The sequence below is a fragment of the Plecotus auritus genome, assembly GCF_963455305.1.
Source record: "Plecotus auritus genome assembly, chromosome: 2".
Classification (NCBI taxonomy): domain Eukaryota; kingdom Metazoa; phylum Chordata; class Mammalia; order Chiroptera; family Vespertilionidae; genus Plecotus; species Plecotus auritus.
In genome coordinates, this window is record NC_137771.1 from 195,302,659 (window position 1) to 195,853,015 (window position 550,357).

General features: G+C 40.5%; 3 protein-coding genes and 1 pseudogene across 11 annotated transcripts in view; 2 read left to right on the top strand and 2 right to left on the bottom strand.

Annotated features, from left to right (window-relative positions):
* TNFSF10 (TNF superfamily member 10) overlaps window positions 1-2,762 on the top strand; it is a 14,719-nt gene extending 11,957 nt beyond the window's left edge. The window contains exons 5-6 of one of the 2 annotated variants that reach the window (XM_080655624.1): window positions 1,101-1,312; window positions 2,344-2,762. In XM_080655624.1, the coding sequence (XP_080511750.1) occupies window positions 1,101-1,312; window positions 2,344-2,412 (281 nt within the window). In that variant the 3' untranslated portion in view covers window positions 2,413-2,762. Of the gene's footprint in view, window positions 1-1,100; window positions 1,675-2,343 lie in introns of those variants that run through there. The other variant, XM_080655623.1, reaches the window with a different exon arrangement.
* Window positions 2,763-34,131: 31,369 nt separating this feature from the next.
* GHSR (growth hormone secretagogue receptor) lies at window positions 34,132-37,808 on the top strand. Its single transcript, XM_080655642.1, has 2 exons — window positions 34,132-34,939; window positions 37,317-37,808. Exons 1-2 carry the CDS (start codon window positions 34,147-34,149, stop codon window positions 37,700-37,702), a joined length of 1,179 nt encoding a protein of 392 aa, XP_080511768.1. The 5' UTR covers window positions 34,132-34,146; the 3' UTR covers window positions 37,703-37,808.
* A 10,850-nt stretch (window positions 37,809-48,658) lies between these two features.
* Window positions 48,659-66,161, bottom strand: LOC308241302 (DAZ-associated protein 1-like; annotated as a pseudogene). The gene is made up of 3 exons: window positions 66,104-66,161; window positions 49,074-49,985; window positions 48,659-48,830 (listed from the first exon to the last, which is right to left on the bottom strand). The product of its transcript is annotated as a DAZ-associated protein 1-like (transcript).
* Window positions 66,162-72,501: 6,340 nt separating this feature from the next.
* On the bottom strand, window positions 72,502-413,620 carry FNDC3B (fibronectin type III domain containing 3B). 7 transcript variants are annotated; one of them, XM_080656861.1, is made up of 27 exons: window positions 413,383-413,620; window positions 342,223-342,361; window positions 316,065-316,140; window positions 229,714-229,790; window positions 213,576-213,816; window positions 209,717-210,007; window positions 176,371-176,429; window positions 168,319-168,470; window positions 165,163-165,222; window positions 155,142-155,280; window positions 151,741-151,794; window positions 137,544-137,668; window positions 136,179-136,353; window positions 133,829-133,915; window positions 132,483-132,621; window positions 130,541-130,612; window positions 127,985-128,103; window positions 125,154-125,259; window positions 124,101-124,273; window positions 122,384-122,497; window positions 121,906-122,055; window positions 119,355-119,635; window positions 107,181-107,393; window positions 91,039-91,205; window positions 89,962-90,089; window positions 76,188-76,520; window positions 72,502-73,529 (listed from the first exon to the last, which is right to left on the bottom strand). In XM_080656861.1, the coding sequence occupies exons 2-26, from the start codon at window positions 342,331-342,333 to the stop codon at window positions 76,209-76,211; spliced, it is 3,621 nt and encodes a 1,206-aa protein (XP_080512987.1). In that variant the 5' UTR covers window positions 342,334-342,361; window positions 413,383-413,620; the 3' UTR covers window positions 72,502-73,529; window positions 76,188-76,208. The 7 variants fall into 7 exon arrangements, with proteins under 7 accessions (XP_080512987.1, XP_080512988.1, XP_080512991.1 ...); XM_080656862.1 differs by lacking the exon at window positions 413,383-413,620 and adding an exon at window positions 412,508-412,657; XM_080656865.1 differs by lacking the exons at window positions 133,829-133,915; window positions 413,383-413,620 and adding an exon at window positions 412,508-412,657.
* Between the last annotated feature and the right edge of the window lie 136,737 nt (window positions 413,621-550,357).

The window sequence follows — 550,357 nt, forward strand, 5'->3', positions numbered from 1 at the left end:
CCTTACCCAGACATATGTTTTGAGCAAATTACTTAACCAAACTAAGCTTCAGTTGCTTATACAAAATAGAGATAATCTTTAAACAAAGTAGAGATAATCTTTCCCTCATAAAAGAGTAACACATGCAAAATGCCTGGTGGATTGTAAGTACTCATTAAGAAGACCCTTTTATTATTGGAAAAGGTTTTGTCCCAAGTTAAAGAAATTTCAGGCAGTTAATGGATGAAAGCATTATTGGGGTGTTTTGAGAGGTTTGTTTATTGTTCTGTTTTTTTTCTAGGTAGTTGCCTTCCTATCATATTCCTGGACTTGTGTTTTATAAATAATTAACATGTTTTGCATACGAGTGAGATCATTATTCCAATATTAGTGTTTACTGCTCATCAACCAATGTGATAGTTATTTTAAACTCTTGAAAAACCTAAATTTTATATCATTCATGGAGATGAGCTCAAAGTTTAAAGGAATATCATATTTTGCAGGACCCTTTTTCATTCAGTCTCTAGGACTTAAAAGTCCAAAGGTCTGGAGCTCTTTAAATCTGGGATCTCTTTGCCAAACCTGTGCTCTAATTGTAGACTAGAGATGCCTTCAGTTTGGATGGTGCCTTTGACTGCTGAGAAAGACCAAGGAGGGAATCCAAAGTGATCCAAAGGAATAGCAAGAAGTTCTGAGCGCCAGGCTTAAGAAGTAGATACGTTTCTTTTGGTTTCCCTATATACTGTTCATTTGAGCTCACCAGCATAGGAGAGAGGTAGGGGCTGGGGACAGAAGTTCTGCCCAGGAGTAAAGATTGCCGTCTGAGTGAATCTTCCCCTGTGCTACTACTGGGAGATAAGTGTGGCAGATGTGGCATGAGTGGCAGACGAGGCACAGAAAAATAAGGCACTCCTAACAGGCCACAATAACACAGAAGCCTTCAGATTTCGCTATGACTAGAATTTAGAATCCTTGTAAGAATAGAGGAGCAAGAAGTTTTATATTTGATTGAAATCCTTTGCAGTACCAACCAAAAATAGGCTAGCAACAGCTGTTGGAAACGCCTTGCTTTGCTACAAACTCGCTTTTGTAAACTTTCTTTCTCTCTAACCTTCCTCCAGGCTCCATGGATGGAAACATTTTGGGCCATAAAATAACCTCCTGGGAGTCATCAAGAAGAGGACATTCATTCTTGAGTAATTTTCACCTGAGAAAAGGAGAGTTAATTATCCAACAAACGGGTTTTTATTATATCTATTCCCAAACATACTTTCGATTTCTGGAATCTGAGGATGATTCAACAGTAGGGAACAGAAAGAAAAACAAACAAATGGTACAGTATATTTACAAAGTCACAACCTATGCTGACCCTATACTGCTGATGAAAAGTGCTAGGAATAGTTGTTGGTCTAAAGATTCACAATATGGACTCTATTCCATCTATCAAGGTGGAATATATGAGCTTCAAGAAAATGACAGAATTTTTGTATCTGTAACAAATGTGCAATTGGTTGACATGGACCAACCAGCCAGTTATTTTGGGGCCTTTTTAATTGGCTAGATCAGTGGTCGGCAAACTCATTAGTCAACAGAGCCAAATATCAACAGTACAACAATTGAAATTTCTTTTGAGAGCCAAATTTTTTAAACTTAAACTTCTTCTAACACCACTTCTTCAAAATAGACTTGCCCAGACCGTGGTATTTTGTGGAAGAGCCACACTCAAGGGGCCAAAGAGCCGCATGTGGCTCGCGATCCACAGTTTGCCGACCACGGGGCTAGATGATCTGCACACACACACACAAATATATATATACATATATACATATACATATATATATATATATATATATATATATATATATACACACCATATGTACATATACTGTGTATATATATACTACACTAACCTGAATAGGTTCATCAGCAATTTTCCATCATTGCTTTCCTGAGATTTGATATATACCATATGTACATATACTGTGTATATATATATACTACACTAACCTGAATAGGTTCATCAGCAATTTTCCATCATTGCTTTCCTGAGATTTGATATATACCATATGTACATATACTGTGTATATATATATACTACACTAACCTGAATAGGTTCATCAGCAATTTTCCATCATTGCTTTCCTGAGATTTGATATATACCATATGTACATATACTGTGTATATATATACTACACTAACCTGAATAGGTTCATCAGCAATTTTCCATCATTGCTTTCCTGAGATTTGATGGAGCCCTGAATGCTGACCCCACTCTGCTGAGATCTGGCTCTAGGTAGCATCTGGGACAGACTAAGTTGTGTGGCTCTAAAACAAGGAACATTTTTGTCTCTCATGCCTGAACAGTGCAGAGCCCTTCACACAGCCAAATCTTGGTCTGTTTGGGCCCAAAGAACTCTGCTGACCTTACCCTGATGACTCCCTGAAATCCGACCTGACCCCAAAGGTTTGTGAGCACTCAACAGGTGGCAGTTAGACCCTGGGACATTTGCTGAGTGGCCTCAGACCCAGCACTGGCACAGAGTATCAATCTGGTGAACATCACTTGCCCCTACCCATTGTGAATCTACCTCATTGCAACTGGAGTATCACCAGATGCTCTTTCAATGCCTGAGACTAACCAATGGATACAAACAATAGGAGCGGGGGGCGGTGGGGGCGGAGAGGGGGGCATGGGGATGTGAAGGGGGCGGGCAGGAATGGGTGGGGATAGGTCAATGGGGGAAAATATGTAAAACTTTCAACAATAAAGATTTTTTTTTTTTAAATGAAGTGCTGATGCCTGGGCTTCGCCACAGACCTACTGAATCAGAATCTTTGGAGAGGGGCCCAGGAATCCTTTTGCGTTTGTGTTGTAATTTCCCCAAGTGATTCTGCTACAGCTAGCTGGGCACATATCCACCGGCAGGCAATTGAAAATCATGAATAGAGCCTCTAGAGTTGAGAAAACTAAATTTCAAAAACTGTGATTTATCAATTAAGACCCTGAGGAAACAATGTATCAGGTCACCATTATGGTTAGAAATTCAAAAATACAATTCACATGCAACGTTTCAACTGCATAATTTGTTTAAAAAATAGGGATGCCTACGTGTTCCATTCTCTGCTTTAGAGATGAAGCTCAAGATACAGGAGGCAACTATGACGTGGATATCTTAGAATGACAATTTTATGGCCAACTGTTAATTCTTTCCTAAAGGGCATGAGTACTGAATATTGGATCTTTTTGAAAATTAAATAAGATCTGAGGCGTTCTGGCCCATTGTTATTGGACTCTGCCCCATGAAACCACCTCGCTTGAAGAATAGAGGAAAAAACTGCTAGTTCAGTTTTATTAGGATGGATCTGGGCAGAGAAAGGAGCTTTTTAAGACAATGACCCTTGAGGAGAGGCTAGCTCAGCAGTTTGAGAGGTGCCTTGGCAGGCTTGAGTAGCATCATGGAAGGCAATCCTTACACATACCTTGAGCTTCCACCAGGTGGCGAGGTTCCCTTATTTTCCTCAAAGCCATTTGAATAAATGACTTCAAATTCTCTGTTTGGATAAAGCAAAAGTGAAGGGGAGTGGACCATAAGTAACCAGGGCTTCAGACAGAAGGCCTTGGGTCAAATACGTGTCCTCACTGAGTTCTTAGGAGCTCCACCACAGAAGCTGGGGTGTAGGAGGCAGAGATAATTTTAGTAGTTATGTTGTAGCCTCTCTGTGTCTCAGACAGTAACACCCACTTTGCATTTCCAATTCCTATTTATTCTTAAAACCCCCTACAAAGTCATAGCTATGTCAAAACTGGAAATGACTAGTTAAAATGGACATATAAGTAGAAAACAGGGGTCAAGCACTTCCTATTTTGAGAAAAATCAATGTAAAAACTCCCAAGTCTATGAATCATAAATTTGAGAGATTGCTATAGGATCTTTGTTTTAAAAAGAGAACCATCACAGACTGCCTTAAAAAGTAAGTTTCTTTTGTGACTTAATAATTTGATTCAACCTATTAAATTCAATTTTCTCCTGATTGCTCTGTGAACTGAGATGAAGGTATCTTGGTATCTTCAGGATGAATTGTGACACTGATTTGGTTTATGTATCATTTGCTTCCCCTTTTTGAAGATTCCCCCCTTCCCTATAAGCTCCTTATACTATCTGCCAGCAATACGCCTTTTTTTTTTTTTTTTTTTTTTTTGGTCTCCCAGTCCCCTCCAGGGAGGGTACAGAGGATAGATGAAGTGAAACGTGACCTGGATTTGGTGCTGTGTGCACTTGGTCAGCCTTCTGGTTGGGAACACCTTTCATTGTTGGGAGATAACAATAATGTGGAAGGAGAGGAGGAACCATCTATTGAACACTTCCTCTATTCTGGGTACTCCTAGTTGTATGTTCACTGAATCTCCACAAAAACCTTATGAGTATGGAGAGGGATAACCATCCGTTTAGTTTTGAAGAAACTGAGATCACAGAGCTAGTAGCTGAGAGCCAGGTCTTACCCTTAGGTGTGTCTGATTCCACAGCTCGTGTTGAGCCAATACTGGGATGGAGTATGTCAGAATAGAAGTAAGGGGTCAGGTGAAGATGAACACTTCAATGTGATTTGGGGTGGAGGTGGGGGTAGTGTATTATAAGCTCTACTGGCTCAGCTACAAACAGAACCTACTTCTGGGACACTTGTCCTAGTCAAACACAAAGTACTTTAATATTATCTCATATAAAATAGGCAGATAATACAATATGCAAGCATATACATTGACATCAGATAGACCTGTGTTAGAAATTCGTTTCACCATTTATAATCAGAGTAATTTGGAGAGAACACTGCATCTTTGAGCCTTAATTTCCTCACTTATGAAATGAAGATGGTAATTATCCACTTAGAATTTTTATGATTTAACATGTGTTACCCAATTTTATATCAGGGGGTCTGTGACCAGGTCTGAACCACTAGGTCATATTCAAATGAATCTGATCCAACAGCCAAAAGTAAACAAAAATGATTCCAATCTTTATATTCATCTTTCACAGAATACTGTGTGGGAACTCACTCCAAGCCCATGGCGACATCTTTTGTAATCCTTTTCCTTTGCTATTTCTCCCATCTCCCAGCTCTCTCAGAGCATTGCTCCCACTCCCAAAACAAAATTTCCCTGGAAATTTGAGCTTATTTTCTTCCTTGTATTCCCTTTTCCTCCTACTTCTAGGCCTTCTTCTCTCCTGAGGAAAATTTAACATTTTCACTGCAGATTCATTTCAAATTCTACTTTTCTCTGCCCTTTTCCCTGATTCTGCATCACAAAAGGCAGCAAAGGGGTGGGGAAGGAGTGAGGTTTAATGGCCAACAACAGAATTTTCTTAAGTTAGTACCATCTATACTAATAAAAGGGTAATATGCTAATTAAACCCGGAGACTGGATGTCCTTCCAGACGAAGCCATGGTGGCAGGGCCAAGGCAGAGGCAATTAGGGACAAGCAGGCCAGCGGGGGCGGGGGGTGCAGTTGGGGGCAAGCAGGCCAGCAGGGGACAGTTGGGGGGCAGCCAGGCCAGCAGGAGGGTAGTTGGGGGGCAACCAGGCCGGCAGGCAGGAGAGTGGTTAGGAGCCAGCAGTCCCAGATTTCAAGAGGGATGTCCCTGCAGGGATCGGGCCTAAACCAGCAGTTGGACATCCCCTGAAGGGGTCCCTGATTGGAGAGGGTGCAGGCCGGGCTGAGGGGACCACTCCACCCTGTTCATGAATTTCATGCACTGGGCCTCTAGTTTTAAAATAAGTGTCATGCATATGACAGCTATTTGCACATTACCTGATATAAGAGCAAGCATGCAAATAATTCTTTTATTTTCTCTTATATCACTGATTTGTAAATTTTGGGTACTCTTTTCTCAACAAGATACCTATACAAGTGTTTGTTTCCCTTAAGATTCTGTTAGGAGTTATTTTCTATAAAATTATATTCCTTCATGACAAAGGTGATGCAGTGGAAAAAAAAACAAAACACTGGACTATAAACCAAACAGAGGGACTCCTGGGCAAGTCAGCAATTTGTCCTCAACCTACTGGTGTATTGGGCAAACAATTCTAGGTCATGTAGTGCTGCCCAACTTATTACAAGATGTTTAGCATCCTCAGCCTTCAGGCACTGTGTGCCTGTTGTAATTGCTTACTCCCACCAAGAGTAGGCTTTCATAGTCCTCTTGCCTTATAAATTAAGGATTTTTTTTCTATACAAAAGCTCATTTTGGTTGCTATGACAAAACAACACAGACTGTGTAGCTTATAAACAACAGAAACTTATATCTCACAGTTCTGCAAGTTGAAAAGTCCAAGATCAAGGAGCCAACATGGTCAATTTCTTGTGAAGACCCTCTTTCTGGTTCATCTGGTGCCCTCTCTGTGTGTCCTCACATAGTGGAAGGGGCCAGGGATCTTCTGGAGGACTCTTGAAGGCACTTAGCCTGTTATAAAGGCTCTGCCCTCGTGATTTAAGCGCCTCCCAAAAGCCCCACCTCCTAATGACATCATCTTTGATTAGGATTTCACCGTATGACTTTGGGGGTGTGGGTGGGGGTAGCACAAATATTCAGACCATAGCAGCTAGATATAGAGGGCCTTGGTGAAAACCCCTAAGGTATGAAACTTATTTTTCTCACTAAGCACATAACTACACCATAAAGTCTTTAGACTTAACATTTGAGATTCAGAGAATTTTGTTTTGTTTATTTGCATCTTCTCTCATTTTGCTTTGTTTCTTTTTTGTCACAGGGTTTTCTATTCATTAGTCATTTTAAAGAACAAAATTTTGGTTCTATTAAGCATTCCAATAGTTTTTTTTCTTTTTTTCCCTTTATTGATTAAGGTATTAAATATGTGTCCTTATCCCCCATTGCCCCCCGCTTCCCACTCATGCTCTCACCCCCTGGTGTCCTGTGTCCATTGGTTATGCTTATATGCATGCATACAAGTCCTTTGGTTGGTCTCTCCCCCTTACCCCACCATCCCCTACTTTCCCTCTGAGGTTTGATGGTCTGATCGATGCTTCTCTGTCTCTGGATCTGTTTTTGTCCATCAGTTTATGTTGTTCATTATATTCCACAAATGAATGAGATCATGTGATATTTATCTTTCTCTGACTGGCTTATTATGTCTAGCATAATGCTCTCCAGGTTCATCCATGCTGTTGCAAATGGTAAGAATTCCTTCTTTTTTACCACAGTGTAGTATTCCATTGTGTAGATGTACCACAGTTTTTTAATCCACTCATCTACTGATGGGCACTTAGGCTGTTTCCAAATATTATCTATGGTAAAGTGTGCTATTATGAACATAGGGGTGCATATATACTTTCTGATTGGTGTTTCTAGTTTCTTGGGATATACTCCTAAAACTAAAAATGGAACTCACCTTTGATCCAGTTGCTTTTATTTTAATTCTCTATTTCATTGTTTCTTCCCTAATGAATATATTTTCTGTTTTTTGCACTTTTTTATGACTTTGTCCATCTTCTTGAATTGAATAGTTAGCTCATTTATTTTCAGTATTACTTCTTAGGGAGATGAGGTCAATTCTGTAATGTTTCTCTAAGTATTATTACTGTCTATCATACATTTTGACACATAATATTTTTTTTATCAATGAGTCCTAAATTTTATATAACCTGCCCAAGAATTTACTCTTAAAATTATGGTTTATCTCAGAGATTTTTTTTTTAAATTTATGAGATACATGAAAATTTTAAATAATTTTTTTCTATTGATTTGCAAATTGATTTCATTGAATGAAAATAACATATTCCCTGTGATTTTGATTATTTCGTATTTATTGATTCTTTTTTGTGGGATGGTATAGAATTAAATTTTGTGAATGTTCAAAAATGGAAAGAATATTTATATGAATTTCACCTTAGTTTTTAGAAGGCCTTTGCATTTATTATGCTTTCTTGATCTTTTGTTCCTTTAACCAGTATATAACAACCCTGTTTGTCCCTTTTATACTTTTTTTGTTTGGTAAGTTTGATGCCTCAGATATTTTTTTTCATATTTTCCTGTTTCGTTGTTTTATTCCCTTATTTTCAACTTTTCTTTATATACTTATTTTTAATATGTTTCTTATAAATTGTATATTGCTGAAATTTGTTTTGCTGTCAATCTGAGAATCTCTGCTTTTATTTAGTTTAACCCATTTATATTTATTGTAACCATTGTAATATTGAGACATTTAGGTATATTTAATTCTTGATTTATTTTTACCATGTTTTGTTGTGTTCCTTTTTTTATTCTTCTAACTTCCATTGGATATTAAAATTATTTTCTAATAGTGTTAGAGCTATAAATTCTATTTTTCTTTATATCTGGTAATTAGGTCTAACTTATAAGATCAATAGTTGTGTTTATTGCTCAATCTAAGTTTAAATGTTATTGATTTGTAAATCTTACCCATCCATCCCCTATAGGTTAAGAATTTTCTTATTTTCCATTGCACCATTTCCATATTGATGTTGATACCATCTGGAATTTTAGAACTAGATTATACTTTCATTTTGTTGTTGGGCCATTACTTATATAGACTTTAAAAATGTTTAAATTTTTTAAATTGCCGTTGACATACAATATTACATTAGTTTTAGGTGTACAACATAGTGATGAGAAATTTGTATCAGACTTTGGTAACTTTAATAAATTATTTATCCTGTCAGCCTGAGCAATGGATTTCTGCAGCCAAATTCCTGCCCTGATCTTACACTGCTGCCTTGGGTTAGCACTGCTGATTGTTTTTTTAAATTTATTTTTATTTTATTTTTAATATGTTTTTATTGATTTCAGAGAGGAAGGAAGTGGGAGAGAGATAGAAACATCAATGATGAGAGAGAATCATTAATTGTCTGCCTCTTGCACACACCTACTGGGGTTCAAGCCAGCAACCCAGGCATGTGCCCTAACCAGGAATCAAACCGTGACCTCCAGGTTCATAGGCCGATGCTCAACAACTGAGCCAGCCAGGCAGCACTGCTGATTTCTTGCCCTGCAATTGTGGGTGAAAGAAAATGGGCCTGTGAGAAGCTGTCTTCCAATCTGTCTCTCATCTGTGATCCCTGGCTCTCTCCTGCTTCAGGTCACATTCCCTAATGCTGTCCCCCCACCTAAGGCCCAACAAACTTCTATCACTGAAAGAGTTTTTTGTTTGTTTGTTTGTTTGTTTTTACTAATGATTAATTTCTCTCTCTTTTTTTAATTTAAATTCTTTATTGTTGAAAGTATTACATAAGTCTCCTTTTCCCCCCATTGACCTCTCCTTGGCTGCTCCCACCCCCCAGCACATGCCCTCACCTCCCTACTGTCTGTGTCCATTGGTTATGCTTATATGCATGCATACAAGTCCTTTGGTTGATCTCTTATCCCCTCCACTCCCACCCTCTCCTGCCTTCCCTCTGAGGTTTGACGGTCTGTTCGATGTTTCTATGTCTCTGGATCTATTTTTGTTCATCAGTAACTGTAAGAGTTTTTATGTTGATTTCTGAACAAGGCTGATATCCATCAATCTGTCATCCCGTACAACACCAATATTGGCATAGTTATTGAGTCAGAAGGGAGGGTCTAATGGCCTGTGCTACTTGCCATCATATCTACTTCTAGAAATTTTAAATTTGTTTTATGTTCTTCGCAGGGTTATTAGTAGAGGTAAAAGAGATAATATATATGAACGCTATTCAAAACCGTGTTACATAAATGTTTACTATGTATTATTATGGGATATTTTTTCCTCTAGAGTTTTGAATGGACAAAGAAGTTGGAAAGAAGAAAAAAGGTAACTAGCTCATTATGGCAATTTTGCACTATTTTCAGCTGGCAGACTTTGAGGTGAGTCGCATGTTCATTACTAGAATATTAGAAAAAGACTTTCTATTTCCTTCTTTCCTTACCTATTTAAAATTCTGATTTGAATTTTTCAAACACTGTGGGCTAAAGAATATGAATCTTGAAGGGATGGGGAGAAGTAGAAGGATCAAAAGTCAGTGTGAGTTCGTTTTTCTCTCCCATGTTGCATTGACAACAAACTTCAAAAGAAAAATTAGTATAGATATTATTTGTACTTAAGGATGAATGTTGACTTGATTAGAAAGATGGTAGCTAAGTCCTCCCTCTCATCATTATGCTGATCTTTTCTAGAAGAAGGAAGTTTTCCTTAAAGCTAAAAATACAGGGCAAGAGAGGTGGTACATTTATATCTTCTTGGTAATAATGAATTATTTTATTCAACTTTAAAAGTATATGATTATATTTGTTCCATTCTGCAGAATGTTTTACTAAAGAATTAAACCAAATATGTAAAAGAACATGCTTATAGTCTCTTTATTTTGCCAGGAAGTACCACTAAAAGAAATGTAGGCACTTTATCATTTCTTGGGGTATTATACAGCATAATGATTTTCTGTATTCTTTATGCTAATGGATAATTATTTTTATTACTCATTGTGACAATGCAATATAAAGTCATAATCACCACATTTTGGAGACTCTAAAATGTATTCAAACAAAAAAGAACAAAAACGAGAATTTCCCACACAGCATTAGATAAGCAGTTTTTAAACAAACAAGATATTTTTTCTGGTGGTAGGGAGCATTAAGAGCCAAACTTCTTTATCTAAAACTGACTACCGTGTTTTGCTTTGATAATTAAAGAGTGCTGAATTAAATAACAACAAATTGCCTGAAAATTTGAGTGAAACAATGACAAAACTCAAATTATCTCATAATAACTTTTTTAAATTTATTAAGATATCTGATTATTTTAATATAATCTTTGTTGCGAATTTTAAAGAGATTGATTTAACAGCCTATGATCTAAAGTCTACAAAAATTCAAATTTGTCCTAGATGTATGAAACATCCTGGCTGATCATTAGGCTTGTCTAGTATTTCAAAGAAGTCTGTAACCATACAGCCTTCACAGATTCCATAATATTTACCCATGCATAGTATATATACTACCTCTGAGAGAGATCAATGCAGTAGAGACATCATGCTGTTTCTTCTTAACCAGTTTAGACAAGTGGAGAATCCCAGATGCGATCTGCCCAAGGCAGCTTATTAGTGAGCCTTCCAGTTGGTATGGTTTCAGCAGCGCTTAACAGATTACAAGCTCAACTGGCACCAATAACGTAAAAAGCCTGAGGTAGGGCAATTCCAGACTTGGTTAAGTAAGTGGCTATTGCCATCGCTGAGGACACAGGCTCTCTTCATTCTGCTGCTGCTCTTTGCTCAGATGTTGGTTTTTTGACCTCAGGCTTGCAGGATGGCTGTAACAGCTTCAAGTGTATGGCAACACTAAAGGCTCCCTCATCTCCTTTTTTAAGACTGAGAAAAATTCTCCCACACTCACTGTTCAGAATTACAGACGTGCCCATTCCTTTACTGGCAAGGAAAGTGGAATTTCTATGATGAGGTTAGATTAATTAAGATTATCCTCCCTAGGGCTGGGGGGAAAATCCAGCCTTTTCTAAAGTACACAGTCTCCAGATGGCTGAACAAAATCAAGGTATTGATCACAGAGAGATGAGTGGATGAAATAGCAGACACTGAATGGTCAACAGTGTCTGCTCTGTTGAGTCAGAGGAAAAGCCTGAAAGGAATCAGCCCCCAAAGCTGGGCTGGTGCTTTCAGGATATCTGTCTTGTGGTAGGAGAATAAAGGTTACAGAATAACTGGGCAATACTATTCTTTTTCTCTCTGATTTGGTATGGCAGTCTCAATCCCTCTTCAGGGAAAGGCAAAATACTGTGATTATGTCTCTTTAAAGAGACAAGAAATTCCCTACATGGAGGAGCCAGTATTACATTTGTAAGCAAAAGAAATTTTGGGGGAAACATAATTGAATCCATTAGGATACTTTTAGCTCACTTTACAGAAGCCCTATCTGTAGCAGCTTCCACAACAGGAAAATTCCTCTTTCATCTCAGGAAGTCCAGAGGGAGGCAGGCACCAGCGTTGATTGATTTGGTTCTTTTCCATCTTTTGGACCTGCCTTTTTCAATGTTGGCCTCTCAGCATGTTTCCTCTCCTGTTTCACTGGCCAGAGTTCAGTTCTATGTCCATTCCCAAGTCCATCACTGCCTGGAGGGTTGGCTTAATAAACATCCAGGGTGTGAGATCAAAACAAATCGCAAGTTTGCTTTCATTGTGCTTGGAATAATCACCATCCCCAACCTCTACAACTCTGCTTAATCTAGATCAGAGGTCAGCAAACTAATCTGGCCCACCACATGTTTTTGTAAATAAAGTTTTATTGGAACACAGCCCCTTCTGTTTCTTTATGCATTGTTAATGGCTGCTTGCATGTTACAATGACAGATTTGAGTAGTTGTGACAGAGACCTTATGGTGTGCAAAGTCTAAGGTATTTTCTATTTGATTCTTTACAGAAAACATTTGCCCACTCTGTTATGCAGGACTTCCTTTTATTTGCTTTAAACTACCTTCTGCAAATGGCAACTTTATTCTGGGAAGGAATGTGTGGTGGTTAATTTTATGTCTCAACTTGACTGGCCACAGAGTGCCCAGATTAAACACTATGTCCAGGTGTGTCTGTGTGGGTTTTCCAGATGAGATTAGCATTTGCATCGGTAGACTCAGTAAAGTAGATTGCCCTCCCTAGTGTGAGTGGCATCATCCAATCCATTCAGGTCTGAATAGAACAAAAGGCAGAGGAAAGGCCAGAGGTAGCAACTGGAACATCTCATCATCTTTTCCTTCCCACAGACAATGGTTTTTCATTGGCTCCCCTGATTCTTGCGTGTGTGTGTGTGTGTGTGTGTGTGTGTGTGTGTGTGTGTGTGTTCCTATTGGTTCTTTGGAGAACCCTATTATAAAGTGAAACCTATGTACATCTTACCAATAGTTGTATGATTAGATATATTTTACCCATTTCCCTTGTGATTTTTCCAAATTGGAGAAGCCTACTTTATATAAGATATCTACATAAAGTCAAATCTCTTACTTTTCCAGCAGATTTGTGCTTTTTATACAGTGTTCCAGCCACTGCTGTGCTGGACCCAGTTTGAAGGGTTTTAAACATGGGAGTGTCAAGTTAGATTTGCATTTTCCAAAGATCAACTGGCTACAACCTACACGTGGATTGTGGAATGGGAAGAATAGACAACAGGAGCGAGTCCTTTGATTATTGCAGAAGTTCTGGTGGGGGATTATGGGAGCTTGGACCAGGGCATTAGCAGAAGAAATGATAAGAACTGGCTAGAACCACATCTGAACTGACTGGTTTCCCATGAAACACTTATACTTCCTTTAAGAAGCTTATAATGTAATTGAAGAGGCAACTCATATGTATAAAATCACAGAAACAGTGTATAACTAGAAAGTAAAATTAATAGTTCAAACTCTGAGGGACACAGCACTTGAGAGCAAGACATGGGTCAGAACTCCAATGGTTAGGATTTGGAGAGACGCCAGGGGCAAGAGGTAGCAAAAGGGACAATAAAGGAGGGGCCCTACACAGCAAAATGGCACATGGGGGGGGTGGGGAGGAAGGGGAAGAACAAATCTCATTGGATATGTAAGATAAGGTCAAATTATGAGAACTTAACAAGACAGAGTTTGAAAGACGTGATGTGAGATTAAAGAATGAGCCATTAAAAATGTTTTACATCAGAAGGATACAAGATGAAAGCAAGGTTTAACAAAGTTTAATTTTAACAAACTCTTGTGATTAATTAGACTAAGAAGAACTTGCTGCCGGTGGGGTTGTTGAGTGGGGACAGGACTTGGTGGCAATTAGTAATGAGGACAAGGAATTAATATTAGGAACATCCAACAGGTTGGAGATGATGCATTTTCTTTAGACAACGATCTTGAAATGATGATGAGTTTTTTAATAATAAATGTTTAAAGACATTTATTCATAGACTGGATGGTTTTATTCATAGACTGGATGGTTTTATTAGCTGTGTTCCTCTGCATTGCTTACAATCCCATCTTGTCTTTCTTCATTAGTGTCCCAAAGGCATGTTCATGATTTGAACAAAGGAAAATTCTGCTTTCTAAAGCAGAATGATGTACTTTGATACATTATTTTAACTTCATGTTAAGTAATATTTTGACATAATAAAATTGAATTGCCCAGTCAAATTTGTTTGTATTCTTTACCAGTTTTAATTTGTAATTACTGATTTATAGGAAATTTGAATTGTAAGTAGAATTCTATTTTAGTGAGATTGGTAAAATAAAAATAAGTAATTTATAGTATTTAGCTTCAATATAAATTGCATGCTTCATCAAAATAGCATCAGGTTATATTGTTCATTTTTATAGAGAAATTCATACACTCACATCTCATTTACAATCTTCTCTAGTTTATTAATGACCTACCCCTCACTGCGCTTTTTTGTCAGAGATAAAAGTACTGTTTTTTAAAATGTTTTTATTGATTTTAGAAACATCAATGAGATAAAAGTACTCTTGGTTCCTCCATCATCCTACCCATCAACTCTTCTGAAATAAACTAACACCAAAATATCAACATAACATTTTGTAGAAAATTTCTAATTTCAATGATCCAAACACACTACAAGTGACGAACACGGAAAAACAAAACGAAACACAAAAACAATGTCCTCATTATAGAGATTAGCTTCAGAGAAGACAGCAACTGTGGAAAGGCATCTGCAAGTGGCGTTTTTAATTTAATGGAATTTGTTGAAACTCTATCAGGAAAGAACAATTGCTACATGCCACCTGTTGAAACTGTCTTGCTTATGGAGAATGGGATGTAATGATCATATCCATTAAAATGGAATACTACTTTTTACTACCTTTTCTTTTTCCCATTTATTGTCCAATGCTTTCAGAATCATTAAAAGATGAATTGGCAAGAAAAAAAATCTCAGGAGTTGAAGGGATAACAAGAACAACAAAAAAACAAACAAAAAACAACCTGGTTAAAAAAATGGAAAAAACACTTGAATAGACATTTTTCCAAATGAAAAGATGTTCAGCACATTATTTTTTAGTGAAGTGCAAATCAAAACCACAGTGAATTACCACTTCACACCTATTAGGATGGCTATTACAAAACAGAAAAACAAACAACCAAAAAAAAAAAAAAAAAGAGAGAGAGAGAGAGAGTGTTGGCAAGGATGTAGAGAAATTGGAAACCTTGGTGGGAATGTAAAATAGTGCAGCTGCTATGGAAAACCATATGGCAATTCCTCAAAAAATTAAAAATAGAATTATTATATGATCGAGCAATTCCACTTCTGGGTATATACCTAAAAGAATTGAAAGCAGGGACACCAACAGATATTTGTATGCTGATGTTCATGGTAGCATTAATCACAATAGTAAAAAAGGTGGAAGTAATTCAAATGTCCATTGATAGATGAACAAATAAGCAAAATGTAGTATATACATACAATGGAATATTGTTCAGCCTTAAAAAGGAAGGGAATTCTGGTACATGCTTAAACATAGATGAACCTTGAGGTTATTATGCTAAATGAAATAACCTAATCATTAAAGAACAAATCTGCATGTATTATTACACTGATATGTGTTACCTGGAGTAGTCAGATTCATAAGATAGAAAATAGATAGTGGTTGCCAGGAGCTGGAGAGGCAGGAATGGGCATTATTATTTAACTAGAGGCCTGGTGCATGAAATTCATGCATGGGGTGAGTGTGCATCCCTCAGCCCAATCTGCACCCTCTCCAATCTGGGACCCCTCAAGGGATGTTCGACTGCCCGTTTAGGCCCTATCCCACTGGGGATCCCCAGTGGAATTGGGCCTAAACGGGCAGTCGAACATCCCTCTCACAATCCAGGACTGCTGGCTCCCAACTGCTTGCCTGCCTGCCTGCCTGCCTGCCTGCCTGCCTTCCTGCCTGATTGCCCCTAACCGCTTTTGCCTGCCAGCTGATCACCCCCTAACCCAGGGGTGGGCAAACTTTTTGACTCGAGGGCCACAATGGGTTCTTAAACTGGACCGGAGGGCCGGAACAAAAGCATGGATGGAGTGTTTGTGTGAACTAATATAAATTCAATGTAAAGGAGAGGAGGGGAGAGCAAGAGAACCGGATAGAACAGCCAGATCTGGCCCGCGGGCCGTAGTTTGCCCACGGCTGCAACCACTCCCCTGCCAGCCTGATCAACACCTAACTGCTCCCCTGCTGGCCAGATTGCCCCTAACTTCCCTCCCCTGCCAGCTTGGTCACCTCTAACTGTCCTCCCCTGCAGGCCTGGTCACCCCCAACTGCCATCCCCTGCAGTCCTGGTCACCCTCAACTGCCCTCCCTTGCCAGCCATCTTTGACCACATGGGGGCAGCCATCTTGTGTGTTGGAGTGATGTCAATTTGCATATTACTCTTTTATTTGCTAGGAAGGGTATAGAGTTTTAGTTTAGGAAGGTGAAAAAAGTTCTGGAGATGGATGGTTATGATGCTTGCACACAGTCAGAATGTACTTAATGCCACTGCACTGGACACTCAAAAATGGTTATAAGTGACCCAGAGGAGAAGTCAGATAACTGGAAGAACTAATTAATGGCCTAAACTTGATCCAAATTAGTTGAAATATGCATCGCTCTGCACATCCACCTCATCAGAGCTTTCCTTCCAATCAAGATTATTATAGGGTGGAACTTTCCAAATATGGAAGGCATATCAGATAGTATATAAACAAACAAAAAATTAAATAACAATAGGGGAAATAGTAAATAAATTATGTTTGAACTTACAAAGAATTATTAAGCAACCACTAAAATGCTTTTGTTTAGTGCTTAATAACATAGACTAACACTTGATTTAAAATTATATTGAAATCTATAATAATCCTACTATATAAAAATGCAGGTTCAGTAACATCCATAATGACCGAAGGCTCGAACGAATGCCAGCCAAGCTGCACGTGCAGCATGCCGAGAGGGCTGAACTGCTGACCTCTCAGAGAGAGAGAGAGAGGTGGGGACTTGGAGCAATGGGAACTTGCACGAGGCTGCCTCATGGCACCCCGCATCCCTCCCTGACAGACTACTGAGACTCCAAGCCAGCAGGGCCGCCTCGAGGCTGCAGCCCCAGGTCCCTCACCCCCACCCCAGGCCTGAGAGCAGAGGCACCTGGGGGTCTGAGAACACGGCATGAGGGGCCAGTGTGGGGGCGTGGGGGGCACTGTTTATATCGCCAAGTTCCCAGCTTCCCCCCTGGCCTGTGCATCCCTCCTCCCTCCCCTCGGTGGCCTGGCTCCTGCCTACGTGCATGCCAGGCAGGCTTAACTGCACCAGGGAGTGAGCCATGGCAATCGGGATGGCCACTTCCTGGGATGGGACGGCCAGCCAGGCTGCGGAGATTCACGAGGGCGAGGAGGCCCGCGGGGCAGGCACACCCCTCGGACTGGGGGGCGGCCAGCCAAGGTGAGGCCAATGGGAGCCTGAGGCCACCCCAGCCCCCACAGGTCCCGGGCCAGACGGTGGCTCAGTGGCGAGTGGTGTCTCCATGCATGGCGGTCGGGGGCAACCACAAGCTGTTGCAACCCTGCCCCACACTTCAGGGAGGGGGAAGAGGCTCACGACCACTGGTGCCCTAGGCCACACCGCCTGCACAGCCACCTGCCGGGCTATCAGGGTCCAGAGTGTCGCGGGTGAGCTGCTCCCACCCCGGCTGTGGAATGGGGAGGAGGCGCTGGGTGCAGGGAGGGGACCCCGGCTGGGCCCGGTGTGGAGCTTAGGAAGTCTGGCTGAGCAGGCACTGGTTCATACGAACTCTTACTCTGCCATCTTCCTCCAGCCCTCCAAGCTAGCCTCCCTGCCTCACCTGCCCAGAGGAACAGGCTCCAGGGCGACCTCCCTGAGCACAGACTGTGGACCTGGAGACCTCGAGGAAGAGTGCCCAGCAGGGCCCGGGCGGGGGCCAGTGCAGAACTACCAGGGCAGAGCTGCTTCAGTGTCTCTGTGAAGTTTGCAACAGACCCAAAGGAGGAAACCTAGAGGGGAGAGGCCGGGAGGTGTGAATTCCCAGCGCTTTAGCCACTTGAAAACAGCCCCGTTTGGAATGTGAGGTAGCTGTACGTTCAGCTGAGAAGTGAGGGGGCTGAACCGCACCCCCCCCCCCCCGCCACTGGGCTCCTGTTAGTCTGATCGTCCACTAGGACAGGAAAAAAAAATGGAGCGTGGGGCACAGAGAAAGGGAGGACAATTGAAGGAAACTGTGTCTAGAATTTCCCCAGCCCTCTCCTTCTTTCCGCTGCCTACAAAAGCCCTAGGCCCGGCCACAGTTCTGTCTCCACCTTTTAGTCTCCTATTCTCCAACCACAGAAGAAAGAAAGAAGGAAGGAGTCTGTGCTGCCTCCAGCAAGTATCTACCATGTTTCCCCGAAAATAAGACAGTGCCTTATATTAATTTTTGCCCCCAAAGACATGCTAGGTCTTATTTTCAGGGGATGTCTTATTTTTCCATGAAGAAGAATACGGTACACATTTATTGTTAAATGAAAATAAAGGAAATTTATTACCTGTATACGGTACGGTAGTACGGTAGTTGTCAACACAAACCAGACCAACTGTGAATCCTACAGTATCAAGAAATTACTCATTTATTCAATGACAATCATGTCATCATCTTCTGGAACATCATCATAACAATCCAATTCCTGAATTTCCTGGTGAATTTCTTGTGACTCCATTTCTTTCAGAATCAGTGGACCAAATCTCTCATGTTTAGCAATAGCACTGTCTTTAAATGAGTACTTCTTGTCAAGGTAGCCTGCTTGCAGTGCATTTGCAATGCAACTGTCAGTGATTTTCTCCCATGAATTCTTCACCCAAGTCACAGCTTCTTGCAGTTTCGGTTTCACAAAGTTTCCACGCTGATTTTTCTCCATTCTATTTTCAATGCAGTCATTAATTTCCATGCGCAGATTGTCTTTGAATGACTTGTTTATTGCAATATCAAGAGTCTGGAGATAGGCCGTCATTCCTGCGGGAATCATTATCTGATCTATTTTTCTTTCGTGAAGAAATGTCTTCATGTCTTTAGCGCGGTGAGTGCTGTCTGCATCCCAGACAACAGACCTCTTTGGCTCCCTCGCATAACAAGCGGCAGCATTAAATCGACCCACTTCCTTATAACTGCTTGTGTGGCCCAGGCTTTTTCAGTTTCAAGAATAAAAACGCCCAAAACACGTTCAATCTTTTCCTTCTTGCCCTTAGAAATGGTTAAAGGTGGGCTTTTAGTGCCATCCAGACGAATTGCCAAAATACAGGAAACATGTGCACTTTTGTAAGCAGTGGAGGGAATGTACGCTAAGGAGGCACCCCGCTGTTCAATTGTTGTTTGAGGTGATTGGCCCATAAACACTGCAGTTTCATCCATAGCAATCATGTTGGAAAGATTGTATTTAGAGAAGTCAGCATCATCAATAAAGGACTTGAATGCAAGTGCTCGCTTAATAACTTGAGTATCTTCCAACCTAAACAATGTTGTAGATCTTCTTAAAGACAGTTCACTTCGCTGAAGGAAATTATCCAGCCAGTGTTGTGATGCTTTGAAGTCTTCGGGGGCTATGTCAAACTGTGGTGCCATTGCAAGGGCAAATTCTTGAATCTGAGCCCTATTCACAACCAAAGCCTTTGCTCTCCTGTCAACAACCCATTCACAGATCAGGTCTTCCAGCTCGGAAAATAATGGTTGCCGACCTGATCCACACTTGCGCTTTTTAGCATTTCCCTTGTCCACTTGTTCAATGAGGTTACCATACTCTGCTCGCCATTTTCGGACCAATCAGATACTCAACATCTTCTCTTTGCAGAAAGCAGTAAGATTTCGGCCCCAAGGGTCTTCCACGATTCCTTTCTTGTACTCCACGGAATAGCTTTTTCTTTTTGCGCTCATTTCTAGGGGTAAAAAAAAAAGGAATTGGGGTATCAAGGTGGGGGGAGGGGGATCACTCAAAATGACACAGGGAGGATCAGAGGGGGGAATCAAAATGGCACAGGAGAATCAGAGGGGGGATTACCATTTTAGTAACCCCTTTTGATCCTCCTGTGTCATTTTGATTGCCCCCTCTGATCCTCCTGTGTCATTTTAAGTGATGCCCCTCCCCCCACCCCTGTGCCACTGAACACCTTCACCAGACATCCCCCCTACCCCTTTATCAGACATTTACCCCCTGGGGCCTGCCTGGGGACTGTCACTGGGTTTGCTGGGGCCTGGATCTGGGCTGGAGCAGGGTCTGCCACTGACTGAGAACCTTCAGTCATCATGAAGGCGGCCGCGAGCATCAGGTAGTGTCACCAGAGACAGACCAGCACTCACCACCTTCGCCGCGTCCTGTCCGCTCTAATCCTCCTGTTCTTCTACACGCATCTGCGAAAGTCTCCTCCTCTCTCCAGCCCCACACTCACCGCTCACTCCGACCTCTGCTCTGCCTCCACACAGCAGTGACTTCAGGACTCCGCAAAACGTCACTGGTTGCTAGATGCCAGTCGGGGTGGCCCTAGCGACCAGTTTACGGTAAATTAATTTTCATTCTGAGACAGAGCCTGGGGCCTTATTTTTGGGGGATGCCTTATATTTCACTCAGAAGGAAACCTGTAAGTAGGTCTTATTTTCGGAGGATGTTTTATTTTTGAGGAAATACAGTATATACCCGATCAGCCGGTTGCCTCCCGCAGAGGGAGGCCAGACTGCGGCTTAGGCCCGCTCCTCACAGGATGTCAGTAGGACAACCCATGAGGGCTCTGGGACTCTGAGGGGGGCAGGCTGGGCTGAGGGCCCCCGCCCCAGTGCCCAGCAGGAACCCAGGCTGCGAACATCGCCTTCTCACCCCAGGCTCCTCCTCCTCGCTCCCTGCAGCCTCCTCCAGACACCCGGACGCCCGCAGGCCATGCAGCGCTGCTGCCCACTGGGCTTGCAGAGCTGACCCCAGAGACTGGGAGGCAGGTTCCTACTCTGCCGCCTCTCAGAGCTATTGTCCCTGGGCCTGTGAGTGCTCTGGCTCCATGGAAGATGCCAGACCAGGGAGCAGCCACTCAGAGGGCGGGTCCACAGCCACTAGCCTGACAGGGATGAGCAGCGCTCTCACATCAGGTAAGCCCCTCAGGCCACGCCCCCTACCAGTGCACGAATCCCCGTGCACTGGGCCTCTAGAATATACATATGTATGGAAAACAAAACATACATATGTGTGGCTGGACAAGGACTCTAGAGTTCCTCTTCAGCTCTTTGTTCGTTCCTGTCTCTAAACCAGGTCAAAAGGTTAGCTGAAATCACACTATGAGAGTGATCAATATTAGACACAGAAATATAAATAATTTCTACTAGATATCCACACCACAGGATTAGAAAGACCCATGACCAAGATCCCTGATCACCTTTCTAGAGTGGAACAAGAGAAAAAGATATCCCTGTCTTAAACACAAAATGGTTGCATGGAAAATCCATACTTGGGTCAATACACTCAAATAATCAGAGAAGACTTCCTTGAGGAAGTGGCGACTAAGGTTAAGATCTGAGTGATACAGAGGAGTTACCATGGCAGAAAAATGTGGGGCTAGTAGGACTTTCCAGAGAGAGGAAACACCTTGGGCCAAGAACAAGAGGAAACAGGATACGTTCAAGGAACTAAATGGAGAGCATGCAGTGTGATGATACCAAAAATATAAGTAGTGCCAAGCCAGTGGCCTTTTAGGTCATCTTTTATATGTCATCTTAAATTTTGGAGTTGTTGTTTTTTTCCCCTCTCTAAAAACAGGGAGAACCACTGGTCTTAGTGTGCTTGGGTGGGGGCACTGGGAGTGGCATGATGAAATTTGCTTGATGCAGGAACCACTCTGCCTGCAATAGGGAGAATAGATTTGGGGGTTCAGAGTGGAAAGGGTACCAGTTAGAAGGTACAGGTGATACACTTCATATGGGTAGTAGAAAAGGAGAGGGAGGTAGAAAAGATAACATTTTGGTTTTTAGCTTGCATGGCATGGTGAATGTTGGGGTCATTACTGACAGGGAACTCATCGTAAGATAGTTTGGGATATGGTGATTTTATGATTCACAAACTCAGTTTGAGATAAGTTCATTTTTAGGTGCCTTTAGATCAGGGGTGGGCAAACTTTTTGACTCGAGGGCCACAATGGGTTCTTAAACTGGACCGGAGGGCCGGAACAAAAGCATGGATGGAGTGTTTGTGTGAACTAATATAAATTCAAAGTAAAGGAGCGGAGGGGAGAGCAAGAGAACCAGATAGAACAGCCGGATCCGGCCCGCGGGCCGTAGTTTGCCCACGGCTGCTTTAGATGGTACATAGTTTTTATTTCACTTTAGAGCTCAGAGAAGATATGATGTTTAGGCTTATCTGGGGAGGGGTAGTAAAAGAATTGGGACATTATGCTAAGCAAAATAAGTCAGTCAAATAAAGCTAAGAACCATATGATTTCACTCGTATGTGGGATATAAAACTGAAACTAATAGACATAGGCAATAGTATGGAGGTTACCAGAGGGAAGAGGATTGGGGGTAGTAAAGGGTAAAGGAGGCCAAATATATGATGACGGAAGAGGATTTGACTTTGGGTACTGGGCATACAATGCAATATACAGATCATGTACCATAGAAATGTATACTTGAAATCAATGTGATCTCATTAACCAATGTCACCTCAATAAATGTACTTAAAATAATAAAGAGAAATTTTAAAAATATTCAAGGACCTAAATGAAGTCCCCTAATGAGAGGTTATAGGGTGAAGAAAAGAGAACTTGGCACTGTGTTTTGAGGAACTCTAACAACTAAAGGCTGGATAGAGAAAAAAAAAGAGCCTTTACTAGTAAAAGAGGATTAATCAGAGAAGTAGGATATTAAAAAAAAAACAACACAAAAAAAACCCCTAGAACAATGCTGTGTCACAAAAGTTAAGAGAAGAAAGAACATTTCAGAAAAGAAGTCAGAGACCACAGTGTTCAATATTGCTGAGAAGTGAAGTGAGATGAACTCTGAAAAGAATTTAGCAACATGAGAGTCATGGGTAACTTGAACAAGAGTTGTGTGGGTCAAGGGTTGGAGACGTAAGATTAGAATGGGCTGAAATTTCAGTAGGTTTGCAATAACAGGAAAGAGACAAAGAGAGGGAATGGGTGTAGACTTAACAAGGGAACAGAATTTTTTGTTTATTTTCTAATGGGAGAGGCTTGAGTATACTTAAAAGCAGACGGGAAAAATCCAGTTGAGAGAGACTTCAGGTGTGAAAGAGCAGGCATATTAGATAATGTGAGTGTTCTGAAAAGTAAGAGGGAATAGGTTGGTTCCAAGCAAAGGGAAAGGACTTGGCCTCAGAAAGGCAACAGGACACTTCTAGTGTAGTGAAAGGGAGAGAGGACAGCATAGGAGGCCACAGAGGGTAACAAGTTTGAGTTTGGGAAGCTGAGAGAATTTGTGTCTTGTAGCTTCTATTTTCCAAAAGTAACAGGCTAAGTTTTGTGTTGATTATGAAGAGGAAGGTAGTAATTATGGTTAGAAGTTTGAAAAATGAGAAATTTATTAGAAGTGGTTGCTGAGAATGACAGAGAGGACATTGACCAGGGAAATGTAATAAAATTTTTAATCACTTTTTATATATTTGTATTGATTTCAGAGAGGGAGAGATAGAAACATCAATGATGATAGAGAATCATTGATCAGCTGCCTCCTGCAAGCCCCACATTTGAGACTGAGCCGGTATTTCAGGCATGTGCCCTGACTAGGAATTGAACTGTGACTTCCTGGTTCATAGGTTGATGCTCAAATACTGAGCAACACCAGCTGGGCTGTAGTAAGATTTTAAACAATGTTGAAGGCTCACTTGTAATTAGTGATTATAAATTTAGGGAGGAACCAATCTTTTCTCAATTGGGGTTCTCCAACAACTCTAGGCTGCTCATATGTAAGCAAAGGAGAGGGGATTTCTGAGTTCATTCAGGGCTGGCATTTGGATGAAAAGAAAAGATAAAGGACCAGGGAGTTGAAGATATTGATGTGAGTGTTATTAAAATAATAAAGTGTAGCCAACACCAGCGTGTTAGGCCAGACAACTCTGAAGATGCCTGATTTCCAATACTAAAATAATAAAGCATAAAATTTAAGCTGCAAAAGCAGAAAAATTAAAAAGCATGGTGGATTAGGAGAAAGAGGTCAATGGAGGAGAAATACCAAATTAACCCTCAAAACTTAGAGAACATGTATGTCAAAATTTAATAAGGGAATTGAAATTGAAATCTAAAATAATGTATTAAAAGATACATATATAAAAGTTGATGGAATAGGTAAAACAAAATTGGCAAAATATTGATAACAGTTGAAGCTGGAAGATGAGTGCATAGGATTTCATTACATTGGATAAGAAGTTAGAAAAAACAGAGACAGTAGAAGGAGCAAAAGAAAATTTCCAAAGAAATTACAGTTAACTAGAGGCCCAGTGCATGAAATTAGTACATGGGTAGGGTCCCTAGGCCTGGCCAGTGATCAGGGCCAATCTATGGGGTGACCGGCGGGGGGCCCCCCTGCTGGCACCCTCTGTGGCTGGCCTGGGGCCTGCGGGCTGGGGGCAACTCCTGCATTAAGCGTCTGCCCCCTGATGGTCAGTATGTATCATAGTCACCAGTCATTCCACTGGTCATTCTGCTGTTCCATCAATTTGCATATTAGGCTTTTATTATATAGGATATTTCTAGATCCCTATGAGATGACATTCCATTCATGAAATAAGAATGGGAACCAGAAAGAAAAAAAAAAAAACAAAGGCTCTGTTAGGAGTCCAATATATAAATTACAGGATTTTCAAAGAGAAGAATAGAGAAAGTGAAGAAGGAGGTAAACAACAAAGAAGTAAACCAGTGAAATTTCTGCATATAAATTAAAAAGCCAAAAAAGATAATGAAGTGCAGGAATGAAAATCCCCACCAATACACATCTTGGGAAATTTTGATATACTGGAAACAAGGAGATCCATTGGTCTAACCATCTTTTTCTCAGTCCCTTACCTTCATTGTGTCCTCTCTTTTTTCAGCTTAAACTCGTGGGTCAATGATTCTAATTAATTCCTTGGATAGAACCTCCATACCTTTTCCCCTCTTATGCATTCTCATCTGTTCTGAGCAAAATAATAACCTTGGTTAAATTAAATTTTCCTTCCACTCCATTTCTGCAGCAGTGCAGCTGAAAATAAAAATGGGAAAACAAACAGTCATGCTCACTGGTGTCATTTTATATTCATGATCATTAACTTCAAGTGGGTTCTTACTGCTGCCAAGCAATCAGATGATATTACCTTCAAGCATTCACCTTCCTGCTTTCCTAGACAACTACTTCATTCTTTCATATCTCTGTCATCCATCCTCCAACACCTCCTCCCCCACCCATTCTCAGCTGTTGCCCTTGCTTTCTATATGGCAGAGCAAAGTGAAAGAAGTTCCCCAAGCCTGACCCTCCACACCAACCCACCCTCCTGCATCTATGCTCACATGTTCTGCATTGTCTCCTGTACCTGGGGATGAACTAGCCAAGCTCCCCCTAAGACAATGCCTTTTGCTTGAGCACTAGATCCAACCCCTCTCAGAATGTTCCAGACATTCTCCATTCTCTACCACACTTTCAAGTTCCCCTGTTAGGCTGTAATATTCCCAACAGCACACAACCTGCTGCTATTTCTCACACATTTAAAAAGAAACTCTTTGGACCCCACACCCTCTTCCAGCTACCACCACAGTGGTCTCCTTTTTGTTATAATAAAACTCTTTGAAAAAAATTTTTGTACCCACTGTCTCCAAATTATGTTATCCCATGCTCACTTGAACCAAATAGATTCGCCCTCAACATGCCACCAGGATCATTAATTTACAATTGATTCCATGTTGCTAAATACAATGGTCGAATCTCATCTTACATGTCCCATGGAAATATCTTATACAACTGCTCATTCTTCTTCCTTGGTATATATTTTTGTTACTTGTCTTTTAGAATGTCACCCTCTTCTGGTGTAATTCTACTTACTGACCACTTTGAGTATCTTTTTTCTCATGACTCTGATCTCTAATTGTTGGAGGGCTTTAAATCTTAAGGGCCTTGGATCTCTTTTCTTTTTTAGGTATACTTATTTCCTTGGTTATTTCAACTGGCATCCTGAGTATTGCTTACCACTCCCAAATATGTATCTCCAGCCCCAAATTCCATATCAGTCTATCTAAGCCCTTTCTTCAGTTATCTGCCTAAATTTCTAATTAGTTTCTCTAATTTAACACATCTAAAATTACGCTCTTAATTTTCCTGTCAAAAGTGTTCTGCTGGTATGTGCCTCGCCAGAGCTGAACTCCCTGCTGGAATCATGCCCTTGGTTCCTAGGTACTTGGTTTAGCAAATAAAAGTGCAGAATCCGAGAAACCAAGATGGCGGCATAGGTAAACACCTATACTGCTGCCTTGCACAACAATATCTAAACTACAACTAAAAGACAAAACGGACACCATCCAGAACCACAGGAAAGCTGGCTGAGTGGAAATTCTACAACTAAAAGAAAAGAGGAAAGCACATTGAGACTCAGAGGAGCTGCAAAAGGCTGAGGTATGGAGACTCGCACGCGGAGAGGACAGGTGGCTGTGTGCACAGGCGGCTGAGTGTGCGGCTGGCTTTCTAAAGCATGAGGGAGATGGAAGCTCCCGACTGCACTGAACTCCAGTCCTGGGTGAGTCGCTGGGAAACTAGACTCATTCGGGGGGAATCTGTACTGTCAGGAAAAGAGAAAACACACTGATACTCGGGAGCTGCAGAAGGTAGAAGTCAGGAGGCGCACGCGCGCAGAGAGGACTGACTGCTAAATGCACAGTGGCTGAGTGGGTGGCTGGCTTTCTAAAGCAGGAGGGAGACGGAAGCCCCCGACTCCGCTGAACTCCAGTTCTGGGCAAGTTTCTGGGAACGCCAACTCGTTCAGAGAGAAACTGGACTGTCTGGCAGCGGGCGAAACTCGAGGGCAGCTTTCTCTCAGAGGTGCTTGCAGCAATTACCGAGGGACACTGAGACCCAGGGGCCTCATGGGGCAGGGCTGACGGGAAACCAAGGCTGTCTGCTCTGCCCTGAAACTCTGCCCCATCCAAGCTGAGCACAGAGGCTTTTGCAATTTTGCAAGTCTTGTCTCATAAGAGTGTCTCCAGCACAGAAGTTCTCCCAGCATAGACACAGCTGATCCTCACAGCCAATTGACCTGGAGGTCAATTCCTCCCAGTGATACCAACAACAATCAAGACTTAACTACAACAAGGCTGAGCACACAGTCCACAAAGGGGTGCACCAAGAGTGTCCACCTCAGGTAACTGGGGAGGCTGAGCCACTGTGCCCTATAGGACACCTACCACACAAAGCTACTCTACCAACTCAGGGAAGCAGCGAAAATGCAGAGAAAAAGAAATAGATCACAAATGAAAGAAATGGAGGAAAGCAAACGACTGGATATAACCATGGTTATAAGGTTTTTCAAAACCATGGTTATAAGGTTTTTCAAGAATTTGCTAGAAAAGGCTGATAAATTTAGCAAGACCCTCGAGGATATGAAAAGGGACCAACTAGAAATTAAACATACACTGACTGAAATAAAAAATATTATACAGAGACCTAACAGCAGACTAGAGGACCACAAGGATCAAGTCAAAGAGTTGAAATACAAAGAAGCAAAAAACGCTCAGCCGGAAAAGCAAAAAGAAAAAAGAATCCAAAAATTTGAAGATAGTGTAAGGAGCCTCTGGGACAACTTCAAGCGTACCAACATCAGAATTATGGGGGTGCCAGAAGAAGAGAGAGAGCAAGATACTGAAAACCTATTTGAAGAAATAATGACCGAAAACTTCCCCCACCTGGTGAAAGAAATAGACTTACAAGTCCAGGAAGCCCACAGAACCCCAAACAAAAGGAATCCAAAGAGGACCACACCAAGACACATCATAATTAAAATGCCAAGAGCAAAAGACAAAGAGAGAATATTAAAAGCAGCAAGAGAAAAACAGTTAATTACCTACAAGGGAGCACCCATACGATCATCAGCTGACTTCTCAACAGAAACTATGCAGGCCAGATGGGAGTGGCAAGAAATATTTGAAGTGATGAATAGCAAGAACCTACAACCAAGATTACTCTACCCAGCAAAGCTATCATTCAGAATTGAAGGGCAGATAAAGAGCTTCACAGATAAGAAAAAGCTAAAGGAATTCATCATCACCAAACCAGTATTATATGAAATGCTGAAAAGTATTCTTTAAGAAGAGGAAGAAGAAGAAAAAGGTAAAGATAAAAATTATGAACAACAAATACATGTCTATCAACAAGTGAATCTAAAAATCAAGTGAATAAAAAATCTGATGAACAGAATAAACTGGTGAATATAATAGAATCAGGGGCATAGAAAGGGAGTGGACTGACAATTCTCGGGGAGAAAGGGGTGTGGGGGGTGCGGGAAGAGACTGGACAAAAGGCGTACATCTATGGATGAGGACAGTGGGGGTAGAGGTAAGGGCAGAGGGTGGGATGGGAACCAGGTGGAGGGGAGCTATGGGGGTAAAAAAGAGGAACAATTGTAATAATCTGAACAATAAAGATTTATGAAATTTTAAAAAAAAAGTGTTCTGCTTCTGATATCTCCTATATCTGTTAATGGCAAATCCATACTTTTCAGTTGCACAGGACAAAAGACATGTACACCTGGTACATAAACATAGTTTAGAGGCTATATCTCCCAGAGATCCAGATTCAGTTATAGCTTACCACTTCCATGCCACCACTCTGGTCGGTCCAAGTCACCAATATCTCTCGTTACCCTAATCTCTTGCCTAGATTATTAAAATAGCTTCCTAAATAGCCTCCTGCCTCTGTCCCTTTAGTCTATCTCTAAATAGCAATCAAAATGATAATATTACAATAAAAATCAGATTATGTCACTCTTCTTCCCCAAATCCTTCAGTGACTTTCCATTTCATTCAGAGCAAAATCATAACTGTGACCTTCAAGACCCTTCACAATTGAGTCTCTTTCTCTCTTAACTCACCTGTTACTTTCTCCCACTCAAGCACTCCACTTCAGCCACACTGGCCTTTTTGCTGTCCTTCCAACAAACCAGGCACTGTTCTGCTGCGTGAGTAAGGGTTTAATCAAAGATGCAGACTTTGTTTTAGGAATTCGACCTTATGCAGTTGAGGTCCCTGGAGACAATTTACAATTGTTTGTTGTTGCTTCTGTTGATAATTCTGAAGTCAGCAAGGGCAGAAAGTTAGGGAGAAAAGACAGACATAAAGTGAGGAAGACTAATTCCAATATGGGACCCTTGGGGATAATCTAGAATTGATGATGAACTGGAACCCAGAACTTGAGCTGTTTCCCACTACCTCCACACTCCAGCTTTAATACTATAAGTGAACTGCTCAGAAGTTATGCTCTTTCTTTCCTTTTCTTTTTTTTTTTTAATATATCTTTATTGATTTCAGAGAGGAAGGGAGAGGGAGAGAGAGAGAGAGAGAGAATCATCAATGATGAGAGAGAACCATTGATTAGCTGCCTCCTGCACGCCCCCTACTGGGGATGGAGCTTGCAACTCAGGCATGTGCTTTCCTGACCAGGAATGGAACCATGACCTCCTGATTCATAGGTTGACACTCAACTACTGAGCCATGCCAGCCAAGCAGTGCTCTTTCTCCTAGAGCTAAACAGGCACCTGGCCCAGGAGTTGGAGAAATTGAAGGAGGACATTCAGCAGGAGTTGGAAAAGCTGTGGCCCTGGTTGTTGACCCATGTCAACAAAGTTGAGCCAACAGCACTTGTTCTTAGACCAACCTTCTCAGCATAAAACTAGCTGCTGCTTAATTTCCACCTTAGCAATCTTAGGCAGTTTTCTTTTGTGGCCAACCTTAACCAAGGAACACAATGGAAGATGTTTGAAATTAGCTTACCCATGTCAATACAGTACAAAGCTACCATACTTCCCTCAAAACTTTTGCACCTTGCTCTTTCCTCTGCCTGGAATGCCATCTACCTCCACCCATTTGTTCTATTTATCTACACACAGAGAGAGAATAATTTTTTCTCAGAAAAATTATTTTTTCTGAACAAGTGCATAAATCATGGTTGAGTATGTATTTTTAAGAACATAGTCTACGGCCATACCACCCTGAACACGCCTGATCTCATCTGATCTCGGAAGCTAAGCAGGGTCGGGCCTGGTTAGTACTTGGATGGGAAGAATATTGTCTTATACAGTTATCAACTTCAATAAACTTAACATTGATTCAACACTACTATTTAATCTACCATCCATATTCTAAGCTTGTCAATTGACCCAACAGAAGTCCTTTATAGAAGTTTTCCCCTCCCGGTTTAGATCCAGTCTAGGATCAGGAATTAAAGTTAGCTCTTATGTCTCTGTTTTCATTTAGTCTGGAACACGTTCTCAAGCTTTCTTTGTCTTATATAACATTGACATTTTTTGAAAAATTTTCAAGATAGAATATTCCTTATTATGAGTTTGTTTGATATTTTCTTGTGATTACATTGAGGTTGTACATTCCTAACTGGAATACTGCACAAGTGACATTGTGTCCTTCCCAGAGGGTCACATTGGTGATGTTAATTTTGATTACACTAAAGGTGTGTTTGATCCACCTATTGTATCAACGTCATCTTATGATTTAAAATAGAACATATATATTCTAGCTTTGTCCACAGGATATAGTCCATCATGCTCCAGGGACAATTAGCACCCCTATTGCCCAAATTTAGGTTTCTGAATGCCATTCCCCACGGCAAGATACTAAGGATTCTTGTAGAAATGATTGCTGTCTAGAATAGAGAATTTACAAGGTGAGCTAGCGCCACCTTATTGTGACACAAAGCAAGTAAATTCTCAAAATCTAAGTGAGTCATGTCAGAAGTTTCTGGATCCAGTTTGAAGGAGATCCCTTTGGCCAAAGATAACACAATTTGAGCATCAAAAAGAAAGAAATAACCATAATTGATTGGTATGCATTGACTATATTAAAAATCCATGAATCCATAATAACACTCCCCACACCATTCAAAGGACAGGACATGCTGGGTTCTTTTACCCCAATGTGCTTTTTTGTGCACTTTGTCTGAACAGTTAGCATGTTTGCTTCATTGCACAGAACTCAATGCTCAGATGACATTTCCTCTAAGAAGCCTTCCCTAAAACTTCTATGTATTTCATTGTTTTTCCATATTTCAACAGCACTCATTGTGCATGCCTCATACTGTACTGGAATTGCTTGTTTAACTGTATTTTTCCCTCTGGACTGTAAGTTTATAAATATAGGACCTGTCTGGGTTTTATTTATTTTGTTATTCCAAGTACATAGCACATACTTATAGACAGTTTTATATGAGTTGTGAATGAATAGATACATTTCAATAGTATCCTGTTTCTTCTTCATCACACAATACCGATTTGTCTATATTTTATTTTATTTTTTAAATATATTTTTATTGATTTTAGAGAGGAAGGGGGAGAGAGAGAGAAACATCAATGATGAGAATAATTGATTGGCTGCCTTCTGCACACCCTACACTCAGGATTGAGCCCGCAACCCAAGCATGTGCCCTGACTGTGACCTCCCAGTTCATAGGTCAATGCTCAACCACTAAGCCATGATGGTTGGGCTAGATTTGTCTATATTTTAGACAATTATTGATTGCAGTTAAATAGCTGGCTATTTTAGACAACATCACATTTTTATCACAATATATTTTTAAAAATAGTTTTCCCTTACCTATCAGCAATTGTTTTGGCTGTGAGTAGACTACAAGTTTACCCCACCATCTTTTTCTTACTCTTAAACAATAGCTTCCTACAGTAATTTTCTCTATCTCAGTCTGTTTTCTCCCCCTAAAGATCTGTCTGCACATATACATCTATTACTAATGTGGGGTGGGAAATGTTGAAATCAAAGTATTAATTTTTTAAACTTGTTAGTAACTGGTGGCTTGATTTAGCTGTAATCTTCTTTTAAAATAGTAGTTTGAAATAAATTTTCCCTTAAAGTCAGTTTGGTCCAGCATCTGTAACTCACCAGGGCTATGTAGCATGTTCTCCAGTAGGACGCTTGTATCAAACCTCTCTCCCGCAACCCAGCCATCCTTGCTCAGTGGTTGAGTGTCCACCTCAGAACCAGGAGATCACAGTTATATTCTGGGTCAAGGCACATGCCTGGGTTGTGGGCTCCATTCCCAATAAGGGAAGTGCAGGAGGCAGCCAATTAATGATTCTCTCATCATTGATGTTTCTCTCTCTCCCTCCCTCTCCCTTCCTCTCTGAAATCAATAAACACACACACACACACACACACACACACACACCACAAAAACAAAAGCAAAAACTCCCTCTTGCAGTATTGCACTAGGTGTAGAATCTTCCATGTACGTGTGCATACTTCCAGCCTTAGGTCTTTGTGGATTTTTAAGCATTAACAATTTAGGTGGTAGAGATTATGGACACCATCTGTCAAGGTCATACACAGTGAATGGATTCTCATTAGGCGGGGGCAGGTAAGTGTGGCTCGGTGAGGTCAGCGACGCCTCTTAACGCATGGATCTGTGCTTGGGAGGAACTCCAGGGGCTTCCTCCTACAGCAGAACTCAGGGGCTGAAGCGACAAAGAAGAGAACTGCGGAACCGGGCTCTCTAGAGCTTCACCTGGCAGTAGCCGGTCGCTGGCCGCGGTGCTGAACACTCTCCCGGGGTGCCCCCAGATTGGCCCGCCAGAAGAGCCTCGGTGAGTTTGTGAGTTCGTCCGTCCACAGCCGCCAACCACAAGTCTTCAATGGTTGACTCCTGGTTCTGGGCAGGGGGCCACAGGTTGCATTCAGGGGAGTCACCTTGCGAGTGTAGGGGGGCCTCCGACCCATTCTCACAGGGCGCAGCTCCTGCCCCTCAACAGCAACCCTAATAACAGCAACTCAGCTTATATTTATCCTCACAACATCCTAAAAACTTAAAAAGGTTGATAACCTTGCCCAAGTGGGCACAGCTACCCAATGGCTGATCTCCCTCAATCATGCCCCCCAAAATGTTTACTGCATATCGATGGGTCAGCCGTCCAGCCTCCGTTCCTCCCCATTCGCTGGCTTCACCCTCCTCCCACCCGGCTCCTTTCCTTTTGCCCCTCCTTCTCTCCCGAGGTCTGCATCAGGCAAAAGTAATCTACACAGCCTTTCCCCTACCACTGCCGAGTTGGAGGACCAAGGACAGGGATTCAGAACAGTTAGGTACACATCTTGCCCCTTCGCACTCAATCCAAGTCTAGTCTCAGAGTGCCTAACTCGCTGTGTGACCTTGAACAGGTGGCCACGGGTCTCTAAGCCTGTTTCGCCTCTGGGACTAAGTGATGCTCTTCCCAGGTGCGCACCGGTCTCCTCTCCAGTTGAAATACGAACACTAGGTCCCTCTTTTTTACTCCCTACCCCCGTTTTCCAAGTTCAGTTGGGCACGCTCGCTTCTCCCCACCAGGTCCAGAGCCAATTCTACCCCTTGTTGAGGGAGAACTCGGGTCTCGGCTACTGTAGGCATTGTCCCTGCCGCCCCCACCATCCCCGCCCCTACCCCGGTGTGACCAGCCCTCTGGGCCACGTTAGCCAGGCAGCGCCCCATGCGAGGGAGATTGCCTCTCGCGCTCCCGTTTCGCAGTGCGGGGTCTCCGAAGTCCCCACATCCGGACGCTTGGGGAAGTGCGAGATGCAGCTGGAGCGAGAAGGCGAAGGCAAAGCAGGGCTGACGGGGCTGCCCCGGTGACAGGTACGTGTGTGGAGGTCTGGCCGATGCTGGGCTGGGAGAGAGACTTTGGGGTAGAGGATGGAGGAAAGGGGAGACTCCAGAAAGAGCGGTGGGTCGCTGTTCTCCGTGTGTGTGTGTGTGTGTGTGTGTGTGTGTGTGTGTGTGTGTGTCCCAGCCTCCCTTTCCCCACTCCTCCCCGCCCCAAGCTCTCAATGTCACCTTCTCCCTCGGCTCCTGCTTCTCACTTTTCTCTCTTTCCTCACCAAGCTTCCTCGCTGCGCGCCCGCTCCTCCCTCGCACTCTCTCGCGCCTAAGGCGACCTTCTCCTGGACCAGCGGTCCTGCTCGGCGCAGCCTCATCCCGGAGCCAGTTGAGGGGAGCCGGCAGCATGTGGAACGCGACGCTGATGGAGGAGCCGGGCCCCAACCTCACCATGCCGGACCTGGGCTGGGACGCGCCCCCCGACAACGACTCGCTAGCGGAAGAGCTGCTGCCGCTCTTCCCCGCGCCGCTGCTGGCGGGCGTCACGGCCACCTGCGTGGCGCTCTTCGTGGTGGGCATCGCGGGCAACCTGCTCACCATGCTGGTGGTGTCGCGCTTCCGCGAGCTCCGCACCACCACCAACCTCTACCTGTCCAGCATGGCCTTCTCCGACCTGCTCATCTTCCTCTGCATGCCCCTGGACCTCGTGCGCCTCTGGCAGTACCGGCCCTGGAACTTCGGCGACCTGCTCTGCAAACTCTTCCAGTTCGTCAGCGAGAGCTGCACCTACGCCACGGTGCTCACCATCACCGCGCTGAGCGTCGAGCGCTACTTCGCCATCTGCTTCCCGCTGCGGGCCAAGGTGGTGGTGACCAAAGGCCGGGTGAAGCTGGTCATCCTGGTCATCTGGGCCGTGGCCTTCTGCAGCGCCGGGCCCATCTTCGTGCTGGTGGGCGTGGAGCACGAGAACGGCACCGACCCGCGGGACACCAACGAGTGCCGCGCCACCGAGTTCGCCGTGAGCTCCGGGCTGCTCACCGTCATGGTGTGGGTGTCCAGCGTCTTCTTCTTCCTGCCCGTCTTCTGCCTCACCGTGCTCTACAGCCTCATCGGCAGGAAGCTGTGGCGCCGGCGGCGCGGCGAGGCCGTGGCCAACTCGCTCAGGGACCAGAACCACAAGCAAACAGTGAAAATGCTGGGTGGGTCTCAGCGCATCCTCCAGCTCTCTCCCGGTCCCTCCTCTCCCTTCTCCCTGAGTCTCTACCTCTCTCTCCTGTTTCTCTCTCTCCTATCTCTCTACCTCTCTCCTGTTTCTCTACCTTTCTCTAGATTCTCTCCATCTCTGTCACCCTGTGAGTCTCTCAGTTACTCTTTCTCTCCTTCTGCTTTGAGCTCTCCCTTTGGGCTCCTACATTTTCTGTCGTGTGTATGTCCCTCTCTCTTTAGGATTAAAAAAAGAACTTTTTTGCTCTTGTTTTTATATATCTGTTTCTCCCTCCTTCCCTCCTTTCCTCTTTCTCTCTCCTTCCATCTCCCCGCCCCCCCCCCCCCCCTCCCAACTTTGTCACAGTCTTGACTCTTTTTAGGTGTCTATCTCTTTGTGTCTCTTTCTTCCCGGCTTTCCTTTCTCTCTTTCATGGAAACATGCAGTGCCCATGTATTTCCCTCAAATGAGTTTTATATCAGCCCAGAAACTGCTTCAAAACTGATATGTTTTATAAAAATCTGTTGTGGTCTGTGGATGTTAAAGGTGAGGTTAAGCTTCCTGCCTCAAATAGAATTTGTGGATATCTCAGTTACACTAAGAAAAGCAGGCAGAAAATCTAGGAAGTATTCAGTGGTAAAGTTAACCAAAGATCTGGTCAATTCGGATGATTCTGTCAGAGATGATTCATTTTTCTCTCAATGTTGTGATTTGCTTTATGCCTAGCATTTTTTCCAATCAAATAATCGAATCAGTTCTGTTTACCCTGCTGCTGTTTGTACAGCGTTGTGAGGAAGTCATGACAAATCAATTCTGGCATCTCCATTTCTTTCCACGATTCCTGCCTTTCCAGGTAGAAAAGCCTACCATAACCAAGGATAGCCTAGGATAGGCAGGCTTCCAGGATGAGAAAGGGAGACCTTTTGGAAGCCGGCAGGCCTTACAGTTCTTCCCCAAATGGTCCTTCAGGGAATGTTTGTAGTTAGTGTCCCAGCTAGAGTCCTGCCGAGTATGTACTGTATGAATTCAACTCGTTAAGTATATGTATTTGGTACAAGTGAAGTAATACAGAATGTCTTCACATCCAAGCAAAATATTAACTCTACGTGCTTTTCTAGAACTAGAGTCTGCACCCTTTATTATTTGGACATTACAGTCAGTACGGAATTTACATTTGTGAGTATGCGAAGCAGTTTATTCTTGTATGGAAAAAAATAATACAATAATTAGTAAGTAACCATACAAGAATAAACTGTTTCGCATACTCACAACTGTAACCTAATTTTGCCCACTCCTGCATTTGCATATTTAATATGCTTACAAGCCATTCCAAGATGATTTATATTTGTAATTTTACAATTCTTGGAATCCTGTATATTAAAGTGATTGTTTATTCAAAGAATGCCCCAAATTGTCATTGTCTAGGCCAGTGATTCTCCCAATATGACTAATAGATTGTAAACCTACCAATGCCCTTCAGGGGCCCCTCATATTCCCATGGCTACTGTGGCAGTCAGTTGCTACTACACAACTTAGTTTTGAGAATAACTTTAATCATTTTCTCCAATTTTATTTTTAAGCCAATAATTATCCTCATTAGTGAACCAACACCAATGTTAATTTTCTTTTGCCTTGACAATTTGAAGGGCATCAGTAAAATACTACAAGGGCTAAAAGATCTTGTTAATTTTCCTCTGATTTCAGAATTTTAAAAACTTAATCTAGAAATGCAGTGGTCTTGAAAAAAAAATGGGCAAAATGAAGACTTGGTTGGCTGATAATTATTGTTAGTTGTTTTTATGGGCTTTTATACCACACTTATGGCTATTGTAGGTGACAAAGAATCATCCATCTCAGTGGTTCTCAATCCAGACTGCATATTCTGCCCTCTGTGAAACTTTAAAAAGAACAGAAAAAAACACAGGTGTCCTGGTCTCCTAACTAGAGATTTTAATATAATGAGTCTATATCACATCAGAGGAATCCATTCCTCAGTTAACCCTGACAGACAGTTATTGTTGAGTTCAACACCTTTACTCACATGTGTTTAGTTGTGTCAGACACATGTAAAATGGTGGATTACTGTGAATAAATGGTATAGTCAGTTGAGTCAATACATACATCCAATCACAAAATCGCTCAAAAAGTTGTTCTATGGAAAAGACTGGGAAGCTCAATAAAAAGGGTTGAACTGTTGATCCAGACAGACTCAATCTTGGTGAAAATGTAGCAATTAGAAAGGGAAGAACATAATGGTTCTCTGAAGTCAATGGTAACACCATATATAATCAAAACAAAACTGTCTTCCAAGTAAAATGTGATATTCTGTGACATTTCTTGAACTGATGCTCACTCTCCCATTGTTCTTTTAGCTGTCGTGGTGTTTGCTTTCATCCTTTGCTGGCTGCCCTTCCACGTGGGACGATACTTATTTTCCAAGTCTTTCGAGCCTGGCTCCCTGGAGATTGCTCAGATCAGCCAATACTGCAACCTCGTGTCCTTTGTCCTCTTCTACCTCAGCGCTGCCATCAATCCCATTCTGTACAACATCATGTCCAAGAAGTACCGGGTGGCAGTGTTCAAACTTTTGGGATTTGAACCTTTCTCCCAGAGGAAGCTCTCCACCCTGAAGGATGAAAGTTCTCGGGTCTGGACAGAATCTAGTATTCATACAAGACCAAACACATCGCTGAGCAGAGTCATCGCTTACTATTCTGCACTGGAAACCATAGCACAGCAGAACTTGGGAGGAAGTTGAAGGTTAACTTTGGAATTGGGGAGAGATAGGTCTGGAAACAGTTGGGAGGGAAAAAAAGATAGAGTTTGTAGTGTGTGAGAGGTTTAATTTGATTGCACACTCATCAGTGCTCTCATACACGATTTCTGCATATTCACTACCTGTGATTTTGCATTTTGCTGTTGGTGCTAGCAAGGGCTTTGCAATTTGGAGAAAAGAGAAGGTGCAGAGAGGGCAATTAGGGTACTTCTTACTGGATAAATACTAAATCTGATTTACTTTTTCATAATGATAAAAATTTGATTAAAAGAATGAAATTAAAATTTAAAATTTAAAACATGACTTTTTAAAACTAGCAATTTTCATATCGCTCTAGATCAGTGCTGTCCAAGAGAAATATAATGCAAGATACTGAAGCAATCAATATAAAATTATTAAGAATAATTTTACATTCTTTTTTTAATGCAAAGTCTTTGAAATCTGGTTTTTACATTTACAGTGTACTTTAATTTGGACATTAAGTTTTCATCAGTAATACTTGCTATATTTAGATTTCATAAAATTTGCAGATGAGAAAGTAGATTTATAATCCTAAGTTGTTCAAATACATGTAAAATTTTTCCAATAACTAAAACTATTACAAGTTTTAAAATGAATTAAAATTAAAAATTCAAGTATTCAGTGACCAAATGTGGCTAGTAGTTACTATATTGGATAGTTCAGCTCTAGAGTAAATGTAAAATTGTTGTTAACCTTATAAAATGTTTAACAATTAATACTCATTTCCTGAAATGTTTTTATTGCAAAATAAGCATTGCAGAGTTTTAGCATGATGAATCCCCTAAATCACACCTGAATGCTCTATTCATGCTTGGAAGGAAATGGATATGAAATATAAGATGCAAAAAAAGTAATATAATATGCATTTTAAAACTAGGTGAATTATATGTGATAATATTCAGGAAATGAAACTTTATAAAAATTACAGAAAATCACAAACTGCCTTATTTGGCTTAACAAAAATACTTAAGTCAACCATAAGGCTTTGATTTGTGAATAAAGGAATAATTTATAACAGATTCTGGAAAGCTTTACAGGAACTTAATGAACATAGAAAATTTTCAAATGATGAAAAATTCAGAACCCCTTAAATGCTATTTCTTAGTGATATTCAAGTTAGTTATTTCATTCTTTAATCTTACAGTTATTCATTTCAAAACGCCTATGCCATGTTCTGTCTTCAAATTAGTCTTGCTGTTTACATCCCACTGCTTATCTGATAGATATGTTTACTTGGACTTCCAGTCTCCTTCTCAATCATAATGATGAATTATTGCATACCTTCAACTGAATATTGTATATTTTAGTTATAAATGTATACTCAACTCTTTGCATATTAAATGTATTATTCCAAAAATGATTTCTTCATAGTCCTGTGCAGTACTAAGTCATATCAGCAATTCCTATATGAAAGTATTGGTTCAACTACGAAACTGATTTGAACCATTTAGGGAAATTACTGCCATGAAATTCCCCCCTGCCCCCGAAAAAGTAAAGATTATTATGCTGAAGTAATTGATTGGCTTTATTTCATTTTATTTATTTTTAAAATATGTTTTTTTATTGATTTTAGAGCAAGGGGAAAGGAGAGAAATTGAGAGATAGAAACATCTATCAGCTGCTTCCTGCATGACCCCTACTGGAAATCGAGCCAGAAACCCGGGCATATGGTGATCTCTTGGTTCATGGGTTGAAACTCAACCACTGAGTGAGCCACCCTGGCTGGGCTAATTGATTGACTTTATTTTAGAACATGAAAACATAATCATAATTAGAATGACTTCTCTAGAGAAATATTTCCAAAATCTATTCTGACACTAAAAATGCTTACTTTACTCTAAATGCAGAACTTTAGCCAATTAATTATTCAGTTACTTCTTGGGAGTGCATCAATATTTTTAAAAAAAATACACTGATTTATTCAAGCCCATAGGACACTAATTAGGACATTCAGCATTAGTCTCCTAAATAGGGCCCACTAAATTCCAAAGAGGTAATTCAGCCTCCTGAAACCCTAAAGTTTTTGTCTACAAATACATTCTACTTGAGAGAAAATAAGCAAAAAAAAAAAAAAAAAAAAAAAAAAGCTTGACTTCTATCACAAAGTTGATTGCCTTGGAGAAAAAAATACCTAACTGTTAATTAGTTGTTTGCCTACTCAATGGTCCCCCTTTTCTTGTGGGTTCACAGGGAATAGTTTACATAGCAAGAACCACTGTTGTCCCATAGATGCTCATTGGAGGCTCAGAGGATATGTTTAGGGAAAGGGTTTTTAATTTGTGCTTTCATATCATTGCATTTTTATTGTTTGTAACATCTTTATATCATCATACTCCATAAATTGCTTAAGACTCAGGGAAAGGAGAAATTTACACTGAGGAAAATTGTTTCTGAAAATTCATAATTTCACAGACATTTAGTATGTACATGGTATGTTTTAAGCTCTAGAGATTAAAACACCAAGGATTTTATCCTTAAGGAGCTATCCACTTGTGAGTTATGTTGCAGGAGATAACAGACACATATATTAAGTTTGGAAGTAAACATCTCCAGTTGACACTGAATCGAATTGTTCTCCACTATTTCAAGGGGTTGTTAATGTTCCTGGGTTGTTGTGTATTCGGCTCAAAATAAATTTAAAACGGGCTCTTCCTACACAAACCAGTCAAATATATAGATGCAACTAATGTGTCTACTAATGGTAATTACACTCACAGCATTCTTCACTAACGTATGGAAAGTAAAGGACTGGTTTCATTTTTAATCGGTGTTTCCATTTTCTTGGTCATCCAGCAATGAGGCTTCTGTCACCACACCTTATACTGTGTCACAAAATCAAGGCTTGTATCATTTATAGGAAGAGACTATTATATGAGTAAGAACTTTTTAGTAATTGCTTTAAGGAAGACATTCATTGCCATGAATTATTTAAAACTGGCAGTTTTGTGGCATGGCATTTAGAACTGGAAACCATTTCTTTACAGTCATCTTTTTTTTTTATTGCAATAAAAGTTGTTGTGATGAGATTTGACTTGAAATTCAAGCTTTTGTTAAGAACCGGAAATCATTACAAACAATTTAAAATTATTTGTTCAACATTGACAATTTATTTAATTTTTTTAATCCTCACCTGAGGATATTTTTGCCATTGATTTTTAGAGACAGTGGAAGGGAGGGAGGAAGGCAGAGAGAGAGAGAGAGAGAGAGAGAGAGAGAGAGAAAGAGAGAGAGAGAGAGAGAGAGAAACATCAATTAGTTGCCTCTATACCTGCCCCACCAGGAAGGGATCAACCCAGGTAGTGCCCTTGACCAGAAATCAAACCCCAGACCCTTTGGTGTGTAGGCCAATGCTCTAACCACTGAGAAACACAGGACAGGGCTCAACATTGAAAATTTTAACTGTATAATTTTGTTTTTAATTTATTCACATACTAAATTTAACATTAACAAGACACACCATTAAACTTTTTGCAATACTGGTACCTTTTTACAAGACTAGTAAAATACTTTCTTGCCTTTTAAAAAACAGCATGCACATCTTTGAAATGTGCCGTACATATTTACATATATCAAAATTTCTTGTCACAGTGTCTATGTGAATAGAACTTTCTTCCATCAAAAATACCGTATCTAGTATAAGTAATGTCATTAAAAAATAAAGATAATGTAATTCATGGTTCATTATCTAATGATCCTCCTATGATTTCTTTGCAATTAAAATTGTAATACTAGCCAGGATATATATAACTCTAACTTAGCCAAGTGAATAGTGACTGTTATTAATTCAGTGAGTTGATCACACAAGTTTTTTTTTAATCCAGAGAATGAATGGCAAGTCAAAATCAGCAGAAAACAATGTGCTGGTGGCAAACACTAACTGCTTTAAGCACACGTTTCTTAATTATTCACATTACATAAACTCAGTCATGTTAATTCTTGGCAATATTCTCAGTTTGAAGCAGGTGAGGGAGAGAGTTTGGATGAGGCTTGCTTTATGATTTTCCTTTTGAACGCAAATTCTTGCACGGTGTTGGGGGCTAGCCATTTTTTAAAGTGTCGTGCTGATGTCCCTTTCAATTGCCTGGATATTTGCTGGAATTCCAGTGAGCATTTTATGCTGTGACACAATGTATCCTTTGCTCAAGGGACTGTCAACTACTCTCAAAACTAGCAAACCATTAAAGACCTCAAAAAGCATGCCTCATGTCAATGCACCAAAATGTTTACAAATGTCAATTCCAGAAGAACTCCTCTTCCCTACCCCCATTCAGCCCCAGAGAAAGTATTGGGAAGAATAGTTGGGAAGATTTTTTTTGTGTGATTTTAACACATCAGATCCAAACATTTCTCTAGCTCAATCAACAAAACCATTTATATTTTTCACTTTTAGCACTAACGGTTTAGTACACTAGAGAGCATTTGCGCATATAAATATATCCAAACCTCATAGTCTCCTTTTTCACTGATACCCCCTGTATTCTACCAGTTGTACCAGTTAATAATGCGGATTTTGTAATCAAAGAAAACATGATCATTTCAAGAGAAGCATCAAAAGTGCTTTATTCAAAGTAATGTCCATCACTAGCTACACATTTCCCCCCATCTTTCAGGTAATTTGTGGATACTGTCCCAATAGAACTTTTCTTGTTTTGAGGCAAACCATTCAGGGACCCAATTTTCCACTTCTTCGTACATTTTGAAGTGCTGCTCAGAAAGTGCGGAACAAGTGGTAATCTGAAGGAGCAAGGTCTGGTGAATACAGCAGGTGGGTTAATTCTTCCCAGGCAAGATCCTTTAACTTGTCTTTAACTGGTTTTGAAGTGTGTGATGGTGCGTCATCATGAAGCAAAATTACTTTGCTGTGTCTTCTGGCACATTCTGGTCATTTCACGATCAAAGCGTGGTTCAAATAGATTATTTATTTTTTGTCGGTAGCGATCAGTATTAACTGTTTCACCTGGTTTTAGAAGCTCATGATACACCACACCTTCCTGATCCCACCAAATGCAGAGCATTGACTTCTTTCCAAAGAGATTTGGCCTTGCAATCGATGTTGATGGTTGACCTGGATCAACCCATGATTTTGTGCATTTGGGATTCTCAAAATAAATCCACTTTTCATTGCCAGTCACAATTTGATGCAAAAAAGACTTTCTTTTGTGCTGTTGAAGCAACATTTTACTGATGACTTTTTGGTTTTCCATTTGTCTTTTGTTCAGTTGATGTGGCACCCATTTTCCTTCCTTTAAAATCTTTTCCATTGCTTGTAAATGATCGCAAATTGTTTGCTGAGCAATGTTTAATCTTTCTGCAAGTTGTTTTTGAGTTTGATACGCATCTTCATCCAATAATGCTTGTAATAGTTGGTCTTTACACTTTTTCGGTTGACCTGGATGTTCTTTGTCTTTCACATCGAAATCATCACTTTTAAAGGGTTTAAACCAGCATTCACAAGTATCTTGAGATGGAGCATGTTCACTATAAGCTTCCCGAAGTATTCAGCAGCACTTTTCTTCAAAATAAAGTAATGAATTAGGAGAAACCAAGATGGCGGCATAGGTAAACACCTAAACTGCTGCCTCGCACAACAATTTCAAAACTACAACTAAAAGACAGAACGGACACCATCCAGAACCACAGGAAAGCTGGCTGAGTGAAAATTCTACAACTAGAAGCAAAGAGAAAAGCTCACAGAGAATTGGAGGTACGGCAAAGGGGCTTTGTGCGCGCAGAGAGGAAGGGCGGCTGAGAGCCTGGCTGACTTTCTCTGGCAGAAGGGGGAAGGAAGCCTCCGACCGCACTGAATCCCAGTTAGGTCTGAAGGCGCGCGCGGGCCAGTGCGCACAAAGGCTACGGAAGTTGCCACAGGCTTTCCCTAGTGGAAGGGAGTCAGAGGATTCTGACTGCACTGAGCCCCAGTTCTGACTGCAGTGAACCCCAGTTTCAGGCGAGCCCCTGGGGACCCACGCTCTTGTGGGGGGAGTCTGGACTCTCGGGCGGAGACTCGGGAGCCGGGGAAGGCAAAGGACTGAAAGTGCGCGTGCGCGTGCCAGTGCGCACAAAGGCTGCGGAAGTTGCCACAGGCTTTCCCTAGTGGAAGGGAGTCAGAGGATTCTGACTGCAGAGCCCCAGTTCTGACTGCAGTGAACCCCAGTTCCAGGCGAGCCCCTGGGGACCCACGCTCTTGTGGGGGGAGTCTGGACTCTCAGGCGGAGACTCGAGCTGGGGAAGGCGGAGGACTGAAAGCGCACATGCGCGCAAGGGCAAGGCTGACAGGAAGCCAAGACTGAGACTCCACCCCATCCAAGCTGAGCACAGAGGCTATTGCAATTTGGCAAGTCTAATCCTATAAGGCTGTCTCCAGCACCGAACTTCTCCCAGCATAGACACAGCTGATCCTTACAGCCAACTGGCCCGGAGGTCAATTCTTCCCAGTGATACCAACAACAATCAAGACTTAATTACAACAAGGCTGTACACACAGTCCACAAAGGGGTGCACCAAGAGTGTCCACCTCAGGTTAACTGGGGAAGCAGACCCACTGGGCCATATTGGAAACCTAGCACAAATATCTACCTTACCAACTCAGGGAATCAATGAAAATGCGGGGTCAAAGAATCAGATCACAAACGAAAGAAATGGAGGAAAACAAACGACTGGATATAGAATTCAAAACCACGGTTATAAGACTTTTTAAGAATATCCTAGAAAAGGCTGATAAATATAACGAGACCCTTGAAGATATGAAAAAGGACCAACTAGAAATTAAACATACACTGACTGAAATAAAAAATATTATACAGAGATCCAACAACAGACTAGAGGAACACAAGAATCAAGTCAAAGAATTGAAATACAAAGAAGCAAAAAACACTCAACCGAAAAAGCAAAAAGCAAAAAAAAAAAAAATCCCAAAAGTTGAAGATAATGTAAGAAGACTCTGGGACAACTTCAAGCGTACCAACATCAGAATTATGGGGGTGCCAGAAGAAGAGAGAGAGCAAGATACTGAAAACCTATTTGAAGAAATAATGACCGAAAACTTCCCCCACCTGGTGAAAGAAATAGACTTACAAGTCCAGGAAGCCCACAGAACCCCAAACAAAAGGAATCCAAAGAGGACCACACCAAGACACGTCATAATTAAAATGCCAAGAGCAAAAGACAAAGAGAGAATATTAAAAGCAGCAAGAGAAAAACAGTTAATTACCTACAAGGGAGCGCCCATACGACTGTCAGCTGACTTCTCAACAGAAACTATGCAGGCCAGACGGGAGTGGCAAGAAATTTTCAATGTGATGAATAGCAAGAACCTACAACCAAGATTACTCTACCCAGCAAAGCTATCATTCAGAATTGAAGGGCTGATAAAGAGCTTCACAGATAAGAAAAAGCTGAAGGAGTTCATCACCACCAAACCAGTATTATATGAAATGCTGAAAGGTATTCTTAAAGAAGAGGAAGAAGAAAAAAGTAAAGAGAAAAATTATGAACAACAAATACATATCTATCAACAAGCGAACCTAAAAATCAAGTGAATTAAAAACCTGAGGAACAGAATAATCTGGTGAATATAATAGAATCAGGGGCATAGAAAGGGAGTGGACTGATAATTCTCAGGGGGAAAGGTGTATGGGGGGTTCATGAAGAGAATGGACAAAAATCATACACCTATGGATGAGGACAGTGGGGGGGAGGTAAGGGCAGAAGGTGGGGTGGGAAATGGGTGGAGGGGAGCTATGGGGGGAAAAAGGAGAAATAATTGTAATAATCTGAATAAAGATTTATTTAAAAAAAATAATTATTAAATGCAAAAAAAAAATAAAAAAAAAATAAAATAATGAATTAAAACTTCCCGCAAATGCTCTTTTTTTGGCACAAAAGTCAACATTTTTAAGCATAAAAATATCTATGATGTTAACACCTTCAGCAAATTTGACATATGAAGTTTTGAAGCTTGTTGTCAATAGAACAAAGTAGCATACATATAAAATCACATATATATCAACATATGTGTAACTCCATCTATTGAAAAAAAATCCTCACTATTAACCGGTACACCTAGTATGTCTGTATATAATGTGCTACTTGGTCAATTTGTGCTGTTACAATGTATCATAAATGTCACTAATAATATTTTGATTTGTGATTCTTTTTTAAGGTCTTGATGAATATTAAAGCGTTTACTATAATTCTCATGTACCTGTCTTATGAAATCAGGCATCGGTTTTCTTTCCCATGTGTGTCCTTAACCAAACAGTTGCTTAATAAATGTCTGCTTAAAGTTTATATCTACTTTCTTCTATATACAGTTATAAATCTCGGTATCTGGGATATTTTACTTCTACTGCTATTCTATATATATATAGATTCACTTTTATTGATCTGCTGAGGCCCTTTCCAATGTCTTCTAACACCTCCCGTCCACCTTCCCTTCAATCCAGTGCCCATCACATTCTTTCAGGCCCGTCCCTGTGGCAGACCCTGGGTCTGGCCTTAGGTCAAAAGAGGAAAGGCCAGTAGGTCTGCCTGGGACTTGGTTGGTCTCTCATTCTGAGGTCAGTGTAAAAATGCTTGTTGCTCTTTGCTTCCTGGCTCATAACTCAACATCGGTTCCTCATTTTAGTTCTAAGTATTTTCACTTGAGCATCTTATAAAATATATATATATATTTTATTGACTTCAATGATGAAAGAGAATCATTGATTGACTGCCTCCTGCACACCCCACACCAAGGATCGAGCCCCAAATCAGGGCATGTGACCCAACCGGGAATCGAATTTTGACCTTCTGGTTCAACCACTGAGTCATGCCAGCCGGGCCATCCTATATAATAAAGAGGTAATATGCAAATTGACCATCACACCCTCACAAGATGGCTGCCTACAACCAGGCCGGCAGCGGGGTTAGTGAGGGACGACCAAACAACTGAACAAGTAGGCTGTGTGGGGTGACCAGGCCGGCAGGGGGGTTAGTGAGGGACAACCAAACGACTGAACAGCAGGCTGCATGGGGCTACCAGGCCAGTGGGGGGGCATTTAGGGGCAACCAGGCTGGCAGAGGGGGGCAGTTGAGGGCTATCAGGCTGTCGGGGGGGGGGCAGTAAGAGGCAACCAGGCTGGTGGGGGGGGCAGTTAGGGGTGACCAAGCTGGCAGGGGCATGCAGTTGGGGGTGACCAGGCCGGCAGGGGGGCAGTTAGGAGCAACCAGGCTGGCAGGGAGGGGGAAGTTGGGGGTGACCAGGCTGGCACGGGGGGCGGGGGGCAGTTAGGGGCAATCAGGCCAGCAGGCAGAGGCAGTGAGGGCTGATCAGGCCAGCAGGAGGGGGCAGTTAGGGGCGACCAGGCAGGAAGGCAGGTGAGTGATTAGGAGCCAGCAGTGCAGGATTGTGAGAGGTATGTCCGACTGCCGGTTTAGGCCCAAATCAGGCCTAAACCGGCAGTCAGACATCTTCTGAGGGGTCCCGGATTGGAGAGGGTGCAGGCTGGGCTGAGGAGACCCCTCCCCCCATGCACGAATTTCGTGCACCAGGCCTCTAGTCTTTTCATAAACATCTTTGCTGTAAGCATTCTCACTGCAGACATTCCCACCACACTACTAATTGCCCTTCAGGCAACTCACCATAAAAGATGAAATAACTGGTTGACAGTTTGTTTTACACTGGCAGACTTAATGATTGAAACTAGGTGTCGGTTTGGGTTTATTCCTGCACTGATGAGGTTCTTGGGCTTGCATTCTAGTTCTGCAGCTGGAACTGTGTGGCTTTGGGCAAATTTCTTTATCCAATTTTGACACTGGTTTTACCCTTATCTAAGTTAATGAGCTTTTTAGTGACTTGCCTTTATTGAGTCTTTCCAAAGAATTCACTGTAGTTTTCTAAGAAATAGTGATTCTCTTTTTGCAATCACATTTCATCAACTTATGCAATTTTTAAGTAGTTACAATAACAAGTGCAATTTGGCAGAGACAGATTTGGGAGCATATGACTCAGTTGGTGGAGCAGAAGTGCATGGAGTGTCGGGCATGGCCTCCTCACACATGGCCTAGGATCTGTGACTGACAGGAAATGGAGAGCATTGAACCCCCACAATCTAATTAGAAACACTTCCAGCACTGGCTGGTGGCTCAGTAGGTTGGGGCATCGTCCCATACAACAAAGGATTTCAGGTTTGGTTCCAGGTCAGGGCACATACTTAGGTTTTGGGTTTGATCCTCAGCATGTATAAGAAACAACCATTCGATGTTTTGCTCTCTCTTTCTTTTTGCCCCCTATCCTCTCTGTCTAAAATCAATAAACATATCCTCAGATGAGAATAAAAAAAAAAAGAACACTTCTAATCCTGGTGTAAAAACACTGAGAATATAGAGACTTGGCTCCCTGTGAACAGAATAGAACCAAGGAGATGACACTCAGAGACAGTCTAGAGTCCCAGAAAGCCAGGGAGTTTCATCCTGTGGGTCAACTCCCATCATGTGGCACCAGCTCCCAGTGACCAGGCCGGCAGGGGGGCAGTTAGGAGCAACCAGTAAGACTGGGCTGAGAAAGGTCATTGGGGTGACAACGTGTTCCCTTTGCCTGCCACAGCACTGATTCCTCCTGCTGCATTTGCACTTGTCCTGGGTATTTTATCTTGTAGGAATGTGACATTTAACAGTTGTGTTAAAGGAAACTGAGGTGGAGCTGTCAGACCTGCACTTGGCACTTACAGCTTCTGCCAGGGTCTTGTCTAGTAGCATGTGCGATGCATGTTCAGCGAGCAGAGTTCTCTCCTTAACGCGTGGCAAAACTGAAAGATGACCAGCTATAACCCGTCTCTATTCCCAACAAAGCATGCAAAGCACTTGCTGGGGGGAAAACACACACAGACAACAAAAAAGTGGGCTCTGCCATCTAGCCGCCTGCGTGGCACCAGCTAGCTAGCGTCGGTAGGGGTGGAATCCTTGAACATTGTGGTTCTGACCTCATCCAAAGCCACTTCCACCAGCAGGGGGGCCCCGGAGCCTGGCACTGAGGGGCCCCCATAGGACGGGGGCTGCTGGCTGGGGTCTGAGAAACCCTGCCCAAAGCCGTTCAAGTCCTGTCCATAACCTAGGCCCGTGGTCGGCAAACGGCGGCTCGTGAGCCACATGCGGCTCTTTGGCCCCTTGAGTGTGGCTCTTCCACAAAATACCATGGCCTGGGCGAGTCTAGTTTGAAGAAGTGGCGTTAGAAGAAGTTTAAGTTTAAAAATTTGCCTCTCAAAAGAAATTTCAATCGTTGTACTGTTGATATTTGGCTCTGTTGACTAATGAGTTTGCCGACCACTGAGGCCATATCACTGCTCAGCCTGACCATAAGAGTGTAAACAAAGTATGGGCCCGAAGCCCGCTGGGTCTTGAGAATAGGTACCCAGGCCATACTGACTAGAGGGAAGTCTGGCTGTGCCGTTGGGGGCTTGCTCATATCCGGGGCAGCCTGAGAGGGAGGCGGGAGGGCCAGAGTTGCTGCTCCAGGAGTGGCAGGTGGAGGGGGGACCACTGGTGGCCAAACTGATCTGGCGGTGGAGGTGGAGGCCTATAGCCAAAACTGAATTTGGGGGAGGGGTGGGGGGTGTCGTAGCCCTGTGGGAAGCCCTGTGGATGAGGAAACCCTCCAGGAGGGTGGACACAATGTAAGAGGAGAATGGCGGGGGTGGTGGGGGAGCTCCTCTTCCCGCAGGGGGCGGTCCGTAGCCACCAATTGCCTGTCCTGCTGGCACCCCATTCCTTGTGGGCCATATCCTTGCTGCCACATAGGTGGGGGCTGGCCTGCCCAGCCATTGGCGGGCACTGGGCATGACGCGGCTGCCCCACAGGCTGGCCCCTGGCTGTCCAGGCACTTTTACTGTCGCGAGGCTCAGCCCGTTTAACCTCCACTTTTTTGCCCATAATATCGTGAAAATGCATGTTGATAGCCTGGTCCACTGATTGTTCGTCCTCGAAAGTAATAAATCCAAAACCTTGAGGCCTCTGCTTTTCTGCGTCGTAGATCATGACCACTTCTGTGACCACTCCGAACTTCTTGAAGTATTCCCTGAGCTCTGTCTCACCGCATTGTGAGGAATTCCACCAACAAATATCTCATTTGATTAACTAACTGTTATCGTTCCCGGGTCCTTTCTGCCAGCCTTCTGTCCTCTCCGGCTGCATTCCCCGAGGTGCACATGGCTTGGGTGGATATTTCGACCATCCCGTGTGTGTGGTCTGCTGCCCAGCAGCTTGTGAACTCGTGACAATCACAAACTTGGCAGGAAAATCGCGATTCAACCCTGGGGGGAGGGGCAGACGTGAGGCTTTTGGAGGCGGCTGCGGTGTCTGAACTGAAGTTTTAAAACATATTTCTTTCTCTAACCCAATAGCACAATAAAAAAAATAAGTCACTGGTTCAACAACAGGGTTTTAAAAAGTCTTCAGCTTTAATTCAAAACTTCAGGTTTCTTTTTCTTCCTTTTTTTTTTTTTTTGAAATTATTTTCCTGAGCCTTTTGTTTTAACGTATATTGTAAACTTTTATGTTAAAGAAAAAAATGTACATTTACAAATTGTCATATTTTTAAGAGAAATTTTCTACACTGTATACTGGCTTACTTTTTTTTTCTTTTCTTTTTTTTTATTTTAATAAATCTTTATTCAGATTATTACAATTGTTTCTCCTTTTTCCCCCCATAGCTCCCCTCCACCCGGTTCCCACCCCACCTTCTGCCCTTACCTCCCCCCCACTGTCCTCATCCATAGGTGTATGATTTTTGTCCAGTCTCTTCATGAACCCCCCATACCCCTTTCCCCCTGAGAATTATCAGTCCACTCCCTTTCTATGCCCCTGATTCTATTATATTCACCAGATTATTCTGTTCCTCAGGTTTTTAATTCACTTGATTTTTAGGTTCACTTGTTGATAGATATGTATTTGTTGTTCATAATTTTTATCTTTACTTTTTTCTTCTTCCTCTTCTTTAAGAATACCTTTCAGCATTTCATATAATACTGGTTTGGTGGTGATGAACTCCTTTAGCTTTTTCTTATCTGTGAAGCTCTTTATCTGCCCTTCAATTCTGAATGATAGCTTTGCTGGGTAGAGTAATCTTGGTTGTAGGTTCTTGCTATTCATCACATTAAAAATTTCTTGCCACTCCCATCTGGACTGCATAGTTTCTGTTGAGAAATCAGCTGACAGTCGTATGGGTGCTCCCTTGTAGGTAATTAACTGTTTTTCTCTTGCTGCTTTTAATATTCTCTCTTTGTCTTTTGCTCTTGGAATTTTAATTATGATGTGTCTTGGTGTGGTCCTCTTTGGATTCCTTTTGTTTGGGGTTCTGTGGGCCTCCTGGACTTGTAAGTCTATTTCTTTCACCAGGTGGGGGAAGTTTTCGGTCATTATTTCTTCAAACAGGTTTTCAGATCTTGCTCTCTCTCTTCTTCTGGCACCCCCATAATTCTGATGTTGGTACGCTTGAAGTTGTCCCAGAGTCTTCTTACACTATCTTCAACTTTTTGGATTTTTTTTTTGCTTTTTGCTTTTTCGGTTGAGTGTTTTTTGCTTCTTTGTATTTCAATTCTTTGACTTGATTCTTGTGTTCCTTTAGTCTGTTTTTGGGTCTCTGTATAATATTTTTTATTTCAGTCAGTGTATGTTTAATTTCTAGTTGGTCCTTTTTCATATCTTCAAGGGTCTCGTTATATTTATCGGCCTTTTCTAGGATATTCTTGAACAGCCTTATAACCGTGGTTTTGAATTCTATATCCAGTCATTTGTTTTCCTCCATTTCTTTCGTTTGTGTTCTGTTTCTTTCACGCCGCATTTTCACTGCTTCCCTGAGTTGGTAGGGTAGATTTGTGTGCTAGGTTTCCAATATAGCCCAGTGGGTCTGCCTCCCCAGTTAACCTGAGGTGGACACTCTTGGTGCACCCCTTTGTGGACTGTGTGTACAGCCTTGTTGTAATTAAGTCTTTATTGTTGTTGGTATCACTGGGAAGAATTGACCTCCAGGCCAGTTGGCTGTAAGGATCAGCTGTGTCTATGCTGGGAGAAGTTCGGTGCTGGAGACAGCCTTATAGGATTAGACTTGCCAAATTGCAATAGCCTCTGTGCTCAGCTTGGATGGGGTGGAGTCTCAGTCTTGGCTTCCAGTCAGCCTTGCCCTTGCGCGCACGTGCACGCCTTCAGACCTCTGCCTTCCCCAGCTCTCGAGTCCAGATTCCCCCCACAAGAGCGTGGGTCCCCAGGGGCTCGCCTGGAACTGGGGTTCAGTGCAGTCAGAACTGGGGCTCAGTGCAGTCAGGAGCCTCCGACTCCCTTCCACTAGGGAAAGCCTGTGGCAACTTCCGCAGCCTTTGTGCGCACTGGCACGCTCGCGCCTTCAGACTTCTGCCTTCCCCAGCTCCTGAGTCTCCGCATGAGAGTCCAGACTCCCCCTCGTAAAAGCGTGGGTCCCCAGGGGCTCGCCCAAAACTGGGGTTCAGTGCAGTCAGAACTGGGGTTTAGTGCGGTCGGGGGCTTCCTTCCCCCTTCCACCAGAGAAAGTCAGCCAGGCTCTCAGCCGCCCTTCCTCTCTGCGCACACAAAGACCCTTTGCCGTAGCTCCAATTCTCTGTGAGCTTTTCTCTTTCCTTCTAGTTGTAGAATTTTCACTCAGCCAGCTTTCCTGTGGTTCTGGATGGTGTCTGTTCTGTCTTTTAGTTGTAGTTTTGAAATTGTTGTGCGAGGCAGCAGTTTAGGTGCTTACCTATGCCACCATCTTGGTTTCTCCTCATACTGGCTTACTTTTTAATTTAAAACAGGGTTTCTGTCGGCACTGGTGGAAATGAGGGGCATTTTTGGTCCCCGTACTCCTGGCTTTGAGGGTTGGGACTCGTTGGTCCAGAAACTCTGGAGCTAAAAAAGGAAATCTACTGAGTGTGTTTCGTTTTTGTTTATTCCTTGCTTTTGTCGATTGATCTGCCTGGCTGTGTCTGCAAGTGCACCTGGGGGCTGCACCTGCCTGGCTCTGCTGGCAACCAACCCCCGTCCAACTGCATCAAGGACCAGGAGGTCTTGTCAGCCTATTTCCGCGCATGTAGCTTCAGGGCATTCCCACTGACCAGTTTGACCCTGGTTTGAATAAAGAGAAGTGCGTTTGGATTAGAAAAAAAAAATAGTGGGCTCTGACTTGTGCTGTTAGGGAAAGCCAGCTCCTTCCCGTCTCAGGTGGGAAAAATATTTGGTGGGAAAAATAATGAAGTTTTTTTTCTCCCCCAGTTGTGCCCTGGCTCTCACCAGTCTTCAAGATGCATGAAGCCACCAGGCTGCCAGGAGCAAGTCTTGGGAAATGGGGAAAATGATCGATTAGGAACACTTGCAATAAGTGCAGGAAAGAGAGGCTGAGCTTCCCTCCCGTAGAGCATAATGGGATCACTTGTTACAATGGTCAGAAGCTTTTAATTCTGCTCTAAATCTATGCAGGCTAGTAATTATTTTAAGAAGACTGTGCCCACGCTGACAACGCGTAACATTGCAGAAGGTGCGGTTACATTTCAGCTTGTGAAGCACGGGTTTCGATTAAATAAAATAATTGTTCTCCTACATTAATCTTACTCTTTTTGGATACTGTGGTTTCTTGCACATGCACACGAAATTCATTAAAGCTGTTTCTGTGTCAGCTTCACTGTCAGAAGAAAATCTTGGAATACAGAAGAATGAGGCCAATTTTATATCAGTGCTAGCAGATACTTTTAAGAAATGTTTGGTTAATCTCACTAATGGGCTCAGGTGTTTTCATTCAATGGATGGAATTGAAATAAAGCTTTTAGAAGTCATTTTGCTGTAGTGAAATATCTTACATTATTGAGGATGAGTAATTGTACTTTTGGTTAAAATGTCCCCCATTAATGCCCAAACTGGTTTGGCTCAGTGGATAGAGCGTCGACCTGAAGACTAAAGGGTCCCAGGTTCGATTCTGGTCAAGGGCATGTACCTTGGTTGTGGGCACATCCCCAGGAGGGGGTGTGCAGGAGGCAGCTGATCGATGTTTCTCTCTCATCGATGTTTCTAACTCTCTATCCCTTCCCCTTCCTCTCTGTAAAAAAATCAATAAAATATATTAAAAAAATGTTCCCCATTAAGTTAAAGGTATTAATTTTGGAGTGATAATACAAGTATAATGTTGATGAAGCAAAGTGTCATGCTAAAAACAATGTTCTTGCTAAATTATGGATCCTATGGAATAGATAGCAGAACTTGGAATTGATTTTCATATACATTGATTTTGGACAATTCATCCAAAGAAGTTGTGACAGTCTGTCAATTAAAGTAGAAGATACGTTGCCGAATTTTACATTACACACACACACACACACACACACACACACACACACACACACACACTGAATAACTGAGACATAAATAAAATGTCTCAAAATGGTAATATTCACTTTCTCTCTTTGCTGCCCATCATCAACTGGATTTCAGAAATGCTTGTGCTTTTGAAGAATTACTTTGTAAATCACTCTAGTGTTCTAAAATGTCAAATGGGATTATAAACAAGCCATCCATATTTGATTGCCTCTTGCTTAAAATCAGTTGCCATCTTTAATCAGAGTAGTCAGCCAATGGAATATCAAAGCCCCTAAAAACCAAACAGCTTTTGAAGTGCTGTGCAAACCCCCTGAAAACAAAGCTTGTGATGGGAAAATAAAACATATCCCTAGAAAAACAGAGGGAGAAGCTGAACAAATTACATAAGGAGAGCTAAAAAATGTGTAGATTTAATTTTGAAGTTCCATAATTTATCTTTAGGATATCTCAAAGTTTGGGTTGAATCTTTTGATGGAATAAATTGATAAGGTCTACTATTTTCTAAGATCTAGATAAGGTAAAGCATTCAAAAGAATCAGAGGGTCAACTTATTTGACAATTTTTGTGATAAAAATGTTTGTCAAAGAATAGGAACAAAGCAACAGAATCTGTAAAAATATTTGGGCTGGAGTTAAACATTTCAATAAGAAAAAAAGTAACAGGAAAAAAAATCCTCCTTTTTCTCAGAATTTGCTCTGACTTCACTAGAAGGAACAATATAAAAATGTCAAAAATTGCAAATTTATTAACCACAAATGCAACACACAAGGAGACTGTGGGTAATTTTATTTAAAATGAAGACTAGATTATATTTCAAAAATGTATTCTTTATAAAAATATCAGCAGTATAGTATTAAAGATAGATATGGCCTAAAAAAGCCCAATTAAATAAATATTTACCAAGAATAATTTTCCTATTTATTTTTAAAACATTCAAAAAATCAGTATATATTCTCTTTATTTTGATTTAATCTACACAAACTTTACTTTTAGAAAGAACTCTGAAAATAGTTTGAGAATAGAACTATTTTATAGTTCCACCAATAAGATAAATCAAACAGTCAATAAATAAAATCTTCAATAATTTTACATTTAATTATTTTTAGTATCCCCTTCTACTCTCCAAGGTGTCCCAGTTTGGACAATGAATTCTCTCTGGCATCTGCAATAAAAAGTGTCATGATCTATTAGTGATGTCTGCGTGAGTGAGTAAGACTGTCTTGGGGCATTTTCTAATCTTGGCAATTCTTGCTGGAGAACAATAGTTATAACTATTAGTCCCAACCTTTCCAGTAAAAAGGGAAACTGCTTATGTGGCAGTGCTGGCCCTAAAGAAGACCCTAAAAGAGGATTTTTCCAAAGGTCTCCACAACATGGTTGTTAGAGGGCAAAGATTTTCAGTCAATCTTGGGAGCCAGGAGCAGAAGCTGCATATCAGATAAATGCCAATGTCACCCGAATTCCGTGATTGAAATGGCTTGTGCGACCCCTCTTTATCAGCTTCTTGCTCACTCTATCTTTTCTGTCTCTGTATCAGTCCCAAAGAGCTTCAGGATGTGAAGCGCTGACAGGTCAAAAGAGAGGGGAGAGAGAGGGAAAGGATACCTAGGGAATCAGCGCTGGGGCACCTGCAAGGAAAGGCCTGTGAAGAGGGGATTTTGCAAGGGAGGCTGCTTACCCCGCTTGGCCTGCTCTCCCTTTACCCAGAAGTTCTCCCGCTCTTTACTTTCTCCCTGTCAACCAGTGCCTTCCCATCTCTGACACATGTCCCTCCTGTCAGCACTTTCTAGTGAATGTTCTCAGTCCCCTGCCTGCTTTCCACCATGTCCCCAGCTCTGGGTCAAGACCGCTGTCCTCCCTATCTGCTTCCCACTGCAGATGCTGAATGATGGTGGAGAAACATCTGATAGCACCAGGCACCCAGGGACTGCAAACATTCAAGGTGAACACGCTCTCCTGATCCGTCGTACGTTGGGCAGTGTGTCCTGACTCAGCTCTCTATTCTCCACAGACCTTTGCCTTGTCCTCAAACCATGCAAGCCCCACCACTGATGCCCTTGCACATCGCTTCAAAAGGGACGCAAGATATAAGAAACCATTAGCTGGGAGCTGTCTTAGCTCCTTGCTCCTTACAGAAAAGGCCACGTGGTGCTGCACAGGCCCCCTGCTCTTTTATACAGGTTCGAGTGGGAGCGGTTTGCCCTCCTAAACCAAGCCCCTGTCTCCATCGGTGCTCTGAGTCTTTCCTCCACCTTCTATGCCCACTCTCCTGAAGCTTCATCCCTCTCTTTTCTTCTGGCATCAGCATAAAGCCTGCTCAGGACTTTCCACCATAAAAAATCTTTGCTTAACTCCTGCTATGATATGACTGGTGTTCCCCCAAATTTCTATGTTGAATTTCTAACCCCCAATGTGATGGTATTTAGAGATAGGGCCTTGTGATGGGTTTAGTGTCCTTACTAGTATAGAGTGACCTCAGTAGCACTCCTGCCATCACCCTGGGCTCCCATCCCACTGTGTGGGAACTCAGAGAGAAGGCAACCCTCTACAAGGCTGGGAGAGTGCTCTCACCAGAAATCAACCATCCTGGCACCCTGATCTTGAACTTCCAGTTTCCAGAAATCTGAGAAATAACTTTCTGTGGTTTAAGTCACCCAGTCTAATGTTTTGTATGGCAGTATGAACTGACTAACAACCTCACAGTGCCCTCCAGCTATCGCCCTAGCAATCTCAGCTTTCTCTCATTGAACTCATTTATAACCTACTGACGTCATAGGATGACAGTAGTGCTGAAAAAGGAAAGTTTAAGTAGGGTTGCAGGCCAGCACTGCGCTGGAACCAACTTGCTCTGTCCAGTGGGGAAAACAAATGTTCACCAAATAACTGTGTGATATGGTAAAGGAGTACCAAGTGAATGCTGTGAGAACCCCATTCCATTTCCCCAGCCTGCTCTGATGATGGTGTCCCATATTATACCATAATATGAAGGATGTGTGGGAGCTGACCGGGTTACTGAAGAGGGGAGTACAATCCCAAGGCCAAAGAATTGTGTAGAAAAAGGTCTGAGTTAGGAAGGAGGATGATATCTTTGAGGTGAAGGAAGGTCACAGGGCTGGCACATATTGGGCAAGGGACAGAGTGGCCCAAGGTAGATATGCCTGGGAGATAGGCAGACCTCAAAAGCCATGCCAGGGACTTTGAACACTATCTTAGGGCAATAGAGAGCCAGTGAAGGGTTTGGAGTGGAAGAGCAATGGGGTAGCACTTGCATTTAAAGAAAACCACTCGTCTGCTGGTGGAGTTGGAGTGAAGGAGATGGAGTGAATATCAGGAAAGTTATCTTCAGTAATAATTAAGCACTTCTCAAAGCACTTCTCTCTGAGACAGCGCACAGTATTTTTTCCACATGTTGAGGTCAAATAGACTCAACTCAGTGACCTGTGCTTGCCCACATAAAGCTTTGCCCACATAAGGCTTGGTATAAAAAGTGCCAAGTACTGAAGACAAACTGTCAGAAGGAAGATTCCTCTTGGCTGGGAGTCTATCTTGTGTAGGCATGAGTGAGTTTCTGGCTTCCTGGACCATTTATATTCCTTCCCCCCCATGGCAGCCTCTCTGGGAATCAGCGCAGCAGATGGTTGCGTGCAGATTGGAACAGGGAAATGAAAACATTTTCAAGGCCTCTGTCAACCAGCAAGTGACTGTCAAGCCCTGGAGCCTTAGCTGGCTCCAAATTCTCCATCAATTAGCAGCCCCAAAGGAGACATCTGAGTATCTTGTTTATTCATGGAGATTATTTCTTTTACTCTTTTCTTTTCTTTTTTCTCTTTCCTTCCTTCTTTCCTTCCTTCCTTCCTTCCTTCCTTCCTTCCTTCCTTCCTTCCTTCCTTCCTTCCAGCAAGCAATAGAGAAAGACATTCTCCAGGTTATGGTTGATAAATCACACCATATCCATCCACCACCCCTTCATCTCAGTGAGCAGGTGCTACTCATTTCCTGAAAAATAAAGTCCAAAGTTTTATGCTGTGATTCAGGTTCCTGCTCAGATGTCTACAGTATCTCCATTGCCCCCTGCATGCCTATAAACTATTATTTGGTCCCTGTATAGGCTCTGCATTTTCTCCTTTTTTTTGGTTCATTCTTTCATTCAACAAATATTTATTAAACACCTACTATGTACCCAGATAATAGGGATGGATTAATGAACAAAGCAAAGTTTCTACTTTCATAAATTTACATTATGGTGAGACAGGTAATAAATACCATTTGATCATCTTTATTTTTGTGTATGTCTGAAAGGAATGTAAAATTCACTGCAAATTGAACCATTCAAAAAAACACTACTATGAACATTTTGAGAGTAATTTTCTAGACATTTCTCTCTATATACATTGCACTCCCCTACCTCCACACAGGCAAGCACTTTATATCAATAAGAAAAACTATACACTTGCTAGTTTTAAACTTAAGAAATTGTTAAGGAAAATTTTCCATGCTATGAAGTACTAATAGATATCACCTTTCTTAATGTCTGCATAGTATTCTATTAAATGTTTTGACTATAACGTGACCCTTTGAATGGCCTTTATGTTATTTTCTTTCCCCCTTTAGTTTTCCAGCCTGAAGTTCCCTTTTATTCATTAACAGATATTCATTTACATTCATTAACAGATATTCATTTACATGACTGGAACCCTCAGTTGCTTCAGCCATCTGCTCAAATATCAGAAAATCTTCTCTGAGCAGCCTATGCAGAATAGCACCTATCCTTCTTACTCTGATTTATTTCTCTTCAAAGCACAGACCTGAAGGAACTGAGGGTTCAAGTCAGATGTCTCTCTATGAATGAATGAAAGGCCACTTCAGGCTGGAAAAATACTAAGGAGAATGTGAAAGACCACAGAGCTGGTTGTGGAGGATCTGAGACAAGACAATCAAGCTCTGATTCTTAGTCCAGGGTTTCTTCTGCTGTAACACATCCTCTTATTAAAAGGAGAAGATGTATCTCCATTAATGAATATGTTGCTGTCTTTCTATTAAAATCTAGACTGTGCTTATCTAACTTTAATGTGCATCTGAATGAATTGGGGTCTTGTTAAAATCCAAACTCTCATTCAGTGGGTCTGGGGTGAGGTCAGAGATGCTGCATTTCTAACAAGCCCCCAGGTATTGCGAAGTCTGTCAGGCCATGGATCACTTTTGGAGCAGCAAGAATCTAGAAGTTCCTAGATGGCTAAAGTGTTAGAAAGATACCCCAAACTACAACAGCATTGCCTGCCCTGGGCCAATTACTTGTTCTATCATCAGAATTCCAACAATAAAAATTCCTTTCCATTTTTATTGTCTTCCCATCCTCAGAGCCAAGATCAGCCTCGCATACATGTGGCACCAAGCGCTACTTTCCTCCTTTCTTTCTACCTTCCCCATTGCTTCTTGGACAGCTTCACCTGTTCTATACCCAAGCCTGCTCTCTCCCCATTTAAGTGGTTCTCTGGGTTTCTCTCCCTGGATCAGGGTGTTGCCCCTCTTTGTCCTCCCCAAATGCACTCACTGACAACAGTATATACAATATCTTAACCTACAGTCATGAATCTCAACCCTGGGTTCACATTTGAATAACCTAGGAGATTGTAATAAACATTGATGCCAAGGTCACATACCAAACCAATTAAATAAAAGCTTCCTCTATAGGGAGTGCCCATGCATAATTTTTTTTTTTTTTTGAGAGAGGAATGGAGTGATAGAAACATTAATTGGCTGCCTCCTGGACACCCCCAACTGGGGGTCGAGCCCTCAAGCAGGGCATGTGCCCTGACTGGGAATCGAACCAGTAACTTCTTGGTTCATGGGTCAATGCTCAATCACTGAGCCATACCGGCTGGGCCAAGTATACTAGTAAATATGTTTAACACTTCCTAGTGATTCTAATATGCAGTCAGGATTGAGGACCACTAAGTTCTAGATAGATCACAAACATCACCAGTAGCTGAGATTTCTTACCTGAGCGCCCTACATGAACTTGTTTTTTAAACAGAGTTATTGGGGAATGGTACACAATAAAGTGCATATATTCAAGTTTGATAAGTATTGACATAGGCATATGCCCATCAAACCTCATCACAGACAATGAACATAAGTGCTATTTCCAAAAGTTTCACCATGGCCCTTTGTTACCCACTTCCTCCTTTTCTCCTATGCCTAGCCAGCCCTAGGTGACCATTGATCTACTTTTGTCACTACTGAATTCTTTGAATTTTCCAGAATATTCTATACATAGGATTTATAAAAATTTGAATTTTCTATAGATGGAATCATACAGTCTCTACCTTTTGTTCTGCCTCATTTCAGTCAGCTTATTTATCTTGAGATTCATCTGCTTTGTTGTATCTATGGTTTTTTTATTGCTGTGTAGTGTTCCATTTGTATGTATATAGTTCAATTTATTTATCCATTCATCTGTTTATGGATGTTTGGGTTATTTGCAGTTTGGTGTTATTTCAAATAAAGCTGTTGTGAGAATTCATTTACAAGTCCTTGTATGGACATACATTTTCATTTCTCTTGGGTAAATACCTAAGCATGAATGACTGGGTGTATGGTAGGTGTATGTTTATCTTTTCATGTAATGGCCAAGCTATTTTCTAAAGTTGTTGCAATATTTTATATCCTCAGGAGCAACGTACAAGAGTCTTTGCTAACTTGGCATTGTCAGTCTTGGGAGTGGAGTGTAAAACCAAGAGAGGCATCGTGGAAGAAACTGGGGCTCAAAGATGTTAAATAATTGGCCTCAAACACCTGGTAAGTGGTTGAGCTGGTGCAAATCCAGACTCAATGCTTACAAGGTGATTTGTGATCTTAGGCTGTCTTTGTATTGTGAGAACTCAGCGGGTGCCCAGCAGATCTCAGCAGAGCCACTCTTTTCTTCCTGAGGCACTTTTCATGTGTGCTAAGGACAAGGAAGTCCGTCTCCTGTGTTTCCTAGCCTTCCTGGGACAGACCAAGGGCCATGGCAGCATCATCCATCCCTATAGTAACAGAAACCATCTCTGTGTCCATGAGTTCCTGCCGTCACCCTTTGGCTCCATCCCCTCCAAACACCAGAGGTAAAGTGCCTCCAGTGCAACCTCCCAATCACCACCACCTGTGGGAGATTCCAGAGCAGGCACCTGACTCACAGGCTCTTTCTGGAGAAAGGGGCTCTACTCTTGAAGGGACTGTCATTCTGAGAAGAGGAGAGGCTTTGGGCCCTGTACAGTGTCAGGAAAGCCACTTTCAAAGAATAAAGAAATGTTCTTTTCTTCCTCCCACTTTTTCTTCCAAAAAAAAAAAAAAAAAAAAAAAAGTAAATTACTCCCTTGCTGCTATATTTGCAACAATTTTCACAGCAGGAATTCCTGCATAACAAGCCACTTATACAGTCAGATTGATTGATTTTAAGTTACTTATATTCTGAAAATACTAGAGGCCCAGTGCATGAAATTTGTGCATGGGTAGGGTCTGTAGGCCTGGCTGGCAATCAGGGCCGATCTGTGGGGCCACCAGTGGGGTGATCGGGGCCCTGCTCGCATCCAACTTGGCTGGCCTGGTGCCACCCTGTCCTCCGCCACTGACGGTTGTTCTGCCATTCAGTTGATTTGCATATTAGAGTTTTATATAGATAGATATTACTTCATTTTTAAGGAAAAAAGAAAATTGGAGAAATGGGAAATCTGCATGCTTACACGGTTACAAAAGGCTTACCACACAACGCTGTGGATGTGCTAATTGCCATTGAATTGTACACATGAAATAATTTTGTTATGTGAATTTCACCTCAATGAAAAAATGCTTACCAATATGTAATACTCAAAACTCTCAATATAGAAAACAATAGTTATAATTAATAGTTTATGTAGAAAGCATGTTTTAGGGCATCCCTTGTGCCATGAGCACAGAGAGGAGACCACCCCCATCAAAGACTTCTCAAAACACTGGCAAAAAACAAACAAAACAAACAAACAAACAAACAAACAAAAAACCTGGCCTAGCTAGCCCAATTTTAATAGCATAGGAATCAGTTCTTTCTAGATTTGGGTAATTAAACTAGGGATAATTACCCTAGTTTACCCAAGAGCAGTTCATTCCTAGGCAGGTGACTTGGGCCAATTATATTCTCTCTTTTTTTAAAAAAAATATATTTGTATTGATTTCAGAGAGGAAGGGAGAGGGAGAGAGAGATAGAAACATCAATGATGAGAGAGAATCATTGATTGGCTGCTTCCTGCATGCCCCCTACTGGGGACTGAGCCCACAACCCTGGCGTGTGTCCTTGACTGGAATCAAACCCGAGACCCTTCAGTCTGCAGGCTGAAGCTCTATCCACTGAGCCAAACCAGATAGGGCCATTTGTATTCTCTTGATATTTTGAACTAATATACTTAGAAACCAAAATGAACTGGTATTGAACACTGGACTTTTGAAATTATATGGAGTCAAGGCTGAAGTTAAGGCAAATTAAGCTATGTCCAAGCCAAGTTACGAGGAGCCAGACTTATGATTAAGCAGAGAAAATGAGAGATAGCGATATGTAGATAGAGATGTGTGTGTGTGTGGGGGGGGGTTGGTGGGGGGAGTAGAGGGAGAGGGGAAGTTTGAAGGGAAGAGAAGGGGGAGGTGGAAGAGGGCGGAGAGATGCTCTGGTTCTGAGGATTTATTTCCCTCGCTCTATTGGTGGGCCCAGGAACTCCAGTGCAGCCAGCCTGTATTTGTCAAATGGGTTGATAATACCAGGTTTAGTATTTCACAATACTAAACATGATAATCAAATGAAATGATGAGTAAAAGAGCTTTATAAATTATAATTTGTTTTAAAAAATAGAGAAATTGTAGAATATGATGAGAGTAATGGATGCACAGGGTACAGGCAGTGGTGAGAGATGGGAGGATTTCTCTGAGCAAAATATGTATTCCTTAAAGTTCACCTTAGGTCAAAGTCAATAATGTAATTATCATTCTCCACCATGAATCTCCTAGATTACTAGACTGGGATTGACTTTATTCTTCTGGTCCCTTCAGTATCTAGCAAGATGCCTTGCACCTCGGCAAATGTACCTGGAACGGAAGGAAGTGAGCAGCAATGCCTGTGACAGGCTCAGCAGGTCTGCTTGAGCGGCAGGACAGTTACCCTGAGAGAGAGGCTGACTGAAGCCGAGTCCAGGTTCAATGGAGAAAACACCCTAATATTAAAATAACATCCCCTGTGTGGACTGACGCTGGGTCATCATTCACAGAGGACTGTTGGGGGTGGGACCTAGACTGATGCATGGAGAACCTATGAATTTCAGGTTTGTCTGCAGTGATTTAGCCAACCGCTAGGACAAAGTGTCATCCAGAGTGAGTGCCCCATTTACACTGAGGAATGCCCTGGTCAGTGCTCTCCTCCATGACTCCCCACGCCAGCAGGATAACACATGAGCTCCTCAAAGAAGCAAGTGCAGTGTCTCCTGACCAGGAGACTCTGAGTTGGCTCTTTGACTGCATTTTCTCCTCTGCAGTATCCTATTTGGCTTTGTCAAAACTGAATGCTGGTAACTCCCCTATGAAATATCCCCCTTCCTCTACTCATTTCCCTTTTGGGTTCTGCCTTTCAGGAACTTTACCAGCAAATAGAAAGGGATAAGCACCCTTCATTCATTCTGTTTGCTGAATACTTACTTATTCTTCAAGACATGTCAGGTATTACAGCCAGCCTCCTACCAACACCACCTCCCCACCTCCAGTGAGGGGTCCTTTCTCTAGGCTCTTACACTACAAATATCCTGGTAATTCCTCTCTCATTGCATTTACCACACAGAGATCATTATCTGTTTATATGTCTGGCTCCACCACTAGAATCTCTAAACCCACACAGTTGGGTTTCCTCCCTAACCTTTTCTCTGGACTTAAAACAATGCTTGATATAATGAAAGGGCTTCATATATATGTGTGGAATGATCGAGGGAACATGTCCTAAAGGAACCACGAGTTTTCCATTGTGTAATAGAGATGGATGTGTTTCTCTGGAGGTGAGTGTGCCACACTCTTACAAAAGACTGACTTGTGATGGCTCCTCAAGGCTCTTATACTCTAAATCTCATAAAGAAACGAGTCTCTTGTTGCCTGTGTCATCCCTTTCATGGTGCCTTCACACTTCCCCTCTCATCTGTCCCTCAATGAATCCTCCTTACAATGAGGGTGGAGCTGGCCCTGTTTTTATAGGTGACGTGACTTGCTGAGGGCTACACAGGTTGGCGACAGAGGAATCAGGATTGGAATCTGAGATTAGTGCCTGATTGCTATGAAAGAGTCTCATCACCTAGGGAACAGTTTTATTGACTTGGAAAGGTAAGGAGAGTCCTAAGGAAAAATGTCTAGGACCACCCCACAGGAGGAAAATCCAAGGAGAAAAGAGCCAGAGGCAAGGAGAGAGGGTTGATGTTCTTCAGCCGTGTCATCATTTTCTCTCGATCCCCTGCAAACCCCTCAGCTGTCCACCAGGAAGGAACAGAAGGATGCTTCAATTAGGGGGCGCTGTGTTTCAGTTCAAAAGCAGCCCAATGTATACCTGTTGTACTTCAGTCCAAGACCCTGGGTTAGGTGCTGTGGGAAACAAAAAGTTGAGGGGTCATTCTCTGTCACAGCGGGTAATTCTCTGAACAAAGAGAATTCATGCAGCAAGCAGTATTCACACATTCAGATTAAGTCTACTTATTCAGTAAAGATTTACTAAGTGCTCACTATTTCCCAGGCAATGTTCTAGGGATACAGAAGTGAAATCACCAAGCTTGTGCCCTTATGGTACTTCCATTTTATTGAAGAAGAATGGGGATAGATAAACATTTACCTGCCTTAAGGAATTTGCCCAAATAACAGCCAGTGATGGCAGAGTAGGATTCAAACCTCTGTAGTCCGATTCCAGATCCTGGCTCTTCCCCACCATCCTATTCTACACAAAATTTCCTACAATTCTTGAGCTAGAAAACCTGGTATCTAGGACCCAAGGACTTCTTCCCAGAACTGGAAGCAAAACAAGACTGACTTTATCAATAATAAAATAGATAAACCAGAACTCACCTCCAGAATTCACACTATTTGTGATTTCCTGTCCCCAGATCTTCAGCTGGTGAAGTAACACACACCAAATAATGAAATGTGAGCTTGCAATGGTGTGTGACTACTGTTCCCCAAGACCAACTCTGCTTATGATTATTAAGCAATGTATGTTTGCTGTTTCACAATATCTCACTATTCTACCAGCCTGGTTGCTAATCTGCTGTTATTGTAGGAGGCACCAGAAGACAGGGTACAAATTGGGGAAGAAGAAAAGTGAGAAACAGTAGATTTGGAAATGTGGTGAGGAGGAGCTGACTGCATTCTTAGTTCTGTAGTAACAACGCAGCCCTTCAAGATTCAAAAAGAAAACAGCTGCAAGCACAGACCCCATGATGGTGGTGTGGCTTAGATTTCAATTCGGACAGGATTTGTGACTTCACTAGACGGTGCTAATGAAACAGAGGGCGCGTGGACTCGTTTCTGTTTGACATTTAGTTGCTGCATGATGCATGCCTAGGATGTTAGCTGCCCGTTGATAGGTGTTTTCAGAATGGACAGATGATTCAAAAATAAAGAAGTGGGAATACCGGAAAGAAAAAAGTACTACAGAGTTTAAGATCTAGGCTCTGCACAAGTTGAAACTCTCAACTCTATTTAATTCATGATTCTCTTAATCATAATAGGTGATAAACGTGCTCCTTTTCCACCCTCAGCCCCACCTGCACTTTCTTCTCGCCTTATGTTTCAAAATAAAGACCCTTCTCTTCTGGTTTCTAAGTTCAAGTCCTTTGGTGGTGCCCTCAGTTCTCATTCTTTCCATCTCCCGTGGACACTCCACTGATTATAACTTCTCTCGTACCTTCAATTGCTTCCTCAAGATTAGTACCTTACCTTGAGGCTAGCAAGTGCTGAAGCCTGTTAGTTTACTAACTCAAAATCACCCACCAGTCACGCTACTGTACTCTCCCTCCTTCCCTTTGTCGTAGACCTCACAAGTCCTCATCACCGTTCGTTCTTCACTCCCTGTAATCTGTCTCCTGCTCAGTCATTTTAGAACCTGTTCTTGTAAAGGATTCCTGGGGCCTCCTGATTTTTTAAGCCACTGAGTTCTGCAGTGGCTTGTTACACAGCAATAGCTAACAAATACAGTGGTAGAGCCAGGATCTTGCCCCATGTGGCCACTGTCTTTCCCTGTCAGCATGTAATGGAAAGTCAGGCTAATGAACGCATTGCTGGGATATTTAGAACTTTTGTTGTTGCTGCCTTTTTTTTTTTTTTTTTTTTTTTTTAACATCTGAAAGGCTCACATTAAGGAGTATTATGGATAGAGGGAAGGGGTGGGGCAGGATTTTAAAGGAGAATTCATCACTTAGGAAGCTCTTTTTCTTTTCCCAGGTGTTTCTTACTTGCTTCCTGGCATGACTGTGGTTGGGGATGTCTGAACTATCTCTCTGCAAGTCTACATCATTGTGAACATCCAGTTCAACTAATTTTTCACAGGAAGAAGCTGAGGCCCGGAGTGGCCAAATGACTTGCTCAAGGTTTCAAATCCTGCTAAATGACAGGATTTTATACTTCCTTACTTATATGCCTTGCCCAAGTTAATTAAGCACTTCAAGGGGGTAGCTACACTCAGCTCAAAGAATGGTTAGGAATCATAAATGACATAATGCATGTCAAGTGTTTGACATACTTCAAGGAATCACTAATAAGTAATTTAGCACCATTTTAATAATGATAATAATAATAATAATAATAATAATAAACTAGAGCTTTCCTAAGCTCAGTGTATAATGCCTGCAAAGTAAAAAACAAAACAAAGAAGCAGGCCAAATCTGAATGAATTCCCATCACAAAAACCATTGAAGTTGTGCATTCTGCACATTGTGCATCCTACTTTGATTAAGTCCCCTTTGTGACATAAAATAGGTCTTGAGTGCTTTTTGTCCCACTTGGGAACCTGCTGGTCACTGGTGTCAGAAACCCAAGTGCAACTAGTTTAAACACAAAGAGGCATAAGGAAACCAGGGAGGGGTCTCAGAGAACCTACAGACAGAATAAGCCGGGCCTCAACTAGGGACCTTCTATAGCATCTTTGCCCCATTTTCACTTCTTTTTCTACCAGCTTCACCAAATTTTCCAGAATTTAGAGCAAGACTAACTTGAGCCTTGATCCCGAATTGTTACACTCTTCCCTAAAACACCGTATTTAAATCCAGGCAAGTGGCCTTGGAAGAACACAGCAACTTGTGGAGAGCCCAGTGGGTGGAGTTGGAGGTGGGAGAGGGTGTCCCTCAGCTCACTGCCCAGAAGAATAGAGGTTCATTATGCTTTCATATTCGCCCTCCACGCCTACTGCAAGACCAACATTTGTTTTATCTCATCTCAAGTTCTGCAAAAATAATGTTATACGACCTTCAGGATTTGGGCAAAAGCACCTTAACTTTAGCAAAGCCAATTCTCACTCCAGTGAATATTCCTAAGTACTGAGCATGAAAATCTGCACAGTAAGACAGGAAGATATAAGCAGGTCATTGAGGCTGGTGGGGATCAGCTATACAAACTTGCTACTGCCATTCAATTTCCAGTTCTGTGTGGATCTTGAGTTTTATTCCCACTCCTTCTTTCTCAAACCTCTTTTCATGTGAAGAAAAACATACTGCATTTGCAGTTGCTAACGTAAAATGTGTTGCATTGCATAGGTTGATTTGTATCTTAGAAGGCAGCATAGCATGGCACATTGCTCTCAAACTTCAGTCTATTTGCTTATCAGCCCTATCTGCCATATCTGAGTGGCGTCCTATTTTTTACTAGTTCTATTTCTGATGTAAACTTAAATATCCACTTTTAACTTATCTGTCTTTGTTTGATATTCCAGTTCCAATTTTCCCTAGCACAGATGACAAAAATGACATAATTTAAAAGATGTTGACTTTAACCACTTCCAGTTATCTTGTATACCTTCTCACTTTGGGGAACACTATTGTGGAAAAATAATAAACATCCAATGGCTCATATCTGCAAGAAATTTTGTTTATCTGAACTGAACACATTTCTTTTATGACGTGTTTGTATAGAAAATAAAAGATCTGTATCTTTAGGGGGATAAATAAGAAGCATCGCTTATTTATCTATCCTTTGGCTCAGAAATGGGTATTAAATTTATTTCTGTAACTAGAGGCTTGATGCACGAAATTTGTACAAGGGACTCGGCCCTCGCAGCCCCAGCTTCGTCTGGAAGGTCGTCCGGACGGTCGTTCTGCTGTTGTCTAATTAGCATATTAGCTATTTATTATATAGGATATGGTTTTGCTTACCATAAAACTAATTTCTATTACACAATACATAAATGCATTTTTCATCTAAAAGACTAAAATATTACAGTTAAGTCTAAAATCCTCTTTGATCGTCACCTCCCACTACCTATTAGGAGAAATCTAAGCTACGAATTCAGATTGCATCCTTCCTGACATCTTTCTTTGCTTGTGACCACTGGAATCTCTGTTCTGTTTAACAGTCACTTAATGACTGGGTCAGAGATTTCCTTACATGCCTGAACCCACAAGTCCCCCACTCTTTGCCAAGGGGCTCTGTGTGCTGGAGCACACCTTCAATGCACAGGGAGTTTACAATATTCCCTGCTTCACAAGGCCTTAAGATCAGTCAGAAGTGAGACACCGGGACTTTCCTGAGCATGTGCGTTGCCCGGCACATGCATGTGGCCTTCTAGACCCTGAGAACTATGTTACTAACTTTTAAAAGTTCCCTATGGACATCTCATTTCCCAGATCTTGACATTTTTAGCCAGGCTCTCATTTGCACCAACTGGTATACCGCAGCCTCCTGTAGGAGTGGGGTTAAACAATTGCACTGATTATTTTGCAACAAATGCTCTGAGTATAAGGCTCTGAGGCAGGTTAAATAACAATGCCCTGCCAATGGGGATTTGCCAGGAAGCCAAGACAGGTTAAACAGTGGTGATGCTCTGGGTATGAGGCAGTTTGAGGTGCTCTGAACCCAGTATGCTCCCTCCACTGATTACAGGGCTGCAGGGCTACTGGGGAGCTGGGGGAGGGGCAGATTGAGATAAAGGACAGCAAAACCTGCTGTTCTTATCAAGGTTCAAACCCTTGGTTAACTTCTGGAGTTCTGAAGAAGTTTCCATAACTTTTTGCCGGTATTATTGGCAAAAAATCAGATTAACAGAAGTCCTCACTCCATCATTCTTGGATGTCCTGTCCCCTGTTTGCTCACTTTTGATGGAAATGAGTACAAGGAGATGTTCTTGTTAGAAAGGACATCATCCACAACCATGACAAGGATTTGGTGGGAAATGTGGTCAAATGGGGAGCAAATGCCCCAACCAATAAAGACAGCTGCTACTCACACCCGTTGAAAACCACCATTCCAGAACAAGACCTAGTTGTTGGATCTTTCCAATCTCAGTAGTAGCTGGGATCCCAGGATTCATTATTTTTTTCATTGTTTAAAGTATTACAAATAGTAGTACATATATCTCCTTTTCCCCCCATTGACCTCCCCCCAGCCTCCCCCACCTTCCCCAGCTCATGCCCTCATCCCCCTAGTGTCTGTGTCCATTGGTTATGCTTATATGCATGCATACAAGTCCTTTGGTTGATCTCTTATCCCCTCCCCACCCCCAAACCTCCCCTGCCTTCCTGCTGAAGTTTGACAGTCTGTTCCATGTTTCTTTGTCATGGGACCCCAGGATTTTGTGTGAAATTTCCACATTTTAAATTAATAACTACTTTAATTTTTCAAAAAGCAAAACACCAAAAGTAACACCCATGACAAAATACCATGGTTTGGAGCCGCAAGTTTTATGGAGTAATCGCATCACTGCTATGTGAACTTTTCCTACCCAATGAGTCAACTGAGTTCAATGCAACAAACTTTTCCTTAGCTTCTATTTATCATGTCCCCAATGATGTGCTATATGCTGCCAAGTTGAATAAGACTTGCTGCCTGGGCATACATCCCCCCCACCCCGCCCCACCCCTCTCCTCTGGCTTTTGAAGCAGAGTCCAGCACTGGAGGTGGAAACTTTTTTTAATCACCACCTGAATAAAGGGTACCATACAGATTTGTTAGTTTTAATTAGCCCAAGGCAAGACATCCTGCGAGGTGTTTGAAAGGATCATGTTGCAGTCATCTGTTTAGAGGAGTAATTGTGTGCATGTGTTTATGAGCACACGGTGACTAGGGGTAGGGAAGGGATAAAGTGAAAGGTGCACAAATCCTTCTGGGACAGAGAGCCAACTTCTGACGGACACAAAAAGCACTGAAGGCAGAATCCCGTGGAAGCTTTTACTGGTTTATTCACTCACATGGGCCAGCACATCCTCTGGTGGCTTCCTGAGAGAGGGTGCATGGGAGGCAAATTGGGGAGATCCTGCATTTCTAAAAACATCTTCGTGATACTTTGCACTCAACAGGGAGCAAGCAGTTGGGAATTCTTTTTCTTTCAAAATCTTGATGTACTTGCCTCACTGATTTCTAGCTTCCAGTGTTGTTACTGACAAGTAGAAAGCTACTCTGATTTCTAATCCTTCCATGTGAGCAGCTTTCCTCTGCTCTCGGGAGCTTCTCCTGGTACCAGTGTTTTGAAGTTTCTAGATGTGCCTCGGATTTTCATTCATTGTGTGGAGCACCCTTGTGCCCTACATTGTCTGTACCCTCTGGAGATCTTATTACTTGGATATTGAATGTCCTGGTCTGAACCTAATCTTCTACCTTATCTTTTTATTTTTGCTCTGTTGGCTATCCTCTTAACTTCAGCTTCCAACCCTTCTACTGGTTTTTTAATGTCCAAGAACGTTTCAGTATTTTTCAAGTATTTCCTTGTCATAGTGTTCCAGTCTTAGTCTACCGACGACTTATCTTTCCTCACCTCTCTGGAGATACGAAAGTTTTCTGAAGCATCTTCTCCCTTAGCCTCTGGTTCTCTCAAGTTGTGGGCTTTGGACTTGTCATCCGTGTGAGCAGCTTCATCAGATGTCAGGTTGCCCTGGGTAAAGCGGGAGGATTAAAGAGCTGATGGAGGCTTGCTGTCTGAGAGTTTCAACTTAGGGCCGTGGTTCTCAATCTTGGGCTGTACAATGGAATCACCTGGGACAGTGGTCGGCAAACCACGGCTCGCGAGCCACATGCAGCTCTTTGGCACCTTGAGTGTGGCTCTTCCACAAAATACCACGTGCGGGCACGCACGTACAGTGCGATTGAAACTTCGTGGCCCATGTGCAGAAGTCGGTTTTCGGCTCTCAAAAGAAATTTCAATCGTTGTACTGTTGATATTTGGCTCTGTTGACTAATGAGTTTGCCAACCACTGACCTGGGGACTTTAAAAAACACCGATGTTGGGGTGGTGAACACACAATACAGTGTACAGATGATGTGATGTAGAATTGTACACCTGAAACCTGTATACTTTCGTTAGCCAGTCTCACCCCAATGAATTCAATAAAAAAAAAAAAATAAACCACTGATGCTCTAGAAACACTCCTTTTAATGTTGTAGGGTATGATCCAGGTGTAGCAATTTTGGAAAGCTCCCCAGGTGGTATTACTGTGCAGCCAAGGCTGAGCAGTACCATCTGGGTGTTCTGCCCAAACCAGTTCTTTACTAGATCTTTCTTTTTGGCCCAGAAGGCTCTTCAGGAGAGGCTATGTCTAATATTCTCTCCTGCGTCTCTGTTCACTTAATTCCATTTTTGATATGGTATCTTAACTTTCAACTGTGGATAGTCTCCCAGTCCAGAGACTTTCTATTTTACCTCCGAAGGATGACCATGTAGGTCGCCTCTGCAGGGGTGAAGGAGCAGCTGCCCAGTTCAAAAAAATGGGGAGGGATTTTATGGGTCTAATGGCATTTTAAACAGTTTTAAACGGATATAATTTTAGGCTCCTCTCCCCTTTAGCCATCACTTCCGGACATACTTGGAGCCTTCAGGGCATTCTGCATATAAATTGCATTGGTGTTCATTTCCTCCTAATAAATTAGAATTCAGCTTTCTCTGGTTAGGTTTCCAAACTTCTGGTGCTAATAACTTCTCCCCCATTCTTCCCAGAGTTGAGGGGAATTGTGACTTAAAAAAATTATTTACGATATTTTCAGTGGCGTGTCAAGAGCATGTAAAATTTGCTATCTTCAATTTGTCATTCTTACACATAAGAATGGCTATAATTCTTCATATAAGAAAGTGAGCTCCGAGTTACAAAGTCAGTTTCCCCACCCAACCTCCCCTCCCCCCAGAAATAAACAAAAGTGAAGATAGCAGCGATTCTGAGCCAAACAATCCAAACATATAACAATGAAATTACGGCCAGGGTGAAGACATTATGCGTTATTGCTGTTGTTGTTGTTGTTGAATGAGACTGGGAGGATGGAAGGAGTTTGGCCGGAGAGGGAGTAGCCAGGGGCTGGGTGACCAGCCCTAGACCTGGCTTCTCAGTGTGGACATACAGATAAAATATTAGGCACAGACATACCTTATCCACACAGACTGACCAAAAAACCCCTAACAAACAAATTGTCAGCCCAGGGTCCTGTATGGTCTACAATCATATTTTGGTTGGTCCATATAGGGAAATTTCAATTTTTCTTTTTTTGAAATAGTGATTGCAGGACCTCAACCAGCAGGAGCTGGGTTGCAGCTGCCCTTGTAGATGGTTACAGCAACCGTCATGAACTGTGGCACATGCTCGGCCTCTAAAGGCATTTGAATTTGCAATTTCTGGGATGTGGTTTAAGTTTTTTAAAAGTAACAACAACGACAAAAGCAATCCTTTTCACGGCAGAAGAACCCTACTTAAGTCAGAAAGAATTAAAACATTTATTGGGCATAAATATATTACATATACACTACAGATATAGTTAGGTATTACATATAGCATAGTATTTGCAAAATCTATACATTAAAATTGATATGGCAGTTTTAATACAATGTATATGAAATAGTCTAAAATTTACAATACAGGAAAACATATGATTTTTTTTTTCTCCTAAAGTTGAAAGCTTGGAATGTATGTCCAACAGTGAGGTAAAACATTTTGTCTTTAAATTTAAAGAATTGTGCAAGGATAACATTCAAACACATTCAGTTAGGGCACTTTTCAATTTTGACAGGAATACTGAATTACTGTAGCCAACAAAACACAGTTAGAAAATGCCAACATTTCAAGTTGATAACAACAAGGCAGGTAATATGAAAACAAATCTTTTACAAAAGTTTTCTTTTTAAACAATTTCTTTGAGGACAAAGGGCAGTTTGCTTCACATGACTGGAATTTCTTGTGCCAGGGCTGAGTTTGACATACAGAGCATCCGAAAGCCACTCACTCATTCCTACATACTGCAAAAGGGCAAAGAGACAAGGTTAATATAACACTTTATTTTATTGTTCATGTGTATGGCAATATATATAGTTATATATCAATATCACATATACATATTTGTGATAGAAAACAGTGCCAGATAGAGTAATAATTTGTTGACTGAAGGGTTTATAATGAATACCAAATAAAGAAGAGCAATAAAATAAAGTGCTGTCAGCTAGTGTTTCACACACTTCTGCTTTCTGGTGGTTAAATCTGGTAGTATGAACATCTCAAAAAGATCCAATAGTCATAGCAATTTTGGCCTAAAGTATTATTTTTTTTAAAAAATCTCAACTGATTCAGAGAGCAGTTGTTCTTTATAGCAGCAGTTCTAAAGTGTTTCCAAAAAGGGACTTTTTTTTTTTTCCTGCAAACAAGGTTTTTGTACTCAGTTGAATCTTTGTTGCTTAAAAAATGCCTTCTCCCCAAAACACCTGCATGAAATTGTTTCAGAAACTGCAGATGCAACGTTACAGTGGGTCATGATACACATTTAAATAGAGATGCGTTGGAAGGCCAGAACTTTGGCAAAAATATATTTAGCTTGATATCATCAGTTTGCAAGGCTAATTAAACTAATTATTATAGTCAATAACAAAATACAGAACTCTCTAGTACTTACTACATCAATATAGGCACACAGAATAATTAGTTAATCTTAGCACTTTCTTTAAGAGATGATTATGGTTTTCTGGGTACATGTAAACTTTTCAATCACTGATAATGGATTTTTTTTTTTTTTTTTTTTTTTTGGCATTTAATGCACTAGATGCTCTTTGAAAACAAGAAAACGTCAGAAGATTGATAATACTACAGATGTTGCCAAGGAACAAGACTGACCTAAAATTACAAAAGTATAAAACACAAAAAAATAACATGCTACAAGGGAAAATTAGTACATAAGTACATTTAAAAAATTTTACAATAAATAAAGATTGCACTGTAATTGGCATTTAAAGTACTGTATGCAGAATATAGTATAAATAAACCAAAAACAAAATAATGTTGGTTTCCCCATGACTTTGGTATGGGAATATTATAAGCTAGTACAGGATACTGCATCTTAAGACAACATAGACCAAGCACAAAATAGCAATGATCAAGAAAAACCAAGTAGCAAAAATATACAAAAACAGAAGGCAGGGGGATACACTGTGTCTGTTGCACCCTTTTGGAATATATTTGCACCTCCAACTCTTAAATGTCCCTGAGGTACGCGAACATTATGGACTTCATATAAATAATCCAATGACTTTGGGTTAAAATTGATTATCTCATGACTCAAAATAAACATGCAAGAGTAACACTTTGCACTCCAATAGCACCTGTTAATCAAAGATCTCAAAACACTTACAAACATTAGAATCCCCATTTTGTTTATTTTATTTTTAATGCATGGGAAAACTGAGGCACAGAGAGGTAAAGTGACGTGTTCAGGTCATGCAGCAAGTTAGTGACAGATCCAGGGAAAGAATCTAGGCTCCTTGACCCCCCAACACCCTGTGCTTACCACCAAATACCATTCTCTCTCCACACACGAACAGGTCAACCCCACAAAAAGAGGAACGACTAATTCAGATGACTCTCTTCTGGTTTTACCAATTTTCATCTGCTGTTAACTTAGTATATGTGCACTGAGTTAAGGTATTGAAATTCAATCACTTCATTGATACCTCAAAGAACAGCCTAAAGGCAAATCTTTCAAAAGTAATGAGCTGACATATAAGAAGATTGCTCACAATTAGTGTAAATCATGGACAATGGGCAGAGGCACTAAACTGTCACCAGTTCTCGTCATATAAATCTGGTCAAACATAACAGAATATAATAACTCTAGTGATTAGATTAGAAGTAGTTATATACAAAGACAAACAAACAAGTTAAAGCAGCTTTTAAAATAGCTGAACAAGGAAACAACTAACTATTGCACAATGCCCTCTTAAAGTTACTGCTATGAATCGACGTGGTAAAATCTACAATGCTCCATAATTTATAGGTGCATTTTGGTTACTTGATTTCTTAGACAGGCAGCTCATAATGTTAAAATCATAAGAGATACAGACTATTAGAACATTTTAGATTAAAGTACACATTTTGATCTAAATGAGCTAAACACAGTTAAATAACTGAGTGACAATATGGTTGTTTAGGGCAGCCTTATCTGAGTGAACACATCTTCTGTATGCTGTTGTTGTGTGGTAATACTCTGAACAACACTGAAATCCTAGCCCGGTAACTACACACACTGTGATTCACGTTGACAGCTAGATGGTCAAGACATTGAAGTGACTGATGAATATAAATTACTAAACTGTAACACGGGAAAAAAAAAATCACAGGCTTGCAAAAGATATCGGTGAACACAGAATAAAGGCAGATCTGAAAATGTAAAAGAAAGATAAGAAAGCTAGCTTTTGGTATCTGGTTTGCTTTTCTTCTTTAAAACAAAAAAATCCAGTTTAATCTCTTCCTAGTTTTGCATTTCAAAAAGGTGCACCAAAACACTGATATTTTTTCCTAGCTAAATCTGTAAAACAAGAGAAGTATATAAATCAAAGAACAAAGGGGTTTAAAAAGGGGATTATCTGAATAAATGTGTGTATTAAAATGTGTAGCATTAATTAAATTCATACCTCTAGTTTTGTTGGGTTTGTTTACTTCATTAAGAAGTACTGTAATATAAAGGCAAATAAAATGGACAAAGTTGCAAAGCCAACCACAATGAGGGCTGCAAACTGTTCATCAGTAGGCATCATGCTCTTCATTTTGGGGTCATCTAAGCTCCCCATGTCCCCTGTAAGCATGACCTCACTTCGTTGTAATACGAAAGCTGCAGAGGGGCTGAAAGCTCCGCAGAGCTCCTGAGAGGTGTCTAAACAGCGACGGCACGCACACACGCGGAACCTGTAGTCTGTGTTGGTCTGGAGGCCTGAGATTTGGAATGTGGCTTCTTCTCCCTTGTACACCTTCAAGAAAAGGAAAAGTCCTGGTCAGTTAATTTAGTAATACTGTGGTCTCTAAAGTAATAATTGCATAAAGTCAGGAGACTCATGGACCTGGCTTGGTTTAAACGAACTCTGTAACATCAAGAATTACACAGAAAGGTATTTCTTCCGATCTGTATTTCATCCATAAAAGAGGTATTCCACCCCACTCTAAATAAAACAATACAAAACCCAGTGACTGTGACACTGATAGGAGATAAGGCACTGACTAGAAGTAGAGCTGACATCCTGTATAAAAAAGATGTAATATGCAAATGGTCGTTACGCCGTGAAGCCTAACGACCGACAGTGTAACGGCCGGATCACGGGTCAGCAGGAGAGTGGGGCAGCGAGCTACAAGCGGGCGGTGGAGAGCTACAGGAGGGGGCAGGGCAGGAAGCCATGAGGGGAGGGCGGGGGTGGGGGAGGGAGCTACAGGAGGGCAGGGCAGTGGGCAGAGAGCTACTGGAGGGTGGTAGCGAGCTACTGGCGAGCTACTGCACACGGATTTGTGTGCAGGGCTACTAGTAAGTAATAAAGAACATCTAGCTAAATTTCAATAATTATCTCTATAACAAAGAGCCAGGGTGTAACGACTGATCACGACCAAAGGCTGAGCATCTGGAAGTCAGTGCTGGGTTGCCATGGGGACCCAGCACTGACTACTGTGGCTGCAGGCCCGGTGACCCAGCAGTGACTGCTGAGGGGGCTGCGAATCAGCCTCGGAAAGAGACCTGAAGAGAGAAGCAGGGGCTGATCTGTAGCGTCTGTGGCAGCTTTTGACCAGCACTTGCCTCGCTCTTTCCCTCCAAACCTGGCCAGCAGCCCTGCCTTTCTGATCAGGCCCTGTTGATAGGTCCAGAGATGCTGACTGGGATAGAAACTGGACAATTAGAACCAAATCTGGGTCAACTGTGAGGAGCCAATAGCTGCCTAGGAGGTGGAGCTTTTGATACTGACTGGCATAGAAATTGACCAATTAGAACCAAATTGGCCAGCAGAGGAGAACAGTTGGGGGTGAGATCAGGCCGGCAGGGGAGGGCAGTTGGGGGCGAGATCAGACCAGCAGGAGAGGGCCATTGGGGGCAAGATCAGGTAAGCAGGGGAGGGCCGTTGGGGGCAAGGTCAGGCCGGCAGGGGTGAGATTAGGCCAGTAGGGGAGGGCAGTTGGGGGCAACCAGGCTGGCAGGGGAGGGCAGTTGGGGGTGAGATCAGGCCAGCAGGAGAGGGCAGTTGGGGGCAAGATCAGGCTGGCAAGGGAGGGCAGTTAGGGGTGATCAGGCAGGCAGAGGCAGTTAGGGGCGATCAGGCAGGCAGACAGGTGAGCAGTTAGGAGCCAGCGGTCCCAGATTGTGATCGGGATCGGGCCTAAACCGGCAGTTGGATATTCCCAAAGGGGTCCCTGATTAGAGAGGGTGCAGGCTGGGCTGAGGGAACTGCCCCCTTCGTGCACAAATTTCATGCACCGGGCCACTAGTTTAGACTATAAATCAGAAGATGACTTAATTCTTACAAAGGGCTCTATGATCTTGATTTACAGAACAAATAAAGATATTTTAATTAAAACAATTAAAAGCAATGAATTGTATAAACAGTGAAATGCCAAGTTTCAGTTGAATGACTTTTTGAAAATTGGATACACCATGTGATACTATACCATTAAGATATCCCACCTCTAGCACTAAAAGTTAAGTACTATTCTGACTTCTAATTCTGTAAATAGTTTTATCTGTTCTAGAAGTTCATCTAAACAGAGTCAAAGAGTATACACTCTCTTGTGCCTACAAGATTCATCTACATTATTGGTTATTGATTATTGATTCAGTAGTTACTACTTTTATTGAGGAGTAGTGTTCCACTGTATGCCTATACCTCAATTTATCCATTTTCTTTTTGACGGATGTTTGTATTGTTCTCAGTTTGGAGCTTTATATAATAAGATTGTTATGAGCATTTTTGCACAAATCTTTAAGGACTTGATTTTATTTTTCTTGGGCAATACCTAGGAGAAGTGCTGGGTCACAGGGAAAGTCTACATTTAACTTCAGAAGAAACAGTTTCAAAAGTGACTGAATCACTGAATTCCCATCAGCAAAGTATGAGAGTTCCAGTTGCTCCACACATCCTTGTCAACATTTGTTATTGTCAGTATTTTATATTTTAGCCATTCTAGATGAGAATGGTACCTCATTTGCATTTCTCTGATGACTAATAATGTTTCCCACCTTTTCATGTGCTTATTGGTCATTCATATACTTTCTTTTGTGAAGAGTGAGCTCAAGTTTTTGGCCTGTTTTTAATGTTTGCTTTTATTAATTAGGAGGGGCTCTTTAGATAATCTGGATGTAAGTCCTTTGTTAGATGTACTTTGTGAATACCTTCTCCTAGTTTCATGGCTTGTCTAATAATTTATTAAGAAATATTTGATGTGATCCAATTTATCACAAATTATTATTTAAATAATTCAGTAGCACATCTTAAGTGTTCCTTCACTGTATCACTAATCTGTTTCCCCCCCTTTAGGATCTAAGATGTTTCCTTCTCCTTTGCTAATTCTAATACAGGGTGTGGCAAAAGTAGGTTTACAGCTGTGAGTACGCAAACCACAGTTTATTTTTGTATTATTATTTACTAATTATTATATTATTTTCCATATGAACAACTATAAACTGAATTTTGCCCCACTTGTATAATCACCATGAGGCTTACTATTAAAGGACTTGAAAACTACCAGTTAACTTAGACAGAGATTACCACCCTTGAGTCGACCAACGCTAATAAGAGTCTTTGAGGGAGGAGAGGTCTCAACAAGGTTCTTCTACCAAAGTGATACTGATCCTCAAAAAACTTACAGGAATAATAATTAGATCAAAACTACATAAAAATGTATGGCTTATATTAGAGTCAGTGAATATAGAAAAAAACTAGCTGGATTCAACAAAATTAGTAAGAGATTTTGGCTGATGAGTAATTAAACAAGGAAGTAAAATGAAGTGAACTCTTTCTATGTGAGTGGCACTGAGTTGCATCTGTAGAGGACTTAAAATATGCCTGGTACACAGTAACCACACAGTAAAAGTAAGCTATTATTATTATTACTAGAGGCCCGGTACACGAAATTCATGCATGGGTGGGGTCCCTAGGCCTGGCTGGCGATCAGGGCCAATCAAGGGCCAGGCTGATTGGGGCCACGTCTGCCGCCACCCACCCCAGGTTCCCCGTCCCAGCCTGGGTCCTGAAGGCCCCGATGGGATCGGGAGAGGAGATGATGGTCACTGGGCCAGGCGTGGAAGGAACAGACGCTGGAGCCACTGTCATGGTTCCCTGCCTCCCCCTTCCTTCTTCCCTCGCCGCTGTGCCGCCACCGTGGCGGGTGGGTATTGATCGTGGCCTGCCGGCCAGGGGGAGGGATGGGGAATGGGAGGTTGGCTGCTGGCCCCAAGGAGGGAGCCAGCCCTTGGTCCCCCTGGGAAAGGGGCCACATCCACCACCACCCACCTCTGGTTCCCTGTCCCAGCCCGGGGCCCAGCCCCAAGTGGGTGATCGGGGCCTGTCGGCTGGGGGTAAGGACCATGGGACGTTGGCTGGCCAGGGAGGTTGGCTGTGGGAGTGCACTGACCACCAGGGGGCAACTCCTGTGTTGAGCATCTGCCCCCTGGTGGTCAGTGCGCATCATAGTGACTGGTTATTTTGGTCATTCCGGTCATTCTGTTGTAATGGTCACTTAGGCTTTTATATACATAGATTACTATTTAAAACTCAAGGACAACTCCAAATGTATTCTTACAATACAACAATTCAAAATGATAGATATGGGCATTTTCAACAGGCCAGCTTAGTAAAGTTGTGCTTTTTGCCCATTAATACAAATCCCATAGAAGATAAGAAGAGTAATTTCAACAACCTCAGCTTTGTCTGAAACACTCACCAGCTACAGAGTTAGTGGGAAACCACAAATGTTTAGTGTTTCTAAAGCCTGCTTGTCAATTTCTCCCAAGAAGGAGGACATCCCACCAGTGAACACAAGGACGCTGGCCACACGTCTAGAGTTGGGCACGTTGACAGACAGTAAAAGAATCTCAAAGCTTAAAAAAGGGACCAGACTTTTAATGTTTACCTAATATTTAGTCTTTTTCTTAAGATCTTTCCTCCCTCATTTTAATTGTCTCATTTATTGTAATTTTTTTCTAGTAACTAAGCTCCAGAAAAACAATTATTTGTTTCTCATACTTTTCCAGATTCATCATTTCATTTGCTGTTTTCTTTGTAAGATTTTAAGCACATTCAACCTGGTGAGTGACCCTTCTTCTTTAAAGACTATGCATGGCCTCACCTAATTACTAGTGTGACACCGGCTCCAGTTCACTTGGCCCCACCATCTTCCTGGTGTGTCCAGATAACCCACCTGGGTTCTGATGCCCCGAAGAAAGCACCATTTTCATGATGTACAGCAAACAGTGCCCCCACCCAGTTGGTGTCAAGCAAAGACTTGGGAAGTGTTGCTGTGAGGTGGCTTCTTAGTATCTGCTGCCAAACAATGACCTCACTGCAGAAAACCTCTTAATAACCTCTCCAACAGATGTTTTAGAGAGTTTTGCAAAGTGGATCCAAATTTTTATTTAATATCTATTGAAATGATTTCTATGATTTCCATAATTTGCATACTTGATCCCTTTAAGAAAGTTGACTCAGAAGTACATTTAATTTATATAATAATTTTGATTGCACTTCTCAACTCTAACTCCTTAGAGTGAAGTTCTCTGCAAATATATTTTGAAAGCAAAGTACTTTTCTTGCACCATTAGGCAAAAAGCTTAGTGAAGGAAATGAATATGTAATTGAAGGGAACTTCCTTAATGACAAGTCTAATCAAAAGTTAGGCTTTAATTTGAAAGTGCTTTTCTTTTAGCCATTCTTCTTGTTTTAATCAGAATAGCTCCCCCTTTCCACAAGCATTGGCAATACAACATTAACACTATCTTTAAAAAAAAGAAATATTTGTGATAACTATATTGTGCGAAGGGCTGTGTCTATTATCTCCACAGCAACCAGCACAATGGCTTGAACAAAGTGGACACTCAGTGAATGTTCTCTAATTGGAACCCTCAAATATGCAATAGTAGATATCCTTATACACTGTCTGAAAAGAGGAACAGTTATTAGAAGACACACACTAACCACAGAGGCAGCAGCAGGAGCTTGGTACCAGCGCAGCCCACTGTAAAAAATGGAGTCATTAACAACGATGGAGTTGTTTTCAATGTATTGATAGAAAACATGGAGTTTATAATCTACTTTAGAAATAGTCAACAATGCCTATTAAGCTTTTTAGATTAATTCTGAGCTAAGGAAAAATTAAAACAATCCCCAAACCCCATTTCCTGAGGCTTCTGATTCCTATGGTTTGAGTTAATGGATTTGTTTTTGTGTAAATAATCACAGCCATGAGCTCACAAAACCACAAGGTCACCAGGCCCCCAGCACAGCTGTGCCTCCATCCAGGCAACGGCTTATGGACGTGCAGCTCTCCATGGCAGGGCAGCGGCCCGGCCTCCATCCATTTAAGACTTTCTTTATTGAAGTAACCAGTCAAAATACCACAGTAAGTATATAGGCAATATTATTTTTACAGAGACGATTTCTGTTCCTGATTTGATGTACAATATATTTTAAAGTAATCATGACATGTTTATTCCCAATGGGAGGGTTTAAAGTAATACGCAGAAAAACAAAATGAAGAATTTGTGACCCTTAATTCAGAGTAACATGCTGTGTAGCTAAAATCCCTTAAACAGCCTTTCAGGGCAGAGCACTGGAGCCTGTATCTGGACCAAAGCTGGCATCTCCGCTGACGTCAGCCCTCTCCCAAGAACTGGAAGGGGGGACACAGCTGCAGAGCACTGTCCCTCACACAGTGCCTCTCAAGACTGAGAGGATCTGAGGTGCACAGGAACCCTGAGTCAGAAATCAGCGTCCCAACTTTTACAAGATGATGCTCAGCAAGGTGGATTAATTCCTCCAGGATCACATGACTATGGGAGGCTGACCTGACACCTCACCTCCTCTGTAGAGGGTGCAAGGCTGGGCAGCATTGTGTATCTGAGTCAAAGAGGACAGGCAAGGGCAGTTAATAAACTGCTTCTTGGGGGTGTGTGGTTTTCACTTAGAACAGGTCCATGCTGTTGTTATATACCAGGCACCCCACAGTGCAAACAAAGCACCTCACAGTTTCTCCAGAACCCCAAGATCCTATACCTGGACTCCAGGAAATTGAATATAAATTTATTTCATAAGAAATTTTAAATAAATGTATGCATGAGGATTTTTTGGGTGTGTGAGGGGGTCATGACTTTGTCAGATACTTAAACCTTAAACCTAAAACCCACAAGAACCTAGGAATCAGTAGAATAAATGATTGTTTTAAACTATATCCCTCTTGATCTATTCTTATTTGGCTTTGGACTTGGCACTTTAATTGTGGAAAAATAAAACATTGTACATGAGACAGTCATAGCCTTACGGTTTAATTTCTGTTAGGGAATTGAATTGAAAGCCATTAAAAAATGTAATCCTATTAATCGATGCCACCCCAACAAATTTAATAAAAAAATTTAAAAAAATTACTCAAACAAAACTAAAAAATATGTAGGTTCCAAGACTAAGTTCTGTCAAGAGAAGGTCTTACAGTATCTTATGTGATACCATGAAGATTCAACACACGTCCAGGACTACATTCTAAAATGACACTAAATAGAAATACACTGATACAGTGATGCCATTAAATTAAGTATGGAGCTCTAGAAATTTTCAGATGCTTCAAAGGTCATCTTAATGCAACAAATATGAGAACCAAGAATATTAATAACTTGTCACAAATTCTGACTCCTAATAGGTAATGTTGTCTTACAATTTACTACATTTTTCTCACCTTCAATGTTTATATTTAAGTATTTTTTATAAAAAATATTGCTTTCTGAACAGGGATGTGAATATGAATTATTTCCCTACATTCTTATGTATGCCTTAAACTGTTTGCTATATTTTGTGCAAATGCATACCTAAATATGCATGCGATTTTCATTCATTTCAAGAATACTTTACAATTAATATTGATTGAAAAGAAGTTTTAAGCTTCTTAAGAAAACCGTGTGCTTAGAATGTTTATTAAGCCAAATCAAGATAAGCAGGCATCCTAATACCCAGTAAAATTTTATGTGAGATTTAATACTTTCAGTTAATAATTAAAACCAGCTGAACAAAATAAAGCTAATCAGCTAGAACCAAGGCAAAGTCTAGTCACTGCTGCAAGCATAACATCAGAAAAGGCCTTGGCTTTTGCCATACGCTGCTGTGCCAATAAGCTTGGGGAGCAGAAGGATACCCTCTTCTTAAGGGTGCTTTCTACCTAAGTTACAACATCCCTGCTAAACCCACCTGATGCTGAAGCTGTAAGTGTAAATAACTCTGTTCCTTGGAAACTGCCTCTTCTGTGCTTATAAGAAACATTTACTGAGTGCCTAGCTATGTGCCAGTCCTGGGAAAATAAAAAGGGTCAAGAGCCCACACATCAGTGGATCCTGAATGGTTAGTGTGGTGACCAAGATATACATAGTGCTCCCTCGGAGCCTGCAACCTGCAGGGCTGTGCTCAGCCGTGATTACCGCTCATTTTCTTTTGCTTTGCCTCTATGAATTCAAAGCCTGTTATCTCTGGACTATAATTATTTTAACCATTACTCTGCACACATAATATAAATAGCTTTCATTCCCTATCTTGTGTCCAGAACAAGTGAATGAAGTACTCAAAACATCATGTTTAACTTAACACTGATTGAATAGGGAGAAGCAGAAACCTCAGTACAAATTGTCCCTGACTCAACTGAAGCTTTTCATGTACCACTACCGACCTTAATCATTTCTTGGTAAATGTAGGGAAGACATGGTTATGTGGAGAATGCTAACCCCTACCTACTGAGCCTGGCCTGTACTACTGTGTTTTTACCTATTTGTAACAATAAACTCTTGTTTGTAACTGTTTATAATAAGAAATATATTCTGAGGCATATGTGGGATTGCGTATTATATTAGTACCAGAGGCCCAGTGCATGAAATTCGTGCACAGGGGGTGTGTCCCTCAGCCCAGCCTGCACCCTCTCCAATCTGGGTCCCCTTGAGGGATGTCTGACTGCCCGTTTAGGCCCGATCTCGGTAGGATCGGGCCTAAATGGGCAGTCGGACATCCCTCTCACAATCCAGGACTGCTGGCTCCCAACCGCTTGCCTGCCTGCTTTCCTGATTGCTGCTAACCGCTTCTGCCTGCCAGCCTGGTCACCTCCTAGGCACTCCCCTGCCAGCCTGACTGATGCCTAACTGCTCCCCTGCCAGCCTGTTTGCCCCTAACTGCCCTCCTCTGCTGGCCTGACCGCCCCCAACTGCCCTCCCTTGCAGGCCTGGTTCCTCCCAACTGCCCTCCCTTGCAGGCCTGGTTCCTCCCAACTGCCCTCCCCTGCTGGCCATCTTGTGGTGGCCATCTTGTGTCCACATGGGGGCAGGATCTTTGACCACATGGGGGAAGCCATCTTGTGTGTTGGAGTAATGGTCAATTTGCATATTACTCTTTTATTAGATAGGATTTATATGTCCATGGGTCTAAACATATGCCATTAAACAAATAGCAGATTCAAAACCACCAATCTGTCAATAAAATCTAGATTACTGAGTGGATTTACCTATATTTTTGGCAATGATTGACATGTATAGATACTGCTTTTTATTTTTTTAAAATATATTTTTATTTATTTTAGGGAGGAAGGAAGAGGGAGAGAGAGATGGAAACATCAATGATGAGAGAGAATCATTGATCAGCTGCCTTCTGAATGCACCCTACTGAGCCAGCAACCCGGACATGTGCCCTGACCGGGAATCAAACCGTGACCTCCAGGTTCACAGGTCAACGCTCAACCACTGAGCCACTCCAGCAGGGGCTAGATACTGCCTTTTAAAGGTAAAACAGTAACCACTGTGCTTTAAGAACATTTGTTTCCAAAAACAGGTGGAAAAGTATGAGACATGGAATAAAAGGAAAACTCAATGACGGATATGCAATGAATGTACTGTTGGGAAATGAATTGTTAAGTGTCAAGTAATATGTTGTGAAATTTTGTAACATTTCATCTCTAACCATGTTTACACTGCCACTGAACAGGAAAATGCTACTGGTGTTAAAGATGTCTAAATCTAGCAAGAAAATCTTTTGCTCTCTACCTGAGCTGAGACCCTGGAACCAATCACATCTTTCTGACAAGCTGAAACAATTACACACGTAAAATTATTTACTTTGAAACTGGACATATTGTGTAGGATGAGATTGGAAAGTGAAAGGAAACAGTAGTGTTTTTGCTCTTATTTAAGAGGAATAGTGGAAACTTTGGTGACATCATCCACTGATGTTACTCAATACTGGTGGATGTCATAGTTAAAATACAGTTTTTACAAAATGTGCTGAAAGCAATTCATTCTTTTATCTGACACCTCATATTAAGAAAGTACAGTGAAATGTACCAAAATTTCTTTGATTCATTTTATACATTTTTATTTGCAAGTATTATCTATATCTATATATATAAAAGGCTAAGTGACCAACAGTACATCCGTCCAAACAACTGGCAGGTACATATGACATGCACTGGCAATTTAAAAATAAACGTTGACTTGCGCATGCGCGATACATATAAAGTTCTCGCTAGTGCCAATCACACACGTGTTTTAATTTTATAATACTACTAGAGGCCCGGTGCACGAAATTCGTGCATGGGGGGTGTGTCCCTCAGCCCAGCCTGCACCCTCTCCAATCTGGGACCCCTTGAGGGATGTCCGACTGCCCGTTTAGGCCCAATCCAAGTAGGATCCAAGTAGGATTGGGCCTAAACGGGCAGTCGGACATCCCTCTCACAATCCAGGACTGCTGGCTCCCAACTGCTCGCCTGCTTGCTTTCCAGATTGCCCCTAACCTCTTCTGCCTGCCAGCCTGATCACCCCCTAACCACTCCCCTGCCAGCCTGTTTGCCCCTAACTGCCCTTCCCTGCAGTCCTGGTCACCCCTAACTGCCCTCCCCTGCAGGCCTGGTCCCCCCCAACTGCTCTCCCCCACAGGCCTGTGTCCCTCCCAACTGCCCTTCCCTGCAGACCCAGTCACCCCCAACTTCCCTCCTCTGCTGGCCGGGTCACCCCTACTGCCCTCCCCTGCAGGCTTGATTGCCCCCAACTGCCCTCCCTTGCAGGCCTGGTCCCTCCCAACTGCCCTCCTCTGCTGGCCATCTTGTGGCAGCAATCTTGTGTCCACATGGGGGCAGCCATCTTGTGTGTTGGAGTGACAATTTGCATATTATTCTTTTATTAGATAGGATTAGATAGGATAGAGGCCTGGTGCATGGGTGGGGGAGGGCTGGTTTGCCCTGAAGGGTGTCCTGGATCAGGGTGGGGGTTCCCTTGGGGCATGGAGCGGCCTGGGTGAGGATCCAGTGGTGGTTTGCAGGCTGGCCATGGCCCCTGGCGACCCAAGCAGAGGCCCTGGTATCTGGGCTTTATTTATCTTCTATAATTGAAACTTTGTAGCCTTGAGCGGAGCCAAGCCTCTTGCTTGCTCTGTGGCCACAGCCATTTTTGTTGGGATTTATTTATCTTCTATAATTGAAACTTTGTAGCCTTGAGTGGAGGCCTGGGCCCGCCAGGGCATGGGGAAAGCTTGGCTTCCTCCATTGCAGGGGGCAACCCAAGCCTCCTGCTCTCTCCAGCTCCATGGCTGCCTCCATTTTTGTTGGGATTTATTTATCTTCTAGAGGCCCAGTGTATGAAATTTGTGCACGGGGGTGGGGGGGTGTCCCTCAGCCCAGCCTGCACCCTCTCCAATCTGGGATCCCTCTCACAATCCAGGACTGCTGGCTCCCAACCGCTCACCTGCTTGCCTTCCTGATTGCCCCTAACCGCTTCTGCCTGCCAGCCTGATCACCCCCTAACCACTCCCCTGCCAGCCTGATTGATGCTTAACTGCTCCCCTGCCAGCCTGTTTGCCCCTAACTGCCTTCCCCTGCAGGCCTGGTCACCCCTAACTGCCCTCCCCTGCAGGCCTGGTACCCCCCAACTGCTCTCCACCACAGGCCTGGGTCCCTCCCAACTGCCCTTCCCTGCAGACCCAGTCACCTCCAACTTCCCTCCTCTGCTGGCCGGGTCACCCCTACTGCCCTCCCCAGCAGGCTTGACCGCCCCCAACTGCCCTCCCTTGCAGGCCTGGTCCCTCCCACCTGCCCTCCCCTGCTGGCCATCTTGTGTCTACATGGGGGCAGGATCTTTGACCACATGGGGGCAGCCATCTTGTGTGTTGGAGTGATGGTCAATCTGCATATTACTCTTTTATTAGATAGGATAGAGACCTGGTGCATGGGTGGGGGCCAGCTGGTTTGCCCTGAAGTGTGTCCCGGATCAGGGTGGGGGTTCCCTTGGGGTGTGGGGCGTACTGGGCAAGGGGCTTGTGGTGGTTTGCAGGCCAGCCACGCCCCCTGGCGACCCAAGCAGAGGCCCTGGTATCTGGGATTTATTTATCTTCTACAATTGAAACTTTGTAGCCTGGAGTGGAGCCAAGCCTTCTGTCTGCTCCGTGGCGGTAGCCATTTCTGTTGGGATTTATGTATCTTCTTAAATGGAGGCCAAAGCAGGCCAGGGCTGCAACCCCAGCCTCCTGCTCCCTCCAACTCCGTGGCTGCTGCCATTTTTGTTGGGCTTTATTTATCTTCTATAATTGAAACTTTGTAGCATTGAGTGGAGGCCTGGGCCAGCAAGGGTAGGCGGAAAGCTTGGCTTCCTCCATTGCCAGGGAAATCCAAGCCTCCCTCCTGCTCTCTGTGGCTGCAGCCATCTTGGTTGGGTTTATTTGCATATTCCCTCCTGATTGGCTGGTGGGTGTGGCTGGTGGGTGTAGTGGAGGTATGGTCAATTTGCATATTACTCTTTTATTAGATAGGATAATTGAAACTTTGCAGCCTTGAGTGGAGGTCTGGGCCGGCCAGGGTGTGCTGAAAGCTTGGCTTCCTCCATTGCTGGGGGCAACCCAAGCCTCCTGCTCTCTGTGGCTGCAGCCATCTTGGTTGGGTTAATTTGTATACTTGCTCCTGATTAGCTGGTGGGCGTGGCTTGTGGGTATAGCTGAGGTATGGTCAATTTGCATATTACTCTTTTATTAGATAGGATATTATATATACTATTTTGACATGTAATTTTTTGCAGTAACATAATTACCACATGAATCTTTCTTCTAATTAATTTCCTTTCAATGTGCATGAAACTGTGCATTAGGCCACTAATTACAATATAAGGAACACTGACCAGCAATTAAACAAAAACTGAATCAGATTATTTTCAACTTGTTTTGTATATCTGCAGCCTCAAGAGCTGGATAAAGAATTCTTCACTAATTATGCTCATTTCAGAAGACAGGTGGCAATGTGTCTTCAATTTTCTGAGTTTGATATAAATGCATGACTGAAGTGCTGATAAGAAATGGGCCTTAGCTTTCCTAATGTAGTAACGGTATGATGTCCTGATTTCATATAAACAAGTAGTCATTAAGTTCCTGGGAACATTTTATATTTCATATAAACAAGTAGTCATTAGTTTCTGTTATAGAAACTAACAGAGTATCTGAATTTTTACTTGTCAGTGTCTTAGAATGTGTGGGTTTGGAAGAATCAGCGTCAAGAAGGGGTGTGAAAATCATAAAACTAAATTCTTTATCTGCCTGGATTCCAATGACATTTTCTCTTGCGTAGGTTTATCATGTGATCTGCACAGCCTTGCTACTCAGGTTATGGCCCAGCAACGTCAGCATCACGTGGGAGCTTGAACCCTCACCCCAGACCCACTGAACCAGAGTCTGCATTTTAACAGGTTCCCATGCACATTGGAGGATGACCTAGAGCTCCTGAATCACAGGCTGCAAGAGTCGATAGGTCCTATTCCTTATTCTGCTGCTGTAACTTCTATTAAAAGAAGACGGGATACAGGCTTCAGTAGTTCAGTAAAGACTACCTGCTCTCTACAGTAAAACCACTTGCACTTTAGCTTTCAATTACAGACAGACTTTGATGTTTGCAAACACCACGGCCAATATCAAATACAAATACAGAACTCTTTACAGATAAGATTATGCTTGAGAACTGACAGTTTGAGATGAATACCACCACATGCAAATAAAATGTAAACTAGGGCTTATAAACTCTAAAGAACTAGGTAATGGGTGCGCGTAGGGAGTTTCCACAATTGATTTTAAGAAAAATGGAGCTCACTGGTCACTGAATCACTCATGGCGACAGGGGAAGGCAAGGGCCAGCCTGACTCAGAGCTGCACACCTGCTGTGCACAGTGGTTCTCACCTGTTTGTACTCAGATTCTCTTCCGACCAATACCTGCAGAACGTAGTTGACAGGGTCGCCTTTCATTGGTGGTACCGTCTCCCATAAAATTTCACATGAATTTCCTTCTAACTGTGTTACTCGAGGTGCTGAAATACAAATTAACACACTCAAGATCAGAATTAAAAGCATCACATTAACAGTGACAGTTTTAGTAATATGAGAGAGAGAGAGAGAGAGAGCGCGCGCGTGCGCGCATGAGAGCACACTTGTGTCTGCCCCAGGGGAGTTACTTGCCCAGCCTCCTATAAAACCAGCAGGGCACCCTTTCCACAGGTAAGATGCTCCGCGACTGGCCAGCCATTGGTGAAACATCCTTTGCTCATTATCCTATTGATAACTGCTTGGCCTGAATTGAATTTTTGTTATTTTTTTTCAAAGGCTACCTTCTATGATTAGGTCCTGAGCTAGGTAATTTGGGGAATGCAAAAATCGGTACCATAAACCCCGCTTTCTAGGAAATTAAGGTCTAACTGAGGGAAGGGGAGAGTAAGGCATGAGACAAGTACAAAAAGAAACATACTGTAAAGCAGATTAGAGTGAGAAGTATAAGTAAAATGTTAGGAAATTCCAGTGGAGAAAGAGTCCCATGTGTGAGAGTCTAGGGAAGGTTGCGGAACAGGTGACATTTGAGGTAGGTCCTGGGGAATGGGCAGCACTGAAAGAAAGCCTTTAAATTTAAATTGTTGCATATTTATAGTTTTCAGCTTATCTTTTACCTACTGGACTCACCATTCTATAACATTTAAATTTCTATAACATTTTAAGTGATATTAGTTTGTAGTAAGGCACTTAAAAATGTTATAGAAATTTAAAATATTGTCTCATTGCTTATGTATATCTCTACAGCTTAATTTAATATCAATTTTTCTATTTTTTAACCAGAGCTTATAACTATTCTCTCTGAAGTATGTGTATAGACTTTTTGGGACATCCTATATTACAAGAGTATACTTCAAGTCAGACTTGTACCTCCTACTCTAATTTCTATTTCCTTCCTCTCACAGAAGAGCAGGCCAGAATACAGGGTCTACAAACCTTTGAGGGTGGGGGGGACACTCTTAGTTGTGCTGAAGGTGTAGGTTTCCGAGAAGGGCCCTTCCCCAGCTTCGCTCGCTGCCTGGATTCGGAAGGAGTAGCACGTGAATTCCGTCAATCTCTGGACCTTGTAGGTGTGGCTGGGTCCTCTGTAGATTGAAATAAACCTAGGAGGAGGAGCAGAATCCATCAGCCACATGAACTTTTATTACTGAGAAGAAATGAATTACGATACAAACTAGTGGAGCAGATTAGACCATCTTGGTAAATGCTTTTCATACAGTCTGAATTATAATAATCACTCAGTTGCTAGCTATAGTTAAGTTTAGGGTCTAATATATCTTTACATAAAAGAAAAACACGCATTTAAGTACATATAAAGCTTAGAATGAAATCCCTTTAATTATACTATAGATTCTAGAAACATCATTTGTTTCTAGAATGCTTTTATTAATAAAATTTCAAGTTTTTCATAATGGTAATATCTATATAATCTGATACTGTCAATCTACCTTCTACTATGTACATAGGCAATGAAGTTAATGTTAATTGGCCACCTAAGAAATACAATGTCCTATTTCCCTGAATTTTCCAAAACTGAGGTTTAGCTAGAAAATACTTAAACATGTACCTTCTACCTTCCCAAGAGCTCTCAAAGCCCCTTTCTCAAACTAATAAGAAGACATTTAGGATTATAACTCTTGGAGAAAATATGTAAAAGAAACAAAATACTTTGCTCAGAATCATCCATCACAGTTAATCAAAATAACAGAAAAACAGCACAGGTAGGCTAAACAGTTTAGACTGGCAGCTTCTGGATCCTTCTCCCATCTAAACCAGGACACAATATTTGTACTTCGCTGCTAATTAATATTTCCATGAGACATAAGCATAGAAGGCATGAGATTAAAAAATAAATCCTTGCCCAGCCGGCATGGCTCACTGGTTGAGCACCGACCTATGAACCAGGTCACAATTCAATTCCCGGTCAGGGCACATGCCTAGGTTGTGGGTCAATCCCCAGTACAGGGCGTGCAGGAGGCAACCGGTCAATGATTCTCTCTCATCATTGATGTTTCTATCTCTCTCTCTCTCCTTTCCTCTCTGAAATAAATAAAAATTTATTTTAAAAAAAATAAGGCCTTACATGTCAACTCTTGTCCCCCAAGGCCTTGAAAAATTGCTATTTTCACAATGAAACTGCATTACTTAGAACTACATCATGCGGTCATCATTTGTCTTTTTTTTAAAAAAAAACACACACCAGAATATGATTATATTTAATACACAAGTTTGATACAACCAAAAAGTAAAACACCAGAGTAAAATAGTAACAAAAAACATGGCATTTCATTTGCAATGCATGAGAAATGGTTAACATCTTTAGTCATAAACAAGCTCTCATCATTTGTTTTTATAGCTACTAGTAACTGTAAAATTTTGGAAATAACATAACGACCCATAAATTATCCAGGATCTTTAGGAGATTCGGGATCTGGATCCTGTTGGTCCAGGGACACTTGGAGAACACTGTCGGAGCTAATCCAACCACACAACTCCCTTCTCCTGCACATGCCACGTGGCTGCAGTTTCCAGTGCTGCCTCCTCACCTGAGGACAATCGCTGTGTCCAGATGCTGCTGGAAGTCGGTCAGGGAGAGAATCATAATTCAAAATGTGACTCTTAGGTCCATTTGGCCTAAGGGGTCAGCAAAATTCATGCATTCATTTGGCAAACATTTGAACATCTGCTGTGCACAAGGCTCTGTGCATTCAAAGCCGAATAAGACCTAATCCCTGTCAGTCAGTTGGTCCTGGGTCTGGGCAGGGTTTTCTGAGGGAGAGGAGCAGCTTTCCACGTGCTGGGGAACAGTCCCTCTGGGCAGATGGATGGATAGAGGTAAAACAACTCTCTAAATAAAACCTGTCAGAATCAGTACTTATTTTAAAATGTCCATGCATTCATCAGCATTTGCAGTTGAGTTCCTGAGCCACAGTCCTTCGACCTATTACATGTCCCTCTGCTCTGCTCTGTAAGGAAGTACCTTTAACTGAAGGCTGAACATGTAAAGCCAGAGTCCAGGCTGAATCCCACAAATACCATGGCAACCTATTCAGTGCTCTTGATGCATCACCACCTTAACGAAGATACTCTTGCTAATGCCAGAGGCAAACAGCTATTTATTAACTCAGCCTCACCTGGGCCAGAATCTCTAACCTGAGTAATTGCCCTTAATTATACCACAAAATGGAAATCATGGTTTAAGAAGTAAAAGTGTTACATCTCCATTACAAACTTACAACAAAGCCTGGATTTTAAAGGAGTTGGGGGGACTACTACCCCCAGCAGTGGCTCTCTGTCCTGCCCTGCTTGAAGGTGAGCATTTCCTTTTGAAAATAAGTCCAGTATGTCTATGGAGGCAGCAGCATGTCTCTGACTGTCCCTTTAATGTAGCCACCTGTCTGCTCCGGTGCTAATAGAGCATGACCTGTTTGCTGCTCCGATGAAAGCCATCGCTGTGTTGCCTGACCTCCCTCCCCTCAGAAAAGGCATGGATGCGGGGAGGGGGAGTCTTCCTATTTGGTTCTCAAAATGCGTATGGAAATAGCTAACACAGATGGTGGCTAGTTAACCAGGTGCAGAGCCCTCAATAGCAGGAAAGACAGTGGAGGGCATGACAGGGTCTCTCCTGAGTGCAAGGGGCAAGGAGGTGGGGGAGGGGAGACATTGGGGATCCTAAGAGTTTCGGGATTACCATTCCAAGATAGTCAAGCATCAACAGTGTCAATCCTACGTTAATTGCCCACCTAGAGAAATAGATGCACCCTGTCCCCATGGGCCTGTGTCCTAATGGACACACAAGGGCCCAAGGTCAGAGGAGCTGAGCAATGAAGCCAAGGAGGTTGTCCCCTCTGCTTTCTGAGGACCTCCCCTAATCACCTCATCCCACAGGGGGCTGTTTCAGACAGGCACCATCATGTCTGCACACTGTTTAAGAGCTCATATTTTTCTCACTTTAGAAATTTTCTCCATCCTTTTCTCCTTTAGGAAATGAATAGCTAAGAGCAGAGATAGCTAAGGAAATAGCTAAGGAAATGAATACCTAAGAGAACTGAAGAATCAAATTGTGGGGTGAAAGGGATGAGAAAGACCTGGTATGGAATATGGAATATGGAAGTCATTTACCATAGTTACTTCTTATTACATATTATTTTACTGTTTTAACAAAGAAATTTATAAAATGTACAAGTAGGTAGAGTCTAGTTCAGTTTAACAATCCTATATAATAAAGAGGTAATATGCAAATTGACCTTCATGCCCTCATACAAGATGGCCTCCCCCATGTGGTCAAAGATGGCCGGCACAAGATGGCTGGCAGGGGAGGGTAGTTGTGGGCGATCAGGCCAGCAGGGGAGGGCAGTTAGGGGCGACCAGGCCAGCAGGGGAGGGCAGTTGGGGGCAACCTGGCCTGCAGGGGAGAACAGTTGGGGGTGACCAGGCCAGCAGGGGAGGGCAGTTGGGGGTGACCGGGCCTGCAAGGAAGGGCAGTTAGGGGCAATTGGGCCAGCAAGGGAGCAGTTAGGCATCTATTAGGCTGGCAGGGGAGTGGTTAGGGGGTGATCAGGCTGGCAGGCAGGGGAGAGGTTGGGATCCAGCAGTCCTGGATTGTGAGAGGGATGTCCCAGATTGGAGAGGGTGCAGGCTGGGCTGAGGGACACCCCGCCCCCCCTCAAATGCCCCAGTGCAAGAATTTCATGCACTGGGCCTCTAGTCAGGAAATAAAATCTTTCAGAAAATCTCAGCTCTAATTTTAGGTTTCTGAAAATATCTTCATATAAAAGACAATTTGGCACTTTCAGTCTAATTTTAAGGGTTTTAGTTTTGAAAACTTTTAATGGGTAACACTGGTTGTAAGTTTTCTACACCCATCTTGGTAACTGATATGCTCTCTGTAAGTGCAGGTTCTGCGACCAGGACTGGCATTGCAGACTGAGACACCAGCAACTCCATCCTCTCCGTGCCTCCACATTCTCCTCTGTGCAATGATAGGACCAGCCTCAGAGAGCTGTTGTGAGGGTTAAGTCGGTTAATAAAAGAAGAGTGCTCAGAACACCTTTGACATGTAATAACCACGTATTATGTGTTAGCTGTAATTATTTTATAATGCTGAGAATATAGGACTTTATTTATTTACTAGAGGCCCGATGCATGAAATTCATGCACCGGGGGGGTGGGGGGGGAAGGGGGTACATGTGTCCCTCAGCCCAGCCTGCACCCTCTCCAATCTGGGACATCCCTCTCACAAAACAGGACTGCTGGCTCCCAACCGCTCGCCTGCCTGCCTGCCTGATTGCCCCCAATTGCCCTCCCCTGCTGGCCTGGTCACCCCTAACTGCCCTCCCCTGCTGGCCTGGTCACCCCTAACTGCCCTCCCTTGCCAACCTGGTGGCCCCTAATTGCCCCTCCCCTGCCAACCTGGTCACCCCCAACTGCCCTCCCATGCAGGCCTGGTACCCCCAACTGCTCTCCCCTGCAGGCCTGGTCATCCCCAACTGCCCTCCCCTGCAGGCCTGGTCCCTTCCAACTGCCCTCCACTGCAGGCCTGGTTGCCCCCAACTGCCCTCCTCTGCCAGCCCAGTCACCCCTAACTGCCCTCCTCTGCCGGCCTGGTCACCCCCAACTGCCCTCCCCTGAAGGCCTGGTCCCCAACTGCCCTCCCCTGCAGGCCTGGTTGCCCCTAACTGCTCTCCCCTGCTGGACTGGTCACCCCCAACTGCCCTCCCCTGCAGGCCCAGTCACTCCTAACTCCCCTCCCCTGCAGGCCTGGGTCCCTCCCAACTGCCCTCCCCTGCTGGCCTGAGTCCCTCCCAACTGCCCTTCTCTGCCGGCCCGGTCACCCCTAACTGCCCTCCCCTGCAGGCCTGGTTCCCCACAACTGCCCTACCCTGCAGGCCTGGTCCCCCCCTAACTGCCCTCCCCTGCTGGCCTGAGTCCCTCCCAACTGCCCTCCTCTGCTGGCCCGGTCACCCCTAACTGCCCTCCCCTGCAGGCCTGGTCCCCCACAACTGCCCTACCCTGCAGGCCTGGTCACCCCTAACTGCCCACCCCTACAGGCCTGGTCCCTCCCAACTTCCATCCCCTGCAGGCCTGGGTTCCTCCCAACTGCTCTCCCCTGCAGGCCTGATCACCCACAACTGCTCTCCCCTGCATGCCATCTTGTGTCCACAGGGGGGCAGCCACCTTTGACCACATAGGGGTAGCCATCTTGTGTGTTGGAGTGATGGTCAATTTGCATATTACCCTTTTATTATATAGGATTTGAATCCTCACCCAAGGATATTTTTTTTCCATTGACTTTTAGAGAGAGTGAAAGGGAGAAGGAAAGGGGAGAGAGAAACATCGAATGGTTTTCTCCTGAATGCGCCTGACGGAAGCCTGGGGATCACTCTGCAACCAAGGTACATGCCCTTAACCAGGAATTGAACCTGCTACCCTTTGGTCCTTGGTCAATGCTCTAACCACTTAGCAAAACTGGACAGGGCAAGACAAGACAGGATTTTAACCAAGAGACTCCAGTCTCCCTCTGGGAGACCATTTGCATCACTGTCTTTTCTCCTGGGTGGGAAGTCAGCTGCATGGTGAGCAAGGCTGCCCTGCAGACCAGACCCCTGACCTCAGGCATCAGCTGTGGGACTCCATCCACAGGCATGTTTAAGGTTGCTGGTCTTCTCACACTAGGACCCATCACCCATCAGTGAAGTGCAGGCAGGAGCACCTCCCTCAGCAGACCGTGGTGGGAGGCAATGTGACAGCTCGTGTGAAAGTCCCTACACAGAGTAGGCCTCGCTGATCCTAAATTTCGTTCTGTATAAGCTGACAGTCTGTTTAAAACTTCTGTTTAAAATAATACAGGCCAACCAAAACAAAAAGCAGGCAAGACAACACAAAAAGAACACAATTCTTTTTGTGTCCCCATTCTGTAATTATTTTCCATCATTCCAAGAGGCAGCAGAAGAGAGACTGTCTTTCTTCAGAGCCCGAGATTTATGCCTGTGGCATGGTGGCCTCTTTAGGAGGCTCCGCAGGTTAACATACCCTGTGGCTAGAACCACTCAGGGAGAGATTAATAATATTCATCAAATACTTGTCTCTCAAAGATCAACTTAATTTTTTCCCCTCCTAAATCTTTTTTCTTTTTTAAAGACCAACCTCATTTTAAAGTTCACTGATAGTAGGTGAGAAGCCTTTGGTGGTAGAATTAAACATGCTATACTTCCTAAGACACATGATGGGAGGATCCACACTTAAAATGCAACCAAGGACTGAGCTCAGTGCACAGCTTAGCCATAAGGAGCACAGTAGCACAGGAGCATTCATATAAGTAACAGTGAACATTTCATTTTTACTCTGGTCACCAAATTAAATTATTTTGAGGAGACCCCTCCCTCTCCTGCTCTATTTAGAGTGCACAGGGTCAGTGCTTGGACCCCATACATGCTCATGCACCACATGTCCTGGAACATGAGGCACAGGAGAGGGTGACAGGAGTCTGGCTGGCGTGAAGGCCTGAACCATACTACCTTGGCATGCACTGCCCAGGTCTGGGGAAGGAAGATCCCAGAATGGAGAGAAATCAACTGGGAATATGGGGAGACATAGAAACAACAGGGGTGACTAACCACAAAAGATGGTTAAAAGAACTCTCTCTGAGACCTCAAACCCTTGATTTCTGAGGGTGGGTGTGGCCCAGGGAACAAGGGACACCCTGTGTGGGGAAAGGCCTACTTTCCCTGGCCACTCCCTGGTCTATGCTGCCTGGACCATCCGTCCCTTCTCCTTCCCCCCTCCTCCTCCAACACTGTTGGTGGGAAGTGGTGGAGTGCAGGGGCTTCAACCCAGGAAGACTGGATGCAAATCTCAGCTCTGCCTCTTACCGCCCAATCACTCGCCCCTGCTAAGCATCAGTTTCTCCCATCTGCAAAACAGGGACAGTCTCCATCTCCTGGGCTGTTTTAAGAGTCAAATCTGGGAATGTGGGTAAAAAGCCCAAAACATAGTAAGAGTTCAATACATGGTATCCACTGGCTCTGTCCCACCGACCACCTCCCAGGGATCCAGACAGGCTAGTGTGCCCTGAGAACAGCTGTGTTCTCACCCCTGCCATGCAGGTCTCTCCCCAGGTTACGGGGGCCATTGCCAGCTCAATCCCAGCAGGAGCAGGTCCATCTGAACTTGTGATGTTCTGCTATCAGACACATAGCTCTCCCCAAGATAACTTAATCTAACTTGGTGACCAGAGTAAAAATGAAATGTTCATTGTTACTTTTGTTATATGAATGCTCCTGTGCTATAAACACAATGCAATAATGGGTGTGTAGCAGGTGACATGGTTCCGGGACCACATTAAATGCACAAAAGTCACTGAGAAATTTTAATATCAGTTCAGGCTGAGGCATATGTAGCCCCAGGGACCCCAATGGTATCACAGCTCCTTAAAGGTCACCCTGGACCCACACTAGCAGCTCCTGAGGGGTCTTCTACCTCATCCTCAGTCCCTGCTGCCCATGGCCACGTACCTTTGGAGGCACCAGCCCCAGGAGGCAGGGCTCCTGTGAACACCCAGTAAGAAGAGGATAGGTGTGGGAACACCTGTGGGGCTCCACTGCAATGCTGCCCCATTGGCACGGGGACTGAAGGTAGAGTGGGTAATACACCCTTTCAGGCAGCAGACTTGATCGTGGGCTCTATAGCCGTTAAGGTGTTTCGGTCTCTGTAAACAGGTATGATAATAGTGCTGACCCCTCGGGGCTGTTGTGAGAATCTAATGGGACAGTGCAGGGAGAGCCCATTACAAAATGCCCAGCACCTGTTATTAATAACAAAGCACCAAGGCTCTGAGTGATTTACCTCCTTTCTCAATGTTGCAGAAGCCTGAAGGCTGGCCCCAGAATGCTTCCCTCTTACTTATATTCCCACAGGCTTTCCTGAGTTGGAGAGAAAGCTGTGCAAGTGAATACCATCCACCCTGTCTAGCAAACCCAGGCCAAGGAGGCCAAGAACTGCTGCAGAAAACAGATGGTGATGGGAGCAGGGGGTCCTACATAAGAGCTGCCTATTAATGGGAATGTGGGCCTTTTTACTCAGGGAAAGGGAAAATGGAGAGAAATGCTCTCTTGTACAAAAAATATTTACTTGTGAGGAAAGACATAAACAAGGCAGATGGTTGGGTGGGTCACTGAAAGTCCAGTCCAAATTAATTCTTTCATGGCTCTGCCTCCGACTTGCTTCAGTGTGACTGGATGTCTTCTTGAAAGTAAACACTTGGAGAGTAACAAGCACACATGGGTTTTAACGTTGGCAATTTATCAGTGATTAAAAACATGCTCTATGTTATCTGTGAATACAAAATGATTCTGCGCATTCTGCGGGCCTGTCAGAGCACTCCGTGAGGGGAGGGGTGGGGGAGGGCGGAACAAAGACCTTGGCCACAATGCAGAGTCTGTTACCTTCACTGTGAACTTGAACAAGCTGATAACTCCCAAGGCTGAGTTTCCAGACATTTGGGATAATAATGTCTTGTTCATCTGGCAGTAATTTTTATGAGATCCAAATCAAAGGACCAAGTCAATTCTATGATCCATATTAAATATACACTAGGAAGGCAAAATAAGAGATTCTTGACATTTTCAATAAATTCTAGGGGGTGGCTATACTTTTAACCTCAGTATTTTAAGCTTTAACACTCTGAAAGATGACTCTTTGCACTAAAGTGCAACTGAAGAAACCCAGACATGTTACGTTTTTGAACCTTTCTTTATCTATATATATATAAAAGGCTAAGCTACCAGCTGACCAGCTGACAGGTATGACACACACTGACCACCAGGGGGCAGACGCTCAACACAGGGGCTGCTGAGCAACAGCAACTTTGCAGAGTGCACTCTCACACTCCGGGACCCCTTGGGGGATGTCGGACTGCCGGTTTTGGCCAGATCCCCACAGGCCAGGCCAAGGGACCCCACCTGCCGGAGAGACCCCACTCACTCTGCAGATGCCCTCTGAGCCCCAGCGCCGCCCCAGGTGTGGCCAGCCGGGAAGGGACTGTGGGAGGTTGGCTCCAGGGTGTGTCTGGTCCATCTGGCCCAGTCCTGCCCTGCTGCGCCACCTTCTAATTAATTTCCTTTCAATGTGCAGGAATCCATGGACCGGGCCTCTACTGTTAAATAATTTTAGAGGAAAATGATATATGAAAAATTTAATTTTAAAATGTGCTTCTTTAAAAACAGTTTTGTTTCAAAAGATATATCCAAGAATGCTCTTGGATAGCTTAACAGGGGTGGGGAACCTTTTTTCTGCCAAGGGCCATTTGGATATTTATACCATTATTCATGGGGCATATAAAATTATCAACTGAAAAAATTAGCCTGCTATATTTGGTCAAACATTTAATTAACTCACACCTAATGCCTTGGCAGGGCCCGACCAAATGGTTTCATGGGTCTTATATATGGCCCACGGGCCACACGTTCCCTACTCCAGGCTTATAACTTCAATTTGCAGGAGAACATAAGAGATAATGCTAAGGTTTTTGTGTTCACTCCTTTGTTGCTATCTTGTAATTTCTAGGCCATTACAGGCTAACAGCAGCCCATTAATATCAACTCGTCAAAATGATTCAATCTGCTGACCTAAAATGGCCTGCAATTTAATAAGGGCTACAAATGGCACATTTCAAAACATGTTTCACACTATTACACATCAATAGATGTTCGTAAGCTCGGTACAGCTATATTCCTTAACAGTGACACGCCACTCCCTTTATTTTTTCTCTGTTTTCCTGGGTTTTATGGTGTGTGTGAATATCCTACATTATTGAAGTGACGTTTGGGAATAGAGGATGTTCAAAAACAGGAATGGATAGCATGTGCCCTCACTCCACCAAGAACACCGAGTCCTGTCATGTCTATGCAGAAGCGGCGGAAGCAGATGGCATCGTGTGGGGACACCTGAGGCAGGGAAGGTGTGTTCCCTGCATTGGTTTGCATGTTAATGAGCATCCCCATATGCAGGCTGAGCATGAAAAGTGCCAACAGCCATTTCCAAAACACCAATGAGGAAAGGAGTGAAATTCCTGCCCTGTCCCCAGCTGCATTCGGACTTGTGATGGATCAGGCTGCAGTACTTTACGGTTAGGGTTCTTTTCTAAGAAATAAAATGTCACCATAGCTACTGATAAAACTCTTTACGTAGAATAAAGAATAAAAAATTCCTATTTTAAATTTTTTGTTCAAACTGGATTTTGTTGTTGATATATTAAAGAAATTTATTTATATTCAAAGAAAGGATGACTGGAGTCTCCAGAGACCACTTGAGGACCTTGAGACCTCCCATTCTTATGCTTTGCTTTCAAATATAGACAGTGAGTCTCCTCTTCAAGCTCTTCCCAGGCTTCCAAATTTCTGTTTGCCCGCCTCTATTTTAGTGGCCTTGACTCAGTCTGATCTGATTGAGGAAAAATGGTGAGGAAAATGCTACCCAATTGTTTGGTTATTTATTTTAAAATAGATAGAAAGTCTATTTTCAAATAGAAGTACTATAATCTGAATTCTACTTCTGGCTTAATTAAGGTATCAAATAGTTCATTTACCACCCCTCACCTCGGCCCGTGTCTGAATATGTTATCCTGAGGCTGATTAAGCTGGCAGTATCCTTTATTGTGTAGGCTGAATTTTTATGGTCCCTTTCTAAGAAATAGAAATGCTTTTCTCCCATTAATCAGGGATTGGAGGCAGGCATCATTAGCTCTATTTTGTAGAGAGAGACACTAAGACAAAAAAGAAGTTCAGGGACATGCCTCTAGGCATCTAGAAACTCAGTAACCGATCTGGGATTACAGCAGAGACTTACCACCCTGGCTGGGAACTCACTGCCTTCTGGTAATGAAGGTGAGGTAAAAATGCCACGTACCCAACCAGGGTGATCATGTGAATCAGGGACTATTCCAGAGAAAGAAACAAGGGCAACTAATCCTGAGGCTGTCTTGTGGGCCCTGAGCTAGTTGCCTGACATCTATTTCATTTAATTCAGCAATATGCTCTGAGAAATATAAGCAGGAGCTTGTTCAGTAATAGGCATGCTTAAACAAGTTCCTTCCTCCCACAGTGGTCATGCAACCTGCCCACTTTTATTAGTTGCCTGGTGTGTATTTCTCAGGGTTACTTTATGCAGATTGCCGTCTGTCCCTCTCCAACAGAGAGCTACAGTCATACTGCTCACATTACAAAGCCCCTCTGATTCTGCTGCTGAAGGGAAAAGTGTCAGGAGCTCAAGGGCTGAGTTAAACGGAGCAAGTGGTAATTATCCACTCAATTAGAGCCCTCTGCCCAGCCCCATTTTGCTGGAGCCTTATTTTAAAATACACTAGCTGTTTGACTAAAGCTGAACAACAGATGAACCATAAATGCATTCCTGGAATTTAACTTCCCCTTGCCGCAGTGCTGTGTACAATTACCAGGAACATGGACCCAGGAGGGTCAGGACAAGAATCAGCATCAAGTCAAATTTTGTGAGGCCAGCATAACATTTCATTTCAGTAACACAGACAAATGCATCTTCAAAACCATCAGTACAGTGTTACAACCTTAAAATGCATGAGCTGACCTTGTTATTCTAATCCCTGTATTAGGTTAGCACAGAATTATGAAAATGTTTACTTTGGGTTTTATTTTTCTCGCATACACAGGAATCAAAGACATTCCGACCTTCTGTGCTCGATCTGCTAAGAATAATGCACTTAACCACTCTATAAACAAATTAAATATAATTTTATTTTTCTGTTGGAGTTAAATTCTCTTGTGTTGTCTGTTCATTTCTTCACATTAATTTATTTTCTCAAAAGATAAACTCCTTAAAGATAAGCCACATACCTCAGAAGACCTAGCACATTGTAGTAATTCAAGAAAAAAATGTACGATTGTGTGATGATAATTTAACTCCTAGGGCTAAACATAGTCCTGCACAAATAAAGCACAGTGACCTTAGACTGGGAACCTGTGGGTCAAAAGCCTCATTACATGGGAAACAAATGTCCGTTTCAAGGGGGAAGCACACTCAACACAGCAACTCCCGGGGATCTGGATGGATTCTCGGTTGATTCAGTTTGAGGCAGGGATTTGGAAAAGATGCCCTTTGGGGTTTCTTACTATTGACCTGAAATAGCCTCACCTTTAAACAGAGCAATGCATCAAGTAGCAGAATGGAGAGACATCATTTACTTGAGAAAGACCCAGGGCCCATTTCTGTGCTTTGGAGTCTATACCCTTGGTTTCTATCCAGTCCTTATCTTTAGTCCCCATCCTTCCTATGGCTTTCTTGCAGGAGATCATAAGATCTGGACCCTTTTAAGACTCAATTAATCTGGTACCTTCTCTAAAAAGCCTCCTCTGTTCATCTGATTTTAAGGGTATAATAGATGTTCTTCCTCCCCCAATGCTGTGCATACTGTCAGTCTTTAAGCTTTCTACATCATGAGTCGCCTGAATGTGTCTGTCCCTTCTACTTATCCCTCATCAGGTGAGCTCCTTAAGGGAGGGCTCTACCTTGGTCACCCTTGTCTAGCCAATTCACAAGCACAGTTTCTTTCTTTGTGTGTATAAAACTCCTAATAATCGTAAGTTGAAATCAAGTCAATCTATCAAAAACAATACATTTTTTCACCTAGACAGTGGAAGGCTTTAGTAGATATCCTATCACCATGAAGAAATTTTCACTTCTTATTCAAGAACCAAATAATGTAGACAAAAACCTCAATGCCTGGCATTTTGCATATTCTCAATAAATAGAAAGCTTGAAAATAAATTTTTGGCCCAACGTTATATTTAGAACTCTCTGGGTCATTTCAGATGTTCTGATTGACAGGTACATAAATGAATGTAATAAATCAGCATATCAGAGATGCAGAACCCTAGGTGTTTTGGACTCTTAAGGAAAGTTAAAATCTTTCTTATTATTTTCTTACTTGTCTAAAGCAGAAGCTAAAATATGAAGAAAAAAGAGGTAACATGCCATTTTAAAAAATATATTTTTATTGATTTCAGAGAGGAAGGGAGAGGGAGAGAGAGAGAGAGAGAGAAACATCAATGATGAGAGAATCATTGATTGGCTGCCTTCCACACGCCCCCCGCCCCCTGCCCCACTGGGGACTAAGCCCACAATCCGGCATGCACCCCAACCCCACATTGAACCTCAACCTCCTGGTTCACAGGTTGATGCTCAACCACTGACCCACACAGACTGGACAGGTAAACACACCATTTTTAACAGACATTTTTTTTGGGTAAAGAATTTAGCTCACAAATGATCTACAACATCGTTGTTTTAAGATAAAAATGATGGAAGAACCTCAGAGTTAATCTTCTAGTTCAACCTCTATTTTATGGATGAGGGAAAAGTTAAGACCAATAGTTTAGCAGCCAAAATCAGCTCACCTGTTTAATTTGACAAATACCAAGCATGGAGTTATTAATTTTTATTGTGCTTCTGTTGCAAAATATGTCTTAAGACTAAGATTACTTGCATAGCTGTCTAGGATAGCTATACAACTTGGGTATAACAGCTCTACTTTCAAATGCCCTGGTGAGTAGTCAATTAAAATGACAAGTCAATCTCTGGTTCTCACCTTGGCCATAAGCAGGACATATATTTTTGCTACATCCATAAACAGACTTATTAGTGGTTAATGAAATCAACACATATGCTAAAGATGTGTACACTTGCTCCAAAACCTATAACTAGAAATCACTCTTGCAATAAGTTCAACGAAAAAGACAACTGCCAATGTGGAAGAAGACATTGTTTCTGTCAATTGAGCAGGCCAGGTGCAAGTCCTAAAGAACCCACAGAGAACTAGCACTGACAAAAACTGTGCCAATAACACTATGCTGTATCCAACTCAAATGGTTTCTCCCTGATCCTTGTGAGTCAAGGTCCAAAGTTAAAGGCTTGGATTCAAGGTGTCATTCACTGCAAGAGTTCAGTTTCAAGACACTAAGGAAGGTCATCTTTAATCTCAAATTAGGCCAAGTTTCATACTATTAAATCCCAGGAATATTACTCCACAAATAGAATGAGAATGTATTATGCTCTATATTCCCATCACTTTAATAACTTTCTGAGAGCACTGACAAATCTAATTTTAAAAAGATAAATCTGGATTTTAGCTCATAAAATTAAGAAAAATACTGTTCCTAATGGTAAGTTTTCTTAAATTACCATTTAAATTTAGGCAAGTCATTTATTTGATTAAAAGGTCAGTCTTGAGTGCTTTTTTTGGGGAGGAAAGCGCATGTATTGATTACTACATTCTGCACTATTTTCTGTCTGGCATGTTTAAATGTCTCACGACAACATGCTCATTTGGACCAGTGCTCCCAGAGCTTTTGTTCTGAGCATCTGCACAGGTCTCTGCACGAGGCACCACAGGTGGCTGCCTGCACAGGACAGGACCGCAGCCGGATGGAGGTGGCTGACTTGGTGCAGAGCCATCACTCTAGTACAACTAAAGGCGTTCTCTATGGAAGGTTCTCTCTACCACCAATGGAAGTCAAAAGCCCAGGAAAAAACATAAAGGCTCATTTATAAATTCTCTCAAATGCTAGCTTTACATATTATCATGCATTCTGTTAATCCAGAATTCCTATTCTTGGCAGCTTTCTCTAGTTTGAGGAGTCCCCTGCCAGTAAAATAATGAGCCCGGGAAAACGCATCCACAGGCACACAGCCCAGTCAGATGAATGATCTGGTCTTTGAGTGAGTATGCCTTAATCTCTAATGAGCCTATCAAAAGAAGCCCCACTTCTCTGGGCTCGCTTCACCAGGACTAGTTTCCAGTAGGACCATCATTTCTTGTTCTTCTGTAATCAAACTACTGGGTTTGACAGGTCTTCAGAGTCAAGTTCAAATGTCACCTGTTTGAAAAACCACCCCTGATCTTTGCAACCAGATGGTATCTGCTTCCTTCAAACTCCCAGAGCACTTTTCTCCTACATCTGCCTCTTCCATATCCCAGAACTCTTTTATTCCAATGACAAACTGGAAAAAAATGTCCTATGATCATTTGTGGGTTGATATTATGCTCCTGGAGGCAGGGCCTCGATTTTTTCTTGACCCACTGAAGACCCACCTCAAACAGTGCCCTCCACACCGTAGAATCCCACTGCACTGAAAGGAATCAAAGCTCTTGAGTAGAGTGGAGGGGGCGGCTGGACAAGGGCTCTGTGCTCCCTAAAACCAGCTCTCCACATGAAGGAATGGGACACTATAATGCATCTAGGGGAAATTACAGAAATACCCCACCCTGACACTGGTTCTGTGCTTTAGCAGGAGTGCCGTAGGGAAGCAGCAACATGTGTCTGGCCCACCTCTTCACCTAATTTCTTTGATTTGGACTTTTGGTAATAGAACATTCTGTCATTAACGTTTGTTCTGCATCTGAATTATTCTTAAATACAGGTCAGCCGCCCATCTTATGATCGGCCATTTTCAGAGGAAATGAAGTCAGGTTAAATAAATACTACGTGAAGGGCTGGATGTGATTTCTGTGGCCAAGAGTGTTTCCTGGGCTTGGAGTCTTATGAAGAATCTCCTATTTGCTCTGGTTAATTCGATATTGCATTGCCCACAGTTAGAGTATAATCCCCATCTGTAAATCACCACAGCTATTTCAGATTGGTAAACATGTTTGTCCTAATGGTTACTGAATATTTAAAGAGGTAACGTCTCTTTCTGGGTCTTATTTCCCTCTGCACTTGTGACTAATTTAATGCTATTACATAGTGTAGACATGAATTTGACAATTTTCTTCTTAGATAATTTCTCTCCATCATTTGATGTTGTGAAAGAAGAAACAAACACATATATTATCACATGTAGGAAAATCAGGATCTTTAGAATGTTGGTTTAGAAATTCCAAGTGAGGACTAGAAGGTATAACTTTGAGTAAAAAAATGCAGGACCTAAAAACATAGGTAATCTTTCCACAAAGACGAAGAGTGTTTTTGGAGTACAGATAAACAAGAGGGCTTCATCCCAAAGCCAAAGCTACAGACTTTCCCGCGCCGCCGCCCCGCCCTGCCCTACCCTACCTCTTGTTCCTGTCCTCCAGCTGCAGGGTGTACACTGTGTCCTCAGCAGCGTGCGTCTTGGCATTGCTGTCTCCCCACTTCAACTTCAGGCTCTGAGGCCCGGCCGCAGCACACTCGAGCCTAGGAGGCAAGGGTGGTAATGGCCGAGTTTTTGCTTTAATGAACTGACTAAAGGGTCCAGCTCCAATTTCATTTATGGCCTGAATCCTGATCCTGGAAAAAGAAATAAATAAAAATATTACAGGTTTAAGAAGCAGCAATTCCTCATATGAAATAAACATTCTGTGGAGTATTTATTACTTGCCCCTAAAGCAATATCATGGAATTAGAAAAACAAATTAAAGTAATTTGAGAACTGGGCAGCTAGGGGGACAGATTATACTCTCTGTCCAAAAAAAAAATAGCAAAAAAATTGAAAAATGAAGCACATCAGCAAGATAACCCTTAGTTCCTTAATTAAAAAAAAAGAAAAAGGCTGTTGCCTGAGGTAAGACATCCTAAAGACATGCTTTTGTATTTTGCTCAGCCATCCTTTAGCTGCTTCACAGTCAGTTTTGGAAGTAGCTGGGCTATAAAGAATAAATGGAATAGAGAACAAATGAGTCTCCTTCAGTTCAAAACCAAAGGAAAACAGCTTGTCCACAGGGCATTTCCCCTCCCTTCTCCAGCTCACCCAGCATCTCTGCTAGTCCTTCCCCAGAGCCAAGCGCTAACAGTGCTGGTTACAGGGTGATGTACAGATGTGCAAAATCTCAACTGGATGTTTACCCTGGGCCTAGTTATGGGTAATAAAGATATTGACACTGCCCTCATGGTCTAGGAATTTACAACCAAACAGTTATAGTGCATATGTAAATTAATATCCTATTATTTCTATTGTCCTCGTTCCTTTATTTCCTTCCTCGTTGACTAAAACGGTTCTGTGAGGTCATCATACAACACATTGACGGCACTGCTCCATCCTCATCCTCAACCCCTCTTCCTGCAGTGACAGAATGTTCTTGAAACTTGTTTCCTCCTGACACTCGGAGGCATTCTCCTCTACTCAGACCAAAGGGCTCACGCACAACCCTTCCCTCCCTTCTGCACAATATGGGCATTTCTGTTGGTAGCCTCAGACATCCCCACAGCTTCGCCCACTTCAAGACCACTCCAGGTCTGCATTTCCTCATGCCCGTGACAGGGCCTCCAGTGGAACCTCCACCAGAACGCCTGCTAGCTAGGTACTGGGCAGTTGTGTCACATTGAAACTTGAGTTGAATTTGAAAGTGTTTTAAAGCACATGATAATAAAAAATATAGTCAAGAGATAAATTCTTAGGAAACAGATTAGTTTAAAATATTCCTATAATTTAGATTTATGCACTTCTCATTTACAACAATTATATATATTAAATATATATAATGGTAATGGGAAATATCACTTAAGTATTACTATAGCTAAATGAAGTCTGTGACCTCAAAAGGGCATTAATTCTTCAAATGTAAAGATTACATAATTTAGCAAGTCATTATAATAATACTAGAGGCCCAGTGCACAAGATTCATGCACTGGGCGGGGGGAGGGTCCCTCAGCCCAGCCTGTGCCCTCTTGCAGTCCGGGAGCCCTCAGGGGATGTCTGACTGACGGCTTAGGCCTGCTCCCCGATGCAGTCGGATATCCTTAGCCCAGCTTCTGGGCTTCTGGCTGAGCGCCACAGCAGTGGTGGGACCCTCTCTCACCTCTGGCAGCACGAAGGATGTCCGACTGCTGGCTTGTAAGCAGTCAGTTGAACATCCCCCTGAGGGCTTCTGGACCGCAAGAGGGTGTAGGATGGGCTGAGGGACCCCCTGAGCGCACGAATTTCATGCACTGGGCCTCTAGTCTATTCATAATAAAAGCTCTCAGCAAACTAGGGAAAGAAGGGAACTTCCTCGACCTGACAAGAGCATCTTTAGAAATACCTACAGCTAACATTAGACTTAATGGTAAAAGACTAAATGATTTCTCTTTAAGATCAGTAACAAGGCAAGGATGTCTACTTTCATCATTCCTAGTCAATATCATGTACTAAAAGTCCTACAGAATATGTGTGTCGGGGGTGGGGGGGAAGGAGGCGGGCAGGGAAGGCATAGAAATACGGAAAAAAACAAAACAAAACTGAAACTACAAGACACTGCTGAAAATATTATACAGAGAGACATACTGTGCTCATGAATTATAACGCTACACAGAAAAAAAAAAGGTTAAGTCTCCCTCAATTATGCCATACACATAATGAAATTCTATCAAAATTCCAGCAGGATTCTTTTCAGTAGATATATATAAATTCCTTCTAAAAGGTATGTGAAAAAGCAAAGGAACTAAAATGGCTGATACAAATTTGAAAAATAAGAATAAAGTTAGAACAACCATGCTACCTGATTTAGGATTTACTATAAAGCTACAGTAATCAAGACAGTGTGGTACTGATAAAGACACAGACTCATAGATCAATATAACAGAATAGAAATTCCAGAAATAGACCCATGCAAATATGGCCAATTGACTTTTGACAAATGTGCAAAAGTAATTCAATGGAGAAAGAATAGTCTTCTTAACAAACGGTGCAGAAACAATAGGATTTCAATAGGAAAAAAAGAATTCTCAATCTAAAGCTCACCTTACGCTAAACTTCATTCAGAATGGATCACAGACCTAACATTTAGGTAAAGAGTTTTTAAAAAGGATGTGAAAAACATGATTCATAAAAATAAAAACACCCTGAAAAACTGGGCTTCATAAAAATTAAAAACTTTTGTACTCCTAAGAGAATGAAGATAAGCAACTGACTGGGAGAAAATATGTGCAAATTATATACTGACAAAGAAACTGTATCCAGAATGTATAGAGGCCTCTAAAACACAACAGTAAGAAAATAAACCAATTTAAAAAAATGGCAAAAGACTGGAACAAACATTCCATTAAAGAGGATAAACACATGGCAGACAATCACATGAAAAGATATTCAACATCAGTAGCCATTAGGAAAATGTAAATTAAAACGAAAATGAGATACCACCATGTCCCTATTAAAATAGTTAAATAAAAAAATACTTAATACCATGTTGGCAAAGATAAGAGGCAACTGAATTTCTCATATTTTCCTGGTGAGAATACAAAATGATAGCTACAATCAAAAACAGTTTTCCTATAAGATTTCTTATAAAGTTTAGCATACACTTATCAAATGACCCAGCAATCCAACTTCTTGGTCTTTACTCTAGAAATATCAAAATTTATGTAAACATAAAAACTTGGACACAAATGATAACTGCTCTATTCATAATCATCTAAAACTGGAGGAATAGCTGCCTCATAATTTAGAATGTAGTGAATACTTATCTCTGATAAAGTACAGCAAAAATTCCATTAAAGAGCCTTTCTGTTCCCAGATCCTATTATACCAGAGGCTACATCAGATCTCTTGTAGACACCCCAAGTTTCTCAATGTAACATTGAAAGACTAAAAGCAACTCTTCCCTGTTTCTCCACATGAGTCTTATAAAATAGAATTACGGTATTAATACAAGAGTATTTTTCTATGATTGGAAAATAAGACATTTTTCCGCAACTGGAGAAGAAAAATTTTTTAAAGGTGGTAATCATGGTAGTAGAAATTACTACCCTTTTTCCCTTTTTAAGAAAAGGGAATTAAGTTTTAACCCTTCTCAAAGTTGTAACGTATTTCTTCATCTACAAGGTTTATATTAATACCTTTCTAGTGTCCAGATTGCCATTCCTTCTCTTTATTCCAGGCAGGTATTCCTAGAATCTGGAGGTCAAGATGCTTTCTTCCATCTGCTTACCTACAGACCTCAGGAGCTCAGCTTGTATTTTGCTTTGTGCAGCCCCAACAGCCAAAGGATAAGGGGGGAGGAAGACAGCCATTCACAGAAGACAGGGGAAAGCCACAGGGACGGCTTGTGTGGCCCAAAGGGGAGAAAGAGGAAAACAGGTATTCACAGGGGATAGAGAATTCTGCCATAGAGGGCGAGAAAAAAGGGGGGACCCACGTGGGGTTTGAGCTTTGAAGCCGCTATAGTTACCAATAAGAAGGGATTTTCAAAAGACAAAGAATTGCAGCCTTTATAAACCTTAGGGAAAAGGAGCTTAGTGGGTTACCCCTTTGAGACCCCTCCCCATGTGGGAGTCTGTACTTGTTTCCAATAAATTTCCACCTTTCCATATACCACCTTTTGTCCGTGGCTTCATTCTTCGAATCCACCTGGACAAGAACCTGGGAAAGAAACCACCTTTGCATTCTACTCAGAGAAAAATCATGCGTTTCAGTTTGAGTTTCCACGTTTCATATACAATAGCAATAATAAGAGCATCACAGTAGCATTTTAGGTCTCTTTAGCAGTGGGAATCCTGCTTCTCACTTTGGTGACCTTGGGGAAATTATCTAACACCTTTAAGTCACAGTTTTCTTAAGCATAAAATGGGGTTAGGAATATCTTTGCTGCATTTACAGTATAAACAGGGCTGCTTAAGATAAGGGATGTGGAGAGCACTTTTTATTTTTTAAAATACTTTTTATTACACCACACAACCAGAAAAGAATTCAAAAGCACTTTGGTGAACTTTAAAGGGCTAATTTATGGAGTTAAGAGTTGTTATTCTCATGACTTCTTTTGAGACCGCCATTCCTCTCTAAAAGTGAAGAAAACGTGTTGAGCGCCCGCGTGGAGTGGCACTGCACTGGGCATACAAGCTCGTGTCTTCATTTCAGTTGCATTATTACACTGCCTCACAGTTTAACTTGAATAATTTGCTGGTACCATCTATGTCATTCCTTCCTCTAAATTATGGCCAAGGACCCGGCTAAGGACTGGCTTTTTAAATCCTCCTCCGAAGGTGAAGGTGAGACAAAGAGCCAGGGAACAGATGGAAATGTTAACAATGACCACTGATGACCATCACAACAAACAACACTGAACACTTGCTCTGCCCAAGGAGCTGTGTTGTGAGTAGGAACCAGCCCTTTCTCTTTCCTTCAGAGATGAGATAACTGCAGTTAAACTCAGAAAGGTTAAATGACTCAACCTAACGACCCCGTGGATACTAGGTGCTGAACCCTAGATTCGATATGTACAACACTGCTCTAATTTCTACCCACCCCCATGAGGTAAGAAGGAATTACTTGTCTATTTTAGCAGTGAATGAACTGCAGTGGCTAAGTTCAGTTCTTTGCCCTGATCTACACGGTGGATACAGGCCAGATCTGGGTGAGAACCGATCTTCTTAGCCTCCAAGTCTTTGTGCATTCTGGCATGCCATACTCGCCTAACAACCTGGGCCACACAAGGGTTCTAATCCAATCAAAAGACAATTTTAATCCAACCCACACTTTCAGTTCAACAACAACTGCCATTTGCCAATGAAACAGACAAAACAGCCAATGAATGTATTTTCACGTTATTTAAATAACTTTTTGCCTTGAAATCAACTACCAAGATTTTAAAATACGTCAACTTTCCTCCATTTTTACAAAAACACATTTTGTTTCAGTAAAAATGCATGGAAAACATTTTTTCATGCAGCTGATGCACTGAACATTAGTTGTAAAAGTCACACCCCAAACTGAAGTGGAACTGAGGATCCAATACAATGAAATGAGGCCAGGTCTTCTTACATGCTGGTGAACATATGAAACTGAGCCCAGAAGGCTGAGAGAACAGAACAAAGACTAAGGTAGTGACTGTCCATTCTGTTTTTGGGGAAAAAAAAATGCAGTAAGTAAAAATAATCTCCTAACTTCAGCGAGAGCTCACTTGGGACTAACAAGAAAACAAATACCTTGAGGAACAAGTCCAAGAATTCAAAACTGACTTTCAAATTTTATTAAAGTCTATCCAAATGCAAATTTGAGATGTTTTCTCTTAGCTGAAGTAACATGTTAATTCTGAAGTTCAGATAGGCTCCACAGGGCATTTTCTTTTTTTTTTTTAAACATGAACTGCATATCAGTTTTTGAAATCTTAAGCTCCGCAAACTAAATCTAAGGGAAATGGAATTTTGCTTTCCAATTTAGGAAGGTGATGTAATGCTGAGAAACTCTATCTTGGCTAGACTGATGTGAAAAATCTGTTCAAATGCCAGGAGCCTGCAATATCCATCAATACACTGATAATACTGATTAAATAAATCAAATTAAGAACACTGTTATCCTGGCCGGTGTGGCTCAGCTGGTTGAGCGTCATCCAGTGCACCAATAAGTTGCCAGTTTGATTCCCAGTCTGGGCTCATATCTGGATTGTGGGCTCAATCCCCAGTGGAGGGTGTGCAGGAGGCAGCTGAGCTCTCACATCAATGTTTCTCTCTCTCTCCTCTAAAAATCAATTTAAAAATCTTAAAAAAAGATTATTTTTTATAAATTTTTACAAAAAATCTATTAAAATATCTACTAACTGCTTCCGATCATAGCCTTCCATAATGCACTTTACATACACCCACAAACTTCTGACACCACCTGTATTAAAAGAAGAATGACTTTCAGAACAAAACCTTCCACCTGGGGAAGATGACTTCTCAGCCACCATCAGCCATCCTGGTACTCAGGATGTCTAGAGTATAGAGATGAGGGCAAGAAAGACAGCCCCCCTTCTCCCATCAAGGGATGGGGTAGGAGAGGTCTAAGAAGCAAAACATGAGCTTTTTACACCTCCCACCCCATCCCCACACCCAATCTAACATCCGATCATCTAATTAAAGAAGAGAAAAATACGACAGGAGAATCATCATCAGGTAACTTCTGAAAAAATAAAATAGTAGCATTAACATAAGAAATCTCTTGGGGGAAGGTGTGTTTACAGCACAGCTATTCAGAGAAGGCTTCTTGGAAGGGTAACCTGAGCTGGTGCTTCTCCTGACAGCCCCATGGATGCAGGGCCATCTTTCTGTCTCCAGGCACTTTGATTTGCTTTTGTCTCGTGCCCTGCCTTGAGGGGGCATGGGGACCTTAAATATTTCCCATTGCTTAAAGGAAAATGCCAGGTTTCCAGACATTCTACCTATAACCTGGTCACAGCTCACTTTCCAGCTCACGTCTTCCCTCCCAAGCATCAGTGACATAATGTATTGAGTGCTTACTTACCATGTGCCAAGTCCCATAGGAAATGCCTGAAATCTTATCTAAAGCACACAACACCCTATTAGATAGTTAAAGTTTGTATTCTGTTTTACAGAGCAGAAAACTGAGGCACTGAGTTTAATGACTTGCCAGAGGTCACAGAGACAATAGTGAGAGACCCAGGACTGAAGTCAAGGCTGTCTGTCTGACTCCAGGGTGCTACTTCTGAACTATTCAGAATCTGTCTCCTAATAAAGCCCATCTTGTCTTGTTAGGATGAAAAGACTTGTGATTCACTTCTTGACAGGCTAATGTAGTGCCTGACATAGAGTAAAGACTCAATAAGTGTGATTTCCTCTCCCCACCATTTTCCCTAACAAAAAGAGCATAACAAACAACTCTACCTTTCCTTGTTTGCCAGCTCAGTATGAGTCAGACATATAATGAGGTTGCCAAAAAAAGTAACGTTAGGAAACCTTACTAACTGTTCCATTTGGAAAACAAGTAAGGTGACAGTCTTGCTCTACTCTGAGCCAGCCAGCCAGTCAGCCAGCCAGCCAAGCACATTCCTGCAGGTCTGGGCACACTAAAGGGACCATCAAGAAACAGGACTCGCCCAATGAAGAGGATGGAAGAGGTTACAGAAAACCCACACCAGTCTAGACAAACTCATTAGTCAACAGAGTGGCAAACCGTGGCCCGCAAGCCGCATGTGGCTCGCGAGCCACAGTTTGCCGACCACTGGTCTCTACAAAAGTGAATGAAGTGAGGATGGTGAAATAGAAGACAGTTGATGTTGTTAAGATAATGATGACCAGGTGTGCTGGGATCACCAAAGCACAGTCTACAGGAGTGGGGCTCCCACTTCTATAGTTTGCGAAAGTACTACAGGTGATTCTTATATAATTAACATTCAAGAACCAATGCTCAGAGGTTCTCAAACTTTAACATGCACCAAAATCTCCTGCAGGGCTATTTAAGCAGAGTGTCTGACCACACCTGATTCAGTAGGTCTAGAGTTGGGCCTGATAATTTGCATTTCAACAAGTTTCTAGGTGATGCTGGTATTGCTGGTTTAGGAACCACAGTTTAAGAATTACTGCTCTAGAGGAAGTCCCAAGATCAATTGTGCAGATTTCAGATGGAGAGCGGCTTCAACAAAATAGTTATTCACAAGTGGCATGGACTGCCTGGTGATTAGCAGCTGGAACCACTGCACAGACTGGGAATGCTGGAGCCAGGACACTGGGAATGGGTGACACCATGTGATCTTGTCTCAATCAGCTGGCAAAGACTATGACTGTGGCATGCAAAGGAAAGCTACATCTCTGTTTCAAAAAAAGTTTTTTTCCCCTCAAACCAAAACAACTTCAATTTCAAACTCAGTTCTAAGCTTAAAAGTAAGGTCTTTAAAAATAGCACTGTAATTCCAAACAGCGTGTAAGTAAGCCAATGGGTATTTTTGCAAGAACCAATGGAGAAGCAATGGATCAATTAAAATACCCTTTTGCATCAGTAGGTTTGCTAGAGAGGTGCATGTTCCTGTTCCCGCAAGATGCAAGACGGAAAAAGAAAAAAAAAAATTCAGTAGAGAACAATCTGTAACTACTAAAAAAAAAAAAAAAAAAAAAAATCAAACCAAAGAAACAAGTCCTTTACCAAAGCCCCATGGCCTGCTTATGATGCTTCATCCCACACTTTTATCTAGAACATCATGATCTGTTCATTTATATTTTAACAAATTTATGGGTCAGAAAAAGGTGAGGCAAAAGTTGATTGGACCAAAATTACATCCTTTGTTCCTTGAAATACTCATTTTGTATTTTACTATAATTGTTGCAATTTTGCTTTTGAAACAAAAGAACAAGAGCATAATTGACTGGAGTCCTACTACAGAATATCCATTTGTGTACTATAGAAACTAGTATAAAGTTGTATAAAGATTATCTTGAATTTGAATATTAATTTTAGTATCTTAAGTATGAAATACTCAATTTATTTACTGATTGACCAGTGAAGACTAAGGCTAAATCTTTTTTTAGGGGTAGGGTAGGGGGGAAAAGATCAAACAATTTGACTAAAGCCAAAGACCTGCCTTTCCTAAAGCTATTCAATGTCATGCAGTCTATCTAAAAAGGTATCTTTCAAGCTATCCCTAAGGTTGAAAGGTGACATCCTCCCAATGTGACTTCCCAAGTCAGCTCAATATGCCTTGCATATTAATACTGAATTAAATTATTTAGCTCCATCCAGTAAATACTCTAAAAATAGAGTCTTGAGGTATTATCTAAATTAAGTTCATTCTCCCATAGTTCCTACACGACTGAACCATTTCATCTTCTCCAGAACAGAATTATCCCGAGAAACTTTTTTAACACGTGGAGGATTTTTTATAATTTCCACCATAATTGGCATTTCATCGTGAAGCAATGATTCCCTGCATCAGTTCCTTCATTTGAATTCCAGATGTCTTTCTAGAAGTCATTTGACTGTATGTTGACTAATAAAAGTCAACATTCCTCCAATATCATCCTTCTATAAACCTTAACGTTTATAATCATGTATGCCACCTTTACAGCAGGTACAATGTCAAGGAAGAGGTGGAATTCCTAGGCTAGCACTTGCCCTAAGAGCCCTTTTGTGATTTCTGGTCCGAATGCTCAGAGCCCTGGCCTCGGGATTTGTGTTCATTCCAGGGTAAGCATGGCTGTGAAGCAGACTGATCACAGAACCTTCAAGTGAGTCCCTACACCAGTGTGGCTTCTTCATAGCCTGAGGGATCAAGGTCAAGCAACTGGTCTCTTAAAAACAGCTGGAGGATGACAGTGATGTGGTCATTTCCCCCCAGAAATATACCTCAGGGTCAGCACCATCATGGGGGAAATTCCCTGAAGTCAAGGTCTGGTTTTAATCATTTCCTCAGCACCTGACTAGACTGCTCTGCACATAGCAGCACTTATATTTGATTAGCATGCAAGAGTGAAGACTGCTTTTCTGAGATTGACTTAAAAGGCTAAACTGAAGGAGTGCCCTTGGCTGCCTCTTCACCTATGTAAGTCATATCCCCCTTTATTCTGTTCCTATTTCAAATCCCACTGTGAACCATCCTGACCATTCTGAACCTGGGACTTGCTCTCTGAAATGTCAACAGGATGGTGTCACAGTGTTATTTGCAGCCTGTGATGTCACAATAACCTACCGTTTTTGGTTGCTGTTTTAGTGTCCCCCAACTCTGAGTGCTCTGCAGGCAAGAATATTGTTTATCACTGTTTTACAGACAGACTCACAGTGTAGAGTGCTGTGCTCAAAAGAAACTTCTTAAAAGAATAAAAGAGTAGGGAAACCCCCCCCACAAACACCCTGTCATTGTTTTAAAAAGCAAAGTAATATATTTATATGAATTAGTCACAAAAAAATTTGGTAAGAGAGAAAAAAAGAGTAGAGATAATATGATATCACAGGATGGAACTTTTGTCACTTACAACTGATTAGCTGATTCTTTCTTCAGCTTTTAGAAATAGAAAAGGTAGTGTACCAGACTATTGAACTAGAAAACACCATAAAAAAAGATAAGTGAAATGATAAGTCCTTTTCTAGAAGCAAGTTTATTTGCCTGCCGTTCATTGCCCTTCCCCACCCCAAGAAGAATCAGTCTTGTTTGATGGTGATCTTGATGATGACCAAAATTACAATGCATGTTTATTGTGTACTTGCTATATACTGCTGGGCTGTGTAGAAGTATCTACCTAATAAAAGAGTAATATGCTAATTGACCATACCTTCAGGATGCCCACCAGACAATTAGGAGTATGTAAATTAACCCAACAAAGATGGCATGTTAATTTGCATATGCAGGCATTGTCGTCACCATGGTGATGACACAGGTGTTCCACACCACCCCAGCCGCTCTGGGCCTCTGGGCAGCATGGGAAGGTGGAAAGGTGGTTCCGGGCCGGAGCGGAAAGGGGCCAGAGCAAAGGCGGTGCCAGCAGTCAGGGGAAGGAAGGCCCATTCTTGCATGAATCTTCGTGCATTGGGCCTCTAGTTCAATATTAATTTATTTACTCCTTACAACATGCTTATGAGGTTAGCAATTTTGTTCTTCTCCTTCATGGAAGAAGAAACTGAGACCCAGGGAGGTTCTCCCTGAGAAACCATTTCTTTTGACAGAGGGATGCCCTGGTAGCACACATGTACAACCACAGATGGTCCCTGCAATCCTCTAACGCTAAACTTGTGTTGAGCGAGTTATGGCAATGTGGAGAGAGGGCTAAATGATTTGAAATTTTAAGAGGCCATGTTACGGAAGAAGGTGTGTGAGGAGAGGAAAACAGATGGCTGGCTCCGGATTGGAAGACTGGGGGAAGGAAAGCACGCAGCTGTTCATTGGGTTTTACTTGTGTGATATAATATCTTTCTCTGGCCCCTTGGGAAATCCTGAGTAAAAGCCACATCACATATTTTTTTAAAAAACTGTGTCTGCTGCCGAAACCGGTTTGGCTCAGTGGATAGAGCGTCGGCCTGCGGACTGAAGGGTCCCGGGTTCGATTCCGGTCAAGGGCATGTACCTTGGTTGCGGGCACATTCCCAGTGGGAGGTGTGCAGGAGGCAGCTGATCGATGTTTCTCTCTCATCGATGTTTCTAGCTCTCTATCCCTCTCCCTTCCTCTCTGTAAAATATCAATAAAATATATTTAAAAAAAAATAAAAATAAAAACTGTGTCTGTTTTTGGGGAGGAATCAAAGAGGAGCGGAGCCCTGCTTCAGAGGTGGGCAAGTACATGGTAAGGACAGAGGGTGTCCACAGATGGATATGAGTCACAGTAAAAATACAAAGAAAAGTGGCTATCAAGAGACCAAGAGGGAGCAACTGATCTAAATTGATGGGTGAAATTGGGTAAATTTGTAACCGACTCAAAGTATAAAGCAATACAAGTTTTAAAGCTATATTTGCATTTAGTACTCATATATTTTAATTAAGAATGGCTAGCGTTCACTCGTTTGGCCTTTAGAACCTGAAGGGTGTGGAGCCCCAGTACTGATAGGTCCACACAGTCCTATTTCTCCCTCCCTGCACTCACCGGTACGTTGTTTCTGGAAGAAGATCTTTCAGAATGTGGGTGGTGGTATTGCCCACGGTGATGCTAGTGTCTCCCAGATCAATATTGTAAGCAAGGATTTCAGATCCATTATTGCACGGCTCTTCCCAGGTCAGTACAAGGCACACAGAAGGTGAATCGGGGTAGGCATTGGGGGGCTCTTCCTCCAGGACACAGAGAGTGGAGACAGGGTCAGGGGCAGATGCTGGTGTCTGGCAAAGGACAAGCTCGCTGTACGGCCCTGCTCCAGCTTGATTGACGGCCTAAAAGACAACAGCAAGAAAAGCCCATAATACACCATTGTACACTTGAAGGCCTCCATGCTAGGTGCTGCTAAATAAATAATATACGATTTACTTCCAGAAATGTAGGTAGAAATAAATCCTAGAAAATGTTCACTTTCCAAAAAAAGCCAATCACATCTTTTCTATTAAGCAAAAGGTAATAACATTGCCATCGTCACCTTTCAAGAAAAATAATTTTAAAATAATCCTTTCTATTTGTATGGCCCACTGCAGGTTATATACTGTCTTATACAACCTTCACAATAACCATCTGAGGTACACAGTGCATTGCAAGTATTCTTATTTGCCTTTCATAGATTTAAGGCAAAGCTGGGACTGGAATTCAGTCATCTGACTTTCAACCCCAGTGCTGTCCTGGAAGAGCAAGAGGAATTTTAGAAAAGGTCTCTTATGTTTTCCCATGTGAATGATAAACTCATATCTGAAGTCAATTCTCAGCCCTTTCTGACGTTACCTGAGAGCAATAGCTGACCCCTTTTTCACTCACCGCTCTTTCAAATACTTACTCACTTGGTCTCCAGAACCCATACTCGTTTTTTGCTTACGTACTGCTGCTTCTCAGCCACCTATGCGGTTGCTCCGCATCACCCAGATTTCTCAACACTGGAGGGCTCAAGCCTTGGACACCTCTTCTTTTCTATCTCTGCTCAAGCTCTTGGAGAGCTATTGTGTCAGAGGATAAACGGCATTGATATCCTACTTCCAAAATTACTTGGGTAGTTTGGACCTCTGCCTTAAATGCCAGCCTAATGTATCCGACTACCTTTCGGGTGTCTCCACTCCAATGTCAAGTAAGCATCTCAGCCTCAAAGCTCCTCATCTCCGCCCACCGCAGCTCCCGCAGCTGTCCCCACCCTTCAGCTGACCAATCATATCCCAAGTCACCCCTGGACACCTTTCTTCCTCTCAGACCCCTACCCAATGTATCTTTTAAAATGCAGTGTGGGGAAGTCAATGCTAAGTGACAACATATACCCTAAAAGGAGAAAAGGAAATAGAAGAGCGTTTTAAAGGGAGACAAAAACTCGAAAAGCACAGTGGAGTTCTTTCCTATGGTGACAGAGAGTTCTTCATTTATATCCTGCCTGGCTCCTAAAACAGTAGTGTGGCCTTACCTAACCTTTTCCCAATGACTCAGCATCACTATTATAAAGATCAGATAATGTGCTGTGACCTTGACTCATTGACAGAGGGTGAATTATGCCCCAGTTGCTCCACACGAGAAGGAAAGTTTATTCTGAAATGTTTCTGATAAAAATAGGATTCAGAATTTAACAGAAAAGCCTCAATTGATATGGAAAATTAACGTGTGAAGGGGATGTTTTCTCCAAAGAGACCAGAGACATTGATGTTGATGGGTCTGCAATAAGCAACTTGATCTATGACTTAAATTGGGTGGAAACCTAAATCTGGCATCTTTGCTTCTTTATCCAGTTAAATCTAAATGTGTGTGAAGATAGAATTCTTCAAGGTCAAGAACCACATCTGACTCATCTTTGTATCTCTCCTCTTGATCATCCTGACCATCCTTTGATTTTGGTACAAGCAGTGCTCAAGAAATGTTACTGAACAAATGGATAAAAAAACCCTGTTTTTTCAGGACAATACAAACAGAAAAAAAAAATCATTTATCCAATTCAAAAAAGTAAAAGTAAACCATGACTACTGTTACTCCCAGGGGTTAGGCTAGGAGCCAGTTGTTCTTGATTATTCTATGTGGACCTCCAAGTGGAAGTGTACAGATAACCAGCCTTGTTCCTGGTCACTGAGAAGGGGGAGGTGTGCCCTGTATGTAATGAAGGCTAGTCCAAACTACTCTAATGCTTGTTTTCGGCTCCATTTAACAGCTGACATATAAAATTACCATCTTTTGCCATTTCTCAGTGCTTTCCCACTGAAATGTGCATCTCAGAGAAATTCAGACAGAAGGAATCTTTCGTAAGGAGCTGTGACACCTGTGTCTTGGACTCACTCATTTATTCAGGGAATCGATAAACAAGCAAGATGCAAGGGTGGTGAGAAGCAGAGAAGAATCTGGTTTTGTTCTTACATTTCAGGACTTCCTCAAGTACCAGAAATTAATTGTAACATTCATTTTTATTTAAAAGGACTCTTTTTCCACACTATCCCTTCTGATAGCCTCCCTCACAAGCCTCTGAGTACGTTTCCCAAAGAGCCTCCCATGGAACACCAGTGTCTATAGTTAAGTCTGAGCAGCGTTGACCCACCTGTAGTCTACAGCAATACTGAGCGGCAGGCAGCAGGTCCCTTATTGCAAAGCCAGGGTCTGTCCCATGATAAATGAGCTCCAAGGATTCTTCATCCTCTCCCCATTCCAACCTGTACTCTGAGATGTCAGCACCAGAGCTTTCAGGACTCTGGAAAGCAGGACATTCAGGGAATTTAATTTCATTGCGAAAAAAAATCTATATTGTGTTCAATCAACCAAACTGACAGGGTGACATACCCCAGGATATTTCAAATACATACAGAAGAAAGGCACGAAAGAGATATCCAACTCCTCCTCAATTCTGACCAGTGGTAAAATTTCCACAACTCTGAATGATATAAGCAAGTGCCAAGGAAGACAAACGTGTAAAAGTCACCTATAGTGAATTTGGGCTTTGAAAAGTTTCCTCCTAACGTGCATTCGGGGAGATAAAGTCAAAGAAACGGAAAATAATGCAGAGCACGTGTCTGACTTACCTCCCAGCTCACGAGGACACACCCATCAGGTGTAAAGGAAATACACGGTGCTCTGCACTGTCCAGGGGGCCCTGCAGCAGTGGTAATCTCTGAGACGTCAGAATAGGGGCCGTACTGAAAGAGAAGGACACCCACATGCTTGCATGTATGTGCGTGCACATACATGTATGTGTTCATGCCTATGTGTGCATATACAAGCTTATAACCAAATAAAGGTTATACTAAAACCTTGGTCAATACATCTGATTAAAAAAATTTCCTAAGGAGGTTTTTCACTTTCAACTGAATGTATGTATACGTTTTTCCCTACATATATTCACTGAGTGGTAGATGTCTATTACATACGTATATTTTTTTTATTCAAGGGGATTAGGAAGTTGGTTACCAAACATTTTCCCCTCCCCTCTTCTTGTGACATCAGAAACAGAAACATGGGAAAGAAGTTATCTGAAACGGACCTCAGCAGATGACTGAAGTCAAACACACGGTTAACTTCCAACAACAGGAGTAAACCATGGCTGAAGGCAGTTTTCATACCTTACATTAATTAAAGGCGAGAGCAAGTAAAACTCAAATCAGTACAGTTGCACATTTATCTTTGCTATGGCAGCGATCCCCCAAAAAGTTGATGGGAGAAAGGGCAGAAACAAAAGTATAATAAGGTTTTTGCAGCAGTTGTGATTCTCACTTCCCCCCTTTTTACTTATACAAGTTTGGGTGCACAGGCTCTTGTATCCTCTCATCAATACATTTTTATTGTTCAGTTTCATGTTTTTTTTAAATTTAAATAGTTGTGCTGTGTCTGCAATGCTTTCCTAATGGGGAATTAGAAGAACTCCAGCTCCTGTGAAAAGTCCGAGATCCGACTTCAGACCAAATGCCTTAGTCAGTTTGGCGAACATGAAATAGCTAAAACACACTTCGCTTCTAACCGGTTTGAACAGCACTACCGAGAGCTAGAAAAACTCACCGTTGACTTCGTGTCACTGTTAGTTGGGCTTTCCTATTTGAAAATTTTTCATAAACTAATGACATGTATTAATTGGCATGGAGCTCATCTATACAAATCACCAGCACTTTTGGGGGATGTTACTGGCAGTCTGCTCTACCGATACCCTCTTGCTCTCTACGTTTCTGCCCATTTTTGACACACCAAAAAGCCCTACTGTCTCTGGGTCACCTCTTCAAAATCCATACCACTCTGTAATTTTTTTTAAAAAAAGGAAAAAACACCTCCGTGGATATAATGTAGGCATATACTTTCAATTTGACAGCCCACCCGACAACTCCAAAGGGAACAAAAGAAGGCACTTGAACAAAACAGCCCTGTGCTGGCTTCCCTAGCCTCTCCCCAACTTCAGTGTGAAACTGGCATGAGACTTTGCTGGGTAATCTAGACAACATGGGAAAGGAATCTTATAGAGCACTTCTAATTTCTCATAACTGATTACTAGAATCAATGAGCAAATAGGAAATTATTTTTACAACTAACAAATGCATCTAAAGGGTGATGTTCCTATTAATCTTAAACTCTACCTTAACAGAATGATATGAGGATATAGAAGCAACATTTCCAATGCTGGGAGTATGAAATCACAATATATGAAATCAGAAGAAACTTTTTATATGTTCTTCTTTAACAGTGGTCAAGGTTGGCTAGATGCTGCCGAGGAATTTCCGGAGGGTAGAAACCGAAGTATTAGAACCTTCTACTCACCCCTCCATCGTTCAGAGCCCTCACTCTGAAACGATACATGGTCCCGGGAAGCAGGTTGCCCACGGTGCACTCGAGCTCTGGCCCGTGGTACACCTCCGATGCCACGTCCTCAGGCTCCGTCATCTCCACACTGTACTCAGAGACCTCACAGCCACTTTCAGAGGCAGGGACATCTAGGAGTGAAGGGTGGTTCACATCATATCATTTCTGTGCTTCCAGTTGACAAAGATCACATCTGATTTTCCACAAGGTTTGCAAAACAGCATGTAGGTGCCCCCTGGCCCCCCAGTATCTTTCTTACAAAAAAAACCAAACAAACCCTCTTTCCCAAAGAAAAGAGAAACAAAAAGAAAAAGTTTCTGAATGATGTTATCGATACTTCCCAAAGCAAGTACATTTAAGTACATTTAATTACCTTAATACAATAATTTAAAAACAGAACCATTAGGCAAATTTCTTTACATTCTAAGAAGGGAAGAAACAGATAAGAAAATCTTCTCTTTTAACTTCAAACCAAAGGTCACATTAAATCAAGATAGCTGGCCCAAAGTTGGCATGCTATTTTATTATATTTTAGACATGAGTGGTGAGAAAAAGCAGTCTGATAAGGCTCTGCAGGTTAATACTGGCAATTTTATGTGCTATAAACTGCTGATACAGAAAGGCTAATATGGCTCCAATCCAAACAGGACCCACACAGGACAAAGCAGCAAAGATGAGGAGAAATTAGCTGTTACCTCATTCTCTAAATTGAACACAACTTTTCTTTTATGAATGAAGTTGAAAAATTCCTGAAAAAGTCTGGCTGTCCTGAAATGTTTTCTAGAAAACTACCCTCTAAAGGTAGAGGATGGACAGCGTGTGGGGTGCCATCAGGAGCAGGAGGATGAACAACAGCGAGCGGGAGAACACAAACCCAAGCCAGCATACATTGAAAAGAAATATGGACGTTTCCAACAGAAAAGAAACAGACGGCTTTCAGAAGAAAGACTTCCAACTTAATGACAAAGCATCTCCAACTGTCCACGCCACCGTGAAGAATCGTTCACTCACCCCACTCTAAGTGGACTTCTTTGTGCTTTGGTCTACCCAGAACCCTTGGTGGTCGGCACTGACCTGGTGCGATGCTTAGTGTGCGAACAGGGAGGCTTTCAGAACACTGCAGAGAAACACCAAAGAGAACACTCTTAGTTACTGTGAATTCATTACACCTCCACATTCCAGGCAAATTCCACCCCATACCTGTACATGCTACCAAAGGAGGTTACACATTGCATGTGTACACATGCTTTTCTATGCAATGAGATTGTGCGTGTGTGTGTGTGTGTGTGTTTGTTTAAAGTGTGGACATATACTACATATGGCACTGGTAAAAAACGATTATTTCTAGCCCTAGCCAGTTTGGCTCAGTGGATAGAGCGTTGGCCTGCAGACTGAAAGGTCCTGGGTTCGATCCCGCTCAAGGGCACATGCCTGGATTTCAGGCTCAATCCCCAGTAGCGGGCGTGCAGGAGGCAGCCAATCAATGATTCTCTCCCATCACTGATGTTTCTATCACTCTCTCCCTCTCCCTTCCTCTCTGAAATCAGTAAAAAAATATTTTAAAAAAATGAATATTTCTGAAGTCAGATTTGCAGAAAGGAGTGTTTTATATCCTGAGCACACAGCTATTTTCCTTTAAACCAAAATTAGAGAGACCCTTCATGAGGACAGAAGAGGACACAAAACAACAGGTGGATGAAAATTATAAATGGTGCCATAAATGGCCAACCATTCACATCCAGAGCAGAAAAGCAAATAGACTCATTATTAATCAGCTGAGTGTGACATTAGCCAGCAGGTTCTATTAAGGCTAAAATAAGTAGGCCATCATTCTACAGGAACTGGTTGCGAAGGCTGGTGGTGTGGAAGCTGAACCCCTTTCCGAGACAGGAGAGAACAAGGCAGAACTATGTCGCTTGACCAAACTCCTTCCCGAGAAGCGGTGCAGAGAGGTACCTCTGCCTCATGAGCCGCGTGCAGCGCCCACCCACACAGGAGGTGCCTGCTGATACTCTGTGGCTATGTGTGGACCTACCCCACCCTGGGAGACACTACAGAGAGCTCTGCATAAGCACTGGATTCCTTTTCCCAAGGGGTCTGCTCATCTGGGCAGTGTAAACATTACACTACTGCTCTTTGGGGAGAGAAGAATAACACAAGACAACACTGGAGATGGATTGATGGGCAAAATTAAGCACCCAAATGACAGGTGTTCTCTTGAAAAGTCAACCCAACATAGGACTACAAGCCACCATCTCTCAATGTCTCTCTCAATATTAATGGTTTTAAACTATAATATTAAGTATCTCAACAATGAAAATGTCATTACCATCTTGTCCCTCACTTTCTGAATGTGAGTTAAAGCCATTTAGACAATAATTATCTCACTTCCAGAGCACTTCTTGTGTATCTATTAGGTTATTTTGAGCCTCTGAGAACACTGTGGTTGAAACCAAGGCTCTCAACACATGAACTGACTGGTGTGAAGTCATATAAATAGAAAACAAGAAACCAGCTGCTGCCTACAGATGTTAAGTTGGGCGGTGCACAACTGCATGAGGTGCCCTTCAGCTTAGTTATCACAGGCGAACATGGTTTTTACAGGAACTCTTCAGCAGATGGCAGTAAAGTTCCTTCAAGAAGGTGTATCTCATTCTCAAAACATTGCCAGGGAACTGTGCAGGACGTCTCTCTTTTTTATTCTAAATTCTTTTTCTATCATCGCATTAATGGAGGTTTCCCTTACTTAGCTAAAACAAATTCTAGACAACACAGTTTTCAACTGCCACATGCGATCACACTTGTAAGACATAACTGACAAATGTACCTGAAAATATCACAATTCAGTTGAGAATTATCTGGGCCTATCTTTTATTCTTTTCACCACCCCAAGTCAAGACTCCTTCCACCACCTTTTATCTCCCCTTTACCCTCTTCTATCTCCCCCATCCCTCTTTCCCTTTGGTAATCACCATACTGTTGTCTGTGTCCATGAGTTTTTGTTTGTTTTTGCTTAATCCTTTCACCTTTTCCACCCAGCCCTGCAACCCCCCTCCCCTTTGACAGCTGTCAGTCTGTTCCCTGTATCAATGAGTCTGTTTCTATTTTATTTGTTAGTTTATTTTGTTCATTAGATTCCACATGTAAGTGAAGTCATATCGCACTTGTCTTTCTCAGACTGGCTTATTTCACTTAGCGTAATGTTCCCCAGGTCCCTCCATGCTGTCGCAAAGACTTCCTTTTTATGACCGAGTAGTATTCCATTGTATAAATGTACCATAGCTTTTTTAACCACTCATCTACTGATGGGCACTTGGCTGCTTCCCAATCTTGGCTTGGGAACAACACTGCAATGAACATAGGGGTGCATATATTCTTTCAAATAAATGTTTTGGGTTTCTTTGAATACATTCCCAGAAGCGCAATCACTGGGTCAAAAGGCAGTTCCATTTTTAATTTTTGAGGTAACTCCATACTGCTTTCCACAGTGGCTGCACCAGTCTGCATTCTCACCTGTGGTATACTAGTGTTCCCTTTTCTCCTAATCTTCACCAGCACTTGTTGTTGTACTGATGACAGTCATTCTGACAGGTGTGAGGTAATATCTCACTGTGGTTTTAATTTGCATCTCTCTGAGGATTCATGACATTGATGGGCCTATCTTTTATGTCCTCTAAAACACAATTCAAAAAACCCTAGTTTTGCATTTCCTCCTGGGATGCCATAGCAGACGACACTACCAAGATACATTTTTCAATAGCAATTTTATTCTGATGTTATTGACAGGTTGTCTGAGGCTAACCAAAGATGTTGACTTAAATGTATACCATAACAAAACCAACCTGGCTGTGTCCACCTGTGCTGATGCAGCATGCTCGGAGTTTGTACAAAGTGCCTGGTTTCAAGTGGCTGAATGTGTATTCTGTAGCCGATCCACTGTATGCCACTTCCCACTGACCTGCTGTAAAACAAGACTCGTGTGTGAGTTTATGTCTTTGGTAAAAAGGTAAGTAGTAACAACCACTAACTGAAAAAAACAACACTTTAAGTGGTTTCCATAAACACTAATGTCTCCTATTCTCTTTTTTATGAGCTAAAGGGCTCTCTTTCCATTTCCTTTACAAAGTTAAATATTAAAGTATCATGGAGTCATTTTTAATACTTAGTACTGCTGGCTAGACTACTTAATATCACATTATTACATTTTCTGACTGAGCGGTTAGACGCTGGAAACCACACATCTGAGGCTGGCTCGGGGGGTGTGGTGAAGGAGCAGAATAGTGGCAGGGAAGCTGTGAGATGGTTCTGGTGAGACCTTGGGGCCGCTGGGCAGGGGAAGGCTGCTCAGCCTTGAGGTTCTGGTTGGTCTGTGAAGCCTCCTGCTCTTATCTGCCTGGAAGTTGCAGAAGGAAAATCCTCCCATTGCACACTGAGTCCTCTGGGTAAAGGCCTGCTGTCTTCATGGAGCTCCACTTAAAAGACAAAAATGCCTGAGAGTGTAACAAACTAAAGAGGAAACACTCAGTATGTGATGCAGTTACCTGCCACTTCTTGGGATTAAAGAGTGAGCAGGGCCATGGGAGGAGTCTGGGTGCTTCCACTGACTGCTGGCCTCCCCATGCTGGGCTTCTGGGATGGTTTTTCCTTCTGTTTTGCTCTCACTAATGCTACGTTTCCAGTTGACTGTTTTACTCCATGAAGTTGTTGGGAAAATGTCTTACCCTGTTCTGTAATATTTACTAAAGTAACTTCCACAAATTCCCACAGTTGCTTATCCAGATAGATTTACAATTAAGTTACATGCACTAGGGCCCCAGGAGAAGGGAGAATATTAAATTAATTACCCTGACATTGCTGATTATAAAACCTGTACTAAAAAGGTAAACGGGAACAAGGATCACTACAAAGATTTGTTAATCACCACTGTATGCACCAGCAAAGGGCTTTAAGGAGAGACTGGCATCTACTTTTGATTTGTCATTAGTGGTCAAGAGAGCCAAGAAAATTCAAAATGTACCTAGGTTTTTACCATGAGCCACTGCATACACACAGGGGCCTCATCTCCTAGGTTTCTAATGTAAAGCATGTGAATTTATGTTAACAAGAGCTGTGCCCATATCAAAGTATTCTCAGGTTTTTTTTAAGCTTAAAATAGGACCTGGTTCATGTGAAAACCAAAGTACTCCAGGTGGTTATTGTGGTGCAGAATAAAGGGCAAGCCACACACCTGAATGTTTTTGTTTGTAAAAGTTGCTGTTAACTTTTTTTTTTTTTTTTTCCATATGTACAGATAGTTTTTTATTAAGGTAACTAGAGGCCCGGTGCATGAAAATTCATGCACTGGAGGAGGGGGGGGTCCCTCAGCCTGGCCTGCCCCCTCTCACAGTCCGGGAGCCCTTAGGGGCAGGAGGTGACCCAGCGATCAGGGGAAGGCGATGCTCCCATCACACCTCTGCTGCTGACACTGCCGGCAGCGCAAGCCTCAGCCAGCCCTGGTTACCTGAGCCTTGGGCGGCCCTGGGCAGCTGGGCAGCCGCCATCCGAGGCTTGCCTGCACCTCAGTCCTGGGTGGCTGCGGGACTGAAGGGACTGGGGGACTCCAGAGGCAGGCGTGCAGAGAGGCCAGACCCGCCTGGGGGAGGGCCCGGCTGTGCCACGTGCCTGTCGCCACAGCAGGGCTGAGGGGACTGGGTGCTGCCATCTTATGGCTGTGGGCACCGCCATCTTTGAGCGTGTGGCAGTCAATTAGCATATTCCCTCTTTATTAGATAGGATGAGTACAAGGATTATTAGAGTGGTGAGATAAATCATTTTTAGTTCTGATGACTATGCTTTTTTTCTATTAAAGCCTAATGAATTTTATTAGAAAGAGCTAAGAATTTTTAAAAATTACAAAAAAATGTTACTTTAAGGAATTCAATATCCAACATTGTCCCACTTTAATCCACATATTATGACAAGTAATGTATAAATAATCTGACTAAGAAATCACAACAAAGATGGAAAGAACATTTTATACACTTCATTGTACAAGGGAATTTGTAGATTGCCACCTTCGTCGGCTACCTCCACTTTACCCTTCCTGCTGATTGCTTCTGACTCTCTGCTTATAAGAATTTCCAGAAAAAGTGTGCCCCGAGAAGGGAAGAAAAACTAAACTGAAGTAGTCTCTTAGTTAGGACCTCTGGCTTAAAGAAATAACATAGAGAATTTTAAAGCATGATAAAAATGCCATGTTTGAAGGAGAAAAACTTTCAATATGTGATTAAGGTTTCTTTATATTAATAGCTCTATCATTAGAATTAATGCCAGCTCACTATTACTATATATAGATGTTTATCATATTAGCAAATAGGGTTGCTATTGGATTTGAATGAAACCATTTCCCAAAACTTGACCTTCAGAATTGCCATCAGTAATCTCCAGCAAGTACTTGAGTATTTCTGAACCACCATTGTCCTTTGGAGGATCTGGAAAGTAAGCAAACGAACATGTAAAATCATGTATTACACTACCTCAATTCTGCATTTAATCAAGGGGCACAGTTAATATTATTTCCCACAACTCCTGTAATAAAAAACAATAGAACATAAACACCAAAGAACCTTAAATACTATCAGATTATTCAAAGTTCTTTAGAGCTAGAAATGGCAATGAGTGTTCATTTAGTGAAACATGAGCAAAATTCAAAATAAATACGAACTGATTTTTCTAAAAGTTATGTTAACACATTTACTTCAAGAATTCTGAAACTTGCGTTTTAATATCTAGTGATTTCTATATAAGATGAAATATTTATATATTTTTTTTATTTCACTGATATTATCACTGACCAGATTCTTCCGAGAGATGGAGGATGAAGGAAAGAGAAGTGCAAAATTCATTGACAAAATAAATAAAATGTCAGGATATAATAAATCTATCTGTTCCACCACACTTTGCTACTGAGCAAACTTTATATCCCAACTGAAACTGATGTGAAACCACAGTTGTGGATCAATGAGAACGTGCACTAAAGAGGTGGTTTGAGGAGGAGGCCCTGGCTTACTGCCAGAGCCCTGTGGCACTGCGGGTATTTAGTCCACTCCCAACTGCCTGCAAGAATTTTCTTTTCTGAGCAGAAACATTTCTTGCATTGTAATTTTGCAAGACTACGCAGAACTTACCCCTACTATCTGTATTTTAGATGTACCCTCAGATTACTGATATATAGATTTAGGAACTTTACCTCCCCTCTCTTCACCTGCTATTTCCATTAATGAATACAGACTCCAGTAATAGATATTTAAAACAATAATTATAAAGTTAAATATTATAGCATATGGCTAATAAAAGTAAATATTGGTGTGAACAAAACTTTCTAGGATTTTCTGAGAAAAAAGCTTTACAGTCTGGCGAAAAGCACATCTAGATTTTTATAGTTTCTCTTAATGATATCCATCTTCCAGGGAAATACATACCCTAATAATTCTGTCTCAAAATTATTAGGTAACTTGAAACAGTTATATGTCTCAGTGGTTGGTCTCCAATAATGACTTAATAAGGTTTTAAATTCCCTTTACATTACTTGGCTGCCAGGTAAAATCTTAAATTTCTACTATGGTTTCTTTTTCTTTTCTTTTTTTTTTTTTTTTTGCCTTTTAGGTAGCTAATATTATTATGACATTAATGATATTTATATATATCATAAATGTTTTACATATAATTGCAAATGTTTACCAACATTCTAATGGCACTCATTTCACTGACATAATAGAAACAGAGGTGAGCCATAATCTCCTTCTACCTGATGTCCCCAAGCACTATATAGTGAACTTCAATATGAAAAATTCCTGAAGTTCAAGGCCTCTGATTGCATACAAATGACAACACACACACACACACACAAAACAAAAAAAAACTCAAACGCTGAAGTTTTCTTAATTCATTTTAACTTGAACATTTTGTATGTCAAAATTTACTCATGATGACATACCTAAATTTTGAAATTTATCTTCAATATTAACTTTACAAATCAATTTTTTTACATGAACTATGACTTTCTTAAGGGCAAGCTATTGAAGAATGAAATACATATTCAGAGATTACTACATTCAAATCAATAATACATTAAGGATTTAGAAGGAAAACCATGTAACTGGAAAGTCAGAAAGTGAGATGCTGTTAAATTGTCCATTTACCAATTGGAGTTCTCTGGATATTCCTCATATGCTCATTCCAAATGTGTAAAACTCCTACAAGTAATACTGCCTTTTTATTTTTTATTTTGGTTTGTCACTACTGAAATTAATACATTTAAAAAAAATCTGTCCAAAAAGCAGCAATAGCAACAAAACATACCCCACTTGACACTGAAGCCATGTGACGTCACTGGTCCTTTAATGAGGGGTCGCGTAGGCGGCCCAGGCCTGTCGGGACTTGTCGTACACACCAAAACTTCACTCGGACAGCTTTTCCCTTCCATGTTAGAAGCAGTTAGCTGTACCACAACCGAGATAACATTAACATGCTTTAGAAAACAGCCATTAAAGCAATAGTGATTTTTAACATGACAAGATCAAGGCATCCCTAATCCCCCCCGCCTCCCCCCTCCTCTCTCTCTCTCTCTCTCTCTCTCTCTCTCTCTCTCTCTCTCTCACACACACACACACACACACACACACACACACACCTTTTCTCTTTCAATCTCAAACTACTGATTTGTGTTTTTCTATGAAGTATTTATTTTCTGTATAGTTGGGTATTAACAATTTAAAATAAGGTGGGTTTTAGCTAAGGACATTTTTACCCTTTCAAGAAGACACAAAACAAAGCCACCTTATTAGAATTGTTTTGTGGAAGGAAAACATGGAGGGGCAGCAAGCAGACAAAAATAACCTCACTTGTTTAAGAGTAGGGCAATGCCACCTTGTGGAGAAATGCTAGCAGTGCAGCCATGTTCTCACAGCCAGCATCAAGTATCAAAAGCAAGGGTTCCTTAAAATAATCAAAAACTACCCTTTTTCTCGAACTGAGCCACAACCTTCACTTGATACTCCGACAGCTGCTTATTGAGTGACTACTACATGCCAGGTAACACCATTTGACCCCCAATTAGAGAAGGGGCGAGGGAACCTCCTCTCTCCAAAATGCACTGTCCTAACAGAAAACAGGCTGCGCACAGGGTCAACAAGCAGTGCTGCCGGATCCGGTTTCCTCTCAATGATGGCAAAGCAGCGCTTGTGGCTACGACACAAAGTCCTACATTAATGCTGGCTGTTAACCAAAGCAAAAGCCTAAGGGAGGAGAGAGTGGGTAAAGAAAAATAGAAATGGCTGAGGAAAAATAATGGACAGAAGAGCGAAGGGAAGTGGAGAATAAAAGAAATCCGATGAAAAGGAGAAACAGCAAAGAGAAGGGTGTGCCGTGCAGGTGAGAGACAGGTGCGCTGAGTGTGGGTCTTCCTGGGCGAGGCCATCTGGCCATGCTGTGATACAACTTATTACAGCACATTACTGTTTCCCTCTCAAAAGTAGATTTTAAAATGAAAGTATGGTGTGCATTTTGTAAGTGTTACTTCAAAAATGTATATGCTTTGAACGTAAAACATTTTTTTTAGCCTATAGAGTCAATTTGAAACATAAATGGGTGAAACATAAAACAGCTTCTTTTTTAAAGCAGTTCAGGTACCAAAATGACTGACTCACCCTGAATTTATACTGTGTGCTTCTTTTGAGATTTTTCACAGTACAGGTTAAATCCTCTCCAGTGTATTTTGGGTGGAAAAGGTTATCCTGAAAAGGCAAAGCCAGAAAAAAACATCAGTACCATAAAACCTGGGCACTAAATACCTGTGTATGTAGGATTTTTATATCGCCTCTCTCCGCATCACTGGCAGGCCAGAGGTCGGGCAGCTACTACTTGCAAACCAGGGTTAAGAGCCCTTGGTGCTGTGGCTAGCATTCCAGCTTTAGGTAAAACGTAACACTATCCCACTGTACTTCCTCCTGGGTCTGTTCCACTTTATCGTGAGGCTAATACTAACTTAAATGAGAACAATGCTCTCTGAGAGAGTGTAAATTTGTTTTGGAGTAGTGTCACCAAATGCTTTCCTTCAGAGCAAATTTTCCTGGTTACTAAATAAGCATTTTAAACAAAAAAACGTAACCACCAAATGGTACTTGTCACAAAGCGCAGGTACTTAAAAAAGTTATTTCACAATGTTGTCATGGAAAAAGCCTCTTGTGTTGAGGTCTGCACTGTGAAGCTGCAATGTGCTATGTGAGCCGTGCCTGAGGTTTCTGACCACAGTGTCCTCTCCTGGCCAAGGGTGAAAGGACAGCTTGGATGGGGAAGGCTGATCCTTTAAGAGGATTCATTCCACAGTATTCTCATCCATCCATCTGTCCGTCCATCCATCCATCCATCCATCCATCCATCCATCCATCCATCCATCCATCCATCCATCCATCCATATCACTGAGCACATCTATGCATCAGGCTCTCTTTTCTATGCTCTATGGCAGGGGTCCTCAAACTTTTTAAACAGGGGCCAGTTCACTGTCCCTCAGACCACTGGAGGGCCGGACTATAGTTTAAAAACAAAACTATGAACAAATTCCTATGCGTACTGCGGGCCCGGGACGAGTCGGCTGCTAAGCAGGACAGGCAGCGGCACCCGGCGGGCCGTAGTTTGAGGACCCCTGATGGGGTCAACACTGCCCAAGAACAGACAGAGCCTTGCCCATAGAAGCTTATATGTCAGCTGGAGAAAGTGACTAAGAAAACAAACATACAAACAAAACTATATGTAAACATGAAGCTTGCCATATAGTGTTGTGTTATGACAAAAACATTAAGCTGGGTAAAAGGATAGAATGGTGGACCTAGCAAGGTGCTTTCCATAGCAGTGCAGGTTCAATAAGACAGCCACAATGTGGCTCTTTTTTAAAAAAGATATATTTTTACTGATTTCAGAGAGGAAGGGAGAGGGACACACAGAAACACCAATGATTAGAGAGAATCATTGATTAGCTGCCTCCTACATGCTCCACACTGGAGATTGAGCCCGAAACCCAGGCATGTGCCCTGAATGGGAATTGAACCGTGACCTCCTGGTTCATAGGTCAACGCTCAACCACTGAACCGACCCAGCTGGGCCACAATGTGGCTCTTTAAATTTAAATTAAATACAAGTAAAAATTCAGTTCCTTGGGCCCACAGCCAAATTTCAAATGCTCAGTCGTGGGATTAGGCACTACCGTATTGGATAGCACAAACTATAGGACATTTTTATCGTCATGGAAAGTTGGATTAGACATCACTGTTCCAGGAAGGGGCTCCTGAAAGAGGTGACGTGTGAGAAGAGACTTCATGGAAACGAGGAAGTGAGTCAGAGCTACCTGGAAGGGCACGCTAGCTGCCAGGCTTAGGAAGTGCAAAGGCCCTGAGGCCAGGGCACGCCTGGTGTGCTCACTGAGAGGACAGTGGCAGAAACAAAGGCCCCATAGCATGGGACGTGTGGACACTGGAAGTGCTTAGACTTTTACTCTGAAGACACAGGACAGCACCAAGGTGGGAAGGGCTCTGAGCACAGCACTGACATCACCTCATTTTATCTAAGAGGATCACTCTGCTTCCTGGGGAGGACAGAGGCTGGTATAGTAAGGGAAGGAAGGTAAAATACTACAAAAGCCATCACAATAACCCAGGGGTGAGATGATGGTGGCTTGTAAAAGAGTAATAATAGCTGGGCAGAGGTTGAAAAATAGTGAGGTTTAAGAATAATCACTGAAGGAGGCTTTAAAAGAATGTTAACTTTTAATATATGGAGTCAAGGATGCTTGCAAGGGTTTTAAGTTCCCCAAGTGAAAGGGGAGATGCCATTCACAGAGATGGGAAAGGACAGGCTGCTGGTGGTGGTGGTGGTCGTAGGAGTAGAAATTAAGGGTTTGGTTTTGAATTTATGTAGCTCATCTAATTTCATGGTGCCCTGTGGTTATGACAATACCGACTTCCACAGAACACACGCAAGCGTATGAAATCGGCAAAGCTTACATTTTCATCCTCCTGGATTTCCAAGGTGTAGGTGACCACTTCCTCCGGTGAACAGCCTTCTGGTTTATTCCACTGCAACGTGACCCATGTGACCCCAGCTCGAACTAGTCTTGGTGCAGAGGGCATCTGAGGAATGTTTCCTAACGTGTAGCACACCACCTCCTGGCTATAACCACTGCAGAGAAACAGCCCAGGGACACACAGCTTAGGAGCAATTCCACAGGAGGACAGTAAGCTTCCCACTGCCCAAGCTGCTTGGGTTGCAAAGCCTGGGCCCTGACAGGTTCAGTAAGTAAAGAAAGGCATTGTGAGATATTTCCCACCACAACTTTGATTTGCCAATGCCCCCCCTTAGCCTGATGCTAAAAAAGCACACCACATTACGGGACAATATAGGTAAGAATTTATTTTCCCCCAAAAGCACCCTGCAGAAAGCACAAGGTCGTGCAATGTTTACCAAGCTGTGAGCCACAGCTTCCAGGAGCCTGTGAATCAGTGCGAGCACAAATGATGTCTGTCGGTGAGATAAAAGTTTTACAAATATATACAGTGCTATGTTTCAAAAGCTTGTGGGTGCTTCCAATCATTTACAAACTCTTGAACCATGGAAGCCTTAATTTCTATGGCTATTTAAACTAGTGAACTCTAAAAATACAGTGGTGAGAAGGGTGGGCAGGGCAGGCTGTAAAACCTCGCGATGCTAAGATTTGAGGCTGGAAAAGAGGCTGGGGGCCAATGATGTGCTGAACCTTTAGGCTTTTCAACAAGCAGTGATGAAAGAAAAAGACTTTCCCTTAATCAAGTTACCCAAGAAGTGCAACTAAAATATGATCTTTTCAAAGCATCTTGGACCCACTGAGGCCTCAATGTCCACCTGCTCTTGTCTTTCTTCTGCTGCCTCCAAGCCTTGCGTCCCGGCAGTCAGATTTTCCCCAATCTGGTATCTACCCTCAGCTTGACAACAATGCTGGCCCAGCACCCCTTTCTTTGTATCAGGGAATACTCACATATAATTGAAAAAGGCAACAGAATGAGGAGCTTGCTAAAGTGATAAAAAAGGCACATGACCTCAAAAACAAAAACAAAAAACTCCAAGAGGGATTCCTTTCAATATCTGCACTATTATCTCCACCTGGGTTCTCAGATTCTCTCGCGGGGGCCTTTGCATTACAGCTTGCAAGACTGCAAAGAGGCCACACAGCGGCATTATCACCTCAGAAGGGGCCTTGTACTCTCTGGTTAAGATTCCCTCTTGAAAAAGCTCAAATTGGTTCAGTGTGGAGGCAGCGGGCACTCCTGTGCCTTCCAGGGTGTGACAGGGAGACTCAGAACCACCACACAGATGAGGGCAAGGAAACGTCATACCTGGTGCCGATGTCATTCCGAGCAGCCAGCCTGAACGTGTACCCCATCGCTGGACAAAGCTTCGTCAACTTGCAGTGCTTCTGGCTCCCAAAGAAGCACTGTCTGAAACCACTGTTTCTTTTGCCCTAAGAGAAAAGTGAAACAAGGCACCAAAGTTTTTTAAAAAATAAACAACCATAAGAAAACGAAGGAACATTTTGCATAACTGTTTACCTTCCTAGCTTGGATGCACAGAACCCAGAGAAGGAAGGCTTCTGGGGAAGTGTTTGGGTTGCACATCAAAGTGTCTACAGTGAAATGCCATCCTTAACATAAAGGCACTGCAGAAAATGTTGTAACTGAGATGAACAACGCACCATACTTCTAAAGTGGCTTTTGGTTAATCACATAAAAAGGTCCTCCCAGGCACATAACAACGCACAGTTTCTAGATCTTCCTCACTCAGGTTGGCCAAACTCTCTGACCAACTGAGAGTGAGTCTGCAGCCCGAGGGCTCCGAAACGCAGTCCTTCCCAGGGACTGCCTGCACCCAAGGGCCAGGCTACGCAGCTCGGCCGCCACAGAAAGTCTTCCCAGCCTTCCTCTCCTCTCCAGCCTCGCAGCAGCCACCAGTCTCCACACATGCACATTCCAGCGATGGTGAGCTCTTTGCTCACCGATTTCTAAATATTGGTCACATGCCTTTGAACCATCTCGTCCACATCTGCTTTTCTCATAACAGTGCTTTGGACAATCTGGGAGCTCAATCAATGCTTGCAGAGGTAAAATGAATGTCTGATAAGTACTTGGGACATTGGCTGAATTCATTTATATGTATTACAGCTACTCTTAAGTGTCTTATGAGGCTGGAAATATGTTTTTAATGCCTTCCTAGCCTTACATGATGCTTCAAATTCCTTGAAGTGAAAAGAAAACACTCCAGTGGGTTCTCTTAATAGACCAGTGAATAAGAAAAAAAACAAAAAAAACTTTAACTGTGCTGTGCCATGCTCCAAGGCATGAAATACTCACATCAGCAGTTTGCTAGTACAAATATTTCATAGCCATAATCCACAGTATTTTATCTATGTTCTTGCAAAAACCACCTGCTAACGCTGAATGTATCTTAGCATTCTAATCAGATGGTTGTGCCCAGGGCCCTAAGAAATATGTTTGAAATTCTCAATTTATTCTATAAAGAAAGCAGAAAGCACATTTTTCTCCTAAGCAAATTCAAGCATTTCCTTCCTTTAAGCAGACCTCCAAATTCTTACCATTAAAACACATTCCAGGTAAAGTTTAATTAAAAATAAAATAAACACACAACTAGCTTGAAGCATCACTAGGGTGAAGAGACTAAAAACAACCATGCTATATTCATCCTCAAACTAACCCTTCCTCTCCCTCCCCATCCAGAGCAAGGTGGTGCCACCCCAGGAAGGAAGGAAAGTCCTAATGGTCTTTAAGATTCAAAGCTCATTTGATCAGGGTTCAACATACATTTGGGTGCAAACAGGAAAGCATAGCATTTTTCCACTGCTACTTGAGTGAAGTCACGGTGCCATTCCACTTACTTTAAACTTGAGTATTAAGGCTGCTGCAGACGATTTATTCTACATACATTTGCATAACTACATCCAGTGTCTGATTACACTCTATGCCCTGGTACGTTCTGTATCCCTTTCAGGCTGTAGCGTGATCTACCTTCTTTCTCCTCTATTTCTGAGCGCAGAGTAAACAGAGCAAGAAAGGCACATCCTGCCGCCACGGAAGCCTCATCCTTTCCAAACCCAAAGCTGGCTCCCCTTCAATGCCTCATTTTTCCTATTTCTTTGTTTGGGCTCCTTTGCCCATTTCTGGTGCTTAGAACTACAGCCAGTAAATAAAAGTCAGTCTGTGCCTTACTAGGTTGATTTGCTTCAATATGGTGAAAACCAGACTATCTGTGATTTAAATGAGAAAAAAAGAGTGGGGAGGCATCACTGATGGGAACTAGACTTCTTTTAAAGGAGCTCACTAAGAACGGGGATGGGAGAGGCATTCTGTGACCTTTAAGACATTTCCTATGTTTCGAACATTTTTATTTTTAATTTCTACTTCAGTATCAGGAACAACTGCTAAATAAACTCCAACTTGTTTAGACAAAGCATGCCAAATTTTCCATCTTACTACCTTCCAAGATGTGTTACGTGCACAGTCCTTAAGAACATGAGAAAAGACCCAGATTTGCAGAACTCTTAGAATCAGGTTTTAGAAACAAATAGGTCACAGAATTAAAGAAGTAAGGCCTATTGATAAATTTTTAGAAGTCACTGAGAATAAAGCAAACACAATGGAAAGTAGGTTAAAATATTTCAGACATGAAAGAAGCTTTTGAGTAAAATATTCATGTATGCCATGGAGATTATTTTAAAAGGGTTACCTGGAAAGAAAAAAATAACAATCATAAAAGTCAGTGCAGGGCAAAGTAATCAACAGCTGAGAAGTAAGCAAATGAGGACAGAGAAAGCCCTGGGCTCCAGCGATCTGATGGCTTACACATCACCCGGGCGGGGTCTCCCATGAACAGCTCTGGGGCTTACGCACTGAAGTACAAGTTCAAGGTACAGGTGAAGTTGAGAATCTGCTTATAAACCAAGAGGAAGCCCAGGTTGCGAACAGCATTTATAAATAAAGTATTATCCAGTTCTTCTTGTTGACAGAAATAGGATTTAAAAAAAAAGATAATGCTTTAGAAGATTTAAAGATTCAAACAAACTGATAGGAATAATAACATAAATGTTTAGTCACTTTATCAAAATTGAAAATGTCCATGCTGTTAATGTCAGTGAAGTTTTATAAATGGCAAATAATAACTTCCTGATGATTCTGAGAGATTATAAACTGTGCCATGATCCCTGTTCTAATAAAATCTAATTTAAGCTACACAGGATTACTGAGATATACCAGGAAAGAAAACTTACTTGGAAAGAAAACTTACTTTTTAATAATTTAACATCATCCTTGTGCAAAGTTTCCCACTAAAACATGATTCTAATAGAAATGGGTAACCAGCCCTAGTAGTTTAGCTCAGTGGATAGAGCATTGGCCTGTGGAGTGAAGGGTCCTGGGTTCGATTCTGGTCAAAGTCACATGCCAGGATTATGGGCTCCATCCCCAGTAGGGGGCATGCAGGATGTAGCCGATCAATGATTCTCTCTCATCATTGATGTTTCTATCTCTCTCTCCCTTCCTCTCTGAAATCAATAATATATATATATATATATATATCCTATTGAGGATGGAGCCTGCAACCCTGGCATGTACCCTTGACCAGAATCAAACCTGGACCTTTCACTCCACAGAGCGATGCTCTATCCACTGAGCCAAACCAGCAAGGGCTCAATAAAAATATGTTAAAAAAAGAGAGAGAGAGAAATGGATAATCAGCCCAGCCAGTGTTGCTCAGTGGTTGAGCAATGACTTATGAACTTGGAGGTCACGGTTAGATTCCCAATGAGGGCACATGCCCAAGTTGTGGGCTTGGTCCCCAGTAGGGGGTGTGCAGGAGGCAGCCGATCAATGATTCTTATCATTGATGTTTCTATCTCTCCTCCTCCCTCTCTGAAATCAATCTATATATATAAAGAGGTAATACCGGGACGCCATAACAGTCACAACCGGCTCAGGAGGAGGCTGCATGCACAGATGGGCCCGGAGCAAAGATGCAACACATAGGTGGGCCTGGAGCGAAGACACAACACACAGTGTACCAGCAGTTCCGCCTCTGCGCGTGAGCTGCAGAGGAAACACCTTTTCTTACAGCTCATTGGCTAAGCTCCCTGTACGCCACTCGCAGTGTTCTTGGTAACTTGGGTAATAATCCAAGAAGGTGATCTAGGGTTTTTCCACCACACTCCTGGAGGAGAAAATGAAGGTCTGCTGCTGGAGGGGCTAAGAAATGTCATATCCTGCCCTAGCCTGTTTGGCTCAGTGGATAGAGCCTCGGCCTGCAGACCGCAGGGTCCGGGTTCAATTCTGATCAAGGGCATGTACCTAGGTTGCAGGCTCATGCAGGAGGCAACCAATTGAAGTGTCCCTCTCACATTGATGTTTCTCTCTGTCTTTCTCTCTTCCACGCTCTCTAAAAATCAATGGAAAAATATCCTCAGCTGAGGATAAAAAAAAAAAAAAAAAAAAAAAAAGGTCATATCCTATGAAAGAGACAGCTTGAAAATGCCTAAAGAAAACACCTTAGTGGCTGTGGCGGCAGGCAGTGGCAGCAGAAGCGGGGTGGTGGGGGTGGCGCCTTCCCCTGATCAGCCCGGTCGCTTCCTGCAGAGGGAGGACAGGCTGCGACTTAGGCCAGCTCGCCAGGGAGAGCGGGCCTAAGCTGTCAGTGGGACATCCCCTGAGGGCTCCCAGGCTGTGAAAAGGGGCAGGCTGGGCCGAGGGACCCCTCCCCCCCAGTACACGAATTTTGTGCACCAGGCCTCTAGTAAAATATATTTGAAAAAAAGAGAAGAAATGGATAATCTGACAGATTTTAGGCTTGCTGTCATCAATAGTCTGGCCAAACATTGGAAGCAGTTATATCTGTGGCCCAAGCCTTGTCCTGTCAACCACTGCTGCTAGGCCCCTTGTGGTGTGTCCCACCCACAGAGGAGAGTGAAGGATGGGGTCTCAAAAGGCCCAGGAGTTGGCTGGTCCACAGGGAAGAGCCGGAGCCTGGCTGCCCAGCAGCACCCTGGTTCTCGGTACATTGGGAGAGATTTACAGCATGGGAGCAATCAGGGTCAGACCTGTTTCAGATGAGCACCTGAGTTCCTGTTCTCCTGGGGAAGGACAGAAAACTTCACCCCAATTGAGTATAGGGGAGCAGAGGCTTCGAGCCCACACCGTTGAGCATTCTGGAGCGGACCTAGCCACTGGGCTATATCTGACATAAGCCATAGGATGCCTAGCCTTTTTCTGGACCCACTTTCTCCTGCCAGTGTCCACAAGCCAAAAAAAAGGCAGACTGTCAGGGTTCCCTGACTTGTTTCCATTTCAAATGTTGGGCATACCCAAGCACACATTAAGTTCATCCCAGGACAAAGCTAATCTTTACTAAAATATGAAGAAATCTTGAAGTACAAATCAACTGTGTGTCGATAAACTTCACAGCACTCAATTTAGGGTGAGGTGAGGCGTGACTTTCTTCAGTTGAGTGTTCCTCTTCTCACGAGACTGAATTTATGGTTCTTGCTAACCTACTGTCATTCCACACCCAGAGTGGGCCTGAGAGCACCGATTCAGCATCAGGGCCTTGAGATAAATGGAACTGCTTTCCAACCAGGGCCCAGGGCACATGTCCTCTACTTCCAGTCAAAATTGCTCTCCAGGAAAGCACTGGATATGCCAGCAAGCTGGCTGGTGTACACACAATATACCAGACCAGTCCTTCCCCAGTCTGGAACTCCCCAGTTTTGCCTCGATCTCCTCTTTCTTACTATTGAACAAAAACACCTCGTATGTCATCTCCATTCTAGACCCCACTGGACCGGCTGATTCTCCATTCCCACTGGCATGTGTCGGGCAGCCCGGTGCCTATGAATTGCACTCTATTCCCCATGTCACCTGGCCTAGGTTGGACATCTCATTTACCTGATCCTTGCTGAGCAAGCCCTCCTTCCAGTTCTAGATTCACCACCTTTGTGGGGAAGCCCAGTCTGGTAACACTTAGAAAATTATAGAAGCACCTGCCTCTCCGCTGCTCCATCCTCATCCTCACTCCCTTCCGAGAAGTGCCATGAATTTGGTTATAAGTCTAATAATAATGAATCCAGATGTTCTTCTGGATCCAACAAAGTTCCTGCTAAATTCTGAAGAATGTCAACCACCTCCAACTTTTTGTCAGTCTTGGAAAGGCAGGGGTGAGGGAAGGAAGCTGGAGGAGTATGTGAAATATACTTATGTGGCTGCACAGCCGAGTATGACTCACTCTTGGAAACATTTTTCAAGATGTGTTAATAACCACAGGGACAAAGATATTAACCTTGTAAACATTACTTCATTGTTTAAAATGATATTTGGAATTAAGTTATAAATATAAAAGGGTTTAAATATTTTGAGGGACATACATTCTATTTTTCTATTTTATCTTCTGCCCTGTAATGATCTACTTGAATATTTTCCCATTACTTTCTAATCCATAGTTTAATTAAAAATAGCTATTAAATAAAATTATAGCGCATTTCTTATTTTCTCTGCCCCCCCCCTCCAAAAATTTAAATACTTTGCTGAAGTCCTGTGGGTCACCCAAAGGAGTAGGACACATCCCCTACTTCCCAGTGCAACCACGGAGGTGGAGGCACTAACTGGCAGGAGTCCAGTTTGCCTCCTAGGCTCCGTCTCCTTACCACTGAGGGAGCAGGTAGTGACCTCTCCATCTGTTAACTGGGCAGAGCAGTGCCCCCAAGGTGGAGCTACACTGGGTACAGGGTCTGAGTCCCGTCTACCCATGAATTTCTGGGTACACGTCTTCCTTCTCCCTCTGCCAGAACACTCAGAAAAGAAGCAGAAGCAGGAAAAGAGTTATGTTGTACTTTCAAAGTTCATGACCTCATAGTTACTCAAACACACCATATGTGCTATATAAAGATAAAGGAAAAATATTTATTAACGGTTTCTCATGACTAAGAGAGTCAAGAGAAGCCTTCTGCCACATGGTGGTGATTTTAGACACGTCCACAAATTCTTTGATACCCGACCATTGAGGAGCCAAACCTACAGGCCTTTCCCTTAATGTGGGTGTGCTGTGACTCACTCATGACAGAGAACATGCAGCTGTGTGACTTCCAAGGCTGGGTCTGAAAGATGAAGCTTCTGTCTTTTCCCTGCAACATTAACTAGCAATTCTGACTCCCTCCTGGCTGCCATGCTGTGAGGGAGCCCCAGAGGAGGTCCTACCAACACCACGAGTGACCGCTAGACTTGTGAGTGAAGACCCAACCAGAAGATCCGAATCTCCAGTGAGCCCTCCCAGCTGACGCTCTAGCGACTGTGGAACCCAGAAAGGCCATTCCCCCAGTGTCCTGTCCAAATTCCCTCCCCTAATCCAGGAGCATAAGGAAGTGGCTGCACTAAGTCATTAAGTTTTGGGGTAATTTGTTATGCAATATTACACTCTTTTATTTTGATGTCCATATATGTTTATAGTATGAAGTTCCAGTAAACTTTTATAAAGTCCTCCTGAACTACAAATAACCAGGAGGTGAGGGAGCGGAAGTGTGCGTGCAAGCCAGTACACAATGTTTACCGTGTGCCCAAATAAAGGCTTCTATTTTCCACATGCACTTAGCACAGGCCTTCTGCCTCAAAACCATCCCACAGCATAAGGCCTCTCTGAAGAGATTCCAAAAATTATTTTTGTAGAAGATAAAAAAAATGACCATTGATTCATCTTTAATTTAAAATGTTTAAAAGTAACTGTTTAATTTGTAGAACTAAGTAACTGAAAGACTGAAAACAATTTTTTTCAAGTCAATTTTCTTTTTTATTAACTTATCTATCTTTATAAAGCTGTCCTCAGTACTTAGGAAGATGAATCAACTAAATGGGTTGTTTTCCTGTTAAGGAATTAATGCATCCATGGCCAATTCTAACATGTAACTCACACACACTCCAATTAATTTAGGCCACAGTGTTTTCCTGCCAGGAGTAATTCTCTAGACTGCGGGGAATGTGGCTGCTCTGGCTAACATTTCCAATTACCCTGGCACTATGACCCTGGAAGCTGGCATTGCCCAAACTGGCACTGATAGATGAGGTTGGCTGATATTTTCAATTTACTTCCAATTAACAGACTGGAAATGATCCTTCCTGTTCCTCTTTCTGGCACAAGAACATGAGAATGGCCAACCAGGGCACCAGAACTGATGGTGAACAGGCTCCCTTTGCAACTTCTACTTTTCCTGCTGTTTTCTTCCCATTGACCTCCTTCTTACAGGTTTTTTCACAGCCATGCCTGTTGTCTTCTCGATCTGCTCTTACCAGGCTTGATAACTGTCTGCTAAACAAGTTACAGGAATTTGATTATCAGTTGTCATATGCTGTGTGGCCTATGGCTGTTGGATCCAGACAGGGGCTGAGTGATTCTGGGCTGGGCACTCTTTGTAACAGGCATAGTTCAACCTGTCAGAAACGGCAAAGATAAATCAAATAAAAAATAAGGTTTACTGGCCAACTGAACTACTGCCAGGCTCGAAGATTTAGTCTGCTAGGACGTCTATATTTAGAAGTTGTTCCAGCACTGGCTGACCCTAGGCAACATCAAAGATAAATGTTGGCTTGAGAAATAAAAGAGCATGTATGTGCAGCATAACCATATAGAAGAAGGGTTCATAACAGGGAGGCGGAGACACTCCACATCTGGGGGGATTCGAAGGCTCCCTGTGCCAAACCTCACTCTCTTCTGTGATGCCTCTTTCATTTTACTGAGCACTCTGGCACAGAGGAGCTTTCAAAGGTAAGAAAAGGGGGTGGGACAGTCTCTGGTCACAGGCTACTACGTAAATGCTGTATTCATTTTATCCCCTAGCATACTAGTCTTTCCTATTAGTGAGAGACGCTTAGCTACCTAAAATAGGCAAGGATGACCAGGCCCTTTCCTTTTTCTCTGCATATATGGGGTGCATCAGATGTCACTGCTTTGATAAGATCAATGTGTTGACTGTCCCAGTGACGGGAAAGGAGGAGCAAGGTGGTGACGTTGGAACAGGCAGCCTGGACTAGTCACAAGTGAACCGAGAGCTGGATGGGCTCAGCCCATCATCTAGCCAAGCCCAGGCTGCTGCCTTCCGTCTGGCAGCCAACAAACATGAGGACCAAGATGGGTATGCCTAACTTAGCCTCAGCCCAAAGCTCCCCACACATTCTGCTGCCCAAACACATAACTCTGTCTTGCGCACGTGACAAGCAATAAAAAAGCAGGTAGAGAATATGCTTCAGGTGTACAGATGACTGGGGCTGAGGTCCCTGAGAGAGATGGCTCCTTTGAACTCAGCGCTGCCTTTGGCACCTATGGACCTCGCAGAGTTATCAATCCTTCCTGATCTAGCTTCCTTCAGCAGGACCTACACAGGGAAGCTATTCCCCTGGTTCTCTGAAAGCACTCTCAGCCGTGGCAGTGAAGGTTTGTGATGTGACAAGACACAGTCACTCTGCCAGGTACTGGTTCGGTTTAAGGCACTGTGTGAAAGGTGGTTTCTGATGGACAGTGTTTCGAACAACCCCAAGCACTGGCGATGGGTTGGGAAATGGGAATGGGCCTTCCTGGTTTTCTCCACGGGCCTGACATACTATTCACCATATGCCATGTAAGGCCATGTAAGGCCACATGGCACCTAAGACAGAGCGTCAGCTGTGTGGTCCTCAGGGAGGCTCCAGGCTCTCCCAGGGACGGCTGCTGTCTAACCTGAAAAGCCATTGCAAATTCACTTGGACGAAGTGAACAATAGTTCTGAAAGATGATCAATACTAACTAGTCAATACCTAAGTTAAAGGTATCTGATTAATAAGCTAGTTACCCAGTCCCTCCTATGGGCTAGCTCAATTCTTCAAATGAGCTAAGGTGGCTCCTCCTGAACTAGATGTCCAGGAAGTGACAGCCTGGGGCTGCCACAGAGGTTTCTGCAGCAGGACCACTGGGCACCACGGGCTTGCTGATGCCCTGGGGCATACGGGCTCTACCTGCTGCTGGCCTTTTCTGCTCTTTCTATTTCAAATCATACACCTCTCAATTTCTATAGTATTTATTTATTCTCGGTCCACTGTTTTACAGCTGTGTCGGCTCATTAGCCACCAGGAAAGCCATGTGTGAAATTCCTTTCTGGGCTAGCTGAGTCACACATGAGGAAGATTCTTGGGAACTCCACTAGTACATTCCCATGAAGCTGTTTTACTGGTTCTTTCGTATGTTCCCTACAAGTCACGTCCAGAAACTAAGCTAGTGGCAATGAACATCTATATATAGCGCTGACGCCCGTTTTTGGTTAGTGCAAACCAGAGACACTAATCTCAGGGTTCCTGTTCAAGTTCCCAACAGAAGCATGTCCCATTCCTTTCATTCAGTCCTTCTAATTGTTGACTTTTTTCCTACCCCAGGTCTCAACTTGTGCTTAGGTGACATGAAATAATCATTACACTGACTCTCATTCAATCTTTACCCAACTACGTGACAAACGACATAATTTTTCAGGTGGAGATGCTGAGGCTTGGGGGTTAAATTACTTGCTTGACTAGCTAGAGACAAAACAGAGACTACGGATCCGTATCTCTTTAGGAAAATGCCATGTCACTGATACATCTCATTGCTATGAATCCATGCCACAGATTCACAGCAAGACCTCAGGAGACCAGCATTTGCTGAGTAACTAGCTGCAGTTAGTATTCTGCACAGCACGATTTAAAACAATGTCTTAGGAGTAGAACTCACAACAAATTAAATTTCCATAAATACTTCCTTTACGGAATTTATGTTTTCTAAAATGGAAAAGTTCCTATTTGACCGTGAAATTTGCCCTTTTACTCAATTTTTCAAGGAAAAGGCCAGATCACCATCCCTTAAACCAGACTGGGCAAGGCTTTGTGTGTAAATATATGCAGAGGTTCATGATTCTTGTTCATAAAAGCCCATCCCTACCCTAAAGGCCTCTATGTCCTCAAGCCTCCCCCTTAGCTCCTTCTGGAGAAAAACTCCCACCTCTACATGTCATCCAGGAAAGAGGCAACAGAGGACCGAGTTCGAGTGGCCGGAGGGGAGGTCACAGGGATCAGCTCAGGGAGGTCCATGGGAGAGTGAGCTGTAAGCACTATCTCTATGCGAAATCTAGCATCTAAGCATTGTTTTGCTGTTAAAATGGTAAGAAACTCTTATGCTATTCATAATTCTGGATTAAACTAAAACTCAATTCATAAAAGTGTTTTTGTTGTTTGTTTTTAAATTAGCACTAGGTGCAATAATCCAATCTAGCAGAAGAAAGAAACCATCACAAGGTTTCAGACCTGCTTTCTGCCAGCCTTCAGAGTAACAATGACATATACTAGATTAAACATGGGGTAGGGGCACCTTGTCAGCAGAAAGAAACTGCAAGGCAATGACGACTCTCAACAGCCAAGTAGAAAACGGCCTTGAAAATGGCCTCGTGCTTTGTTGCTCATAACGGGGTCTCCTGGAGCAGCAAACAGGGGCTGAAGATCTACAAAATTTTAAGGCCAGACTACAGGCTCCAAGGCTCTACACACTACAACTCATCCGAGTCAGCACAACACAGGGACATGGCAAGCAAAGGCCACACCTTCCCAAGTTATAAAAACTGTTCTGTTTCAGGGGAAAACAAACTGATGGCCAATGCAGAAAAGCCAAGGACACCTGTGCATTGATTTTTAGTTGCTCATTACCATCTCATAGTCACAGTGACTTCCCACATTGGTTTAAAAACTAAGGGATTGCCTAGTTACAATTATTAATAGACAAAAGCAGTTCTTATTAATTGAAGAACTCAGAGAGTGACTTCCAAGTGACTTCTACAGAACAGTGGTTTGCCATTAATGGCAATGGGTTTAGGAGAGGTGGTGTACCAGTGTTCTCCTGTGCTATAATGGTTCTGTTTCTGTTCCTCATTAGAGCCACACCTGCCTTCAGACCTGCTGGTCACCAACTTAGTTGAGAATTTTAGAAACACAGACTATCAGAAACTTGACTTCTGAAATGATAGGATGGGCAGGAATGAACTGGTTACTATTGCTTGTACTCTCCTCATTGCCAGGAAACCCAATGATACCATTTTTTAATCTTTTTAGGGAGACGGGACAGGAGGGAGATATAAAACAAAGAAGCTAATGGATGGAACAATTTGAGAAGCATGTGTCTAAGTCTGTTTCTTTGTATCTGTTCAAAATATTCTCTTGTCAGGTGCAATCCTACTAACCAGGTTTGAGAAAGCGTAAATGATATAAGTGTACATAAATTGCCCGGCTGGTGTGGCTCAGTGATTGAGCGTCTACCTATGAACCAGGAGGTCATGGTTCAATTCCCAGTTAGGGCATGTTCCCAGGTTGCAGGCTTGATTCTCAGGGTGAGGCATGCAGGAGGCAACCAATCAATGATTCTCTCTCATCATAGATGTTTCTCTCTCTCTCTCCCTCTCCCTTCCTCTCTGAAATCAATAAAAATGTATTTTTTAAAAAAGTATATATAAACGGAAGGGCTAACTGAGGACCATAGAAGTCAAGTGACCTGTTTGAAAGCTTGGAACAGAATCCACCATCTTCTCATCATGGTGTTCTTTCAATTATCCCGTTATCAAGGGGTACTTTACAGAGTTTTTCTAGAAGGTGAATATTATGCCATAGAAAATAAAAGGGTTTCTGTGTTGGCACAAGGCCTATGGTAGGTGAGAATCAATGAATCTAAATCTCCAATAAAGCTCATCTGCAGGAATTATAAGGTGTGAGAGAAAAAAGGAAAGGGAAAGGCAGAAGAATTAAGGTGGAAATAAGGAAAAGATGGAAGGAGAGCAAGTAGGGGAAAGACAGAAGAAGGCCAAAAATAAACCATTTAATATTTCGTGGTCACTAGTCCATAGGCGGTCCTATTGATTATAGATGGTCATCAGAAATAGTTTCTCCACTTCATCTGAGGCTGCGGCACATCTCCTCCCAGCATTAGGCCAGGACACTACCCAACCCAGATTTAAAAGGGAGGACGCCAACCACTGAGCCATCATTACCATTTCCTGCAGCACCTGGGATTCCCTTGAAGGACCATTCAAGCACTCAACGCCTCTGACACTACTTATGAGTCAGAGAAAAGCAGAACACACAGGGAAGGACACACATACACTGCCCTGAGAAGATTCCTGAAATGAACAAAAGCCCCCTCTTTACTGGTAAACCCTATCTCAGTATAAAACCTCAAATTATGAGAAAAAAACATCAGGTCTGTGCAACAAAGCAACACACTTGGAACAGACTTGCATTCCACCTCCACTCACCCTTAGGGAGGAAGAGGAGAGGGGAATATAGTTTCTTTCCTGACTGCCTATAAAAATCTCCTTCCACAAGGGCCACAGGGGTGGTTTCACGTTCCAATCAAACCACCTTAACAAGAAATCCACCTAATCTGTAAAATGTAACAGTTAAGCCTGAGATTTCACCAATCTGTGCACAGGAACTATTCACGAGGATCCTCAGAACAAAAGACCATTGTCTTTGGTAACTTGCGACTCTAGCTGTTCAGATGCAACCCAGATGGGAAAACACGCTTCTCCAGGGAATGATGAAGGACCCCTTTTCACATCAAAATTTCATCATGAGAACTTCATCTGATTTTCATTTTATATTTGGTTAAAATATTTTTTCCATGCCTGACAAGTTACTTTTTGCATAAGCCTAAGCCTGTGTTCTAAACCTTTCAAGCCCCCTGAATTTAAGTCGCAAAGACTAGGTAACTTGATTTTCTAGTCTTAAAATCCTAGTCTGTTTGCTCAGTCACAGAAAAATAGACTAAAGCAAGGGTAAATGAATGAACAGAATTAATATCTCCAGGTACAAAAAGCACAGCTGCTTTTCAGAGAGGAGAGTCCTCTACATTGTTTCCTGCCTGAGATCCTGTTGGTAGCTCAGCAAGACCAGAAATGAATTTGGGTTGCCATTCAGTGCAGAGTGGCCTCAAGATGAAGAGACTCCACCACGAATACCATTTCAAGGGCCTCTGGCAACAGAAACAGCAAAGGGGCGCACCTGTTGTAGGATGCTCTACCCAACAGGGTATCACACATGGACAGAGTGAGACTTCCAGGCGCTCTCCACTCTCCCACAGAAAGCACCCAGCTGTACAACACCAAAGTGCACACAAGACATTCAGATACAGCCAAGATGACAGAACAATCAATTTTTCATACTAATTAATGAATGGCTAGACACTGGGGACCCCAAAATAATTAAGATCCTGTCTTTTCTTTCAGTAGCATTTTTTTTGCAAATAAGTCAAGTAAATATGTTTTAATGCACAATTCTTTATGCTACTTCCATCCATCTTCATTTTTCAGTCAATAACTATTGGCTTAAATTTTCCTCTACATTCTTTTTTCTGTATTTAGCAAATCTTACAAAAAGAGTAAAAAAATAAAATGGTAGTTGTTCAGAAATTTTATTTTTGAAATCGCATTTTAGATGAATGTAAAAACAAGCTTACCTCATCCCATTCCAAAAGGTAGTTGGTGATTTTTGAACCATTGTCGATTGGTGCCTAAAAAATAACAATATAAGAGGTTGGCGAAAGTTGTTCACAGACATAAGGTTCAAATACAATGTCAATGCTAGTGTTATTCTATAACCCTGGAAAGCTCCTGCATCTCTTTGGTCACTCATTATCACAAACCAATTTTAATACAATTCAACTACACAGAAAGTCCCCCCACTATTAAGAAATCATTTCCACAAATAGCCAAAGCTGCCTCTCTACCACCTCTACCTTTACCCCACATAGTGCCATATTTCCTCTGGGGATACAACTTTTTTTTTAAATATACTTTTATTGATTTCAGAGAGGAAGGGAGAGGGAGAGAGAGAGAGAGAGAGAGAAGCATCAATGATGAGAGAGAATTATTGATCGGCTGCCTCCTGCATGCCCCCTACTGGGGATTGAGCCCACAACGCAGGCATGTGCCCTTGGCCAAAATTGAACTTGGGACCCTTCATTCTGCAGGCCGATGCTCTATCCAATGAACCAAACTGGCTAGGGCTAGGGGATACAACTTTTAAGAGGCAACTTTAGGTTCAGGAGTAGAGGAGAAATAAGGCAGCTAAGAAACAAAGGCACTGCTTAGGGTCTGGGGGGATAGAGCTGACCCAGTTGGGCTCAGAGTTGGAATCTATATTTTCCTAACTTCTCCCATACAGGTTTTTTTTTTAAGTGCTTAAGATTAGAGAGCCTTCTGTAGTATTAAAGTTTGCCCCCCCTTTTAAACAGAAATGAGGAAAAATGGGACCCTCTGACTAGATTACCAGAGACTGTTAGACCTTACAAGTTAGCAAAAAGAAGTCTGATCATTTGCTTTCTTCTTAAAAGCATGCTGAGGTCTGCTTCACTGAGAAAACAGGCCTTGGACAATGGGCAGAGGAGCAGAGAACTTAGAAGAGTGTTTTGCAGGATTAGACCTGCCAGAGTGCAGTGCAGCACTGGGGTTCTTCACAGCACCAGGGTAGTAGAGTAGGGGGAGAGAGATAGAGATAGACATAGAGATAGAGATAGAGAGAGATAGAGAGAGAGAGGGGGGGGGGGAGAGAGAGAGAGAGAGAGAGAGAGAGAGAGAGAGAGAGAGAGAGAGAGATTGAGAGACTAAGAAGCGGGAGAGGCACCCGGGCCTGGCTCCGCCCCCGGAAAGAACAGGAGCTCGCACACTGCAGTGTCCTGCCTCTGGCAAAAGGCAGCTTGGTCACCAGAGCTGATCTGAAGCCCAGCGCGGCTGTTTGTCATGTGTGATCTGATGTTAGCTACTTAATATCAATGTTTTATTTCTTGTTCCAAGAATGGATGTGTGTGATAAGTAACTGGGAGAATATATGTAAATCAACTACTAAACTACCTGGTTTCATAGGAAGCACTCAGTAAACAGCAGCTGTTGCTTTATTATTGTTAATAAAGCATCATCTGGGGCTCAGTAAATATTAGTTAAATTAATACAGAAACTCTTCTCCCTCTCCTTTCCGTCCTTCTTCCTGCTGAGTCATATAATCTCTGAGTCCCCAGACCCAGATTTTAGGTGAGTGCTGTATGTTCTACTGCACTGCAATTTTAGGCTTTTGTGGACAGGGACACATTTAATGTTCTAAATAACGGATAAGGTTCAAGTTTTAGAGAACTGCGTTTATAACGGCTCATAAGCCTGTAGAGAAATTGTTTCTTAGTAGTTTCTTTCCTGCCCCACCAGAGCCACAGACCCTTGAAGGTGGGAACACCAACTTAGGTTTGGTTCCACCCTGTCTCCCGTGGCTGAGCCCTCTCAGTGGCTGTGGATTCGAGGATAGGTGGGCAGCCAGACCATGGTCCCCTGTCCTTGTGCCCGCAGCCAAAGGCTGAGATCAGGAAATCCGTTTTAAGAACATTTGAATAAAAACTGAACTAAATTCGGAACTTTCAAGTTTGCACATGGCTTAAAGGAACAGGAGGCGGTTTCTGATTCACAATTAAAGGGAGAATGAACATTTGCAACGCTTTCCTCCTCATGAGAAAACTTTTCCCTCAAGCTGCTAGTCTGCCTGAAACCTGTACTGCATCTAGGTTTTCAGCAGAGCACATATCAGTGATCCCCAACTTTAGGTGAGACCCCGGGTCCCTCTGGTATTCTTAGGAAGGTTTCTTATATTTTCCAAAAATATGAATTTTAATTCTTTCCTTAAAGATATATTTACATATGCATATGTGTAAATATAGAACACATTTAAAAATGGATGTGTATACTCCAAGAAGTTAAATAACAATGACCAATTGGGTGTTCAAACTCTGAAAAGGTGGGGAATCACTGACCTGGATTATCCCTGGAAGCCAGAAAGGAAAATAAAATAGTTCAGATTCTGAGCCAGTTTAAACTTTGCCTTTGTCCAAATAACACACTCAGTGTCGGCCACTGGCAATGAGAATGCAGCTGCCCACGGGAGAGGGGTCTAGAGAAGGCCAGTCTCTGTTGCTGACCACTGCTCTCAACAGCTTTTACCCACTTCCTAGATAAATCTGACCCTCTGGTATAGGAACAAGAAGACAAAACATTTCTTTACCAATAACGAATATCACTAACCATCTCATTTCTTGCACATGTTAATGTTCTCCCCAAATACTATAAATCTGTATTATCTCTTCTTCTATAAATTTTACACTTAAACTATATTTTAAAATATTCATATATAGAAATAATTACTATAGAGATTAATAACAACCTATTATCTGCTTACAAACACACAAGTATGACTGACTAATAAGCTCATTAAATTCGTGAAGGGCCTCTCTTTGGCAAGAATCATTTGTAGCCAGTAAATGGTATTTCATGAGAACTATTATATGATTTGGACTTTTAAAAATATTAGCAATCCTGACTGATAAGATCTAATACGTAAAAATTAGTGAAATCTTAATGAATGTCATTTAGAATTCTAATCATCCTCGGCAGTTTTAAATATTAAACATTTCAGAATCGCCACTGAAAGAAGCCAACAGAGCTGTGAACCCACGTTATCTATAAATCTTCACAAAACTTTCTACTGAAATCCTCAATTATTTGTTGAGATGAATTAGAAAGTGATGAAAACCATTTGAAAGTGATGAATTTTAGTTATTTTAAGTATTTATATCACTTATAATGTATGCTTACAATCCTAAGAAATTTTCCAGATTCCCCTGAAAACAGAGCTAAAAAGCTTGGTTTTGCAGTCCTCTCTCTCACCTCCTTTCAGAGAGTTGGCAACTTCTGATATCACACTAATTTATTTCAGATAGTTACTATGGAGAAAACCAAACACCATCACCAAACTGGAACAGTGCTAAATAAATGTCTCAAATGGCTACAGACTTCAGCCTGTTCCCGACACTGAGCTACCCACCTTCCACTGCAAGGTCAGTGAGCTTTTGCTCCTGTGCGCCAGCTTCGGTGGGAAGGGGCATTCGGGTGCACAGCTGTGGGTGGTGAAGCTCACTGGCTCAGAGCAGGATCCCTTCACGGAATTGTATATGGCATATACCCTGGAAACAAAGCAGACAAGTACAGTCAGTGGCCCCGGGCCCATCACAGAAGACCAGGGCTGTTAGCTAAGCTTTCCACAGAGAAACAGAATTTATATAGCACATTCCATGGCTCATGTTCTTCGCTGGTGGCCTTGTCCTGCTCTATGTTCAGCATTCCCAGGGGATAATCACCCCAGCAGGGAACATGCCTCTCCTTCTGCTAGTGGTAAGAACCAACGAGCCCCATTTAAAATAGGCAAGGTCTACTGACTGAAAAAATCTATGCTAAATAAGAAAATATCCTTATTTCCCAGAAAGGTCTCCAAATATACATTCTAAAAACCAACAAGTCACTCTCCAGTTGACTTCGCCTGGAAAAAGGCTAAAAGTAAGGAGTTGGTGAAAAGAGACAAGAAGCAGTGATGAGAGTCTAAAGGCTGGAGAGGCAGCAAAAAAGTACAAACAACAGGGGCATCTTTGAATAACGTTGCAAATATTTAGGTAGAAATACGTATGTTTCACACACAGAAACCAGTTCCTACTGCTGATTGCATCTCTAATTCTAAAAAAATCCCACAATGTATAGGTGCAGTTTACCAATGAAGAGTTAACTCTTGCACTTGGTACCAGCATTAAACACGTACACTCTGCACATTAAAACGCCTGGCTCAACACTGAACATGTGTGCCGGTATCTCCAGAAAAAACTCATACTGTGCTGTTACAAAACCACTCCCCTTTCAAAGAGCAAAAAATAGATTATGTTGATTTTTAGCATCTTCTTTTCTACTGTTCCCTTTTTTTAAATCCTCACCTGAGGATAAGTTTTCATTGATTTTTAGAATGAGAGGAATGGGGAGAGAAACATCAATGTGAGAGAAACATCAATTGGTTGTCCTTTGTACGTGCCCCAACTGGGGATCGAACCAGAAACCTAGGTATGTGTCCTGACCAGAATTGAACCTGGGTCCTTTTAGTCTGAGGGCCGATGCTCTATCCACTGAACCAAACAGGCTAGGACAAGCCCTTAATTCTTATAACAACCTTCTGTGAGTTCCCACTAAAGACAAGAAAACTCAGACTAGAAAGAGGAAGTAAATTTCCCAATGCTACACAGCTAGAAAGTTAGATTGGCTGTACTCAATTGTGGAAGTCTAACTGGTACACTGTATTGCCTGCTGTGCTCTCCCATCCTGCAATCAATGTTTCTCTAAACCCGCCCCCCCATCCCAGTTCCCCTCATTCTACAACATGAACAACAGCTAGAGAAATTTATGGAAAAATAGATCCTACTTAGGTGTGTGATTTGCAAAGTCCTTTCTCCTCAAAGTCCATCACAAAAGATTTATAGAGGCCATCCATGCAAGTCAAAAGTACTAAAAGACATACAGGGTGGGACAAAAGTAGGTCTACAGTTGTGAGTATTCAAGACACAGAGTTTATACTTGTATTATTATTTATTTATTATTGTATTATTTTCCGTATGAACAACTGTAAACCTACTTTTGCCCCATCCTGTAGTAATAAAATCCTAAAAGGTAAAATACATATTCACTAGATATTTGACTGACTTGCCTTATGGAGGACAGACACCATGGCATTGATCCAAACAAAGAATGCTTATCATTAGGATGCTCTCCACCTGACGTGATAAAAGAAATGCTCTTTTTTTGCCCTCACCGTGAGTAGACACAGGATAATGTAAAACTGAATGATAGATTGGGCAAGATCATTTCCATGTACCAGGTCAGCCTAACTGGGAGTTACTTACAATGAATCATAGAATGTTCCAGACAAGGGAAGGGTTCCATCTTGAACTTTAGTAGATCAGAATGGCTTATAGGTGCAGCTCATCCAAGATATGGGGGCAGGCAATGCAAAATAGTGTTTTTAAATATTAGAGCCACCTATGAATTACAGGATAGAGGCAGTGATCATCACAAAGCAGAAAAGCAGACATATGCATTACTAACGAAAGATCATGCCACTGTCCACGATATCCTTGCCAGAAAAGTGCAGCCTGTATCTGACGAAGCCTCTTCTCCATCAATAGGAACACAGAGATCACACTCAGCAGCACTGCCGGGATGCAGCCAGCCTGCTTCACGCTGCAGAAAACTTTGCAGGACCAAAAACATTATTCCAACAAATAAATTGCAAAAGGAGAGAAAAAAAGAGAGATGGAGGGAAAACCTATAGATTAAAAGAAATTTGCAAGAAATCAGCCAAAGAGAAGATTTACTCCACGTTGAAATTCCAATTACAACAACCTGAGAAAAACAAAACCCTCAATTTTAGGACAACTGAAGAAATGAGAACAGTCTCTGGATTTTAAATACATTAAGAAATTTATCATTTTTGTTTGTTTTGAATGGGTGTGTGAAAAAAGTAATGTGGTTTACAGGTGAAATAACATGATGTCTAGACTTTATTTCAAACTAACTGCATGGGCTAGAAGGGGGAAATGAGGACACCAAGAAAATGAGTAGTTGGGTGATGGGTATATGACAGTTTATGAAAACTACTGTCATATTTTACTATCTCTGAAATTTTCTGAAATAAAAAATTAAACACTGAGCCAACACGGAAGAAAATCTCAGAGACCTCTCATTTTAGAAAAGGAACCTCTGGCTCCTCTTAAAAACTAGCAACACTGAGCTGCACTCCTGCAAGGCAGTAATTAGATAAAGCTGAGAGCCCCTCCTTCTTCAGATGGGCAGATGCTGTCCAGCTCAGAGAACTCACATGCTTTTTACACAACCCACTTTACTCACTTAGGTCCCCAGGAGGCATCTCAGTTTGCAATCACTAGGCACTGGGAATGATACTATTGTAGGACAGCTCCTAAATGTTCACGATGAACGGTTGGCACCAAAGATCCATCCAGATAAGTAAGCAGAGGAAAAGGAGGCAGGGAAAGAGCCTGCAAAGTACTATCAGACTGCAATTAGTTATCTGGGGAGATCTGAACTCAGTCCAGTTTGTTCTTTCTTTTTAATGAGATTCTTGGAGTCAGAAATCCATACTTATTAGGCCAGAGAAACGTGAGTGATGGGAGCTCCTGGCAGCCAGGTTGGGAGGATGACAATCAAGATAAAAGAATCTGATGGCAGAAGTAAAAATTTGAGGTAGTGGGCCCTAGCCGATTTGGCTCAGTGGATAGAGTGTCAGCCCTCGGACTGAAGGGTCCTGGGTTCTATTCTGGTCAAGGGCACATGTACCTAAGGTTGCAGGTTCCCTCTCCCTGGTCGGGGTGCATATAGGAGGCAACCAATCAATGTGTCTCTCTCACACTGATGCTTCTCTCTGTCTGTCCCTCTCCCTTTCACTGTCTCTAAAAATCAATGGAAAATATCCTCGGGTGAAGATTAACAACAACAACAAAAAATCTGAGTTAGTTGAAGATGAACAGTCCTATGGGCCACATGGAGTTATTTTCCTTGTCTTTAAACTCTAAGTATGTTATAGTTTATTTAATTTAGGAGTCAGTGTTTGTCCACAAAGGAAACAGGATCCATTTTATATGGCAATATAAATATACAGTACCTAAAATCTGACATAATATTTAAGTATCATGATTACATCTTAATCATGTCTTTTAAAACTGTTCAATAAACAGATAGCAACTACTTATTTTTACCAATAACTTTTACATAAAAGGGAATTCTCTGGAAATTATGCTATTATTTCCAAGAATGTTGCAATCATGTTTTCACATGATGGTGATGTGTTTTCTCTAAGTAGCATCATGTGATAGAAAGGTTTGTGAAGCACAATTAGTTTCCTAGGCTAAATAAGTCAGCAAACAGTTCAGTTCCTTTTGTATTTATCCTAGCATAGAAAAATACCTTTTTTCAACAATATAATTAGCCTGGTGTTTGGTTTTCTCATTTGTTTCAGTTTAAATACTGGCTAAATATTTATGAAACAGGTGCTCCAAGAATTTCAGAAATTTGCTTCCAGCTTCTTCCAGAACATCTGTGACATACTAGGAGCCACAGTTGCTGGTCAATAACATGTATTTCATAACTCTGCACTGAGCTGGTCAACGATATTTTTTGAAATGTTTAATCACATAATTTTTCTGGGAAATGTTATGACATGATATCATCTCTGGGCAACTTCTTTGCCAAGTTGTTTATGCCAACGACTGGAAAACTGCTTCAAATTTCATCATAAAATTGCTATCCATTCCATCACTCAAATTCCTGATTATCCTATCATTGATAAAAATATAAATTTTTGATTCCCACAATTAAATGATTATTTCAATGCCAGTACTGACTATAAAACTACCAATTAAAAGAGAAATATGCCTTTCCTTATATATGTATAAATATTTATTTGCATAAGTGAACATATAAATGTTTATATGTAGAAACTTACATACTTCTGTATAAGTTTTATAAAAATAATGTTTATTTATGTATATATAGATGTATATACGCATTGGATTTTTCTCATTCCTCCTTCTCAACACACACACACACACACACACACACACACACACCCTCTTGTTGCACTCACACACGAGATTTTGTATTGGTGGTTCTATACAATACATGATACAATGCCCTATATGAAAGCACTGAATAAATAGACTTGGACAATTACAAATTGATTCCTTTTCAACATTCAACACTATTAAACCAAAAAGATCAATCTGTATAAGAACTGGGTAACAAATATAAAAGTAGTGACTTTAATAAAAATCTAACCCAAGATCCAATATCTAAAATTTTAAAAATCAACATAAGAGAGGAGTGTTAATTTGCTCAATCACCAGGGGGGAAAAAAAGAATAATGGTTGAATAGGTATGTAAGCAATGACAAATAAAAATGTATAGCAAAAAGTGAGAAAGTAAAAAAATTTTAAAATCTGAAATGTCTCAGGATATAATTTTCCATGTGGAATTTGGCCTAAATGGCATGGCAAGTGCCAATCTAAATAACCATAGCCGCATGACTTGCAGCATTGTCTCAAGGATGCCACTGGTCTCTTAAAAAATGATTTGTAGTAACAGTGGGATGGCAAGAAGTGAAGAGCTGTTCTTGCCTAGAAATGCACCAGGCAGTTCAGTGACAGGAGGCCACGACTGAGAGACTGCTGCTTCACAAGTTCACCTAAGTGATGAGTAAACTCAGACAATACTAACATGAGGGAGGAAAAACTGAAAATGAGAAAAAGCAATATATAAAGATATTGAGGAATCAGTGTGAAGAGGATGACATCAGAATAGCCAAACCGAAAGCAAGAAGGATAGAGGCCCTAGGCCTGGCTGGCATGGCTCAGTGGTTGAGCACTGACCTATGAACCAGGAGGTCATGGTTAAATTCCAGGTCAGGGCACATGCCTGGGTTGCGGGCTTGATCCCCAGTAGGGAGTGTGCAGAAGGCAACCCCCCCACTCATGCCCTCACCCCCTTGCTGTCTGTGTCCACTGGTTGGGCTTATATGCATGCATACAAGTCCTTTGGTTGATATCTCCAAAGGACTCAATCATTCTCTCTCATCACTGATGTTTCTATCTCTCCCCCTCTCTCACTCCCTCTCTGAAATCAATAAAAAATATATTTAAAAAAAGAAAGAAAGAAGGCCTATGTGAGACTTCAGTATGTAATTTGAGAAAGAAACCTTTCACTCTACAGAAGACTGACTTGAATAAAAACTTCTGCATGCCTTAAACAAAACATGCAATATTAAAAACTGGAAGGGAAATGTAGGAGGATTGGCACTGCTAAAATAAATGTGTCCATTTTCATCATTGGCTTCACAGATGTCCATCAGGGCAACACTTTCTAAATTGGTCATATATATTGTCCATCCAATGTGGCTCAGTAGTTGAGCACTGACACATGAACCAGAAGGTCAGTTTGATTCCCAGTCAGGGCATATGCCCAGGTTGCAGGCTCGATCCCCAGTAAGGGGCATGCAGGAGGCAGCCGATCAATGATTCTCATCATTGATATTTCTGTCCTTCTCTCCCTCTCCCTTCCTCTCTCTGAAATTAATAAAAACATATTTAAAAAATAAATAAATATAAAACAACAAGAAAGCCCAGTGCATGGGAGAACATATTTGGCAATGATATCAATGATAAGGGTTTAATCTCCAACATTTACAGGGAACTCATGCAGCTTAACAAAAGGAAGATAAACAACCCAATCAAAAAATGGGCAACTGATCTAAATAGACACTTTTCGAAAGAAGACATAAGGAAGGCCAAGAGACATATGAAAACCTGCTCAAAGTCACTAATCATCAGAGAGATGCAAATCAAAACAACAATGCGGTACCATCTCACACCTGTCAGAATGGCTATTATCAACAAATCAACAAATGACAAGTGCTGGAGAGGATGCGGAAAAAAAGGAACCCTCGTGCACTGCTGGTGGGAATGCAGACTGGTACAGCCCCTGTGGAGAACAGTATGGAGTTTCCTCAAAAAACTAAAAATGGAACTCCCATTTGACCCAGTGATCCCACTTCTAGGAATATATCCTAAGAAACTAGAAACATGAATCAGAAAGGATATATGCACCCCTATGTTCATAGCAGCACAATTCACCATAGCTAAGATTTGGAAACAGCCTAAGTGCCCATCAGCAGATGAGTGGATTAAAAAACTGTGGTACATCTACACAATGGAATACTATGGTGCTATAAAAAGGAAGGAACTCCTACAATTTGCAATAACATGGATGGAGATGGAGAGAGCATTATGCTAAGTAAAATAAGCCAGTCAGAGAAAGATAAATATCACATGATCTCACTCATTTGTGGAATATAATGAACAACATAAACTGATGAACAAAAATAGATCCAGAGACAGAGAAACATCAATCAGAACGTCAAACCTCAGGGAAGGTAGGGGAGGGTGGGGGTAAGGGGTAGAGATCAACCAAAGGACTTACATGCATGCATATAAGCCTAATCAATGGACACAGACAACAGGGGGGTGGGGTCATGAATGGGAGGTGGGGGGTAATGGGGGAATAAGGACACGTATGTAATACCTTAATCAATAAAGAAATTTAAAATAAATAAATAAAATAAATAAATTAGTAATACATAAACAAATAAAAATGGCAATGAATATAACTGGTCATTTTGCAGCTGTACAGTAATAGAATTCTTTTGTAGCTTGTTATGGGTATTTAGTGAGGAATTTATTTCCACACAGACTTTTGGAGCCTTATATGTGACTATTAAATTTAAAACTACATATGAAGCTACTGTCTTGATCCAAGGTTACATTTCTGGAATTAAAACTGAGAATGTTAATTTAACTACACCATAGGAAAAAGATTTTGCTTCTTTTTGCCAGTGCCATGTATGGTATATTTTTACCCGAATAAAATAGTAATATGTGGTCAAACTATACACAGGTTCAAAGAACCTGCATCATGAACTCCCTTTTCTTTTCAGTGTGGGAACCTGCAACCTTGGAAAAACACAACAAACAAAAACCACATTTATACACCTTATAGGTTTATGATAGATTTGCATATATTTCATTTGCTTTCATACCATCTTTCTGAGGCTGGTATCATTATCATCTCCATTTTATGAATCAGAACAAGGCCACAGATGTGTAAATGGGTTGCTAAGCACACACCTTTACTAAGTAACCAAGCTATTAACTCCAAATTCCAAGCTCTTTCCATTCTACATCCTGCTGCCTTGCCAAAAAATTCAAGGCAGAGGAAGCTAAATCTAAGTATGAGTTGTAAGTGTTAAGACTCTTCTCTAGATTGAAAAATGCAAGACTATTTAAGGAAGGAGAATGAATGAGCTAGATGGACTATAGACTAGGTAAGGCAAGAACAAATCTGAGCTGTAGACATTTTTCTTAGAAGATAATTTTTTTTTTTAAATATGAAAAGAGATCACGAATTTTCCCTCTGGCGGGCAGAGAGCTAGGTCAAATAATAGTGGGTGGTGCCTCAGACTGCATGTGTGGTAGCAGGTGTGTGTCATATATGTCACAGTGTGGGGGGTCCAGATGTGACAAGAGAGAATCCGGGTCCAAGGCCTCTAGATGGTAACCACCTCATGCTTCTATTCTGTTTGGTAAATCCATTAAGTATTCCTTTTATCTGCCCAGAAGTTTAAGGTATTCAAAATATATGGCAGTAAAAACAAAAAATAAAAAATAATTGATGAACAATTATTCAAGATTTAGCCTTAGTAAAAGTGGTTAAAAAGAAGTGAAGGGGAACAACAGACAGGATGGTAAATACAGAACCAATTCTTTATGACATTTAAATTTGTTTTAAAAGATACTATCAACTCATGAATGAGCAGGAAATTAATAAAGTAAACCTTTAGTAAAGCAATAACAATAAACTGTTAAAGGATGGAGAAAAAAGGAAACATATGTTAACAATGACTAATGAAGAACATTTACATGGCTCCCTCTACGGTGTTTCATTTTCTGGTTCATTGTTAAATCGACCATTTGACAGGATGATTAAACTATTTCTATTATCATCCCAGCTTCACAAATTACACAGATCTTTTTGTTTGTACAGACTATGTGAAAAGTTCAATGTGTTTGGGCTAAAGTTAATTGACTCACAACCCAAAAAGTTTTGATTTAAACAGGAAGAGATGGTTGCAAAAGAGTTCATCTAAACACTACAACAGCTAAGCAGATGTACACTTTATGACTGAATATAAAACACCTTGCTCTTTTATGTATTAATTTAAACGTAGTTTTAAACACTTGTGCAGCTTATACGATATTATAACCCGAGCACAGCCCTACTATTGTACCCTTCTGAGAAAACTGTGACATAAAGTTAACCAAAGTTAAAACAGTCAATTCATGGCAGAACCACACTAGAATTCAAGTGTCCTGATAATTAATATATTCTTCCTGTTAGGCTACCCTGCCTCCACCCCACCACAAAGAAACATGTGGTATGAATTAACCTTTGGAAAGTATAATAAAGGATGTGTGCTTAATGCTTGCAATTTTATTACACAACCATTATATACACGTATATAACTAAAGAAAAGACAGAAAATGTTGTTCTGTATCCTATTAGGTAAAATTACAATTTCTGGGGATAATTTTTTTAAATATGAAAGGAGATCATGAATTTTCTCTCTCTGGCAGGCAGAGAGCTAGACCAAATAGTAATTATTTAATTAACTTAAGCAAAATAAAATTTTGAATTGAAATTAAAATTTTTTTAATGTTATGGATCACATTCAGAAATCTGCTTATTTGCAAATGGATGTATGGATGTATCTTTAAATAATCAAATGAGCTCTGTAAAAATCCACATTATATTTCCACTTCACAGGCCTATGGTTGGCTGGGTTTCTTCCTAAGATTAGTTAGCCCTCCTTCCAGAGTAGTCACAGTAGAGATTCCAGAAAAATCACAGTAAGAGTTCAAGATTACATATTCAGGTTCACTGTTTTGCTGAATCGGGTTAATTCTTACTTGTCTTATTTCAAAGGTCTAAAGGTGTTCTTGAAATCTGGTAAGGTATTTGGTCATATGGGTTAAACATATGGTTATATTTATGGTCTATACTGGTAAAATATTCATTTGTTTGCTAGAAAGAACATATTATATATTAAACCAACAGTCCAATGAATTTTAGAAGACTATATCAAATAAAAATTACCCTTAAAAATAATTTTGAAAACTGTGTTGAATGTATCACCTACTTTTTTGTTGCCAAAAGCACTTCTGTGTACTCCCAACCATGATGCTCGAGGGCAGAACAGAAGGGCGCTCAAGAAAGAATGATGACACTGAGCCAAGGTGTTGCAACTTAGAGTTAGGTGAGGTCCAATTAACCACAAACTTTTAAAGGGGCACATGATTGATTTTAGCAATCTGAATTCTCCAACACTGTTCAGTTCTCAGATCCTAACTCACCTCACATGATAATCAGTTGCTGGTCTAAGATCTTTCAGGTTACATTCTAATTCTTCTCCACTGTAAAGAAAAATCATTCATTAGTCAAGGATATTAGTTTCAAAAGTAAAACAGGTTTTGGATTTGGGTCTCACTGACATGTACAAACAATGATTCAAGAACTATTATGTCTGACTCTACCATAAACCAGAAATAAACTTTCCCATTTGATATTATCTTTCTGAACTAGAAAATTAGATTCCTTTTAATTATGCCATTCAAAATATGGAAAATGGCTAAACTTACTATTAAAGGTCCCCTTATCACTTCTTCAAAGTAAATACATAAAAATAAGTAAATAAATAAGCAAGCAAGCAAATTAAGATGACAAGATGAATGTAAATGTACATAACGGTGCCAGCTGTCAACTGAAGGCAGCTTCCAGACTCACCTTGGCAGGAACCCCAACTACCTCAGCTTCTCAACTCTCCTGATGAAATCTCAATCTGTTTCCCTTACATATAAATACCAATAAGTAGCTCTTATATAAAATAAAACCATTTATATAGTGTCCCCAAAAATGTATGCACACTTTGAATGATTATAAAGTCAGTGTTTAATAACATACAGTTCATTTTCAAATTTTAAATGAGTAATTTTTTTTTTGTCAATGTCTGTTTTCAAACTCATGACCATTCTGGTCCAGGCACTGCTGATAACTCAAAGCAATAGAAATCACAAGCATCAAGAATCATTTTATTTGGTATTTGTGAGCCCTCAATTCATCAACTGTTGCCAGTTTGTACCATAAACTTTATCTTTTATGTATCCCCATAAAAAAGTTTAGTGGATAAATTTTCTTTCAAAGCTTAGTCTGGCTTCACTCATTATTTCAAATCAGTTAAACCTGAAATGGAATGAAAATTAAGTGAGTTATCAGCTGTTAAAGTGTGTGTCCTCTAAAAAATATATACACACTTTGAATAATTATAAAGGCAGTATTTGTAATTCAACTGCATTTTCAAACTTCCAGTAGTATTTTTAGAATGAATTTCCTTTGTTAAAAGTTTAGTCTGGCTGAAAAGAAAGAAAAATCAATTGAGCTATTAGCAGTAAGTGTGTATACGCATTTTGGGGACACCCTGTATTATCAGAAGTTGCAACGGACACTCAACTTAATCATTAGGCAACAACATAAAATAAGGGATATTTCATTAACATTTTTTAAAGGTGAGGGGGATGTGGAAGGGCATGACTATACTCTTTAAGAAAGTCTTCCATAAATCCAAGAAATACTGTGGAAGTGTTCCAAATTAAAGAAGACTATAGACACATGACAACTAAAGCAGTATCAGACCCTAGACAGGATCCTATCCTCCAGGGGAAAGAAATGCAGTTACAGACCTTACTTAGATCAACTGACAAAACTAGAAATGGATGACCAATGGATTAAAGTATTGTATCAGGGTAAATTTATGAAGTTGATAACAGCACTGTGGCTACTTAATAGCAGGTGAATCTGGGTAAAGGATGCACACATATTTCTTGATCTCTTTATTTTTGATAAGTTTTATAAGTTTAAAATTATTTCAAATAAATATCATTTTTTAATGCTATAAACTGGAGGCCAATCTCCACACTTTGCCTGAAGCACTATTGTTTGAACTGCACAGTATTTTTAAAGATTTTTTTTTAATTTGCTGAATTAGTTTAACATTAGGAAAGTTTACATAACAATTCAGATTTTCAGCATTTCTTGAAAAAATAAAACAACAAACAAACAACAACAAAACACCCAAAGAATCAGCAAACCTAGGCCTGCAGTCCCTTCTAGCAACAACCTATTTTAGATGGAGACAGGAACTCTCCTGTTCACCCCATTCCCAACCACTGCTTTTCTCACTTATGTTACCTGCCTAGCCCTTCTGGGCACTTGAGACTCTAGCTCCTGCCAGCAATGGTTATCTGGCATTGATGAATCTATCTACTTGGTTCTTGGTGGGGCTTGGGGGAACGGTGCTATGTATTTCTTTAAAGTCTCCACCGATTCTGTCTTTTCTAAACAGAACCAAATGGTTGTGAGCCAGAGGAAGGAGGTACGATTTAATTTTCAGTACTGCGGGGGAATCACTCAGTTTTCTCCACAGGGCAACGTTACTGTCTGACATATTGCTGCAGTATGGAGGCTGGATTGTAGGAGAGCAAGAGTGGATGTTGGAGACACTGGGAACATTCCTGTAGGCATCCCAGGAAGAGACAACAGAAGGACTCTGGGCAGCCAGAGGAGTGAGTGGCTATAGGCCTTCCTTCCCTATTTCCTCCCCTTTTCTTGGTCCAGAAGAAGACATGCCTCTGGAGCAAGTTAAGAATGAGGAACAGGCCAGACAGACACAAAGTCTGCACACTGATGTAGCAACGGAACGAGAGAGACCCCAGCAAGTGGGGTTTGTGTGGCCATGTTACCCTGGCCTCCAGTCGTTCCAGGGGCCACGCACAGGAGGCGCTCGCACAAGTAGTTAGAACAAAATGGACTCTGATTTCCTGCTCTGCAAACAGGCCAGTCCCCGCAATTATAAAGAAAAGACTTGACCCTAAAAAACATTTTTATCGCATTTAGAACAGGGCTATACACCATCTGAATGGTTAATACCTGGGAGTCCATAAAGCAGAAGGAGATAATCCCTTATTCTGTGTGCTAAATGTTTAAGAATTTAAGAAAGCCTTGGCATGAAATACTTTAAAATAATTTTTTTCTACAGGCTGGAAAACTATTGAGGAAGATAAGAATTATGGTGAAATTCTTATTTCATATAACCATGAAACCATATTGTAGAGAAAAAAAAAGACTACTGAAAGGTCTGAGTACATAACATATGTAAAAACTAAATGTCATGCTCATGCTTTTCTCACAGACATTAATGGAAAATTTTCATTAATTCTATTCTGACAAGCTAACAAAATGAAATGATATATTTCATCAACACCAAATAGCGCTAGAATAGTAATTTCTGATTAATTACTGTAGACAAAATTAACTCTTGACATTATCACTAGTTCTTAAAATGAACAATTTAATGGAAAGATTGCAAAGCCTTTAAATTTTCCCTTGTTTTCTATTTTCCTTAATGACCCCAGTTTCACTATTTAGCAGCAGAGAAACTTGAAAATGTACACTACCTGTAAATTATCTTGTATTTCCCATCTCGTCCTTTGTCTGATAAGGCAACCTCATAATTGTAGGGGAAGGAAAGGGCACCGTGGGGTCCACATGAAAGTCCAACAGGGGGAGCCCAGGACAACACAACTGCTCTTGCCTGAATATTAGAAACCTGAGAAGAAAAACATGGACAAAAGTATTCAAATCCATTTCACATAAACCAAACACTTCTTCCAATAACATTTTTGTGAGTATTAATAGTGGCATCATCAAACTTGCTCAGATTTAATTGAAGGTAAACAATTTTGTTTTAATGACGGCAAACAAAAGCTTCCTATATGGCGCTCTCAAGACCTAATGGCCAAAATATAGCTCCTACAACATCCTTCCTCATAACGCAAACTTTTATCCAAGGCCTATGTAATTCATACCCAGTCCTCCAGAAAGTAAAAAGCCTGGTAATTTTTTAAAGGTAAAAAGCTAAATGTAAGATTTCAATGATCAGGAAGCCCATCTCATTATGTGGAAGGAGTCACAAAGCCTTGCTTGGTTTAGAGTTATCCTGCAAAGCTAAGACAGTAAGTAAGTCCTCACTTAACATTGTCAATTGGTTCTGCAGCTTTAAGTGAAATGACATATAATAAAACCAAACTTACCATAGGCTAATTGATATAAACAAGAATTAAGTTTCTATGTCATCTCAGCAACATTACATAGGAACGATGTGAGGCTATTTGAGGACGCCCTGTGCCTTACAAATCATGTTCCTTTTAAGTGCTGCAGGCTCCCCGATAACCCAGGGATAGGAAAGTGGAACCAAGGTCCAGGATGATGGGGTAGAAACCTGTGTGGAGGTGAACAGTTCACCTCTCCAAGTTCTGCTTTTATTCTTCTGGTTTAACCTCTGCTTAAAACTTCATTTAAACACAACAGTCTGAGACTCTAAAAACCTCAACTTCCTCCCCTCACTTAGGACTTCTCTGCAGCATGTTCTATCTGCCAGCGTCTTCAGCAGAACTGAGCCCCAGCTGCCCACCGCTGTAACCCAATCACTTACAGACCCTGAGCTGGCTTCCTTCCCTTCCATCTCAAGTCCTCGCTCTGATGGTGCTTCCTGGTGCACCGCCCTACACACACTACTTGCTCTTGAATCTTTGTTTCAGAGTATGTTTCCGGAGAAACCCAACTTAATGCATGGTCTAATTCTATAAAATAACTCTATGAACAGAACTTTAATGTTCTAATTTTAGAAAGGATATTTTGTTGCTCTCTGGATAACATATTAAAAACCAACTATGAGTTCATACAGATGCTAAAGCTTCATGTTCATATTTTATAGCTGTAGAGTATTAGGCTGTAGATGGATGAAAACTATACAGTCTACCTCTTTTTATATTCCATTTCTGTCACTATCTGATCTGTATAGAGTATTAAAGTGTAACATAAAATTATTTAAAATCATGAATAGTAAATATGGAAATAAACATTGAGTCTCTATTTTCATCTGTCACTCCTTCCATTTTTAGTAAAGATTTTTCCATATTATTCCTGATCTGTTCAGATATAGCATCATAATATATTTAACCAATGGTTTAATTAAACCTCTACTCACCCTTCAAGAGCCCAGCCAGGCCTCGCTATCCCCAAGTAGCCTTTCCTGAAGTATTGAACCCATCATCGTTCCTCTTTTCTACAGAACCTTGTTGATATCTCTACTATTGCTGATCATGTTGATGGCATTTGTCTCCCTTCCCCACTGGACTGTGGGACATCCTAAAGACAGGGCCTGGTCATATTCAACTGTGAGCAGTGGTGCTTAGAAAATGTTTGTTGAAAAATCAAAATCAAAGGGAATAAGATAGTCTGAGTTTCTGACAGGGGATTGTAGACTAGCATTACACACCTCTTTAAAAAAGTCTGAGACACTGTTACAGAATGAAACTGGAGTCTCCAGATTAGCAATCTCTGTCCCCCCATACCCCTTCTGTACCATGCAGTGGTAACACCCCTTCAGAATGCCGTCCCCTTGCAAAACCCTGTGACTTACTAGTAGCTTTTGACTTCCTTGCTTTCTTGGCTTTAGCAAAGTTCTTCTAGATCTAGTACAGATGCTGCCTTTGCTTATTCTTTATTTTTTTAAAATATATTTTTATTGATTTTTTTACAGAGAGGAAGGGAGAGGGATAGAGAGTTAGAAACATCAATGAGAGAGAAACATCGATCAGCTGCCTCCCGCACACCCCCCACTGGGGGTGTGGCCGCAGTCAAGGTACATGCCCCTGACCGGAATCGAACCTGGGACCCTTCAGTCCGCAGGCCGACGCTCTATCCACTGAGCCAAACCGGTCAGGGCATTATTCTTTAAACCCTACCTCACCCTGTGAGGGGCTGTGAGCATAGAGGGGATTAAGATTATGACCTCCACCTCAAGGAGCACCGATCCGTTGGAGAGAAACAAGTGCGTGAGGGAACACAGAGCACACAGGGACCCACACGCTTGAGACAGATTCAGGAACGGTTTCTGCACTGTCCTGCCTGGCCCCCTGCTCAGAACCAACCACTGTTTCCTTGAGCTCTGGCTACATTTTGCTGGTACCTGTATTGGGCACTTTTTGCACTATATTTGTGCTTTGCTTGGTTATTTGTGTGTTGTTCCCCTGACTACATTTTAAGGCAGCATTTCTACCACTTGCACCAGAGTATTTTCTGAATTCCTTCACACACCATCAATGAGTAATCTTGAGGCACTAAGTATTATATTTGATTTTTAACTTAAAAAGAGATATTTTGCTATGAAAAGTTCAATTTATGATTTAAAGGTGGCTGCTTAGGTACTGGGAAACTTTCAATTGTGCTGCTCTGCACAATTACAGGAGCACAGCGAGTAGTAACACTGATTCCATGAATGGTGGTGTGAAGTAACTTCATGCCACAGCTCAGTCAAAAGCAAGCACTTCAGATGCTGAACAAGTACCCATCAATTCACAGCCCTTTGGCCTATCTTTTCCATCAGCTCTTAAGAATGTTTTTTTTTTTTTTCCTTTCTGACTCGCTTAAATTACTTAACCAAACAGTGATGTACTACACTTGAAGCATCAACTAATGCTACTTGCTTTTCCCCTGGATTCCGAGTGAGCCTTAAAGAGGAAACTGTCACCTGAACACAGACCCCTGTGCAAATGCAGTCTTCCCATAGGGCAGTCTATCAGAAATGCCCTTTGCGAACTCAGTATCGTTTTCAAAGGACAGTGGCTTCTGGAATTTTTTCCTCGAGCTAAGCAGCCAGCCTGCCACCTCGATTACTTCCATGGTTATGGGGCCAAACCCCTCCTGTGCGCCCTTGCTGCCTCCCTTTCACCGACTCCTGGGCCTCAGGTTTCCTTTCTTCAGGCCGTGGAAGCTGAGAGAAAGAGGGCTTTGTCTCTCCTAGAACTAGGAACTGGCTTCTAATTCAAGGCTGATGCCAGGAAATTACATGGTGCCTTTCAGGAGAATATCATGTAAAAGGGAATCCTCCGCAGTAGATCTGCATTTCCTCCAAGTGTGCAGGGAGGTGGTAACCTTAATGAGATTCAGGACTCGAGGAACTCCAGCTGCGCCACGCCTCTGTCAGAGCAGCAGCTCGCTCACAAACTCCTCTCCTGGTGCTGAAACTTTCTCAGAGCAGTGACCACTGGGCTGAACTGGGGCACGACTAATCTGATCATCACAATGACTGTCATGGCTGTTATCCAAAAAGAGAAGTTCAGAAGCCACAAAACTAAATGACCTTCCAATGTTTAATTATTCCACCACAAACAGAAGTCACTCTCTGTAATGGTGATTAAAGTGGTGATTTCTAATTATAAAATTATTGGACAAGACCCAATGTGACATTTGCCTCGGCCCTAGTGATAGAAAAGGGTCTGTTGTGTGGGTTGCTAGTGTAAGTCTGCATAGAAGTTATTTAAACTGCTTTAAAGTATCTTGAAGGACTCATAGAACCACCATCTACTTCTAAATGACTACAAGTCATTCTTAGAAATCATTCTTATCTGGGTATTTATTATTGAGAACAGTTGTTAGTTAAAAGCATCTGTATGCACACATTCCAAAATGACAGGACTGCATCCTTAACTCTCTCCTTGTCCCCTTCTCTCCTGATCATCCCAGGCCATCTGATATGTAAATGGTATTATTTGGATCAAAAACACCATTTACTCTCATAAAGTTAATAAACTGTCACTGTTAGGTTTAAAAACATTTCTATGTAAGTTAGTAACTTCTAAATTTGGTCTGGCCTTTGGATTTAACTATGTGGGTGGCCTGCTGATCCAATCAGAAAGTATGTTAAGGAAATATTACCATAAAAATATTGGCTTCACTTCTAAAGTACCATCATGACAAATAATAACACAAAGGAAAATTAAAAGGAAAAGGTCAAAGAGATCATTATTCAAAGGGAAAAAGGATACTCAAATCTAGGGGTTTCACAGTCATCTGTTTCTATAATTCTTTAAGTGCTAACAACCTCAACTCTGTTTCTCTCTCAAGGAATAGCTTCTTGCAGGGACAGTTGTTCCTCTAGGTCAGTTTCCTCACTTCTGCAGCCAACAAGGCAATTGTTTCTATAAGCTAAACATTAGTAGATGGAAACAATGCAGAAACCACAATTTCAGGTTACAATGATTTACATCCCGAAAATAAAGAGCCCAGCAGTATGTGGAAGACTTCATCTAGCACCACCATTGGAATGGATTAAACCATGCTAGGTTGGAGGTGGCTAGTACTAACAGAGGTTAATTCCTATATCACTTTGGATAATATCAAGCTTATTTCTCTGGAATAGCGGTGGCTGTGAGTACAGTCCCCAAGGCTTGTTAGAGTTTCAGGACAAATACCTGGTGTATTTGTACGCTGTTTTACTCAATTACTAAATATTTGGATCTTTACAATATCTGGGTTTCTGAAAAGTAAATGACTTGCTTAATTCAGGATGCCCAAAATTCTAGAGAGATGACTGAAATCCACAAGTCCTCAATAGTGTTTCTAAACAGTAAACAAATCATCTGCAAAATCTCAAAGAAAAATATATACCTTTTATTTAGAGGTGTTGCCAAATGTGGCTGAAAAAAAGTTAAGAACAAAAATCCTCATGCAACTGTGTGCCGACCTTTCTGCAGCTCTGCTTCTTCCCCTGCAAGGTGGTCAGACACCCTCCTTCATATTCTAGAGTGTAGCAGGGAGCTTCACTTTTGCCTAATGATAATGCTCTAAAGTGCAGAGAAATACCCCATACTCCATTCCAAGTACTCTGTAGATAGTACATAATTCACTTCTCAATCCTATGTGGTATTTATTATCCTACCTTTCAAAGATGAGTAAACCTAGGCTCACGGAGGCTAACTTACCCAAGGCCGCAGAGACAGTTAATGGCCATGCTGGACCCCAACCCACAGAACCAGATTGCAAGGTACTGGCCCGTCCCCTCCAGGCTGCGGCCTCTTGCTTTGGCACTGGGCTGTCCCCACATTCCAGCATGCTGGCTGAGCCTCCTCTGATGCTGGCCAGTCTTCAGGCATTTTTTTCACCTGCCAGAACCCAGCTGCAGCCACTGCAGTCTGCCATACATTTACTTAGCAAATATTTGTTAAGAGTTTACGATGTGCCAAGAACAGTGCTAGGTGTGAGGGACACAAAGATAAATAAGATACAATCATGAATAAAAACTTCAGACAGAAAGGTGAAGAGAGGGAAGAAGAGAAAAGAAGGGAGAAAAATTGTGTAAACAACTAACTGGGCTGGGAAGGAGGAATGGACTGGCTCCCGGCCCAGAAGCTTTATATGGGTACCAGGGAATGGTATGGTAGGCAGAATGATCCCCTCCCCCAACCAAAGATGCACACATCGTAATCTCTGGAACCTGTGAATATATTACCCTGCAAGTAAATGGGAGTTTGCATTAAATTAAGTAACAGTGAAGCAGAGACCAAGCTGGATTATCTTGGTGAGCCCAATTTTATAAGTGAAATAGGGAGACGGGAGAGTCAGAGTCACAGAAGGAGACATGAGGATGAAAGGGGCCATGAGCCAAAGAATGCAGGCAACTTCTAGGAGAAGCTGGAAAAGGCAAGGAGTAAGTTTGACCCGGAGCCTCCGGTAAGAAATGATTTTAGCCTAGTAAGACCCTCTAACCTCTTAGATGACAATCCTGCCATATTTGCCTAATATCATAACTATATACAAAGAAGCCTGTCTGCCTACTTTTGTCTAAAAACTACATAGAATAAGTGCTTAATAAATGTTGAGTCAAGGAAAACACCAATGCATTTCAATATTGCTTTTACCTTGCTAGACACATGGTCCTCAGAAACATGGACTCTGTCCCTTCTGCAGTAAAGAAAGGACTAAGTAAAACACTGTGTGTGTGTGTGTGTGTGTGTGTGTGTGTGTGTGTGTGTGTGTATACACACATGACAGAGACAGGGCTATGAGGTTTGTGACTATATCTGGGACAGTCAACTAACCTATTGCTGCTCTGCCTTCTCTCTCACTAGGAATTCTATTTTCCTCATGGAGTTTTCTTCTTTCTGCCATAATATAAATGTAAGCTTTTCCTACGATTCTGCCCTCAAGCCTTTTGGAATCTCTCTGTACTCCTGCCCGCCCCCTCACCCCCAAAGCTCTCGTCCACTCCTACGACTTGATCATTCTCCATCGGTATCTTGCTCCCCTCTCCCCACAGCATGGACCTACCAGATACCTGCAACTGCCCACTGTGTTTATCCTCCTGGATACCCTCCTAGTAAAACAAACTCCACGTGTCTGAGAATGGCAACGGAGAGACAAAGAGGACACAGATTGCTGGGAAAGACACAGACACAGTAAATGGAGTATGATGTATTAAATGCACACCAAGTACAGTGAAGCTGGGGCAGAACTGGTGGTACTGAATCCTGTGTGGAGTGTCCCACTGCTGGGCGGGACAGCAATCAAGGAGTCACATTAGAGGAAATGACATCTAAAAGGAGGCGTCTAAGCCAGAAAGCTCAGTTATCATAAAACCAGATTTCTAATAGGTTATACCACCTTCTTGATTTCTCTTTAGAACGGCTCTAGTATCCACCTCTCCTTGCCAGAGCTGATGCCTCACCCTAATTCTGACTCCCACTAGGGACAGATTCCTGACACAGCTCTCTGGGTCCATCCTCCTCTCCTCCAAAGCTAACTGTTTGATCATCCTGAGTACAGCCCTGATTACATACTTCTTTGCTCAAAAACTCTAAATGGCTACCTGCTCCTTGCCAGATTCAGTACAGATTTCCCAACCCAACATCAACACCCCCTTCCTCTACAAGTACCCCATTGTGACCCTCATCCAACACACCTCATGCTCTTAGGTTTAAACTCATCTACATAGCTCGAGGCATGTTTGGACTCTTCTGTTAAAAAGCCTTAGTATTTCAAACACATGAAGAATCAAGGTTTTCTCATTCAGCTAGAAAACACACCCAAGAACTTGGCTCTCTAATCTCAGATGAAAGGCTGAATCAACATTTTGAGTTTTTCACTTCCATTTCAAAGCAGCTGGCAAATCAAGCTTAAAACTTCATAATATCACCACTTCCACCAATTTTTCTCTTGGCATTACACTCAATATTTTGGACTTATTTTTCTCAGCTAATATTTAAGTATCTTTTTGAAATTTACCTGGAAAAATACTTAGAATTACTGAGGTTTTCAAAAATTATTACTTCATTTACACAGGTAAAAGGAAATTACTAAAAGAAAACAGTTCTGTAGACCTTAGGGTTGGGGGGGAAGTAGGGTGGAGATGTATCCTTAGAAGTTCTGAAGAATACCTAGTTGCATTCAGAGTACCTAAATACAGGGGACATTTCAGTGGATTATGACTACACAGAAGACCTCTGTTCTATATTTTCATACTCCATTAATAGCAACACTATGTCATGGTTTATGAATAATCTGCAATGGAAAGGGGCCCTTTTGCTTACCTACTATGTGGTAAAAGAAAAGCACACTTGAAATACTTAAGAAAGTGTCATTTATGCTGAGAAGTCCAGAAGACATACCTGTGGTTTCTCTATTCCTGAAAGAATGTCTTGCACCCTCTTTACTTCCAACTCATACTCTGCATGGAAAAAGAGGGGGAAAGAAAAACAGTTAATACCATTAAAAGGCAATAAGGTGGTCAAGTTCCTTCCCCAAGGCCTTTACCAAGGGTTATCATTCAGTCACTTGCCTGCTACCATGAACTTTTGGTTCTATAAACATGATAATGAAAATCAGGAACAGGGATTCTTTAGGGTAGGGAGTTCACTGTGGTTATGCTAACTAGCTACTATATTGCCTTATACATTCACGAAGTTGACTAGGTTAATACTGAGTTCCACCTAATAATTCAACAGGCAACAGGGAATAGAAGGGCCCAAGGAGGAATAGGAGGATACCAGCATAGCTAGAAGCTGAGGGTAAGGAAGAGATGAGTTTGAAGATATTGGTGCCAGTTCATGCAGGGCTGTGAGTACAGGCTTTTGAGTTTAATTTTTATTCTAAGTTTGATGGCAGCCACTGGAGTGGTTAGGTAGAGGGACTGCCATGATCTTATTCTGAGTGTGAAAAGCTCTGCTTGGCTTCTGAATGGGTAATGGACATGTGAAGGGAAGGTGTAAGCAGAAAGACCAAGCAGAACATTTTTACACTGGTTCAGGTGAAGGATAGAGCTGGCTGGGCTAGGGATGATAGTAAAAATGATGAGAACAGGACTGGTTTTAGAGGTTTAGGTACTGAAGAGTTGGATATGGCCAAGGCCGGTTTGGCTCAGTGGATAGAGCGTCGGCCTGCGGACTGGGGGGTCCCGGGTTCGATTCCGGTCAAGGGCATGTACCTGGGTTGCGGGCACATCCCCAGTGGGGGGTGTGCAGGAGGCAGCTGATCGATGTTTCTCTCTCATCGATGTTTCTAGCTCTCTATCCCTCTCCCTTCCTCTCTGTAAAATATCAATAAAATATGTTTAAAAAAAAAAAAAAGAGTTGGATATGATAGGCAAGGGTGAGAGAATGAGAAGAATCAGGGATAAAAAATAATCCCTAGTTTTTGGATTAATCAACTAGAGGGAAGATGATATTTTTTAATAAGATGAGGAAATGGGCAAGTTTGGGGGAGGGGCAAGAATTGTTTTAGAAATGAAATGGGGAAAGTGCTAGGAGTAGGAAGTAGGAAGATTGTATTAGAAAAAAGGTAAATGACAGAATTTAAACTTAAGAATCTGTTCTGCTAGAGGAACCTTCTGATTTCCAAAATCTGCTTGATGGAATCTAATTTTGAGTTTATAGATTTACTTAACTGTTATACCTAATTTATAAGCTAAATGCTAGAGATATATAATTACCAAGACATATGGCCTTACCTTCAAGATATCTCAAGTCTAGTGGGGTTGGGGGGTTGGGTGGGAGAATAAAAGCAAATAGGCAACTACAATGCGATAGGTGCTACGGCAATGACAATCCAAAAGAGATTCTATAAGCTGTCTAGGGACCAACTTCTAGCTGAGCTCTGTGGGCAAGGAGGCATTTGGAGGTGATGGGGGAAGCTGAACTAGGAGGAAGTGAGAAGTCAGTAAGCCCAGCTCTTCACAGGGCTGTTCATCCTCATTGTTCCAGTCTAATCTCAATGCCACCTTTTCAAAGAATCCTACCTCAACTCCCACTGCTTGTCCCAGCCTCACTGCAGTCATTCTCACATCCTGCTTATGCCTTCCTATCAGTTATCAAAACCTGAAAATTAATTCTCTTGTTTATTTGTTCCCTTGTTTATTACTTATCTTTCCTACCAAAATACAAGCTTCTGGAAGGCCAGAGCAGACATTTTTTTTTTCCTGAAAATAACCAGATAGTAAATATTTTAACTAAATTTTTATTAAAGTATAGTTGACATATCATATACTAGTTTCAGATGTACAATAGAGTGATTTGACATTGAATATACCTTATGAAGTGATCACCATCGTAAGTCTAGTAACCATCTCTGTCACTGTACGAAGTTATGACTACATTCCCTGTACTGTGTATTACATCCCATGGCTTATTTATTTTATAACTCAAAATTTATACCTCATAATCCCCTTTATCTTTTTTGCCCAGATAGTAAATATTTTAAACTTTGTGGGCCACATATAGGCCTGCCAAATTCTTCTTTGTTTCTCTGGACATTTAAAATGTAATAACCATCTTGTGAGAAGCTCACAAGATCATGCCATAGGACAGGCTGCAGTTTTCTGACACCTATTGTAGGACATGCTCACCATTTAGTCCACAGCACCAAGCACAGTTCCTGCAGGATCAGAGCTCAATAGATACTTGTTGGCTAAATCAGTAAACCAAGCCTATATAAAGGAAATAAGAACTTCTAGTTGATACCACCCTAAACTGCAAAAAGATCAGTTCTTCATTTTTTCCCATGACATTCTGTTTAGAACATGATTACCTTTATTTTGGTGAGAAAAATAAATGAGCTAGTAGCACTATGATATTTTTTAAAATTACAAAAGAAAATTCACATTCAAAAGACCAAATGTCACAAGCTCATTTATAATCCTGTATTTATGTTAATGTATAGATAATAATGGATCATACCCAAAAGTCAAAGGAGTATATACCATCACATTTTCTGGAAGCTCCTACCAAGGAAACCATAAATATTATGTATCTTAGAAGTTAATTGTCAGGGGGGAAAAAAAAGCAGAGTTGTAATAAAGAACTGCTTCAGTTGTTAAAAACAAAACTTTCTCAATCACCAGTTATTCTAGAACTTGAAAGACCCATGGCTTTAAACCCACACATAGCTAGATATACCCAAACAGCTAGCTGAAGGAGGTCACTGTCTGCTTCTGTGCGACTGACACAGTGAAAGTGTCCTAGAAGAACAAGAAGTCAGACACTAGCCTTGAGTAACAAAGATTAAGCCTAGAACAGAGATGATCACCTATTCAAGAAAGAAGGGAAGAATTAAAGAGCTCTGCAAAAGAAGAATCCTCAGGACCATGCACTAGATATAGGGCATGAAAGAAGGAAGGAAAGGAGAGAAATAAAAATCAGAGATCCCTCCCCAGAGCCAGCTTTCAAACAAAGATGTCAGAAGAAATAGTTATGCTTTGGACAGAAAAATAAAAAAAGGGACAGAGGTTGGATTAGAAGAGGAAAAAAATCTATACAACACCGAAAAGAATGGGTTTCAGATAAGAGCCAGGAACACAAGCAAAAGGTCCTGACTGAGATAAAAACAACCCCTGAATGAGGTCATGACCTTTCTTGTCTGTCTTACTATAATAATGAAAGCTGATGCTGAGCACATGTTTGTCCATGCACCATCATCCTGCTCATTTTTACATCCTTTTTGCAAGACTGACGTTCTCTGCCCCATTTGACAGCAGCAGGCAGGACTGAAGTCTACTCTGCACATCTCCAGTACTGAACACAATAGCTGCAGGTGTCTTTGTTGACTGGGGAATGAGGATGAGCAACTAATGAGGAAACTGAGGCTCAAGAAGCAGCTGTGTTTTCCCCAGAACCACAAGCCTAGTACAAGGTCCCAAAGCAAATGAAACCTTTGACTGAATCATGACAAAGTAGGAGAGTCCTGGGAGTCACGTGGCAGAGAACATGGGTTAAGATCAGTAGAGAGTTTGATGGAGGTGAATGGGAGAAACAGAGGTAGCAGCAAAGACCCTCTAAGTCCCATGAGACAGTTGTGTTGTTGGCTGTTTTTAAACTCGGAAAAAGCTGTTAAATTAATAAAGCAGCCCTGACTGGTTTGGCTCAGTGGATAGAGCGTTGGCCTGCGGACTGAAGGGTCCCAGGTTCGATTCCGGTCAAGGGCATGTACCTTGGTTGCAGGCACATCCCCAGTGGGAGGTGTGCGGGAGGCAGCTGATCGATGTTTCTCTCTCATCGATGTTTCTAGCTTTCTATCTCCCTTCCTCTCTGTAAAAAAATCAATAAAATATATTTTAAAAAATTAATAAAGCAAAGGCCTTTGGATCTGGGGAGAAGTTATGTGAAAAAAGGAAGAATAAGAAAATTGGGCCGCCAAAACCGGTTTGGCTCAGTGGATAGAGCGTCAGCCTGCGGACTCAAGGGTCCCAGGTTCGATTCTGGTCAAGGGCATGTACCTTGGTTGCGGGCACATCCCCAGTAGGGGGCGTGCAAGAGGCAGCTGATCGATGTTTCTCTCTCATCGATGTTTCTAACTCTCTATCCCTCTCCCTTCCTCTCTTCCTCTCTGTAAAAAATCAATAAAATATATTTAAAAAAAAAAAAATTGGGCCATGAATGAAGAGAAAGAAAGGATTCTGAGAAGATCAAAAGTAAAAAGAGCAGGGTGGGAGAGGAAAGGTAGTGATAGGACAATCACTGCCCTATTATCTCAGAAGAAATGCCACATCAAAGCCAGACTGTATTGGTTCCTTAAGGTTCTAATTGGTGAATGTGGAGAGGAAGAGAAAAATGCATTCCCACCACACTTATTTAATGCTTTTCCATTTCTGCTGCCACAGACTTAAGAGAAAAAAGTAAATAAATGCCAGGCACACAATTTGCAAAGACAAGAGTGAAAATAAAACCTATTTAACTGAACTAAAGCGACAGTTACCACATAGAAAATAAACTCTTGTATGAAAGCTAACACTCTGGTGTGAAAATGCCAAAATTCGCAACTCTGCTACCTAAATAACTGAGTTAACTCAGACCTCAGCCTAGCTCTCCCTACGCAACATTTAGCTGTGCCTTGGAGTCGTCTTTGAATTATTATCACCGTTTTCATAAAACCATTTCAGAGTCCAACTGTACAGAGCATATTTCAGAGTATGTTTCTGCTTGCTCACATGCTTTCTTTTTCTGTTTCTGTGTCTCTGAATGACACACACACACACACACACACACACACACACACTCCATACTGCGAGAGAGGAGAAAAATAATAGTTAATCCCCTTAGAAAAAACAAAACAATAGTTCTGATCATTTGTCTTGTGGATACCTTCTTATCAAGAACTGTTTGTTTTTGTTTTCCTTCCCCTTAAAAAACTTGTGTGTGGCAAATGAATAAAAGATTGTCCTAGAAGAGGCAGAAATGCATGGTTCAGGTACAAGGTTGTAGGGCAAGGTTCTCTTTCTTCATTATCAGGCTTGTCTTCTTCCCTTTAGTTTGCTACAATTATATTAATCCCAGAGGCAAATCTTACAGGCCAACTTTGTATTTCTTTCTCCTGGCATTCAAGCTGCCACGAGGTTCAAACAGATTAAAAACCATTTTCCACCTACTTCAGTTAGGTTTGTGACCCCAGCAGAAGTGGATGGACACGACAGCGCACCTTTTACATCGCTCCCTTTTACTATTTGAAAGCCTGTTCCTCACAGTGAAGATGGTGCTAGTCAGTGAATAAGGGATACGTGGCACTCTCTGAGCTCTGAGCAGAGAAGGCATTTTGTTTGGCAGATATAAACACACGTGGGGGTAGGTAATTTCCTGGAAAGGAGGTAAGATGGAAATCTCCAGTTCAAACAAGCCCCACTGGGTTGAGAACCACCCTATTAAGAAATACTAAAAAGGGGTAAGGGGGAATTCAGCTCAGTGACTTGTCTTTCTTCCCCTTAAAAACAAATCTCCTTCTAAGAAATAAAACATTTATAGCAAAGGGAAAGTTAAGATAAAAATACACAAGCAAGGTAAATACATTTAAAAGAAAGAAAGAAAGAAAGAAAAACAACCACCACACACAGAGAATATGTGTCATGTGAAATTTAAACTTTCCACAAATAATGGTTTTTATGTTTGCTCTAAAAAAGAACAGTAAGTTCAGACTGTTTGAATAACTGTAAGGCCTAAACTAATTAAAATATCCCTTTTTATACACACAATTTAGTTCTTTGGTTTGTCTCACATTTTTTCCTTCTTAGAAAAGAACTACAGCTAGACACTTAGCTGCTAGCTATAGAATGTATTTAGGGTTGGACTGGCCCCTTCATTCCAGTGGGATGACATCAGCATTATTTCCCTGTATAACATTCTGTCTAGTTCTCATCTACAAGGCTCATTACAGATATGCCCAGAATAACATAATATACTTTCTCAGCTTTGCCAAGTAGCTGATTTAGCTAATCTCTTTAACAAATTATGTGTAATAAATTAGGGGTGTGGAAAACATGCAACTTTTTGGTCATGCCCATTTTGGGGATAAGAGGTTTAAAATCAATAGCAAACACTCAATATAAAAACTAAGCAAACAGAAATAACCACTTTTAGAAGAAAAAAAAAAAGAATGACTCGATAATAAGCTGAATATCCAGTTAATACCTACAAATGCTGATGAGAATAAATGGGGATGAAGGAAGACAGATTAAAAATGCTCATTGAATTGCTTTTCCAATCAGAAAACCAAATATCTTCATTTTTTAATATTACTTATGCTGGGGGAAAAGAGAATCCATAAATACATATAAAAGTAGGAATAATTACTAAAAATCCCAGATTTAGTGATTATGATCCACATTTAATGTTAAATATAAATATTAAAAATGTGTAAAATCATAAGGAATAAATTTGTAAAATATAAGGGCAATGCAGTTACTCCCCAAGACACCTAGTCCAGAAATATCTTCAGATGTCAATCATCCTAATGCTAAAAATGCGAAGACAAGCATCTCCAGCCATTTACCTAGTTAAGTGGTTACTCTATTTGAAATTCTGAAAGAGAGCCAAGAGAATACCAGACTCTAAACACTAAAAAGAACGCAGCAGGCAGGTGAGCATATGTGGTGGGAAGTTGCCTTCCACTTTAGAAAAATATTTCCAAGAGTAACTTGGGTTGCAAACAGATTCTGGAACCTTAAAGAAAGGAGAGATGGATTCCTTTTGCAGGTGGAGTACATGGCTGGACAGGAGGATGGCCAGAGAATGTAAATGGGACAAGGGGGGCTGATTTCCTCTGAGCTTTTGTTGTTATTTCTGGAACTCAGTAGAAAGAATTCTTTTCTTCTCCGGCCCAAGATTTGGTAACATTCACATTAATCAACCTGTAGGCACAATGGGTCCCTTCACGCAAAAGCTGTCTTATACTTGAGGTATAAATATTTTAATACCTAAGTGCTAGGCCTGTGTCCATAATGAGAAGGGAAGCACCAGATATGATACCCTTGTTGATTCCCAGGTCAACCAAAAGTTTATCTCTTAGCTACCTTCTGTGATATCAACTAAACTGGGTTCTACTTGAAATACTAGGAGATTTTATATTCATTTCTGTCAAATTCTCTAAGAAAAATTCTTGTGTTTACTTCACAAGGCAAAAACCATAGATATGCATGTAACTGGGCAAAAAGCAGCTAGGATTTTTAAGAACATCCAATTAAACTGGGATGAAAACTGCACAAAAAATGAATAAAGTACCAGGTAGATATGTTTGCTTGGCAAGCTCAACTCCAGCACCCGTTCTTCCCTTTCCTTCTTTCTGCATGTTTGAACCATCTTACTGGCTAGCTGCGCCCTAACCTGTGCCAGATATAGCTCTTTTATTTTGGGGGAAGGCTCAACTCCATGATTATCCAGCAAAAGCTGGTACCCTCCCTGGGTGTGTAACAGGAAGGCAATTGCTTAAACACAGGATAGAATGACTTACAAAGGTAATTAAAGTTTATACACTTACTTTCTGCACTGGCATCTATAAACATTTCCGCAAAATGTTTTTTCATTAAGGCTTGGTATGTCACAATGAAAACTTTTCAAGTAGCATATTCAATACTTTTACAAGACTGTGTCAACTGACAGTCAGAATTCAGAAAGCATAATTTTGTAACACCTCAAATCTGAAAGAGAATTTTAATATTTATACCACCTATACAGAAAGTTTTGTTGTTGTTGTTTGTTTTTATCCTCACCGGAGGATATTTTCTTCCAGTGATTTCTAGATAGAGTGGAAGGGAGGGAGGAGGGGGAGAGAGAGAGATCTAACACTGATAGAATACAACCTAATCCACATTACATATTACAATTTCATCACTTGTTCTACTGTTTCCTCTAATATTTTTAATGCTCCCTCTCCCCAAATCCAGGGTCCAATTAAGGAACACGTTGCATTACTTGTCTGGTTTCATTAGTCTCCTTTAATCTAAAACAGAAATCCCTTGTATTTATTATCTTCCTAAGGCTGATATTTTTGAAGAGTCTAGACCAGTTTTCTTATGGCCAATACCACTTTCTGGATTGTGTGACTATTTCCTCATAATTAAATTCAGGCTAAAAATTTTTGGCAAAAATTCTTTATAGATGCACTTCCCATCCCATCACATGAGGAAGCACACAGTGCCAGTTTGAACCTTCTGGTGATGCTCAGCACTTTGATCTAATCACTTGGCTGCAGTGTTGCATAGCATGTCCCTCTCTCACCTGATGATTATAGTAGACACTAATGATCTTTGCCTGAAGATACTGTATTAATAGTTGGTAATGTTGCTAATTTTATCATTCCTTCTATGTTTTTCAGTTCTCTCTCCCACTTTATTAACTCACAGATTCTTCTTTTAAGTTCAATAAAATCTGTAATACTCCAGTGCCATTATTCTTTTAGATGCTAAATTGTCCCAAATGTAGCTAGTGGGAAGCCCTTTAAGCTATTTTCTGTGCCTCTTTGTACACTTCCTTGAGACTTCTGCTTTGAACACCTGTTAAATATTTTGGTTTAAGGTCACTAAGCCAACAATAAGAAAATGTGTAGTCCACAGGTGAGAGACTTTAGATGCATGAAGTAGAATTTAGCCAAAACTACCCAAATATTCTATTTAAATGTGACTAGAAGGAAAAATAAATCTAAATATTTCTGATTTCTCTATCTTTTAGAAATTAAAGTTAAAAAAAGCAAACCAATAAACCAAGAACCATCTTAAATGACACTTTAATATACAGAAAAATTGAACTCTATAAACTTAAAAATGAACCCTGGCAAACTTTAAGTAGAAAAGCATAAAACACATTCGGCTCTTCTTGGAGATTGTGTAATTTCTGCTCTCAATTTAATCTGGCCATGTTTCATTTCTTATTCCTCCTAATCAACATTTCCCTTTAAAACACAGATAATCAAAAGAGACAGTACCATCTGCTCCAATCCAAAAAAGAAAATGGACTGTGTGCTAAATGCATCAAAATGAGAAATAAACGAAAATGAAAAGTTAGTTTGGGCCACCAAAAGCAGGGAATGCCTATATGGAGGATGCTATTGATGAGAGACTTTTTATCCAGAATTAGGACGTCTGAGGACCAGATAGCCCACAAATCCAAGGTCAATGTGAAAGAAGTCATGACTTGTTTCCAAGGAAATTACACCAAAGGCACATGTATTGATCTTGCTGTCTCATTCTAAGTCTTTGATAAAGTTAAATTGTTTGGAATTTAAATTATTTTGTTTTCTGTACAAAATAAAGGACTTTTCTGAGCACACAGCTGGCATCTCTATTGTCTAAATGGGCTGCCTTTCTTATTCAAAACATGATAGTCACAGGCCTGAATAATGTCTTTTGCAAATATATTTTTAAAAATGCAGTTAAATGGTCTAAGAACTAAAATATTACATTTATACCCAAAACCAGCTCTGTAAGTGGCACACCTTATCAGCTATACCAGCTATTTCAAAGTCTGCAAATGACAAATCATTCTCACCTGGTCTCCATCTCCTAACAGCTGAGGTTTACAACCTCTGGAAGGGGACCCATAAGCAGAATCAGCTATTTGAGGCATGGATCAAACTGGACAATAAATAAAAATGCCCAAGAGAAAAATATAAAAGATAGTAAATGAAAAAAAAAAAAAAAACCCACCCAAAAAACAGAAGAGATGCCCCGCTAGTGTTGGAGGCATGAAAAAGGAATGAGTGATAGAGACAAAAAGATTCAAAATATGGCTCTCACAATTACATTAAAATTGCCAATTTCTCATCTAGATAATTGACTTTAATTTGCTGAAGATTATAATAATAAAATTTCTATTATAAAACACCATAATGTAAGAGGTTAATTTGTGACAAACCTTAAGTGACCCAAGGGTGGAAAATAGTACAGAATATGCACATATCTATCCCTCCCCTCCTGGTCCGGCTGACTTCTCACCCTTCATGCCTCTGCTGAGAGCCTGCTTCTCCCTAACACACCAACCTCCTCTCCATATTCAAGTATACATCCCATGGCATGTTCCAGTTCAGAGGGCAAAGGTAAGCTTTGTGAGCACAGGAATCATGTCTCTGCTGGGTACCATTGATTCCCCAGTGCCTAGTTCAACGCCTGGCTCAGAAACTTCTGTTGAGTATCTGACTGAATAAATGCTGAGAAACACTGCCCACAAATGCACATACTATGCTTTCAGTCTCTAAGTATTTAGAAACAAGAAATATATATCATACGAGAGAGTTGTAAAAGAAGACATCTTTATAGATCACAATATTACATTAAAAAATACATTATGACAGAACTGTGTCCAAAATCTGTAGGTCTATATTTTTGCATAGGAAACTAGTATGCACCTAATAAGTAAATTCAGAAGAACCCTGAATTTGTTATGAATCGGGAATATTTCTATAGCTAAAGCTAACAGTCTGCCTGGCTAAAACCCTCAATAAAGCCATCAAGATTGCTGTGACGACAAAACTGCAACTAAGCACATTACTAATTAAGCAACGGAAAATTCTTGGATTTCTCTCTGGGCAGTATCCTGGAGAAGAATGGAGCATTTTACCTATTAGTTACCACTAATTTTATTTTATCTGCCATACACTAATTTTATTCCAAAAAATTAAATCGGAATGCACAAAGTTGTTTTTAAAGGCTAAAATGCCTTAATTCTGTTTAGCCAAGTTAGTTGTTTTCCAGCTTTCCTGTTCTACAATAGTTTTTTTGTGTGCACAAATCATGCGTTTCTAAAGAACCATTTGAGATGACTCTATTATGCCTATTTAGCAATTAGTTACTCAGCCAAATAGAAAAGTTTGACCTGCAAAAGTATTTGCAAGTCTCCCTTTTTTGCAGTCTTAATGCATGCTTCCAACTGCCCTGACTACCCTCTCTCCTTTCTGCCTAGGAGTATGTGACCGTCTGGTTGCTTTTCTTCCCATAATTAACAGTCCTCCAATTGCAATCCCCGTGAATGAAAAGCTCAGCATTTCCCATTGAGGGATCTCATTCTTTGCATTGCTCTCTATCTCAGGCCCACAAAGTCCGACGTGGCTCTACGGCAGACTCAGTCTGTGGCTTACCACTTGTAGCAAGCATCTAGCAGTTGACACTTTTGAGTAAAACACTGCCATTTGCTCAAACTTTAACTTCCAAGCAAGTCTACTGATCCTTGAGCAAAAGATTAATTTAGATTTCTTTAATCCTGCTGGTAATCAGCAATTTAACTTACCCATTCCTATTAAAACTTCATCTCATTACTGTAGAGTAAAAAGATATTATCTTTTCACTTGCAAGTTCACCATAAGGAATGAAAAACACAGGTGAATCTTAAGTTTCAGGTTTTAAAAAAGAAGTGTGATTTTTCCCCCCATCAATGTGTCCATTGGTATAAAATGTTATTAAATTGTTTGAATACTCAGAGTTATTCAAAGATTCACCAACTATGATATAATAAAATCATTTATAATTAGATAGCCCTCTGTAAGACATTGTTATCGGCTAGTTTTCCTCTAAAAATCCATGTACTGAAGTGCTAACGCCCAGTAACTCACCATGTGACTGTCTTTATTGAGATAGTGTCTTTTCAGAGGTAATTAAGTTAAAATGAGGTCATTAGGGTGGGACTTAACCCAATATGACTAATGTATTTTGTAAAAGGAGGAAATTTGGACAAACACATACAGAGGGAAGACTATGTGAAGACACAGAGACAAGGTGGCCATCTACAAGCCAAGGAGAGGAACCTGGAACAGATCCCTCCCTCACAGCCCTCAGAGGAAGCCAAATGCGCAGACACTTTGATCTGAGACTTCTAGTCCCCAGACCTGTGAGACAATAAATATCTGTTTAAGCCATCCAGTTTGTGGTACTTTGTTATGGCAGCCCTCATAATCCAATATGTGTATCATTCATACGCAAACATATATTTGGTATTATTTTTCCCATTTACTAGATATGGTTCCTACAAACTAGAGATTTTAAGAATTTGGTCAAAATCACACAGGCAAATCTAAAAGAACCCAGTATCAACTCTAGGTCTTCTGATTCTCAATCTAACTCTATTTCTTCTTAGAGGACTTCAAAAACATCCTCTCATGCTACCATCCCCTATATCCAAGAGGAACATGAGAAGGCTGGGGAGGACAATTTTACTTATGCAAGATAAACACATCTACCAGCTTGAAGGCATAACTAGACCACTTGGTTCAGTACAAAATAATTACACTGGAAGTTAAAATGTGTTTATACTACTGCTTCCATAAGAGGTCATATCCAATTACAGAAGGCCGATTTAGAGGGCCAAAAAGAAGCTACTGAAAATCATTTGAAAAGCTGATCCAAAAAAAGACTATGATAATTCTACCAACTATTTCGTGCCAATGCATCAGTAACACAGCACCCCCTCCTCTGTATAGAAAGATATCATTCAGGATGTTTTGAGGCTAGAACACTATTATGCAGTAATTGCTTCCAAAACACATGTTACAATATTTTTGCAGCTGACTGTGGCTTTAGAGAAGAAGCACATACTGGTTCCAAAAGAACAGAGACTAGGTTGGACCATAAACTACAGCTGTTTGCTGTGTGCCACCACCTCAAATATCTGTGTGTTGTTTTCTTCCCCATCAGCTAGTACAGAGAGTCTCCAGACTAAACTTACAGCTCCCACTGTTTTTCCCTATCTTCAGACACTCAGCATTAGCTCGAAAGTAGAGCAGCCATATTTGTGAAGTCTTTCAGTAAGGATAAAGAAATGCTAAGCTGTCTAGTGGACACCAATTCTGCCCTTAGATAAAGTAATGACTACTGAAGTCTAGATTAATATCTTTGTATGTAGTAGAATGAAGTTCCTAATTTGACCTTCTGTTACAGCCAGTGAGCAAAAGTCTCACAAAACATTTTGTTTTGTGGAAGAAACACCAATCTACCAAAGAGTGTGGCCCAGGCCCGTGCTTCTGAGGAGGCTAACAATTGCTCTGTGCACGTGAAAGGCCCCCTATTTTTATAATAAGCCAGAACAAACAAAGAAGAGAACACGAGGTGGGGGGTTGAGGAGTCTGTGATTAGACAGCAGAGCAGATGAAGGCAGCTGGTCCAGGTGACTTGTCTGACTGCATGCATGACAAAGACTTTCTGAAGGAATTGACACACAGAAAAGGAGCTGAGGAAACAATTCAAGAGTTTCTCTAAACAGCAGATAGTTTAACTGTTGAACTGTAATTAGTGTGAACTAGTCTTTACCATAATTACACTACATTGTCAGTACTGTCATGAACTAGTTTCATTTCTACATTTTGAATGAAATGTAAAAGTCTTATTCTCTCTTTCCTGTCTACTAAGCTTCTCTTAAGTACATTACTAAATAGTGGTTACTAAAATGCAAACGAGTAAGAAACTGCATGATCAGAATTATAAATGCCATCTAAGTGACTGACCACTCATCAGGTACAACAATTAAAGTATCACATTTGAGCAGGGTTATATTCCAGCAGGATGAAGTGAAATGAGCTAGAGAAAAAGCAAATAGGCTTTGTGCAGATTTGGGTTCATAGCCACCTAAGATTGTGAAATTATAAGCATTCCATCTGCTCACCAGCTGTGGTCCCTAATCCTCTTTAATAACTTCAGCCTGCATGACTCCATGAGAATCCAGGCGTCTTCCAAATTTCACTTTACATTAGCTGCCAGGATTGATTTTTAGACACCAGTCTCCAGTGAAAGCAGTATAAAGTTGATTTCGCTGGCAGGTGTTAATTTTCAGAAGAGTGAAAGGAAGTGGGAAGAGAGACTAAGAATGGAAAGAAAGAAATTAAGGAGGTTCCAAGATCATCACATTGAGTGTTTAGGGTTCTACACTCTCCAGCAAAGCCCAAATGCTCACAAAAAGAGTATGTGCCTAAAATGTAAAATAAAATATTCCCTAAAACTTGTAAAAGGCAACATCTAAAAAAATTATGCCCAGTTGTGCTTAGAATGAAGTTGTGAATTCTGTAGCAGCCAGTCCTTTTCCCCACTGCAATCCATAAACTCTGCCTTTTGTTCACCATCAAGAGACAAGGACCTGGCGCTAGGAGCTATTCCCCACCGTCACAAAGTTCAGCTACCTTTTCCTTAAGGGAGTTAAAGCAGTTTCTAGCTATTTACACCCCACCCTCATACAGTCATTGTAGAGCAGAAGAGAAGGAATGATTCCTTTATGACGTTGGAGCTTGGTGACAACCTGGTTTCCAGGCAAACGCAGACTTGTAATATCTCCTGTATTATGTGTTTACAATACCTTTAGTTCAGACTGATGAAATCTTTTGAGAAAAAGCTGGAATTAAAGGTCTCTGCTTAAACCCATTGGTGATCTGAACCCCAGGGTCAGTATCCTAAGGGCTAGGATTGGCTTCCTACTCAGATGTCTTCTACCAGAGCAGGCTTGCCTCCTGGGCTACATGTCACAGAGGCTCCCTTTCCCAGAAGGCTATTATCAGAGAGCTCTCTGAATTAAGATGGCAGAGTCACCCTTGTTTCAAACTGTCAGGGTACTACTATCTAGGAGGGAATGCTTTCACATGTGGATGGAATCTCCATCAGTAATTCTCAAAGTAGAACCTATTGTTCTGTCTCTCATTTTATTAATATTTGGAAAGTGATGGATCCCCACTTTTTTTTTTTTTCCTGGTGCAGACTTGAAGTTTCCTTAAAAACTCCCTCCTAAGAACTAGTGACCAGTGGAGGTGGCCCTGTCTGGAAGACCCATGTGGGAGCAAGTGAGCAAGCAGTCTTCAGTGCTAGCATAAAGTGGCCAGACAGTCAAGTTCCATGACGTTTCCCTACAATCAACTCACAGAAGAAGAACATGCAGAACCATTCTGAGTGCCAAAGGTGCTGAGTAATATAAATGTTATTATATCATATTTAAAAGATGCTTTAATAAAAGTGCTAAGAGAATCAGACCACTAAGAGCTGTTGCCTGAAAAAATCCCAAACTATGGAAGAAATCAATAGCTTAAAACAAATGGTTGAATCAGTTTCCATATTAAAGCATGCTTTAATATTCCAAAATGTTCTGATGGCCATGCAGTCTTGAGCATCCGAGTGAAGTTTTAATCCCTGTGAATTACTTGAAACTCAATGTAAACTGGATGGGGAAAACACACAGCACAGTTCCAGCAAAGGTAAGAGCTAATGGTAGCAGAAAGAAGAATGGATTGCCACAGTGACTGCAACCAGCAGAAGAGGCTCATTCTCACTGAACAAAAGTGGGGGAGCAGTGATGACAGTTTATTACACTTATTTGGCAGAAAGGAAATATAAGACTTCATTTATAGGGAAAGGCCTTCCTCTGTGGGGATGAAATAGGCTTAGCATAAAATTCTTACCTGGCTGTGCAGTTCCTCAAAAAAGCATTTTGTGCTTCATGCTGTGCAATTCTGGCACATGAACTGCATAATAAACTATCTGGTAACTCGTTCCAACTATAATTGGAATTCTGTATTTTAACCCAAGTCTTATAAAATGAAAAATTTTAAATAAAAAACAAAATTCAGCATTTCTTGTTATCTATAAAAGATGTTTGGAAGTCCCTTTGAGCTCTGCACTTGAACTTCTGACTCCAATCTGTTTCCTATACATTCAAGGGGTGAACTCTAGTGGGAGAATAGAGACAGTATACACACACATGAAACAAACATGATGAGGTCAGCTAGTGGGGGGTGCCATGAAGAATATGTTTTCAAGGGTGATGTGATGGAGTGAGTAGTCAGGGAAGGCCTTTCTGATTCTGAAGCATTTGGGCTACTCCAAGAAGAATGAGGAGCAAGAGAACTTTCAAGGCAGCAGAAGCAGAATGAGCAAAGACCATGGGGCAGGAAGGGACTGGCATGCTAGAATACTGGAAAGGAAGCCCCGTGTATGCAGCCCAGAGAGCTGGAGCAGAGCTGGAAGGAGCCGGGGTAGGGTAGCATAGCAGTCAGTTGATGTAGAACGCTGAAAGCGGGCTCAAGAGTCTGTACTTTACGCTAAGTTCAAAAGGAAAACACACAGGGTTTTAACAAGATCCCGTGGCTACTATGTGGAAAATGAATTGTAAGGGAACCAAAGTTAAAGCAGACAGACTAGCTCAAGGAATAAAATCTCTATGCAAGTGCACGTGCACACACACAGATTAAAAACAACGTATAAGGAAAAGCTTTGAACCTTCTCAATTTTGCTGTGAACCTAAAACTGCTCTAAAAAACCCACAGAACTTCAAAAAAGAAAAAAGCAGCACAACAATACTGGAAATTTAGAAAGGCACATTTAACAAAATGTGTTTTAGATATACAGCTATTACTACTTACTTCGCAATAATCAAAGTGATTTTCTAGACCTATACAAAAGCAAGGGTTTATAGCCTACGTGCTCTATAGTCTGAAGAATCCAGAACAGAGAGAAAGTTGTGAATCATGATATGCAGGCATCACTGTAGTCTAAAGTCATCCTTATTTTGAAAGCTGCTGATCAGAGATATATTGCAGTGTAGAGAGTAACATCACTCTAGACAGCAAGTAATACCAACAGCGGTAAGTCATATGCTCTACATTTAAGATTTCAACATATTTCCATGAATGTTGATACAAAAAAGCCAAATTCTACTAAGTGGAAAACGTATTTCAGTCTCCAGAGCTGTCCTCAAATAGTAAAACAATTTACCAGACATACTTAAATAAGTTTTTCCCAAACTCCTTTATTTTTCTCATTTAAATTGGTTCCAAAAGGAACTGGCAGGGCATAGTATATGCTGTGAGTGATTGATACTCTTATGGAAAAAGTATGTAAGGAGCTAAAACTAAAGACTTATAACTATGCACAACGTTCAAAGGCCTAAATAGACAGACGTCATGTTTCAAATTTATTGAAAATAAGATTGGAGAAGCTATTCTAGAACGGTAATGTGACTTGGTCCCCTCAGCCTCTCTTGCCCCTTATGAAGGTCCGAGCAATACCACAGCTAGCACATCTGATAGAGCTTGAACCCAGCTCCAGGGAAGACTCGTGTTACTGGACTGGAATGTCATCCTCCATTTCTTGAATTCCCATTTACAGACTGTCATGGCACTGGTACCTCTGTCCTCTGTCATGGATAACCTATATCACCTCGGTTGATTACTATATAATCCAGTTGAGTTCTCATGTTTGGCCAACATTTTTTTTCCCTTTTATTTTCTTATTTCTTCATGTACACACTCTGGGCTTTGTACCTCAACTTCATTACTCTCATCAACCTCTTGTTTTAGGACTCCTTGTAACTATAGTCCAAGGAAAGTTTTGAAACTCTCAGCAGGTACAGAGTTCTGACTATTATGTTCAAGCAATGATTTGCTGAAATTTAAACTATATAGTTATATACTTAACTTTGATATAAATTTCCTACCAATTTCATAGAATCATAGAATTCTGGAGGAGTAAAGAATCTTAACTGATTTCAAATACTATCATGTATATAGTTGAAATCTTCTGTCTTTGTACTTTAGGCCAAAAACCTACCCAAGGGTTAAAAAAAAGGAAATCTATAGGACACAATTTCATTACATCAGGCAATAATTATTAAAAATATAGCAAAGCAGATAACAGGGCTTTAGAATTTATCACGTTTATGACAACTTGGTGTCCATATAACTCATCTCCAAAATTTAACCAATTATTAGACCCCACTCAGTTAACAGCTATCAAGGAAAGGACATGTGTAATCAATCTACAGCATTAGCTATCCAGTCAATGGCTAATAGCATCAGCTCTTAGGGAATTTTCTTGGAGTAATTCTAGAACAATTAACCATTAATTATTACAGGATCACTAGATTAATTAAGAATGAATTACTTGCAATTTTCAAAATTGAAAAGCTTTGTGAGTATTATCGCATGCCAGGTGAAAACTCTCTTAGCTTCCTCTTTGAAGATAATATGTTGCAAATTAGGCTCCTTTCACTTCTTTTTAGGAAATAGCATTAACTCCACTATTCATCTCTTAGAATTACACAGATCCTGATATTTAACTTCCACTAAATATGTCCTACATATTTATATGTGTGTACACATACAAGTCCATGACACAGCTCCCTTCTATTTCCAGAGTGAAAGTGAACAATTGTTACAGAAGTCAACTGGCTTGCCTCAATTAGCTTCATTGACTGTGCAGAGATTTCCCAGATGCAAACTGATTCTATAGAGGAGGTAGTTGTGCTTACTGATTCTTGGCCTATGTTACTACTAGGGACAGGTACTCAGTGCTGCTATTGTATGTTTATATGAAAAGCCTGTGGTGGATACTGAAGGTGAGGTAACGCAGCAATCAGACCTAAACATTATGTAGGAGAGTGGACAGGCTCTGGCCCGGTTTCTAGATTGGGGATACTGGAGTGTCTGTAGTAGGCTGAAAATGACCCCAAGCCATGGAACCTGTGAATGTGATCTAACATGCAAAGTCTATGGACATTAAGAATGATTAAGAATGCTGACATGAGCAAATTCCTGGATGATCCCGGTGGCCTTACATGAAATCACATGTATTCTTCCAAGGAAGCAGATCTGACACACTCAGCTCAGAGGAGAAAGCAATGTGAAGATGGAGCCAGAGGGATGTGAAGATGCTGGTCTTGAAGATAGAGATGATGCAGCCACAACAAAGGTGGGAAGAGGTGAGAACAGAGTTCCCTGGGGCTTCTGGAGGGAGCCTGACCCTGCCGACACCTTGATTTCAGCCCAGAAACACGGATTTTGAAGTTTTGGCTTCCAAACTGTATTCTCCAGATTCTCTCCAGAACTATGAGAACTAGTTAAAGAACAACTTTCTGTTGTTTAAATCACTGACTGTGTGGTCATTTGTGGGTCACGTGATACTAATACACAGCCTATCATGGACAGCAGTAATTTCAGTATGAATAGAGAGCAAAGAATGTCAAACCAAAGTAAATGAACTGAGTTCCTACTGTGTGCCAGGCCCATGCGAGAGTTTATTATAAACTTTTATTTATAATCCATTCTTCTACTAATACAGATCTGAAATTTGCTATTGAATTTTTGGGGTCTGACAGCGACTAGGTCACCACATTGCCTTATCCCAGATTTAGCACAGGGATAATCTAGATTGAGAATGTAGACATTTACCCCTGCTCAAATGCAGTTTTCTAGTCACAGAAATTAATGCCGATCTTTTTCTTTTGATGTTCTGTTTTTCTCATCTTGTGCATTAAAATGGTTCAAAATGCTGAGGGAACATCTGCTCACACAGGGTAGCAAAAAGACAGACAATATGCTTTCCAATAAACCTAATAAGAGAATGTTCTTTTGGTAACAGATATTATGTACAGTGTCCATAAATCTAGGCCTGAAAATATTCCCTGAAGACTTATGAAACTGGATAAAACTGAAAAATTACACACAAGTTTCCACAAAATATCTAATTCTCAAATGCCTCAAATTTCTCTTAAAAAAAGTAATTTTCCAGGAAGAAAACCATCACCTAAATAAAGTATAATGAACATAATTGTCACCTATGATTACCACTTGTCTAGGAATGGTTTATTTTCCATCTTGTGTCTCATTCACCAGCATTAATCAATATGACTCTAGCCACCATTTCAAGTAAACATCTTGGACATTGTAACCTTCATTTTATTCCTTGGTAATTTTATAAAATCCAGTATATCCTGCCTTACACACATGACTAACTGACCCCCTGCTCCCACAAAATATCACCTTTGAAATGCTGCTTACAAAAATAACCTATCAGTGGATGAATCACTGCATTCCCTGGTGTTCACTGTTTTATCTTATTCTTTTGTGACATTGAAAGGAGATTGGGGGCGGGGGGGAGTCAACAGGTAAAAACAGAACAGACATATACATGATATAGACACTTTTCAATTATCAGTCACTTTGGGGATCTGGAATATTAGGTTGGATCATATAAAATTTGTAATATTCAATTGTTTTTTAATGTAAAAAAAGACAACAGTTTCCTATGGACCTACCCAATATTATGACTCAACCCTATAGATAATTTCTGAGCATCATTTTAAGTTTAAGGTTCTTATACACCAAATCTTTACCAGAGCTATTAACAGCAGTACTCTGGACACATCCTCCCTTACACTCTTATCCAGGGCTGGTGACCTGCTAGTGAGGAGATTACTGAAGATAATAAACATGGCAAAAGGGATGAGAAGGAAGGAAATGGAAATAAGAAGACACAGGTGATCTACCAAGTGGATTATACTCCTTTACAGAAGGACCATGAACTTATCTGAAGTGCTACCTTTTTCCTCAGAGGCACTCAATGACCTTGCAACATTGTTTTAAAGTAGGAGCAAGTCTTGAACCTTTCTCCTTCAAAAGTAAGTGGTTTAAAAGCTATGATAAAAACCTAGTTCTAAAAACATTCTTCTCATCTGTCATTTCCTACTTCCTTTCCCAGGCCAAAAAGCAAAACAAAAATAAAAATATCCCAGTAGTAAATGAAAAATGAATGAGTAAATAAAAAGTTTTGCATTTTAAAAATGCATTCATAGTATTAGCCAGGTATAAGGGGTGCAGAAGAGAAATTACATAATTTAAAAATGCAAGGGACAGTTGGGAGTTACTGGGCCAGCAGGGGAGGGCAGTTGGGAGTTACCAGGCCAACAGGGAAGGGCAGTTGGGGGCGATCGGGCCGGCAGGGTAGGGCAGTTGTGGTCAATCGGGCTGGCAGGGGAGCAGTTAGGTGTTGATCAGGCTGGCAGGGGAGTGGTTAGGGGCAATCAGGCTGGCAGGCAAGTGAGCGGTTGGGAGCCAGCAGTCCTGGACTGTGAGAGGGATCCCAGATTGGAGAGGGTGCAGGCTGGGCTGAGGGACAACACCCTCACCCAGTGCACAAATTTTGTGCACCGGGCCTCTAGTGGTCTATAAAATAGAAATCTTCAGTGACATCAAAATACAGTTTCAAATCAAAAACTGCCTACAATCAAATTCAAGCCATCCTCTATCCCATAGATGATAGTGTGAGTAGTAAGTAATATTAATGATATCACTGTGTTTTAAAAGGTTAAAAAGAGAAAACCTGGTAGCTGAAGAATTATGGCACCAATAACCATTTTTCACTTGAGCAACACATGATTTAACCAGTTTTCAAGAGTGCTGATATCTTATGGAGTTCCTTGAAGCAACATTCCACCAATAGATAAATCTTCCTGAAAGACTAAATATTATTTTTTTAATGTGCTTGGCAAGATACTGAAATAGTTTTGCGGAACTCAGAAAACTAAAAATATGGCAGTTTCTTCATTCCTCTTGGTTTTAAGGATCTTACCGTTCCATAAAATAATGTGTCTTTTCAAATAATAGGGAAAAAGAGGTCAATCTAAGTTCACCATGTGACTTAAGAGTAGCAGTAATAAATGCATTTGTGATACTAAAGCAAATTGTTGGTAATGCTAGTTCTTCCTCTCACTTCCTCATGCTGTTCTGATGAGCTAGTTCTAGTAAGTACACAAAGCAAGGCTTGGCACATAATTGAAATGCCATCAATATTCCTCTATTATATGTGAAGGTAAAGTAAAAGTGAACTTCCTTTTGTCTCTTCAGAAAAGACTGCATTTTAAAGCAGCTTCAGATTGCAAGAGGACCTAAAAATAATCATGGCATCTTCAATTAAAGCAGGCTGCCATTAACAAAGGCACACTGACCAGGGGTAAAGGTAAATCCTTTACTTGTTCTTTAATTTTTAAGCTAAAATTAAAAATTAGGAAAGATTTCTAAATTTCAGCTTTTAAGATTATCAAAACTAAAACATCACTTGATCACTATTCAAAAACCCAGTATTTCAATATCATGTGCTGCTAACTCCTTTCAAAGTTCTTCATAAGACTGCATTTTTTTGGGGACTTTTTAAAAATTTTATTTTTTCTGGAAATGGCAGAGCAAAGGCTATAATAAAATGTTTATAGAATTTTAACATATTAAATTTAAGTAAAATGCATACATTTGAAATATATTTATCATAATTTATATTGTTTTGTAAAACTTAATATATATACTTATATATATTAAATTTTACAAAACAATACTTATATACACTGAGTGGCCAGATTATTGTGATCTCTGAATGCATAATAATCTGGCCACTCAGTGTGTGTGTGTGTGTGTGTGTGTGTGTGTGTATATGTGTGTGTGTGTGTGTGTGTGTGTGTATATGTGTGTATGTGTGTGTGTGTGTGTGTGTGTATGTATATATATATGTATGTATATATATATGTATGTATATATATATATATATATATATATATATATATATATATTAGAGGCCTGTTGCATGATTTCGTGCATGGGTGGGGTCCGGCCAGCCTGCGAACTCCTGGTCGAGGGGACAATTTGCATATTAGCCTTTTAATTAGCCTTTTATTATATAGGATATACACTGAGTGGCCAGATTATTATGCGTTCAGAGATCATAATAATCTAGCCACTCAGTGTATGTGTATATGTACATACATATATATATATTTATATATTTATACAGATTTCTTTGCATAGATCTATCCAGAATGATACCATCCTTTAACTTTTATATATCTTAGTCTCCAGTGAGAAACACTGAAGTGAAATAGGTCACTTTTTTTTTTTTAAGACTGCATTTTTAATTTGCTTATCAAGTCATTGTTCACTGGCAGTGGAAGCTCTACCAGCCCCGGAGGAAGACATAAGTGTTGGGAAAGTCCAAGTAGGAAGAGTGAGAACTTATTCACATGGAGATTTGCTCAAAGTGGAGCAGCCATCAAAAGGACTCATGGATTACAATAGGGCAAAAGGCCTTCCTTCTCTGCACCCTACTTCTCTGAGAAAATGTTAGCCTAGTGGGAGGAATGGAATATATAAAAATGGAACATGAAACCTCTCTTTTTTTCTGCCTCTTGTTTTTTCCCAAATTATCTTTATTCCACTGTCCATCTTATCATCCCTGCCCACTGTGTCTGTTCCTTTCATTCTAGTTGTTTTCCCATTTTGCCACTTCCTTTTATTTCAATGTGCCATTCCTCTGGAGCCCTTCTCATTTTTCTCTTGCCTCCTTATTTTCCAGTCTTCCTGAACCATTACAATTCCCTTCTGTGCTTGGAGCAAACCATCCCCACCACTATCACCGAGTCCTTCCTGCCCCTTTCTGAGCACAACACCTACACGGAAAGACCCATTCTTCTCATGCAGTTGGCAAGGAGTAGTTATGATCTTAACATTTTTCAAAATGTAAATTCAACACCAGAGAAAAAAGAGGAAATTTTATAGTCAACTACAAGGGCATTTATGCTCTTTGTTTGTAAAGAGTAAATAATAAGTAATGAGCTAGTATTTCTCCTGTTTCCAAGGACCTTTCCCATTTCATACCTGTGTTCTCTGCTCAATTAATATAATTTCAGTGTCTCATTACAGCACCCAAAGTTGGAACAGGGTAATATAGTCTGCTACACTGTGGTGTGTTTGGTTGGGCAAATTAAATTTAAAATAAAGCCAAGGCTAGTCATGGCAGGAAGGATGACCTGTAATTAGCACATCTGTAATCTTACCTAATAGAGAAACATGTAAATTGACCGTATCTCTGCTACACCCACAGCCAATCAGAGTGAGTATGCAAATTAACCCAACAAAATGGCGATTAATTTTCATACATACCTGGGTCCCAGGAACCTCCTCAGCACCCAGATCACTCCCAGCCAGCTATGGGAGGGGTGAGGGGGGAGCCCTTCCCAAGCCTAAAGCCTGAGGCAGAGGCTTTAGGCTTGGGCAGGGGCCGAGCCTGGGATTGGAGGGAAGGGCAAAAAATCAATGGAACATATCCTCAGGTGAGGATAAAAAGAAAAAGAAAGAAAGAAATGTCATATCCTATAAAAGACACATCTTGAAAATGCCTAAAGAAAGTTTTCATTTTTTCATGGTGAAGGGACTGGAGTCTGTGTTGATGAAAATACCTTGGTGGCTGCAGTGACTGGCAGTGGCTGCAGCAGCGGGGTGATGGGGCTGGCACCTTCCCCTGATCAGCCTGGTCGCCTCCCGCAAAGGAAGGCCAGGCTGCGGCTTAGGTCCGCTCACAACGGGAAGTGGGCCTAAGCCATCAGTAGGACATCCCCTGAGGGCTCCCAGTATGTGAGAGGGGACAGGCTGGGCAGAGGGACCCCGCCACAGTGCACGAATTTTGTGCACTGGGCCCCTAGTACTGACTATAATTGTCACATTACAATACACTAAGCCTACAAAACCCAAGATTCAACTCCCTGCCGCTACATACAGCAGTTCTAGTAGGGATCCTGAAGGACCATTCCACAGAAGGAGATCCAGTGACAAGTCAATGTTGACATAACAGGGGGAAAGTAACCAAATTTACAGCACAAATGCTGAGACTAGTTCAGATGGACTAGTCACAGAAATGGTTTCTGACTCTACACACTGTGGTAGCCAGCTTTTGCGATGCCATCTTCTCTTTCCCACCCCACCCCTTGAACATCCTCTCCTGGTAGTCATACCTCTGTGTAGACACCTCCCACAATGTATCAACAGACACAACAGACATGGTATGTGACTAATGCAATATGACCAATAGGATATGGAAGTGATGAGGTATGATTTCCGAGATGCAAGTGTTAAACTTTGAAATTTAGTGTGCTTCCTAGTTAGCGTATACACCTGGATTAACTAACTGCCCCTACCGCAAGTAATATGAGTATTAGCAAAAGGCTGTCATTCACCTAAGTCATCTCCAGCTAACCAGCTCCCCCCCACCTTTCCCCAATACTTCTAATATCTAGCAAAGTAATTTAAAGCAGTCAATGTGTTGAGCAGATTAAAAAACAGAATCAGGCTCCACTCCTCAGCCTCACAAGAGAACCCAGCCCAGAGAGGAGGCAGAGAAACGATGAGGAAAGAGGGCTGAACTTTATCCTTGCTCAGAATTCATCAGATTGTTTGTGGGTAGTAGCCATAGCCAAGAGAATTTTTTTTGGTCTAGACGCCCCTTGTAATCCCTTCATATCTCAAGTCCTTGGCACTCAAGGTTACTCAGCATGACCCAGACTGCAGGATGTCTTGCCTCTCAGCACTCTGGGGTGTGCTCAGAGGCTGGGTGTACTGTTAACATGATCCCAGGAGGCAGTTCTCATAAGTAGAAAAATGTTATGGTCTTTCTTCACCACACTCTAACATTTTTAAAGTACTTAGTCTTAGTAAGAGTCTGAAACGGTATTAAGAGCTCACGACAGCCCTCTGAAATACGGGCTATTAATTACCTCCATTTTATAAGTACGTGAAGAAACTGAAGCTTTGGGAGACTGACTATCTTCCCCAAAGGCACACAGCTCACAAGTGGCAGAGCTGGAACTAAATGCAAGGTTCCCACTAGTAAGCTATTTTGCTTCTAAGTAGGGCACATTGGTGATGCTGACCCCTGACCCAGTTAAATTCAGAAGTCAACTTAGCTAAATGAGAGAAAGACATACAAAAGTTTCAATTCAACAAAATTGAAGGTTATATATGTACCAGAAACAAACCATGTCATCGCTTACATCTGATGTTTAAAGGATTCTTTGGAATGATATATATTATACCAACATGGGTTCTGATGTCATCTAAATGACTCTATGATCAGTTCCCAAGAAAGTAAAAAGGCAGAGAAAATAATATGGGTTCAGAGAGTTAAGTACTACATATGGTAGAAACTAATCAAAATTCTGCCCTCAGTCTTCTGGTGAACATTCATTTCAAAAGGAAATGCAAAGAATTTTTTCACATGTCGTTTGCCCTTTAACATATAAATGAAAAATATTAAGCTTCAAGTATAATTTAATGAATTAAGACTTCTTAAATGGACATGACAAAAATGTCTCATTTTGAAAATGTAATATAGTAACATCTTTAAAACATTCCAGACTGCAACATAAATACAAGGAAAAGGGGAAAAAGATAGGATAAGTGATGTAACTTGATAAAGACAACTATACACTCCACTTGTTAGCAACAATTTGGGCCACTACAGTTTCCTCTTTGTTGAGCCAAAGATTTTCTTGCGCACTATTAAAGTCAACACCTCTCTCACACTGGGGTCTTACAGAACAAGAGTTATTCACAGTTTAACGTCTCCGGCTCGGGCCCTCAGAGGGGAATGCCCAGGTCAGAAGGCACATGTCAAAGAGCAGCACGCACCTTCCAAAAACAGCTTCTGTCTCCAAGCCTGTCCTTTCCCATCCCACAGGTGGGCAGCTGCTCTAGGGCCTGAAGCCACTCAGAGGCCTCCACCTGGGGACACGTGGGTCTGGCAGCCCACATTTAAAATAGAAGTGAGGGTGTTAAATTGCCCAGTTTCTTACCAAAAAGAATGTTTCTTGCATTTGGCTCCAGGGGTCTACATTATCTTTTTAAAAAGGAAAAGTTATTTGGGCTTGTTTGGACTATTTTCACTTTTCAGACTGTACTTGGCAGAAAGAGGAGTGAATTCCATGGACTTGAGCTCACTTCTAAGTTTTTTCATGTTTTCTTGATAGGTTTGCCATGCTTAGGAGACCTCTGCAGCTGCAGACAGGTGAAAACACACAGGATTTATCATCACCAAAGACCTGAGACATGAAGCGCTCATTAAAATCCACCTAAAAACTGTACATTTTCAAATGCGGTGAGCAAGCACACACTGGAGGAGGAAACAGAACCCTGCCCCCTCCACACCCTCTCTTCCCAAAGCCCCTGTCGGAGCCTGCAGGGGGGATGTGCACCTGCGCTAGACAGGGTGCACGTGACAGGAGAGAGGGCCCTTATGTGGTGTGAAAGCCCCACTGAGGAACTTACTTTAAGCAGAAAAGCGCCAGTGTTCTCTCTTACAGAGAGCCAACACCGAAAGAGATTCCAAAACCAAATCTGCCTGGACTCCCAACATTCCAGACCTTATTAACAGTAGGCTCGTCCTTCCGAACAAAGGAAACACTGTCAGCCCTGCACAGGTGGATGCAGCCACCCCCGTCCAGAGCCCGCACGTCCAACCGAGGGCAGGCTCCAAGGACTCCAACTGTCCACAATCGCAGACCTTACTACAGTCATTCTTATCAGCAGAATGCATAAACTTTCCTGCTAATTCTCAGTAAACAGCTACTGGGGGCAGACTCTGGTTTCTGAAAAATGATAGAAAAATATAGAAACAGGAAAAACGTGTCAGAAAGGACCTTCTGGGAAGGGATTGGAATACAAAAACCTGATAATAAGAAATACAGCTCAGGTCAGAAGGCAATTTGCAATCTCTGAAGGAGAAGAGCACAAGAGTAATGCTTTTGTCACCGGCTTTCAGTGTTACAATCAGAAATTATGACTCTATGTGGTGGAATTTCATCTGAAGTGTAACTGAATCTTTGGATTCTCAACAATTCCAAAGGTCAGATGCCAAAAGTATGCTGTATCCTCATTTCTTCTATATTTGGAATTCTTACCATTTTGTCTCAATTTTTCCCACATGTCCCTGTAAGTTCTAAAGGTCTTCACATAAGCTACTATCTATATGCTAGCAACTCAAAAGGGGGGCTCTCTCCCCACCAATGGATCCTCACAAAGTTTTTATTTTTCACTCTGACTTTACATAATCATTTCTAGTAAATAACTTTCCTCTCCTTTCTGGGGATACATGACAAAGGGACTACAACTCTGGTTGAAAATAGGGGAATTTCAGTTACAAACCCGTATCCCACTTGGTAACTTCCTTAATAAATGCTTTGGTTTTCACCAAGGATAAAATGGAAGGAATAAGACTTCCCTCTCAATAAAGGGCAACAAAAACTTCTTTAGCCTCTGTGATGAAAGGCAATAGGACAACTTTAACTGGGTTTTGGCCACAGAACAGGCAAGGCCCAGCTCTTGCACAACAATCTGCACACGGACAACATTTTCCATTCCTGTCCCAAACACCCATGGACTTGGTGCCCGAGCACTGATCCAAAATCAAATGCTGGGAAAGGAAAAAGAGAAAAATTCTTGAAGTATTTTCCCCTACCTAGGCCGCATTATTATGCCCTGGGAAGACAGGCAGGCTTCACAGAGGAGGTGCTCTCTGAGCTGGTTCTTAGAAAACTGAGAGTTTGCTAGGCCGAGGGACAGAAAGGACAGGCCAAGATGAGAGAATGAGGCATATTCATGAAATGGGACAAAACTTTGGGCATCGGGCACTGTACTTTAGGAGGCTAGTGGGTGCCACAGTAAGCAGTTTAGATTTTATCCCCCAGACAATGGGACTACCCCATTAAGAAGGGAAATGGCATATTCAGATCTAATGTAGCTGTGGCCATTCATAATACAGAGGATTCGATCAGGAGGAAAATAAATACTGATACATCTTAAAACATAAAGTCAATTAAGGATCACACTGAGCAAAGGCAATCATAGTTTGAGCTTATAAGAAATGCATGAGAAGAGAGGGTCCATGCCGAGGGTATCCAGAGTGCTCTCTCACTTGGAGCTGTCAGTGTCCCATAACGTGGCACTTGGCCTGAGGTGCCAGATTTCTGCCCAGTAGCAACCCCTCCCAGAGAGCCTGAATGAAGCTTTCTGAAGGAGTGGTCCAGGTTTGGCTTTCAAAATGTAAGATGGCTGTAAGCAGAAGGAGGCCACATCTGATTTACAGGGGAAGGAGTTGCAGGGGAAGAGCAGAGGGAGTGTAGAGAGATACCTGCTTTGAGAAGGGGATCGCTGGGATGAGAGTTGACCCTAAGATTAGAGGAGGAAGATGATAAAAATGTTCAAGTAACAAGGGTGACCATTATACTGAAGTGTTAAGAACTAAGAGAGGCTATTTTTAATATTTAATAACAGAAATTAAAATACCCATTTTACAGGTGAAGGGAATACTAAAAGCAAATAGCATGCGACAAAGCCGGATGTCTGATACCAAGGCCCCAACTTGTTCTCCACCCACATCAGACCATTAACTCCAGGTAGTTAGTGCAATGAGACAGGAATCATCCATTTCTCTGGGGCCACTGTGGGAGTTTGTCCTGCCCAGGCTGTTTTCCTGGAGGTAATTGTAAATGAAAGGAGGGGGTGGCTGCAGAACTCTATCCTTCAGCAATTTGTTCTAGAAGAGGAAATGGTACAATAATTACGTGTTCAAACAGAAGGCCTATTCTGGAAAACAAAGCAATTAAGATAAAGGATTCATTCCACAAATATTTACTAAGTACCTGCTATCCACCAGGCATAGTCCCAGGAAATACGTAGAGAATGGTTAGTTAAGCTAAGTTCCTATATTATTATATCGGGAACAACATCATGACAACATCAGGGCCTCTGTAACTATCAGACATAGTTCGCCCTAGCCGTTTTGGCTCAGTGGATAGAACGTTGGCCTGTGGACCAAAGGGTCCCAGGTTTGATTCCAGTCAAGGACAAATGCCTGGGTTGCAGGAGGCAGCCAATCAATGATTTTCTCTCATCACTGATGTTTCTATCTCTCTCTTCCTCTCCTTTCTTCTCTAAAATCAATAAAAATATATTTTAAAAACATTTCAGACATAGTTCTCTTGGCTGACCATCATTCCCAGTGGAGATTTGATTTAAAAAAACCCTGAAGCCAGATTAGGCGAAGAGATTCTGATTTTTGGAGGTCTGAAATGAGGTTTAGGAATCTGTATTTTTAAAAAAAAATATATCTTATTGATTTCAGAGAGTGAGGGAGAGGGAGAGACATAGTTTTATCACAGGACCAAGTACAAATTTAAAATTTGTCCCTTTTTTGTTAGTATTTGTCTTTTGTAAGTGGTAAAAGGGTAATTAACTCATTTAGATTTCCTCAAAAGCTAGGGAATTCGGAAGTAAAAAGTTTGGCCTCCTCTGGAAATATGGACATCTTAACCCATGTAGAATTTAGAAAATACCATAAGCCACATATCCTGGTTAAGTAAGTGTATATCCTATTCTTGTATAAACCACATATGAATGCAAACAGATCAATCACTCTAGTATTAACTGCAGTTTAATTATAATCAGATGGTGTCATACACTTGAGAATTATGTAGAAGACTTGTTTCCTGGGTATAGTAGTCAGCTGAAATAAATTCAAGCACAAAGATACTCTGGGATAGAATGTTCCCAATTATAAGAAAGCAGAAAAAGTCTTTGGGGATTATTACGGCCAACACTACATTCTGAAACAGACTGAAACATGAGCAACATAATGGACTACATATTGGATAAGAGGTGCTTTTGTTCACCTCCACCTGATGCATGTTTCCCTCTTTGCTTTGACAACCAGGAGGCTCAGAGCCTCCTACATGGCCTACAAAAGCAATTCTACGGGATTCTTTATGTACAAACTTACTAATTCTTCATCTTATTTGTCCTCAGTTTCCTCAGATACTTATTTAACAGACTGCTTTGTAGAACAGTTTTAGGTTCACAGTAAAATTGAGCAGAAGGTATAGAGTGTGCCCATCCATATATGCCCTGTCCCCACATACACATAGCCTGTCCCACCTATCAAAATCCCACACAAAGTGGTACACTTGTTACAACTGATGAACCTACATTGATACATCACCATCACCCAAAGTCTGTAGTTTACATTAGGGTATATGGAGCTCTTGGTGTTATACATTCTATGGGTTTTGACAAAAGTATAATGACATGCATCCACCATTATAGTATACAGAGTACTTCTGCTGCCCTAAAAATCCTCAGTGCTCCACCTTGTCATTCCCTTTCTTCCTAACTCCTAGAAAATATGAATCTGTTTACTGTCTCCATAGTTTTTTAAATATTATTCTCAATTGTAGTTGATATACAATATTATATTAGTTTTAGGTATATAAAATAGTGATTAGACATTTATATAATTTATGAAATAATCACCCCAATAAGTCTAGTACCCAGCTAACACCATACATGGTAATTACAATATTATTGACTATATTCCCTATCCTGTACTTTACATCCCTGTGACCGTTTTGATTGATATAGAAGCAACCAAAGTATCCATCGATAGATGAATGGATAAAGAAGATTTGGTACATACACAGAATGGAATATTTCACCATATTTCACTTACATGTAGAATCTAAAAAACTGTCTCCATAGTTTTGCATTTTCCTATCATATAGTTGGAATCATACAGTACGCAGACTTCTCAATTTGGCTTCTTTTACTTAGTAATATGCATTTAAGATGCCTCCATGTCTTTTCATGGTTTGACAGTTCATTTCTTTTTAGCGTTAATACTCCGTTGTCTGGATGTACCACATCTTACTTATCCATTCACTTACTGAAGGACATCTTGGTTGCTTCCAAGTTTTAGCAATTATGAATATAGTTGCTATAAACATTTGTGTGCAGATTTCTGTCAGGACATAAGTTTTCAATGCATTTGGGTAATTGGATACTTATTTTTTATCCAACATGTAAACCCCTCAGGTCCTTATTGAAATGAGCCTCTATATGTATCTATGTCATCTCCCTTAAATCTCTTTTGGTGTAAGGCAGAGCAAAAGTTATTATAGAATAAATCAACTAATGAAGGTAGTTCAAACCTCATAAGCTTTCTGAAGATAGCTTATACATTCTTTCTTTCTTTCCCATGGACTGAAATTCTCCTTAGGAAGAAATTTCTAATTTTTTTGTGTGTGAATTTTATTCTATGTCCAAGGTAGTAATAAAATTTCAAACTTAGAAATGACAGTATTACTTCATGAAAAATTATTCTATATGGCAAATATAGGGCTTTGCCTTAAGAGCTATTTAAAGGCCTCTTGAACATTGGGTCTCTTTTATATACTTACTTGTGTTTTGTTTAATAAATATAAGAATAATGCTTGGGGAAAAATGCTTGATAATAATTATAAGAATAATCCATAAAACTTGGAGAATTAAAAATAAAGACAAAATTAAGAGAACCTATAATACATTTCACTCAGAGAAATTACTGTTCACATTTCACTGTTATCTTACTATTCCTCTTTTTTTTTTGCTACAGTTCACTCATACAAACAATATGGGGGCAAATGTTGATGCCAAAGTCTGGTTTTACCGTTTTGCTCTGCTCTGACAGAGTCTAGTTTTCCATACACAATCAAACATACATAACCTCCATCTTTTTCATTCACACACAGATTCTCACATACACAGTCCTGTTTCCCCCTGGTTATGCTCCAATAAGGAAGGGGCATATTTAATGAATATAATAATCAGTTCTTATCCAATCTTTTACAGTTATTCATGCCTTTATTTATATCTGTAAACTCACCTAGCTTATCAAAATGTTGCCTTCTTGCCCCAGCCAGGTGGCTCAGTTGGTTGGAGCATCATCCCATACACCAAAAAGGTTGTAGGTTCAAATCTGGATCAGGGCACATACCTAAGGTTGCAGTTTCAATCCCTGGTCAGAGAGCATACGGGAGGCAATTGATCGATGTTTCTCTCTCTTTCTTTCTCTCTCTCCCTCTCTCTCAAATCAATAAACATATCCTTGGGTGAGGATTTTTAAAAAGTTACCTTCTTCAAAAAGCCTCTGTTTTTAACTCCTGTGGCATCAAAATAGGTTTTCTCTAAATCTTGACTAAAAACTGCATTTAAAAACATATATACGTTCTTTCCCAAATTAACTGATCTATAACCACAAGATTAATCTGCAAAAAAACATAGGCCCTTTTGAGTGGATGTCTCTATATGTGGTGACCCTAATTCTTGCATCTCATTCTTAGTCTATGAATAGTTCATTTGGGATGCCAAAGGTAGCATTAAACAATAACTCATACCTGAAACTAAACAGAAATATATTCCTCTTACACAATGATAAATTTCAGTACAGCACAGAATTACACCTGGTTTTATGATATATAATTATTTTGAGATTTAGACTAGCCCTCTTTGTCTTAGAAATATTGTTTTACTTTGGATCTCTTCCACATCTATCTACTTAGAGTGACACAACTGAAAAAGGCTAATGTAAAGACACTTTCAGATACTTGTTACTGAGTTTAAGTAGTACTTGGCACATATAACCAAAAAATAATATTTTTGCCATGAAGTGTTAATAAAAGAGAGATGACGCTATATTCTGTCCTAAAAAAAAGATCAGAAGTCTACCCAAAGATTCCTAGTAGAAAGACCAACCACCATGATATAATGTTCTTATGTAAAAGATGTTTCTTTTAGCATGACCCCATTTCAAGAATTCACTCTCCTGGGGCAAACATTTTTGCACATTACCTTGCATGTCTGAATCATTCGACTTTGGACTGCTTCTTGCTCGACGCTCAGTTTTCTTAATTCCTGGCCCACCACCACTGCCGCCACCTCCACCTCCACTGCCTCCACCGCTGTGGCCTTTCCCATAGCCATTGTACACGGTTGTGCAATTGCTTTTGTAGATAGAAGAGGGTGGGCTGTTGAGGCGATTCTGGCGGTCGATCTGGCGGTCTTTCAGTTTTTTGTGTGGAGGCTTGCTGTACTGGTCTTCCCGGGTAATGTAGCTTGACATTCCATAGAGTGGTATAATTTCTAAAATGGATGATTATGACAAACGCCAGCTCAGTCTATGTTTTCAATAATAAATTATTAAATGGTTAAATAACCTGACTGTTAACAAAAATTTTTTAATATTACTAAATACAGTATAAAATATTTTAAGAAAATAATATACATGTTATACATGCTTAAAATATTCCCATTTGTTTCTGATCAATCAAGGAATAATTAATCTTTTTAAAAAATATTTTTATTGACTTTAGAGAGGAAGGGAGAGGGAGAGAGGAAACATCAATGATGAGAGAGAATTACTGATCAGCTGCCTCCTGCATGCCCCACACTGGGGATCGAGCCTGCAACCCAGGCATGTGTCCTGACTGGGAATCAAACCATGACTCCTGGTTCATAGGTCGATGCTCAACCACTGAGCCACACCAGCCGGGCTAGGAATAATTAATCTTTAATAACTACAATGTATGTTCAGGAATGTTCCAGACACTTTTATACTAAAGAAGACAAAATTAGTGTCCAAAAAAAAAAAAAATGAGCTCCTATTCTGACTGAATTTATAAGTTTGATTTTGCCTGTCAAAATATTTTTTCAACTGTTGCAATATATAAAAAGTTAGAATAAAATACCCCTTAAATGTGTACTTAGAAGCAAGATACTTAAAAATATAGTTACCTTTGTAGACAGAATAGCATTTCTATTGGAAAGCATATGGCAACCAGAATAAAAGGAGTTACTTGTGGCATCTAAAATAGCCAACATTTGAATAAAACCTACTAAAATGATGAGATGAGAAATTTCTATTAAAAAGAATCAAAGCTCACAGAATCAGGGAAAATATTCAAGGAGATATTGTAGAGGTAAACATAAGCTATTCCTTCAACTTGGTGTCAAACAGAATATGTTGTGGTCTCAAACTCCTATGTTGGAGTAATCAGGAGGCAAGACAAACTGACTAGTAGAAGGTCAACCTGGCTTAACTATGCATATTTTTAAGTGGCTCAAAAGAAAATGGGAGCCTGCAAAATAATCTCATGATTGGAGCGGAAGGGGGATATATGAAATTTAAATAAGTTAAAAGTAATATTCAGATTATTATTAAAAATGCAATACATAGTATAGATTGGGTCCTTATATGTTTATATGAAAAAAGGGCCCCACATGCATAGGGTGAGCATATAAATTACCATCCAAACCTGAATCCTTCTGAGAATGAAAAGGGGGCACTCCAAACCATTTCTCTGAATAAGAGACCTAAACCAATACTGTTCTAGGCATACCACGACTGTATGGTCACCCTAGGTAAGTTAACTGATGTTTCAATTGTTCAATGGTAAAGCTCCACTTTTCGCTTTCTTTCTGTTCACAAAACTTAAGGAAGACCTTTAAAAAGCAAACATTCATGTCCTGGCCCATGTTGCTCAATGGTTAGAGCATGGGCCTGCGCACCACAGGGTAGAAGGTTTGATTCCCAGTCAAGTGTATGTACCTGGGTTGCAGGTTTGATGTGTCTCTCTCAGTTCTTTCTCTTCTCCTCTCTCTCTCTCTCTTTCTATCTCTATCTCTATCTCTATCTCTATCTCTATCTCTATCTCTATCTCTATCTCTATCTCTATCTCTATCTATCTCTACCTCTCTTTCTCACTTTCCCCCAACTTTTTCTGAAAATGAGTGAAAAAAATCCTTGGGTGAGGATTAGAAAGGAAAAATAAAATAAAACAAATATTCACAAGATAACCAATTTGTACCAGAGAATGTGAAAAAACAAATACAACACTATTAAAAGAGCAAATGCCCAAATAAATATGTTCAAATATACAAAAAGGATAATAAATATTTTAAATATCACAATGCTTTAACTTGGGCACTAACATATTAATCTTTCAAAATATGTCAAGCTATTTTTAAGCTCTTATAGTTTGGGAAATTAAATGTTTAAATTTCTTTTAGGTATAAATATTGAGAACTAAGATAAGAATATATACATATGTATTTTTTTAATTAATGCAAAGGGATTTTGTTTTACCATTTTCTTTAATTTAAAATCAATAAAGGCACTGTTATTTGCACATTATTACTCTGTGCTATTTTAATGAAATTAAACCAAAATATCCTATGAAATGAACACACAATATTTATATTGCTTAATTCTAATGATTTAAATTCTGTTGTCTAAAATTGCAACATACATTGTTTACAACATAATAACAGACTACTCATCAAGCTATGGGTCTATAGCCAAGGCTTTTCACAATGTCATTAAGCTCAGACCTAACCAGAAAACTCGACAAACACTCAAATACTTAATGTACAGTATGTCAAAGCACTGAATAGTTTAAGAAACTGAATCTTTTTCAGTTTTTATCCAAATGTTTTCATGGAATATGCCCACTCATCTGATATTTTGGGGTGCTCTGTCACTACTGATAGGAAGTTATTAATACTTCTATGAAATTAAAGTGTTAATTTCATCTTTTCCTATCATCTCTCTATACACTGTCATGGTAGCACCTGATTCTTCTGAATTATACTAAATTTATTCCTTACTACTTAAAAAAAAAATTACCAAACTAATTCTATCCCTAAGTTACAACAGAAGGTTTCACTTAAAATATCCATTTCAAATTTTTCTTTTGTTAATAAAAAAAAAAAAGTTACAATGTGAGATGAACATATAGGAGAAAATATATATTTATAACTGATAAGAGAAAGTGAGGTAGTTATTTGCTCCAACACTCTATAGTGTAACAGGTATTTCTCATAAAATTTATCTGAACCAGCATAATAAATGTTTGAAGGAATAAAATGCTTAAATTTATATTCTACCTCACGAATATCACTTTGCGAAGGTTAAAGTCTAATTCTTACCCTCATTTAATCTAGATTCTTAGTATACACTCTGGTAGAAAAGAGCTTTAGACTAAACTAATACCACGGCTAAAATTAAAAAGACATAATGTTGGTATCTCTGAGACTCCTTTTCATTTCAAGGTAAGTATTCACCTAAGAACCAGTGAAACTGTGGCTGCGTTAATGGCTATTCTGAAACTAAAACAGGTTTCAGGAGGACCCCATCAACAGCAACGAGATTCTGAGTTCTGCTAACGTTGCAACATAGAGCATCCAGGAAACTCAAAGGTTACTGAGACCTCACAGTCTTCTCTCACTGGAAATGGGACACAAAGCCCTTATGAACTTCCCTGCTATTGCTAGACTATATGGGTGTCTAGGAACTAATGTGCTGCGGTGGCCTCAGGCCACTCGCACATAAAAATATGTTAACAGGGCACCGTAATGCATGACACATCACTGTCTCTTTTCTGGTTATCCCAGTCCCTGTTCTTTGTGGGGTGAGATAGTAAGGCAGAATTTAGGAAATATAAAGAAAGAAAGAGCTGCAACCCATAAAATAATTTTTGCAAAACAATTCAGGACAAAGGAAGCTAGGAATTTCCCATGCGTTTATACATCAGATAGTCCCTCTTCTGCCATACTTATTACGGAAGAAACAAAGGCCTCTCTGGCTCTCCTAAGCTACTTACGTGTTGCAATTAGTTTCAACAGCTGTCAGTGCCAGCAATAACCTACTCACCTTGCTCATATAATGCAGGGGGAAGATGATGCTGAGGAAAAAACTGAGGCTGCATATCTCCAGGTCCGGTAACAGGTGGGTAGTAAGCCGTGTGGGAGTTATGAATAAAATGTGGGTGGTGAGTCAAGTAGGGGGGTAGGTGATGGGTTGGAGACATGGCTGAGGGGTAACTTGGGGGGTAACACTCAGGAGACTGGGGTGTGACCACCACCCGGCGGACTCCAGTATTGTCTTCAATAACCTAAAGAAAACAGCAGAAAGAAAGAGCGTAGTATGTATCGTTAGCTAATATCTTGTGAACATACACAGTAGTTAGTACTTCCCCCTTAATTTTAATTTTTTGCCCTCCATAGGAGGAAAAATTAGTACCTATTAAATTCTGGTTCTATAATCCAACCAGTTAAATGAGTTTTAGAAGTAATAACATTTAACCATTACAAGTTATAAAAATTTCATCAACCACCTCATTCTGATTACAGAAGACTTTTTGGAATGATCAAGAGCTTAATGATCAATCTTGTTTGTCTCATAAACAAGACTTCATCCAAGACAAGTGAACTTAATATGTGCTTAAGTTAATTTTAGAAATGACTTTAAATATAACTATCAGGTCAGTGATTTTTCCAGAAAGAAGAGACTTTCTGGGGCAAATAGTATGCTTTACAGGGCTGAGCTTTCTGAGAACACCTGACCCCATTCCTACTTTAGCATGCACAGTTCCATCACCATAGAGCAGGCCTCCTCAAACTACAGCCCGGGGGCCACATGCGGCCCGCCGAGGACATTTATCCGGCCCACCGGGTGCCGCTGCCTGTCCTGCTTAGCAGCCGACTCGTCCCGGGCCCGCAGTGCACATAGGAATTTGTTCATAGTTTTTTTTTAAACTATAGTCCGGCCCTCCAACGGTCTGAGGGACAGTGAACTGACCCCGTTTAAAAAGTTTGAGGACCCCTGCATAGAGGCTTTAGTAGGAAAAAAGGGAACATAAATTTAGAAACCATTAACAGTGCCAAAAATTCATTTAATCTGGGACCAAGGATGCAAATGAAATGAGGGGATTCTAACCAATGAAAACCCTGACCAATCCCTAATCAAATCGGACACCTCTGCTTACATCCTGGTGGTGTAATGAGTGTTATGAAGGAAGACACAACGAGGTGGGACCTGCTATGAGGAGAGTGAGTGCCAATCAACATTAGATCCATACTTTCTTCAAATGCTTTTAAATTGACCCAAGGAAGGTAATTAACTAAAGCAGAACAATAGCAATATTTATTGCCTCTGTGTCCAACTACATGCTGCCTGCTCTAAGAGCAAACAATTTTGCTGAGACACAAGAAACAACTAACATAACAGATACCATCATCAAAAGGGAAAGCAGTGCAATACAGAGAAGAGCACTGAATGACAACCAGAAGGGCTTCACTAGCCTCAAAGAACTGATAGGGCTGAGACAGCTGGACAACTGTCCCTGAGACTACGGCCCCTGAATCAGGGCAGTGGAAGGGGGCAATGAGGGCATAAGAGTAAACCTGGAAGCCAGCACCAGGCTGCCAAAGAGACCAGCTGGTCTAATAAAGTACTTAAGACATTCAGGCACTCACAGGGTAAGAAGTTTTTAAAAACAACAACAACAACAACAACAACAACAACAAAAAAGACCCCAACACTGAAAATTAAACTTGTAACTGAAATACATATCTCATTACACCTTAGGAGGCTGATTATAGACAAAATAAAATGACATAATGGTAATCCAAAACATTCTGATAAAACTTATACTAAGCTTTGTTTTTAAAAACATTGCCTAATTTAAAATGGCAAGTTTATCCATTTTAGTCTATAATTCAGTGTACAAGATAGGTTTAGTTTGAATTAGTAGCAATTAATCTTTATATTAAGAAAACAACAATCTTTATGTTTATTAATGGATCAATTAACATAACAATATCAGAATTAACTACTATGTTAAAAGATCCTTAACAAAGCAATATTAACTCCTTTAAATTAATATTCTGAGTCATATTCCTACTAAACCTCAAAATATATGTATTCATTAATAAATGTAACTTTTCTGGACTTTGGCAAGCTAATCACATTAACCTCATTTATGAATGCGTGACTGTCAATTTACAGGTGGATGCGAAATCATGCTTAAACCATGATATTGGAAATTCAAATGCATGTGCTAGTAACTATCATCAAAGCACATCTTCTATGAATAGTCTTAGTAGCATACTTTGTACAACTTAGTATAAATATGGATTTTTCTAACCATCTAATATAAACATGCATCATTCTATAGTGTCTTCTGTTTCCCCACTCTGCCTGGCTATTAAGAGAAAAGGAATATTCCAGATAGTCCTCTTTCATGGAAAAATCCTGTGGTAGACAGTGGGAGGTCCACAGAAGCAAAGTACTTGTTTTCTAGACCCAATCGTCATTGTTTCAAGACTCTGCAAAACGTCAACGGGTAAAATGTCACACGGACTTGAGCAATGTAGTAGAACAAGAACAGGGATCTCACTAAATATGAAGAACAACGCTTTGAGTTTATAAACAAAGGCAGTTATAATGAAAAGAAATTATTTTAATCATGTTATCATATAATTTTTGGCATTAAAACAAAGCATTTTTTAAAAAGTTGGGTAGCCCTAGCTGGTTTGCTTAGTGGATAGAGCGTCGGCCTGTGGACTGAAGGGTTCTGAGTTCGATTCCAGTCAAGGGCACATGCCTGGGTTGCAGGCTTGATCCCCAATAGGGAGCATGCAGGAGGCAGCCGATCAATGATTCTCTCTCATCACTGATGTTTCTGATTCCCTCTCCCTCTCCTTTCCTCTCTGAAATCAATAAAAAAAAATAAAAATTAAAAATTAAAAGTTGGGTAAAAAACACCAACAGAGATAAAAATATTAGTTAAGGGAAAGGAATAAAAATAAAAGATAGAGAGCTGAAACATCTTTTCACTTTAATATTTTTTAAGAATAAGTATTTCCACTACTTAAAAATATTAATAAGGTCTAAAGTATAAATTATCTTTCACCAAAAAAAAAAGGTTTCCAGTTAGAAAACAAAGTCATTTTCTTAAACTACAAATTGCCTGCGTATATGAAAACTAGTGGCCCAGTGCACAAAATTCGTGCACAGGGGGTGGGTTTCCCTCAGCACAGCCTGCACCCTCTCCAATCAGGGACCCTTTGGGGGATGTCCGACTGCCGGTTTAGACCCGATCCCACAGGAATCGGGCCTAAACCGGCAGTCGGACATCACTCTCGCAATCTGGGACTGCTGGCTCCTAACTGCTCACCTGCCTGCCTGTCTGATCACACCTAACCTCTCTGCCTGCCTGCCTGATCGCCCCTAACTGCTCTCCCCTGCCAGCCTGATCTCAACCTCCAACTGCCCTCCCCTACCGGCCTGATTTCCCCTAACCCCCTGCTGGCCTGATCGCCCTTAACTGCCTCTGCCTTGGCCCCCACCACTATGGCTTTGTCTGGAAGGATGTCAGATATCTGGAAAATGGCTGGTCAACCTGGTCTAATTAGCATATTACCCTTTTATTAGTATAGATAGATTATATAGGATAGGATTGCTTAAATGGGCAGGCGGGGGCGGGGGGAGCCTCTTTCAGCAGGAGATGCTCTTGGCAGACAAAAATATATAATCCCTATATCTGGATTGATAGCCAGCCATATGCACTATACTGCCAAACTGGCCATTAAAAAAATTGAACCACTTTCTTACACCTTACACCAAACAGCTGTTACCCTTAAAACCCCTCCTCAAGCCCCCACCTTAGGTTCTGCCTTCGCAGTTCACTCAGATTAGGTTCTGATTGGTCAGTTTCTATGCCAGTCAGTGTCAAAAGCTCCACCTCCTAGGCAGCCATTGGCTCCTGACACTACACCCAGATTTGGTTCTGACTGGTCAGTTTCTATGCCAGTCAGCATCCAAAGCTCCGCCTCCTAGGTAGCCATTGGATCCTCGCAGTACACCAAGATTTGGTTCTGATTGGTCAGTTTCTATGCCAGTCAGTGTCTCTGGGCCTATCTCCGGGCCTGATCAGAGAGGCGGGGATGATCAACAGTCACCCCAGGCTGCTAGCGAGTGGGCTGAACTCTTGATCTCTTGGAGAGAGAGAGGTGGGGCTGCTGGCAAGGCCCAGATAGAGAGAGAAGCAGAGTCTGATCTGCAGCCTCTCCAGGTCTCACCTGCAGCCACGGTAGTCGCTGATCAGCCCCACCTCTCTCTCTCCCTGAGAGGTCAGCAGTTCAGCCTGCTCCCCAGTCCCGGCTCACTGGAGCCTGCTGTGCACACAGCCTGGCATTCGGTCGAGCCTCCGGTCATTTTGGATGTTACGGACCCTGGGTTTTTATATATTAGGATGGTTTACAGTCCCATTTTTAATTATTTTAAATTATTCTATGGTATTTGTGAAAGGTATCTATTTACACGTATAATCCAACACTTTCACCCTTACTAATCAAGGCCAACTTTATCACTAAAAGTATTTTTAAGAAAATGAAATATTAATTCTGAAATAATCAGAAACAAAACCCCAAAATATATGCTAATTATTTTGCTTATTGTTCTTCCATAATACAAATTACAACATATTTAATTACCAAATTCAATTTTCTATGTCTAAGAAAATTATGCCTATGTTCCCCAAAGAATAAAGAAGTCTGAGGAGCAATAATAATGCACAAAATAATACTCAACTCAAGAAATAGTGGCAATAACGTTCTTTATTTTTTTTAAAAAAAGGTTCAAAAAGAAATATATCACTATAGCAGAATTTAGAAATCAGAATTTCAGTCCAAAAATCTTCAGGCAATAAAATGTGCCTTCAATCTTCACAAATAACCATGGAAAAAACAGATTAATTTCCTCTTGGGATGAATGAAATTGTGACAATATCCAGAGGCAGATAAATCACCTGCATTCAATTCAATAATTGTTTCCTGACACATACTATGAGCTAAACACTAGATATTCAAGTGAGGGGAAAAAAATAGGTATTAAACAGTAAGATTTATCTATATAGCCTAAGAATAATATAAAGAGAAAAATTAGACTAAGTCTTAAGTGTTGTTCAGAAATCAAAACAAAGTACTGTCTTTTCAGAAATTAAAAACGAAGTATTCTTCACCTAGACTATTTTCCTAGCTCTGTGACTCAACAGAATGGCCACTCATATATCTTCTCCAGAGCACAGACCCTTGGAAAAGATCACTGTGCTAGGTTCTCAGGATACCATCTGTTATGGGCTAAATTATGTCCTCCCTTCCCCCAACTAATTTATGTATTGAAATCCCAACCCCTCTGTACCTCAGCATGTGACTATATTTGGAAATAGGGCCTTTAAAGTAATGTAATTATGATAAAATGAGGTCATATGGGTGGGCTTTAAACCAATATGACGTCCGTAAAAGATGTGTAAATTAGGCTACAGATACACAGGAAGAAGACTGTGTAAAGATGGTAAAGGAAGATGACCATCTACAAGCCAAGAAGAGAGGTCTTAGAAGAAACCGAATTATTTCCAGAATTGTGAGGAAATAATTTCTGTTGTTTAAGCCACCCAGTCTGTGGGCACCTCATTATGGTAACCCTACAAACTAATACACCTCCTATCAGGGACTCCCAACTGTCCTCTAAAGTCCTACCACCACCCTTGTCCGCTTAAAAAAACCCTCTACAAAAAGTAATGCATTTATCTGCCGTGAACAAATGCCCAGCCACCTTCCTCAGGCTAAGCAAGAAAGTACGCCTGGTGGAAGCTAGTTTGCTCCTTTATCATGTCTTTGGATTCTGCTCCAGAAGTATTTACTGAGAAACTTCTATGTGCTTAGTCTTCTTGTTACACAGTGGCCTAGACACAAGATGAAAGGCTAGAGAATAAGGCACAAAGAGTTAAACGGGGAGAATGTTGAACTTATTTGCATGGGTGTTTTTAGAAGTATAATCAAGAGAACCATTAAAACAAAATGAAAAAACTTGGAAGCAACAGCAAGAGGGGGCAGCATAGAGAGACAGATGAGAAAGAAACTCAGCCAGTGCCTGTTGTCTGCCAGCTGTTGGACATGGGTTACTCATTGATCTACTGGAGAATTAGATATTAGCATCCCTGTTGGACAGGAAGGCGACCAAGGCACAACATGGTTAAAATGTACTAGTTCAGCCACAGAACCAGATTTTCTTTCCGGTCTGTACTCCAAAGCTTTTATTATGTGGAGAATTATACACAAGATAGGTATGTTAAGAAATAAATATATAAACAATGAGCTGTGAGAAATAGGATAGCTGGGTTATTAAGAGATGTGAAGGATTTAATATTTACTAAATGCCTGCCGCTCTGCTTTAATACCATCTACTGAAAAAAGGCAACATATTAACATGTAATAAGGTCCAGTGACTGATACATAACAGAAAAATCTTACCTAGTAATTACTCCTATTAATATTAGTACCTCATTAAATCCTCCCAGCAATCCTGGGGGGCATACACAGCTATCCCCAGTTTGGAGGTAAGAGGAATAAAGTCCAGGGAAGTTAGGCTAACTCACCCAAGATCAGAGAGCTACCAGGAGATAAAGAGGACGATTTCGAGTCCAAGAATTAAAATGCATCTCTTAACAACACTTACAGTCTGAGTGTCTTTTCTCATAGCTGACAGAGGAGGAAGCTAGTTCCCCTTACTGAACTGAAATGCTCCCCAGGAATTTTAACAAACCCCTCAGTTCCTAAAGCTCTGTCTTCTACTTCTGGGCTGCAAATGACAAGAATCAAAAGAAGAGCTTGAAAGGCAGGATGCAACAGAAAAAATTTTAAAGGCTGCCTCAGAGGGCCAGAGATGAGCCAGGAGGTGGGTCGAGCAGACTGGGGACACACATACCTCTGTATGCAAGGCCTGGCAGCCGGCTTGCAGAGGAGGCAAGGGACACTGAGTGAGCCACCTGCACACTGAAAACTGGGACCAAATGAGTCTGTGAAAGTCAGGTTCAAGCTCAACTTCTAACTGCTGCGAACATAAATGAAGTGGGCTCCTAGGCCTTTCAGGGAAGGGAAAAATATCAGCTGAAACTGAGCACACAAACAAAAGGCTGGGCAATGCAAACAGCTGCATGGACTGGTGGGCAGGCAGAGTCCAGGCTTCTCCCAGCCACACTGGTGCTCACCCCTCCACCAGCATCTGGGTCCTGCAGTGTGAATTACAGATATGTCTCTCCCACCCAAATGCAAGTCCCTCAAGGGCACCTGTGCACACAGGCGGCTTTCAAGAAAGGCTGGCTAAGTGAACAAATGAATGAAAAAGCAAACAACAACAAATAAATTTATCTTCTTAGATTTGATGTCTACCAAGAGCTATTTAACACATTCATTATCAAAATTTCCCCCCATAACTCAGGCAAATATCTGACATTCTTTTCCAAAATTTCAGATAATCTAAACCTAGTTAACTGCAGATGTGTCATGCCTGACTCGTATTTTAAATGTTTTAAATATTAAATATAATTTAATATTACTATTTAAATTATTTTAATATATTATTTCACAAGAAAGACACTGAAAAAAAAGACACTGAAAACCAGAAGTACAAAGTTGTTAGGTCTCACTTCTCGTCTCTTTGTACTAACCCTTCACTCTGCATTTTCTAATCCGGGGGGGGGGGGGGGGGGGGGGCAAAAGTAGGTTTATAGTTATTCATATGGAAAATAATACAAATAATAAATTGTAAATAATAAACTGTGTTTCACATACAACTGTAAACTCACTTTTGCCTCACCCTGAACAGTGAACAATATAATAGAGGAAAGCAAATTAATTGTTCATGGAGAGTAGAAATTTGAAACATGAGGCTGTTATCTTCCCTAGCCCACCCCCTTTTTGCTACTATGGATAATATTCCCACCACCATCACCTAAGTACCATTAGGAGAAAGTGAAATTGGAATAAAAAGAGCATTCAAAGAGCAACCAGAGTTATATATAAGCAAGTGATCCTTCTATTTTACTGATGAAGTTAATTGACTTAAAAATGGTGGAAGAATTGAATGTCTTTCCAAATATTACTTTTCTGTCCTTTCAAATTGCATGCTTACATCTGTGGGTGAAAATACCAAACATATATCTCAACATCATTTTCTCTTCATAGCTGTAATGGCTAACACTGATGAAATAATATTCCAATGTGTCATTATCATTAATGTCCTGAGACAATAAGCCCTTTAGGCTCAAGACCAGTTCCTTTTGCCATACAGCATGGTATTTTTGTAGCCAAATGGAAAAATACATTATTGCTGATGTTTCTAGGTTTCTAAAAGTCCTTTACATAATATAAAGGATTAGTCTGCAGAACAGTTACAGATTGATAATAGATATCAATTTTAAAAATTTTATTTTTAAATTAAGAATTTTTTTTAAATTTTGAATTCCTTTTCTCAAACAGTTCTTGCCAATGGTTAAGTAATCAACCAAGTCATCTGCTGTGGTTTTAAACAATAAGGTAATTCATGACTAAACAAAAATTCCCCAAACATTTTACCTACACTCATATCTAAAAATCTTAAATTTTCTATTGGTGCTTAATTTTTAACTCTCATGCCAATTCCAGGCAATGGCTAAAGAATAAATTGAGGAGGGATGGTTAGATCCAGATAACAAATCCAAGCCAGGTTGCTGTACAGGGATCACAAGCTGAAGGCGTTGATATGGCACTTACTGATAGGTTTGCTCGGGAGGAGACCGTATAAGGGGATACCCCCTTAAATGGCAATCCCCCCTGTTTGCTTTATATGTGCCAACACTCTTATATACACAGAAACAAGCTAAGCTACTTACACTTATGGGAATCTATAATCTGGAAAAAGGAGAGCAACTAGGGCATATATAAATTAAAAATCTTTTAGTACATTATTGGACACACTTGGCTTTTTCCAGATGACTACCCAATTATTTAAAACTAAACCCACTGAGGTCTGGAGAGGATGATGGGAACAAGTATATCCTCTGTGGTATCTCTTTAATCCAACTACTTCAGTAAAGCAGGTGATGCTATAGCTGGGGGGACAGTGGCAGCAATTTATTAAGACCTTCCAAACTAAGAAAGAAGCCAGGCAAGGTTAAGAGACACAGCTTACAAACTGCAGAACCAAGGATGAGTCCTCAGCTGCTCCAGCTCTGTCGTACCACACGCCAGCTACCCCAACTTGAGGATCCCATGGGAAGGGAAAGACCCCTGTTTTAAACAGAACTGAGCTCCTTAAGTCACTGCTGAGAGTCAAGTAGCTCCTTTCCCAAGCAGAAATACAGCACTGGGCAGAGGCTGAAGGCAAATGGCAAACTGGTAAATTTGGTGTAATATTAAAGCCATAACAATAACAACTCCTGTGGTTGGTATATCACGTAATAGTTTATAAAATGCTTGGCAGAGAACTTAATGCATAACGCTCAAATCTTCTAACATGGGTAACATCATAGTCCTAAATTATAGATGAAGAATTTTAGGATCAATTAAGTAACTGAGTAATCTAAGGTCAGCTAAGTATCATATTTGATTGTATCTCACCAACCTAAGTAAAAAAAAAAAAAAAAAAAAAAAAAAGAAGCCCATTTGGTCCAGCCGGTGTTACTCAGTGGTTAAGCATCAACCTATAGAACCAGGAAGTCACGATTCAATTCCTGGTCAGGGCACATGTCCAGGTTGCGGGCTCAATCCCCAGTGGGGGGCGTGCAGGAGGCAGCCAATCAGAGATTCTCTCTCATCATTGATGTTTCTCTCTCTCTCTCTTCTGCTCTGAAATCAATAAAAATATATTTTAAATTAAAAAAAAAGAAGCACATTTGAAGATTGAAAATCAAATCTAACCTTCCTCATTATCTGTGTGGCACATAAGAATACCAGACAGGTGAGAAGTTACATCCACAGAGTTTCAGGCAATAAAATGGGCCAATTATTACTGTCCAAATGGAAATGCTGTTTTAAAGAACACACTGTCAGAAAACAAACAGTAAGTCAAGATCTGATGGTTTACTTTATGAAGATATTGATAAAGCTATCATTCGGAGGAACCTGTGGGTAGTAACTGTTTCTGCACTCCAGCACCTCGACACGGATCAGCACAGAAGAGATAGATAGCCAATTGGAGGCGATTTCAGTCCAGCTTCTCAAGCACACTCACATGGAAACACAGGTAGATTGTTCTTGATCGTATCTATGAATTTTATATTTTACATTTAAAAATGTTTCACCAGTCTTCCAGTGGGTTCCACGGCCCAAGAAAGGATCATGAATTCATGCTGACGATACTCGGATCATATATATCGCATAGTAAAGTAAGTGATAGGTTCTAAAGAATGTGTAGAAATATAAAATCCACTTAACCTTTATAAAGTTTTGTACCCAATAGGTTAGGCAAAGGTGTTTTTTTATGAAAAGTTGTTTCATAGGACAAATATGTTACTAATTCAAAAAGGCAGACTATACTAATTGTGCAATAAAATCAATGTTATGGGCACAATTTAATCCTAACTAATGATTCAAAAGTCATTTCTAGATGCAATACTGTCTCAATGTTATTTTGAAAGTCAACTATCACTTTTCCATAGAAGTGAAGAATAGCATTGTAGTCAATAGAATGCCAAATACCAAAGGAATGTGTTGTGCTACACTGTTTTGGTAATGGTTGCTTATGGAAACTTACGTTCTCACTTGGTCTCCTTTTTAAGGAACAGTAGAAGAGAATTATCTAATTTTAGATTAGATCAGACATCCTCCAACCCTTTCCTTTCTGCTCCTCCCTCCACAAGATAACAATGACTCCAGCCAGCCAGTAACATTTTAATAATTGACTATTATGTGCTGAGCACCTTTTAAGAAACTGGAGATCCAGTGATGAACAGAACACATAGGGTCCCTGACCTTGTGGAACTTAAATGCTAAAAGGGAAGAAGACCAACAATGATCAAGTAAGCAAACAAGTGAAACACCACCCAAGTAAATAACTTAACGATATTCCTAAAAATCACACAGGAGTTGGATGCAGGAACCTACCTGGGCTCATGTTCCCACCCGCTAATCTTGTGTTCTATTAAACCACAATGCCAAGATTTCAGAAACAAAGAAAAGAAATCCAAGAGAAAATTCAGAACAGAGAGACAGAGAGAAGGCTCACAAAGAGGAAAGGTGTACAATGCCTTGAGGGGAGGTAGTTCCTGGGCACATTCTTTAATTTAGCAATGCCTATCCTGTCTATAATTATTGCTTGGGTAAAATAAGCCATCTAATGAAAACTAAAGTAGCTAAAAATCTGATGACAATAGAAACTAGAACAGAATAGACACATAAATCCTCTGCTCTTTCCACAGCTCCCAACTCCATGCATATACTCTGTTCATTCTGGAACACTTTCCCAACTTCCTATAGAAAAATCAATTCCTCCAAAGGACAAGCAAGAGATTCCAATTCTCTTTATTGTTGGATGCCAAATGGGTCTGACTGTCAGTCTGTCAGGGCACAGGGTAATCCCCCATGCTCCCTTCTGCTCAACATTAAAGAAGAAACACAGCACTGCTTTAACCACAGGTTGTAATCACTACAGGGAAGGAGCTGAGGCTAATATATAAGGCTCCTTCCCCACTGGGTCTCTGATTTTTGGCCAAGTCTTTAAAAAATCCTCAATGGAGAATGACCAACCATACCAAAATTTAAATACATTTTTAAATAGACTTCATGTCTCTCCCAGGTCAAGGGAAATCTATACTAATAATAGAGGAATATGAAAATTGTCCAGGACGCCATCACAATAACGCCTGAACAGCAAGCTGTGTGGGGCAACAAGGCCGGCGGGGGATTAGTGAGGGACGACCAAACAACTGAACAGCAGGCTGCATGGGGCAACCAGGCTGGCAGCGGGGTTAGTGAGGTATGACCAAATGACTGAACAGCAGGCTGCATGGGGTGACCAGGCCGGCAGGGGGGGGGCAGTTGGTGGTGATCAGGCTGGCGGGGGTGGGGGGGGACAATTAGGGGCAATCAGGTAGGCAGGCGAGCAGTTAGGAGCCAGCAGTCCCGGATTGTGAGAGGGATGTCCGACTGCCGGGATTGTGAGAGGGATGTCTGATTGCCGGTTTAGGCCCAATCCCTGGGATCGGGCCTAAACTGGCAGTTGGACATCCCCCAAGGGGTTCCGGATTGGAGAGGGTACAGGCTGGGCTGAGGGGATCCCCCCCCCCCCCCCCGCATGAATTTCATGCACCGGGCCTCTAGTTGAATATATATAACTGCAACAGGTGTTTACCCATTTGCTAATCCCCAAAACAAAGGAATGAGGTTAAGTTACGTACTCTGCTATGACAACAAAAATACTTATTTCAACTACTATTCAGTTTCTAGTTTACATCAATTAATCTGGATTTTTTTTAAAAAAGAGAGAGGTTTCCCAAATGATAGCACATTAATTTAGATATTTCACTTTTTCTTTTCATATGCTTTCTTAATCTTTGGGTCTACATGAACTTTTTCTTGTAACATTTGGAAAATGTTTCATAAATTACTATGGAAGGATGGAAAATAAAACTCAAGGCATCTGCTTAAGAAATTTTTATATATAAATTATTCAGAGTGTTAATAATGAGGTTAAAAATTGAGAAGAACCATGGCCAGTATACAATGAAAGGAAAAAATTGCTTCATACTGTGTGATCTCAATATGTATTTAGAAAGGCAAACTGCCAGTTTCATTGAAATAATTCTAACAGTCTTCTTCATTATAATAACTACCACTTATTGAATGCCCACTGTTATGTGAGGTGTGGACTACATTTTCTCTTAATTCTTACCTCTACCAGATCAGGTAGGTATTCACGTATGCGGTAAAAGAATTTGTAAGAGTTACATGGGAAGTAACTTTGGTGGAATTTGAAGGCAGGCCTCTTCAGTTAATATCCAAGTTCTTCCCAACTACAGTAATCACCCTGTTTTCTCCCATAGTTTCAACCATAATCATACTCACAAATGTTTATACATATGGAAATGGTGATGAGTGTGACAAGACTCACTGCCTTCTTACTTAAATCCACTTTCTCATAGTTAAAAGAAAACGTATCCTATATTTTCTCTTAAGCTGGAAAGATCAGGTTATTTTTTTCCTCAAATCTTCCCCAGGATCCCACCGAAAAGCACAAAACACACACTAAATACACAAAAGCCTACTATATCAGAGGCTGCTGAGTTGAAATGACAAGATTCCACTATTCTCCTATCCTAAGTCCACACTATCTTTAAGATCCATGGGTTCAGTCCTTCTCAACCTAAGAAAACAAAGATTATGTTAACGGCACCTCAGAGCAGACCACAACTGCCTCCTCCACTCCTGGTGTTTCTCTTACTATTACATAGTCTCTGCACATTCCTGACATTTGTCTTTTGTCAAATTTATGAATTTATCTTGAAATCCATTTCAGCTACTTAATTATGTAATGCATCAATTTTTTCCCATTGACTCACAGTTCAGAGTCAATGTTACTAATGTAACATTTTTTATTTATTTATTTTTAGATATATTTTATTGATTTTTTTACAGAGAGGAAGAGAGAGGGATAGAGAGTTAGAAACATTGATGAGAGAGAAACATCTATCAGCTGCCTCCTGCACACTCCCTACTGGGGATGTGCCCACAACCAAGGTACATGCCCTTGACCGGAATCGAACCTGGGACCCTTCAGTCCGCAGGTCTACGCTCTGTCCACTGAGCCACACCAGTCAGGGCAAATGTAACATTTTTTAATCATTCACTTGCTTACCTCTTCAATCCTATATAATAAAAGCCTAATATGCAAATTGTCCCCTCAACCGGGAGTTCTGCTGGGAGTTCAACTGCTTGCTATGACGTGCACTGACCACCAGGGGGCAGCACAGAAAATGGCAGGCGTTGGCCCTGCAGCGCTGGCAGCGGGTGGCAGTGAAGGCACTGCAGGCCCCGATGAGAGCGGGACCGGGAGGGATGGTGAAGCAGGTGAGTGGGTGGCGCCAGGCCAAGGCAGGTGCAAGCCACTGGTCACCGGGTGGGGGCTGATTGCCCCACCGATCTGATTGCCCCACCATCACCAGGCTCCCAGGTGTTGAGGGAGCTGGGAAGGGGCCGAATGCGCCACCGATCCAATCGCAGGGCGGCCAGCAGCTGCGGTGGGGGGTGGGGCTGCCGCCCTGCTCCCTCAGCACCTGGGAGCCAGGAGGTGGCAGGGCAATAGGCAGGGTGATCGGGCCCCGCAGGCAGTGACCAGCGACAGCGGCAGGGGGTGGGGGAGCAGGTGGCTGGGGGAAGGGAGGGAGTACCCGGCAGGCAGCCAGCAGCCGCTAGAGACACTATCAGTGCATGAATTTCGTGCACTGGACCTCTAGTTTTCTTATAATAATGGACGATCTTATATGTCAGAGGCTGGTGTTAGTCCTGGAGAGATTCATGAGTAGGCACACACCACACACCCACACTCACATTGTCAGAAAGTAATGTAACAGAAAGCAAATACATCCATCAAGGCAGGCTCTGCCTCTGACTTCAAGATCACATCAGAGTGGGAAATAGGTTGGTAAAATCAGAAATGTGTGGGTTGCAATTCTGGTTCCACTCTGAGCCTCAGCTTCCTTCTATGTAAATCACAGTAACACCACTGGCAAGAAAAAGTACACTGTGGCTTCTCTCTACCAGAATGTTTAACTTTTAACTGGTATTCCATAAATGGACCTTTAACATAAAAGGAGGTGTTTTTCTGCCATCTCAATGGTGAGAACTGTACTATGTTCAATGGAATGAAACACTTCCTCAAAATAAATGAGGAGCCATAATGGCATCCTGCATTCCTTGTTCTTTTCTGTTAAGTGACTGGCAACGTGGATGTGATCCATCATCACATGTCCTGCTGGAAGGGCCTGCTCTGCACCCTTTTCTCCCTCCAGTGACTTATTTACAAAGACTTGTGTAAAACAAGCCATTTATTTAAAACAGGGGAAGGCCTAGCCAACATTCTGGCGACTCAAAACAAAACAAAGAAAGATGCCAAATTGGCTCACGTGAAAGTAAGGATGGAAAAAATGATATTATAGTGGCTGCACTATGACTTAGATGGTGAAGAAATGGGTAAGTTTTATATCAGAGAAGGATAAAATTGCTTTGATCCCTGCTTGCACGTCAGCAATTTTCCTATTTTAGCTGCCATTTCTTTTATCCTAGCAAATCATTAAAAACTTAAAATGACAGATTTTTTTAAACCACTGTAAAAACAGACAAGGAATAGAAAGAAAAAAATTTGGAGGAATATAATCCAAAAAATGCTCACAAAATGATTATTATCTTCTGTGGATAGTAAAATTACAAATATTTTTTATTCTTTTCTGATTTTTTTCAATGAGTATAGAATGTTCTTAAAGAAGCAAAGAACAAAAAAGGCAAAAAAGAAAAACAGTTGGTTAGGAATTTGGAAAGGAAGATGTGCAGGGACAAAGGGAGACATTCATATTGCGCTGAGCCTAGGACCAAAGTTAAAGTATATACAAATATCCACATTCCAAGCACACACAACATTTAAAACTTTATCTTGGTACAGGAGTATAACTTTTCCCTTTAACAATTTTTTAATCTTTCAATATACCTTTTACTTTTTAAATTGCTATTGGCTATTTTATTTAAAAGAAAAACAAAATTTTAGAGAAATGTAAGTACAAACAGCCAAGTTCTCACATCACACTCAGTAATTCACCAAGCCCAAGATGTGCCGCATTGTGGAGAAATGAGACTCCTATAAGAGAGGATAGGCCTACTTATACTAACAATGTCTTCTTTGATATTTTTACTGATTAGTCTCTAATTCAACAGACTCTATGAAGAAGTCACAATCAATGGTCAAGCGTGAAACCCATCTTGGCCAAGGGCAGCCTAGCAGCCCAGCTGTGTTTTCCTCCCTCTAACTCTGGCCTGTTAAGCAGCGAAACTCGGGAAGGGCCGCCTGATACCACAAAAATGACAACTCTGGCATCATTCTAACTAAATTAATCTTGGAACACGTTTTCAAGCCTCTACATGTATTCTCTTGGCACAATGACAGTGCCCATAGTGAGTGGAGAAGTCCATCAACTGGTTACCTGTGAGATATAACCTGGAGGCACATGGATAGGAGGAATGGATCCATTGGGTGACATCATTGGAACTTCAGCAGGTCCTAAAAGAAGCAAGAGCAAGATATAAACAGTTGAAGAAACATAATAGTACTCAAAATAATCACTGGTATTTAAAAAATATTATCAAAACTAAAGAGAATTAATCACTTTGACTATTTTCTCTTCCATAACTGGTACATTGTGCCTTAGACATGAAATTATGGATGAAAAAGAATTCTCCAGCTGTATAAGTCATGGGGGGCAAAAGCAAAACTATGAGCATCTTCATAAATATTTAATGATTCCCAAATCCTCAAGGCTGCTTAGTTAAGAGTAGTCTAACAAAGTGGGGCAAAAAGTTCCTTTTTATTTGTCTTTAAAAGAATCCTATATAATAAAAGGCTAATATGCAAATGGACCAAACAGCAGAATGACTGGTAGCTATGACGTGCATTGCCCACCAGGGAGCAGACGCTCAACACAGGATCTGCCCCCTGGTGGTCAGTGTACTCCCACAGGGGGAGCGCTGCTCAGCTAGAAGCCAGGCTCTCAGCTGGTGAACGCAGCGGCTATGGTAGGAGCCTCTCCTGCTCCCGCAGAAGCGCTAAGTATGTCCGACTGAATGCTTAGGCCTGCTCCCCGGGGAGCATCCCCAGAGGGCTCCCAGACTGTGAGGGGGCACAGGCCGGGCTGAGGGACGACCCCCCCCCCCCCACCGCGAGTGCACAAATTTCAGGCCCTGGGCCTCTAGTGTATTAATAACACTCAAAATACAAAATTGATTTGTATTAAACCAATTAATTTTAAATGAGTTTCTCTCTTCTGGTTTAAAAAGCCCCAATGGATGTAGGTTCATAATTTTCATTTCAAATTATTATTTTTGGTAAGTTATTATAACATGACATTAATTTTCAAAGAGAAGAAACCAAAAACACTTCAAGCTAACTGAGTTTGGTATGCCTTTTATATTATAAGGCAGAGGGAAAAAAAAAGATCACATTTTAAAACTAGGCACTATTAGAAATACTCATGACAAATTTACTTAGGGTTGTTTCAAAGCAAAACATTCAAATAACAAGAGGTTAGTTTCAAATTCATCAAAAGTTAATTACAGGTCTAATACAAACAATGATCAGCAAGGTAAGACTCACCTAAAATACAGTTTGAGTTAATATCTAATTACAAAGAAACCATAACATTTGTCATAACATCAAAATCAACTTCTGACACCCTACCAAAGATCCTGTGAGTAACAGGAAAAAATCAACTTCTGACACCCCACCAAAGATCCTGTGAGTACATGGTTTCCCTAGATGTGCAGGAACACCACCACCTCTGGTTTTCATGTTGGTAGCTGGCTCCTCTATTTAACACCCACCGCCCAAATGTCAATCCAAACTGTGGGGTTTTAAAAATTAAATTTATTGGGGTGACAGTGGTTAATACAATTATATAGGTTTCAAGTGTACATTTCCACGACATGATCTATATGCTGCATTGTGTGCCTACCACCCAAATAATCTTCTGTCACCATATGTTTACCTTCCCTCCTCTGCCTCCCTCCCACATGTTTCTAGTCTGAGATGCGACTTCCTGGCTCCAAGTGCCCTGTGTTGTTTATTTTCTCTCTCCCAATGAGTGTTGTGCTGCCGGCAATGAAAATTGCTGAACTGTAACAAAAACCAAGAAAAATACAACACTTTTCTTGGCAAAAGAAAATAGATCCTGCCACCCAATGCTGCATTTACATGTAAGCACAATGCACCCCTCACCGCACAGTACAACTCAATGTTCTAACTACTTCACAGGAGAGGACCAGTTGGGGATATAGAGGGGTAGGGATGTTGGGGTAACCACAGGTCTACAAGTAGAGAAGGGAAAACATAGGAGTAGGGCAGAAAAGATGCTGATATCCATGGAACATACCATCTGACCAGAGTTCACACTGCAACTTCATGGACAATACACCAAAGCACTAAACTATCTGATAATCTCTAAACACATACAAAACCACAGTGGCCTCTCTCAGGCTAATAAATTGATGATCATTTAAAGCAAAAGACAATGTCATAATTGTCTGAGCCTATTCTATCTTAAAGTATAATTTCAATTAATACATACACTAATCACTGTAGGTACTTTCCAAGTCTATCTTTCTCATCAGCTTTAGCATTTTTGCCATAGTCAAGACAATTCGGTATCTACTAAATAATTTTATTTGGATTGTCTCACTTCAGAATCACAACTATTTCAGCCTTAGCCTGAGTAGTATCTATGAAATCCAAGGGTCTCTGCCTGGTTTCATTCCCAGCTCACTAGTCACACTGGTTATGTGACCTTGAACAATTCACTTTTGGAGCCTCACTGCTCAACAGGTATAAATGAGAAGAACAACTCCTACCTGATACAGTTGGGTTTAAAGATTAAATTCAATAATGCGTGCAAAAACGCTTAGTAGTACATAACACAAAAATCACTCATCAAAATGTTAGCAATCTTTACAACATGTTTAAATTTTTTATTTATAAGTTTTTGTTTTTCAGTTTGTTTGTTAACATTATAAGTACTGATTTATTTTAGTTGCCCTTGTAAACACATAAAATCAACAACTATACACTTTGTACAATATTGCCTTAAGAGGCTAACCTTCATCAGACAAATATCAAATACTTCACAGCACAGATGTGAACAGAAATGCTACCACCTCAGTATTGTTTTTTAATCACTAAAATGTATACCAGGCACAGTCTCTTAACCCAAGACATGACCCCTAAAACTGTTAAAGTCATTTGTGTAAAATACGTTAAAGAATGTAGGACAAGTGTGTGATTTACAGCCAGAAAATGTTTTCTTCCCAGTCTTGATTTCAAAAGTAGCCAAATGACTTTAACATGCTTGCCCACCACCCTTTCTCTTGTCACTGTCATCAAACCCTTACAAAGAGCACTGCAAAACATACAGTAATGACTTCCGAAACTCAACTGTGCCTTGGAACCCCAAGGTTCTTTTTTCTGAAATAAAGTAAACCATTGCATTCACAGGCATTCTGGAGTTTAAAAGCTAGCAATGAATAAATGAATGAATGAATGAATGAATGAATGAATGACAATGGTATACGAAAAGTTATTGTCTCTCTTAACACTTGTTTCTCATCAATCAGTGAGTTACTGCCTCTGTGCAACTCTGTGTCTGAGAACTTCCTGATATTATTATAACCCTTACCTAATTAAAACATAAACTTCTCTCCCTTAACTTCTAGGAATACTAAGTTCCTTTTGATTTTTTTAATTGATACAGATAGGACTTAAAAGCATATAGCCCTTAGAATATGATGAAAATGGTTCTCTCCTTATTCAACCCCACCAACACTGGCTATATTTGGGACGAGGAATAACTTGGGGGGGGGGGGTGTCATCACACAATATTTTCAAACAAATCAACTTCTTCTGACTATACTGGGAAATCACTGAACTATTAAACTTTTTAAAAATAATTTTTAAATCTCTTAAGGTATCTGGAACCCCCTTTAATTAAACACTCTCATTTTATACAGGCAGTTATGTACACATACATTAAATAATTTGAAAATGAAAGTAAGCAAACATACACTTCCAAAATACTGTCAGTAAGATATTTTTTGAGAAGCTAATTCAGACGTTCAGCTAGAGACTACATGAACTCTTCCATAGACAGATGAAAAATATCACATGCACAGTTTCTAGAACTGAAACTAAAGTGTTTGCTAAGAGCCAAGTAACTCCATGAAAAAAAAAAAAAAAAAGCCTTGGGAATTTTGATCAATTTCAGGTTTTAGGCTGTGACTTCAACAGCTAAGAATTCTTTTTGCACTAAACAAGATGTGAGACACAAACAAGCACTATGATTCGTTTATAGTCATTAAAAATTTAACTGCAATACACATGGTATAACATCTTAAAAGTCTGCTAGAATTTGTTAATGAATTGATATTTAATTTACTTATAGCATAATCATTCAATCAACAGTAATTCATGCAATGATCATATGACTGAATTCCCACATCAAAGAGACTGAAGGTCAGTCCAGCTAATGGTATTTTTAGGACCACACATGCACATGAGGAGTCCCCGAGACACTGTCAAGACTGTGAGGCCACTCTGCTTCCTTCTGTGCTTCTTCCCTGCTGCCAGGGATTCCCCCAGAGCTCACACATTTATATAGCTCTTGCTCTGATGCTATATTCAGAATATTCACCCACTCTGGGACCAGAGGTAACTAGATTGACTTGTGGTGAATGTACAAATGAGGTTTAGAAATCTGAAAGTGGTGATAATTGAGAATCCAGGGTATAAATTATCACCTAAACTAGCCTTAGAAATAGCTATAAATAATTAATTATACCACAATTTCAGACATGTTTAAATGGTATTTTTATAAGCTAAGTATTCACCAACAGGTGAACAAGTCGTGAATAAATACAAATGTATTTCTGTACCTGTCTATAAGCTGGTACTTGTGTGTTCAATAGTTATTTTCAACAACAGCTCTTGGTAGCAAGAGGTCACATTCTTATCCTATTAATTTAAATACCATGTTCACAAAGGACGTAAAGGAACTGAGAGCACACATAGCGAGAGATAACACTAATGGTCAAAATAAAGCAAAAGCAAAATAATGATGTGATAAAATCCAATAAACCCTATAAAAGTGACCCTCAAGTCTGTCTAAATAGCCAAAGAAGAGAAATTCTTGCTGGCAGTAGTCATAAGGATAAGGCCACAGCTAGTAGGTAAGTAAATAATTATGGCAAAAGTAATTATCAGGACAAAAGATCTGAATAAAAGTGCACTTGTGCTGTTTGCCATGGGTCTAAGTCTGAATATAAAAGTAAGGTCTTCTGATCAATCCTCTGACTGTCTAATAATGAATCTCCAAGTATGGTGACTCAAGACACACAGCTAAGCCAAGAGATGATGTAGGCACTTTGGGGAACATTGACTTTTTAATTATTTAACACTAACTAATCCCACAAGAGAAGTAAAAGGAATACAAAGTAATAAAGAACAGGTCCTAACCTCAAAGAATCTTAAACTCCAGTGCAGTGGTTCTTAAACTTTACTGCGCATCAGCTTTAGCCAGAGGGTTTCTTAAAATCCAGATTGCTGCGTTCCCCCTCCCACAGATGTAGGATCAGAGGGCCTGGGATGAGTCCCCAGAGTTAGCATTTCTGAGAAGTTCTCAGGTGATATCGCTGCTGCTGTCCAGGGGACACATTTCTGATAGCCCCTTAGGTAAGTGATTTTCAAACTTTTTCATCTCATGGCACACATAAACTAATTACTAAAATTCTGCAACACACCAAAATATATATTTTTTGCTAATCTGACAAAAAAAAAGGTATAATTTTGATTCATTCATACTGAACAGCTATTGTTATGTTGGTTATTGTCATTTTTTAAAGTTTTTTAATTCATTTTTCTTTTGAGAGAATAAGAGGCAGAGGGAGTTGAAGGGGGTGGGGGTAGGAACAGAGAGGGAGAGGGAGAAGGAAAAGGAGAGGGAAAGGGAGAGAGGGAGAGAGGGAGAGAGGGAGAGAGGGAGAGAGGGAGAGAGGGAGAGAGGGAGAGAGAGAGAGATGTGAGAGAAAAACATTGATCAGTTGCCTCCTGTATGTACCCTGACCGGGGATTGAACCCAAAACCTAAGTATGTGCTCTGACCTGTAATCAAACCCATCCCGTCACCTTTTGGGATATGGGACGATGCTTCAACCAAGCCACATCAGCCAGGGCTGTTATCATTGTTGTTTTTTTGTTTTCTGTTTTGTTTTGTTTTTTGACAATCTAAGGGAAAAGAAGTCAGTACCCCTGACTAAATAGTCAGGTGTTGCATTTTAAAAAATTCTTGTGGCACACCAATTGAAAATCTGCCTTAGATGATAAAAGACAATAAGCTAACACAATTAACATCATACTCAATGGTTAAAGACTCCATCAAAAAATTATTAGATTTAATAAATGAATTCAGCAATGTAGCAGGATACAAAATTATGGCATTTTTATATACCAATAGTTAACTTACAGAGAGATTTAAAAAACAATCCCATTTACCACTGCACCAAAAAAAATTAAAATACCTAATAAACTTAACTAAGGAGGTAAAAGACCTGTACTTGGAAAACTACAGGACACTGAAAAAAGAGATAGAGGAAGACATAAACAGATGGAAGAACATACCATGTTCATGGATTGGTAGAATCAGCATCATTAAAATGTCCATACTACCCAAAGCAATCTATAGATGCAATGCAATTCCCATTAAAATACCAATGGCATATTTCACAGACCTAGAACGAACACTCCAAAAATTCATCTGGAATAAAAAAAGACCCCAAATAGCTTCAGCAATCCTGAGAAAGAAGAACAAAGTAGGTGGGATCTCAATACCAGATATTAAGCTATATTACAAAGCCACTGTTCTCAAAACTGCCTGGTACTGGCACAAGAACAGACATATAGACCAATGGAATAGAATAGAGAACCCAGAAATTGACCCAAACCTCTACACTCAATTAATATTTGACAAAGGAGGCAAGATCATACAATGGAGTCAAGACAGTCTCCTCAATAAATGGTGTTGGGAAAATTGGACAGATACATGCAAAAAAATGAAACTAGATCACCAACTTACACCATACACAAAAATAAACTCAAAATGGATAAAGGACTTAAACCTAAGACGGGAAACCATAAAAATCTTAGAGGAATCCACAAGCAGCAAAATCTCAGAATATGCCAAAGCAATATCTTCTCCGATACAGCTCCTAGGGCAATGGAAACTAAAGAGAAAATAAACAAATGGGACTACATCAAAATAAAAAGCTTCTGCACAGCAAAAGAAACCATCAACAAAACAACAAGAGAACATATTTGCCACTGTTATCTCCGATAAGGGTTTAATCTACAACATTTACCGGGAACTCATACAACTTAACATAAGGAAGATAAACAATCCAATAAAAAAAATGGGCAGAGGATCTAAATAGATACTTTTCGAACAAGGACATACAGAAGGGCAAGAGACATATGTAAACATGCTTGAAGTCACGAGAGATGCAAATCAAAACGACAATGAGGTACCATCTCACACCTGTCAGAATGGCTATCACCAACAAATCAACAAATAACAAGTGCTGGCAAGGATGAGGAGAAAAAAGAACCCTCATGTACTGCTGGTGGGAATGCAGACTGGTGCAGCCACTGTGGAGAACAGTATGAAATTTCCTCAAAAAACTAAAAATGGAACTCCCATTTGACCCAGTGATCTCACTTCTAGGGATATATCCCAAGAAATCAGAAAGATCAATCAGAAAGGATATATGCACCCCTATGTTCATAGCAGCACAATTTATCATAGCTAAGATTTGGAAACAGTCTAAGTGCCCATCAGCAGATGAATGGATTAAAAAACTGTGGTACATCTACTCAATGGAATACTATGGTGCTATAAAAAGAAAGGAACTCCTACTATTTGCAACAGCATGGATGGAGCTGGAGAGCATTATGCTAAGTGAAACAAGTCAGTCAGAGAAAGATAAACATCACATGATCTCACTCATATGTGGAATATAATGAACAACATAAACTGATGAACAGAAACAGAAACAGAAACAGATCCAGAGACAGGGAAGCATCGATCAGACCGTCAAACCTCAGAGGGAAGGCAGGGAAGGATTGGGGAAGGGGAAGATATCAACTAAAGGACAAGTATGCTTAGCATAACCAATGGATACAGACACTAGGGGGGTAAGGGCATGAGCAGGGAGTGGGGGGACAATGGGGAGATAAGGACACATATGTAATACCTTAATTAATAAAGAAATAAAAAGAATGCATGACACACACACACACACACACACACACACACAGACTTAAGCTTTTCCCTAACATCAGGAATAAGACAAGGATGACAGCTTTCACCACCACTGTTCAACGCTGAACTGAAAATTCTAGCCAGAACGATAAGGGAAGCAGGGGTGGTAGGAGGAAGGGAGTAGAGAAGAGAGGAGGAAAAAGGAAAGACATACAAATTGGAAAGAAAGGGATAAAACTATTTGCAGATAACAATCTATAATAATAAAAGCGTGATATGCTAATTAGACCAGAAGGGCAACCCTCCGGACAAAGCTGGAGCTGCAGCCAAGGAATCGAGGAAGTCCTGGCTATGAGGGAGGGATCCAGGCAGCGCTGTGGCAGCAAAGGCGTACTCTTGCATGAATTTTGTGCATCAGGCCTCTGGTCTTATATAAAGAAAATACCAACGATTCCACACAAAAAAACCACAAAACCTACTAGAGCTAATAAGCAAATTTGGTACATTTGCAGGATACAATACCAACATAGGTCAATTGTGTTTCTATATATACCACAATGAACAATCTAAAAAGGAAATTAAGAAAACAATTTGAATTACAACAACATCCAAAAAAAACCCAAAAACCTAAGAATAAGTTTAACCAAGAAGGTGAAAAGACTTTCACACAAACTATAAAACATTGCTAGCCCTGGCCAGGTAGTTCAGTGTTGTCCCATACACCAGAAGGTTGCAAGTTCAATTCCCCTTCAAGGCACATACCTAGGTTGCAGGTTTGATCCCTAGGTCAGGGCGAATATGGGAGGCAACCAATGGATGTTTCTCTCTCACATCCATGTCTGTCTGTCTGTCTCTCTCCCCCCTCCCTCTCTAAAATCAATAAACATATCCCTGGGAGTGGATTAAAAAAAAGGAAATAAAAGACCTAAATAAATGGAAATAAACAACCAAATAAAGACATGGAATGAATGAGAGACTTAATATTGCTAAGATGGCAATACTACTCAAAGCGATATAGTCAATGTAATTTCTATCAAAATCCCAATGGCCATTTTGACAGAAACAGACAAGCCAATCTGCAAATCATATGGAACTGTAAAAGGCCCAAACAGAAAAAAAGAATGAACTTGGCACCCTATCTGAGATCCTATACAAAAATTAACTCAAAATGGATCATAGACCTCCATACAGGGTGTCCCCAAAAAGTGTATACACACTTTGAATATTATTAATTCTAATGGGTTAAACATGAAAAGAAAGAAAAAGCAATTGAGCTATCAGCTATTAAACGTGTATGCATTTGGGGGACACCCTGCATAACGGGAAAACCATAAAACTCAGAAGAAAACATGGGTATATTTTCAGTGTTGCACTTGACAATGGCTTCTTAGATATGAAACCAAAATAGAAGCAAAAAAAGAGAAAAAAATAGATAAGCTGAACTTCATAAAAGTTAAAAACTTTTGTGTATCAAAAGACATTATTAACTAAGTGAATAGACAAGCTACAGATTGTGAAAAAAAATAGTTACAAATCTTTTATCTGATAAGGGACCTGTACCTCAAATATATAAAGAATTCTCACAAATCAGCAAAAAAACAACCACACACACACACACAAAAAAAAAACACCCCAATTTAAAAATAGGCAAGGGCTTGAATAGATATTTCACAAAAGAAGATATATAAATAGCCAACAGCACATAAAAAAATGCTCAACATCACTAATCATTAGGGAAATGCAAATCAAAACCACAATGAGGTACCACTTCACACTCGCCTATAGTGGCTATTTTCAGGAAAATAAAAAATAACTGTTGATGAATATGTGGAAAAATTGGAACTCTTGTACAATTGCTGGTAGGAATATAAAATGGCACAGCTGCTGTGGAAAATAATTTGGCGCTTTCTCAAAAAGTTGAACATAAATTTACCATCAATACCACTCCTAGGTATACACACCCATGAGAATCAAATACTGGAACTCAAACAAACACATGCACACACATGTTCACAGCAGTACTGTTCACAATAGCCAAAAGGTAGAAACAGCCAAAATGTCCATTAGGGGATGAATAGATAAATAAAATGTGATATAATACAAACAATGGACTATTGGTTGGCCATAAAAAGAAAGTACTGATATATGCTACTATGTGAATAAAACTTGAAAACATTATGCCAAGTAAAAGAAGCCAGACACAAAAGGTCACATACTTTGTGATTCCAGTTATATGAAATATCCAGAATAAATAAATCAATAGAGACAGAACTCATGTGGTTTCCAAGGGCTGAGGGGTGGGAGGGCTTTGGGGAGCAAGTGCTTACAGGGTGCAAGGTTTCCTGTTGAGGTGATGAAAATGTTTTAGAATGTTGTATGCATTGTATATCAATAAAAATATTTTTTTAAAAGATGATGAACACATAACCGAAGAAATGTAAGATAATAAAACTGGGGTTACTAATAAACTACCAAAAAGCAACAGAGTATAAATCTCCCAAAGCACATCTTCATTCCATATACATTCATATTTGAGAGGATGCTATTTCTAGACACTGTGTTATGCAAAGACCAGTAAGATGCATTCTCTATTCTCAAAGGACTGGTAGTCTAATTATGGAGATACAGACATGGAAAACAAATAGATACAAGCAGGCACTGCAGGCACTGTCTAAATTTAGCAAAATTTTAAAAGATTATCATCCTGTGAACCCATCAGTAATTGCAGAAATGAGCAGTTAAAAGGTTCTAAAGATTTAGTAGTAACCTCACTGCTTTACAAATAAAGAAACTGAGGTCCCGAAGCAAACTGACCAGCAGGCAGGTGATGGAACAACAGAGTCTAGTAGTCAGTTCTTCTGGTTTTTAGCTCACCGTTTCTCATTTTACTTTTTACCTGGAGTAAGATGTGTTGTTTCTTAAAATGCTGCTGCAAAGTAATTTTCTCTGAAGATGCAGTTTTCACACAGAGCCAGGTATTAGATAATACATTTCTCTGGCTCAGATATATGGTCTTGCCCACCTGTAACTACTACTTCTTCCCAAAGGCATCCTGACAGAGAAAAACAGGCTGGAGAGAAGAATCTGAGCACTGAGAAAACAACAGGCCTGGAGCTCGTGAGCCTGGGTTTGAATGTGGTTTTCTAGCACGACCTTGGGCAAATTACTTAAAATCTCTCTGACAGATCAATATTTTTCTGACCTACAAAAAGAGCTGCTTCCAAGGGTTGTTCTGGAGACTAGGAGATGTAATACATATAAAGTACCCAGCACACTGCCTTGTCAAATAATGGTATTTAAAAAAATAACTTTAACATTGTGCTACAAGAAGGAAAATGCTGTATGAACAAAGAGGTTAATAGAGAGTAATCATTTACCACAGAGACAAATGAAGAATTGCAGAGTTTCTCAAATGAGCAAGTTCGTTGTTTGGTTCCTCACATATGTTCTTCTAAAAACATGTTTCCCTCGTGTAGCTTGGAAATAATAGCATCCTTTAAAAAACTGTAAAGGTATATGACTTATGGTTATTAAAAAATAAAAATCAATTTTAAAAAGAGGGAAGGCTGGCTGCTTTCTCAGAGTTATCTACTTCCTTTCCCCTGATCCTAGCTCTGTACCTCTCCCCAAATTATTTGTTGGTCTTCCCTAACTTCTAGGAAATCTTAGAAAGCTGGGTGTGCCTAACTGTCCTGAGACAGCTCTGAATCAAAGGATCAGCCCTTGTTTTCTGAAAGTCGAATCTTCTTCATCTTTGACACTGGCCTGCTTACAAGAATTTCTGGTCTGGGTCAGCCATTGTCTTTAAAAGTAGCAAGTGGCCAGAACAACAAATTGCCCAATGACCAAACCATTCCTACCGAGATCTGAGGTACACCACTATCAAGAATCAAAGCTGAGTCACGGATACCATTTCAAAGAATGTCTCACCACCATTTTATAACTTAACTATTTCAAAACACAAGAAGGAAGGAGCTGCATTAGTTAATAAATCTGTTTTGCCAGGTTGAAATGTAAGCCTTTTCTTTCCAAATATTTGTTTGAACTGTTTTGCTACTTAGCTGTTATAAGGGCAACAAGAGCAGGGAGAGAAAGGTTTAATTTTCACATAAAACTAAACTTCATGAATCCTGATTTTCCTCAATTTCAATAAAATTGAGATTATCTACCCAATCTACTTTATTGAGTGGGTTTAAGGCTTAAATGTTAATGAAATCCATTTAACTATTGTGTAATTACAGAGTGTTTTATTTATATGAGCTAATATTTTATTGAATTCAATTCAATTAACACTATTGTGTAAGATGCTGTAAGGAGTTTAAAGCCACATAGATGATTTTACAATAGATACGTTACTAACAAACTACTACATAAATAAGCAGCATTGTTTTATTAGAGGCCAAGAGCTCTGAAGCTGGATAATAAAAAATTACCCATGGGGTGGGTAGAGGAGTATACTTAAAACTCACAAGTAACTGAAAATGAATGGTAATGGAAGTTGTTGAATCCAGTCCCATAGTTTTAAAAGGAGCTTGATTTAAATTCAGGGCTTCAGGAATACAAGCTCTAAGATTGTTAAAGATATTAGGCACTATGACAGAGGCCAGTAATATAGCCTCCAACTCCTGAGTTTAGAACTCTTGGTTGTGGCTTTGCTGAACCCGATCTAGTTGTCAGACCCTGGGCAGGTGCCAAGGACACAATGACATTAAAGAGAACAAGCAATTTTGTTCTTAATTATGAGAGAATGGCATGCAGAATGAGTAATGTACAGGTGCACAGAAGTGCGTCAGGGGCAAGGGAACAATTCAGCTTTGGGTCCTGGTTTTTGCCTGAGGTTTCTGTAACACACTGTGCATCTCAGCATGGAGCCAGGCACATCACACAGACATCTCAAGCAGCATGGGCATTTACTGAAAGAAATTATTAAAGAATTAGGTAGAAGGCCTATGAGAAATGATTCAAGAAGTTGATCTTTGGGGGGGGGGGGGGGTGGCGCAAAAACAAAAGCAAACAAGGAGTGGGTTCATATACCCCGCCAGGTACTGCAGCTGGGCCTCCCAAGGTCTCCCTACTCTTAAAGTTAATCTATATCACCCTATCCACATTCAGAACCTAACAATGAAAAACACCCAGTATCACCCTACCAGTTAAACTCATTTAAATGAATACTAAGACTCAGTCTGTCTTTTTTTTTTTTTTAATTTTAATGTCAGGTTTTAAAGGAGATAATCAATGGATCTGCTTATTTATACTTAAACCAGGTCCTTATAAACTTCAAAGCTCTGAGGAATGATACAAATATAACTAAATATAACTCAATAATACTGAGAAAGGGCTTCTGATATTTTACAAAGTCAGTCCCTGCAAATATTAGCAGCAAAATTAAAATAAAGGCACCGAAAGCATTAAGCACTTCATTGCAAAGCCTTTAAAATTAAAGCTTTCGCAGCATGTTTTCTCTTGTGCCCACACTTTCTCATACAGAATGAAAACCAACCTGAGACACAGTTGGCATTCCAGCTAATAAATCCAAGAAAGAGTTACCAGAAAAACTGAGTTGAAATAGGTGAGCATAATTTCAGGGGAACCCTCCAGAGAGTTTGGTTGAGGGTAAAAACTTATTAGAACAGATTTATTTTAAATTTCATTTTAAATGTCCCGAGATAAAACACAAACTGATGTTTTCAAAGAAATATATTAAAGATTTTTAATTTTGTAGAATAAAGAATCAAAACTAAAGATTATTCATTAGAAGCCTATGGCAGGGCCTGGCTGGCATGGCTCAGTGGTTGAGTGTCGACCTATGAACCAGGAAGTCTAGGTTTAATTACAGTCTGGCCACATGCCTGGGTTGTGGGCTGGAACCTCAGTAGGACGTGTGCAGGAGACAGCTGATCAATGATTCTCTCTCATTATTGATGTTTCTAGTTCTCAATCCCTATCCCTTCTTCTTTGAAATCAATAAAAATGTATTAAAAAGGGGGGATTGGAGAGGGCAATGGGGGGAAAAAGAAACATATGTAATACTTTCAACAATAAAGATATATATGTGTATGTATGTGTGTGTGTGTGTGTGTGTGTGTGTGTGTGTGTGTGTGTGTGTATATGCTAATTAGACCAGGCATCCTTCCGGATGACCTTCCAGACGAAGCCGGGGCTGCGAGGGAAGCCCGGGTCCCGGATGCCAGAGGGAAGCCAGTGCCAGCAGCCGGGGGGAAGGCCTACTCTTGCACGAATTTCGTGCATTGGGGAGAGGGAGAGGGGGAGAGAGAGAGAGAGAGAGAGAGAGAGAGAGAGAGAGAGAGAGAGAGAGAGAGAGAGAGAGAATTTTAAGCCTATGGCAGGGAGAGCAAGAATGGGGCAGAATTGTTCACTATGGCCCTGAGTATTCACAAGGGGTTGTCTTCATTCTCTCACCAGCTTTCTCTGCTCTCAGAAAGGGTTATGGAAAGAAACGGAGATGAATAAAACCTTGTCCACTCTTACACCCCGGACCCCACTCCCACCCCATTTGGGTGACTACAAGGCCTACTTCTTCCAGGAGGGACAGAACAGCAAGCAAGGCAAGACAGCAAGTAGATATTTTCATAACAGCTGCATGAAGAATTCTGAGGCAGATGTGCACTTCCTATATTATTTGTGCTCCACTTTACAATTTCAATGTCATGCTCTAGAAGGGCAAGTTTGAAAATAGTACTGAAATCATTAACCACACAACAATCATCATATATAATAAGAGAGGAATATGCTAATTATCCGTTATGCCTTGGGGGGTAACGACCAATGGCTTAACAACCAGATCACGGATCTGGAGGAGGGTGGAGCAGCGAACTACAGTGGGCTGAGAAAAGCTACAGGAGGGGTCAGGGCAGCAAGCTATGGGGGGGAGGGGGGCAGGGGAGCTACAGGAGGGCAGGGCAGTGGGCGGAGAGCTATAGGAGGGCAGCAGAGAGCCACTGGCACATGGATTCGTGCGCAGGGTTACTAGTATGATTACATTCTTCACAAGATCTGTTTTACGTTATTCATCTGTTACAAATGAAAGACCATTAGAAACAACACCCACCTGAAGGCTGAATTACAAATACTACTACTACTACTACTACTACTACTACTACTACTAATAATAATAATAATAATAATGTATAGCTTTAAGCACTCAATATGTTGAAAGGAATTCAATTACCCATTGCTCTAATGAGGCTTTACAAGCAAACTAGAGGATCCCTTTTAACTGCTCTCAGAGTTGGCTCAAAACAAAGGGCAGGCCCCTAAAGAGTGGTGCTCTAAATCAAAGTCTTTGACAACATCCTAAAGGCATTTTATTGGCAACACCCCCAACACAATTTACTAGCTTAGTTCTTTAACTCATGTGCCTCAAATCCAAAGGCAAAAGAGAAATGTCTGGGATCCATGAAATAGAGCTACTAAAGAAAACCAATAGTTACTATGGAAATGAAAAAAATAAACCAAATATTCCATAAAATAAACCAGTTTACATATCTGATGCCATTTTCTTTCCAACCTGGTAGGCTACTCACTCACTCACAATCACCCAATATCTGATTGAAAGTTTTTTCAACCAAAGGCCAGCAATCTTCTGAAATAACTTAATTTTACAAAAGTGTGATTGCTAATAAAAATTCTCTAAATTGTCCAGTGGCTGGGACCTAATAATGGACTTTGAGATGACTAGTTTAATTTATAGTTCTAGTCTGTCTTACCTAAACCACACAGAGGCTAGGAAGGTAAATAAGAGTTCCTGCAGACCAGCTATGCTGACATAGCCTGTTGCCTTTACACTTTTGTTTGTATGCCAAAACAAAACAAAAACAAACAACAACAAAAAATACACACAAAAGGCAGGCTGGGAACTGACAGTAAAAAACAATCTCAAACAGGTTAGACTCTCCCATTTGCAGTCTGATCAAAGGCAGTACTAAACACCTATGAGTAACTGCAGGAAGGTTGGGTCACCCTGGTCAGCTATTTTCTCAGCTATAAAACTAAGCTGACAAGGTTACTGTTTAAGGGCAGCAGACAGCCTTATGGCACAGATGCTTCGTAGTCCTGGCCCAAGAAACTATCCTATCTAATAAAAGGGTAATATGCAAATTAACCATAACTCTGCTACACCCACAAGCCATGTCCACCAGCCAATCAGGAGCGAGTATGCAAATTAACCCAACCAAGATGGCTGTGGCCACCGAGAGAGCAGGAGGGAGGCTCGGGTTTCCCCGGCAATGGAGGAAGCCAAGTTTTCCGCACACCCTGGCCATCCCAGGCCTGCACTCCAGGCTACAAAGTTTCAATTATAGAAGATAAATAAATCCCAACAAAAATGGCGGCAGCCATGGAGCTGGAGAGAGCAGGAGGCTAGGGTTGCCCCTTGTGATGGAGGAAGCCAAGCTTCCGAAGCCCTGGCCTGCCTTGGCCTCCGCTTAAGGCTACAAAGTTTCAATTATAGAAGATAAATAAATCCCAACAGAAATGGCTGCCGCCACAGAGCGAGCAGAAGGCTTGGCTCCACTCCAGGCTACAAAGTTTCAATTGTAGAAGATAAATAAACCCCAGATACCAGGGCCTCTGCTTGGGTTGCCGGGGGGCATGGCCGGCCTGCAAACCACCACAGGACCTTTGCCCAGGCCGCCCCATGCCCCAAGGGAACCCCCACCCTGATCCGGGACACCCTTCAGGGCAAACCAGCTGGCCCCCACCTATGCACCAGGCCTCTATCCTATCTAATAAAAGAGTAATATGCAGACTGACCATCACTCCAACACACAAGATGGCTGCCCCCATGTGGTCAAAGATGGCTGCCTCCATGTGGACACAAGATGGCCACCACAAGATGGCCAGCAGGGGAGGGCAGTTGGGAGGAAACAGGCCTGCAAGGGAGGGCAGTTGGGGCGATCAGGCCAGCAGGGTAGGGCAGTTGGGAGGGACCAGGCCTTCAAGGGAGGGCAGTTGGGGGCGATGAAGCCTGCAGGGGAGGGCAATTAGGGGTGACCAGGCCAGCAGAGGAGGGAAGTTGGGGGTGACCAGGCCTGCAGGGAAGGGCAGTTGGGGGGGACCCAGGCCTGCAGGGGAGAGCAGTTGGGGGGACCAGGCCTGCAGGGGAGGGCTGTTAGGGGTGACCAGGCCTGCAGGGGAGGGCAGTTAGGGGAAAACAGGCTGGCAGGGGAGCAGTTAGGCATCAATCAGGCTGGCAGGGGAGTGGTTAGGGGGTGATCAGGCTGGCAGGCAGAAGCAGTTAGGGGCAATCAGGAAGGCAGGCAGGCGAGCAGTTGGGAGCCAGCAGTCCTGGATTGTGAGAGGGATGTCCGAATGCCTGGTGGGATCGGGCCTAAACGGGCAGTGGGACATCCCTCAAGGGGTCCCAGATTAGAGAGGGTGCAGGCTGCGCTGAGGGGACCCCCCCCCATGCACGAATTTTGTTCACCGGGCCTCTAGTTTTACTAATAAACAGGCTACAATTTCACTTTCAAGTATTAACCCTCCATTTACTAATGGGGCCTGAGACAAATGAAAATGGAAGGTGTACACTTGGGAAACAGGTTACCAGGAAGATCTCCTAGTCGATTCACTACTATTTTTCTTGAACTAAAAAAATAGCAAGCTTTTCAACAGAATGGAACAAGTCTAAAGATGCCTTATCCAGACAACCACCAGCCCTCAGTTTGCTAATCAGAAGGGGCCAAGACGAGGCCATATTAGGGTAGGTAAGAAGGGGAGAAGGCAAAATTTTCAACGTGTTCAATAAAAACAACAAAAACATATCAAACTGTAATTTCATATATAGTACTATCAATGATTAGATGGGAACATAGCCATAAACAGACATATACAATATACAAATATGAGTAACTCATAAAGCCCTTCAAGGCAAAACATTCTGTTTATATGCTGCCTTTTTAAGTCATCCCACTTAGATTAAACAGTGAGCATGAAGAAACCTGAATGTTGTCTGTCTTTTTCATCTCTTTATTTCCATCCCTGCCTTTGACTGTTTTATGACTTCTTTCCCCCCAGATTTCACGTATAAAATATTCCCCCTATAAACAAATATACATATTCCGAGGTCCAATTAGACACCTTCAGCCTCATACTTATCAACTGATCACCTTCACTTTCAGATGAGTAAAATGATGTCAGAATATTTGATTTAAGATTTCCTGGCCACAGATATGAAAGGTAAGGTCTGTTAGGCAACGTGTTTGTAGAACAAAGTGAAGAGCAGATAATAAGGAGAAAGAAAGGTTTGGGGCAGAAAGTTGACTTTTTTGAAAAGAGGAGAGGAACTAAATAGATTATCTAATATGGAAGAAGGAGAACAAAAACAAAACAAAAAACAGGAGGAGGAAATAATAATCTGGTGGGTTGGAGGGAAAAGGCTGAAAAACCAGACACACAAAAAATATATGGCCCTAATTAATCTTTGAATTGCAACTGTTTTCCACACCCCAAAAAATATATGGCCCCACTGAATCTTTGAATTCAACTGTTTTCCAATTCAACATGATGCATTCAAAGGTATGTGATGACTGCACACACAATATTGAAAATGGCAACTAAAAACATCATAGGAATCTAAGGGCTAGTCACTGGTCTATTTCAGCTTTGAAATGGTATTTTTTAAAGCTTTTCTCTTCAACTCACCCCATCAAAACGAAATGGAGCTCAGTGGAGACATGGAGTCACTGTCTCTGCTGTCTCAAATGCAAAATAAAAAGGAATCTATTGATGCCTATGCTTCCTTCTAGAGCAGCAATTTTCAACCTTAAGAATTTTTAAAACATGCAATTACTTACTATTTAGTCAGGAGCACTGACCTCTTTTCCCTTAGATTGTCAAATTAAGAAAATGACAACAGCCAACACAACAATAGCCAGCCAGTGTGAATGGATAAAAATTATACCTGCTTTTTTGTCAGATTGGCAAAAATATATTTTTTGGTGTGCCGCAGAATCTTAGTAACTAGTTTACCTGTGCCATGTGATGAAATAGGTTGAAAATCGCTGCTCTAGAGCAATATGCCACATGGCACTGGTGTACTTAGGTCTATTCTTGCAGATTCTAGAAAACAGCTTTTAGTTGCCAATCCCTAAAATCCTTCCCAGCTGTGAGCCTCCAAAGTGAGTTACACTAAAAGGTCAGAGGCCCTTTGAAAATGTAAATTTTCAAGCTTCTGGAATCTGCTTTTTTTCTTAGGATGGCCACCTCTCCCTTCCTTGTCCCAGAGTCAAACCATCCCTCCCCGGCTCCCCACTGATTTGATGTAGGTATTCTATGGACCAGTCAGAAAAATGATGACCTAGAAATAACACAAATAAATAAAAGAGAGAAAAAAGAAAGCACATTTAAGATTCTTGAAGCATATCTCATGTGTGCTTACTTTAAGCCAAATTAGCTGAATCTTAAAGTCAGGACAATATTTAAAAGTGAAGAGGGAAAAAGATAGCCAAGTTCTATAAATTTTATCCTGTTAACTAGAGGCCCGGTGCATGAAATTCGTGCATGGTTGGGGGGGGGGGGTGTCCCTCAGCCCAGCCTGCACCCTATCCAATCTCAGACATCCCTCCCACAATCCAAGACTGCTGGATCCCAACTGCTCACCTGCCTGCTTTCCTGATTGCCCTTAACCGCTTCTGCCTGCCAGCCTGATCACCCCCTAACCACTACCCTACCAGCCTGATCAACGGCCAACTGTTCCCCTGCCAGCCCAATTGCCCTTAACTGCCCTCCCCTGCCGGCCCGGTCACCCCTAACTGTCCTCCCCTATAGGCCTGGTCGCCCCCAACTGCCCTCCCCTGCTGTCCCGGTAACCCCTAACTGCCCTCCCCTGCTGGCCTGGTCACCCCAACTGTCCTACCTGCAGGCCTGGTCACCCCAACTGTCCTCCCTGCAGGCCTGGTCACCCCTAACTGCTCTCCCCCGCTGGCCTGGTCACCCCCAACTGTCCTCCCCTGCAGGCCTGGTCCCCCCCAACTTCCCTCCTCTGCCAGCCCGGTCACCCCTAACTGCCCTCCCCTGCAGGCTTCATCGCCCCCAACTGCCCTCCCTTGCAGGCCTGGTCCCTCCCACCTGCCCTCCCTTGCTGGCCATCTTGTGGTGGCCATCTTGTGTCCACATGGGGGCAGCCATCTTTGACCACATGGGGGAGGCCATCTTGTGTGTTGGAGTGATGGTCAATTTGTATATTACTCTTTTATTAGATAGGATGGATATTTAATTAAATTTTCAGCTAACAAAGATGACTATAATTTGGCTCAAAACTCGTTCTCCAGCTTTAGTCATAATAAAGTATATTTTCATGGCAACAATAAAATTATTTTATGTAATATAGATTAACAAGCACCCTATTAAGAAATAGTCTATGCAGTTATTGCATTTATTTATATGATTCCTGGCCACCAGTGATCGTTTAATATGAAACACTATGCATCTAAGAATAGGGAAACAGCTAGAGCAGTTGATAAAATCTTCATAAACATTTTTAGTTGACACCCAGGACCACAGAATCAGAATTCTCTTGAGGGTGAGAAGGATTTAAAGGTCATCCAGTTCAATTCCCCATTTACGTCTTGAACTGCTGAACAAAATCTCTAGCAAGTGGCCAGATACTTCAAGTAATGTAGAGTTCCCTTTCTCAAAAAGCACCAAGTTCCATTTTTTAGCAATCTTAATTGATGGAGGGCTTTCCCTTTTAACAAAGAGAAATATAAATTCTGTTCCTAAGAGCCATATAGGGTAAGTTTACCCTCCATCCCATAAACCGATCCTTCAGATACTTGGAGAGTTAAATCCCCTCTTCTACAAATACCACCCCTTGGGATTTCCCCATCCTTTTCTTCCATTGACATGGCTTACAACCACATCCCCATGAATCATTCTAACAACCTACCATGTCTATGGCCCTTTATAAAACTAGGTTTTAAAAATATTACACCATAACTCTGTATGCACAAAGTGTGGCGAATCATCATTGCCCTGGTCTACTCACAGTCAAGTTCAGGCAGAAACAGGCCTCTCCCCCACACCATGGCCAACTGACCAATGAGGATGAATCACTGAATTTTCCATGCCTCTGGTGACCCATGGACCTTTGCATTTGGGAACCCAACCCACTGCAATTAGGCAGAGCCTGAACAACAGGATCTGCCATCTTCAAACCTGAAGATTATGATTTCAGTGTGTGTATGTGTGTGTGGTTTTTCTGAAATGCACTAGATTACTGAGATCACTGGTATTTGAATCAGCACTGCAGTCACTATGTAAGTATTTATATTTTCACATGTCTATGCTATGAGTAATTTTTATGAATATTATATGAAATCATTTAGATAGTAGAGTGCATGTATATTGTCATATGAAACCATAAGAATAAAGTTCCTGTCATGTGAACTTTAACCCAAAGGTGTCTTTTACAGAATAGTCAGGCATTAAACGAGTCTGATTTAACCAAAATCGTTTTTAGCACCAACTTTTGCAAGTGTGTCAGTGGTAAAATTTCAACTCTAACAATTTTTATGAAATTAATGACTTAATGATTCTACATATGGGTAACATCTAAAAAGCAAATAATTTCTATTTGACACTTCTTTCATTGAGCCAGGAAAAAGGATGTTTTCATCCCTAAAACATTTGTTTACTCTTCTCAACATTCACACCCATTGGGTTATTCAGAGGCAAATCTTTCAATTTTTGCATATGGCTAGAAAGTTTTTTTTAAGCATTACAGAAATGCAGAATCTTAAGAAAAATTAGCACTGAGGTCTTCTTAAAACCTAAAACAATCTAGTGCTGATTTTATTGAAACACATCAATAACTTTGATGACCTTTATTGCACCACTCTCTACCCAGTTTCCCCTCTTCAAGAAAAAGAAGACAATATATAACCTAGCAACAAGGTTTGTAACTACTTCTACCATACTTAACTTTCATTAAGTTCTGCAAAATGCCAATATAATTTGTTAAATATTCTGGAATGGTTTTACTCAGAGATGCTTCTATTTGACTTTATTATTATTTGTTATTTCCTTTTGTGAACTTACTTCCTCACTTTACCCCACTGCTGGTTTTTCATGAGGATCATTCATGGCATAATTACATTGTGAGTTTATAGCAACTTATAGAACTCTCAACTAATGAGGTTCCCAGTGGCATTACCTATTCAAAAAGAATAATATAAAATTCATCTATGTATATTAGCAGCCCAAAGTCTAGACTCCCTACTATAGACCAACAGGCTAAGATGGGGAAAAAAAAAATCATCTTTTTATGTGTAGTATAGAGGCATATTTTTATAAACATCATATTTCACCAAGTCTAAGATATCATCAATAAGATGAGACATGATTTTACATGCTATTAAAAAAATAATGTTGCCTTACTGAATTCAATTGACATTCAGTCAATTGTAAGATGCATGCCAATTTAAAATATGTGAAAATAAGAGTGGAAATGTACTTTATAAGACACATGAAATACAATATCGTTTGAGACAAAAATTGAAAGAAATCACAAAGTTCATAATCTCAACCTGTGGAGCTGTCCAATGGCCCAGTGGGAACCTAAAAGCTTTGTGGACACAATTACAAAATTCCCATTAACAGCCCAATATGGGTCTATCTTAAGATCCAGCTTTAAATCAAATGCCCCAGAAACTACCAAAATACATTTCCAGCACAAAATTTCCAAGATATAATTACAGAGTAGCTCATTTAAATGAACATGCCCTAACCCATTTTCCTAACTTCAAATTCAAATCCAATGAACTTCAGTTGGATTCAGTATTCCTATAACCATCTCACTTGTTTTACTTCAGTTAAGTTAAATACAAAGCAGTTTTTACATTTTTTTAAATATCCAGAATTTACTAAAAGACAGGTCACTGTCACCTTGAAGTAACTGGCAGCCTCACTATGCATTAAATCTAAACTGAAGATAATTTCTGAGATCAGCCATGAATCCAGCTTCCTCATATTCTGCAAGCATACAACACTGGTTCAGATCTCTTAGGACAATTGTTTAACAAAGTAAAAAAAATGTACTTTCAAAAGTTTGTTATCGCTGGACAGACTGAGTATACATAGTGCTAGGAAAGTTTGGTCATCCCATGAACTTGGCAATACTTCTTATTTACATTAAAATGCCATGTCTCATAAATACATTTTCTAAAACTCAGTCTCAACATGATGAAAAATATTGCTTTATCTAATGTTTTAAAGAGTTCTAGATTCCTTTGTCTCATAATTATTGGAATGTAATAACCAGTGAACAACACTTTCTGCTAAAAAAAGAAAATTATACTGTCTTCTCTATTTGCTTGCTACCTACCAGACCCCCAACCCCACCTCTAAAAGAAAGCTATATTGGGTGGGGCTTATTATGTATTACTAGAGGCCCGGTGCATGAATTCATGCACGGGTGGGGTCTGGCCAGCCAGCCCTAATGGGGGCCGATTGGGGCTGAGCCGGCAGGGGAGAGGAGCTGCGGGAGGTTAGCCAGCTGACTCCGCCCTTGATCTGGGTTGGGGGGGGCAATCGGAGGTAGGGCCAGCCATGGGGAGGGGCCACAGGAGGTTGGGAGGACCAATCAGGGCCCTGATCAGGCTGGCTGGCCGCCACAGTATGCATCATAGCGACCGGTCGTTCTGTCATTCTGCTCACTTAGGCTTTTATATATATATATATAGATTATTCATGTTTTGAAAAAGCCTTTCTGACAGTGGGCAATATGTCAGAGTAATCTATGACTGCTATAACTGGTGTCACTAAACTCTTAACTACCATTGTTCTCCAGTGGTTGGGAAAAATTCAGATTCCTTTAATGTGTGCTTCATCACTCTCTGTTTTTCTTGCTCCCAAGTGATCACAATGTTCTTAATTACTTATTTCAACCATAGAAAAGGAAAAAATAAAAATTCAGATATTAACGTCCAATGTGTGGTCCTAAACCTGGGCTGTACAGGATGCGATTTACCAGGAAGTTAAAATAAGAAATCTTCTCTCTAAAGACTTTAATAAGAATCACTGTCAATACTAAAGTTTTATTTAGTTATCTTTTAATGTCCTAAATTTACTAACTATACTGCTCACAAAATAATTTGATACATCTGGAGAAGTCTAATCAAAAGTTACCAAGCAGTCTGAAGCATATGTAAATAGGAGCAAAAAGTGGTCACATCGGGTCCACAAAAGGCTTTGATCACTTTTTCCCCCTCTGTAAATTCTATTATTTATTTGATATTTGTCTATCAATAATTCATTCTTAATGATTGGGAAGCAAGCACTAATAATATTATGTTATTTCTACTTCTAATTCTGAGTAGATATCAAGCAAAAATAACACCAAACAAGTGTTCCAATTTCTCCAGGTTTTCACACAAATTATCAACTTAGCTGCAATTTACAGGCTAATCCTAAACCAAGCAGAAAGGACTGCTAAATCTACTGGCTGGCAGTTGTGAGAATAGTAGGGTAGTGATAGCAGGTGCCATTTAGAAAGCTGGGCTGGGATTCTCTCAGTGTGAAATCACCACTCCTCTACCAAGTTCTTTGGTGGGGCAGTTTGGGAGTTCCTCAAAAGCAGGATGAAAACAGGCAAAACAGACCCAAGACATATAAAATAAACGAAGCAAACAAACAAAGGCAATGAAGGCCAAAACAAAAGATTCCTATAAATGATCAGGAAAGGCACAAAGCTGAGCTATTCTTTTCTGTCATAATTTCTCTCAAAAAAAGAAAAACAAAGAACAAACCTTTGTTTTAGAGCTAACTCAATACTGAAACTTCCGGATAGGTTTCATGTGCTCAACACATTTGCAAAAAAATGTAATTTAGCCTCTAGTGTTTATAGACTACATAAAATATCACAATGTAGTGTGATCCATTTTTATAACTAATTTTCTGAAGCACAGTCTCTAAAATATACTTCTGAACAAACTTTCTTTCATGATAAGCTTCTAGAAATAAATGACAAAACATGCCTTATGTTATTGTGCAAAACTACTTTGACTCTCACTTAGGAGCCCTATGAACTCCTTTCCTCCTCAGATGACCAGTAACTACTAAACATAGCATTAATGGGCTGCAATAAATATAACTCCTAAAAAATCATTAATCAACCCTATATCCCTTGAGAGAAATTATGATGCCAATAGTCATATTACCTTACAGTAGTAAAAAATAGTCTAAAACTACTGCTTTTTAGCTTTATACTCCCTCGTACTCCCTCTCATTACATCACAAATAAATATGTGGTTGAATAATTTATATATGTACTTTTCATTTTTCATATACAGCATACAAGTACATAAAAATATCCTGATTTTGTATTAACACTAGAGGTCCAGTGCACAAAATTCATGCACAGGGGTGGGAGGTCCCCTCAGTGCAGCCTGCACCCCCTCCAATCTGGGACCCCTTGAGGGATGTCCGACTGCCGGGATCGGGCCTAAACCAGCAGTCAGACATCCCTCTCACAATCCAGGACCGCTGGCTCCTAACTGCTCACCTGCCTGCCTGCCTGATCGCCCCCAACTGCCCCCCCCCCCACCGCCTGGTCACCCCCAACTGCCCCCTGCCGGCCTGGTTGCCCCAAACTGCCTCCCCTGCCAGCCTGGTTGCTCCCAACTACCCCGCCTACCAGCCTGGTTGCCCCACACAGCCTGCAGTTCAGTCATTTGGTTGTCCCTCACTAATGCCCCTACCAGCCTGGTTGCCCCACACAGCCTGCAGTTCAGTCATTTGGTTGTCCCTCACTAATGCCCCTGTTGGCCTGGTTGCCCCACGCAGCCTGCTGTTCAGTCGTTTTGTTGTCCATCTGGTCATTTAGGTCATGAGAACCCCTGGCTTTTTATATATTAGGATAACTCTTAATGATTCATGGATATCAAGTTTAAAATTAAAATGTCAGTTAAGCACTGAACAAAATATATTACCCAACCCTACCTACTAAACCACAATGTAATTCAATCAATGTAGTATAATAGTAACTACTAAGGAATAAATAGTAAAATCCTGTCTGTGATAAAAAAATAAAATAAAAAGATTTAGGAGAAAGAGACAAATTCCTTTACCTATCAAAAACATCATCTTTCTGAAGTGATCTCAGATTCCTAGTACTTGGATTTTGAGTAGCTTTAAACACTTCTCCAAATATACTGCAAGAAATTTAAAAAAAAAAAAAAAGATACATTTAAAAAACTGCAAAGAGAATGCAGGTTTCTTTACAAGCCCACCAGAGCGAAGTAGCTGTGACTCAACACTGGGGCCATACTCTTCTAGATTCAAAGCCAAGCTCCACCAGTTACTAGTTGTGTGATCTTAGGCCTCTCTGCCTCAGTTTCCAAATGAAGAAAGTAATGGTGCCAATCTCACAAGACTGTCTGAGGAAGAAGTGAGTTAGTAGATGCAAATGGCTTAGAAGAATGTCTCTTTAGATCACGAGAGGGGTTAGCTGAGGTCATCACTATTACCCCACAGCTGCAATTGCCATTACTTCTCCTGCCCCAACTGTCCCTACTATTCCTGGTATATTCCAGTTTTAATGGATAGGGTTAAAGACCTAGATTTTTCCGTGAGCATGCATAGTCACAAATAAAAGTATCCAGACAACAAAAATGATTAATACCATAGCTTGAGATGGGGTGGTGATTCTGGTTTTTAAGCTTTTTAATCAGGATAAGCCAAATAACTATTTATTCCAGCTAAGCTAATCAACATTGGTTTCTTGTTGATTAAGGGAAAACAATATAATTTATTGTTGTGTGGGAATCTACTTTTCCATTCATAAAAGCATCTGTCCTTCCCTTCCCATCAACTATAAGAAATCTTCTTCATTTCCCTCATAATGTCAGGCAAAGTTTGCCAGGTGCTTAACAGGTACGTGATAAATAATTCTGGCCAAAATGGTGTGTCCTCCGCATGCCACATGCTCATTTAGTTGCATTGACAGCGATGTTGTAGGTCCTCCCCATCGAAGGTTTCTAAACCTTAAAACAGAACAACAGGTAATTGCCAGGAATGCCTAACCTTGTCCTGTGATCTGTGTCTTTAAATCCATGCATCTGATACTAGATCTTGCCAAAAAGTAGGCTTTAGTATAAAAAACGACTAAATAGACTAAAATGATAACCCCAAAAAAATCCATTTTACTTTTGCCCTTTAATATGGAATAAGCTTAGAACTCTAAAATTAAGTGTTTATAAAGTAATCAAAACTCCTTTATATCTATCTTTTAAAAAATTATTTAGGTGGAATAAAACTCTTATTACCCCTTTCATAACTTATTATGAATGCATTATATGCTTTGGGAGGTGTGTGTATAAAAGTGAACAGAAATGAAGCAGAAGTTAAAAGCTCAGTGCTGAAAGTTTTATTCTCACATCTATTTACCAAGGCGCCCGGTTTACTTATGAAAACTTGGCCACAAGTGGCCAGAATAAAGGCATTTCAATGGAACTGTCTTTTACTTTCTTTTTTTCTCTAACCCTTTCATATTCTCCTTAAGAAGCATCCCTGGTGCATGCTTGGTTTCTAAAGGTCTGATGACACTATGGATACTACGGTGAATGCTCAAGACTGAAAGAAATATTTCTCTTTCCTTCTCTGTGAGTCAGAAAATTCGGAACACAAGAGGATCCATTCAAGGCATGATAGAGTGCCTCACAGAGGCAGCAATATGTTCACAGTTGGCAAACAGAGATCTGTTTGGACAGTGAGCACAGTCATCTACTCAGCAAACACCAGCTTTCCTCTTCGTTCACAGCAGAAAGAACCAGACACTGGTGGCCCTGCTTCCAGACTCCAACACCACTTTGGAACGAGCTTTCTATACAGAATGCCTTTGTCCAACGGTCACAATTCAGTGGGTCCCCACAGCTTTCCTAGAAGCTACGTCTGTCTATTCACAATTTCATTCAGGCTCAACATTCATCTATAAAGGTCTGGAGGAAAATGTAATGGGAATCCCCCAATTTTCATTGGTAATAATAGACAAGGAAGTGACTGAATGGTTTTTTACCAATCAGCAAGATGGCAGCAGGAAAAGTATTGAGTGTACAGTGAATGTAATGTGTTGTCTCTCCCCTTAAGGAGCTTTGGGGAGGAGCACAGATATTGTTACCGCTGCAATCTAGAAGAACACCAAGTATAACCTTTCAGAGGAAGTCAGAGAAAAGGTGGCCCAAATAAAACAGCAAACATCCTGTGGAGTGTATATGAATGCGATAGCCTTCTCCAGAAGATTTCAAAATAATATGATGCAGTTTAAGAATTGTCAGTTCTGAAAGAACAGCAACACCCATTAGATATCCAAACTTTCACCAAGCTCTCCATGTCATGAGTAAAAAAAAAAGAAAGAAGACAAACTTGTAACTCGTGGCCTTTCTTGCTTTTTCCCACTTTGCGCATGAAATTGCTGGATGACCACTTTGTTCCTAATATGCCAGAATGGAATTTGCTTAGTATAAATATGAAATCAAATAAAAATGAGTATGACATTAAAATATGTCATATGAGAAGGTCAAAGGGAGAAGAGGGCAGTGTCTCTCAGGATATTATACTGCCTACACCTTATAACACAAACATATTCTTATTACTAAGTATTTATTGTTACCTTAACTCCCCACCATTATCACTTCTACATCCACCAAAAATTAAGGGAAAGTCACAGAACCCAGAGAAATCTCCATGTGATGTATTTCAAAGAGCAAACACTCTTACTTAGGAAAATTATGCTTATTTAGTAAAACTACAGCCAGCCCATGGCATGGTTCTGTACAGACTAGGAGCTAAAAATGGTTTTCACATTTTTAAAGGTTATAAGGGAAATAAAGAATAATATGCATCAGAGATCATTTTAAGATATTTACTATCTTGCCCTTTACAGAAAGTTTGTCAACCCTGCAATAAACCATTAAAAAGCCTCAAATAATAACTCCTAATTCTATTTAAGCCAACACATAAATGTGAAGCCAACATATGAATGTGTTCTCAAATAATCTCTTCCAGGGGTCAAGGGCAAGAGATTATGGGGAAGATGAGTAAAACAGAGCCTAGGACAGAAGTGGCCCCACCAGGACAATACTCATTCAACAACAGAAGGCAATCAGACAATCCTAAGACATACTAATATAACAAGACAAACTCTTGCCCGGCCGGTGTGGCTCAGTGGTTGAGTGTCGACCTATTAACCAGGAAGTCACAGCTCAATTCCCAGCCAGGGCACGTGCCTGGGTTGCAGGTTCCATCCCCAATGGGGGTGGTGGGGGGGGGGGATGCAGGAGGCAATCAATGATTCTCTCTCATCATCGTTTCTACCTCTCTCTCCCTTTCCCTTTCTCTCTGAAATAAATCCTATCCTATCTCATAAAAGAGTAATATGCAAATTGTCCATCACACCAAGACACAAGATGGCTGCCCCATGTGGTCAAAGATGGCTGCCCCATGTGGACACAAGATGGCTACCACAAGATGGCCAGCAGGGGAGGGAAGTTGTGGGAAGTTAGGGGTGACCAGGCCAGCAGAGGAGGGCAGTTGGGGGTGACCAGGCCGGCAGAAGAGGGCAGTGGGGGGAACCCAGGCCTGCAGGGGAGGACAGTTGGGGGGGGGGGGAACCAGGCCTGCAGGGGAGGGCAGTTGTGGGCGATCAGGCAAGCAGGGAGGGCAGTTAGGGGTGACCGGGCCAGCAGAAGAGGGCAGTTTGGGGGAGACCAGGTCAGCAGGGGAGGGCAGTTGAGAGGGACCAGGCCTGCAGGGGATGGCAGTTGCGGGGGGGAGCAGGCCTGCAGGGGAGAGCAGTTTGGGGGAACCAGGCCTGCAGGGGAGGGCAGTTGGGGGGGGGGGAACCAGGCCTGCAGGGGAGGGCAGTTGGGGGGGGGACCAGGCTTGCAGGGGAGGGCAGTTGGGAGCCAGCAGTCCTGGATTGTGAGAGGGATGTCTGACCACTTCCCTCAAGGGGTCCCAGATTGGAGAGGGTGCAAGCTGGGCTGAGGGATACCCCTTCCCCACCCCACCCCACCCCCGTGTACAAATTTCGTGCACCGGGCCTCTAGTAAAATATATTTAAACAAAAAAAGACAAACTCTTTCCTTTGGGAAGATTCCTTCACTTACAAAATTAGAAATAACCACTTGCCCTTATAAGAAGGTATTAGTTGAATCAAGTGAGTCAAAAGTTAGGAAGAAAATATGGAGGGTGGAAGAGATCTCAACTTGGATCAGGTGGTCTTCTTGCAGAATACGCCAAAGGAAATACCAAATAAAAGACAAAGCAAGCAGAAGGCCCTATAAAACTTGTTTTTTCCCCTACATGCACAAATATAACCTCAGATAGCCATCTTTTTCAATAAATAGAGAAAAAAAGGCTTTTAACAAAGGGAATTCTTAGAGAACCCAAATTTCTAACCTATAAGCTGAAGAATCATTCATAAGAAGATGGAGAAAAAGAGTAATTAGAAATTTCAATACTGTGACTTTAAGTTTTTACCTAAAGCTCACCTACTTAGCTTAGTCTGGGAACCCAGCAAATGTGATTTGCCAGCTCAACTGCAGTTCAGTTCCTTTTAAGGAGGGTTAAGATCAAGCCTCAAATTTTCATCCACTCAAGGGTTTATTTGTGAAGTCTGCCAATTTTTTAGAAACTGATCGTGCACACACAGTATTCAAAGTACAACATGTATCCAAGTTACTGTAGCATGCAAAAACTCATGAAGTAGGGTTGTCAGATAAATATATACCCAGTTAAATTTGAATTTGAGAAACACAATAATTTTTCATGTATGTCTCAAATACTGCATGGGATATGCTTACACTAAAAAAATACAGTTGTATATCTGAAATTCAACTTTAACTGAGCATCCTGTATTTTTACTTGCTAAATCTTGCAACCCAACCATGCAGACACTAAGAGGATCCTGAGCTATCTCAAAGCTGCCAGTTGTAATACTCCATAGGCCAGAGGGTGAGAAACTGGTAAGGATGACTTAAGACTCTCAATTCGTCAGCAATTTGTGCCAAGAATACTACAGAAAAGTGGTTAAAGACGCAGCAGGAGATTCCCCTTACCTTACTCAGACAACCACAGGGAAAGAGACACCCATGACAGGGAAATCCTCCAGAAGGAAGTATGGACTTATGTCACAGTACTACTGCCACTTCTCAGGAGATCACACTCCTGAGATCCAGGGACAGAAGAGCACTGCTAAGGAGCTAACTGCAAGGCCTCACCCCTCCACTCCACCCACATACACTGCCCACATCCCTGTCATGTCCAAGTCGTAGCAGTGTCTTTTTAAAAATACATATATTTTTATTTCAGAGAGAAAGGGAGAGGCAGAGAGAGATAGAAACATCAATGATGAGAGAGAATCACTGATCGGCTGCCTCCTGCACACCCCCTACCGGGGATCAAGCCCACAACCCGGGTACGTGACCTCACCTCCTGGTTCATAGGTCGATGATCAACCACTGAGCCACACCAGCCGGGCGTCACAGAATTCTTTAAAGAGAAAAAGAAAAGAGAAGAAACCTCACAGACTCTAAAGGGCCTGGAGAGCAGCCAGAATCTGGGTGGAAAAACTCCACCCTGCACTCTCCCCACTGGGGCTGGGCTTTCTTAAGAGGGGCACTGGGCCAGAATCCAGCCCCTACCATAGGTTTCCAATAGAAGCACTAACAGAACTTCAAGGTAGGAGCCCTTAGAAAGCCTGGCTGGAACCAGAAGCTCGGAAAACATGGCTGGCCTGCATATGCACACAGGGATAAGATCATAAGCATAAAAATTCTGAAGGTTTTACCTAACTAGTGCTGTTCAAAGTCTAACTTTCTGCCCACATATGCACATGGCAGCAATTACGCTGGCAACAACTGCCACAAAGTTAGCTCTTTTATTATAAAGTGAATGAAGACAAAGGTACTTAGGTGCACTTTTGAAAAAACATTCACTTCTTCAAATGCTTCCCTCACCTCTCCCCCAAACTACAAGATCATTTTCCCCAGTTTCCAGGTACAGTTTCAAAATAAGCCAATGAACTGAAGGTACATATACTACTGCATTCATTTCTTTAAAGTCCAACTCAAATGACAAAAAAATTATATATGTAACCCTTTCCTTAGAAAGATTAGTACGATTGTAATGAAAATAAAATATTCCTAACAGCTACAAACCCCTTCATCTGCCATGTTAAAAACATGAAAATAGCTCTTCAAATATGTGTTCTTCTCCCTGTTCTCTACTCCTAAAGTAGGCATCCAGGGTTAGGGGGTCATCCTGATATAGGAGAGAGAGCTGGAGTGGGGTGAGGATGTCTACCTGTAGAGTGGCTATGTAAAAGGGCAGGGCCTAGCATGGGGATCTGGAGACCACTCAGGTTGAAGGAGACATCGCTCATAGTGATAACTGGCAATGGCTTTCAGAGCCTGAGTGGGGCAAGGAGGGCAGCTATGCAAAGAGGCAGTCCGGCATGTGGTATCAGAGCCCAAGGCATGAGGAAGGGGATGCACTGCAAGGCTGGTTACATAGACAGGGAGCCAAATCTCTCACTGTCATAGAAGGGAGTTTTATGTGGAAAAGAGAATTTTTAGAGGGTTGGAATGGAACTGAAAGTATCAGTGTAAACTCAAAGATTTCAATATATATATATATTAAGATGTAGAAATAAGTATAAAAGGTGTCAGTGTGTGTGTGTGTGTGTGTGTGTTTGCATGTGTATATCTACATGAGTGTGAAAGTATGTACATACACTCAAATACTCTCTAGCTCTGTCTACCGAGAGTCCTGGAGAGGTACCAAGCCAACAGAACAAACACAGATCTTGTCGTCTGAAAATCATTCTCTATGCAGGGAAACCAGGAATCCTAAGGAAATGGTTAATTCAGGATAAGGGCAGGAAAATTTCAATAAGAGCCTGGAACATCTTTTTGTATCAGAAAGGAAATGCTCAAAGAACGATGTGGACATGTTAAAATGACGAGTGAGATGGCTTGACGAGATTTTATGCTTAAGGATAAAAATAGATAATGTAACGGTTTATAACCCACTGAATTAAAATGAAACCATGAGTCTATACTACAGTATGAAAAAATAAATATACTGACATTTTGGTACTGGCTTAGTTATATCATTTCAAAGTATCTTCTCACAAAAGACTTATTAATTACAAAGGGGAAATGAGAAAGTCTACAATGGAGAAGACTGGCAGAGGCCACCTTAATCAGCTGATCAAAAAGTAATCATCATCATTAATGGGACAAATCAAAACCATGACTATCTGATAGGCCATAGAATACATCATCACTTCTGTGATGCTTCTGCTAAAGATGGGTAACAATCTAATTTTGAGGATATATCAACACACCCAAATAGAAGGACAGTGTACAAAATAACTGGCCTGTAATCTTCAAAAGTATCAAAGTCACAGAACTCTGAGAAAGATTGTGTAACTGTCCCAGTCTCAAAATTAAACAGATGTACCAAAAATAAAGGCCACATGTAATTCTGAACTGAATCCTTCTGCAATAAAAAACTTTACGGGGACCACTGGTAAAACCTGAATGGGGTCTGAGACTTAGATGGTAGAAATATATACATAAAAATAACCTAAGTTTGATGGCTATATTGTGGTATGCAGAAAAATGTCCTTATTTGTAAGGAAATACAACTAAAGTGTTCTGGGTTGATGGGCATCAGGAGACCAATTTATTCTCCAGAGGTTCTTTGTACTATTCAAATACAAAGTTCTTTGTACTAGTTAAATTATTCCCCCCAAGTAGGTTTTTAGCTAACAAGTGCTGCATTTTGTACTGTATTTGCAACAATTTTGTAAGTTTGAGGTTGTTCTAAAATTTATAGATTTGTCTTTAGAAAGGAAAGTGATGGCTTTAAAGCATATATATATAATCCAAACATATAAAGACTATCCATTTACTGCCTCTGAGAGCTCGTGCTGCTGAAAAGTGAGAGGCTTATTATTTGTGTGGCCCATTCTGATTTTATCAGACTTTGAAGTGTCCTTAAACTCTAGCTCCCTTCTTCTGTTCAGAATGAAACTCACCATGCACTCCCAGAGTACAGACCACAGATGTATCTACCAAATCCCACCTCCACTTCCCTCTATTGTACAAATGGGAAAACTGAGGTCCCAGAGAGACCAGAGTTAGAGCCAACATCTAGAATGCCCAACTTTAAACTCAAGAGAAAAGAAAAAAAAATGACAAACTACAAAATGCAAAAACATAAAATAAAACTTTTAAACTGAAAACTTCCCAGCAATTAAAATATTTCTTGTGGAAGGACCTGTCAAATGCCGACTACCTAAACCTTTTGAGATTTGAGGAAACAACTCCCAGCCCCATAAAAAATGTCCTCTATAATAATAATTAACATTGTACATTCATACAGGCTCACAATTAGTGCCTAAAATCATGCTAAGCATTTCACATAATCTCATTTAATACTCACAACTCTTTGAGGTAGAAACTGCTATCATCCCTCTTTTACTGTTGAGGAAATTAAGGATTAAAGTCATTATGTAACTCACTGAAGGTCAGAGAGTTACATTGCAGAAGACCCAACAATGAACCCAAACGGTCTGCTTCCAAAGCTTCAGCTCTTAACTGCTTGGGCCCACGCTTGGGTGCCTGAACTGCCAGATTGACCTAACTGATACTACTCTATGGAGACTGGTATCAACTGGGAATGAACCCTTTTGCATTCTCCATCTGGACTAACAGTCTAGAACAGGGTTTCTCAAAAACGATTTGCTAAAAACAAGCACTTCAAAATGTGGCTATTAGAAAAAAATAATATGCAAAAAACCTACGTTACCAAAACTGATAAAAATTTTATAGCACAACTTTTCAGATCCTTTAATATATGAACAAGCACTGTGGAGCTCTAGGAATCTGCAACAATGTCAAACTTATCAAGACAGAAACTTTTACCATGGAGCAAAGCTAGCAAAAGGCCTTATTCTAATAACAAGTCTTGTTACATTAAAAACAATGCTACATAGTCTAGTAGCATTTGTTTGTGGGGGAGTTTTTATACAATATTGAATCATTTCAGAGCAAGAGCAATTTATATCAAATGACTAAAATAATTTCACTTTTTCTCTCACAATCTCAATTCTAACACTTGTTCTATACATTGTAAATGCACTGCTTAGAAACATTCAAAGAAAACAAAAACAAAATGCAAAATTAAGTAGGAAAGGAAATACATACCACTCAAGACAGAAATTGGTCTAACTTGATACTAGTTTTGAAAAAATAACTCTGTATCTTGGACTTAAAAAAAACTAGAGGTCATGATTTAATTTAAAATAACTTGTACTTTCTTTTATGTCTGTTTTTACAGGTTCAGGTTTCCCTTTCTGATGAAAAATTAATTATAACCTGGGAAACAAATTCTATAAAGGCCCTTCGAAGCTCTGATTAACCACCTAAGACGGCCTGAGAGCCACCGCTTCACCAAGGCAACTTGATAACATAACAAGTTTCTTAGCAACAGGTAGTCACAGTAACCATTCACCCTGGCATTAGAATTAGGTTACCCCTGTGGGTTGAGGCCAAAGGAATAATTTAAATTCATTAAATCTATAGGCCCCAAAAACAAGAAAAGCAAAAATGTTGTTAAAGCCACTTGTGACTCCCCTATGAAATTAAATTCTTATGTGACTCTTCTGTGCTCAACTAAATGAGTAGATATTTATAGAAACATATTCCTAATTCTAAATCAATCCTTAATGCTCTTAATACTTTAAGAAATTTGAAGCGAGGCATATGACTTGTGCCATAATTAGGTTCTTTTCAATAAAGTACTTTCACCAACAGACTTAACAGTATCATGTATAATTTTGATGAGAAGATGATTTTACAGAAGCAGTAAGTTATAATTCAAATACAGAAAAAAACTTTGGAGTATGTATGAAAACACTCTTAATTCTATTTAACAAACAAATGACAAAAATCAATGATTTCCGATTCATTAAAAAAAAACTATGAAACGAGTGATAATTTGAATTTAAAGTTAAATATTTATTTGCTCACATATTACAGAAGTCAATAAATGTTCTGTGTATAAAAAGTAACAAATTCAGAATTTACATGTATAACACTTTCCAAAATCTACAGCAGACAATGTTTATGTTGGGAAAAATGTATATAAAATTATAAACAAGAGTTATGTAAGTTATTCAATTTTATAATACAACCCCAGTATTATATTTTCCATAAATACTATGCTTTCACGTTAGAAAATTCTCAGTCTCATCCCACCCACTAAAAGAATATTCCAAAAGAAACATAAGTCCGATCATGTGTGACTATTATCTACCTATAATAGCAACATATAATCTCATTCATAATTATGTACTATAGATCCTGTTCATGGCTTATTTCACATGACAGGTAAGCTTAGCTAAGACAAGAATCTTGCACTTACATTTTTGTAGCTCTCAGAGTATCTGCTGGGGTACCTGGCCAACAGCAGAACCTCACTAATGGTGGCTGGTTGAACAAATACATGGTTCGGTACTACTCTACAACAGCATAACTGTTAATACAACCTTATAAATTTTGTTTGCTCACCCATTACTAACATATTTTTTCCATTCACTTTTCAGTGTGAGCACTTCAGTTATCATAAAGGTGATGCAATTTTTGAAAAACATTATTGATCTTCCTTTGGTGGCGATACCTTGAGTTATTACAGTTTCCTCACAAAGGCACATTTCTAGACATCAAAAACATCTTCCTTTCCAGCACAGAGTGCCAGCATGAGAAGGAAGAAGACACTAAGCCAAGCAAATCCAGACAAAATCTAGGTGTCCCAAATCCCAGAAAATATCCAGCAGTGTGGAGGACGGCAGAGGTTCCACCAGCCAGCAACCAAGTGCTACGGAGCATGTGGAGCAGGAATAACACCAAGCACAACATTATGAGTAGCAAAAATGAATACGAAGCTACAAGCCAAAATAAAAAGCCATTCAAAATAATCTGTCTACTGAAAATCAAGTAATATGATGCACCTGCATTTGGAAAGTATTCTACGGTACTTTTAATATTTGAGACTAACAACCCAAATATCGTGGTGGGGGGGAGGGGGTGCGGGAGGGGAAATGATAGTGAGTGAAAAACAGAGTGAGATTTTTTTTTTTTTAAAGGAAGATGACAAACAGAAGAGAGACTGAGGCCTAAATGGATGGCCTAAAACATTCACTTATTTGCAGATAAACTGCATTCTTCTTGATACTGAGACTCTAGATAATAAACTCTTTCAGATAATTATCTGAGCTTAAGTTTTGAAGACATTTCTGATCTGAAATAAATTGCATTTGGTACAGCTAACCGTGATGAATAATAATTTATTATTCCAGAGCTCTGCAATTAAATCCTTGTTACTAAAGTAAGTATACTGGAGGCTACAGGCTCTTCATAAGGAAAGTCACCAAAATTAAGACCAGGTCAGAAATCATCATGCCCTATAAATGGAGATCATAATAAGTCAAAATAATATAGGAGATAAGTTATCTATAGAATTCATCTTTCCTAAATAACACACGTGTGTATACCACCCAACATAGAAAGGCCAATTACTGAAGTGTTACTAGTACTTAGTAAACAGCCTCTCAGCCTGATCACCAACCCTACCTCCATCTTTCCATATAAACTTAAAATTCAGTTTCGGATCCTGTGAAACTAAGAATCAGACTGTTTTTTAGGAGAAATAGTAAATCTGGAAACAGAGATGGCACATGGAACCACCTCTGACTCCATTCCAAGGCCATGGCAGACATCATCAAACAGCACACCTTTCCCACTGAGTCCAGAGGCTATTTCTGGATCCTGCACAGGGCATTCTAATCAACCACAACTGATTGGTGGAGAACTGGCAGGAGAGTTGAAACCTCATTTTCCTTGCTGCAAAATAGCCAGTGCTTGAAAGTTAGACAAGAATTTAAAACCTAGATCCGCTACTTGAATAGTTTGCTAAAACTGTAAAATTCAGGCCTTCCAATGTCTAGAATGGGGTTGATGATGAAAACAATGCCAACAATAGTATCAATTTTTGTGGCATTAATGTTGATGATTGAGATTAAGAGTAAAGTTTACCCAGCACAAAGTTAATGTTTAATATATGTTAAGTTCTTCTTAGAACTGCCCCACAGATATACACTGGTTGAGATCAACAATAGTACATACACCAAATACTGACACAAGAGTGAGTGACTTTGTGAGTTTAAGAGCAAGGACAAGGACTAATTAAAAACAGTAACTGCACACACACAAATACACATGCACACACAACACAGAAGAAAATTCAGTGAGATGAGGCTAAAAGGACCCAGGCTTCAATCATCAGCAGCTATATGACCCTGGGCACTTTACATGGCTTTTCCGAGCCTCAGTCTCTTCATCTGGAAAATGAGGGTTGGTTGTGTTCTATGGTCTCATTTACTTTTAAAACTATATGATCCTATAAGTAAAATGAGATTATATGTAAAGGTAGCTTCAAGGTCAATGTTTTATCATTAAACAAGAGACAGGATGGTTATTAAACCAATCAAATTATCTTTGAATATTTAATCATCAACTCCCCCCTCCAGATGTTACACTAAATAAATTTATCCATTATGGTTTAGTTAATCTATCCATTAAAGCCTATTACCATTTACAGGGACAAAAGTTACAAACTAGCTACAGAAAGGAATTTCATGACAAATGCTGTGTGAAACAGATGCTGCAATCAGAGTCCTACCATTTCGATGCACACTAAGCATTTCCACCCCACCCTCTGATAACTCCCATAGCTTCTGAGCCATCTGTAGCCTTTACTAAGAAGGTTAAATTTGAAACTGTATAATCTCAAAAGTCAGTAACAGGACACCTCATATCTGAAGTCCAAGATGTTTCTGACTTGCCCTGCTCATTGCCTCATGCTCATCGCCTTTCATTCTGCTCACTTCAGTCCTCCTTGGGCCACACACCTTATAAAGCACCCTTATAAAGGGTCATTGCCTTCAGAGAAGGCTGGACTCACAAGAGAGGAACTGTTCTAGCAAGACTCCAGTGCAGCAGAGAAATGGTTTACTGTGGCTGGTCCGAGGCTCTGCTGCTGGGGTTGGCATTCCAATTCCCTCTCTTGCTAGCTCTGTGAACTTGGTTAGGTTACCTAACTTTACTGAGCTTCTGTTTCCCCATCTGCACAACAGGAATAAAGATAGTATAATGCTAGGACACAATAAGCAATTACTAAATACTAGCTGCAGGGTTTTGAAAATAATACAAGATCACAAAGTAGTCCCGGATATCTCCCCATTCCAAACAATATAAGAAACATGACCGTATGTTGTGATTTTAAACAAAACAAATAATCAAATTTATTTAAAACACCGGGAGGACAATCACTTATTAGATTTAAGAAGTGCTATTCATACTTCAAAAATGAAATACATTACCTCATTGCCATGGTTGAGGTGGGCACGCCTTTGTCACAGAAAATTTAAAATGAGCCCTAGGTGATTTGGCTTAGTGGATTAAAGCAATCCGCCTGCAGACTGAAGATTCCCAGATTGTATTCTGGTCAAGGGCATATGCCCAGATTTCGGGCTCAATCCCCAGTAGGGGGTGTTCAGGAGGCAGCCAATCAATGGTTCTCTCTCTCATCATTGATGTTTCTATCTCTCTCTCCCTCTCCCTTCCTCCCTGAAATCAATAAAAAAATGTATTTTAAACAATAAAATAAATTAAATTAAATAACAAAATAAAATACAATAAAATAAAATGGAAAGCAGTGAATTCCCAATGAAGGGGGTTGCAGGAGATACCAGCAGAAAAAAAGGCTGGAGATAGAACAAGATGGCTTCTAACAAATCTGCCCAAAATAGAAAACCTTTTTTATCACTTCGTGAAAAAGAAGAGTGTTTAAATGACAATGTTTTATTTGAACATTTTTTTTACAATTCTTCTCTTCTAAAAGCACCATGGTAGAAAGCAAATTATGTCTTACAAATAAGAACAATTATAAATATCCCATTATTATGATTATAGCTTACAAGTTCACTGTTCCTTGATCATTAAATAAAATTTTAAATGCTTCCCTTCCTATTGATATGGTTCATCCCCAGGGACCTTCTTCCAGTAGTAGGTAAACACCCTGGCAGTGATAAACAAGAGTGAACAAAATAAAATGATGTAATTGAGTATAAAACTGTACAATGCAGTCTAAAATGCTGCAAGGTAGGTAAGATACCTGAGGCCTAAAGGAAGAAGGAGTGATAAGAGCTTCACATTTTAAGGAGAGGATATGAAAAATAAAACAAAGGCCAGAAGGCAAAATGGGCTCAGTACAATTCACAGGCTTGAAACCTTCCCAACTTAAATGCAGTATTACCACTCTAAGTATGAAAACACAAAGGGGAACTTTCTTTGTTGCATAGTATCACTTCTTAATGATGTTTACAAAACTTTACTTAAAAATAAAAATGAGTTTTAATTATAACTCAATGTATATTCTTACGGCTGAATTCTAATGAATAACAATACAAGTAAAGAGGCAATATGCTTTTAGGCTAAAATTCATCGAAGTTGGTTAAAGAGTTTTAGAAATAACTGAAATAACGATGTCTGAAATTTTTACTATTTCCGTTATACATTCCTTAGAACTGACCTATAATTCATGTATGTGAATACTCATTCCCCTAACATGTACTGAGTGCCCAAGTGCCAGGAGCTGCTCTGAGTGACATGCAGGTGAACAAGATACCCAACATTCCTACTCTCATGAAGCTCGCCTTTTTGGTTGGGCTGGTGAGAGTGATCAAATGGTCAATAACTAATAAAGGAGTTCTGTTACACACTCTGACTACCCAAATAAGCAGAAGTCAAGTAACGTTTTCACCTAAAATGACTCCATTTGTTTTTTTTAAACAAATGGGATTTTTAATAATAGAATTTTAAGGTACTGTTCTAAAACATGCAATTCAGACATTTAAAAAGAAAGAAGTTCTACAAACACTTTTAGACACATGAACATACACATACCTGACCCTTTCACTTCAGAGGCAAGCTAAGTTGTTTGTGCAACAACCAGCTTGCAATAAAACTGGGAATAATGTAGATAAAATAATAAGGGTATCACTCATCTTAAACAATAATGGAGACAAGATTTTATAATAGTTCCCTACTTCCAGCCACTATAAAAAAACAAGTTAAATCATGTTGTCAAAGACAACTTTGAAACTCAAGTCACAGAAACCGTGGGCATTTAATCCATGTTGGTTGTTGAAGATGACATTGAAAAGCCTCGTGAGGTGCTTGTAATGAAGAAGTACTATTTATACAATAGCTTACAAAAAGTATGAGAGAAGACAGAATGGGGCGGAGAGGGGGGAAACTGGGATGGAAAAAAATCTTCAACCTCTCCTCACCACCTCATCTGTTAAAGACAGGGGAGGTACTAAATGAGGACCCTTAGAATGTTCACTATTCTCCCTCCATTTGTTTCATTTTCTTATGCTGATACAGGATTTGTAAACTAGGAATTAAAATAGCATAATGCCAAAGCAACAGAAACCAGGAGTTAGGGGAAATGGCATGGGCATTTTCCCCCTCCATCAAGTTTATGCACTTTATCAAGCCTTTCCAAGACTGTGGGGGTCGTCAATGAGTCTGGGGTGGTTTTCTGGGGAGTTGCCCCATGTGTCCTACCTAAAAATCTTTAAATTCTTAACTGAGCTAATAAAGCAAGCATTTCAGATGCTTTTAAAAGGACTTCACCACAATTCTCAAATTCCAAATTGGAGTTTTTACAAAATATTATCATGGAAGTGAGGAAAAAAACTTAAGTAATTGCAAATTTTATTTACACATCAAAAAAAAGAAACAGATGACAGTGTATGAACTTAATTACCTGCTTTTTCCAGTTTCTATAAACTAAAAAACTATAGTAGACAGAGCATCACAGAAAAGAAAAAGTTCCACTGTTGTAGGAGGGCAGTGATGAAAGTAATTCTAATAAGGCTTAATTCATGGAAACTCTTTAAGTTTCCCAACTTTTGAAAGCCTTACCTCAGCTTTCATTGCAGTCTTCCTCTTCTGGCCTCTCACTTGAGATGTAACATTCTCAACCATCTTTTTCTCAATTATATTCGCTCTCCTTTTTACTATATAGTCTTTTTGAATCTTAGTCTCCAAAAGGAGTGGTAGTGCCCAAGAACTAACAATTCACTAAGACTTAAATACATATTTACTATATTGAACAGTTGAGAAAAAGGCAAAAAAAGGTACACAATCTACTTAGATTAGAACAGGAAAAATATTTCCTTATAATTAAAAAACACAGTGAATACTTTAGACAAATTATGTTCCTTATAAGGAACTAAATTACCAATTTCGCTGAATCCATTGGCCTGTTTTTCTGGCAACAGTAGTTAAAATTTCCTGTAACTATGAAAATAGTCATTTATATTCTAAGTAAAATGATACACGGTAACATGACATATTGCAAACAGAGGGGAATTGAGTTTTGTTCATTAGGTTCTAAAATCAAAACATTTCCTCTAAAATCGCAATAAATAGATTTCTGTGAAAGAACTAACAAAATCATTAAACAGTTGAAAATAGGGTAAATAGGTTCTGTAGAAGAACTTAATGTCTCTGGTTTTTCCAAAATAAGAATGCAAGTAACTAAAGCAAAAATGCTCTGGTTTATTGCACAAATAATCTTTCAGAGGTGAGGCCTTCCAAAGGATTAAGTATCTTCCGTGTCTATCTGGATTGCTTGTCTCTAATCAATTTCTAGGCCATCTGGCCAATTAATGGGTATGGTAAGAGGAAGAAGACATGAAGTCATAAAGAGGCCAGAATATTTTTTAAGTCTACCTTGTAGGGAAAAAATGAGAAATCCTTTCTCCAACCTTTTATAAATGAAAAGGCTCTAAGTCATTTGCAAGACATTGTAAACTTGACAGAACCTACTAGAAGAGAACCAAACCAAGTGGACAAAGGAGCTCAGATGGACTTTTGTGCTAGGTCAATATTTGTAACAATAATCATTCATTAAAATGCACAACTTCAAACTGGCAAATAGTAATAGCTTTTGTCTACTCTCCTGAAAAAAAAAAGATTTACAGATACTTTTTTAGCATTTAAATGCCAGTTTTCAGAACAGTCACAACATTCATTCTTATTATTTAAATTTTGAATCTTTTTGTTACTTTTCTTCTGAATCTTAAAAAATGTATTTATGGTAATTATAAAAAAGGATAAAAGATAAGACCTCTGCTAATTAACACTTCATAGTAAAAGACTTCTAAAATGGTATTCCTATAGAAAAGGAAAGCTCCAAAGGAAAATTCCTCACAACTGTTATCTGAGACTGGTATTGTAACTTCTTAATAACTCAAACGTTGGTGCTCCCAACATGGAAACCTTAACTTCCTTCACATATGACTTCTGGCTGGCCACACTCCCCTGTGAGGTATATAATTAGCCTTACCTTAGTCAAGCCTTTTGTCAATAAAAACACCATTTCCATTAAGATTTGAAACTTTATAGTTCCTGGATTTGGTTTGTTTGGTGTGTGTTTTAAGCCTGATTTATTTTTTTCTAGCCCTTGCTTCATATTGTTCTAGGCTATTAAATAGAACCATAACTAGAAAACTATCTCACGTTTTTGTAAGTTTTGCTAGAAAGCATTCTCCCTGTATCCCTTTTGGCTAGTATTTTCTTCAAAGCTATTGCCACCTCTGTGATATTATATGCTTATTTGCTTAATTCTTTATTGCTTATTTCCTCTAACTCTGTTTGCCCCATTTGCTGCTATGTTCTTAACACATGTGGCCTCATCGGTGCTCATTACTATGAGGTGGATAAAAAAGTAAAAGAACAATGTAAGAAGCAGCAGAGACAGAAAGTTAGGGCTTTGAGGTGAACTGAGACCTGGGTTCAAATTGCCATTTCATCCATTAATAGTTATTTGATTTTTGGATGAATTACTTATATTTTCTATACTTCTATTTCTTCATCTGTATTTTAAATAATAGCATCTATCGCATAAAGTGATTATGGGGATCAGATGGTTATACATCTAACCATGTACCCAGCATACAGTAAGAATGAATGAAAGTTAGCTAGTAATACTTATGCAAATCACTATGCCAAAACTTTGGGGAGGCTGGGAACAACAGGAAGAAATCCCTAGTCTCAATGTGATTGGATGAAACACTGAAAAGCTATCAGACCTATCAGGCAGCGGGACTTCCAGCCGTGTATTTCCAAAGTGGAAGGGAAGCTGAGTGAAGAAGGAAGATAATACATTTCTCCAACAGTTTTTAATAATTGTATAATGTAGCTGAATTCAGTAATACTTCAAAGGGCTATCAGTCAAGAAGAATAAAATAGACCAGGCAGATAAACTGCAAAGAGTAGCAAAACTTGAATGAATAAGAACATGAAATGCCACGGGAGACTAAAGGAAATGTAATGTTATCCAAAGACAAAGCATAGATTTCATTTTCTTATAAAGCAAACAGGCAGTGAGACCAGTAAGCAATTAAAATGTATTTCCAACAACAGCCATGAGTGGGTTAAAATGATACACATTCTAACAAAGTTCTCTCTCTTTCTCTAAGATCCATGCTGGACATATAATTAAGCAAATTGCTTTAATGACACAGAGCAAAAGAGAAATAAAAATCAGAGTCTTTTAATGTATTTGTAAAGTATAGGAGAAATTCTAGGTTTTAGTGCATGATAATTATAAACCTCTGAAAATGAAACAAAGAGCAAGAGGGCAATTTTCATTTCCTATTTTACCAGAAATTTAAATTTTGTATAACAAAATGTGTTTTAAAATAATCAGATGTAAAAGCCAGCAGACAGAAATTCTGCCTCACTAATCAAAAAGTCTCACTTCTTAAAAAGCACAAGCAGTACAAGGATGACCTGGATCTGTCCATACAAATTCGAAACAGCAACCGCCTGGGGCTTCTTATTTCTTATACTTAGAATCTTCATGTCACAAAAACTGAAAGCAATCTAGAATATTCATCTTTTAGCTTGCTATATCTTGCTTTGACTTGCCAACTAGACAACACAATCAGCTTTCTGTAATTTCTCAGCCGTTAGCGTGGCAAAGGGGTGGGGATTTGGAGCAGAAAACTTAGTATAATACTCAGAGTTCCCTATTTAACCCTTTAAACTAATAAAATACTTCATCTCTATTTCTCCTTTATAGACCTACAGTTTGTTAAGTCCTGTCAGCAAATTAAATATTCTAATATAAGGGCACTTAAATTTTACTCCAAATATTACTACATTTTTCCTTCCACTGGCATTAAAAACATAGAAGATATTCTGAGAGTACAGAAACTTTCTCAAGATTCTCTGTTGGAATCCCATGCTCTTAAAAGGTTCTTAGGGTTTGCATTTGGCTGCAGCTGATGAGCACTGATGCAAAAGCAAATCACACACTGACAGTGACCGATTATCTTGCCAATGCCTTGGGCATGACTGTATCCAGCACAGCTGTAGGGCTCTGCCTGGGCTTTACACTGGATGGGGGGGGGGGGGGGAAGGGGGGGGGTGAGCCACCACCCACAAGGTGTTGATCATTGGCTTCCCCCATAACAGGAAGAGCCAGGAAGCTCTGAGTCTAAGGAAGTGTCTCTTGGTGTCTGGCACATATATCCCCTGTGTTGCCCAGACCTCTGAATCAACCTTCAGCCCCAGCTCACCAGCTGTGGGTGTAAAAAGACCATGGACAGCCAGCTTCCAGCCTGAATCATACTTCCTGACTCTCACCTTCCTGTGACCACACCAGCTCCTTGAATTGTTCTCCTCCACTCAGCCCAGACTTCACTTCTGCTTCCGGTACTGTTGGCAAAGGTTTTCACCCAACCTACCTTGCTGATTCCAATGGGACAAAAGGAAGTCACTGCCACAAATGCAAAAAATGACTCAAAGATAAAGTCACTGCTGTTGAGAAGGGAACACACACTTAAAATGACTTCTGGTGTAGAATCCCAAGATCCATTGAAGACCCTGCATCACTTTCAGGCCAAAGTAAGGAAAAGGCAAAAATATTCAGCCTTCATTGACTAAGCAGTCTAGGAAAACACTATGAGGCTACCCAAGGAAAGACACTCAACGGGTGAGCAGCAGTCTGTTCCCCCCTTGGATGCCTCAATACTCTCCTCTTCTTCAGCCTAAGGAAGGAGGGGTATTGAGTGGCTATCTTTAAAGAAGGCATTGTTACACTTCACTTGACCACCGAAAGTACATTCTTAAAAGCATATCTTTAAACATCAAATACACAGATCTGCTTATAATGCCTATATCATTTCAATCTTATTTTTAGGGCTTATTCTGGTAGAGATTCAAAATCAATTAGACATTATCTTTATTAAGAAAACCAGTGTCTCTTAAGTCTGAGTGGAAAGGTCATCTTTATACATAATGGCTTTTCTTATATTTATTCTCCCCGACCTAAACCATAACCTTCAAATTATCCCAGTTTTTCCTGCTTCTGAGATTACTGACACTTTAAGATACAATGAATCTAAGTAGTACAGCTGTATAGCTAGTTCAAAAAATGCAGGCCTATTTTACCACAACTCTATAGGTTCCTATTTATACAGGCATGTTCTCTCCCGAAGTTGCTGCTTGTTCTGCCTGTGTGGCTACTTCTCTTAATAGCACAACCAGATTCCCACACCAACTATAAACCTGCTTTGACCTCTCCCACACCCTCATATCCATTAGTTTGTTGCTGAGATCTGTCTGTTCTGCCTCCATTCCCACAGCAACTAACACAGGGCTTTGTATATAGAAGGCATGTAAATATTTGTTACATAAATGAATAAACTAGATGATTACAACCTATTCTGAGTTTTATTTACACACACACACACACACACACACACACACACACACACACACACACCATGGCCCCTGCCTTCAAGGAACTGTGTGTTGTACCTAAAGACCACAATGCATACTTAGAGATGAATCATTCAGGCTCTTAAAGTGTGGTTTTAGCCCACAGATCATCTAGGACAGTGGTCGGCAAACTGTGGCTCTGTTGACTAATGAGTTTGCCAATCACTGATCTAGGCAGCTATTTAAAATACAGATTCAGAGCCTTACTTCCAGAGATTCCTCCTCAACAGGTCTGAAGAGGTTAAGATTCTAAATTTTTACCAAACACCCAGGAGACACACATTTGGGAAGAGCGATCCAACTGGGTGGGCATCAGAAGCACAAGAACCAGGAGACAACACTGCCTGTCCACACCCACTTCCATGCACTTCAGAGAAGCCCAAGGAACAAGTATAATCAAAATATGCCCATGTGGAGAGAGGAGGAAGAAGAGAACGTGTTTCCATGAGTCACTAGGTCAGAACTGAGCCAGTTAGGGTCACCACAAAACCACGGTTGGCAACTATGGAATGTTAAACCCAAGAGGCCCTTCAGTCACTCTGCTCGTCAGACAGATGAGGAAACTAAGGCACAGGAGATAAAATTACCCGTCTAAACTTACAGTCGGGGAATATATGTATGTTGCTGCCAGAGAGGGTATAGCACAAAACCCATGTGTCCCAGTTCATACCATCTCCCCTGTACATATGAATGTTTTGTATTAATATAGATGTTTTAACTGCCTCAAAGTAATTTCTGCACCTTAATCCTATATTTATCTTGATCACAATCGTTATTTTTCTGAGACTCCATGGTCCACTGGGACCTACAAAATAGCAAAATATAGAGCAACCATTTCAAACCCATACATTCCAAAGACAAACCAAGTTTCTGGTCATACACTAATAATTTATGGTAGTATTACTTAATCACAAGGCAGAAATATGAAAATCAAAATGACTAGAGCTGACCCATTGGGTGTGTGAGGGAGAGGAACTGAATGCAGCGATGTGAAAGTGAAAGACCCTGAGGTCTTCAGAGTGTGGCACAGGCACTAGCTACCTTAGGCTTCTCCTAATTTCCTTTTATCTGTGAACTTCTATTTAACTTGCATTTTTAAACTTCTATCAGAACTTGCATTTTTTCTTCCTTTTACCGTCACCCTCTCCAGATTATCTTTGGTTCCAAGACATAATAGATCGACAAGAATGTGGGATTGCAGGGATGGCCCAGGTCACAGTCTTCACACATCAAGCTTTGGTGGCTTTTCTTTCCCTCCCATTTTTCCTGTTGTTCCCACAGCTACAGTCTTGGCCCCTGCAACACTTTAGAAAAGCCCACTGACCCTTACCAGTCTGTGCCTTACTACTGAAAAAGCATATGAACATTGATTTGCAAAGCAGGCAGTTTAAGTAAAACATGTTATCCTCTCTCCTCACCTGGCTTTAGAAAGTCAATATGTCAGCATTCAGGTGACAATGCAGTCAGCTTCCCACAAATGTCTCCTAGGTCTTGCATTCACACAGTGGTATATCATGCCAGAAGTTTTGGTCTGTCTGGTTTTCCTGGGGCAGCATTCTAGCTATTCCAGCCCATTGCCTTAGCTTCTGCCTGCCTCCCTCATGCAACCCAGTCCCTACTGGCTGTGACCATCCACACTTAGCAAGCCAGAATGGACAGATGCTGAGAGTTTGGGCTTCAGACCCAGACAGATCAGAGTTCAAGATCAGCTCCTTAAGAACTAGTTGCGCGGTCCTAGGCAACTAGGACCTAGCCCTTCTAAACCTCAGTTTGCCCCTGTGCAAAACATGCGAGTGATATAAAAATCGTTACCTTCTTCAGGGCTATTGGGAAAATTGTATCATATACTAAATTAAGTATGGCACATAATAAGCTTGTGGTTCCTACAGCCCTTTCTGAATGCAAAGCACTCTCACATGATCTCACTTGACCATCATCATCCAGGGGCAGAACTCTAAAGGGATGCTCCAAAATCATCTCTAATCACTAGCTCCTCCCTCATCCTCTCCGCGAAATCAGCAGTTACAGTAAGAACTGGGTTTTCCAACCCAACTTACAAAAAAAGCTCTTGAATACAAAAATGAGTTGAGTTATTCTATGGAAGGCTAGCCTCTTAAAGCACCAAAACTTCAAATAGAAATCTCACTGAAGACCATCATGTCCTTGGAATTCTTGTGTCCACTACTTGTAATTCCTCAGTCTTGTTACTAAATCTCTCTGCTAGTTCCTCTTCCTTAAAATTTGCTGATTTTAAATGATCCCAGTTTTTCCTGAAAACCAAATGTTTCAGTGGGACCACAAGTAAACTATACAACACCCAGCACTAGTGAGGCAATGAAGGGCTCTTCCATGAATCCAAACCACATGTGCTCTAGTGTTGATTTGTCTGAAATGATTGGCCACTCAAAGGCCTTTTTCAACCAATTGCCTGGCTTGGCATTGGTTTGGGAATTCAACACAGGATTATGTTCTGTTAACCAAAATTTCAGCCAAGTTGGGCCTGAATACCTATATTAAACTCTCAATTGATGGGGAAACTTTATACAGACATTTAATATTAAAAAAAAAGAACAAAAAACAGGTTTAAAAATACTGTGTAAATATAAGTACACTAGTGGCCCAGTGCACGAAATTTGTGCACATTAAAAGGGGGACCCAGAGTCAAGTCCCCACCCACCCACATGTGCCTCAAAACTGTGTGAGACCCAGACCCAGCCGCGCCCCCCCCCCCCCACATTGGGCTAGATCCAGACCCGGCCAGTCCCACCCTTGTCCAGCCCCACTGGGCAGGGGGCGTAGCCTCAGGTCCCCTGGCCTGGCGCCAGGATGGGGGACGTGCCTTGAGGTCCCCCGTCAAGCCCCGCCAGGTGGGGGGCATGGCCTGAGGTCCCCCATCACACCCCGCCAGGCAGGGAGGGGGGCGGGGGGGGGGGGCGCAGCCTCAGGTGCCCCGGCCCAGCACTGGGAGGGGGGGGTGCAGCCTCAGGTCCCCTGTCAAGCCCCACTGGGAGGGGCGTGCAGCCTCAGGTCCCCCGTCAAGCCCCGCTGGGTGGGGAGCATGGCCTGAGGTCCCCTGTCAAGCCCCGCCAGGCAGGGGAGTGCAGCCTCAGGTCCCCTGGCCTGGTGCTGGGGCAGGGGTGCAGCCTGAGGTCCCCTGGCCCGACACCGGGAGGGGGGCGCAGCCTCAGGTCCCCCGTCAAGCCCCGCTGGGCGGGGGGCGCAGCCTGAGTTCCCCCGACCCAGCACTGGGGGTGCACCTTGAGGTGCCCTGTCAAGCCCCGCTGGGTGGGGGGCGCAGCCTGAGGTCCCCCGGCCTGGCACTGGGGTGGGTGGAGCAGCCTGAGGTCCCCTAGCCCAGCACCAGGATGGGAAGCACACCTTGAGGTCCCCCGTCAAACCCCGCCAGGCGGGGGGCGTGGCGTGAGGTCCCCTGGCCTGGTGCCAAGGCAGGAGGCGCGGCCTGAGGTCCCCCAGCCTGGTGCCAAGGCAGGAGGCGTGGCCTGAGGTCCCCCAGCCTGACACCAGGGCAGGGGGCATGGCCTGAGGTCCCCTGTCAAGCCCCACGGGGACAGGGGAGGGCGTAGCCTCAGGTCCCTGCTGATTGCTCGTTAAGGCTCCTTAAGGAAACTTGGCCTCAGCTGTGGGTGCAGCCATCTTTGTGATGGAGTGATGGTCAATTAGCATATTCCCTCTTTATTAGATAGGATATTTGGTACAAGAGAGTTTTCATTTCTATCCCCTCAGTGCAGACAAGGAACTTCAGGGCAGAAGTTTACAAGTCCACTAGCTCTGCCTCTCCCCAGGAGAAACAGGGACCTCCTGGGAGAGTACTAGCACTTTTCATACATTCTACAAGCTTCTCACATATCATGGTAATCATGTGTGTATGTACTGGCTTTAGATTTATGTGTAGATTCCTCTTCTAGATTATTTAAACCTCTTTAAAGAAAGAATCTATGTAAAATTCATTTTGTATCTTCCACACTATTAAAATAGAAAAAGAACTCAATAAAGTAGGTATTTGCTAAATGAAGAAGCATTCAAGGTTGTTCTTACCGCTGTCGCTGAAACTCCATCCTAAGGCTGAACTTTCCTCAGATACACAGACTCTAAATGGCCCCTTTCTATTGTCTTTCAGCAATGAGAAGGAGAAACATCCAAGTAGAAAACAAAGGATGAAAAGACTATTGAAGCACTTACCTATATTACATCCCACATAGGACTGTAAAATCCAGAAGAAATTATTTAAAAGAACAGCTTGGAAGTGTTTTAGGGAAAGCCCTTTCTCCACTCAGTCTCCACTCCATTCAACAAAGGCCAGAGATGACAGGAAGAGATGCAAGGAACGGCAGACATTATCTTCCACAGGGTTTTCCCCTGACCACTAACTAGTTTCTTCATCACTAATCTGAGATAAATGAGAAACCAAAGCAGTATGGGACAAGAACCTTGGAGTGTCAGGTAAATTGAGAGAACATAGCAGAGAAAGCAAAGCAGCAGGGACCTGATAAGGAAACAAAAATGAAAATGAGGAGAGCAGCTGGGAACCCCTCTGAGAAAGCATGGCGAATGAGGAAACTAGACCATGGGACCAGATGGACAACAAATAGGGTGGAAGGAGGAAGAGGAAAGATATCCAAAGTCCATAGATAATCAGCAATTTGGCCAAAGCATGTATGAATAATTGGGAATTAACTGTATACTCAAAAGACTTCACCTCATTTACCACAGCAGCTAGATAAATGCCATATTAAATCCAGTAAGAGGCTGTTCACCCCAACCTAACTGAGACCATGTCTTCATTCTCCTCTACAATTTTACAGGAATTTCATCATGTCTTTGCAGGCACCTCTCAATCTGTGTAAGGCTTCTGTTTATTTTGAAGAGGCAGACTCCACTTTTCAAGACTAAGGTTTGAAAAGCACTACATTAATCCAGGCACTTTTTCTAAAAATTCTTCAAAGCCAACGATTCAAAACATTAACATAAAGATACTCAGGGACCAGCTGTTGCAATTAACAAATTATTTATGTTTTTCCCTTCCGTTGGCTTAAACATACTAGAAGGAATTAAGATGAGACGGACAGTCAGATTGGGACATTTAAAATAGATGGTTTTCCTGATTTTTAGGCTAAAAAATAATTGTGCATTAGACTTCATGTTGTATAACAGGCTTCAATTCATAAGACTAAACTATGTAGGGGTCTCCCCATGCAGTACAAAACAAAGCAGTCAGAAACCGTTCTACTTATGGAATAAGGTTGAGTATTTGGAAACTTCTGATCTTTAAGAATTTTCCCACTAGAGAACAAGAGTAGTTTTCCCCAAATATGCTCAAATGCTTTGGGTCATAACAAGTTGAATGATGAATTCACCCTTTGACAAGGAAAATAGGAGTCATTCTGCATCTAGAGGTGTGAAAGTGGCACAGTTTTCACAGCCCCCACTAAGAGTAGCCCACATTCCTCCAGTCTGAGGAGGTGCCCACATTCCCCCAATGGGCATCTTTTGCTGCACCCATGAATGGATTCTCAGTTCGCTGGTGGACTGGAGTTTTCCCTGTAAATAACACATTCCTGAGTCATGCTGTATCAACACTGAATGGGTCTCACTGGCAGCTCCTAACTACTCCCTTTTCAGCACTCCTGTCACAGCAATAGCCTTCTCTTCCTAAGACATGGTGAGGCTTCAAACATCTTCAACATGATTCACACAGTAGCTCAAAAGTCACACGTCTTCCTCTAGAAGCAATGAGTTCAAAGAACCCATCATGATTGGAGAAGCTATCAGAATTATTCACCTACAGTATCTTAACTAGAGAAATCTGTACTAAGGTGTCTAAGAAATCCATGAATAAAGAAATCTGTGTTAGGGTGTTTGGTAACCCATGGGCTTTCATTTAAAATAGTTATAGTCAAATTTAAAACTCTTGAGATAAAATAATCTGTGATACAAACTAGGGACCACCACCAGGGAGATATCCAAAAGAAGAAACAGACAACCTTATGATAGGCAGTAAAGGGAATTCTACAGAGTCCCTTGTCATTGTCTCCTGAGCAAATCTCATAATATTCCTCCTTTGTCTTACTGTATTTCTAACACTATACACTATTCCAGTTTCTTTTTCTCTGACTTATGAAAAGGGGAAAGGAAAATTCCCTTAGGGAAACCCTTAGGAAAAGTTAATAATTTAACTTTAAAAGTTTTCTATAAATGATTTTACTGGAATTTTCTCACAACAAATTAAAGAACCATTTCAATGCCCACATTTTATGGATGAGAGGCATTAAAATATAAGATTAAATACAGCTGTAGTAAAACTGACATCACTCAGAATAGAATAAACCCTTAGCAACCCACTCCTAGGCTTTCCTTTCATCTTTCATTGAAGAATTTTAAACATTAAAGAAAGCAACCGGCTTGTTATATTTAAATCATGATCATTTTTAAAAGTATGACTTGATAGAACAAGTGGAAAACAGAAGACCTGGGTGATATAAATGCATATAAAAATAGATATTGAAACATCAAACCAATATGTCTAAACCTGTATTTATATTAAGCTATTTGACATGTAAGGTTTAAAAGAATCTGGGAATTCCCCAGGCAAGTTTTTGGAAATATGTTTTTGCTGTGTTCCCATAGAGATACACCTCTTCGATACCAGTTCTACTTCATTTCTTCCCCAGGTCCAGTCAGTGATGTTCCTTCCCCCACGGAGCATGCTTTGGAACAACAACAAAAATGATAGGATCTTTGAATTTCCCCTCATATTTGTAGTACTAAACATTCCTCTTTGTCACACACAAAATACCAAGAAACTGAGATCTAGGTGATTCCTAATATTCCTACTTCTAAATTTAGCTATTCCTTGCTTGGTCACTATTTATTTTTTTAAATCCAGAAATTGAGATCTAGGTAATTTTTTATCATGAGTTAAATATACTGGAAGAAATTCCCACAGGTAACAAAATGTCCATTTCCAGAGATACTTTCGGAAACATATCAAACTGTAAATCCCTTAATCCACCATTTACCTAGGAATAGCACTGAAAGCTACTAAATGCTTTTAGACCATTGGGTGTTTGAATCCTAATAGTACAGCACATGTTTGCAGGCACACAATGTATTCTTTTTATAAGAGGCAAAAGAGGAGGCATGGAATGACTAGCCATGCAGCCAGCAATGGCTCTCTTAAAATAATAAACATTAAAATGTTTCTAGTCAACCAAAACATACCTATTCTGCTACAAACATATCTACTTTCACCACATGTCCACCTCTCAAATGCTGGCTTCCATTTATATCCCTGAGCAATGGTGCTAAGGCACTTGGGCAGACCCATGTTAAAACCACTGTACACATCTGGTGTTTATAGGGGGAAACCCCACAATTGGATATTTTATTTTCAAAGTACTTTCACTATGATGTATACAGCTGCTTTCTGTTGGCTAATAATCAGAACTATAACACACATGCACACTGACTCCGGGCATCACTATGCCAAGCTGCTTGTACTCGGCTGTAAAGAGCTGGAATTTTACATGTCAGGAGAGAGGCCTCTGCACTTCCCCCAACCCTGCCCCCTCCACAAAAAGGAAAAAAGAAAAAAAGTTAATACAGCTGTTTTTTGACATTCCTCTGAGGAATGCCAAAAGAATGCAATTCCTCCCTCTACACCTCCCCCAAGGCCATCTTCACTAGTATTGTGTTCCCTGTTCATGCTACTATATGAAGAGAGTTTTAAAAAAGATATCCCATTCTTTAATAAGAAGACTAGAGGGGGGAATGCTGGGCATTCCAGTTTCTAATAGCAATATGTGACACATACAAGGAAAAGGCAGAAATCAAGCAGAATTTTTCCACTAAATGAGAACTGTGAGTGCTAGATCAGAGTCATAAAATGGCAGTTAACAATGTCAGAGAAGATGACTGTGTGCTTTTGAACCACATGTTTTTAAAGTACATTCATCATCTGTCTTAACATGATCACATGAAAAGTTTATGTACCTGTCTGGTGTGTCACTCTGTTTTCTAAAAGGAGCGACTTCATTTTGAAATAATGGACACAGGAGCCACAACATTGCGTTTCTGTGGACTTCCCTGTCAGCTCGGCTTACCACCTTTGTGGGCCCACACAGACCCAGCACAGAGGGCCTTTGTGTATAGGTCTCAGTCACGTATCTTCATGCAGCTACTGGCAGAGGTCTCCTAGGGAGTCCCTTTCTTTTTCCAACTAAACACAAAGGTTTTACCTTACAGTAAACAGAGAAGACTTTTAACATCAGAGCAATACTAAGGCAGTGATGCTATAAAAGTGTCTCAAATATTTGCATAATTAAATTCTATTGTCTTGGTTTGAACTCAACACTACCTTTTTTCTTTAAGGTCAATAATGGGAAGGGCGAGTTTTCATTACCTGAAAGTTACATTCACAAAACGTGTTTCATCTGAGCTCTTCTGCTGGTTTATCTAGGAAGCTTGGAGGTCGAGACCAAGTGAAAGGAGGAGAAACTATAGCAGCCCTGTTTCTGTATAACATTCCTAACGTCTCCATCCACCTGTCGCTGCCTCCTTCATGTTCTCCAACAAGCAAGAAGAAGGGGGACAAATCATTATGTCCTTTTTCCCTCTGCCCCAACAGTTCTGTGAGTCATATTGGAATGGAGACTGGGGACAAAAACAGGCAGGTAGAAAATGGTTCATTTGTAAGCCATGAATCATAACCTTGCTCACCTCCCCAACCTCAACCATTATCACAACAAAGGTGAGTTTGGCATCTGCCCTGTCTCACCAAAGGCCTCTTACTCTCTTGGCACTTGTGGGTTTGTTGGGAGGGGGAGGGGGAAGGGGAGAAATATGGAGGGATGGGATGACAAATATGTGATTTGTCCACAATCCTAAATATTCTACACTTAACTCAAAAGTGACAGAGAAGGTAATGACAGCTCCTTGGAATGGAAATGCTGCAAGAACCTATAGAATTAGGAACAAATTGTCCCTACTAGACTTGTATTTCTATTTTTAGTAAAAGTCAGTAGGAGCAGGAGAAAAGAACTAGGCTAATGTTTTTAAATGCATCCATTAAATAAGACAGATAATGAAACTTAAACAAAAATACTTAGATTTAAATGTTAGGAATTCTACTTGAAGGAAGATAAGTGGCAAACCTTGAAATGAAGCCAGTTCTCTAAAACAGTAGGGGCAGGACAGAAAACTGACTACCGTGGCTTAACGCACCAACATATTTAAGTCAGAGTGGCTTTTATTTTCCTTTAGTTCTTAAAAATCCCATTTTTAAGACTAAGTAATGAATGTTCTTTGTGGTAAGCATCAAATGTGAAGATACTACGTGAGAATTTTAATAAAGTGCCATTTAAATGGGAATAGTGACAGTAAGCTTACAGAATGGGGGTCAAGTTAACTGGTCCAGAAGTGATGGACCAGAGAAATCTGCTTGGCAGGCGCACTGCTCTCATCACTCAGTGTTACATGGCACACTTCTTAATAAGAGCCAGTTAAATTCACCAGCCCGCTCTTTTCAAAAAGTGAGCATCACAAAGGCAAGTCCCCTAGAAGGTTTTTTCTGGCTGCATGGTCCTATCCATGAAATGGCTTTTAATTATTTGATAATGGCTAAGTAGCCAGAAAATGTGTGACTCATCTCTGCTATTCTTCAGTGTTCTTTTCCAACAAAGGCACCCAATCCCTGTGGTAAACAAAACTGTCCTGCTTAAAAACAAAACAAAAAAACAACATCCCTTTTGGAAGCATGTATCCCCTACAACTACTTAAATATTTAGTAACTGCTCTATGAGCACGTACAAACAGCAGGTTCCCCCCCCCACCCCCACCCCCAAATGCACCGACTGGCTTGGTTCTACAGACAGGCCTCACTCTCAGTAATGTACACTCAGCAGAGGGCTGCACAACACGCCAGAACCCTGTCCGGGCAACCCCTTGAGTCACTGCTATGCACCTCTGGCAGCATCGATGCCACTTCCCATGTTCTACAAGTGTTCAATGCCTGGAACAGAAATGACTGAGTGCTGACATGGGCTGGCTACTGAAGAAACTCAAAAGTCAATGATGCATTCTGGGATGTCATTAAAAAAAAACCAACATGACTGGCATAAGCAAAACTTGTACATCAAGGTAGAAGAGGGGGAAAACAACCTTGAGCAATCTAGCCTTGGGGTTAGCTGTTTGACTGCAAGGCCCAGTATAAGTATCTACAAGTGGACCGAAATTATGAAAGGCCAAATTATTAGTTCTACACAAATACACACACACACACACACACACACACACACACACACACACACACACACCACTACTAACTACTACCACCAGGTGACTGAAAATGAGTGAAGGTACCAAATGTTTGTCTCAAAAACAAAGCTGACTCTGAGCTCTAAAAACTTATGAAATTATTCTAGATTTGTTTATATGCAATAATATTTATACATACACACTAAATGATTATAAAAGGCTTTTAGACAAAAGAGATGTTGGGTGATCATTTTTTTTAAGCTTGTCCCTTCTAAAGGACATTTTTCTAAAAATAACCTGTAATACCAGTAAGCAAATGAATACAGTTTTACCATACACATTATCTGAGTTTGTTCTATGTTTGCTTCTAGGCTAAGGCATGCCTCTGTGCCTCAACTTTCTTTCTCGCTGTTGTCTCCCTATATCCTAGCTATGTTTTTCCCTCTCTGTGACTAAATATTATAAATATAACCAAACAAATAACAGAAAAGATGGCAGTATCAATCTCTTCCTAGTATCTAGGCATCCCACTGAGTGTGTGGTTATAAATATTTAACAACAAATGGTTCTCCAGGAAAAAAGGGGGTAGGTATGTCCTAGATTACAGTGTTTGCCAAGTTCCTTAGTTGGCCAATATCAACTCAACATGACATCGCTGAACATATACTTGGAAAGACATGCACAGCAACACATTGCTATACAACATTTCCACCGCATAGATACAACAGACCTAAAAAACCTCAAGAGCATAAACAGCAACATGTAATAGAATAACCAGGAAGTGAGGAGTTTCAAGTATTTATTACCTTTGTCATTAAATATAATTTAAATTGCAAATTTGTACATTTTAATATTTATAAATGGCTGTATTTAATAACCAGCTCACAAAAATGTCTGAAAATTTGACAATTACCTCTTGCAAGATGGTACAAGTCATCTCCAGTATTCCATTTACATGGTCCTGCTCAGTTCCATTCATTGCACTGGGCAAAGGTGCAGCAGAATGGTAGGGAAATATCAACACCTTCCGTGGTTTCCACAACTTCAAAACAGCAGGAATTAAAGAGTAAAAGAAATGAGCTAATCTGGGAGAGTCCTTTTATAAGATCAGTAGGAGAGTAGGTGGGTCAGACTACAGTATGAACCTACTGGGCTCACAGGAGCAAATCATGCTAGGATGTGGCAATATCTACACTAATAAAAGAGAAATATGCAAACTGACTGTACCTTCACGACACCCACCAACCAATCAGGAGTATGCAAATTAACCCAACAAAGATAGCAGGTTAATTTGCATATGCAGGTGGCCAGGGGCATTCCACACCACCCCAGCCGCTCCGCGCCTCTGGGCAGCGTGGGAAGGCGGAAAGGCGGCTCTGGTCCAAAGCAAAGGCGGTGCCGGCAGCCAGGGGAAGGAAGGCCCATTCTTGCACGAATCTTCATGATCGGGCCTCTAGTCTATATATATAAGACCCTAAGCAACCGGTTGACCGTTGGACTGGTCACTATGATGCGCAATGACCATTAGGGGGCAGATGCACGATGCAGGAGCTGCCCCCTGGTGGTCAGTGCATTCCCACAGTGGGAGCGCTGCTCAGCTGACCAACAGGCACCAGACGCTGGGCGAGTGCAGCTGTGGCGGTGCGAGCCTCTCCCGCCTCCACGCCAGCGCTACCAAGCAGCGGCAGTGGCGGCAGGTGCAGTGGGGCTGGGATGAGCGGGAGCAGCACAGCGCCCGCCCCAGGCTTCGGCTCAGGCTCAGGCTCGGGCTCCTCCCGGCCACCTGCCACTTTGCGCACTACTATATCCCTTGGGGGATGTCAGACTGCTGGTTTCTGGCAGTCTGACATCCCCCAAGGGGTCCCAGATTGTGAGAGGGTGCAAGCCAGGCTGAGGAACCCCACTGGTGCATGGACTGGGCCTCTAGTGTTTAATAATGACCACTTAGCAGTTATATTTTTTCTAGTTATTTTCAGTGACTATACAATTTGAAAATAAGGTTAAATAGTGCATTACTTAAGATTTGAGTAAACACACTATGAGAAGCCAATAAAGACAGTGTGTATAGGGAAAATACTTATGCCAATGGCATTAACACAGGTAGTAGGCCAAAATCCTGTCCATGTTGAGAAATTTAAGATAGGCATGACGGAATATGACGTCTTTTTCTGAAAAGTGTAATCAAAGTGATCTCTTAGAAAACTTAAAAGAACTGCACCGAAAAGAGCTCATAGGCTGTGGAATGAGTGAAAACTACATGCAATCTCAGTTGCTTCCACTAACTAGTCAGGTGATCTCAGGCAAAAGTAAAACCAACCAGTATTTACTCATCACATGAAAGCACAATGGTGAACAAGACAGACACAACTGCAGCCTTCATGGAATGTATAGTCTAGGGTGCAAATAATGTAACATTTGAGAGCAGGGTTTCCTGATCTATAAAATGAGCTAGTCACTATTCCAATCTTGCAGGGATACTAGGGTAATTAAAATGAGACAATGCAAACACGGCACAAAGTACACCCCCTTTCCATCACTATCTAAATGTGCTCATTTGGTGAAAAATAAATGACATCGTCTTTAAATTTTATTATCTTCTCTGGGAAAGATCTGAAGAGGAACAGAGATAAATGGACCTCTAATTCTACACCGTATGAATGGGTACATAAAGAAAGGACTGCTGGGATGGCCAAGAAAGAGTTCTTACAGATTCTGATTCTTTTGTCATTACCTTAGACAGTCATAATTATTCTTAAAAGAAAAATGAACATAGAAGACCTATGGATCTGGATTCCAGAATGTCTGGAACAAGCAGACCATGACAAGAGCACATGCATTCTTCAAGTGAATTACTTCTGACAGGAATCTTAAGAACCATTTCAATGGGGAGAGATCAAACAAACAATTAAACATATCATATATGCTCTTAAACAATTGAAGAACAGCTAATAATCTCACTCATTCATTCACTCATTTCATGAAGTCATTCAACAAAAATTTAGAGGGCCTGCTCTGTGACAAGTTATTAGTTGAACCATTGGAAATATAGCAGTGATCAAAACAGTCCAAAATATACTGGAAAAAGGCAAAGATTCACAAGCTCAGCTATAAGATTATAATACCCCTGATTCAGAATGAGGGTAGCTTGGAAATGCTGACCTTTATCCCCCAAAGTTAATGCAGACACACACTCTGATCTAGATTAATAAATCTAGGATGAAAAATCTGAAATAAACTTCATAGAGATGCTCACTCTGAAATGTACACATTTTGAGTCCCTTGATTCCATTCAACTTAATCTGTTTTCAACTTGAACATTCTGAAATGTGCCTAGTATATCCCTTGCCCCTGGCAAGGTGCAGTATATCTTAGTTTGTTGAAATGAATTAAATAGTTTCCCAAAGTGTCAATATATTACTATAAATCAGAGCACTCTAGGCCCTTTGTGTATAAAAGAAGACTTCTTCTGGCACCCAGTCTCAAACTCCCACAGTACTCCATCATTCATCATTCATCATTCATCTGAAATACTCTCCAAAGAATAAAAACAAGCATGTCTAGAAAGAACAGAATGGAACAATCTCTCCTGATAACCATGTGACTTTCTAGCACATATATGTTAGAATATTCCTGGATTTCTTAATTTAATATGATTCACAGAGATTATAGCAAAATTCTGGACCGTTAACATCCATGTCATATAAGTAAAAAAATTCTGTACCTACCACCACCACTTACAAACATTGTTTTATAATGTGGACATCTTTATGAGACAATTTAGAAAATGAGATTTTACTTGTAGGAAACAATAAAAATTTATATAACTTTGGAACTGAAGTTTAGTGTACTAAAAAACAAAGGCTCATTTCCATTCCACATAGTACACAGCATGAAAATTCAATCTAATGTAAGTTTATAAGATATTGCAATTGTGTATGTAGAGAAACAGACTGCAATCTAAAACATTTTCAATTATGAAACAAAACAAACAAAAAAAGCAATTCAACAGTCCTACTTAGATTTCCAGTATCAATGAAATAAACTGCTTGCTTCACTTTTCCTCGAAACCCTTCTCCTCCCCCACAAAATTAACTGAAACACGGAATTCACTTCAGGGTAAGCTTTTCTTGTAGCCTTAAGAGTGCACTGTGGTTTGCTCAATGATGTGATTTGGGGGTCAAGGTCAAAAAACAAGAAGCATGTTGGTTCTAGCACAGAGCTTCATTATGGTTCACAGCCATACCATATCTAACCACATCCTACTTCCTTTAATGTATAATATCAATCCCCTGAAGGAACAAATGCTAACAATGAATGCAAAGGAAAAACACACACATAAAACTGCATTACAGACACTCCCCCACCGCCCCTCCACCCCCGCAAAAACACAGGTAATAACAAGCTCTGGTAAGGATATGAAGAAATTGAAAAAGCTCATACGCTGTCAGTGGGAATGTAAAATGGTGTGACCACTTTAGAAAATACTCTGGAAAGTTCCTCAAAAAGTTATAAATAGAGTTACCATATGATCCAGCAATTCCACTCCTAGGTATATACCCAAGGGGAATAAAAATATATGTCTACACAATAACTTGTACACAGATGCTCCTAGCTGCATTATTAAAAATAGTTAAAAAGTGGAAATAACTTGTACACAGATGCTCCTAGCTGCATTATTAAAAATAGTTAAAAAGTGGAAACAACTCAATTATCCACCAGTCCATGAATGCATTTTAAAAATGTGGTATTGATACAATATTCTCTGGCAATAAATATAAACTACTGATTCATGCTACAAAATAAACAAATCTTAAAAATTATGCTAAGTGAAAAAGCCAATCACAAAAGACCATATACTTACTACATGATTCCATTTTTAGGAAATGTCCAGAATAAGCAACTCCACAGAACTGGAAAGTAGATTAGTGGTTCCCAAGGGATGGGGATGTGAGGGGTTCAGGGGAGACTTAATGGGTGAAGAGTTTTCTCAAGTGATGACAATGTTTCCAATCTGGTTGTGGTCACAGTTGCACTTTAAATAGGTGAACTGTAAGGTTTGTGAATTACATCTCAATAAAACTATTGTAAAAAATACATTACAGATTATCCCTGCCATAAATAATATACAACAGTCTTCTAGAATCCCAAGGCTTTGGTAAACACGTGCATGTATCAAGTGAACTTCAGCTCCAAGCCTGTGAGAAATCTGACCAGTCAGAACCCTAAATGCTGCACAAATGACTTTGTTTCCAATTCTTGGTATATTTGTAATTAACGTTAACCATCAGTTATTGGGCAAGAAGCCTTGGTAGCCTGCAGAATGTACGAAGTCCTGTATACACTGAGTGGCCAGATTATTATGATCTCTGAACACATAATAATCTGGCCACTCAGTATGTGTGTGTGTGTGTGTGTGTGTGTGTGTGTGTGTGTGTGTGAGTGTGTGTATTAGAGGCCCGGTGCATGAATTCATGCATGGGTGGGGTCCGGCCAGCCTGGCCAGGGGGAGGGGACATGGGTGGTTGGCTGGCCTGCCTGCTGGTCGAACTCCTGGTCGAGGGGAAATTTGCATATTAGCCTTTTATTATATAGGATATACACTGAGTGGCCAGATTATTATGCGTTCAGAGATCATAATAATCTGGCCACTCAGTGTATATGCAAAGCAGTTTCTTCTCTAAGTGATCACATAACCTCTTTTCTGCAGTCATTTTCTAGGACTCTCCACGAGAGGAAAATCTGAAACTCACTAAATTCGTTAACCAGAAGGCTTCCTTGTGCTTTCTTGACTTCATAGGCAGATTTTTTTTCCAAACCACACTGGAAAATAACAGGATTGGAAAAGCGATCAGTTGGTTCACATTCCACCCCACCAATATCCAAGAGGCTGCCCAAATGTGGACGTGAAAGTAAAACATTGCCAATGTCGTTTGATCCTAATTCTAATGAGAGCTCCATATAACAGTTAAAAATGAACACAATTATAGAAATATTGTACCAAGAATAATCAGTGACAAAAAACAAGGATGAGACTTATTTGAAGAACTTTCTAAAGGTAAAAATAAAAATCACTCCTGGCTCCCTCTTATTTTAGTGACCTTATTTTCACTTCTTTTAAATGTATATCAATATACAGTATGCATATTTGTAAGTTGCCAATAATCCTTTCAATAGTAAGTTGGGATGAACACCAAAAGCCAAAGATGAAAATAGGAATTTCTTCCATTGTTCTGTATATATAATAGAGCCAATATAAATGTTTAGTAAGTTTACTCTTATTGGTTTTATTTTAGAAACCTCATTAAAAAAATAAAAAACAAGAGCCAACATTTAAAAAGTTTTATATTCATCTTTATAAACAATGAGCATAATCTAAAATATAGAGTTATATAGATTTCTCTGTTAATCTTGCTACACTATTAGATCTTGCCTCCCCAGTCCATCAAATGGACATTTCTGATTTATAGCCAGGCGTTTCCTTTCTCTGTTCTATGACAACTCTGAAAGGAGTGACTGATATTATTCAGAAGGCAGTTTTTAGCGTATTTAATTTTTGGCAGCTCTTGCATAAGATTTAATATGACTTCTTAGAGTTGGGGTCTATACCTTAGAAGATGCTAACATAAACCAACAACAAGCAGTGGTTCTCAACCTTTCTAATGCCGCGACCCTTTAATACAGTTCCTCATGTTGTGGTGACCCCCCAACCATAAAATTATTTTCGTTGCTACTTCATAACTGTAATTTTGCTACTATTATGAATCGTAATGTAAATATCTGTGTTTTCCGATGGTCTTAGGCTCTACAGCAGCAGTTCTCAACCTGTGGGTCGCAACCGCTAGCAGGGTCGCCTAAGACCATCGGAAAACACAGATATTTACATTACGATTCATAACAGTAGCAAAATTACAGTTATGAAGTAGCAACGAAAATAATTTTATGGTTGGGGGGTCACCACAACATGAGGAACTGTATTAAAGGGTCGCGGCATTAGAAAGGTTGAGAACCACTGAGGTATAGGCTGGTGACCATAAAGAAGTACAAAGCCATGGAGAAGAAACCTGTGGAAATGCATAGCCAAGCCCTGGGGATGGGGAGAATGGGGGAGACAGGGACAGATCCTCCCAGGCAGGAGGGAGCCAAATCCATAATAGACAAGACAAGGCCCAGGGAGCACAGCCACGCTTCAGTCTAACTTCAGGCATAGGACTATGAACAGAGGGCCCCATTCAAAGTAGCTGGACAGGGGCATACTTTTGTGTAGTGTGTAGTACTGTCTAGCAATTATACCCAATGCTGCCCACAGATCAACAGAATAGAAACTGAGGACTTGGAAACAGACACACAAAACTATACCCAAATGATGTTTAACAAAGGTGCAAAATAAGACAATGGAAAAAGACAGCCTTTTCAACAAATGGTACTGGAGCAATTAGGCACTGACAGGCATAAAAGAAGAGGAGGAGGAGGAATAGGCGGAGGCGTTGTTGCTGCTTAGTGATAAGAACAAATGCTAATAAGGATGAGGAGAATCTGGATCACTCACACATTGATGGTAGGAATGTAAAATGGTCTAGCCGCTTTGGAAAAGTTTGGCTGTTTCTTATAAAATTAAATAATACAATTATAATACAACATAGCGTTGTACTCCTGGGCATTTATCCCAGAGAAATCTGTACACAAAAACCTATACACATACGTTCATAGCAGTTTTATTTGTAATTGCAAAAAAGTAGAACCAGATGTCCTTTAACAGGTGAACTCTGACTATCCATGTCATGGAATACCACACAGTAATAAAAAGGAACTATTAGTACATATAATTTGGCTGGATCTCAAAAAATTATATACTGTAAGATTTCATTTATATGATATTCCTTAAGTAACAAAATCATAGAGATGGACAACAGTTTAGCGGTTGCTAAAGGTTAGGAATGGTGGGAGATATCGCCTTTTGGTGATAGAACAGCTCTTGGTTGTGGTAGTGACTACATAAATCTACACACATGCACACAAATGAGTGCGTGTGAATAAGCTCTGTGGATTGCAGCAATGTTAATTCCTGGTTTTGATATTGTACTATAGTTATGCAAGATGTTATCATTAAGTAAAACTGGGTTAGAGATGCATTAGGATCTCCCTGTACATTTTTTCCAACTTCCTGTGAATTTACAATTTTTTTTTTAAGTTTAATACCAGGAGTTTTGAAGTTCAAATTCTGATTTTGCTACTTACTATTGTACATAAGTTATTTGGCCATTCTAAACTTTTGTTTCCTCATGTTTTAAATAAGGATAATAATATTAGCTGGCATTTTAATATGAATTAAAAAGAGGGGTATTTCATTTTAGATAAATGGGACCAGATGGCAAAGTATTTTTCAAGAATGATGCCATATATGGTACTGCATATATGATTAAGTTACACACTATATCTACAACATTTTATAATCAATTTGTGAATGTGACTTTTCTTATTTGTAGACAAAATTAGGTTTACATATGAGGGCATTTTAGAACAATAGCCATGCCACCATGTAGATTAGAACACTGAGGACAAATAAACTTCCTATAGTCCAGAATCTAATGAAACACACCTCAAAAGGTTAAGCAAACATTCTACAAGGAAAAGCGATTTGACCTGGAATTTGATGTGGTTCATTTCCACATCAAGATCAAACAGATTAATTAGTTGCTTTTTAACCAAATAAATTCCTGTTGCTTTGGAGAATGAGATCTAAAAAAAAAAATTCAAAAGTCAGCACCAGCCATTTTTTTCACTACATATCCCTTCCATGGTAAGGCGTTCAGGTTCGATCAGCAGACAATACAAAGAAGTCTTCAAGATCTTGGCTGGCAGTGTGACACCCTCAGGCCTCCTCATCTCCTCTTGCAGTATAACGGAAATTCCTGTGCCCATCTGTGCTGGCAGCCCCGGTAAGTCCTGCCTGCTATAAGCCTCCCAGTCTTCAGGCAATGATTCTGCACTCAACCCTAACACTTCCTCCTACCTTCCTCCAACACCAGGTTGAACTGCACTTGGCAGGTGCCACTTGGAGTGGGTGGCTAATGGTGGGAACAATAGCAACTCTTAACCAGATTGGGTCAAATTATATTTGGAGAAGAAAAGGAGAAAAGTCAAGACACCAAACAAATGCTGGCCTAAGTTCTTTTATTCAAAAACAATTGTATTAGTTTATGCAATTGATGGCAGCAGAACATATGAAATTAATAAAGGCTTTTTTAAATGAAGCAAAAAGACTTGGTAATGTGGCTTTGCAAGGACTCTGAAGTTTCATTTAAACAAAGAGTGTCCTGAAGTTTTGTAATGCAGAAATTATCTCATTACCATCACACAAAAGAATGATCCCTCCCACTGCCTTGGCTTCCTACTCACAGTTGTATTTGAAGAATAGTTTTACTAAGAAATAGTTTTACTCATTTGCAAAAAAAGGAGTCTCTGGTTATTTTTCCCCCCAGTATGAGGAGAGGAGAGAAAGGCATATCATTACATATATACAGCACCTCTGCAATGAAACAGGATGAAGAGATAAAAAGTTCTCCCCTTCTCATCCTTCACAAAGTGTAAACCCAGCCTACAACAGCAGCAACAAAACACCATAAATGATTTGAGTAGCTTTCTAATTCCACCCATGCATAGCCTATAATAATCAAAACCTCTTTAAAGGAAATCAGATGACTTCACTGAAAATATAAGTAGACCTATTACACATTTAATATCCCATCTTCTCCATTCCATTTGTATCTTGCTTGCTTTTTCCTGAGAATTCATGTTGTAAGCAAAGACTTCTATTTACTGAGCTGAGGGTAGTAATTTGGGGAGCAACAGGAGAAAAGGGAAGGCGAAACACTGGAAAATATGGCCAATGTAAATGATTTCCAAAACCTGTAAGTCCAAGTCCACCTACAAACAAGACCTGCGAGCTATGCAGGAAAGCCAACACCGAACCAGGAATGAGGTCCTATAACTAGACCTGCCTCAGTTTTATTCCATAATCTAGGATACACATTTGAAAGGAAGAACCATCAGTACTTTTTAAGCATGGTTATTTTTATGTTTGGTTTAAATTACAGAAACTGGGTATGGAAAATTACCAAGAAAACTCAGTCAAAGAAGATCCTCAAATACCCGACCAAGGCAACAGAGAGAATGCGGAGGTCCTCTGCCACAGAGACTGGAAAAACTTTCTCAGTTTTCTTGGTCCTTTCAGGTCCTATGAGTGCCCTCATTCAGGATTCTGCTTTGGAGATGGCTGAGCAGTTTGACCCCCATTTTCTTTACTGCTGCAGCATCCCCAAGTGATTGCTGGGTGGCTTCTGGCATATGGTATAACCAGTATTCCTGGTATATCATTTATTTATATAATTCACTTGAATTTGTTTGGTGGCAGAGAGACCAGGAAGGCTTTTTTAATAGCTAACAGAAATTGTGAAGTCTCAAAAGCAAAAGACAGATAAAAGAACTTTTATGCTGAGGCACTTATAATATTATAATATTACCTAACAAACTGACCTACCTGGGAGGCAAAACTTCCTCACATATGAGAGTGGTGGATTAGATCAGTGGTTTTACAACATACGTATGCAAGGGGTATAAGGTGGCCAGGGAGAAAGTTTGAAGGGCCAGTACCAGGAGAAATAGGAGCAGGTGTGCCTCAGGCCCTCAGTCAGCTCTACCTACATCTGCTTGGTAGAGTGGGCTTCCATGTAAGACTGACTGAAAAAAAAAAAAAAAAAAAAAAGGTCTACAATCACTTTTAAAGATAGATGAAGCCATTGAAGACCCAGTTCACTCTAAAATTCCATGATAGCTTGACTTTTTTGGCCCTATCAGAGGTACCAAGGAGCTGTACTTGGACCTTTTCAAATAAGCAAATTCCAAGTACCAAGCAGTCATTGAAACATAAGCCAACTCTGAGCATCAATTTAGATGCTGACGCCACTGGTGGGAGAACCATGCAACACGATTTGCTCCTGAAGGGTTTCTCAGAGTTCTTGCTCCAGTTCTACCAAGCTGAGAAAACTTGTTCCATCAAGATACACACTCCAGTTCTGTTTTGTTTGGTTTTTTAATGTCTGCCTGCAGGAGATGACTGGGACCTCGTACCCCACCAACCTCGGAGAGAGTGTGGCCCGTGCAGCCCAGTCTGGCCTCGGAAAGCATCCTCTCAGATGTCTGCAGCAGACTGGTTCTCACCCCAGAAGTAACTCCTGCTGATAAGAAACTCTTCCTATGGCCAAGCAAATCACTGTTTGATTCTTGCAGCATTCTTCACTCCTGTTTTTCTTCCTCCTCCTCCCTTCCTATAAAAAAGGTGTCTTTTAAGTCTGTCTAGAAGGAAACCTGAACAGCGAGGCGCTTTCCCCTCTTAATTTGTTCATTATCCCGCTGGTGATTCATGCCCTCCCGCTCCTTCCTCAGCACACTGAGGCGGCTCTGTTCTGCTCAGTTGTGGGAGGCCACGTCAGCAGGAAACAGCACTGGCTGCCAGGTCACATTCAATACTGTCTGGAGCAAGTCAGCGTGCAGCACCCGCAGGACAGAGGCTGCTCTATGGCTTCTCCCCAGTGAAGGGAGTGCTCAGCCTGGAAAAAAAGGCCGGCCTCCGAGCACCACAGCGACACGGCCAGAGCCTAGGGAAGACTCCAAACACCATGGGTTAGAGCTTCCCCATTTCCAAATGTTCCCAAATATTTTCAGCTAGAGAGTTACTGGTCTCCCTTCTTCTTTTCTTAGAGGGCTTTCTGTACTGCATCCAAATTCATATTTGGAAAAGGTTGCCACAAGCCAACTCAAACTTCATCGTGGCTTTCTGGCTCCTGAGGCCAACAGAGGAAATTCTGCACATCCAACAAACCAATCTCAGCCTGACCCGCACTGAGTCAGGACAGAAAACCTGACCTAAGGGGCAGACACACAAAGACGTCGCTACGGGTCTCTTCTCTTATAAACACACACAGTAAAAACAGTAAACAAATAAGGCATGCCAGATATCATCATGATACCTCACAGTATGGATTCAGGTCAAGAATCACACCACACACAGAGATACACGCAGTAAATGACAATACCATATTTAATGTAGCTGGCTCGGTAAATTCCAAAATAAATCCTGCTCACGTAAACCCACATGATTAAGATTAACAGGCTACAATAAAACAGTAGAGCTCCTATGCATGGGGATATCGAAGCGTTTCTTAAGTTGCTGCAAATGTAGACCAGGGAGCCTGTATAAGAAGAAATGTGATTTTTCTCAGGAACCTTTTAACTTGACAACTTTCCCCTCCACTCTTAAAAGTGGACAGCCCAAAAATCAAATATTTCTCTTCCCAAATGCCAGTTTTCCTAAAGAAAACATCCCTTCCTGTGGAGAGTATGAATAAAAGAAACAGGAGAGAAAGGAGATGAAGACAGAGAGAGTGGCTCATACATGAAGGAGGGTGTCTGAGTGAGAGACAGGCCCAGGATGGAGAACAGAATAACACAACACCAACACTGCAGACACAGCAAAGGCAGTCTGCTCCTTACAGTTCTGGGAGGCACTGAGCTACCAGGTAGGTAGAAGGTGTTAATTACCCCCAAGCACACACAAACCCAAGTGCAAACAGGACCACGTACCTTCCAATGAGGCATTAGGAGCAAACCAGAGAAGGAAGAAAAGCACACAGGGTGGGAGATGACACGTAGCTATAACATGAACTTTTCCATGAGGAGGAACTAAAGGTCAAGACAAAATCAAGGTACTTAGATATTTAGTGATGTAAAAGGTAATCCTTTTCATTTTCCACCATTCATATAAATGAACACCAACAGCACAACTGATCGAGCAGTCACTTTATCAAACCTGGTCTTCAGACAGGGATTGAGAATCTTTAAGTGGATTCTCAACAGAATCTCCTTATGGGGGAGAAAGAAAATATCAGATTCATCTACCTGTTAATTTACTGAAAACCAAGTTTAATTGCCTACCACCAACTTTACATAAATCCATGAAAAAAAAAAATACCCTGATGCCCTCATAAATTACAATAAATCTTTAAAAGCATCTCAAAAAATTAAAACTACCAAATCTCATATACTGAGTGTACATCTGGAATAAATTTAAATTAGTAATTATGTAAGGGAAGTATTTAGAGGCAGATGGTCTAGATCCAAAGGTAATATATTTCTTGGTTAACACTGTAGGCACAAAGAAAAAAAAGTGAAAGAGAATAAGGAAACTAAATATTTTCCATATAAGTGTTAGAAGCACATGATAAATTTGCTGAGTTGGGTTATGTTGTTTTTAATAGAATAATACTGCAACAGCTGACACACAGATGAACAGCAGAAGAGCCTTGAAAATTTTTAAACCCAAAATGTAGTTTTTTTGAGAGTTAAACAAAACAGAACAGACACAAGTGGCAACATTGGCAAACACACTGTGTGTACGTGTGTATATGTGTATATGTATGCATATGTACACATATAGAAAAAATGGGCCTTTTGGCATAATGAGACAGACATTTGGTGAAAAGCTAAAATTAACGAAGAGCATTACAAGATTATGACTTGCACATAAATCCTCAAGGGCATATTTAGAAGGGATAATGTTTAAGCAAATTAGTCATATTTTTAAAACTGAGAAGTATAGAGAATAAGCTATTCCAGACATGCACACACAAAAAAAATGATTATGCAAACACAAATTAAGAAAACCCAAATTGATTTGTAATTTCCAAGACCTAATTAAATCTGAAAGAGAAACTGAAAACTAAATTAGTATATTTCATTGATTCCATGTAATTTTTTTGCCTTATTTTAACATCTCCTAAAAAGCAAAGCAGCTTACAGTGCAGGGCAAGTCAATTTAATTGATAGTGTTTTCTCTTTTGTAGAAATGAATGACTTTTCAAAAAAAATCAATGGCATACTAGATTCAATAGAATGATAGCAAATGATCCTATGAAAGCAGTGCAAACAGGACAAGTCTGTGTGCTGTTTTGTAGGTGAAACAAGCAACAAGGCAATCTCATCCTGTTCATGGATAAGAGGTGGACGTGGGGACAGTCAGGATCCTTCAGCTCAGTCAGTACACCTGGGATGAGCAAGTATCACTTTTCATGTTTTTAGGATTTCTTTCCATTCACAAATAATTCAATATCCTAAATATTGGATGCCATAAAAATAAAACCCATCAAATATTTTACTGAATGCAATGTAAACTAAATATGCCAAGTCTATCTTTAAAAATATACTAGCTACCAATTACATCTAAATCTCTGAAAGGAGAGACCCAAGCATTGTTGTTGTTTTTTCAAATCCCAGGTGAATTCAGCTGTGCAGCCAAGGGTGACAAGTAATGTAAAGCACCTGGCTTGCACAGACACATCAAAAAAACTATTATTAAAACAAGAAAAAAATACATACTGGTAATTTTCTTTCCCTTTTTTGTTACTATTCAAGATTAAATTATGCTAATAAAATTTTAGAGAAATTAATGAAGTACCTAAAGAGTCCTAAATGATAATTTAACATCTCAGTTTCAAATAAACAACCTAGATAATTAAGCTCTTGAAATCTGCCCTCACTTGAACCTATTTAAGTAAAATTCTGGTCTTTTCATGAATTAAAGTGCAAGAGAAAAAAGAAATTGAGAGACATGAAGAATTTTAGAAACGATCTTGTTCAATCCTCTGATTCTGAGGTGAGGAAAGTGAGGCCCTGGTCAATGAAACTAGATTGAATGGAAAGGAAGTTAAACCACTATCAGGAGATGCTCTCCCTCTAATTGAAGCCAGTAACTTTTGTCAGGTTTCTTCCTTCAAAAGGGAAGAGGGAAATTAACAATATAACCAACTGATTTTTATTGTACAAGTTCAAGTCCAAAGGCCTTTGATGTGAACCTAAGTCAATTTTTTAAAAAACTGCACAAAACAGAGGGTCTGTGGGAGGTGTACAGTTAAAATGTGTATTGACAAAGGGAAACAGGCTTGAAATAAATTTAAAGAAGTCAGATTTAGCAAGGCTATTACGCACTTTATGTTGAGCCATTTCCTATGTCTCCTAAGTATGTTATCCAGAGCTACTTTTCAACACTCTGGCTCAAATTCTAAAGAGTCTCATTTTCTCAAAAGTCTGTTTTGTGGTTAATTACTTGCCTTCTAACTACTCTGGTGATAGCCAAGAAGCAGGTAGAATGCACCTGTTGTTCTTGAGTTTCATCTGAGTTGGAGGCTGACATTCTATTCACCTCTTAAAGAATGTTAATTGCTGATACCAGCATGACAGGTGCAATGAGTATTAAAATGATCAATGAAAACTCACAGAACAGCGAGGGAAATCATCTAGAGTAGACTAGAACATGAGAAAATTCCTCAAGAGCTGTAACTTTAATTACTAATAATTGGTCTGGAATTTAACAATTTGACCCTTGAAATAGATTTTTAAAACAGGGCACAAATTTCTAAATTTCTACAATGGTGCCCTGTCCATAGGAGGAAAAAAAATAATAATACGTACAATTCTGTTTCCCACGTTACTACGGAGTCATTCACTACCCTAACTGCCTCTCACGGATAACTTCTCTTTTCTGAGGGCAATGTTCCTCTGCTCCAAATCCTTGCTGGTGTCGAGTCCTATCTATTTTGAATTCTGAGTCACTTCCTTTCCCCCATTTGATGCTTCAAAACTTTCCTGTTTCTTTAGAATACTTTACACAGTGAAGCCAACTTCCATATGAGCCCACCTACTTTTTATCCTCCCCTTTTGGCTTTCTCTTTACTGTCACCAAGCTGACTTGGGGAGGGGGGTAAGGGGGGAGCAATATACTTGCTTATTACTTGAATACAGTGTATGATATTCTTTTATCTGTTTGGAATATTTTTCATATTTCCATGTTTCCTAATTCAGTGACCTCTTCTATACTACATAATACGATTCATTAAACTTTAAAACATCCCTAGGATATCCTTGGCAATCATTTTTTTTTTCTCATTATGTGGGAACTCAGGCATAGAAAAGAAAGGAATTTCTGATACAATGGCAATTGATTTAGAAGATGTAAACTAAAAGACTGTAAAGGGGACATTTTTCAGATAAAGAAAAAAATTCTATCTTTGAGCATGTAACAAAGAATTTAAACCATTATCCTTTTTTATTTTCTGCATATACATAGACTTTTTCCCTTTGTCCATTTTGTGACCATACTTAATCCTGAGTTTTTTCTTTTGTTTAAGGGCACCATTTCTCTAAGTCCCCTTTTCTTACAAGTGCCCCTCACCCCACAGTCTCCTACTTCAGTTCTCAAAGCTTGGTCCCAGAACCAAGGACATCAGCATCACCTGGCAACTTCTTACTTACAACTGCACATTCTCAGACCCCACCCACCACAGACCTGAATTAGCAATGGGAGGAGGGGGGCAGCAATCTGTGTTTTAACAAGCCCTCCAGGTGATTCTGATCCATGCTAAAGTTACTGGTAATTGTCAGTGTCTGATAAATGGATGCCATGCCCTTGATTCAGCATTCTGTGGGGACCACTTGAGTCAAGTACCAAGATGTTTCCTAGGCATCTCCACCATTCAAGTTACCAGGCTAGATCCACAAGGGAACAAAAAGGAGAGCACCAGTCCCAGCCCAATTCTTTTATTAAGTCAAGTGAAAGCAGGGCTAAAGGCAGCTTCAGCAAGCAGCAAGTTGTAACATGGCTATTTTCTCATCTACCTGTTTTAACTCCATCTGCCTGCACAGTCTCACCTAATCAACTTTGAATTTTATAGGTTTACAATATGTGAGCTACTACGTTTACATCTAAATGATGGGAAAATAAATCTGTACTCTGCTGAAAGAAGTAAACTCAAATTTGTTTGATGACCCCCATATATTGCTTATGAAAGTTTGTAAGAAAAACTGAAGAGCAATTTTAATTAATAAGTTCAATAAAGACAACCACCACAAAGAGTTTACTTAATACATTTATGAATAGGAGATAAAATATCCTTGAGCACTTTGCAAAACTTCCCAAAGAAGACTAACCTGGATAAACAGACCCAAGTATGTGGGCAGCCAGTGCAGTGTGATGTTCTGGGAAAAGCACACCATGAGAGTTTCTGAAGCTCTCCTGAGGGTTAGGTTAACCAGTGGTCGGCAAACTGCGGCTCGTGATCCGAGGTGTGCCGCTCTGTTGACAAATGAGTTTGCCAACCACTGGGTTAACCAGAAATTCTCAGTCTCCACTGCTTATTAGAATTACCTGTGATGCTTTTCAAAGGTAATGCCTTACTCTCTCCAATCTGACAATTCCCTACAGTTAGCCTGGAGATCAACTTGTGCAGCTTTTTAAAATTACCCGGATAATTCTGATGTGCCCAAGTTTAAAGCCACTATGTTCTTACAACCAGCTTTAAAATTCTGAGATGTTAGAGATGTTCTTTACCTTAAGCATATGATGCAAGAACTATATTACTCAAGATGCAAATGCTTGACCCATAGTAATAAGAACTGTTTTGATCATTTAGAATAAGTTACCCAAATTAATCTCAGATCTTGACATGTAATTTTTGGGATAACAAACCATGCTACTGCTATATTTTATTAAAATTTTGTAACTAGTTCATGCTTATACTCAAAGACAATGTAAGTATGAAGATTTGATTACATAGCTCACAAAGATTGTTCTTCCTCAATAGGAGGAACAAGTTAAATTCTAGCTGTGCCAAAGTGCTCATTGTGTCCACACTGCTTATATCCTGGTACATACAGCAGGCACCAAATACTGACACTGTTATATCTAGCATAATACTCACTAACTCTATGTTTAAAAATCCAATCCTGGATACCCAAAATCATCCAACCCTGGACAACTCTTAAAGACTTGGCACTTCAAGATCAAGTAAACAGAGTTTAATCTGACATTTAGATGAAATAGGTGTATGAGTGTGTAGCCACTTACATGAAAACTGCAAAATAAAGCAGATAAAATATATCTAGTCATTCATCTAACAGAGACTAACATTCACTCAAAAGAACACTAAGGATAATAATGCTTATATTTTTATATTTTTATGTATCAACTCCTATTCCCAAAGACTTTTCTTCCCTCTTCTTGTCAGTTTAGAATAAAAACTATAGCTAATAATTAGAAGATTTTTAAATGAGGTGAAAATGTGGAAATTCCTATAGCCAGAATGATACCACAAAACAAAGTTAATTCTGGCTCTACACTGCAATATATAAAGTGTCCATAAAGGTGTTACATTTAAATTATGGTATGTTTCCATTTTAACCCAGACACAAAAAGACTTGAAGACTTGAAAAAAAAAAAATCAACTTTTCTCTCCAATTGCAAAAGAAGTGTGAGGGGAAAGTTAGAGAACAGAACTACATCCAACCCACAGAAGAAATCCTGGTACATTCAAAGAACCCCAAACCATAATATCATAATGAAAGTCACTGATGCAGGCGATTCTGAGGCCAGTTCTCTTCATAGAGCAGGTCCTCGAATAAAAATCTTTCCTTCGACATCGTTTTGTTATGACATTAATGAAATGCCATAAGAACTTAACTCTTGGAATTTAACTATGCTTATGTCAATTAGCCTATGGTAAAACTGGTTTTGTTAATATGTCCTTTCGCTATAGTTCCAAGAACCTATCCCCAACGTTAAGTGAAAATTCACTATATTTAGATAGGGCCAGAAAGGAATATTACAACATTTATCCAACTGTACTCACATCCTCAAAAATAGTATGCAAAACACCTTCCAAGTCATTAAAAACTCTCCTTAGAGAAACAACCTCCAATTTGACAAACAGGAAAAAAAAAAAAAAGAAAGTCCTTTCTTTTTTTAAGTTTGCCTTCTTTATCCTTTTTTGTTAATCCTAATGCTTGTCCAATTAGGACAGAGTGAGCACAAAACGCTTACTCACAAAGATTTACACTGCAGGACAAATATTTTTCTGAAAGACCAGATTCCACCTGTTTTAAGGAAATATACACCCATTTATCTAGTGCCCATGACTTCCTCCCTCTCTGCAACGTGTGTCCCATTGGTCAGCAAGCCTTGGCATCTGCTAAACATCTCTAATTTCTGTTCCCACTTCCACATCCCAGCACCACTGCCCTTCCCAGCTTTCTTCTCCTCCTTCCTGCCCTTCCCTGTGACTTAACTTTCCTCACCCTTTCAGTCTACACAGCTGATGAAGAAAGAGAAATGTATTCTATCAACTCCACTTAATTCAGTAACCAGACTCGTTTACAATTTAAAGTGTACTCTACATATTTCTGGATATGGCAGTTTTTATTGAAACTTTACTGCTATAGATAAATGCTATAACGTTTCACTGCATGAAAACATTAAAATATGAATGAGTAATCAAAATTAAAATGTTTGCTAATAATACAAAAGATAAATATAAAGCTGGTCTTTTACTGTTAAATAGCCTTGAAGAGTATTTTCCAAGGTGTTCCCAGACTATTGCTCACAGAAGAAAGTTAACAAAAGAATTAATATAATAATCATGCCCTCGGGCTTTTTACCGGTAAGAGGAACTAACCCATATATTGACCTCTTCAGAATTAGCATGTGCTTTTAGAAACACATTCATGCATGTACTGTCTTAATTTGAAGAACTGAGAATAAAAATAGCCAAATTTAACTACTTAAGCACAGTTGCAATGTCTTAATTTGAGGAACTCAGAGTAAAAATAACCAAATTTATCTAGTTAAGTGCAGTTAAAACAAACAAAAACCCTCTGTGAATTAACTAAAGAAAATTTCCCACCATTTGACATGAATTTTTAGCAGTATATTAGGAAATGTCTTTCCCTTATTCTGAACACCTAGTAGATGCTGGATAGACATTTGGGATACAAAGATCACTGAGATTTGACCCCTACCATTGAAGAACCCTTTACAGACTTATTTCAAGACCCTTCTAACACGAAATTTTCAAGTTCTAAGTGTAAAAACAAGAGTAAAATATACAGAAAGAATGAAACAAGAAGGAAAAAACCACAAGCTCTGAAATAAAATGTGGCAGGCAATTGAGGTAACATGACATTGATAGCTCTTCTGAATTATCTGACATGCAAAGAGCTGTGACATTTAAGGAACTCCAAGCAGTGATACCTTCAGAAATGGCATTTTAATCATTGCTTAACAAGCCTGAAAGGTAAAAGGCTACAGGGGCTAAATTCCCATCACATAATTTTTAAATGTATTATTTTTTAAGTAATATGACTAAAATGTGAAGACATCTAAAAAACAAAAGCACCCTAACCTCAAGTTCACATAGGCTTTCCTGAAATGCATTAATAGGACAGGTAACAAAAATGAAGAGTGGTTAGATGTCTAGCTATAATGGCTGGAAGCCTAATAATGGTTTTTATTTATTGGATACTTAGAATGACTCACACTGTTCCAAATGCTTTCTACACAATAGCAGCCCTTCAAGACCTATGCTGTTATTCCAATTCTATAGATAAGGAAACTGAGGTGTAGAGAAGTAACTAATTTTACGATCTACAACTAATGTGCAGGGAATTTCTAAGCCAGGCAATCTCACTCCCAAATGCATAATGATCTTACCAATATGCCTTGCTCCCTCAGTACTGCCTAAGAGAAGAATGCATTAAATAGAAATTAAAATTATGAAATTTAACTGAAATTTAATTGCAAGGCCTAAAGAAGAGAACGCATACCCAGAAGCACTCCTTTGAAGGCCTTTCTAAATATGGCTGCTCAGGCACAGTGTGTGAGTTCGTTTTTTATCCAAAAGAAAAGCAATAAATAGAGCTTCAACTACAAAACAAAACAAAACAAAACAAAACAAAACAAAACAAAACAAAACAAAAGCAATCCATTTTAATTAAATGCATGGAACAGTGGACCCATTGTTTTATCCACAATGCTATATCTTAACAATATATACATCCCCATAAACCTTAATCTGAAATGTGTGAATTGTTGCCATCACCATCAACCCTGTGACAGTCAGCCTATTATAAACTAGTGGCCCGGTGCACGAAATTCATGCATGGGGCGGGTGTTCCTCAGCGGGACCTGCACCCTCTCCAATCTGGGCCCCTCGAGAGATGTCCGACTGCCAGTTTAGTCCCGATCCTAAACTGGCAGTTGGACATCCCCCTTGCAATCCGGGACCGCTGGCTCCTAACCGCTCACCTGCCTGCCTGCTTGATCGCCCCTAACGACTCTGCCCGCCGGCCTGCTTGCCCCCAACTGCCCCCCTTGCTGGCCTGCTCGCCAAGTGCCCCCCCTGCCAGCCTGCTTGCCCCCAACTGCGCCCCCCCCCCCCACCGCTGCCAGCCTGCTCTCCCCCAACTGCCCTCTCCTCCTGGCCTGATCACCCCTAACCGCCTCTGCCTCAGCCCGCCACCATGGTTTTGTCCGGAAGGACATCCAGGTCTCCCGGTCTAATTAGCATATTACCCTTTTATTAGTATAGATAGGCAATGAAATAGGCTAGAGCAGTGGTCGGCAAACTGCGGCTCGTGAGCCACATGCGGTTCGCGAGCCGCAGTTTGCCACTCTGTTGACTAATAAGTTTGCCGACCACTGGGATAGGGGCTTAATCACAAGGAACAACAACAGCCTGTAATTACTGAAATCGAGAGTCTAAGTCAGTGGTTGGCAAACTCATTAGTCAACAGAGCAGCAAACCGCAGCTTGCGAGCTGCATGTGGCTCGCGAGCCGCAGTTTGCCGACCACTGGGCTAGTGCATCAACTCATTTTCACAAGTCGGATAATCAAGTCATTGCCTGTAAGTGACCATGATATCTATTTAGAATAAAAATAATTAGCAAAGCTGTATATATTACTAGATGATGATGATGAGGAGGAGGAGGAGGATAGTATTTATAATGGATTATCTCACAATCTTATTGGGTAGACATTAGCAACTATTCCCATTTTAAGAAAGGAAACAGGCTAAAAGGTTAAGCATTAGCTAGCAAACTAGAGGACTTGCACTTTACTATTAAAATATAATCTTTATAACTTCTAACAAATCAAATCACCAAAACTTTATTTGGAGAAAAAAGCCAAAGAAAATCTGACAATAAAATATGTGTGAAGCTTTTGTCCTAATAATGTAAATGTAAGAATAGATATAAACCACCAAGGTAACTGGGAAGGGCAGAAGGAGAAAAGCAGCAAGAAGCAGACACACTGGGCACCTCCCTAGATAGGGACTTCACACCTCTTCGAAGCAACACCATTTAGCACTAATTTTACTGCGTCTCATAACATTGCTCAATCCCATCATGACAGCTGCATGTATGATCATAGGCTTTCCTCCCACCCCTTCCATAAGCTGGACCTTCTGCTCTGTATCTATCAGTATTTACCAACTCTTATAATTAGCAAAGAATTGATAAAATTCCAGTTACACAGCAGCAAGCTGTGTTTGAAAGGGGGCCTATCAGGTCAGCATGCAGAATGTCTATTTGCAACAAATGGCTGTGCATGTCATGTATGAAAGGAAAGCCAAAACATAGTGGCCAAAATAGAGCCCCCAAACATTTCAAAGGTCAGGTATACTCCAAAACACTGAAAATGATTTTTCATCAATCTCACTCACTCACACACAAACACACACACACACACACATGACTAATTTATACTAAAGCTAATTAACATATAGGAGTTATAAAATGAGCTGGCAAGTTGGTAGAGTAATTCAGATGCTCCTAGAACTCAGACTCTCTCCGGTTAGAGCTTCACTAATTCTCACCCAATACAGCTTTGAATCGATCAGAAAAAGATGAGCGGGACACTAGAGATAGCCTGGGAGAAAGACTTGTATTTTCAATTCTAAGTGATTTTTCAAGTAAGGCCAAACTGTTCACAATAACATTTCAAATTAGCAATCCCTCACAAACTCACTCCAAATGCAAAAGAAATGGATTTTCAAAACAGTTTCTTATATAAAAAAGCTCTCAAAATCCTAACCTTGTAATAGGAAAAGTATTTCCACTAATATTTCTGCAAATAATTAGTCAAATAACAATCAATTACATGTTCAATGTAATAAAAGTTTGCAAAGATTGAGAAGGACTTAAGACATTTATACTACAGTAATTTCACTTTCAAACCACCTAGATATTTTTGATGCAAAAATTGCAAATTTAGCCAAGGCAAGGGTTCAATCAACCTTGGAACACAGACTTCATTTGCAATAGGTCCTCTTCCCTTGGTTTTAAGCCAATAAAACAGAAATTTCTCATTAATGTGCAGAGTCTGCTTTAAAGGAATAGACCATATAGAAGCTTTGCTTTGCTTGTAACCCCTAGCTATGACACCACTCATGTCATCTATAATAACAAAAGCGTAATATGCTGATTAGACCAGGCAGCCAAACGACCTTCTGGACATCCTTCTAGACTACCTTCCGCACGAAGCCGCAGCTGCGAGGGCCGAGCCCCTTGCACGAATTTCGTGCATCGGGCCTCTAGTTTCTCAATAAACAAAAAGGAGAGACAGGGAGTGTTCCCTAGGACCTGTCATGAAATTATTAGAAAGAATGACAGGTCAGTGTTTTAATGTGCCAAACAAGTCTAATAAATGCACTTAAAGTACAAAATGAGAGAGGAAAAAAGCAACATTAAGGTCCCTGTGGCAGTCTGGATGCTGAATCATATAAGGAGGGGAGGCAAGATACAAACAAGGAGATTCAGAAATGTGGAACTGCTCTCAATGGGGTCATTCACAGAGCCCCGAGCAGAGCATGGTGTTCATCAGTGATATGGTTCCCACACTCACTGGTCCAGGGGGAGAATGAGATGCAGAGCTGAAGGAGGCTTCAGGAGAATAAGGAGAAGAGAGAAAAAGTTTCACGTTCTACTGGCTTCTAAGCTACAGCCATCTCAGAGAAGGAGTCTCCTCGAGTTTCCCCCACCATACATTCTCCCGTCATTTTGAGGTCTCAGCCCACTATACACAAGTCAGCAGAGTAAATTGTCTTTGTAAAAGATGCATAATTATTGTGAGCAAAAACATTAGTAATTATCTTTAAATATTATTCTTTATTAGAAAAATGGTAATTCCCAAATATCTTACTTTGATCTGTTTTACAGAGTCATCATGACATTCACCTATTTTCTTCAGGCTCACAATTTGTATGCAACAGTCTTATAACACAAATGAAAATTATAGTATTATTAGAGGATCAATACAAAAGTTCTTTAGACTCTAAGCATGTTTCCCTATAGAAAACAGATTAGTTTCAATTATCAATGTATTTGAATTAGAAAATTCTTCTATAGAGAGTTTCAGGACTACCAAAAGCACCTAACTAGACATCTTTAAGCTTCAGGACAATAATAAAATGTAAAAGAAAAATCATCACACTTGAGGTGATGCCAGAGTCAGTCAAGGTTCTAGTCCAGCCGTGGGCAAACTACAGCCCGCGGGCCAGATCCGACTGTTCTATCCGGTTCTCTTGCTCTCCCCTCCGCTCCTTTACTTTGAATTTGTATTAGTTCACACAAACACTCCATCCATGCTTTTGTTCCGGCCCTCCGGTCCAGTTTAAGAACCCATTGTGGCCCTCGAGTCAAAAAGTTTGCCCACCCCTGTTCTAGTCAGTAATTATCATCAGGTTGTGTGCTGGGAGATAAGGTGGGGGGTACTGTTTCCTGTCACAACTGAAACAGTCTAATTCAAGGGCTAAGGAAAGGTCTGCTCATATAGCCAGACTGTTTTATGCAGGGCTACCTCTACCTGCTCCCCCAGAAATGCAGAAAAAGGTCAGGGTGAAACTCAGTGGTCCGGGAGGGCTCCTGGAGGAGACAGACTAGCCTTAAAGGAAGTACTGTATTTGTTTTGGCTGAAAGATTTTACAGAGAGCAGAGAAATGGCCCAGATAAAAAGATGGCATGTGTGGGCAGGAAGGAAAGCTGTACTGCCAGCACCGCAGCCCAGACAAGGATATGAAAATAATGGGAGAGACCTGCAGCTGCCCACTATTAATTCCTGACTTTAAGCAAAGGCAAGAATTCATATTGATTGCTAAGATTCTTTTTTCCCTAACAATCAGCTCTTTGTCTAGGATGCCATAGGTAGAATGCAGCCTCCCAGTGAGAATAAACTATGACCTTTTGTGGCCCCTTCAAGACCTATGATTCATGTTTCATGGAAAATATTGAGAAATAGTCCATTAGAATGAATCTGCTTTCACAGCATATCGTATGTTTCCTGTGTTTTTCTTCCTTCATTATCACCAAGGACATTCCCATAAAAACAAAATCTTGTTTTTTCCCCAGAGTAACCATTTTTTTACATTGATTTGCTTTGAATTTCCAGACTGCTTTTGCATGACATCACAACGAGCTTCTTAGGTCTTTCTTGTGATGCCATAAATTTCCTATAGAAAAGATTATTAGGGAAACAAATTCAACTACAAGCAAAAGGGGTTAACATTATACGTGTAATTTCAAAGTTTCCAGGAAGGCCCCAACCAAGTCCACTCCCTAACCCTATCTCCCCACCATCAATCCCAAACGTGCTGACTAGTGTTGAAATAGCAAAATTCTCCAGTTGACAGTTCAAATCATGGCGTAAGCAACAGGTATGACTTCAAAGTTTCCAGGAAGGCACCACCACCAACTGCCCCACCACCACCACCAAAACCACTTCCCCACCTGCTGGCTGGTGTGGAAAGAGCATCAGTAGAGCTTTGCTTTCTTAACTTTAATCTCTAGTAAAATGTAAATGCTTCTTTCAGGAGTTTCCATTACAATATGACTGTATTTCCAATCTTTTCCTAATAGGTTTTTTAAAGGCAGGCCAGAAAAGACTGTCTCCCACTGTCCTGGTCCTCTCCCATTGCACCCCTTCTCTTCCAGCAACTGGAAGCCCCACCTGAACGCTCAGCCCATCCCAGCTCTGGGCCCAATCCTGACTTGGGGCAGAAATAATTTAAGGAGTTCTAAATCAATACACCCAGTATCACACCGCCTGCTCTGACTCTTATAAAGACCCAGTCTTCACCATCCACCTTTGCTCTGCAAACCATCTCTATCTCATCCTGGTTATCAGTACCCATACTGGTATCCTGCCCAGAATCCTGTTATTCCAGGAATAGGAACCCACCTTGCTCTTGTCATATGCCCAAGGAGACCTACTATTTGAGTTCATGCTTCCATGTACTGAGCAATAAAAATCTCAAACTCGAGAGTCAGGCATACCAGAGATGAAAGCTTGACACTGCCCCTTCCCAGCTATGTGACTTCAGCTATGGGAATTAACCGCTCATACAGGCCTCATGTGTACCTATCAACCCATTAAATATGACTAAACACATAGCACAGCATAAGAGCTGAATAAATATTAACAATGTTAGGGATGTTACTCACAGTGAAAGGATAACATGACTTGTGTTAGAATTTGTAAATATACTGTCTATTCCCAAATTCTGTGTTGTTATGCCCTACCCTCCTGGAGTCAAGGGATCACTAACTCAGAGGGGAGTTAATTAAATGAAGGCTTTCGGGGGTAGGGGTGCTGAGTGATCACCAGTTATACATTAGAGGCAATCAATGGGTCTGGACTCAAAGTTCCAGATTCTACAGTTCATCCTGTTTCCCCAGTGCTTCCCAAGCCCTGACAAACCATGTGATTCCAGGTCCTAGTCCCTCTCATCTTGTCCTGTGTCATTTCAACTAATTGGCCCAGGTACCACCATGCCCAAAATAAAGATAACCATAGCATGGGGTTTTCAGAAGCGAACAAAGAATAGGAAGGCTGGGGAAGCCAAAGATAAATGGCTTTGGTCAAAGGCATTTTTGAAATCACTGGAAGGGGTGTTAGTGTCACTTATCTCCAAGTATCATCATGAATAAATACAAAGCTCCCATTGTGAACGGAGCAACATACTTGCAACATTCCCTACAGAGTATACCAGTTACTGACATGGACTCACACAAAAAGTGGGGGAAAGGCTAAGTAGACGAATAAACACACACACAAGCACACACACACACACACTCCTCAGACATCAAGAAGTAAAAGCAGGTGGCATGAAAGTGTGGATTTTATAGATGTTGAACTACTCAGCAATTTGCTTTTATAGATTGTTGCACATACTCAGTTGTAGAGGGACACAGTTTACCTGCCAATTCAGGAGGCTCCAATGATACCATGCCCAGAGGCTCAACTGCTTTCTCACTGAACTGTAAAGATCAGCTTCATTCTAACAGGTGAAGTGACTTTTCATCTGGTGTGACTTTTTTAAAGATATAGATTGAATTCTAAGTTTCATTTGTTGATAATATCCATCTATTAAAGTACTATAAGGAGATACAAGATTCTATATCCCACACTATTTTAAAATATTCATTTCCTCTCTTCTTTGACCTGAAGTTTTTGTCAATAAAAACTAGGTTTGGTTTGAAATGGTTTAGAACAGCAGTCGCCAACTAGTGGTCCGCGGACCACTGGTAGTCCATGAGGTCTGAAAGGTTGGCGACCACTGGTTTGGAACACCACAGATGAATTTCAGGGACACAATGGTCAGAGGAATGCAATCAGTAAAAATTACTAACAGAATGGTAAGTCACTTCAAATTAACTGCAATTAAAACTCATTAGGCTTGAAACTTAAAAATACACTCATTTCTCAAAAAAAAAATTTTTTTCCTAAATTTGTATTCATATAGGTACAAAAACAAGGAGTGAACTTACGAAGCAGGATGCTCCATTATGGAAAGCAATAGAAAAATCAACCTTTTCCATGTAACTCATTATAGAAAACCAAACAAGGGCATTTCCCCTCATTTGTTAATATAATGATAAGCAAGTCCAGGTATTAAAAACAAGCCCTAGGATCAGTGGGTTGGGCACTGTCCAGTGCACCGAAAGGTTGCCAGTTCAATTCCTAGTCAGGGCACATGCCCAGAGGCAGGCAGGGGGCAGCCAACTGATGTTTTTGCTCTCATATGAGTTTCTCTCTCTCCCTTTCCTTTCCCCTCTCTCTAAAAATCAATTAAAAATATTTTAACAAATAAAAATAAGCCCTATGATCAGACTGCAGTCCAATCAATAACTTAGTAATGAACTCAATTATATGTCAATTTACCATACGTCCAATCACTGCCAAAAACAGCCATCACGAACAGTGCTCTCCAACACAAGTGTTTACAGGTTAATACAGATCTGGATTGATCTTCCTACAACAGAATTCATTATGGATCAGAGTATCTAAGTATTCTTTCCAAAGTGAACTACAGGGAAGAGACACTGGTATTACACAAACTAGAAATTAACTGAAATGCCCAACGAGCTGTACCCAATTAAAGAACTACACCCAAGGAGCCTTGATGCTATATTGGAATAAGACTTTGGAAATCCTGGGAGGGGGTATTTTGTATATAGGAGGGCCATGAATTATTGGAGGTGGAGTGGAGAAGGTGGTGGGCAGCTTAAATGGCCCCCAAATATTCTTGCTTGCTGGTAGGCAACCCTGTCTAAACCCCTTTCTTGAGTGGCTGAACCTAGTATTGCCTCTTGCCCTCTACCTGCTGCTGTGATGAAGCCAGCTGCAAGAATGTAAGCGTCCCATGGAGAGCCACTTAGCAAAACACTGAGGGACGCCTCCTGCCAATACCCTGCAAAAAACTAAATCCTGCCAATAACCACTTGAGCAAGCCTGAAAAAGGCTGACCCTCAGACATGCTTTAAAATGACTGCAGCTCTAGGCCATACCTGAATTTTAACATGTTGAAAGGCCAGAGCCATAGCTAAGCTGTGCCCAAATTCCTGACCCACAGAAACTGTAAGACAATAAATGTTGTTTTAAGCCACCAAACTTGGGAGTACTCTGTTAATATCTATCTGATAATAAATGACAGGTCGTTAATAGAAATATTACCTATAAAATCATCATTTGGATAGTATCACAATATATATGTAAAACTTTTATCTAATTTGAAAAAGTACTTCCTATTCTCAATTGGAATTTTTCAGGTCTACCAAATTCCATAATATATAAAACCCTGAAAGCTTTCCCAAGTTAAATTAATGCACTTAAGGGTCAATAGAATACTAGAGGTATTTAACTCTGTATCTTTTATATCATTAGCATAAAGGAGTCCCTATTTGACAGGAAAATTTTTTTTTTTAATTCCAAGATAAGTTTTACTTCTAGAAAAATCACAGGTAGACACAGAGAAACACTCCACTTTGTTAAAATAATAAAGAAAAACTCCTTTGATTAGGAGGCTTCCAAAAAAAAAAATCTCTTACCTTGAATGCACTGAAGTGTTCCATCCTCCGCTCTTATTGTAAAAGTCTCACCTGGATTAACTTGAACAAGAATAACCTGCCAAAATAACACATTAATTTCAATTTAATACTAGAACATCTGGGATTTCTATAACAGTTTTATTACCTAAATTTATGTTCTAGACAGGAAGTATGTGGCACAGAATCTTGTATAAACACAAAATTTAGGATATGTCTCAGACCTGGTTCAAATGTGAGGGGACTAAGCATATGCATTTGAATTTAGCTAAGTGAATTCTCCAGTGTTGCTTATGATGCTATGTGACTCAAAATCTCAATTTTAAGATATGGTTTCCTCTCATACAATTCCTCTTATTCTTTCACTAATTGAGAAATGGGAATTAAAAAAATTAAAAGACCAGAAACCATACTTATAAAGAAAAATTGCACAGAGAAATGAGGTTCTGACCTAAAACTGTTGCATAATATTCCCATGCGTCTATTACTGACATGGTGTATATGATTTTATTTTGTAACAACAGAAAGCAATTTACTAAAAAAACATTTGGAAAAAGCATCTGTGGATAGGATCGGGAAATAATAATGGTAAAAAATAAATAAATAAATATTATAAGTAGTTCCCACCAAACACTCAGATTTTTAAATCTATTACCTAAATGTCAGTGTTTTGGTCATATGAACATAAATATTTAATATTAGAAGACAACTTCTAAAAGACTGGACCATGCATGGCAAAGGCAAAGTATGTTTTCAAGAGCCTCCGAGTTTTAGTTCTAATCTAATGTAGTTTCTCTTTAGATAAAAAGAGAAAAGGTCACTAATTTTTATGTAAATACAAATTAAAGGACATAACCCATGCTTAAAAACTGTGGTTAAAAATCATGTGCAAGGTTGACACTAATAAAATAATTACTATATATTTTTATAAATTGGAAAGATGTCAGTGTCATTCATCATAGTCCTTAGAGCAAGCCTTGTTCTTCTCTGCCTTGAAACCATCAACTTACTGTTCCCCCTGTCTGTAATGCTCTTCCTGTACTCCTTAATCTTTGCCCAGTACTCATCTTTCTCTTCCCCCAACTAACACCTACACCAACTCATCCTTGCGAGCCTAAGAAATGGCATTTGACTCTCAGGAAAGATCAGGTCCCCAATAATATGTTCTAAAAAAAACAAACCAAAAACTCCACTTCTCCTTCCTAGAATTTATAATTGCAATTACTTAATTAAGCAATTATGTTAGTGTCTATCTTTCCTTCTTTAATCTAGGCTCTAAAATCATAAGATCTGGCACAAAGTAATTGTTCAAAACTATGCCTGATACAGAATAAGTGCCCGACAACTATTTTTAGTGACTGAGAGTTGTAAAACATAAGGAAAACCACCGCAAATAATTCACTTATAAATTAAGCTTTCTTTACATGTAATTTAAAAAGTCAACTTTTTTCACTATATAAACCACATGTAGTATCATAACATCTGTTTTGCAAATTTAACTTATCTGTTTTGTAAATTTATTGAGAAAAAAACATTCCACCTTTAAAAACTAAACCTTTAATACCCGTGCATTTTGATTCTTCTAATAATTCACCAAAGGAGATACTACTGGCATATTAAAAATGTTCAATATCAGGAAATACATTAACTGGAGAAAACAACATCACGCAGCGAAAAGTAATCCAAAATTCATCCCTGGTGCTTCTCATTACCTTGAATTATAACAGTTATTTCAACATGATCTATTTTTCCTGTACCATAACTGCATCAATAATCTTTTAGTCCTAAATATTCAAAACTCTCACCAATGTAAGCCATTGTGCCATTTTAAGAACTGAAAAGGAAATCCCTTGGTGTCTACAGAATGACTAAAGCATTTCAATTGCTTTCTTGAAAGTGAGCTTTTTATTTTATTTTATTTTTGTGTATGTGATTTTACTGAGCTTTGTTTATTTTTAATTTAAATTCTTCATTGTTTGAAGTATTACATACGTCTCCTTTTTCCCCCACTGACCTATCCCTGGCTGCCTCCACCCCCCAATACATGCCCTCTCCCCCCACCTCCGTCTGTGTCCATTGGTTATGCTCATATGCATGCACACAAGTCCTTTGGTTGATCTCTTATCCCCTCACCCCCCACCTTCCCTCATAGGTTAGACAGTCTGTTCGACGCTTCTATGACTCTGATTCTATTTTTGTTCATCAGTTTATGTTGTTCATTATATTCCACAAATGAGTGAGATCATGTGATAGTTATCTTTCTCTGACTGGCTTATTTCACTTAGCATAATGCTCTCCAGTTCCATCCATGCTGTTGCAAATGGTAAGAATTCCTTGAAAGTGAGCTTTTTAAAGTCATTCCTAACATGAAAACAGTTGTGATTTAACTTTATCTTTATATAAACATTGAACATAACTCAACTACAATGGAACAATACTCCAAAAAAGAAATTTTTCATGCCTTTTCCAAAGTCCACAGGCAAATTCTAACATCACTGTAATAGAGCAGAAACCACCTGCTTGCTGTTTATACCTTTAGGAAGATGCCTACAATATATGCCTGTAAAATTAATTAGTTGGGGGGGGGGGGGGGAAATCACTGGACATCAAGACTATGTCCCAGATATTCTTTGACAATCCCAAATTCATATGTCAGACTAGTCCTGAATGCTGGTTCTAAAAGTACAATTCACCAGTACTATCGAAAGTCCCAGGCACAAAAAGGGATTGCTGAATTGGGGTATGAGGTTCCAGATTCTGTCACATCATGTGTTTATCATATTGCATAAAAAGTGTCTATAATGATTCGTTAGCGGTCGCTGACACCAGACCACATTCAAAGATGCATCCAGCCACCGAAAGTCATTTATGTCTTCCCCTCTTGCTTCTGTTGAGGCCAATTCTAGACCCCCATCCCACTTCCTCAGGGAGAAAGATGATAGGTAAAGGGCTTTTAAGCATCCTACTAAATAAAATACCTCCTTTCAAATGTTTAGTTCCTGTAATTTTCCCTGCTACTGGGTTGCTATGACAACCAGATTATAATCTACCAAGTTACCTCAGAAACCAGGCAAATCTCCTGTGTCCCAATATCATTTTTTCTTAGTAAGAGCCAAAGTCATTATTTGAACAAACCATATTCATTTGGCACCGAGATATTTTAAATGAAAGCATTTTGCTTTACTGTGGCAGACTGACCTCCTTGCTGATTTCACTGTCAATAAAGGAGAGATAAAAATAAAAATTTGACACACACCAGCCCAATGATCTGTCCCTGAAAACAGACATGAATGAGAAGGCGGCAGAGAGCCTTGCATCACCAAGCCTTGAGGAGCATGAGTCACACCCTGTCAGGCTCACTGGTACTTAACCTTCTACATCATACAAGCCAGTCTCTCTCTGTCTCTGTCTCCCCCACACCCCCGCTTTCTCTTCTTCCCTCCCTCCCTCCTTCTTTCTCACCACAAAGCAGACATAACTGCTACAAGTTCTTTTAAATACAGAATGTGAAGCATAACATCACTGTCCAAACCTCATCATTTTTTGTCCACTCACTAAGCATTTTCTGCTTTTCCAACGTCAGCATTAAAACAATTCATGCTGTGTTCTGTGTCTTGTCAGAGGGAAAAACAAAAAAAGGCAGATTTTAACCACTGATAGATTTTTGCCCCAAAGATGTTAAAATAGATTCATGTTGATCAAATTATGAAGAGCATACTTCAGGTCACTATTGCTTCATTGGTTCTGTTTCAAATCTCTTAGTGCTACATGAAACAAGCAGCCCGAAATAACCAAAGGCAGTTTATCCAGGCTTACTGAAAAATAAGTGACCACTTTTCCAAAGTCTAAAGAAACAACAAAGATGTAGGATTAATATAATTGAGCAAAAGGCCAAACACAGCATCCTGGAAAAGCTGAGACAACTGAAACTGGTGTAACAGATCTTTCCTTAAAAGTAAGCCTGAATCGGCCCTGGCCAGGAGGCTCAGATGGTTGGACATCATCCCGCACACCTAAATGTTTCGGATTCAGTCCCAGGTTAGGGCGCATACCTAGGTTGTGGTTTGGTCCCAGTCAGTCGCACATCCATGTTTTTCTCTCTCTTTCTCTTTCTCTTTCTCTTTCTCTTTCTCTTTCTCTTTCTCTTTCTCTTTCTTTCTCTCTCTCTCTCTCTCTCTCTCTCTCTCTCTCTCTCTCTCTCTCTCTCTCACACACACACACACACACACACCAATAAATATACACTGAGTGGCCAGATTATTATGATCTCTGAACTCATAATAATCTGGCCACTCAGTGTATAGCCTATGTAATAAAAAGCTAATATGCAAATTGTCCCCTCCACCAGGAGTTCAACCAGCAGGCAGGCCGGCCAACCACCCATGTCCCCTCCCCCTGGCCAGGCTGGCCAGACCCCACCCATGCACGAATTCATGCACCGGGCCTCTAATGTGTATATCCTATCTAATAAAAGAGTAATATGCAAATTGACCGTACCTCTGCTACACCCACAAGCCATGCCCACCAGCCAATCAGGAGCGAGTATGCAAATTAACCCAACCAAGATGGCTGCAGCCACGGAGAGAGCAGGAGGCTTGGATTTCCCTGGCAATTGAGGAAGCCAAGCTTTCCGCATGCCCTGGCCTCCACTTAAGGCTACAAAGTTTCAATTATAGAAAATAAATAAATCCCAACAAAAACGGCGGCAACTATTGAGCTGGAGAGAGCAGGAGGCTTGAGTTGCCCCCAGCAATGGAGGAAGCCAAGCTTTCGGCACACCCTCGCAGGCTCAGGCCTCCACTCAAGGCTACAAAGTTTCAATTATAGAAGATAAATAAATCCCAACAAAAATGGCTGCGGCCACAGAGTGAGCAGGAGGCTTGGCTCCGCTCAAGGCTACAAAGTTTCAATTATAGAAGATAAATAAATCCCAGATCCCAGGGCATCTGCTTGGGTCACCAGGGGGCGTGGCCAGCCTGCAAACCACCACAGGCCCCTTGCCCAGGCCACCCCACACCCCAAGGGAACCCCCACCCTGATCCAGGACACCTGTCGGGGCAAACCAGCCAGCCCCCACCCATGCACCAGGCCTCAATCCTATCTAATCCTCCTATCTAATCCTATCTAATGAAAGAGTAATATGCAAATTAACCATCACTCCACTATACCCACAAGCCACGCCCACCAGCCAGTCAGGAGCGAGTATGCAAATTAACCCAACCTAGATGGCTGCAGCCACGGAGAGAGCAGGAGGCTTGGGTTTTCCCAGCAATGGAGGAAGCCAAGCTTTTCCCACATCCTGGTGGGCCCAGGCCTCCACTCAAGGTGACAAAGTTTCAATTATAGAAAATAAATAAATCCCAACAAAAAATGGCGGCAGCCACAGAGCTGGGGAGAGCAGGAGGCTAGGGTTGCCCCCTGTGATGGAGGAAACCCAAGCTCCTGCAGCCCTGGCCTGCCTTGGCCTCTGCTACAAAGTTTCAATTATAGAAGATAAATAAATCCCAACAAAAATGGCTGCAGCCACAGAGCAAGCAGAAGGCTTGGCTCTGCTCAAGGCTACAAACTTTCAATTATAGAAGATAAATAAATCCCAGATCCCAGGGCCTCTGCTTGGTCGCCGGGGGGTGTGGCTGGCCTGCAAACCACCACAGGCCCCTCGCCCAGGCCGCCCCACACCCCAAGGGAACCCCCACCCTGATCTGGGACACCCTTCAGGGCAAGCCAGCTGGCCCCCACCCATGTACCAGGCCTCTATCCTATCTAATAAAAGAGTAATATGCAAATTGAACATCACTCCAGCACACAAGATGGCTGCCCCCATGTGGACACAAGATGGCCGCCACAAGATGGCCAGCAGGGGAGGGCAGGTGGGAGGGAACAGGCCTGCAAGGGAGGGCAGTTGGGGGTGATCAGGCTGACGGAGGAGGGAAGTTGGGGGAGAACGGGCCTGTAGGGAAGGGCAGTTGGGGGGGACCCAGGCCTGCAGGGAGAGCAGTTGGGGGGGGACCAGGCCTGCGGGGGAGGGCAGGTAGGGGTGACCAGGCCTGCAGGGGAGGGCAGTTAGGGGCAAACAGGCTGGCAGGGGAGCAGTTAGGCATCAGTCTAGCTGTCAGGGGAGTGGTTAGGGGGTGATCAGGCTGGCAGGCAGAAGCGGTTAGGGGTGATCAGGAAGGCAGGCAGGCGAGCATTTGGGAGCCAGCAGTCCTGGATTGTGAGAGGGATGTCTGACTGCCCGTTTAGGCCCGATCCTACCAGATTGGCAGTCGGACATCCCTCGAGGGGTCCCAGATTGGAGAGGGTGCAGGCTGGGCTGAGGGACACACACCACCATGCACGAATTTCGTGCACAGGGCCTCTAGTAAAAGACTAATAGGCAAATTGACCATCACTCCAACACACAAGATGGTTGCCCCCATGTGGTCAAAGATGACTGACCCCATATGGACAAAGATGGCCACCACAAGATGGCCAGCAGTGGAGGACAGTTGGGAGGGACCGGGTCTGCAAGGGAGGGCAGTTGTGGGCGATCAGGACAGCAGGGGAGGGCAGTTGGGAGGGACCAGGCCTGCAAGGGAGGGCAGTTGGGGGCAATCAAGCCTGCAGGGGAGGACAGTTAGGGGTGACCAGGCCGGCAGAGGAGGGAAGTTGGGGGCGACCAGGCCTGCAGGGAAGGGCAGTTGGGAGGAACCCAGGCCTGATGGGGAGGGCAGTTAGGGGTGACCAGGACTGCAGGGGAGGTCAGTTAGGGGTGACCAGGCCTGCAGGGGAGGGCAGTTAGGGGCAAACAGGCTGGCAGGGGAGCAGTTAGGCATCAATCAGGCTGGCAGGGGAGTGGTTAGGGGAAAACAGGCTGGCAGGGGAGCAGTTAGGGGCAAACAGACTGGCAGGGGAGTGGTTAGGGGGTGATCAGGCTGGCAGGCAGAAGTGGTTAGGGGCAATCAGGAAGGCAGGCAGGTGAGCATTTGGGAGCCAGCAGTCCTGGATTGTGAGAGGGATGTCCGACTGCCCGTTTAGGCCCGATCCAGGATCGGGCCTAAACGGGCAGTCGGGCATCCCTCAAGGGGTCCCAGATTAGGGAGGGTGTAGGCTGGGCTGAGGGACACCAAACCCCCCCACCCCCATGCACGAATTTTGTGCACCAGGCCTCTAGTGTGTGTGTGTGTGTGTATATGTATATACATACACACACACACACACACACACACACACACACACACACAATGAGTGGCCAGATTATTATGCGTTCAGAGATCACAATAATCTGTCCACTCAGTGTATTCTCAAGTGAATATTTTTTTTTTAGTCATTCTAAATCTGTTTTTTAATAGAAGAGGAAAAGGAAAACTACTTTTGCAATTTAAATTGGGGCAGCTGATTAACCAGGAGATCAATTTATGCCTAAAATAAAAATTACCAGCCACCTGACTAAATAAGCACTGTCATGTACGTGGCCATCACTAAACCATCTGCTGGGACAATAGTACTGACTAGTACTGACTGACCGAAGATGAAATGTTACATTTTCAGCATTCTGAAAGTTAGACCCAATATCCACATAATTGAGATATAAACTATGATAGGAGAAAAGATAGTATTTCACTTTTGGAGCTTTCTGCAACTTGCCAAACTCTGTGAGGTGTTTTACTCTCAACTGTTTCATGTATAAATGAATACTTCTCACTTGGAGGAAGCATTTAGGATCACCCAAAAGATACCTTTGGTGGAAAAAGCGATACAACCTAAAAACTGCAGAATTCCACTTGAGGAAGGATTCTATTCAGAAACATCCAATAACTTTTAAGAAGTGATCTTTACATGAGAGGAATAGTAGCACCTTTCTGAGCCCTCTCTCTCTCTCTCTCTCTCTCTCTCTCTCTCTCTCTTTCTATCTCTCTCTCTCTCTCTCTCTTTCTCTCTCTCTCTCTCTCCCCTCCTCCCCCCCAATTCTGGAACTCCAGAGAAATCCTGGAGAGCTCAACCCAGGCCCTAAGGGACCCAAACCACCTAACAATACACACCTTTGAGACCCTAGTCCAGCCTTGGGCAAACTACGGCCGCGGGCCGGATCTGGCTGTTCTATCCGGTACTCTTGCTCTCCCCTCCTACTCTTGCTCTCCCCTCCGCTCCTTTACTTTGAATTTATATTAGTTTACACAAACACTCCATCCATGCTTTTGTTCCGGCCCTCCGGTCCAGTTTAAGAACCCATTGTGGCCTTCGAGTCAAAACGTTTGCCCACCCCTGCCCTAGTCCCTGGCCTCGATGTCACAGACCACAGTGGCCTCAAGAGATACATCATTTGTTTTCTCCAAATCAAGAAAAGAAGCTTCAGATGACCAGCATTTACCTTTGTGGTAATAACATGATACAAAGAAAACGTCCCAAGATTTAAAATGTGAACAGGTAAAATAGAAAAGTAATGGAAGATGATGGGAAAATACTGATTGCCTCATCTGCTCACTTGTCCTACTTGAAGCCTGAATCCACAGCTGGCAGAAAAACAACACACAAGACCAGGAAGCCTGAGAGGTACTTATACACTGGGCCAAGGCACAAGGAAGTGGATGGCATGTAACACCCTTCCTTGGTCAACACCACTCACAGGATAAATGGTCTTGTTTTGTTTCTTCCTGGGCTTTAGGACTCATTCTGTTTAAAGCAAGGAGCAAGAATGCTCCAGTGCTCCAAAATTTCTAATACTCTGATTTCCTCAAAGGATGGAAGGTGCAAAAGTTGTCCCCCACAACAGATCATTTCATCTCTCAAATTAAGTCAGCATGATGCAGCCTACTTATCAACTCCTAACAGGTGTTTTTCCTGCAATGATTATATAAATAGCTATTAATTATGAACCTGTATGGTCTTCTAGGAAGGTATTACTAACCAGATTTTACAGATGGGGAAACTGAAGCTTAAAGAGGATAAGTAACTTGTCTAAAATCACAAAACTACAAAATGACTGAGCTGCCCTGGACTCCAGCTCTGTCTGACCAAAACGCATGTTCTTCTCTTCTACACACAGCTTCACCCTCTGATGGGGATGGGCTTCACAGAGTCCATTCTCTATGAAGATACTTCAATAAACAGCTAGAAGGAGAGCAAGCATGCAACTGGGTCAGAGGTATGTCACCAAAGTCTGAGGACATTCTCTTCTAGGAAATTCAGGCTCACTCCCTGAGCCAGAGCCCCACACTCCCACTATGGCAGTTAAGTGGTAAGGAATCCCACAACAGTAAACAGTTGTTTTTATATTGGGCAGGATTTATCCTCATAAAGTCTTTTCAGTCCTTGAATTCCCTCAGAATCCTTAGAAGAAGCAATGAGCCAACCACTTGATTATCACAATCACTAGATGCCATTTCTCATGACCCAATAGGAGGCAAAAGAAAGTAAGAGATGACTCCGCAGAAGATTGAATCTGTATTTTCTATGCCTCCCAAAAGTCACCTGTCAGTAACCAAAAATGCAGGAATGCATTAGTAGGTAAACCAAAGACAAAGAAATCAGATGAACCAAAGAGGACATTTTTATACACTGAAATTACACCATTGCCTGTTGAAAATATATACACTCAAGAGTTCAATAACTACATTTCATGAAATAAGTGTCCTTAGAAGAATTACTACATTACGGTCTTAATTGAGCAAATATTAATGAGTGCCATAATGGGTCTGGAATTCCTCTAAGCATTGAGAATAGAACCTTAAAAAACACAAAGTACTGCCCAACTAAAGCTAAGAAATGGAACTTGCATGGGATAAGGGTGGGGGGATCATTTAAATAAAAATAAAGCATTTACAGATAGTAGTAAGGGCTATAAAGAAAATACAATGGCATCTTGTAAAAACTGTACATTTCTACTCCCTTTAATTGTATACTGCCTAGAATAAAGAGATTACATTACAAAAAGAGCTGCTGTTTGCTAAGAATAAAAATATAGCATTAACTTAAATGGAAAAAATGCAAAGTGTAATATAGATGACCAAAACTAGGTTAAAAGCCTCTTTTAAGGGAACCACAAATGCCAGAGTCTAAAGTTTCAACTACAGGACTTTCAAGATAAAACCAAGAATATAAAAGACCAAAATTCCATGTAAGCCTAAGTGTAGCTTTCCCCTGGCTAACAGCTACCAAATATCCTTATACATTTGAAACACCATTATGTTTTATTTTATTTTATTAAATACATTATTCACATTTGTTGAATACCAAAAAATGTAATTCTTCTTCCTTTAAAAATTATGTTCACACCCCGGCCGGCATTGCTCAGTGGTTAGAGCATAGGACTGCAGATCCAGGGGTCGAAGGTTTGATTCCCAGTCAAGGGTAAGTACCTAGGTTGCAGGTCCATCCAGAATTTTGGAAGCAACCAATTGATGTGTTTCTCTCACATCGATGTTTCTCTCCCCTTCTTCCTTTGTTTCTCTCTCCCCTTCCTCCTTTCCACTCTCTCTAAAAAAAAAAAAAAAAAAAAAAAGCAATGGAAAAAAATATCGTTGGGTGAGGATTAACAACAGCAAAAGATTATGTCCACTGAAAACAAATTTTGGTTCCTGTCATCACCATTTCAGGGTGAATTCTTGTAAAAACTGTCCATCAAGTGAGGTACAAGCCCTTTCTAACCTCAATCCCTCAATTCCATCCATGTGCCCATGTTCACTTGGCTCTGGTCACGCTGATAAGGAATCAACAGCTCGGGCTACATTTCACCTAATCAGCCCTCCCCTGAATGTGCTTCACACAATGAATCTAGAATGTCTCCTTCCATTTAGATACAGCTACCTCAGGTCTGGTTTTGACTGGCTGAGACAGAGCAACACAATCCATGCTGATGTGCTTAATTAATGCCACACAACTCTGGAAAGCTGTGCACTGAACCTGAGCAAACAGCTCTGTCAGAATCTCAAGGCCAGTGAAGAACATATTTAACTGCCTATATCCCAATATTCTTCTATTTTTAAGACTCATTTCAATGTTGGCCACCTTATCCATTTAATACTGTTCTACTGCTAACCTTATTCACTTAACACTGTTCTACCACTTAAGACATAATCAAGCAATAATGTGCCCATAAAGAATGTTCTCATCCTTATAACAGAAAATCAGTTCCCAATACTTTGTCATTAAATATTCTAGAATTAACAATTCTAATTATTATACTTTATATTAATTACTTAAAATTAATACTGATATTGTCTGTTATTTTGTGCCCAGTAATGTCAAACCAGAAGTAAATACAACTATTTAATATTCTAGGAATTTGGAAGGATTTTGCAGGAGAGAGAGAAATATTTCCCACTTCATGCCATTGCAGAGTATATTATCAGTGATTCAGGCCTTGACTTTGCATTGATTATTAAGCTTATTTAAATCAATACTTAATGCAATTATTTTTTTTTAAATATATTTTATTGATATTTTATAGAGAGGAAGGAAGAGAGATAGAGAGCTAGAAACATCGATGAGAGAGAAACATCGATCAGCTGCCTCCTGCACACCTCCAACTGGGGATGTGCCCGCAACCAAGGTACACGCCCTTGACCGGAATCGAACCCGGGACCCTTCAGTCCGCAGGCCGACGCTCTATCCACTGAGCCAAACCGGTTTCGGCTTAATGCAATTATTGAACCCTTGATTATTCAACGAAGATTTGCTGAGTAGTTATTATGTACCAGGCACTTTATTAAGCATTGATAATTCTAAGATGAGAAAGATGAAATCCTACCCATTTGTGTGTTGTTTGAACAGCCGAAAATACAATGAACTGTAATAAAATGTGATTATTTGCTAGTAAGTGCTATGGAAACTGAAGGAATCAGGAAAAGTTATAGTTGGGAGTAACATTTAAAATGGGACTGGGAGACTTCAATTAAATAAGCAAAAGAACAATCACACAAGCAAATACATGGAGGCCTGATGGTATAATGTGTTCAGAATTCAGATGTGCTAGAATTTCAATCTAATCTCATTTCAGTTTCATTTCTAAACTAATCATTTAAAAGTCAACTAAGATGCCCGAGATACACAGTGAGAGGAGTAAATGAGAAAGATCACACCCTAATAAATTTAATTTTAAAAAATAAAACAAGCCCTGGCTGGTTTGGCTCAGCGGATAGAGTGTTGGCCTGCAGACCGAAGGGTCCCAGGTTTGATTCCGGTCAAGGGCACATGCCTGGGTTGCGGGCTCGGTCCAATGTGCAGGAGGCAGCCAATCAATGATTCCCTCTCATCATTGATATTTCTATCTCTCTCTTCCTCTCCCTTCCTCTCTGAAATGAATAAAAATATATTTTTAAAAAATAAAACAAAAAAGAAAGACTATAGTTGAGTCCCAGCTCTGGTAGGTAAGACACTCAATCTATCAAACCAGGTATTTTCTCAACTGAAAAAATAGATAATACCTACCCCATATGTGTGCTTAAGAAACAGAGCAACCCTAGTAAAGTCCTAGTACAAGGCCTTACACATAAATGTGCTCAATAAATAACTTTTATTCATATTTATTTTTCTTTAAATTTCTACCAGTGGCAAATCTTAGTTAAAAACGTGGCCTCTCATAACAGAGTATGTATAAAGAAAAAATTTTACTGAATCTGTCATATTTCATGTTCTCAATAAGATCTAAATCCAGCCAATTCTCACCTCTGACCAAATTTTCTGTTTGGGAAACATTCTTGCTTTCACCTCCCAACTGATTCACATTCCAGGGTCTGTGCAGCTTCCGTGGATCCCAGCAACAACAGGGACTTTGGAATCCATTCACAGAAGTTCTGAAATCTAAGCCCTTTCTTTACATCTACAAAATGGTTTGAATTACTTGGAAACGCTTCTAATTAAGATTATAATAATGAAAGCCAGCAATAAAAAGTAATAAAGTAACACCACAGTGTGTGGAAATTTCCTATTAAGTGCTCAGAACTCCAGGAGAGGACCCTTTTCTGACCCATAAGCTGCCTTCTCAAAGCACACAGGAAGAATTAAACTTGGCCAGGGGCACCAGGCATTTGCCTTTACAAACACTTAAGCAACTAAGTTGAGAGGTTATGCACCCACCATACAATTCAGGAGAACAGAATTATACAGCTGGATGCTTAAGACCATTACAAAGTTTAAAGAAAAAGTCCAGATTTGGGGTTTCAAGGCAAACAGACTGAAAACACTCTTCAAAAATGTAACGCTTGAAGATTTTCCTTTCTACATTTTAGTCCTAGAGCTTTGTAAGCAACTGTTGGAAAGCTTGGTGCATTTATACTCAGTCTTGGAAGAATGACATCCCTGAGTGCATTCACATGCTGACTTGTACAAATGAACATATTATTCCAATTCTTCCCTCATTCTGCACCAAGTCCAAATTCAGGGCTGACACTAGTCTCTGCAGACGACGCAGGAAAAACGTGACAAAGATTTTCCAGCCAGTCCCTCCCCTCCGCACACGCCCTCAGCACTTACAGGCACACAGCCGATTCTGTGCACGGCTCTAATTCAGGGCCAGTTTATGCACCATGACATCAGCACAGCAGAAGGAGCCAAGTTTAAACTCCATCTGGGACACATAATGTCCAGGCACACTGTGACTTCTTTTGTTTATATACACTGACTAAATATGTCCTGGTGGTAAATGAACTAAGTCTTAAGATTGATTTCCCGAGGCCTCCAAAACAATATTCTGCACCCCCGAAGCAACTCCCTGTCTCTAGTTCCCTTTCCAAAGCTATTTGTAAGTGATTTTTAACAGAACCCTTGATTTTGAAATATATAATTAACATCTTGAGGAGAGTCAAAGTCCCAGAAGCCCTTCATAAATCTCAAAAAAAAAAAAGAGGAAATGGCTAGCAAAACAGTGTGGTATCACGGCTCATGGTACAAATACTGGGTGATACAATTCTCTGTCCCCGAGAACAGGAATACCCAGAGGTGAGAGAATTAAGAAATGCTCATACAGCAAAGTGGCCTTTTTTTTTTTCTCTTTCAGGACCAACTTGGATTTTTTTCATTTTTATTCTGGTATTACTTCAGAGAAATAATTACAAATTCAGAATGAAAAACAAGCAATTTTATAGGTTCAAGTCTTACAACAAGTTTTTAGATTTCTTTTAAGACACAAAAACTGTGCCTCTGGGGTGATGTAATTCTTGAATGAAAATGAAATGCAGGATCGGGGAGGAAAAGAAGGCAGACAACAAGGGCCCCTCCTGGTTCCCAGGGTGAGTCTCCCCAAAAGAGGAATGCCTGCTACCCTGTCTGCTCACCACCAGCTCAGAGCTGCTGACCCCAAAGGGGACCACTCCCCTGCTGCTAATCTCAGGGAGACAACCATTCCCCAAGGAGAGAAAGGGAGCAGCTCCTGCGAGCTGGGCCTCAGATGACTTCACTCCCAACTCCTCCAAATCAACTGCTGCCTCCAGGCCTCAGACACTACCAGGACTGCTCAGTCTGCACTTCGCAGAAGCTCCAGCGTCAGAATCTCTGCCACCTTCCAGAGCTAACACGAAGGTCATATAACAAACAGGAGTACTCTTCTTTGTGAACTCGACCCCTTACTACTGGGCAGAACCCAGTCCCATGTCTCTCCAGACCGTTTACCTGCACAGGACAACAGAGATATGCCTAACCCAGCAACCCCACCCTTCCTGAAAGGTAGGACGAAAGTGGATTCAAATCCCAGTGCTGTGATTTGCCAGCTGTAAGTACTTAACCTTTCTGCCCTCTGGTTCTGTCTGTAAAAATGATCATCGCCTTGTAGGGTTATGATTACTGGTTGAAATGATGTACAGAAGTGCTTACCACCATTCCTAGCACCTCAGGCCCTCAAATAGTTACTATTACTTCCCTCCACCATAGATGGAACAAAGAAATCAAAATATCAAAAAGAAGCCATTCTTTGCAACAATTTAACTTACTACCCACAAATAACCACTCAACTAAAAGATGAAAGCAAGCTTACAAAGTAACATTTGAGTTTGAGGTGAATGCCAAAAATTTATGTAGATACTGGGAATTGTTTCAGTGTCAAAAATCTAATTTTTAATATAACTTTTACATTGTTTTTTAAGGCACTTAAATCTCTGGAAGAGTCAACCTTACAAATCTTTTATCCTCTACTTCCTGCTTGGTTTTAGGATAACTGTTAGAAGATGAACTACTGCCACCCTCCAAAGAAGGAGCACACATGTGGTGTGAGGTTGATCTTCAGGGCTTCTCCTTACAGGCTCTTTAAAGTCCCAAGGCAGCTTGAAGTGGCACCAAGTAGAGAGGCAGACAGTACAGAGGGGAAGCTCTCAGTGCCTGACCATGAGTAAATCACTCTAAAGACAAGAAAAGGGAAGACTCCAAAAAGGAAACTGGATGTGAACACCCATCGATGAAAGGATAATGACCTCTATTACACAACTCCATTCTCATTTCGTTTCCTAAGTCTTTAAAAACAGATATTACTCACAGACAAGGATATATGTAAGCCCAAGGTCTGATTTCCCATCTCAACAGTTAGAAGAAAAAAATTGTTACCATTTCTTTCTAATTCATATTATATTTATATGTTATAATAGTTTATTTTCAGTCATAACTAAAGTCACCAAGTTAATTATAGAGAAAAACAGTCATTCTATAAGGATATTTTTTATATAGCCTTTTTGCCAAGGTGATGAGAATTAAGATAGGTCTTAAGAGGACCCATTCTGACTACATCAATATAAAAAGCTTCTGTACAGCAAAGGAAACAATTTACAAAACAACAAGAAAGCCCACTGCATGAGAGAACATATTTGCCAATGTTATCACCGATACGGGTTTAATCTCCAACATTTACAGGGAACTCATACAACTTGACAAAAGGAAGATAAACAACTTCAAAAAATGGGCAATGGACCTAAATAGATACTTTTCAAAAGAGGACATAAGGAAGGCCAAGAAACATATGAAAACATGCTCAAAGTCACTAATCATCCAAGAGATGCAAATCAAAACGACAATGCGGTACCATCTCACACCTGTCAGAATGGCTATCATCAACAAATCAACAAGTGCTGATGAGGATGCGGAGAAAAAGGAACCCTCGTGCACTGCTGGTGGGAATGCAGACTGGTGCAGCCACTGTGGAGAACAGTACGGAGTTTCCTCAAAACTAAAATGGAACTCCCATTTGACCCAGTAATCCCACTCCTAGGAATATATCCCAAGAAACTAGAAATACCAATCAGAAAGGATATATGCACCCCTATGTTCATAGCAGCACAATTCACCATAGCTAAGATTTGGAAACAGCCTAAGTGCCCATCAGCAGATGAGTGGATTAAAAACCTTGGTACATCTACACAATGAAATACTATGCTGCGGTTAAAAAGAAGGAATTCTTACCATTTGCCACAGTTCCATGGATGGAACTGGGGAGCATTATGCTAAATGAAATAAGCCAGTCAGAGAAAGATAAATATCACATGATCTCACTCATTTGTGGAATATAATGAACAATATAAACTGATGAACAAAAACAGATCCAGAGACAGAGAAGCATCAATCAGACCATCAAACTTCAGAGGGAAGGTAGGGGGAGAGTGGGGGTAAAGGGGTGAGATCAACCAAAGGACTTGTATGCATGCATATAAGCCTAACCAATGGACACAGACACTAGGGGGGTGAGGACATGAGTGGGGGGTGAGGGGACAATGAGAGGATAAGGACACATATATAATACCTTAATAAAGAAAAAAAAAAGAGGGCCCATTCTGTCAACACAAAACAATTAAACTGGTCAAATCAGGAAAAATGAATGAGTTGTGTAACTCTGTCCCATTTAGCTACCAAGCAACTTCACTAACCAAAACACGTTTCAGTGTGCTATAGTTTCTCCCATGAACTCAAAGGACAACTCAACATTCCAATATAAAGACCAAATGAACTTTTTTAGTGAAGTAACATGCTTCACTGATGAATTCTGGAAGATTTTAACAACCCCTCCTAAATATTAAAAGTCATGTAAGATAACTGGATAACAGCACAAGTCCATTTCTTTCCAAATATAAATTTTGACTCATATAAATTGATATCCTTTTTTTTTTTTTAAATAATAGGACAGGAACCCTAAAGACAGCTTGACTGATATAAATAGTCTCTAGTCAACCTGCCCCCAAAATTAGACCCCCAGTTCTCTGCTATCTCCATTTACCTGCCTAATGATTTGCAAAGCAGAAACCCTGGCAAAGTAATTTTCTAAATGCAAACTGCCCATTTTATCCAAATGGACATCTACTATACTGCAAAAAGCAAAGAATCAGCAACAAAGAGTGGATCCAAGAGAGGCAGGGTCAAATGAATTGTTCCCGTTAATAATTGTGCTGAACATTTTAACAGTAGAGCTGGCCAAAAGACTATTAAGAAGCACCTAATTCTGGCCAATCCCAATTAAAATGAAGAAATTAATGTAATCTGAAGGTAGCTAAACCCCAAATCACCTACTTAGTAGATACAACACTGTGGCACTTCAACAATTGGCTCCTTGACAGGCTGTTTATTGTTGGCAATTGCATATGGATCTTAGAGATTAATGTTACTAATTTTATGCAGTTTGATCACTATTGTCATGTTTGAAGTGTAACATATATAATTTATATATAGTCATATTTTTAGACAAAAAAGAGCAGAGTTTGCCTACATGAAAACAATTATGTGCAAACATATGTCTTAACACATTTTGGATGAAGAACTGCCCCATCTTTTCTTCCTCTGTGTGGGTATGTATATTTTTACTGCACTATGAGATACATCAATGGCTGTCACATCGTATTCAATGTGACCAATACACATTTTCAAAAAATAACAGAAATCAGAGGTTTGGAGTCTACCAAATTTAATTTTATTCATGGAGAAAGTTAATATAGAAGTGATTTAAATAAAAAATGCCTCCTCTAGGTAATGCCAGGAAAAGATTACTTTTAAAAAAATTCTATTTCAATAAGTACTTAGAAGACTTGATTCTTGGAAACTGTAAAAAAGATCATAAACACAAGTACTTGCATTTCTGCCCTTGGAACGCTGATACCCCGTATCTGTGTTTAATGTCCCCTAACTAGTCTGTAAACACTAAAACCAAGGCGCCCGGTTGTTTCTTCTGCCCTCCTATGCTGTGGTGAGTGCTCAATGTGGCACTGTTTAGGGGCTCGAATACTGTTCACTGAGGAGCTGAGGCCAAAAAAAACAACACCTGGGCCCTAACTTGTAAGACATAACTGACACCCTGGTACAAAACCATGTGGACCAAAGCCCACACTAGTTCATTTTACAAGTCATAAAGAAAGTAGAAAACTAGGAGGCTTAAAATCACTGCATCAGTGTGATACACGAGTGTGCCAAAAAAAATCTTAAATATTTTTGTTACATGTAAATCACAACATGCGTGAACACAAGATGCAATTTCAAAGGTAAAATAAGTCAACAATTTCCCGGTTCCAAACTCAGATGAGCATGGAGAGCACAGAGTGGGACTGAGGACGACATTCCCCAACTAAAGCAGCAGCTGCTACTTTTTGCCAGTCAATTGTTAAGTGTACTGACTAGCCTCGTGTTATCAGATCTTCTGGGTTTTCCAGATAAACAGAGAGAGCTAACATTGTATGTAAATCTTCCAATTTTTAAATATTGGCACTTATTTTTTTGTTGTTACCTGTAAAGTTTTTTTTAAAAGCCTGTATGCACCACATAGACAGTCTTCAAGCCTCGATCCAGATGAATTGAATTTGTTCATTTCATTTATCCTTCATCTCTTCTGAAGGATTTACTGAATGCTACCTCAGACGCCAGGCAAAGTGTGAACAAGAGACACAGTCCCTGTTCTCCCAGAGTTTACTGTGCAACTAGACAAAGAGTGCACCACGTCGAAAACAATCATAAAGTTAAAACCACTGGGGAGTTTAAAATTGCCATTATTTTGCAGTGCAACCTTGCCATGCCAGTGTTTTTCCTTAATCCTCTTCTTTTTGAAGGCAGCTCAATTTCTACCATTTAAAGGATACTGACTACATCTTGTATCTTATTATTATTGCCTTTGGCTAATTAAATTCTGAAGTGTCTCTCAACCCAGACAGCTCAGAGCTGTCATAATTATATGGCATGTGTCGTAATTATTGTGGGTGCCAAATTTAACAACACCCTCTGATAATATGGCATCAACATTTTCCTTTATGAGACTGAGATTATGCATAGACTATGCCTTTTCGGCAGCCTTTGTAGTGAACAGAATTTTGGCAAACGCAAGGCAGAGAGGACTATAAAATGAGACTACAGACCGGGATAAACTCACACCCTTTTTACAGTTAAAAGGAGGCCCTTCGAGGCAGGGGTGGTGCCTGTGCTGCTGGACTGTGACTCCAGTTGAGCGATGCTCACAGTCTGAACCTCTGCTGACTCAGTAATTCTGAGGAACAGACATCAAGAGGCCAAGGGTGGACCCCAGGCTGGATGTACCAGAGGATAGACAGATTCACCAACAGGAATACTGAATAGAAAAGATTACAGAAAAGAGATCATAGAATGTACAGATATAGTCTGTTCAGGGTGCCGCTAATATTAGCTCTCCACTGAAATATGCTATCTCTACAGACTGTTCTCATTTCATAAAACAGAAACTGATTACATTACATGCAAAGCTTGAATAATAGTCCTGGACTTCACTTCAAGTTCACCTCTGACCACACTCACCCTCCCACAGACACTTTCCCTAGCCTGGTTTGTTCTCCTGCCTGCCTATCCCACACCCTGCTCCATGCCTCCTCTGTGGTCCCAGGACACTATTACATTCCCCAATCCAAGCACCAGAGATGTGTAAATACAGCCCCTTGGGTATTAAACGACATTTTGCTCCCCAATTAGATTGCTCATTCATTTATGGCAAGAACAGTCTTATTCATCTTTGTGTCACCAACACCTAATACAATGCTGGCATACAAGACATTTGATAAATGCTTATTAAAATGAATAAATCTATTATTCAGTCACTCCTTAAATCAGTCATAAATCCTACCCCCTCACTCCTCCTCTCTACCCCAAATCTCAAAGAAAAGAGACTGATAATATCTTGACACCAGAGGTCTTTATAAGTTTGAGTGGTAGAGAATGTGGAAAGTAGTTTGCAATAATCATTTTCTTTCAACATTTGCACAAGTTACACATTTCTCTACATCTTGATGCCGAAGAATCTGACCCAACACTGAGCTTCCTCATACTTGGTTTTACAAACCCAACATTTGACCAGCCTCTTTCTACTTTCAAGCCATGCCCCAGCTTCTAAATAGGATTCTGTCATTAAAGGAGCTGTTCTATGTTATTCAGCAAAAGCTACAGCCTCTTTTTTAACTGCCAGTCCCATTCTCATTTGAATATTCTTCTTTTTCCTGGGCAAACTTCCCAAGAAGTGTTTATTCATTTTTCTACACCATACTGAGAGCTAAAACTCTTTCTGGGTCCTTCTGACACAGTGGCTATCAGTGTGTTTAAAGAGTAAACCTGTGTGGTGAGAGGATCTGAACTACTGAATGCAAGAAGGAAGCTGTCAGGGGAAGAGTTATTAAGAAGATATCAACCAGAACAGAAAAGGTCACTGGATTAGTAGAAGAAGCACAGTTGATGTAAAAGACACGCCAATGACGAGCACCATCTGAACGTGAGAAGTTTTAATATGTTTAATGCGCTGTCTGGAAATGCGTAGTCCAAAGAATACTCCAGGAAAAGTCTGGTTGTGTATTCTGTCCAGGGGAAACAAAGACTTTCAAAGAGAAGAAACAAAAGCGGGGGGAGGGGGGGAACCTCACTCTCAATAAAATGACATGCTAAATGCTGAGCAACAGGAATAGACAAAGTCAAGAGAATTGCACATGGCTGAGGCAACTTTAACCTCCTGTCTTCCAGGGCAAGCTTGTTAACATGCTATCCTGAGATGGCAGAAGAGACAAGCTTTCTGTTTATATTTAAGGAGAGCTACTTCCTGAAGAAGCATAAGGAACACTCATTAGCAATCAATATTCTGCACGTTTAAAAGAAAAAAAAGACTTAAGTATGACAAACAAAACATGTGCTACGTGCCCTCTAAGATGTGCTAAATGCTAGCTAGTCAGGACCAAGAGGCATCTAATTCTATCCCCACTCTACAGCCCCTAATCAATACATACGTGAGAAGAATCACTAAGAATATAAGAATATTGCCCTAGCAGGTTTTGCTCAGTGGTTAGAGCGTTAGGCCATCAACTGAAGGTACTCAGGTTCGATTCCGGTCAAGGGCTCCCAACCTCGGTTCCAGGCTTGGGTTTGATCCCCGCCCCCGGTCAGGGCCAGTGCGGGAGGCAACCAATCGATGCGTTTCTCTCACATCAATCTTTCTCTGTGTCTCTCCCCCTCCTTCCCACTCTCTAAATATCAATGGAAAAAAATATCCTCGGTGCAGATTAACAAAAAATGAAGAAACGAAAGAAAACGAATATAAAGTGGCATACCACCCTCCTGAAGGTTATAAATGTCACAGATTAAATTAGCAAATCAGGAAACGCTATGTTAACACTTCTGTTCTGAACCTAATAATTTCCTTATTTAACTAGTGGCTGCTATAATTATTCCTTAGAGATTACTAAAACCAATAAAAAAGTTGAAAATTGGACTGATGTTTACTCTTTAATGCTCAAAATTAGCTGCTACATTTTTAAATCTCCAAGATGTGCTAAAAGTCAAAGACAGTTTAATTAATATACCATTAGGTTCTGAAAATGTCAACATAGGCTCTGATATTCTGATTACCAAAGGGCATGCACTATAATTTATATTGCCACACACAAAAACTCTGGTCAAAACCTGATTTTTTTATAACTCAAGAATAATATAGTTAGCGTAGTAAGAGAAACAAATTTTATTTAGCTATGTTATCTATTCAAAGTAGAAGAAATTATAGTGAGAAACAGAGGTGTTTTATTTAGAAAACAACAGTTCAAAATAAAGTGTTCAATTTCTCTCCTAGGTACCTACCCAAGAAAAATGAAAACATGCACACAAAGCTCACAGCAGCATTATTAATAGCCAAAGAGTGAGAAACCCCAAACGTCCATCAATTGATAAGTAGATAAATAAAACATGTGTGGTATATCTATCCAATGGAATGTTTTTTGGCAAAAAAAAAAAAAAAAAAGGTCTGAACTATTCATACATGCTACAATCTTATTTCACGGAATTATTTCGTTTATATAAACTGTCCAGAGTAGGCAAATTATCTACAGAGACAGAGAGCATTAGTGGTTGCGTAGGAATTGGGGAGAGAAGGGAATGGAGACTGCTACAGGATTTCTTTTTAGTTTGATTAAAATGTTCTAAAATTAATTGTAGTCGTGGTTGCACAATTCTGTGAACAGAGTAAATTCTACTGATTGTATACTCTTACATAAGTGAATTACATAGCATGCGGATATATCTCCATGAAGCCATTAAGTAAGTAAAGCTGTTAAATTGCTCTATGTCCATATTATGCTTGTTATTGCTGCTGTTGCTCATTATTTAGTTGGTAATATATTATTTTTTAAATCTTCATTCATAATGAGGATGGCTTTTCATTTTAAGAGAAGAACCCTCCTTTTCCTGATACCTATATAAAATGACAAACCAAGGATTCAAACTTCACATGACTTCGGTCAATGAAAATTACCAGTCTTTTATTTAGAGAGCCAGAACAGAGCAGAGAAGCCTGCCAAGAACTCATACTAATTAAATTCTAACCAACAGGGCCGAGATCAGGAGAGCGGCTGTGGGGACGGAAGAGCTTTCTCATAACTGTGGTGGTTCTTTTGCATACACAGAAACTAGCATGTCCTCTGCACAGCTGCAAAGTATTAAGAATGCTGTAAACACAGACAAGGTAAGCTTCGCCATCCAGACTCCTAACAGAAATGCAGAGTCAGAGCCCGCAGCCAGTGGGCGGCTCTTCACAACAGTCTACTTTGAGAGGTGGCTCAAGTGCTGCCCCCTTAAAAATGTCACCCCTCCCCCAAGGGTCTTTTGGACAATGCCTGCAATGTCCACCACTGAAGCCATAACGCTGCGCCTCCAGAGGTCCTTGTTAAGATGAAAAGGTGTTGCCGCAGAGGCACAGCACAGTAAAATCCTCTGAAAACATTAGAACAGGTCATTCTCTCTGATGTGTCCTGTGCCCTGATCCTTGAACACAGAGGCCCTGAGCAGCACACCACACAGGCTCCTAAGAGCAGGCAGCAAAGACCCACAGATGCCCCAGGCCAGCACTCAGAACTCACACAGTCCGAGACTCTTGGATCCTTGGGTCCTCCCTCACCTTTGGTCCTTGCCCTTTTGGTGACCACTATCCCTTTCTTCTTTACCTCCTGTCTGGCATTTCTCCATCATTGATTTTGCTTGCTCCTGGGTCAGTTTTCCCCTTGTGCCTTCACCCAGGTTCCACACACAGGCCCAGAGGACTTAGCCACACTTAACTAGGCCAAAGGTCAATGTTAGGAGGCTTGAGGAAGTAAGGGAGATACAGGGTGGGGACTCTGGGTCAGAAAGAGGAAGAAAACTGTCAGGCACATACCCACTGTCCAGGCTGAGCCATAGTGGCAACAGAGGCAACCTCAACACGTGATAACTCTTAGGTTGGTCCTGCTGAGAGATGTTCCAAACACACTCTGCCCACTTAACAATTATAACCTATTATGAGAAATTTAGGGTTAATGCCCACATAGCTTGGCCCACATAACCTATAAATTTTAATACTTCTAGCACAAACATATTTACTAATTGGAAAGACTGAAACACTTCCTCCTGATGAGATTTTTTAGAATAAGTGTACCCCCTGTTTGAGAAAGCTTGGTATTTGACTGTTTATAGAACAGATAGATTTTCCCTTTCTTATCTTTATGGAAAAAGTCCCAGATGAATTAAAAATGTGATTTTATAAACCAAAGTTATTAAGCAGCTTCTAATTAGGTAGATACACAGCATAGGGGAATGCCATAAGGCCTTCTGAGGAAATCCAGTCTTTAGTCATTTCTAGGTGCAAAGGAGATTACTGACTATTGAATAATTCTATAACTACGGGCTCTGTATGCTGGTTCATAATCTATAAAAGGGTGTTCTGTGCAAACTGAATTACAGAAATGAGGAAGAAATCATCAGAATACTAAAATGCTACACAATAACATGGATAGGGGGCCTCAGGTGTCCTAGGTACATATGCAAACAGGAATCAGGTGACTACATCTGGGAGACAGAAGATGCTTTCTAAGTCTTTTTTTATTCTTTTAATTAGTGAAAAGAAGGGAGACCAAATACTGCATGTTGAAACCATTCATGGTACTTTAGAGTACCGTGAGTGGCTGGACACAGCAGTGGAAGAACGATGAAGAGAAAGACAAGGGCCCTGGCCAGTGTGGCTCAGTTGATTGGAACATTGTCTTGCACACCAAAGGGTGGTGGGTTGGATTCCTGGTCAGGGCACATCCCAAATTGCAGGTTCGATTGCTGATTGGGGCGCATGTAGGAGGCAGCCAATTGATGTCTCTGTCTCTCTCTCTCTCTCTCTCTCTCTCTCTCTCTCTCTCTCTCTCTTTATCAATCAATTTTAAAATGTTAAAGGAGAGAGAGAGAGAAGCAAGGACTAAACATGTAAGGCTGACAGGCCAGGGTACACACTTGGATTTTACTCCTGGTGTAACAGCAGTGACATGACACAATGTATGCTTTTAGATCACTTGAAAGACTGCCATGTGGCAAATACTTTCCAGTGGAGCAAAAGGAAAATAAAAGCAGAGAGACCAGTGAGAAGGACTGTCCTATCCTGGTGAGAGTCCAGTAGTGGTGATGGAAATAAGGTAGACATGGCAAGGTATGGTTTCAGAAATGATCCTGAGATAAAGCCAACAGACTGGTAGGCAAAGGTGATAAGACCCAGGTGTGGACTCTGGAGTTGAAAGGCAGTGGAGATAAGGAAACAGAGGTTCTGTTGTAAGAGGAATAGAGATGTAAGGTGGTTAAGGTGATGTGGAATCAAGGGAGGGGGGTTGTTTTGTGGGTGGGGAGAGGTGTGGTGGTTCATGTGTTTACGATAAAAGATATTATAATATGTTGATGAAAATGATCCAGCAGAGAGAGAGAGAAAGGGAGACTGAGGAGGCAAAAGGGAGATGTCTGCATCACTAGTAAGAAGGGATGAAATGTATTCAACGGACAGATGTTCACAGAGCACCTATTAGATGTTCCTTGTTCTTAAGAGGTTCACAGTCTAATGCAGGAAAAAATACAAATTAGTAAGCAGCAAAATGAGATCCAATAGAGATTTATACAAAGTAGATATATACAAAGTATTAATGTACTATGATAGATAAAAAGTGTTATTGTGCTATGATAGATGGGGTGAGGGACACATACTGATGTCAAAGATAATTGATTTAACTTATTTGAATTATTAATATATTTAGGTAAGTATTTTTAAGCAATTGTTTCCAATTCTACTTTTCATAGAACAAAGACTTTTACTTTTGTGGTTCTAAAAAACTACACAAAGACAAAATGATATTTAATTAGTGTAAGACTAAGCAAAACCGGTTTTTGTAGTCAATAAGAAAAAATTAATGTTATCAGAATAGTCCAGTCTCTAATAATTTACTAAAGTTTTACTTACTGTTTAAATTTTTCCCCAAATGTTACATAGATAAGTTCAAAAATAATTTGTCTATTCTGTAATGTTGAGTAACAAGCTCTATACATGGAAGGCCTGCTCTAGGAGCCAGGGTGGACTCACAGGAACCTCTGCATCTTATCAAGGCCAGTCACCCCCTGTGTAAGGTCAAAACCTGACCCACACTCTCAGTGTCCTGCTCTAGCCAACCAGGCAAACCAGTCAAAAGCACAATATATCATTTTTGTGCATATTTTCAAAATGATTCATTTCAAAAATGAGACTTTTTTGTATTCGAGAATATTAACTGGATGAGGTAAGATTTGCTGTTCTCAAAAACAACAATTTCTCATGTTTTAAAAAATCATATAGTAATTCTACAACAAAAACACCTCTAAAACTACTCATGTTCAAAATCACAGATTTTTCCATCTCAAAACAATTACTGAGTTAATGTTTTCCCCTTAGATAATTTGTCTTAAATTTCCCTCTTAGTACACCAACCTGCTGAGCTGCATCTCCATTCACCAAGTGAGGCATCATGGCTACCTCTCCGTTCAGCAATGGTGGCAATTCCAGAGGGATTTGGTCGGTCATCATCATTGTGACGTACATTCATGGAGAACTTCACTCAACTGGCTCCCTGCAAAAGAACCACCATTTTTTTTTTTAAAAAAGTACTCAGGACCACAAAAAGTCACCTGTAACAACCATTTAAGTGCTCTGTCTTGATGTCAGCGGAAACTCAGATTACTCTATCACAGAGTACTAGAGGCCCGGTGCATGAAAATTCATGTACTGACAGGGGGTGGGGAGGTCCCTCAGCCTGGCCTGCCCCCTCTCAAAGTCTGGGAGCCCTCGGGGCGGGAGGCGACCCGGCGATCAGAGGAAGGTGACGCCCCATCATACCTCTGCTGTTGCCACTGCTGGCAGTGCAAGCCTTGGCCAGCCCTGGGTGGCTGGGCAGCCACCATCTAAGGCTTGTCTGCGCCTCAGGCCAGCCCTGGGCAGCTGGGTAGTCGCCATCCGAGGCTTGCCTGTGCCTCGAGCTAGCCCTGGGAGGCTGGGGGGCTGAGGGTACTGGGGCACTCCGGAGGCAGGTGCATGGGGCGGGCCCGGCCTTGCTGTGCACCTGCTGCCCTGGCGGTGCTGAGGGGACTGGGCACTGCCATCTTCTGGCTGTAGGCGCCGCCATCTTTGAGGGCATGGCAGTCAGTTAGCATATTCCCTCTTTATTGGATGTGGGCACTTCCATCTTTGCAACGGCGTGAGGGTCAATTAGCATATTCCCTCTTTATTAGATAGGATTATATTTCTGTCAAGCCCAAGGAGGGTTAAAGTACATGGAAGAGTCTGAACTAGGAGACCACAGATGAGTCTCCAAACAGCCATGTGAATGCAACCTCCTATGCCTCAACATTGTCATTTATTTATACATTTTAAAAATATATGAAGAATAGTAACTACCCCACTCCAGGGATCTTTCTCAGGATAGAATGAGATGATGTTTTCAAAAGGCAAGTGTCTAACAAAAACTGGTGATATCATTAGATGTAAGGTAATCATAGAAAAAAAGGTCAACTGACCTATAAGGGCAGTTTTTCCCTTTTACTTAGATCAAAATACTGTACATAATCAGTTAATTCAAGCAAAGAAACAAAGGTTAACCACCTATACTGCAATTATTACAATTTCTGACCTTGCCGTTAATTTGGTAATTAATCATTCTCCTAATTATCTCTCTCCCGTCATTTCCTTAAATTGAATTTAGCCTGTTGTATATTTACATCTTTATCACTTGTGTACATCTTGAACTTTCCTGTATCTCAGATTACCCATGGCATCTTGTGCAGAACGGAGCTGAAAGGCAGATTCCATTGTTTCAACAGAATAAACAATTTTCACACAAGTATCCAAAACAACACAAGTCCCACTTTCATTTCATAATGGTACTTGCCACCAATATCTAGCTTTTCAATACAACAGTAGGAAAATAATAAATTCCTATTTTAAACTATAAAATATTTAAATTATTATTATTCTTTCGAAAGTATTTACATATTCTTCACTTATGGCTAAAATTTATGGCAGAAAAGATGTTTAACAGCATAGACATAAACCAATAAACCAATAAACACATGTGCACTATTTTAAGTTAATTTAAAAACCCACTGTCATACTGTTCAGTTAGATTTTTTATCATTCATAATAAAGTCCCCCAAAATTTCAAATTCCATGGTCTTTTAACACTCAATATCCAAATCAGGCACAGCAGTGGGGCAAATCCTTTAATAACAGCCTCAGATTTGTCTTAAACAGGTGTGATAGAAATAAAATATTTCTCCTCATTTTGAACAACCTCCATTCTGAACATTAAATATACCGCCCCAATCCCACTGAAAAGAAACTCCTTCCCTGAAAATATCAAATGATGCATAAAAGCCACCCAATAGATTGTAAACTTTTTATTTTAAATAGGTAAAATTTTACACTATTCATTATAACCCCATTTAGAGAAACTAATTACTTTAAGTACCAAACAGTGAAGTCTTATCCCAACCAGGGAAGCACATTCTATAACAGGTCTTATAATTCAGTGTTAATAGTACCATCATGCTGTTTTATGAGGCAATTATTCAGTTCCTAAGCAAATAAAATTACAAAAGCTGATGCAGGAAACAGATCCTTCCACAATAAAATTAACTAAGACAATTCCATTGACACTATCATGACATCACTGTTTGATTTTGAATAGGTCAAATGATAGAGTACTGAGGTCCATTTCAATTTCTTTTCTAACATACCTTACTCTACTAGTGCATAAAGAAAGAATGGCTGCTTTTCCTCAGATTGATGATACTACACAGGCCTATTTCCTAAGTGTAATGTTTTAATTAATGTTCTTCAAAACTGCAGGTTAAATAAGTAGGGCAGTAATTTAAATTAGTGGTCTGAGGATAAAGCATGTGGGGGTGAAGAAGCTCTTCATGCTCACTTCTACCTTTTCCTCACTTCTCCCCAAGGAAGAGCCCTAAGGCATTTGCTGGTGAGATTATGGTGCAGATTATGGCTCTGTCTCCTCTCCTTTCTCTGTTACAGACCAAAGCCCTCATCCACGTGGGACAGTCCTGGTCATCTCACAGAGAAGCATAATGGTGGAACCTGCTCTCTCTTTTTGCACTCAATAAAGCAGCAGGAGTAAAGTGACTTCAGGGGCTGACCCTAAGTCCTTTCAGCCCCTAGGTCCTTACATTAGGGCCAGAGGACAGGAAATAATGACACAAGTTTAGGGGTTGGGGTGTGGGGCGGGGTGGAATGGAGGTCCTTAGTCAGAACCTGCTTTGAGATGAAGCTACTTATGCTCCAACTGGTCCAACCTAGCTAACTGAAGTTTTCAATATTGGGGGTTGAGATTCAAATTAAATTAACAATGCTATTTTGTTCCTATTACTCATTGTTTCTTGGGCAGGGACCACAGGAACTGGGTAGGAAGAGATAATTTTGATCTGATGTAAAATCCAGGCATTCCTGGTCCCCTGCCCCTAATATTAAAGAATGTCTCAACACCAACATTATGTCTCACACCGACAATTTCAATTGAAGAAACCTTCTAGTTGGCATCCTGTTAAAACAATGGGGCTTGCTATTAACAAGATGTACCATCTAACCCCTGTAGGTAGCACTCTTAAGCACAGGTATCAAGTTCAAGTTGGGAAGTTAAACTCCAGGTTGCGCAAGGTAGCATAAGGTATAGGCCAGTAGACCCACCTATGTCTCATCCTATATAATAAAAGCCCAGCGACCCAACAGCAGAACGACGCTCAACGCAGGAGCTGAGCCCTGGTGGTCAGTGCACTCCCACAGTGGGAGCACCACTCAGCTGACTGGGATGAGCAGCTGCTTAGAGGGCGGGTCCACAGCCACTCCCACAGTGGGCCAATCCCTGCAAGCCACGCCCCCCACCAGTGCATGAACCCCATGCACTGGGCCTCTAGTGTATATATAGGATGGGAGAGTACGGGGACACGCACAAAGTTGCAAAAAAAACTTAAGAAATCAAGTCCACTGGCACAAATAGATAATTGTATTTGCTTTTGAAAACTATATAGGCAACTTTGGGTAATGCAGCTGTGCTATAAAAACAAAACAAAACAAAACAAAACAAAACAAAACAAAACAAAAAGATGCCTGGATCTTTTTTCTTTTTTCCTACTAGACGGTCTACCTCATAAATGTGCAGAGATTATTACAGATTATTAGACCAAGGGAGAAGAAGATAGGGAGAACTATACATTTTTTTTAAAGTCACAATCACTATATGCACAATCACTCCTTAGACAGTTTACAGTGGGAATTTCTAATGCCTCAACTCGGCCACCCAATGACTACACCTTTAAGGAGAAAAATGGAAAAATGAATTAAGTGAATGTAAGCTACTGTGAACCCTGCATGAGTCTCACTTCTTATAACAAAATTTCCCTAGGCTACCAGCTTGCTCGAATACAAGGCCTGTTTCCTAAGCCCTAAAAGTTCCACCAAAGGTAAACCAGACTATCCTGACGGGAATACAAAGTAAGAGGTTCATATAGATGGGGTAGTTTACACAGCCAACAATGTTTAAATACCCATTTCTACACTCCATGCACATACAGAGGATACTTTCATTTGCCTGGAACGCAAGAGACAAATAGAAAAAGCAATAAATTATCTCTAGGCAAGATAATGCCTAGCTATTAACAAGATACTGCCTGCCCACCTGTCCTTAAATTATCATGGAACAGAAACGATGTAGTGCCATGGACTATAGAAAGGACAAGGGGAAAGGCAGGAAGAATTATAAAAGATACAAAATATAAAACTTAAGATACACAGTAGTATCTTTTTGGTAATTCCCTAATGATGAAGGAAGAAAAAGTAATTGATTTTCCAAATACAAACAGAAAGTCAAACTTCAAGTTGTAAATTGGGAAAACCACTTGTCCCTCTCATTGACAATAAAAGATTAGGTTAGGCCAGGAGACTTGGGAAGGCTTACCACGCATCAATCATTCAATGACAGCTCCCCAAAAAAGTGAGTCTGCTCTGTTTTGACTGGTAATCCAGACAAAAACTATAGGTGTACTCAACTGCAACAGATGTGCCTCAACCCCAATGCTTAGAGAATGAGACATGCCTGAAAAAGCTGCCAATACTTTCAAAATGAAATTTAAAGGTAAAGCTATGAATGTGGAAGGTCTACTATCCAAATACTTAACTCTAAGAACCAAAGTAACTTGGTCTGTAATGATTATGGATGGAAATTCCACATTTCCTACTTCATTCTGTTTTCTTAGGGATGGAGGATCATTGTTTACAACAATAGTACGTTCAGCCCCAAGATGTGGTATTAGAGGGTTTTTGAAGCATTTTGACCTAACATGTCCAGAGAAATTCATCCTTAATTTGAGTTATGTTTAATTTGTATGTTTTATTCTCTCTTCCTCATTAGACAGCACCACAATCCACACACCCTCAAATGTGAGGGCCATATCCTAAATTTGCTGTCTTACATATTCACTGGGCTCAGAAGCCAGTTTGTCAGTTCTGTGCACACACACAGAGGATCGGTCTCTCGTGGGGTCTCAGAAATTCCCCCTGTGCCTTACACCACTGTCCTGGACCACCTGCTGATTATCAGCTCTGAGGGAAACTGAGTGGAGAGGTGTGATCTCTGGATAACTGAGCTGTAACTGTTTCTCATTTCAGTCAGAAAGTCTCAGGAGAAACCAGCCTGACAAAACACTCATTTTCCTGGTCTGGGTTCCTTCTGCCCTGGATAGATGTATACAGATATACATCTGGCCAAACCTACCCCAGAATTCATGCATTTTATTCCAGGCTATACCACATCCACAACTGTTCCCCTCACACACAACAGAGTTCTTAGAATGAAAGAATTCATTCTTTAAACCACTGCACTTTACAAATAAAGAACAAATGTGCTATGAAACTAATCAGAACAAATATAAAGTAGATTATTTTTATTACAATGCCTTTTTCTATTCCTCTGATTTTTTTTTCTTTTATCACCCAAAGTTCCAAGATTTCATTCCTATTCTTTATTTTGTTCTTACCCATACTGCCATTTCAAAGAATCTGGTAACAACCACAGGCCCTCATAACCTTTCCCTCTAACCACACATCCTAACACTAAAACCACAACTGCTTCATGCCCGGCCAGTTCTGTTCTGATTGACAGGGAAAGGATGCCACATGAGTGCTGTGGTTAACTTCCCTCCCTCCTAAGAGAGAGCAAGTTATTTGTTACCTTCATTACCTGTGAGCAAGACCCAGCATTACTAAATGAACTCCTGCACTATGGCAGGGTGGGGGCGGGGCACTCTGAAACACAAAATGAACAGATCCTCAGTGTTAGTAAGACATTCAATTCCATCCAAATATGCCCCCAAAGCTTTTAAAGAACACCTTACTTTAAAAGAATATTACAAAGGGTCTTCAGTTTTTACATTACTCTAGGCAAGTGGCTTATTACTTTTTCCTCTTACTTTCCTTCCCCCACTCCAAGTCTGAAAAGGTTTTCCATGGTACTTTGGCCCCAGCCTACACTAAGAAACATACTGGCCAAGTTCATGAAAAACCTGATTCTCAGGAGAGAACTGCAGATCCATTTCCAAAGGCCAGAAAAAGCAATTATATACTAGGAAGAATTTCTAACTTGAAAAAAAACCAAAGGTCTAATCACTGCTGGGAGGGTTTTAAGTCTGTGAACCTGGCCTTCAAATTAGTACAAAATGTCCTGGTCCTCACTCCATGGGCCCATGACCCAAATTTCCTTACATTAACTGAAGATGTGAGCTAGAAATACAGCACACAAATTAGTTTCAGATGACAGGAGAAAAAGAAACAGAAACGTAACAACACTACAAGGAACAAAGTATAACCATGAGAAAGAACTAAAGGAGCTGGCCCAGCAGGATGCACAGGAGAGGATGACTCCCTGAACTAAATCTCAGGTCAGCACTGAGGCACAGGTTCCCAAGCTCGCTTCACCTACATCCTTATGTGGCTTTTACTGACTTCCAGATAGCCCATGGAACGTTTAAAAGGTAAAGGTGGTAAGGGAACCAATCAGAAGAATGCACCTGCTCAGTTTGAACTTTTGCTTCCATTCTGTAATTCCAAATGCATTTGCAAAAAACAAAGGGGTTTCCTCGATGTATGGGAAATGGATGGACACCATCAACTATGGAGACCTACTAACAATTGACTAAATTTAAAAATATAATAAATATTAATAAATAAATCATCTTCAGAATTCATAACACTAAAGTTAACTGTAGTTCCATGAGGCTTGTATCTTTTCCAATAAAATATAGATTAACCAATCACCTTCACTTAATCTAAACAGCATCTGAAAATTTTGCTTGCTACATGTTAGTTCTGTAGCCTGAGAAAAAATATTGTCATGGGCACATTAGCAAAATCATAGCTTGATTCATATCTCAAGAAAATGTATTTCTCTATTAAAAATACCAATTGACTTCTAATAGTGAAAACATATTGTGGTCCAGGTTTCAGAAAAGTGTTACAAACATACCAGAGAAATGTTCTTGACATCTGTATACAATACTAAGGAAACTTTTTTCCTGATTCAATAAGGCAAGCCCCACCAGTAGTCAAAATTACAATCTGACAAACATTTTGAAACACTGGAAATAGGTTTGTTTTGCTGTGTTGTGTTTAAGACAAAGAAGTTTGAGAGGTTACTAAGAAATTACTACATTCCTTTTTTAACTGCCAGATAACTAATGCTTTATGAGTGAATACAAGTTTCTAAATGGCTTCCAATACACAACCTAAGCCTAATAAAACTGAATTTATTATGACAAACATTTGTGAAGCTGATTTACAATTGTTTGTCATAGCTATTGTAAAAAAAATGAGAAATGTAGAAAAGTCAAAAGTTGACAGAGAATCATATAGCATGAGAAATAAAAGAGAACCTGCTTTCATGAACCTCCCCCTCATACACGTGGCCTTTATGCATTTGTCATCAGTCACAGGACTGAGAACTTCCCAATGTGTTTTCTTCATTTCTAAGCTCTACTACGCAACATTCAGAAAGATAAAGAGGAAGGGAAAGATAAGAGTTGTAAAGAGGGGGGAAGAGAGAGAACAACAAGAAAAAAGTTGTGCACATTCCTACAACTAAGAGGAGGTCAAAGTATAATTTACTATTTTATTGTCCTCATCAGATTATCTACTGTTTCATGCTGGTTTTGAAAGGTAAACCCCTTGACTAATAGTTCAAGATCTAGAAACTCAACTGTTGTCATCCAGCCTTCTGAGCAAACTAAAAGCAGCTTTCCCATAATAACTGTGGAAACACCAACCATATCAATAGAAAAAAAAAAGATTCAGACAAAATAGAAACACCGTGCATCATCTTTTTTTTTTTTAATATATTTTATTGATATTTTACAGAGAGGAAGGGAGAGGGATAGAGAGCTAGAAACATCGATCAGCTGCCTCCTGCACACCTCCCACTGGGAATGTGCCCGCAACCAAGGTACATGCCCTTGACCGGAATCGAACCTGGGACCCTTCAGTCCACAGGCCAACGCTCTATCCACTGAGCCAAACTGGCTAGGGCCCGTGCATCATCTTTACCTCTGAAATTGAGAAAAACCTGCTCATTCATCAACACACATCTGACTGTTCTGTCACCTCCTGCTTCTGTGGAAGTAGTTTTTCTTTCCCTTCCCTGTAACACTAAGCCAGTACCTGTGGCCCTGACCCTGGCTCTGACCATGTGGAATTAGCCTAGGCCAGTGGTCGGCAAACTCATTAGTCAACAGAGTTGCAAACCGCGGCTTGTGAGCCGCATGTGGCTCGCGAGCCGCAGTTTGCTGACCACTGGCCTAGGCCATTTGTGAACCCGATGCGGGGCACTGCCACTGGGCAGGAGAAAGCTGGGATGGTTTTCATGCTTTCCCTCCACTCATCCCTCTCCATACACTGTGGATAACCATGAGAAAAGGTGCTTAGTATAAACACTGGCCTTTGCTTTTTTGAAAATAAAATAAGTGTACAAAAAAAAAAGGGTATGGAGAGGGAGTAAGGATTTTTATTAGAATTTTTCACAGCCCCTCTGCTAAAAACAGCTCAAAAGGACCATTGTGTTATGGTTTGTTGGTTTGTTTGTTTGTTTGTTTGTTTTAAAGCACAAGTAGAGAGACCCCAAGACTGAGTATTGGAAAATCTGAGTGCTAATTGGAGATTTGCCAATAATTAGCTCTAAACTTGAGCTATTAATTTCTTATTTTATAAAATCCCAAAATTATAGATTAGCCTTTAAGGTTCCTTTCTGTTGTTAATAGACTGTTTCAAACAGCACTGCCTATTATGCTTACTTAACACAAATTAAACTAAAGCTTAAACTCTTTTTAAAAAGGTTTATGCAAATTCTAAAATCTGTTACTTTCTCTTACTTGTATGAATATAACCTGAGCCTTCCGCATCAGAGAGAGGGAGGATGTAAGTAAAACATTGAAAAAAGAAGATATTGAGCAAATAGTGCCGGTAATCACCATGTTTTCATGCCAATGAAATCTAATTTTACAGCTGAGGTCTATACAGCTGGAAGACTCTTGCCATGGCTTGCCACTTGAATGAAAGACGGAGTGGTGATAGCTGTTCGTGCAGAAAAACCTCTTGAGACATGAGCAGTACCTGGAGGTATGCACCCAGCTGGTTGGTTGAGGCACAAATAGTCTGGAATTCGTCTTCCTGTCTGATATGGGTTCTTTAGTGAAGTTAAATCACAGTTGTCTGAAAAAGTTCTTAACCTTAAAAACATTCTTGCTTTTTGCACCCAATTATAAACACAGGAGACTTAGGTGGCAATGTTTAAATCCACAGAGAAATACTGTAAAATCAAGTTTTTTAAATTAAAAACACACCACCACCACTCTGGATTAACATAAATAACAAGCAACGGTAAAGCAACAAATAAAAACAGAATTGTTGGCTGGGCTCCAGAGAGCAAAGAGGAATGCCATGGTCTAATGCAGTGGTCGGCAAACTGCGGCTCGTGAGCTGCAGTTTGCCGCTCTGTTGACTAATGAGTTTGCCAATCACTGGTCTAATGTATAATGCCCTGCCTTCAAGAATCCATAACGCTTTTTTATTTAATCACAGCTGACATACACTATTATATTAGTTTCAGGTGTACAACATAGTGATTAGACAGTTATATACCTTACAAAGTGATCACCCTGGTAAGTCTAGTACCCATCTGGCACCCTACATAGTTATTACAATATTAGTACTATATTCCCTATGCTGCAATTTGACTTTCCTTAAATGGCAAAGCATGTAATGTTTGAACTCAAAATTACCATATTAGGAAGGCACTATTTTCTGAGGGGGGGTGGGAGGGCAAATCTACATATCTAAGAGTTACATGTAAATATTATATGTAATCTACGGCTACATTCATAATTGTCCATAAATATACAGTTTGCTTCCATAGCCCCATAACATCCCCAAAATTTTTAAGGAAACATAAAAGCTAAAAGGAAAAAATTACATCACTATACTATAAACAATCTTTAGAATTCAGATCTATACCCGCACATAATAGCTCCGTTTTGCAAATACTATTAACTACAAGGAAAAGGGGGTCCAACTACAAAAAAAGTTTACCAACCAAAAGTTCATTTGCTTTGTTCATTGTTTTTAAATGATGTTTAAGAAGTTTGCAGACGTGATTAGATTTTTTTTTTTTTTTTACAACTAGACTCCAGGTACACTCAGCACAATAAATCTCACTGACGCCCAATGATGAAAGTCTAGCATCTACAAGGAAACATTCCAAAGCTATGAGCCTTTATTTTCAAACATATCCAGGCTAACTTTGCCACATACTTTATCTAAGGATGACAATAACTGAAAATCTGTATTTTCAGTGAACTGTGGAATTGTATGGCTGTTTCTTTGTATCTTTTTCTATACCATGTTAAAAAAAAAAAAAAATGTCTTGAAAACTGTAGTCTGAGAATAGTATCTTCTAAGCCCCCTCCAGGCCTGGGACTTCCCACCTTCCTACCAATCTACCTCCAAGCTACATGGGGAGGTAGAAAGAGATGAGATGGGAAGTCAGCAGACATGCTCTCCTTCCCCTGGCACTCCACCTGCCTGGAGCCCCACAGAACAGAAGGTCCCACTGCTTGTCAGGGATGTGGTTCAAGGTATTCCTGCATAGGCTCTCTGTGTCTCAGTTTCTGCTGCTGTAATAGGATGCTTTAACATGACTTCTAGATTACTCTTTAATAAGATCTGAAATGTATTTTTATTACTCTGCTTTTAGAGATCTATTATGAATTAAATCCCTCTATGTGCAACCACTTGGGTACCTAACAGCCACACATAACACCCTTTTTGGAGGAAAAACGTGTTGCAAGCCTCAAACAACTTTCTGCTTCCTGGGAAAGGTGTGGAGTAAGAGCTCCGAAGCCGTTCCTTCAGCCGGGTAGGCAAAGGCACTGTGTGAAGCACCTGGACTCGTTCTTACCTGGCCCCACAACCTTCATGTGAAGTAGGTGGTATTTCACTTTCAAGATGTAGCAACTAAGGTTGAGAGAGGCTAAAGCAGTGGTCGGCAAACTCATTAGTCAACAGAGCCAAATATCAACAGTACAACGATTGAAATTTCTTTTGAGAGCCAAATTTTTTAAACTTCTTCTAATGCCACATCTTCAAAATAGACTCGCCCAGGCCGTGGTATTTTGTGGAAGAGCCACACTCAAGGGGCCAAAGAGCCGCATGTGGTTCGCAAGCCGCAGTTTGCCGACCACAGGGCTAAGGGATTTGGCCAAGGAGTCTCAGAAAGTGATGGTAAGAAAGTCAATGCTCTTAATGAGCTAGTTGTAACATCTCAACATCAGGCAATGAAACACAGAAGTGGAAGAGGTGATGAAAAATGCACAGGTCAGTGAATTTTTAAAAATTAGCTAAAACAAGCACATGGAACAAAATTCAAAAAATAAAAACAACCAATGACAGTAAATTTTTCCTACTATCCAGTCTCCAGTTCTCCCATACAAAGGCAACAGCTGTGAGTTTTGGGTGTATCCTTACCAATATACAGAATTAATGACTTCTAAAACACTTTTTAAAGTAGCTTAAACAAGGTTATCATATATTATCATGTAGTCCAGATGGTTAAAAGTTAGTGAGAGAGCCCTAACCTGTTTGGCTCAGTGGATAGAGCATCGGCCTGCAGACTGAAGGGTCACAGGTTCAATTCCAGTCAAGGGCATGTACCTTGGTTGCAGGCACATCCCCAATAGGGGTTGTGCAGGAGGCAGCTGATCGATGTTTCTCTCTCATCAATGTTTCTAACTCTCTATCCCTCTCCCTTCCTCTCTGTAAAAAAATCAATAAAATATATATATTTTTTAAAAGTTAGGGAGAAAAAAACAGCAAAAATACAAATTATAAATAACTACAGTCATATCCCTCCTCGGTGATTTTTAATGAGGTGTGCCATGATTAAACACAAAAGCAAAATTACTTCACAAAGGAGGGCAGCTTAGCAAGTTATTGATGAGAAGACTATTATAACAAGGTCTCTGGTACAAAGGGTTTCAAGATTCTATTATTTTCAATATCTCAGAAAAGGACTTAGCTGAAAGGACTTAACTAAAATAGTATCAAACAAAGACCTGAGCAAAGATAATCATGCATTGTTTTTAACCAATATTTATCGAGCACCCACTATGTGCCAGACACTGTACTAGCATTCTAGGATTCCAGAAATAAAGGCATGAGGTTAAGCAGCACTACAGTAAAACACTACACTCAAGAACTATAACAGAATCCACGCTGGACACTTCTGACAAAACCACACAAAGTCAACAGACTCCATGTTCTATGAAACCCTTCATCTGAGATAAGCCCCAATGTCTAAATTTGGGTTCCCAGCTGTGGCCTCTTTTCTAGTCTTAAGTGTCCCAGAAGATAAATTTGTCTTCCAAACATACCCCCTGCCTCAATCTTTATTTCTGATGAGCCAGTAGGATACTAGAATTGTTTCTTTAATCAGCTCATATAAAATTCAATCATATATTTTATAAACTGGGTTTTGTTTCATTGAATAGACATTATAAAACACTCATTATAAGGAAACAATCTGTACCATTAAACATCACTGATGTTTTATCCAATGTACACTAAAATATGTATTTCAAAGACTTCTGACATGTAGTTACTAATATTAGATGTTGGCTCAAATATTTTTTCAAAACAAAATATCTGATTCTTTCCTACATCCCTATTGGGGAAGGGTAAATGAAAATAGTATATGACACACTGAAATTCAGTTTACAAGCATGTTTTTTATAACAAGTTATTTCTTGAAGAATCATGACAACTGATGACATTCTCATAAGCAGCTCTGTATTTCATTTATTGTGACTGAACACAAAGCAAATACCAGGTGTTCCTTAGAGCTTCAAAGGTACTGAAACAGAAAATTCACAGGAGATGACAACACTCATAAAGAAACAAATTAGCAGGTGCACAGACACATCATGTAAGGGCACATCTATTTATTGTTTCATATGAGACCATTACAATAACATTTTAAGATGAGATATGTATGCACCCACATTACTAATTCAGACAAACATTTATGAAAACACAAAACTGTGGAATTCTTTAGAGAAAAAAAACATTTCCTTTCTTTCAAGGAAAAAAATCAGTCTTAACAGATGAAAATGATAATTGGTATATTCATGGTTTAAAAGTTAATCTAAATGTTTGAAAGCATGGTGCTTGCCTATATTCTAAACATTCCCTATGAATATTGATGACATCATTAACGACACTAATATAATTTGTTAAGAAAATGTAAGGAGACTGCATTTATTTAATGAATACTTGTTTAGGTTCTGCTCTGTGCAAGACACACTCTTTTGTGCTGAAATCATACAAGTTCTAAATTTAAGAATTCTATTAACAGGCTTTAGAATCTTTCCAGAAAAAATAATTTCAAATTGCAACTGCTACAAAATACATGTTCTCCAATTCAATTTTCTTATTTCTCCTTATGTGAAAACACAAAAGACACAAAACATATACTTCAGTTACTGTTGATGAAGAACTCAGAAACATGAGAATGAAAAAGACAATTAACATTTTAGGGTTATTAATAGTTATGAACTCACGAACCCCACAAAAGTGTCTCAGAAATACCCAAGGGCCCCCCACACTACACTTTGAGAATCACAGCACCACACACCAAACAGCTTAGATGTAAAAACAGAACATTTTAAATTCACTCTCTATAGACAAAGATTGTTGTCTCTCCCTTACACTCTGTACATCACAATTCACCTGACAATCTCTGAACAAAGAACAAATTGATCCAAATGAAGAGGTATCCAAATTCTAGCATGGATTTCTCTCTCCGGGATTTTATGTTACACTCTATAAAGCACTTTGGTGAAACATATTCATTTGGTAAAATCTTGAGGGAAATAAGTAGCAGGCTGGAAGGAAAAGAACATGACCGTGGAGGGCCAAGTACTCCCCTGCTGGGACTGTCAGAGAACTCCAGGACAGGGAGGGACCTGACCCCAATAAATCCAGGCCCATCAGATGGTCCGTCTCACCTGTAATCAAACTTACGCCCTGGATTCAAAGCAAATGATCAACCAAGGAAATAAAAACAAATAATTTTGTGTTGCCATTCCCAAGTAAAAATCTTATCTGCTCTGATCTCCAGACCTTCATTTACTGTTCAATGAGCCCATTCTAAGTCTGCAGAAGACTTGATCCAGTATTTTCTAGGGTCACTAATTTATTTTCTTTTGCCTATTAGTCTTTCATTAAAAAACCCAAAAAGAGTTTTCTGAGGCATAAGGAGAGTTCTTCAAATGAGAACCTCAAGTATCAAATATAGACAAAATAATTAGTATGATGGTGAAATTCATTTCCTATAGCAACGAATTAGCAAAATCAAAATATGCCACAATTAATTAATTTACATTCAGCAAACACTGTTAGATTAGAGACTTTCCTTTCATTTTAAAAATAGATTTAACAGGCATATTAATTTTCCACTGGCCACTATAAATAAATGGAACTCCAAAACCTCTTTCTTTGCAAGGGCGTTCTGGCCAGTCACTGTTAGCCTGACCCTGAGTGGAATGTGTATTTACATTGCCAAGAGGCAGCATTGTGTGCTGGTGGGAAACCACTTCTCACAAACCTCCCATTCAGTGCAGGGCTCCACAATAGGTACTCACACAGGAAGCAGGCCTTGCTGAGAGCACCTCTGGCTGCTCCAGAGAGAACTTTCCAAGGCAGCGGGATGGTAAACCACTGTAAAGCCTCCGTTCACAAGCCATAACTGCCTACACTTCAGAGTCAACAAAGCTAGCGTTGTCCTCAACCATCCCCCCAAGTGCTTCCCAAGGTGAAAGGGAAACTGTCAACATGTCATTTCATTTTTCTAGCTAATCTCTCAGGGCATCACTTTGTTAAAAAAAAAAAAAAAAATTACAGAGCCATGTATGACATTGTTTTCTGAAAGAAATTAAAAATACTCTGAATAAGCTATTGCTTTCAAGCCAAATAAAAGGTGTTAATATTGAATATGCAATTTAAAAAATCAAAACTTCAAAGATTACTTCATTATCTCCACTGGAAACTCTGGTCCCTTAGATATTGACCATTTTGTTTAACTGCAAAGCAAAGAAAAATAATTCCTTTTAACTCCTCAAGTAAAAAAAGGGGGCATCATCAGCATCATATCAATAATGATTGCTGCACAAATATCTGAGGAAATAAAGATAATGGGGACCACTTACACAGGCCATCAAATCAATCAACTAGTGGTTGAAAAATGCAATAAATAAATTGATTTTGTCAATTCAGTACCAAACAATACCTGAGCCTGTTAGAAATGCACAATCTGGTTCTTTAAAAAATGTGATTAAGTTCTCAACCTGCAAATAGAGAGGTCACAGCTGCTTCCTATGGTAATATTTTTAGGCCATTAAATAATTTAATGATATTAGGCAAAGTGTAACTTCTCTGGCTTATTCTTTCTCATTTCTCTAATTAAAGAACTGGACTCCATGATCAAAGTCGCTGCCAGCTCTAATAATTGATTTGGTTATAGCAACAAAGAATAGCACAATTAACACATACATCTTCAGGGTTTACTGGAAGTCTAATACTTAAGGCAGCCACCATAAAAAAAAAAAAAAAAAAAAAAGGTATCTGTAGCCATTTCAACCATAAATAATACCACTTACTGGCTTTAGGAAGTCACTTCTGCACTAGAGAAAAGTTTAACCAGAAAGGAAAGGCTCACAACACAGTGTTTAGTGAAATGTACTCAGAATATATATGCATATATAATTGTTTAAAAGACTAAAATGAAATAGAGCCAACACATTAACAATGGTTAACCTACGGATTATGAAATGATGAGTGAGTTATAGCTTTCCTCTGTACTTAGTATACTTTTAAAGTATCCTACAATGAGCATCTGTAATTTTTATAACAATAAAAGTTAACTTTTAAAAAAAACCATATAATTCAATTTACTGTGCACCATATAATTGTTTAAATTTTGAGGATGAAATACTTTCAAACCACTGTACAACGGAAAGACCTAGGGAATATGGGTTTATTCAACTCTCAGAACTAGTCTCCACCATTCAGCCCTGCCTCTGGGACACAACAAAGGAAGAACATCTGTGGTTAGGTAATGGACTTGGTAACATTAAGAAAACCAGCCCTCAGGTCATGCTTGCTGAGTCATCCCTAGATTAGGCACACTCACTAAGACCAACCCAAACAGTTTTTTTAAAAGGAAGGAGGGGAAAAGCAGGTTCCCCAGTCTTACTTTTTTTAGATAACAAGCACTCCAAAAAATCCTCTTCCAACTGCCAAAATAAATCGAGCCTTCTGGGTGGAGAATGCCCTGTCAATCAATCGAGACTCAGTAAAGATAAACTAATAATAGAAATATGTTACATACTTACTTAGCTGTGCTAACTAGGCGAGTCCCTAACTAGCACAAAGGCCCTCAAAAAAACACGCTAGCTATGAAGTACAGGGTGGGGTCAGCGAGTTCCCTCTGGGTTGGCAGGCCTCATTCTCACCGGAAAAGTTACTTTTCCGAGGCACTCTTATCTTCCAGGGTCTCTCTACCCCACCCTCCCTCGACCGAAGCCCTCTAAAAATATTTGTCCCATGTTTTAATTCCACATTCCCATATATTATAGCATACAATACACATTCACTCTAGGAATCTGGAAATACAAAAAAGCAGGAAGAAAGGTTCAATTATTCACAATCACATCACCCAAAAGCATCCACTTAAAATGGTGACGTGTTTCATTTCATTTTTTTTCTACCCACATGAAATCTATTAAGTTAGAGGGTTACAGTTCACACAGTACAGATTTCTGCCTATTTTTTTATTTTTGACTAGAGGCCCGGTGCATGAAAATTCATGCACTGGAGGGGGTGGTGTCCGTCAGCATAGCCTGCCCCTTCTCCCAGTCCGGGAGCCCTCAGGGGCAGAAGGCGACCCGGCGATCAGGGGAAGGCGATGCCCCATGACACCTCTGCTGATGCCACTGCCGGCAGCGCAAGCCTCGGCCGGCCCTGGATACCTGAGCCTCAGGCGGCCCTGGGCGGCTGGGCAGCCGCCATCCAAGGCTTGCCTGCGCCTCGGGCCGGCCCTGGGTGGCTGGGGGGCTGAGGGGACTAGGGGACTTCGGAGGCAGGCGCACAGCAAGGCCGGGCTGCCGTGTGCCTGCCGCTTCGGCGGGGCTGAGGGAACTGGGCGCCACCATCTTTGAGGGCGTGGTAGTCAATTAGCATATTCCTTCCTTATTGGCTGTGGGTGCTGCCATATTTGAGGGCGGGGCAGTCAATTAGCATATTCCCTCTTTATTAGATAGGATGGTCCCTACAAATTACTGTAAATTCAATTATTTGTTTATACATTCTTAAAAAGTAAAGTTTTATTCCCTACTTCCTAAGAGCTATAGGGTATCTTATGTTAACTAGTCTTAACACTTTCTTCACAACTATAAACATACCCTATTCTCTCAACAGAACATATATACCAGAATCATGGCACTTTGTCATGAAATACTTAACCCTGAGCATCTAGGTTTATTGCTGCCAGTAAAACTATTAACAGACAATCAGACTGGCAAAGTGTATGATGTGACTTAAAATGTCTTAGTATGATGTATGAAGACATACATCACAGAAAAAAATAGTGAAGAGTTGGAAGCTATCTCACCCATTCAATGGAAGACATGCAGCCCATTTTAAATGCTGTAGAAATCAATCTGCTAGCAAAGAAAGATGATCACAACATACTGGTTATAGGGAAATAACAACAGGGGGGGGATAACAGGTCTGTACTGTGGTCTTATTTGTGCAAAACTAACAATATGTTTATTTTTCACGTAGAACAAAACAGAACAGACACAAAGAATTCACGGTGATTATGATGAGGCAGGTAGAATGAAGAATTTTTTATCAACACATTCTGATTTTTCTTATGATGCTTTTGTTTGAGGGGAAAAAAGTATATAGGACACAGACCATCTTAAGGGCAACCATCATATTTGTCAAATAATCTAATGGAAAAATGAGAAACAAATAATAGACATCTGGTCAATGACAATTCTATTATATGAAACACCTTTATGACTTCCTGATATGGTTCCCTGATTGTGACAGCCCCACCTCTGTGCAACAGCTCACAGGTGTGGTTTTCCCTTCATGCTACACAGCTGGACTCACCAGCAGGGATGATGAAGACTACGAACCTCTACCTCCTACAAGCTATTTTCAGTTTCAAAGTAACATCATAGGGTCCTAAATCTAAAAAGGAACCTTGAAAAGTTCAGTCATGACTCAGACTTGTACAATATCTAAACATCCCTAATACGCGAGAGGCTTCAAAATATCATAACCCAGCATTTTATTTTATTATACTATATCCTTCAGTTAGTTATCTCAGGATATCCTCTCAGTCAGTAAAAATACATTTATTTAGAATAACAGGATGATATGAATAAATATGGTCAGAATTAGACATAACTGTGTCTGAGTCAGTGAAAAATATAAATTGTTGAATATTTTTAAAACACCGCTATTGAAAGGATTCTTCCTTTCATAAAGTCTGTTACCTCTGACCCTTCCTTTCCATTACCACCATCACCAGCAGCAGCACCTTAGTTAAGGAATTAATTCAAATCACTTCTAGATTCTGGAAACGTCTGAGACCAACTTACCCTGCCTGCCCTCTCACTTCTGTCCATGGTAACCTGCAAATTCAGGCCATTTCTGGAAGGTCACTTCCGTTAAGCCACTACTCATTCCTTCACAAACAAGTGATCCTTCAAGCAGAGCCCAGAGAAGTACTCATAAGAGATGTGGAAATACCTTTTAACACACATTTTCATGTGGAATTTGTATTATTCATCTTGACAAGTGTAGTCACTGAAGAGCAATTTTCTAAACTGTGTTGCTTCCAGTATTATTACCTGGAGTGGTCTGGCATTTTACTGACCTTATGTGTGTGTGGTTTTTTTCTCACATGCCCACTCCAATCAATTCAGTGCCTACCTAGAGTGCAGTGTTGAGAAAGATTCACTGCCCTTGTTCATTGATAATTAGAAATGACTGCCGGGGTCATGAGATTCAGGAGTGAGTAGATCCATGTCACATATTTACAATCCACTAGTTAGAAAGAGCACCAAGGACCTTCCCACTCAAGGGTTCTCAGTCAATCAAGATCTGTAGTAGCAGAAAAGAGAAGGTACATTTCATGCTGAACAGGTGGTAGAGACAAAGTCTGCACCTCTAATTCAGCATTTCATAGACAATATTAATGTCAGAGAATTCAAAATTGACTAATGAAAAACAAAATTAAGCAAATCTAACAAAGTATTAGGATTAAGCACGCCTACTCAAGTCATTAAACAGACATCACATCTGACAGATATCACAACCACAGCACTACTACAAATGAATAATACATGTTAAAATCATATGTGATTGAAGTGACAAAAAGTTGAATTGATAAATCTGAACATTTATTCCATCGGTTGTTCAATCATTTACTGGGTACCTTATGTGCCTGGCACTGTGCAGACACTGAAAATCCAGTTTTGCATATTCAGCTAACTTTGTAATTGAGCTAAGATTTCAAAAGACCTTTAAATACTGAATGGAGAGTGAGGTTCTCAAACCTCCATGTCATTAATCTTTACAAAACAACCTTATTGTAATCTTTTTATTATTTTTTTTTTTGTAATGCTCCAAGATAGTTCTTTCAAAGATATTAATATATTGCTATGGCCCTAACCGGTTTGGCTCAGTGGATAGAGCGTCAGCCTGCGGACTCAAGGGTCCCAGGTTCAATTCAGGTCAAGGGCATGTACCTTAGTTGCGGGCACATACCCGGTGGGGAGTGTGCAGGAGGCAGCTGATCGATGTTTCTCTCTCATCGATGTTTCTAACTCTCTATCCCTCTCCCTTCCTCTCTGTAACAAATCAATAAAATATATTAAAAATATATATATATTGCTATGAATGAAATTATGATCTAAAATCATCATGCTGCTGAGGGCTTAATAAATCTGACGTTCAACTTGTGTGTGGGCCACCTACCCCCTACCTTCAATCAACTGATAATTCAGTACTGGCTGTCCCAGGGAAACCCTCTAACCCTCTGCAGAGAGCTGTGCCACATCGCATCCTGTTTCCTACAGTCACTAAGGAAATTTCCTCACCCCTAATGAATTCTTACTGTCTTATTCCAGGGTTTAAGAAAATCCTTAATTGCCCCTAATTTTATATTGTACTCCTACAACACACATTCTAAGAGTTTCTGTACGTTCTTAATTCATATACTTAGTAAAATCTTACTAGTAAAAGAAATAATTTGTTGTGAACTAATTTTTACTTTGAAAAGTCCTATAGGTACTAGTTACTCACTGTGAGTTTTAAAAACTCATAGCACGTTCAAAATCCTATTTATTCAAAGCTAATTCTGTGAAATGTGACACCATGACAAGTCAGTTCTCTCTCAATGCTTTTTCTGTCCCTAAGAAAGCTAATTTCCTTATCACTTGAAGCAGAACCCTGAATATTATTTGGCCATTGTCTATACATCTTAAAAGTCTTACTGCTGGATAAGTAAAGATACTGTTTTTTTTAAATGGCTTCTGTACAGGCTAATCATTTTATGTATCACATACCTTATGAGAATGCTATTAACACAAATAATGAGATCCAACTCTCAGAGTAGCTACCTTTTGTAGAATTTATTTTAAAAACATTTATAAAAAATTACATCTTAAGATATATTTATGAAGATGGAAAAATGTGTGATTTGCTGTATGCAAATACTATTTCAATTTTAAAAATATTTTACAAGGAATTCTAGCACTGGACACATGGCCTGAAATCTATATGATATGAGGAAAGAGGATCTCGGTGGCAATCAGAGATTTGGGTTTAATTTAAATTCCATTATATATACCAGCTGTGTGACTTAGGTTTCTCAGAGCCTATATTTATCTGCAACATAAAGTGGTTGGACTACATGACCTACAAATTCCCTTCTAATTCTAAATTCTGTGATCCTAATACAGCAGTTTCTTTAATTTGGGATCAGAATCATAAATAAAGGTCAAGTTTGAAGAAATTTTCCCTAGAAAGTTAATACCTAAACAAGTTATTAGCCACAGATCTTTAAAGAAAAATTACAATAGCTATACAACACCCATTCAAGTCACACCTTGAATGATAAGCATTTTCAGGCTGCCAGCTTTTCTAGGAACAAGATGTGGCAAGCACTTCTCTGGTTCTAACCTTTTCATTACTTTGAAATGTGAATGGCTGAGGTGATGAATGGTAAAAACTTCAAGATCCAAAGACAAAGGCAGTACATACTGCACTATCATTTCTTGCTAATGTGGACTGTGTCCTACAGATTTCTGAATGAGGAGAGCCTATAGGGCTCTCAAATTCCCCTCCAAGCCACCATGTAGTATAAGATCACAAATGAAAAACCACTGAATTCTTGTAGCCCCTGGCAAATTCCAGAGATTCTAACTCATATTTTTACATCAGCATTAACTTTTCCATTATGAAGGTTTGAATTCCCTTCCTGCATGTTACAACCTACATTAATTTCAAAAATACAAGTTCAGCATTTAAAATTTGCAATAGAATTTTTTAAGTTTTCTTTTTTCTTAAACAAGCAGCACTTTGAAGATTATCTAATCCATTCCTACTTTTGAGAGGTCATATCACTGATTACTGGAAGGGTACGGTCTCTTGCCTCAGACTTCTTCTGATTTCTGAATGTATTTTCTACCTAAATTCATAAAGGAAACCTAACCAGATTATAAGCTCTTTATAACACCCAAACACATACACCCACTCTTATCCATTTCCTGAATGCTAATTATCCTACTGCCTTTTCCCCAGTCCATCAGCTTCTATCTGCAAAGTCCCAAACCTGGCAACTACCGAGGCTCTCAGAGAAAACAAGTATTATCTATGTAATAACAGGTGGGAGGCAATGAATGGATGTTTCTCTCACTCATTGATATTTTTCTTCCTCTCTCACTCTTCCTCTCACTCTCACTCTAAAATCAATAAAAACATAACCTTGGGTGAGATTTAAAAAAAAAAAAAAAGGCACAAAATTATCCTTTACATTCCTTCTAGATTCTACACTAAATTTTAACCACTGCCTGACATCCCTAAGAGTGGCCTGGAAGAAATGTAACTGCAAACCCAAGTAAATAAGTTGAGGAAAACAGATAAACCCATACAGAAACAGGAAATTAGTATTTGTGGTACCCTTGTTTTTTTTCTAAATCCATCCAGGTGAGAATTTCCAAAGTATATGCCACAGAACAAATATTCTGTTTCATGCTAATACGTCTTACGTGAAAAAGAAATTCTATCAAATAAGCTTAAAAATGTTGGGTTGAACAGGAGAGGTTCTTTAATGCTGGACTTCAAAAAACTAAAAATCCACTGAGAATCTCTCCAGAATCAACTGTGTTTAAACACACAATCTTTTCTCAAGAGCTTGTTTTTACCAAATAATGCTCTAGCTACTTAATTATTTTCAACTCTCCCAATAAAATTATGTGAAATATTTATTTCCTAGAGATTATCTAATGGTATAAAATGTTATTAGCGCTTCGCTCAGTTTCTTCATATAAGAACTTAGGCCAATTTTAGGTAAAGAGTCAAAGAAAATTGGTTCCACTGGTTCACTCCATAATCAAATAAGTAATTCATGGCTCTAAAGAACTGATTGCACAATCTTATCCACCCATGTAACAACAAAATATAAGACACATTTCCACATTAAACATGGTCTGAAATTGTCTAGTTCAGTGGTCGGCAAACTGCGGCTCGCGAGCCACATGTGGCTCGCAAGCCGCCGTTTGCCGCTCTGTTGACTAATGAGTTTGCCGACCACTGCCTTAGGGAAAAACACTTAAAAAACATTTTAATAATGTACTAATGTCTTTAACCTGAGCCAAAACTTCTGGGTAAGGGTAATGCCTTAGGCAGTGGTTGGCAAACTCAGTCAACAGAGCAGCAAACCGTGGCTCGTGAGCCGCAGTTTGCCGACCACTGGTCTAGTTATTCAAATTTCCCCTAGGAATAGTATGCCATTTGTTCTTTCTATTAAAAGGGATCCAAAGCTTAATTTTTCAAGTCTTTAAGGCAACAACAAATCAAAAACATTCACTTTTTCTGGATAAAGTACAGGGTATTACTTTTTCCAAACAATGAAATGTTTTCTTAATCTTTTGCATTTCCTGCCATCATTACAAATAGAAAAAAATAAATCTCTCAAGTAGACAAGAAATAGTACAAATAGAGAATATATACATATCCCTTCTAATGTTGTACCTGACCAGTAGGCAATGAGGCCACACACTTTCAACATCTAAACCAATTATATATTCACTAGAGGCCTGGTGCATGAATTCGTGCATGGGTGGGGTCCCTTGGCCTGGCCGGCGATCTGGGCCCATCAGGGCCAGCCGGCTGGGGGGAGGGACCACAGGAGGTTGGCCCGCCGCAGGAGGTTGGCTATGGGAGCACATGGACCACCAGGGGGCAGCTCCTGCATTGAGCGTCTGGCCCCTGGAGGTCAGTGTGCATTACAGTGACCGGTCGTTCAGTCTCTTAGGCTTTTATATATATAGACTAGTAGCCCGGTGCACAAAATTCAGACATCCCTCTCACAATCTGGGACCGCTGGTTCCTAACCAGTCACGTGCATGCCTGCCTGATCATCCCTAACTGCCTCTGCCTGCCTGCCTGATCACCCCTAACTGCCTCTGCCTGCCTGATCACCCCTAACTGCCCTCCCCTGCCAGCCTGATCTCACCCCCAACTGCCCTCCCCTGCCAGCCTGGTTGCCCCCAACTGCCCTCCCCTGCTGGCCTGATCTCGCCCCCAACGGCCCTCCCCTGCCGGCCTGGTTGCCCCTAACTGCCTCTGCCTCGGCCCCCACCATCATGGCTTTGTCCAGAAAGAAGTTGGACGTCCAGAAGATGGCCAGTCGACCCTGTCTAATTAGCATATTACCCTTTTATTAGTATAGATTATATAGGATAGGATTGCTTAAATGGGGGGGGGGGCCTTTTTCGGCAAGAGGAGGTGCTCTTGGCAGACAAAAATACATAATCCCTATATCTGGACTGATAGCCATATGCACTATACTGCCAAACAAGTCATAAAAAAATTGAACCACTTTCTTACACCTTACACCAAACAGCTGTTTCCCTTAAAACCCCTCCTCAGCTCCCACCTTAGGTTCTGCCTTTGCAGTTCACCCAGATTAGGTTCTGACTGGTCAGTTTCTATGCCAATCAGCATCAAAAGCTCCGCCTGCTAGGCAGCCATTGGCTCCTCACAGTTCACCCAGATTTGGTTCTGATTGGTTGGTTTCTATGCCAGTCAGTGTCAAAAGCTCTGCCTCCTATGCAGCCATTGACTCCTCGCAGTACACCAAGATTTGGTTCCGACTGGTCGGTTTCTATGACAGTCAGTGTCTCCGGGCCTATCTCTGGGCCTGATCAGAGAGGCAGGGCTGATCAGCAGCCCCCAGGGAGGCCCGGAGAGAAAGAGAGGAGAGGCTGCTGGCTAAGCCTGGAGAGAAAGAGCGAGGCAAGGACTGATCAACAGCTGCCACAAAGGCTGTGGATCAGACCCTGCCTCTCTCTCTGGGCCTCTCTCCGGGCCTGATCCACAGCCCCCTTGGCAGTCAGTGCTGGGTTGCTGCACCTGCAGCGATGACAGTCACCAAGGCAACCCAGCACTGACTGCAGGACTGACTTCTGGTGTTTGGTTGAGCCTTCAGTTGTTACAGACCCTGGGTTTTTATATATTAGGATAGTTTAACAAAGGAAACATTTTTTCCCAAACTCCACTTCCAAGTTACCACTTCCTGTCAAAGCACTGAAGTTCAAAGTCCGAGCTGCTATCTCTTCCCTTTTGCACACAATCAGCAATCCTAACTACAATTATAAAAACTACAGACCTAAAAGACATAGAGGTCTTAGATAATCATCACGTTCAAATGCCTACAAGAGCCAAGGATATACTGTAATGTGGACAAGTGACATGGTCTGCCTTTTCTTTTTTCCTCTTTTGGAAAACATGGCTACAGAGAAAGATTTCTTCACATTTAAAATTTAAAGAATGCACAAGGGGCAAAAAACTGACAATTTCAATAGGAAGGAGTCAACAGAGACCAGCAGGGACTGCTGCTAACAGGATAGCATATGCCCCTTCTAAATTCAGTGAGCTTGTCCGGCCAGTGTGGCTCAGAGTTTGAGCATTGACCCATGAACCAGGAGGTCAAGGGTTGTGGGCTTGATCCCCAGTAGGGGTTGTGCAGGAGGCAGCCAATTGGTCATTCTCTCTCATCATTGATGTTTCTATCTTTCTCCCCCTCTCCCTTCCTCTCTCTGAATCAATAAAATACATATATATAACAGCTATATATATATAAAAGCCTAAGTTACCGTTCAGCTGTTCAACTGTCCGACCGGTAGCTATGAGGTGCAATGACCAACAGGGGGCAGATGCTCAACACAGGAGCTCCCAAGCAACAGCAATTTTGCAGAGAGCCCTCTCGCACTCCAGGACCCTTTGGGGGATGTTGGACTGCCGGTTTCGGCTCAATCCCCACAGGCCAGGCCAAGAGATCCCATCTGCTGGAGGGACCCCGCTCACTCCACTGACACCCTGCGAGCCCCGACACCACCCCAGGTGCGGCTAGCTGGGGAGGGACTGTGGGAAGTTGGCTCCAGGGCGTGTTCAGCCCATCTCGCCCAGTCCCACCCTGCTAGTCACCTTCTAATTAATTTCCTTTCAATGTGCACAAATCTGTGCACTGAGCCTCTAGTATATATATAAAACTCAGTGAGCTCAAGACCTTCACTCCCATACAGAATGCAAGGCCATGCTGTAAGACTTCAAGGAAAACCAGAAATCTCATTTTATGTGAAATCCTTTATTTTTTCAATGTTGCTTCCAATCTAAAAAAAGAAGACTATGCAAAGCAGAAAACAAAATCTGTAGGCCACATCCCTGGCCCACCTAACAAATTCAATTTCATCAAATCATGAGGCAATCAGTAGTGCCTAAAGATATCTGATCATTTGGCCAAAGCTGGAAACATAATCGAGGAACTGACTCTCATCAATTTACAACACCATGTATTATGAATTCATTTAATCACCAAATTTACTGAGTACCTACTAAGGGTTAGGTGTTGTTTCAGACATTGGGAATTGACTGATGCACAAGAGAAAAATAAGACAAAAACCCTTGTTCTCCTGTAGTTTACGTTCTAGTAAGGGGAAACAAACAATGAATACAGTAATAAGCAAGCTATGCAGTGTGTACTTAATGTTAAAAAACAAAGAAGGGAAGTGGAATTATGAGTACTACTACATACTTAGTCTTATGTCTTGAAAAGATTTTGTTTGGGGCCAAAAATCTTTTCTAAGTAGTTAAGAAGCCTAACATGGCAAACATAACAAAGCAAATTAATTTTCATATGCCTCAATTTCCTTATTCATAAAATAACAGGGTAACTATTAGCTTAGGGTGGAATCAAACCCCATATTCAACTTGATCACTAGCATACCCACACAAACATATACACATACTATCATGGAATATCTCATTCTGCATAGGTCTCAGAAATAGTTAATAAACTCCAATGGAATCCAGCTGTCACTAATTCATTACCTCTTACTTCTAAATGAAGAAACTGGAGTGCTGTGTCAGGCTCTGAACCCAGCATTTTCAATCAAGTCTTCCACCTCTGTCCCTCAGCACAGGCCACTTAAGAAGAAAGCAGAGAAAGTTCTATGCAGAATCCTAAAAATCCAGATTAGGTCAAACTTCTCTGAGCCTGAACTTGTTTATCCATAAAGCTAGAGGGCTGGAGCAGAGGGACGCATATTTTTTCCCGATTATAATTCTGATGACTCTACATTCAGCCTATACATGGGTGGGACATTCCTTGCTGTTTTGTTCAGTGTTGGAGTGGTTTATGAAATGTAGTCCTGCTGAAAAGTTGGAGGATGAAATAGATGTCCTCTCAAGATGCCTCCTGGCCCTATAATCCCATGATTGTGCTTATAATGGAATTTAGCTAGCCTTATAATTAGAAATGTAGCTTGCTGGTCACACATCTGGATCAGATAAATCTGCACAAATAGCATTACACCAGAAGCAGAAATGCCAAGCATGTAACAGCTGTGTTGTTACATCAACCTTGCAAATAACAAGGAATACTATTTATCCATAGAAAGTAAATGACTACAGCAGACAGGAATAAAGCTTTCTTTACTCAAATCATTTTGGAGAAATGTTTATAAAAGAAAATATATATATTGGTCAAACTTCCATATTAATTTACAAGACTGATAGGGAAAAGAATTCCCACACATAAAACACCTCAAATTCCAAAACACCATTTCCTTATTTCCTGCCATCCTAGTTAATGATGAGTTTATTGTTATTGAACTTTCGTAAATGTAACAGGCTCCCCTGACTTGCATGTCAACGTAGAACCATGAACCTAATCCACAATTAAGTATTAAAGTGTCAAATGTACTCTGGGAATATTCACCTCCATAGAAAATAAATGTGTTTCAAGTTAACAATTAATTTCACTCAACCAGTGCTGGATAATATGAAACAAGAGGAAATTATTTTCCTAAAAAGAAATAAAAGCTCTTCTTAGCCAATTAGGTAAGCATTAACTACCTTACACTTTGAAGAACATTTCTTAAACCCAAAACCTTAATGTGCTAATCTAATTGCTCTAAGGAGTAACTGACAAAAGGCGTGACTAATGGCAAACAGGTATGAATACAAAATCTGTCACCTATTACTAACATTACCAACACAGCCACTCAATCTTCTCATTTACAATACTGTTCACAATTTCATTTTCCACATTTAAAAATGTAGTCAGACTCTGAGTGATAATGAGGTGTCAATGCAAGTGCAATTATAAAAAAAAATTTACCACTCTGCTGGGGGATGTTGATAATGGCAGAGGCTGTGCATGTTATGGGGGCAGATGGGAAAATCTCTATACCTTTCCCTCAATTTTGCTGTGAACCTAAAACTGATCTAATAAAACATAAAGTCTTTAAAAATGCATTCAATATATTATAAATTTAGGAGAGAGAAAGAAAATAATTATTAATCAAGTCAATACCCCTAGATTGAAATGTATGCATGGAATAAGATCCTAAGATTAAAATGTGAAACTTAAAATGTAAAACTTAAAATAGTCACTTTACATATAAAACACAAATATGAAAAATCGCAATACCCATTAGCATGTTTACCCTTATCTCAAAATTCCAGACTCAAGTCAGTACTGTTTATGCCATGTAAAGAAAAAACAATGAGAACAAAGATCCGAGAGCCACGAAAACAAAAGAAGTACCACAGAAACCAGGATTACATTTCTGATTGATGGAGAAAACAGCGATGATTGAAGAGGTCAAGACAGAAGCAAATTTCCATGGTTCTGAATGGAAGAATCCACAAGGCAATCTGACCACATTTCCTAATATTTATTGAAAACCACGAGTAACAATCAGTGTTTTTGAACCAATCTTAAAAGGAATACAGATGATTACAAGATTACAAAGCTGACTTAACAGATGAATCTTTAGAAAAAGAGTTAATAAATCACAATTTTCAATGTTTATATATAAAATTTTAAACTAAAAATGACACCCTGGTGATCAGTTAATGAATTTTTAAAAGAGCATTAACCAACTATTTCCAAACACTGGGAAACAAATTTATGCAACTGAAGTTCTTAACTGATTCTCATTCCTAAGGAAGTTACTACATGGAAAATAAGTTAGCAGTTCAAAAAACTGAACAGATTTAGAGAATTGAATGGACAGATACATACATTCTATATGTAATCATAGGCTGTCCTTAATAAATACAATCAACGGGAGACTCACAGTCTAACCCTCTTTGGGGTAAGGCTTTTCCTAAGTAAACATCAACTATGAACTCATGATGGGCATATCAGTGACCACCACCATCAAATTACAAGTGAGAGTGGGGCCTTCTGGCTTTATACCAAAGTGAACCGGCAAATGGCAGGTTCAATCCCTTCAAGGGTACTGTCAAAAATTCTAAGATTCAAAACAATGTCTTCAACCTGGAGAGTGAGAACTCTCAGAATAAGGTAAGAGCTGAACCGCACTCCACTTCAATAATCAATGTTTGAGACAGCCAATCTCCTTCCAAAGCCCTGGGTGTTAGGCAGTAAGTGAAACTAGGTAGTGTGCCCTCCCTCCTTTTTAGAATTCTTTCAGGTAATTGAATGTCATTAGCAACGGCCTAAGAGTGAAGTATGAACTTTTTATAAGATAAAACTTATTTTTCTGTTCTGAGTTTTTCCATATTTGTTTTCTGAATTTAGGGGTTTAAACAAACTCTTAATCCATATTTAAAAAACAATAACGATTGACCTATTTATCAATCTTTTTTTCTCTCTCTCCCCTCTATTATTTAAAATCATTCTTTTCAAATATGAGGTTTCAGATTTGAAACCTATCATTTGAAATTTTTACAGCCACATAGGCAGGATTTCCTTCAGTTACCAAGGCCACTAAATTAACAGCAAGTCCAGCAGCACACAAATCTACTCACCCACTGTCTTTAAAAAAAAAAAAAAAAAAACTAAAAACAGATTTTCTGCTTCCCTGCTTTTCATTTCCAGGAACAATACTTCTCTCATGGCAAGCAGAGGCCCAAAAAACAAGGAGTAGCCCTGATCACAACTCAGCTTTACTCCCTTCCCTCACCCAACACCCCACTTTAAATAACAATGTCCTATCTTCCCTTATAGAAATTGAATCTCATCATCTTAAAGGATATTGACAATGTCCAAGTTTGTAGCTATTGAGGTACTATTTGCCATCTCCACAAATTTCAGTGTGTACAGAATTGAGTGCTAAAGTAAGAGCCCAACAATCGCAGCAAAGGAATAATCCCAAAATACCTCTGCTTTGGTGATAAAAATGTTCTGACTACAAAATTTCTTTCCATTATCTTTTGTGTCAATATCTGCCCAATGCACTTGCCAGTTTGTTCTTCCTGGTCTCTCCTCCTATTAAACTAGCAGGAGCACTTGGAGTTGTTTATAGCTCAACTGTTTGGTAGGACAAAATCCTACCAAAGGCAAACAGCTGCTTTGGAGGAAGGCAGAGACTCACTCTGGATTTAACAGGCACAAGATTCCTGCAACTCAACACAAATTTATTCATTTACCCCAATTAGAACAGGATGAAAGAAGGACACTGAGACTTCATCTCAGTGTCTACACTAACTGTATAGTTTAACGGTTTGACATTTATAGTACTTAGTATAATGTCATGTCTTCCTATATCTGGGGAGGTGCTGATGTATACAGATGTCAATCCCTGCCAAGGCCCTACAACCCACAATTTCTGTAAGGTATGAGTTCTATTATCTCAAGGGTAGCTAACATACCTATGTCACACCTTAGTTTAAAAAAAAAAGAGGTCAGTGGGCCATCTCCTGTACCAAATAGCAACTGAGAGTCAAGTAAACACATTCCCATGGCAATCATGTGACACTGATCACCAGAATTTCCTGTGAAAGGCTGCCTTGGGCAGGAAACCTCCAAAACGTATCTGATTTGTCTCCCTTATATTAAGGAAATGTCCCTCAAGCCAATGAGCACACAAAAGACACCTGCATGGGAAAAGGCAGAAAGCTATCCTCAAAGTCAAAAGCATTTTGTACAGACTGCCCTCAACCAAAGAGGCCAGTGTTTTCATCTTCCATGATCTAAATATGTTCAAATATTTACCTGATCTACCTACTGCTCATTTCAAAGAAGCTAGGACGCAAAGACAAGGTAGACTTCTTTACAATCTGAAATTTACCATTTCCAAACAAATGAAAATGAATGCTATCTACATAGATTGTTCTATTCGTCAAATGGCATTCCTTAGGACGTGGACACCTGTGCTCACCATCCCAAACTCTAAGATTTTATTTACATGACAATATTAGGAAATAGCTATCCTATCTAATAAAAGAGTAATATTCAAATTAACCATCACTCCTCTACACCCACAAGCCACGCCCACAAGCCAATCAAGAGCGAGTATGCAAATTAACCCCAACCAAGATGGCTATGGCCACAGAGCGAGCAGGAGGGAGGCTTGGGTTTCCCTGGCAATGGAGGAAGGCAAGCTTTCCACACACCCTGGCGGGCCCAGGCCTCCACTCAAGGCTACAAAGTTTCAATTATAGAAGATAAATAAATCCCAACAAAAATGGTGGCAGCCACGGAGCTGGAGAGAGCAGGAGGCTAGGGTTGCCCCCGGTGATGGAGAAAGCCAAGCTTCTGCAGCCCTGGCATGTCTTGGCCTCCGCTTAAGGCTACAAAGTTTTAATTATAGAAGATAAATAAATCCCAACAGAAATGGCTACCGCCACGGTGCAAGCAGGAGGCTTGGCTCCACTCCAGGTTACAAAGTTTCAATTGTAGAAGATAAATAAATCCCAGATACCAGGGCCTCCGCTTGGGTCACCGGGGGGCGTGGCTGGCCTGCAAACCACCACAGGCCCCTCGCCCCAAGAGAACCCCCACCCTGATCCGGGACACCCTTCAGGGCAAACCAGCTGGCCCCCACCCATGCACCAGGCCTCTATCCTATCTAATAAAAGAGTAATATGCAAATTGAACATCACTCCAACACACAAGATGGCTGCCCCCATGTGGTCAAAGATCCTGCCCCCATGTGGACACAAGATGGCCACCACAAGATGGCCAGCAGGGGAGGGAAGTTGGGAGGGACCAGGCCTGCAAGGGAGGGCAGTTGTGGGCAATCAGGCCAGCAGGGGAGGGCAGTTGGGAGGGACCAGGCCTGCAAGGGAGGGCAGTTGGGGGCGATGAAGCCTGCAGGGGAGGACAGTTAGGGGTGACCAGGCCGGCAGAGGAGGGAAGTTAGGGGCAAATAGGCTAGCAGGGGAGCAGTTAGGCATCAATCAGGCTGGCAGGGGAGTGGTTAGGGGTGATCAGGTTGGCAGGCAGAAGCAGTTAGGGGCAATCAGGAAGGCAGCCAGGTGAGCTGTTGGGAGCCAGCAGTCCTGGATTGTGAGAGGGATGTCCGACTGCCCGTTTTGGCCCGATCCCACCGGGATTGGGCCTAAACAGGCAGTCGGACATCCCTCGAGGGGTCCCAGATTGGAGAGGGTGCAGGCTGGGCTGAGGGACACCGCCCCCATGCATGAATTTCGTGTACCAGGCCTCTAGTTTTCATATATTTTTTAATGGGGGTGCATTTTTAAGAATCAGTATAAAGTGTCATCTCATTTCAAAGAATGTCAAGTGGAAGTTCACAGAAAGAATTTAAAATATAATATCTAAATCGAATATTTGTCTGAAATCATATAACTAGGCATGTTCTCCTTTATGTGCATTTTATTCTGTTACTATTTTTGTTTTTGAGGTATCATTCTAGTATGAAGACAAAAATTTGACTTTTTTTTTAAGGTTACTTTAATACTATTTGCCCAAGTACTTTTCCAGTCTACCTTTGTGAACTTAAATTACTAGGCAACTTAAAAGTATTCAAGTTTTCTTCTAGAGGGGGAAAAAAAGTCAAATATTGCTATAGTTGAGAGCTTTTCTACATGAGATCACAGAAAAGAATTCATTAATTCTCTCTCAAACAACCACACTGAAGGCCAAAATCTTTGTTCAGGGAAGGATGAGAGCATTCATCAATTAAGTGTAGTAAATGGTTTAGGGCTTTGTTTATAAGTCCAGCATAAATCACCATCTGTTAACTTGTACTAAAAAACTTTAATTGATGTTTATGTAGTTCAGAATAAAGTAAAAGAAGCGGCCTGTGTGAAAATGCCACCCCATAAAGATTTTCACACCCCTGGATCAATACAATCCCATTCTTACTGAATAATGTCATGTTTAAGGCCTGCTTCCCATGCTCTTTCATTCTAAACATTAGTTTCTCGTGTTAGAAATATTTACATCTTCTAGGAAAATTCCTAATTTGCTAATTTTTCCAATAGAAGGAAGAAATTCTGACTATTTTTTAAAAGGCAAATAAATTGCAACCTCACCTAAACTCAGATTTTTAAATGCTTCAGATTTCTTAAATTACATTCCATTTTAGAACAGATATGATCTTTCTTACCAACCCATTCCATCTATACTTCAATTGCTAGGTTTCCAGTTGTTCTTTCTTGATTAATTCTACTTTCTGTAATCACATTCAAGCTGTACTATGTGGCTTGATTACTGGTCAATGTAATTTTATGTATGTAGATTTTATTTTCTAATTCGAATGCAAACTTTGAAGACAGGGACCACAATTTAATTTTATAAGTATACTTCACTGTCCCAAATACTCAAAGACCCCTCTTGATGCCCTTGTGACCTAAAGAGAATTCACAGGCTTTCATCACATATAATGGAAACTTTCCACCTTCTCTTAACCACTCTGAAACTCAAGAAAAATAAGTTAGTGTGTTTGTACTTCGATAATTTTTTTAACTCTAATTTCCACTCAATATTTTTAAAAAATTGAAAGAAAACTTCGTACATACACTCTCCCTAGATGCTGACATTGCATCTTTGCTGAACGTGCACTCAAGTGGAAAGGCAGGAAGAACTCACAACTCAAGAGGGTAAATGCCTAACAAGCATACAACACTGAGCCATAAAAGACCATATGCAAGTCAGTGCTGAACGAGAGCTCTATGGGCAAGGGCCCGGTCACGACTCATCCTCATACTCCTAGCAGCCAGCATGATCCTCTACAACACACCCTCTGAAAGCAGAGGTTTTTTGCTTTGCTCACTGCTGTATCCCCAAACACCAAGAACAGTCCTAACACATAGCAGTGCTCAGTTAATATGTGTGGAATAAATATTTGTAGAAAAAATATACAACACATAGTAGACATTTGTAGGAAAGTTGGTGGAATAAAGGCCTGGCACTAGTTGAATTTATTTTAAGATTATATTTCTCCTAGTCACAATTATTTTAAGAGGGACACAAACTGTAAGTATCCAGGGACAGTTGACCAAAATGATGGTGAGTCAAATTATCAAATCCTACAGGGAAAAGTTTTAAAAATGGGGGAACTTAAAACTGTAGAACAGAAGGTATAAAGGCAAACAAGCTAGATATAGTTGAATTTAAGGAGCTGACATGGGAACGAGGAAGCAAACTTGCTCTAGGTTGCTATGGAGTAGTGTTTTTTGAACTACAGGTCAACACCCATTCTTGGGTCACATAATCAATTTAGTGGGTCAGTGACTGGCATTCTTTTAAATAGAATAGAATTGTATCACAAAGAATAAAGGCAAGTATTGATTTATAAAACTTTTGATTCGGTTTTATGTATATAAATATTTTTGTGCATGTGTGTTTACTGGGATGCAAGGTAAAACATGTCTCAATGTGTGTCCCAGTCAAAATACATGAAATAACAGTGCTATAGAAAGTCTATCTTTAGCCATGACAATTTGAGCTAAATATAAAAATTAGAGATGTCAAAAAAGATTAACTGATTACTTCCTTTTTTTTAATAGTTAAGCTAGACAAATTGGGCTAGCCTTTTCCCATATGGTACTGGATAAAGCTGGTCAACGTGTGACAGATTCCTAGTGCAACTTTTTTTTTTTAAGAGAGAAAGGATGGGAGAGGAAGGGTGAGGGAGAGAGAGAAATATCAAATATGAGAGAGAAACATTAATTGGTTGCCTCCTGCAATCAAACCAGTGACTTTTTGGTGCATAGGACAACACTCAACCAACTATGCTACACCAACCAGGGCTGATTACTTCTTAACGTTGAAGTCCTTTGCCAGTGGATATTCATACAGACTAAGAACTGAAAGAAATCTTAGTTACCACCTGGCTTACTTCCTTCATTTCATGAATCATAAGGGTGAATATACCTAAAACCAAACTAGTAATTAGGGACAGAACCAGGACTGGAAGCTGGTTTCGACAACTAGTCCAACTCTGTCGTTAGAGAGTCACAGTGACTCTAGCCAGGCTGGTGACCATGTCAAGATGTCATAGAGGGAGTCTTGGCACTAAGTACAATGGCTCTCTGATGTCTATAGATTAAAATTATTTGATGCAAAACTATGACAAAGTATTGTACTTACCTTTTGATTATCAGATTTATAAATTTTCAGGATAAAAAAGATAATAGGGATTTCATTTACATATATGTCATTATTTATAGAGCTCGGGATCTTGAACATGATAAAAGCCATTAAGGAAAAACTAAAATAAAGACCTCATCATTCAAAGTTTTGTAAGACATAAAGATGAGGAATAACATCCTTTTGACATAAAACCCTAACTAAAAGGAAGAAAGTCCACCTTGAGACAGTTTGCAGAACTTAAAAGTCTTTGAAATAGGAACACCTCTTGCCATGTTTCCCCCCATAAAGAGAAGTTAACACCTAATCCTTAAGTATCTGTAGCAAAGTAGAAAGGAAGCATTAATAAGACCTGCTCACACCATTCCCTACCAGTCCAGTCCCACCCACATTTTCACGACCCTCCGCCTCCTTTCATAAGAGAAAATGACTCCTAAAGCAAACCCCTCAGGAAAACACAAACTTCCATGAAGAATCAGCAGCAAACTTTTAAGAGTTATATTATTTAAGGTTTTTAAGTCACTGTCCCAGTTTTGGAAGCCTTTCTGTCCCTACATTTCTTTTAGGCTCTAAGCGCAAGGTAACATGGTTTAGGCAGGGCAATCTCTCGCTCTTCCTCTTAACTTGGTGAGACAAAACCCACAGGTTTCTCAAATACAGACAGTGGATAAGTGATGGAATCTTCCATTTTTCTAATGTTTCATTAAAACCAATAAGTTCAAAGAGTTGTGATTGGATCATTGTTAAAACTCTAATTCTCTACACATACATACAGTCAATCATTCATCACACATGCAAGGCAAGAAATTTTTGTTATTGGAAGGAAGCTGGCAGAACAGGGTGAGTAGTTTGACACTGATGACAACATCAATTATGTCAGATGTAGGTCTGGAATAAGCTAACTAGCTCCCCAACTGGTAATCAATCATATAACTGTGGCCACTAATGGATATGGGTCCTGCCAAGTTTCACATGCCCAATAGTTACAAAATAACTTCCTTTCTGTGTATCTCAAAACAGACTTAAATTACCTTATTTTTCCAGTCCTTAAAGCATAACCATGCTATCAAGTAGCCAACTTAAGATATCTAAGACATCTTCCACTATGAAATCCTCCTCCACAGCCAGAAGGCAAGATTCTATAGTCACAGGCAACAAATCTTTACTGACTATAAAACAAGTTACTCACACGCAAAAGCATGAAGAAGGGCTGCTCTTAAACAGAACTAATCTAACATCTTTAAATTGGTCAAGTTTTAACTTTGAGCTAGTTTTTCCTTTCTAAGAAGAGTTCAAGGCTCGGTTGTCATTCTAAGTGCTTGGTACATGTGCTCTGTATGTACGTGCAAGCTGATTTGATGTGTGTAAGCACATGACATGTGTATGGTTTCTAAGTTATGGAATACATAAGATCTATCAATAGGGAACTAGGTCTGAATATTGGCCTAGTGGAATTTTGAAACTGCTGCTACTCTCATAGCAAAAGGGCCACCTCAGCGGTAGTCAACTATAGTCAAAGGCTAACTTAGCACTAATGTTATCAACTGCATAAAGACATGTCAGGACAAAGGCATACTTTAAATTAAGTGGCTGGAAAAATGTTGTCCAACATATGTCAACTCATTTATAGACAAGAATATTTCAATACATCTTTTGCAAGGTCATCTACACTAATAAAAGACTAAGATGCAAACTGACCATACCTTTGCGATGCCCACCAGCCAATCAGGAGATGCAAATTAACCCAACAAAGATGGTGGGTTAATTTGCATACACAGGCGCCGAGTGGCTGGGGGCAGGGCGGGATGCAGGTGTTCTGCACTGCCCCAGCCACTCCAGGCCTCTGGGAAGCGTGGGAAGGCGGAAAGGCGGCTCTGGGCCGGAGCGAAGGTGGTGCCGGTGCGAAGGTAGTGCCGGTAGCCAGGGGAAGGAAGGCCCATTCTTGCACGAATCTTTGTGCATTGGGCCTCTAGTAACTAGATAAAGTGCTCCTCCAGAGTTATCATCCTGTGATACAACCCTTGCTTGAAGATGCAGCACAACACTGTCCTAAACTCATGATGGAAGGCTGGTTTTCAAAAAGAGAACAGTTCTTAAGGGCCATGTGGTAAGGAAACCAGCCAGGATGGTGATTTCTTTCTCTGGTAAAGTAATGACAGTTTCTCATGAAGAGGAAGACATAAAACAAGGTCAGTCAGTAAACTTACATAAGCTATTGACCTATCACAAGGCCAACTCAGTAAAAAGGTAACTACAGAACATACTCTATAGTGACTACATGAGAAAATTTCATCACAAATGCCTTTAAATAATGCTCACCTGCTAAATGAAATCATCATTAAAAGTGTAAATGGAGCCCCGGCCTGTGTGTCTCAGTTGGTAGGGTGTAATCCCATGCATCCAAAGGTTGCCAGTTAGATTCCTGGTCAGGGCACGTGCTTGGGTTGTGGGCTCCATCCCCAGTAGGGGGTGTGCAATAGGCAACCTATTGATGTTCTGCTCTCACATCGATGTTTCTCTCTCCCTCTCCCTTCGGTTCTTTCTAAAAATCAATAAAAAATTTTTTTAAGTATAAATGAAGAGTTGACTGGCAATGAAGCAGTCAGTGTAGACATAGAGACTCACTCATCATAGCTACACTACCATCACTCTCTTTAAGAAGTTAAATCACTTTCCAGTGATAGGTGGTTTCCCATCCCAAAAGAAGTTTAACCAAGTGGGAAAATCAAAGTCCACAGTAACTAAATGATTTGCCCACCTTCAAATAGTTATTTAAAAGCTGATACTGGGGCCAGGAATAGGGTATGTTTCACCTACTATTCAATACTTTTGCCTTAAAGTCCCAACCCACTTTCACATCCAGTCAAGGCTCTCTATTCTAATTTCGCTACATTTGAGAATTACTAATAGGAACTGAGCAAACAGGACCTGTTGAAAACACACCAAAGCTATGCTAATTCTCAATGTTTTGACGGAAATTTCTCTTCACACTAACTTTTTAAAGCAGCGTTCCAGACCCTGCACTGAACACAGTAGCTGAATTATAGCACCTGGCTATAGTACTTCAAGCCCTTCACTTAAATGCCGATGATAACAGTTCAATCACATAAACAAAGAGAATGTCTGTTTTAGAACAGCTAAATGTGGGATGCAGACATATTTAATTATATCTGCTGAGTGGCTAAGGTCCAAAACCCGCCACCATCTGGAGGCTTTGCATTTCAGATCCCCACCGCTGTTGATGGAAAGAGCCACTCTGGCCTTTTTCATTAACATAAAGAAAAGATTAAAATAATTAGGTTTAAGTGCCTCATAAAGGCTTAGACGAAAGCACATTATAGGAGGCATCAATACTACAGTTTATGTGGTCTCATCTGAAATGAAACCTGGCTTCATTAGCACTGAGTTTTCTTGCTGTATTTTCATAGATGGGAGCTCTGTCAACACAATTCTACTGAGGCAGGCTGTACGAGGAAGATAAAAAGCTAAATGCTTGCTTCTTAAGGGCTGCTTTTGGCCCACAAAGTCCATTTTGCTATATTGTCATCATCCCTTGATGTTAAGCTTGACCAACCAAGGAACTGGACTCTTCACAAAGCAAGAACTTCTCTCCAAGGCTGAAAAGCTTAAGGGATTGTTAAAGCAACTTTTCCTCGGCTACAGAGGAATTAACGAGGGGATGCCTTCAGATGTGGAGGCTGACTATCTCTTATGTCAGCGATCAAACAGGATTTTGCTGTTAGGCATTATGGTTCTAAACATTAAATTATCTGATTTGTAAAAATATTTTCACTCATTAAAGTCATTACTATTTAATTATTAACCACTGACTACTCGTGGGAGATTAAGATACTGACAGTCATAAAATGTCAAGATGTTGTCATTACCCAAGAAAATGCAAACTATACATTTTCCCAGGTCTCTTAAATTTCAATGTCCGATACTGAAGCCACTATAACAACATATGACTATATAAGTTAATTAAAATTAAATAAAATTTAAAATTTTGTTCATCAGTCACAGAGGCCACATTTCAAGCACCCAATGTGATTAGAGGTTATCCTACTGGATAATGCAGATAGAATATTTCCATCAATTCAAAAAATTCTATTGGACACAGCACTGCTCTAAAATACCATATTCTCACTGATGAAAATGCAAGGGATGATTTTTTAGCGTATATTTTACCTTATAAACCAAGTGAAGCTCTCTAGCAGAGTTGTTAGGAGCCAGGCACCCTGAAGCCCAACTGCTGAACTGTAACCACCCACTTACTGGCGCTGGGGCTGGGACCAGTTATTCAGTGTCTATGTGCTTCAGTTTCCTATCTGTAAAACACGCATAATTACAACACCTATCCTCACAGGACTGTGGTAAGAGTTAAATGAGTTAGTTAAGTGCTCAGAACAGCAAGCACTAAACAAATATTTGCTGTTATTATTATTAAGCCCTATAGTATGCTTCAGAGCCTTAAAAATGTTCACAGCCTTATATAGTTAATGAGTATTTTATTTCTTTTAGTATGTGTGACTGCCTGTAACAACCAGTCTCCATGTTATCTTGGGACATTTAAGAGAAAAGATAAGATTCATTAGCCAAAAGCTGCCTTTTAAATTTCACCACCTTTTGCAAGGTAGTCTCTTCACCTAGATAGAATAAAGATTAATTCTGATTATTATAAAATTTAAATCTTAATGAATCAATTAATTAAATATATAAACTAGGTTAGTCTTCCAAGTCAGAGCATATAAACATATTTTAACTGTATGCATATAAATAAATAGAGCCCATAAATCCATTTTCTAATTCTATAAAACCTGAGAATTCAAATAACCATGTGCAATTATAGCAAATACATTCCTTGAATGGAAACCTATTAAAGTTATATCCAACTTACTGAAAATTCCAAATCAGTGGAGTCTATATTAATGACTGCCTAAACTAAAGGTACACTCTGTTTTAACCTATTTGAAGTAGCTGGAAAATGTAAAGATTAAAAACATTAAAACAAAGCTGAAGAATAGAATGGTCCTACACAACAGTTGAAAAGTTTGTGAAACATCTTTTTTATTCTTATTGGAAAAAAATTAATTCTGAAAAACAAGCAAATTTTTAGCATTATCAAAATACGCATTTGTTTGTTAACTGTGGATAACTTCCCCCCACCTCCCCATCCCATCCCGTTTCAGGGAAGAAAAAAAAGTCTGTCAGCTAAAACCAAATTGAACTTGAAAAGTGTTTATTAGTTAGACACTGCATAATCCCAACTACCAATTTATATAACCAAAGAAACAACCCACTATTTCATTTGGAAAATCTTTTGAAATTAGAAGAAAATACACTTCTGAAAGACCTTACCTGAAAAACTACTGAAACATTTAAGAGATTAAATGATAAGGTGGTGGAGGATTTGCTTTAAGATATTACAGCAGAAAGTGGGGATGTTCAGGGGTAAAGTGAAATGAGACTGACCAAGATTAGATGGTTGTTGGGCCTAGTTAGCAAGAACATGGGGACCTACTACTATTCTCTATTTTGTGTATGTTTATAATTTTTCATAATTGCAAATTAAAGAAAAATCTAACCTAAGAAAAATATATGGTTTGTGGGGTTTTTAGTTTGCTTTTGATTTTTGCTTAAAGTAAAAGGTCAAAGTCATAACAATATGCATAGTTTCACAATCACCAGGCAAAGTCAAAAGTGCTACAATTCTGCTATTCACTCCTCTCCCATCAACCACTAGAGGCAGAATTCATAATTATCCCAAACAACTGTATGCTCAGTGTTAATTCTCTCATGTGACTTGGTTTTGGATTTTGTTTGTCTCTTTCTTCACCAATTCCACAGAAAGAAAACCACAAAGTAGATTAACTAACCCCTCCAGAAATCACCAAGGGTCTTTTTTTAATATCATAATTCTTGACTCCAAGATGTGCCTCCTTTTTTTTTAGGCTATCAAGAGGATGCACTATGTTGATGGATCCCAGTTTAGTACTAGAACATCTAAAATTACACAATTATGGCAACCTGAGTGATTTCTAACTCCATTGTCCATTTATAAAAATGAATGTCAAAATAATCTAATAACAGTCTGGGAATTGTTAGCATAATGAAAATATTTTTATGTTCATATCATTAAAAGTACAGGAGATACGCACCTGCACAGTTTCGGTAGCGGTTAGCCAATTTTGAGACAACTTAGTGCAACAGAAAGAAAAGGGAAAAGAGGATCTGGGATCAGAAGATTGGAATTGGAATTGCTGCCTGATTTTTGCCTTTTTATTTGCTGAGAAAAGGCACACACTCAGGTTAGGTTTTCTTATTTGTAAACTAGGATAATAAATACTTTATTTTCATGAGTCCTGTGAAAATGTCGCAATAGACAATATACAGAATGTCGCAATAGACAATATACAGAAAACAGCTTGGAAAAGAAAGTGTTACTTTTTAAAAAGCATCAGCTTGTAAACTGCTTTAGAAGCCCCTCTAAAAATGGTTTCAGGCTATTCCCCTACTTAGAATCAGAAAGGAGAAAGAATCAATGAAGAGGACTAAATGGAGTTGTCAGCCAGATTCCACAACACCATTCCCTGAGCCATCTAGGCACAATTGGGTAAGGCCTCCAAGGTAATCTAAAAAGTGATTCTGAAGATTTCAAAAACTAAAGCAGGTCCATCAGATCAAAGACATATATATATACAATGACTTATTAAGTCACTAATAATTCTTTGAAGTGTTAACCCTATATTTGCTTGTCTAGCCATACAAAAGCCAGCAAAAATTTCATAAAACATTTATTTAGCAAAGTAAAATGAATAAATACATACCAAGGAAACTCTGACTTGATGTCACTGAGATATACAAAATTGTCTTCTTCCCATGGAAGTAGCAGCCAACAGCAAGGCCATCTCCTGACCTATGTGTCGCTTAAATGTCGCTACCCTCCCGAATGACAAATCTCATCAGGCAGTTAGTTACCAGGTCAAGGAAGTTGACAGAGACATTACTCAACAAAAGCACAAGGGGTTGACGTAAATAACTATACGAGGAACAATGCAATGTGTAACACAAAAGATTTACAGAGCAATATGCAGTTTCACGGAGATGTTATTATTTTGCCCTCTCCTATCCTACACAACTTACCTAAAGACCACAACTGCCTGGGTTCAAACTTGACTCCACAATTTACTAACTTTTAACTTCAAGCAAGTCGCTTGCCCTCTACTAGGTGTGCCGGTTAATAATGTGGATTTTTTTCAATAGATGGAGTTACACATATGTTGATATATATATATGTGATTTGATATGTATGCTATTTTGTTGTATTGACAACAAGCTTCAAAACTTCATATGTCAAATTTGCTGAAGGTGTTAACATCATAGATATTTTTACGCTTAAAAATGTCGAATTTCGTGCCAAAAAAGGAGCATTTGCGGGAAGTTTTAATTCATTACTTTATTTTGAAGAAAAGGTTATCATATACTTTGGGAAGCTTATGGTGAACATGCACCATCTCAAGATACTTGTGAACACTGGTTTAAACGCTTTAAAGTGATAATTTCAATGTGAAAGACAAAGAACATCCAGGTCAACCGAAAAAGTTTGAAGATCAACAATTACAAGCATTATTGGATGAAGATGCATATAAAACTCAAAAACAACTTGCAGAAAGATTAAACGTTGCTCAGCAAACAATTTCCGATCATTCACAAGCAATGGGAAAGATTTTAAAGGAAGGAAAATGGGTGAACAAAAGACAAATGGAAAACCGAAAAGTCATCAGTAAAATGTTGTTTCAACGACACAAAAGAAAGTCTTTTTGGCATCAAATTGTGACTGGCGATGAAAAGTGGATTTATTTTGAGAATCCCAAATGCACAAAATCATGGGTTGATCCAGGTCAACCATCAACATCGACTGCAAGGCCAAATCGCTTCGGAAAGAAGACAATGCTCTGCGTTTGGTGGGATCAAGAAGGTGTGGTGTATTATGAGCTAAAACCAGGTGAAACCATTAATATTGACCGATACCAACAACAAATAATCTATTTGAACCACACTTTGATCATGAAATGACCAGAAGGTGCCAGAAGGCAAAGTAATTTTGCTTCATGATAACGCACCATCACACACTTCAAAACAGTTAAAGACATGTTAAAATATCTTGCTTAGGAAGTATTAACCCACCCACTGTATTCACCAGACCTTGCTCCTTCAGATTACCACTTGTTCTGATCGATGGCACACGCACTTTCTGAGCAGCACTTCAAAACATACAAAAAAGTAGAAAATTGGGTCTCTGAATGGTTTGCCTCAAAACAAGTAAAGTTCTATTGGGACGGTTTCCACAAATTACCTGAAAGATGGGGGAAATGTGTAGCTAGTGATGGACATTATTTTGAATAAAGCAACTTTTGATGTTTCTCTTGAAATTATCGTGTTTTTTTTATTACAAAATCCGCCATTATTAACCAGTACACCTAGTAAGTGCCTCAGTTTGTTCAATTACAAAATGGAGATGATAAAATACCGACCTCATAAAGCTGTGAGGAGTAAATGAAAAATGCACATAAAGTATTTAAAACAGTGTCTGGCACAAGCAAGCACTCGATTTTTTATTATTACTATTATTATTATTGCTAAATTTCCTTACATTTTTAGTCTTGCTATAAGTGAGTCCTCCTCAAAAAACATTGTGACCCAAATATTTGATCAGTGGTTCAGAAGGAGAGAAGCACATACTAATTCAAGTAAAATGTTTAAGGACACAGAAGGGATGCATATTGAGAGTGTGGATGCCATGTTGTGGCCAGTAAGTCACTAATTTATTATTTTCCTATTCCATGTGCTTTCTCACTCAGTTGTTACAGCATCAGTTGACACTGCAAATATCAAAGGTGAACCTACAATCCCTCCAGAAGAGAAAGCTAATGACAGGCGTGTAAAAGACAAAACAGAAGCACCTGGAAAGGGCTATGGCCACTGTAGAATGAGTTCCACTAGATTCTAGAAAGAGCCTGAGTGCCAGGAAATGTAGAAATAAAATTAAGGCAGTTGCCCTATGACTAAGGGGCAGAGGAAGAGTGGGGTAGGCGCCAGGCAATGGGAACAGAAGTAGGTGCATTGCCTGAGCAGCGGCAGTGGGAGAAGCTGCCCCGAACATTCTCTGCTCTCAGGAGCCTTCGGGTAATGCCACAGTGAGCAATCTGACACTGTGACAATACCACATCCTCTGTGTGAGGGATCCCTATAAACACATGTTCTACCATGAACTCTCAGAGGAAGTCTCATCAAAAGAAACAGGAGAGGGAAACCTCTAAAATGTGTTAAATAAGTCGTGAGGGTAAATAGCAGGGAAAATTACTGGTATCCCAAGGTCTATGAAAGACCCTGTTCTGTAATACTAACTACTCCTGAACAAGTCCCTAACAAGATACAAACTTCATTGTCTCATAATAAGACTCTTAAGTTATAGTTTTCCACCATGATGACATTTCACTCCCCTGATGCAGGTGGCAAAGACTGCGCCAAAAACCTACTCTTTCATATAAGAGACTCTTTCATATAAAAGTCTCTGGAGGTCATTGTGGCTTCATGACTCACAGGTAGTTGTCTTTTTTATTTTAACATATAAAACACTAAGAAAATGTACCTTTATTTTATGATTTTTTTATAAAATAATAGCATTAATGTTTCATTCATAACTGTAATAAAGTAACAACAACAAAAAGCAGAGCCCCACTCTGGTGCCTTTGTGAATGTGGAAAAGCCTCAGAGATCAAGATTTACATTAGCCCCAGTAATCCACCTCCACTCCACTTTGATCCTTTTCATCAAAAAGGTAGCATAACTTCAAAAACCACGTCAACCAGCACATGGTGTTCCCGCAGTTTAGGACACAATCCCAAAGAACTCTTGCACTAATTACAGTGCTATACTATATATAGAAAAATAATGCTGTCTGAACAATATCTAAACAGCAGATCTAAAACAAAAACTAGGAAGCAGAATAACAGCCTAGAGGATGATTCTGATAGCTCTTAAGAAACCTAGCTGGGGCAGGAGACTGCTGAGCAAGTCTTAGGTCTGCACAGGGAAACAACGATTTAGAAACTTTCCCATCCAAAGCAGCGACTCCGGAGGAGCTACAACCTGAGAAAGGGCATGCTGGCACACAACCCTGAAGCCCACAGTAAAGGAATCCTCACTGGATGTGTGCTTACTGAAGAACACCAATCTACGCTTTTCACTGAAAGTGCTTCGAAAGCTACTGTGTCAAATACCTGGACACCCACCAAGAATACAATAATCAAAATCATAGATCTTCTCATTGTTTTCCATTTATATGCCAAAATCTGAAAATAGATAAAAATTCTTTTTTGTGGTATACATCTTAATGTCACTTCCTCTTATGCAGCATTTTCTTCGAAGACATAAAAGGCTGTTAATGTTCTTCAAACTCACCAAGTTACTCAATAACCACAAGAGTAACCGAAAGCAGTGTGGGAGGCGCAGCTGGTAGGGTTAGACCTTAATCTTCACCTTGTGACCAAGCTTTACTAAAAGGCTCAACCTGGGCAAGCCCCAAATTTCCCAGAGGAAAATAAGCTTTATTTCCTGAAGCTGCAGTCACCTCTAACCTGAGAGGGCAGAAACTTGTAATACATTCCTCCAAAATTGTATGTGAGCAGACAGCAAGAGTTACCTAGTTATTATCTGGGGCAGATTATTGTTACTCTGAATCTCAGTTTTCTGATCTAGAAAAATAGGAATCACATCATTCCCCTTCCAGGTTGACATGAAGGTTCATAAGGTCATGTGTGGAACTTACGCTCTAGTGCCCAGAAAAGCAAAGGCTGGCAATTGTTGGTAAATACCATGACCTCCTCACTGCTCGTCTCCCCAGGTCCCACCTCCCACCTACGTTGGACACCTATACTTCATCACTAACCTACTGACCACAGAATCATGGGGAAACACGAGAGGAGATGCAGTAGCACCTCGCTCCATTAGAGATGGGCCAAATAACTCAGGAAAGCCACTAAGTAACAGTTGTGGGCTAAGAGTCAATTTATCAGATAAGCACATGTAACCCCACATGAAGCTTCTGACCCCCCATTTCCAAATTAGCTAGAATGATCTTGGCATATCGCTACACTCCAATTCTTCATGAATCCTTTGTAAATACTAAATATCAGGGGTACAAAGCAACTCTATGGACCACACATCATACCTCTTCATCATTATCACCAGGAACAAAGGTAATGCCAAATATTAGATTCCATAACTCTAAAGGGACATTTTTCTACCCCTTACTCCTTCAGGGAAAAAAAAGGAAGAAAAGAACAATGTTGCAGAGGAATAAAGTGGGAAGTCAATGTGCTAATACTAGTATAAACATGACATGCCCAATTCTATCACTGCAATAAACTCTTTGACTTTAGTACAAAAATCTCTTCTGACCATCTGGAGCTACTCTAGGCATAAGGCCAAAACTTTGTAATTCCTTTTCAAAGTAAATGACTGATCAGTAACTGCCACGTTGCTAATGCATAGCCAAAGGGAGCACCTCATATCCTATTTGGTGCTCCCTGGAGTTTGATACATGTAGTAAAAGTAAAGTGCTTCCAAATAAATCTGCCCACTTATCAATACTCAAACTGAATAGAGATCATGGCACTTCTAAACAAGGCAGTATTTTTTCAGGTGTGAGCCTGTTACCCTATTTCACAGATAGGAAGTAGGACCTTCTGTCAAGTTTCACTAAAAGGAGCCATATCTAAACTAGAATGAAGCATATATGTGACTCCATGTTTATTGCAACCTTATACATTTAGGTTGCAATAAACTTGGAGTCACATAATATACAGGGCAAAAGAGGTGATCAATGGTGATCTATGAAGTTGGAGAAGATTTATTTCTAAACCTCACTGACCAGCAGGATCACCTTCTTCATCCAATAAACCAAGAGAACCTACTATGTACATTCTTCGTACAGTGATGGTAAATGAAAATCAAAGTTTTCAACAGCTCTGCCAAAAATGTAAATCTGAAGAGTTCAAAGACAATTTCATGCAATATGCCACTGATAATAAGAGCAACTTGAAAGCTCAGAGGCTTAAATTTGATAATCTTCCCCTCAGCATACTGAGTAGAAAAATGTGAGCCAGCATTGGCTATAGAGACTTCTTGCAAATATTTTTTGTCCAGATTTCAAAGACATGAAAGCTATCTCTGAAGGCACACTTTCTACTATCTTATCTTTTCTAGTAAAACACTTTAAAACGGAACAATCTGAAATTTTATCTGGTAACAGACTGTTTCTTACAAAGATGAGTTGTAAGGAATTTTACAGACGAGTAAAAAGAAGCTAACCACTGATTGCAAAATTTAACTGAAGATAGATTACAAATTTAAAAAATATAAAATAGGCAAGAATGGGTTTCCCCTTCTGATAAACAAACTCTTCCTTGAAAGATAAATTAACAGATTCAGAATAAGAGAGCTGGAAGTCATTAGAGATCATCTGACCCTAACTTACCCCAGCTCACCTCTTAGAGAAGCTATTTTGATTGTTTGTTTGTTTGTTTGTTTGTTTGCTTTCAAAGCATCCTGTAATCATTACAGAAATTGAACCCTTGTGTTCTACTCTGAGAATAGGGAAGAGATGGGCAATCTTATCAGGCATCATCTGCGGAGAATTCAGAGCCTGGTAAGAAAATGAGAGCAGAAACCTTAGAGCAGATTCCTGGCACAGGAATGCATGGGGAGGATTCTTTGTCCTTAGTCTTTAGGAATGGAAGACAAAGAGAACTGAATGCTGACAGAATTGCCTTTCCCAAAGGGTTTAACAGGCTCCAGTGGAAATTCCAAGGCAAGTATCACCATCAAAGGAAAGTGCTGGGAAGAATGAAGTAGGAGGAGAGGGCACCAACAACTGTAAAGTTCTGAGGAAGGAAGACATACAAGGAAAAGCAGGACTTTCTGGAGATGTTTTGGGGTGAAGGGGGTGATCTGGTAAATGGCCAAAAAAAAAAAAAAATAGACTGCAAGAAAAGGCCAAGAATGCTATGTAATTTTAAGGAACTATGGAACAGTTGAAGAAAAATGGGGTAATATATAAAAATCAAGACTTGTTTTGTAAATATTTAACAAGTTATAAAAGGAGCAAAATATACAAGGAAGGAATAGCAATGGATAATTCAAAAGAAATCTTAATAAACATGATTTTGTGGCAGTAGCTCATAGCAATTCCACCTCTTTCAAAGGAGTCACCGATAGCTAATGTTTTAAAGAGCAACACTATTTTCTGACTCCACCTAAATTCACTTCATTTTTTTCATTCATTCTTTTATCATTGTGACCTCTGTTCATTATTTACTTAAGATTATATTTTCTTTCAGTGATCCAGGGGCTTCAGGAAATAATAGAAGTCAAAATGAGAGAAGGATGAATCCATGAATGAACAATTAGGCAGAGTCAGAAAAGTACTCAGAAATACTATATATAAAATCAACTCTGCTCAAATTGCAAAATGCCCATCACAATGCTTAAAGAATCGTCAAATAGTCCTAACTAGTTTGGATAGAGCGTCGGCCTGCGGACTCAAGGGTCCCAGGTTCGATTCCGGTCAAGGGCATGTACCTTGGTTGTGGGCACATACTCAGTAGGGAGTGTGCAGGAGGCAGCTGATCGATGTTTCTCTCTCATCGATGTTTCTAACTCTCTATCCTTCTCCCTTCCTCTCTGTAAAAAATCAATAAAATATATATTTTTTTTAAAAAAGAATCGTCAAATAGTGGTCAACAGAAAAATTCCACTTTTAGGAAGGAGAAAAGTAGATGATTGGGGTTCTAGAGACAAGTAACAGGCATAGGAGTGGGTGATGGGGAGAAGAAGACAACTTGCCAACCTCAGAAAATAAAAGAATATATTTATAGGCCTATAAGGAAGGTGGAGGAGGAAGCAAGTGGGGATTGATGCTTCATGGTATTGCCATCCTTCACCACATGCATAAGAAACTTTTAAGGAAGTAAAACTGCACAAACTTAACGTCAGTACCAGTATGATCATCTCATGCACCACTTTCCTCAGTATCCCTAAACATTCTAATAAGTAAAATAAATTATGATTTTTGGTAAGTGTCCCCCAGTAATCTGGTTCATGCATCATGCATAAGATTGTGGAACCAAATGGTTAATACTGGAAAAAAAGATCTGAGACTTCATGGGTTCCTTGCTCTGACTTAGTGAAGATTGTGTAACTTGTACAAACATAACCATTTCCTGCCCACTGAACAAAGCAATTAATGGACTGGGCAATTTGAGATGATTTAAGCGAAGACATCAACCTGACCATGTCTCACTGCCGTTCATTTTAAAGAAACGGACAAGAAAGTATAGATTATTGTTACTTTGTTGAACAGCAGTCATTCTTCCTTTACATAACTTTGGAAAAAGGATTTGCTTCAAATGGCTCTAAGAAAATATATCTAAAATCCATACCTTCAACTCATTAATAAAAAGTAACATGTAGGCTCTGCCATTTTGGAAGTAAAAATAAAAAATGATAAAATTTTATGAGTTTAGTAGAAGTATCCAACATTAATATAAAATAAGTATCAACGAAAAAAGGAAGGAGAAAAGGAAAGAGGAAGAAAGCAACCTTGGCTCCCAATGACATCCCAGGGCTGGTTCCAAGACCTCACGAGGTCCATGGACACTGCCCTAGCTTCCTGTCCAAAGAATCCAACATTACTTAAGCTAGTTTGAGAAGGTCTCTGTTATTTGCAAGGCAAATAATTCTTCACTATTACTGAACACCAAAAATCTTTTGAATCTTCACGTTTTCAGGTATCTCAATTATTTTAAATCAAAATTTTCAAACACTTCCAAGAATTAGACTATCAAACAAGTTTTCTCCTGGTTCAAACACGTGGGATCTCAATGTCAAAACATTATGCCTTGCTCCATCGTTAAGTAATTTATTAATTAAGTCAATGACTTCATTAACTCAAAAACTTACTGAGCACATAGTTTGCCAGGCACTGTATAAAAAGAGAAAAGGAAAGACATGGTCCCCGTGTTAAAGAAATTTCTATTTTAGTGGAGGAGACAAAGAGCAATTAGCAATCCCCCTGTTCCTTTCCTTGCTACATCTTTATAGTCAGAATCAACACATACTACTTCTGATTAAGCTTAGGCTCCCTAAGCATTAGGTAATGAATGGTTCATATAGCGCATTGTTTCCCACAATCTCCTGCATTTAAAGGGGAAATAAAAAATGTGGATTATACCACTAGGGTTTTCTCTCATCAGAGTGCGTAATTAGCCTCATGACCGGGAAACACAGGAAAAAGCCTGAGTATGAGCCCAATTCATAAATGTTCCTTGCCCAGCTGGTGTGGCTCACTGGTTGACCTTGAACCCAGGAACCAAGAGGTCACGGTTCAAGTCCCAGTCAGGGCACATGCCCGGGTTGCTGGCTCAATCCCTAGTAGGGGGCATACAAGAGGCAGCCAAACGATGATGTTTCTCTCTTATCAACATTTCTCTCTACCCTCTCCCTTCCTCTCTCTCTAAAAATCAATAAAAGCATATTAAATATATAAAATAAATGTGCCTTATCTTTGGCCTGTCCTTCACCATTCTCTTCTGAAAACCATCTACAACTGTAATCACACAACTACCACCACCCACCCCAGAGCAATGGGACTGACTGACATCTAAAAGAAGAATCTGTTATTTTAAATTAAAATCCACCATCTTTCATTACCTGTACTTATCCAGAGGTTCACTACAAGACTGAGTCCTGAAAATACTGAGAGAGAACATTACAGAGTGCCAACTGGTTAAATATGAAGGTTCACTGTTCACTATGAAAGTCTTCTCTTCATGATGGAAACACTTTCTGTAAAAAACAGGTATTTAATAAACATCAGTCAATTAAGGACCAAGGCCTATTACAGCTAATAGAAACTGACTACCTGGCTAAATCTTCACATTCTTGCAAATCCAAATATGCATTCCCTAAAACTGAAACATTTAGGTCAAAAGATGTCCAATTGGTTTGAAACATTTCAAAGTGAAGGCTCATACTAACCGAATCATTCAAAAGAGCAGCGCTAGGAATAAGTGACACACAAGCCCTCTCTCTATTTGTCTACAAGTGTCAATTCAGTGGACTATAGATAAACATCCTTGTACGCAATCATCCGGTCAGCATCCTGGAAAAAAAATATCATTATGCTAAAGGTTAAGAAAGTTTATATAGGCTCTCAGGTGTAATGTTGTCAATGATTACTTTTCCATGGCAAAACATGAATTGCGTTAGGACTTAGAAAAATAATGATGCCTAACTTGTATCTTTGATCTGATTTCTTGCCAAATTTAAATACACCAGATATATTTCAAGTAAATAGGTTAGACAATCTATAACAGATTTCAGCTAGGTTAATAATCCATACAACCATTACAAATCTAAATTTCCAATCAAGAAAATAATTTTGTCAAATCAAAACATTTGACTCCCAAACAATCTAAACATGAAGTAAAATTTTTCAAAGCCTTTTAACTCTGTTTTTATACATAAGTTACGAACTTCCCACGCAATGGGGTGCAGGAGGACCAATGTCAAAGGTGTCAAAAAAAAAAAACAAACCACTGGGATGCTTACTATGGAAAAGGCTACTAGAAAGCCCCATTTCTTTTTAAAATGAAAAGGTAAATTTGGATTTTAAAAATGTCCTCCCAGATGTGTACTATGCCATGTACACATATATTCATAATACTACAGGTACTACAACAGTCAAGAATCTCATGCTTTGCTTCTTTTTTGTAAGTACTATAGTGACAAATAAATGAGGAAAATAAACATTATGAATTATGTTCATATTGATGACAACCAGAAGCAAAATGTCAGGAAAAAATGGTCACCACTTAAGGTAAACTGCTCACAGTTTTAGGAATTGAGACAAAAAGAAAAGACTATGTTCATAAAAACTCCCTTGGTTTACTCTTCTTCCCTATGAAGCTGTTAGAAACTCCTTTCCAATATATCATTTCAAAAAGAGAAACCTTGATCAACCAAAAGACTTGTATGCATGCATATAAGCCTAACCAATAGACACAGACACCAGGGGGGTGAGGGCATGAGTGGGGGGGGGGGGGAGAGGGGGCAATGGGGTGATAAGGACACATATGTAATACCTTAATCAATAAAGAAAAAAAAATTTTAAAGAAGAAGAGGAGAAACCTCTACATGTTTAGTCAATGCAAAATGAACACAATGACCTGAAGTTATGGTGCTAACACCATATGTTTCTGTTCGATGTCAACTACAGGTCCATTAAAATAGGATGATTTGCCCTAACCGGTTTGGCTCAGTGGATAGGGCGTCAGCCTGCGGACTGAAGGGTCCCAGGTTCGATTCCGGTCAAGGGCATGTACCTGGGTTGCGGGCACATCCCCAGTAGGGGGCGTGCAGGAGGCAGCTGATCGATGTCTCTCTCTCATCGATGTTTCTAGCTCTCTGTCCCTCTCTCTTCCTCTCTGTAAAAAATCAATAAAATATATTTTTTAAAAAAATAAAATAAATAAAATAAAATAAAATAGGATGATTTTGTCCTTTACCTCCGCTGAACATAAAGACTGAAACATCTGCTTCTTTTCGTTCTGGCTGCTCCTATGATTCCCAGCAAGTCCCTTCAACTTAAGATCTGATGGGTACTGAGTGTTTTTAGAAGAAAGAATTATATGCCAACTGAAAATCTGTAATAGAACATCCCAATAAATCAAATCTCAAAATAGCAATAAAAATCTTTGCCTTGCCCTAGCTGGTTTGGCTCAGTGGATAGAGTGTTGGCCTGCGGACTGAAGGGTCCCAAGTTAGATTCCAAACAAGGGCACATGCCCAGGTTGCAGGCTTAATCCCCAGTAGGGGGCATGCAGAAGGCAGCCAATCAATGATTCTCTCTCATCACTGATGTTTCTATATCTCTCTCCCTCTCCCTTCCTCTCTGAAATCAATAAAGATATATAAAAATAAAATAAAAGCTATTGAGCAAAATATGTTACTTTAAAAAAGTAAATATTTGCCTTATTAGAAAATGTACAGGTAAGATACAGGAGGGATACCAAACTCCTTTAAAAAAAATCATTTTTAAAAAGATCTCATTCTTAAACGAAGGACACAAAGGTAGTGGAATCCAAGTGAGCCATGAGATTAGGGCATGTAACTCTGAAAGGTACTGATGACGGTATATAAGAACAAGCTCACATATTTTCTCTGTAACATTTAACTAATACCAACTTTTTTCTTGTTCCTGAAACCACAAAGTAATTAATTGGCCTAATGAATAAGGAGACTTTTCAACATGAATGACATGAATGTTGCTTTTGAAAAGCAAATTTATCTTCTGAGACAAAACTGTGACAAAGCCTTCCTTCAAGCATGTTTCCAGCCAAAGGTGGGCCATGTGAGAAAACTGGGCAGTTTGCAAATGTGGTAAAAAGTCCAGAACTGAGCCAGTTCTGACAATATTCAGACAGGTTTTCTACACATCCAATTTACATATAAGTCCATTCATGATTTCAGTGTGGCTAAGGGCCAAATGTCTCTATAACTGTGATTGAGAACATCAAGTATTTTTAAATGACACTGGTTTTATTCCATCCAGCCCAAGAACCAACCTCTGTGCAGCACTGTATAATTCTTTTTTTCCCTCCCTGCAAGTTAGAAAATTAAATTTTCTCATTTCCAGCCAGGGGCCACTCATACAAATCTAATGGGTGTAGACAGCATTTCCTGCCTACTGCAAGAAAATAATAGGATTGTCATTATTAACGTGGCCCAAGGCATGCACTGAGGTGGGGCACTGAAGAAATTGACCTTTCATTTTCATCAGTAAGACTGCACTGACTGCCGGCTTTTTGTTTTGTTTTGTTTTTTTTAAAGGTGAATGTTATTTTTTTTTTCCTCTCCAACCTTAAGGTCTAACACTGCCTCATTCACTCTCATAGAGCAAGACAGGCTCCAATTCCTATTATCCTTTCCATTCAACTGTGTTTATGTCTGGAACAACCCTGCCAGTAAACAACCAGCTAAAATTCAGTTTTATTTTTCTTCTCTTACTCTTTTGGAGTTGGGCTTCTAATTTACAAGAAGTTGGTGAGATCTGGGCACTGCCAAAGCAAACTATTTTAGTCATTGACACCTCTGCAGAACATTCTATGTCATTCTAAAGACATGAGCATCTGAACAATAAACAGCAAAAGTGGCTACAGATTCTAGAAATACTGCGAGATCTTAACCTGCAGTGCACTGTTCCCCAGCAGTGCCATCTTTACGCCATTATAGAGATGAAGAACACCGTCTGAGGTGGTGACCCAGAGATGAAAGGCAGGTCTCTTGGGGCCCCATGGTTTCACCCACTAATGTCAAGGCCTGATCTCTCTAAAACACAGTTATAACAACATCCACAAAAAAAGGGCAAGGGAATGGGAGGGAGTGACTCTCCTTTATTACAACTTTCCTTTGATCCTAGACTTAGGAGAGGAAGCAGAGTTGTCATATATCTACTTAAAGAGGGACCACCTCTCTTGAGGGGGCAGGGAAGAAGAAAAATATTGGTAGACGCAGCACTTATTTTCAGACATGCTTTTTGTTTCCCCAAAGTGCTTCCTACACATAGTCTTTCATTTTATGCCCACACTACCTTACATTACTAAGGTAAACAGCTCAATTAAGACTTTAGCAATGAGTCACAAAACTGTCACTTGAACCACAACACTCAGGGAGTCAGTGGCAAAACAAAACCGATGCTAGTATTCCTATACACTTTTAAAGTAACTGGGAAATAGTTTTAAATAACCATTATCCCATTAAGAAGTATGTCCAACAACTAAATCTGTCTATAGTCAGTGGACAAAAGAATAAGATAGTAGCTTGTTCAAAGCACTTGCCGAGTCCAATAGTCCTAACAACAACTCCTTTCAACAGACAAAGCCACTGAAATGGAAAAACTTAACCAAAGTCAGAGTTAGAAATCTGCCCAGTGGGGTCTCAAATTCAGGTCTCAGTTCCATATCCCATGGGCTTAGTCGTCCCATTATAAATCATGATTAAGGATTTACCTTCTTACCAAAAATATTAATTCCAAGTTAAGTGAGTAGTTTCCCATGCCATATGTGATAAGCTGCTATTATATAGAGATAAGAACTAAAGAATTCCCAAAAAGAATGGTTTCTCTAAAAATGTTTCCTTTTAATCTTAGAATTCAACTTTCTAGAAAATCATTCTATGCTTTTTAATGAAAAAATATGTTATGAAAGTTATTTATTGGCTAAAATTAAAAGTTACTGAAGATATACAAACACAGGGATCTGTATTTAAAGTGTTTTTTTTAACACTTTATTTTTTTTTTTTTAAAGGCTGGCTCTTCATTAATCTGCCAAGCAGAACATCTGATGGCAGAATACAATTGTCCCTCTACTGAACTCCCTGATGACTCAGTGGAAACTAGAATTTGGAAAACTTATCATCCCACGTGAAACAAAATAGGAACAAACTCGCTCACCTTCATGGGTGCTACATCCTTTCCAGGCCTGTCCCAGTCTCCTCTACTCACTTCTATAGTCCCTGCCATCACAAAAGCAAGCAAGGAAAACTTGCAAAACTCGAAAGTTAATGGCAGACACTTGGGACCCAAAAGACCCCAGATGAACTGAAGCTAAGGTAATTAGGTAGAGAAATTTAACTGAATCCTCAGTCCTTTTTCTTTTTAGCCAGTTGCTATGCCCTGATAGGTTTGAACAAAATCCTGAGAACACTGAAATAATTTAAGAGAATCGGAAAGTGAAACATAAATAGGAAGTAACACTGTTTCTATGTTTGAATTTAATATAACCAGTAAATGGCAAAAAGCTACATTTCAAAATTATTCAGATTGTCAGAGGTATCATTAAGATCCAGTTAATGCTACAGCACAGTAATCACATAGCAGGATTAAAATATCTCAAAATCAAATAAACCTAGAAATAACTACGTTTCTTCATTAATAAATTTAAAGGCCAATTAAGTTATCTGTTGTTAATGAAAGCCATCCTGAAACACCAATCGGAAAGAATATAAGCACCCCTATGTTCTAAGCAGTGTTATACAATAGCCAAGATCTGGAAACAGTCCAAGTGCCCATCAGTAGATGAATGGATAAAAAAGCTGTGGTACATTTACACAATGGAGTACTACTCAGCTATTAAAAAAAAAATAGGAAATCTTACCCTTTGGAAAAAGAAGGAAATCTTACCATTTTTGACAGTATAGGAGCACCTAGAGATTATTATGCTAAGTGAAATAAGCCAGTCAAAGAAAGAGAAATATCATATGATCTCATTTATATGTGGAATCTAATGAACAAAATAAATTGACAAACAAAATAGGAGCAGAGACATGGATACATGGAACAGACGGACAGATTTCAGAGGGGAGGAGTGTGGAAGAGATTAGCCAAAGAAGATATGTACATATATGCATGGCCCATGGACACAGACAACAATGTGGTAAAGGCCAGGAGTTGGGCTGGTGCGGGAGCTGGGTAGGGGAGGCAAAAGGGGGAAATAGGGGCAACTGTCATAGTGTCACCAATCTTTTTAAAAAGTGTTATCCATTCCTTTTCCCTCCTCCAGTAGCTCTCTTTTTTAAAAAAGATAGCATTTTTAAAATTGAACTTCCTTCCTAAGAAGCTCAAAGCTACTGATTTTATAACATCCTGGAATATAAATATACACACATGGGAGAGTTTTAGTGTTTCTTATCCAAAATTATAAGTAAATCTCCACTTTTAGGCAAAAGTGGTAAAAGGCTATGAAGGGTTACATAGAAGAGGGTCAAAGCAATTTAAAATATAAGCAATTAAAATGCCCAAATCCTAAAATTAAAACATATTCCTTTGTTTATAGATGCTTAAAATTGTTTCCTTTACATCTTAGGGTATAAAATAGATTTTTAAAAATTAAGCCCTGAAAGGGAGATAAGGCAAAGGCCTCTCGGACATGGTCAGCCCGGCACTGAGTGCTCTTCTGGGGTGCCGCCCTCTCTCGGAGTTTTAGCATTTATAGCCTCTCTCCTGAACAGAAGTTTGGGGAAACAAGAGAAGGTGGTTCTAACAGTCTTCACCATTCCCCAGAGAAGCACGGAGTTCCGTCTGGGCCATGAGAAGCATTTCTGCGAAGCAGCAAAAAAAAGTTTTTAGGTAATACATCCTCAGGGCTGCATCTTCATTGGTCTCTTCATCCACACAACCCACACAAACACAAGTAAAGAAAGCAAGTCAGGTCCCACTTCAGAGCCTTGTCCTTAACTCACCTCCAGTGAACTCACTTTCTAAAGATGGAGTCGAGAGCTACATGATTTCTAACAAAGGAAGCATTTAGGGTTGCCAGCTCCCCAGGTTTAGCCTGGGCCATCTGGGAAAGCACAGGGCTCCTCTGAATCCTGAGGTCACCTTTTATTAACCACACGGGCTGTTCTTTGAGCTCACAGAAATGAGACAGATCTAGTTGGTTCTGTGCTGCCCATCCCTGGGGCTGCCTTTGGTGCTACCCAAACACCACACACTGTTAACCTTACAGAAGAGAAAGTGTCAGTATTAGCAATAGGAGGACTTGCTTGTCCAGGTGCAAATTCTAAGTACACGATCTTCATGTAAATTAACTTCAATGAAAGGCACTGAGGCGAGGGACACAAGATGGACAAAACTGTTATTACCACTGAATGAAAAGGACTCTCTTTCATAGGTTTTCAAATGTCTGAAAAAAGTAAGACACTACTACCAGTTCTTAACCAAATGCTCTAGATTTTTCCCATTCACTATATTGTACTTCTTACATATGACTTTCTATGAAGTATACTTTTATTCTCTGGTTTCTCTCACTCCAAAGTTAAATTGCTATTACAGAAAACAATCTAGAAAAACCTCCCTCCTGGGAGATGTCCGGAGTATTATTATTACTTCAAAGATGAAGTTTAGGTTTCTGGGCAATTGACAGGTTGAATACATGAAAGGCACTCAACTCACACTTAGCATTCAGCTACCTGGAAACACAAAGACACTGTTCCAAGTCTGAAGGAACAAATAATACATATGTTTTAATTGGGAACAAATAAGATTTTTAATGTGAACTACTGAGAAGCAGTGTGATACAGCTGAAAAAGGTTCTTCAATCAGTTGAGGGTGTCTTTTGAACCTGTTAGGGCTTTCTGAGAATGTCTTCTGATCTCAGCCAACAAACATTTATAGGACACGAGTTAGGCACCAGCTTCTGCTGCAGATACTAGAAACACACACAGGAAAGGAGAAGTAATATCTACCGTTCAGAGTCAGTTTAATGACGTGTGTGTGTGTGTGTGTGCGTGTGTGTGTGCGCGCACGGATGTGTGTGTGTGTGTGTGTGTGTGTGTGCGCGCGTGCACGCATGTGAGAGAGAGAGAGAGAGAGAGAGAGAGAGAGAGAGAGAGAGAAAGTGCCTGGCACGTGGCAGGTACTCAACAACTGCTGGTCACTACTACATTTTACATCTGACTTGTGGTCAGAGTGTTTGGAAATTTAGTGCACAAATGACAAGTGTCTTCATTCCTATATAAAACTGCCAAGAGCTGGTTATCATTTTACCCAAAAGAAGATGATTCTAAAATCTTCTGAGAGCCCTTCAATTCTTCCCTAGTTCCTAACTAGAGTCTTTTGGTCTCCTAAGTACTCCTTTCACCTCACTTCCTTCCAACCATTGGGTCAAAAAGTTAAAAGGTCAGGTTACTCGAAGGACCAATTTCCCAAGCTTGGGTTTCCTGGTCATCTTGCCTGATCATCTCATTCACCTGAAACCTGGGTAAAAATGTCCAGATTCCCCCCAGACATAATAAATAGGAGCCCTCTGTACCCGCCCTGTAATGCTCCAAGAGATTCTTCTCTTCTCAGGCATCCTCAGACTCCACCTCGAGTAGCTGAGGCCATTCTCCTCAGGTTTCCATAGCATGCTCTTTGACCCTTCTCCAAGGCTTAGTCTGGCACTAAAGACTCTGGCCACTAGTATAACAGAATCAGCTCTCTCAGCTGGGCACCCAACGTCTCACAGCAAGGCACATTCTGTTTGTTTTTCTTCCCTGTCCCTTAATGTCTCCCTTCTAGGATTTGCCTACATTTTAAATTACCACAAATCTCTGAAAAGTTATCTTTTCCAAAAAATAATTTTCTTAATTTATAATCCCTGACTGACTCCAATAGACAAGGAAAATATACAAAAGCAAGGGCCACATTCTTATAGAATAGAAATAAAAGTTATTTATTCAAATTTTCAAAATCAATTAGCAATCTGGTATAGACATGAAAAAAGCTCATGTATTCTCTGCAGAACTTTCTTTAAAAGAACAATAAATGAAAGGCTAGGATTGCACTGAAGGTGACTCATGCCTTTGTTTTAATTTAATATTTATTACATCCCTACCATGAAGGAAAAAAAAAATCAGAGAAACGATGGAAACACAAAAAGGTCTACAACATGGCCCATGCTTCAAAGAGATCAACTTTAAGTAGAAGTGCCTGGTGAGAGGTACTAAGTTTAATGGCACATTCAACCTAGGAACTCACCCATCTATCTATCCATCCATCCACCCCAGGAATTCACCATGAAAGATGCTAAGTTAAATTAGTAATCATCTCTGCATTCAAGTAAGGGTGCCAAAGAGACAACCAGACAACACTGAAAAAGAAAAGTGTTCTGAAAAGTATAGATAAAGTGCAAGAATTTAAAGAAAAAGATAAATTACCTAAATTATGATTCTAGAACATAATGAAAATATGCAAAATAGAATGTGACACTTCTTTTGAGTGGGCCAAAAATCAATGAAGACTGCTGTCCACGTGTTATAATTCTCCATATCTCTACTAAAGATAAAGAGACTGTGACTCAGTAACTTTTGATATCAGTTGCTAATGATTCTACCTCTAGAGTAATTAGGAGACCACAAAAATGGCTCACTATGGTGTGAAAGCCATTTACATACACAGCAAAGATAATATACCCATATGAAAAGCAAAGCAGGCATACACATTAGCATCATACTCTTGCAACTTCCTACTGTTTTCTAGGAATTCAGGAATTAATAAACTATTATGGGTGGCAAATACTGCATAGTGCTCAGTATGTAATTTTTCCCATAACTGGTTATTTGTATATAAATTTTTTCATTTGAATTTTTGTCTATTTTCAGTATTCCTAACATGCACTTTACAACTGATGTTTAAGCTTTATATCCAATTACTTTAAAATCCTGCCCCATCTTTTCTTAAGTGATCTACCCAAACTCAACATCACTATCTCAAAAACAAAAAAACAAAAAAAAAAAAAAAAAACTCAGAAAGTAGTAACTCCTATGAAATTATTGGATGCTAGAGACAAGTTCTAATGAATAAAACAGAATACTACATGCTTCTTTCTTTCACTCTATGCCCTTCCAATTTGTTTTAAGGAAGAAGAATGTTAACACAATGCATTTCCTACATGAGTACTAGCTGAGATGACTTAGACTATTTCTCTAAGTAAAAATTAAAGATTTTCCTAAAGTACTGAAAATGACAAAATTTAATCTTTAAAGGTTAGAACATATAACAGCTCTAATTGTACTCCCTGGTTTTTAAATAACACCATGAAATTCAGGATAGATTATGTTTATCTGCATGTGCCTATATGTTCTGTGGATAAAATTATGTGGTTCATCTAAATATTAAAATGTCTTTTTTTTCCCTCAAGAGACCTACTTATTTTAGATAGTCTCCTCTTAAATTTAAATCAGTTAGTAAAATCAAGAAACTCTGATCTCCAAAAATGGCCTGGGGGAAATCTCCCTTTACAAAGCAATAGGAGATGGGGGCAGGGGGAGCTATCTACACACTGGCATGGAGATCAAGGGGGTGCAAACAGAGGTAAACAGATCATGTGGAATAAAACTCCTTCAATATTGTTTCATTTATTTATTATGGTACAATATACATAACCAAACATTTACCATTTTAACAATTTTAAGTGTGCAATTCAATGGCATTAAGTATATTCACAATGTTGTGCAAACAACACTACTATCCATTTCCAGAACTTTTTCATCATCCCACACAGAAACACTGTACCCATTAAGCAATAATTTCTATTCCCCGTACCCCTGGGTAATCTCTATTCTACTTTCTGCCTCTATGAATTTACCTATTCTAAGTACCTCATATAAGTGGGAACATCACAATATTTATCCTTTTGTGTCTGGCTCATTTCACTTAGATAATATTTTCAAGTGTCATCCACGTTGTGGCATGTGTCAGCATTTTATTCCTTTTTGTAGATGAATAATATTCCATTGTATGTATATAACACACTTTGTTTATCCACTCATCTGTGAATGGACACTTGAGTTGTTTCCACCTCTTGGATATTCTAAATAATGCTGCTGTAAGCACTGGTGTACAAGTATTTGAGTCTCTGCTTTCAATTATTTTGGGTATAAACTTAGGAATGGAATTGCTAGGGAATTCTATGTTTAACATTTTGAGGAACAGCAAAACTGTTTTCACAATAGCTGTACCTTTTTACATTCCCAACACCAATACACTAGGGTTCCAATTCAATATACTTTTAAGTATCCTCTGATTCATCAATTCTGACTGTTTACCTCCGTTACTCTAAATCCGTGGTCGGCACACTGCGGCTCGCGAGCCACATGCGGCTCTTTGGCCCCTTGAGTGTGGCTCTTCCACAAAATACCACGGCCTGGGCAAGTCTATTTTGAAGAAGTGGCATTAGAAGAAGTTTAAGTTTAAAAAATTTGGCTCTCAAAAGAAATTTCAATCGTCGTACTATTGATATTTGGCTCTGTTGACTAATGAGTTTGCCGACCACTGCTCTAAATCGTAGTGATTTTTCCTAAGGAAAACCACAACAGAAATATCAGAAACAGCAGTATCTAAGGACTTTCAGTATTTTATTCTTAAACAATGTAAACAATAAAAGATATAGAACATGTTGAAAAAGTACTTTAAAATACAAGAGAAAAGGGAACATATCCTAAAAATATATTAAGTATCCTACCCATAAAATTTGCATGTAAGACCTGGTCAATCTAACCCCTAATAAGTCATATGCTAGAAAACTTCATGTCTGAGTAACTGGATGTAAATATCCTGACTTTTTTTTTTTTTTAATTTACTCTTCTGTCAGTTCACACAATACCTGGAGCTAACCTGCCGGTGAAGGACTCCCTTTAGTAAAAGTGGAGGCAGAGATAGCCTAATGAGCTTATCTAAATACTACCCACAGACTTTCCACAACTTGGCCCAAACCCTGAGGCAGGAAAGAGATAGAGGTTCTTAAATGTTTAACACCTGCTCTCACCAATTTGCCATTAAGTGCTTACAGGTGACAAAAGAAATTAACAAACTGTCAGAAAATGTCAACAGAAAACCTCCCAAATAATCCATAAGCATAGATGAAGTCTATTGGTGGGGATGGGGTGAAATGGAGAACGTGGATATTTGCTTGATGTTATTTATTTTGCATACAAAAATATAGAACTAACTTTTGCTGGTAAACTGTTCCTAGTTCATGTGATAACTTTGAGTAATTCAACATTTACTTCATGGTGGTCAAACGACTTCCAAGGGCCCTGCATCTCTATAAAAAGTCCAGCAGTAGAACTAGCTTCAACCCATACCGCAGTTTTACACAGCTTTTAAGTCAATTGATTTTTTCCAAAGTGGTTTATTCTCCTAATTAGGTAACTATCCCACCTATGATCTATTTAAACTTCTGGTACAGTAAAACCTTTTCATATAGAATAGGAAGCCAAACTTTATGCTAGACTTGCCTGGATTAATTGCAAATCCCTAATTAGTTATATCCAGAACAATGGAGTTACCTTTAAGAGACCCCTCTTTCATCAGCTGTAGAGAATCTGAGTCCCTTAAGAATAAATTAAATCATGTTATTTCCTGGGATTTTAGAATCTTCAATTATTTCTCAAACATTCTGCAGTTGCTCGTGTATAAAGACAATTTTCTAGACAATAATTTCAACAGAGAGCTGTTTATAATTTTATAATACTGTGTTAGTATTATATCAACTTAAAATTTTTCTGATTGGTTGCCTTTATTAAAATCTTTATCTCCCAGAGTCAAAATAGGAATGTATCAGAAGCCTTAACTTCTAATATAAACATAGTGGGGTTTTTATGTTTTTATTGTTTTCAGAGAGAGAAAGGGAGGAGAGAGATATAGAAATATCAGTGATGAGAGAGAATCATCGATCCAGCTGCCTCCTGCAAGCCCTCTACTGGGGATAGAGCCCACAACCTGGGCATGTGCCCTGACCAGGAATTGAACCATGACCTCCTAGTTCAGAGGAGCCACACCAGCTGGGCAAAATTTTAGTTTTTAACATAGCCTGTAGGTGCTTCAATTTTAACATTCCTCAAATTTCAGAAAAGAGCAAAGAATTAAAGTTGCCACCATCCTGCCCTAGGAGTTGGTGGTACAGTTCTCTACACAACATTCCAAAAAATATGAGCAAAGTACCTCTGTAAGTAAACAAAAATGCCTTCCATCTGTCAAAAAATAAAGTCAGAACATAATAAAATATTCCATTAACAAAGAACCTAGTCTAGAACTCAATAAATGTCCTCTGAGTCAATAAACAAATGAATGAAGTAAAATTAATTTTAAACTCAAATATAATAATGTAATACAAGGGACATTTTAAACACTGATACTTACATAATCTTAATGCTAACTTTGGCTCAACATCATCTGACTAAAATCTTCTCCAAGTTTTTTAAATACTAACAAGCAACTGTAATATTATAGAAACAAAACGTATTAAAGCTAATGCCTAAATTGACTTGAGTATTGGCCAAGGGAATCTCATCACCCAAGGATATCAAAATTACAATCCCAGAGTTACAGAATGCTAAACTTGCATATCTTAACTAGGAACAAAAAAGAGAAAAAGACTCAAAGACTGATCCAATATTATTATTTACTAGAGGCCTGGTACACAAGATTCGTGCACTGGAGGAGTCCCTCAGCCCGGCCTGCACCCTCTCACAGTCCAGGACCTCTCAGGGGATGTCCGCCTGCCAGCTTAGGCCTGGGGGGGGGGGGAGGGGATCGGGTCTAAGCCAGCAATCAGACATCCCTCTCGCAGTCTGGGACGCCCCACTCCTTACCTCCCACCTGCAGCGTAGGCAGGAGAGGCTCCCATCACCATCGCTGTGCTCGACAGCCGTGAGCCTGGCTTCTGGCTGAGCAGCGCTCCCCCTGTGGGAGCGCACTGACCACCAGGGAGGCAGCTCCTATGTTGAGCATCTGGTCCCTGGTGGTCAGTGCATGTCATAGCAACCGGTCATTCTGCTGTTCAGTCATTTGCATATTATACTTTTATTATATAGGACTTTTTCCAATTTTAAATTGAGAAATATCCCTACCTGCAATAGCTAATCACAATCTAACCTGATTTATCATACCTAGTGGTTTAAAAACCTACCAACCGCCTGTCCCCACCCCACACCACATACCTTTGGTCACCAAAGGCTGATCCTTACTTAACACTAAACCTGCACCATGAACAGCTCCCATCTGGATAAGCTTATGACTATGGACTGACCTCTCATTGTCTGAACCTTGCAATGAGCTCAGGTACCAACCATCAAGTCAACCCTCCCACATGAGTCTGTGTTTGGCTTCTACAAAAGCCTGCCTCTGGATACAATGATTTAAGCATTCTCTGCCTTTTTATTTATTTTATTTTAATATGTGTTTATTGATTTCAGAAAGAGGCAGAGGGAGAGAGAAACATCAATGATGAGAAAGATCACTGATAGATCAGCTGCCTCCTGCATGCCCCCTACTGGGGATAGGAGCCCACAACCCAGGCATGTGCCATGGCCAGGAATTGAACCGAGGTTGATGCTCAACCACTGAGCCACACCAGCCGGGCCATTCTCTGCCTTTTTAAAATACATAATACCCTACTTATAGTTTAAGACAACATATACATATATATGCTTATGAATATTTTCCTACATTCAAAAGCATTCAGAGTAAAGTGAAAAATAAAACTTCTCCCCAACCACCTAAGTACATTCCCAGCAGCTGTAAGAATGAGAATTAAGGTTTACTTGAAAAGAATGCCTTACCACAAAAATTCTCATTTCATGGATTAACCTCATAATGTGAAGAAAGGCAATTGTAATTTCTAAAGTGGAAACAGGTAGGTTGCAAAGATTTCCTACACTGAAAATGATTCTTTTCCCCTATTCCCAGCTATAATTATTGAAAGCTCAAATAACAGGCTAATATACAAGGACTAAAGCTTATGCCTCTATCATTTAATATTGGCATTTCCTCTAAGACCCTGTACTTTTTCCCCTTCACCTCAAAAATGACCTGAGTCAAGCAGGCTGTCCTGTCCACTTCAGCAATGCTAGCCAGCTACAAGCTACATCTAAAGAAAAAAATTCCCAAAACAGTGAAGCTAGGATAATTTAAGTACAACACAACTTTTGAGAGGTCACAAATCAACTATTCTATTAGGAGTGGAGAGAAAATGAAACATAGCAATCTAAAACTTGAAGCTTTATTTACTCATCACAAAGGGGGGGAAAAATGAGTTTTCAAACTGTCCAAACACAATTTGGAGGTCTCTGGAAACACAAAGTAATACTGGGAACAGCTCAGTTTTAAACTTTACAGTATAATGAACTGGAGTTTGTTTAAGGCTTTACCAAACACTTTTCAATACACCGACTCATTAATCCATTGTGACACCCATCTGAGAAATTGTATGCAAGATGTTTTCTCCTTACATGAAAATAGGGAAACCCAGACTAAGAGGGGCTCAGAAGTTTATCAAGGACACACAGCTGAAAAGTAAAGGCTCTGACAGACTAGACAGTCTGATTTCCAACTGATGCTCAGATGTGGCCCTTAGGAGAGGTATGATTTCTAATCTTTGCCCACCACTTCAACATCTTTATTTTTTAAGATTTACTCTCTCTCATTTGTATTAAGCACATTGTGTTCTACAAATGAAACAATACATCAGAAGTTAAATTAAGTTTCCTATATTTCTCACACTCATGAGAACACTATAATCCTATTTATAACTTGTTTCTCTCATCCTCGTTCCTCAAAAATAACCATGCTTCCTATCGTCAGCAATGGATACGAACAGGCTGTTTCAGCTATCTGAACAGTCTCATTGATGGATGCCTTCCTTACCTATAGTTGAATTTATAAATTTCAAAGAGCTGGAACCACACAATTCACACAACACTAAAACACAGAACATTGGAAGCTGATTTACTAGTACAGATCCTCAGGATCATAATACTAGGGTCAGGCTTATGAAATCCAATTATCTCTTGGCAGTACAATAACTATGGAAGGGATAGCAGATTCAGGTACATTTACAGTGAACCTGCAAGTTACTGTTTTAAAAATCCTAATAAAAAATATTAATCATGCCCAGCCGGCGTGGCTCAGTGGTTGAGCATCGACTTATGAACCAGGAGGTCACAGGTTTGATTCCTGGTCAGGGCACATGCCCGGGTTTCAGGCTCGATCCCTAGTAGGGGCATGCAGGAGGCAGCTGATCCATGGTTCTCTCTTATCATGGATGTTCCTATCTCTCCCTCTCCCTTCCTCTCTGAAATCAATAAAAAAATATTAACATATATATATATATTTTTATTAATATATATATTAATCACTTGTCTTCCTGAAAGTAGTAGCAAAAAAAAATTAAAAGGTATTGGGTTATTGGATATTTATGGATGGAATCCAGATAAATGAATGCCTACTTTAACAGTGACTGGAATTTTCACTATTTCTCACAAAATTAGGAAGTTGTTGAAAATCCTTTTACCAAATTAATTCTAAAATGCATTAGATTTAAATTAAATCCTCTAATCAGAAAACTTTTGACCATTTGCCACCAAAAGAATCTTTCTTGCTCTTTGTTTTAATCTTAAGCATATTCTTCCCAATTCGTGGACTAATGTAGTGTTTTATATTTGGATTTTAGACCTTGATAGTAAAACAATGATTTTAATCTTTCATTGTGCAGCTACATAACAAAAATTGAATGATGGTTTGGCTATATTATTTATCTGACACTTATGAAGTCATCTGAAAAGAAATGCCAAATGAACAAGTAAACATGGGAATTAGGGGTCATTTTTTTTTCAACTCCCAACTAGTGATTTTTCATATTGCCTCCTATTTCTACTCCTTTATTACACTAATATAACCAACAAGCTGACTGCGTTTACAGCAATTCCTATAAATAATCATTTCAACCAAACAAGAAAATGTCATTTAAAGTTTTTGTCCATCAATTTTCACTCTGACATGCAAGCATTTAAAGTAACAACAAATAATGTGCTTATTTGGTCCACTCAAAGTATGAAAGCAAAACTGAGTTACAGGTGATTTAGCAATGAAATACCATTTAAGAGCTGAATCTAAGCATCACCTACTGCTGTGGAAAAAAGACAACTGAACTAGGTCAGTGGTCAGCAAACCGCGGCTCATTGGCCCCTTGAGTGTGGCTCTTCCACAAAATACCACGGCCTGGGCGAGTCTATTTTGAAGAAGTGGCATTAGAAGAAGTTTATAAGTTTAAAAAATTTGGCTCTCAAAAGAAATTTCAATCATCGTACTGTTGATATTTGGCTCTGTTGACTGATGAGTTTGCCGACCACTGAACTAGGTTATCTAAAAAGCAATAGGACCCAGCTAATTGTGAATATTTGGGAGTCAAAAGATTCTATAATGCTATCTCCAATATAGTAATCACTAGTCACAAGTAGCCGTTTAAAATAATTAAGAGTAAATAATTTAAAATGCAGTTCCTCAGTCCCCACTAGCCACATTCCAACGCCCAGCAGCTTCATGTGCCATGTTGGATAGCACGGATATAGAACTATTTCCATCATCAAAGAAACTCTATTATGCCATTGGTAGCTATGTGATCTTATGCAAGTTATTTAATTTCTATGAACCTCAATGCTTTTGTCTATAAAATGTCCATTACATCATCTAAATTGAAAGACTGTTATTAGAAGTTTAATGAGATAGCACTTAAAGCACAACACACAGGGCTTACTGGTAGTACATATTAGATATCCAAGAAAGAGTAGCTATTATTACAAACCTATATTGGACTTTAATATGGTAACCCTGAACAAGTCACTTCCCCTTCCCTGGCCCTCATTTTCCTAAAACTGAAAACTTTGGGAAAGTTCTTCTGGTTAACTTCTAAGGATGCTATCAAATTCCACCACGTTAAATAAAGTGTTAAGCAAAAGGGGCCAAAACTCCTACAGAGTAAACTACTACCTAGGTTCCTAGAGCTTCCTAACTGATCCCAAGCATTCTTCCCAAAACCCCAGAATTGCCAGTGCTCTGCAATATAGCCACGGTCTGATGTGAGCTATTTATAAAGTCTGTCTTAAAAGGTTACAGGAATATCTTTCTGAAATTGTATATACTGTAATTAGAAGATACAACCCCCTATTCCATGATGATATCTTGCAGTTTTAACATCTCTCTTAAATGAACACTATCTTTACAGATGAATTTTTTCTCTTAAAAGCATTTAAACCAAAACACTTTTTCAAAGCACATACAAGTTTAAATACAAGTTTTAATAACTTTTTAAAACTAGCTATGTCTCATTCATAGCCAGCCTGTGGGTGACCCTAAACAAAGTGAGAATTAGCCTCATGGGTGAAGTCCTCTTGCAGGGACAGAAACATGCCCAAAGATTTTACCCTTACTAACAGCTGCTCCCGGGGAGCCAGGAAATTCACCGAATACTGGGTCCACATAGCCAGCTTCCAAAGAGGGGGAAACCACGGACCCCCGCGCAAGGCACAACACCAGGGTAACAGGCCGCTATGGCTGCAGCCCTCTTCCCCCTGCGTTGTCTGGCCTTAGCCTCAAAGTGAAGAGTATCTCAGGCGGCAGAAATCAGAACAGAGGCGGTGTATTTTTGCCCAAGGCTTGAGGCCTCAAAAATAAGTGTTATTCCAGAGCAGATTCCTTTTCTTCCGGGTCTGTCTGCTCCCTCTGACTCTCTGCCCATAACCACCGTGCCTCCCCACCTTTCTTCATACTTTCAAAAGAGGGGCGGGGGGGGGGGGAAGTGGCTTATTCCCTCTCCTCTTACTTTCCCTAGCAGGGCCTGGAAACTGGGGAAATTGGAATCAAATTAACTGCACATTAAAAAATAAACAGACAAGCAATCAGGGGATGCCCACCCAACAAAAGACGACTCCCGTTCCAAAAAGTGATTGAGCCTGGGTGGAAGAAGGGGAGGGAGGCTAGAAACCAACAAGGATGGAGAGATAGATGTGTGGATTTAGAGCCCCAGGGCCGGCCCATCCTGGCCAAATTCCAAGTTTTGTTTCAAGAAAACGCTGGGCTGAAGAGAAAAGAAAACGTTGTAACTTTTAAGGAAGTCCGCAAAAGGCACTGACTGGGATAAAATGCCACTGCTCGCCTCCGTCGGGGATGGCAGGGCAGGAGATTCCAAAAGCACCAACTCCAACAGCGCGCCCGGGAAGGCGCCCGGCCAACGGCGCCGCGGGCGGCTCTGCCCCGTCTCCCGGGACACCGGTCCGGGTGCTCGGGCTCCCACGGGGCGCCAGGATCCGACCTTTGTTAAAGTTCGCGGACACAGCCCGAGGCCCCCATTGCCGCCCCGAGTGACAGGCCCTTCACACGCCGCCGGGCCCCCGCCCCGCCGCCGGCCCCCGACGGTCCGCGCGGCCCCTCCCGGCCGTCTTGGGGTGCGGATTCCTCCCGCCCGCCCCATCCCCACAAGGCGCCCCTTGGGGTGACCGACTGACCGGAGCTGCGCTGGCCCACACACCGGGTCGCCCGCTCCTTCCCGCCGCGCCCCGCTCCCCCGCCCGAGCTTGCAGCCGCCTGGCTCGCCGAGTCCCGCCGCGGCCGCCGGTTACCGCCCCCAGCCCGGGGGGAGTCCGGGGGAGCAGGACAGGAGGGAGGACGTGGCGCGCCCGGAGGTGGCCAGCTGCGGGGCGGGGAGTGTCCCGGAGGAGGCCGGGCCGGGGGCGGGGGGCCGGCGCGGGCTCGGGACCCTCCCCGCCGGCAGCCGCGGGTCCCAGGTCCCGGCCCGCCCCCGCCCCCGCCCGGCGCGAAGAGGCGGGCCGCAACTTTGAGCCCAGTTCGCACGCCCGCCCCCCTCCCTCCACCATATGGAAATCTACAGCCTCGGAAAGTGACACGTCGAAGATTCCTCGGCCTCCCCGCCGCCCTCCCCCTCCCGGCCGCGTTCCTGCCGCTGAGATTCCGGGAGGGGGAGCGGATTCCTCGGACAAAATCTGCTGGGAGGCTGGGAGGGGGGGCGCGAGGGGAGGGAGAGCCCGGAGCCACTGCCCAGATTTATTTTTTTCATCCAGAAGAATCTACCCGTTTCTTTCCCCCCTCCAAGCCCTGGCAAGCGGAGGGGACGGGCGAGAACCAGACGCGGCCCCAAGCGGAGGCCGACCCTCCTGCGACCCCGAGTTCCCGGGGTGTCCAGGCGAGCGCGGGGCGCTCCGCACTGTGGCGCCAAGTTTTCTCTGGGAAGCCCGGCGCGCCCGGAGCGCTCCCGGACAGGAATGCACTTTGGCGCACTCGGCGTCCGGCGGGGTTTTCCAGCGCGCGGGGACCGGCGGCGGGGTGCGGGTCCCCTCCAGCCTCCCGCGCCCGCACGCCTTACCTTTCCTCGGGCTGAAAAGCGGGGCTCCGGGCGCGCCAGACACCGGTTCGCCCACGCCTTCCCAGCCGGCAGCCCCGAGGATCGCTGCCGCCCCCTTCTCCGCTCCCGCCGCCGCCGCCGCCTCCGCTTCTCCTCCTCCTCCTTCTCCTCCTCCTCCTGCTCCGGCCGCCGCCGCCGCTCCAATAACTACCAGGAGGGTTTGAGGAGGGATTCCGCCATGTCAAATGATGTCGGGACCACATGGGGGGGTGGGCCCCGCCCATAACCGTAAACTACCGAGTAGAGCCGCCACTGCGATCTCAGATGCGCTGGACTGTGGGAGCCTCCAAGTCTTTGACACCTAAGCCTGCATAAAGATCCAAAAACTCACTTGGGTTCAGCCAGACTAAAGAAGTCTGAGGCTTAGGGGAACTAGCAACCCCTTAAAGGTGAGGGCTGCACGTTCTGCAAAAAAATCGCCCAATACCAATATGAAGGTAGTGTTTGCTGAGTAATAATTTGAGCTAAGACTATGGCATTTTTACACATATATTAATTTTTCTTAAATCCCGACAAAAATCTTGTGAGCTATTATGTCACTCCCTTCTCTATTTCCCACAGCATTTTGTTCACAGGCTAACAGCATAAACAGATTTTATTATATCACAGTTAAAATGTCTATTTCCTCTTTCCAGGAACCAGTTTGCACTCACAAGGGCAGAGACTGTTCCTTACTCATATCTGTATTTCTGTATTATGAAACATAGCATAATGCATAGGCCACAATAGGACTCATTAGAAAACTATCAAGTTTATATTAATTAAATCAAATATAATGTATCCTATTGTAGTCTCAAAATGCTTAACTGCATCCCATTTCACCCCTCAATTTTTCCAGGAAATAAGACAAAACTTGTCCCAAAGAGGTCCCTTACTTCCCGCGTCTTTCTGAATCATTACATTCAGCCTCAACTATTAAGCTACAAAGCAGTACTCAGTACCAGAGGCAATGTATTACTTTCATTGACCTAAAAAAAAAAAAAAATAACCATTTATCAGATAAAATTAAAATGCATAGTACCATATTAAAGCCCAAAGAACATAAAAGAATATGGAGAAATAGTTCTTTTCCTTGTGAAATTTGCAATTCTTTTTTTGGAGATGTGGAGGATAATGACGAATCCAGGTAAATGATGCTCTCCCTCCTAAAGGACTTCTTTTTCCAAATGTACCCAAAGGGGCTCTTGAAGCCATATTTCTAAAACATGGTTCCAAGCCTAAGTCATAGTCTTGCATAAGAAAGAAAAAAAAAAGCAGTGGTTCCCCAACTCCTGAGCCATGCCCCCCAGCTGAATTGGTGTGACTTTCAAGCACACCTCCGTCCCTTTGTACATGGTTTCACTCTGCCAGAAGCATATTTGTTCCTCTACCCTATTTTAAGATCATTTATTCATTTTTGAGTTCCAACTAAAATCACTTCCTTCCCTCAGTCTCATGACTTTTTTTCCCCACAACCTCATAATTCTTTTTACTTCTTCTCACATGTTCTGAAGTTATTGTTTATTTCTTCCATTTGACTGGGTCTTGTCCATTTTTATATCAATCTAGCATTGTGCTTTGAATATAGTACCCCAATACAACTGTTTGTTGAAAAGTTAATTGTAAAGTATGTGGAAGTATCTGAAAGATGAGATAAAATGGGCAAATTTTAGAGTATGGAAGGTTGAATTCAAGTGTTGAATGATAGGCTTGGCAAAGGAGATAAAAGTAGGCAGGAGAAATTCAGAAAACAAAACTATATCTGCTTATGTCTTCCCCTGCTGAATTTGTTCTAATTAAGAAGAATCCATGAATACAACATGCCTAAAAAATTTAAATTTTGCCAAAACCGGTTTGGCTCAGTGGATAGAGCGTCGGCCTACGGACTGAAGGGTCCCGGGTTCGATTCCGGTCAAGGGCACGTGCCTTGGTTGCGGGCACATCCCCGGTCGGGGGTGTGCAGGAGGCAGCTGATCGATGTTTCTCTCTCATCGATGTTTCTGGCTCTCTGTCCCTCTCCCTTCCTCTGTGTAAAAAATCAATAAGATATATTTTTAAAAAAATTTAAATTTTAAATGTTCACATACATGTTATCACTGTTTCATTTGTCTTCTTATCCTACCACCTAACACCAGCTTTGGCACAGAATAAAAACCCAATATAGATGTTGACAAAATGAGAGGAAGTATGGTATAATAGAAAGAGCTTGGATATTACAATCAAACAAAAGCCAATGATATTGGGCAAGTGTTGAAGTTTTCTGAGTCGGGGTGTTCTTATTTATTAAATGCTGAAATTGCCTTTCTACTAAGGTTGTTGTGAGGATTAAAAACCTCCAGCACCTGATTCTCAATAAATATTGGTTTCTTCTTGAGTGAATGAACTAATGATATATTTCCTGAAGGGTAGTAATAGGACAGATAATACAGTGAGAAAACACGGGGTGGATGGGGAGTTACAAGGGGCAGGTGTTACAGAGGCATCAAGTATTTGAAATAGGTTTCAAGATTGATTATTCTAGCAGCCAGATGTAGAACAAAGTGTGTCACAGGGTCATGCTCTCTGAACCTCCTTGGGAAAAAAGAGAAGACTTAGACCAAAATGATTGTTCTGGAAATGGGAAGAGGAGCCTCAACCCAAGGCAATGAGTATTATTATCTAGTTTTGACACCTCAAGTCACCTGTTACCCTAAGTCCCAAATTATTGATCCATAGTCATAACATATACTTTGTTTCAAAAGCAGTTTAGGATTTGCTCAAATACACAAATTAACATCCAAATGAAGATGCCTGAAAGTTAAGGCCTATAACAAAATATACAGACATTAAATGCTTTCATTGCCTATGCAATGTAAACTGAATTGTATATAAAAAAAAAAAAGATTTGAAGGCATATTTCTGGATCTCAAATAACTTGCATTACAACAACAACAAAATGCAACTTTAACACATTGGAAATCATAAATTTTTAGAGTAGCATTGAAAAGGTCTCAAACCATTAAACCTCTGAATACTTACATAAGCCTAAATATTTTCAATTTAAACCTCTTTCTCAAAGATCACTGTGACTAGTGCTATGTAATAAGTACAAGACCTGTAACTATTTTCTCTCTTTTCCGCATCCAGCGCGACTAGAGAGTGGGTCCAATTCCTGAGTAGAGGTGGCTGGGGATTGAGAAATAAAGAAAGAGACAAGACACAGAGATAAGAAAAAAAGCTGGGGCCAGGTGGACCACTGCCCTCTTCTGATGGAGAGACAGTGACCCAGAGTCAATACAGCGTGTTTATTTTATACCCCCAAATATCAGGAAGTTTCACCAAAAGACAAGACAAAGGAGATTATTTGCATTCTTGAGTAGGCCTGAGCATTCCTGGTGCTTGACTGGATTTACATATCAAAACCCACTACCCGACACCTGGGCTGAAATGAAGGTCAAGCTGATAACACCCTTGCCTTTTTGGCAAAGCATGTTCCCAGGGTGTGGCTTTGCCAACACCACTGGGTTCAGCTGACAATAATTAAAGAATGCCCATGTGCCTTCCCAGGCACTGTCTACATCTCACCCTTTTTTTGTTTTTAAGCTACTATAATAAAGTAAAATTTAAACATCAAGAACAAAGCTCTAATATTAAAACAATTGCAAACAATGCCAATGCAAAAACCAAACTACATAAATGTTATCATTTTAAAACTTGAACGTCAAGAGCAAAACTCTGGCTATTAAAATAATAACAAAACAATGCCAATGCAACACAGCAATAAGAGAGAAATCAAAACTACAGACATGTTAACATTTTTAGCTACTAAATGAAAGAAAGTTTCTTTTGCTGCTGGTGTATATTTACTCAGAGTCCTTGGACTTGGCTGCGCAAGACTTTGTAGAAGACTGGCAGCTAACCAATGCTAACACAGGCAGGAACATGGTTGAAGAAGTAGCTTCCACTTCTTTCTTTTCCACAATCTGCTGTGCTTCAGTCATTAACTTCTTCAGCTGACCCCATGTTGGCACCTCAGTCCCTTGCGTAGCTTTCAGTTTTCTTCTTCTTCCACTTTGCTGTCATTGGGGCAACTCTCAGTCCTTTTGAGTGAAGGGACACAGGAACTTCTCTGGGTCCATTGTGATGATTCATGTAATGCTCTGGCACCCAAATTGGCTGTGCTGCTCCTTCTGGAAAGATATAAAACACAAACTCTTCCCCACATTATTAATCTGATAAAACTCTTGTCTGGTTTATGCTTCCTTCCACCTAGTTAACTCGGTGGAGGCTATTGTACAGGAGGCCTGATGGCCTTCGGCTGCTGTATGACCCTGTGCATCACAATTCAAAAAATTTTAAAGTATAAAGAGCATGACTGAGTTTGTTTTGAGGTGACACATAACATCCGTCTTCCCCTTTTTGTTTTAGTAATTGATTTTAAGAGTACGATTGGCTCTTTCCACTATTGAGTGACATCCATTTTGCCAGATTTGATTACGTTTAAGTCCTCGGGGATTTACCCCTAAAGTTGGCACAGGGAGGTGGATAACACACTGAGGACATTGCTTCCAATAAAACATGGAAATTGTCGTTCTCAAATAACATTTTGAAGACTGAAAAATAAATGAAAAAGTTCCTCTGAATTAGTGTGCCCTATAGTAGCTGTTTCAATAATTTTGGCCATACTTAACCACATAAGCACTATCACTATAGATTGATGGGCTCTGTAGCAAAATCTGTTGAGGCATAAATAAGAGCTTGTATTTCTACTGAAATATAAGGGGTTTGAAGGACCTTTGCTCCCCTGATGCAGTAGATCCAGCCTTTCCAGAACTGGATCCATCTGTAAAAATGGCTAATGCCTGAGGTATAACATTTCTTTTAATGTGGCAGCTAAAACCATTCCCTGTGTTAGAAAAAAGGCAAGCCTCACAAGTCAGGGGTCCTGGTAGAACACAAAACATCAAACATTTTGACTTCTATACAGAAGGGTGCGCACACATGGTCTGGAAGCACGCGCACACCGACCTTCTTTGCCCTTGGTCCTGGGCAACCTGCAGAGATGCACAGCTGCTGACTGCTAGTATGGCAAGGCATCTTCATCATCTTTATTTCTGGACTGTTTCTCCTCTGTTCTTGTGGGCCACTGCTTTTTCTGTGGCTGGAGCAGTCCTGTCAATTCCTCTCTGGGATCCATTGCAGGAATCCACAGGAGCTTGGAGTTTTCTGGAAATATACAAACATATTCTCGACCAAAGGTTAATAAAGAAATCTTTTCTATAAATTAGACTTGGGATCCTTTTGATTTTTGTCCAAACAATTTTTCTTTGGCTTATTTTGACACCATAAGATTTTATGGGTGTCTTGTTATCACATTATAAATGAAAAATAACTTTTAAAGTAAAAAATTTTAAAGCAATTAAGGCTTGATGTAATTTACTTACAGGATATTTCTTACAGGATATTATTTTACTAACCCCTTTTTTGACTTAATTATTATGAGGTTTTTGTAAAATTTTTAATGCAGTTTTGATAACATTTTATTTTTAATTTTTGCAGAAAAATGACTGCATGTTTAGCAATTTTACTATGAGATGAACCATCAATAAAAGTTTTTGTTAATACTTCAGGAACAGTTTTTGTCCAGTACAATTAAGTTTTTATGAATATTCACTTATTTTAATTAGCCATTTAAGTTAGTCTGAAGTAAGGTTAATTTATTTATTAATTTAACTTTATTTGTCCTAGATTATGGACAGTAAATGACATTAAGTTTCTGCTATTAATCTTTAACTTTACATAAAATTTATCAGTAAAGCAAAAACACAAATCATTTACTTTAATTTATGAGACCAAGTTTATTGACTTTTAATTACAATCCTTACAACATTTGAAGGAAACCTCTCTTTATTTCCTTCCAGAATAATCTTCAGGCTACAGAGAGATTCACTTAAAAGTCTTTGTCTTTCTTTTTACAACATGCAACCTACAAGGCTGCTGCTTAATATTTGCTCGTGCATCTGAATAGCCTGTCACAAGAAATCTCATTACAGTAAACTTGACTACTATTTTACTGTCAGATTTAATACTTTAACAACAATCTTAGTTTACACTGTAAATATCAGTGAAAGAGATTTCAAAATTTTTAAATTTCTCCTTTTTATTAAGCTAGAATTTTATTTTTAAAGAGTATCCCCTTTGGCTTATTTGCATATACAGAGGGATTATGGGAGGTCTCAGTAACTTTCTTAGAAGACTTAATCAAATTGCTTACAAAGACATTGGCTTATTCAAAGGATGGGTGTTGGCCTTTGCTGTTTCAAGATGGCGGCCCCCATGGGAGCGGCAAGCCATGAGGCCAACATGGTGGCAGCCAAGCCAGGCAGTCCTCATGGTGGCTTCTAATCTGTTCTTAGATTTTACTTGGATTCAATTACTTATAAAAACATTGGCTTCTCATGTAACTTAATTTATATGAGACCTTGATTATATTTTAAAATCCTAATTTATAAAGTAATTTAAGTAGGTATTTTTACTAAAAAAGCAAAGCAAGCAAATTTAGTAAACTTATAGGTCTGATTCACAAAGCACAAATGCTGCCCCACAACCAACCTATTTAAAATGCAGGCGGCTATGGGCTTTTTGTTACTTTAAATTCCGTCTTAAAATTTTGCTATTGGATTTTAAGAAATATTTTGCCCTCCTTGGAGGCCAAAACCTTCATAACATTTAATATATGTATATAAGTAAAATATATTGATTAATTTTTATTTGATAAAGCTTTCCATGCGATCTCAAGTATCAATCGGTTTAATTAAAAAGTATTTCTTTTAAGAGAGAACAGACTTTTGAAAACATTTCAGGGCCCATGAAATGTCCGAAAGTTATTCTCAAAGTCTTGAAATAACTTGGAAAGATAAAATATATATATATATATGTGATTTAAAGATTATATACTTAAATTATCTTAAAGAATATCAATTACATTTAAACTGGTTCACAGAATTAATCCTCTTTCTTAATTAGACCAATAAGTAACATATTTTGAATTCCTAATTATCAGAGAAAACACAAAAATTATTTTCTCAAAAATAAATTGCTATAGTCTAGGGCATTTAGTTACCATAATTATATAATTTCTCTCAATTCAATCTGAACCTTAAACTTTCAGAGCTCCAAATTTTAGGTAGCAAATTAAATATTTAGCATTTCTCAAATCAATAATACTTTTACATTTTTAAGGATACATTTCAAATAAAATACAAGGCATATTCAATTAATAGATTAAATTCTATCCTCTAGACTTCATAAGAGGCATACTCAGATCAACCTTTCAGTATTATATCATTTCAATATATTTAGATATAGGTTTTTATCATTTGATTTAGTAAACTTCAAAGTTTTTAAGTTTCCAGCCAACAGGCCTGGCTCAGAAGCTTGACTTTTATTTTTTCCCAGGTCAAATCTGCCATCTTTAAGCATGGCGAAGATGAGACCTTTTAAAATGGCTTTCTCAGGGAGTGGGAGTCCATATTGAATCACCACGTACCTCCCTTCCCCCACCTCCTTCTTGCTTTGGGGAAAAATTCAGTGATGGTCTGGCGTCTACTGTTTTTATTTTCATTATTATTTCAATTTTTATTTATTTCTATTTTTATTTTTTAAGGAAAGAAAAAGATTTTTTAAGATAAAGAATCATTGGCAGTTGCTGAGAAATTCCTTTAATCCTTTCTACTTGGTTCAGCCGAATACAAGTAGTTTGAGCCTCCAACAAAATGAAATATGAAGTCACTTTCCGCCAAGCGCCAGCATCCAGCCATAAAGGCTGGGCAGCTGTGAGCAAAACCTTTCTTATCCTGCTCACAGTGATGCTTGTCCCGCTCTGCCTCAAACTCTAGCTCCTGCTCATAATTACGAGATAAATCTTTATCAGGTGGGCTTTTGACTGCAGTCGCAGGAGCGACATGCGGAGGCGCAGAGTGGGAGGTGATATTCTTAGAGATTCACACCCCTCCACTGTAGGCTGTAAGGCCGTGGCCACATCCCACTTAGACATTCTTAAACTCTCCTGTGCTGGATCAAGGCCATCACGAATTAAAGTAGGAATAGGAATCTTCTCTTGACCTTCTGCTGTGTTATCGGTCACGCAACTGCTTTCTGACCTTTTCCCACGTTTCATCAACAAAACTTAAGAAATCAAGAATCTGACTACGCTTAACAGAGCATCCTTGAGCTTTGAGCATAGTTTTAAACATTTGAGAATTACCCATGTTTTACACCCAGTTAATACAACTTGCAACAATCCGCTCCTTACCTTATTCTGGGTGTGCACACTTCTTACAGCAACCCCCTCGCCTCTTGCCTCTGTACTCAGCCAGACCACATTAGGCGCCAGATGTAACTATTTTCTCTCTTTTCCATGTCCAGCTCGGCTAGAGAGCGGGTCCAATTCCTGAGTAGAGGCGGCTGGGGATTGAGAAATAAAAGAAAGAGACAAGACACAGAGATAGAAAGAAAAGCTGGGGCCGGGTGGACCACTGCCCTCTTCTGATGGAGAGACAGTGACCCAGAGCCAATACAGCGTGTTTATTTTATACCCCCAAATACCAGGAAGTTTCACCAAAAGTCAAGACAAAGGAGATTATTTGCATTCTTGAGTAGGCCCGAGCATTCCTGGTGCTTGACTGGATTTACATATCAAAACCCACTACCCGACACCTGGGCTGAAATGAAGGTCAAGCTGATAACACCCTTGCCTTTTTTGGCAAAGCATGTTCCCAGGGTGTGGCTTTGCCAACGTCACTGGGTTCATCTAACAATAATTAAAGAATGCCCATGTGCCTTCTCAGGCACCCATGTGACTTCCCAGGTGCTGTCTACAAGACCCAGCGAGGTTCTCAGTCTCAGTATCCTTCCTCTGCCTATTGCTGGAGTTGCTAGATTCTCAAAGGCAGGCTCAGTCTTGCCTCTAATCTTGAAACCCAATCTTAACCTTAGATAGAGGGCATTAACTCTTTGCATCTACTTTTTGTTCCAAAGTCCTGAGCCAGATCTGATACGGCCTTCAAAATGAACATTGACAAAAATCCAATTAATCCTGTTTTGAAGAGTGCTCAGAATTTACTGGAGTACAAACTAGAGTAAAGGACAGCCATCTCAGTCAGTAATATGATCTAACAGCAACATTGCAACTTCAGTTAAACACATTTCTCCAGAACAATTTAACCACTCAGAGCTGTAGTTTCACCCTTTTTCCTATCATTCAAAGCAAGACAATGGCAAATTGCAGCTCAATACATACATTTTTAAGTCATTTTAAACAAGAATATCTGTCCCACATTTATCAGAATATTCAGGTAGGAGGTGAATGACTGTCAGGGCTAATAAAATCACAGGGTTGGTAGATAACTAAAGGTTTTCAGCCTGCTCTCCCTCCCAAAGCAGAACCTTTGCTCCCATTTCTATGACTGCTAAACACCCAGCCCCAGCCTGAATACCACCAGCAATAGGCAAAAAGCATGTGGCCAAGACAACCTATTCTCAGCAACTCTAAACCAAGTCTTCTGAAATGCACCACCTTGCATTTTAACCCCACTGGTCCTGTTTTTGCCCTCTGGAGGCAGACAAAAGAACAACAGTCACCTTCCACATGACTCCCCTTCCAATGAATTGACCAGACTTGTCATATGTTCCCTCAAGATTCTCTTTTCCTGCAAAAAGTCTCTCTTTTCCTGGGAAAAGCCTCTAACATGTTGAGCTCTTCATCTACTCACATGGCTTTCAGATCTCTCTCCATCCTTTTCTTCCACCACCTTTGGGGCCTACTTATTCAACAATATTTCAGGTATGATCAGAGTACAACCACACAGTGTAGTTAATACTCCTTCCTGCTTCAATTTGGACAAAAGGCTTGATCTACTACAGTTAGATATTGCACCAGTTTTTTTATCAGCCTCCTCATCCTGTTAATTCATGCTTCTTCCATGAAAAGTTGTTACACTGGGCATACATTAGGAATGCACTTGATTTCATCTTAACTGGCTTTAATGTTTACTGGTTTAATATTTAATTTTATTAAATTTTATTTATAAGTTTCATTATCACATTTCAGTCTACCTAGAACTTTCTGGACATTGAGTCTATCATCAAACAACCTTTCCCAGCTTTGTGACATTGGTAAGTATAACAAGCATGCTTTCCATATTGCCATCCAAGTCACTGATAAAACAATACAAGGCCAAGCACTACCACTAGCAATCTTTCTCCATTTGGAGGAAAATTTGAGGCAAAGTTATTTCAAAAGTTATAAATCTGTTCATCACCTCATTTTCCCTGGACCATACAACTATAAGGAAGCAGGTTGAGTCTGACATTCTAGATACTCGTTGTTACCACTCTCGCCGACTCTCATACCTGATATACTCCTATGGACATTTTTTCTTCCTATGAGTCAAACTCAGTATTATATCTGGGTCTCTTCACAACACCTGTCCTAAAATATTGCCTTCCTAAAACAAATTTAAAATTGTCCCTGGATAAAAAGACATACATATGTGTGTATGTGGATTGGGGAGTGGGGAGTGTGTGTTCTTCACAGAGAAATAAAGTAAAGAATGTCTTTAGGAGGATCCAAGATGGCAACATAGGTAAACACCTAAACTGCTGCCTCGCACAACAATTTCAAAACTACAACTAAAAGACAAAACGTCTATCACCCAGAACCATGGGAAAGCTGGCTGAGTGGAAGTTCTACAACTAGAAGGAAAGAGAAAAGAGCATTGAGACGTGTACAAGCGCTGAAAAGCTGAGGTACAGAGGCGCTCGAATCGGGCTGGCGGCGGGCGACTGGGAGCGCTGCTTTTTTCAACCCGAAGGGAGACAAGCTCCCAATTACTCCAAACTCCAGTTTCTGGGGAGACGCGGGGGACCCAAACTCCTACGGGGAGAAGCTGGACTGTCTGCAATGGGGTCGGAAAGTGAGGGTGGCTTGCTGGCAGGGCTGAGCACAGGAATAATTGTTTACTGCACTGGGGCGCAGGACGCGGGGACGCCGTCGAAGACACAGAGTTGGCTAACTAACAGCCATCACTGTTGGCCACGCCCTAGCCTAGTGACGCCCTGAGACCCAGCCTTGCACAACCTACAAACCTACCCAAGCTCCAAGCATCAGCTTTAGCATATGAATGGCCTGCCCTATCGCAGCTTACCTAGCAAACTTGCAGCCCGGGTCAGACAGCTCCAAAACCTCCAAACCCCAAGCAAAGAGGAGAAAACTGTAGTTCTCGCTGTAGCTCCTACTGGGTGGCCTCAGACAGTAGCTGACCTGCACCCCATTGGAGATCCAGAAACCAGTGTACCTAGTGGTCAGTGTGAGACACCAGATTTCAACTCCTCACATCCATAAGTGACACATTCAAGAGGCAGACACAGTGAGCACCAAAGCCCCACTGAAGCAAGTCCTGCCCCATAAGCGTGTCTCCAGCACAGCAGTTCTTCCATTATAGACACAGCGGGTCCTCACAGCGAATTGGCCTGGAGGTCAATTCCTCCCAGTGTAACAACAGCAATCAAGGCTTAACTACACCAAGACTTTGCACTCAGCCCACAAAGGGGTGTACCAAGAGCGTCCACCTCAGGTGATTGGGGAGGCTGAGCTACTGGCCCCTATAGGTCACCTACCACACAAAGCCACTCCATCAACACAGGGAAGCAACAAAATGCGGAGACAAAGAAACATGTCACGAATAAAAAAAATGGAGGAAAGCAAACTACTGGACGACATAGAGTTCAGAACCACATTTATAAGATTACTCAAGAATCTTCTAAAAACTGCTGAGGAACTTAGTGAGACCTTTAAGGATCTTAATGAGAATGCCAAAAAAAAAAAAAATAGAAAAGGACCAGTCAGAAATTAAGCATATACTGTCTAAAATAAAGAATATACAGAAACTCAACTGTAGATCAACATACCCCAAGAATCAAACCAAAGATTTGAAATATGAGGAAACAAAAAACACCCAATCAGAAAAACAAAAAGAAAAAAGAATCCAAAAATATGAAGATAGTGTAAGGATCCTCTGGGACAACTTTAAGTGTACCAACATCCGAATTTTTGGGGTGCCAGAAGAAGAGAGAGAGCAAAATATTGAAAACCTATTAAAAGAAATAATGACAGAAAACTTTCCCTACCTGGTGAAAGAAATAGACTTACAAGTTCAGGAAGCACACAGAACCCCATACAAGAGGAATCCAAAGAGGACCACACCAAGACACATCATAATTAAAATGCCAAGGGCAAAAGACAAAGAGAGAATCTTGAAAGTAGCAAGAGAAAAACGGTTAGTTACCTACAAGGGAGTACCCATACGACTGTTTTCCACAGTGACTCTACCAATTTATTTACATTCCCCACAAGGGTTCCCTTTTCTCCATATCCACGACAACACTCATCTCTTTCTCTGTCTCTTGCTCTCTTTTTTTAATAAAAGACTTTCTAACAGGTGTGAGGTGATATTTCTTTCTTTCTTTCTTTCTTTCTTTCTTTCTTTCTTTCTTTCTTTCTTTCTTTCTTTCTTTTTTTTTTTGAGAGAGAGAGAAACATTTATTGTTTGCCTTCAGTACACACCCCAACTAGAGATCAAACTCACAACCTAGGTATGTGCACTGAGTGGGAATCGAACTGTTGACCTTCCATTGCACAGGACGACACTCCAACCAATTGAGCCACACCAGCCAGGGCTCATTATGGTTTTGATTTGCATTTCCCTGATGATTAGTGATGTTGAGCACCTATTCATGTACCTGTTGCCTATCTGTATGTATTCTTTGGAAAAATATCTATTCAGTTCCTGTTCCCATTTTTCAGATTATTTGTTTTTTTGGGTTTTTTTTGTTGTTTGTTCTTTTTTTGTGTGTGTGTGTGTGTGTTTTGTTTTTGTTTTTGCTATTGAGTTGTATGAGTGTCTTATACTTTTTGGATATTAATCCTAATAAATGTATCCTAGCATCTCACCGGCTCTGATTTGGTTATGTGTCAATCCCCAAACCAATCGTGGTGACCTGGGCAAAGGGGAACCAGTCTGGGTCTACCTTAGAGCTCAGAGTAAAGTCAATCCCACCCAAACTAGTGACAAACAGCAGAGGAAGAAGCTTCTCAGATGAAATTTGGTGAAATATTCCCAGAAGCAGAGAAATGGATGGTAGGTAGCAATGGACATTAGGTAACTAGAGAGGATGGGGACAGTGTTCCAGTAATAGATAAGCAAAGGAAAACTGTGACGTGAGCATGATGAAGAGAATGTTTAAAAAGGGCATGCAATAAAGCTTTTATTATTATAATACAGAAACATTTTCCATGTGAAGAGCCAAACTAAAGTTTTTTCTGATTATTTTTTTCTCTTTCTAAAGAGAACATATTTTGTTCTTAGACCAAAGAATGTACTTCAGAACCACAGTCTCTCGGATCACAATCATTCCTCATCCTCAATTTACTGCAATCAGACTCCTCTCAGCACTCCACAGAAATAAATGGTTTCTGCTCCCAATCAAGGCCTCTCAAAGGTCGAGAGAGGTTCAAGCACGACAGCCATAGCCAAGAGGGAGCAGAAACAGTGGGTCACCCCCTAAAAACCTTCTCACCAAATGGTAACATCCTTCGATGAAAGTTCTTAGTAGAAGCAGTGTGAAAGGAAAGCCAGTGCGTTCATTATTTTTACAATGGTGCTCAGATCATGACCAAATGATGAAAAGGGAGTTGGGATGGGGGACCTTTTAATGCAGTGATTCCCCCACTAGCAAATGAGTGGTGCAGCTCCAGACTCTTAGTTCAGACTTCTCTCAGACTTGTACCATCTGATGGTGGAACCTAGCTAATTGTGGGAGTGTTTTCATCTGCCGAGGATCTGCATATACTAAAAAAAAAAAAGAATAAAAACACAGGTTGCAAAAATAGTGGGATATCATATATACATTGAACAAATTAATACTTTCATACTGTATTATGGGGTATGAAACCCCCACATTTACTGCACCCATCTACAACCTGCTTCTCCAAGCTCTCCTGCCTTGACCTCGGTGTCTAATGCTACATGTTCTCCGACTTTTCTACCCTCCATAAACAAAAAACGAATGCCTTTCTATCATCTTGGTTTAAAGTCATTAAAGAAATGAAAATGAGTTGAATCTGTGTACCATTCTAAGGACTGTTAGCACTTATTCATTTGACATTGTGTATATTGTACTCAATTTAAATGTAAATTTTAAATTCAGTATTGAAAGTTACATAACTAAGGTGAATACTGTTCATAATTATTAAGTACTAGTGGCCTGGTGCACGAAATTCGTGCACATTAAAAGGGGATTAATTAGAGGAAATATTTTAATATTGCTATTTGCCTTTTCTCTATAATAGAAGTGTCAGAGATTAAAGAAAATTCGTAAAATGTATATGAAAATTTTCCTCCTATCAGAGTCTGGGGCGTGCTGCGGGACCCAGAGTCAAGTTCCCGCCCACCCGCGGCACCTCAAAATCACGCGAGACCTAGACCCAGCAGGCCCCACCCCCATTGGGCAAGATCCAGACCTGGCCAGCCCCACCCTTGTCAAGCCCCGCTGGGAGGGGGGAAGCACAGCCTCAGGTCCCCTGGCCTGGCGCCAAGCGGAGCGGAGGGGTGCAGCCTCAGGGCCCCCGTCAAGCCCTGCCTGGGTGGGGGTTGGGGGGTGTGGCCTGTGGTCCCTTGGACTGGTGCCAGGGCAGGCGGTGAGGCCTGAGGTCCTGTAGCCTGGCACTGGGATGGGGGGGCGTGCCTTGAGGTCCCCTGTCAAGCCCCGCCAGGCGGGGGGCACGGGATCAGGTTCCCTTTCCCAGTCCAGTGCCACACAGCCTCAGGTCCCTGCTAATTACTCCTTAAGGCTCATTACAGGAACTCGGCCTCTGCTGTGGGTGCAGTCATCTTGTGTTACGGGAATCCAGCCTCCGCTGTGGGTGCCACCATCTTTGTGATGGTGTGACTGTCAATTTGCATATTCCCTCTTTATTAGATAGGATTACTAGGTTGACCTTGTCTTTCATGATGTTTTGCAATGTACAGGTGAGAAGGGAACAGGATGTAGGGGGTCAATGGAGCAGGGTGAGGGGGAATATCTGTAATACTTTCAACAGTAAAGATAAAAATAACAGAATCAGCATCACTATCCTCTTTAAAAAACACAATAGATACTATTTTGCTTAAAAATATGAAAAATTGATTTAATTTTTGGTTGTTTATCAGTGGTCTTAGTTTTTGTCTCTTTATACATCTATGCTTTTCTTCAACCCCTTCTCCCTCATTATTCACATCTCCATTTCTTTTATGTAATTTTATCTTTTGTCATATTAGAAGTATATTTAAAAACATGTTTTATTATATTTCACAAACTTTTTTACCAAGTATATCCCTTCAAGGTCCTTCTAACGTAAGCATGTCAAACTCAAAGGCTAACACGGGCCAAATAAAAGAGGCATGTGGCCCGCAGGCCTCAAGTTTGACATGCTTGCTCTAACATTTCTTATTTTAGTTTAAGTTTTACTTGACTAAGTTGCTTTTGTGCTGATTTACACAATTACTTGTGTGTGTTGTTGTTATCGGGTGGGGTATCCTATGTCCCCACTTGTTGCCAGTGGAAGTGGGCTTCTTGGTGTGCCGTTGAAATAAGGATTTCTGGATGCCCCCACGGGAGGATGGGGTAATGTGGAAAGTTTTATTTATGTGGAATTAAACACTTGTGTTTCCAAGGTCCCATCTCCCTCCATCCCACCAAGAAAAAGTCCCATTTCGTCTTCAGCAGAGCTGGGATTAAAGCCACTGTCCAGAGGCTCTGTTCTATATTAAAGCTACAGGTCAGCTCACTTAGCTTGTGTTCCTAGCTGCAGTCCATTGCATGTGGGGTCTGGCTGGCCCATGGGCCATGTGGCTTCTAGGGTCATATGGCTATGGAGAAAGCATAGGCAAGTGCAAGGAAGCAGAAGCAAAGCAAGAGTTGTGAATAAGAAGGAGAGAATTTCTTTCTTTTTTTTTTTTAACATATTTTATTGATTTTTCACAGAGAGGAAGGGAGAGAGATAGAGAGTTAGAAACATCAATGAGAAAGAAACATTGATCAGCTGCCTCTTGGACACCCCCCACTGAGGATGTGCCTGCAACCAAGGTACATGCCCTTGACCGGAATCGAACCTGGGACCCTTCAGTCCGCAGGCTGATGCTCTATCCGCTGAGCCAAATCAGTTAGGGCAAGAGAGAATTTCTTTGTCTCAGGATTTTGTATTCCCACATTTTTGTGGGCTTGCCTTGGGGTCCACTCTCCTAGCCAATGGTCTTTGTTTTCAGCTTAGACTGACAGACAAGCACCTTCCCTATGTCACCTTGACTTCACTGGGCATGTGCCTACCTTCCCCTTTCTTGGGCCCCTTCCCCCAGTGTTCTGCAGGAAATGGGCAGGGGGTTCCCTGGGGAATATAAAGTTGCAGCTTCCTGATGAAGCTGCCCAGATGACCATGCTTATAATGTCTGGCCTTGCCTTTGCTCCTTTCCTATTATTAATATTCATAACCAGCTACTTAACAATGGTAACATTGTCACAGATTAAGTTTCACTTTTCTAATTTTAAACAGGGTGGTCAGGGTAGGCCTCATTGGAGAGGTGACTTTTAGATAAAGGAAACAAAGAAGCTAACCATAAAGATATCTAAGAAGGAGTGTTCCAGGCAAAGAAAAGCATTAGTACAAGGACCTTGAGGTAAGAGTCGGCAGTAGCTCAAGCAGTAGCTCAATTTGATAAATATGGGCATACAGTCAATTGATAAAACCAACAAAAAGAGCAAAAAATCTTGAATGAAGGAAAAAAGAGACATTAAAAGATTTAAAAGAAAGCTAGTGCAACATCAAATGCAATAATGGTTCAAGTATAAATGAATCAAAAACATAAGAATTACTTTTTCCCTTAAATTATTATGTAAAAAAAAAATCAGACATTAATTTCTTGACAAATGTGCTTTAGATAAATTTTTTAACCCTTTTCTCCTCTTCTAAAAAAAAAGCCTAAATTTCAGAAATTTTCAATTGTTGTTTTTGTAAATAATCTCAAATTTAGCAATAGTGAGATAATTTGGTTTTCGAAGGAATAATGCCAATGAAATCAATGAATGGGGAACTACTAGAAAAATAATTCAAATCACAAAATAATGAACTCTTCAATTGTATGAGATCCTTTTTGATGCAGTTAGGAGTTTAAAAATTAAATAGAAGCCAGGAGATTTCCTCGTAAAGCAGGTAAATCTTTTCTCATTTGGGTATTTTCCAGGACTCTTACATTTCCTTAAATTTTGAGTTGGCCAAGTATATTCCTTTTTCCTGCTCTCCTAAATAGAAATCTGTGGCTATCTAACACAAACCTGGCAAAATCCATTAATTTAGACAGAATGTGAGACCCGTCCTTGCTTCCTGGGGAGGGAATAATTGAAATGTAAGTGGGCAAGTACAAAGGAGGGTATGTGCCAGGAAGAAGGAGTTTGTGGATGGCGCGTGTGGAATGCAAGTGGAAGATAGTTACAATCTAGGATGGGAGATTGGAAGTCTCAGATCCTGCCCCTATGCAACGGCAGAAAACTCTTGCAGAATGCTTACTACGTGGCAGGGAGTATATTTCACATATATGTAATAATTCCTTTTATTCTGACATGTGAAATTCATAGCAACTGGTCATAGGATTTTAAATTTGAAAATGCATTCCACTACTTTCTACCTTCTAATGTTGCAAAGTAGAATTTCACTGCCGGCCTGTTTCTTTACCCCCACCCACCTTTACAGATAACATATTCATTCTGTCTGGAAGCTTGTAAGATTTTTCCTTTTATCCTTGGGTAAATAACAGAAAATTCGTAAAGAGTGCTTACTACATGCCAGGAAGTATGCAAAGCATTTCACATATATTAATATATTTAATCCTCCCCAGCAACACGCTGAAACTATTACAATTGCTATCCTCATTTTACAGGTGAGAAAAAAGAGAGAAGATAAACAAGGTGTTCACATTAAATAGCATCTAGAACAGCTGGGTAAGAGAAGGGAGCCCAGGAGATGAAATGTGAAAGCCGTTTTAAAGCCACTGTGCTTCCCAGAGGGCAGGACATTTGAAAAGAGAAATTGTGTCATGAATGATAGAGCTACTGAGACAGTGGAACCCTGAAGTGTGCAACAGAGGAAACCGATGGAAAGAAATGTTCTGAGCCCAATACAGGGAGAGTGCCCTGGGGTAGATCATATCACTTCCCTCCTAAAACTTACCCAGGAGGAAACAAAATCTTGACTGAGACTTACATGGCCTTGCATGCCTTGGGCCCCTGTACAGCTCTCCACTGTCAACGCTTACATTTTTGTTTGCTTTGTTTTGGTTGCCCAGCCTTTTGAATCCCCTCCCTATGTTTGAGGAATTCACGACCCTTCGAGATCCTGCCTCCCTGCACAAGACACACAGTTTTTCCAGCCCTACTTTTATCAAGAGTAGAAACGACATCAAATGGGAATGGCTGAAGAACTGGCAATGTTTAACCCGGAGGAGAGGCGACTGTGGCGGGGATGGGTGGGTGAAGGAAACCATTGATGAAGACCTCGCCAAATATTTGAAGAGCGGCAAATGAAAGAAGGCTGTGGCTTAAGAGCAGAAGCTGAGGTTGGGTGTGGGCGAGGAGAAATCCAGGGAGAAAGAGAGAGCCAAGGGGTTGCAGAGGGGAGGGTGGGACAACTCCAACCACATTCTCCAAAATGATTGCCTCTGTACACTTCCTTTTTTCTTTTCTTTTCTTTTTTTTTTAATGTTTGTGTTGTCATTATTGCAGGTGTCCCCCTTCCGCCCCTCCTTTTGCCTACCTCCATCCATCCCTACATCCCTTGGCCTTCACCAAACTATTGTCCATGTCCATGGGGTATTCATATCTGTTCTTCAGCTAATCCCTCCACCTTCCTTATCCAGTCACCTGTACAATTCTTTAAAAATATCAACTTCCTTAAAGTTACAATAAAATGCATCTATTTTAAATGTAACTTTTCATGAATTTTGACAAATGAGGGCACCCATGTAACTACTCTCATCAAGATACAGCACTTCTATCACCCCCACAAAGTGCCATTTTCTCCATTCCAGACATCCACCACCACTATCACATCCAGTCAAACACTAACCTGATTTTGGTTATTAAATCTAGATTACTCTTGCCTTTTCTAGAATTTAATATAATCATACATTTTATGTGTGGCTTCTTTGCTCAATACGATGTTTTTGAGATTCATCCCTGTTATAGCATGTTTCAATTATTAATTTCTGTTTACTGCTCAGTAGTAGTCTATTGAATAGATATACTAAATTTGTTAGTCCATTCATTTGTTGGTGGACATTTGGCCTTTTTGTCCAAAATTTTTGTTATCTTGAATCTACTATGACCATTTATGTACAAATGTTGTTGAGAACATCTCTTCTATAAAGACTTAGGCGTGAACTTGCTAGATTAAGAGGTCAGTGGGTATTCAACTTTTAAAGAAATTGCCAAGCTCTTTGAAAAAATGGGTGTGTTAGTTTATATTTCTATAGCAGTCCACAAGATTTCCAGTTGTTCCACACCCTTGGCAATATTTTGTATTGGAAGTCTTTAAATTGGAAGTCTTCTCATAGGTATATCATCATAGTTTTAATTTGCACTTCCTTAATGACTAATGATTTTGGATGTTGAGCATTTTTTTTAATGTGCTTATTTGTTGTTCTTATAGCTGCTTCGGTGAAGTGTCTGTTCAAATATTTTATTCATTTTTCATGAGTTATTTATTATTTGTAACATTCTATTTTCTGGATAGAAGTTCTTTATTGGGATTATGTTTTGCAAATATTTTGTGAAAATCCATGGATTGAATTTGATTTTCTTAACAGTATTATCATTTTAAGATAAAATGCTTTTAATCTTGATGAAGTCCAGTTTAACTTCTTTCTCTGTTTGCATTCTATCTAAAAAACAACAAAAAAGATCTTTGTCTAACTGAAGGTGACAAAGATTTTCTTTTAGAAGTCTTAATATTTTAGCTCTTACATATAGGTCTAGATCCATTTAAAGGTAAGTTTTGAATATGGTGTAAAATAGGGGGTCAAGGTTTATGTTTTTATAACTGGAAATACAATTGTTCCATTAATTGTTGAAAATACAATTATTTCATTGTTGAATTACCTTGGTATGTCTTTGGCAACAATAAATGATCCTTGGGGACATCTGTTATATTGTTAATGACAAAAAATTATTTTTTTAAATCAAATGATCCTTTACATGTGGGTGTATCTTTTGACTCTTTATGCTGTTCTATTGATCTCTATGTCTATTACACTGACACCATAATCATAAATAATGTAGCTTTACAATAAATCTTGAAATAGTTGGTGTATCTTCCCAACTTTGTTCTTCTTTTTCAAAATTGTATTTCCTATTTTAGATTTTTTGAATTTTTATATAAAATTTATAATCAGCTTGTCAATGTCTAATCAAAAGTCATCTAGGGTTTTTATCAACATTGTATTGAATCGATAGGTAAATTTTGGGGAGGTTGACATCTTAATATTGAGGAAAAATATTGAACATAGTGTATCTCTCCAATTATGGAAGTCTTCTTTAAGTTTTCTCAGTATCTTTTGCAGTTTTCAGTATATAAGTCTAGCACTTTTATTTGTTAAAGTTTTCTTTAATTGCATTATGTTTTTAATGCTGTTGCAAATGGTATTTAAAAATGTCAAATTTCTTATTGTTTGATGCTAGTATAACAATTGATTTTTGTGTACTGACATTGTTTCCTTTAATTTTAATTAGATCTAGTAGTGTTTTTGGATATTTCTTTTTTTTTTTTTTTTTTTGGATATTTCTTAACCTTTTCCATGTACATGATCAGGTTATCTATGAACAAATACAGTGTTACTTCTTCCTTTGCAATCTGTATGCATTTTATTTCTTTTTCTTACTTTACTAAGACTCCCAGGACAACGTTGAATAGAAGTGCTTTTTACCAAAATCTTGAGGGAAAAACATTCAGTCTTTAACCATTAAGAGTTATGTCAGCTATAGGGACCCTCTTTATCAAGTTGTAGAAGTTTCTATTTGTAGTTTGCTGAGAGTTTTAGTTTTTCTAATTTATAAAGAATGGATATTGAATTTTGTCAATGCATTTCCTGCATCTATTGAGATGATTACATATTTTCTTTTTCTTTTTAAGTCTTTAATAAGATTTATTTTCAAATATTAAGCCAATCTTATTACCAATTCTTTTTTTTTAAATAAATCTTTATTCAGATTATTACAATTATTTCTCCTTTTTCCCCCCATAGCTCCCCTCCACCCAGTTCCCACCCCACCTTCTGCCCTTACCTCCCCCCCACTGTCCTCATCCATAGGTGTATGATTTTTGTCCATTCTCTTCATGAACCCCCCTTACCCCTTTCCCCCTGAGAATTATCAGTCCACTCCCTTTCTATGCCCCTGATTCTATTATATTCACCAGATTATTCTGTTCCTCAGGTTTTTAATTCACTTGATTTTTAGGTTCGCTTGTTGATAGATATGTATTTGTTGTTCATAATTTTTCTCTTTACTTTTTTCTTCTTCCTCTTCTTTAAGAATACCTTTCAGCATTTCATATAATACTGGTTTGGTGGTGATGAACTCCTTCAGCTTTTTCTTATCTGTGAAGCTCTTTATCTGACCTTCAATTCTGAATGATAGCTTTGCTGGGTAGAGTAATCTTGGTTGTAGGTTCTTGCTATTCATCACATTGAAAATTTCTTGCCACTCCCATCTGGCCTGCATAGTTTCTGTTGAGAAGTCAGCTGACAGTCGTATGGGTGCTCCCTTGTAGGTAATTAACTGTTTTTCTATTGCTGCTTTTAATATCTCTCTTTGTCTTTTGCTCTTGGCATTTTAATTATGATGTGTCTTGGTGTGGTCCTCTTTGGATTCCTTTTGTTTGGGGTTCTGTGGGCTTCCTGGACTTGTAAGTCTATTTCTTTCACCAGGTGGGGGAAGTTTTCGGTCATTATTTCTTCAAATAGGTTTTCAGTATCTTGCTCTCTCTCTTCTTCTGGCACCCCCATAATTCTGATGTTGGTACGCTTGAAGTTGTCCCAGAGTCTTCTTACATTATCTTCAACTTTTTGGATTTTGTTTTTTGCTTTTTGCTTTTTCGGTTGAGTGTTTTTTGCTTCTTTGTATTTCAATTCTTTGACTTAATTCTTGTGTTCCTCTATTCTGTTTCTGGGTCTCTGTATAATATTTTTTATTTCAGTCAGTGTATGTTTAATTTCTAGTTGGTCCTTTTTCATATCTTCGAGGGTCTCGTTATATTTATCGGCCTTTTCTAGGATATTCTTAAAAAGCCTTATAACCGTGGTTTTGAATTCTATATCCAGTCGTTTGTTTTCCTCCATTTCTTTCGTTTGTAATCTGATTCTTTGACCCCGCATTTTCATTGATTCCCTGAGTTGGTAAGGTAGATATTTGTGCTAGGTTTCCAATAAGGCCCAGTGCGTCTGCTTCCCCAGTTAACCTGAGGTGGACACTCTTGGTGCACCCCTTTGTGGACTGTGTGTACAGCCTTGTTGTAATTAAGTCTTTATTGTTGTTGGTATCACTGGGAAGAATTGACCTCCAGGCCAGTTGGCTGTAAGGATCAGCTATGTCTATGCTGGGAGAAGTTCGGTGCTGGAGACAACCTTATAGGATTAGACTTGCCAAATTGCAATAGCCTCTGTGCTCAGCTTGGATGGGGTGGAGTCTCAGTCTTGGCTTCCTGTCAGCCTTGCCCTTGCGCGCATGTGCGCTTTCAGTCCTCCGCCTTCCCCAGCTCGAGTCTCCGCCTGAGAGTCCAGATTCCCCCCACAAGAGCGTGGGTCCCCAGGGGCTCGCCTGGAACTGGGGTTCACTGCAGTCAGAACTGGGGCTCAGTGCCGTCAGGAGCCTCTGACTCCCTTCCACTAAGGAAAGCCTGTGGCAACTTCCGCAGCCTTTGTGCGCACTGGCACGCGCGCGCGTGCGCACTTTCAGTCCTCCGCCTTCCCCGGCTCCCGAGTCTCCGCCCAAGAGTCCAGACTCCCCCCACAAGAGCGTGGGTCCCCAGGGGCTCGCCTGGAACTGGGGTTCACTGCAGTCAGAACTGGGGCTCAGTGCAGTCAGGATCCTCTGACTCCCTTCCACTAGGGAAAGCCTGTGGCAACCTCCGCAGCCTTTGTGCACACTGGCCCGCGCGCGCCTTCAGACTTCTGCCTTTCCCAGCTCGAGTCTCCGCCCGAGAGTCCAGACTCCCCCCGTAAGAGCGTGGGTCCCCAGGGGTTCGCCCGGAACTGGGGTTCAGTGCAGTCAGAACTGGGGTTCAGTGCGGTCGGAGGCTTCCTTCCCCCTTCCGCCAGAGAAAGTCAGCCAGGCTCTCAGCCGCCCTTCCTCTCTGCGCGCACAAAGACCCTTTGCCGTACCTCCAATTCTCTGTGAGGTTTTCTCTTTCCTTCTAGTTGTAGAATTTTCACTCAGCCAGCTTTCCTGTGGTTCTGGATGGTGTCCGTTCTGTCTTTTAGTTGTAGTTTTGAAATTGTTGTGCGAGGCAGCAGTTTAGGTGTTTACCTATGCCGCCATCTTGGTTTCTCCTACCAATTCTTTTTTTTTTTTTTTTTTTTATATATTTTATTGATATTTTAAAGAGAGGAAGGGAGAGGGATAGAGAGCTAGAAACATCGATGAGAGAGAAACATCGATCAGCTGCCTCCTGCACACCTCCCACTGGGGATGTGCCCGCAACCAAGGTACATGCCCTTGACCGGAATCGAACCCGGGACCCTTCAGTCCCCAGGCCGATGCTCTATCCACTGAGCCAAACTGGTTTTGGCTCCTACCAATTCTTTTTTAATCAAAGACAAACAATAACAAGTGTCAGGGAGGATGTGGAGAAGGTGGAACCCTCATGCATTGTGAGGGAAATGTAAAATGGTACAGTTACTTTGGAAGTTCCTAAAAAAGTTAAACATAGAGTTACCATATGACTCATCAATTTCACTCCTATATATATACTCAAAAGAAATGAAAATATATGTCCACATGAAAACTTATACTTGAATGTTCATAGCACCATTATTCGTAATAATAAAAGAAGTTGAAACAACGTAAATGTCCATCAGTGGTGAATAGATAAGCAAAATGGTATATCTGTACAATCCTGTATAATAAAAGAGAAACATGTAATTTGGCTGTACCTCCGCTACACTCACCAGCCAATCAGGAGTGAGTATGCAAATTAACCGGACAAAGATGGAAGGTTAATTTTCACACACCAGCGCCAGGCGGAGAGCAGAGTGGGAGAGCTGGAGGAGAGTGGAGTGGCTTGGGGAACTTGGCTCCGCAAGCTGCCAGATGGAGAGCAGAGAGGGAGAACTGGCAGCTTGGAGGACTTGGCAGAGGGGGAAGCCATGGGATGGAGACAGAGCAGGAAGGGAAAACCAAGACTGCAGGGAGCACCAGGAATTCTGGGAACAGTAGTTCTGGTGGCAGCCCCAGGACCAGAAGCGGAAGCCCAGAGCACAGGGAGCACCAGGAATTCTGGGAATCATAGTTCTGGTGGCAAATGGATCTCCTAGACCTAGACACTAGAGCAGTGGTCGGCAAACTGTGGCTCACGAGCCACATGCGACTCGCAAGCCGCGGTTTGCCGCTCTGTTGACTAATGAGTTTGCCGACCACTGCACTAGAGCAAAGTGAGCCTGGAGCAAGTTACTGTTGCCATGGGGGATGGAGGGAAAGCAAAGGTGAGAGACATAAATAAAATCAGAGTGTCAAGGAAAAATTAAAGGGAAGATATCCTAAAAATTCCAGGAAATCTCCACCAATGAAGCAAAGAAAAAAAAGCCTCTATTATTCTGTGAGCAACAAACCAAACTGGGTTGGGGTCTCAGCCAATTCGCTCATATGATTGCAAAGACAGACAGAAACCCCTGGATTGGAGAAGGCCCCCCTGAGGGCTCCCAGATTGGAGAGGGTGCAGGTCGAGCTGAGGGACCCATCCCCCCATGCATGAATCTTTGTGCATCGGGCCCCTAGTAGAATAATATTTAGCTATAAAAAGGAATTAAGAACTAATATATTGCTACAACCTGATGAGTTTCGAAACATTATGGTAACTGAAAGAAGCCAGTCACAAAAGGCCACATGCTGTATATTCCATTGAAATGAAATCCTCCAAATGAGCAAATTCATAGAGACAGAAAGCAGATTAGTAGTTTGCAGGAACAATGGAGAGAGGATTGGGTAGTGACTACCAATAGGGTTTCTTTTTAGGGTGATAAAATGTTCTGGAATTAGATAGTAGTGATGGTTACACAATCTTGTGTACATATTAAATTACTAACCACCATGGCACTATATACCTTAAATGGGTGAATTAAATCTCAATTAAAAATAATAAAACAAAATAAACCAACTTTAAATTTCTGAGATAAACATTACTTGGATGTGATGTGTTACCATTTTTATATGTTGCTGAATTTGATATACCAAATTTTTGTTATATATGCAGCCTTTTCTTGTAATACCTTTGGTTTTAACTGCAGCATAGACTATATTCATAAAAAATTTTATTGGATATATATTATTTCTTCTTTACGTGTTTAGTGGAATTCACCAGTGAGGCCATTTCATTCTGGAGTTTCTTTGTGGGAGGTTTTGAACTACAAACTCAATTTCTTTAATGGTTACAGATTATGTATTTCTTCTTGAATGAGTTTTGGTAGTTTGTTTTTTTTCCTATGAATTTTCCCATTTTACCTAAAATTGTCAAACTTATTGGTATAAAGTTGTTTATAATATTTCCTTATTTTTCTCTTATTTGAGGGATCTAAGATGCAGCTTCGCTTTTCCTGTGCTGTGCCTCGGAAACTTCTGACTCTAGGCAGTAACCTGGGATAATCATAGGGATAATCTCGGATAACCATAGGGACTCTTTTGGGGATCCAGTTCTACATTACCTGATGCCTAATGTCTGGAAATTGCCATTTTATGTTTTGCCTGATTTTCTAGTTGTTTATGGTGGAAAGGCATTCCTGTGGCAGTTAACCCTTCAGAGGTGGAAATGGAAATTCCCCTCTCAAAAATTTTAAAGTCATTAAATTGACATGGCAGATAAGACTGATGAAAAGGCACTAGGGGAAGCACTGTGAAAGATGGGACAGAGGTCAGTTTGTGAGGCAGTTAGAGACCGATGTCAAACTGAATACCATTCACCCTCACTCACCACTTCCCAGGCTGCCTTCCCTGTCTGCTCCAAATCACTTCTGAGGCCCTTTATGGCCTAAAGGTTTTTTAAATGCCCATGGATCTGAAAGTTTGTGATATGTAAATAATATCTCACTATTCACAAAGATTAATGTGCTTCTCCAAGTTTGTTTATCTTCATTTTTGATTCTATAGAACTGTACATCCTATAGAACCTATGATACTACGCACTTAGTAAAGCTATTTAATTACATTGAAACTCAAAATTCCATAGTGTGAAGTGATTAAAAATTGATCTGAACACAATGACGACAGAATCTATAAAGATTTTTGACTTTTTCATTAGTGAATCATGTTGCCAAAGTTTTTTGGATCTCTGGTTCTACAAATATCCATTTGAGCTTCTTGATTTGGTAAAAGATAGTAAGCATTAACCATTAATTCCCTTATCGTACAAGGGGAATTATTCATCTGTAAGTGTAAACTAGAAAACAGCAAATAGAGATTCTCCCCTCCCCCACCCCCCGCCAATCTTTATGCTGACGGAAGTGCTGTGGTTTTTGCAATGTTCACAAGCTGACAAACTGGACAGTACATTTTTCACATTGTTTCAGCCCAAGTAAATGTTTCTAAATAAATGGTTCCTGCTTGCCAAGCCTCAGTGAATAACACTGACTTTTTCTCTCAGTCCACGAAGCTTACCACATGGATTGCATATATGCATTACTCATACAACACAGTCATTGGCCCATATGCCAGAGTGAAATAAGATTTTACAGTTGCCTCTAGAGCACACATTTCCTGCTTTGGTTCCACATATCAGGAGACAGATTTGCAGCTTTTATGTTCTTACACAGATTCAGACACATTCACCTCAAGCAGAAGTATATGCTCCACAGGTTAGTTCTTTTGTGGCAGGAAACTCTTGTTTCTTTTCAATCTGTCACCTATCAAAAAAAAAAAAGTGCACTGTCTTCATTGTTAGAACTTAAAACCGGTCCAAAGGAAAATGTGCCTTGGAAATCCTTCACTGATTTGTTTTTGTAAAACAGCTGGTGATGAGGCTCACTGTATTAATCACGTCCAGTTGCTGCTGGTCGAGTTGCACATTCAGGAAATTCATAATTAGGTGGTTATATCCCTTGAGTTTCCTCTGAAGCACTCCTTACACAACTCTTGATTTGTCTTTTTCCTTGTCATTCAAAACAACCAAAAGGATGGGGAGGGTGGGGGGGGGAGAGAGAGAGAGAGAGAGAGAGAGAGTGAGAGAGAGAGAGAGAGAGAGAGAGATAGAGAGATTAGAGAAAAAGGGAAATTGAAATGGAATTTAAAATAGCGATGCCTCTAAAATAAGCCAAATTGTCTTATGACTGTTGTCTCTCTCTTAAATAGAAAAAATAGCCACAGGGTGTGTGTGTCTGTGTGTGTGTGTCTGTGTGTGTGTGTGTATGTGTACTTCTCAAAAATATTGAAAAAGGGTTAAAAACTTTTAAAAAGTATGTTCTCCTTAAAAATTGTGCTCTGGAAGGTTTGCCTGCTTGTGTTTTGATTTTCAAGCATGTGGATTTAAGATAAACAACCACTATCTGGACTTCAAGGGTTAAATTTTAACATTTCATGTAACTTGTTGCATTTCCTTATTCTATCTGTTTCCCTCTCCTCCCCCAACTTGCGGTTATTTGATAATTAATACAATGCTGGAGTTTGTAGCTTGAGTGTTTGTCAGTCCCTTGTTGATTATTAGCAAGTTTCTCAGTTCTTTGTAAGGGAAGATCTGGCTTCTAATGTATACTTTGGGACAGCAGGGTTTCTTGGGCTCTTTAGTTCTTTTAATAGGCAGCTTTAGTGAAAATAAGGAAAGAGAAAATGCTGTAAGAGTTGAACTGTGGTGCGGAATGTGTATAATTATTTTCCTAATAATCCTAAACTACTAATTGTTAGTTCACAGATCTAACAGAAAGTGCCATATACTAGTTAAGCAAAATTAAAACCAAATAGAGTTCCTCAAAAAGTCAAACACAGGATTCCCACATGATCCAGCAACTCATTTCTAGATGCTTGAAAATATTGAAAACAGGTACTCAAACCAATTCTGTACACAAATTTTCATAGCAGCACTATTTTCAATATCCCCAAAGAAGGAAATAATCCAAAGTCCAGCAGTGGATGAATAGATAAACAAATTGTGATCTATACATACAATAGGATATTATTCAGCCATGAAAAGGAATGAAGTACTGACACATGCTCCAACATAGATGAATCTTAAAAATCATGCTAAGTGAAAGAAACCAGACACAAAAGTCACATATTGTATGATTCTACTTAAGTGAGGTATCCAGAAGTGGTATATTTGTGAGACAGAAAGCAGATTGGTACCGGTAGTTGCCAAGGGCTGAGGAAGGAGAGAACAGGGAATAACTGCTTAATGGATACAGGGTTTTATTTTGAGGTGGAACTAGATGGAAGTAAACATTGTGAATGTACTTAATACCACCATACTGTTCAATTAAAATAATATTATGTTATTTGAATATCACTTCAATAAAAAAAATTTCAAGTAAAAAAATAACAACACAATAAACATGTTTTCTGTAAGGGCCCAGTACTTCTTAGAGGCTACGGAACTTGATGTTCTTAACAGAACTATAGGTAGGATCCCAATCTAGCAAACAATCTAGATATGCTTTATTTTTTTCCAAAAGCTAACTTAAAAAGGTAATTCACATGTTAAAGATAAGACTTGTAAACAGGGCAATGACCATTTTCATATGTTTTCCTCTAAAAACAGTTCCTTACATGAATTATTTCTTAATTATTAAGTGATACCCTTCATATCAAGTAGAAACTGCTCCTCTTCCAGGAACCCTTCCTTCCCTCCTTATTTTACTAAGTGCAAATTTGTAACTGAGCAATTCTAGGATAGTCCTTTCTTAAGGAAGAAGAGTGCTTAGAAGCAGAAGGAAAAGGGTAACTGCATTTCAGATTAAATTGTTGTTTTTTCAAGAAATATATAAGTAAAATGGTAGAAAAATAAGGAAATACACATGAGCAAAAGAATAAAATGGATGAAGGTAGGCATGAGAGATTGCCTTTAGCCCACCTGACCGTGCATGTCCTTCCTGGCCCCCAGGAGGGGCTGGACAAGTAGACTGAGTCATCCCTTTTCTGGGGGGGAGCATGACAAGATGGGGCACAGACAGACTTCCTCCCACTGTCCTAACAGGGCACTGACAGGCTGCCAGATGTCACCATGTGGGTCCTCAGGGCAGAGACTTCCAGGCAGGCCACCATTCATGACCTGTCAATGCTTGACACATCCCAGCAGCTGGAGCTCAGCCCTGATGAGCAGATCACTCAAGACTAAGCAGCCAGCAAGAGGAAGAACAAGCTGAACCTTCAGAACAGGCTCCCTAGGATTTAAAATTACTGCAGGACAGAGAACATAGCTTAAACTTGGACAGAAAAGAAAGTGGAAGTACCCAAGGAGGTACAAGAGATACACAATAGAGATGTTCTGGATTTAAAAAAAAAAAAAAAAAAGATAAAATAAAAACATTATTTTTAAATTTAAAATTCACTAGTGAAGAAAATAGTTACTGTTGAAATTCAATTAGTATCTTGGATACTGGATGCAAGAAATATTCAAAAACTCAGAGAAGAAGAAAAAAAAAAGAAGTCATGAGTAGAGAGATGGGAGAGAGAGTTAAGAAAACTGACATGAGAATAACTGGAGCTCCAGAAGGAGAAAATGATGCACAGGCAGGAGAGGATATGTTCAAACAAAACAGAATGGCTCAGCCGGCATGGCTCAGTGGTTGAGCATCGACCTATGAACCAGGAGATCACAGTTTGATTCCTGGTTAAGACACATGCCCGGGTTGTGGGCTTGATCCTATGTAGGGCATGTAGAAGGTGGCCAATCAATGATTCTCTCTCATCATTGATGTTTCTCTTTCTCTCCCTCTCTTTTCTTCTCTGAAATAAAATATATATATATATATTTAAAAAAACTGAAACACAATGAAGCATACAAGCAAAAATAGATTTTGCTGGATTGAAGAAAGAATATAAAGTTTTAGGCAGAAATGATGAGAAAGAATAGATATAGATATATTTATATAGATACTAGAGGCCTGGTGCACGAAATTCGTGCACGGGGTGGGGTGTGTGTCCCTCAGCCCAGCCTGCACCCTCTCCAATCTGGGACCCCTTGAGGGATGTCCAACCGCCTGTTTAGGCCCAATCCCACTGGGATAGGGCCTAAACAGGCGGTCGGACATCCCTCTCACAATCCAAGACTGCTGGCTCCCAATCGCTCACCTGCCTCTGCCTGATTGCCCCTAACCACTTCTGCCTGCCAGCCTGATCATCCCCTAACCACTCCCCTGCCATCCTGATCGATGCCTAACTGCTCCCCGGCTGGCCCAATTGCCCCTAACTGCCCTCCCCTGCCAGCCTGGTCACCCCTAACTGTCCTCCCCTGCAGGCCTAGTTGCCCCCAACTGCCCTCCCCTGCTGGCCCAGTCACCCCAAACTGTCCTCCCCTGCTGACCTGGTCTCTCCCAACTGCCCTCCTCTGCCAACCCGGTCACCCCTAACTGCCCTCCCTGCTTTCCTGATCACCCACAACTGCCCTCCCCTGCAGGCCTGGTCCTCCCCAGCTGCCCTCCCTTGCTGGCCTGGTCTCCCCCAACTGCCCCCATCTGTCGGCCTGGTCACCCCTAACTGCCCACAACTGCCCTCCCTTGCAGGCCATCTTATGGGGGCCATCTTGTGTCCACATGGGGCAGCCATCTTATGTCTTGGAGTGATGGTCAATTTGCATATTACTCTTTTATTAGATAGGATTCATTTTTATCATACTTATATGTATGTATGTGTCTATCTATCATCTATATACCTGTGAGTATCCTATCTAATAAAAAAATAATATGCAAATTGACTGTCACTCCAACACACAAGATGACTGCCCCCATGTGGTCAAAGATGACTGCCTCCATGTGGACACAAGATGGATGCCACAAGATGGCCAGCAGAGGAAGGCAGTTGGGAGGGACCAGGCCTGCAAGGGAGGGCAGTTGGGGGCAATCAAGCCTGCAGGGGAGGGCAGTTAGGGGTGACTAGGCCTGCAGGGGAGAGCAGTTGAGCAGGACCAGGCCAGTAGGGGAGGGCAGTTAGGGGTGACCAGGCCTGCAGGGGAGGGCAGTTAGGGGTGACCAGGCCTGCAGGGGAGGGCAGTTAGGGGCAAACAGGCTGGCAGGGGAGCAGTTAGGCATCAATCAGGCTGTCAGGGAAGTGGTTAGGGGATGATCAGGCTGGCAGGCAGAAGCAGTTAGGGGCAATCAGGAAGGCAGGCAGGCAAGCAGTTGGGAGCCAGCAGTCCTGGATTGTGAGAGGGAAGTCCGACTGCCTGTTTAGGCCTGATCCTACTGGGATCGGGCTTAAACGGGCAGTCGGACATCCCTCGAGGGGTCCCAGATTGGAGAGGGTGCAGGCTGGGCTGAGGGACACTGCCCTCATGCACGAATTTCATGCACCAGGCCTCTAGTACAAATATATATGGCTATACATATCATGATAAAATAATTAAAATACTTTTTTTTCTTAAAAATATATTTTACCTGTTAGGGTACAAGAAAGATATTTGCAGATATGTGAAAATTCAGAGAACTCACATATCTCATTATTTACCTGGGAAAACACACTAGAAAAAGACTATTAATAAAATAGAAAAAAAAAACCCAACAACAAATAGAACAGGCTTGAAGAGAAGAGAAAGTCATTGTGAGCAAATGACCTTGTAATACTTAATTTAAAAATAAGTGGACAGTGATAGACTGGGAATGTGTAATGTAAGTACTAAATGAAGATCATACAAATATAGAAGTATACCAAAAAGGAAACTTCTAATAATAGTCTGGAATTTAAAAAACTAAACCACCTCAGCAAAACTGAAGAATCATGGTGAGGAAGGCATGAGAAGGAAGGAAGCAAGAATATTATGAAGGCTTCATCACTTGGGAGGAGAATAAGGGAGAAGTTGTAATAGTCTTCTTCAAGCTGTTTATCATGGGTAGAGAGGGACAATGGAGTAATAGAACACAATTGGGGGATATTTGGTGTCTTCTTTTCATATAACATTAGGGGAAATATCTGTTTGATTATATATGAGAGCTGTAAAAGGGCAGGTAACAATTATAAAATGTAAAAAAGAATAAAATCTCAAAACAAGTGTGTTCATATTAACATCACAGAATATTGAATTTAAGTTTCAAATTTCTAAACAGAAAAAAAGGAGTAACACTATCTACATTATAAAAGGCCAGGGGCCGTCATGACCTAAACGACCAGATGGATGACTGGTCACCAGGAAGTGCATGGAGCACCACTCAGTCCTTCCCCTGTGATCCACAGGCTCCTATCACAGCAAGGCTGGTGGTTGGCAGGTGGGCGGGGCGGTGGGGGCTTAAGCGGGGCAAGGCGGGTGTGGTGAGGTCTTTGGTTTCTGGCCTGGGGCTGGGCTGGAAGCCTAATGACCTCTCTGCTGCCGTGGCGGATGCAGATCAGGCCCACAGAGAGGCCCAGAGAGAGAGGCAGGGCCTGATCCGCAGCTGCCGTGGAGGCTGCTGATCAGGCCTGAAGATAGGCCTAGAGATGCTGACTGGCATAGAAATCGAGCAATCAGAACCTAATCTGGGTGAACTGCGAAGGCAGAACCTAAGGTGGGCACTGAGCAGGGGTTTTAAGGGCAACAGCTGTTTGGTGTAAGGTGTAATGACCAGTTTTTTAGTGACTGGTTTGGTAGTATAATGCATATGGCTGGCTATCAGTCCAGATACAGGGATTATGTATTTTTTTTGGCATCATCATAGAATTTATTTTTTTTAATTTAATAAATCTTTATTGTTCAGGTTATTACAATTGTTCCTCTTTTTTCCCCCCATAGCTTCCCTCCACCCGGTTCCCACCCCACCCTCTGCCCTTACCTCCCGCGCACTGTCCTCATCCATAGGTGTACGATTTTTGTCCAGTCTCTTCCTGCACCCCCCACACCCCTTTCCCCCTGAGAATTGTCAGTCCACTCCCTTTCTATGCCCCTGATTCTATTATATTCACCAGTTTATTCTGTTCATCAGATTTTTAATTCACTTGATTTTTAGATTCACTTGTTGATAGATATGTATTTGTTGTTCATAATTTTTATCTTTACCTTTTTCTTCTTCTTCCTCTTCTTAAAGAATACCTTTCAGCATTTCATATAATACTGGTTTGGTGTTGATGAACTCCTTTAGTTTTTTTTTTTATCTGTGAAGGTCTTTATCTGACATTCAATTCTGAATGATAGCTTTGCAGGGTAGAGTAATCTTGGTTGTAAGTTCTCGCTATGCATCACTTTGCATATTTCTTGCCACTCCCGTCTGGCCTGCATAGTTTCTGTTGAGAAATCAGCTGACAGTCATATGGGTGCTCCCTTGTAGGTAATTAACTTTTTTTTCTTGCTGCTTTTAATATTCTCTCTTTGTCTTTTGCTCCTGGCATTTTAATTATGATGTGTCTTGGTGTGGTCCTCTTTGGATTCCTTTTGTTTGGGGTTCTGTGTGCTTCCTGGACTTGTAAGTCTATTTCTTTCACCAGGTGGGGGAAGTTTTCGGTCATAATTTCCTCAAGTAGGTTTTCAGTATCTTGCTCTCTCTCTTCTTCTGGCACTCCCATAATTCAGATGTTGGTACGCTTGAAGTTGTCCCAGAGGCTCCTTACAGTATCTTCAGATTTTTGGATTCTTTTTTCTTTTTGCTTTTCTGGCTGAGTGTTTTTTGCTTCTTTGTATTTCAAATCTTTGACTTGATTCTTGCGTTCCTCTAGTCTGCTGTTAGGTCTCTGTATAATATTTTTTGTTTCAGTCAGTGTATGTTTAATTTCTAGTTGTTCCTTTTTCATATCCTTGAGGGTCTCGCTAAATTCATTGGCCTTTTCTAGGAAATTCTTGAAAAACCTTATAACCATGGTTTTGAACTCCATATCCAGTCATTTGCTTTCTTCCATTTCTTTCATTTTTGATCTGTTTCTTTATCTCTGCATTTTTGCTGCTTCCCTGAGTTGGTAGAGTAGCTTTGTGTGCTAGGTGTCCTATAGGGCTCAGTGGCTCAGCCTTCCCAGTTACCTGAGGTGGACACACTTGGTGCACCCATTTGTGGACTGTGTGTGCAGCCTTGTTGTAGTTAAGTCTTAATTGTTGTTGGTATCACTGGGAGGGATTGACCTCCAGGCCAATTGGCTGTGAGGATCAGCTGTGCCTACATCTGGAGAACTTCTGTGCTGGAGACAGCCTTATGAGACAAGACTTGCAAAATTGCAAAAGCCTCTGTGCTCAGCATGGATGGGGCGGAGTCTCAGGGCAGAACAGACAGCCAGGATTATGTATTTTTGTCTGCCAAGTGCATCTCCTCCTGCTGAAAAAGGCTTTCCACCCCTATTTAAGCAATCCCATCCTATATAATCTATCTATACTAATAAAAGTGTAATATGCTAATTAGACCAGGTTGACCAGCCATCTTCCAGACATCCGACTTCCTTCTGGACAAAGCCATGGTGGTGGGGCTGAGGCAGTGGCAGAGGCAGTTAGGGGTGATCAAGCTGGCAGGGGAGGGCAGTTGTGGGGAGGAGATCAGGCTGGCAGGGGGTTAGGGGCAATCAGGCCGGCAGGGGAGGGCAGTTAGGGGCAAGCTTAGGTTGGCAGGGGAGGGCAGTTGGGGGCAATAGGCTGGCAGGGGAGGGCAGTTGGGGGCGAGATCAGGCTGGCCTATTGCCCCCTATTGCCCTGGCTGCCTGTTGTCACTCAATAAAATGTAATTGTAACCCCCAGATCAATACTAGCAGCACATTTGCAGTCATTCAGAGACATGTAAAACAGTGAAAAATGTGTGTTACCGCCCTGGCCAGTTTGACTCAGTGTGGGCCCTGAGTACTCAATGGTAACAGGTTTGATTCCTGGTCAAGGGCATGTACCTGGGTTTTCGGTTCAATCTCCAGCCTGGTGGGGCATGTGTGGAAGGCAACCATCCATGCGTTTCTCTCACATCAATGTTTTGTTCCAATACTAGCTGCGGTAAAAAACAAGATGACACTTACCCTTCTTCTTTTAACACTCATATTATAAACAAGTATATTTTTTTTCAGTCTAGCGCAATATTTTTCACATTTTTTGTTGTTAGCAATTTCTTTTTAGCTTTTAAAATATATTTTTATTGATTTCAGAGAGGAAGGGAGAGGGAGAGAGATTGAAAGAAACATCAATGATGAGAGAGAGTCATTGATCAGCTGCCCCCTGCAGGACCCACAATGGGGACTGAGCCCACAACCAGGGCATGTGCCCTGACCAGGAGTCAAATCCTGCCCTCCTGGTTCATAGGTTGATGCCCAACCACTGAGCCATGCCGGCTGGGTGGTAATTTCTTTTTTTTTAAAGACTCTCAAGCACAGTGCTAAAGTGTTGTCTGCCCTAGTCGGTTTGGCTCAGTGGATAGAGCATTGGACTGCGGACTAAAGAATCCCGGGTTTGATTACTATCAAGGGCATGTATCTTCCCACCTGGGCCTGGCCAGGGTGCTTGCAGAAGGCAACCAATCGATGTGTTTCTCTCACATTGGTGTTTCTCTCTGTCTTTCCCTCTCTCTTCCACTCTCTCTGAAAAATCAATGGAAAAAATATCCTTGGGTGAGGATTTTAAAAAAATGTCTAACATTCCTAAATGCAAGAAGGCTGTGTTTAAAAAAAAAAAGAAAGAAAGAAAAGAAAAGCCCTGGCCAGTGTGGCTCGGTTAGTTGGACGTCTTCCTGTGCACCAAATGTTTATAGGTTTGATCCCTGGTCAGGACACATGTCCAGGTTGCAGGTTTGATCCCTGATCCTTGGTAAGGGGCGAGCAGGAGGCAGTCAATTGATATTTTGCTCTCACATTTATGTTCCTCTCTCTCTTTCCTTCTCCCTTCCTCTTTCTCTAAAAATCAATAAAAATATATTTTTTAAAAAGAGGCTGTGGTGTGCCTTTTGGAGACAATATACATGGTAGATAAACTTGACTCAGCATGAGTTGTACTGTTGGCTGTGGATTTGTTAATGAATCATTACTATAAGTAAAGTGTCTTTAAACAGAAATACACAAAAAGGAAAATTATGTATTGATTGGTTGATGAAAGTGGCTCACAGGAACCTAATCCTGTTTTTCCACTGGGAGCAATGGTTCAGTGTTCATAGTGACTTTATAGTCCATAACTATAGTGTATAATGAAAAACAGCTGTATACCGACTTAGAACTTTAAGTTCCTCAATACATAATATACATGTTTAAATATTTCATGGAAGATTTCTAAAAAGTACTTATGTGTTTTCCCTTAAAAAACACCTTATTATGATTTTCTTATCATAATCCAATTAACTTAGAAATAAATGAAAAGGTTACAAAAACCTAACAGCCTTGGAATAAAAAAATACATGTCTTGATTATCCCCTGAATTCAAATATTAAAGACTGTCAAAAAAGCAATGAAAAATTGTAAATTATCTAGAAAGCAATGAAAATAATATTTCTTATTAAAACTTATGGTATGTGATAAAAACTATATTCATAGAAAAACTTATAACCTTAAATTCTTTATTATTAAAAAATAAAGATGTTAAAATATAGAAACTCTATAATAATTTACAAAAAAATTAAAAAAAAAGAAAAACAAACTAGGGAGGAGGAATTTAGAAAGATAAAACCTGAAATTAAAGCAATAGGAACAATGCCCTTGCTGGGTTTTCTCAGTGGTTTGAGCATTGGCCATGGACTGAAGGGTTTCAGGTTCAAGTCCAGTCAAGGGCTTATACTTCAGTGGCAGGCTTGATCTCCAGCTCCTGTTGGGGCACATGCAGAAGGCAACCAATCAATGTATCTCTCTCACATTGATATTTCTCTGTCTCTGTCTCTCCCCCTCTCTTTCACTCTTTCTAAAACTTAATGGAAAAAATATCCTTGGGTGAGGATTAACAAAACAAAACAAAAAAAAAAAAAGAAAAAAGAAAAGAAAGAAAGAAGAAACAAAAGTAGTATAAAGAATAAAGAGCTCAAAATCAGGTTATTTGAATGACATATAAAAAGAGGAACCATTTTTATTTGAAATTAAGGAACACAGGGAGAGCAAAACATAGACAAGATTGTGAATGAGAAAAGGCACATAAAGGCAAACACGAAAGCCAAAGAAAGAAAATATTATGTGCAACCTAAACAATATAACAATACCCTAAGTAAAGACAGGAAACTCAAATAAACCAATTACTATAGGAGACATTTTTATTTTTTCCTTTATTTATTTTTATTTTTTCCTTTATTTATTTTTTATTGAATTTATTGGGGTGACACTGAGAGAGCAAAAAAGAAAAAAACTCATTGACACAGACAACAATGCGGTGATTGTGGGAGAGGGTAAGGCGAGGGGTGGAGGGAGATGGAGGAGGATATAGGAGGGATAAATGGTGATGGACAAAGACTTGACTTGGGGTGGTGATCACACAATGCAGTGTCCAGTTGATGTGTTGTGGAATTGTGCACCTGAAACCTATAGAAAATTTTTTTCTAGTGATTTAAGATCTAGCATTTAAAAAGGCAATGAAATGAAATGTTTTCATATCTGAATTCTAGCAAAACTTTAAAGTAAATAATTGCAGGATTATCTAAACTGTTCCAGATCTTAGAAAAAAGTAGAAAACACCTCAATTTATTTGATGAAGCCAGGAGAATTTTAATATCAAAACCCAATAAAAAGATTATCAAATAATAATCCATTTGATGAGGTAGGTTTATTGCAATAGTATGATCACTCTCAGGAACTCTAACAACATAATTTCTATTCTTTTTCATTTGAAATCCTGTCAAATTCACAGAACACTATAAAAACAGTATAAAGTATTCCCATGTACTCTTCATCCAGAGATACTATTCACGTTTGGCCAACTCTCCCAGTAATGTCCTTTGCAGAAAAAGGATCCATTCAGAATCATGTGCTGCGCCTAGCTTTGTCTCCATTCTCTGTTGATCAGGAACAGGTCTTTAGCCCTTTCTTGTCTCTCATAACCTTAACATTTCAAAAGACCAGAAGTCACTTATTTTGTGGACTCCCCCCGGTTTGGGCTTGTCTGCTGTGTCTTCACAAATACTTGGAAACTGTGCACCTTTGGCAGTAACCACACCCAGTGGTATGTGATGCCGCAGCCTCTTGGGCGGCAGTCGGTGTTGATTTGGCCTATGCTTGGTAGGTTGCTCCCTAGAGTAAGCTGGCATTGCAAGGGTTTCTCCACTACAAATTTTCTCTTCTTCTCTTTGTAATTGATAAGTATTTTTGTGGGATCATACTAGTGAATATGCTGTTCCCTGTCCAACTTTCACTCCTAGTTTCTTGCAACGCTTTTGCCTAAATTGTTTATTGCCATGATGGTTATTAAATGGAAAATTTCCAATTCCATAATTTCTTCCACATTTCTACTGTAAGGAAGAGCATTCTCAGGTATGACTGCCTGAGAAAAGCAAGTTGCAGAAGTGAGTTGGAGGGTGGGAGAAAAGAATAAAGGTGGTCTGAAAGTACAAACTTTCATTTATTAAATAAATAAGACCTGGGGATGTAATGTATAACATGGTGACTATAGTTATAATACTGTATTGCATATTTGAAAGTTGATAAGCGAGTAGACTTAATATTTCTTATCACAAGAGAAAAATTGTTTTGTAACTATGTCTGATGACATTAGCTAGACTTACTGTGGTGATCATTTTGCAATATATACAAACATTGTATCATTGTTTTGTATACCTGAAACTAATATAATGTTATATGTCAATTATACGTCAATAAAAAGGAAAAGTGAATTGCAGAAGTGGGTGTAAATTTTTAAATTATGTTTATACATATATGTGAATAAACTGTGGACTGCATCTTTCCATTAAAGAAGTACCATTTCTCATTTTAATTAATAAATACTATGTGAGATGCTTCCTTGAAGCCAGACAAATATCCTGTTCCCAACTACCTTTCATGCAGTGGATTTTGCAGCCTTGCCTAAATGAATTATTGCTTTGGGAGGTTACAAATTAACCTTTTTTATTATTTAAAATAAACTTTATTAAAGTACATCGAATCATTTTTAAAACCCTGTTTTTGTTCCATAGCAGGTTTTGAAGGCGGAATGATCTACATAATGGCTTTCTTTCTCTCTAACTTGGCCTGTGTAGATCTGAAATAAATAGGCTTACTTCATGCTTGTTCATTGTCTCCATGACCAAATGGGATACAGCCGACATTCTATTTCCTCTCTTTGACACAGGAAAAAAAAATTATAACATATTAGCCAATGAGACAAGTAAAATATACTTTTGATTTGGCATCTGCATCAGCAGTATTGATTAGCAAAACTTACCAGACTAAAGTTTTTTAAATCTAGTCTCTATTTTTCTACAGTTAACTGTTGCTTTTTGAAGTTTTTGCCAGAGGCTTGTAGAGTGGTATTATTCACAAGTAGTATTTTTCTGAGTATGACATTCAAAATCTGTCTCTACAAAATAAGCTGGGAAATTTCATAATACCACATTTTTTACTGTCTGGTTTTTGATGTTAAATACTGAGATTCTTTGAAAATAAAGTAGACCTTTTTTAGTACAAGACTAGCACCATGTAAATTTATTTCAGTTCAAATTGCATCATCTAAAATCATTTGTCAAGAGAATCACCATGTACATGAAAGAGCTTTAAAGTTTGCTCAAATGGTAGAGCTTATGTTTTATTGCTCTGATAAAAACTTAACTGAAAAAAAATCAAGGAAACTTTTTGCATGGGGTTAGGAGAATAGAACTTAAATTCCATGCTATTATATTTTTGAGTTGCTCTCTAAGTAATATGGAAACTCTTACCATGATCTAGACTCCTTAGTGTGTTATCAGTGAAAACATATTTTTATAAAGTAAAATTTTAATTTACTTTAATTTAAAGAATTAAAAGAAAATTTCATATAATTTAATGTATTTAGAAGCAATAAGAGATCTCATTGAGAAATTAGGTGAATAACTATTTTAACACCATGGAAAAAATCTTTGATTTTTTTTTTTTTCTACTTTGAACTGAATTGACTTTTGGGTCACAGAGTTATACCAGATGTTATAGTAGATAAAATAGAATTCAACTTTGGAAGTTTGAAATCTGGTCCCAACTTGGCCATGTCACAATCTCCCTAGGCCAGTGGTCGGCAAACTGAGGCTCGCGAGCCACCGCGGTTTGCCGCTCTGTTGACGAGTGAGTTTGCCGACCACTGACCTAGACTCTCGATTCCAATAATTACAGGCTGTTGTTGTTCCTTGTGATTAAGTCCCTATCCCAGTGGTCGGCAAACTCATTAGTCAACAGAGCGGCAAACCGAGGCTCGCGAGCCAGTTTGCCGACCACTGTCCTAGGCCATGGTTTGCTGGACTGTAAAAAAAAGAAAAGAAAAGAAAAGCAGCTGAATTAGAAGGAAAGATCATCATCTCTTCAAATTTAAAATTCTATACTATTAGGTCAGTGATGCTTATGTATTTACAAACATGGTGCCATGTAATTCATTCATTGAAAAAATATGCATGGAGCACATACCATCTGTCAGGCATTCTAGGCACTGAGAACACATTGCTTATCTCCTCAAATATGGGAGAAATACAGATATACCCAGTTAACATAACAGGTATTTACTAAATCTTGACTCATAAGATATGCTTCACTCATTCAGTAAATTATACTCTTTTCCCATCCTTATACTGAAGCTACTCTTGTCATCAATGACTTCTATGTTGCCAAATCTTAACATTAATTCAGTTTCATCAACGTGATCCGTTCATAGTATTTGACCCAGCTGACGAAGCCTTCTTGAAGCATTTGACCCTCTAGGTTACCAGGATACCATTCCACAGTTCTGCTACCACAAGGGCCATTTCTTTTCCATTTTCTTTGCTGATTCTTTCCATTTCTCTGATTTCTAAATGTTGAAGGGCTCCAAAATCCACCCTTGGATCTTTTTTATTCTCTATTTACACTTACTCCCTGGGTGACTTTTTATCTAGTCCTAAAGCTTTAATTACTCCTGGCAACTCCCAAATTCCTATCCCCAGCTCCACTTTTCCCTGAGCTCCAGAATCAGTGCCTATTTGATAACTCTACTTGGAATAAAATCCAGATGTGATTCTCTCCACTGTTCACTCCAAGACACTGAGATTTACAGGGGAGAATATTTGGACCAGCATCTGTGATGGATGAGGATAAAGGAAACAGCATGAAAAAGTGGTCTCCTCTGATCCTACAGGGAGTGCTGGAGTGGGGGTGGACTTGCTCCAGTTGAAGCAAGAGAGATCTGTACCCTGGTGAACCAGTTATTGGATTCAGACGGACCCCAGAGAGGGCATAACATTGGACAAGGCAGCTTCCTCCTACCAAGAGCAGATCCTAGAGAGGACTTGGTTGTGAGCCCTCAGCAGCCAACATTCATGGCAGGGGTGGGAATGAGCGCCCCATCCTGAAGGGGGACCTGGATGGCACAGCTTCTACTATAACCACCCCATAGCTGGTTGCATCTCACACTCATCACTTTCCAACCTTATGCAGCTTGTTTTTTCTTCAAAGTATATCCTGTGTGTTTTACTTATTTGTCTGCTTATTATTCCCTACTAGAATAAAACACCATGACAGCAGAAACTTTCTTTTCTTTTCTCTTCTTTAAGAAACAGGGCCTAGAACATAGTAGGTGCTCAGTAAAGATTAGTCAATGAGTAAATAAATGAGTCACATGCTTACTGTATGCTAGAAACTATGTTATATTCTATATATAGAAGTGAACAAGACAGACTCATTCTCTACCTTCACAGAGCTTATAAACTAGTAAAAATTATGCACATGGACAAAATATGTATGTATATACCACATTTTTTAAAGTGTTATCACAGGCAAACTCTGTTATCTAGTATTTTTCTAATCTATATAGATTCAGCACATCTGATAGTCCACCATACAAAGTTTTTTACTGAATGACAATGTCAGAGGACTATAAAAACAGTGGAAACTTTGAGAGTCATTTATTGTTCCTGCTAATTTTTGGAAATAAATGTTAGATCACTGGAACACATAATTTTTGCCCAGTTTAGGAGGAAAAAATAAGGGACAAAATAAGAGAGAGACAAACTCAGAGCAAATGAACACTTAACGGGTTTTTATTAACCGACATCCTGTTTTCTAAAATGCTGGACAGCAAGGCTATAATTGTATCTAGTAAATAGATAAGGGGAAAAATGTTTTGTAATGAATGGATAATTTTTAGTCCCTTCATACATGCAAATGTAACTTTTCCATTACTTTTGCTTAAGTGACAGCTAAAAATGTAATGAGGACTAGGAAGTAACATTTCAGCTTTTATGTTATTGTTGTGGGATTACAGGTTCATCTTTTAACAAGCAGCCTATCTCCCTAAAAGCTATGTTTTCTGCTTTCTACAGCATATTTGATGTCCATTCACAACCAACTAAATATTTTTGCTGTATGGAGTTTCAGTGAGATAAATGCCATTCCCCACTGTGTTTATTTGAAATGTGAAAACCTGTCAGCCTGGGTTTTCTGTGTGGTAGTGAACATGACAACCGACATGTCAATTCTTGGTTTGTCATAAGATAGTTGGCATTTCTAAAATAACTTGTATGGGAAATCATGAATTGCTCTATATTTATGAATTTGCTGGTCTCTGCTTCCTTGTACATAACTGTTTGCAATGCATGACATGTAAGCTGGGTCTGACTGAGTTTATGCACCTCTCTTCTATGTGATATTCATCCTAGATGCAATGGAAGTCTTGAGAAGATTCTAGCCCATAAAATTTCTACCTCAAACGTGAAAAAAAAGCAAGAGGTTTTTTTTTATGCTCATGGGGCAATAAAACGATTGGATCCCACTATTCTTCATTTGAGACAGCTTGATGAGGTCCTCTATAAAGATATATTTTTGATTCCTTAAAAGTTTATATTTTTATTGATTTCAGAGAGGAAGGGAGAGGGAGATTGAAACATCAATGATGAAAGAGAATTATTGATTGGCTGCCTCCTGCACGCCCCCCCTGGGGGTGGGGTGGGGGAAATGGAACCCACAACCCGGGCATGTGCCATTGACTGGAATTGAACCCAGGACCTTGCAGTCCACAGGCTGATATTCTATCCACTGAGCCAAACCATCTGTGGAAAATTTAAAATTTTTGATGAATGTTTCTTAGCTGTCAATTTAATATTAATTTACTGAGTTATCACTTCTATTCCTGGATATTTTTTATTTAAAAAAAAATAGATGACTATTAGCCCTAGTATTGTAGTGTACAGATCCAGTTTTTTTTCCTAAATTTTTATTTATTGATTTGAGAGAGAGAGATTTGTTGTTCCACTTATTTATGCCTTTATTGGTTGATTCTTGTATGTGCCCTGACTGATATTCAAACCTGCGACCTTGGTGTATAGGGACAATGCTCGAACCAACTGAGCCACCCAGCTAGGGCCAGATCTAGTTTAATTATATCATTACTTTAATGACTGACTAATAGTTAGATAGCAAGGTCCTTACAGCTGATTTTTTTCAGAGAACAATAAAGATTATGAATATTTAAATATTGTCAAAATATTTAGAAATATTAGAATCCACAAATTATTTTTATTGATAATTAATCCTCCTCTTACAACTGGAGGTGATACTTAAGTACCTCTAAGGAGAAAAGGGCAGCTACAGTTCCTCAATTTTAGAGCCAACAATATTTGATAAGAACAGGTGAAGAACCAAAATTTGAATGCTACAGAATTTTACCGTAAACTTAAACAAACATGAGGTGTGGCAGAAGCAGATCTAACTTGCCAAATAACCTACACAAAATTGCACCCATGTCTGCTTCACTCTCCATCTCTCTTCTGTTCATTTCCCACTATCTCAACCTTCATCTGCTTTCCTCCAGCCTCCCTGCTTCTTCTTCTTTTTTTGGTATATTTTTCTTTCCCTAATCCTAGGTTGTTCATGTAAACTTATGGGAAAGTATATTTCATGTGCATATTTTATTCTTCCAATAGAGCTATACACATCGAGCATGTCTAATGAGTAATATTTGAATGACTGCTCAATATACATATACTGCAGTCTTACTTGGGTTCTTAATAGGTGCTCCTGTGGCATGCAGCATCCCCCAGACACAGATAGGCATTAATTAAAACATAAATCTCACCCGGCCAGAGTGACTCAGTGGTTGGGCGTTCACCTATGAACCAGGAGATCACGGAAGGATTCCCGGTCAGGGCACATGCCAGGGTTGCAGGCTCGATCCCCAGTGTGGGGTGTGCAGGAGGCAGCCAATCAATGATTATCTCTCACTATTGATGTTTCTACCTCTCTCTCCCTCTCCCTTCCTCTCTGAAATCAATAAAAATATTTTTAAAACAACACACATAAATCTCCAAAGGGTTCTGCTTCTTCATTTTTGCTCATCTGTGTATCAGAATCTCGTCAGCAATTGCCAGATAGAGTTCACCTGGATGAGATTTCTATGTGTAACAATGCCTAGAAGGATTTTGAAATCAAAAATCTTATGAACACTCAGAACACAGGTTGAGAACTACATATTTGTTATTTTACAGGCTTCTGTTCAATGAACTCCAAAATAGTGCTTCTCAAACTGTACCATGAAAACGATTCAGCCAAGGGTCTTGTTAAAATGCAGATTCTGGTTCAGTGTGCTTGAGGCAGAGCTCAAGACGCTTCATTTCCAGTAAGCTCCCCAGGGATGCAGCTGTGGCTGGTCCATGGATCACACTTTGAGCAGCAAGGGTCTAATAGGATTTGGTAACAAAGCTTTTGCTATCACCCTTCAGTTTCATCTCATTAAGGAACTGTTGATAAGCCTCAGCTAGTGTGGTCTGGCCTACATTCTGTCCTGTTATCTGGTTAGTCCTGGGGTGTCTATGTTTGCTGCAGGAACTTGTTTCTGATGACATGGGATCCTTAATATCGACTTGTTCACCCTGGGAACAGCTGCTGGTTGCTCATTTGTGCACCATTTGGATGCTGGTTCAACCACTGAGTTCTCTGAAGCTTCCGTTTTCTTTGCTTCGCTGGGTAGGTAGATGGTGGGGGAGGAGGCAAAAAGAATTATTTCTTGCTTCATATGTGAGCTGCATAGCACTGTAATACCTTCTGGGTGATATCAATGGTGGTTTGGGACATACCAGTGTGAGTCTCATATATGTCATCTCATTGAATTCTCATAGCAACTCAGTGATGCAGGTAATATTAATGTGTTAATATTCATCTTATGGATAAGAAAGCTGAGATTCAAAGAAGTTCAAGAACTCCTATGAGGACCAAAAGGAAGTGAAGGGTGCATCTGGGGCTCCAAGTCTAGTAGGAAGATGGACTTTTCATCTTGTGAGGTCTTTCTAGGTCCCTATCCATCCATACATTTATTTTTCTTTGGTTGTACAATGCCACTCCCCTTCTCTAAAGAGTTAGCACCAAGAGCAACTTGGAAGTCTTGATAGTCTGTTGACTTCTATTTGAAAAAGAATATTTCTGGGCTTTAAGATAAAGTGGGAGAATATAATACAGAAATGGAGAATGAGGAAGCAAAATTAAAATGACAGTGAATGCTAAGAGTGGGATTATCCTCCTCCCCAGTTTTCCTTTCCCTCCTCCTTCTTTTTTTTGCATTCTGCTATGGAAAGGAAGACAATTTTGGAGGCACTTAGACACTTGACTCCTACCAGATTATGTACATTTATTAATCTTTGAGATCTGTTCCATATTTTTTAAGGAACAATAATTTTTCTAGTGATCCACCTTAGTCAAGTTATTTGAAATCTATAATATATAATATTGCTCATATTACCATTAGATAATCTTCTTTGAGGTAACTGAATGCATTGGGGATTTGATTTAAAGGAAAATGAATGGTGTATTTGCATTTAGTCTTTTTTTTTTATTTATTTCGGGGGTGGGGGTGGGAGGAAACCAGGCAATTGTTATAATTACTACATAATGGTTTAGTGGGGGCAAAATGTAATCAATTACAAATTGGAAAATACAAAACCAAAAGCATAAACAAATCTCTCTATAAACTATTTCCTATAGCTCTCTAGTCTACTCGATGAGCAGCTAGGATTGGACATAAATTTGTCAGTTAATCAGATTTTAATACCTTTCAGTTTAAAAGACTTTTTGGGTAATTCATGTATTTGGGGTAAATATTTAGTGTTTCTGGGTATCCTCCCCCTACCCAGGTCTCCTCTTAATGATCTGGAGGGGGAGAGGGAAGGGAAGCTGGGAGAGGGGCTGCTGGTTCTTGAACTATCCTGGAACTGTTGGATTAAAATAGGTCCTTAATAGGCCTCCAGGATGATGCCCCTTATCTCTCCTGGTTATAGGAAACCCTGCTGGATCTGCTGTTGAAACTGTGATTGTGAAATTCACACTGAATCTCTTGATTCAGCCAAGATGTAGACTATTGCTGGTGCTGTAGACTCTCTGGTTGCAGCCAGAGCCAAAATGGTTGGGAAAGTTCATTCTTACCCCATGCCTTAGCCATCCTGTGGCAGGCTCCCTGGCTCTCTACTCAGCCATGCCCAGCAAGGGTCATCTGGGAACTTCAGAATCCTTTCTGCTCCAACGTGAAAGCAGAAATCTTTGGGGGCACTTCTCTGGTCTTCTATCCACCTGGACTTGTCTCGCAGCCATTTCCAATCAGCTTGGACAGTGCCATGTTAAAGCTGGGTTCTTCTCTGGGCTTGAAATTGGCACAGCGTGTATCCAGAAAAGTTAGAAAAGGCCCCTTGCTCTGAGAAGCCTCTGAACACATCTAATGGTCTCCATCTCCCCACTTTTCATTATTTTGATCCCAAAGTGGTCCTTTGTGGAAATTAAAAAATGACATCTCTCAGGTAGATATACTCTTGAGCCAGGCTGCAAAGCCTGTGAGTGGAGCAAGGCTTGGATAGTCATTCTTACTTGGCTCCTTGGGCTAGGTACCATGTGCAGCGAACAAACTGCCCAACCTCTTACAGTGTCCCTGGAGGCAGAAGCTGGGACCCAAATATCCGAATGCTTCTTTTTCTTCTCCTTTTCTTATCTTCTCATCTCCTCTCCAAAGAGCTCCTGCTTCCCCTTTCTCTTTAGGTAGGTATGAACATTTTTATGCCATATCCTGAGTGACCTTTGGCCTGGCTCATGTTAGAGCTCTGTGGACTGAGCCTACCATGTCTGGCTAACAAGTCTAGTCTTGCTGTGAACTAAATTACCCCCCAAACTTAACAACTTAAAACAACAAATGTTTATAATCTCACCTAGCACACAGTATCAGAGGATCAGGAATCGAGAAGTAGCTTAGTTTGGTGGGTTGCACTCAAGCTGTGGCCCAGACTATACTCTCTGAAGACTTGATTGGGACTGAAGGGTGTTCCCAAGCTTACTCACGTGGTTCTGGAAGGAGCGAGCAGTTCAAGGATGGGCTTTTCAATAGAGCTGCTATTGACATGGCCTCCCCCAGAGTGAGTGATCCAAGTGGGAGAGTGATCAAAGCAGAAGCTGCAATCTTTTGAAATCTAATCTCAGGATTGACATACTATCACTCTGCCACATTGTATTTGTCAATCAGAGCAACCCTAGTACAATGTGGGAGGGATGAGACAAGGGTTTGAGTACCAGGAGATAGCGATCCACGGGGGCCATCTTGGAGGCTGGCTAATGTTCTGCCAGTGTTCCTCACTGGGAGCAGACTTGCCATGGGGGTTAAGACAGTTCTTGGTTGGGTAGGATTGTCCCAGGCATTGTTGAACATTTAGCAACCCTAAATGCCAGCAGCACTTTGTATCTCCCTGTATGGTTTGAAATGGCTGAGGGATTGATAGTCCTGTAACATTGAGAACTGTAGTTTGAAAGACACTGAACTTGGAGAAAGCAAATGTACCCTTAATCCTACTTCCATCATTTGTTAGTCAAGGACCTGGAGCAAATGATTAAACTCTCTAAGCCTCCTCTGTGAATGGGAGATAATGATACTTGCTTCACAGGGTGAGAGCTAAATAAATAAGGAGAACAAGATAACCTTGAACCACAGATGGCCACACTTCTTTCAGAGACACTGGAGTGTCCCAGTCCCTAGAGGCTGCTGTGGTTTCCAACTGGAGAGTCGCAGGAACAAGCTAATCACCAGAGGCCAATGGAATGGGCCAGGAACATCAATGCAAGCTTGGCTTTCCTCCTTCCCAGAGGCCTGAACTTTTTCTTGCTACAAGATGACTGCTGGGTTTTATTTTGGGGAGACCCTTGGTTGTCAGCTCAGCCCACCATTCTACCTTATTGCCTTCCCTGATCACCTGCCAAAGTGCAACTCTCTCAGGAAAATGATTTTCTCCCATTTCACTCCTCTGTTCTGGGTTTCCTTTTCCTAACTTAAATCCCACCGCTCCTCTTGTCCTGAGTGTTTCCATTTTCCTTTTGGAAAGTAATCACACCCACCCTCCATTTCTCTCTGAATTGCCTCTACTTCCTGGAATCCTGGCTCACTCCTGAACTTTGTGTTTTCCCTTCAGCATTCTTAAGTTGTCTTTCCATCACAACTTTTAGGCAAAACTCGTCCTTGACAGCTGTCTACCCTCTTTGTGCTCTGGGCTGAAGAGCACTGCTGGAGAAAATCCAGATAGGTGATTTTCTCCAAATTCACTCCCATACCCCCTGGGCCAACAGCACTTCCCTGGAACTCCTGCTTCCCTGGTCAACTTTGTTCCTTCAACCTCCACAGCATTTATTATAAACCTTTTCCTCCATCACCTCAAATCTTCTAGTTTGCCCTTAGGTGCTTCTACCTTACCCTGACCCTCAGATGACCTTGTCTGCTACTTCACAAAAACACAGAACCCATTGATGAGAATGCTCACAATTTCCTGTCAACCCTCCTGCTTCCCCTTTCTCTTTAAAAAGTGAAGGACTACCTCAATTGTCCCTATACCTGTGTCCAACTTCCCCTAATACTAACCTTTCTACCTGAAACTAAGCTCTCATCACCTTGGGCCTCCTCAGGCACTTCCCTTCCACAATTATCATCTCTCTTCTGTATTTCAACATCAACATTTTCACTGAATCCTTTTCATTAAATATCCTCAATCTCTTTTATCTTAAAAACAAAATCCTCCCTCTAACTCTTCTTTTCCCTTCCTTGTTCCACACTTTTCTCCTACCCCTTATTTCCCCTTCACAGCCCAAGTTCTTGAAGTAACTGCTCATATTCTCTGTAGCTTCCTCATCTCCCTTTCCTCTCAACTGTTTGAAGCCTGCTTCTGCCTACATTTCTCCTCAGAAACTATTCCCACACAAGGCACAAACCACCTCCCTATTGCTAAATCTCAGACATTCTCATTTCTTATCTGACTTGACCTCTCAGCCTTGACCTCAGCCTTGACACTGTCCACCACTTCCTTCTCTCTTTCTATTAAACCACGTTCTCCTAGTTTCCCTCCTATATCTCTGACTGCCCTGTCTCCTTTTTGACACATTTTCTTCTGCCAGTCTCTGTGTCCTCAGATCTCTTGGTTCTCTTCCCCTCACCTGCTACAACTCTCTCTAAGTGATCTCATCCATTGTCGTAGCTATAATGTATATTTACATGCTAATAACCCTTGAAATCATGCCAATGGCCCAGAGGGTTTGTCTGAGCTTCAGACCTATATTTGAAAAAGATCTTCTGGATGTTGACAATGGGATGTCCTGTAGCCACCTGCACTCAATCAGGTCAGAATTCAGCTCTTCTCTTCATTTCCCTTTTAAAACCTGCTCCATCTTCTGGGCATCATCCTTGATTCTTCCCTCTCCCTGACCTCTACATCCAAATTGGTAGCCAGATCCTGAACATTCTACCTCCCCTAAATATTTCTCAGTTCTCAGGGCTCACCTCCACTTGCACTGTCACTAGCTAAGCTTGGTTAACCTCGTCTCTTTGGATTACGACCATAGCCTCCCAACTGATCTCAGTCTACCCATGGACTCACAGTGATCTTTCTGAATATTTAATCATGTCCCTTTTGTCAGCCCTGCTTAAAATTATTCATTAACTCCTACTTGTCACAGGATATAAAGCTTTCCATGCTCTGGTCTCTCCTACATTGTGTCTTACCACTGCCATCTCTAACTTACCCTTCAACTATACTGAATTATTCAGAATTCTGTAAGGTTGCTTGCTGTGCCTTTTGCCTCTGGATTTTTGCCATACATTTCCATGTTCTTTCCCTTGTTGAGGTTAACTCCTGTTCATGACTTTTTCCATGATGCCTTCTATGGCCTTCTTGTAACAGTTAGATGTTCCTTCCTTTTTTCTTTTATCATGTTACCCTGTGTTTGCCTCTATCATAATACCAATCCTGTTTTAATTGTCCATCAGCCTAGACTTTGGGGAAAATACCTTTATTCTTTGTGGTTTTATCCCTAGAGTCACTCTAGACAGTGTATGGTGCATATTAGGAGCTCAATAAACAGTTATTAAAAGAATATATTATTCTACTAACATGTATCACCTGGATGGCATATGATGCACAGTTATAAATATTAGTTAAATTTTAACTTTAGATGAGGGGAATATTAGGAAGATAAGAGATGAATTTAATAGGGATAAAGAATCAAAGAGACTTTCCTCCTTGTATCATGTGTTGAGGCCAGAGAGCCAGATGTTCCTTTATCCTCACCCTTTATCTTCCTTGGCAAAGGGAAAGCATCTGTCACTTAGAGAAGCCACTGCTGGCCCAGTGTTGCTGTTTCAAAGCTGATATTAGAAGCAAAGGATGGGCCAGGATGAGAGAAATAATTGTGTTTTTTTTTAAATTTCTTTCCACAGTTCAGGTGGAAAAGAAGTACAGACTCAATGGAAGAGGAGAAAATACTCAAAAAAAAAAAAATGCAGCAGTTTCCTAGACTAAAGTTTAAGAAATATTTACAGTTTAGAATTTTTAATGTTTATTTAGGTGGGTATCTTGAAATAAACAGGCTTATAATTTGTCTGTCCTGCAAGTTTAAAAAAAGACAAATCAATATATTTTCTGACAATATCCCACATGCCTTATTGATTGAAGAGACTGTGCAGTTGCTAGCAGCACCCACACATAAGTAAATGAAACACTATTATGCAAGAATCTAAGGAACACTAACTAAAGAACAGCCTGGTATTAAAAAATAAATAGAAATGACTCCTCTTAGTTGTAGCCACATGTACTTTCCTTTGGACCTCAGATCTCCAACAGATTTAATTTCCCTCTGGTTTGTCTTCAGAACTGGGGAAGAGAAATCCTGGATTTGGCAGGCGCTGAGCTTGGAACCCACATTCACTCAAGCAGTACTGTTGGTTCAGATGATCCTTGAGGCCAGTAACACTTCCAGCCCCAGGGAAACCTTTGTTCCAAATTTTTCCATCATTCCATAAGGGAGTTCTTTTTGCAAAAGGCTCTGGCTGTTCCTACGGCTTTCCCTCATTTTGTCTTTTAAAAGGCATTTTGTGGTGTTGGAACATTGCAGGTCTCCCCCTCCCTCTTCACCCAGATGTTTCTGGTTCTCAGGATGTACACCTGTGAAGCTGGGTCACTTGGGAGAAATGCTTGAGTTTAATTTACAGCAGAGGAGAATGTGATCTTCACATGCAAATGTTCAAAGGGGTCATTTTGTTCTCAGGGATCAACTGCAAGACCTGCTAGGATAGAATTTGCAGAAATATGAAAAAAATTAAGGTCTAATTATTAAATATTTTTTGAGTGAGACAAATCAGTATTCTAGCTAGGAAAGGACACAGGGGAAAATGGACAATATAAAAAAATAAACAAGTAAATAGTACATGGTTGTTTAGATGAAATTGTCTTCAATTTTGAAAGATGAATGTATACACTGAGATGCTTGTTTTTGCTATGCAGGTGGTCTCCTTGCTTGGATGACAGATGATGTATATGCAGTGTCTGGCATAGTATCTGACACATAGTAGGTGCTCAGTAATATTAGTTCCTGTTCTTTTCCTAGCTTGAACTACAAAACAAATGAAAGTATTTTGGCCCATCAAGAATAAGTGTTATAAGGCTCACTTTTAGCAAAATGCATCCCTTAACTTCAATCCAGAGGGATTTTGGTGTAGCCATGACAGAACAATTCATATCATCAGAAGTTACTGTTAGTCACTCAATTCAGTCTAAATAATTTTCATAATAAACATTATCCAGAAGCTACTATGTATCAAGTACAGTGACAGGCATAGGAATCCAGAAATTACGAAGCTATGGTGACTGCTCTCAGGAGTGATTCGATAGGGCAGCAACACCTTTAAAATAGGGTAGTGCATGATAAAGTCCAAAAGACAAATACAAATGAAGTATTTTGGGGACCCAAAGAAGGAAAAGCTGTATTTGCAATTGGGAGGATGGGGAGGAAGAAGAGAATCAGGAGGGGCTTCAAGACATAGATGACCTCTGAATGAGCTGTACAGAACTGAATGGTTTGTGGGACAGGGGAGGGAGCCAGGAAAGCCTGTGAAGCGTCTGAGGCCCATGATTTTGCCTAAAACACTGAATGTGCAAGGGGCATAGTGGGAGATGGCCCTAGAATGGGGTTTGGGATCACAACATAAGCATCTTAAATGGCACACACCTAGCACTGCTAGGTGGTATTTGATGCGGCTGGCACTGTGGCACATTTTGAGATTTTTGAGAAGAAAAATAACAAGACTTGGCTATGCATCAGACAGCAGGCAGGAACTGGGAGGACCAGTGGGAAGTGATTACTAGTATAATCAGCCAGCTAAGAAGGAATGAGCGTCATAAGTAGGGTAATTTAGAAAAGATTGGATCAAGATATCTTATGATCCTGCTTTACTGTCTTTGTGCACCTGTCACAATTTGAAATTACTGTGGTCGTGTGATCATGTGGTTGTGTTCTTTCTCCCTCATGAGATTTTAAACTCCATGTGAGCAGAGCCCTTGGCTCTTCCTTCTTTGCTGCACCCCACCACCCTCTAGGGCCTACGATGGTTCCTGGCACACAGCAGGGACTACATAAACACGTGTTGAATGAACGAATGGCTAGTGTGGAAATAGAACTGATAGGATTTGACAAACCACTGATGCAGAACAGGTGGAAGGCAGAAGCACTGAGATGCTGTGAGAAGAGTTTCCAGCTTGGTCCCGGAAGAATATTTAACACTCGGATGGAATGGTTTCTCACATATCTACTTCCTTCCTTTTGCACTTACACTGTGGGCCTTTAAGAGATGACCCTTAACAATGAATCTTTTTGTTGTTGTTGTCATTGTCTATTTGTTGTTTTGCTTTATTTTATTTTTTAGTCAAAGGTTTGGCAATGAAATTTGCCTTGCATTATTTTATTAAGAGTATTTTCAAGGGAGGAGGACCCTTCCTTCTTCTACTGATAAATGATCAAGACTCCTGGAGGTGTGTACAGTGAATTAAAATGGTTTTTCTGTAATCAGTAAGAAAGAATCTTAGGGCTTGGTTGGCTGCAAATTCCTACCTGTAAAGAAACTCTCTAGTTTTGATAAATATTGCTTCCAAGACTTAAAATATCTTTTTAAAAAAGAGGCAGTACATTTTCTGAGTTACTATTACATGAAAATCAGAGAGGAAAGATGGATTTTCAAACCTGATGTGGAAGGAGAGGGCAGGTTAAAAAAATAAAAGCTACATCAGCGAATTGGAAAAGCTTGAAGAACATGTGACTTGAGGTTGATATTTGAGAAGTGAATCAGTAGCATCTGGGAAAGTGGGGAATACAAGTGTTTTAGAGGCAAGGATTGTGGAGTTTGGAATTAGGTAGAAATACTTGGTCCCCACCTGCTATGAGAAGTGGTCTTCTTCCACCTGGAGGCTGAGCTAAAAGCTTCTCTGTTGAGAAGGTAATATCTGCATTGTGAGGGTTCACGGAAAGAACCTAGTGGAGCAACCTTCTCTTATAGGCATTTCATGACAATTGGGAGTGGCGGTGGTAGGAATCACACAGCTAGGCAGGAAGTTCTAGAAGAAGCAGGTTTACCCAAGCCTAAGCAGTGCTAGGTATGTGGAGAAATTGATGCTGCTGATGGGTACAGCCAGGAGAGTTTATGATCCTTCATACATTACATTGCACAACTCCAGTGGGCACCACTCTTGGTAGCTTATATAAATGGGGTTGTGCTCCAGGAGGTAACAATCACATAGACACTACTCCAGTCACCTAGACAATATTCTCCATTGCATTATTCCAGACTGCCCCCCTCCCAACCCCAGAATATTGTAATGAGCAGTGCTGTCTACGAGGGAGATGAACATCTTGTGTTTTGATTACTAGAATTCTTGTGGTTGCAAGTAACAGAAACTCAACTCAAATAGCTTAAACCAGTGGTTGGCAAACTCATTAGTCAACAGAGCCAAATATCAACAGTACGATTGAAATTTCTTTTGAGAGATAAATTTTTTAAACTTAAACTTCTTCTAACGCCACTTCTTCAAAATAGACTCACCCAGGCCGTGGTATTTTGTGGAAGAGCCACATTCAAGGGGCCAAAGAACCACATGTGGCTCGTGAGCCACAGTGTGCTGACCACTGGCTTAAATAATAGAGGTGATATATTGACTTATTCCTAGGCATTCCAGGGATAAAGTTGGCCTTTGTCTCCATCTCTTGCCATTGCTTTTCTCTCTGTGTTAGCATCATTATCTCCTATTTCTGGGTTTCTCCTGTACTTTGTGTCAGTGATAACACAACAAAGTACAGCCCCCTCATCCCCAGCACCACATAAAAAAAGTAGGGAAAAGCAGTTTCTTCTCTGAGCAGGCTTTAGATAAGGTTGTTGAAGGGTCATTAATTATCACATCTGTTCCATTGTATGCTAAAAATTACTTCCTTAAAACATCTTTTTCTTCCTTGTTGAAGTAATTCCAATATACTCTTAAGGAAATCCGACATGAAAAATTCTGTTTAAAACTATTCTTTCACGGAGAATTTAAAACCTTAATTAGTATGGATTGGTGAGTTCTTGGGCAATTTTCTTAGAAATATTACTGGATTAGGTTGTAATGCGTATTTGATAGAGAAAGTCAATACATGGCGTGTGTTTTCAATGTTTGTCATCTGGTTCTAGTCTTGTTTGGCAAGAGGATTTTATACGTGGCTCTGTAAGTTCAGCCAAAAAACCTTGTGTACTTCACAACTTGCCACTCTTTTCAAAGCTTTAGTTAGAGACTGAAGCTATAGCACATGCTGCTGGATTAAGCGCCTAAAGTGAGAGTTTCATGGGCCTAAAATATCTCTTGTACCCACACATTTCCTGGTAGGGCCAAACTTCACAAAATAAACATAGATGACCTCTCATCCATCTAGTCTTCCGGAAAGTTTAGAAATGATGCAACTTTTGGCAATATGACATGACACATTGCTTTACTTGTGCAGAGCATGAACTTCCTTCATTCTGCACAACCCGGACAAACAAGCGTTTACATTAGCACTGCCCTGGATTCTGAAACAAAAGCTCATCGACTTTAGTGAAGCTAGACATTAAATAAATGGCCTTGGCTCTGGGAAGAATGAGTCAACATGTGACAACGGGGAAGTCTCGTGGTTGCTTCAGTGATAGCCAAGACATTTGAGAAAGTAGAAGCTGGTTTTCCTGTCAATACCTTGGTTTCCTTTCCTCTTTTTTTGGTCCCCCCTGCTTGCAGGAATAACAATGTCTGGAATCAATATAGAGCCCCTCTTTTGAAAGGTTGAGTGTTTTCCTACACGTGGAGTTGGCTGGCTTTGCTCTTTCCCTTTGTGGGAGAGTGTGAGCTCTGAGATTTCCTACTGCTCCCCTGCCTGCCTCATTTGTCTCTCCACCACCAACCTAGCTCTGAATTTAGTTTCTCTTCTTGGATGGCTTATTCTGGTTTCTCTCTTCCAATAAATATAAGCAAAACTTTGCATGCTGATTAGTATGCTATGTGCTACTTTTAACCTGTTTTCATTATTCTGTCTTCTTGTGGTGCCTCCAAGGTGGTATGGATATGCCCTTACTTGTTTCCGAGGAGTTTTTGTTTTGTTTTTAAAGATTTTCTTTCCCCTGTAATTGCCTGATTAGTCTATTTTCTCTACTCCTAAGAGATAATCATTGCTTAGAAGTGTCACAATGTCATGATAATGGTGCATAACTAGGCACGATAATAGTGAGAGAATTTTGGACAAAGGGGTGATCCCAGACTATTTTACTTATAAGACCCTTTATACACTATTTCCAACCTATTTCTCCAGCCTTTTACTCCTTATAACGTATCCCATATGATAGTGTTTCTCACACTATACTAAATGAAGAACCAGCTGTTTTCATTTCCTTTGTGTCAAGGTCAGATATGTGGTCCTACTGTGCAGGACTAGTGTGCAGCTTGGGGGACATGCCACCCACCACACCAGCTTGACCACACCTGGTCTAGATCCTGTCCAAGAAGAAGTTAAAGACCATGCAACGTCAAGTTGCTAACTTTCTACAGTGTACTCTCCATTTCTTTTCTTATATAGTCACAGAATGTAACAAACAATTCACAGTCCACAGACCACACTTTGAGTAGCCCAGCCATAGGCTATATCCTCACCAGATTCTTATCGTTTTTTTAAAAAAAACCTTGGTGGTATTATCTTTGACCTTTGATCCTAGGTGTTCCCTCAGCTGGGTGCCTTTGTTCCCTTAACTTTGCCTGGCTTATCCCTACTTACCTTTGAAAGCCCCCCTTAAACTTTTTAAAACTGAGAATAATTCCCATAACATAATGTTAATCATTTTTATGTATAAAATTCAGTGGTTTTTAATATATCTACAATGTTGTACAACTTTCACCACTATCTAATTCTAGAACATTCCTGTCACCAAAAAAAGAAACCCCAGGCCCATTAGCAGTCACTTTTATATCCCCTTGCCCCAAGCCTCTGACAACCACTACTTTCTGTTTCTATGGATTTCTCTATTCTGGACATTTTGTATTAATGGAATCATGACATGTAGCCTTTGGTGACTGACTTGTTTAGTGTAATGTTTTCAAAGTGCATCCATGTTGTAGCATATGTCAGTTCTTCATTCATTTTTATGGCCAAATAATATTCTATTGTATGGGTATACCTACCACATTTTGTTTGTACTTTTATCAATTTGGGTTGTTTCCACTTTGGGACTGTTATGAATAACACTGCTAGTAACGTATGCTAGCTTTATTGTAGATATATGTTTTCATTTCTCTTGGGTATGTACCTTAAAGTGGAATTGCTGGGTCATATGGTACCTCTATCTTTAACTTTCTGAGGAACTGCCAAACTATTTTCTAAAGTGACTATACCATTTTACATTTTCCCCAGTAATGTATATGAGGGGTCCAATTTATCGGCAGTCTTGTCAACACCTTGTTTTTTCTTTAAAAAAATTATAGCCATCGTAATGGGTATGATAAATATTTTTCTTCTGTGAATTCATCTTTCTTTTTCCTCCCAAAAAGAATAAACTCTTTTCTTCTCTCTGCTTTCACGAGAATATAGTACAGTAATCCTACTGTAAAATTTTTGAGCCTTTGAGGGTGTCAGGTACTATGCTAAGTGCTTTCCATGAGTGAGCTCATTAAACCCTCCCCACATTTAAACAACAACAACACTTTTATAAATAATTCAAGAGTCTGTATAATACAATCTCCCCTACCCCCTATTTTTGCAACCCCCATGAAGCCTTCTCTGAAGGAGTTAATCACTTCCTCCTCCTTCCTGCCCTGGCTGTAGTGAGTCTTCGCATTTAGAATGCTGTGTCATAATTTATTTATTTGCACATTTATCACAAATATAAGAGGGCAGGGCCGTGTCTTATATTTTTCTCTGTATTGCTGAGTGATGCCTAAAAAGTGCCCAATGAATATTTATTGATTTGAATATCTGTCACTGTTGTATTTGACATATGCACATCATTCAGAACTCCAGATAACTGCAATTTTCGATGCTCTGAAACAGGGAAGAAGAAAAGTAAGCTCATCTCTTTTTGGTACTTCTTGGGATGAAAATCCAACATACATAAACATCTTTAGTTAAAGGGGACCTATGTGTTGGTGTGGACTGTGGATCAGTGTGTGTTCTCACCAGATGAATCTGCCAAGATGGAAAAGTCAACTGATTTGAGTGAGCATGTATCATTATGGCTTCAAAAAGATGTTATTGAGCTATCCTGCTGGGTCCTGTTCTCTCTCTCTCTCTCTCTCTCTCTCTCTCTCTCTCTTAATTCATCTCTATCCAAAATATTTTGTTTTCTTCTCATGATTTGATCCTGCAGCAGGAGAAAATGGTTTTGATTAAAGCTGAGGCAAAATCATGTCAAGCTTCCTACCTTTGGTTCTGTGCTGACAGTTCCTTTGATTGTCTATACTCTATAGTCTTCTTCTGTATACTGGCCTGTTCCTTCTCTGCCCAACCTCTGCTTTTCCCCCAAGTTCATTTCTGTATTTGGTATAAAAAAAAAGTTTAAGCCACCTTTCTCCTTTCATTACATGTATCAGCCACACATGTCCCTGTGGATTAATGAGCCATCCCCATGAAGAAGTGCTCAATTGATACTTCTCAGGTCACACAGAAAGGGGAAAACTAAACCCAGAATCCAGATCTCCTGACTAATGTCTCCCACTAGTTTTCAATTTCACTGTGTTTTTTATTGTTAATGCTTCAATGTGTTAACACTGCTTTCCCCACCCCCTCAAAGTTTTAGAGAGAGAGAGAGAGATGAAAAGTTCTCTTTTTTGCAAGACATTAAGGGAATGGAAATTGTGAAGAAACCTGGGAAGAACCTCCAAGTTATAGTCATGGTTTGCTCAAAAGGCTAGGTGAAGTACACAGGAAAGGGTAGTCTTCCTACCTCCTGAGGGTGGACCCAGTTCATCTGAGGAGGCCATTCTCTGGCCATCCATGAAACGAATGCAGATGGTGATCTCATCTTTCTCGGAGCAAGTGTGGCCATAACTGAAAGGACAGACACCCCCCAGGGAGCAGGCAGGGGGGCCAGGATGTGGGAGGGTGATTCAGCAGGTAACAGCAGCTCTCTCAAGCCACCCTGCAGAAAAGCCCAAGAGGCTCAGCCTGTCAGGCATGTTTCAGAGGAGAGAGACCACATCCTGGTTGCCCATTCTGTTGACCCCTACATGAGTTCTCTGTTTTCCCCATAAACACATAATTTCTGCTCCTGATAAGATGTTGGGGTGCTGTGAGTTGAGGAGCCTCAGTATCTAGCACAGTCTGGGGCCCATGGCAAATGGTTGAACATGTTTGTTGAAAAGGGGAGGAGAAGAATGGAAAATTTTGAAAGCATCTCTTGAACTTCCTTAATCTGAGTTTAATAAGCCTATAATATGATGTTTTACCGAAACTCGAAGTACAACTATTAATATCAAAAAACTGTAATAAATAAAATTAACTTGAAATGAGCTGATGTCTTTTTTCCTAACTGCTAGGCACTTGGAGTGTAAGAATTGAAATGTTGTTCCCTTGAAGCATATTTTAAAGTGTGTTTTTTCCTTTCTCAGAGAATATTTTTAGAATAAACATTGCCATGCAAATTATATGGATACCCCTCCCCCCTTCATAATAGCCTGCGAAAAGTCAGACCACAAAGGCACAAAGAAAGTCTTATTACGGTTAACCTTTGGGGAAAGCAGCTTTATCGACCACTCAGAGTTTACTTGGGTAGCAAACTCAAAACATACCTATGGCTCTAACAGACAGGCTCTGCCAGATAACACTCCCACACACATACCGAGGTGCTCTTTGGACTCTGCTATGGAGACAGCCTGGAAATTAATGACACAGACTGAGAAGGACAAAGAGAGGGGGAAAGGGATTTCTGAAATGTCAGGGACTCCCTGCTGCTGACACTGTCTTGGGGGAGGGGACTTTTCTCTGAGGTACTGGTGCTGGATTTTCCCACAGGTGCACTGACTATTCAATACTCACTAGGTGCTGCTACTTTTCTAGAAAGCCCTAGGGTGCCATCTGAAACCCAGTTGGGAGCTGGAGTGTCTCCTGATGTCTTATGTCCTTGACTTTTGTCTCAAGGCCCTGGGCTGATGTTAGGCGATGATGCGGGAGCGGTGGTGGGGGCGGGGGGGGGAGGGGGGGACTTGGTGCTTGTGAGTGTTCCCTGTCCCAGCCACTTCTCCCTGTCTCCTCAGAAGGAAATCTGATTTTTACCATTCCCCTGCTTTAAAACCCACTTTGGCCCTTTAATACCCATGGACAAAGTGTAAATTATTTAATAGAACACACAAGAATCTTAAAAAACTGGCTCCAGCTTTCCTTTCTCCTTTCTTGGACTCCTTTGCCCAAGACCCTTACTTGGTAGCTGCCACCAACCACTGCAGTTCTCCAGGACACTGGATGCCACGGTGCAGACTCGCCTCCTGGACCACCTGTTCCAGCAAATGCCTGGGGAACTCAGCCTGGGGACCGTTCTACTGCCAGCAGTCACCAAGCTGCCTCCCAAACTTCTGGAAAAACCTCTATTGTGGTGCTTATTTCATTAGAGTAGGATTAATTTCTTACATCTCTGGACTCCATGAGACTTTGAACTCCTTGAAGGAAGGGGCTGTATCGATTCTTTTTTGAATTCCCATCTTCCACACAGGCCCGGGCAAGGGCAGAGTTAATTTGGTGCAAGACCTACATACTATATTCTGGTCATGTGTAATGTCTCCCGTCTTGTGGGTAAGTAAGGCCTACGTAGCATGAGCACAGGAAGAGATCCAGGCAGGGTCTGTCCGCCCTCCTATCTGCTCTGCTTAGAATTTCATCTCCTCCGAAGGCTGAGTTAACTAACGTGGAATTTATCAAAGGCTAGAAGTTAACTAAGGTGCAATTTATTTCTGCTCTACAAAAAAAAAAAAAAAAAAAAAAAAAGTCAAGTCAAATAAGAAGGCAACACCAACACAAAAACTCCTGGAGTGGGCGTCAATACAATTAGATTGTAGCTGAGATACTGACTGGTTGTGCATCTTTGGAGACATTAGTTGGCCTCTCTGACCGTCAGTTTCTTCATCTATAAAATTAAAGAATTTGGGCCCTCGCTGGTTTGGCTCAGTGGATTGGCCAGGTTTGATTCCGGTCAAGGGCACATATCTCTGTTGTAGGCTCCCTTGCAGGCTCCCTGCCCTGGTCCAGGGCATGCGGGAGGCAACCAGTCGATGTGTCTCTCTCACATGGGTGTTTCTCTCTGTCTCTCCCTCTCCCTTCTACTCTCTCTCTAAAAATAAAAAATAATAAAATTAAATTAAGAATTTGGATTAGGTAATGTTATTTTCTAGGGAATATCCATATTCTCCTACAGGGAAAAAATCCTAAGAGGGGTTTGAGGAAAGGGCACTGTGTAAAGGACTTCAGCGAGCCAGCTCTTTACACACAAGACGATTGTGAAGGTGCCTGGCACAGGCCTGGCGCACAGTGAGTCTTCAAGAGATGAGGGCTCCATTCCTCCCTGGTGCCTCTATCTCCATATCTCATGGTACTAGAGAAGGCAGGCCTACCCTGTTTATTCTACTACCCTAACCCAGAGCTTCATCTCCCCCCTTCACTCTTCTTTCTTTTCTTGACTTGTGGCCACTCACAAGCCCTCCCTCACCTCTCTCCAGCCCGGCATTGGCTCCTTGAAAAGGAACATTTTATTCTAATGTTTACTTAGAAATGCTAGTACTACAGACTTGGCGTGGGTGAAGAGACCTCCGAGTGGAGGAGAGAGACCGAGGCCTCCTGCTTGGAGGAGATTTGGGGAGCCTCAGCCCCTGGTGGCACCAGCAAAAGGAAGCCAACTAAGGTAAACGTTTTTTCGCCCCCAGTTCGTAAATCCTCCTTGTGAGACGGGTATAATAGATGCTGTATAAGAAGCCTGCTGAATTCTCCCCTTTGGAATCTTCGGGGCGCCTGACATAACCTCACCCTCCGCACGGTGGAAGGCAGAGAGGCCGCCTCTGTGTGCTCCGGCACTTCTTTCCACCGAAGCTGGGTTTGGGCTGCTCCATTTGAATGGGGGATTGTTCAGTGTAGCCAGTGACCGGGGGAGCTGCCAATCCCAACACTTAAAAAATACAGTACTGCTTTTTAAAGTAGAGTAGAAGGACGTTGAAGCAAGGATGCAGGGGTTCCTTGTCAAATACACTGCCCATCTGTCCTGGCTCTCTTTGGAGGGGAGGGCTGGGCTTCCCTAAGGCAGAGAAATAGTCCCCCGACCTTCACCTCCATACCAACAAAAACAGACCCGTTCCAGCGCTGTGCTCCCCAGCAGATCATTTTATTGGGCAGATTCAAATGATAGTTTCTTTCCCAGTAGCTCACACTCAAAAGGTGGTATTTATAGATTAAGGCCTCGGTGTACGCCATAGACAGCTGGTATACCTCCAAGAGAAGTGGTGTGGTGTGCAAGACATCTCATCTCTGAGGTTGCAAAGCATGTCCCCTACTCTAAGCATCAGTGCAGAAATTATACACCCAATCTCTCTATTGAGATGAAATGTAATTATATGGTTAAATGTCCATAGTTTAATTATTGGAAAGAAATACATAACGAACAGTTATGGAAATAGTTTCCATAGAGAGTCAAGTGGGAAAACCTAAAGAGTTAGTCTTTTCTGTCCTTGCAATGAAATAATTTCATTGTTGGCTGTGGCAGGAACATTTTTATACAATAACTGAAATTACTCAGCTGCCTGAGTGATTTGACCATACTGAGTAAAACCCTTGCTAGGAAGCCAAATTGCTGAGATTGGTCAGCTTCAAAATTCCACGGGAGTGTTTGGGTACAAAGAAATGGGAGACTCCCTAAAAAGGCCCACTTTTATTTGGCTGGCCATGGGTAGAGGGCAAATGGAATGGTCTCTGACTATTCTCTGGATTCTGACAATTCTTTTGAAAAGCAAAACAAAACAAATCTAATACATTTCTTTTTCCATGTCCTCCTGAAGTGTGGGGGAAGGAACTCGCACATTTGCAGAACCTACTTTTCCCAGCCACTGATGACATTCATCCTTCTTGAAATAGATTAAATGAAAGCATTTAGGAATGGTTTTAATTGTTCGTTTGTTTGCCAGTCTTCAGAGCAAACACACATGCCAGAATATAGAAATAATAACCATATTGACTTTCTGAACTCCAGTGGGGATAGCAGCAACATTCTTATGAGAGAAAACATCATGTATGGGTCTTATAAAGGCAAAATTACAAGCCTGCAAATACACCTCATTGAAAAAGAGGTGCATTTTCTATTGTTCAGACTCAGTATTCTGTAGGGCAGGAAGGTGGAGAATAGTATTAAAGGCATCTGCAAAGGAAATGAGCCTCCAAATCACCTTATTTGGTGCTTTAAACAGAAAGGACACCTGCCTCATTCACCAAATAAACAGTTTATTTTCAGCCTTTTTATGAGATCAAGCCCCACTGCTCTGAGGAATGAATCAGAGGCATTGCATTTACCACAAAAATAACTCATTGAAGGAAGTGATTTACCTCTTTCTTATTTTATGACATTAGGAAGAGCAAAGATTACAAGATCTATTTTCATTGCTTTATTGATCATGTCTGAATGCTGACCATATTTTTACTAAAGAAACAATGGTATATTCTCAAATTCTCAAAATGAGTAGGCCAGATTTACTTAATCAAATCTATAGTAGGAAGTGGAGAGCTGAACAATGTACTAGCTGGTGTGTATTGACTTCACTGTCTCCATGGTGACATGCATGAACAAGTTAAGAAAAATATGACCGATTTCTCTTTAGGGTAGGAATTTCCCAAATCTCATTTAGTCTAATTAGTTTTTAAAATAATTATATTTTAGATGGTTAAAATGTTTTCCCAGGAATTCTCATGCAAAAAAATCTATTCTATTTACTAACTTTGGCATAATTAAATGTCCATATTTCCAGAGTAAACCAGTTGTGGAATGAGAATTAGCAACTTGCACAAATTGAAGTGGTGAGCATTTCAACAAAGGCTGTGTTGGTAAGAAGCCAAAACAACTGTTAAAAAGTGAACAATTTAATTTAGCTGATTATTTTACATCATATCAATTACATTTCCTAAAACTATGGAAATATATTTTTAATTAAAATTTTATCTGATTTTAGGCAAATCATACTAGTCTACACAGGTTGTGTACTCAGGAAATTAACTGGAGTACAATGAAGGGCATAGCTACTGGAATCAAGGGGCATTAAAATTGATATAGGCACTTTCTCCAACTACACTTAATCCTGAATATCTAGAAACTGCCTTCTATGAAAGACCATAGTGAGACATATAACCCTTCCCTCAGCCATACTTTAGGGCAATGAGCAGAAAGCTACAGAGCAACTCAAGAGCCTACCTGCTGTGCTGGGGGCCAAACACACACACACACACACACACACACACACACACACACACACACACAAGTAAAAAAACAATCTGTCAGCAATTGCATGGAGCGTTCTGGAGGCACAGGGAAACTCCTTTCGCTCTGTAAGATTAGTACAAGGTTAGCTAGAGTGATGGGAAAGAGGTTTGTGAAGAGTCAGAAAAAAAAGTGAAAAACCTGAGCTTTGAGCACCTGTACACGAACAGTCAGAACCCTCTCTGCAATTGGTGTTAAATGACTGGACATAAGGAAGCAATTGTTCCTGCACCAACTACTGCATGATCCTGAGAAAAGGATCAAAAGACAATGCAGGAGCTGTGTGATGGGAAAGGAAAAACTCTGCCTAAGAGAGACAGAGAATTCCCTGAGACCCTCCAGGGTCTTTCACAGTTTGGTTTGTCAGTGGGAAGACTGGAGACCTTGCTGAAGAAACATTTTGTGAATTTTACTGTGAACACACACACACACACATACACACACTGTTTACTAACCACATTCCATAGTGTACTGTACTGTCATCATTCTCAGTTAATAAAACTTCATTAAAGTTCTGAATTTTAAGGCAATATTGTTAAGGGTACACAGCTGATCCAAGAGTCTTTAAGTGACAATTTTAGTTAAGATTCTGCCACTCAAAGTAGGCAAACCAGTCACACATTTTGATAGCCTTGTGTCTGAACCAGTCCTGCATCTGTGTGTACTGCACATGGCCCTGGGCTCTGTGGCCAATCCAGAGAGCACTCCTGTTGTCCATCAGTTCATAAGCCAGTAAACATTCATTCAACAGATAGGCAATACTACAAAATGGATTTTCTCCTGGTGTTTGGAATAAGGAGAAACAAATTCCTTCTCGTCATTTACAACAACAAAAGTTTGAGTAAGTTTAGAAATATAAACAAATAGTTCAAGACAGAAGATTTAAAATTAAGAAGTTAGCTGTTGGTTCTCATTTTGTACATTAACAATGTATATATCAGCAGTGTTTTTAGAACTTCAGAAAATGCTTTTAAAATCACAGTGCTAAATGTAAAAGCTAAAACTATAATGGTTCCACAAGTAAACACGGAATATCTTTTTGACCTTGGAAATGGCAAAGGTTTCTTAAAAAAACAAAACAGAAAGCATCAACCATAAAAAATGAATAAATTGGACTTTATAAAAATGAAAAGACTGCTTATCAAAAGAGACTATTAAGAAAAGACAAAGCAAGTCATAGACCGGGAGAAAATATGTAAGTATCTATGCTTCACAGAATATATAAAGAACTCATACAATCCAACAATAAAAATACAACTCAATTTTTTAAATGGGCAAAAGTCATGTACAGGAAACCAAGATGGCGGCATAGGTAAACACCTGGAATTGCTGCCTTGCCCAACCACTTCAAAACTACAACTAAAAGACAAAACGGACATCATCCAGAACCACAGGAAGGCTGGCTGAGTGGAAATTCTACAACTAGACAGAAAGAGAAAAGCACACTGAGACTCAGAGGAGGTGAGGAAGTAAAGTGCAGTGGTACAGAGGCGCACGTGGAAAGGGCTAGCAACTGAGGACACAGTTGTCTTTTTCAATTGGGAGGGAGACACAAGCTCCCAACTGCTCTGAACTCCAGTTCTGGGCGAGATTCTGGGGACGCAGACTCATATGGGGAGAAACTGGACTGTCTGGCATTGGGCAGAACTCGAGGGCGCCTTTCTCTCAGAGGTGCTTGCAGCGATTACCGCGGGACACTGAGACCTGGGGCCTCTTAGAGGAGGGCTGAGGATCAGCCATAGTTGTTTGCTCCGCCCCGTTGATTCCCTGAGACCCCGCCCCACCCAAGCTGTGCGCAGAGGCTATTGCATATGAATGGCCTGGCCCTTTGCAATCTAAAATTACCTAAGAAACTGCAGCTGTGTCAGAGAGACCCAGAACATCCAAAAGAAGGCCCAAGGCCCCACAGCAGCTTGCATTGCTTCGCATCTGGGCCTCATCTGGGCACCTCCAAACCCCAAACAAAGCAGAGGAATCTGCAGATCTCTCTGTAGCTCCTGCTGGGTGGCCTCCGGCAGAGGCTAAATTAGCACCTCCTTAGAGATCCAAGAGCCAGTGTACCCAGTTGTCAGAGTGGGACCATCCAGATTACAACTCCTCAGATCCATAAGGGACACACTCAGGGAGCAGAGTCAGTGAGCACCAAAGCCCCACTGAAGCAAGTCTTGCCCCATAAGGGTGTCTCCAGCACAGAAGTTCTCACAGCATAGACACAGCTGAATCTCACAACCAATTGGCCTGGAGGCCAATTTCTCCCAGTGATACCAACAATAATCAAGACTTAACTATAACAAGACTGTGCACACAGCCCACAAAGGGGTGCACCAAGAGTGTCCACCTCAGGTAACTGGGGAGGCTGAACCACTGGGCCCTATAGGACACCTAGCACACAAAGCCACTCTATCAACAGCCAAAATGCGGAGACAAAGAAACAGGTCATAAATGAAAGAAATGGAGGAAAGCAAACAACTGGATATAGAGTTCAAAACCATGGTTATAAGGTTTTTCAAGAATTTTCTAGAAAAGGCCAATAAATTTAGTGAGACCCTCGAGGATATGAAAAAAGACCAACTAGAAATTAAACATACACTGACTGAAATAAAAAATAATATACAGAGATCCAACAGCAGACTAGAGGAATGCAAGAATCAAGTCAAAGATTTGAAATACAAAGAAGCAAAAAACACTCAACCGGAAAAGCAAAAAGAAAAAAGAATCCAAAAATTTGAAGATAGTGTAAGGAGCCTCTGGGACAACTTCAAGCATACCAACATCAGAATTATGGGGGTGCCAGAAGAAGAGAGAGAGCAAGATACTAAAAACCTATTTGAAGAAATAATGACAGAAAACTTCCCCCACCTGGTGAAAGAAATAGACTTACAAGTCCAGGAAGCGCACAGAACCCCAAACAAAAGGAATCCAAAGAGGACCACACCAAGACACATCATAATTAAAATGCCAAGAGCAAAAGACAAAGAGAGAATATTAAAAGCAGCAAGAGAAAAACACTTTGTTACCTACAAGGGAGCACCCATACTATTGTCAGCTGATTTCTCAACAGAAACTATGCAGACCAGAAGGGAGTGGCAAGAAATATTCAAAGTGATGAATAGCAAAAACCTACAACTACGATTACTTTACCTAGCAAAGCTATCATTCAGAACTGAAGGTCAGATAAAGAGCTTCACAGATAAGAAAAAGCTAAAGGAGTTCATCATTGCCAAACCAGTATTATATTAAATGCTAAAAGATATTCTTTAAGAAGAGGAAGAAGAAGAAAAAGGTAAAGATAAAAATTATGAACAACAAATACATATCTATCAACAAGTAAATCTAAAAATCAAGTGAATAAAAAATCTGATGAACAGAATAAACTGGTGAATATAATAGAATCAGGGGTATAGAAAGGGAGTGGGCTGACAATTCTCAGGGGGAAAGGGGTGTGGGGGGTGCAGGAAGAGACTGGACAAAAATCATACGCCTATGGATGAGGACGGGGGTGGGGGGTAAGTGCAGAGCGTGGGGTGGGAACTGGGTGGAGAGGAACCGGGGGGAACGGGGGGGGGAAGAGGAACAACTGTAATAACCTGAACAATGAAGATTTATTACAAGTAGCAAAAAAAAAAAGAAGTCATGTACAAATAGTTACCAAAAGAAGATAAATAGATGGCCAAAAAATACATGAAAAGATGCTCAATATTATGAGTCATGAAGAAAATGGAAATAAAAACCACAGAGCAAGATCATTCCATATCCACCAGAATAGCTAAATTTTAACAGACCAACTATACCAAGTGTTGATGAGAATGTAGAGTAACTGGGACTCTCATACATTGTTCATATACACTGATAAAAGAGAAACATGCAAATTGACCATCACTTCATGACACCCACCAGCCAATCAGGAGTGAGTATGCAAATTAACCCAACAAAGATGGCGGTGGGCCCGTCTCCCGTCCCCAGCCACTCTGGGCCTCTGGACAGCATGCATGCAGGCACAGAGCGGCTGGGCAGGGTGGGATGCCTGCTATGAGGGTGGGGATGGAGGGAGCTACAGGAGCAGTGCTCTGGCTGGAGCGAAGACTGGAGGCTCCGGCCGGAGCGAAGATGGAAGGCGGTGGCCAGAGCAAAGGCCTGGGTCCCGGGTGCCAGAGGAAAACTGGTGCCAGCAGCCAGGGGAAGGAAGGCCTATTGTACAAATCTTCGTGCAACGGGCCTCTAGTTAGGGATATAAAATGGACCAACAATTTTGAAAACAGTTTGACAATTTCTTATAAAACTAAGCATACACCTACCCTATCACCTAGCAATTTCACTCATAGATATTTACCTAAGAAAAACAGGAACAAAAAGATTTGTATAAACCCTTGCTGGGTATCTCAGTTGCTTAGAACATCATCCCGATATGCCAAGGTTGGGGGTTTGATCCCTGGTTCAGGGTACATACAAAAAACAACCAATGATGCATAAATAAGTTGAACAACAAACCATGTTTCTCTCTCTCTCTCTCTCTCTCTCTCTCTCTCTCTCTCTCTCTCCATTTCTTTATCTCTTTCTCTTTCCTTCTTCTGTCTCTAAAATCAATCAATAAAAAAATTAGAAAAAAAGATTTATACATGAATATTTACAGCATCTTTATTCATAACAACCAAAAACTGAAAACACCCCAGGTGTCCATGAATAGGAGAATGACTAAACAATTGTGGCCAATCCATTTAATCAAACACCTCTCAGCAAAAATGTCATAAACTACTTATACATGCAACAACGTGGGCCAGTGTAAGAAATATGCTCAAAGCAGCCTTACCCCAAAGAGTACATACTATGTTTCCATTTAGTGATGAGTCAGAAAAAAAATGAAAAATCTGAGTTCTAGAACAGACAGAAGTAATAAAAAAATTTTAACAGTTGTTATATATGGTGAGTAGGGGGTAGGCATTGACTGAGAAGGAACCTGTGGGAACTTTCTGACATGATGGAAATGTTCTATATTTTGGTAGGAGTTTGGGTTACATTCACTCATATTCATCAAAAGTACACTTAAGATTTGTCCATGTCACTATATATAGATGTTGCCTAAAAAGCTGTAAACAAACATTGAACTCTAATTAGTGGTATGCATTTTGAAGAGTTTAGGAGTAAAGTGTATTGCTGTCTGCAACTTACTTTGAAATGCATTACAAAATATGATGGGTCCTGGCTGGGTGGCTCAGTTGGTTGGAACATTGTCTCATACACTAAAAGGTTGTAGGTTCAGTTCTGGTCAGAGTGCATACCTAGGTTCCAGGTTCAATCCCCAGTTGGGGCACATGTGGAAGGCAACTGAACAATGTCTCTTTCTCACATCAATGTTTTTCTTTCTCTCTCTCAGTCTCTCTCCCTTCCTTTCTCTAAAATCTATAAAAATATCCTTGGATGAGGAATAAAAATATATATATATGTGATGGATTGATATAGATAAACAGAGGAATATATATGTGATAAAAGCAAATTAGCAAAATGCTACTTGTAGAATTTAGGTGGTAGGTATTGGGAAAGAGGTTGTTCATTGTATAGCTCTTTCTCTTTTTTCTGCATTTGAAAATTTCATAAAAGAAGTTGAGAAAAAAAACACACACAAAGTTAAATATACACCTACCCTATTACCCAGCAGTTTCACTCCTAGATATTTAATTAAAAGAAATGCAATATATGTCCACACAGAGACTTATAAAATAACTAGGGGCCTGGTGCATGAAATTCATGCATGGGTAGGGTCCCTAGGCCTGGCCAGCGATCAGGGCTGATCTGCGGGACAACTGGAGGGATGATCCGGGGGGCTCCCACTGACACCCACCTTGGCTGGCCTGGTGCCGCCCGCTTGCCAGCCCCGCCCCCCACCAGTCACCTCCCTCTGTGGGGCAACCGGAGGGGCGATTGCGGGGGGGGGGGCCTGCTGGAGCCTGCCTTGGCTGGCCTGGTGCTGCCTGCTCTCCAGCCCCACCCCCCACCCCCACCACCAGTCGGGGCCTGTGGGCTGGGGGCAGCTACTGTGTTGAGCGTCTGCCCCCTGGTGGTCAGTGCGCATCATAGAGACTGGTCGTTCCGCCGTTTGGTCTATTTGCATATTAGGCTTTTATTATATAGGATATTTACAGCAGTATTATTCATAATAGATTCAAACTGGAGACACCCAAGTGTCCATCAACAGGAATATGGTTGTGCAAATTGTGGCACATTTATACACGGGAGTAATAAAAAGAAATGAACCACTGATAGATACAAGATGGCAAAATCCCCCAAGCTGTATGTTGAGCCAAACAAATCAGAGACAAAATTCAGGAACAGTCAACCAGAACCAAGATTGCCTGAGAGGGGTGGGAATTAATTGGAAGGAGCATGACACGACTCTCACAATTATATTGTGATTGGGGTTCTGGATAATTAGGCATACACGTGGACCAAAATTCATTGTATTGTACAATCAAACTTTACCTAAGGTAGGGAGGGGAAAGCCTAGAAAAGAAATCTCAAATTGTAAATAGAATTGGCTTTCTCTGTGTGACTACAAATGTCAATTTAGAGGCAGTAGAGAATTCTGAATAGGAGGCAAAGGTAACAGATTTGGTGTCAGGAATCCAACTCTGATTAGTAGGACAGGTCTATTCTTTGAGATGTCCTGAGAGAGGAAAAGTCACTCATTTCAGGGAGTTGTAAGATGAGAGACAATGGTAATATCTTAGTCAATTTGTGGACAATATAGATCTCAGCCCCAACTTCAATTGTAAAGGATTATGGCCACACTGGTGTCTTTTTTCCTTGTTTTAGGAAATGTATAGATTAAGTCCTCCTAGGGAAACTAGATGTCAAAAATGATAGATTGAAATCGTTGCCCTTTAACTCCCCCCCCAGGCCTTCTTTCGGAGTCTATTTTGTACATAAGGCAAAGAAGGTGGGCTAGCTGCTTTGTTTCCTAGTGCTCAGCAGGTTAGAAGCAGCAAATTAGAAATGGAGGGGAGGCAGTGAAATTGCCAGAGGCCGTCACTCAGACAGCAAGTGACAGCTCACAGCAGGCAGGAAGGATGAAACGAAGGAAGAAATATAAAAAGCCAACCTAAATACTCAAGCATACAACAGTAAGCTGGGGACCCCCGCAGCTCAATTTATTTAAATAACTCCTGAGTGCACTGCAGTGTTTTACCAATCAGCCTGGAGTCTTTTCTAACGCCCTAAAAGAAGAACCAGGAATGTAATGGCATCCATTATACATTTTCTAAGAAGTCAGAGAATTGCTATAGTTTCCCCCAAATTTTCTTTTTTCCTTTTTTTTAATTAAAAATTTTTAATGTTGACATTCTTACAGGTTTCCCTCTATGCCCCTCCCCACTTTGCTCACCTCCTTGGCTTTCTCCAAACTATTATTCATGTCCATGGGGTGTGCACATTTGTTCTTTAGCTAATGCTTTCACCTTCTTTACCCCCAATTTTAATTCAATATTATTAAAACAATATTTAAATATGTTTGATTAGAGGGATAAACTTTAGTTATTAAAAAACATTGCTTCTGTAATGTAGTTATTCCCTGACAATAACTTTTTATTTCTTTATATTTCTGGTGAAGTTTGACCCATCAAAATCATACAACATTAGATGATAATGTCTTGAAAAAGAAAAATAGTGATAACATTTACCAAAGCTGATGTCTTGAACTTTTTATTTTCCAAAAGCAGTCTGTGAAATGTCATCCCTATTAGTCTATAGGGGCTTTATATATTTAGACATGTCTTGGAATGCCTTTCTTCTGAATGTCAATCATTACATCAGACCAGATCTGAAAACATTTTTTAGCATTTTGTGAAAAGGCTATTCTATTTTGTGCATTTTATACTGAGTAGTGCACTGGAGCCATCTCCCACTGAGTCTGAAGAGCCAATGGTGGCATCTCTTCCCAACCCTCCTTTTAGTGACTTCCTGTTGTCAGCTTGAAGATGTCCTTGGTCGAAATATTTATACCATAAAATCAACAAACACTATACACCAGGGCTGTTTTTTCCTTTTCAGAAATTTGGTTGTTAAACATTTACCAGCACACCACAAATTATATCAGATCCTTTAGATATATTGGATGGTCTCAGATTCAATTGCCACCACCTGGGGCTCTTTCCCTGCTAAGAAGTGTAGATTGTTACAGCTGGTCAGGGAGTGCTCAGCACAACTGGTGAGGCTACAAAGTTTATTTTGTTACTTATATTTTATCGGGATCCAGCAAATCCAGTTTAATTTTTAAATTATTTGGGCAGTGGTGACAAAATAGATGGGGAATACGCTAAATTGAAAAGAACATAAAGTTTATAGGGTCAGTATGATCCAAACAACACTTGCTTTAAGAAATCATATCACTTGCCCTAGCTGGTTTGGCTCAGTGGATAGAGCATTGGCCTGTGGACTGAAGTGTCTCGGGTTCGATTTCAGTCAAGGGTACATGCCCAGGTTGCAGGCTCGATCCCCAGTATAGGGTGTGCAAGAGGCAGCCAATCAATGATTCTCTCTCATCATTGATGTTTCTCTCTCTCCCTCTACCTTCTCTCAAATCAATAAAAAAAATATTTTTTAAAAAAGATATCATATTACTTGTTAGGTCCTTATAGTTTCTAGAAGAAATAGACTAGTAACTGAAGCAAGTATTGAGTTGCAGTCTTTATATTTAGAATAGAAATAGATCACAAACCTCCACTGAGAATTGTTTTTATCAGGGAAGGTATAAACTCTCCCATTATCTGGCTATTTGATGCCCTTCAGATAGGCAAATTTAAAGCACTCACTTTACCAGTAGGTAATACTTGTGATTTCAGGGAATTCCAAAATGTCATTATTTATGTAAATAACCTAATGACACGTATAATCTATTTGCACCGATGTGAGAGAGAAACATTGATCCGTGACCTCCTGAACACATCCCAACCAAACACATCCCATCCAGGGATTGAACCTGTAACCTAGATAAGTGCCCTGACCAGGAATCCAACCTGCAACCTTTTGGTGTACAGGAGGACACTCTAACTAACTGAGCCACTGGCCAGGGCTTTACCAGGTTTTATTGCTTTGTAACCTTCAGGAACTATATTGACTAGGGTCAGAATTATGATAAGAAAAACCTCTTCAAATAATTTTTTTCTTGCCTGTTTAAAGCTATGAGATGACTATTCATAAGCTTTCAAAGAGATTGATTGGCTATTCATTTCAGTCTCATGTTTCATCCTACAAAGCAACAAATTTTAGAATGAAAAATATGTTTATCTAATAAATTCTTCTACTTAATGCAGTCAGTTCACCAAATTCTCTGAATAATTCCATCCATAATTTGAATTCACAAATATTTATTGAATGTCTATTATAAGCAAAGCACCCTGCTGGTCATTACAGAAACATAAAAGGATGGCTGAGATCTAGTTTCTGCCTTCAAGGAATTTAATACAGAGTGAAGGGTAGACATTTACCATGTTAGAATCAGTTGCTAATTTAAATTTAAAAAACAAATACAATAAAATATTCAACTCCAAAGATATGAACAGACTATTCCAAGAAAAGAAAATATTTGAGAAAGAACTGGAATGTCAGCTTCTTAAGAGCAGGGCCTTCTTTATCAGGTTTTAGACTGTGCCCAGTGAATATTTATCAAAAGTATTTGTTGAGCCCAGCTGGGGTGGCTCAGTGGTTGAGCATTGACCCATGAACCAGCAGGTCACAGTTCAATTCCTGGTCAGGGAACAACCCAATGCCTGTATTGTGGGCTCAATCTCCAGTAGGGGGCGTGCAGGAGGCAGCCAATCAATGATTCTCATCATTGATGTTTCTATCTCTATCTCCCTCTCTCCTTCTTTCTTCCTCTCTGAAATCAATAAAAAGTATGTATGTTTTTAAAAGAATATTTGTTTAATATATCTTGCCCCTTTGAGTCATTTTTTTCCTTTTTAAATAATTTTATTTTAGTAATTGGATACCAAAAGAACTAGTGAGGTTTAATTATTGAAGTACAGAGCCTTTTAAAAATAATTTTGAATAGGTTATGAATTTGAGGACCTTTGAGTCATTATTATAAGCATCTATGATCATGGAGTTTAAAAATAATAAGTAAAGGTTCCAGGATAGTAGGATGTCAAATAAACCAGTTCATCTTCCAGTGGTATATGCTATTAAGTTTTCTAAATTATTGCTTATATTCCTTTTCAACTTAGTTCATCTTTCCAATTCAGTAGGACACTTCAATTTCATCTGAAAAATAAGCCAATCAAAATGATTTGTCATTGTACAAAACAATAATTCTACTTAAAATATAAAGTGCTGATCCCATTACTTAAATATTCTTCATTAAAATAACTTTATGCTTCCCAGATATTAATAAATATTAAAATATATAAAAAAAGAAATCTAAATTCATAGAAGTGCTTTAATAATTTGTCAAGTTCCTTAAATTGGAATGTTATCAGAAAAAAAAAAAAAAGAGAGAAAACTAAAGCCAAAAGATAGGCATATTGAAATCAAGATAAAAATTGGGTGAATCCCAAAAACACTACTTGTGAATTTGCCAAAACATTGTAAAATCTCATGTGAGATTTTGTTCCCCCTTTAGTGTGATTTACTTAACCCAACGAATGTTGCTGACAACACAAGCACTAAATCTTTGAAACCACACTTGGTTGGGTGGCAAAAGAAGCATTTTACTCTCAGGACTCCTTGCTACCCACTGACTCCCCCACCACAAATCTTTAGCCCCTCACTCCTACTTCCCTCCCACCCTCACCTCACCTTCCACTCCTGGCAAAACAAAACAGTACACAGATTACTTGGAGGCAAGCCATCTGGGCCAGGTCTTTTCAGTACTTAACAGCTTGAGTAAGGCAGTCAAGGGCCTCAGTTTCCTCATTTGTAAAACAGGTGAAAATATCGAAACTTCCTGCCAGATTTTCCAACAGGCTTGATGTATGTGAAAAAGAAACAGTAAAACCCTATGCAAGTACGGTTACTGTTTATTTTAGATTATATTTTCCCAAGCACATTAAAGAAAGCTTAGATTTATGAAACCACATTATTGCAGGTCTTTTTCCCTTGGTTATATTGGGAAGTTCCAAACTTTCCCATGTTTCACCCATCAATTACATTACTTAATTAAGGACAAGGATAAGTGAATTAGTGGTTAAGTTATGGCACTGGGCATAATACTTCCTGTATTCTTATCTGACTTGGACATTGTTTTGTTATTGCCTCAGGGAAAATTGTAATGTCTTAATTTTCTACAAAAACAAATACATATCAGGGATATTTACTTTGAAAGGAGGTCATGAGCCTTTGAATGGATTCAGATGAGAGGCTTCCTAAGTAAACTTTGTTCTTTGGAGCCAAATTTATTTCTAAAGCAATTTTTAAAATCATTTATTCAAAATAGAAAAAAAAACTAATTTTAATTGAGCTGTTTATCTTTGGCATTGTGATTACATTCTCATTCAATCTTTTCAAGCTGTGAAATATACATATCGTTATGGCCATTTTTACAGATAAAGAATCTGAGACTCAATAATTTACCCAAAGACCACCAGCTACAAAGGATAGAGCTTGGAGTAAAACTGACCTCTCTGATTTGAAATCCTAGCTCATTTTACTAGACCTCTGCTCATCACAGTATGGTCTGTAGCAAGGGAATTACCTGGTCCTCATTAGAAATGCAGAATCTCAGGCTCCACCCCTTTAAATTTGATACTCTTTTACTAGATCTCCCAGCCTCTCAAACAGATTGCTGACGTAAGTGGTCATCTTCACCGCTGATTTGGTTCCTGGATGAGCCCCCAACCCACACATATCCCCACACTCCTGTACCAGCTCAAGCCCCAGGCAAAATTAATCACCATTGCTCCTTATCTATGGCACTGGTTTATTCCCCCGACTAAAACTTCCCAATATTGTATCATCATTGTATGTATAATCTTTTTGCTACAGTATACACTTTATGAGAGCAGGATTGGTCTCACCCATCTTTGTATCCGGAGTACCTGTAAACTAAATGATGCTTAATCAAATGAATAAATTAAGGAGCACTTCCTTAGTGACTCAACATTTTTCCCTTTTGTTATCTCTTCCCCAAATGTAGCCAGGAGTGCTGACACTCCTCACTCTGAAAGGCATAACTACTATCAGTGGGAAGAGTCGCTAATAAGTCACACAGGCTGGAACGGAATCCATCCCTGGGGAAATGCTACCACAGCGAGGGAAATCTCAGCGCCAGGAGGCTGCCTCTGCCTCTGCCACTGGTGAGCCTCGTGACTTTTGGCAAGTCCCTTCAACTCCCTGAATTTCCATTTCTCTTCAGAGAAAGATGAAGTTTGAGTTCTGAAATATGGGAATTTGTCCGCTGTCCTGATCTGCTCTTTGCATTTCTATCACCTCCCAACCTTCAAACCCCAAACTTGCTCTTTATCCAAAGCCCTAAACATAAAGAAGGGGAAAAACAGGCAGGAAGACACATATATTTCATACCTAATCTTAATCCCCAAAAGAAGGAAAAGTCATTCACGTTGATGAATTTTAGGAGCTTTTAAAAATCCTGATTATTCCCTGTCCTGGCATCTTTTCGGTACCACTGGGCACACTGCCTTTAGTTTGGCATCTGGCTGTCCTTTGCAAAGGACACTGAACTGGCCAGTTGTGTGGAAAACTGTGCAGTTCTGGAAAGTAGAGAGAGAGTTATATGAATATATTCTCAGCTCTCTACAGCATTCTCAACTACATTGTCTCAATGACATAGTTGTTAGGTATGTCTCAAATCTTTGTTATTAATAAGAGTTATAATAAATTGACATTTGCAAATGAGTGGATCCAAGTTTATTCTCTGGAAAGAAAAAAAGGGGTTCTATGGAAAATTACTTCACAGGGTGATCTGATCATAAATTCCTAACTGGGCAGGTCATGGTGGGAGTCATATCCTAGGACCTAGGCATATAACTTCCTTAGTAAGGTTTATCTTTGCCTTAAGCAAGCCCTGTCATTATTCTTGTACATCTAGGTTAACACACCTTTGAAATACCCGAAGTAATAACCCTGGAAGGGGATATTAATCCTCAAGTTGATCTTGTTAACTATCCTGGAATCCAATCCCTGCATTGCTTCCTCCTACATCCATGTAAGCTTCTTAATGCTCCCTCCTTCATTTCAAATGTATAAAAGAAATTGCTAAACTGTTGCTCTCTGGAGCATTTGAAATCTTGCTCCCCAGTACAGGTCATCAGTTTGTTTCAAATAAACATAAAATTTCTCCACTGGTTTGGATGTTTCTTATGTTGGCAATCCTTACCTTTGGCACTAATTTCTATCTCCTTGTGCTCTCTTGAATGAGATAAAGAGATGAAGGTACAGAGAGTACCTTCATATTACTTAGGCCTTATCTCTAACACAGCCCTGAATTCTAGGTACAGCCAAAGGGTTGTGTGGTTCAGACTCAAGTGAACGTCATTTTTATTGTGTGTTCTAGGGGTAAACGAGTTGAGACATGTTGCTTTTGGGGATGTTGGCATCACAGTTTTGCAGATGGAGAGTTCCCTTGTGTGATTTACATGGCCTGTTGAAGAAAATAACATTTTGGGAAGGCAATCCAAGGCTGACCAAAAGGAATAGTTGGTATTTATTTAAAATGCTTTCCATTGGTTAGAGAAAATTTGATGGTTTTCCCCACTACCATTAAAGAAATGACTTTAAATTATTTTGATTGTGACATACAATAAGAAATACATTCTTCAAAGTAACCATAGTTTTTGGCTCTGGCTGGGTACTCAGTTGCTTAGAGTGTTGTCCTAATACCCCAAGATGGTGGGTTCGATCCCTGATCAGGGCACATACAAGATCAACCAATGAATGCATAAATAAGTAGAACAACAAATTGATATTTCTCTCTCCCTCTCTCTCCCTCTCTCTCTCTCTCTCTCTCTCTCTCTCTCTCTCTCTCTCTCTCAAATCAATAAAAAAAGTAACCATGGTTTATATATAATAATTTATGTATCACAATACATATGTAATGATTTATAATGAGTATATACATAAATAAAACTTAAAAGTTTCACAAACTATGCTTACTTGTTTACTGTTTCTAATATTTTTAAAAAAATCTTTCAGTTTTTAAAAAAATGCTGGATATAATCCACTCGATTGCATGATCATTAATGGTTTGCAACTCAGAGTTTATTTTTTTTAATTTAATAAATCTTTATTATCCAGATTATTACAATTGTTCCTCGTTTTTCCCCCATAGCTCCCCTCCACCCGGTTCCCATCCCACCCTCTGCCCTTACCCCCCCACTGTCCTCATCCATAGGTGTACGATTTTTGTCCAGTCTCTTACCGCAACCCCACACCCCTTTACCCCCCCGAGAATTGTCAGTCCACCCCCTTTCTATGCCCCTGATTCTATTATATTCACCAGTTTATTCTGTTCATCAGATTTTTTTATTCACTTGATTTTTAGATTCACTTGTTGATAGATATGTATTTGTTGTTCATAATTTTTACCTTTACCTTTTTCTTCTTCTTCCTCTTCTTAGAGAATACCTTTCAGCATTTCATATAATACTGGTTTGGTGGTGATGAACTCCTTTAGCTTTTTCTTATCTGTGAAGCTCTTTATCTGCCCTTCAATTCTGAATGATAGCTTTGCAGGGTAGAGTAATCTTGGTTGTAGGTTCTCACTATTCATCACTTTGAATATTTCTTGACACTCCTGTCTGGCCTGCATGTTGAGAAATCAGCTGACAGTCATATGAGTGCTCCCTTGTAGGTAACTAACTGTTTTTTTCTTGCTGCTTTTAATATTCTCTCTTTGTCTTTTGCTCTTGGCATTTTAATTATGATGTGTCTTGGTGTGGTCCTCTTTGGATTCCTTTTGTTTGGGGTTCTCTGCGCTTTCTGGACTTGTAAGTCTATTTCTTTCACCAGGTAGGGAAAGTTTTCTGTCATTATTTCTTCAAATAGGTTTTCAGTATCTTGCTCTCTCTCTTCTTCTGGCACCCCCATAATTCTGATGTTGGTATGCTTGAAGTTGTCCCAGAGGCTCCTTACACTATATTCATATTTTTTGATTCTTTTTTCTTTTTGCTTTTCTGGTTGAGTGTTTTTTGCTTCTTTGTATTTCAAATCTTTGACTTGATTCTTGCGATCCTCTCGTCTGCTGTTAGATCTCCGTATAATATTTTTTATTTCAGTCAGTGTATGCTTAATTTCTAGTTGGTCCTTTGTCATATCCTCGAGGGTCTCACTTAATTTATCAACCTTTTCTAGAAAATTCTTGAAAAATCTTATAACCGTGGTTTTGAACTCTATATCCAGTTGTTTGTTTTCCTCCATTTCTTTCATTTGTGATCTGTTTCTTTGTCTCCACATTTTCACTGCTTCCCTGTGTTGATAGAGTGGCTTTGTGTGCTAGGTGTCCTATAGGGCCCAGGGGCTCAACCTCCCCAGTTACCTGAGGTGGACACTCTTGGTGCACCCCTTTGTGGGCTGTGTGCACAGTCTTGTTGTAGTTAAGCCTTGATTGTTGTTGGTATCACTGGGAGGAATTGGCCTCCAGGCCAATTGGCTGTGAGGATCAGCTGTGTCTACGCTGTGAGAACTTCTGTGCTGGAGACACCCTTATGAGACTAGACTTGCAAAAGCCTCTGTGCTCAGCTTGGATGGGGTGGAGTCTCAGGGCAGAGCAGACAGCATTGGTTTCCTGTCAGCCCTGCCCTAATAGGCGTCTGTGTCTCAGTGTCCTGCTGCAAGCACCTCTGAGAGAAAGCCGCCCTCGAGTTCTGCCCACTGCCAGACAGTCCAGTTTCTCCCCGAATGAGTCTGGGTCCCCAGAGTTTTGCCCAGAACTGGAGTTCAGTGCAGTCGGGAGTTTTTGTCTCCCTCCCGCTTGAGAAAGCCAGCTGTGTACTCAGTTGCCCGCCCTCTCCGCGTGCGCGCCTCAGTACCTCTGCCTCCTGCAGCTCCTCTGAGTCTCACTGTGCTTTTCTCTTTCCTTTTAGTTGTAGAATTTCCACTCAGCCAGCCTTCCTGTGGTTCTGGATGATGTCTGTTTTGTCTTTTAGTTGTAGTTTTGAAATTGTTGTGCGAGGCAGCAGTTGAGGTGTTTACCTATGCCGCCATATTGGTTTCTCCTGCAACTCAGAGTTTAAATGCACCGCTTTAGAAGTATCCTCTTTTTTTATGTTCTGATTAGTTGCTTACTGCCAATGAGCTGAAAATGATCAATCTAGTGTCCTCTTTCACAGATAGGGGCAAGACTTCTGGCCAACAGACCACAGCAGCTGCCTTAGCAGCCCTAGATGACTAGTTTGGCCATGATAAACAAAATTAAAACAATGCTTTCCATTTAGTGGAATTCAATGAATTCTATAAAACCTTCAGCCAAGCAGCTGTTCTTAAGCCATTCATAAATATATTGTCCTACTTTATCTCACATTTATAAACCACTGTGCTGTTTGTTGATCAAGTCAATTGAAAGAAAGCATCATCAAGATAGCTTTACAACATTATCTGGACATACATTCTTGCAAACAAGGCAGTGGCTAGAAATTGAGTGTTATTTTCCTCAACATAAGTAAACATCCAATACAAAAAGATGTAATCTTCTTCAAACTTGGCTTATCTATTTTTGCTCCAGAGGGAATCCAAATTAAAGGCCAAGAGCTTTATTTTTCAAGTTTTAGAAGTTTCCAATTCTGCATTATCAAAGCAGGTTTTTATGTTTAACATGTTTGTTTGTTTGTTTTTATCACCAGACATAGTTACTTTTTAAAAAATTCTTTATTGTTTAAGGGATTACATATAGTATTACATATGTCTCCTTTTTCCCCCATTGACCTCTCCCTGACCACACACCCCCAAATGCCCTCACCCCCCCTACTGTCTGTCTCATTGGTTATGCTTATATGCATGCATATAAGTCCTTTGGTTGATCTCTTACCCCTTCTCTCTCCTCTCCCTCCCCCGCCTTCCCTCTCAAGTTTGATGGTCTGTTCTATGCTTCTCTGTCTCTGAATCTATTTTTGTTCACTAGTTTATGTTGTTCATTATATTCCACAAATGAGTGAGATCATGTGGTATTTATCTTTCTCTGACTGGCTTATTTCACTTAGCATAATGCTCTCCATGACCATCCATGCTATTACAAATGGTAAGAGTTCTTTCTCTTTTACAGCAATGTAGTATTCCATTGTGTAGATGTACCACTGTTTTTTAATCCACTCATCTGCTGATGGGCATTTAGGCTGTTTCCAGATCTTAGCTATCGTAAATTGTGCTGCTATGAACATAGGGGTGCCTATATCCTTTCAGATTGGTGTTTCTAATTTCTTGGGATATAGTCCTAGAAGTGGGATTACTGGGTCAAATGGGAGTTCCATTTTTAATTTTTTGAGGAAACTCCATACTGTTCTCCACAGTGGCTGCACCAGTCTGCATTTCCACCAGCAGTGCACAAGGGTTCCTTTTTCTCTGAATCCTCACCAGCACTTGTCCTTTGTTGATTTGTTGATGATAGCAATTCTGACAGGTGTGAGATAGCACCTCATTGTTGTTTTGATTTGCATCTCTCCGATGATTAGTGACTTTAAGAATTTCATATATTGTGTAACATATTTTTTATGCTATTCATAAAATTTCTCTATACTAAAAAAACTTCCAGTATTTTGGTGGGTGGTGTTAATGAACTATTTGGCCTTGTTGTGATTTTCTAAAAACAAAAATAAAGAAAAAGAGGAATTGTTGTTTTTCTTTTATTTATTTGAAATGTGTCTCTTTGTTTTTTAAAGTCCATTCTGAGATATGAACTCTATGCCTAATGGAATTTAGGAAGCAACCACTACAGAGCATTAGAGAAACCTGGAATAACTAACAGTAATTAAATTCAGTGAGGAACGCGTAGGGGACAGAACCTTGAGTTTTTGAGGCTGCTGCTTTGGAGGTGGCAGGTAGTTTCTGCATTCTGGGCTGAAAACTGGATTTTGTGACCCTTTTTAATCCAGCTGAATTTTGCCCATGGAAAGAACTGAATGCAGGAAAGAAACCCAGTGCAGGTGCTTGAGCTGGAGCAATTTCAGATTCGGATTTTGCCAGAGCCCCGAGACGCCCGGACAGGGCTCCTGTGGTGCCCTCACAGGATCTGGCTCCCCAACTCCCTCTCTCCCCAAGCCAGCCCGGCTTTCACCACCCATGGTGTGGATAACTTCAGGACCTGGAGGTGGAGATGAAGCGGTCTGTAAGGGTCAACCCCGTTTTCTTGCTCTTGCTTCTGCTATGGGAACCCGCTGCTCCACACTGTGCTATCTCTCTTGGCTATAAATTCATTGTCACTCCCAGTGATCAACCATGGTATAAAATTCAAGGAGCGGTAAATGGAAGCACATTCCTTCATTATACCTGCTGTAGCTAGAAGGTCAAACTCATCAGTGTTCAGGGGATGAAGGAGAATGCCACACAGGCCTGGGATCAACAGAGAGACACTCTGAAATGCGATGGAAGAGCTCAAAAATACCCTGCTTGACATTAAAGCAGAGATCATTGCAACCAGCGATCCTCTCTCCCTACAGGGCAGCATGATTTATAAGCAGAAATCCAATGTACTCAACAGTGGATTCGATGGACAGATATCTCTCTGCTTTGACTCAAAGAACGGAATCTGGACAGTGTTGGGTGATGAAGGCAGACTGTTAAACAAGACATTGGCAAGTGACAGAGCTATGACCCATCTCCTTGTTAGGACCGCAACTGGAGTCTTTAGGAAGTGACTTAAACAAGTTTTGTGTTCCCATGATGAAGTTCTGAGCACAAAAGCTGCATTAACCACTGCCACAGCCACAGTCTTGTCCAAGGCCACCACCAACACGCTCATCACTTCCATTCTCCTTGTGATCAATCATAGTTGGCATCCTAGGCTCATGATGTGACCAAGAAAGCCCAGATAGTGTGGGTGATCTTGGCGACTGTGCCTTTTGCTTGGCTGCCTCTGGATGACCTGCTGTTCCTTTTATTTTTAAAATTCACTTATCTTTATTACTTTTTAAAAAATGTATTTTATTGATTTTTTTACAGAGAGGAAGAGAGAGGTATAGAGAGTTAGAAACATCGATGAGAGAGAAACATAGATCAGCTGCCTCCTGCACACCTCGCACCGGGGATGTGCCCACAACCAAGGTACATGCCCTTGACCGGAATCAAACCCGGGACCCTTCAGTCCACAGGCTGACGCTCTATCCACTGAGCCAAACCAGTCAGGGCTCTTTATTACTTTTTAAATCTTTATTGTTACAAGTATTATATATTAGTGGCCTGGTGCACGAAATTTGTGCACAAATTAATTAGAGGAAATATTTTAATATTGCTATTTGCCCTTTCTCTGTAATAGAAGTGTCAGAGATGAAAGAAAATTAGTAAGATATATATGAAAATCTTCCTCCTGTCAGAGTCTGGGGCGTGCCGCGGGATCCAGTGTCAGGTCCCAGCCCACCCACACGTACCTCGAAATCACACAAGACCCAGACTCAGCCAGCCCCACCTCCACTGGCGAGATCCAGACTTGGCTGGTCCCACCCCCCGTCAAGCCCCGCCAGGCAGGGGGTGCAGCCTCAGGTCCCCCAGTGCATGCCATGTGGGGGGCACAGCCTCAGGTCCCCCAGTGCACCCTCAGGTCCTCCATTCCAGGGCCAGGGCAGGGGGCATGGCCTGAGGTTCCCCTGGCCTGGGCTGGGGCGAGGGCACACCTTGAGGTCCCCAGTCAAGCCCCGCTGGATGGGGGGGCGCAGCCTCAGGTCCCCTGCCCCAGCCAGGCGCCATGCAGCCTCAGGTCCCTGCTGATTGCTTTTTATGGGAACCCCGCCTCCGCTATGGGCGCAACCATCTTGTGATGGGTTAATTTGCATATTACCTCTTTATTATATAGGATGTCCCTTCAGCTGTTCATTTTTATTTTATTTTTAAAAACATATTTTTAGGCCAGCTGGTGTGGCTTAGCAGTTGAGTGTCAATCTATGAACCAGGAGGTCATGGTCAGGGCACATGCCCAGGTTGTGGGCTCAATCCTCAGTGTGGGAGGTGCAGGAGGCAGCTGATCAATGATTTTCTGTCATCATTCATGTTTCTATCTCTCCCCCCTCTCCTTTCCTCTCTGAAATCAATAAAATATATATATATATAAAAGATTTTTTGGGACGTACTCTATTCTTTTCCAACACTTCAAAGAGAAATATTTTTCTAATCAAATATAAGCAACTTAGTTCTTCAAAACTTTTTTTTATTGTGGGTAATAGTGATTTTCCACATGTAAACTAAGTGCTTCCCAAAATTATTCTGATCATGGGGGAAAATTTTTAGATTATAGGTCTTGTAAGCTTAAAGTTTTTTAATCCTGAAAAATACTCTTCTAAAATAGAAAATGATACCAATTCAAATGTTTTAATTACTTTTTAAAAATATAAAAATATGCTGTGGGTTGTAGACACTTGTTGAAAGGTCTTCCTGACATTTATGCTTCCCTGTAGCCCTTTAACTAGAAACAAAAGTAGTTCGCTAACAATTCAAGAGTGGGAAGTGGTTTTCTTTTCCTTTTATTATTCTGCAGGCTGTGCCACCGTAGCTAAGGAAAATGAGAGGAAATCCTATCTTCTTCAGGCTCTAGACGGGCGTTGAAACTCAAGATCTCCGTGGTGAGCGCTTCAGGAAAGGGCAACAGAGATGCAGATGCATTTATGACTTGGAGAGTTTAGTCAAGTCCCTATTAGGATGAAAATTGTGGGCCTTCTTCTGGATAAATATGTCCAGTGTAATTATTAAACTTAAAAAGATGCCAAAGGGAAAAGGGAAAAAGAAACCCTCGCCTTTGGAGTCATGCATCTGGAAACTTTTTTCTCCTCTTAGGAAATATTTGTGGCTCTTTGTTCCTGTCAAGGAAGAAAACGTGCTTGTAAATTTCACCCAAGAGAGAACAAATCTCTGCACTTACGGCATCAGGAAGGAATAGATACAGCCCCACAAACACGTGCCAAAATCCCAGAAACTTGACCAAAGGCTAAGGGGGTAGGGTTGGCGTAGGGGGTGGGATTATGCAAGAAAATCAACTCAGTCTGGCAGAAAATTTCAGTAAGGAAGTTCTCTCTGCCAACCTTGGCCTCAGAGAAAAATGCTACACCCTCTTAAAGCTGCTCAGATGGCAAGGGAGACCAGACCTTCACTGGTTGACCAGACCTCCCTAGACAGATGCATCCCTCCAACCCCAGCCAAATCAAACTTCCCGCTGTACACCAGACACACATCTATATGCACAGAGGCCGGTCTGTGCGTCAGGCAGTTGCTTGTGAAAGGAGATGGGGAAATCCTCCCAAACTTTCTCAGACTGCCTGTCTGGGTGCCTAAGATTCAACCATTATTAACTCTTTCTTTTAAGTCAGAATGTTACTCACCAGGAAGTTTCTTTAAATGAAGAAAACCACGTTCAGTAACTCCAGGGGATGGAGGTGTTGTAGGGTTTCATGCAAGGCTCTTTTGTATGAAAACCTAAGGTCTGCTCCTACACACAGGGACTCCTGAGGTAATGATTCAAATTAGAAAGGATGACATTGAAGCCAGCACACTCTTTATTGCTGCTACCCACTCTTCCTATTTTTTCTTCTTAAAGGGGGTATGAAATATTTTTACTCAACACAAAGTAAATTCCTCTCCAGATGAGATAGAATGGGAAGGATGGAGGTTTGACAGGTTGTTCTCTGTGCTGTCTGCTTTCGGACTGTGAGAGTGGGCTCACCTGGATTTCCTAGACCTCCACCTAGGGCTGAAATTCAAGACTGTCAAAATGGTTTTCCCCAGTTTTGGTGTAAAACCACTTCTTGTATGGGAGCTTCCAGATATCAACTGCTGCCTTATCAGTTAGGGACAGAGTTGCACCAGGGATTTGGGAGCATGTCAATCACTCTGCATGTTTTATATGCATTTTCTTGCAACTCACACAATTAAAATACTTTATACCTTTAAATGTTTCCTGAGGTGAGGCTCAGTACTTCAACCAGAAACCTCAATAAAAGCCTTTATTGAATTATCTTAAAGAAACATTATTGTAATTAATTAAACCTGTTACCTTGAATATTCCATTTCTACCAATACATAATTATAACCATCTCTTCAAAACAATTTGTATTCATTACCAGGCTTAATGATCATCTCCTCAGATAATTAACCTGGGTCTCTTGCCAGGATCACAATGGCCCTTTAAGAAGGATTTTTTTTTATTTATTTTTATTTTTTTTTAGTATTAACCCAAGAATACTTTAAAAAGCTCAGGAGTTAGAGTTGAATTGGGGAATCCTCATTTTATCAGTTTGGATCAGCTGACTTTGTCAGATTGGCCCAGCTCAGACTTGAGGTGGAGACCTATAGACCTATATACATATGAGACAGTTGTACACCTGTACACGCACGCCACCCCCTTCCCCGCCCCCCACCCACACTGACTCATACTTCTGGCTGAGTCAGTGTTCACTGTTCAGCTTGAGATTGGCAGGGGGCAGGGCGCGGCAGCCCTGACCTCAGGTGTCTTCAGTGTGCAAGGCAGGAACTACCTCTTACCTCAAGCCTGAGATGGCGGTGGAACATTCAAAAGAGTAGCTAGGACTCTTAAGGAAATCCAAGTCTAGACAGAGAGTGTCTTAGGCCCTTTTCACCTCCTTCACTCTTCTCTTCCTGTCTCCCGGGACTCCTTCCTCTTTCCTGTGGCACCTCTCCTGACCTGTCCTGCAGGGCACCCAGGCCTGCTACCCCAGACGCATCCCAGAACTGCTCTAATTCTTTCTTGCAAACAATATTATAGCAACTAATATTTTTTGGCACTTGCCGTTTATGAAAAATACAGAGCATTATGTTGAACCCAAACAACCCTGTCAGGACGATATGATTATCCCCATTTTAGCATAAAACCAAATATCAGGCTTGTTCAGAATGCAGGGTAATGGATGGATTCATGTCTCCCTGTTCCACACCTTGGGCTCCCACCATCAATACTGCAGGCTCTGCAACCATTTGGGCCGTGGAATCTTCTCTACATCAGTCTACCCAGGCTTCTCAGGGCAGCTCCAAACAGACAGGAGAAAGTTTCTCTCTGGACTCCATTTTCTGTAAGAAAGAGCAACTCTTAAGCAAGTTTGCAAATACGATTTTACATATATACATGTAGGGTGTGCCAAAAAATGTATACACACTTTAACAGCTGATAACTCAGTTAATTTTTCACTCCTTTTCAGGTTTAACTGATTTAAAATAATGGGTAAAGCCAGACAAAGAAAATTTATCCTAAAGTGCCACTAGACTTTTTTTTTTTAATGGGAATACATAAAAGATAAAGTTTATAGTACAAAACTGGCAACAGTTGACAAATTGAGGGCACACAAATACAGAATAAAATGATTCTTGATTCCATTGCAATTCCATTGCCTCCCTTTAGCATCAGTGCCTGGACCAGAACGGTCATCAGTTTGAAAACAGGCATTGACAAAAAAATTATTCATTTCTGTAGATTCTTTTAAATTTTGAAAATGAACTGTCTGTTAATGAACACTGACTTTATAATCGAAGTATGCATACATTTTTTAAGGGCACCCTGTATATATTTGAAATATTATCTTTTTTTTTTTCTCATTGCATGGCAGCCTTATTTTTACTAAAGATAATGCACTATCTCCTCAATCATTTTTATATGACTGTGTTTATTAGAGAAGGTAGCTCCTGGGCCAAGACTAGTGTTTAGTTTGGGTGGTGTGAGCAGACGGGCTGGGTTCACACTTAGAGCGAGGCCACTTTGGGCTCGCTGATAGGCATGAGGGCAAAAGAGTCAGTCTCCTTAGTGCAGGTGACTGGGAGGGAGGCAAGGAGGAGGAGGTTGGGGAAGGAATCCTGGGGTCTCTTCTCAATCTCAGCTCCACAGAGAAAAGGCTAGGAGCTGATGTTGAAGATCTTGTTTCCACAGCTGACTTCCTGAGACTCATAACACAATCCATGCAAGTCCAGGGCCCAGCTGGAAAGGTGTGAAGGAGAGATGTGGAGAAAGGCACCTTCTTCTTGCAGAGGGAGCTTTAAAGGGAACCCAGTTCACGTGTGCCTTTGAGGGGAGCAGCAGGCAGGACATGAGAGCAGCTGTCACCAGGGGACCAAGGGGTGGCTCTGAATTCTGAAAGCCTGAGAGGAAAAGAACTGCAGGAAAGCGTGTGAGTCACCCAGACTCCCACAAGTATGACTGGGAGTCGGCTTTAGGCAGGGAAACGACCTAGATCTTACAGTTGTACAGGAGGGATCTGGTGAGGGGTGACCGTCAGTGGTATTATGGCCCCTGATACCATGATTAGCTGGCTCTTGGGATGCTGAGGTACAAATATTGAAGACTCTCAGTATAAATTTTGGCTAACCTTCCAGTATTTCGTTAACAATATATCAATTGCACATTTCCAATTATTGTTTTTGAAAAATAGTATTTATTTGTCCAAATAATATAGCAGTTACAGGTGAATATTCATTGAGAATGATGGGTCATCAGGGAGGCCAGCTTTCTCAACACACTCTGGGCAATGGTGTAAGTAGTGTGTGCGGGTGAGTTAGCCTCACCAGCCTACTCTCTCCTGTTAGCCTTCTAACTTCTGACAAAGCCCACTGCGGAACTGAGGCACTTAGAAAGGAGGTGGGGCTCAGCTTACTCTTTAGAGAACTGAAACAAAGAAGAAAATGAGGGGAAAGTGAATTTCCTACTAGTGCATTTCCTCATTCTTTTTCTCAATGGAGACTATATATTTAGCCTGAAGGTTTGACTGTGGAAAGAGCAGAAACTCGGGAGCTCGGCTATTGGATTCAATTCCCCATTCCAACCCTGTGGGACCTTGGCAAAGCTCCTAAACGCTGCGGAGGACAGGGTAGACCATGCCTCTCACTGTGGAGGACAAGAACTGCATTCAGATTGTCCAGGTATGAGTCCCAGCTCTGCTACTATTGTGTGACGTGGGTGGGGCCAAGTCCTTAACCTTTCTGAACTTCAGCTCTCTTATCTGTAAAATGAGACAATTGTTACTACCTCATAGGGTTGGTATAAAGATGAAAATGAGAAAAATCATATAAGACCTAGAGGGCCTGCACATTTCATGCATCCAATAAATATCACTATTATTAACTGTGAATGTTTTCTCTGATGCACTTGTGTTTATTTATACCTGAGCTGGCGTTAACTTTTTAATGGGTATTTATCATCCTTTAGTTAGAAGTTTTCATTTTTAAGGACCATTCCTCTCTCTTACTGATCTAAGATCCCTCCCCGCAACTCTGCTCCTGAACTGGTCTTGGCTTAGAGGTCTCGGCTTTGTGTTTTTTTTTTTTTTTTTTTTTTTTTTTTTTTTTTTTTTTGTGTGTGTGTGTGTGTGTGTGTGTGTGGTTTTTTTTTTTTGTGTGTGTAAGTACTTCTACTACAGTGTTTATCACAGTGCATTTTGTCTTTTTGTTTGTCTCCTTCACTAAATTATAGGTTGTTTGACAGACTGCTTGGTTCCCAGAACCCAGCATATCATAAGCCTTCACCAAATAATTGTGATGATAAGTGTAGATGTGAGTAGATATCCTTATCTGAAACATTTTTAAGAGCAAGGAGGCAGAAGCATCTTAGATTCCACTCTATTGTATATATCAGAATATAAGTGGCCAAGCTTAAAGCTGACCTATGGGCCCCAACAAAGAGGCCTGGTCAGTATTTTCTTCCCCACAGGCTGTCCTTCTAGACCACATGACCTGGAAGGTGTGCCCCCAACCTCAGTCTAGTCTCCAAAGAACATGGCTGCAGCCATTGGGATGACTTTATAGAAAAAGGAGAATTCAGCTCAGGAACTATAGCTACTGGAAGAATTAAACTCGACTCTTCCTTCTGCTACTGATTTTACTTCCAGATGGTCTCCCCAGGCCCTCCCCTCTGCTGTTCTCATAACCTTGGCTTTAGTTCAATTCTTCATCATTTCTTGCCTGAGTTACCATGCTTACTGGTCTCTTCCATCACATCCATCCCATTCTCCACAGTGCTTCCGGGATCAGCAGGGGTCAGCATTCTCAAGACAGATCTGTTTCCATTCCCTGTCCTCCCCTCCCCCAGCTGCCATTGCTCAGGGTCTATCTGCTCCCTATTGCCCTCTGGATAAAGGCTGAATTTCCTAATTGGGCTCATGAAGCCTTTCAGAGTGGGTCCCTGCTTTCTGTCCATTTTTTCCTTCTCCAACTCCTCCCTCTACTCCCCATTTCCTTTTATTCCCAGACATTCCCAGCAACATGAAGTTCTAGGTTAGGTCCTTCTCTCAAATCCATGTGTTTGTGTCCCCTAGGAAGTAATCCTTGTCTCCTAGGATGGTTCACTACTCCCCCATTTGTTAGATACAAGGAAGTACCCAGATTTTTCTCCACCACACCATAATCGTATTGCATTGTAATGAGCTAATTGCATTCAATCCAACTTTTGTTTACTCCTTCCCTTATTCAGTGCTGTTATAGTGTGCTTACCAGGCACTCTTCTTGATGCTAGAGATACATGTCTTCATTTATAAGCCAGGAAACAATTCTACTCTAGTGGAGCTCGCATTCTTGTGGAAGGAGACAAACAAGAAATATATGAACTAATTTCCTTTCCAGTAAAAATGTGGTGCAAATCTCAGAAGGAAATAAATCAATTAGATAGTGTTGAGGGTATGTGAGAGGGTGGGAATCAGGGAAGGACCCTCTAGAGGGGATGATATTTGAATGGACTCCAAAAGCATGATGAGAGGAAAGCTATGCACAGCACTGGGGATGGATCATGTGTTCCCAGGGTGGGAATGAGCTGGGCATGCTGGAGGAAGGAAGGAGGCCATCCTCCCTGGAGCACATCATGAGCCACCAATAGACTGAGAGCTCCCTAGAGCTCCCTTGGGCAGTATCTCAGACCTGACTATGTTCACAGGTCTAGCCTGATGCCATAAAATTAATAGGTGTTACCAAGTATTTGAATGAGCAAACATAATTTAAAAATTTTACTTTCTTTGGTATTTCACCCTGAAAACTAAAGAGGTCTTATAACTTAGAGAGCATTTATCCTAGGAACTATAGTAAAATATTCTTTATTTTTTCAACTTGATTGAGATATAATTGCCATATAACATTGTATAAATTTCAGGTATACAATGTGATGTTATAATATATCTATATATTGTGAAATGATTACCACAATAAGGTTAGTCAACACATCTGTCACCCCACATACTTAGCATTATTGTTTTTCTGAGAATATTTAAGATCTACTCTCTTAACAAATTTCAAGTATACAATACAATACTGTTAACTATAGTCACCATGATGTACATTAGATCCTCAGAACTTATTTATCCTACAATTGAAAGTTTGTACCCTTTGATCAATATCTCCGCATTTCCCCTAACTCCCAGCCTCTGGCAACCACCATTCCACTCCTATTTCTATGAGTTTGACTTTTTTAGATTCCACATATGTGAGATCATACATTCTCTCTATCTGACTTATTTCACTTAGCATAATGCCTTCAAAGTCTATTCAAGTTGTTGCAAATAGCAGGATTTCCTTTTTTTATCAGCTGAATAATATTCATTTCATATATATTTTTTCTTGAGCCATATATCCATCGATGGATGCTTAGGTTGTTTCTATGTCTTGGTTATTGTACATAATGCTGCAATGAACATGGGGGTACAGATATCTCTCTGAGATATTGATTTCTGTCCTTTTGATATATAGCTAGGAGTGGAATTGTTGGATCATATGGAAGTTCTATTTTTAATTTTTTGAGGAATCTTCATACTGTTTTTCATGGTGGTTGCACCAATTTACATTCCTGTCAACAATGCATCGGGATTCTGTTTACTCACATCCTTGCCAGCATTTGTTACCTCTTGTTTTTTTGATAATAGCCATTGTATTGGGTGTGAGGTGATATCCCATTATGGTTATCGCAACATACTCCTTTCACCATTCTTGGGAGCTGTTTGTAGTTTCTTTTCTGAACTCCAGTTTCTTTTTTTTTCTTTATTGATTAAGGTGTTACATTTGTGTCCTTATTCCCCTATTGCTCCACGGCCTCCCCCCCACTCATGCCTTTACCTCCCTGGTGTTCGTGTCCATTGGCTTAGGCTTATATGCATGCATACAAGTCTTTTGGTTGATCTCTCCCCCTCACCCCTGCCCTCCCCTACCTTCCCTCTGAGGTTTGATGGTCAGATCGATGCTTCTCTGTCTCTGGATCTGTTTTTGTTCATCAGTTTATGTTGTTCATTATATTCCACAAATGAGTGAGATCATGTGATATTTATCTTTCTCTGACTGGCTTATTTCACTTAGCATAATGCTCTCCACTTCCATATATGCTGTTGTAAATGGTAAGAATTCCTTCTTTTTTACAGCAGCATAGTATTCCATTGTGTAGATGTACCACAGTTTTTTATTCACTCATCTGCTGATGGGCTATTAGGCAGTTTCCAAATCTTAGCTATGATAAATTGTGCTGCTATGAACATAGGGGTGCATATATCCTTTCTGATTGGTGTTTCTAGTTTCTTGGGGATATATTCTGGAAGTGGGACCACTGGGTCAAATGGGAGTTCCATTTTTAGTTTTTTGAGGAAACTCCATACTGTTCTCCACAGTGGCTGCACCAGTCTGCATTCCTACCAACAGTGCACGAGGGTTCCTTTTTCTCCACATCCTCGCCAGCACTTGTCATTTGTTGATTTGTTGATGGTAGCAATTCTGAAAGGTGTGAGGTGGTACTGCATTGTCGTTTTGATTTGCATCTCTCAGATGGTTAGTGACTTTGAGCATGTTTTCATATGTCTCTTGGCCTTCCTTATGTCTTCTTTTGAAAAGTATCTATTTACGTCCATTGCCCATTTTTTGATTGGGTTGTTTATCTTCCTTTTGGTGAACTCCAGTTTCTGTTGGCTTCCATTTTCAAGAAGATTGCTACCTGGTCTAGTACTGCAAGACCAACATAGTAGGGGGTAAAGTCTCATTGGGGTTAAAATGCATTTTAGTAACCTTGATAGTTAGGTAGTTTTTATTATCAATATAAATAGCTGCATTGTGAAAACAGGGAAACCAACAAAAACTGGAAAGGGTGAGGGAAGATTTGGGTCCTCAAATACCTTAACCAAACAAAGTACTGTGAAGAACGTGGATTTAAAAAAAAACAGTTGGTTCCATTATCTCTTAAACACATTCTTTTTCATTTGTCTTCTAATTAATAAAAATCCCCATGATCTTTCCATATTAAGATATTAATATGACATCATTACTCACTACTGTACAGTTCACAGTATCTCCTGTTTCCATCCCAGCCCCACAAGGTCTTGAGTATTCATGCTTGTTTATTCCTTAAGCTCCTTGACAGCGAATGTTTTTCTTGCCTGAAGAACCCTCCTTCTGAAGCAAAACTTTCTATGAGAAACTTATTTCTCCCTCAAGTTCTGTGATTTTTATGTTAAATAATTGTTCCCACTGTGCATCTTTCTGAAACAGTTTTCAAATGTGTTCCTCAATAATAACTTTTTCTCCTTGATTCTCAATGGGAGTTTCTCCTGAATTACTCTAATGCAAAAGAGGTCTATGGTGATCTCAGTCACCTCAGTCGATTCCACTTACCCTCTTCAGACTGGTAATGGCTGAATCAATAGTTTAATAGTGTACTATGTTAAAAAGGCAACATTTCTCTTTATTCACAACAAATTCATTAAAATAAACTTAAGCCAACACCAAGACCATTAAACATGTCTTTGTATGGAGTATGTATCCCCTTTGGCATATGAGGGCGACAGGAGTCCCAGCTTGAGTCTAAGTAGGCACATCTGGCCAACTTGTGCAAAGGACCCATCAGCAACCTACTTGAATGTGGACTGAGAAGCATCCTGGGAGAGACCTCAACTTAAGAGAAGGCAGGAACTACGCAGTAAGAAACTTTAGACTTTGGAAGGGAGGGAACATTCTGAGTTCAGCTGGCTGGTTGTCAATCTGATTTAACTCCAGGCCCAAACCCTACTGGAATTATACCTGAGCCCCATAGAGAGAGAGTTGGGTTATCAGAAATAAAACAAACAAACAAAACAATAACAGCTTTATTTAAAAACATGGCACTGAGGCAGGAGCAGAACTGGCTGACTGCACTATGGCAAGAGAGTAACGAAACATTCCTGCCTACTTCCCAACACAGCACTTGAAGCTTTAAGGCTTTGATAAACATGGGCTTTGTTGCCTCCACTATAGCAGAAGACCGTAGGACCCATGGCCATGGTGACATGCTGTGGTTGCCTAGTGGGTGATGACACAGCAGGAAATGCAACCAGCAGATGCAGATGTCTCTAGGAGCACATGCAGTAGACAAATACTTTAGAAGACTGGACAACCTTCCTGCAGAAGGTGCTCGTGGAAGGTAGGGTAGGGGCTCATGGAATTTGGGTTTTGATCATTAATGTGAGTTCCTTAGTGCTCTCAAGCTATAGAAGCCTGGAGAAGCATGAATTAAATAAAATCCCAAGTTCTGTATTGGGACAGAAATAAGAAATATTTTTAAGTGAAATTAAAGAACAACATGATTTTGTGTACTTTTCTTTATATCAAAACTGGATAGTTGGATGGAAAATATATTTAGATCACAATCCAACCACAAGTAATATATGCTTTTGTATGTTTTGATTGAATAAAAAGCAAATCCAAGATATCAACTGATGACCTAGCATTTCCAAAAAACTTGTAAAGCAAATTAATTACAGAATTTATAGTTGCAAACACATTTTCCTGAGTTCTTCTGGTTTCATGTTTTTTACTCCCAAATCCTGTTAACTTTTATGATGTGGATTCCTTCTTAATGCAGAACACATTTTAATATTCTTAGTTTTGGCAAGATTTTGCACAAACATGTTACTTCTAGAAAGTGACTTAGTAAGAAATGTTAATAGAAACACCTTTGTAGTATTCATAGGTGTTTAGTCTTTACAATTATGTGTGATAGGATTTTTAAAAATCCTATAATTGCTAAAATTAGCACATTAAGGAACTTAAGTTTTATCCTTTGTAATAAATAAGCACCATGGAAATGCATAGAAAATAAAACAGTGATGAATATTAATTGAAAATCTTAATGTGTATTGATTTTTGAATTACAAAAAAGTAGTGTTCTAATTGTAGAATATTTAGAAAAAGTTGAAACACATTAATAAGAAAAAAAACCATAAACCCCATAATCCAACCTGTTGGAGACAGCCACTTTTTCTATTTTTTTAAACATATTCCATATACATATAATAAAATAAGATTAAAATATCATATAATGGTTTTTATATCCTATTATATTTTTACCAACTATTTTTTAAAAAAATTTTTTTTAAAGATATATTTTTATTGATTTTTTACAGAGGGGAAGGGAGAGGGATAGAGACCCAGAAACATCAATCAGTTGCCTCCTGCACACCTCCCACTGGGGATGTGCCCACAACCAAGGTACTTGCCCTTGACTGGAATCGAACCTGGGACCTTTCAGTTCATAGGCCGACGCTCTATCCACTGAGCCAAACCGGTTTCGGCTTAAACTTTATTTTATTGTTTAAAGTATTACAAATAGTAGTTCATATGTCTCCTTTTTTTCCCCATTGACTTTCCTCCTGCCTCCCCTATCCCCCCACAGCGCCCCCCTCACATGCCCTCACCCTGGCCCCCTCCCCCACCCCAGTGTCTTGTGTCCATTGGTTATGCTTATATGCATGCATACAAGTCCTTCGGTTGATCTCTTACCTCCCCCCGCCCCCAACCCTCGCAGCGTTCCGGCTGTAGTTTGACAGTCTATTTGATGCTTCCCTGCCTCTGTATCTATTTTTGTTCATCAGTTTATAATGTTCTTTATTATCCATAAATGAGTGAGATCATGAGATATTTTTCTTTCACTGACTGACGTATTTCACTTAGCATAATGTTCTCCAGTTCCATCCATGCTGTTGCAAATGGTAAGAATTGCTTCTTTTTTTACAGCAGCGAAGTAGTATTTTTTTTAGCCCTTATTTCTGAGTCATTTGGAAGGTATAATTACATTTTTTCTATTAGTGATTATCTTTTAGTTATTAAAAAGTTTTTATCTTTGCTTATTGAGGTTAAGAATGTAACTGTACCTATTAACAATCACCTGTGTAAAATGAGAAAATGTTCAGCCTTTTACTGTCTTTATTGTCCTTCCCTACTTCATAATTTTGATTGATGTAATCTGAAATTTAGACCTAAATTATTATTGTTATTTTATATTAACTTTTCTTTGGAGACTTATTTTTGAAATTTGTTTTGTCCTGTGATCATACATGTTAATGACAGTTTTTAAAACATTACTCAAGGTTTAACTTTATAATTTACATTGCTTTCTACCACCTCTGTTTATTATAGAGTCCTCAGTCTTGAGTTCTTTATCTTGATCCATCCCTAGGTTGGCTGGATTTTATCCCTAAACTGTGAAAGCAATAGTTTCTGGAGAATATGGTTCTTTCCTACAAATGACCTCTTGCCTGAGTACATTAGTTATTTCCTCCTCAGCTTGGAAGTCAGTGTTCATTTAGGACTGCTCTTTGGTTCTCTGGAGGTTTATCTTCCCTTGGGACCGTGGTTCTCAACCCTGACTGCACATTTAAATCACTGGGGAGATTTTTAAAAATGTCAATGCTCAGTCTCCATCAGAGAATAATTAAATCAGAATGTCTAAAGATGAAGCCCAGACACTAGCATTTTTGAAAGGCTCACCCAATAATTTTAAATGCATAGCTGGGGTTAAGAACCACTACTTAGGAAATAAGCTGATATTTCTTGGCTGGATGATTGTAGAGGGTTTTTTCTTCTTGAATCTTGAGTCATTCAATAGAATATGTCTAGGTGCTCATGTCTCTTCATTACTGCGTGGTTTATAATTCTATAAACTCAGCAATTTCCCCCAATTATCCCTTCAAATATGGCGTCTACCTATCCAGTTAATTTTTTCTTTTTAAGATTCTTAGGACATGTTGATTTGATTTCCTGGCCCTCTCCTTCATAATTTCCCTCATTATTTTATCACTTTATCTTTGTGATGTCAGTGTGAATTTCTTATGTATATTCTTACTCATTACTTGTATTTTCTATGGTAGTCAATCTGCTATCTGTTGCCTTTGACAATATTTGTAATTCTGTGATTGTATTTTTTGTTTCCATACCAAGTACATTGTCCAATTTTAGCAGGAATCCTAAAGTGATTTTTAAGAATCAGTTTACACTCCAAGCATTAATTTATGAGATTGCCAGTTGCTCTATATCTTTACCAACACTTGGTATTGTTAGCTATTTGCCTTTTCCTGTGACTAATAATGTTCATACTTATTGGTTTTTTAACATCCTACTGTTCTAAAGCGACTGTTAAGTATTTTACCCATTTTAGTTTGTTTTTCAGTTTTATTCCTATTGATCTGTGGACACTCTTTACATTGTTCTTTGCCAGTTGTATCTATTACAAATACCTTTCCTCAATCTGTGGCTTGCCTTATCACTCTCTTATATTGTTTATTGACAAACATAAATTCTTCATTTTGATAAAGTTCATTTTTTTCAATCTTTCATTTTCTGCCTAATGCTTTGGGTGTCCTATTTAAGAAATTTTGCTCAAACAGAGGTCTTGAAGACATTATGTTTTCCTCTAGAAGCTTCATATCGGTTTACTTTTCACATTTATGTCTATGATCCATCTTAAATTAATTCATATGTATTGTGGGAGAGTGAGGTCAAACTTTTATTTATTTATTTATTTTCAAGGCCAATAGTGGCCATTTATTATTATTTTATTCACATTTTTAAAAATAACTCTTTATTGTTGAAAGTATTACATATGTCCCCCTTTCCCCCCCACTGCCCCCCTCCCCCGCCCCTCCTCCCACCCCAGGCCCACACCACCCTATTGTCTGTGTCCATGGGCCATGGACATATATGCATACAAGGTGAGTTCAAACTTTTAAAAAATACAGTTATCTAAACTTCAACTTATAAAGTTCCTTCTTTGTATTTGGTGAAAGGGCTGTGCTATTTGACAGATTTTCTGGTGGGCTTCCTACCTAGGACTTCTTCCATTGGAACCCCCAAGTTTGCTGCTGGTGTGTGTGTGATAAAGCTGCCCTGATGCTAGCTCCCGAGCCAAGGTCTAGGTGCCCACTGCACCATAAAAGAATGCTGCTGCCAGTGACAGCCTGCTGCTGGGGGAGCCATGTAGGCCTTGCCTTTATGCCCAGCTCCACAGAGACAGTGAAGATCCCCAAAGCTTGGGGAATCTGTTCAATAACAAAACTATTGCCACCATGCACGGTTTTCCGGCTTGATACACTTGCCACCGCTGCTACCTCAGAATCACAGTTTTCCAGAGCCAAAAGAATCACTGGTGGGTGTTTGCAGTCAGCCTCCAGGGCAAGCTGCTTCTTTGGCGATTGGCAAAGGGGCCTGCATGTCCTTTTTAAATCTGATCCCCAAAGCACAGGATTTAGAAGCAATTCTTTGAAGTGTCTGGCATTTGCATGGTTTCCTTACCTAGCTTCCAGTGCTGATTTAGGGTTTTACATATTTTAAAATTTTCTAGGTCATTTTGCATGGGACTGGGAAGCAGATGATTCAAATATGTGTCCTCAGCCTCCCCATAGTTTCCCTGGAATGTAATAAGATTTTTCTTTTTTTACTTCCAACCTGTGGGGATTGCGGAAAAACTCTGTCCCTTCTAGGAGAAAGTATTATTTACATTAATAGTAAACTTTATTTATTAATATTGGCAATTAGGATTCAATAGTCATTTATTTACACATTTGCATATTATGTATTTTACTTCAGCCTTTTTTATAGGTACTTTTTGAAATGTAATTAAGATTTTGCTGTATATCAAACTTTACATATTTCTTATAAAGCTTTTTATTGTACTATGAGCATTAATCCATGTTATTAATAATTTTTATTTTATATATTTATTATCCATTTTTCAACAAAGCCTCGCTATGTGAACACATTTGTATTTATTTGTATAGACAAAGGAACAATTATGGGAAGATCCATACTAGACTGTGAAGTCATAGCGGGAGAAGGTCACTTTTACTTCATAAACTTCTATATTGTTTAAATTGTTTACCACAAAATGCTTTACAAAATAAAAATGTTCTTTGTACATGTTTTTAAAAAAACATGTTTTAGTTCTAATTTTATTTTCCCAATTTATTTTCACTCAACTTTGCTTACTGTAACCTCAGCAAAAGGATGACTTGCTGGTTCCCTATAGGCGTCGTGCTTCCTTCATTTATTTGTTCATTTCCTTTCCCTCACCTAGAACCTGGCTCCCTTCCATCAGTGCTTAACGAGTCCGTTCAGGTGCCACATCCTTTGAAAGGACTACCTAGTTCTTCCGAACTGGACATGAACTTCTTCTGAGTCCCAGACTATACCATCAAGGTAGTTCTTCTGGCACTTGAACTTTTTTCTTTACATCTTAGTTCTTTGTATAGATTACTTATCTCCTTACACAGTGAGCATCATAAGGTCATGAGGGTAGATTGATTTTTTTTGGTCTCATTTCTATTTGTATCATTGTACTACTTAATATAACTCTGTGTCAGTTAAGAATGTGTTAAGCTGACTGACAATGGCCAAGAGACCAGCGGGGTTTTCTTCCTTCTCATATACATTCAGAGGAGGCATTGCTTATGTTGGTTCAGCTGCTCCACCATGCCATAAAGAACCAGTTCTTCCAGTTTTTATACTGTCATCTTTAGCATATGGGCTTTGATCCTTATGCTTTTTGTCTCATGAACATAAAATGGCTAACATCAGAAATCTTGTTCCAGATAGGAAAAAGGGAGATAGAGCAAGGGGCTTTTGTATTCCTCTCCTTTCATCAGTCTTCCATTTACTTTTCTTACCCAGAATAGATAGCTACTCTTAGCAATGAGGGAGGCTAGGATTTAGAGTATTAGTTTTTCAGTCTCTACAGGAGAAAGTCAGGAGTCAGAGATGGGTGTTAAGTGAGTAAACTTATGGTATATAACATGGGTGCTTCGCATATATTTGGCATTCAATAAAATTATGTTAGAACCCAACTAAAAAGCTTCTGCACAGCAAAAGAAACCATTAACAAAATGAAAAACCTACCAACCAAATGGAAGAAGGTATTTGCAAATAATACTTCCTATAAGGGTGATTATCTGAAATATATTAAAAACTCATACAACTCAACAGCAGAAAAACAATTTGATTTAAAAAAAAATGGGCAGGGGATGACCTGAATAGACATTTTTCCAAGGAAGACATAGAGGTAGCCAATAGTCATATGAAAATATGTTCAGCATCAATAGTTATTAGGGAAATGCAAATAAAAACCAGAATGAGATATTACCTCACACCTGTTAGGATGGCTAATATCAACAAGACAAGAAATAAATGTTGGAGAGGATGTGGAGAAAAGGAAACCCTTATACAATGCTTGTGGGAATATAAATTGGTGCAGCCACTTTGGAAAACAGTAAGGTTTCTTAAAAAATTAAGAATAAACTACAGTGTGTAATCCAGCAGTTCTTCTTCTGGGTGTTTACCCAAAAAATCTGAAAACACTAACTTGTAAATATATATGCACCCCTATGTTTATTGAAGCATAATTTATAATAGCCAAGACATGGAAGCAACTTAGGTGTCCATCAACAGTGCCATCATTCTTTTTCTTCTTCAACTTCCAACTCCTGTGGCCCAAGGGTTTACAGGTGAAAAAGACACTACCATCATAAGTACTGCTCAAACAAAGACTCATTCACCCCTGTCTTTATCCTTAACATGAAAAAAAAATGGCTGAGAGGAAAAGCGGGGGAGGGTAGGTGGGTGGGAGGTAATCAACCAAAGACCTTGTATGCATATATGCATAGCCCATGGATACAGACAATAGGGTGCTGAAGGCCTGGGGTGCAGGGTGTGGGGCCTGGCTGGAGGGGGTCTATGGGGGAAAAAGGGGACACATGTAGTACTTTCAACGATAAAGAATTGTTTTTAAAAAATGGCTGACACTTTGAATTCACAGGTTTATACTTGGGCCACCTTAAATTTTAAGGTAGGGATTTCTATGACACCAACTCTATCTTATAAGTGGAATGGGATTCCTAGTGAGAAGGCTAAAAGGCTAATTCCAATGTAACCCTGATATTTGGGGGGGGCTAGCAATCGGAACCTGTGCCAGCAAGCCCAGTGTACATTTTTGATAATGACCTATAATTAAGTCATTGCCCCTTTCTCCACAAACTGGTCTTGCAAGACCTGTTACCTAAATGCTCACACTTTACAGAGGCCATAAACCATGACACAGCCCCTGGAGGGGGGTTATCAGCATTGGCGCCAGGCCAGGCTCTTAGGTATGGTCTCAAGACCCCCAACACCTTGGGCTTTTTGCAAAGCTCACGAAAGGTCCGGAAGTATAATCCATATTTGGGGGACAAAGACACCAAAAGGGGATAAAAAAAGGGGTTTCCACCATATTGGTTGGCTCAGAATTTGAGAGGCAACCTCCTCTGAGTCCGCCAGCATAATAAAGCTATGTAACTCCAATTCTCTAAGCGTTGCTTGGTTTTTCTCTGGTCTTCTATAACATCTGGTTCCCTGACCAGAATGTTAAAACCGTGCTGGTCTTTTTGGCCTCTGGTGAGTGGACCAGGTTTGGGGCCCGGGGATGTGGGATAGGTCTCCAGGAGGTGCACCCTGCTGATTTTAGCAGAATTGAACCAGGGGACTCTGGTCGCTCCCGGACCTCAACCTAGGACCTGGCTGGCATCTGGAGAAAGTGGATGGACACCTCTGGACCTGTCGATAGAAATGGTAAGGTAGGGGCCCCACACAGTTAGGCCCACTCTGAGAGAGTGGAAGGGGAGCTTGATCACCTCTCAGGAAGTCGTACGACTTCGGCAGGTAAATTAGTCAGGAATTGGGTGGACTGTTTAACCCAGGCATCCTCAAACTACGGCCCATGGGCCACGTGCGGCCCGCCGAGGACATTTATTCAGCCTGCTGGGTGCCGCTGCCTGTCCTGCTTAGCAGCCGACTTGTCCCGGGCCCACAGTGCGCATAGGAATTTGTTCATAGTTTTTTTTTTAAACTATAGTCTGGCCCTCCAATGGTCTGAGGGACAGTGAACTGGCCCCCTGTTTAAAAAGTTTGAGGACCCCTCGTTTAACCACTGAGTAAATGTATGGTGAAAGTGTGTGAGTGTGGAGGGAGAGGTCTTGTGCTCTCCTATCCATTGTGTGGCTCCACGACCTTGGTTACAGAGTCCGAGTGGGCCCTTACCTGTGGTTCCGTGATTCATCATAAAGCATAATGGTGACTCACCCACATTCAGAGGTGACTAGGCCCGAGGTTTATATGGGTGCACCTTAGCTAAGATGAATCAAAGCTCCCACGAGGGACACAGCCAGGCGGGCATCTGAGTGGATCTGTGAAAACAGGTCACCCCCTCCCTTGTCTGTCTCTCGCCACCGATCATCATGGAGTCAGGACAAAGTAAACTGTGAATGTCCCCGCCATGTCCCGTGTGGTTTAGGGTTCAGGTTCAGGCTTCAGGCTCTGGAGGAGGCTGCAAGCAAATGAAAGAGACTAGAAAATATTAATTTGGAAATATTGGGGGCCAGGCGGGAACCCAGCTCAAGAGGAAGGACTCCACCCCGTTCTGGCCTTGCTATCCCTTTTATTCAGATTGTGGGATACACCCATAGCTGTTAGGCAGGCAATTCCAATAATAGCCAATCAGCAAGGATTTACATAAAACTAAAAGGTGGAAGTTGCTTTAGCTACCATTGTCTCAACTAGACAGTGGGTGCTTGGCTCTGACCTTTTAGAGCCTCCAAGGTTGACCAGCCTTCTGGGTTCCTTGTCCACACCTCTCTGCTAGTGAAGGCAATGGGCAGCTTCCAACATCTCCCCATTTTTTTTCCTTAAAATATCTTGCATCTGCAGACTAGAAATAAACATGAGAACAAAAATGAGACAAGCAATAGTGGTTATGCTGAGAGGCAAATGAATCAGTCTGTAGTAAATTTCTTTCAGGGCCAACAGTTCCTTGAGTCCCAATTTCAATGTCCAACAGTTTTGAGTCCCAATTTCAATGTCCAACAGTTCCTTATGTGTACATGTCAGCAATGATATGCTAGTTCTGGATGGTGGGCGAACAGTGTCAATGCAGGTCCAACCTTCTCTGGTTTGGTCCTGGGCAACCTGCTATGATGCATAGCTGCTGACTGCTAGCATGGCAAGGCTTCTTTACCATCTTCCATCTCTGGACTGTTTCTCCTCTTGTCTTCATGGCTAGAGCAATCCAGTCAGCTCCTCTCCAGGATCCATTGTTGCAGGAATCCACATGGGCTTTTCTGGAAATATACAAACATATCCTTGACCAAAGGTTAATAAAGAATTCTTTTCTATAAATTAGACTTGGGATCCTTTTTCATTTTTGCCCAAATGATTTTCCTTTGGCTTATTTTGACACCATGTGATTTTTCATGGGTGTCTTGCTGTTAGCATTACAAATGAAAATTAATTTTCCAAAGTAAAAAATTTCTTGATGTAATTTACTTACAGGATATTATTTCTCCTTACAGGGTATTATTCTACTATCCCCCCCTTTTTTGATTTAAATAGTAGGAGGCTTTTGGAAATTTTTACAATGCAGTCTTGATAACTTTTAATTTTAATTTTTGCACAGAAATATGACTGCTTTGGATTCATAGCATGTTTGGTAATTTTACTATGAGATGAACCATCAATAAAAATTTTAGTTAATACTTCAGGAACAGTTTTTTGTCCAGTACAATTAAGTTTTCTTATCTGAAATAAGGTTTATTTTTTAACTTCACTTGTCCTAGATTATGGACAATAAATGGTATTAATTAGACTTCTTAAATTAGTTTTTAAATAACTTTACATAAATTTTGTCAGGGAGGCAAAAACACAAATTATTTACTTTAGTTTGTGAGGCAAAATATACTGACTTTTAATTACAGTCCTTCAGATGTTTGAAGGAAACCTCTCTTTATTTCGCTCCAAAATAATTTTCAGGCTATAGAGAGTTTCACTTAAGAATCTTTGTCTTTTTACAACATGCAAACTACAAGGCTGCTGCTTAATATTTTCTCGTGCATCCGAATAGCCATGTCACAAGAAATCTCATTACAGTAAACTTGACTACTATTTTACTGTCAGATTTAATACTCTAACAACAATCTTAGTTTACCCTGTAAATATCAGTGAAAGAGGTTTCAAAATTTTCAAATTTCTCCTTTTTATTAAGCTAGAATTTTATTTTTAAAGAGTATCCCATTTGGCTAATTAGCATATACAGAGGGATCATGGGAGGTCTCAGTAACTTTATTCAAAGAGAGGGGTTGGCCTTTGCTGTTTCAAGATGGTGGCCCCCAGGGGAGTAGCAAGCCATGAGGCCAACATGGCCGCTGCCAAGTCAGGCAGTCCAAAAATGGTGACTCCAAACTGTTAAAGCCAAAACCACACTACAGACAAACAGAAATCTCACTAGCTGTTTCTGGTGGCTTTATTAGAATTTAATTGTTTATAATTTAAGTAGGTATTAAAAAACAAAGCAAAGCAAATTTAGTAATTGTTTATGTCTGATTTACAAGGCACAAAGGTTGCCCCACCTCTAGCCTAATTAAGAATGCAGGCGGCTATTGGCTTGTTATTATTTTAAATTGTTTTAAAATTCTGCTGTTAAAAAGTTGGCTTTATTTAGAAATTTTGTTTTGTCCTCCTTAGAGGCCAAAACTTTCATAACATTTATAAGTAAAATATAATTATTAATTTTTATTTGATAAAGCTTTCCATGCAATTTCAAGTACATTAGGTCAGTTAAATTCAAAGTATTTCCTTTAAGAAGAGAGAATAACTTCTTGAATTACTCTGGGCCCTTGGAGCTCTCCAAGAATCATCTCTCGGTTAAAGCCTTGAAATTTTAACATGGAAAAAACCATCAAACAAATATCAATATATGATTTAAAGATTATATTACTTTTTATAATTATCTTAAGATATCAATTAAATTTTAAACTGGTTATTGCATTAAAAATTTTGGTTGGGATCACAGAATTAATCCTTCTTATTTAATTAGACCAACAAACAACATATTTTGAATTCCTAATTATTTTCAGAGAAAACACATTTTATTTTCTTCAAAAATAAATTTTTATACTTTAGGCATTTAATTACTACAACTATATAATTTCTCCTAATTTAATTTGAACGTTAAACTTTTAGAGTTGGCAAGTCAAATATTTAGCATTTCTTTAGATTATTAACACTTATATTTTTAAGAATAAATTTCAAAAATACAATAATTAACTTTAAACTGACCATGTTTTTTCTCTGCTGGGGGAAGTTGAGTAGCAAGCTTGTAGGTATTCAAATGCAAAATTGTCCTTAAAGAATGGCTACTGGCGGGAAGCTGATTTACCTGTCAGCTGGGGGAAGGGTGACCACCCTTTCTCCATTAACAAAGGGCATAGCCAGTCTTTATCTGGGCTACTTGATCTTTATAATATATTTTTCAACAATTTTTGAGTTTCAAATCCAATTCCAATTATTTAAGGCATTTATTTTGGATAAATTCTTTTGTAACACAATTCACTGATTTTCTTGAAGGCCTTAAAAGTTAGCTTTTTAACACCCTTCATTAGCATTTTAAAAACTACTCTTTATTATGGAAATGCAAATCCTGTTGCTGGAACTAGGTTGAATTTCTTTCCCTGGGTCAAATCCGCCATTTTTCTTAGGAAAAAACCAGCCTTGGGTTTTTCATTTCTGTAGCTTTTGCAGAGAGATTCCAGCTTAAAACCCCATCTAATATGTCCAAAAATTGGACAGTTGTGAGCATTTGTTTCAAGCCAGGGTTCTCTCCCCACAAGTACAGAAATCCCAGACCCATTTCTAAATTTTTTAAAACTTTTCATGGCGAGAAGGAGATTTTAAACTAGCATACTGGGAGAGTGGCCTTCCATATTGGATTGCCATGTGTCTCCCTTCCCTCACATCCTGCTTACTTTGGGGGAAGCATAGGAACAGATCTGGCTGTGTATTTTTCATGCTTAATAGATAAAGACAGCTCTTAAATTTTTTCTTTCTTTTTCGCTTTCCGAAGTAATTACTAGCACCCAATTTGGCCAAATTTTGCATTTCCCTGTGAGTTCTTTTATAATTTTTAAACAAAACTTTAAGTAATCTCATTGCAGGAGAGCGGATAGTCCTGCCCTCTCCTGCCACCTTTGAATTTCTCTGCACCAGAGGCAGTTTCAGCAGCAGAGTTTCATTTCTTATTACAGATTTTAGATTCCAAATACAAATTAAGATTTTAATTTGAATAAGAAACCACATTCCTTAAGCATGCAAACCAAAAGTCTATAATAAAGTATACTTTATAACCTAATTCTGCCCCATTAGCCTGGCTGAAAAAGACATTCCCACCCTACTTACAGATTGAGACTTCTGCAGCTGAATTTCCCTCACCTATACGGTGAATTCTTCCCCACCTTTTTGGTGAGATCTTCCTTTCTTTGCTCTAGGCGAAATATCATCCCCTCCAGAGGTCCCACGTTGAAGGCACCAGTTGTGAGTGTCCCCCCGACGTCCTGTGTGGGTTTAGGGTTCAGGTTCAGGGTTCGGGCTCTGGAGGAGGCTGCATGCAAATGAAAGAGACTAGATAATATTAATTTGGAAATATTGGGGGCCAGGCAGGAGCCCAGCTCAAGAGGAAGGACTCCACCCCACTCTGGTCTTGCTATCCCTTTTATTCAGATTGTGGGATACACCCATAGCTGTTAGGCAGGCAATTCCAATAAAAGCCAACCAGCAAGGATTTACATAAAGCTAAAAGGTGGAAGTTGCTTTAGCTACCATTGTCTCAACTAAACAGTGGGTGCTTGGCTCTGACCTTTCAGAGCCTTCAAGGTTAACCAGCCTTCCGGGTTCCTTGTCCACACCTCTCTGCTAGAGAAGGCAATGGGCGGCTTCCAACAGTAAACCCACTGTCCTCAATTGCATGTTGAAAAAATTTAAAAAGGATTTCCATGGGGATTATGGTATTAAAATGGATCTCAAAATACTGAGGAAATTCTGTGAATTAGAATGGCCAACCTTTGGGGTTGGCTGGCCCTCAGAAGGCTCTTTAGATGAAGGACTGGTCAGGGTGGTCTGGAATGTAGTCACAGGGGACCCTGGACATCCAGATCAATTTCCCTACATAGACAGCTGGTTAGAAATTGCTCAAACCATGCTGCCTTGGGTCTGGTTCTGGGTCAATAAAAAGGGACAGTGTAAGGTTTTAGTAGTAGGAAGAGGGGAGCAGGCGCCAGAGAAGAAGGGAACCCAACTCCCTATTCCACAGGAATCTCCCGAGGAAGTCCTGCCAGTTTTACCACCTCCATATGTGCCCGGAGGGCCAGGGTAGGTTTCTCTCCCTTTGAAATTCTATATGGCAGATCCCATCCCTTAATTTGGCCAAAGGGAGATTTGGGGGAAATAGGGAATTTAGAAAGCCAGAAGCAACTACAAGGACTTGGAAAAACTGTCTTTGAGGTCCACAGATGGGTTACTGATCAGTTACCCATCTCTCTAGGAACAGCCGTACATCCTTATAAACCTGGAGACCAGATTTGGGTAAAGGATTGGAAAAAGGAACCCTCAAGCCTGCCTGGAAGGGGCCCTATCCAGTGATGTTAACCACACCCACAGCTCTCAAGGTTGCAGGATTGAGCACCTGGATCCACCACTGGCGTGTGAAGGCAGCTCAGCAGCAAAGCAGTGATCAGTCCAAGTGGAAAGTGACCCCAGATCTTGAGAATCCCCTCTGGCTACGCCTCAGCAAGGAAACGAAGGCCTCATTATGAATTGTTGGACTGTAAATGACTTACCTCCTTATCTCCTCTATGACTGTCCCCTCCTCTGAACAAGAAATTTTCTCTTTTCTCAGGCTCATTGGATACTCTCGCCTCCAGGTTCACAACTTTAGTCTTCTTGCAAAGCTCCTCAATTCAACCCACCACCTCCTCAATATTACCAACCCTTACATGGCTAGGGACTCCCTGGGACCACTTCTATTAATGGCTACTCCAATAAACATAACTAAACCAGGGAACTTAATGGAATAATAGAACCTGTCACAGCCAATGTGCAGCTAACTAATGTTGCCCCTATTTGCTTCAACAGTACCCAGGGCTAACACCCAACAGGTCACCTCCTAGATGAACTATGCAACTCTACCCTCAAGGCTGAAAACACCACCTACCCCTAGTGCCCCTCTACAGGAACATTCTACGTGTGTGGGACCACTGCTTACCTCTGCCTGCCTACAAACTGGACGGGAGTGTGCACTCCTGCTTACTTAACCCCAGATATGTCTATTATACCTAACAACCAATCTCTTGAGACCTCCCTTAAAGCAGTAACTAGATACAAGAGGGCTCTGCAAGTAATCCCCCTACTAATAGTGCTCAGAATTGCGGGTAGCATAGGAGCTGGGATAGGAGGAATAGCTCACTCTGTCTCCTTTTATCAAGTTTTGACCTAATAATTTTCAGAAGACATAGAGAGAGTAGCTGAGACTCTAATTGCCTTACAGGATCAAGTTGATTCCTTAGCCACAGTAGTACTACAGAATAGAAGGGGATTAAACTTACTAACAGCAGAGAAAGGTGGAATCTGCCTCTTCTTAGGAGAAGAGTGCTGGTTTTATGCCAACCAGTCAGGCATTGTCAGGGATAAGGCAAAGGATCTAATCGAACAAGCAACCAAAAGAAGACAGGAGCTATCCGAGTCCTGGGCTGTTTTTTTGGGGAGGGTCTGGAAATGGCTTCTCCCATTGGCAGGACCACTGTTAATGCTACTCATAGCCATAACATTAGGACCATGTCTTCTAAATTTCTTAATTTGCTTTATCTCATCTCACCTAGATGCCTTTAAACTTTAGATGGTCCTACAAACCAGAAGAATTCCCTACAAACCCCTCCAAGAGGAAGAAAAGGGATGCTAACCTCTTGGTCATCACCCCTTATCATCAGGAAGCAGCTAAGAGCTGTCGTCGTCCCTGTTCATCGTAACATCCCGTAGTCGTTGTACCACAAGGCTAAGAAAAGCTTATGGGACAAGGGGGAGAGAGGGATGAGAAGGCTAAAAGGCTAATTCCAATGTAACCCTGATACTTGGGGGGCTAGCATCTGAATCTGTGCCAGCAAGCCCAGTGTACATTCTTGATAACCTATAATTAAGTCATTGCCCCTTTCTCCACATAGTGGTCTTGCAAGACCTGTTACCTAAATGCTTACATTTTATAGAGGCCATAAACCATGACACAGCCCCTGGAGGGGGGTTATTAGTGCTGGCACCAGGCCAGGCTCTTAGGTATGATCTCAAGACCCCCAACACCTGGGCTTTTTGCAAAGCCCATGAAAGGTCCGGATAAAAGAGGGGCTTCCACCATATTGATTTGCTCAAAATTTGAGAGGCAACCTCCACTTAGTCTGCCGGTGTAACAAAGCTGTGTAACTCCATTTCTCTAAGCATTGCTTGGTTTTTCTCCAGTCTTCTATAACACTAGAGAAAGCCTCTAGTGACCATGATTTGGGGTTTTGGGTTTGTTTTTATTTCTTTATTTTTCCTTACATGATATGTTATGTAAACTCGAAAAAGCTAATTTATTTATTTATTTATTTATTTATTTATTTATTTATTTATTTATTTTACCATGTAAAATTTTTATATTTAGAATTAGCCAGCTGGACTCAATTTAGATGATTCCAATTTTGTTGGCAACATCCAAAGCATTATAGTTGGGAGCCAGTCAAACATATACCTTCTCTCTATCAGGCCTGATCAGGGTGTTGACTTTGGCCACATCAATGTCAGAGAGCTTCTTCACAGCCTGTTTGATCTGGTGCTTGTTGCCTTTCCAGTTCATCCCCTCCTCTCAAGCCAGTTTGGTAGTGGCAGAATAATTTGGGGTTGGGTTGGGATATATAGTTGTCTAGGAGTTTGAGATAGCACGGAGCAGAAGACCATAGCATGGCTTGGAGGAGCCGCTAAGAACCCTGGCCAGTGTTGCTCAGCAATTAGAACATCAGCCCTTGTACCAGAGGGCCTTGGGTTAGATTCCCAGTCAAGGGCAGGTACCTGGGTTTCAGGTTCACTCCCCCAGCCCTGGTCGGGGTGCCTTGTGGGAGGCAACCAATGTGTCTCTCTCACATGATGTTTCCCTTTCTCTCTCCCTTCCTCCCTCACCCCCCTCCCTTCCACACTCTCTCTCTCTCAAAAAACAAACAAACAAACAAACAAAAAAACCCCAAAAAACAATAAAAAAATTCAAAATATATCCTCTGGTGAGGATTAACAAAACAAACAAAAAAAGTGAAGTGAAGAGGCACAGGGCACAGGGTGCAGCGTGTCCTAACAATAATCTGATGTGAAGCTAAAACTCATGTCTCCAAAAGTATAACTGAAAACTGACCGTTGAAAGAGAGGGCCAGGGGAAAGGTTTCATCCTACTCTTACAAGAATAGAGGTGAGCCATTGGCAGGTGTGGCTCCATTGGTTGGGCATCGTTCCATGCACCAAAAAGTTACCAGTTCAATTCCTGGTCAGGGCACATGTCTGGGTTCAGGCTCAATCCCTGGTAGGGGGCATGCAGGAGGCAGCAGATCAATGTAAAAGAATAGAGGTGAGCCAATTGGCAAATGTGTAAGTTAAATCAGAAACCACAATGCCCTTCCCCCCCAACACACATACAAACAATTAGCATTTTTAAGCCATTAGGTCTACACAATAATTGTTTTTCATACAAACTTTGGTTTTTGTTGGATCTTTCTGTGCTCTTTTATTCTCCTTTTACCTCATTCTCTCTGCTGTTTTGCCCACTCTCATTAGCCCAACACATATACATTCTTTATTATAGTACCATTTACCTTTACTCTGAGAAGAGTGTAATTCTGATAGAAAAGAGAGCTCTCATTTGACTCTTTAATGATATAATTTTGTGACTATTTAAGGCAACTCATTTAACCTTGCTGAACCTTAATTCCCACATCTGCAAAACTGATGACTGCTTACATATTTCCCAGGCTTGCTGAGTAAAGCGATTATAAAACACTTAAGCAATGCTAAAAAAAAAAAAAAAAAAAAAAAAAATGATGTACAAAGGTTTGCTCATCAGTCTGTTCTCCACACTTAGACCTTTGCTGTGAAGAAATCTGTCAGTTGCTGCTTTGAGTGTTATGGCTGCTGCAGACTGGGAGCTCCTAGGCAAGTTCTCAACACAGAATATGCGGCCCCAGAGAGGACACGTTTTTGATTGTGTGTGTCTCACGAGAGAGGGGCGGAAGTCTGCAGGAACCTGTTTCTTCCAAAGAAAGAAAGAAAAGAAATGGGGGGAAAGGGCTGTGGTTTGGAAGAGCTGGCCATGGGAGGACAGGGCAGCCACAGAGTGGCTGCTGGGGGCCGGAGTACCATCTAGAAACTGAGATTTGAGCTGGCTTCAAAGTGGAGGAGAGCCTGGGACTTTGTGCTGAGCTGAGAGCCTCAACGGGATCAAATGACTTACAGTAACTTTAGAAGATATCGCCTGTATGAGAAATAGCCATTTAAGGTTGAATCCTTATAACCATATAAGCCATACAACCATATAAGGCTAAAGTAAAAGAAAAAGTTAAAATTAAATCTGTATATCTGTACATCACAATTTCATGTATAGGTGATTTATACTTACTTTATATTCCAAACTTTCCGCAATTCATATATTTATATAATCAGAAAGGAGATGAGTTACAAATAATTTTATAATGGAAGCAGTCTAATAGTCCCAATTATAGAAATGATAATATAATTATGAAACTTAAGGAATCATTAAAACAGATAAGATAAAAGGTATAAAAATCTATATGAAAACATGATTCTGATATAGTAAATATAACAAAAAGCAAGTACATTTATATACAGTTTGACTACAGTATATAAATATATATAAACACTAAAAGATATATAAAAACAGTAGTTAATTTATCTGTTTTTTTAAATGTATGAGCATTTTAACCTTCCCCTCCCCCCTAAATTTTAAGCTTTCTTCAAGGTTGTTTTATTACTTCAAAACTTATAATAGTCTGGCCTTTGTGACTCAGTGGTTGTGCGTTGACCTATGAACCAGGAAGTCATGGTTTGATTTCTGGTCAGGGCACATGCCCGGGTTGTGGGCTCCCTCCCCAGTACAGGGTGTGCAGGAGGCAGCAGATCAATGATTCTCTCTTATCATTGATGTTCCTATCTCTCTCCTGCTCCCTTCCTCTCTGAAATCAATAAAAATATGTGGTTTTTAAAAACTTATAATAAAAAATGATACAATTTCCCCCCCCCAGGATTTCGGGGGACTGATGATAGCTATGAATAAAGCAATAAATCCGGGATACAAATCATTCATACGGATGCTCTGACTCTGGTGTGATGGGAGTTAGTGATGGCATCTACCAAGAGGTAGGTATTGAGGCCAAGGATGAAGGGTGCAGGGGGCTCCTGCTATTTGGGGGGACTCATGAGAAGGAGCCGGGCTGTGGGATCTTGGAGAGTATCCCCAAATTCACCTGTACCTTGTGAATTTGGGGATTCATGGCGTTCTCTGAATGTATTTACTTTTTGAATCATCAAGCCTTCAATAAAGTCTCGTTCAAACACACTGGCCTTGTTTCTGCTTGCTGTGGCCATCCTTGGGGAGAGCCATGCTCCCTGGGCTAGAATGTAGCACAAGGCGAAACTACCAGGTGAAGATGAATCTTTCAGGAATGGAGCAGGGAGCGCTCAACTCCACGTTTCCTTTCCCAGTCAGGGAGCCTGCCCCGCAGTGAGGATCTGGAGGCTTCAGGGCTTTGTTTTTGCTCAGGTTGCAGGCATTTCCCATCAGCTGCCAAGCAGCGTGGCTGCGCGTAGTGGGGGAGTAGGAGGCCACGAGCCCCAGACTAGCACGTCTGTCGCTGTGGTCTCAAGTTGCCAACTTTGCAGTTGCTAATAAATGACCGGCGTTTCTTAGCAGTCTTCAGTTCTGTCCAGTTTCAAAAGGACACCCATGCTGCTCCACTCCTTCAAGATGAGATTGAAATTTGGTATCTCAGTGTATTCTCAGGGATGACTTTTTTCGACCCCAGAACCCACCGTTCACTACATTGTTACCACCCTTGCTCTCATCTTCCCCTGCTTCTCCATTTCTAGGTCCACTGCCTGCACCGCTCCATGGTTTTATGCCTACATTTCTGCGATAGCCTGGGAACTGATTGACATCTCTGCCTCTGGTCTTAGAATCAGCAGAGTGCTGTTTTTAAATGGATTTGACCATGTCACTCCCATATTTTAAACCTCTTGTGGCTCTTCACTGATTACAGGACACAGTCTAAGTCTTAGTCTGAGGTTTAAGACCCTCTAAAATTCCTCCCTATCCTCATTTCCCTCTTCATCTTTTACCACTGGCTCCATGTTCAAGCTACATATTACTTAAAGGTCCTTCTTTTCTTAATACTTTTTTTCTTTCCTTCTTTTTCGCTCTCTCTTCTCATTCTCATCTTTTCATCTTTATTTCTTAAAACAATAGTAACAAAAGCATCAAACCCCATAAACATGGGAAATAAAAATGAAAGAAAAGAAAGATTCACAATCCAATCATCCCAACACATAACTTACTTTAGTATCATTTAATAGTAATTATTTCTTTACGTGCAACTAGTTCTAAGTCACAGGCATTTTTATTATTCCCCCTTCGAAGGAGAATTAAAGGTTCAGAGAATTCAGGACAAGTTTCCTCATTTTTTAAATGTAACTTCACAGATCACACTTACGATTTTAATCACAGGTTAGAAGGTATGAAATTTAGCCCTTAAATTCGGAAGAGCAAAATACCTAACTTTCTTTACTTTTCTTTGACTCAATATATTCATTTCTGCTTTACACCCCATTCTCCTGGTTGTGGAGGAAATTTCTTCAATCTTCCATACCTCTCCCCCTTTCCCTGGGTTGCATCTGTGTCCCAAGGGGCTTGCGTTGGATTCTCAATGTCATCTAGCCACACTGGCATTGGCTGAGATGCAGGTCACCCTGATTGTCCCTTGAGCCCTGTTTCACGCCAGCCGCTGAAGAGAGCATCATTGCAACAACCCATGGGGTCCTGTCTGACTTCGGGGTCCTGTCTGACTTCAGGGTCCCCTCTGTGCCAGTTTCAGTGTGGAGGGCTCATTGTTCATCTCTAAAACTGTGACAGGGCTGGGGGCTCTCAGCCATTTCCCATGTTACCGTTCCTTCCCCAGGGTCTTGCCTCCTCTCCAGAGCTCAGCCTGTGGAGTGAAGTGTAGGCCCCTCTCTCTGATGCCCGACAGTGTCTCTGCTCTCTGTGCCTGTCCAACTCTCCTTTCCTAGTGTTTTCCTAGTCTAGGTCCTTTCTTTTCTCCCAAGGAACTGGACTCAGACATCTGAAAAGACTAGTTTTCTCTGCTTGATGCTATCCTAACCTTTTCTGAGACAAAGAAGGTCTAGCCTAGTGTTTGAACAGAGGGGCAGGGTCAAGGCAGAAAAAGAAATACTGGGGGAAATTGCTGTATTTCAAAAATACTCTCCTGACACAATAGCATGGATAAAATTTTTTCTGCTTTTTTTATTGACCATAAGCAGACCAAATATTATTACATAGTGTTCAAAATTATAATTCTGAATACCTAACATATTGCTTAAATTCCATGAGGAATGGGGTTTGCTGTGTTCTCTTGCTTGTGAGGCAGTTGAGAGAGCTGTACTAGGGTTGGCTTGAAGAGAGGGCAGAGGGAGAGGGGCTCTGTATCCAAGATGACTTTGGGATCCTCAGCAGCTTCTTATTGCTGCTAGGAATAATACTTGAGAAATATGAACATAAATTAGACATGTTTTATTTAGATTTCGATTCCTGTTTATATTGAACAAAGGTCTACAGTTATATGCTCCCCCAAGAGCCTAATTCTTTCTGAAAGACCAAATGTGTTCCCCGTATTCTAATACAGTTCACAATCGGATGAATAGCATTAAATAGAAGCATTTTGGATACACAGAAAGCTGGAGGTAACAAGTAAAAAGACTCAGTGTGCTTTTTAAAATATTTAGTTGTCTGGCCATAATGCAATATCTAGTACACTAGACTTTGAATCCAATGGTTCAAGTTCAACTTTTCATGACACTTAAATCTGTTTGAATATAAAATGACATAATGCAAAGCACTGTCATTCTAGAATTTCTATATAGAACGACCTCACATGTAGCAAACTTGTTGGAAGTGGGTGGGATGGGGGGAAGGGGATCAAGCAAATTTTTCTGAAGCCAAGTTTGCATAGCAAACACAAAACTTTTCTCTCTTATGTGGTGTATTTGGGCTGGTAGAGATTGGGTGAATGGGGCAGGATTAAAGTCCACCCCCCTCCCAGCCCCACTAGGGCACAACCACTGGTGTTAGGTACAGACCTGGGGTATCTAACAGAACTTATTTGTTACATGATCTTGAGCAGTACACTTAACTTCTCTACATGTTAATTTTCTCATTGGAAATATTGATAGCCATACCTACCTGTTAAGGTTGTTATAAGGATTGAAGATAATGTTAAGTGCCTGACACATAATAGGAATTCAGTAAATGGCGGGTATTATTAGTATTATTGTCTGTAAAAGGGTCTATGAGCATAAACAAGATGATTAGGGAGGAAAGGAGAGATTAAAGAAAATTAGTACCAACAACAAATCACTTAGCCTGTGATGACCGTCCTTGGGGGAATTTTAAAAGCTGATCATTGCTTGATTTCATATTACCTTTCCCTGCGCCCCACAAAGTATTGTGTGACATGTTTATTAGTTTAAGTGATTTAGTTTCTTGAGACTTTAGACTTTGTGCTGCTGAAGGTTCTCTGGGGAGTTACAAAATCAGGATTGAGATTTCCTTTAAAATATTAACAAAAAAAGTAAATAAATACAGTATCTTCTTTTTCCTAGCATAGATAAGATCTTTTTCTTCCGAACATAAGATAACATCTGATAAATGGCTGGCTTCCTACCTAGGCTATCTAACCATCCTGCCCCTTCCTTCCCTCTTGCTCCCCCACCCCCACCCTAAATAAGCACTGGAAATTGAAAGCTGAAATTCCACCTCAAAGCAATGGCGGTGGTTCAAAGATAGGACATTCCAAAGTGCAGAGCAGCACATGTGCCTGAAATAAGAAAAGAAGGAAAACCAGAGAGTGAGGACCAGCATTTGAGGAGTAGCACTGAGAGAAGAGATAGGTGTGGAAGGTGGTCAAGGAAAAAGGGTAAGTGAATATATCACCCAACTCACCCTCCTGACAGCTCTAGGGCAGTTGGCTTCACTCAGTCTCATCCTCAAAACTTTTTCTCTCGAGTGATCTCTCCAAAAACATAAATGTCAACTGAGGACTCAACTCCTATATAAATGTCAATGCTAACTCTTAGCTGAGAGTATTCCAGCTACTCTTGGAAACCAGAATTTCTAAGGAGGCCAGAGTGACCAGCACAGTTCTGCTATTAATAATTTGAGAGAGCTTTGGGAAATTACATAGTGCCTATCAGCCAGGTAGCCTGCTAAATCCTGATGATAAAACGTGTTATAAGAGAGCCATAGTCTTGGGTTTTATGATGCTTATTGTGTAATGGAAGTAGACCAAAAACAAACAACTAAAATAAATAGTTTCAAATGATAGTGAGTGCAACAGATAGGTGAAGAAAGAGCATTGAGGCTGAAGCAGCTTGATGACCAGAGGGAGATCCTGAGGCTGTGGGGTGGCTGAGCATGCACACTGCCGGCAGAGGGGATGCTGGGGATAGCAGAGGGCAGTGCGGTGGGAGAGGCTGCCCCCGGAGTGGGGGTGGGGCAATGCTATTGGACATGTAGACACGGGAAGGCCAGCCGTGGGTTCATTTGAAGAGCAGTGGGAAGCCCTGGAGGATTTTAAGCAGAGATGAGATGATTCATGTATGGTATATGAATAGTTTTACATCCCTGTCCATTTGAAATTCTACTGTTCTGACTGTCCCCTTCAGGTACTTATGGCCCATATAATCCATTTTATAGAAGAAAAAAATTCTCCAATCTGAAGAATAGTTCTTGGATTAGGGAACCTCCCCCCGCCCCCTTTTTTTTACATACTCACCCTAGGGTATTTTTCCTTTGATTTTTAGAAAGAGTGGAAGAGAGAGGAAAAGACAGAGAGAAATATTGATGTGAGAGAAACACATCGATTGGTTGCCTTCTGCACACGCCCCAACCAGGGCCAACCTAGGTACATGCCTTTGACAGGAATCAAACCTGAGACCCTTCAGTCTGCAGGCTGACGCTCTATGTACTCAGCCAAACCGGCTAAGGCTAGAAAACCCCTTTCCTCCACCTGTCTCCCATGTGCTGGAAAGTTTACCTCTCTGCTATTGTTCTATACCCACATCTGCAATGGCTTGGCCTCTCCCTGCAAGTCCCATGCAAGGTGTATAACCTGACCCTTCTTGACTTTTGATGAGCTGTGTTCCAACTTGCCTTCAATTCCCTGTAAACCTCAAGCATCACCTGACTAAAGCCTCGAGCCTTAGAATTCTAAACCACAGGAGTTATTCTCCATGAAATCACTCACTTTCGTAACAGTTTGCATGAGGACGGGTTGATAAGCTCCTTGTCAAAAAAGAGAGAAGGAATCCAACAAACATTTGTATGTGTCCCATGTCTCCCACAAAGATAAAGTTGTTTTCTCCAAATGATGGCCTCCAAAGGCTTCCTAAAGCCTGTAGGCTTAAGTGTTTAGGATATGCATTGAGAATGCAGCGGCCAGCACATGGCAGGGAACCATAACCACAAGGTCTGCTTTTAAGCAATTTAACTCATGGGATCTGAGCAAAGAACTTGTCTTTCCAGACTCCTTTTCTCACAGCAGTACATGTAATTTCTTCCTCATGCCTCAATTTACTTTGGCAATCTATTGGCTATTGTGCTGCTTTTGTGTTTTACGGCTTGACATGACAAAAGGAGAAGGGACGGCTAGAATGCCTTTGGATTTTGTATGGACTGTGGTGCCCAAAGCAGACCTTTCTCAGCAGCTGGTAAACAGCTTTAAGATTCAGAATCTCTCCTTTTCGCTCTCACTTGCCTGGAGAGCCATAAGTTCCCAGCAAACAAAGCCAGTTGGTAAGTCGAAGCAGGCATGATGTTTGCTCCTGATGAGCATGTTAAGACACTTCATTACCTTCTTTTACCGGTGGCCCCAGGAGGATGGAGTTCGGAAAAGAGCCTGCACAGCTTACAGATGAACTACGTTTTTAAAACTTAGTTGAAAGGATATACTTAGCATTCACCTGAAACATGCAAGTTAGAAGAAAAAGCTATTTTCATCAGGTTCTCCTATAGTTGGAACAATTTAGAAAGATAAGGTTGGATTGTTAGGTCAGAAAGGATGGTGATTACAATGCATAGGCCATCTTCTTAGGATGGAAATCCAAAATCGAAACCTCTTTCTTTGCCTTTTACATTTATTTTCATCCTTTCTAAAAATCCCCACTCTATTCTTTACCTTTGAAGTTGTTTGAAAGTTTCAGTCTCTTCAAAAGTATCTGTTTGCCGCCCCCCCCCCCCGCCCCGCCCCTGCCCAGCCAATGGAATACTGAGTTCTCCAGGCAAAGTCTTATACAATCAGCTTTCCTTGAAACTGTAAGAACCTTGTTAACTAGTGATACAGAGTAAACCAAACATTTGTGTAGTGTCTGTCTGCCTAGGAGATAAAGCTGTTCTTACCATTAGAGTCCTGGAAGACATCAATGACCCCCTTTGGCTTTAGGCATTTCAGGAGAGTTGCCCAGAAAGAGAAAAAGAGAGAGAAGGGGAGGGGGAGGGAGGAGAGAGAGAGAAAAGAAAAAGAAAAAGAAAAGACAATTTTACAAACTCTTTGTGATGTATGGAGAATCTCAACCTTTTTCAGTAATATAATGAGTATACTCAGGCAAATAAACAAATGGATAGAAAGAGCGACACAGAACTGAAATGTTGACTATTTTTATTCTTTAGCAGTAACATAACAATAAAAATTCTTCAAAATAAATTATTTTGACCAGGCTTTTAAAATAAAAAGTACTGCTTGATCTAATGCAGCAATCTCTTGATTTTTAATTTTAGTTTCATGTGTTGAATTTTTCTAAAAAAATAAAACCTGCTTATTCCAGTAAATCAATAGTTAGACAGAAACAATAATATACAATAATGTCCTCAGTTTTTGCCCAAGGTTATGGAAATGACCTGGCTTAATTATAGCTTTTAATAGACTGTTTTTTCAAATGACCCAAATCCAAATGGCTAAAATTAAATTTTAAAGGCTTCTGTACATCACTGAGTTTTGTTCCAAACTTTTCTCCGGGGCTATGCCAGTTTGTAAATTGTCCTTAAAGCCATAAGGACCCACAAATCCCCTTTGAGGACTGAAATGCTTTGCTTAAGGATATCTTTTATGAAAAACTCTTATTTTAAAGAATACAATTATTATAACAGAATGATTATAAAAAGTGACTTATCTATTGTTTAGTGAATTCTAGTTTTCTATTATTCTAAGAATAAGTCTGTTTCTTCATTTTCTAACTTAGAATCTCCCATACATATAATGTGTGGTGGTGGTGGTGGGTCTCTCTCTCTCTCTCTCTCTCTCTCTCTCTCTCTCTCTCTCTCTGTGTGTGTGTGTGTGTGTGTGTTTATGGGGCAGGGAAAATGGTTGGACAAAATATGATATGGTCAATCAAGTCTAAGTAATTTGTTTTATTTGAAATAAAAAGAGCACATTACAACTTGGGAGACAGTTAAATCTGGAAGAGCCAGACTTACTGTTCCCCTAATTTAGAAGCCCAGCAAGTTAACTTTGCTGTCATTTGTAAGCATAACATACCGTAAATCTAGACTCTTTGGCACCTCAACTTACTTCTTGGGTAATTTCCTAGAGGAACCCTTAATTAAAAGTTTTCCCTCTTGCCTTTCACCCTTCTCTCCTGTTCTTCCCTGCTGTCCAGTGGACTGACTCAGGGGAGACACTATAATGGATGCAGTTAGCTGACTTGGCCCACTGGTGTGGCTCAGTGGTTGAGCGTCAACCTATGGACCAGGAGGTCATGGTTCAATTCCTGGTCAGGGCACATGCCTGGGTTGTGGGCTCTATCCCCAGTGTGGGGCGTGTAAGAGGAAGCCAGCCGATCAATGATTCTTTCTCATTATTGATGTTTCTATCTCTCTCTCCCTCTCCCCTCCTCTCTGAAATCAGTGAAAATATTTTTTAAAAGAAATTAGATCTTCAGATGCGTGCTGTTAGCATTTTACCAAAATACTTTACTGATGTGTAATAACTCATTTAATACAAACAATGAATGGCAAAAAAAAAAAAAAAAAATGATCACAATCTGAGAGACTCAGATCTAATTCCTGAACAGAGTAAGTTGAAGGATCCCAGAAGTATTTCTTCTAACAGCATCAAAACCGTGTTAGGAGTGGCCCAGAAACTCAAAGCTAGTTGTCGTAAGGATCGTTGTCAGGCCTGATTTAAGGGAGCACGAACCAAGTGTCTATTTGAGCTTCTCTGTTGATAGGATTCTGTGATTCTGAGAAATGGAAGGCTTGGGATTCCTCAGAAGCAGCCACAAGGATTTCTGCATTTTTCACAGTGCCCCAGGGCAGTTCAAAGTGACCAGTACTCTGATTTCTAAACAGATTAGGGTTCTAAGAAAGAAGGAAGGAATAGAAGTAGGCAGGGACAAAGGGAAGGGAGGAAGGAAAGAGGGCAGGAAAAACAAGGGCAACAGAAATATTTAATATTTAAAGGCCAGAAAGTATGGCATACTTACCTCTGAGTACTTTCTCCCTTTATGTTTTACGTGCATGCGTGTGTGTGTGTGTGTGTGTGTGTGTGTGTGTGTGTGCACCCACATGTCAGAGGGGAGAGGGGAGGAGGAAGGGAGGAGAAAGAGAGGCAAGGAGAAGATAATGGGTATAATTGGCTTGTATTTTAATCTTCATTTCCTGTACTTCACACAGGCATCTTTAAATTAGTTCTCCCTAATGCCTCCTCCCCGCACCACCTCCAAACAACAAGGTCCAGTGCTTAGCCGGCTTGTCCTCAGAGGCCTGCCTTCCCTGAGCAGCCTGGCCCAGGGCAGTCTGCCCCTTGGTCTCTCACTTACTATTTGAACTAGCCATTTGGCCCATATCTATGACAGCCTGGTGGTGCCACTTATCTTGTCCTGTGTATATGTCTTATCTGTCCAATTAGATTCAGAGCTTTTAAGAGCAAGAGCTACTATCTTTTGTTTTTGGATTTTTGTTTTTAAATCGTATCCTGCATGGGAACTGAGCACAGTGCTTTAACTACAGTAGGTAATCAATCACTATTTGTTGATTGATTAAACGTTGAGAAAATAGCCTGTTTTTCAAGACCACTTTGTTGACTAAAAGAACAACAAGATTTAATAATCTTCATGAGCAAGAAATCTTTATGGAGAATTGAACTCCTTCAAGGTTTAAATTTTGTTGTTGTTGTTGTTGTTAATCCTCACCCGAGGATGTTTTTTCTTTTTCTTTCCTTTTTTTTTTTTTTTAGAGAGAGAGAGAGAATTGAGAGAGACACATCTATTGGTTGCCTCTTGCACGCTCCCTGACGGGGACCAGGGATCTAGCATGCAACCAAGATACGTGCCCTTGACTGGAATCAAACCGAGTATCCTTCAGTCTGTGGGCTGACGCTCTAGCCACTGAGCCAAACCAGCAATGCCTAACATTAAATAGACACAATATCCACCCTTGCTATAGTATTCATTTCAAGTTATACATCTTAACAAAGAGAAGTTTTGATGCTATCTATGTTGGAAGGTTAGAAGGAAATACAGGAATCAGTTGCAGGAGCTGTAGCTTTTTGTTTTTACACCCCACCTTCAATATATCCACATTTCCTGCTTCAACTTTCTCTCCAGAAGCGCCATTTTTCACAGTAGCAAAGGCCTACTTAGGACCAATTTTCCTTCCTGCTGTAGTTTTGTCCAGATCGTACCGTTCAGCTTAGATGAACAGTCAGGGGTTATTTTTGGTATCCTGGACATATCTGAATATAATGTTTGTCACAACAAGCAGTAATTATGGGGCACTTAATATTTGTGAAGTGCTTTTCAATCTTTTACCAGTTTGCCTTTGAAACAGTTTTGTTGATGTGGGCTACTTATCTTCTGAATTTCCAGCTGGAGAAAGGGCCAAGAGGTTAAGTGGCTTGCCTGAAATTTAATAGTATGTTGCTAGGAGTGCTCCAGTATTAATGCTCCACAATTCCTGAGTGAAAAATGTTATCTTTCCAATTTTGAAAGAAAATATAATCCTAGAGCTACCCATTAGCCACTGGTTTGTAGCATAGTAGAAGTATTTGATTCATGGTTTTTATTTGTTGAGAGATTAGAAGAAACTTTAACAAAATAAGAACTAATTAAAGAAGCTCTAGAATGAAGAAAATCATCTGGTGGTAAAGAGGGGCGTAGAAAGCTACAATGGGACTTTTTCAACACTGCAGCCAACTAGTCAAAACCTTGATTTAAAAGCTAACAATAAAGCTCTTCTTTGCTAAACACTCTTTAGGCAGGCTTTCTAATGTCTGTGGGATAATTTTATGCATTGAGAAAAGTGAGGGAATACTGCACTGCTGGGATGAGGTGGAGGGTGGTGGATCTTACCTGATCCATTGCTACAGGCTAACACTAGGACCCATCCTGTTGACTTCTCACTGCTGAACACAGTGAGTGACTTGGAATGACCTGGAGCCTTAGACTTTTTTCTTTTTAAAATCCATCTAGGTCAGTGATTTTCAACCTTTTTCATCTCATGGTACACATAAATTAATTACTAAATTTCTGTAGCACACCAATATATATATATTGCCAAAAAAATAGGTATAATTTTGATTCGTTCATGTCGGACGGCTGATGTGTTGGCAGTTGTCATTTTTTCGTTTGACAATCTAAGGGAAAAGAAGTCAGTGCCCCTGACTAAATAGTCAGGTATTGCATGTTTTAAAAATTCTTGTGGCACACCAGTGTGCCTGTTTTGGCACACCAATTGAAAATCACTGATCTGGATGAATCATAGATGCTTCTGTGCATACAACCAAAGAAAGCCATGTCAGGTGCTATTTGGCTCTAATAGGACTTTTGTGATTAGTTTGGACAGCAACTGGAGAGGTGTAACTGTTAATAAAATGGATTTTACCGAAGTTAATTGCTACCTCTGCTCATATATGCCTGGTTCTCAGTTTGTTACTTGCCTGCATGTGGAACACGGTTATATGTCTCAAACTTAAACATCATTGAAGTAGCATTATATTGAGCCCCTGTCATTATTTAAATTCTTGTATCACAAGCCAAATAGAACCAAGGAATTGCACACCTTTTCAAACCCAGTAGCTAAAAATCACCTTGATTAGGTTTTAAAGGGATCCCCTCTATGGTGGGGCTCTGGGAAAGCTGGATGGAGAGTTTCTCTTATCCTTCCTCTGATTTTCAAGAAATATTTTAGAAGGAAGAGAGATTTACATACCTAGCAAGTTCTCCACAGCTCAGATATTCTTGGCCTCATCTTTAAAACTGTTCATCAAACCCTGGCTGGTATGGCTCAGTTGATTGAGCATCATCCCATGTACCAAAAGGTCACCGGTTTGATCTCCTGTCACAGCCGATCAATGTTTCTCTCTCTCTCTCTCAAATCAATAAAAACATTTAAAAAACAAAAACAAACATACAAAACTGCCCATTAAGTAGGTGTTGGAAACCCTAATGTATTTGGAGAAAAGAAGAGGTCATATCAGTAAACCTATGAAGTCATTCAAGTTACTTCTAAGAAAGAGCTATGTTCTTATTTGAAATACTCAATCTCCTTTTCTTTCTGAGAAAAGACTTTTTGGCTATCTTAGTTAAATAAATACACAGTAATTCCTAGAATTTATGTGGAAGAAAAAGTAAACTACATTGTCTTTAGCCCTTCTGATAGCTACATTCATCTTATGACTTCATATAACCCAGTCTTTAGAAATATGGCCTGTAGTCCTTGTTATTATATATCAATTAATGTCTGAAAGACTTCGTAATCTTAATAGTGACTTATTTTTGATGACTATAATTATTCTCCCCGCCCCTTACATATCATTAAGGCCTTATTCAATTAGAAAGGACTTTTCTGCCCCAGGAGATTTAGAGTCAAATGAAAAAGTCATTTTGGAAGTGACACTCCAAAGCAATGTCACTATGATAATCCAAGGAGAATGTAACTGCAGAACACATTTCTTTTTCATTTCATGGCTGGCATGTTTATTACCTATTTATTTCACTCTGTCTATCTCTGGAAAAAGTTTGACATTTAAGGTATTTTTTTTCTTTTATCAAAGTGTGTCTTTGGGTTGTGAGGAGGAAACTTGAGCACTTAAGGTAAGGCATTTGGCTATGTGTATACTAATGAAAACCAGCAATTTTACCTCCTTGTATCAAGTTTTTTAATTTCCTAGTATGGAGGATACTGATTAGTTGGGCTTCTGCATTAATAGCAGAAATCATAATAGGTGACATTCACTAAGTGTGGTCTATATGAGAGGCAGTGAGACCACTATTTTATATGTAATCGTCTGCACAACAACCCTATGAAATAGTAATACAAAGCCTATGCTACTACTAAGGTAATATCATCTTCAGTGAGCAGACGAATGAGAGTGAGTTTAGGATGGGTAAGGGAATTGCATGTGGTCACACCGCTCATGGGAAATAGAACTGGAACCAGAACCTGAGCAGTTTTATCCAGAGGCAGGTCCTTGGCCCTTCCATGAGCTACATCTATCTGCTCTTTGTAGGTCAACATTTGTGCAGATAGGAGAACATCTTCCCATAGCTAATAAGCTGTAGCCCACTATATGCTGAGCACTCCCTCTATGTAGAGTACTAAAACTCATAAACTCATGAAAAAAAAATCCAAAGAATGAAATTTAATTTATGATGAAGAACATATGTATGCTGAAAAGACCAAAATAGAAGGATAGAGTTTCTTTATTTTGGTGGATGAAAATTATTATTTCCTCAAAGCCTTGAAATTGCTGCTTAGGAAGTGCCTGTTTGCCAGTATCTAGTATGAGGAGGCATAATGGTGTCTCCCCTCCCCCTACCAAACCAGGAGGAGTTGTTAACAGGGGTTGCCACTTAACAGTCAGTGGTTTAGGAACCCCAAGAATGATGTAATAACCTTAGGGAAGTTGAGATTTGAGAAAGAATTAATGCATACAATGGGTCAAATTACATTATATGTGTGTGAAAAATGAATCTTGACCTCTTACCTCAGACCACACCAAAAAAGTATTTCCAGAAGAATTGTAGAACAAAATGTGAGAGGATTCCTTTTTCTCTACATCCTCTCCAGCACTTGTCATTTGTTGATTTGTTGATGATAGCCGTCTGACAGGTGTGAGATGGTACCTCATTGTTGTTTTGATTTGCATCTCTCAGATGATTAGTGACTTTGAACATGTTTTCATATATCTCTTGGCTTTCTGAATGTCCTTTTTCAAACAGTGTCTTTTTAGGTCCTTTGCCCATTTTTTGATTGGATTGTTTATCTTCCTTTTGTTAAGTTGTATGAGTTCCTTGTAAATGTTGGAGATTAAACCCTTATTGGAAATAACATTGGCAAAAATGTTCTCCCATGCAGTGGGCTTTCTTGTTGTTTTGTTGATGGTTACTTTTGCTGTGCAGAAGCTTTTTATTTTGATGTGGTCCCATTTGTTTACTTTCTCCTTAGTTTCCATTGCCCTAGGAGTTGTATCGGTAAAGATATTGCTACAACAAATGTCTGCTATTTTGTTGCCTATGGCTTCTCCTAAGATTTTTATGGTTTCCCCATCTTACGTTTAAGTCCTTTATCCATTTTGAGTTTATTTTTGTGTATGGTGTAAGTTGGTGGTCTAGTTTCACTTTTTTGCAAGTATCTGTCCAGTTTTCCCAACACCATTTATTGAAGAGACTGTCTTGACACCGTTGTATGCTCATGCCTCCTTTGTCAAATATTAATTGAGTATACTGGCTTGTGTGGATCTCTGGGTTCTCTGTTCTGTTCCACTGGTCTATATGCCTGTTCTTGTTCCAGTACCAGGCAGTTTTGATTACAGTGGCTTTGTAGAATAGCTTGATATCTGGTATTGTGATCCCTCCAACATTGTTCTTCTTTCTCAAGATAGCTGCAGCTATTCAGGGTCTTTTTTTTTTTTTTTTTTTAATAAATCTTTATTGTTCATATTATTACAGTTGTTCCTCTTTTTCCCCCCCATAGCTCCCCTCCACCCGATTCCCACCCACCCTCTGCCCTTATCCCACCTCCCCCACTGTCCTCATCCATAGGTGTACGATTTTTTTTTTAAATTTATTTTATTGGTTTTTAACAGAGAGGAAGGGAGAGGGATAGAGAGTTAGAAACATTGATGAGAGAGAAACATCAATCAGCTGCCTCCTGCACACCTCCTACTGGGGATGTGCCCACAACCAAGTACATGCCCTTGACCAGAATCGAACCTGGGACCTTTCAGTCCGCAGGCCGACGCTCTAGCCACTGAGCCAAACCGGTTAGGGCAGGTGTATGATTTTTGTCCAGTCTCTTCCCGCACCCCACACACCCTTTCCCCCCGCCCCCATGAATTGTCAGTCCACTCCCTTTCTATTCCCCTGATTCTATTGTATTCACCAGTTTATTCTGTTCATCAGATTTTTTATTCACTTGATTTTTAGATTCACTTGTTGATAGATATGTATTTGTTGTTCATAATTTTTATCTTTACCTTTTTCTTCTTCTTCCTCTTCTTACAGAATACCTTTCAGCATTTCATATAATATTGGTTTGGCAGTGATGAACTCCTTTAGCTTTTTCTTATCTGTGAAGCTCTTTATCTGACCTTCAATTCTGAATGATAGCTTTGTTGGGTAGAGTCATCTTGGTTGTAGGTTCTTGCTATTCATCACTTTGAATATTTCTTGCCACTCCCATCTGGCCTGCATAGTTTCTGTTGAGAAATCAGCTGACAATTGTATGGGTGCTCCCTTGTAGGTAACTAACTGTTTTTCTCTTGCTGCTTTTAATATTTTCTCTTTGTCTTTTGCTCTTGGCATTTTAATTATAATGTGTCTTGGTGTGGTCTTCTTTGGATTCCTTTTGTTTGGGGTTCTCTGTGCTTCCTGGACTTGTAAGTCTATTTCTTTTACCAGATGGGAGAAGTTTTTGGTCATTATTTCTTCAAATAGGTTTTCAGTATCTTGCTCTCTCTCTTCTTCTGGCACCCCCATAATTCGGATGTTGGTACGCTTGAAGTTGTTCCAGATGCTCCTTACACTATGTTCATATTTTTGGATTCTTTTTTCTTTTTGCTTTTCTGGTAGGGTGTTTTTTGCTTCTTTGTATTTCAAATCTTTGACTTGACTCTTGGGATCCTATAGTCTGCTGTTAGGTCTCTATATAATATTTTTTATTCCAGTCAGTGTATGCTTAATATCTAGTTGGTTCTTTTTCATATCCTCGAGGGTTTTGCTAAATTTATTGGCCTTTTCTAGAAAATTCTTGAAAAACCTTATAACCATGGTTTTGAACTCTATATCCAATCATTTGCTTTCCTCCATTTCTTTCATTTGTGACCTGTTTCTTTGTCTCCAGATTTTGGGTGCTTCCCTGAGTTGATAGAGTGGCTTTGTGTGCTAGGTGTCCTATATGGCCCAGTGACTCAGCCTCCCCAGTTACCTGAGGTGGACACTCTTGGTGCACCCCTTTGTGGGCTGTGTGCACAGTCTTGTTGTAGTTAAGCCTTGATTGTTGTTGGTATCACTAGGAGGAATTGACCTTCAGGCCAATTGGCTGTGAGGATCAGCTGTGTCTACGCTGTGAGAACTTCTGTGCTGGAGACACCCTTATGAGACAAGACTTGCAAAAGCCTCTGTGCTCAGCTTGGATGGGGCGAAGTCTCAGGGTGGAGCAGACAGCAATGGCTTCCCGTCAGCCCTGCCCTAAGAGGCCCCCGGATCTCAGTGTCCCTTGGTAATCACTGCAAGCACCTCTGAGAGAAAGCCACCCTCGAGTTTTGCCCACTCCCAGACAGTCCAGTTTATCCCCGAATGAGTCTGGGTCCCCAGAATCTCGCCCGGAACTGGAGTTCAGGGTAGTCAGGAGCTTTTGTCTCCCTCCCGCTTGAGAAAGCCAACCACATACTCAGTTGCCAGCCCTCTACGAGCTAGCGCCTCTGTACCTCTGCCTTCTGCAGCTCCTGTGAGTCTCAGTGTGCTTTTCTCTTTTCTTCTAGTTGTAAAATTTCCACTCAGCCAGCCTTCCTGTGGTTCTGGATGATGTCTGTTTTGCCTTTTAGTTGTAGTTTTGAAATTATTGGGTGAGGCAGCAGTTTAGGTGTTTACCTATGCCATCATCTTGGTTTCTTCCCCCCCCCCCCTTTTTTTTATTCCAGATAAATTTTTGGAGAATTTGTTCTAGGTCTTTGAAGTATGCCATTGGTATTTTAATGGGGATTTCATTGAATTTATAGATTGTTTTGGGTAGTATGGACATTTTAATGATGTTGATTAAAGGAACCCTTCTTCACTGCTGGTGGGAATGCAGACTGGTGCAGCCATTGTGGAAAACAGTATGGTGTTTCCTCAAAAAATTAAAAATGAAACTGCCATTTGACCCAGTAATACCACTTCTAGGAATATATCCCAAGAAAACAGAAACACCAATCAGAAAGGATATATGCACTCCTATGTTCATAGCAGCATAATTTACAATAGCTAAGATTTGGAAACAGCCTAAATGCCCATCAGCAGATGAATGGATTAGAAAACTGTGGTACATCTACACAATGGAATACTGTGCTGCTGTATAAAAGAAGGAATTCTTACCATTTGCAACAGCATGGATGGATCTGGAGAGCATTATACTAATTGAAATAAGACAGTTAGTGAAAGATAAATACCACATGATCGCACTAATTTATGGGTAATAAAGAACATTACAAACTGTTGAACAAAAATAGACAGAAGCCAAGAAGCATCGGACAGACTGTCAAACTACAGCGGCAAGATAGGGGAGGGTTGTGGGCAGGGGGAGAAGAGATCAACCGAAGGACTTGTATGCATGCATATAAGCGCAACCAACAGACTCAAGACACTGGGGGCAGGGGGACGAGGGCAAGTGCCGGGGGGTTAGGGAGGCCGGGGGGAGGTCAGTAGGGGGAAAAAAAGAGACATATGTACTACTATATATAATACCTTAAACAATAAAATTAAAAAAAAATAAAGGACAGTGATATGAGAACCATGGCCCGATATATAGTTTGTGCAAAGGATTAACTTAAAATAAAAATTAGAAAAATAAAAAAAAAATGTGAGAGGAAAAACAATAGAGCTTCTAGAACATAACATAGGAAAATATATTTAGAACTTTGGAGTAGAAACATATTTCTTAAACGAGGCACAAAAATACTAACAATAAAGAAAAAGACTGGAATATTGGACTTTGATAAAATTAAGAGCCATCAAAAGGAACCATTAAGAGTAAAAAAGCAAACCACAAAATAGAAGAATATATTTGCAATGCACAGAACTCAGAAATTTCTCCTAGCCAGAATATTTAAAGAACTTCTATAAATCAATAAGAAATAGACAACCCAGTAGAAAAGTGTGTACAAAAAACTAGAGCAGTGGTGTCGTAAAAGAAGATACTCAAATGGCCAATAAATATTATTAGACATCAGGAAAATACCAATGTGATTCCACTACACCTTTTCTGGAACGTTTAAAATTGAAAAAACTGACAATACCAAGAACTGGCAAAGATATAGAGTAGTACACAATTGCTGGTAGGAATGTAAGTTGGTACAATCACTTGATTTATTTTTTGGTTGTTGTTGTTAATCCTCAACTGAAGGTGATTTTTATAGAGAGTGGAAGGAAGGGAGAGAGATACAGAGAGAGAAATATTGATGTGAGAGAGACACATTGGTTGTTTACCTCCTGCACACGCCCCGACCAGGGCCAGGACTAAGCCTGCAACTGAGGTACAAGGCCTTGACCGGAATCAAACCTGGGACCCTTCAGTCCATGGGCTGATGCTCTAACCACTGACCCAAACTGGCTAAGATGGTACAATCTCTTTAGACAACAGTGTGGCAGTATCTCCTAAAGCAGGACATATGTAAGTGCTATGATTTTACTCCTAGAGATATATATGTATATATATATAATAGAAATTCACTTATATGTTTACAAAAGACATATTCATGCCAACATTATTCATAATAGCCAAAAATGAAGAACAGCTCAATTGACTATCAACAGGAAAATGGAGAAATGAATTGTGGGTATATCTATATAATGGTATACTACAGAGCAATAAGAAGAAATGTACTATAATACATGCAGCAAAATGAATGAATCTCATAAATATAATGTTGTGGGAGAAAAGTTAGACACAAAAGAATACATACCGTAAGATTTTCTTTATATGAAGTTAAAAGACAGACAAGACTTATTAAGAGCAATGGTGATGGAAATCAAGATAATGCTTATGCAGCACAATCTCGCCTACCCTAACTGATATGCTTCCAAAAATGCCACCTTTTCTCTGACCACTTCTGCACAGAAGCTTTACAATTTAGTAAGACTGGTTTTGTTAGTGGTTACTCAGACAATCTAGAGTAAAGATGTTGTGTATCAGAGCCCCCTTTCAAACCATGATGAATAAATAGCAGGAACAAAACATAAATGTAGGTTATCTTCATGTAATAAAAAATCTGACTTCATTTTCTGATGTTGGAATGCTGACATCTTTCACGCCTCACCCCTCAAAGCAAGTCACATGACTCTGCTGGACACAAAGGGGTAAGAAGAGTGCAATCTACCATGCGATTAGCAGGAGGAGAACCAGAAATACTTGAGGGAACTGTTGTCTACCGCAGGGTGTTGGTAGGTGAAGAAAGAACACTGTTGAAACTGAAGGAATAACATGAATAGAGATGTGGAAGGGTGGGTGGTGTGGCTCAATTAGAGAATGCCCAAAATGAACATGTGGGACCTGAGATGAGAAAGAAGGATAAAGTTTAGTAAAAAAAAAAAAAAGAGACTGAAAAATTAAGCATTTTGGACTTGTGGCATGGGCTGCAATGTACAATTTTGAGGGTATTGGACATGTGTTTTCAGTAAGATGGTTTCAATAAAATAAGAAGTTGAGACATTATTGTAATAGGGAAAAGTGAATGAAGATTTGAACTAGGATAGTGGCAAGTGAGGATAGAAAAGTGGAGGTTGGGTAGAGGTCCAATTGGGTATGAGGTGAGAATGAATAGTAAAAATTATTCCATTCTGTCCTGGGTAACTGGAAGAATAATGGTGACATTTCATAGGGCACAGAGGACAACATGGGGTAAATTAATAAATGTTCTTCTAAAAATGCTCAAGTTTAAGATGATGAAAGGACATAATTATTGACTGAATGTTTGTATCCTCCCCAAATACTTGTACATATGTAGAAATTCTAACACCCAAGTGATGGCCTTAGGAGGTGGGGCCTTTGGGAGATGACTAGGTCATGAGCATGGAGCCCTCTCATAAATGCGATTAGTCTCCTTATAAAAGAGACTCCAGAGAGCTTCTTTACCTTTTTCTGCCAAGCGTGGATACAACAAAAAAACAGCTGTCTATGAACCAGGAAGCCAGTCTTCACCAGACACCAAATCTGCCAGCACTTTGATCTTGAATTCCAGCCTTTAGAACTGTTGTTTATAAGCCACCAGTCTATGGTATTCTATTATAGTAGCCCGAACGTACTAACATAGACATTTAAGTGTAGAGGAACATTCAAATGCAGTGTCTAGCAGAGAGAAGAGTTAACTTATAGATCCAAAAGTCAACATGGAACTGGATAAAGTTGCTTAATGAGAGACTATAAAGTTAGAAGGAAAGAAGAATGAAGACTGAACTTTGGAAAACATCTACCTTTAGGGAGCATGCCAAACACAACGGGCACTAGGAAAGAAAACCAAGAGAACTCTGTCAGAGACAGAGGAGAACAAGCTTTAGGAATAGAGAGATCCAGAAAGAAGGGGAGTGGCTCATAGTGTCTGCTAGTGCCAAGAGGACAAGCAGAAGGAGCACCAAAAAGACACCATTGGATTTGGCTGTTGAAAGGCAATGAGTGATATTTGGGAAAGCCATTTCAGTCAAGAAGTGAGATTACACAGCAGGAGGAGGACGGCAAAAAGAGCAAGCAAATGTAGATTATGCTTTTGGTAAGTTCAGTTTGGGATTGAAAAGAAGGTGAGCTATGTGTGGGGAAATAGCTTAAGAGAAAGTTTCTGGAACACTTTGCTGTATAAGCGTTCCATCTTACACACTTTCTTTAGGGCAAGGTTTTAATTAAAAATAAATTGTGTTGACCTAGCCAGTGTTTCTCAATGGTTAGAGCATCATCCCAATCACTGAAGGGTCTCAGGTTCGATTCCCAATCAAGGGCACGAACCTTAATTTTGGGTTCACTCCCGCCCCATGTCGGGGCATGTGTGGGGTATGTGCGGGAGGCAACCAGTCAATATCTCTCTCTCTTTCTCTCTCCCTCCCACTCCCTTCCTTCCTTCCACTCTTTCTGAAAGGCAATAGAAAGAAATATCCTCAGGTGAGGATTAACCAAAAAAAAAAAAAAAAAAAAAAAAAAAGATATATATAAATAAATAAATAAATAAATAGTCTTAAAATCTAACTATAACTCTTGGTAATCAGCCGTGGGCAAACTACGGCCCGCGGGCCGGATCCAGCTGTTCTATCCGGTTCTCTTGCTCTCCCCTCCGCTCCTTTACTTTGAATTTATATTAGTTCACACAAACACTCCATCCATGCTTTTGTTCCGGCCCTCTGGTCCAGTTTAAGAACCCATTGTGGCCCTCGAGTCAAAAAGTTTGCCCACCCCTGTAACATCCTCAGTGCCTTATAGGTGTGGCCAAGGAGAATTCCACAAGGGTGGCATGTGACTCAAGAGGGACAAGACAGAATCAGCCCCAGGACGTGTCTGCAGTGATCCAGAATTCTTCTACTGGCTTTGGAAACTGGCCAAATGTAAGGGAGAGCTGCCAGTGGCCATTTTCCATTGCATGGGTTAAGCCTGCCTGAGAAAGATGCCAACACTGAGGAAAACAGAGTCTGAAGGTAGACGCCTAGCCCCAATGTTCTCTGTCTTCTAGCTGTGCCTGGAAGCAAGTTCTAAATTGTACATTTCTGCTATGTGAGCCAATCAATCTCATTTTTTATTAAAACTAGTTTGAGTTGGGTGTTCTGTCATTTGTATTAAGAGAGTCCTAAAGCCACATACATACATCCTCTGCAAGCTCCTTCTATATCACAAGGGAGATTTTAAAGAAATTAACATGTGTTAAAATCTGTGAAGCTGTGATTATGAGAAATTTTAAATAGAATTGAATTGAACATTTGTCTTTCTTTAGATTTTTGATGGGTTTCATTGTTGGAAAAATGTAATAAGACAAATATTAACTTTTGAGTCATCAGTGCACAGTTTTCTTTGAGATTTAGTTATGGGAAACATATGCAGGAGATTATTTAGTTGTTTTCCTCAAATGGAGTCTTTAAAAAAAATAATGGCATTGCCACTAACAAAGGATAACTAATATCTTTGATCTTTTTAAGGGAGAAATTTTCCATTTTTATGATATAATTGCAAAGTTCCACAATCTAAAAGAATCTTTTCCCACACACGCTGCATGAGCTGGTCTTCCTTATTTGTTTTTGGATTAGTTCCCAATTGACATCAGACACAGCGGCACAACCCTTTTCTCTTTTGTGTGGTTCGGGCAGCATCAATCTGTGAGTTGTAAATACCCAACTCTCCCCTGAAGATTAGCCTTAACAAAATTGCCCTGGGGACAAGAGAGGAGGAATTCTTCTTCCACTTGGAGATTTTTTATTTTTTTTTTAATCTAACTTTCAAAAGGAGCAGGAAGTAGCTTGTCCATAATAAATCACCAGCAACCAAGTGTTCTGAGGAGGAAAAGGTTGATATTAACAGAGGCGGCATTTTTCTTTCAGCAGAAAAGATCTTTCAGTGAATTTGAAACTGACAGCCTTGAAAACCTAGTCAGCTAAGAATTTGAATGCCACAAACTCGAGAAGAAATGTTATTGTGTTTTATATACTCGAGCATGCTTCTTCCTCTAATTGGAAGGTAGTTGCATTCAAATGTTTAAATCATCTACAGCATTTGTAAACTCCACACATGTAAGACCACAGTTCACTTTTTGTTTATATGTCAAGGAGTTTGACTAAGCTATTTAATTATCAATGGGAATAAGGAATAAATGGGGAGAAAATTGTGGCATGACAAAGAGATGTTCTTTGGACCCTGCCTGCAATTATAGGAAATTTTCTTAATACATTATCATAGGTTAGAAAGAAAGAGGCAATGGCCTGGGGGTGGGGGGGGGGGGGCGGGTTAGAGGATTGGTTCGTAAGTCTCACTTTACTGCTACCAATTTAGAATCATGGGGATAAATTAGCTAATCTCTCGGATCTCAGTTTCCTCAGCTGTTACAAGGGTTATTGGGGAGGATTCTATTGAGACTTTGGTTAATGTCTGTTGCTATTGCCATGTAACAAATCATCCCACATTTGCTGACATGAAACAACAACCATTTTATTGTGCAAACAGATTCTATCGATGGGTTAGATATCCAAGCAGGGCTCAGCTGGCCAATTGTTTTGCTTCCAGAGGCAATTACTAAGGCCACTCAAAGGTGCTCAGCTGGCAGATGAGATGGTCTGGAGGGTTCATGACAACCTTAGTCACATTTCTTGGCAGAGATGAGCTCAGTCTGTGGACTGAAACACCTGCACCTGGCTTGTCCATCATGGTGACTTTTCCAGTCTGGTGGTCCCAAGGCAGTCAAACTTCCTACAGAGTAGCTGAATTCTCCCAGAGTGAGCATACCAAGAAACCAGCCTAGCCTTGAAAATCACACACCACCATTCGCACTGCATTCTGTTAGTCACAAGACTCTCCAGATTCAAGGGCAAAGGATACGAATCCTGCCTTTTGATGAGAAAAATGTCACAAAATTTTGCGATTATATTTTAAAACCATTACACTTATTTATCAGGTCCCAAATATTATTTCTCATTATTCTTTTCCAACAGTATGTCCATTCCCTTCTCCCTTCCTCCCTTCTTCCCTTCCTCCCTCTTTCTCTTTCTTTCTTTCTTTCTTTCTTTCTTTCTTTCTTTCTTTCTTTCTTTCTTTCTTTCTTTCTTTCTTTCTTCTCTTCCTTTCGTCAAATATTTTAGTTCCTACTCTGGCCAGACATATTGGGTAGCCTATAGTAAAACTGAAGAACAAACAGAAGCATGGAGTTTATAGTCCAATGAAGGACACACACATTTGCCAGAAGCTAATTCCAGCATGTCATAAATGCAAGAAATTTCATCAAAAGGTTGATGGAACTTGGGGATTCAGTAGGGCTGAATACATATTACCTGCTGCTGGAATAGCTAAGGGCATTTCCCCACACCTAAAGATTTGCATATATTATTGCCTGTTTCCAGACAGCTGAGGGCATTTTAATCTACATGTTATTGCCTCCTGCTGGCCAAATACCTGAACAGCCAAAGGTAGTTCCCCCAAAACTAACAATGCCTACTGTATACTAAACCTTACCTTTTGATATGTATATCTACTTTGCTTTAGGGCAATTTGTGTTAATAAAGAGCAAGGGGTCCAGAGATTCGGAGAACTTGGTTACTGAAGCTAGGTCTCCTCTGGCTCCCTCATGGATTACAAATTTATATTATATTTCTAGTGTCTTTATTAATTTACGCTGCAGCACCTTCTCCAGATTCCTGAACCCTACCAGATGCTTGGAAAGATCCCTGGCACATATTGATCAAATGCAG

What these genes read in the sequence shown, in the direction of transcription:
- GHSR (XM_080655642.1), top strand. Translation starts at nt 34,147, where the DNA reads ATGTGGAACGCGACGCTGATGGAGGAGCCGGGCCCCAACCTCACCATG. An exon ending in GCAAACAGTGAAAATGCTGG is followed by an intron (nt 34,940 to 37,316) that starts GTGGGTCTCAGC and finishes TTGTTCTTTTAG; the next exon opens with CTGTCGTGGTGTTTGCTTTC.
- FNDC3B (XM_080656861.1), bottom strand. Translation starts at nt 342,333, where the DNA reads ATGTACGTCACAATGATGATGACCGACCAAATCCCTCTGGAATTGCCA. An exon ending in CACTGACCTTGCAGTGGAAG is followed by an intron (nt 151,795 to 155,141) that starts GTGGGTAGCTCA and finishes GTTATTTTTTAG; the next exon opens with GCACCAATCGACAATGGTTC. An exon ending in GAGAATCTGAGTACAAACAG is followed by an intron (nt 76,521 to 89,961) that starts GTGAGAACCACT and finishes CTTTTCTTGAAG; the next exon opens with GTGTACAAGGGAGAAGAAGC.